Source organism: Dipodomys merriami, unplaced genomic scaffold, assembly GCF_024711535.1.
Source record: "Dipodomys merriami isolate MVZ:Mamm:240054 unplaced genomic scaffold, mDipMer1.0.p SCAF_2, whole genome shotgun sequence".
In the NCBI taxonomy this organism is placed as follows: Eukaryota; Metazoa; Chordata; class Mammalia; order Rodentia; family Heteromyidae; genus Dipodomys; species Dipodomys merriami.
In genome coordinates, this window is record NW_027203381.1 from 112,915,480 (window position 1) to 113,492,195 (window position 576,716).

The 576,716-nt window shown below is 43.2% G+C and overlaps 3 protein-coding genes, 3 long non-coding RNA genes, 1 other non-coding gene and 1 pseudogene across 16 annotated transcripts in view; 6 read left to right on the plus strand and 2 right to left on the minus strand.

Moving 5' to 3' along the window:
* Positions 1-27,670: 27,670 nt before the first annotated feature.
* On the minus strand, positions 27,671-375,615 carry Tiam1 (TIAM Rac1 associated GEF 1). 7 transcript variants are annotated; one of them, XM_070030549.1, is made up of 29 exons: positions 375,540-375,615; positions 293,837-293,888; positions 212,084-212,258; positions 162,772-162,938; positions 152,642-153,618; positions 138,394-138,841; positions 134,633-134,805; positions 120,275-120,499; positions 118,608-118,793; positions 111,544-111,690; positions 108,588-108,662; positions 105,724-105,894; positions 98,691-98,795; positions 90,274-90,355; positions 84,892-84,978; positions 79,173-79,397; positions 64,619-64,722; positions 52,855-53,034; positions 51,248-51,316; positions 50,822-50,947; positions 47,946-48,054; positions 43,442-43,621; positions 43,217-43,335; positions 41,632-41,740; positions 38,436-38,494; positions 37,648-37,750; positions 35,915-36,002; positions 33,742-33,914; positions 27,671-30,115 (listed from the first exon to the last, which is right to left on the minus strand). In XM_070030549.1, the coding sequence occupies exons 5-29, from the start codon at positions 153,605-153,607 to the stop codon at positions 29,658-29,660; spliced, it is 4,767 nt and encodes a 1,588-aa protein (XP_069886650.1). In that variant the 5' UTR covers positions 153,608-153,618; positions 162,772-162,938; positions 212,084-212,258; positions 293,837-293,888; positions 375,540-375,615; the 3' UTR covers positions 27,671-29,657. The 7 variants fall into 7 exon arrangements, with proteins under 7 accessions (XP_069886650.1, XP_069886653.1, XP_069886652.1 ...); XM_070030554.1 differs by having other exon boundaries at positions 29,969-30,115; positions 33,810-33,914; XM_070030552.1 differs by lacking the exon at positions 212,084-212,258.
* Trnaa-ugc (transfer RNA alanine (anticodon UGC)) lies at positions 66,329-66,393 on the plus strand. The gene has a single exon. It is a non-coding gene; the product is annotated as a tRNA-Ala (tRNA).
* Positions 222,259-240,807, plus strand: LOC138831776 (uncharacterized). Its single transcript, XR_011373444.1, has 3 exons — positions 222,259-222,314; positions 223,000-223,088; positions 240,630-240,807. It is a non-coding gene; the product is annotated as an uncharacterized lncRNA (long non-coding RNA).
* Positions 319,928-320,531, plus strand: LOC138831892 (high mobility group protein B1-like; annotated as a pseudogene).
* A 38,269-nt stretch (positions 375,616-413,884) lies between the features above and the next one.
* Positions 413,885-424,992, plus strand: Sod1 (superoxide dismutase 1). The gene is made up of 5 exons (XM_070030557.1): positions 413,885-414,052; positions 418,310-418,403; positions 422,025-422,094; positions 422,953-423,070; positions 424,578-424,992. Exons 1-5 carry the CDS (start codon positions 413,981-413,983, stop codon positions 424,683-424,685), a joined length of 462 nt encoding a protein of 153 aa, XP_069886658.1. The 5' UTR covers positions 413,885-413,980; the 3' UTR covers positions 424,686-424,992.
* A 2,274-nt stretch (positions 424,993-427,266) lies between these two features.
* On the minus strand, positions 427,267-485,882 carry Scaf4 (SR-related CTD associated factor 4). 4 transcript variants are annotated; one of them, XM_070030561.1, is made up of 20 exons: positions 485,407-485,882; positions 462,682-462,765; positions 462,041-462,085; positions 460,388-460,549; positions 458,964-459,099; positions 458,396-458,535; positions 457,717-457,893; positions 454,549-454,781; positions 454,126-454,234; positions 452,778-452,945; positions 452,336-452,409; positions 451,457-451,647; positions 449,961-450,061; positions 449,450-449,563; positions 448,196-448,352; positions 446,284-446,441; positions 444,030-444,195; positions 443,856-443,942; positions 443,443-443,568; positions 427,267-428,581 (listed from the first exon to the last, which is right to left on the minus strand). In XM_070030561.1, the coding sequence occupies exons 1-20, from the start codon at positions 485,434-485,436 to the stop codon at positions 427,641-427,643; spliced, it is 3,399 nt and encodes a 1,132-aa protein (XP_069886662.1). In that variant the 5' UTR covers positions 485,437-485,882; the 3' UTR covers positions 427,267-427,640. The 4 variants fall into 4 exon arrangements, with proteins under 4 accessions (XP_069886662.1, XP_069886660.1, XP_069886661.1 ...); XM_070030559.1 differs by having other exon boundaries at positions 443,443-443,634; XM_070030560.1 differs by having other exon boundaries at positions 452,324-452,409.
* A 504-nt stretch (positions 485,883-486,386) lies between these two features.
* On the plus strand, positions 486,387-512,054 carry LOC138831777 (uncharacterized). Its single transcript, XR_011373445.1, has 4 exons — positions 486,387-486,848; positions 510,711-510,769; positions 511,829-511,879; positions 511,967-512,054. It is a non-coding gene; the product is annotated as an uncharacterized lncRNA (long non-coding RNA).
* Positions 512,055-527,636: 15,582 nt separating this feature from the next.
* Positions 527,637-576,716, plus strand: part of LOC138831778 (uncharacterized) — a 49,791-nt gene continuing 711 nt past the window's right edge. The window contains exons 1-3 of the long non-coding RNA XR_011373446.1: positions 527,637-527,684; positions 528,084-528,344; positions 575,440-575,691. This is a non-coding gene — a long non-coding RNA (uncharacterized lncRNA). The remainder of the gene's footprint in view (positions 527,685-528,083; positions 528,345-575,439; positions 575,692-576,716) is intronic.

Here is a 576,716-nt window from a genome sequence, read left to right on the forward strand (position 1 = left end):
TGCCTGCATTGATGAGGCTGCGTGTGATTTGTTGGGAGTAGAGATAAGACGTTCGAGGTTGGCACGTGGGAGAAGCAGCCCACGTCATCTTCCCGTCTGCCCTTGGCAATCAAATGGGGTTCACAGCCAGGGCTTGGCCTGGCTTCCTCCGAAGACACCGGGATAATGCTTCTTGCACCAAAATTGTATACTACACAGCATCCCCTCCTTGAGCACTGGAGAGGGAGAGTGCAGGCGCTGACATCTGCATCGTTATCAACCTAGTCACAGGATGAAACACAGCACAACAGATCGCATTAGAACTTGTAACGGCATAATGGGGTTGAGTGAGGGAGCTCAAGGGGGCCAAGCCTCATGGCTAAGCACACAGGGCTGTCAAAAAGCACAGTAGGGATTTTGAACCCAGGTCTAGGACTCCGGAGCTCGGGCCTGCTATCATTGGCGTGTGGAATGTCCCCTTCCATCTGGGTGCTCACAGCTTGCCCAACCTGAGCTGATGGTTACTAGATAATTCCAAAGGTATGGAGCCTTTTAAAGATGGCACCTGATGGAGAGTTTCCCATGGCGGGGTGTCCTCCAAGGTGCCCGTCACCCACCTCTTGTCCCTAGACAAGTGACATTTTCCTCTATTGTACACTCTCCTCATGACGTGCCTCACCATAGAAACAACAGAGCCAACCCATCATGGACGGAAACTTCCAGAACTGTGAGTGAAAACCTTCCCTGCTCACAAGTGGATCATCCCCAGTATTTTGTTACGCAATAGAAAGCTGGCAGAGTGGGCTGGGAAGCCCGCTCAGTGGTAGAGCGCTTGCCTGGCATGCATGAGGCCCTGGTTTGATTCCTCAGCACCACATAAGCAGAAAAAGCCAGAAGAGGCGCTGTGGCTCAAGTGGTAGAGCGCTAGCCTTAAGCTGAAGAGCTGAGAGGCAGCGCCCAGGCCCAGAGTTCAGGCCCTACGACCAACAAAAAAGAAAGGGGGCGGGGAGGGAAAGATAGATGATGGACAAGACATTTCTCTGCAAATGGCTGAGAAGCCTGGAGAAGAAAAATGTGTTTAGCAATAAGCTTGAGATTGGTGAAGGATATAGCATAGATAGAGGAGAGGTCCCAGCAGGTGTGGGAGAGTCTGGGGGGAAGGGGAAAGTGTCACACCCTAACACAAGACAGAGAATCTGTGTGGTAAGTGTGGCAGGAATTTCCAGGTGTGAAATATGGAGCAGAAAATAAGCCATGGTGACATCATGACTGTCCGCCAAAGAAGCCCTGGGAGACAATGGGGAAGAATTTACTGTTAGAAAAGGTTGTTAGGGGGCTGGGAAGGTGGCTCAGTGGTAGAGCGCTTGCCTTGCATGCTTGAGGCCCTGGGTTCGATTCCTCAGCACCACATAAGCAAAAAGAAAAAAGCCGGAAGTGGCGCTGTGGCTCATAGTGGTAGAGCGCTAGCCTTGAGCTGAAGAGCTGAGGGACAGCGCCCAGGCCCAGAGTTCAGGCCCCACGACCGGACCCAAAAAAAAAAAAAAAAAAAAAGAAAAGGTTGTTAGGTCAAAGGAGGGAAAGAGAGAGAAAGAAAAACAGAAATCCTAATGAATGGAATGGATGATGGTTTGGGTTTGCTTCTTTGTGCCAGTCCGGGGCTTGAATTCAGGGCCTGGGCACTGACTCTGAGTTTGGTTGGTTGGTTTTTATTTTTTTTCCCCTCAAGGCCAGTGCTCTATCATTTGAGCCACAACTCCACAGCTCTGCTCTCTGTTCCCAGTTTTTGGCGATTAATTAGAGATGAGAGTCTCAGGAACTTTGCTGCCAGGCTGGCTTTGAACCACAATCCTCATATCTCAGCTTTGAGTAGCTAGAATAACAGGTTTGAGCCACTGGCATCCAGTTAGACGATGTTTTTTAAGAAAGCAGCTTTCAGACTTGGCAGTCATGTAGGCAAAATCTAAGCCATATCTTATTCTTTAACAAGCTGCTTCCCTCGAGCTATCAAGGTGAAATGATCTGATAAACTACTTCATGCTATAGTGTTAGCTGCTGATAGATTTGATGGGATATGCTGTCAGGGTTATCTGCACTTAAGGAGAAACTTTCTCCCAAAGCAACAGCATCAAAGAACTCTAAGCTGGGCATGGTAGTACTCCTATCTCTTCAGGAGGCTGAGAACTAAGGACCGGACTGTGATTCAGCTTGGGGAGATCATTTTGTGTCATTGTTGTGGGTTGTGGGGCTTGGACTCGGGTGGGTTGCTGTCTCTGAGCTCTTTTGCTCAAGGATAGTACTCTACCGTTTTAGTCACAGCACCACTTCCTGTTTTCTAACCACTTCCAGTGGTTAATCGGAGACAACAGTCTCATGGACTTTCCTGCAGGGGAAGGCTCTGAGTCACAATCCTCAAATTTCAGCCTCCTGGGTGGCTAGGATTACAGGCGTGAGCCACCAGTACCTAGCTGGAGAAGTTAATCTTATTTCCACTTAATCAACTATAGCAAAAATCCAAAAGTGGAGGTATGACCCACATGGTAGAGCACCAAACTTGATAAAAAAAAAAAAAAAAAAAACAAGCACAAGGCCCTGAGCTCAAGCTCAGTCCTGGCATTAAAAAAATCAAATTAAAATACCTCTGTAGTGAGAATGATACACACTACAAGCAGATGCTAAGGTGTAAGAGTGAGATTTCCTATGTGAAGATATATCTCAGCACCTCTTTGAAATCTTACCACACAAGCAAGGTCTGATCTGCCTTAGAACATTGTCTCCCTTGAATGGGTTTGGTAAAGGGACCCTGGGGGCCCTGGCTTTGGATTTGGGGTCTCCTCAGTACAGCATTTTCTACACAGTCTCCCTGCTCTCCTCCAGCTTCACCCCGGCCTGTTCTTTCCCTCTTCTCTCCTTCATTCTAACTTCCTTGGTCTCTTCATTTCTAGAACATTCTTTTCTAACAGAAAGAGTTGTATATGCAACACTATGAACTTTTTAAAAGGCTGCCCCTTCTCACTCACTAAGTCTCTACCTAATGATCAAGCAAGTAGCCTGACCTCAAACCCATCTGCTTACAATTGGAAGTGTTTTTCCCAGGAAGCGAGTACTGGATTCATTATCCTTTGTCTGAGATGGTGAGTTCTATGCAAGCAAGAGTCCTGATGATACCTCCTCAGCCCCAGCATAATGCCTGAATAGAAACAGCGAATGAATGACCAATAATCAACAGTCTCAGACAAGTCATCAAAAGATGAGAGAGAAGAAGTGTAACCCCAAAAGGACAGGAAGAAACAGAAAGTGCTATCACAGAGAGACAGGAGGAAGAAGAAAGTAATATCACAGAATGAGGGGGAAGAATGGGGGCCACAGAACAATGGGGAGAGAGAAAAACGATGCCTCCATCTGCCACTCACTCTTCTCACAAGGAGATTTCAACGGTTCCCAGCTTGCCAATGTATGGTCATAGTCCCTGGTGTTAGGAAATGGATAGACCTGGAAAAAATTACGTTGTGAAGTAAGCCAAGTCCAGAAAGAGTGAATGTTTTCTCATATATCTAGGAGTTAGATCTAAATTGTACACATAGATGTAAATATACACTAGGTCATATAGAGACAAACACAAGTGGACTGAAGTATGGTAGATGCAAGGGAGAAGCCCAATGGTGCAACTTCTGAACAAGTAGCTTTATACTTTTAACAGAATAAACCCTGGAAAGCTGGAACATATGTTGTTGGGAGAAGGGGGGGGCAATGGGAAGCGGGCAGAGTAATAGAGGAAGGGGGGCAAGATCGTCACCGTATTAATTGTACATATTTGAAATGGGACCAGGCAACTGGGTGGGGTTGGGAGAGATGAGGGAAAACAACGGAAACTGATCAAGATACACCGTACTCGTAACCTGGCATGTTGAATTGGAACCATTTTTTCTTAATAACTAAACATAATAATAATAATATAAATAAATAAATTTCCTCTGTGAAAGGCTCACACGGCAGATGCCAGGATTCACGGGGCTTGTGATTTTCTTTGGTTTTTACTGTGCCCAGAGGGCACATACACAGCACAACTCTGAGAGTAGCAATCTTGCTATGTGCTTTATGATGCCTTTTTCAAATTCATTTGTTCAAATCCTAACCCTTAGTGCCCCCAGAATGCACCTACATTTGGAGACTGGGTCTTGAACAGAGGTGATGACACCAAAATGAAATAGCTAGGGCAACTGGTATTCCTATTAGAAGGGGGTGTTTGTAGCTAACTCTTGGACCATTAAAGCAAATGTCTCCAAGGAATATATTACCAAAGATGTTGAAAGTCAGAGCTGGGAAGGTGGCTCAGTGGTAGAGTGCTTGCCTTGCATGCAGGAGGCCCTGGGTTTGATTCCTCAGCACCACATAAGCAGAAAAAGCAGGAAGTGGTGCTGTGGCTCAAGTGGTAGAGCGCTAGCCTTGAGCTGAAGAGCTGAGGGCTAGCATCCAGGCCCAGAGTTCAGGCCCCACAACCACCACCAACAACAACAAAAAAGATGTTGAAAGTCTAGTACTTGAAAACTATTCTTTCTTCAAAGAAAACCATACAATCTTCTACAGATTTTCTGGTGGGCTGTATGTAGTTGGTGAGAAGCAACCACAACTGTGCATCCCACTGCAAGAATCAGCCTGAGTCCCCACCCCACCACACTTGGAAGGTTGCAAAGTGCATCGAAGGTACAGTGGCTGCACAGTACAGAAAAGGCTGCTACACACCCCCCCCCAACCAGACAGACCAAATACAAGACAGGAAGCACCATTGGCTGGTTTTGCTCAATCTGCATTCTGGGTGTCAATGGAAAACATCCAACATACTGCTCTATTATGCTCAGGGCTTTCTTGTCATTAATTTGAAAGCATTTTTTTCATTTTCTAATACTTTTTTATTGTAAAAATAGTATACAGATGGGTTACAGTTACATGAGTACAGTTACATGAGTAATGTGTACATTTCCTATCAAGCATTGCTACCTCCTCTTTTGTTTTTCCCCTACCATCCCTTTCCTCTCCATCTCCCCAACTCCTCCCTCCCTCTCCCACCATAAGTTGTAAAGTTCATTTTCAACATAGTGTCTTGTTTATCTCATGGTTACAATGGGTCAGCCTGTATCCCTATTTAAGCATTTTGTTTTTAATTTGAAAGCATTCCTATGAAAATAGCTGTGTGGGGGCCAGGCCCTCGGTAGCTCACACCAGTAATCCTAACTACTCAGGAGGCTGAGATGTGAACATTGCAGTTTGAAGCCTGCAGGGGCACAGAAGTCCAGGAGACTCTTATCTCCAATTAACTGCCAAAACAGCAGGAAATAGAGCTCAAGTGATAGCGCACTAGCCTTGAGCAATAAGTTTCAGGACAGAACCTAGCCTTGAGTTCAAGCCCCAGAACACACACACACACACACACACACACACACACACACACACACACACACACACACACACACACCTAGCCTTGAGTTCAAGCCCCAGAACACACACACACACACACACACACACACACACACACACACACACACACACACACACACACACGTTGCTGTGTGTTTCGTTTCCATTTATAAAAGTATTCATGGTCATCCAGCCCTGCTGGTTCCTGAATGCTATTCAGCACTAGCCAGGCCCCAACCAGATCCAAGGCAGAGCAGAGTAGCTAAGCACTCTGCAAAGCATGACTCAGCCACTCTGAAATCCATGTCCTTGCAGGCTCAATGCTGTAAGTCCCCCGCACCCTCCCAGGAAAGTGATTCAAACAATCCCTGAGACATTGTCAGGAGAAAACTAGCTCAATGTAGGAAAATAATAATAGATATTGTAAGAGAAAGTCAGGGAAACGAGTGAGGCAGAGAAAACACAGTCAACACACAATGCCCTGCTCCATTAGGACGGTCGCTCGGCTTTTTCCATTTCTACATTCCTGGTAGACACGCTGCAAATAATTTTGTTTAGAGAGATGGTGGGGTTTTATCAGATCCAAACTGAACACACTGTTTTCCTATATGCAAATGAAGGCTTAGGTGTTGCTATTTCACTAAAAATTACCCATGGATTATCTGTTAAAGCAAATAACTGAAATTGCCAGAATATCAAGTTAAGTATAATCAAATCCTCTTCTTTAAAAGAAAATCTATAAAAAATTGCTTACACAGTCATTCATACTGTTTTTCCATTTACAATGGAAAGAATTGCTTTCTGTGGGTAATTTCATGTTTCAGAATGTCATTGCATTTCAGTTTTTGTAATCCTATCAGTCTCATGTCTGGAGCTGGCCCTGCTACCTCAGTGGAACAGTGGTTACCACTGTTTGGTGCTGTAAGATTTCATTGCACAATTGATGGCCATAGGTTTTAACATTAAATATGTCTCCTCATCGATGGAACTCAGATATTTCACCTCTATTCATTATCATGCAAATGACATATGCATGGGTTACAGTGTGGTATTTAACCCACGTGGGTGATACACATGGTTAAATTACAGCAGCTAACATTGCCATCTTAACCTTTACTTTCAATTTCTGCAGAACAAGTGGTAATTATACATACTTATGGGGCATCAGGTGACACTTGGATGCATGAGACAATGTAGACCGACCCAATCATGGTAATTGACCTTTCCCTTTCCTTAGCATCACTTTGTATTGGAGACTTTGAGATCCTCTCTTTTGGTGACTCATTCCATGTGGAATAGGTCATCGTGAACTATCCAGGGCGATATTGTGAGGGAGGGTTAGGAGAAAAGCAGGCAGGGAGCGGCACACCACACAGCTTGCCTATGGCAGAATAAGCTGATAACCCAAAACCTGTCATGACGATAAAATGAGTGTTCCCTCTACCAGGCATGAACCTCTGTGCAGCTCTGGATCTGAGCTTGGGGAGACCCATTGCACACCTCTAACCCCTAGAACTGCAAGGTAATAAAGCTGTGTCCCTGAAAAAACTTCTGGAGGAGGAGGGAAGGAAGGAAGGAAGGAAGGAAGGGAGGAAGGAAGGAAGGAAGGGAGGGAGGGAGGGAGGGAAAGAGAGAAAGGAAGGAAGGAAAGGAGGAAGGAAAGAGGAAAGGAGAGAGGGAGGGAGGGAAGGAAGGAGGGAAAGAAAGAAAAGAGAAAGGAAAGAAAGTCCTAATCGTCTGTGAAGAGCAGTGTCCAGCTCACCGACCACAACCATTCCAGACCCACAAACGCACGCAGAGGAGGACCAGCTTGCTGGCGTCTGCCTCCTTGGCCGGCACTGCGCTCTGCAGAGTCCACTCCCACTGGCATCTCAAAAGACGCCGCATTCCTCTGGTCCTCCAGCCCCTTCCGGGATTATGGAAGGTTTTATTCCTACCATAAATCTCTTATTCTATAAAACTCATAATAGCTGTTTTCTTTACTGTACCATGCCTGATATATTACCACTCTTCTAACTCAAAAGAAAATCTGTTCACATTCTCAGTATAGAAAGTAAAGGACTGCAGGCACCTGTAGCTGCTGCTCAGGAGGATGAGACAGGAGACTCACAGTTCAAGGCCAGCCCCGGCAGGAAAGTCTATGAGGAGCATGAAAAAGCTAAAGGAAAGTGCCTAGGCCTGAGTTAAAGCCCCAGTACTGGCACACTTACACATGCGCGTGCGCGCACACACACACACACACACACACACACACACACACACCATATAGCATCAGTACTGTGAAATGATTCTCCTTTTTGTCCCATTTTTTGACACACTCACTGAAGAAATATTAACTGTGTGCCTGCTATGGGCCTGGCACTGTTTGAAGAGAGCAACCTGAAAATATTGCTTGAAGTATTTCATGTGAAGGTCATTAGCATCTGGAACTGTGGCATTTGAGGTGGAATGTCAGCAGTCCAGTACTATAGAAGGAACTCTCTAACAATTGAACTTACCTAGAAGCTGGCACCGGTGGCTCATTCTAGTAACACAAGCCTCTTAGGAGTCTGAGAATGGGAGGATCACAGCTGGAGGCCAGTCTGAAAAGTCCATGACACCTCTTCTCAGCCCAAACCTGGGTACCGTGGTATGGGTACAATCAATCCAAGCAGAAAAGTCCAAGGCTCCATCTCTACTGAGGAAAGCTAGATGACGAGGAATGTCTGTGATGCAGCAACTCCAGGAAGCCAAAAAGTAGGCAGATCCAAGGATCAGGTGCCTCCCCAGGAGGAAAGTGAGAATACATCTCAAAAATAACCAGTAATGCTGGGTGCCAGTGGCTCCAGCCTGCAATGCCAGCAACTCAGGAGGTGGAGATCTGAGGATCGAGGTTCAGATCCAGCCTGGGCAGGAAAAGCCAGTGAGACTCTTATTTCCAGTTTACCACCAAAAAGCCTGAAGTGGAGCTATGGCTCAAGTGGTAGCGAGCTAGCCTTGAGCACAAAAGCTCAGGGACAGGGCCCGAGCCCCGAGGTCAAGCTCTAGAGTTAGCACAAAAAGAAATAACCAGCAACACAGAAGAGCTTCAAGTGGTAGCAAGTTCAAGGCCCTGAGTTCAAATCTCAGTACCACCCCTGGAGAAAAAAAAAATCTACCTAGAAATAGGATGTCTTTGACAACTTAGAAATCAGAAATATTTCAGAGAAATTGGTGCTCCTTTAGCAGTATTTATGGTGTAAACTAAATGTTTGCCAGGTTCATTTTCCATGTTTTTTATGCCACTATACCTTTGTAAAGTACTATCCACCTTCCAGAAGGTTCTGAGATCCTGTGTGCCATGTATACTCTGAGGTGACGATGATAGTGATTATAACGGTCTCAGTGTAATGGAAAAGGGAAGAGAATGGGGTCTATGGCTCACCATATGCCAGGCAATTTTCATTCATTGCTCCATAATCATCTCAAGATTCGAAAAAGTACATTTTATTAACCTTGCTAGATGATAAAGACAATGGAGTTTAGCACTTTATTCTGACTAACCTAGCCTCAGCTACTGAATGAAAAACACCAAAATCTTTTGGACTCCAAAGCCCATGTTTTTTTTTTTCTCTTTGATCTTATATCACCTCAAGATTCAGTATTATTATTGGGTGAGCATTATTATAAGACTATTACAAAGATTGCTATAAGATTATTAATGCTAAGCCGGGCGCCAGTGGCTCTTGCCTGTAATCCTAGCTACTCAGGAGGCTAAGATCTGAGGATCACGGTTCAAAGCCAGCTCAGCAAGGAAAGTCTGTGAGACTTTTATCTCCAATAAACCACTAGAAAACTGAAAGTGGCACTGTGGCTCAAGTGGTAGAGCGCTCGCCTGAGCTGAAGAGCCCAAGGACAGCGCCCAGGCCCAGAGTTCAAACCCCATGACCACCAAAAAAAAAAAAGATTATTAACGCTTACTTCATAATAAAGGCTTAATTTTCAATTTTCCCATGAAGTCTAAGTTTTTTTGTTGTTTTTTGTCAGTTGTGGGGCTTGAACTCTGGGCTTGGACACTGTCCCTGAGCTCTTCAGCTCAAGGTAGCACTCTACCACTTAAGCCAAAGCGCCACTTCTGGTTTTCTGGTGATTCACTGGAGATAAGAGTCTCACAGATTTTGCTGTCCAGGCTGCCACGTCCATTGCCACACCCTAAGACATTTGCTTTTCAACTGCACTCGCTCAGCGCTCAGCGCGAGCTCTGACTCACCCTGTAGAGAATTCCATTTTGCCTTTAGGCTGTGGCTAGCTCTCTGTGAAGGAGATGATTCAGATCACTGCGTAGAATGCCTTGTAGCTCACACCTGTAATCCTAGCTACCCAGGAGGCTGAGATCTGAAGATTCGCTGTTGGATCTTCAGATCAGATCTTTGACCAGCCAGCCAGGAAAGTTCATGAGACTCTTACTTCTAATTAACTATCACAAAAGCCTGAAGTGAAGCTGTGGCTCAAATGGTAGAGCACTAGCCTTGAACACAAAGGCTCAAGGACAGTGTCCAGGTGCTGAGTTCAAGTCCCAGGACCAGAATATACCCAATGAAAGCTAACCAGAGGCATAGACAGCCTCATTTGCAGTCAAAGGAAAGTTGGTCAACTCTTTGCATCACGGTCGTCAGGAGAGGTCTGGCTTACCTGCCCTGAGCTCCTGTCATTTATAGGACATTTTCACCAACAGCAGAAAAAAATATCAGAAAACTGAAGGGAACAGAATTCATTTTTCAGCTCATCACGAGGAAAGGAAAATGACGTTTGTACATGTGGTTCAGATATAAAGGGAAATGTATCGCTACACACAGTGTTTATGCTCAACGTATACCAAGAGCTCCCCAGACCTTCCGACAAGATAGATGCTATGTCCATCCTTTGGAGGAAACATAGCACAAAAACCACGCAGATTTTAAAACACCTTCAACTCGCAGACCCAGGCATTTCTCACGGCGTTTCAGGACCCTGTGGCTGGTATTATGTAATCTTCTCTGGACACCGGCCAGGAGTGCAAGATGCCCTTACCTAGATGATCACTCAGCATCAGAAGCAAGTCTAGAATCCCAGATGGGACTGCCGACCTCCCTGCAGCCTCCCACAATTCCCCGCCAGTTCCCTGGCGCCCAGGCCAGAGCTGATAGCATTTGTTTTGAAACTCTGACATTTATCATGAAAGCAAGCAGGAAAAAATAAAAGATTCTCCCATGGACGGAGCATGAGCAAGCATCTCCCTGCTGAGGATGACAGGCAGTGATTCCAGACCCCCCCCACCCCCCAAACCCTTGTGCTGTTTGATTTACAAAGCAAGCCAAGCACCTCCTGACCGGCGGGGTGCTTCCAGAGAAATTTATTTTTGCATTTTTAAAAATTACCTTTAAGTAGCTGTACAAAGGAGGCGCCAATTAACAAAGCAGTCTGCGAATACAAGGCATCTCGATCTGCATCTCCCGTTGTGCTTTCTCAGCCTCCTTCAACCCACCCTTCCCTCACTTTTCTTACAATCAATTCGTGACTGCATTCTCCTCTTTCCCCTGTTCTTTCATTTTTCCCTTTCTTCCAATGCCCTCCCTACCCCCCCCCCAACCCCCATTTCATGTATACATTTCCTCGTGTTGATTTGGTCAGGCTTTAACCTCGACTTTCTAAAAGATTATATACTCAGTTAACTCATTTGTAACTGCTTGCTTGCCACTCAGTGTATTTACTTACAGATTTATAAACACATTCTAGCTACCACCAATAAAGGAAACCTGGTACCTTTGTTTATGTCTGGCTGGCTTCACTTAATATAATTTTTTCTGAGTCTTTCCATTTCCTTATGAATGGTACAATACTATTCTTTCTAATAAGTGAAATTCCATCATGTATAGATCCCACATTTTCTTGATCCATTTAGCCATTGAGGGGCATCTGGGTTGATTCCAAATCTTGGCTGTGGTAAACAATGCTGCAATGAACATGGTTGTGCTGGTGGCTTTCGTGTGGCCTTCTTTGTGGTCTAATGGGTAAATGCCCAAGAGTGGAGTTTCTGGGTCTTGGGAAGGTCTTTTGAGGCACCTCTTCTGCTTTTCAGAGTGGTTGAACAAGTTTACACTCCCACCAACAGTGTAATAGAGTTCCGCTTGGCTGCATCCACGCCATCATCTGTTATTGTTAGTTTTCTTGATAATGGTCATTCTAATTGGGGCGAGGTGGAATCCTAATGTTGATTTTCTTGGGGGGCGGTGGCAGTCTTCTTTCCCAATGTTGTTTTGATTTGCATTTCCTTAATGGCCAGGGATGAATATTTCTTCATGTGTTCACTAGCCATTTTCACCATTTCTTCTGAGAAGTCTCTAAGTCTTTACCCCGTTTATTAATTGGGTGGTTGTTTCTTTGAGAGTTTATTGTTTTGGGGGGTGGAGTAATTTTTTGAGCTCTACGTACATTTTAGATATGAGGCCCTTATCTGATGCACAGATGATAAAAAATCTTCTCCCATTCTGTAGTCTTTCTATTTCTCATGTTAGCTATGCCCTTTGCCATGCAGAAACTTTTAAGTTTGATGCAATCCCATTAATCAACTCTGGGTTTTACAGTCCATGCTTGGAGCCTACTCCTTCCTAATTTATTTCCATATATTAGTCACACAGGAGTGGGGGTGGGCTCATTGTGACATTTCATACAGGTACACAATGGGCTCCAAACAAATCATCCCCTCCATCTCTCTCCCTCATCCCTCCTTCTCACCACCTATTTGGTGCAGGTACTAGGGCTTGAACTCAAGGCTTGTTTAGCCAAGTTCTTGCTTAGCTTTTTTATTCAAGGCAAATGTTCTACCACTGGAACCATACCTCCAATTCTGGCTTTTCATTGGTTCACTGACAATAAGACTCTCAAAGTTTTTGTTTTGTTGTAGGGCTTGAACTGAGGGCCTGGGCACTGTCCTTGAGCTTTTTTATGCAAGGCCGGTACTCTACCACTTGAGCTACAGCGCCACTTCTAGTTTTCTGGTGGTTAATTGGAGATAGAGTCTCATGGACTTTCTTGCCTGGGCTGTCTTCTAACCAGCCTGTCTTCTATCAGCCTCCTGAGTACCAAGGATTACAGGTATGAGCCACCAGTGCCTGACAAACTCTCATAGTTTTGCCTGTCCTGGCTAGCTAGCTTTGACCCTTAGATCTCAGACTATCAGACTCTAGCCTTTCAAATAGCTAGGATTACAGGCATGAGCCACCAGTTCCTGGCTCTGAATTCAAAAAATTTTTAAGTAAAACTGTTAATTGTTTTTCAGGGATTGTCTATTTTTTCAGTATTCAAATAGATGTGCTGCCAATTACTCCAATATTGAGCTGCTGGGTTAATGCCTGCCTGCGTTACCTCGGGCTGCTGGCTTTTGTCTTTGCCTGTTAATGAGGCACGCAGAGCAAATGCCCACAACCCACACTGCCTTGCAGACCACTCACTGTGTTCCTAGACTTTCTAACCCAGGACAACAGAAGTTGTCCATTAACATCTGTCTCATTCCATCCGCAGGTAGCAAAGGCATGGGGACAGATGCATTTTCCCAGGAGCTTCCAATTAAAAAGGACTAAGAGCAGACCTGTGACTCTCCTTCAGATTTCTCCATTTTTTCACTTTTACTTTGTCTAAGAACGTCAGCTACAGCATGAGGCTATATACAACATACCAATCACACTTTTTTCTTCTTCTTCCTCCTCCTCTCATTCTTGTTCTCCTCCTCCTCCTCCTCCTCCTCCTCCTCCTCCTCCTCCTCCTCCTCCTCCTCCTCCTCCTCCTCCTCCTCCTCCTCCTCCTTCTCCTCCTCCTCCTTCTGTTCTTTTCCATACTGGAGATTTAACCAAGAGCCTCTGGCAAACATTCTGCCACTTGAGCTATCCCCCAAGCCTTCTGGTTTTGTATTTCGAGATAGGGCCTTACTCATTTTTTCTGTGCTAGCTTCACACTGGATATTTTCCTATCTCCTCCTCCCAAATAGCTGGGATTACAGGCATGCACCACCATACTCAGATACTAGCCATATTTTCAGGAAGACTCAAAAGAGTTTTAAGATATGGACACCAAGGAAATGGCCCTGTGGCTCAAGTGGTAGAGTGCTTGCCTTGAGCTGAAGAGCTGAGGGACAGCGCCAGGCCTAGAGTTCAAGCCCCCCCCAAAAAAAGATATGGACACCAAAACTGATTCCCACTTTTCCTCTCTATTCATACCACCAGGACCCTACCCTGCTTCCTCCCTGCCTTTCAATCAAACTTTCCCTATCCTGTGGGACCACAGGTCTTTTCTTCCCTCCACAAAAGGTAGCTAAGATATAATCCTTTACTGAGTACCCAAACTGCCCTGAAAAAGGCAGGCTTTAGAAAGCATGTCATACAACATATGACCACCAGGTGGAGCCAACTCTCCTTTTTCTAGGTCACCCTAGGAACTATCCAAGGAGATATTAAAGCACAAAGTAGGGTACAGGGCTGGTATAGTTGTTACCCAAGTTGGAGGAATAACTCTGAAGTGAATTTTCATATTTTTGAAGAGTTCCTACTCTCGTGTAATAGCTCTAAGTAGTAAAAAAAATGATCAGGTCAGACTCCACAGCATGGCCGCTTGTACCCTCTTGAAGAGATGGTCTCAAAGTCTGGCTTCCTGTCCTGGTCCAAGGGACATCTCCAGCCTCCTGCTAAATTGTCAGGCGCTTACCTTGCCTGTCTGTGGCTTGGAGATCTTCACCTGTTGCAGCTCCAGCCTTAATGTTTTCCTGACATCCTGGTCAGAGCAGACCCTGTACAAGGCGGGTAGCAGAGTTAACACTGTGAGGAGACAAAACACCAAGAACAGTTTTACCAAAGATAATGCCCCATCGCGTCTGCATTTCGCTGCAGGAGTGCATCCTTACAAAGCTGAATGATACAAAAGCCCAGGACATATTTTTGGAAACTGTGTGCTCTCCAGCAACTCTGTGTGAATTTTTATATAATCACTGTTTTATGAGTTACATAAAATATTATAAAAATAGAAAAAATATCAGGCCGAGGTGGGTAGTTGGACAAAGAAATGATGCGTGGCTAGGCCTTCGTGACACACTGATTTGATGTGATCGTGACACTTTTTACACGCATGAAAGGTCACATACCCCATAAATATGTGAGATAAGTGTTATGTGAGGCATCTCGTTATTGTTGTTATTATTATTAAAGCTGGGTTGACTAGGTTTCTTTCATTTGCGACTGACTAGGTTTGCGTCTTGAAACAAGCCACCCAGACCCCAGTGTGGAACACTGAGATTTTCAGTATGAACAATCTGGAAGCCATACTCATTTGAATGGTTCCTTTTTTATTTCCTTTCTCATTCGAAAATTGGGCTTTGGTGAGCTAAAAGAGCAAGCCAAAACATTCATTTTACCTGGTGCTAACAGTCATCTGCGACTTCACCCCAGCTTTGACAACCATGACATGGACGCACCCCATCTTCGCAGCTGAATGTCAACAATTAAGCCCTCCCCAGCCTTCCGGCCTTCAGGGAAATGGCGTACAAACTAATAGCTTCGTTGACATGAAAAGAGGAGCAGAATGTACAGAACGTGAAGTGAACGGAGAGGGCGCTGCTTTGCTGCTTTGAAATGCTGATCAGTTCAGAGCCTGGAAGCCCAGTCTGCCCCCAGGTGAGCGAACGTTTGCAGGAGAGCTGAGCCGTGCAGCACAGGTCTGCAGTTCAGGAAGTGCCTTCCACCTGCCTTCTCACCCAACGCGCTCAACTCCAGCCCTTCCACCAGACAAGCAGAAGTAAATCCCAACTCTGCTTCCTTAGCCTTCCTGACATTCATGATGCTTCTGTCTACCCTGTTACCTCCCAAGTCATTTGCACCAAACCAGACAGGCCTCGCGTTTGAATCGTGACTGCGTGTGCGTGCCTATGTGATATGAGACTACAATGCTCGCCGTTCTTGGACACCACCTCCTTGGCTGGTCCTGTGGAAGCAAGCCGCCACGCCGGGCCTGTACACGGAAAGGACCCCAGAGTAGGAGACAGATGGTGGCTTAGGCTGACAGCAAGAAACTAAACTGAAGGCCGGGGCTGGGAAGGTGGCTCAGTGGTAGAGCGCTTGCCTTGCATGCCTGAGGCCCTGGGTTTGATTCCTCAGCACCACATAAGCAAAAAGAAAAAAGCCAGAAGTGGCACTGTGGCTCAAGTGGTAGAGCACTAGCCTTGTGCTGAAGAGCTGAGGGACAGCACCCAGGCCCAGAGTTCAGGCCCCACAACCAGACCCCCCCAAAAAAAGAAACTGAAGGCCACAGTCCAGCTGCATGCAAGGAACTGCACTCTGCCAACAGCCATGCGTCCTCGGAAACCAATCTTCCTTTTGCAGAGGCTCAGAAGAGACCCTAGCCTGGCAATACCTGGACGCAGTCCTGGGACCCAACGAAATCAGCACCAGACCTCCTGACCCCTGGAAATCAGGAGCTAATAAACACAAGTTGTCTCAAGCCTCTCACACCATGGTGATAATGTTACACAGCTATAATTAATTAATACAAGATCCAGCTGACACTTACAAACCAGTTTTGCTATGCCAAACACAGGCAGCTCTCCTTAGAACCGCCCTGTTCTGTATTCTGCTCTATCTGTCTCTGTGTGTTTTCCTTTGGTGAACACCACAACAGGTTTGATTGTATTATAAATTGATTGATCTGTTCGGGCTTCCGGGAGAAATAGCACAGCCCCAGTGACTTCAACAGCGTTCGTCTCCTGCCTGCTCTGAGAGTACACGATCGAGGTAGGTACAAACTCACTTTCTGATGAGGTCCTCTTCCTGGTACACAGCCTTTTGAAATGTTCTCACGTGGCCTTTTTTCAGTGCAAGTGCCGGGGTAGGATGTGCTTTCTGTTGGCTCTTACTACTAGGACACCAATCTCACTAGGGAGGGCCTACCTTAATGCTTCACTTAACATTAATTATTTCCATAGAAGCCCATCTCTAAGGACATGCTAATAAGGCTTTAACGTAAAAGAGACGTTCAATTCATGTAACATTCTTATAACCTACCCTACGACCGAGGATGGCAAATACTTCTGGCATTTTGCTATCCACATACACTGTAAAGTTTACAAAATCTCATGTAAATCTGGAGGATGTAGACTGGAATTTCACTGGTGGGAAGATCTGATCTCTTAATGATGTTGCGTCTTCATATCCATGGCTCACACACATTGATTAAGGTCTCTTCTCAAAAAGAAGTCATTGATTCCTGTGACACTGTGTTCGCTGCTAGAGTGAAATGCGTGTCTGTCGCAGGCCCATTTCTGGTCATTAGGGGTGGGAAGAAATTCAAGATCCGCCCTGCACTGTACTGTGAAAGGGACACCGACATTATCATTTGCAAACACTTTGGGGGGGGGATTTTCACTCATTACAGTCCTATTCACAGTGTGTCAGGAGCAGCACACAAGGCCCCCAACACTGAGTAAACAATGAAAACAGGGAAGGAGTGGGGAGCTGTGGCGAGCTGGAAAGACAGTTCCTCACCAGCTGGCCCAGCTTCCTTGGCTCAGGGTTCTAACCCCCACAAGGCAGCGGGGCTGAGCGATCCATGCTCCCCAGAGCTTCTACACGACCTCCAGCCATGTCGGCCGCCCATGGGGATGGCAGGGCCGATGCTGACTCACCAGTGCAGGGGTGGGGGGAGGGGGGACTCGGGCCTTTACAGCAGGCTCCCAGGTGATGCCCTCTTCCATGGAGATGGTCTTCAGACCCGTCTTGGAGTAGAACCCACTGGAAGCCTAGAGCCTGCCTTGGGGAGTGGTTCCAGGCTACACGGCCAGTTTACGGTTTCCATATTGGCCCTGACCATCACCTCTCCGCTCCAGGCTCCTCTCCAACTATTTGATTTCATTTCACCCCCGTTTGGGCTTATCTTTCTTACTTGATGGCAAATATTACAAGGTCAGGAGAGAGGGACTGGGAGAGTGACTTCCACCAAAATCGATGCCCCTGACATTTGCTGACAGGTAGGTCACGGGAGGAAAAGAAAGAAGCTGGTCTCCTGAAAACTCTACGTCCAGGCTGGCACGAATAATTAAGATGATAGCCATCCCCCTTAGAGAGAAACATATTTAAATAGCTTGTAACAATCCCAAGAGGTGATATTTGTATCCAGTGTTTGAACTGGGGGAAAAAATGGAAGGGCAAAGAAATCGCCAAGTATGAAGCAGAACAGACCAAGGAAGTGAGCATCAAAACCAAGCAGCGCCTCGCCCACCCCCTATTCCCGTCCCGAAGCCCCCATTCGAGTCTAGATAAAACCCAAGACCCCTACCACACGCCAAATACCAATGTTGTCATCACTAATTCTCTCTCTCCTTCTACAGTGAGAGTTGTTTGCATCTGAAGATGGCTCCTGAAAGACCAGAAAGCCAGAAAGAGTCAGACCTGGCCCATGGGAAACGCAGTTGGTAATGTAATTCCTGATTCCTGATTCTGCAACCCCAGGCAGCTAAGAGCTGGGCAGACCTCGACACAGGCGCCCAGCAGCGGGGAACGCTGCAGGAGGGGGAGTCGATGGGAGGAGGGCTCCCATCAAGTCTGGATACTCAAATCTACTGCACGCAGCAGAGAGGCGCAATACCTGTGATGAGAAACAGGAAGGCTCACCTGCTGGTCAACTTCCTGAGGACACAACAGGTCCTGAAAATCCCCAGGGACCGCTTGGTATTGGTGGCTCACGCCTGCGATCCTGGCTACGCAGGAGGCTGAGATCTGAGGATCATGGTTCAAAGCCATCTGAGGCAGGAAAAGGCCACAAGACTCTTATCTCCAATTAACCACCAAAAAGTCAGAAGTGGAGCTGTGGCTCAAAGTGGTAGAGAGCTAGCTTTGAGCGAAAAATGCTCAGGCACAGCACCCAAGCCCTGAGTTGAAGATATGAACATGTGCATGAACACACGTACACACACACACGTACACACACACACACACACACACACACACACACACACACACACACACACACACACACACACACCATCTGGGGTCCAGAATAGTGAGACCACTGAAGGTCTCCCTGAGCAGGCTGTGCAATGGATGTCTGAGCAGATCGATGACCTTCCTTTGCAACTTTCAATCACTTCAGAGGTGCACTCAGTAATTAATTCCACCTGCCCCAAGGCAAATCAGATTAAAGGCGTTATCTGAGATCTATGGTCACTCTCTGCCTTTCTCCGGTCCACTCACCTTGACCCTCTTGTCCCTAGACCTACTCAGAATCTTTTTGTTTCCAAATGATAAAATTTGATTTTGATTGTTAGTGCTCTCATTTAAAATTCCAGGCTAAATAATTCTTTTGAGGAGAGCAAGGGAAGGGAGTATCAGAAATGTAGGTAAAAGCTTGACAGGAAGTTGGGTTTTTCAGTGATCAGGAGACGGTGATGGTGGTGATCGTGATGAAGATGTTGGTGGTGATGTGAAATCTAAGTTCCCTTTTATTGCTTAATAAAAGGATTTCTGAAAATCTGCTGGTCTCCATGCAGAAGATGAGTTTTAACAATCAAATGTCAACATCTAAATGCTTTCCAGATTTGATGATGGCTTTTCCTGGGGCCAGAGCGGGTTAAACTCTGAAAACCAACAGTTGAGAGAAAGCATACTAAAGTTTGGTCCTTCAAAGGATGATCTGCACATGAAAACGAAAATCCGTTTCCACGCTCGGAAACCAGCAAGGGGAAAGGCTAAGGAGCTTTGCCTTCGGCCTCTCGCAGAGGGAAAGGGGAGAATTTGTCATTAGGGAAAATAGTATTTAATGGGTAGAGGCGAATAAATATCCGAGGATGTGGAAACATGCTTTTTATGATCACATTTGTGCTGACTGATGGAAATAATGAGAGGAGGGAAGGAAGAAGAGAGAATGGAAAATAAGAACTCAATTTGGACTTGAACAATGTGCTTGAATTTGCTTCTTGCCTTAAAAATATAGTGAACGCGCGCCATCCTCTGGTCATATGGAGGAAATTCAAGAACTCTCATAGGAAAGTCAACATCCAACTGCAAGGATGGATTACTATACTGGGGAGAAAAAAAAGGAGACAGACAGAGACAGAGAGACAGACAGACAGAGACAGAGAGACACAGAGAAAGACAGAGGGAGAGAGAGAGAGGGAGAGAGGGAGGGAGGGAGGAAGTGAAGGAAGGAAGGAGGGAGGGAGGGAGGAGAAAGAGAAAGGGAGGAAGGAAATGAGGGAGGGAGGCACGGAGGGAAAGAAAAGGAGAGAGAAAGAAAGAGCGGGAGGAAGGAAGGAGGAAAAAAACCTTTATTCAACATTAATAAATCTGCCACTGTGCATCAAAATAAACCCTATAAACTAGCAAACTCAGCTGAAAGTCAGTGTTCTAAGGGCAAAGATTTCCAGAAAAATCCAAGCGGAAATTGGGTAGATTCAATCAAATCAGCTTAACTGCATCCTGGTGTAGTAAAATAGCTTCCTGCAAACACGATCCAGAGTCCACACTCACACCAGGAAGTGCTCGGCCTGCCCGGCCTCCACGCAGCACCACAGCTCCCTACGTTTCAATGCCAGGTCTGCACAGCTCGCAACTTGGGCGCAGAGTCTGTTTTCCCAGCTGTAAAATGGGCACAGTAGTGGCAGCGCTTGGGCTCCATCCTCAAATTCAACCAGAGGAACAAGAACAAGTCATGGAGGTAAGACCAAACCCTTCCTAAACAGCTTACTACCACCAAACTCACCATGGCTGATGGCAAAGCTAACTGCACATCCAATATGTGGTCTTGCTCTTCTGCTGCTGTGGTTGTGTGTGTGTGTGTTTGTGTGTGTGTGCACACGCACGGTGTGCTGGTTCTGGGGCTTGAACTCCAGACCTTAACCTCTCACCTGACTTTTTCACTGAAGACTGGCACGCTACTACTTGAGCCCAACTCCACTTCTTGCTGTTTGCCCTTTAACTGGGGATGAGAGTCTCACCGACTTATCTGCCTGGGCTGGCTTTGAACCTGGATTCTCAGATCTCAGTCTCCTGAGTAGCTAGCATTACGGGCCTGAGCCAACAGCGAATCACGTGTGTCACTTTGCACACTAAGGGCGGGGTGCGGCTCGAGATCCTGAACACCTGCCTCGTGTCTGTGAGAGCCTGGGAAAAGAAACACCTGACACGGCTTCCACTTAACCCCCGTGCAAGTCCCACAACTCCTCCTGCCCACAGACACCCTGCCTTCACTAGACACGCCGTCCTTCGGCTCCATCTTCCACCCTGCTGCTTTCTCATTGGCTTCCAGTCTCATACTCCACCTGTTCTACCGAGTAGACTCCTGCAGAAGTGCTCGCTTCCTGCTGGCCTCCTTCACTTCCCATGCGTTCACCTCATGGCCTGTGTCACCAGTTGGCTATCAGCGGGCGCTCGGGCACCCGCCTCTTCCCCACTGTGAATCCAATGGACGCACAGCCCAGGCGCTGCTTTCTGTTCCTCGCTGGGTACCACGAGTGTGATTACCGCCTCACATGGCAACTCCATACACGTGTGCGCCCGCACTAGGGCCTGAACTCAGGCCTGGTGCTTGTGCCTCAGCTCGTTAACTCAAGGCTCACACACCACCACTCGAGCCCCACAGACTTCAAACTGCGGGCCTCTTGAGGAGCTGTGATTACAGGAGTGAGCCACGGGACCCTGGCTCTCTCATCACAGTTTTAAGAGGGTGATTTTATTAAAAATAATAATAATAAAACTGGGCTGGGAACGTGGCTTAGTGGTAGAGTGCTTACCTGGTATGCATGAAGCCCTGGGATCAATTCCTCAGTACCACAGACACAGAAAAAGCCAGCCTTTAGCTCAAGTGGTAGAGTGCTAGCCCTGAACAAAAGAAGCTTAGAGACAGTGCCCAGGCCCTGAGTTCAAGCCCCAGGACTGGGGATGGATGGATGGATAGATAGATAGATAGATAGATAGATAGATAGATAGATAGATACACACACACATCCACTACTCTCCGAATAGTTTTAACATACACACACACATTCCAATTCCAATCTGACCAGCCCTGTTAGGAGATGTATCAGTAGGTAAAATACCTATTGATAATATCGTCTTGGAAGGGTGTTCACAAGCAGAGCCTGCTCCTGGTGCCCCCCATTCCCCCCCCAAAAGCCATCCACACAAGCCCAACAGTGCTCCTCGGGTTTTACCCCTTCTGCACGGGGGCAGCTGTTTTGTCCTCAGAATTTCAAAGCCCAAAGACGGCGATAATGCCCTGTACTTGAGTCATAGTCAAAACTATAATCCTGGCCGGCTCAGCCTCTCCTTCCTCCACCTCCTCCACCACCTTCACCTCCTCCACCACCTTCACCTCCTTCTCCTCCGCCATCACCTCCTCCTCCACCTCCTCCACCTCCTCCACCTCCTCCACCACCAACTCCTCCTCCTCTTCCTCCTCCTCCTCCTCCCCCTCTCTCATTGTGCCCACAGTCTGCTTGGCCTCGGCTCCTGCAGCCTCTTGGGAAGGCCCAGGGCCTGCATCTCATGCTTTGTTCCCTGTGAAGGGCAGGAGGAGGAGGAAGAGGAAGGGAAGAGGGGAAGAGATGAGGGGAGGGGAGGGGGAGATGGGGTGGGGAAGGAGGGGGAGATGAGGGGGAGGGGAGTTGAGGGGAGAGATGAGGGGGAGGGGAAGGGAGGGAAGGAGGGGGAGATGGGGGAGATGATGAGGGGGAGGAGGAGGAAAAGGGGAGGAGATGAGGGGAGATGAGGGGGGAGATGAGGGGGAAGGGAGGGGAGGAGGGAGGAGGGGGAGGGGAGGAGGGGGGCGTCCACGACTCGGGTCAGGTGGGTGGCGGGAATGCGCGGCTGCCGGTCCCACGGGATGACCCGCGCCAGGCGCCGTGCAGTCGGGGAGGGGGCGCGACCCGGGCCGCGAAGAGGGCAGGGGAGTCGACTCGGGGACAGTCAAGGAAGCCTCGGACTCTTGGCCTCATTCTGGCGGCGTTAGCCAGGCCGTCCTCCGGGACCCAGGCGCCTTCCCGGCCTCGGACCACGAGGGGCCGGGTGGGGCGCGCGGGGGGCGTGGCGCGCGGGGGGCGTGGCGCGGGGGGGCGTGGCGCGCGGGGGGCGTGGCGCGCGGGGGGCGTGGCGCGCGGGGGGCGTGGCGCGCGGGGCGGGGCGCGCGGGGCGGGGCGCGCGGGGCGGGGCGCGCGGGGCGGGGCGCGCGGGGCGGGGCGCGCGGGGCGGGGCGCGCGGGGCGGGGCGCGCGGGGCGGGGCGCGGGTCGCGCGGGCGGGGTCGCGGGCGCGGGGCGGGGCGCGCGCGGGGCGGGGGGGCACGGGGCGGGGCGCTCAGGGCGGGGGCACGGGGGGCGCGGGCGGGGGGCGCGCGCGGGGCGGGGCGCGGGGCGGGGGGCGCGCGCGGGGCGGGGGCGCGGGGCGGGGGGCGTGCGCGGGGCGGGGCGCGCGGGGCGGGAGGCACGGGGGGCGGGGGGCGGGGCACGGGGGGCGGGACGCGCCGGGGGGGGGGGGGGAGGCGCGGGGGGCGGGGCGCGGGGCGGGGCGTGCGGGGGCGGGACGCGCGGGGGGGCGCGGGGGGCGCCCGGGGGCGGGACGCGCGGGGGGGGGCGGGGCACGGGGGGCGGGACGTGCCGGGGGGGGGGGGGGCAGGGGGCGGGGCGCGCCGGGGGGGGGGGGGGGCGGGGGCGCGCGGGGGCGGGACGCGCCGGGGGGGGGGGGGCGGGGGGGGCGGGGGCGCGCGGGGGCGGGACGCGCCGGGGGGGGCGGGGCGCGGGGCGGGGCGCGCGGGGGGGGGCGGGGCGCGCGGGGGGGGGGCGGGGGGCGCGGGGGCGGGGCCGCGTCCTCCGCGTCTGGCGGGCGCGGGCAGGAGACCCGGCCTGGCGCTGAGCACCCTCCCCCTCCACCACCCCACCTCCCCGCGCCGCCATCATCCCGCTACCCACACTGCTCTTTACTGAGGGGAAGGACAACCCACAATGCCGACTCTTCACCGCCCAAGTCAAATGTCTCCCAGTTTCCAGATCACTCACCACCCGGGCTGACGCGGAGCTGCCCCGGGCTGCTTCCGCCCCGATGCTCCGCGGTGGTGGACCTGGCCGGAGCAGCCCTGCGCGTTGCGGCGGCCGTCCGGCAGGGGCGGTGGCGCGCGCACGCGGTGCGTGCTCCCAGCGCGGGGCGATGCGGCGGCCGTCCGGCAGGGGGCGGCGGCGCGCGCACGCGGTGCCCGCTCGAAGCCCCGCCACGCTGGCCGCGACGCTCCCTCCCAGGACAAACGCACGAACCCCGTGGGTCCTTCTTTAAGAATGAGCCAGGGCCTGGTGACATTTCCCAAAAGGAGTGCGTGCTCAGTCACCGGGCAGGGACGGTCCGGCCGGGCTGGGCACCTTCCCAAGCGCAATGCGAGCTGAGCTGCACGTGGGGGACGCGAGCCCGTCCTGCCCCGGGCCCCTGGTCCTCAGGGCGGCCCATCCCGGCACTCCCCCCGCTGTGGCCACCGGCAGGTGCGGGCCTGCCCCTGGGCCGTGGTCACCCCACAGAAAAGCTGCCATTGGCAGCCCACTTGTGATGGCTTCTGCGCCCTCCTGACTCACCTCCAACGCGTGGGATTTCACTCCCATCCCTCCCACGGGACACGGGGTCGCCTGTCCCAGAGGGACCCGACCATCCTCAGCCACCGCGTGTTCTCTACAGAAGCTAGACGGCCGACAGTCCGTGTCCCAGCGAGCCAAGCTGTTCAACTCATTTTTTTTTTTTTGCAGCAAATATTTGAGTGCCGTCACGTGTCCTTCACTCGCAGATAGTCCTCCTAAATACCAAGCACGCAGGAGCAGGTGAGTCTTGGGGTCCATGCACACATGGTGATGCACAGCTACGCAGCGCTGCGTCTGCATACGCAGATACGCACATGGAAACAGGAAGCTGCCGCCAGTGGCTCCCACTTACAATCCTCAGGAGGCTGAGACCTGAAGGATCTCAACTCGAAGCCAGCCCAGGCAGAAAAGGCCTACAGACTCCATCTCCAAACAGCTAGCAAAAAGCTGGACTGTAGGTGCAGCTCCAGTCATAGAGCACCAGCCATGAGCAAGGAGAGGGAGCAGGCCAAAGGTCCTGAGTTCAAGCCCTGGTACCTGTTTAGAAGAAAACAAAAAGTGGAGCGGGGAAAACAATGCACGCGGCGTTAGCAGTGGTTATGGGGGAAAGAACGCAGGCAATGTCTCAACAAAGTGGGTGTCTCTCCATTCTAACTTACTAACTGAATTTATACAAATCAGTTATGTACTCTGTATATTAACAAAAATGTATAATAGTGTATGTTACATAGATTTACAAAAATGCATAAGTGTATATAGAGCATAAAAGTGATTTGCAAAAATGGCAAAACAAAAAAAAGAATACTTCAAGTGAAACTGCTCAGGAAATGACAGTCACTTAGGGACCTCTCTCCCCAGCAAAAGTTCATGTTGAATTGTGTGGCCCCTGCCTCTTGCCAACATTGATCTCCTTCCTAAGACAGAAGAAATAAAATCGCTTTACCCATCTTGGGTTCTTGGCCTGGGGCCTTTTATTGAACTAAGCTAACAAGACAGATTTACATACATACCGACTATAAGTTTTTCCCTCACATGGAAGTTTTCATCAGGAAGATTTAAAGAACTGGTTTAAGTCCAAGCCTTTTTATGCCATGTTTGAGTGAGCGTGATCCTCAGATGTCATACCCAGAGTAGTTAGGATCACAAGCCTGAGCCACAGCACCCCTCCCTCCTGCCTTTCTTCCTTTTCTTCTTGCTTTCTTAAAATCAACATTTTAAAATGCAACTATTATGTCACTTAACGTGGACCAACATAATCTTAAATCTTTCCCTCCGGCCCTACACTCATTTTGGAGCTCCTTTCACCCCTCTGCTTTGCTTATACATACACAGATTTACACGTTGAAAGTTTTGTTGTCTCCCATGACCATAAAGCTCCAAGTGTTGAACAATAACAAGTGCTGTACACACAGCTCAGTGGCAGAGCACTTAACTTAGCATGCGCAAGGCCCGGCTCTGATCCCTAGCACAATCACCAAAAAAAATTAATAAACCTGGATTATTACTATAATTAATACATAATTAATTGGTACAGAAACATAGAAGCTAAACTATAAAAGTAAAATTTCACTGAAATAATCTCCTCGTGAAATGGGTGGGGCTTTTTTTCCTCCAGCCACATCACATTGCTCTTTTCAGTGACAATTGTCTCTCCATTTTTCATTTGTAAGTATGAGATCACAGAGAAACCTTGCCTGGAGACTGCGTAAGGAATGGCAGTTCACTGTGGAAGTGTTGCCACCTGCCACTCCATTATAATGTCAAAAATCAGACCTACTCTCTGCTATGATTTGAATGGAGCCTCCCAAAAAGACCATGTGTTGGCAACTCAGCCCCCAAATTCCCATATTAATGGCACTGTGCTCTTGGGCTTCCTAATCTCCCAAACCCATGAGCTCAGGACACTTCTACTGTTTGTAAATTAACCTGTCTCTGGTATTTTATTATAGTAACAGCAAACAGACTAAACCATCTCCTGAACTGCTGCATCACAGACCAATTTGGTTAGGGTTAGCAATCACCCACCTTAAAAGAGGATAAGCTGCTTGGCCAGTGCCAACATTTATTTTCTCAATCCGCCATTTCTGTGTCTACGTGCTGTGCGGAGGTTCTTTCCAAGTCTGAGGCAGGATGTGTGCGAAGTCCCTTTTGTTTACCAAGCGGGAGACGGAGGGGAGCGGGGAGGAAGGGAGAGTGTCCCTCAGCACATCCCCAGGCTGATGACGTTTTAGGAAAGAATATTCATTATTCAGCATCTGAAATCCAGGTGAGCCTGGCAGGCTGAGAAACAGGAGGATCACAGTTCATGAGCAGCCTGGCTTAAGAGAAGTTCGTGAGACCTCTTCCTGACCAACCCAGAGAGGGCCAGGCGGGCACAAGCTCATCATGCTGAGCTATGTGGGAGGCTGGGATCAAGGGGACTGAAACTTCTTCCAGACTAGCCTGGGCAGAAAAATCTGCAAGACTCCATCCCACTGGAAGGAAGTGGAAGCACCGTACCCATCTCCAGAGTGGACTGTTACATTGCTCATCACTATGACCACTACAAAGGGAGGGGGAACCCAGTCCCCCACCCCAAACCCTGACATCCAGGAGGGAGAGGTGACAAGGACACTTTCTCACAGTCTTTTGGGGGGGGGGACAGGAAGGACTCTAAGAAATTTAGTTGAGGGGGCAAAGGTATTGTGTGTCCACCATACTTGACTTTGAGCATTCATTTCTTCTTTACAGCCAGACTTGGCTACTAAGATGCAGTCCAAACAGCTGCGCCTCACACCGTGAGCAAACCGCGGGGATGACTTCACTGGGGGCATGTTAAGATGGCTTCCACCATTTCCTACAGGACGCCATGCACTTGAACTCTCTACTTAAAAATAAGTCAGGTAGCACCCGTAATCCCAGCTACTCAGGAAGCTGAGACTCTTTTCTCCAATTAACCACCCAAACACCGGAAGTGGAGCTGGCTGAAAGTGGTTGAGGGCTAGCTTTGAGCAAAGCAAAGCTCAGAGACAGCGCTCAGGTCGAGTTCAAGCCCTGCAACCAACAAAATAAATAACTCAGGGCTAGGAAGGTGGCTCAGTGGTAGAGCGCTTGCTTTGCATGCCTGAGGCCCTGGGTTTGATTCCTCAGCACCACATAAGCAAAAAGAAAAAAGCCAGAAGTGGCGCTGTGGCTCAAGTGGTAAAGCGCTAGCCTTGAGCTGAAGAGCTGAGGGACAGCGCCCAGGCCCAGAGTTCAGGCCCCACGACCAGACCAAAAACAAAACAAAACAAAACAACAAAACAAAACAAAAAAAAAAAAACAACTCAGGTGCCGGTAGCTCACACCTGTAATCCTATTCAAGAGATTGAGGATTGAAGTTTGAGGTCAGCCCAGGCAGAAAAGTCTGTTTGACTCTTACATGTGATTTACCAGAAGAAAACAAAATGGGCATGAAGAGTACTGGCCTTGGACTGCAAAAAGCCAAACAAGGGACCAAGGCTTTGAATTCAAATCCCAATACCAGCACGAATTAAGTAAAATATGTGTTCCAAATTCAATACTAATGGGGCCGTCAGACTATGATTTCTCCAACAAGAGCACATCTGAATTATGTCTGAGCTGAGGGTCATTCTGCCTTTCTAGCAAACAAAAACCACACATTTCCGGTTATTTTCTCCCTTCCCACAATTCAAACTCCAAAGAGACATGGGATCATCCGGGTATTTTTTTTTCAATATTTTTATTGTTTGACGGGCATTTACAACGTTCCATTCATAGACCTAAAAACATAAAAATAGACCTTCTTTCAGCTTATAAAAGAAATATATAAGAACTTTTGACATAGACACGTCATGACCTTATGTACAAGAGACAATGGCTCCCTCCAAGCACCAGACTCCGCAGTGTCTTCCGTGGGGCGGTGCGGGAAGCCGTCCCACACCCACCGCGCTCCGTGGCCCATCCAGACACCACCGAACTCCAGAGGAAAGGGAACAATGCGGTGATACAAAGGGTATAGAAATCATTCTAAAGCTTTTTTGTTTGTTCTTTTTTTTTGTAAGAAAACCAGAAGATATAGCAAAAATTTAATAGAATAAAACTTTCAAAAGATCAAGCTCAAAGCCCTGGAAATCTGAAAAGGGAGGGGAAGTCAAGGAGAGCGAGGGAAAGCAAGCCGAGGCCCAAGAGCGAGATGTTCTGAACTTCTCTATTGTCTGGAAATATAAAGTCATAACTGATTCTTATAAAATATAATTCCTAAGCTACTATAAAATTCAGGTTTTTAAAGTACCTACTGATGTGTCAAACACCAAATAGATATCCCCCCCCCCAAAAAAAGAAAAAGTGTTCTTCTGTCTGTTAAGAAGAGTTTAAACTCAATTTAAACTCAACCTTTTTGTTTAAAGAAAAAATAAAAGTGCTATAATTTGTTTTTCTTATTGTAGTTGTTCTTCTTCCATTTGGATATCTATTTCAGACACTAGGAATTGACATGTTTATTACCCTGTTTCATTGGCATGAAGGAAGTATTGAACACAAGAGATGTTTTTTGAAGAGGTTGTTTGGGTCAGAGGTTTGGTTATGGACTGCCAAGGGTGTGGGGAGGGGGATCTATGGATGAAGATGTAATTCTGGTGGAAAAACCAATGGTCGCCATGGCAACCCCATGAGAAGGAGGTTTCTGTCCTCTGCCATTGGGACAGATACACAGGCTCCGCCCATTCCCTGTCACGTGTTCCCCCTCCAAGCAAACTCCCATCTCAAATACAGATTCAAGCGTTTACCCCCCAAAAATCTGCTTCTTGGGAAAAAAAAAAGCTTATTCTTAACATGAGCTCCTTGTTGGCTTTTCATATAAATATAAAGTCACAATGTCTCACTCTCTGTAACCTAACACTGTAAAATTCTCACCTATCTGAGTCCCTGCATCTCAGGTAAAATACAAAAAATAGTGTTTGTTTGTGTTCTCTCTTTCAAATGATAAATCTGGACCTCTTCTCTAAGAGTTTGGCATCTTTATAATTCTATGCAAAACTAGAACTTCCAAACAATGACATAGCATTAAGACCAGCCACGGACCAACACAGAAGAAAAATATTAAAAAAGAACAAAAAATGAAAAAGAAAGGCTCATCGACACGTAAACAACCACCCTTTTCCTCACACATTCTTAAAAAGACACAGATAGTCTCAACACTGAAGAAGAAACAGGGCCTGAACACGGAAAGCTGTACAGATGTTTCAAAGTGGTCAGCTCAGCTGGAAGATGGGCTCCAGATAGCTGTGTGTTCTGTGTGTACGTGTGTGTGCACGCACGCGCGTGTGCACGCACGCTAACCTTTAAATGAGTTCAGCTGCTGCAGGGAGCCGGTTTGCTTTCAGTGGTAACAAGTTTGTCTTGTTTTCCCAAATTCCTCAGGCCCTGACTGAGAATAAACACAAGACCTTAGTGGAAGGACTCGAGCTGATCTGGGGTTCGGGGCGATCCTCTCTGATGTCCGTTGTGAAGAATGTCAAGGGCGGGTGGCTACATGGCTTCGGACCCGCGTCAGCTGCCACACTGGTGTGTGCAGAACGCCCCAGGGGCGTTCTGGGGGGCAGGGGGAGGCTGGCACGGGTAGACAGGCAGGAGGGCAGGGCAGGGTGGCAGCATCTACACACACACACACACACACACACACACGTTCTGCACAGAAGGGGACAGAAGTCAGATCTCAGTGTTCAGTTTCCTGGAAGGGGCGAAGTCTTCACGTCTCACCCAGATCACTTCCTCACTGGCGCTGTCCACGCCGCCGTTGACGCCCGAGAGGGCGGCCTGCTTCTTGAGCTGGCTCATGCGGGACGCGTGGCTGTCCAGGCCCCTCCGCTGGCTGATGGAGGCGGCCTGCAGCCGCTCATGGAGGTCTCTGTGCACCGAGGCGTCCTTCACCGACTCGCAGAACTCGTCGTCGTCACTGAGGATGTCTGTCTCCTTGATGCCATCCTGGTCCTCGTACTGAGCAAGATCGAACTGCTCCTCCACCCAGCGGTCCGTGTCCCCTGGCCCGGGCGGCTGCTGGGGCTCTTTCTCCGGGCTGCTGGCCGCCACGGCATCTGAGTCAATGGTAAACCTGTTGCGTGCCAGTCGCCGCCTTCTCCTCCCAAGAGACTTGCTTGGGGCAGACACTGCACACACACACACACACACAAAAATATAAAGAACAAACCCCCACGCTTTAGCAGGGGACGAAAACCCAGCAAGCAAAGCAAAGGAACATCAACGCTAAGTGGTGCACGGTCTGCGGGCCGTGGCGTGGGGAGCAGGGGCTGGGCGTGGAGGTGACCCGTCCACACTGGACTCTTTGCCCTGGCCCACGTGGGAACCGAGGGGATGCTGTGGCAGGAAATCCAAGAGCAGAGCGGGTGGCGGTGGGGTGGGGTCTCTGGGAGAGGGTGTTCGATAGAGAAATGGGACACAAGGCCCTCTGAGAGAATTCCCTATGCAACCTACACACCTACCGACAGGCAGCACAGAAGGCTGATGATCGCTAGGACCCAGGCCTCTGCTGCCCTGGGGCTTTAGCTAGACTGTTAGTAAGGGTGGAAGGCGGTTTCTGGCCTTGTTTTGTTTTTGGTGCCTGATTTTCTAGGGGTTTTAGGATGCTTGAGTGCAAGCCCAGGACTTCTCCTCAAAGTTAATGCTCTACCAACTTGAGCTCCACTTCCCACACTCTCCTGCCCAGGCTGGCTTCGAACTGTGCTCCTCAGACTTCAACCTCCTGAGTCGCTAGAATTACATACACGAGGCAGCAGCGTCCAGCCAGGCTGGAAGGTTTTGCATCTTCATAGACATCACCGTGATACATCAAGGAGGCGGAAAGCACTGGTCAAACGACAGTGCGACCTCACAGCTTTGATTGTCAAATATCTGGAGGACCTGTGGTTAAAGACACCACATCCCTCTGCAAGAGCACAGGGTCATGAACAGCTCTCAGAAACGGGGGACAGCCAACCTGTTCCCCATCCCCTTTCTGACAAAGGGCCATCTGAGCCTCAGGGTTGGGCACAAGGAGCCTTGTGAGTCATCTGTCTTTCCATAATCCAGGCAAAATACCAAGTGAAATGAGAACTGAGCCACAGATGCTACTCAAGCAGTCCAGCAACCGTTATAATAAGGGACTAAAAGGTAAGAAGAAAATACCAAATCTTTCAAGTCCTTCCTTTACTTGTACTGCCCCCTACAGGAAGCTACAACTACTTAACACAAACAAAAGATGCCACCCAATCTAGCAAATATTCCCAACACACACACACACACACACACACACACACACACACACACACACACACACACACACACACACACACACACACACACACACACACACACACACACACACACACACACACACACACTATGGCTCTCTCCCTCAAGAGCCAAAGCAACACAGGCTTTCCAATGGAGGACAAGCATCTACACTCCAGGAAGGAGCTGCTGTTCTGAACACCATATCCTAAAAGCTGACAAACAATGCCAATTCTGCAAGAAGACAACTAGTGTCAATCACTAGCAAATGTAGCCTTGATCCAAGCAGGCACGAGGTGAGAGACCTATGCTGGCTCCAGCCCAGCCATCCTCAGCCCCAAGACTCTGTGTCCATCATCATCCCTCACCATCTGAGAGGCCTGTCATCTCAAACTGGGGAATGAATGGACGCCGGTCTTCTTCAAGGAGGGGACTAAGAACCATTCCAGGGAAGTAAAAGGGGAAAAAAATAAAGGAAGAGAAATAAAAACAAAACACTTCTTCAATGGGAAGAAGTAAAATTTCCAACTCAGTATCACCTTAACCCCACCAGAATAAAGCTTAGCTGTCTCTGTTCACTTCATTTCATTTGAGTTACCTCAATTCTTCATGGAGTTACTAGGAAGATTCATGGCTGATCTGCATGCTGAGGTCTATGAGGTAAAGTGTGATGATTGTCATCATCTTTGAAATGAGCCCAAATTAGGGAGTCGATGGATGATCAGTAGGTGATAATGACACTATTGTAACACATTAATTAGTGGATATCGATGGTAAGTACTGATACTTTCACTTGCTTTGACTCTGCACATTTTATTAAAAGAAATAGGAAAAAGAAAGAAATTTTTACCTAGGTCACTGGCAGATGAACAGTACTCTTACACTAAGTGTGGAAGCAGGGAGTTTCTTTTATTATATCCAAATAGAACAGGGGGAGAAATAAACTACCTAAGTAGTCAAGGAATTGCAGAAGGAAACAGATTGTCCTTAGTGTAAGGGTCGTTAACAGCCTAGTTCACATGAGTGGATTCCTTCGAGTCTTTTAGGGAGACTGAGTATTTCCAGGGTTCATTAATCTGGTCCTGACCTGAACCACTCAAGTACTGCACTTTAAATCATAAAACATGAAAGTTCTGATTATAGTAATTTGCTTCCAAAGCAGAGTGATAAAGACTTCCTTCGACCAAAAATGAACCATGGGGTGGGGGGGTGGGGGGGAGAAGAGAAAGAAAGAAGAAATCAATCAGCTGTGACATCAAGGCTTTCTCTTGGTATTTATAAAGGTTATCTTGGTTATGGCTTGGTTTGATTTTCTTTGCAAAAAGAGATCGGTGGGGAAAGTTGTGTATCTCCTGCAGACTACATGTGTGTGATTGCTTTCATAGCAAATGTAGCTCTAAATTGAGGGTCACTCATTAACTAGTGCAACCTGACCGCTGATGAGTAGATTCCCTGAGGATGGGACACACGTTCCTTGGGCAATCAAGGAGTGGGTAAAAACCATTCTGAAATAAAAACTCTCTCCAGTGAGCTGTAAGAGGTTCATGTGCTCTTTATGTGGGGACTCATAAGACCCTGGCCATGCATGACTCTCGGAGAACCCCTGCAACCAGCGGGGTATTCGCTGCACTGTTTCATGATACACACAGCAGATGACTAGAGAAGATTTATAATACCCTTCCTCCAGGCCAAAACTTAAGAGCTAGGGAGGTTAGATCTACTTAATAAAAAAAAAATCCTTCTACCATTGACAGTGCTCTCTGTGCCTCTTCAACAAACACCCGGCCAATGACATGTAAACCTCCTTTACTGGATTCTTCCCTGTAAAACTTTCTTCCTAGATATGTTTTGCCATTTACAGTTTTTGTAGTATCACTGCTCCAGAGTGATGGAAGAGTTATGAGTCCTGCAAGAAGATTCGCTTGGGACCATTTAAGTTCTAGGTCCTGTTTTCCAGCAGCAGCTCCAGGCTGCCTCAAATTAACACTGAGATCAAAACTGAAGTTGCAGGCACAAGGCAAGGGTCAAAATTAAAACTGTATGTGCCATTTGGTGTCCTGAACTAGGATCCTTCCAAAGAAAAGGCCTTTCCCCTGCCACTGCCTAGTTCTCACTGAGACATGACTCACTGACTTTTTTTTGCTCATCAAAGCTGGCTGTCATGCGAAGCAGAGACTCAAACTGCACGCAGGAGAAGCAGGTCCCACCAGGAAAAAAAAGAAAGAAAGAAAGAAAGATGCATTTGCTTGCTGGCTTGGCAAACGAGAGAGGCGCTCATCAGCCAGCAGGAGGAGGGCAGCAAGGGGAGGCTGGAGGGAAATTAAGAGGAACAAAGGGCGGACCCCAGAAGCCACCAGGAAGGAAACAACGACCAAGAACTTCACACCCTACATTAGCCCTCACCAGGCCACACTCAACTCCTGCTTGACAAGGAGGTCAAATTCCCTGGAGTTCTAGAGCAGAGTGGGGGTGACCGGGATCTTGTAAGTCTGAATCCCCACAGTACCTGCCCTGCTCATGGCTGGCCGGGCCCCTTTCAGAGCACACAACCGCTTTCCTCCAAACGGAACGTACTGCTGGGACGAAGGGAGGCTCTCGGTCTTGAGGAGCTGTCTTCGGTGCTTATCTCTCAGGATCGAATGCACGGCCTTCAGGAAATCCTTTCGACTCTCTGGGGAGCTGTGAAAAGAAGCGTTATTTGTTTAAATATATAGTGTAGAGCATAGGAATGTCTTCGGGTACCATGAGGCGCAGTCAAACCAGTGTCCCCCCAAAGGCCAAAGGTTAAACATTGAAGCCAGGACTCTGATTTCAATGCTCAGCTGCCTCCTTATAGCTAGGATAATGAATGCCACGCTCCGCTTCCGTGGCGTTTTGTGAGTCACCTTCTGAGCCAGGCTGGGGCAGAGAACCCCACGGACAAGCGATCAGTGGGCGGATTTTGCCAAATTCTGCTCTTGATGCACAAGGCACAACCTTACAAACTTTACAGAACTGTTTTTGAAGGAAGATGAGCCAGAAGTTTCTCGTACCCGTGCAGGCATCGACAGACCAAAACCTCAATGAGCTCATTCGTTCCCTTGAGGGTCATCTTCCCCTTCTCTCATGGGATACATATGACATGTCAACAAGGTCAAAATTTCCTACCATGCCCTAATTCTCACAGTGGAAAGTGGAAGGGTTATTTTTCTTTGTTAAGTTTTTAATATCACCTTTTATTTTCCCCTCCTTCCTTCCCCTGTTCTTGACAGGATCCTGCTAGGTAGCTTGGACTGCTCAAAATCCTCCTGCCTCAGCATCCTTATGCTGGGATTATAGGTGTGACCTACCATGCCCAGCTAGATTCTTGTTGGTTTTACCAAAGTAACTTTCAGCTGGTATTTCTTATAAACAACAAACAGGGAGGATCTAGAAAAGGTCTGTTGAACTCCATGGATTTTGCCAAGCACACATGAATCGGCCTAAACAGCTGCCAGCGAAGCTGCTCAAACCCTGACCAGAATATTTTCATTTTTTTTTTGGGGGGGGGTCCGGTCGTGGGGCCTGAACTCTGGGCCTGGGTGCTGTCCCTCAGCTCATCAGCTCTACCACTTGAGCCACAGTGCCACTTCTGGCTTTTTTCTTTTTGCTTATGTGGTGCTGAGGAATCGAACCCAGGGCCTCATGCATGCAAGGCAAGCACTCTACCACTGAGCCACCTTCCCAGCCCCAGAATATTTTCAAAGCTATGTCATTTCTATTCCTGACAGTGTCCTGGGAGACCTGTCCTTTGTTGATCACGGTCACACAACACAGAGAGGTGAGGGAGCAATATGAAACACAGACATCTGAATTTGAACCCGGCATCCATTTTCCAGACCATGCTCTGCAGGGTATCTCTCTGAGCCCTCATTCCCCTCTACCCGCCTAAATGAAACTGTGCATGAAAGGTACTTGTCACACATGTTTAGGAAATGTCCCTTTTTACTCTACTAGCAATAGTATTCTAAGACATCACTAATGCCTCAAAAATATTGATTCTCTTGTGTTTGTAGGCAACCCATAACATCCTAGAATACTACAGTACTAGATTGGTAGAATAAATCACTGAGTGCTTATGATTAAATGAAGCACAATTACATGTGGATTATATTCAAAACCAAACAGAACATCATTTGTTGGCACCATCCATCTTGATACTACAGAAGGATCAATGACAGAAAGAGGGTTGAGGAAAGAAGAAGGTGAGGAGGAAGAGAAAGAAGAAAAATAAGAATTACTAAGTGGAAGGCCAGAGTTGAAGTTAAACATCCACCCAAGAACTACAGGTGATCCACAGAAGCCAGCCTCCCTATGTTGAAGAACCATGTCTCCACAGGATGAAGAACTCCTGTAATACCTTCTCACATTTCCTCCCTCCCAGCAGACTCTGATTCCGCTGCAGTTTAGAGCTGTGTAAACAATGAACCCAAACACCAAAACACTGAGATAATCGTGTTGTAGGTAAATATGAGAAGAAAGCCCTCCTGGTATGTTCAATATGTTTCAATAGTCTATTTCCTTGTAGAAAGATTTTCCATTAGCCGGGTTACTGTCTGTATTCTAGTACAACTAGTACCATGCATCCATGCTGCTGTGTAGTACATACTAACTTCTCAGGTGTACTGGGCAGGGCCTCAACTGTGCAGGGCCAGGCTCACCTGCAGCAAAGGTGGAAGACCCGCTCGGGCCTCCCCTCTGATTCCGACTTCACATGGACAATTTCACACACGGCATTCGCCTCTGCGTCTAGATATGGTAAAACAAGAACACGTCAGGATACATTGCACTGCACGGCTTACATTTTCACAAAGTCATTTTTCTCATTCTTGGTCTATGATGAAATACTGCAGTCGCACAAGACGGAAGACACTTCACTAAGGGCTTAGGGTGTGCTAAGAAAAAAACACTAACAGGCCCTTGTCTAACGGCCCTTCAATCACTCAAACTGACTGAGGAAGCCACTTTCAGCTGTGCAGCCTGTCAGCTATTACAATTCAACGATTTGTTCTTTCTTTGGAACAGTGGGATTAAACAGCACTAAGACACTCCAGTGCATGCTGTGAAAACAGGGGTCTGTTTGGAGAGTGTTCATGATGAAAGTACAAGGTGCATTGCTACTCAGATGTTATTAGTTAAAATATCTATATAATATTGTATACATGTGTATGTGTTTATGTGTATAACACATAATATATCTCATATATTTCATATTCATACATACTAATGTATGTGTGTATTCCATGTAACAGATATAATATTGCATACGTATATATCTATGGGTACATGTGTATGACATATACATGTATAATGTGGCACATGTGTTTGTATGTGTGTGTATATACATATATCTCTAAACAGAGTGTCATCTATTACACATACATACATACATGTATACATAAACATATGCAGAATACACATACATACAAATAGAGGATGACTAGAATAACTTGGAACTGTTATTAGGACAATACATGCATCCATTCATTTAATTCATTCACTCATTTAGTCCATTCATTCACTATTTAATAAATGGCCTAGCACATAAGAGGTAATGAAAAGATTCAGGGAAAAGAGATGAAGCTGTAGTGAGACCAGTCCTCTGAATCCTAGTGGAGTAACTCCATCCTGCAGCAAGCCGCCCCTTAGCTGTCCTGATGCTAGACCAGCACAGAGCAGAACTCTCCTTACCATGGCTGGTGTTCGATGAGAACAGTAGAATCCTGGATGACAGCAAATGTGGGCATGAACGCGTGGCTCTCCAAGGGTTTAACTTGAGCCTACCGTCAGCTCTGCTGCTTTACTACTAGGGGGCACTCTAAGCCCTTTAAGTTCTGCTGCAGACTCAGAGCCATATAAAATGGGAGCATGCTAAGCAGGAGGTGCTGGTGACATGGGTGACCATTTGTGGTCATCCATCATTCTGAGAAATCCCTAGTAAACTAATTTTCCCATCAAGCTGGACTTGTATCAGTCATTCTTTGGGCTTTCAGTATCATACTACTTCAGAGGCAGACATTTCATTTACAATGTCCCAAGAAATTAATTTTGTTTCCATAAATATAGGATTTAAATGTAAACAACAACAACAACAACAAAAAAGCCAGGCATGGGAGGCTCATGCCTGTAATCCTAGCCCCTCAGAAATCTGAGAATTGCAGTTGGAAGCTAGTATAAGAAGAAAAGTCTTATCTGTAATTATACACCAAAAAGCCTGAAGTGAGTGGAGCTGTGGCTCAAGTGGTAGAGTACCAGCCTTGAACGAAAAAAGCTCAGGGCTAGTGCCCAAGTCCCAATACAAAGAAAAGGTTGGATAGTTAGACCAAGAGTGTGGATACAAAAACGAATACATACACATATAAGAAACAGGAACCCAGTATGTGCCAGCATTTACCTGCACTTGCCAAGGCTCGAACCTGCAAGGCTTCAGTGGGGATCATGTGCCGAAACCGGAAGGGGTCCCACTCCTCGTAGATTGACAGCCTGTGAGAGCCCACCTGCGGGGGAGGAGCCAGCAGTGTAAGAACGGGCTCCAGTAGGAGACTCTCTCCCCTCAGTAAGTCCTGCACATGCCCAAAGCAATGTCACCTTCCTGTGTTCTTTAGTTCATGGGGCAGGAATTGAGAAACTACACAGTAAATAAATATGCTGAGTATGTGCAGACAACAAATGACAAGTCAAAGAGAGGCAGCAGGAAGAGAAAAAGGATTTCAAAAGATGGACAAGGGAACAGTGTATGGGAAAACAGGAAGGTTCTGGGCCATGGGGGAAGGTGCACAATAGCTATTCACTCACTACCCAGGAGCCTGCTGCAAAGCAGGATGGATATATGTACAAAAGAAATCATAGTTGTGAGCCAGTAGCTCATGCCTGTAATCCTAGGTACTCAGAGGACTGAGATCTGAGGATTGTGGTTCAAAGTCAACTCAGGCAGAAAAGTGAGAGACTCTTATCTCCAATTAGCTACCAGAAAACAAGAAGAGGTGTTATGGGTCTAAGTGATAGAAGATTAGCCTTTAGCAAAAGAGCTCAGGAATGGTGCCCAGGCCCTGAGTTCAACCCCACAACCAGCCAAAAAAAAAAAAAAAAAAAACCCATAAAGGCTTTTCTCAACAAAGGGGCAGAATGTAAGTGAGAAGCAGATAGAGTACACAGAGAGAATTTCACACTGCCAAGTCTTACAAGTTTCTTCTTCTGTTTGGAGCCATCTTTATACACGAGGACCACAGCTGTTTTGAACACTGGAAACCAAAAAAAAAAAAAAAAGAAAGAAAGAAAGAAAGAAAGAAAGAAAACAAAGGCAGTTAGGGCGTGAACTCTATGGCATTCCCCGCACAGTGACGATCACGTGTGGTAATAGCACTGAGAAAGATCAGGCAATCTCGGTGACTGACCCCAGCACCCCTTTCTCTCACTTACAACTGTGAAGATCAAACGCCTGCTGGGAAAAAGGTTTCCCATGCAAAATAAGCAAGCAGAAATAACTCCCTTTTCAAAATGCTCAGGTAAAATACCCCATTTTAGCTATATTATCCCAAGGTTAAAATTTAAGCTATACATGTCCAACAAAAACCGATATTCATTGCATCCATTAAGGAATAGCATCTATGTTTTATTTATTATCTTTAAGTAGCTGTCTAAGTCTAAGCGTCTATGAATACAATGCATCTTGAACAGACAGCCCTTTCAATATTCTCACCTGTCCCTCCCCACCCAACCCTTCCCTCACTCTTTTTTTAATAATATTTTTTCTTGTAAAGATACTGTACAGAGGGGGTACAGTTACATGAGTAAGGTAACGAGTTACCCCCTCCTTTGTTTTTCCCCTACCATCTCTTCCCTCCCCCTCCCCCACCTGAAGTTGTAAAGTTCATTTTCAACATAGTGTCTTGTACATCTCATTGTTACAATGGGTCAACCTGTATCCTTATTTAAGCATTTTGTTTTTTCCCTTCTCCTCCCCAAATTAGAAAAATGTATATAGAAGATGCAGGGCACGGGAATCAAAACAGTGAAAACAGGGGTTATACCATGGCCTTCCCTCACTCTTAATTTTGTTGATGTACATTGAAGTGTCGACTGCATTCTCCGTTCCCTTCTCTTCTTCATAAGTCTGTCCCTCTCCCTTGGACCCCACCCCATCCCTTTCAGGTACCTGGGCTTCCTGGGATTTTATTTTGTTGAACTTGACTTTGCTTTCTAAGGAATTACACTATTTGAGTTCTCCCTTAAATCTACCATATTTCAATCAATGTATTTGTATACATTTTTGCATACAAGACAGAAAGCATGCAACCTCTCTGGGCCTGGGTGATCTTCATTTATGCACACTGAAAAACTGAACTCTCTGTTTGCCTTTCTGTCTGTCTGTCTGTCTGTCTCTCTCTCTCTCTCTCTCTCTCTCTCTCTCACACACACACACACACACACCTACTCATAATTGGAGAGATATAATTTGTTTTTTGACCTAAAGAAAATTCTTTTTGTGTACTGGTGACCCCACTGTCCAGTGCAGTCCTAGTGATAATAAGGCAACAGCTCAATATATGTACATATGACCATATAAGATGATGCTAAGAGAAATGAACTCCAGGATCTGGAAACAAGGTTTTTCTTTATTGTTGTTTTTAATGTACTATGTGAAGTTATTTATTTTTTTCGTTCTTTTCCCCCCTATGGTTTATTCCCTGTTGTCACTATATTTGATTTTGGTACCCTGGGTATTGTATATGCGTTTATCTGAATTAGGTAAGGGAAGGGGAACATGAAATGGTAGGACAAAGGTGAACCAATGCAACAGCGATACTCACAAGACAGTATGTTCGAAATGAACTTCACAACTTTGGGTGGGGGGGTAGTGGGGGAAAGGAAAATGAGGGAGCGGATAACAATGCTTGATAAGAAATGTACTCACTACCTTATGTATGTAAGTGTAACCCCTCTGTACATCATTTTGACAATAAAATTAAATTAAATTAAAAAAGCAGTAAGGAGCACAGACAGCCCAAGAAGAGACAAGACCACCCAAGAAGTCTGAATCTATGACACAAGGTGGTGGTGAAGAGGTGGCAAGTCCTCTTGTCCTCCCAAAACATGTACCTGGCAAGGCCACCAAATTCTTAAAGCATCCAGTGCGTGTGTGTGTGTGTGCGTGCGTGTGTGTGTGTGCGTGCGTGCGTGCGTGCGTGTGTGTGTGTGTGTGTGTGTGTGTACATGTGCGTACCAATACTAGGCTTGAACTCAGGACCTGGACAATGTCCCTTAGCTTTCTTGCTCAATGCTGGCACCCTACCATTTGAGCCACACCTCTACTTTGAGCTTTTTGGAGATAAGACTATCCTGCCTGGGTTAACTGACCTTTGATTCTCAGATCTCAGCTTCTGGAGTAGCTAAGGTGGTAGGCATGAAGCTTACATCTATACTCTTTTAAGTTAGTCTCATTGAAATATCATTAAAAGTCACAGTGGCTTTTGATACAGCAGGGACATCACTAACTTCTCAACGAACCCTAAGTGAATCTAAGTCGGAAGCCCAAGCAATCTTTGTATTAGACACTGTAAGCAAAATATTACCGTTTGAGAATTCTTTGCTCACATCAGGGAGTAGAAGAAAGCAGCCAGCCCCTCCCCTCTCCCCAGACCCAGAGGAAGAACGCAGGAGAGACAACGGTAACAGTCAGACAAGCTACTCCTGCGGAGGTCAGGAAAACACAACAGCTTGTTGTTTTGTTTTTCCCCAGGATAAAACAACAGTGTAGCCGGATGACTTTTGCGCTCAGGAACAGCACTGACATCCACATGACACGTTCGCACACTGCCAATAGCAGCCATGTTCTCCTGGTACGGGCACAGCTCCCAGAAGTGAATACAACGGAACCCTATTGTGTCCCCAATTGTGTCCACACACATCTACCTCAGCAGCAGTGCATCAGATCGAGGCTCCTGGAGCCACAAGACTTCTGATAACCAGCTTCCTAAATCCTGGTACTGTATACAGCAAGGCAGTCCGAATGGAGTCAAAACGTAAGATTTGGAGTTTTAGAAACAGAGTCAGTTTCCTCTTGATTTTTTTTAAATTTCACTTTTCCTTTGTTTATTATTCATGTGTTATTATACATGGCCCAAATCTTAAAAATGGATTTAAAACAATTCTTTACCTGCCTGTGTGTTTATATCTGGGATAGATTTAGTCATAGCAGCCGGGTGGCCTCGGACAGTGCATGCATTAACTAGAAGAAGTTTAATTTCATATTGTGCAGGAAAACCAATCCAGCAAATATTAGCTTCATTTGAACAAATTATGTCTTGAAAAAGACATATTCTTCTAGAAAGAAAGACAGCTGTTTCCCTTTCCTTCAAAGCCCTCTTCTAATACATACCAAAGGCTGCCAGATCTGGTTCCTTTTTCCACTTCCCCAGCGAGGCAGGTGGGTTTAGCCAGATGACCGTGGTGTGTAAAAGCAGGTCTCCCATGCTCAGATCTGCGACCTGCCGAGTCAGAGACAGTGCAAAACTTACTGGGTGGAATAATCCCAATTCAAGTTTTCATGGAGTCTTAAACTGTGGCAAGCCAGTGTCCATTTTGGCTCCCCTATCTTTCCTAAGTGCCCCCCAGCCCCAAGCTCGTCTCCTCCTTCTCCATTTGAATGTGGGAAGCAAGATGGACGATCATATTCCATTGGGCGTTGGGGACCCAGATCTCAATGGCTCCCATTCCCTCCCACACTCCTCTGACTCCACTCAGTGTTAGTAGCACTTTGTTTTCATGTAAGGAAAGTGACTTCTCAATGTTTCCATTGTTCACTTTTCAGCCTTCCTCAGCCTTCCTGTCACTATTTCTTCTAAGTAAATCTTTGAGTAGAGAAAGAAAATCGGGTCTGTCACTGAAAAAATTTTGTAGTCATTCAAAACAAATTGCTGTTCTTGTTATTGTTGTTATTATTATTGTGGTGACTATGATTGTGATTCTGGCATTGGAATTCAAGGCCTTGTATTTGCTAGACAGGTGTTCTACCACTGAAGCCTGCCTCTAGCCCTTTCTAGTTATGTTTCAGGTAGGCTTTTGCTTTTTGACTGTATTGGCTTTTACTGTGATCCTCCTATTTATGTTTCCCTCATAGTTGGGATGGTGGGTACAGACTATCACACCAGCTTTACTGGTTGAGACAGGGGTAGAGGTGGGGAATGTTCAGTCCAAGACCTCTAAACCATTTCATATGTAACAAAACAGACAAATACTCTTGTCAGTTTCCCAGGGACCATCTGCCCATATTGGTAATTTATATGGTTCATGAATTATGTTATAAATATCCAAATGATGTTTGACAGATAAGAAGTTCCCTGAGATAGGGTCTTGCAAACCTTTGTCTGGACTGGCCTTGAACCACGTCATCTTTGCCTAAGTACCTGGAATTATAGGAATGAGCCAGTAGCCCCAGCCTCTTATTCAGATATTAGAATAATATCCCAGAGGTCTCAAAGATGAAAAGCTGAGCATCGGAAACATGTTTCTTATATGAATTCCACCCAAGGCTGGGTGTGATGGCTCATGTCTACAACCTCAGCTAGATCATAGTTAGAGGCCAGCCCAGGCAAAAAGCTAGTGAAAAGAGAAGCTGGTACATACCTGTAATCCCAGCTACTTGGGAGAGGAGGTAGGAAGATCATAGTCAAGCCAGTCTAAACAAGAGCATAAGACCCTATTTTTTTTTTAAAGAAAAAAACTAAAGCAAAAAAAGGGCTGGATGTGTGACTCAACAAGTTGTAGAGCACTACCACAGTAAGCACAAGGTTCTGAACTCAATCCCCAGCACTTGAAAAGAAAATTCATGTTGTAACCTTGGTAACACCCACAAAAACAGCAATGTAACTACTGGCCTTGCAACTATCGCCTCATTTAAAGACAACTCGCAAACCCCAGCGTTACTGGGGTACCCTGAGAAGAAGGAAGGAAGGGCTCCTCACCTCTTTCTTCTCACCAGTCTGCTCGGCAATCAACTGGTCAAACACAGCCCCGAATTCTTCATGAATTTTCTGCATCTCATTGATATGACTGGCAACCTTGTTCATCGTCTTGATGGCCACTAGAAGGACATGGCTGGTGAGATGAAGAGGCTTTGCACAGACCCTCCCAGGATGGAGTACTGGGGGGCTTGGGACACAGACCATCCCATGACGGGGCACACTCACCATCCAGGTGATAGTGCTCCTCGCTCTCCGCGTCTGTCAGCGCGAAGAGCTCCTTGAGCAGAAGCGGGTACTTGAGGATGCGCTGGATGGGCTTGATGAGGTAAGACTCCAGGGTGGACGAGTGCTGCTGTCTTGGATTCTGAGCATCCAAGAATGCCTTGAAGGCTGTGTCGGTTTTGGCTGGAAGGATTGGAGACACAGGTTCCGGTCAGGCTGATTCTGATGCTTTGACATTTGGACCCTTACTGGTCCTCCTAATAGCAGCAAAGGACTTGCCCTCAAGTGACTCACTGTCCCTATATACAGATGTCTCCACTAGGAGGCGCTGACACTCGGGGCCACTGTATCCCCAGCCTCAGCCCAGGCCAAGGATACATAACCCAGTGCACTAAATAACTCAAGCTAGAACTGCTAAAGCTGCTTCCCACCCTGATCTCTTCCTCCCCACAGACACCACAGTGAAGATTCCTGCCCCTCTGCTTCCAGACCTTCCCCACACAGCCCTGCATGGCACGTGCCCCCTCTTCCTGGGACCTGTGAGGAATCAACTACAGTCCTAAAGAATCCCAAAACTTCATCTTAAATTCTCTTACCCTGCCTTTCTAAGCTTTTATGCATACCACTGTGGGCAGAACCTCTTCTATAACAAGAAAAAACAATACAAAACAAAACACTCAGGGAAACCAGTCCCCTTGCTGGTGGCTCACACCTGTAATCTCAGCTACCCAGGACGCTGAGATCTAAGGATCTAAGAGGCAGAAAAGTCCAAGGTGCTCTTATATCCACTTAACCAGCAAAATGCCAGAAGTAGAGCAGGGGCTCAAGTGGTAGGACACCAGCCTTGGGTAAAAAAGACAAGCAAGAGCACAATGCCTTGAATTCAAAGCACAGTACTGACAAAAGGGAGGGAGGGAAGGAGGGAAGATAGGGAGGATAGGGAGAATAGGAAGGAAGGAAGGAAGGAAGGAAGGAAGGAAGGAAGGAAGGAAGGAAGGAAGGAAGGAAGGAAGGAAGGAAGGAAGGGAGGAAGGGAGGAAGGGAGGGAGGGAGGGAGGGAGGGAGGGAGGGAGGGAGGGAGGGAGGGAAGGAAAAGAAAAGGCAGCAGCACCACAGAGTCCAGCTTAAGTGGGGTGAGGGTGGAGCTCAGTAGTGATCTGTTCAATGTGGATTCTGCTCCCGCTGTTGGCATCCTAGGTGGGGGTCTAAGACAGCACCTTCCTCTCCAGCTCATTCTCATCTCTGTCCCAAGCTCTGGAGAGCTGCAGGGCTCCAACAAGCAGGGGGCCCCTGTAGCAGGTGATTAGGAAAATGGCGAATGCTGTCCAGGTAACAAGGTAATGTTGGAAGAGGGAAGGACAATACGTGCAAGTGACTTAACAGTTTTGCTTGCTTCCTTCCTTCCTTCCTTCCTTCCTTCCTTCCTTCCTTCCTTCCTTTCTTTCTTCCTTCCTTCCTTCCTTCCTTCCCGATACTGGGGCTTGAACTCAGGGCCTTCCACTGTCCCTGGTAGTTCATGTCAGCGGTGAGAGAGGGATGGGCCAGACTCGCAAGGCTTCAAGCCCCTTCCACCTTCTCTTGCTGCATCTCTTCCACCTGGTTCTTCCTGAGTTCTTTATGATAAATCAGCAAACTAACCCAACCATCATCTGAACACTCATCATCCTTCACACTCAGACCTCCCATTATCCTCTGGAAATCAGATACAGCACCCCGGGGACTCACTACTTGTGTGACAGCATCGGGTATGTCAGGGAACTCAAGCAGCTCTCAAGTGAGTACATAATCACCTTTTAAAACCTAGTGGGCACATATTTACATACATATGTATCATTCGCATACATGACTCATACGTGTATATAGATATAACATCTATCTCCAGTCCCAGCAACTAGAAGTACATGCTAACATCGAACATTGAAAAAGCTCATTGTGAAATTGTCATGTTCATCCTCTGTCTTTATAGTTAAGTAAAACAGCAACTGTGAGGAAAGACCTCACATAGCCATTATTGTCCATCTCTGTTGTTCTATTAGGAGGAATCAGACTTCTTGGGCTCAGCCATCATTTCTTCTCCTTTCAAAGAAATCACTGGGAATGAGTGAACCACAGCCAAGAGCCTATGAGCCAGGGAAGCTGGGACAGACCCAGCGCCGAAGTGTGGAGAAACTAGGGCTCACAATGTGGCATCCCAAGTCTTAGACCCTATCGGGATGAGGGCCAGGAACCCCAGCTCCTGACGTGCAGCCCACTATTCTCAAGTCCAAAGTGTGGGCGTGGCTCTCTGACCCATGAGATGTTTGCTATTGGGCTCCATGAGCCACAAAAGCATCCCTGGTTCTTTCTGTCTCTTCCTTCTCTTGGGTCATTTGGAAGTCAGAAAAAAAGTAGGTGGTGCCTGCTGTTTTAGCAGATAGTTTTTGATGGCAGTATAATGTTTTTCAGGTGCAAAAGATAATGTTATTGTATTAAGAAGAATCCATGGGGGGAGAATTTCATCTGAGTGATGAAAAAAGTACTAATTGCTCGAAGGAATATAATGGGTATATAATTTCATTATAGAGCCACGTACTCGAAAATGGTTACTTTAATAATTGGCTAGCAATTAGCAATCAATAAAGGTTTTATAAGAAAAGCACACACACAGAGAACCCATATGATGAATGTGACATGTAGACCAGATAGCAGAACAAGGAGATTTCTAGAACTCTTTTCTGTAGACTAGCACTATCACTGTGTCTGTCAGTACCTGGAGGAGGATCTTTCATCATCCAGATTACCACTCTGCTCATATTTCCCATAATGCCAACCCAGTTCTCTTTGGTAGCAACCAGAACACTGCATGAAAATTATTCACATGCCCAGGGCTTTGATCAGCAGGCGTCTGCAGGGCAGCCACACTGGAATATATATGTACCAAATGGTAGTACATACAGTATATGAATATCTGTATTAGATATACAGAGGGGGTGCTGGAGTTTGAGCTTAGAACTTTGGATGTGTTAGGCTGCCACCTGAACCAGGCCTTTTTGCTTTTAGATTATTGTTTGTTTGTTTTTTAAATTTTTTTTGGCCGTCTAAGCTTGGAATTCAGCACCTTGTGCTTGTTGGTCCCCTACTGCTTGAGTCACGCCTGCAGCTGTTCCTTCTGCTGGCTCAGTGAACCTGACCGCCAGAGCTGGCTTTGAACCTCAGCCCTCTAGATCTCAGCCTCCTGAGTAGCTAGGATTACAAGTGTGAGCCAGTGACACTGTGCTTAGGTTTTTTTTTTTTTTTTTTAAAGATAGAATCTCACATTTTTGTCCACAGGCAGCTTATATCATGATCCAGCTACACACGGGATCACAAGGCACACCTCTTCACGTCTGACTTATTTGCTGAAATGACCTTGAATTTCAATACTCCCAATCACTACCTCTTGAGTAGTTAGGACTACAGATATAAGACACGTTCCTATGAAACTGCATTCTACTTGTTAACCACCATCTAATGCCCCCACTCCCAGTCCTATTATGGTTAGCCTCTGCTAACCATTTATTTCTATGACATCAACTTTTTACCCATCACCAAACGCCACACACTGCACTATGGAAACACAACTACTAGAGAACCCTTAAGAAAGGTATCTGGGTCATGTGCTGGTAGCTCATCCCTGTTACCCTAGCTACTGGGGGGGAGGGGACGCGGATGAGAACTGAGGATGGTGGTTCTAAGCCAATCTGAGCAGAAATGTCTATGAGACTCGTATCTCCCGTTAATTAATGAAAAGGTAGAAGTAGAGGTGTGGCTAAGGTAGTAAAGTGTTATCCTTGGGTGAAAAAGCTAAGTAAGAGTGCAAGGCCCCAAGTTCAAGCCCCAGTGCTGGCATAAAGATGGAAGGAAGGAAGGAAGGAAGGGAGGGAGGGAGGGAGGGAGGGAGGGAGGGAGGGAGGGAGGGAGGGAGGGAGGGAATATCTGGACTGAGGATATAGCTCCATGATAGGACTAAAATGGGAAGGGAGAAAAGGAAAATCAGCTTGCTGATACAAAAATCTGTTCTGGAAAAAAAATAACTGTAACCAGAGCAATTTTCATGAGTAACTGAAATAACTTGAGTAGTGATATCAGGAGCTATTATCAAACAGCCAGGGACAAAAATAGGCAAAGGAAAGAAGAAATTCCACAAACAGGTATAAGAAGTATGGTGCTATTAATAGAAAGGAAGGAAAATCGGGTCTCTGCAGGGATTTTTAAACTCTCTAGGATTTTACATAACCACAAGATGCTCCATCTATTCCTATCCCAAATGGCTGAGTCCAAACTCTCATTACAAAGAAAACAGATGGAATGAATCATTTGTGATATGAACATATTTGCTTTCTCAGTACCTGTGTGTGGTTTATGGGAAAGTCTACTTGGCAATCAATGATTCTTAGAATTCAGTCTCAAAGGCACCAACCCCAGTGAGCCACACAAACGTGAGCCAACACGTGACAGCCCCTCCACCCCCAGTCCTCAGAGGGCTTACCTTTCACCAGAACCTTGGGGACTTTCGTGTGGCTGGCACAGAAGGCACTGTAGAGCTTGAAGCGGTCGGCGTAGTACAGAAAGGATCCCCCCAGAGAGAACAGCACTTTCTGGAATTAATGAGACAATGCATAGTCCGTTCATTTTGCTTCCCATGCCGACACATCAGCAGGACATAGCGGGGAACTCACATGTGCCTGAGCTCCCCAAAGTGAGCGCCATCCAGTCTCGTTAAAGCCTTTCATTGCTCACCCAGGTCCTAAAATTAACTCTGAGAAACCCCAGGGGACTCAACGTGTGCAATAAATGTTGGATTTTTGTCTTCTCAGTATTTACAGAGATATCTCAGGGTTCCCAGGTCTGTTTGAATGACCTATATGTGATGTCTGAATGCCAATGAGTAGAAAAATATATATGTATATAAAATTATATATATTTATATATTTCCTCATTGACATTTGTGTATGTGTGTGTGTTTTTGTGTGTGTGTGTGTGTGTTCTCATGAGCTTATGCTGAGAGACACAAGTGACAAATCAAATAAAGGTAGGAATGGCTCATGCCTCCAAAATGGAAAACACATTTGCCTGTCTTTCCCCCACCCTCTCACAAACTACTCTCTGCTCTAGCAGGAAGCAGGTAAGAATATAAGCGATGCTAAAGCAGCACACACACACTCAGCTAGGGAAATTAGGTGTCACCTCTTCACTCTGCACACCCAGCGGCCTGTACACTGGGAAAGGCCTGCTCTGCCAGCATGTGACAACATCTCATGTGGGATACTTCTTAGCACACATTTCATATGAATGAATGAGCCTCAGAACAAACATTACCCGAACTTCACACTCACTGATCTAGTCTTGTTCAGAGACGGGCTTCATTCATTCAGGCTTAAAAGTTAGGTTCCAAGCAAGGAATTAAGATTTTAAATTTAAGTGATAACCTGCTCTCCCAAGCACACACATTTGTGTGTGTGTGTGTGTGTGCATGCGAACACACATGCGTGGAAATAGGATGGACTTGAACTCGGAGACTTGTGCTCACTAGGCAAATGCTTTACCACTCTCTCTCTCCTCTTTCTCTCTTTCTCTCTCTCTCTCTCTCTCTCTCTCTCTCTCTCTCTCTCTCTCTCTCTCTCTCTCTCTCTCACACACACACACACACACACACACACACACACATACACACATACACACACACCCCGCTCATTTGTTGTTGTTGTTGTTGTTGTTGTTTTATGCCAGTCTAGGGCTTGAGCTCAGGGCCAGACATTGTTCTTGAGCTTCTTTGGCTCAAGGCTAGTGCTCTACCACTTGAGCCACTGTACCACTTCTGGCATTTTTTTAGTAGATTATTGAAAATAAGAGGCACTGTCATTACTGCCCTGAGCCACTGGCACCCGGCTCGCCCCGCCCTTTCTAGAAGCTTTACTTTGCTTCTCATATGTGCTTGTGCCCAGCTGGCCTGAGACCCAGCCCTCCCAGCTCTGTCTCTAGAGTAGTTGGGTTCACAGGCACGTTTCCCCACAATTCAGCCCCCAAAGCATGCACTGTATCTAATACATAATGTAAAGTAAGTTCTGATGGCCTTCTGACTGAAAGAAATAAAGTTTAATTTGGGATCACACGAAGACCTAAACGCCCTTCCTATATATGTTCTACCCCCGTCAAACCCAGCTCCTCAGAAGCAGCACAGAACCCAGGACCCTGTAAAGCCTCATTATCCTCTGAGCCAGGGTCAACAATAAAAGCTTTCCAACAAGAAAAGCTGTGGAAGATCAAGCCTTATCCCTGTATCCACACAACAGATATTCCTTTGCTTAGCTTCATATTTACTAAACACTATATAGTAAGAACAGGTTAAACAGTAAGTTATTTGCTTATTCTTCTGGTCTGAAAAACTGATCTCAGGGCATACTGAGATCAATACTGCACGCAAATGACACGAGGGGTGTACATGCCAGCGTCCTTCTTCAGAGGCTCCGCATGGGTTCAGATACATAGCAGTTCCCAAGATAAAATGTCTCTGAACTTAGGAACGTCACAGGAAGCAGAAGCAGGCTGCCTGAGGATGGGATGCAGTGGGAAGCAGGGGAGAGCTCACCAGAGGCCGGAAGACACATTTAGGAGTGATGACTGTGACACTGCATGGTGAGTGTGTGTGTATTTTCACAACAGATCAGACAGTATCCTGTAAGTATGTGTAGTGTATTACTTGTCAATTGGACCTCAGTCAATCTGTTTTTGAAAAGCATGTGAAGGTAGGATGTAAGCCAACACAGGCACCAACGGATTTTGCCAGCTGGAATTTCAGCTTGGGAACTCTCTGCAGTGAAGGAAGCATCTCAGGGGCAGAGGCCGGGACAAGCCGTGAGCATGGCCACTAACACTCCATACATCCTCATTAGGGCAGCAAGGACGCTGTGTGCTAGATTGCCTTCCTCCTGAATAATGATAAGCAGTTCTATGCAGCAAGCTTTCCCAGAACAGGATTAATTAATTTGTTTACTGGAAAGCCAGAGGGGGTATTTTAATTTGAACATAGCTAATTCATTAACGACCCTCTCATTAACACAACAAAAGGTCAAGGTTGACACATCTTCCAAAGTGGAAGCTGGCAGGTGAACCAGTTCAGCCCATGCTGAGGTCCTAGCCTTTTATTAGCCATACAAGCAGGATATTTGGGTTCCTGGAGCTCGGCATTAAAAGCGCTCTCACTGTACAACCCAAGGAAGCACCAGAACTTGCCAAAGAGTCCATAAGACCCTCCCTCCCCCCACCCCCAAGAGGCTGGATTTCACCTATAGGACAACCCCACCCCCACCCCCAGCCCCACCCCCACCCCTGGCCACCAGATAAAGCAACAAGGACAAAGCTCACCTTAAACTGATCCACTTTCTCAAGCTTTTCCAAATCAGGTACCAGTCTCACTCCATCTTCTAGAGTTTTAAGAAACTCTACTTGAAACTCTACCATTTCTGTTAAATTTCCAAAGAGCACATCGAGCTGAAAGAGGAATAGAAAAAAAAAATCTTTCCATCTGCCATTGAGTGTGCAGAAAGTATTTCCATCCAACTGTAAGATTTTTCTATCAGTATTTATGAACTAGGGTAATGGTTTTCCTACCCGCTCCTTGATCTTCAAGACTATATTAAGGCTTAACAGGAAAGTACTTGGCTTGCATTATCACAGCTGGGCAAATTCAAAATGCTTCCAGTATTACACATATTCCCTATTCCTGCCTTCCTCCCAGCAGGTCAACCTATAGTATGAGCCTCATCAAGTGAAGACAAAATGCACCCTTACCTCATCTTGGGTGAGAAACGTCTCTTTCTGAAGAGGCTTCAGATATCTTTCCATGAGACAGTTTAAGTCCTGAAAGACAAAAGAATACATCATTAGCACATCGAAAAGTCTGGAAAGAATCTAAAGGAAAGAGGAAGAAAAAAGCACATCATGCCCCAATGCTAACAAGATCCAAATATAAATCTACCTCTTCTGCAAATACCTTAGGTTCTTCATGCTATGTGTGGTCTTCACGGAATCCCTAGAAGTCATTTTGGATCCAGACATCAGGAACAAGTAGGGCTGTATCCCAATAAAACTTTATTTGCAAAAGCAGACAGCAGGCTGAATTTAGCTCCAGGGCCACAATTTGCTAGTTTAGACAAAATTGCATGCTAGGTGCTGGTGGCTCACACCTGTAACCCTAGCTACTCAGGAGACTGAGATCTGAGGGTCATAGTTACAAAGCCAGCCGAGGCAGAAAACCCCATGAGACTCTTATGTCCAATTAACCATCAGAAAGTAAGAAGTGAAGCTGTAGCTCAAGTACTAGAGCCTTGAATAAAAAAGCTAAAAGATAGTACCCAGGCCCTAAATTCAAGCTCCTGGACCAGTACCCCCACCTCCCCCAAAAAAACCCAAAAGCCAGATTACACTGCTTCCACTTAGGGAAGGTAACAATGTAACTAAACCAGAATAAATGATAACTGACACCTTTCTACCTAGACTTAGATGAAGACCATGATAATGTCTTTGACTTAAATGAGATTCTGACCAGGCACTGGTGGCTCATGTCTATAATCATCTGGAAGCTGAGATCTGTGGATCATGATTTTAAGCCAACCCAGACAAGACAAACCCCAAAGAGATTCCTATCTCCAATTAAACAGCAAAAAGCCAGAAGTGAAGGTGAGGTTCTGAGTTCAAGCTTCAGTACTGCTGGGGGCAGGGGAGGAGAGTGAGTATGAATATATAGCTAGCCACTAAAACGAATTACAAGAAAAAGGACATATGCATAGACAAGGGATAAACAAGGGAACTATGAACTAGAACAGGAGCAAGAACAAACAATAAAATTCCTCCTCTAAGCAAGGCGCCAGTGGCTCAGGTCTGTAAATCCTAGCTACTCGGAAGGCTGAAATCTGAGGACTGAAGTCCATGAGACCACTTAACCTCCAAAAAGCCAGAAGTGAAGCTGTGGCTCAGGTGATAGAGCACAAGCCTTGAGCACAAAAGCCCAAAGACAGCACCCAGGCCCTGTGTTCAAGCTCTAGGACTGGTACCAAAAAAAACCCCCAAACAAACAAAAGTATACGGTTCTATTTTTATATTAGCTCTATAAAAACATACATATGTAACAAGGCTAGAAGAATAACTTTACATTCATCATCACTTCTGCATATTCATATTCATTGCCATACATCATCTGATTCTAAATTGCTGGAAGTGGGCTAAAATTCAAAAGGAAAGCCAATATTCAGACGGAAGGCCCAATTCCACAGGAGAGCCCAGGATTCCAGATCCCCACAATCTGGCCTTGTCAGTCACAGACAGCATGGCCACACTCAAGACACACAAGCTGTGGATTTTCTAGAAGGGCAGGGAAGGGAGGCGGGGCCTGGACGTACTTTGACGTAGGTACGCTCGGTCTCCAGGAGCTCGCAGATGACCTTCCGCAGCTTGTCCGCGTCTGACAGTTGTCTCATGGTGGCCAGCTGAGGCCCCGTGGCGTCCTGAGGCGACGGGCTCGTGTCAGACGAGCTCATCTCGTGCAAACTGCGGCAAAACGCGGCCACCTGCTCCGTGCTCTTCGGAGATTGAGGCAAGACAGAGGTAGTTAGCCCTCGTCATTAACCTTTCTGGTGAATAAACTCACAAATGAATTATATCTCGTGTTTCCCAAATCGCCGCACGCCCAGGAACGCACCAGAAGGCTGAGTACAGACAGAATAACAAGTGTTAACACCAGGTCACCAGGTGGGTGCTCACTGCACGTCTGATGCTCTTAATCTTCCCCTCTGGGAAGGAAAGGCCACTGTGATTCCCACTGGACAGTTGGGACAAAGGAGGGCCAGAGAGGTGACGTAACTTGCTCAATGTGATGTGCTAGTGGTGTCAAAGCTGAAACAAGCACAACCTATGGGATTTTGTGGTTGTTGTTTGTTTTTTCAGTTCTGAGGGTTAAACCCATGCCTGCAGGATGCCAGGCAAGTGTTCTACCCCTAAGCCACATCTCCAAGCCTAAGCCTAGAGCCTTCACCCACAATTGTATCACACAGGGCACAAGGGAATTCATCATCATCAGACCCAGTTCAGGGCACAATCTACTTACTTTGTAATGCTGAGGATAACCCCTTCCTATATGCATTAAAAAAATTATTTAGGACAGCTATATCCAATGTGGTGTGTTTTGTTTGTTAAGTTTCTCTAACTTTAGATTTTACAAAGGGAAAAAGGCCTAATCCTCTGAGAAGAGAGAAATGGGCTTCAAACAAGTGCATGTAAGAGACAGAGAGACAGAGAGAGAGGGACAGAGACAGAGACAGAAACAGACGGACAGAGACAGAGATAGTGAGAGAAATGATCCAGGTTGAGTGTGTCACTTACATCTGTAACCTTAGCTACTTGGAAGGCAAAGATAGGAAGGATTACAGTTTTAGGCAAGCATGGATAAAAAATTATAGAGACCCCATCTCAACGAGTAAGCTGGGTTTGATTGTGTATGTCTGTATAGAGTCTAAGAAGAAGAATAGATAAGAGGATCACCTTCAGGCTAGCTATGGACAGGAAAAAAAAAAAAACACAAAAAACAAGCCCTGTCTAAAAATAATCTAAAAGCAAAATAAAGCTGGAGGTGTGGCTCAAGTGATAGAGCTCTTAGCAAGTGCAAGGCCCCAAGTTCAGATCCCCAATTTTTCATATCTGCCAATTTTTTCTGAAGGGGGGGGGAGATGAAGAGAGATGATTCAGATGAAGACTGGTAAGTTTACTCAAGTGTTTGCCATCTAATTAGTTTAGGACTAAACTAAGGGGTGGTTCTCTCCCTTGGAGTGTACTAGAACCATCTGGGGGCATTTAAAACCTCCAGTGCCCAGTGCACAGCACAGAGCATTTAAATAAAAATCTCTGCAGAGGGACGTGCCAGGGCCAGCATGTTCAAGGCTCCCTGTGGAATTGCTCCAGAGCTATTCTGGAGCCCGAGTCTAGTCTATTTGTGCAAATGTACTTCTTTAAAGTACATAAAATAGTGGAGAACTCCTTAAGGATCACGGTCGTCTTCGTGGACTGCTCTTCTATTGTCCAATTCCAAGCCAGGCACAATGGCCACATTTCTAGTATACTAGTGCATATAAAGAATTCCTTCTTAGGATGAGGGAGGAGGCTCACCCCTGTAATCCTAGCTACTACTCAAAAGGCAAAGATCAGGAGGATAGAGGTTCAAGGATAGGCCAGGCAAAGCTTTCAAGATAGCATCTCAACAGAAAAATGGCCAAGCAAGTTGGCTTACATCCCCAAGGGAGAAAGTACTAAGATCTTATCTGAAAAATACTAGAAGCAGAAAGGACTAGAGGTATGACTCAAGGGCAAGGCCTTGAGTTCAACACTTCAGTTCTTCCCAGAAAAATAATAGTAATTTGAAAAAAAAAAAACAAGTATTTCTTTGTCATCCAGGAAGGAGAGGAAACCCCTCTCCGAAACAATAGCAGCTACAGAGTGCTGAGAGTTAAGCCTGGCATGCGTGAAGGGCAGGAAGGCTACAAGGACACTACTCCATGGAGCTATTTTTAAACACAGAAAACAACTAACATTAAGGAATCTTTCTCTTATTTGCATATGCAAAAAAAAACATGAAGACTGCACAGGTCAGGGAAAGTCGTAACTTAGCAAGGATGCACTAATTAGGAAAGAGCAGAGCTAGGACCCAAACCACAGAGCCGTTGTTTCAATTCTTTTACCATGGCTCTGACTTAGTTGTTGATATTGAAAACCCAGCCAGAAAGTGTCAGTTGTCTGCCGGTGGCTCCATTCCCCATTCTCTATGCAGGTGTGTCAGATACCAACCATCCCCCAAAACTCCTCCTGCAGATGACTGTGGAAAAACCCACTCAAATGGCCCCAACTGTTTGCTATCTGAATTTCATCTCAAGAAGGCTGTTTTAAAAGAGATGGATGTTTTTTGTAATCAAGGATTCTTTTTCTAGAAATGAACTGTAAGCTTTTTGTTAGTTTTCATAGGATTTGTTAAATGCGTGTTATCTGTAGCATACATTCATAGGGCACTGTCATAAAAATTCAAAAGGAAGCCAGGTGTTAGTGGTTCATACCTGCCATCCTAACTGTTTAGAAGGCTGAGATCTGAGGATCATCATTCTAAGTGAGCCCAGACAGGAAAGCCCATGAGCTCTTGCCACCAACTAACCAGCAGAGAGCCACTAGTAGAGCAGGAGGCTGGAGGTGGAGCTGTGTGGCTCAAGTGGTTCAAGTAACAACCTTGAACAAATAACTGGTGGCTCACCCCTATAATCCTAGCTATTCAGAAGGCTGAGGTGTGAGGACTGCAGTTCGAACACAGCTGGGCAGAAAAGTCTGAGACTTTAATTAACAACCAGAAAAGCTTAGAAGTAGAGCTGTGGTTCAAGGTGGCAGAGTGCTAGCCTTGAGCAAAAAGCTCTGACATAGCAGTCAAGCCTTGAGTTGAAGCTCTATAACCAACAACTACAAAGAAAAATGCTTTGTCTGGCACTGGTGGCTCAGGCCTGTAATCCCAGCTGCTCAGGAGGCTGAGTGAGATCTGAGGATCAGGTTGGAAGCCACCCCAGGGGTGTGTGTGTGTGTGTGTGTGTGTGTGTGTGTGTGTGTGTGTGTGTGTGTGTGTGTGAGTGTGTGTGTGTGTGTGCGCGCTCAGGAGGCTGAGTAAGGTGTGTGTGTGTGCATGTGTGCGCTCAGGAGGCTGAATAAGATCTGACGAATAGTTTGGAAGCCACCCCAGGGTGTCTGTGTGTGTGTGTGTGTGTGTGTGTGTGAAGGAGTCTGTAAAGACACCCTGTGTGTGTGTGTAAAGGAGTCTGGATCTAAGGATCAGGTTGGAAGCCACCCCAGGGGTGTGTGTGTGTGTGTGTGTGTGTGTGTGTGTGTGTGTGTGTGTGTGTGTGTGTGTGTGTGTGTGTGTGTGTGTGTGTGTGTGTGCGCGCGCGCGCGCTCAGGAGGCTGAATAAGATCTGACGAATAGTTTGGAAGCCACCCCAGGTGTGTGTGTGTGTGTGTGTGTGTGTGTGTGTGTGTGTGTGTGTGTGTGTGTGTGTGTGTGTGTGTGAAGGAGTCTGTAAAGACACCCTGTGTGTGTGTGTAAAGGAGTCTGGATCTAAGGATCAGGTTGGAAGCCACCCCAGGGGTGTGTGTGTGTGTGTGTGTGTGTGTGTGTGTGTGTGTGTGTAAAGGAGTCTGGATCTAAGGATCAGGTTGGAAGCCACCCCAGGGTGTGTGTGTGTGTGTGTGTGTGTGTGTGTGTGTGTGTGTGTGTAAAGGAGTCTGTAAAGACACCCCAGGGGTGTGTGTGTGTGTGTAAAGGAGTCTGTGAAGACTCTTATCTCCAGAAGTCAGAAATGGAGCTGTGGCTCAAAGTGATAGAGAACTAGCCTTGAGTAAAAAATCTGAGGGACAGCACCCAGGCCCTGAATTCAACCTTACAACAGACAAAACATAAAAATAAAAATTAGAAAAAAAACTTTTATGATAGGATATTATCATGATAGTTTATATTCTTATATTTTCTCATGTATCTTCAGTATTACATTGTTCTAGTTTATCATTCGTTGTTGTTAATCTCTTTATCATTCCTAACTTATAACTTAAGCTTGACCATAGACAGACACGCATAGAGGGAAAGGGTATAAGTGGGATTTGGAAGTATCCACCATTTTAGGCAACAAAGTAGAAAGCTCAGAAAGGGGGAACAATTGTACCTTCGCATTCCAGGGGCCACTTGTGACTCCTGGGATCTTCCCTGGCATCACATTCCCCAGCCCCCCCCCCCCCCGAGCTTTGGCTAGAGGCTCCTGAGGGGGCAGGGGACAAGGTCGCCCCCCCCATTGGCAGCCATTTCACCCCAACTCACTGGCTCAAGGTGTGAGCCGTCATGTGTGTCCCTAGAAGCCAGGTCCAAATGGATAGAATCGCTTTCCTGTCAATGTGTATTATTTGAATACAGAATAAACTAATACCATAGAATTCACAAGTTATAGACTATGCAGGAGATTAGTTATGAAGCTCTTATGCTTCTGTTTGGCAGGAAAAGAATGAACTGAAAAGAATGTGATAAATTCAAGACTTTTCCTATTCTAAAACATTAACCCCCCCCCAAATCTCTTGTTGGTGAAATGACAAAGGCAGGGCTCCCCTGGTGCAGCCCTAAGTTAGAGGTGTTCTATGTCATGATTTGGCTTTCAAATCTCCTGTCCCCCAACCTGCCCACACCACCACCGTAGCTCAAGTTTTCATGTAGGTCAAAATCCACCCAAGCGCTGCTACCACAAGTGCCCAACCAGGCAAGCTGGGTTGGAGAGCCCTACAGGCAGGCAGACAGCTCCTCCGTCCGCCCCAAGCCTGCGAGGCAAGAGGAAGATCGCTAGGAGTGCTCCAGAGCAAAAAGCACCAGTCTCCCCCCAGTGAAGGCCTGCAATCAGTCACCCTGGAGACCGAAGTGCACTCCCAAACACTTAAGAGCTGAAAACCCTCAGAGGGTGAGCAGAGCCCTGTCAGGACAGACAATTTTCCAACCTTCAGAGAAGACAGGACAATGGAGAGGAAATGGGTCACCTTACCCCGGCCAGTGTGAAGCTGGGGCTTTTATAATATCCTTTTCCTCCTGGGGGAGATGAAAAGAAAGTACAAAAACGGAAAGGGGGCAGACTTTTAAGGACACATTATCAACACAAGCCACCCAGCTGTTAAAGCCTTCCTGTTATGCAACCACCCAAGGCAGTGTCTGCTTCAGATGAACTAGGTTCCAAAACGGTTCTCTGACCGATTTAACACATCCCACAGACTTAAAAGCACCAACAGTGGCCTCAAATCCTATGCTTTCATGTAGGCTTATTTTGGGGAGATACAAACCAAAGTGATGTGTGTCCTCATAAATTCAGAGCCCCAAATACACAGGAGTAGCTCTTTTATTGTTATTTTTTGTCACTTTATCAAAATCTCTCCAACAAACTTCAAAATAGAAAAGTCCAGGATGAATAGACTGACTTGGCAAATCAAGGCTCACTCGTTATTTTCAAAAATTAAATTTCACTCCAATATTTGACACATATTCTGTATTAGCACAAAACCAGTACCTAGCTTGATTGGATTTTGTTAAACTATTTCATGCCATCAGCCCACGACATTTTCTTTTTAGACTTAATATTTACTTATAGGCTCTGACTTACAGACCTAGGTCAGCTAACATTAAACTGTTAACACATCCCTGAGCTAGCCTTTACATTCACCTTCTAGTCAAGTCTACAGAAATAAAGCCAAAATCACTTAAAGCTTCGAGGGTGGGGATCGGCTTCCAGCAAAACAACACACTTTAAACTCCAAGAGCCAATAGAACGTGGCAGAGGGGATTTGCAGTGACAATTATTTATTTGGGGGGGAAGCTACACCTTTTTGCCATTTAAATATTAAACAATAAATGGCAAGATTCTAAGCCAAATCACCTGCACCCAATGACTGACAGCATCACATACACAAAAGAAAAGGGAAAAAAAAGTGCTAGAATACATATTCTGTGACAAGCAAAGGCTCCTAAAAGCAAATATGGGGAAGGAAGCTGGGTGCCAGTGGCTCACACCTGTAATTCTAGCAGTTCAGGAAGCTGAGATCTGATGCTCACAATTTGAAGCCAGCTCAAGCAGAAAAGTCCATGAGACTCTCGTCTCCATTTAACCAGCAAAAGAGAGCTGAAAGTAAAGCTGTAACTCAAGTGGTAGAAGGCTAGCCTTGAGAGAAAAAGCTAAGAGGCACTGCCCAGTCCCTGAGATTCAGCCCCAGAACCAACACACACATATACAACACACAAACAAATAATAATAGTAATAATAATAGGGAAAGGGAGTGAGGATAATCACCCTTCCCTGAAATCAGAAACAATTCCACTGACACCCAGCACCTCCACAGGTCTAGAGGGACCCTACACAGCAGACATGCTCACCAGATGCAAAGTACGGTAGACTGAGTCACCAGACCTGTCCCCGTGTTCCGTCCTGGGCTTGCGCTTTATTTTCCACAGTGCAGACATCATCAGGAATATATTCTCATGACAATTACTTCCACCACCTTCTGAGCTCGGCACAGAAAGAGAAGTTTCTCAAAAGGCTCAAGGAACACCAAACCCCTTCCAGCTGGGCAGAGAGCCTCCTCTCCCCAGGACACGCCATGCCCGCTCCCTGCTAAGTCTGCAGCCACATGTCAATGCGGACAGGACAAGGATCAATTGCGACCCCTACTACAGCGGCATCTGCTTCCCGTCCAGGCCTCTGGGAGGCTGTCAAAAGCAAAACCGTGGACAAGAAAGAAGGCTTTGACTTCACCTGGCTAAACAACAAAAGTTCCAGGAAGCCCCCAGCCAACTCAGGCCAGAAAACAAAGCACTGAGCACCTCCTGGGATGCAGGATACACTGGAGCCGCTCTGCCCTGCAGCTCGCTTCAGCTGATTGGCCAGCATCCTGCACAGTAATAGCAGACCCGCCCCCTGCCCAGCTCAGACAACTTGGCAGCTCTCCTTCCTGGTGAAAGGTGAGGAGGGAGGTGCAGGCACCACAGCACCAAGGTGTTCTTTAAGAATGTACAAGTTCGGATGGGAAGGGGAAACAAAGGAGGAGGCTGCAATGCTTGATAAGAAATGTACTCATTACCTTGCCCATGTAATTGTAACCCCTCTGTACGGTATTTTCACAATAAAAAAATGCACAAGTTCACACTTTGCACTACAGTGTGGTTCTTTTAAAAGTAGACATCTCTGAGATGATTCCCCCCCACAAAAAAAAACCCAAAAACTACCTATTTGGATTAAAAAGGAAAACATAATTAAAAGGTCATTCTAAATGGAGATATTCTAAAAGAATTCTAATAGATTTGCTAAGCAGAAAGCAGAACAGTAGCTGCCCAGAGCCTGGAATGTAAAGCACAGGATTCCACAGCCCCAAACCAATGAGCATTGTGTTATACAAGTAAGCTTTCAATTAGAAGCTGGCATAGGGGGAGGGGAGGGAAGTGAGGCTCATCAGAGGAAGAAAGGGAAAGGCCCCCAGATTGCTCTGCCACAGGACAGTTCCCCCTACACACGCTCTCTGGGCTATGACATTCTGATATCACCCCCTCTGAGCTAAAGAACATAATTATCCACTTACTCCACCCTAAAAGAACACTGGAGCCAAGCACTAGTGGCTCATACCTGTAATCCTAGCTACTCAGGAGGTTGAGATCTGAGGTCATGGTGTGAAGCCAGCTCAGGAAACAAAAAAGTGTATGAGACTAGTATCTCCAATTAACCAGCGAAAAGCTAGAAGTGGTACTGTGTGGCACAAGTGGTAGTGTGTTAGCTTTGAGCAAACATGCTACCGGAGACCAAACACCCTGGCCCTGAATTCAAGCCCCCCCCCCCCAAACCTCCCAAAATGTCACAAAACTACCATCTAAATTGTATTTATTACTAGGGCTTGAACTCAAGCTCTCGCCTGGCTTTTTTGCTCACGGGTGGTACTCTACCACTTACTTAATTGGAAATAAGAATATCTCAGATTTGTCCGCCCAGGGTGGCTTTTAAACTGTGATCCTCAGATCTCAGTCTCTTGAGTAACTACCAAAAACTTCCATTTAAAACACTGGATATGGGGCTGGGAAGGTGGCTCAGTGGTAGAGTGCTTGCCTTGCATGCATGAGGCCCTGAGTTCGATTCCTCAGCACCACATAAGCAAAAAAAAGAAAAAAGAAAAAAAACACTGGATAGAATATATATAGAATGTCAACACACTGTCTTTATTCTAGCTACAATCTGTGTTTCATAAAGCATGAATGGCCAAAACAAAACATAAAACAACCACAAGATCAACAGCATTACCCACGCAGCTGGAGGTGGGGAGACATGGGCTACTAGTATCTGTTTACTCACTAGTTATATTTATATATCCAATGAATATAAGTGCATTTAAACAAGGCTATAGCATTTTTCTACACTTCAGCATATTGACACAGGAGATGCAATTAAAAAAAATTAACCTTAATCAAAAGATACGTACAAAACACAGCATTAGGAAATTATGTAAGTGGTTCATAGCTGTGTATCTAAAACTACTAATAAATTAATTTCTTCTTTTATGAACCCTGGTACTTAACACCAGACCTTAACACTCCTGCCAAAAGGTATTTTTGTTGTACTTTTGTTTTCTTCTTTTTTTGTGTCAGTGCGGGGCTTGAATTCAGGACCTATCTCTTAGTTTCTTCCCTTAAGGCAGGTGCTCTACCACTTGAGCCAAAACTCGACTTCCAGCATTCTGGTGGGTAACTGGAGAAAAAAAGGTCTCCTAGACTTTCCTGCCCTGGCTGGCTTTGAACCTTTATCCCCAGATCTCAGCCTCCTGAGTAGCTAGGATTACAAACGTGGGTCCGCAGTACTGGGCTCAGAAGGTAGTTTTTTAACACTGACCTAAATAACACAAAGGCTGGAGCCAAACCAAACTTACCTCCCTTTTTTTTTCCATTACAGAGCTGGCGGGTGAATTTCAGCAAATCCCTTAACCTCCCTCTTCAAGGACTATCCTCAACAAAACAAGGCAAACAGAGTATCTTTCTCAGCAGTATTGTGAGGATGATACTGGGTAAAGTGAAAGGTTATCTAATATATACAGAACATTAAATTAACATTACACAGTAGGACCCACTGGCCAGGATGGCAGGTAAAAGGTGAAATTTGTGTTTTCAAATATCCTAAGAGAGATATTTAATTCTCATCAGGAGCTACTTTAGTAAGCGAATTTAGGTTGCAAGATAAAATATTTCAAATAAAGAAATATTTTGGAGGGAAAATTTCTGGGTACAGCTCTGACCTTTGGTCCTGTCTGTCCCAGGTAAGTTCCAGGGCCCAGGAGGCCGGAGACACACAGAGTTGAACCTCAAAACCTGGGACTTCTCTCTTCCTGCCTCTCCTCTGCTAGACTTTCTATGAGAGTGCTGCCTGGAGAGACTCAGGACTCATTGTATTTAAAGTGGAAACAAGCCGGGTGCCAGTGGCTCACACCTGTAATCCTAGCGACTCAGGAGGCTGAGATCTGAAGATCGAGGTTTGAAGTCAGCCTGGGCAGAAAAGCCCTTGAGACTCTTATCTCCAATGAACCACCAAAAAGCCAGAGATGGAGCTGTGGCTGAAGTGGCAGCACCCAGACCTAGAGTCCAAGCCCTAGGACTGGCAAAATAATAATAATAATAATAATAATAATAATAATAATAATAATAATAATAATAATAATAAATAGCAACAAGTATCTCTCAAAACCCCCAACTGGATAATAACACCAAGCCACTAGAGTGAAACAAAAACATTCCAAGTTAAAAAGAACTTAAAGACAAATGTTTCAGACACTCCCCTGCTGCCAGAATATTAATCCTATAATGAAGTTATAGGATTACTCCTATAAGGAAGTGCTGAAGACAGTTAAAAATAAACACAAAAACAAAACACAGGCATGGTGGTGCACTCCTGTAATATCAGTATTCAGGAGGTAAAGACAAGAAGATCAAGAGTTTGAGGCCAGCTTGGTTTGCATAGAGAAACCCTGTGGGCCTATCTCAGGAAGGAGGGAAGGGAAGGAAGAAGGGGGGAAGGGACAGAGGGAGAGAGGGAGGAGAGAAGAGGAAGGGAGGGAGGGAGGAAAGGAAAGTCTTAGAGAAAGATAGGAATACAGAGTAAGACAAAACAGGAGATACATAGAAAGAGTTCCTATTTTTATTTTTTTATGTGGTATGAAGGTTTGAATCCAGGGCCTCAAATTTGCTAGGCAAGCATGCTACAACTTGAGCCATAGTCCCAGCCCTTTTGGCTTTAGTTTATTTCTCAGTGTCTTGACCTTCGGATTCTGATCATCCTTCCTCCACCTCTCGCATTGTTGTGAATACAGGTGTGAGCACTGCTCTCAGCCCAGAAATAGTTCATCTTTGGGTTGCATTTCCATTTGCCATAGTTATATTATTTGAGTCAATGATCAAATCACTGAGCAAAAGCAAGACTCACCCTGATTCTTCACATGAATAAACAAAAGGTGTAATTTAAATTTATGCAATTTTTTCAGGTTACATGATTGCTAAGGGACAATCAGAAGAATGAAAGTTAACCAGTCAGATTGACATAACTGCCAATATGACTTGAAAAGATGAATAACTATGGAAAAAAATCATATACAATTGAGTTTTTAGGATGGAAGTCTTCTGAAGGTACAAGTTTTGTTTTGTTGTTGTTGGTGGTGGTGGTGGTAGTGGTGGTGGTGGTGTGAGTGTTTCTGTGTACCAGTAGTGGGGCTTGAACTCAGGACCTGGGTGCTATCCCTTAGCTTTACTTGAGGCTGGCACTTTACCACTTAACCACAGTTCTACTTCTGGCTTCTTGCTGGTTAATTAGATATAAAAATCTGATAGGCTTTCTTGTCCAGGCCAGCTTCATACCATAATCCTCAGATCTCAGCCTCCTGAGTAGCTAGGATTATAGCGGTGAGCCACTGGCACCTGGCAGGTGAAAGGTGTTTAAAGTGCATTGTGTTTTAGAGACCATAATGAAAAGGGTTTCTGATGCACAGAACTCTTCATGAAGAAGAACAGAAATGGCTGAATTACGGCTAATTACATGAGTGTTCTGAATCAAAGTATCAGAAGAAAACCTTTTTTCTCTCAGTGTTCAACTATCTGTTTGGATTCATAAAAAGAAAAAAGAAATATGCCTTAATAACAGCCGCTCACAGGTCATTCCACAGCAGCTCGTTACAGAAACCCTAAGTAGCAAGAAAATACAGCGGACTCAATCACACCCATTTTGGATGCAGTCTCATTCCTACACAAATGAAGACATGAGAAGGAAGAGAGATGAATTGGTGTCATTAAGTGGGAGCTCCAACAGTGGCTGAGAGGAGAGGAAAAGGCCCTCAATTCATTACGAGTGATCTCTACCCTCTCTTCTCACATACGGCGTATTACCAAGGCTGGCATTTGGATTTCATAGCCAGCCATTTAGCAACGTGTCAAAGCACAAACGCTTCATCCGGGGAGCGAGGGGCCAAGCAAGCCGTGCAGCTGCAGAGGTGGTAGGTAGCTGCATTCCCCCGCGATTCAGGACATGTAATGTGCAAATGAAAACCTCTCACCTTGCTGCTGTGATCCGTCTCATCTGAAGACTCCATATCTGGCCCTTCGGTGTCTTCCGGAGCCGTGTCCGCGCTGCTGCCCTGCTCGCTGCAGAGGCTGTGTCCTGCCAGAGGAAACCACAGGAAAACGTGGGTCTAAGTGAAGAGCCAAGGCTGGAAGCCACCCCTGTGATGGACAACTGGGGAATCCAGCTCAGGAAGTGGGTGCCTATTGTTAGACCTGCCAGGTACAAAGGACATTCTTGATTCAAGAGATGATCATTTGAACCCAAGCACTGGTGGCTCACGCCTGTCATCCTAACTACCCAGGAGGCTGAGATCTGAGGATCACGTCTTGAAGCCAACCCCGACAGGAAAGTCCATGAGACTCTTCTCTCCAAGAAACTACTCACAAACAGCCAGAAGTGGCCCTGTGGCCCAACTGGTAGAGCACTAGCCTTGAGCCAAAGAAGCTTAGGGACAGAGTCCAGGCCTAGTGTCCAAGCCCCAGGACTGGAGAAAGATGAAAGAAAGAAAGAAAGAAAGAAAGAAAGAAAGAAAGAAAGAAAGAAAGAAAGAAAGAAAGAAAGAAAGAAAGAAAGAAAGAAAGAAAGAAAGAAAGGAAGGAAGGAAGGAAGGAAGGAAGGAAGGAAGGAAGGAAGGAAGGAAGGAAGGAAGGAAGGATCATTTTAGTTATTACTATTTTATTTCAATTACATTTTATAATGTATAATATATTCAAAAATATATATATTCAAAAATAGACAATCATCATTGTCGTGAAATTTCTACACCTTTCCACAACCGACTCTCACCACACCACACACATCTTCTGTTGAAGTCCTGATGACCCAGGCCAGGTGAATGGTATTGGTATATAATGGTTGAACTTTGGGGAGATAAACATCAGCTTAAGTCTTGAGCAAGGACCTGCTACTGATGGGGCTAGTGTCCTTATGTGGGGAAGAGACTGAGCCAGGGACCAGTGTTCATATCTACAATCCCAGCAACTAAGGAGTCTGAGATCTGAAGACTGAGGTTCAAAGCCATCCTGAGCATGAAAGTCAGTGAGACTCTTGTCTCCAATTTATCACAAAAAAAAAAAAAAAAAAAAAAAGCAGGAAGTAGAACTGTGGCTCAAGTGGTAGAGAGAGTACTAGCCTTGAGCAAAAATAAGCTAAACAACAGCACCCAGGTCCTGAATTCAGGCCGTTATCAGTGAGCATGTGTACACACAGAGGAGGAGACTGACATGCTCTCTTTTTCTTCCTGCCATGGGAGGACACAGAAAGATGGAGGCTGTCTTCCAGACAGGACAAGAGCCCTCGCCGGGGAACCAGAAGGATCAGCACGCGGAAAGCACGACCCGTGACCCGTGACCCGTGACAGGAAACACAGAGCTGACTGAGAGCTTCTTTGCATCAAGTGAGATGTGTAATCCACACAGGAATTGCAACTTTTGATTTTGAAGTTTCTTGCAATTTGCTATTCTCTTTTAATCACACTTGGTCATGTGTAATAAGGTAAGCTTACAAAACTTACTCTGACAAACAGAACTTCCAAAGCTGAAACTATAGACACAGAATTACACTCCTACCCCCAAAAGGAGCTGCAACTATGGCTCAGTGGTACGATGCTTGCCTAGCACACACAAAGCCCTAGATTTGATCTCCAGTACTCCCTAGATAAACAACAAGATGCTCTTCAAGAAAGAGATTATAGGGCTGGGAAGGTGGCTCAGTGGTAGAGCGCTTGCCTTGCATGCACGAGGTCCTGGGTTCGATTCCCCAGCACCACATACGCAAAAAGAAAAAAAGCCAGAAGTGGCGCTGTGGCTCAAGTGGTAGAGCACTAGCCTTGAGCTGAAGAGCTGAGGGACAGCGCCCAGGCCAGGCCCAGAGTTCAGGCCCCACGACTGGACCCAAAAAAAAAAAAAAAGAGAGAGACTATAATAAGGACTTCTGAGAAACAAAGAATGAGAACATTTACCACAAATAGAACCTTACTAAAAGAAAATTCTCTAAAGGATGTAATTTAGAGGAAAAAATAGTTATGTAATGTTTTTTAAAAATCTAGTATACAAGCTAAAATGATGAAGCATTGATCATGACTTACAAAACCTTGAAGAATGGGTGGGGCTGGGATAAAAGAGGGAGAGAATGACAGAAGGATGACATGGATGAAGATGCGTCAAAACTGACATGCTGAATTGAAACCCCTTTGTACAACTAAAAGATAATTTTTAAAAGAAATTAAAATAAAACCACTGGGGCTGGGAAGGTGGCTCAGTGGTAGAGCGCTTGCCTTGCATGCATGAGGTCCTGGGTTCGATTCCCCAGCACCACATACGCAAAAAGAAAAAAAGCTGGAAGTGGCGCTGTGGCTCAAGTGGTAGAGTGCTAGCCTTGAGCTGAAGAGCTGAGGGATAGCGCCCAGGCCCAGAGTTCAGGCCCCAGGACTGGACCCCCAAAAAATAAATAAATAAAATAAAATAAAACCACCATCTATCTCCCAGCCCCCAAAAGGCATGGTTGGGAGGGTTAAGAAAAAACACTCTTAAGATACACTCAAAACAGAGTTGAGGGCAATTATACTTAAAGTGCTATATAATAACTTTATGATTTATGAGAACAGAAGACCAGTGGTAGTTTCTATTAGGGTAAGAATATGGTTCAAATTTTAAGAGCTACTACTAAAAGAATGTAAGAATAGATTATGTAAGTGGAAAGAAAAATTTGAAGTGCAGTGCAGAACTGTTAAATAATAGGGGGGATGGGGAAAGAAGGAGCAATACAGGGGGCTCATCAGACTAAAATTTAATATGTGCACATATGAAATACCAATTTAAAACCCCTTTGTGCAAGTAATATGTACCCAAAAAAAAACCAAAAGGAAAGTAACACAGCTTCTAGCAAGGGCTAGCTTTCCGTGTGGGAGGGGGGATGGGAAAGGTGAATGAGCATGAATAATCAGTGTACTTTATATAAATGTATGAAAATAGAGCAAAAGAAAAAAACCCAAAACCTTGGTGAAGTTGTTTTCAGAAGTGGGGGAAAGAGGATGAACGAGCGATGGAGAGGGTGCGTCTGACAGGGGTATATAAACAAGTATGGAAATGTCACAAGATGCTTGTGACATGCATGCTAATAAAAATGTTAGTTTAAAAAATGCAATCCAGAAGAGGGCAAGACAAGGAAGAAAAGAAATGAGCCTGGAGAAATAGAAGCCTAACACCATAAAGCAAACACAATAAATGGGCCTTCTAAATAAATGTTAGATAAACTAAACTTAATAAATTTCTTATTTCTATTTTTTCTTCTAGAAAACATCGTGAAAGCCCCAGCCAAATGTTATGTGCAAGAAAAGATGCCAAGGATTAAGAATGGATGAAAGCACATGGAAAGGTGGTCTACAAATGATCAAACACAGTAAAGTTATGCAGAAACGGAAGACGTAACATCTCTAATTACTAAGCTTGATCTATGAATGTATTTCAAACCCTATTACCAAAGTTTATGAATATACATTTTCCCAAGGATTGACAATTTATACAAATAGGCCATCCATTAAGGCACAATATTATGTCTTAATAGGAGAATCTATGTTCATAGAGGCCATACCAGCAGCTGTTCTTGGAACTAAGTTGTTTTGGCTTTTAAATAAAAGAGCAAATGGCCAATAACATCGAAGACAGTTGAAAGAAGAAAAACAAGATTGGAGTGCTTTCACTAATAGATAAGGCTTCAGTTACATAGCACAGGGCAGAGCAGGGAGACAGGACAGCCAGCCAGCAGCAGCCCCGCCCGTACAAGGAAACATGAATAGAGCAGATGCCAGCAGATGCACACTACAGATGAGGGGAAGGAATGGAACACTTGATAAATGTTGCTACCACAGGGGATTACCCACATGGAAAAAACGTAACAGGGTCTCTTAACACCCACCTAGTCATGAAAACCAGCTCTGGGTAGGCATAAACCAGAGTACAGACAGCCCACAGAGTAATGCTACAGAAGAAAATATGTCGGGCAAATCCAGTTGACAGTGAGATACATCTCAAAACAGGAGAGAGGAAGTGATCAATATCTGTGGTGATGGATTTGCTAGTTACCTCAATCTCATTATTATACAGTCTATGTATGGAGACATCATATGGTACCCCAAGTATGCACAATTATTATGTGCTCAGTAAAAAATAAAACAAAAAATGAAGAAAATATTGCAAATGCAGTTGGTTGTTTTAGAGCAAAGAATGGGTTTCTTTTTATTTTCTTAGCATCTGTTAATTATTTAAAAGGGGAATTCATTCTGGCCATGTACACAGACCCACAATGCATCTTGCCCATCACCACCCCCCTCATCAGCCCTCCACCCCGAAAGAAGGATTTAAGCCAAGTATAAAAAGTATACATCATGCAGCATTGAAAGTTACATTTTATGAACATTAAAACTTTTCTTTGTGAAAAGGGACCAGAAAGACAAAAAAAAAAAAGCTGCAGACTAAGAAAAGTTATCTTTAATACATATAACGAAGGTTAATAAATAAAATATACTAATGACCCAATCATCAATAGCTGTGCGTAGCTCTCACTCTGAACCACAGGTTCTCTATGGCCCTGTCATGGCACGCTGTCTGTGCTCTTGACTAAGGATAACTGCGAAGGAAGTGAGGAAGAAAAGAGGCGCGGCACAGCTGTGCAGTCTGCAAGGGCTACAAGAAGGCAGGCGAGGGAGGGTGGCAGGAGTGGGTGGCAGGGGTGGGTGATGGGGGGTGACAAGAGGGAATGTGACAGGAGGTGGGGGTAGGGGGTGTCAGGGGGTGGGCACCATGGGAGAGGGTGTCAGGAGTGGGTTTCAGAGAGGAGGGTGTCAGGGGATGGGTGAAAGGAGGGAGGGTGATGGGGTTGGTGAAAGGGGGTGGGTGGCAGGGGGGACAGTGATGGGGGGGGAGGGCAGGGGTCTCTCCCGCCTGTGTCTGGCTTTGGGCTGGTTTGTGACTTGCTTCAACCAAAAGAAGTGACATCATGGTGCCATGTGGGCCACGGAAACAAGCGCACGAGGCCGTCCCGGAGTGGTCTGTCCCACAGCAGTAGGAAGCCTTGGGTGGCTGGGAGATTCAGTCCTCAAAAAAAGCAGGAGAGGTAGGAATGGACAGTAGCCCACTCCAAGAAATCTGAGACCTTAACATGGTCAGAAAACAGATTCAAGTGGGAGTCCCTGGCACATCCAGGGACTTCTCTAGACACCCCGAGCTTCTGTGGAAACACTGCTGCCACCGCCCCCAACACAGACACACGTTCACAGAGCTCTTCAAGGTTCTACTCCACCTTTTCTTATTACCAGACTTGGCTCTAACAACAGACATGGAAGGAATTCTATATCTTGGGCATCCTTCCCCAACTCATGGGAAACAAGATGCTAACAGACCAGACCATACTTCTTAGGATCAGACAGAGCTGAAGAGAGGGATGAGGGGCAGTCAGAGCTGGACACCTTTCTGTCTGCATCCCAGCACCGAGCACACAGAAGACACCCAGAGGAGAATGATAGAGATAAAGGAGGAACAGGAGGCTGGCAGTCTGACAGCACGAGGAAGCCCAGAGCAGGACTGAAGCCCCCATGGGATAGGATCTATTGGGCATCTCTAAAGCTGCTACCAGCAGGATTCATTGTTGGTCACAGATGACATCATTCCTTTGCTTTAAATGACTTCCACATCATAATAATGTGTTTCCCGAGTTCTTTTTATTTCCCCTGTGGTTGAAAACCTTTGTAACTTGTCTAGCTCACACACCATCTTGGGGATAAACATCAGTGAGATTCTAGGCGGCACCAGCATGTCAATGGAAGTTTACAGTGGGATTTGCTTTTCCATTCACTTGGACTGGACACCTTCACTTTGGTTTCATTCAAAGCCATGTGGGACTTAAATTTAAAGAAGATTCATAAACAATGGGTGTTAAACAGATTCTCCAATTCTAGCATTTCCCAAGAAACAGCTTTTTTTTTTTTTAATCCAGAGGATGACTGGTTAAGAAAAGCAAGACTTCTAATAAAGACATTCTTGGACACAGTGGTTCATGCCTATAATCCAGGCATTTAGGAGGCTGCGGCAGAAAATTTCAAAGTTCCAGGCCAGCCTGAAAACAGTAAAATCCTATCTCAAAAAGCAAAACAGAGCCAGGCGTTGGTGGCTCACGCCTGTAATCCTAGCTACTTAGGAGGCTGAGATCTGAGAATAATGGTTCAAAGCCAGCCCAGGCAGGAAAGTCCCGGAGACTTTTTTTTTTGGTGGTGGTGGGGAATCCGGTCATGGGGCCTGAACGCTGGGCCTGGGCGCGGTCCCTCATCTCTTTAGCTCAAGGCTAGCGCTCTACCATTTGAGCCACAGCATCACTTCCGGCTTTTTTCTTTTTGCTTATGTGGTGCTGAGGAATCGAACCCAGGGCCTCATGCATGTAAGGCAAGCGCTCTACCACTGAGCCAACTTCCCAGCCTGTCCTGGAGACTCTTATCTCCAATTAACCACCAAAAAACCGAAAGTGGTGCTGTAGCTCAAGTGGTAGAGTGCCAGCCTTGAGCTGAAGAGCTAAGGGATAGCACCTAGGCCCAGAGTTCAAGCCCCATGACCAGAAAAACAAAAAAAAACACAACAACAACAACAAACACCTGGGAGTCAACTGTTAGGCTCTGATTTAATTTTGCTTTGCTTTTTAGTCACATTAGTATAATTATAAGAAGTCCATATAAACTCTTGTGTATATTCTCAGAATAAATAGCCACTACTCCAACAAAACTAAAATGCAAAGACAAAGGTATTGTAGGACAAAACTACCACTAAAATTAAAGAGAGCTAAGTACATTCTACAAGCCAAGAGTAGAGGAACAAACATATAATCAGCAATCAGGAGTCTGAGATAGGAGAATCACAATCACTCTGGCTGATCTTGAGCTATATAGTGAAACACTGCCTCAAAAATAATACACACACTAACAAATAAATCTAAGAAAAGAGGGAAAATAAGTCAGTCGTCGGGCTTGAGCTCTGGGTCTGGGCGTTGTCCCTTAGCTCTTCAGCTCAAGGCGAGAGCTCTACCACTTGAGCTACAGCACCACTTCCAGTTTTCTAGTGGTTTATTGGAGATAGGAGTCTCACGGTCTTTCCTGCCTGGGCTGGCTTTGAACCGCTATCCTCAGATCTCAGCCTCCTGAGTAGCTAGGATTACAGGCATGAGCCACCAGCACCTGGTGGGAAATAACAAATTTTGAAGACAAATAATTTCTTCTCAAATTTTACAGGTTTTTGGTGCCTTCAGTGCCTACAGAGAAAAAAATTAAAATCCATAAAAACCCACACGTTTAAAAATCTAAAAATCCCCCAGACTTTTAAAATCCAGAAAAATCCAAATATTTAGGACTTAATAGATCCTGTGAGCTTATACATTAATGATATTTTAAAATATACAAATGGAAGCTCTTCATCTACAAAATGGCTTTTTTTCCCCACACATTGGATTTGACAAATGTCAACAATCATATCTCTGGAAATGGAGACTAGGAATCTGATTCCAGCAGGGTCTACCCACAAAAGCAGCCCATGTGCTAAATGACAGAAAGAAAGACACACAGTTTAGGAGGCACACATGGCCTCAAGTTGTATCAACAAACAAACAAGAGACCATGTGCTCATGGTATCAGTGAGACGACAAGACTCAAAAACACTGGACCAGATTTGTTTGTAGGAAGATAAAGCCGGGCAGCTCCACACAGCCCCTCCCAGCAGCCCGATTGTCTGCAGTCTTCAGAATCTGGGCACAGACAATCTCCATGGAACACCTGACCGAAATCATCTTCTAATCTCAGATGCAGTCAGGAGCACATGCTGGCCAGGCCAATCTAGCAGGGCTGACAATTTCTCCCCAAAAGATCAAGGTGCTTTGGACTCTCCTGGCAATCACAAGATGTTTCCTGTTAAATAAGTGCTGCTGAACAGACTTCCTGCAGGAGACTGGCTGCACTCTCTGGCTTCCTCTGGGCTCATCAAAGGGCCTGATTTTTCAAGTCTGAGGCTGCTCCTAATTGTCTCTAACATGCCACAGACCTGCTGTTCACCACTGATGCTCAGCTCTCCTCAGCTCAATTGCAGGAATAACTCATTTTTTAAATGACTAAAGAAGCTACTTCAGTTCCCTGAGCCCTGGCACTATGGCTGTAATACTGAGATAAAGCAAGGCACCTGATTTGTTCCATTTGGTCAATTGGAATTCCATAGAAGATACATGTGTGGCATTCAGCACCAAAATAAAATAAATGCCGATCCCAGCGGCAGAACTGAGAAAGAGAGGCAAACAGAACGGAGGTTTGAAACCTGGGGACATACACCTCAGGATCTGTGATTCTTGCAATTTGGGTAAAGCTTTGTTTGTTTTTGCCTAGGAAGCTCAGTGGTAGACTGCTTGCCTAGATGTACAAGTCACAGGCGCCGGTGCTTCATACCCATAATCCTAGAGGAGGCTGAGATCTGAAGATTGCAGTTCAGAGTCAGCCAGGCACGAGAGAGACTCTTATCTCCAATTAACTAAAAAACAAAGACAATAGTGCAGCTGTGGCTCGAGTGGTAGAGCACTAGCCTTAAGCACAAAAGCTCAGGGTCAGTGCCTGGGCCCTGAGTGCAAGTCCCAGGACGAGTATGTGCGTGTGTGTGCACACACAAGTGCACACATACACACACAAAGACACCGAGTTCAATCATTAGCACTATAAAAATAAAAAACCAAAACCCATCAAAGATGTCACGAGACTGGGGCTGGCTCAGAGGTAGAACACGTGCTGATTATGTGGTCAGGGTTTTGGGTTTATCTCCAGCAGCCTCCTCCAAAAGTTGAATTTTTATATAATCACTGAAGGAATTATCTGTGTTTTAATAGTAGATTGTATGATCTACACCTTACGACACAACAATTTTAGGTATTTTGAGGGGTAGGCGACATTCAGAATACACATTAATTTTGAAAGGGTAGAGGTGTTAGAATTGTCCCAATAAATGCTTTAGAAAAGTTTCTTGAAAAGTGTTTAGACCTGCACTGGTTTCTTAACTGGATGGTACATGTATACCATGTTCTAGGCCAGTGGTTCTGAACCTAAAATGCCTCCGGGGGCAAAGCTGACAATGCCCAAGCATATTTTCGATTGGCCCAACTTAGAAGAGGTATTAATGTCTTGTACTGACTTGTAGAAAAGCTGCTAAAGACCAACACACACGACAGCCCTCACACGGAAAACAATTATCTGGCTCCAAATTTGAATAGTGCTATTCAGATCAGTATTCAAATTAAATCAGAACATGAGACTGAGGCTTTATGGAATCCTCACACAAACCACATGGACAGCAGTCAACAACTTCCCACGCCAGCCTTCCCTGCACTACAGGGTTCCTTCCAGAAGAGCAGCCACCAAAGGAACTGTCTTTTTGACTGGCTGGTATTTAAACAAGTGCTGAAAAAAAAAACCAGCCTGGCACTGGTGGCTCATGCCTGTAATCCCAGCTATTCAGGAGATTGAGATCTGAGGATCGTGGCTCAAAGCCAGCCTGAGCAGTAAAGTCTGTGAAACTCTTATTTCCAATAAACCAGCAGAAAACCTGAAGTGGTGCTGTGGCTCAAGTGGTAGAGCTCTAGCCTTGAGCTGAAGAGCTCAGGGACAGCGTCCAGACCCAGACCACAAGCCCCATAACCAACAGAATAAAAAGAAAAAAAGATGAAAGGACATCCCAATTTCAACCAGAACTAATGGGTAGCCAATGGCCAAGAGTGGGAAGCTGGGTTTTGAACAGGGCATGAAGGAGGCATTGGCCTTGGGACTTGAACTCAGGGTTTGAGTGCATCCCTTAGCATTTTTGCACAAGGCTAGCACTTGATACTTGAGCCACAGCTCCTCTTACACTTGTAGTGGTTAAATGGAGATCAGAGTCTCAAACTTCCCTGTCCAGACTGGCTTTGAACCAGGATCCTTGGATCACAGCCTCCCAAGTAGTTGGGATCGTAGGTGTAAACCACAGGCTCAGACCCTGGGCCTTCTACGGCAGCATGGTAAGCTGCGCACGTGCTTCCTCTCACCCTGGGGATCACAAGAGGATGCACCCCATGGCCTCCTAACAGACATGTTACAAATCTCCATGAAGATCCTGAATGTTGCCAACAATCCATGGGAGGTTTGCACGTCCACCATCCAGTCCAACAGTCCTGGTCCACTAGATCAGAAAGAAGGTATTGCAACCGCCATAACAAATACACACCAGCACCAAGTGAGTCACGAGCTTTGAAGAGGCCCAGGGATCTCAGCAGCCACGACTGCAGAGTTCCTTCTTCCTCACTTGGGAAGGAAAACACAGCCAAGTGTACTTTACACACTTCACGTTCAGACAAGTCATGGGTTGCGGATGTAAGTGGAGAAGGTGAGAGAAGAGCACAAAAGAGCGGCCACTGATTGCTTAGGGCGAGACAATTCTCACACTCCCGCATAAATGACTAGCTCTGGACACAAAGCGTTTGCTGAGTACTTGCTAGGTATTATTCTCAACACTCACGTGTTCTTACTACTGTCTAGGGAGATGGCAGCAAACCCCAGTGTAAATGAGGATACGGAGAAACAGGGCATCACCTGTTCAGGGCCATGAAGCTAACACTAAAATGAACTCAGTTTCTAGGAACCTGATTCCAGGGCCTATGCTTTGCCACCCAGCCTTGATGCTTCCTTCTACTTAGAAGAAACAAACCTCTATATAAGAAAGAGGTCCAAAGCTGGGTGCTGGTGGCTCCTATCTGTAATCCTTCTTAGGATGCTGAGATCTGAGGATTGTGGTTCAAAGCCAGCCAGGGCAGTAAAGCCTGTGAGACTCTTTTCTTTTCTCCAATTAACTACCAAAGAAGGAAGAAAGAAAGGAAAGAAAGGAAAGAGAAAAGAAAGAAAGAAAGAAAGAGAAAGAAAGAAAGAAAGAAAGAAAGAAAGAAAGAAAGAAAGAAAGAAAGAAAGAAAGAGTGTGTAAGTGAAAGCAAGCAAGCCAGCCAGCCAGCCAGAGTGGAGCTGTGTCAAGTGGCAGAGCTAGCCTTAAGCACAAAAGCTCAGGGACAGCACCCAAGCCCAGAGTTCAAGCTCCAGGACCAGCATAACAACAACAACAACATCAACAGACGGAAGGAAGGAAGGAAGGAAGGAAGGAAGGAAGGAAGGAAGGAAGGAAGGAAGGAAGGAAGGGAGGGAGGGAGGGAGGGAGGGAGGGAGGGAGAGAAGGAGGGAGGGAGGGGAGAGAAAGAGGGGAAGGAGAGAGGGAGGAAGGAAAGAGAAAGAGGAAGGTAGGAAAGAAGGAGTGAAAAAAGAGAAAGAAAAAGAGAAAGACAAAGAAAGAGGGAGGGAGGGAAGGAAGGGAGGGAATGGAGAGAAGTAGGGATAGGAGGGAATGAGGAAGGAGAGTGAAGGAAGGAAGGAAGGAAGGAAGGAAGGAAGGAAGGAAGGAAGGAAGGAAGGAAGGGAGGGAGGAAGGGAGGAAGGAAGAGAGGGAGGGAGGGAAATTCCAGAAAGAATCCAAGCTGGAAATAAATCACGCATCCACCAGGGCTCTGGGAGGAGCTGCAGTCTGCACACTTGACTTCCACATTCGCTGCAGAACAACAGTGGGTGCGCAGGGGTCCCTCGGGACCCTAGGCCACTCAGGAGCACGCTCTCCGTCAGGCTGTCAATGAATGCCTGGGGAGGAAAGCTGGCAATGTCCAAGGTGATTCCCACTTCCTCCCTCAAATCTGCCACACCACGAAGTTCCTTATTCTGAGTTACTTCTAAATTTAGATGGGGGTAAGCAGGGCGGCCTGCCTGGGGCTGTGTGTCTTGTGGTGTTCTCTATGGCAGCAGCAGCTGTCTAGGGAGTGGGTTAACCTCTGCCTCATTAAGGAACAATTGTGGGAGTTATTTTATCCCGTTTCCTTGCTTCTCCTTTTATCTTTCACTGTGAAACCGGAAGAAGAAGTAGAAGCAACAGTGAACCGGCGGCAGGGCTGGGGGTGCAAGGTATGACCATTTAACTGGGGGGGGGGGGGACAAAGGAAGGACTAAATTGCCTAAAGATGGCTCCAAAAGTGCAATTTTGATCTAATGTAAAGAGGAAGGTTAGTCCGTTTAGCACACTGCCTCTAAAGCTGGCTGTTGAACAGGAATCAGCACCAGGGAGGATATAAAGGCTGTGTTTAAAACCTCATCTACAGAAGGCAAAGAGGCTTCTGTGGTTACCGAATATGCGCCGCTGTTTCCACATCAGACATACATGTATACAAATGTGCTTTTTAATTAAAGATCCAAACACATGCACATATACAAGATTTGTGTGTGTATGTGTGCACTAGCACACATCCCAATACTGGGATTCAAACTCGGGCCTGAGCACCATCTCCTAACTTTTTCACTCAAGCCTGGCACAGTATCTCTTGAGACACAGCTCCATTTCTAGCTTTTTGACAGTTACTTGGAGATAGGAGTCTCACAAACTTTGTGAACCATGATCCTCAGATCTCAGCTCCCCAAGTAGTTGTGCTCAGCACAAGGGTTACAAATAAACAAATAAATACTAAATGGAATCATTAACAGTGAGTACATTTAAGGAAACAAATTGTGGACTGAGACAGCACTTGCCTAGTAAGTGAATAGTCCTGAATTCAAACCACAGTACCATAGAAACAGCAAGCCATTTTAGATTGTTTGGCTTTGCGGACCCTAAGTCCTAGCACAATTATTCAGTCCTGCCACAATGATAGGAAAAGGAGCTAGAGATGAGATGTAAGTGGATATGGTTGTTACAATAAAACTTTATTTACAGAACAAGCCAGTGGGTTTTGGTCTATATATTGTACTTGTTAATCCCTGCTCTACATGTGTAACTCATAGGAAGGGCTCTGACAGGAAAGGAAATCCAAACTCAGTTGAATATACTGTGACTTATACTACACATATACCTGTGTTTATAAAATTGTTTACGTAATCCTTTAAATAATCTTATCTAATCAATGTCTCGGTCATACTATTGAAAAAAAAAAACTAGCTGTGAGCCAAGTTTATGGGGTCAAGTGCCCTCTTGTGGTCACATGAAAGAAAAGCATCGTGGTCTCCATTCTCTTATTGGTGGTATATAATTCACTTTTTAAGAATGTAACAGGATGTGTGGGGAGATGAGGGGTTACTGAGGGTGGCTGGAGGTGTGACTCAAGTGGCAGAGTAGTTGCCTAGCAAATGCAATGCCCTGAGTTCCTGTCTGTCTGTCTATCTCTTTCAGATTGGGGAATAACAATAACAAGGAGCTATCCATTTTCTCATGATTCAGTTCCTCAGACCCTTCCAAGGGAGCCACTGAACAAATAAAAGAGGGAGCACAGGGCTTCTTGGTCAGCCAGGCAGGCTTCAGAAGGTGATTTGAAAAACAATAATCACAGGAAAATTCCCAGTATCTACTACTCAAGATGTTGAAACTTAAAAAAGGGAAAATCCCAGTTTTGAACAAAGAAAGATAATTCCAAGATATAACTTACCAAATCAACACAGACCCAGAACCAGGTCATAGAACAAGTGACAATCATCTACAGTGGTTTTCCCCCTTCATGAACTTACTCACTGAACAGTTCGTTCTAGCAAACAATGTAGAAAGAGCCAGAGAAACAAAGATAAAGAACATAAACTGAAGGCCACACAGAGTAGTAAACTCCTGTAATCCAAAGGCAAAGGCTACAGGATCACAAGTTCCAGGCCAGTCCCACACAAAGTTAGGGGGAACTTGTTTAAAAACAAACAAAAGGGCTAAGGGCATGGCTCGGGTAATGGAACCATGGCCCAACAAGAATTACAAATCCCTAGCATAGTTAAAAATATACAACCATTAAAAAATAACGCAGTCCTGGCAAACAAGCCAAGGAGAAAGAGATACAAGCGAGTATGAAGAGGGTCACGTGGTCAGAACCCAAGAGAAGGAAACAACTCTGTGAGGAAGACTTCCAAAGCAGGAAGATTCCAAGCTTCTCCTATTAAAATGAGATTGCTGGGGGAAGCGGGACAGGGGGAAGAGCATCAACTTAAGACTTCAGGCTAGACCCAACACAACGCCTGTACTCCAGGCATCTCGGCTCTCACAGGATGAGAAGCTGGCCTCGGTGGTCAGGGGCACAGTCACTGGGAAGGGCCGGCTCGAGGCTCAGCACCTTCCGTGAATGCCAGCACTACGTCTCCATAGCTCTAGCCATGACCAAGAGCTGGAGCCTCTAACATGTGCTCATCTCCAAATGACGAAGAGTGGAGCGTTACAAAGCGTTACTCCTGGGGCCAAGTAGATCTGCAGCAAAGCAGCTATTCTACTGCAGAGCATGTGCCCTGTCCCTCTGATGTTTCAACAGGAAGTGCGGGGTCTACCATCACCCCACCTCTCCCTCCCAACAGATGGCAAGTCGTGTGAGATGTGGGAGCCACACGACGCACGTTCTCGGCCCTGGCTGAATGAGCAGAGCCATTCCCTGGGGCTGGCAGTCAGCTCTGTGCAGAGCCATACCTGGGTTGCTGGCGAGGAAGGCCAGGGGACTGTCGCCGAGGTCCGCAGGGCCGTCCACTCGGTGGGGCGGGCTCTCCAGCAGCTCCGCTCCTCCCTCCAGCTCAGGGTAGGTCCTCACCAGGAGACCCAAGGAAGGCTGCAAGAGGAGATCCTTGAGCGTGGAGGAGTTCAGGGTGCCGGCAGCACGATTGTTGATCTCAAGAATCTCATCCCCCGCCTTCAGGCCTGTCGGTGAAAGATGGAAAAAGTGTTCATTCACACACAGATCAGCACAACAGCTTCAAAGTTCTGCCAGAAACGGCATTTCCAAGCCTCCTATGAAGGCCCCAGGCCCCAGGTGCTGCTGGGAGCAGTCTACAAGGTTCAAAGGTAATGACAAGGTGATCCCACGGCCTGGGCTTCAAAAGGCTGGAGGAGGCGCCCTTACATCAGGCTTATTCTGACCCCCGAATGTCCCCAACAACAGCTCACTCCTTCGATCTTTGTCCTGGGAGCATCTGCTGATTTCTCCTCACAAATGCTAATTCTAGCTTTCTCCCTACAATGTTGTGCTCTGATTGCTACAAAGTCTGTTTTATACACACTCGTGTCTATTGATCATTTCTCTGACAACATAATGCTGTTAAGATCTCCCTGGATACAGATATACAAGTGAGGCTGTATAGCTATGCTCATTCAGAACAATTTATAAATCAAATGTAATCATTTCGGCCTCCCTCTCTTTTCACCATTTAGGGTAAATAGCTTACTCTTCATTTTGCTAGGATCCTCAAGGGGTCTGCTACTTTTGTAAAGCATGCTGGGAAAGGGACTGAATGAAGTTTGGGATCCTCTAAGGAACAATCCCAAAGAACATGAAGTCTGGATTTACTCTATGGAAGGGGAATTAAAGAAAGGTTGAGCAAGGGAGCGGTAAGTAGATCCTGGAAGAAAACTAACAATCCTTCAACTAAGACAGGAAGAAGAATACAGTTTCTTTAACTCCCCCAGCCCCCCCATTTATGGGACTTGAACTCAGAGACCTAGGTGCTATCCCTGAGCCTCCCTGCGCTCAAGGCTAGCACCCTACCACTTGAGCCACAGCACTACTTCTGGGTTTTGAGCGGTCCACTGGAGATAAGAGTCTTACAGGAACTTTTCTGCCCTGGATGGCTGGCTTTGAACTGTGATGCTTGGACTGATCTCTCTCTCTCTCTCTCTCTCTCTCTCTCTCTGTGTCTCACACACACACACACACACACACACACACACACACACACACAGCACAAATACAACTGAAATTTATTTTTTAAATAAATATAAAATATACCAAGGAACTTTACAAGTGAGAAAGGAATGAAAGGGAAATATAACTATTTTTCTTCACATGGAAGGCAAAGTTCTATGAGGTAAAGAAAATGGTGGCATTACAACATTTGACTTAAAAAATGCAAAAAACTCTCCATGTGGAAGGCAGGTGTTTGGATGGGTTTTTGGTTTATTTTGGGTCTTAAAGCAACATATACAACTAGATATTAAAAGGACTAAAAAAAATTTTTTTAACTTAGAAACAAAACTCAATGAGGTTTGTCAAAGAGAAGCTGCAGGGATCATGTGACCGGCACGTGGGCATTTTTTAAGGTTGAGTTCACATCCCAGAACCTGTGAGCATGACTTCCTAAGAAAGGAGGATTATTGCAGTCAGCTGTAATTAAGTTAAAAAACTTGGGGCTGGGAAGGTGGCTCAGTGCAGAGTGCTTGCCTTGCATGCATGAAGCCCTGGGTTTGATTCCTCAGCACCTCATAAGCAGAAAAAGTTGGAAGTAGCGCTGCGGCTCAAGTGTTAGAGCGCTAGCCTTGAGCTGAAGAACTGAGGGACAGCACCCAGGCCCAGAGTTCAGGTCCCATGACTGACCCAACAAAGAAAAAGACAGAAACTTGTGAAAAGGTCATTCTGGATTACCTGATGAGCTCTGTGCCCGCTGACAAGTGTCTGTGTAAGCACGTTCAGAAGACACAGCCACAAAGATCAAGGCAATGCAAAGAGGGACACAGAGATGAAGTGATGCAGCCATGAACCAAGGAATGTCTGCAGCCATTAGAACCGGGGAGAGGCAAGTAAAGGTTCACCACACCCACCCTGGGCCTTTGAAGGGAGCCTGGTCTGTGCATAAATCTTGATTTCTGTTCTTTGCAGAAGTGTGAGAAAATAACTGTTGTTTTCAGCTACGCAGTTTCTGTACTTGGTCATAGCAACCTAGCACAAAACACTACAGGGTGCTTTCTGACTCAGTTATTCCCAATCTGGCTGAGTAAGAGCCAGAGAGCCAAGAGCTGTGAGCAATAAATGCCTCAGGGGGAAAAGGGGGTCTTTGTTCCAGCTCCAGAGGGTAATCACTCCATGACTGTGGTCATTGAATCTCTCCCAGCCTCAGTTTCCTCATAAGCTAGATGAAATGAAGTAGTCTACATCCAATTCTACTGAAGAGTTCCAGCAGACAGGAATCTGGCTCTTTGGCCAAAGGTTAGTGTTTTATTAACCAAATGAAGTCATATTCTGCTCAGAAACCATCCATGCTGTCTAGTGTGACAAAACACATGGACTCCATGGAAGGCAGCCATCAGGAGGAGACTTACAAAACAAGCAACTCTAGGATGAGCCAAAACAATAGGTTCAAGTTGAATAAAGCCTAAAATAAATCACGAGGTTCAAAGTTTCAATTCTCCCAGTGTGGCCAACATGAAACCCAAAAAGAGATGCCTATGGTGGAAGGAAAGAGGAGGAAGTAAAGTTAAACTCAAGGCCTGGGGTTCACACCTGGAATCCGAGCTATTCGGAAGGCTGAGCTCTGAAGATCATGGTTCAAAGCCAGCCCAGGCAGACAAATCCCTGAGTCTCTGATCCCCAAACAACCATCAAAAAGCTGGAATGGAGATATGGCTAAAGTAGTAGATCACTAGCCAGAAAAAAAAAAAGAGTAATCAACTGCGTGCATGCCTGTGTGTGTGTGTGTGTGTGTGTGTGTGTGTGTGTGTGTGTGTGTGTGTGTGTGTGTATCTGTCTGTCTGTCTATCTGTCTGTCTGTCTGCATGTCCTAGCCAAAAGGCCTATGTAACTTATAAACAAAGCAAACAAATAAATAAGCCTTAAGTTCAATTGACATAAACAGCACACTGAGGGTCAGTTAGGCTGAACTGCACTGGACTTTCCCTGACTGCACATTCTAAGGTCATTTTCACAGGAGCACTGACACCTGGGTGATGTCAGGGCCACAGTATACACTCCAATGAACAGGTAGAGGAAACAGCTGATCTGGAAAGAGAAAGATTTAGCAGTTGTAACAGGATAGCTTCCAAAGACTGCCTCAAAAGGAGAATCAAGCTAAGAGCAGGAGCAGAAAGCTGAAGGAGGGCGATAATCATCAGCTATGACACAGAAAGAGGACTCTGGTCCACAGCGAGCCCTCAGGGTGGGGAGGCTCATCTTCAATTAGATGCTGCATCTAACATTATATACTCAAAGGATCTTTCTTGACACTCCCTCTCACATGAAGAGGGCTGAGCCTGTGGCCCCCGAAGACACGACATACATCAGATTATTCCTGCATCTGCACAGACCCTGCTCCACTGGGTGAACTGATGGGCGACCACCATGTTTTCACGTTGCACCAGGGCTCTCAAATTCAAAGAAGTAAAACAGGATGTGACCGAAACCAGCGCCGTGGATTCCCCACCCCCAAGGCCACGTCAACGGCACACAAGGCACCCTTGTGGCTGATAAAGATCGGCCTCAGGGGTTGAAGGACGCACGAACCCTGCCACCTCTGTTCTTGGCTGAGCCTCAGCTTACTCTCTGTGTTTGGCCTCTAGACTGCCCAGGGCCAAGAAAATACTGAAGCGGGGAGAAAGGAAAGAAAAATCCTTCCCATGACAGTTAGCAGATCAAGAATTCTGACTTTTATTTCTTACTTGTCACGTCTGCTGCCATTTCTGGGCACAGCTGGTCTGTGGGTTTTGTTTCTCCAATGTTTATAGTGCAGGGAGCTTGCAAGATGCAAACCACCCAGAGCTATGCTGGAATCAGCCCATGGAGGGAGGTCGACAAGATGGATAATGACTCCATTCAGCAGTCTTTCCTAGAGGAGAGTGGTAACCAACTATGCCTAAGCGTAGTGGCTATGTAAAGACACATAAGATCATGCAGAAAGACCCATGTGACCACCAGACAAAAACAGCAGTGGTAACACAGACAAGCCATGGGCCGGCCAGAGGCCACAGAACTAGGAGGAGGTAGGGACGACCGCTCAACCTGAGAGGCTCCGAAGGAACTAGCCCTCTGATACCTTGATCTGAGACTTCTAGAACTGAAAGAAGAGAGGAAGACACTTGTACATCTATGTTCACTACTCCACTGTTCACAACAGCCAGGCTATGGAAATAGCCCAGCTGCCCTATAATAGATAAAAGTGGGTCAAGAAAATGTGGTACCTATACACAATGGAATTTTACTCATTCATTAGAAAGAATATTATTTGCAGGAAAATGGATGGAACTAGAAGAAGTCATGTTTTAGTGAAGTAAATCAAGCTTAGAGAGACAAACAGCACATGTTTTCTCTCAGATGTGGAAGCTAGATTTAAAATACAACTATGCATGATAACATATGCAGGCCTCTGAGCACTTACACAAACTGACTAAAGGAGGGTAGATAGGGTGGGGTGGGGGGGATGCAAAGGCATAATTCTTCTGAATAACTGTCTATCAAAACCAAAACCAGTAACAGAAAATGAAAACATGTCTGGGGGGCTGGGTAAAGGGAGAGCACCGAAATGAAGGGAGGAAGGGTAAGTAAATGCAGTCATGATATTCAATGAATATTATGTACAAAGTGTACTATGTAACTTGAGGGTCAGGACAAAAGGGGGGAAATGGCAGAGAACAAAAGGAGGAGTAACACTGATCAGGAGATCAAGAAGCACTGGACTCACAACTCTACTTATGGAATTGTAACCCCTTTGTACAACTATTTAATAACAATAATAATAATAATAATACAAGATGCTCTTAAGAGTACAGCAAAAATGGAGAATTGGGATTCGAGAGTAGCTCAAATGCACTGAGAGTCAGAAGGAAACAGGCAGGATATAACAGGAGTTCTTTAAAGTAGGGGCGGGGCCAGGCACTGGTGGCTCATGTCTGTAATCCTAGCTGCTCAGGAGGCTGAGATCTGAGGATTGTGGTTCAAAGCCAGCCTAGGCAGAAAAGTCCATGAGACTCTCATCTCCAATAAATCACTCAGAAAAAGTCAGAAGTGGCTCTCTGGCTCAAATGGTAGAACACAAAAAGGCTCAGAGACAGTGCCCAGGACCTAAGTTCAAGCTGCAGGACCAGCAAAAACAACTGGAGAGGGGGGCAGGGAGAAGAGGCAGCGGCAGAAAGGCTGATCTAGATTCCCCAAGTTCTCAACTTCTGCAAAGACTGTCTAAGACTAGAAGCAACCGACATCAGCTTCCAGGAGCATTGCCACTTCAACCAATGGCTTTTGACCAATGCGGACCGAGGCCCAGAAAGGTTTCTCCACATGGGATTTCTCACCCCCGTGAGTAAGTAAGAGTAAAATCCATATTCTTTGAAAATGTCGTTGAGGAGAAAATGTCCAAGTACTCTTTTTATAGCCTTTCTCATCCACCAAGGAGAGAAACCCCAAGGGAAGACAGAGAATAAGCATCCATAGACTTACCTTTTCTGGAAGCTAAGCCAGTGTCCTTCACGCTGTTCACGTATAGCCTCCGAACCCCATCCTCCTCCACCGAGGACAGCAAAAAGCCTACAGAACACAGAGACAGCATTGCAGAAATCATATGTGCTATCTGTGCCGCCAACAACAGACAGTGCGTGCTGGAATCAGACATGTTTCACGTTTGGGGGTTCTATTTTGGGATGAATGTTTTCCTTTTCTTGTTCCTATGTTTATAAAGCAAGCTCACTCTAAAGAAGTTACTATTTGTAAAAATAAACATCAGTACGTACATGAATGCCACCTACTAATCAATGCAGATGGAAGGAAGTGAGTGAACATCACCTTGGTTCTGGGCAAGTGTCCTTCCTTAGCCTTTTCCCTCCTCATCTCCACTGCGCAGAACAGAAGGATTAGCCTGTGTCATTAGGATCTGTTATGCTTTTCTCACCAGGTCAATGTCTTAGGCTCTGCCACTGTCACTGGATGTGGTTTGTGTTCATCCCTGTGCTACTGTGAGATACTGCTTCCTTTAGTAACAATGCACAAAAAAGGAGTTAAATGGTAACTTAGTTTACAAGTCCATTTGAAAGTGGCACTGATTGATTCCATATGCTATTAATGACCTAAGATTATGAGCTAATTTATTTTGGGTTTAGCTACTCCTTCAGAAAGGAAAGCAATCAGGCACTGGTGGCCCATACCTATAATCCTAGCTACTCAGAAGGCTGAGATCTGAGGAACAAGGTTTGAAGCCAGCCAGGGCAAGAAAGTCAATGCAACTTATCTCTAATTAAACAAAAAGCTGGAAGTGGAGCTGTGGCTCAAATGGTAAAGTGTTAGTCTTGAGCACAAAAAGCTCAGGGACAGTGTGCAGGCCCTGAGTTTAAGCCCTAAGACTGGCACAAAGAGTGGGGGGAGGAGAAGAGGGGGAGAGGGAAAGGAAGAGAGAGAAAAAAAAGGGGAGGGGAAGGAAAGAAGGAGAAAGAGGTAGAGCAACGCCCAGGCATTCAAAGTGGTTTGAGGATCTCAAGTGTTCCAGGTCCTGTGTGTGCATAGCTTTCTGGGAAAGTCTTTCCTATTCAATCTGTCCAGACCAATACCTTCTTTTCCAGAAGGGAAGTTCCATGGTAGCTACTTCTAAAAGGGCCATGGGTATGAACACAATTGTAAAAAATCTGCAGTATTTTCAGCTCTGGGAGCAAAAGAGCCGCATGTTATAGATGCCTGTATAACACAACACAAAACAAAGAGAGACAAGCAAACAACAAAACAAGAATTCATTCCAAGGCTGACTGCCAGGAGCCATGGAAAGGTACCCTTAGTGTGTGTTAGTTCGCAGGACCAGAAATGTGTAACCTCCCAAAGGCATAGCTGCAGTTCACTGCCACTGCCGCCCCCGCGCCACAGCCCCTCCCAAACGCCACCCACAAAGCACCAGCAACTGCCCTGAGGACTTTCCACAGGCTCCATCTTATTCTTCTTGAAAAATTCCATTCTCACAGAAACTTAAGAACTTTCAGATTCAGTTTCAAGACACCTACAGACATATCTTTCTACGTGAACCATTTGAGTCAATCAGCCTCAACTTAGCTCTATTTCTTTGTATTTCAAAGTGAATGGGTATGTCATGATAAAAAAAAAAAGTGGATAGGATTCATTTTTATAATATTCTGATGGGTACTCTTTAAAAAATTAGCATCCAAAAGGGGTAGGCCAAGAAACCAGCTTGTTTAACTAGAAGAGGACAGAGATCAGGTTGACGATAGCCTATGGCAAGGAAGCTAAAGTCAAGGGGCATGGCTCAGGTGCGTATGCACTCTGTTCCTTCTTCTCTTGGTAGTAATGAAATGATGAAGTTCATGTCCAGGAGTGAGGGAGGGCCTCCAGTCAGTCTGACGACTGAGTGACTATGACATCTGTACCTCGGGACAGATATGAGCCTGGAAAATTTCTGTGACTGGAAAGACGGCAGAAGAAAGGATAACGGTGGTAATTCCTTTCTGAGGATCACTTAAGGAAGCCAGAGCTTCCAAATGTAACCAGCAGCCAGGGGTCAGGCCAACAAGAACTCCATTCTATGTTTCAGAGAGACAACTCGCCTACATTTCACTGTGTGGAAGGCACACTGCCGTGGGGTCTAAATAACCATTCCTACCTTATCAGACATCAAAAGAAAATTGTCTTTCCCACAGCTGGTTTATTTTGAGGTAGAGAACTAATCAGCTAATCATCAAAGTCACATTCAGACTCTTTTAAATAGGATAGCAATGCTCTAATTCCAAGAAATTAGCTCTAACCTAGACTGCGAAACAGGAGGCAGAAGAAGATAACTCCACATACACCTAATGACTCCGCGAAGGAAGCTGTCAGCTGTGAAAACAGGAAGTAGGAACTAAAAAAATGACCTAGAGAAGGAAGGAAGAGATTTATACTATATGTGGGGGGGGGGGATAAGAAAACAAACTAATGATGAGCAGAAAAATCCCTCCCCCTGAAACGGGTGGACAAAGAAAACTCTCAGCATGATAAACAACAGAGAAATATTCCAATCTTGGTCCAGGGTGCATGCAGATAGCAGGCCAGCCATCCACAGGGAGGACACAAGGCTAACAGGGCTGAGAAATACCCAGAGAAAGAGGAACGCTGGAAGTGTATACTTCCACTTACAGGTCAGCCTGAGGATTGTGCTTCACCTAACATCACGTCACCACTCAAGCTTATTTCTACAGTTAAGTTTGAGAGACACCTAATGGCTGCTGTGGAGAGAGGTAATAGAGACAGAAATGACTAAGTGTTAACTGTTTACAGCTGTTCAGTTATTTAAGAAGTTAGATCCTCCCTAACATGTTCCAACATAGAAAAGCTAAATTTGGGTCATACTCTGTGTGTATGTATGTGCGTACATGAGCTGCTGTTGTCATAGTTTTTACTAAAGCCACACTTGGGAAAGTATTAGCGTTGTTAGTTCTAACTGGGGCTGAATTTAGATTCCCATCAGAATCTCAAGATTGGAAATCTCTAGCCTTCTCAATCACCAAGCTACTCAGGAGGCTGAGATCTAAGGATAGAGTGGGAAGCTAGCCTAGCTAGACGAATCTGAGAGATTCCTATCTCCACTGAACTTGCAAAAAGACATAAATAGAAGTGTGGCCCAAGAGGCAGAGTATCAGTTGTGAGCAGAAAGAGCCAATCAAGAGTATGAGGTCCTGAGTTCAAGCCCCAGTACCAACACACATGGAAAAAAAGAAAGAAAGAAACTCCAGGGCCCTTCAGTTTCACTTCCTGCGTTTGTGATTACCTGTGGTAAACTTTTATTCGAATATATGATTATAATGGTCCTCTGCTCACAATCGCTTGGGGTGCCTAACTTACAAAATAAACTTTATTATTAGTATGTTTGTGTAGGAATGACCAGTGTTGAGAGCTTGACACTAGCCACCATTTCAGACAGCCAGGGGCATTTAATAATCCCAAACCTGAAGATAACAGCAGCTACAACATAGCAGTGTATGTCCGGTCCCATATCACTCAATCTCAGAATAAATGAATTTAAAGAGCTCTGAAACTCAGCCTGCTCTTGATCCTTGCTACTTTACCTTTACCTGACAGAAATTAAGCAAACTAAAGAGATAAAGAGCAATCTCATGGAACAAGTGGCTTTGGAGGATCGGATATTTATTTACACTCCCTGCCGCTAATTACAACTTTAATGCAGAGGTCACACTTCTACATTAGCCTTTTCACACACAGATGTGACTCTCTGCTGCGGGAAAACTGTCCTTGGGGCTTTTTGATGTCTTTCATTCTAAGGTCAAGCTGTAAACAGCATGAAGGTACAATGCAAGCAGTCAGAGCTTCAAAATTAGGTTCTCTTCTAATGAAGAGGCCAAGAGCCTTGATGAAGCTCTCTGAAATGAGCATTCTCTGTTTGCAGGAGAAGATGGAGGGGAATATACTAGTCAGTAAAAAGGTTGAAGATTTTCACATGGCAAAAGTCTTTAGAATCAAGACGACCTATGCCATATACAGAGGGTCTTCAATCATTCTACCAGGAACTTTGATCTCCTCCCAATACACAGCAGGATCTCACATACTCAGTAGGGCCACAAGATTTGCCTTGGTCTATGACTGACTGGAAGTAAAGCGATTCCCACTTTACCATCTCTCTCTGTCCCCCAGGCAAAGCCACAGATGGTGTCTCCGGTGACAACTGTTCTGGCTGAGTGCTGAAGCCCAGCCACAAAGGATGCACAGTGAATGGGAGACAGCAGTCTCAGCTCTGAGCCAATCAGCAGGCTTTAGTGACTGTTCATAACTTTGCTCACTTCTCTTCTCCAGACTGAGAGGGACAGTATGGATTTCCCTGTTGATTTCACTCAGGTCCCAACTCTTGTTTGTTACTGGTTAAGTCACGCAGTGCAACATTAAGAGTAATCTTAAACTCATGGACAGGATTGCAGAGTTAACTACCAGGACACAAACAATCATGTGTACAAGCAGGCCTATTAACACAGCAGGCTTTGTCTGGCTGCAATTCTTTGAAACACCTGCTTTCAACTTATGTCCTTGGCTGGCATCGGGGTGCTTAGATATGGGGACCATCCCTAGCACTCTAACCTAACTCCTGTGTCTTGACTATTTGTGAAAGCCATAAAACGTATGCAGAGCGCCTGCCTTCCTCCTGGGTGGGGTCTAGAACTTTTGTGGGTGCTAAGCAGGGGTTGGGGGGGTCCCCGTGGGCACATATATGACCAGCCTTCCAAGAAAACCCCTGGCTCTGAGCCTGAGGGGCATGCATCCCCCACGTGTTGTCCCAACTTGATATTGGAACTGACTCCACCTATGGGACCCCACTGGGAGAGGAATCTTGGTGTAAGAACACCTATGTCCACCCTGCTACACGCACTGCTTTAGTACCTTCACTTTGGCCGATCTTGCCAGTGTCATTTCATTGTTATAGGTAAGAGTCATGAGAGTACTGCAGGTTCAGTCCTCTCAGCGGAGGAGCAAGCCCAGTGTGGTCCCGGAGATGCCGACACAGTGTCAGAATCATCCCCTTTGACATTGTATTTATAGGAGAAGAACATGGATGGATAATTCCGTCCCATGGAAGGACATCACTACACAAACCAGTCTGCTCTCACTGTTTCCTTCTGATGAGAGCAGAACCCCAATGATTCGTGGGAAGAAATGCATGGCGCCCAAGGTTACTTTGTCTGTTTTCCCAGTTCAGCGATTTACCACAGCACCATGGGGGCCAGAAATGCTCCATGTGAAATGAACCCCAAGGGCTTCTTAGTGGATTGTAGATCACTGCCAATGTGCCCCTGCAATGCCCAACTGGACCCCCATGTACCAGCGATGGAAGACAAGCAAGCCTACCGTAATTGTCAGCCGCTGCGTCTGCCTTCTCCATGTGGATGCTTTGCGTGACTTTTGGACAAATTTCAATTTCTTTATACAGCTGAAAATTACAAAGAGGAAGCTAGTTAGGGTGACATTATAAAGAACTTCTGAAGAGCAGTCATTATTCAAAGTAGAAACTTAGAATTCCTTGCTTCACTCAGCACGTCTTTTCTCACCTTGTTAAAAAAAATTTTAAAAAGTGTAAAAATTTAAAGAGCTAAAGTAACTACAACCTCTAATGCTGGGAGAGGAAGGGGTGTGTATCAAAGTCAAGAATAAGTAATAAAGACCTTGGCATGGGATTCATGGAAATAAGAGAACTCTCTGCTCCCATTCTATTCTACTCCCATACAGCCATTCTGCAAAAAATTCACAGTATTACAAATAGAGACAAAGATAGTATTGGTTTTGAGGGTTTTTTTTGTCAGTCATAGGGCCTGAACTCTGGGTCTGGGCGAGCACTCTACAACTTGAGCCACAGCGCCACTTCTGACAAAGATAGCATTGAAACAAACAAGGAATTATGTTAATAGATAACATCCCTTTTTAGTCACAGTTTACCAAAGTTAGCCAAGAAGAAACTGATTTTTATAAATGAATCACCTGTCTGGAAACCCAAGAAGGTCTAGACAGACTAATTTTACAACGCCAAGATAAGAATGACATACAGGCTGCACATCAGAAATGTTTCTTTCCTTCCAAGCCCAGTGAGACAGACCTGTAATCCTGGCACTGGGGAGGTTGAGGCAAGAGGATGCTAAATTGGAAGCAAATCTGTCTCAAGAAACTAAGGGCTCAGAGGCGCAGGACATGGTGGTCTCTTGACTAGTGCAATAGGCAATGGATTCTTATCATTAGGACCACAAAAAAAGTTATCACTCAAATTAATTGATAGTCACTTTTGCTATATCTGAACCTAATCACAATGATTCAGGAATTTCCAATGATGTATGTGTGTCTTTGCATTTCACATAAACTGAGACAATCTCTATCTTAAAAATAAAGGGCAGGGCACCAGTGGCTCACCTCTATAATCCTAGTTAGTCAGGAGGATCTGAGGATCACAGATCAAAGCCAGCCCTGGCAGGAAAGCCTAACAGAGACTGATCTCCAATTAACCACCAAAAAACCAGAAGTGGCACTGTGACTCAAGCGGAAGAGCTCTCTCCTTAAGCTGAAGAGCTCAAGGACAGTGCCCAGGCCTAGAGTTCAAACCCCACAACCGACCAAAAAAAGGGAACAAGGCTGGTGAGGAAGTATTTTTCTCAATTCCTAAGGCCAGAACACACAGAGATGACACCTGAACCCACCCTTGCTGGCTCCAGTGCTAAAATGCTTCACACTCCACTAAGATGCCTCAAACCTTGGGGAAATGAGCCAAAAGCTGAAATCCAAAATTGAAGGCAAAAATCTAAACACTGATAGGACAAAGTCATGTACAGAATGTTAAAACTATTCGTTGATCTTGAAATGCAAATAAAATTTTATGCATGCTATCTAAGAGAAAATGTATACTGTATCACTAAAGCAAAGTCTTGGTGATTCTCTGACCACACAACCTTCTGACAGAAACGAGTTTATGCAGACAGGTAGAAAAGAATGCCAATTGCTTTCTCTCAACTCACTTTGGCCATCTGAGAGGTGAGCCTATTGGATGACAATCCAGGAATCAGTCTGTTGTATATAATAAATGTTGGGGGATGGGAGAAGAACCTGGAAAGCACATCCCAGATTCATTTGAACATCCTCTCCTAATGTAAGTTCCACCACGTGCCACATGGTAGGGGCATCAAGCGGAATGTGATTTTATTTGCATACTTCAGAAATATTTCATATGTTCCATGTCTTACCTATAGTAAATAATGCTACAATAAACATAGTCGTGCTGGTAGCTTTAGTGTAGTCTTGTTGTAAACATTTGGGTAAATGCCCAAAAGTGGGATTGATGGGTCATAGGGGAGCTCCAACCCAGATGCCCCTCAGTAGATGAATGGATCAAGAAAATGTGGCATATATACACAATGGAATTCTATGCCTCCATCAGAAAGAATGACATTGCCCCATTTGTTAGGAAATGGAAAGACTTGGAAAAAATTATATTAAGTGAAGTAAGCCAGGCCCAAAGAAACATAGGTCCCATGGTTTCCCATATTTGCAATATCTAGTATATGTCTGAGTCAAGCAGAATAGGTCAGATAAGGTGATGTTAGGGAAATGAACCCTAAGATATGTATTCAAATGTTTTTTTTTCTTTCATGCGATTGTTTCTAACACATTTATAAGATTATTTCTTTGCTGCTTTGTATGTCCCTCCCCCATAGTATAACCCCTGCTTTCACTGTATTTGATGTCAGTATAATTTGTGGAGGGGAAGGGGAAAAACGGATCGTTTAAATAGGGATACAAGTGGACCCATTGCAACAACGAGATGTACAAGTCGTTATGTCGAAAACGAACTTTACAACTTTCGTGCATGGGTGGGGGGGCAGGGAGGATTGGGGGGGCGGGAGAAGGATGGGAAGGGGAAACAAAGGAGGAGGCTACAATGCTTGATAAGAAATGTACTCATTATCTTGCCTATGTAATTATAACTCCTTTGTACAGTATTTTCACAATAAAAAAATAAAAAAGAAATATTTCATATGTATTCATTTCCCAAATTTCTTAGAAGAAATCAGTTATATTGATTTTTCTTTTTTTGGGGGGGGGGGGTACCAGTTCTGGGACTTGAACTCAGGGCCTAGGTAGTGTCTCTGAGGATTTTTTGCTCAGAGCAAGCATTTGAGCCACATCTCTACTCCTGTCTTTTCTGAGGGTTAACTGGAGATAAAGAGTCTCAGGAACTTTCCTGCCCTGGCTAGCTTTAAATCGTGATTCTCTGATACCACCTTTCTGAGGAGCTAGAATTACAAACATGCTCCACCAGCAACCAGCTTACATTGATTTTTAGTTCATAAAATATAATCAACAAAATTATAAACGGCAAATTCTTTAAATAAGGTTTGCAGCACATATCCTAACACCACGTAATGCTCAAGGAAACACTATCTACAGCTGAAAAAAACCACTTGGGATTTCATGGGTGCCTTCATGAGTAAAAGCCACATCTTTCCACCAGGTGGCAGTATGTAGCTGTTCTAACAGCCTGGGCAAAGATCCAATAGGAGCAGTTTCCTGGACCATCTTTCTTGGATTTTGTTTTTACTTTTTCTTTTTTGGTGGGTCATGGGACTTGAACTCAGGACCTGGACACTGTCCCTGAGCTTTTTTGCTCAAGACTAGCTCTCTACCACTTTGAGTCACAGCATCACTTGTGGTTTTTATGGTGGTTAATTGGAGATTAAGAGTCTTAGCAACTTTCCTGCCAGGCTCACTTTGAACCATCTTATCTCAGCCTCCTGAGTAGCACCCAGACTTTCTTGGTCTTTTGTAATACTACCTCCCACTTTTCTTCACAATTGCTTCTTTTACTGCTATCAGAAAACTTGGGGTCACATACACAGGCTCTCTGGCTCAGTCTTCTTTACCCTGGTTAAGACTAAAGCCAGGTTTAATAAAGCTCTGATGGGGGCTGGGAAGGTAGCTCAGTGGTAGAGTGCTTGCCTTGCATGCATGAGGCCCTGGGTTCAATTCCTTAAGTACTACATAAACAGAAAAAGTCAGAAGTGGCGCTGTGGCTCAAGTGGTAGCAGCGCTTGCCTTGAGCTGAAGATCGAGCGCAGAGAGAGGGCCCAGGCCCAGAGTTCAAGCCCCATGACCAAACAAATAAACAAAAAAACACTCTGGTAAAATATATGCTATTTCAAGAATAGGTGAGCATTAAAATGGATTTTTAATGAAATCACAATGTTAGAGGCTAGATGTCTTTAGCAATGAAGTGTCACCCAAATTCCCTAGATTTGATTAAGCCAATAATGCAGCATGTTTTCCTTGCTTTCAAAAGCTGAATAAGGCCAAGCACACATACTAGGGGCTTGACCTCAGGGCCAATGTACTGTCCCCCTTAGCTGTTCGGCTCATGACTGGTGCTCTATCACTTGAGCCACACCTCAGCTTCAGGGTTTTGAGTAGTTAGCTGGACTTTCTGCTGGACTTTCCTGCCAGGGCTGGCTTCAAACCACGCCTCAGACCTGACTCCTGAATAGCTAGGATTATAGGTAAGAGCCACCAGCTCCCAGCTTAGTATGGGATTTTGAGAAGCAAATGCCTCCACAGACCTCAGCCACATTCCTGATCCTTCCATAGACTGTAACCAGACAACCAACTACTCAGGAAAAAAAAAAAACTGCCCAAGGAGTCATTTATAGTAACACAATCAGGAAAGCAGATAAATTGATCACCTCCAAGGGTAAGAGAATATTTGATCACCAAAACAAATATAGTAAAACCCTTCCAAAATGGTCTTTCACATCTAGTACTACTCACTTTTACTACTATTAATCTGACATGGCAGAGAATAGAGGTTCTGGAAGTCAGACATGTGAATGTAATTTATGAGGATGGCTTCCGGCCCGGGCAGAATTTCTGAGACATCAACATCAGATAGGAGGAAGGCTAGGAAGGAGCACAAACTATTTGTGGACTGATGCATACTGAGACAAAAGGACATAATCTAAATATCTACACACTCTCCAAGAAACAGGCAGGAATGCTATGCTCAGAAAGTCTCTACTTTGGAATAATACTATATTCTGCTTCATGGCCTAACACTAGCACAAAACAAGGAACTCCACAGATAATATGTGAATGGTCTATGAACTTGGCTATTGTGGGGGAAAAGATACTTTTATCAAACAGCATTTTCTTCTATCAAAACTGCATGCAGGGGCTGGGAAGGTGGCTCAGTGGTAGAGCCTTTGCCTTGCATGCATGAGGCCCTAGGTTCGATTCCTCAGCACCACATAAGCAAAAAGAAAAAAGCCAGAAGTGGCGTTGTGGCTCAAGTGGTAGAGTGCTAGCCTTGAGTTGAAGAGCTGAGGGACAGCGCCCAGGCCCAGAGTTCAGTCCCCAAGACCAGTCTTCCCCTCTCACCCCCCCCCAAACTGCATGCAGGCAATAAACACATAAATGTCTGCAGTATGGGTGACTTTGTCCTGAATAAAAATCCATCATTTTTTATATCACATTCTACTTGCTACTAATATCTCAAAATATGACTTATGATTGGGAACCAGTGGCTCATGTCTATAATCCTAGCTACTCAGGAGGTTGGGATCTGCAGTGCAGAAAGATAATCTAAAAGACTCTTTTCTCTAGTTAACCAGCAAAAAGCTGGAAGTAGAGATGTGGTTCAAGTGCTAAAGCACCTGCCTTAGCAAAAAGAAAAGGTAAGCAAGATTGCAAGGTCCTTAGTTCAAGCCCCCAGCACCGGCAAATTTTTATATGTATGTGTACATACATATACAGTATGCCTATGTATACATATATATGTAGCAGCCACTCAACCTGCTATTAGGTCTTGGAATTTAATGAGCTAAGGAATAGATGAATATATTATCTAACCTATAGATATGTTTGGTAACTATTTTGTTCTGAGTTATGGGTAAGTCTATGTATTGTATTTTATGCAACTGAATGCACTATTCTATCCAAAGCATATCTATCTAGTCTATCCAATGCACTATCCGAAGCATAAAAAGGCAGGTTAAGAACCTTGGTAAAAATAGACATATTAGAGCAAACAAGGCTATGGCATTTGTTTCCCTAAGGCATCTAGGGCTGGAGACACTTGCAAAAAAGCAAGAGAGCATCCTGTGATCTCTTTGTACTTTAGATTCATTCTAAAAGTCAGAACATGTCCACAGCAACTGAAACTCCACTGGACTACACTGGACACACACGGTCTTCTTTCACAGATGACACCACACAATGGCCAGGACTTAAGTATTAGCTCCTCTTCTGTATAGAACACTGAATTAAGTTACATGTCCTCCCTGGAATGAGGATGCAAAAATTCACCACCCAATGATGCAAAATTTATGCTCAGTAGTTATTGGAGAATTATCAACAACAACAAAAAAATCTCGCTCCCTCCCCCCACTCCTTTTCCCTGACCCTCTCCCTTTTGTTCTAAAACAAACAGATTTACTCTACTGAGTGGCTCACACCTGTAACCCTAGCTACTCAGGAGGCTAAGATCTGAGACGCATTGTTCAAAGCCAGTCCAGGCTGTAAAGTCTGTGACACTCTTCTCTCCAATTAACCACCAAAATGCTCAAGTGGTAGAGCACTAACCATGAGCAAGGACAGACTCAAGGACGGCGCTCAGACCCAGAACTGGCAAAAAATAAAAATAAAAAATTTAAAAGCATGTAAATAAACACACAGAGGTCTCACTGTGTTGTCTAGGCTGGTCTCAAACTTCTGGACCCAATGGATTTTCCTGCGTCAGCCTCTCAAATAGCTGGGACTATAGGTACCTGCCAACCGCTAACAATTCTCTTTTTTTAATTAGGAAAAAAAGATTCCCCCTTCCTTTAACAGAGCACAAATACTGGAACTTTCTGCACAAAAGAGAAAAGCACTGGAAATTTCTGTACAGAAGAGAAAGAATGTATCAGTTTCTCCATTAAATGTAACCACTGCTTCAATACACATTAAATGGTGCTTAGAAATGGACTCCATCAGGACAAAGTAGTAAAGCACCTGCCTTGTAAGCCTGGAGTTCAATCTCCAGTATCACCAAAATATTAAAACCAGAAGAAAATGGATTCATCATTTTGCTGCTCTATTAATGTGTGTGTGTGTGTATGTGTGTGTGTGTGTGAGTGAGTGAGAGAGAGAGAGTGAGAGAGAGAGAGAGAGAACATGGGGGCTTGAACTTTGAACTCAGGGCCTTGTACTCCTCCCTGGCATTTTTTGTTCAAGCCTGGTGCTCTACCACTTGAGCCAAACCTCCTGCTTTTTGCTAGTTAACTGGAGATAAGAGGCTTAGATCTGTCTGCCCGGGCTGGCTTTAACTATGATTCTCAGATGGCAGCCTCCTGAGTAGCTAGGAACCACCAATGCCTGGCTTCCCTCTTCTCCTTTATAATATGATCAGATTGTTACAAAAGCATACCTTCTGTTATGTTTCTTTACAGAAAACACAGGAAGAGGCCTCAGGTAACCTTTTGGAGTGACAGGTTGCTTCAAATCATAATTACGGTGCAGAAACATGACTGTATGCATTTGTCAAAGCCTCCAATGGCAATGTTGCTGAGAGTTTAACACAGTATGTAAAACATACCTCAATAAAGCTGACTTACAGCACGGTTTCCTACTGAGTTTTCAAATCATTCTTCTCTTTTCCAAAACATGAACCCATGGATTTAAAACTTTAGTCCCACTCTGGCAAAGCAGTACCCTGGCCCCCCAAAAGATGACTTAGTACAGGCAAGCAGAAAGAATTCCAACAGAGGCCATTGGCTCCCAAAATCTTTCCTTATTCAAAATGAAAAATGTACTACTCAACTAATGAAAAAACAACTTATCTCCAGCAAACTGCATGAATCACTAGGATTATCTGCTACATTACTCACTATCGATCTCTAATCCATGTGTGTGTGCACATGTGTGTGCTGAGGCTTGAACTCAAGGCCTGGACACTGCCCCTGAGCTTTTTTGCTCAAGGCTACCATTCTACCACTTAAGCCACAACTCCATTTCCAGCTTTTGGTGATTGATTGGAGATAAGCCTCTCACGGACTTTCCTACTTGGGCTGGCTTCCAACCACAATCATCAGATCTCAGCTTCCAAAGTAGCTAGAACTACAGACATGATCCACGGGTACCTTGCTCTAATCTTTTAAAATCCTTGAAATTAAGCACTGTCCACTCACTATCTGACCAATTTCACATGATAGATAAGCAGTAAGACCAACATCAAAAGCCAGGTTGGGTTCAAAACCCAAGTACAATAAGACTGTTGAAACCCAGACACCCCCAGAGCTGACATCCGTGAGCGCTGACATCAGTACAATGCTAACAGGCTGGGCCGTGTGAAGAGATGCAGCTTTCTGTTCATCCACCAGATTCGACCCATCAGTTTCAATATGGATATGAAAGTCACACAAAACCTGAGGTAGTGCTTCACTGTGGAATGAATAGTCAACAATTTAAAACAAAAGGCTACAATGAAGCTGGGGAAAATGACTAAAACCCTATCTGAGCTCTAGGTCTGGGTTTCCATGTTTTAAAGTAGCACCCAGCTACTCTTGCATGCATGAAGGTGCCATCTCCATTCTGGAAGTTCTCGGAGAGGTAAGGTCATTTCCTCCAGCTTCAGAGCTCTGAATGCAGCTCATTTATTTGAGAAATTGTTCCACTCCACCGATCACAATTAATACAAGTACACACATAATTTGAAAATAATCTCCCACAGAATATACTTGGACAACAGTCATCAGCATTACCAGTTCATAAATGTCCTCCTCGGGATGCGGAACATAGAACTGCATTTTGTTAGCTATTAAAAACTTCAGACGCAGGTAATGAGCAGAATGATCCAGTTGATGTGTCTGGGAGAGAAAAAAAAGAGAAAAAATGTCTGTTCAGTAAGAAACAGGAGTGATTACATCTCAGCCACGTTACTATGTTTTCCCAAGAACAAGACATCTGTTCAAGGGACAGGGGTGTGCAGTTTCTATACGTCTCAAAACATTCATATTCTAAACTCAGACACAGAACTCATTCAGGAAATTCCAGGATATCATACAATTCCATGGGAATAACTGAGTCACACCTTCCCCTTCCCCTCATTTGGTCTGTTAGTTTTTTGTGCATGTTGGGTGGTTTTTTTTTTTTTTTTGTCTGTTTGTTTTTGGGGCCAGTTCTGGGGCTTGAACTCAGGGGCTCGGCACTGTCTTTGAACTTTTGTGTCCAAGGCCAGTGCTCTACTACTTGAGTCACAGTGCCATTTCTGGCTTTTTGGTAGTTAATTTGAGATAAGAGTCTCATGGACTTTCCTGCCTGGGCTGGCTTTGAACTACAATCCTTAGACTGTGGTTTTCAGCTTCCTGGAATCTGGGAATACAGCCGTGAGCTACTGATGCTTGTGGTGTACTTTAACACTGGGTTTTCAACAAAAACCATGGCAAGAAAGAACCCCTGCATATACCTACACAGATCCTTAAAAAACAGTGGGAGGAAACGAAGGAAAGTATTTACTGTGCCCAGGCAGTTATTTTGTCAGCTTTGCAGACTTGGGACTAGCTGTTAACAATTCATTTGCAAGGAGTCAGTGTGAGACAGTGTTTGGATTTCAATCTTATTCATATATTCCAGAGATTCCCTCCAGAGGTAGGTGACAGGTGATAGGTATGAGTGCAACTTTGGAAACACACTGAATGACATGCCCAAGAAAAACAATTCTATGACGGCTATTTCCACTGGCCTAGGATGCGTCTAGCTAAAAAAGCATCTTTGAATTTGTTTTGATAATAACAGAATCATGATAATATGGTTTTATAAATAATTCTCAATGTATTATCAAGAAAGTCAAAGGGAAAAAGTAAGGAAAGCTGTTTGAAAGTTACATGACAACATAAAAATGTATGGTTAGAAAGAAAAATGTTAAGACTGAGTAATTTTTAAAATGTCCTTATCGTTGAAAAATTATAATCTAAAATGCTGATAGAAAAAAATAGATTATTTTGCTCCCAAAATTATCTCAACTTGGGGGGAGGGGTGGTTGCGTGAATAAATTAATAGAACTCAGTTTGATAATTACAGAACCTAGGCAATGGATAATGAGAATTTACTATGCTTCTCTCATATAAACTTGAAATTTTTCACGAAGTAAATATATAATCCCTTCATATTCAAAGCTCTAATTATGAAAATTATTTCAACATATGTATGTTTATGTGTGTACATATATATATATATATGTAAATATAAATAAAAGTGTCTGTCCTGGGGCTTGAACTCAGGGCCTGGGCACTGTCCCTGAGCATTTTCGCTCAAGGCTAGCACTCTGCCACTTGAAGCACAGCTCCACTGCTGGCTTTTTGGTGATTACTTAAAAATAAAGAGTCTCACAAACTTTCCTGCCCAGGCTGGCTTTGAACTTCATCTTAACCTCCTCAGTAGCTAGGTTTATAGGCCATGAGCCACCAGCACCTGGCAAAGAAATTAATTTTTAAGTAGTTTTTTTTTCCTTCCCAAGTAATCTATACTTCTCTAAATGTACAGGAAGGATATAAATCCATTTGAACTTTTAGACGTGCCAGACACTGTGTGAGAGTATCAACATGAATAAGATAGTTCACTCATCAGAAGTTACGTGTGTTATGGGCAGAAGGGTATGAAAACAATAGGGGCTAGAGAAGTGGTCATTTCATTTTTTAAATGCATATACTCAGGAAAGACATCCTGCATTATAGCAAGAGCTCACTCTGGAAAATAAAAACAATCCATTCCCTTTAAAAACCTTGGCAGAATGATTTTCAAGTTTCTGTCAGTGATTCCTGGGGACCCCCGACGTGTATCCTATTCCCAAGTAACATGATAGTCTGCAGCCGCTGTGCAGAACACAGACGCTATTCACTTAACACGTTCTGGACACCTGGCTTTGCTTCCATTGGCTGTCTGTATGGAAGGCCGGATGTTATTGTCTGACAGGCCCAGGACTGTTGATGTCAAAGATAATAAGGCTGGATTGGTGAAATGTAGAACAGAGAAGTTCTTAAGAGTGATGCCTCCTGTTTGTCAGAGAAGCACCAAGACAAACAATGAGAAAATAGTAATATTTAGGGTGATGTGATGAGCCAGAAAAGCTTGAGAGAGAGGTATAATGCCTCCTACCTCCCAGGGTCCTCACCAAAACCTTTCATTAGAAGCGAAACTTTTAGGTTTGCCATCTGTTCCCTACTGAGGCAGAAGGGAAAAAGAAATGGAATTTCACGGGGTCTTAATAACAGGAATAAAGCAGCTTGGAAATCTTTATGGACACTCCAAATGAGACTACTGTGAAGCCAATCCACCTTCTGCAAATCAGATCCAAGTAGTGAATTCACTAACGAGACTCTGATACCTGAAATCCCGTGTGTGTGTGTGTGTGTGTGTGTGTGTGTGTGTGTGTGTGTGTGTGTGAGAGAGAGAGAGAGAGAGAGAGAGAGAGAGAGAGAGAGAGAGAGAGAGAGAGAGAAGAGAGAGAGTGTCAGGCACTCAGGGCTGCAGGTGGCTCTCACCCCTAAAACACTACCCTGCTGCTGACATTTCTACATTTGCAAAAGGAAGAAGAAAGTGTGGTTAGGAAAGGGGAGGGGGGGTCACCTCAACTGTCTAATGCAGGGCAGAGAACAAAAGAATGATAAATATAATAATAACAGTGTTAGGATGATTCTTGACATATACATTCCATTGTATTTTTCAAACTTCTTTTAATTATCCTAAGAATTATTTTAAAAATGAGTAAGATCCATTTTAACTGGTTTTATATACCACCATACACATGCATACATACATACATATAATAAAGCATATAAATGCATTTGTATAAACTTAAGCATGCCATATACCATGTAAAGCACTGAGAATGTAGACACCAATAAAAAATAAATGTAGCCAGTCATTGGTGGCTCACATCTGTAATCTAGTTACTCTGGGGGCTAATATTCAAGGACAGAAGCCAGCCCAAGCAGGAAAGTCTGTAAGGCTTATTTCCAATATGACTGAAACATGGAAGTAGAAATGTGGCTCAAGTGGTGGAATGCTAATCTTGAACAAAAGAAGCTCATGTATAGTATCCAGGCTTTGAGTTCAAACCTCAGGACCAAAGCGTGCACACACACGCACACATGCACGCATATACGCATATACCCACACAAAGATAAAACTCTTCAGGAATGTGTAGTATAGGGTAGGATGAGTCTTAATAATTAAAAATGTTCAAACTAATCTTATGCCATACACATAAAATTATAATGAGGCCGAAGGTGGTAGTTCACACATTATCTCAGTACACAGAAGGCTAAGGCAGAACTATGTTGTAAGGCCATTCTGGGCTACAGAGTAAAAAAAATGTGTGTGTGTGTGTGTGTGTGTGTGTGTGTGTGTGTGTGTGTGTGTGTGTGTGTGTGTGTGTGTGTGTGTGTGTGTGTGTGTGTGTGTGTGTGTGTGTGTGTGTGTGTGTGTGTGTGTGTGTGTACATCTTTGAACAAAAGGAATTCCAAATGCTAAGGAGTACTTTAGGATAGTGATTGTAATAAATATGTGACCTCCTTTAGACTTGGAAAATGTTCAAGAGAAATTTTCCTTCAGAAGAAGAATTCAGTCACGAAAATATCCGAATTGTATGATTTGTTTCCCAATGTACATTTATTCAAGCAACTCAGAGAGCATCAGACTCACTGTGAAACATGACAGCTGCAAAGGATACCATAAAATATTATCCTAGAGCACTGTGTAGTTTCTTTGGCCTTCTTTTTTAAAAATCAGTATCTTACAATTGTTTCAAAGAGGAAAGTAGCAAAATACCAATGTAAATCTTTCACAAGCATAGTTTAAGTCATAGATGAAAATACAATAGATAAAAGTGTATTGTCCTAGATCTTCTAATCTATGTTGTGTTCTTCTATTTCTCTTAATTTTGATGAAGCCTCTCTGGGAATCATCCAAACACATAATTGCTGAGTAGAGAAATGCATGCACACACACACTCCTGCACACAAACAAACACACACACACACACACACACACACACACACACATGTATACACACACAAATACATGAGGTGCTATGCAGAATTTCCAAAGATATTGCCTCTGGCTTCCCAAGTGACCTTTCGTTTTTTAAATGCCAGTTATTTGGCTACTAAAGGCCTTACATTAACTTTAACAAAAGCATGAAATAAACCTGAAACACCAAGACCACATGTGCACATTCTGAATACACATGCATTACTTTTGCAATATTTTAGAACTGCAACAACATGAATATATCCAAAACCTATAGGCCAACGTGCTTAATTGCTGTCCCTACCAACAATCATTGTAGTATCAGCTATAACATGAAACACAGATGTTGAAACAGGTACTATACCAGAACTTGACTGGTGATCAGATGGCAGATGGTAAACGGATGTGAAATGATGAGGATCAGAGAGAAAAGGAAAGAGAATGAGCTGAATGCAAGAGACAGGAGAAAGAGATTGATTATTAAATATGAGAAGCATCTGCCACCAACGCTGAAGACAGCAACAATGACATCGATGGCATGCATTCTTACATCTTTATTTTCAATCCCTCCTCCAACCACAACACAAAATTAAACTGAAAAACAAAAACCCCACTCACCATTCTCTTAGGTCATTAATAACATGTAGCACTATCTCCTCCATTATCTCTTTTGCTCTAAAGAATAAAATTGGCTCCACTAATTACAACAAAGTGTTTTCCAAAGAAGAAGCACCTGGCTCTGAGCACACTATATAATTTATCCTACATAATGCTCTTCCGAGACCATCAATTTCTTAAAGTGTATCGTCGAAGGTTTCTGTTTTTAAACTCCTGAGATGTATGCTCATTCCACACTGTGCTGTCTTTGTTATTTTATTTCTAGGCTTTGGCAAAAAAAGAAATGAGGACCCAGGGAATATTCATCAAGATGGTCTCTTTCAGAGACAAAAAAAAAAAAATTCCCAAGGAAGAGGCCTTAGGCATTATTTAAAGATGATCACAAAATGGCCATGACAATAACTGTCCTTCATTCAGTTTATCTCAATAAAGCTAAAAGTTGAAAAAGTACTTAAAAACTGGGTCGACGATTTATGGCTCCACCCACTGATCACTTTCCACCAGAAAACTGTAGCTTCATCTGTTGAGTCCTAAGCCAATGGGCATAGGACACTATTAAGCCCCAGAGTTCCTAAGAAACAACTTCCAGATTTGATCCTAGGCAACATTTAAAAAGAAAGAAAAAGAAAAAAGACCAGAGTCCTACTTCTAGTACCTTCAGCTGCTGCTCGGAGAGTAAACTCCCACAGCTCGAGAGAACATTAATGGTTCTCTAAAAGAACTATGCTCATCTATAAATAAAAGAACGCAGAAATCCTAACCAGGCCTATTTTGTAAAGTAATTAAAATGAAAAATTATGAACAGAGATGTCATTATCTTCCAAAGCAAGAACTCACACACATAAAGGAATCCAAGTATGTAAGGTGATACCTTTTATTTTTAACATCTCTGTGGGGGCTGACTTTAGATTTTGCCTTAAAACAAGTGGCAGTTCTATATGATTATTTGGGAGTCATGTTTGATCTGGACTCTTCTATTCCTCAGTTGTACTCTACTCTTTCCCTTAAAAAGGATCTATTGATTTGTTTTCTTCAAAGTCATAGGAATTATTATTGATTGTAGAACTATAAATATCCATTTATGGCCAGACACTGGTGCCTCACACCTGCAAATTTAACTACTCAAGAGGCTGAAATCTGAGGATCATGGTTCAAAGTCAGCCTGGGCAGAAATGCACCAATTAGCTACAAAATATTTTTTTAAAAGCAATCGAGAAGTGGAGCTGATAGTTCTTGTGACAGTCTATCTATCACACTGGGATACACCCAGGTTTGGGCTCAGTCTCCCCTTTGCAATGACTATTACGTGAGCCTAGATAAAGAACTAAGGCTCTTCTTGAAGACTCACTTGCTCCATCTGTAAAATGGAAAAGTTAACAGCTCAGTCTCAGACCATTAATCCCACTATATATGCAAAAGCATGCAAGAAAAAGCTCCTTTCTTTCCTCTTTTCCTGCTCTCATGCCAGGACATTGATATGACAACAATGGGATGGAGGGGAGGGAACAGAACTAGGTTCACTTTAACATTTCTGTAGTTTAAGGTAAAAGCTCTACTAGAGAAAATGAATTTCATTATTTTTCAATTTAAAACACTGACTAATTCTGTGTTCTCAAAGAGAATTCTCCCATCATGGAAATCAACCTTACACTCATCTCAGTTTTCCCCTACTTTAAAGATGGCAGTTATATATCAGTTACTAACTAAAGAACAAGGTGAAAAACACTACTCATACTATGATGACATTAAATATATATAGAAATATATGTATAGAAAGAAATGGAAGGATAATGTTAAAAGGTTTGTTGTGGTTATGTTTAGATTGTATTAAAGTCCTCAGCACAGTAATATGGTATTTTTGCCTGTAGATTTGCTAAGCTGTGTGAATGTAATACGCTAGCTACAAATCTATCTCAACCTACCATAAGTATAAACACCAATTAGCTATGTAGAAGAGTTTCTCCCTTCCCCCAAAAGTACTACTTATATTATTATGTACATTGTCACAAAGGAATACAACACTGCCCTGAAATGGAGACGTTTTAAACACTTTTTTTCCCCTTACAACTGCGTTTTCTTGTGCACTTCCATGACTTCTTTATCTCATATTGCTGTTTCTCAAGGAAACCATCTAAAGTAGCTTGGTACCTTGCAAATAAGCTCCAGGGTGTCCCGTGCAGTATCTCCTGGCCGGACAACAGTCAGGGCTGGCTGATTATTGGGCAGACAGAACCAAGATGGAGTGAAATACTCATGGACCCAAATGTCGCAGTCAGGATTGTGCTGGTGGACGCTAGGTAAGACCACTTCTTTCTCCCTCTGGAATAAGAAGTAAAGTTAGCCAAGCAGAAACAGTCCGTCTGTCATAATCTCTGCACACAGGTATTATCTATTCCTAGGAAAATGGCCAGGGCAGAAGCAGGGGCAGCGATGGGGGTTAGGAAACCCTTGGAGACAAAGAAAAGTTATTGAGAAAGGAGGAGGATGGTCACAGTGCAGGGGGGGGGGGGACAGATTTCTGACTTCAGCTATGGGTAGGCTTCCCATGTAGCCCACAGAATCCATTGGTAGGAAAGGCATGAATGAGTAGTACCAAAACATGGAAGAGGACAAAAAAAAAAACCCAGATGACCATTTGGCTCAGTGTTATTGCTATTATTTCATCTACAAACCCATTTTAAGTTTTGAGCAGAGAATTCCATCAGCAAATATCTCCTGTATGACATCTATACTTCAAAGCAACAATGAGATCCCACGGAAATATTGCTCACAAAGATACTGTTCTAACACGACCTATTGACAGACAGCATCATCATTTTGGGGCTCTCCTTGGGCCTCTAAGCATACCTCTGGGAGAGGGAAAGCTCCATTTCCCAGATAAAGTTCACAGGAATTGAGGATGAGCCTCCTGATCAGCCTCCTGAGGTCATTGAAATTACTCCATCCAAAAATGAGGGATAATAGAAAGCTTGCAAATGTAGAAGCAAGCTGAGCAGCTGAAGAAAATGCTCCACAAATAGAGGAAAAATGAGGAGCCCAGTCATATAAACCAGAAAGTAATTCTCTTAGATATTGGCAATGTAAACACTGTATTGATTATTGATGTTCACTATGTTCCAACTAATATGACTGCACTGTTGGCGTATAAACAAACCATGGATTGGAAATTATATAATTATAGATTACAAAGGACAAAGCTAATTACAAGAAGCACATTACAAGAAGAAAAAAGTTTCTAAACAAAGGTTCAGAAGTAACACAACAACTTCCATATGAAAGAAGGGTAGGATCCAAGAATGGGGAAATGTTCCAGTAAAGACCACTAAGATAGCCAGGCGCGGGTAGCTCACACCTGTAATTCTAGATACTCAGAAGGCTGAGATCTGAGGATCACGGTTCAAAGCCAGCCTGGGCAGGAAAGTCTGTGAGACTCTTATCTCCAAGAAACTACTAGAAAACCGGAAGTGGAGCTGTGGCTCAAGCAGTAGAACGCTCGCCTTGAGCTGAACAGTGCAGGGACAGTGCCCAAGCCTAGAGTTCAAGCCCCACGACCACCACCAACAACAACAAAAGACCACTAAGCTAAACCCAACTGCAGATCATCATGTCAACCATGCCTTTGAATGCTATGGCTTTCACAGGTAAGTAGGACTCCAGGGAAAGAACTGCCAAACAGCAATCAACTTGCCCACATGCCATTAACTGTGAATGGAATCTTCCAAATGTTCTTACATGCTGTGTAAATGAAGAGCCCAACAGCACTTGAGTTTGACATGGAAACTGCTCTTTGAGAACAAGGCTTTCTAGCTAGGAAGTGAGATTTAGATAGATAGTTAGACAGACAGACAGATAAAATGTCTGGGAAAAAAAGAAAAAAAAACTAATAAAACTTATACATAAATCCAATGGCAAAAAACTAAATTGTCACCTTCTGTGTGTGGGAGAGGCTAGTCCATCATTCAAATAGTGTGGAAGATGAACTGGCCTCCTTTAGAACTGACTAAATAAATACCCCAAACTGTCTCTGATAGCAATATAATTTCATCAAATCTTGTCACAGATAGAAAGAAATAATGGTGGGGTAGTTCCAAGGACAACTGTCTTTGTAGCCAGGATGACATCATCAGGCATTGTCTGCGCATGGCCTTCTGATGGGCACTTTTTCCCCTTTCCCTCCTAGAACCAGATCCTCATGTACTGTGGTTTGAGACTCAGATCTTTCTAGAACATGGAGCTCAGTCACTGCTCGTTGACACTGTTTGGTTGCATGGCAACCAAGAGCTAAATTCTGTCATATTGATCCTGAGTCTGGAGAGCCAGAGAATCTTACCAAGGAGATGTTATCAACATCAGAACCTCCAAACAAAAAGGCACTTTGGACTTGGAAACTAGGGATGTCCATTGATTTAGAGGGTGAAAAAATTGTCAATAGAGGGAAGGGAGAGAAAAATATCACATTATCTTTCTGGGCTTTCAATCAAAGCAGTTTGAAAGCCTCTATTCAATTCAAGTGTAAGATTGAACTAAGTCTGTGAATCGTTAATTGAATACTTGACATGGGAAGCAAATGCATTTTTTTTTAAAGAACACAGTATCAGAACATTTCTTGGGAATTTAGTAGGAGCAAAATGGCATGTGTGGGCAGGGAACGAGGGCAGTCAAAACTCACCTCTTGGGAGCAGAAGTTGTACATAAAAAGGAATTAGCAGTGACATAAAACCGCTAACTCACCACTCAAATTGTCTTATATTCTCATAGGAAATTTAACACATCAAATGATACGCATGAAAAATGTTATGTCAGCAGGAGAATGTTCTTATCATCAGGTTTTAAACATAAAATTATTTCTTCAGCTCACACTGACCTGTTATACAACTTTTTTTTAAAAAGCTAATAATTTCAGTTTTTCATATTAAGTTGGCTTAATTTTAGTATTCCAAGAAACCATAGCATTGTGCATGTGCTGATGCATTTGTGGCACTTCTAGAAAAGGAACACGTGTTTATTTTTACCTTGCCATCTGGAACAATGTCATCAAATATTCCCTCCAAAGATTTCTTTACAGCATCAGTTCCCTCTCCAAACACCTGCATATACAAAAGTAGCGTCTTAAAAAAAGAAATTTGAGCAATGAGGCAAATTAACCATGGGAGGGATAGAAATGGACAAGACTATTAGAATACATTATAATCGTTTTCAGATACTCCTACATCAAATTCCAACGTGGGGTGTAGAATTTATGGTAGCATACTGTGAAAATCACATCTTGTATGCAGATTAACTTCTCATGCCTTTAATTTTTTAAGATTATTTTTTGATCTGGATAGTTTCTATATTAATTCAAGGAAAAAAAACTTGCAAAAGCACTAACTAGATTCACTTAGATGAGAATTTATGCCTTACATATCTCATCAGGTATTTAGAGATAATATTCACTTTATTTTTTATCACTTTTTTATTTTTTATTTTTATTTTTTTGGGGGGGAGTCCGGTCATGGGGCCTGAACTCTGGGCCTGGGCGCTGTCCCTCAGCTCTTCAGCTCAAGGCTAGCACTCTACCACTTGAGCCACAGCGCCACTTCCGGCCTTTTTCTTTTTGCTTATGTGGTGCTGAGGAATCAAACCCAGGGCCTCGAGCATGCAAGGCAAGCACTCTACCACTAAGCCACCTTCCCAGCCCCTCACTTTTTTTTAAAATGTAAGTATTAGATGATTTTTTTAAAAAAAAAAACATACCATGCCAAAGAAGCTTCTTCGAATTATAAATGAGAAAAATACTTATTTTTTGAAATCTAGTGAATCTGACTAACTTAATGATCACATGAAAATCATAACACTAGGCAGCCAATACCCAAACACATGGGCATGGGGAATTTTTTGTGCTGGTTATAAAATAATCATACACTATTAGGATAATATGCATGGTTAAGAAAAAGCTTTGCATTGAGTACAAATCAAGTACAAGAAAACAAGTGGCATACATTGTCCTGAATTAATTAGTGAGTTAGTGAAGACTGAATTAATGAGCAAATTTCTATTGGAATATTGGCTGCTAAGCAAGAAGATTTTGAAAATTCCTACTTTAAGAAAAAAATTAAATGATGTATTAAAAACTACATTGTCCTTTGATTTATGAAAAATTCTCTTAAATTCAGTCATAAATTTCAGAAGCAAAAGGCTAAAACAGAACCTGGTACCATATGAAATAAGTGTTTTGATAGTCCAAATCTTCAAGGTCTTTACTTAGACTTATAGTGGTGCTTTGAGGCATCTGTTGTGAGAGATGCATAGAAAATGACACCACCACGTCCCCAAAGCAGGGTGACATGCCGAGTGTTAATGGCCTCCAGAAATTTAATAAAATATTGAGTCTGTTATGTGAGGGCCTTTCTCCAAACAGCTGCTTCTTCAGATTTACATAAGAGCAAGACAGCCAAAAACAAAAAATAACAACCACAACAACCAAAAAACCCTCTGTGTTCTGTCCTCAAAGACCACAGAACAGTAGAACTGTTCAGTCTCACGCGCTCTTATCATTTGCCCATTTGTTCTCCTGCAGACTCCATCAAGATGGAAAAATGGAGAATGTGAGTCAGCTAAGAAACTTTAGGATACTGATGTCCAGAATGAATCTCTTCAAAGGTTTATTTCTTATGGATAGAATAAGTAACAGCATTTGTCTGGCAGGTCCAGAATTCAATCCTCAGTACAAAATACACACACACATACACACACACGATCCTCAGTACAAAATACACACACACACACACGAACTAGTGACTCATGCCTATAGCCCTAGCTACTCAGGAGGTTGATATCGGAGGATTGCAGTTTGAAGCCAGATCAGGCAGAAAAGTCTGTGAGACACTCATCTCCAATTAATCACCAAAATGCCAGAAGTGGAGCTGTGGTTCAAGCGATAGAGTTCCAGTAGCCATGAGCCAAAAAGCTCAGGGACAGCACCCCAGACCTTGAGTTCAGGCACACACAAAAATAAAACAGAACACAAGAGAACAAAATAAAATGCGTGAACTTCATTTTAGGACACCAATAGCTGGGATTTGCTGAGCAAGCAGGGAGGAGTCTTTGAGGCAGCAAGCCAGTGAATGTGGATGTCACATCGCACAGGGACACAGGGACACTCACACGGGCCATCCTAGTCAAGACCTCCAAAATACTCAGTGTCTGGCTGTCCAGCCACTGCAGCCCATGAACTGGACATTCTCTTTGCAAAAAGAGAACAAATCTATCCTTTAGTCCCTGTAGGTCGGAGTCTGAGGACAAAGATAGACAGCAATGATGAAACGTGAAGCAATTCCAACAGGACAGTGGCCTTAGTAAGGAAGCAAAAGCAACAGGGAAGGTGAAATCAGCAGGGCACCAGTGGCCCATGATGCACGGGTACAGGTTGTGCTGTTCATGAGTACCAAGACCCCTGCCAGTGCTGTCTCTGAGCAGGCAGGGGCGTGGCACTGAGTGCGCACTTTCAGGTCCCTGGTTCTGCATTCCCACAGGCAGAGGAGCTACCTATTGAATGTCAATCTGAGAAAGTCAAGGGCAAAGAAACTATCCAGATTTCCTGGGAGCCTGCCTTGGATCTAACCCCAGAGGCAGCTGAAGGAGACTCTAATGTCCTCTTCTTTTTGCCATCCAGCCCTCTTCTTTCTGAGGATGTAGGATGAACTGTGCATGTTCTATGGGTCTATAATTAACCAGGGCTTGAAAGGATGCGAGTAGAGATGAGCTGGGCAATAAGACTAATTGCAGAGCTCTATGCTATGGGAATCTAGGTTTTATTAGAAGTGTCTCGCACAAGTAATTTCTTCTGAATCAACTAGTTGATTTTAAATATCACTCTGTCAATAAAACAACACAAATACATGCCCAATGGAGACAGACCAGTCACAGATCAACCATGGGCCAATCACAAAACAATCTTCAGGTTTCCTTTCCCACTTCACAGCCTACCTGATTGATGCTTGGGCGTCCCTGTTTCTTTTTGGAAGTGGTGTCCAGACCCCAAAGAGAAGAAAACCTGCTCCTTCGCTTGCTTGCGGATCTAGACATGGCCTGAGTACGTCTCCTCACTCCAGTTTCACCTGTGCGTGCAGCCACCTGATAATAACAAGACAAGCAGCCATGGCAGGAATCTGTTAGAACAGCCAAGTGAGCCCTGAGACCCCCACTCCCTCACATTCTTCCTCAAACCATCCTGTCCTACCAGCCACTGATCCCAATGTCCAAAGCACTGGACCTGTGACTCACACATACTTGGGCCTTTTGGCTTCTTTGTAGATTCAAAATGATAATGAAAGGTTGACAGATTCCCTAACTATAAGAAATCCATAGCACACATAATAAAATAGTGATAAAATACATATGTTCTTCATTCTTGCAGGAATTAGCTGGCCTTGCAGTTATATAAGATTGAACTACAGTGTCAAGATCTGTGAGCCCCGCTTTCTTGAGATTCTCTCTAAATGCTACACAATATGTCTCCTTTTTTCTTTTTCTTTGTTGTTGTTGTTGTTTTGTACTGGGGCTGGCACTCAGGGCTCACTCTCTGGCTTTGATTTTTCTGCTCACAGCTGGTGCTCTACCACTTAAGCCACACTTCCACTTTCATGTCTGCATTTTCATGAAAAACAGGCTGAAGGGCAGCAAAAAAACAGTGAGAAAATGGTGTATTTGGACTACTGCAATTCCTTATTAAACCCCAATCTCCCTTATCAATTCCATCAGAATCTCTTCAACCTTTTAGAATATGGAAAATTATTTTCCTAATTAGGCAAGTAATTTGTCCCCCCTCCCCTGAGAACCTACTGTCTCCTCTCCCTCAGTCAGAAAGCCCCAAATATAGCTGAGCACAGAGCTGGGCAGTCAAACTTGACTTGTTTTTCTTGTAGTGGGGTTGGGCTTGTGACTAGACTCTGATTAATAGGACGTAAGTAGAAACACTACTTGTGGTGGCTAAACACTATCCTCCAGAGGACAGGTTCTCTATTATCCTTCGCATTCCACATTCCTAGTCACCAGGATAGACTCGGGTGGGTGTCAGGCAAAAGTCTTTCCAAGGTCAGCAGAACAAGAGAGCCCTATATCCCTGCAAAGGGTGAAGACTTTATCATAACTCACATAATCTATTATTTAGGTAAATAGATAATAAAACTTAGAGACTCTGTGTGTGTGTGTGTGTGTGTGTGTGTGTGTGTGTGTGTGTGTGTGTAAGTGCACATGTGTGCCAATACTGCGGTTTGATCTCAGGGCCTTGCACTTTTGCGTGGATATTTTTCATTCAAAGCTGATGCTCTACCACTTGAGCTATACTTCTGCTTCTGCCTTTTTGCTGGTTAAATGGAGATAAAAGACTTACACACTTTCCTCCATGGGCTGGCTTGGAACTGGGATCCTCAGAACTCAGAGTTCTGGGTAGCTAGAATTATAAATGTGAGCCACAAGTGCTTGTCTTAAAACATGTATATATGTACGTATGCATGTATGCATGTATGTGTCTATGAATGTATTTCATTTTGTTTTGTTTATTTGTGGGCTTTTTTTGTTCAAGGCTAGCACTCTACCACTGGAGCCATAGCTCCATGTCAGGCTTTTTGCTGGTTAATTGGAGATAAGAGTCTCATAGACTTTCCTACTTAAGGTGGCTTCAAACTATGATCCTCAGATCTCCATCTCCTGAGCAGCTAGGATTACAGGCATGAACTATCACAGCTAAAACATGGATTTTTTTTAAGCTAAATTCTGTTGAGATATTTATAAAGGTCCAGAAGCACATTCAGGAGAGACCATCCCAAATCCAAAGCTGTAACTGTGATCATTCTCAAGTGGTATCTCAGACAGAACCTTCAGGTTATAAGCAAAGTCCCAGGAACTGGGGGAAACCTCTGCCAGGAGGCATCTGTGGGCCACCCACAAGCTCCCTCTCAAAGAAGGGAGTGGCAGGAGGACTAGCAAGTCTGACTTGAAATGAAACTCCCCTCCTTGCTCTAGGTTGCTGGAGGAGAATGTCTTGGAATCTACTTGTCATAGATTCCCACACGGGCAACTCCCAATATCCCAGATGCCAACTGGCAGCAGCCTAAGGGTGAGACAGTATTAGGTAACAAAAGGGGCCACCTTGGCAGGGCACATTAGCTACATGGCAGCCTCCCTTGGTCTGCAATATTGATAGGATAAACACTGAGAAAGCTCCAGGAGTCAACTGGCCCAGGCAAGGACCCCCACGGAAAGCAATCAAAACAACTTCCCTGCCAGGGTCTTAGGGAGAAGGGTTTTGGTCCCAGATGAAAATAGGAAGATGAGGGAGCTGAGAGATCTTGCATTTTTCCCTCATTTAACAAATAACAAACTCAGTCTAGGGCACTAAAAAGAAAAAAAAGTGACAGCCAAGATAACTGTGGGAGTTTTTTTTTTTTTTATGAGAAAGATCTTAATTTACAATTATTCTTGAAGTGTTTGGGAAAAGGAAAAACCAAATCACAAAACTAAAGGTAACCCAAAAATATTCCCAAGTTTTCTGTTGTCTATTTACAGCACTTTCTAAGTGAAAGGTAAACAATGGTTGTAAATGGATTAAATTAGAACATAGTGACAACACATATGTTCACGTGACTATTTATTGTAAACATTGCTAAAATGGAAAATGCCAGAGAAAGAAATGCCTGTACACTCTCATGTTTATATGTGAGTTTACAAATAAGTAACTCAGGTTACAATGAGATTCTTACACATAAACATACAGGTAGCCATGTAAGTCAACCTTCTATAACTAATTATAAACTGAAATATCCAGAAAAAGACTTTTTACCTGGCTATGCTGGTGGCTCCGGCCTATAATCCTAACTACTTAGGAGACTGAGATCTGAGGATCATGATTCAAAGCCAGTTCAGCCCAACAAATCCAAAATTCTCTCTAGTTAACCAGCAAAAGGCTGGAAGTGTGGCTCAAGGGGTAGAGCCACAGCCTTAAGCAAAAAAAGCTGAAGGATAATGTGAAACCTTGAGTTCAAGCCCCAGTACTCACATATACACACTCATACACACAAAAATAAGTCCTATCTGTACTGAACATGTACAGGTATTTTTCCCCAAGCAATGCTATATAATATCTGCTTATTCTATACAAGGTGTTAGAAGTAGTCTAAGGTTTTAAAGCATATGGGGAGATATGCACAGTTCATCTGTAAATATTCCATCAAATACTACCTTATATCATCCTCAGATGTAGGTATTCAAGGGACCCCTTCGAATCAAGGCTCTTCAGATCCTGGGGCTGACTGTATATAAGTAAATACATGTAACACTGCTCCATAGCACACACCGCTACCTGCCCTTACTGAGCTGACTTCATTGCTTATTAGTTTTTCCATCTTTCCCACATGAGCAGGACAGGATCTATGTTGTTCTCTATTATAACCCTCATCAAGAAGAGTTCAGTGCTCAGCACCAGTGTCTCACACCAGTAATCCTAGCTACTCCGGAGGCTGAAATCTGAGGATCAAGTTTCGGAGCTAGCCTGCACAAGAAAATCCATGAGACTCTTCTCTCTCCAATAAACTACTCACAAAAAACTGCAAGTGGCACTGCGGCGCAGTGGTAGAGAGCTAGCCTTGAGCTAAAGAAGCTCAGGGACAGGGCACAGGCCCAGAGTTCAAACCGCAGAATCAGGGAGAAAAAAAAAATTCAGTGCCTGATAGATGTTTTGTTGGTTTAATAAATAAATAAGTAAACACTAAAAGGCAAATGACATGGTAATAACAAATAAAAGTAACTTGGTAGTACAGGGAATCAAACATGGAAGAGATAACCCTTCTCTCTACCCCAACAATACTCTGACAGCTGACCAGTTGATTTAGGCTGTTTAACAAACAGTGTATTGAAGGTTTCTATAGCAACTATTCTCATCTGCTGGGACCTTGTAAACTGCACCAGTACCCACCCCCATCCAGGACAATAATGACTCAAAATGAGCAAAGGGGTGTAGAAAAAAAAAGTCTGGCAGGCAAAGTGCTGGACAAGAGCACAAGGGTTTCTCAATGATCTGCCCACACAATGGCTCCCATTGTGGCCAGCACCTGATTACTCTATCATTCAGTTCATCTGTGCAAACAAGAACAATGATAACCTTTTTTCAAAGAGTACAGCCGGGACCCTTCAGTTAATTATGGCAAATCATCCCACATTACTGATGCTCTCCAAGTGAATGGGACTTCCATTGTGCCCCAAATCCCTCCTTTGGCCCCGTTACCCTCACACCTCCTCCTCCTACCACCCCCACTTGAAAAGAGGGAAAAAAATTCTGAACAAAGGCTAAATTGAAGAATAACTCCAGTGGCGGGGGGAGGAGGGGTGTTCCTTTGAGGTCAAATGACAAGGGAAGAAGGAAAAGAATTAAGTCCGAATCTAATAAATCATACTGTAAAATTCCCAGCCCAGGGTGTTCCACAGGGGCTAACTCAGAAAATAGGAACAGATACCCAATACAGTTGCCCAACTTGTTCTGTCTCAAATGAAACCCCTCTTGAAAAAGATAAGTTGGCAGGGACACACGAACACTGAGATTTGCATTGCTAAAAGCAGCCAGCAAGAAAAAGAACAAAGGAAAGGAGAATTGGACATAAGGAATTAAATATTATTCTGCAAAATCCCTGTGTTATCAGGCCTACCCTCATCCTCAGCTGGACAGATTTTAATCACCTCCCACCAAAAGCAAAGTATATACAAATCACAGATGCTGTGATGGAGGAAATAAGAAGGTCAGAAGATAAATCATGAACATTAAAGTAGCTCTTATTTGCCTATCGCAGAGAAGAAAAAAGGATACAAGATTAGGAAAAAGGTAAAATTATTTTCTCCAAATCCTATCAAAGAAGCAGGCCTTGTGAACTTTACTATGGATGGTGCTTACTAATATTCTGAGTTCACATATGCTCTCTATTGCGCTGTGTGCTGTGTGCTGAGTGTGTGTGTGGGGGTGGGGGTGGTTTACAGGGACTTCAACTCAGAGCCTTGTTCTCTTTCCCTTGGCTTTTTCCCTCAATACCTGGGCTCTATCACTTGAGCCATACTTCCCGATTTTTGCTGGTTAATTGGTGATATGGTCTCATAGGCTTTTCTGCCCTGGCTGGCTTTGAACTGCAATCCTCAGATCTCAGCCTCCTGAAGAGCCAGAATTATAGGCATGGGTGACCAGTACCTGGGTCTCTGAGTTGTCTTATGAATACAAATTCCCTTGATTGGGATAGTCAGACAAAAAGCTAGATTTAAAAAAAAAATGTAAAAAAATTCAGAACAAAGATTTGTTTAAGTTTAAAACTTGCCATTGGGCTTAGAAGTTGGCTCAGTGGTAGTGTGCTTCCCTTGTATACATAAGGCCCTGGGTTTGATTCCCTCAGTACTGCATAAGCAGAAAAAAAAGCCGGAAGTGGTGCTGTGGCTCAAGTGGTAAGGCACTAGCCTTGAGCTGAAGAGCTGAGGGACAGCGCCCAGGCCCAGAGTTCAGCCCCCAGGACCGACCAAAAACAACAACAAAACTTGCCATCCAGGCCTCAAATAAACAGACCTAGACACAGAAACTACATAGAGAGGTGGCATTGCAAGGCAGGCCAAGAGCACAGCTGCAATCAGCAGAACAAATCAGGGTGCCAGTTTTAATAACTCCTGACATTGGTTTAAGACTTCTTTAAAAATGTAAATCTACCCCTAATTATCTGAACGATGATGTTAATCTATTTATAAAGAACACAAACGCCTCCGACTGAATTACAGCTCTGAATTCAATGAAGGATACAGCTGACATGGCAAGACAAGAACAACCTAACTAAGGTCTTCCAAAGCAGTTTCTAAAAGCCACGACTTCGCATTTAATTCCATAGCGAACATGCTCAGGTGCAGGACATTTTAAGTGGGTGTCAACTTTGGACCAGCTGTTCGCAGTGATTTTTTTTTCAGCAGAAAGGAACCAGAGGTACATAAAGGTATTTATGGTTTAGTCAGTACATGAAATTACAGATAAGAAATACAACCTGGTGCTCTGGAGGTCAGATGGAAATTCCCTTCATTGACTAACACATCTGTGCCTCATGCATTGTTCAGTTCTTCACCCTCGAATACAACAGCTACCTACAGCCAGGTGCTGATAGCTCTATAGCTGATAGTCTATAATACTAGCTACTCAGGAGGCTGGAATCTGACCAGAATTCAAAGCCAGCCCAGGTAGGAAAGTCTTTGAGATTCTGATCTCCAATGAACCAGAAAAAATGCAGAAAGTGGTACTGTGGCTTGAATGGTAGACTGCCAGCCTTGAGTCAAAAGAGCTCCACAGGACACAGCCCAGGCCCTGAGTTCAAGCCCCAGAACCAACAAAAAATGAACACAAAAATAAATGATAAAAAAAAAACAAAAAAAAAACAAAAAGCAGGTACTTACAATCATCAAACAATGTTAAAGTAAAAGGAGATCCCTGAGAAGTACATTCAACATATGGGGGGGGGGGGGGGGGAAGGGTTGGAGAGAGGAAAGAAAGGAGGAACATATTTATATACTTACGTGTATGAGAAAAAGCCCTCCAGTCACCATATCTATAAGGTCAAAATTAAAACCATGTATTTGGATTCAAAAGCCAGCACTGCCTAAAGATAACAAGAGTTATAAACACCTAGTAAGACACTAACTTTCAGAAGCTGAGGGAGAGGTTCAGTGATGGCACATTTGCCTAGCATTGCCCAAGGCTGTGGAGTCTATCCCTAACATCATACAAGGAAAAAACCAAAAAAAAAGACAGTGCCTTTCACATAATTTTTGCACAATGGGTTAGGCTACAACAAGAAACACTTAAGTAATAGAAAATATTCAAATAGCTTCAAAGGAAAATTTCTATCTACTGGAAGGAAAGGTATTCAGAAAGCCACACATAGCAGTAAACCAGAAAAACACTTCACAGACTCTCAACAAGTCCTGTTAGCAATTAAGCATCAAGATGAATTTTTTTTTTCAAAAATCCATTAGCTTCTACTCACCAGGGCATGAAAAGATGACACAGAGAAGATCCCAAGGCGGCCCATGGCTACTTTGGTTGGTCGGCTTGCAAAAGCCAGTAGCCTTTTGGGGTTTGGCAGCTCCCCACCTTGGAGACTGGCTAAATAACAACGGAAACGGAATAGGTCCATCTGGAACTGTTCAAGATTCTGCTCCCAAACAAAGATCTATAGCAGGGAACATACCGGGAAAGGCAAAGGTGAGAAAAAGGGAAAACAAACGTTCACCTTATCTTATGTTAAGTCTTATAAAGGTCTGTGCTGTAAAGGTACAAATTATAATCCTAACTGGTAAAATACTGCTACCTCAGGCTTCTTAGAACATATTTTTTTATTTTTATTTTTTGTCATGGGGCTTAAACTCAGGGCCTGGGCACTTACCCTGAGCTCTTTGGCTCAAGTCTAGCACTGTACTACTTTGAGTCACAGTGCCACTTCCGGTTTTCTGGTGGTTAATTGTAGGTAAGAGTCTCACACAGATTTTCCTGCCTAGGCTGGCTTTGAACCATGATCCTCAAATCTCAGCTTCCTAAGTAGTTAGGATTACAGGCATGAACCATTGGCACCTAACTTTATCATTGACTTTAAAATAACTGAATACAATGCAAAATACTCTCTGCTTACTTTACTGAACTTACCTTTTTTAGCATGAAATACATTATATACTCCTAAGTATTGGTCTATTTCCTTTTAACCAGCTCTGGATAGTCAGTCCTCTACACCAAATAGGCCATGCAACCTTAGACTCAACTCTCCACTGGTCACAAATACTACATGTGTACAGATGTTCTCTGGTCAATATTCCCTAAAGATTATGGCAGAATCATCAACAACGTAACATTTACATTATATGAGGCATCATGAATAAGGCAGTGGGGATTTAATGTATACACATCTTGGAAGTACATTCTACATAAACACTATGCCATTTTATATAAGGGCAGATTTTGGTATCCAGGACAGATCTTGGGACCAATCTCCCATAGCAAAGGACAGCTATATATATTTTAAAAAAACATGCTTTTCCCTTCCTAAATTTAAAATGCTGAATTTACCAAGGAAGTATAGGTGAGTACCACAGCATACCTTAGCTCCAAGTCAATCTAATATTAGACAGGAAAGATGAAATGTCAGAGTCTCTAATTACACAAGTCCCATACAACTGAAACCCACCACTGGTAAGAGCTGGAAGCTCCTCTATTTGTGTCTGTCTACCCTTCAGTGTCACATTGTTTCCTTTAGCTCCTATAATCCACAGTGAGCAAAGGGTGAAGGAAAAGGTTATAATAAGGATACAGCCGGGTGCTGATGGCTCACATCTGTAATCCTAGCTACTCAGAAGGCTGAGATCTGAGGATCACAATTTGAAGCCAGCTTGGGCAGTTAAGTCTGTGAGACTCTTACCTCTAGGTTAGACTAAAACCCAAAGTACAGCTATGGCTCAAGTGGAAGAGGCCTAGGCCTTTAGCACAAAACCTCAGGAAACAGTGCCCAGGCCCTAGGACTGGCATTCACACAACAAAGGAATACAACAGCCTTGGTGACAGTCTGCCAGGGAGATAAACAATGATGTTTCATGATTCCCAAGCAACATTAAAATTCAGAAAGACTTCAGGAGTTTGCCAGGGACTACATGAAAGTACAAGTACCTGATCTAATATAGTTTTCTTCTTCTTTGAGTCAGTGACTGAAGACAGCTGCATTTCGCCCATTTTCTTCATTTTCTCATCCATGTCTATCTTCTGCTCCAGCTTTTTGATTTCGGACTTCAAGAGCCGGAGCGTGTCTTCTTTGTGGTGGTGTCTTGCCACGGCGGCTGCGCAGGCAGAGTGGATGGCGGTGATCCAGTTTTCCAACTCTGTCTGGCTAGTGGTCTACAAGAGGAGGGCACAAGAGGGAAGAGCTGTCATCTCTTGGCAAGGTGCCAGATGTGTCCATGCGAGAAGGTCAAGGTGTCAGATCCAGACACCATGATTACTGCACCTGACTTCCTCCTTCAAGGAATCAATAAAAGGAAAGTCCCATGTCAGAGCCCTACTCTCCCCCATGCTCCAAGTGCCACCATGCCTGCCTGCCCAGGGTACTTAGGGAACTCACTGTGTAAGTGGTCAGGAGGAGGGCTGTGAAGCAAAAGTCATCTTCCAGAGAGAACCAGTCATTTATAAAGTGTGTTTGGGTCCCAGAGACACTAAAGCCCAGCAGATGAATACAACTAAAATCCAAATGGGAAAGACGTTCCAGACTGTCAGAGCAATAGTGTCTGAGGAGAACTCATGAACACAGTAGCCCCATCCACAGCCCCAAGCAAAACTCCACGTGCTAAGAATGGTCTGGCCAGTCTGGGCTTCAGTTCTCCTCCTTGTATTTCCTGAGTAACTAGGGGAGACTGGCATATGCCACTGCACTCAGCCATGTGCTTCCCACTAGCCGACAGGACAGGCGCCTCACGGTGCCAGCCACTGCTTGAAATGCAATCGCAAAAATGTCTGGCCTGGGCAATGATCCCCCCAATTTCTACCTCCCAAGTAGCTAGAATTATAGGCTTGAGCCACGGTACCAGCCCCTCCAACCCTGTACTTTCAATTGTTTTTGTTTTGTTTCTTTTCTAACACAACACACACCCATCTTGACCTCTAAGCTCCTATGACTGCCCAAATGCACAGAGTCCAAGTGGCATAGTCCACTTGGCATTCTGAGCTTTCTACATTCCAGAGAAACAAAAGCAGGAACATTTCTGACCGACTTTTAAGTCAAGCATGGTGGCAGCAGTTGGGTTTGGTCAATGAAATGTGAGTAGAAGCAACGTATGCATAAAAGTCCGTTCATCTCACGTTTGTCCTTTGGGCTCACGGAGCTCCCGTCTATCTGGCTCCCAAGGAACCAGGCTGAGTACAGACCCCAGACACCTCGCAGGGCTGAGAAGGAATGCTAAGCCACTAAGCATTGAGGGCTACTTCTCACTGTAGCATAAGCTGATCCATCCTACCTGATATACTAGCCACGAGAGACCTGCAGCTCAAAACAAGCAAGGCTTGGGAACTAAAGGAGTCACTTTTAATCCCAAGAGCCACAGCAAAAGCCCCATGTTCTCTGCTTAATGGAAGGGAGCTGGCTTCTTTCTGCTCTCCCTAGGAGGATCTCAGTCAGGCTGAGTCAAGGGCAACAGGGTTTATTCTGATGAGAGAGAGGCTAGGTCTATCTGCCATTTAAGAAGTAGGAAGGATGACACCAGCTTGAAAGTATAGACCTTATTTTGAAAGAAGAATATTTAAATTTTGGAAAAGGAACTAACCGGAAACATCTATTTAAAGGAAATAAAGGTAGAAGTTCCCATGGAAAGAAGGGTTTTGTCTTGGGTAGAGAGTTCCAGCTTTGTAAGAAGAGAAATGAGGGTAAGGACCAAATGTATGTAATACTTCTGAACTTAATCACAAGATGGAAAATTTTGTAGTACGTGTATTACTCTACAATTAAAAAGAAAAAAAGGGCTGCGTTCTGGTGGTTCATACCTGTAACCCTAGCTATTCAAGAGGCTGAGGTCTGAGGACCAAAGTTCAAAGCCAGTCCAGGCAGACAAATCTGAGAAACTCTTATCTCTGACTAACCATCAAAAAAAAGCTGGAAACGGAGATGTGGCTCAAGTGGTAGAACACAAGCCTTGAGCAAAAAAGTCAAGAATGAAGCCCTAAGTTCAAATTCCAGTTCTATCCCAGAAAAAGAAAAGAAGAATATCCAAACTAAAACATTTTTTAAAAATGTCATTCCTCAAAAGCTAGAAAAATCTACACTACAGTGAAATGTGTGATGACAGGTTTATGAAAATTTTAACCATCAGCCCTTTTAACCATTAAGAATGTCTCAGCCCTCTGAACTCTTTTAAGACCTGTCAGTGGCTGAAGGCAGTTCCATTAGAGAGAATTTTTACTCCCGCGGCCCTGTCTAAATAAAACAGCAGTCCCCGCCATTCTCTATCATTAAGCCAAATCAATTTCCAAGGGGCACAATTCACTAAACGAGCTTTTCAGCAAAGTTTATCCCTCGCAGCAGCACATGGGGAGCTGGGAGTTGGTCAGAAGGAGGGAAAGTGCTGAGCTGACTTTCCCAGTGGCGAGTTAAGTGGAGAAAAGTCTTGCGATAGTTCGCGACCATCCCAGGCTTCATCGTACGGAGATGATCACAGGTGACCGCTAGTGTGATGCGAGGTATTCCAGGATGGCCTCTCCTGGCTCTCCCTTCTGACACCTAGGAAAGGCTGGAGGAACCATTCACCTTATGTCACCTCCTTACACCTGGCAAGGTGAGGAACAGCCAGTGTGAAGAAGGAGAGACCACTCAGTAGCATCCTGTAGACCATGATTACAGTTCATTACCTTCCATGAATCAAATGACAGGCAGTACGGGGGCCTGAACTCAGGGCCTACAAGCTGTTCCTTAGTTTTTTTTTCCTCAAGGCTGGTGCTCTACCACTGGTGGCACAACTCCATTTCTGTCTTTTTTCTAGTTAATTGGAGACAAAAGTCTGACAGACTTTCTTGCTCAGGCTGGCTTCGAGTTGAGATCCTCCAATCTCAGCCTCCTGAGTAGCTAGGATTACAATGTGAGCCATTGATGCCCAGTTAAGAAAGCAAAGACTCTTCCTTCACCTTCTGGAGTGCTATAAATAAATACTGTATGCAGTTCACTGAGAAGAAAAAGTCAAATCCTTGCCAACAGAGCAATATAATCAGCAAAAAAAGAAAATGCTTTTTGCCTAAGAGCCCCTCTGAGCACAGGGTTCTGATGAAGCGTGCGGTTCCATTACTCATTTAAAGAGATCCAAGCTTGAATTACTCATGGTATGAAGGACCCTCCGTGATTTCAGATCAGCAATAGTTTGTGTGAGGGGCAGGAAGGAAAAGGAAGCTTTACTTTAAACAGGCCAGACCTGGGAAACTAAAATCTGGGGTAATAACTGTACAGTGGGCCAAACTTGTTGGGGTTTTTTTTCATTTCAAAAGAACAAAAAAAGAAGGAATTTAGTTGTCTAACTTTTAAGGAGTTCCTCTATGAATTCCTCAAAGGTCTTTTCTGGGTGATTTTTACAGTCATCATCTTTCAGACCTTTATTTACATAAGCCTCAACTGACTGTTTTTTTACTATCTGGAGAGAGAAGTTAATGTGTATTTCCCTCCATGCCCACCCTGGGTTATCTGGGGATGGGGAGGGGGAGTGAAGGGTAAGGGATAAGGGAAACTCCAGAATCAGAGAAGTGAGAACTGTTTGCTGAAAACAAGGGAAGAAATGGAAGCCTGCCCCAGGAATGGAAGACACAGAAATCATCTCTAGAGCAGCTGATTAGTCCCAAGAAAAGACCAGCAAGTACTGTCCACTGGAGTCCCTCAACCAAAGGCCACTCACTTCTGTTTATAGGTGGGGAGGGGAAGAGTGGAGGGAAGGGGAGGGGGGAGGGGAGGGGAGGGGAAGGAAGAGGGGATGGGAGGGAAGGAGAGGGGAGGAGAGGGGAGGGGAGGGGAGGGGAGGGGAGGGGAGGGGAGGGGAGGAAATCAGACAGACACACTTGAGATCCAGGAATTTAAGGAAGGCAGCAAAAGCAAACCCAGGTGACTGCATGGGGTCTAGAGGCAGGCAGGCACCTGGCAGGGAAGGATGGAGCCAAAAGGAGAGCCAACTCCAGGGGAACCAGCACTGATTACCACTTAATGCACTACAGATGTAGAAACCATTGTAGACATATCACCAGAAAAATAAGAAAACTGAGCTGGGGCTTAGGCAGGGGCTGGGGGCGGAGGGAAGGGGGGGGTGGCGCAGGAGGGAGGCCATCAGAAGAAATACAAACAATTAACTATTTAATAAGAGAAATAAAATTGTAATATACTACTCAGGAGCTAACTCTATTTATATGGTCATAACAACATAATAACAATGACTACTGATTCAATTCTAAATCTTCATATAATTATAAAAGCAGCAGAAAGAAGAGAGAATGTGTGTGTGTGTGTGTGTGTGTGTGTGTGTGTGTGTGTGTGTGTGTGTGTGTGTGTGTTCCAGCAAAATACTTCTCCTAACAAAAAGTCAATACAGTAGGAACTTGGATGACTCCCAAGAGCCCTAGTGAACGGTGGGAACAGAGATGTACAGAATTCTGTGCATTTAATGTTTTTGCTTTGATGAACTTTAACTTATGAAGTAGGCAGAGAAAGTGATTAACAGCAACAACTCCTAGTAAGATGGAATAATTATTACAATATGTTGCAATAAAAGCTATGTCAATCTTATAAGTTGCTTATTTCTGGAATTTTCCACTTAATATTTTCAGACTGTGGTTGACCACAGGTAACTAAAACCATAGAAAGCAAAACCACAGTGGATATGTACTATTCTTCATGTCTACAACCCACAGTAAAAGCATGTTAATGAGAAATGAGGGCAAATGCAAGAACAAAAGCAAAGAAACAAAAACTGTTTTAGAAGCATCTAAAATAGCTGAGTACAGTTAGTTCTGGAGAGTGAGGTTAATGGCAAAGATGTAGGAGAAAATTTCACTCTTTTTAGATTGAATGAATTCTTTTAAACTATGTCTTCATATACCATATAAATTTATTTTTTTAATAATTCAACTACTTTTTTTGGAGGATGATTATAACACAGTGGAACTATAAAAGAATGCTGTTGTTCTTAGCATTCACGTCATGAGATATATATCAAGAGAAAGAAAGAAAAGGAGTGTACATGAATTCACGAGATTACCAAGGACAAATATAGCAATTCAATTAGATGATACATACTTGCTATTTTTAAAGTTTTACTGCATTTGTTTATAATTTGTGATATAACTTCTATGTAATTTATACATTATACAATAAAGCTACACTAGAAAACAGAAGATTATAAACCATTTATGTAACAGCTTCCAGTATATAATAATGTTAAATATTATTTAGAAAATTGACCATGTATTAGAAGCTAAATTCAGGAAGCATTGGAAGTCCTGTGTGGTTGTGGTTCTAACAGCTTATTTATTACTCTAACAAAAAGGAAAAGGAGAATCAGAAAATATGGAAAATACTGTTTTACAATTTAAATTGCAAGTAACTATTTTTCATAATCTGTTTATAACATTTACATTTTTATAACTATTTTTTTTGTCAGTCATGGGGCTCCAACTTTGGACCTAAGCATTGTTCCTCAGCTCTTCAGCTTAAGATGAGCATTTTACCACTTGAGCACAGCACCACTTCTGGTTTTCTGGTAGTTTATTAGAGATAAGAGTTTCACAGCCTTTCCTGCCCAGGCTGGCTTTGAACCATGATCCTCAGATTTCAGCCTCCTGAGTAGCTAGGATTACAGGTATGAGCCACGGGTGCCCAGCACTAAATACATTTTTACTTAAATGGAATTAAATCACAGAACATACCAATAAAAAATATAAATTTAAAATAAAAAAGGAAAGTACATGCTATTAGTAACAGTAACATATTTGTATGGTGCGTGAGTATATAAATTGAATACTAAGATCAGATCTATACTTCTTGCTATAGCTTGAGTGTGGCTACTGCATGACAATGATTGGAATCTTAAAGGCTTCATGCAAGGATGGTACCATAGGAAGGTGCTGTAGATCATCAAGAGGTGGAGCCTACTGAGAGGTCATTAGGTCATTGGAAGAATACTCTCAAAAAGGATTCTAGGACGATACCCATTCTCTTCTGTTTTCCTGGTTCAAGATATGAAAGGCTGCTCTTGTGAAAGGCCAGAAGCAACCTGATGTGAGGCCGGAACCTCCAAAACTCTGAGCTACCTTAACCTTTCCTTCATAAGCAGCCTGTGGCAGGTGTTTTATGATACTAATGGAAAGCTGACTATTACACCCTACACCAAATTTTTAACACATGTGAGGGGACATGTTGGCACAACATACCACTAATTTCCAGCCCTGTGAATTCACCTTGTGGACTGGCTTCAAACAGGGATCATCAGATCTCAGCCCTCTGAGTAGCTAGGACCTGTGAGAGGTGCCAATATCTGGCCACAATAATAGCATTTCAAAGAAATAAAATTCTGTGTTTGCACCTGGGGGCGGGGTGTGAGGAAAGTTTTACTGGGTAAGAGTTGATGCTGCAGGGTTAAGCACCAGGAGCTCCAGATGAGTCAACAAACAGTATGATGTGGCTGCTGATCTAAGAGGGAAGTTCAGTGTGGCTAAGGAAACGGATGCTGCAAGAGTCTAGGTGCAGGCTTGCCTGGGGCTGAGCCAGGAGGCCGGGATACCCCTTTCCAGAGCTGGCCTGCAAATAAGAACAGGGAGGCTGGCTCAGGAGCCTCAGGCACCGTGGTCCAAAGAGGAATCCTGGCCAAAAGCAAATAAAAGCATTTCCAAGTTTTTGAAAGATTCCCAGAAAGATCAACATTAGCCTCTGGGTGTGAATTTGGAAACAGGAAAATGGTAAGAGTCACCAGGAAGATCACTGTCACCAAGAATTTTCTAGACTAACAAAACAGATGGCTGAGAGCTGGGCTGTCCCCAGGAATGGAATGGTGACCTATGGGCAGGCTGAACTGCTGGCTAGAGTTCAGCTGAGATGGAAGAGGGAAGCTGGACGTACATCCATTAGGTCTAAGATGCTAAAGCCTTCCTAAGGCCTTTCCGACCAAGTCTTTCTGTGAAAGATAATTTCCAGGTTTAGGCCACTTGGCCTAAGTGGCCTGGTCCTAGGCATCTGCCAATGACCATCCTCAAGTCTCACACATAACGAGGGATGTGCCATTTCAAGATGGCTCTAAAGTCTGATGAAGCCCCAAACCTCATGCTATCCACACTCAACCTCAGTAGAAGTACTTATTTAAGAAGGGCATTTCCTGGCTCACACCTGTAATCCTAGATACTCAGGAAGCTTAGATCTGAGAATTGCAGGTCAAAGTCAAACCAAGCAGAAAAGTCTGTGAGATTCTTTTCTCCAACTGGTCAATAAGAAGCCAGAAATAGAGCTCAAGTAGTAGAGCAAACTGCCTTGAGTAAGGAAAATGCCAAGCAAGAGACTATGAGGCCCTAAGTTGTATGTATGCCCTAGTATTGGCACACATACAAAAATTGGTGTGATAACTAGTTTCTTTTCTTCGACTACTAAAATGGCAACAGTGCTAAAATAAATTGAGCTTTTTTTTGTGGGGGGGGAGGGGAAGTCGGTCATGGGGCTTGAACTATAGGGCCTGGGCTCTGTCCCTCAACTCTTCAGCTCAACACTAGCATTCTACCACTTGAGCCACAGCACCATTTCTGGTTTTCTGGTGGCTTATTGGAGATAAGAGTCTCAGGGACTTTCCTGCCCAGGCTGGCTTTGAACTGCGATCCTCATATCATTGCCTCATGAGTAGCTAGGATTACAGATGTGATTGAGCATTTTTTATATATCACATCCTTAATGCATTATCACATTTCATCTGCAACTCAGTAGAATGGCATAAATACTATCCTTTTCTTTAACACGTCTCTTTTTGCGTGTGCTGGTCCTAGGGCTTCAACTCAGGGACTGGGTGCTATCCTGAGTTTTTTTGCTCAAGGGTAATGTTTTACCATTTGAGCACAGCTCTACTTCCAGCTTTTTACTGGTTTTAATTGGTGATAAGAGTTTCAAGAACACTACTGCCTGGGCTGGCTTTGAACTGTGATCCTCAGATCTCAGCCTTCTGAGTAGCTAGGATTATTGGCATGAGCCACCAGCACCTGGCAAGTCTCTTTTTAATATGCATAAAATATCCCAAGACCACTATTATTACTACTTACTAAGAAAACTTTGAATGGAAAGGAAGACAATCACTTCCTAAATATAATTATTGTCTTTCCTCCTTTAGGTTTATAAGTATATATGATTTTCTACTCAACTGGACATTTTTTTCTTGCCCTGCCTGGCAGCTATATTCAATGCATTCAATCCAGGAATTTAAATATCATTTCATGATATATCACCCCACAAGAGGCTGGACTATTTTTGAATGTTACATCTTCAAGTAATGAATGAAGGAAGGCCCAACAGGAAATTACACTTTGTAGGTAGTAGGTACTGTCTGGTATCAAGTTGGAGGAGAGAACCCTAATTAAAATAGTTTAAATTCAGGAGCTATAGCCTCAATTAGCAGACAGCATACAACTTCTACACGAGCTCTCCAGCATTCAAGTTCATTCCTACCCTGACCCTGCACACAAAACCCCTTTTCTAGTCTAGCTGGTAACATGAAGCTCCTTTGCAAGGGGCAAATCTATGGGTATCTAAATAACAGCATCGAGTCGGCAGCACGACAGTGTGGACTGAATGGAGCCCTAGGGCTGAAATAACTTACAAATCTTTTCCATAATCATGGTTGATCTCCCTTGCCTTAACCTCACTCCCTACATACACAGGTTCCTTTCAAATTCTGCCCCTCTAGAGTTCTGTGGAATACAATAAGTAGAAGGCAGAAAATGCCTTCATGGACCCCAAACAGCAGTAATTTCCTCTGAAAAGGTTCATTTTGTGCTTTATCCCACATAAGTAGCATAAAAATTTCTCCTTACAAGAAGACATAGAGGTTTCCCATTAATAAAGTCTTATGCGGCCACTCAAAAGAATTTTATACAATGTGACCAATTGGGTATTTAGACTCTATTAGCAATTGTTTGCTCATGAAAACCCTTGCAGAAAACATTTATATCAGAGGTATGTTAGAAAAGGGAGAGGTCCTTTCTTGAAATCAATCAGATTATCATCTAACCTGTCTAGGAAGGCCAGAATGGCCAAAATCAGGTTATAATAATTCAGAAATATTGCTTATATGTAACTTAGTAGGAAAAAATAAGAAAAGCTTTTTACTATAGTCACTGATTCTTCTCCATGTTCATGTCCTTCTCAGGTCATTAGTAACATTAGAAGGACAAATAGAAGGTTCTAGAGAAAGAGAATCTTGATTTAAATCCAACCATGACATTTAGTACCTGAGTGACTTGGCGTCAACTCCAGCCTTTGTAAACCTCAGCTTCATCGAGTGAGGTACAAAATCCCTACAAATAAATTAAGATACAGATACAAGGGGAGGGGGAGAAGAGATGGGAAGGGGAACAAAGCTTGATAAAAAGGCAACAATGCTTGATAAGAGATGTACTCATTACCTTGCCAATGTAATTGTAACCCCTCTGTATGGTATTTTCACAATAAAAAAAAAACAGATGCAGATACACAACTCAACTTGAGACCATCCTAATAATTAAGACTCAGACTTAAGATGGGGACACAGGGAGGGCTCGGGACAGAGAGTAGATGCTTCACTGTGGCACTGTTGATGTTGCCAGTACTTAAGGATTTCGGTATATGCAAGAGTTCTAATTAATACCTAAAAAGCCATGCTAAGTTAGAAAACAAGAGTTTTTAAGCTAGATAGAAGGAACACTCCATGGCCTTGGAGCATGCAGATTTTTAAAATAGGATTTGATGCACCACTCATTGAAGAAGACTTGAGAAATGAGACATTAAAATTAAAGATTGCTAAGACCTAAAAGAGCCAAACATAAGCTGGGCACTGGTAGCTCACACTAGTAATCCTAGCTACTCAGGATGTTGAGCTCTAAGGACTGTGGTTTAAAACCCATCCAAGCAGGAAAGACTGTGAAATAGACTCTCATCTCCAATTAATACCTCTACCCCACCAAAAGATGGGAGTAAATCTGTGACTCAAGTGGTAGAATACTAGCTTTGAGCAAAAAAGCATAGGATCAGTGTCCAGGCCCTGATTTCATGCCCCAGGACTGGCGCCCGAGCACAGGCTCTCTCTCTTCTCTCTCTCTCTCCTCTCTCTCTCTCACACACACACACACACAAATAATAAATGATGTAAAGATTGTCCCTGAACCATGCAGAGAGAAAAACAATGAAAAATAGGCAGGTGATGGAAAAAGTACTTGACAAAAGTAAAAGACACTGAAATGACCCATCACATAGATGACAATAGGTTGAGTGTGGGGGGTGCAAACCTGTATTTCCAGCACTCAGAAGGCCAAGGCAGGAGAAACACGAATCTGAAATCAACCTGGGCTATAGCATGAGAGAGTCTGTCTCAAAACAAACAGAACAAAACAAAGACACATAAAAATGTTCTGAAAGTCACATGAAAAGCTTGAAGCAGAAAATAGGGGGAAAAGAATCTGCCATTACCAAGGACATTCTCACAAGCTGCTGAAGTACAAATTCTTTTGATGATTCTAGGAACTGGCAGTGTGTTGTACACCTGGCCCAGTAATACCATCCCTATACAAAAGTCAACAGAAATAGAATGATCCTGAGAACAGAGAAATGAGGGTTCCCTGCAACATCACCATGAGCAAAGCCTGGGAAAAACACACCCAATGAAAGGTTGCCACAACTGTCCCTGCTTACACTGGTTATCCTGGCATGATTATCAAGGGTACAGTCCCTAATGTGACCTTCAGAATGTCATCAGTGCTATCGATAAGGACACACAAAGAGCTACTCCTCCCTAAAAGCAATGAGAACCCTGGCCAGAACTGTCACAAATAACTTTTTGAATGTTCTGGAAATTAAGCTAAGTCTATTTCAATCTTAATTTGTTAAAGACAAATGACTGAATTTTGACAAAAATAGTTTTTTGGGTTTTTTGGCCAGTACTGGGGCTTAAACTCAGGCCCTAGGCACTGATCTTTTGCATATATCTTTAATTTCTTTTTTAGAAATTTCTTTTAGAGTTATTATAAAGGTGATGTACAGAAAAAAAACACTCTTCTTTCCATTCCCTGGAGTTCATTTTGGTATGATCTTTTGCTTTTTGCTTAAGGCTAGCACTCTACCATTTTAGCCACAGCTCCACTTCTGACTCTTTGCTGGTTTTTTGGAGATCAAGTCTCATGCACTTTCCAGTCCTGGCTTGCTTTGAATGGTGATCCTCAGATCTAAGCCTCCTGAATTGCTGGGATTATAGGCGTGAGCCACCAGCACAAAGCTTACCTCATTCAAAAAAAATTTTATTTAGCAGGGTGCTAAAAAGCTAGAAAAAAAAAAAAGTTGTGGTTCGAAGTGGTAGAGTATAAGCCTTGAGCAAACAGAGTTCAGGGATAGCGCCTAGGCCTGAGTTCAAACCCTACGACTGACCATATACATGTATGTATGTATGATGTATGTATGTATGTGTGTGTATATATATATATATATATATAGTTATTATAAAAGTGAAGTACAGAAGATCTACAGTTACATAGATCAAGTAAAGAGTACATTTCTTCTTTGCATAAAGTCATTCCTTCCCTCACTTTCTCCCAGTGGCTTACCCATGTCCATCTCTTCATCTCCCCAACTTATGAGAGCCAGCAGTCTAGAAATGACTGAAGCAGACAGAACAAGGTTTAGAACATACCCCCAAAAAACCCATGGATGTGAAATCTTTGGACATGCTTAGCAGATCATGAGGCGTAACACAATTTGACTTGACACAGACATCACCCATGCAAGCAGTCTTGCTTCAGTGACAACTGTGTAATATCTAAGGCTAAAAACTTAAAGGGAAGCAGGAAAAAGATTTCCACAGGGGCCTTTGAAAAGCTCTGCCATCACTCTGGGAATCTGGAAGGGCACACACATGTACTGAGCTATGCACAGGCCCAGGAAGCCAAGTCCTGAGATGGCTCTGGGTTGCCCCTCTGGCTGGCCATAATGCTCCATAAAAGTAGAGGTGAAGGCTAAGGCAGAGTTGAGAACTGAACAACTGAGCATCGAAGATATGCTTCAATGTGCACACTTCTGTCTTCAGGAAAGACTGGGAGATTTACTCTTTCTAGGCAGTTAAAGAAGTTTTGGTGGGGCTAGGAAGGTGGCTTAGTGATAAAGTGCTTGCCTTGCATGCATGAGGCCCTGGGTTCGATTCCCCAGCACCATATAAGCAAAAAGAAAAAAGCCGAAAGTGGCACTGTGGCTCAAGTGGTAGAGTGCTAGCCTTGAGCTGAAGAGCTGAGGGACAGCGCCCAGGCCCAGAGTTCAGGCCCCACGACCGGACCCAAAAAAAAAAAAAAAAGAAGTTTTGGTGTTCTCACTTCCTGACCACTGAACAAGCTCAATGGAGACTTCAGTGGCCATATACAAGAAGGTACTACAAATGCTTTTCGGATTTCAGAGAAGTCACTACAGAAAAATGTGTCCCAACACCAACAATAACTATAACTTACCCTGTAAGATGGAGCTGCATCTGCTTTCAAGGTTTGCCATATCATTGAACTTAAAGTTCACAATTTCCAACAAAGAAATATGAGATACACAAAAACCAGTAAAGTATGGGAGAGGGAAGGGATAGTGGAACAACCATAAGGGAAGGGGTAACAGTGATCTACAAGTAACTTACTCATGTAACTGTAACTCCTGTGTACAGCATCTTTATAAAAAAATAAAATTAAAAAAAACAATAAAGTGTGGTCCATACATAGGAACTGAAGCAGTAAGTAATAAAAAAAAAACTTGTTCCTGAGAAAAACAAGATGTTGAAGGTATAGACACAGAAGCAAGTATATTAGATATATCCAAAAAACTAAATCATATCATATCTAAAAAAATAAAATAAAATATGAGAACAATAATGGAATAACATCTCACCATATAAAAAATACTAACAGAGAAACAAATTTTTGTTTTCAAGAATGACATATAAATTCTGGGGATGAAATTTTAAAATAACCAGAAGGACCCAACAACATAGATTTGAGTTGGTAGAAAAAAAAGCTCCATGAACTAGAAGCAAATCAATGGACATTATCCAAGCTAAAGATTAGAATGAAAAAAAAAAAGAAGAAGAAGAAAGTTAATAGAATCTCAGAGACCTGTAGGTAACCATTAAGCAAACTAATGCATTCCCACTAGGGAGTCACAGAAGGTGAAGAGTGAAGAGAGAGGAGAATGAATACTACCACATTACAAAGACTGACCCTCAGTTGCAGCCCTATTATTTGTGAATATTTTTAAGGGTAGGATCTGTGTCAAAAGGTATTCTCAATTGCACTATACACACTAGCTAGGGAGCCTGGGAGAAAAGGTAGAGGAATTACTTCACTCATGGAATAAATGAGAACAGCTTTTGTAATTTAAGACACACACACACACACACACACACACACACACACACACACACACACACACACACACACACACACACACACACACACACACACACACACACACACACACACACACACACACACACACACACACACACACACACACACGTTCTCTTTTTGGCTATTCTGAGTTTGAACTGAAAACCTTTCCCTTCATATACAGGAGACACACTACTTGAGCCATGCTCTCTGCCCTTGTGATTTTTAGCTTGCTTTCCAGACAAGGTCTCATGATTTTTCCCAGGCTGGCCTTGGCCCTCAATCCACCTCCCTCTACCTTCTGAGAATCTGGGATTACTAACTGTGGTCTTGAACCACAAAATGTTCTTGCAAGGTACTTTACCACTGAGCACATGCAAATGATTCCTTATAATAGCAATCGTAAGCCTGAAGCAGGGAAGTACTTTTTAAAACAACACTGAAACTTTTAAGAACGCTGGGAAGAAAGTTCTGATAAGGTGAGAAAGAGAGACTATTTAGAGACAACCAGTCTTTTCTGAAATGTCATTATTTACTTTATGATTAATATTAGAAGAGAACATATTATGTTAAAAAATGTGACAGCTCAAGTCATATCTAAATTAAGGATTTCATAATCCCTTTCTGAAGTGCTACAAAGAAAGAAATCCTCAACCCACGTCAAACACTGCCAATTCCTCATCCAACTCAGAACTCTGAACAGGCTTCAAGCTGCAATCCTCTGTGTGAGATCTCTCATTCCTGGAATCACTCCACATATTAATTTTATCATTCATCATCTTTGTTTCTGGAATGAACAACAGGTAATTCTCACCAGTGAAATGAAAAGGTGCAGGAAGGGGACTTAGGCAAGAAAGGAAGGAGTCCCAGAGAAGCAGGGATCCAACAAACCTGAAAGAGGAAGGCGTCACCCAAGGAGTTACTGAGGCAGAAGACGAAGTCCTTCTTGGGGTGCTCTGGCACGGCCTGCACAATGCTGTTCTCCACCCAGACAGCGTGCTTGGGGATGCTGTTATGGTCTATGCCAGATCTACCGTCACTCTCGTAGAAAAAGAGCGTGCATCCTGAGGAAACAGAACAGGAGTCTGGGTGACTATCTGGTACTTGGCCAGTGAATGGCTTATAATGAAAACAGTGCTAGCAGAATGAGTCTAGAAATCAAAGCACACGGAATCTAGCATATACAGAGAATTGGGCCATGCTTATAGTCAGGTCTTCAATGAGAGAAAGGTGAAGATCTTAAAATCACAGCCTCAACTAGCAAAGAGCTCCTTTATGCATGCCTTCAAGTTCTTTAAGACACTCGTGTTTTCTCTGTGTGTGTGTGGACATGTGTGTGTGCAAACATGTGCGTGCCAGTCCTGGAGCTTGAAATCAGGGCCTAGGCACTGTGCCTGAGTCTTTTGTGCTTAAGCCTAGCATTCTACCACTTGAGCCACGGCTCTGCTTCTGGCTTTTTCTGGTAGCTTATTGAAGATAAGAGTATCACAAACTTTCCTGACCAGGCTGGCTTTGAACTGAGATCCTCAGATCTCGGCTTCCTGCGTAGCTAGGATTATAGGCATGATTACAGGCACTTAGCCAAGATCCTCAATTTCTGGGAAGAAGATTCCTCATAAGCATCTGAGCTCTTGAGGCCATTTTGCCCAGTGGTGACGATTAACATAGTGTAGAGGTTCTACCAGGCCCTTCCTTACTGTATGAAGACAGTCACTTCTGTTCCACTGGAATCCATTGCCAGTGTGTCACGTGATACGTACTATTTAATGTTCTGCCTAAATTCTCTTCTGCCTGTAATTTTGAAGATCTCTGGGATTTTCAGAAACTCTTACACCAAAGATCAAAATTATCTGTATATTCATCTCTATGTCTTAAGCCAGCATGGATACGAGATAGAGAAAAAGGAAACATGAATGAAATGCTTTTGGGTTCCAAATCAGATTTTCTCATAGCAGAGCTAATCGGTGATGCCTACAGACATCTGTGGTTGTCAAAACATGCAGAGACATGCTACTGACATGTCATGGGCAATGGCTGGTGCTACAGTCTGGATCTTAAATGTTTCCCAATGGCCTGTGTATGGAAGGCTGAGGGCCCCAGGGATGGTGCTATTACAGACAATGGAACCTTCAATAGGTGGAATCTAGGGAAGGCTTCAGGCTCTTTTTTGTTGTTGTTGTTGTTGGTTGTGGGGTTTGAACTCTGGGCCTGGGCGCTGTCCCTCAGCAATTCAGGTCAAGGCTAGCACTGTACCACTTGAGACACAGCACCACTTCCAGTTTTCTGAGTGGTTTCTTGGAGATAAGAATCTCATAGCCTTTCCTGCCCAGGCTGGCTTTGAACCACGATCCTCAGATCTCAGCCTCCTGAGTAGCTAGGATTACAGGTGTGAGCCAGCGGTGCTTGGCTTCTTCAGGCTCTTGAAGGCATGTGCTTGAAGGGGAGCTGAGGCCAGCCGTAAATCTGGGCCACAGGCTCCCATCAGGCCATGCTGTCTCACCAAAGGCCCCAAACCACCACAGCCAACCAATCATGAGCTGAAATCTCCAAGCCAAAATAAACTTTTGCTGTTTATGAGGTGATTATCTTCAGTTTGAAAGCTGACCTACACAACAGGGAAACTGCTAAGCATTTCACAATGCCTAGAATGGTCCCTCACCACTAAGAATTATCTAAAAAATGTCAATAGTGCCACTGCCAAGAATCACTGCTCTAACTAATCTTTACGACTAATATAACACTCATGATCTACAGATGCAACCCAACACGCATCATGAGAGGGCGAGAACACTGAAAGAAGTCTGGGCAAAATTATAAAAACCATTTCATTGGGAAGACCATACAATTGCTATTCTATGCACATATTCACATAGTCTCCCTCTCTCCTCTCCTTTCTTCTCTCCTCTTCCTCCCTCCCTCTCTCTTTCCCTCTATCTTGCTCTTTCTCCTTCTCTCTTGTTCTCTCCCCCCACCCCTCTCTCATTTGGTCTTCCCAAATAACTGATTTTACAAATTTTCAACTTTGGTTTATAATCACCCATAACAACAGGTGATTAAAACTAGCTTTAACTCAATTTTCAACTTGTTCTTCTTTTAAGACTAGTATCAAACAGCAATACCAAGGTGAAGAACCACACTGTCCCTAATAAACTTCTACTTACCTTTATTTTCCCTTGAAAATAACCTCCCAAGTTTTTCACTTGTTTACCAAGTCACTCCAGAGGTTAAATCTGGGTGAAATCTTTTTAAAAATTAATTCTATTGTGGAAGATTCTTTGAGAACGTCAGGATCCCAAATTCCCAGGTGTTCTACTTTTCTTTCTCAATATCTAAGCGTTGCTAAGGAAAAGTCAGCAGTAAGTCTTGCATTTGAGTAGCAATGGCAAAGCCCAAGTATGTCAACATCTAATGGGAACCTGTCAGGATTAACAATCAAAGGGCTCAGTAGCTTGGTGTTCTGGGCCTGGATCCTGACAGATGGTGTCACTCAGATCTAGGTCACCAGGAGAGTGATGGCTCCCTCCTCTTAATGGGCTCCTGGGCTATGCTCCCAAATGCCAGCATTCTGGCTTCCGGGGTTGTTTCTGCTCTGTGGTAGAGCCAGTGCAGCAACACACAGCATACTTTACAATTAAATGCAAAAGGACAATGAATGACAACAAATAGAAAGGTACAGTGAATATATATATGGAAAGAAAGTACAAGATATGTATTCGTATGTAGACTCAAATATATACACAATGTAAAATAGCGTATGATTTACATAAACCTAATGATTACACACATTTCACTAACATCATGTGAACTGTAAAATCAGTGGTATCCTATTGATTCCATTATCTTTTTAAAAAAACTGTTTTATAGGATTCATGTTAAAGGTTTTTCCCTCCACAACAGTCACTTTGTGAAGCACAAATGAACAATTAGAAAAAAATCTTAAGGGTGTTATTCTTCTTGCATGGTGAGCAGGTGATTATTTCTTCCTCTTTTTCTATTTCTCCCTAATTTAACCTTTTTATACGAAAATAACTCTTTGGTAAAACCAGCTGTATCTATACAAAATTGACAAGATAGATTCTAGCTTAATAATACACACAGTAAAAAAAAAAAAAAAATCATTTGCAAGAATGGGGACCATGCCAGGAGTATCAGGGTATAAAGGTTCAGTTAAATCAGATTAAATTCTAGAGATTTGGTTCAAATGTCGATAATACTATATCACGTGTTTAAAAATATGTTAAACAGCCAGGTACGTTGCTGCAGGAATCTCACCCAGCTACTCGGGATGCTGAGGATCACTGCATGATCAAGACCAGCCTAGGAAATGTCAGGAGCCTCAACCTCAAAACCCTAAATACCAAAACACAAAGGGCTGTATGCACCTCACAGGCAGGTTGCATGCCTAGCATGAGTGAAGCCCGGGTTCGGCTCCCCCAGTACCTACTTACTCTCAAGGCTGGTATTCTATCACTTGAGCCAAAGCTAGCTAATTAGAGAGAAGATGCTCATGGGCCTTCTGTGTGGGCTGGCTTCCAAGCACTATCCTCAGGTCTCAGGTTCCTGAGTAGCTAGGACAACAGGATGAAATCATCTTACTTTATCACCGTGGGGATGGCCGTTCCCTCCACCGACACCCAGGTGCGGCCGCCTACCTTTCAGGGACACCCAGTAGTGCTTCCACTTCCTGCGCGTGGCCGACTCCACCTTCTTGTTCTTCTTGTGCACCAGGAAGTTCTTGACGGCCAGCGCGCCGGCCTTGCGCACGGTGCCCTGCGCGGCGGTCAGCAGGATGTCCGACTGGCCCGGCGAGCTCAGCGTGCCGCTGCTCTGCTCGTCGCTGTGCGCCGAGCCCGCTTCCTCCAGGCTCTCGCTGTTGGTGGTACTCATCTCCAGCTCCCTCCGAAAGTTCTCGTACACCCCTTGGCGAGCGGCATCCCCGGTGGAGCTGCTGCCGCTGTCACTGCCCACGAAGGCCCGGCCGGTGGGGGGGGAGTAGCTGGAGTTGGTGGCATTGGATCGCCTGGACAGGAGGTCCGTGTCCGTGGTGGCCCCTTCAATCCCACTGTCGGCAAACTCGCTGCCCTCGCCTGCGTTGACATCCTTGGGGGTGGAAGGGAAGAGAGACACATGCATCGCGCGCGGAAGGCCGAGCCACCGGCTCCACAGTGCCGGGGACCCAGGAGGCTTGGCTGATCCCCCCATTCCCCTGGACTACCCCCTCCTCCTCACCCCAGCCCACCCCACGGCCTGCCCAGGAATCCTGCCGGGGCCTAGCGTGAAACCTAAACAACTCGGAACGTTCAAGAGACACAAAAGAAACAGAGTACACTTCAAAGAGCTTATCATTTACCAGACTCAGAGAAGGCGCTAATTGGCAAATCAGCTATTGAGATCCAGCCATTGCCTTTACTGAGAGAGCTCATTGCTCTCAGCCTCCCTGGCTGGCCTTGAACTCCAGGCAATTCCAAAGACCAATTAATTGTTCTAGAAGTAGATGGTTACAATGCACAAGTAGGTCTTTACAGCTGGTACTTGTTAAAATAAAAAATAAATAAATGAAAGGCCTGCTCAGGAGCCTATTTTATAATGGTGTAACTAAATAGATGGCTAGCATACTACCTCACCCACTCACCCAGCAGGGCCCCGCATCCCAGGAGCAGGCAAGGGTCCTCATGTCCTAATCAGCTAGCTTTGCTTCTTGAAAGCAGCCTCTCACTCCACGTAGTACTAAATCAGTCCATGAGGCCCACCGCTCCCAACTCAGGCTCTCCAATTACCTTGCTCTTTCAAAGCCAGGATGCTAGGAGCCGGGAGCAACAACTCACCGCCCCTGGGCCAAGTGACAGCTTAGGGCAACTGCCAAGATGCTGGGGTATCGATTCCCAACTGAAAAACATTCAGAACTTCCAGAGCTGCCCTGTTCTTCAGCTGAGCACATCCAAGACAGGCAGGTCTATTCTTAAATCAGAAGCTTGATTGCTCTCAAGTTCTACAGGCATTCCCATAAACAATAATTAAATAATGGTAGTAATCAAGGGAGGATAATGACAGCAGTACTGGACAGAACAGCTCAGGAATCTTAAGGATAAGAACAAGACTGGTTGTTGGTCAAAGACAGACCATAGGAACATGAGTCCAACAAAGAAGAGAAGGCATAGTTATATTAGATGGTCTGAGATATCACCATCTTATTATTGAGCCTGTAGTCTCATTTGCAGGATATCACAGCTAAAACATACAAACCCTGAACTGCCATGTAAATGATTTCTCTGGCCTCAAATCTTCGCTGGGAAGCAAAGGGGCAGAATGAGCCACACTCATATGGGCCTGCAAGGCCCAGACAGGGGATATGTGCATTGATTCACAGGTCTCACTTAGTCAATTCCAATTTAAAGAGGTGTTCACAGTTCACCGTCATGAAAAATTCTAATTGAGTAAAGTAAAAGAGGCACAGAAATAAATAAATAATAGAGGTAGAGCATAGAGCCAGACCTGAAATAGAGCAGAGAGCAGTGCTGAAATCATAGTTGGGGGAGGGAGAGGTAGGGAGCAAACTTCTAAGCACCAAGTCCATTCCAGACGGAGTTTAGACCTCCAGCAGTGAGAGGGACTTGGGGACAAAGAAGCCACAGGGGCAACTCAGTGGCAGACTCATGAGCAATGCAATGGTTTGGATGTGGCACATTCCCCAAGGACTCATATTTTAGAAGCTTGGTTGCCAATGTAGCAATGATGGGATGCGGTGGAACCTTTAAGAGGTGGAGCTCAGTGGGCGGTAATTAGGTCACTGGGGCCACCATTCTTGGAAGAGATTGGTGCTGGTGAGAATGGGTGATTCTAAAAAAGAGGGCTCCACTCCTCAGTCCCTCTGGCTTCTGAAATCACCAGGTGATCTCTCCCTATTACCGAACAGCTCACATGATGCGATGTAGCAGACAGCTCTAAAGCCAGCAGATGATGGCACCATGACCTTCTAACTCCAAAGCTATAGCTAAATAAACCTCTGTTCTTTATGAACGAACTAGCCACAAGCATTTTGTTATAGACATGAACAATGGACTAATGCACCCCGTACTTGCTGGCTTATCGCTCTATCTTGTAACTTGCTCTCCTGATTATAAAGAGCCATGGATGGCCATGAAGGACTAGATAAACTTTCTAAAAATCTTCCACACCCACCAGAAAACTCTGTTAGCAACTCACATTTCTCTCTGGTAGGGTTATTTACCATATACTTCCCTGTATGAACAGGGAAATTAAGTAAACTGGGACAATCAAAGGACTTTGGCAATCACTGATACAGATAAACATGAGTCAGGAAGGATAGTCTATGAATTTCTAAACCTTCAGATTTATTTCCATATATGTCAGTCCTTTTCTGATAAAGGCTAGGCGGGCATAAAAAAAATCAATTACAATTGTTTCCAAAGTGAAAAGAAATGTGGTGCTTCTTTCTAAGTCAGGAAAAGACAAGCTACCCTAAGTCCATAGGAACGACCTCAGTAAAAAGGACAGTGCTGACTCCATGCATCTTGTAACTGCCTAAGTTCCAGAACAGGAAGGGACCTCGGAAAACCATCTCCTTGATTAACTGGCAAAGGGCACTAGAGCTGTGAGAACCCCAATCTGGCTGATGGCAGGTGCAGAGCTAGAACTTGTGCTTGCAAGGACCTTTTTGTTATCATATGGCAGCCTCATGGTCCAGCTGCAGGTAGCACCTGGGCAGCTTTTGGCTTATTTACCAAAAACTGCCTTCTAAATTTTGCTGGCGGGGCTGGGAAGGTGGCTCAGTGGTAGAGTACTTGCCTTGCATGCCTGAGGCCCTGGGTTCGGTTCCCCAGCACCACATAAGCAAAAAGAAAAAAAGCCAGAAGTGGCGCGGTGGCTCAAGTGGTAGAGCGCTAGCCTTGAGCTGAAGAGCTGAGGGACAGTGCCCAGGCCCAGAATTCAGCCCCCTCGACCGGACCCATAAATAAATAAATAAATAAATAAATAAATAAATAAATAAATAAATAAATAAATAAATAAACAAATAAATAAATAAATAAATAAATAAATTTTGCTGGCAAAAGCTGAAGGATTGCTCATCTATTTGCCTTGACTTGCCCAAAGAGCTAAAACCTACAAGTAGAAGGAATGGAAGGAAAAGATACAAAGTGGATGAGGAAAAGACAGGCAGAGCACTGACCAGCCGCTTCCCAAGTACAAGCCTTTTACAGGTCACCACCATCCCATAAACCATTTGCCCTCATCAGAACGCCCAGGAGCCTCTCTCCACATTGACTGAGTGTCTATGGACACTTACCTCAGGGTCAGACCTGAACATCTGCTCATGCCAACTGACGTGGTAACCTTGCAAATGGCTCAGGCTGTGCTCACCTCCAAGATGGCTACCAAACTGGGCAAAGAAGTGACTGCTCCAGGTAGCAGGCCTGCTGGTCCCAGCTGAGCTCACATCCTACAGCTCCGTGTAATGGCTGGGGAATGCTCCTCCATCTGTGACCCAAGACAACTCCACCTTGTCTCCAGAAGTGGTTCATCAGGCTCAGTGGTACTCAGCCCCTCACCTGCTATGTGGCCCAGCCCACTAGAAAGAGATGCTGGCAGCCCTGCGCCAACCCCTATTTCATCATGAAGCTTGGGATGCCCCAATACCCATAAGCCTATCCTCTAGCACTATGGGCAATGGGGTAAGACCTGCCAGAGACACAGGCAACACCAGTCTCTCTGCCCTCATTGTGGCACCAATGTTCCTGTGGTCATCTTTTGGAAGGGTTCCTCCTCCTATCTACCGCAGCCTCCAGGACATCTTACATCTAAGCAATATGAGTCTTCCCATTTGCAGAAGTACCTGGAAAACTCTGACTCTTCCCAGCAACAGGCAATGCAGGAGACTGACACCAGAAAACAATGGCATGGAGGATATGTAAGATATTTGCTCCTGGTTAGCATCTGACTCATTCTAGGCTATTTAGCTAAATACCTTGCAACATGCACTTGCCCAGCAAGCACAAGGCCCTAAGTTCAATGACACAGTTTAGTCCCTCAAAAGGAAGAGGAGGAAGAGAAGGAGGAGGAGGAGGGGAGAGGAAGGCCTGGGGGAGTGGCTCAGTGGAGGCGTGCTTCCCTAGCATGCATGTGGCCCTGGGTTTGATCCCCAGCATAAGAGAGAAAGGGAGGGAAAGAGGAGAGAAGAGAGAGAAACAGGAGAGGGGAATGAGAAGAGGGGAGAGGAAAGAGAGTGGAGAAACGAAAGAGAGGAGGAGAGAGAAGAAAGGAGGGGGCAGAGAAAGAAAGGAGAGAAGAGAAAGAGGGGGGTTGCTCCCCAGAATGAGAGAGAAAGAGAAAGAGGAGGGGGAGAAAAAAGAAGGGAGGGGGAGGAGAGAGGGGAGTGGAGAGGAAAGAGCAGAGGAAAGGAGAGGAAAGAGAGAAGAGAACATGAGAGGAAAGAAGAGGAGAGAAAGAGGGGGGTTTGATCCCAAGCATGAGAGAGAAAGTCAGAGGAGAGAGGAGAGAAGAGATAAAGAGAAAAGAGAGGAGAGAGAAGGAGAAAAAGAGAGGACAGAAGAGGGAAATCAGATGAAACAGTAAAATTGGTGACCCTAGCCAGACAGAAGTGCCAATACTGTGTGTGTTCCAGCAAACAGCATCTCCACTCTCTGTGGAGAGATTGCTGAGGAGGAACAACACTCACAGAATAGGGAGGTTCTTACATCCTGCTCTCCCAGGACAAACCCTCCCACCCCAGTACTTCCAGAACACTCCATCCCACTGACAGTTTCCTGAAATGAGTGTGCACATATGCCCCAAGTGCCCAGCTGTAGCCCGAAGCATGCACCAGTTGCTGGCCAGCAGTCTTCTTAGCTACTTATGCCGAGCAACAAATGCCTAAATGAGCTCTCGTATTAACATAGGGAGGCAAGAAGCAAAACCCAAAGCCTGCTGTCACTGTCTTAGAAACTGCAGGGTCACCCGCAGGAATACGGGCTGATGACACACTGCCACAGCTGTACACCGGAGACTTACAAACAAATCTTGCCAGCGGCTGGTTGATGGACAGACACGATTCTGAAAAGGTGATTAGCTACAAATAGCAGGGGCCCTGGGACAATTCAGGGACCAGCAGAATCAACCAGCTACTTGTCGTTCAAAGTCAAATACAATTAGAAACTGCTTTTCTTGCTCACTTTAGTTTCCCTGATGGCGTCAGCTTAGCTTGAATATACCTGTGCAGAGAAGCTAAATACAATCCAATGCATTTGTTAGGGAAGGAAATTTCCATTTGTAGGAGCAATACAAGTATTTCTGCTTTGTTGAATTCCAAAATGTTCCTCTGTGGGGGCTGGGAAGGTGGCTCAGTGGTAGAGCGCTTGCCTTGCATGCATGTTGGCCCTGGGTTCTATGCCTCAACACTACATAAGCAGAAAAAGCCGGAAGTGGTGCTGTGGTTCAAGTGGTAGTGCGCTAGCCTTGAGCTGAAGAGCTGAGGGACAGTGCCCAGGCCCAGAGTTCAGGCCCTATGACTGCCCCTCTCCCCCCCCCCAAAAAAACAGTTCCTCTGGGTTTTTTTCCCTGGGTTTTTCCCCTCTAAATAGAAGAAACCTCACTTCTCACACGTAACTATGCACAGCTATTCTCCCTCTCTCTCTGTTTCTCTTCTCTGACTCTGTCTCCTTGTCTCTCTGTCTATATCATTCTCTCCCCCCACACACACACACCCCGGTTCTTGGTATTTCTTCCTTGATATACATACACTCCTTGAACAGTGTCGGTATAACAGACATTAATTCTTGGCAAATTATTCTGCATTAATCTACAACTCAGTTTTCTCATCTGTTTAATGAGGATAGCAATAGTGTCTATTTTGTTGATTTTTTTTTTCCAGTACTAGGGATCAAAGTAGGGGCCATGCACACGCTAAGCAAGCACTATATCATTACGGTATGTCCCCTCTACAGTGTTTACTTAAGACATCTCAAGAGATAAGAAGAGATCGAATTAGTCAGTGAATAATATCTAGCTAGAACTATGCTCAGCATGGAGTATCTCCTCAAAAACATTAGTTATGATTTCTCCCATCCTCACCTTCCGCCTTCCTTGCATGTCAGCCCTGGGGAAGAAGGCACTGTCTGGCCTCAGCTACCAGCTTCCTCTACCAACGTGGAGGGAAGGATGTCTGTAAGGAACCTGGGAAATACAAGGTCTCTTGGGAAAAACAGACAAGTGCGAGCTTCACACTACTAAGGCGTGTGTGTGTATTGTGTGAGCACGCACACATGGGCATACTAATTGGCAGTACGTGTCTCATGGAATATCCTGCCTGGGATGGCTTTGAACCTCAATCCTCAGATCTCAGCCTCCTGAGTAGCTAGGATTATAGGTGTGAGCCACCATCATCCAGAATTCACCATCACCCACATTCACAAAACAGTACACCAAACCAACAACACAGTGATGTGATCTGCACTGTGAATTAGTAATTATTTGGCATGATTGCTAATAATTGTCATTCCTGACTTGCTAGAAATAGGAGAGAGGCTCGATTTTCCCTTTTCTTCTTTTCCCAGCGTAAAAAACCTCTATGTCTTTTTATGTTTCCAACAACCATGCCTTCTCCTCTAATGATTCCCAATGGGAGTGACTCACAATTTCTCTCAGTACAACCACTGGAACTGAAATTCTGACTGCTACTAAAATGAGACTCCAACATAAGTTGGTAAAACAGTTGAAATACCCCAGCTTCAGAGAACTCCTGACTGGAGAATGCATCATCTCCCTTTGTCTCCCCTTGTCCTGTGGACATGATTCTACCTTGTGCTCATCCTTCCTCTACTCTCTATCCCATAATATGCCACCTACCCACTCCCTTTGCTTCCCTTTCTAGTGCCATCCCTGGCTTCTGCAACAAGCTCTCCGTTGTAACTACTTTCCTTCTGCGAGTCCATCCTGCACACCAGCGACAGATACACCTTCCAAGTGAATGTGAACAGTTGCTCAACATTCCATAGGTGTCCTGCATTCGTACCTGCACTTTGATGTACCTCCTGCACAATGAAACGGAAACACTCATTCCCAGACATCCTCGCAACCTTCTGCTTCTGGAAACATGGGTGTACCTAGTTCCTTTTTTGTTTATTCCTCATTCCCCACCAAGCCCCTGGGGATCAAACCCAAGGCCTTATGCATGTTCTACCACTTGGGCATACCTTCCCTCCCTACCCCCCACATGTTGTTTGTATCTTCTTTCTTTTTGAAGAAAACATCTGTAAACTTTGCTCCAACTGGCCTCAATTCAAGGTCCTCCTGCCTCAGCCTCCAGAATTTTGTTCCTTTTCTATAGCTAGATGGCTCCCCACTCAGAGGAAAAAAGTTGCCATGCCAACTTCTCTGTAACATCTCCTCTTCCCCACTCCAACCAGCTTTTTCTCAAATGTGCTGAGCACCCTCCTACCTTCTAACTCAATAGCCAATTATCCCTTTCCCTTCAAGTCCCGCCCAATTCTATTCTCTCATGGGAGGTCCACATTGACCCCTCTATCCACAACCCTTTAGCATCAGTTCATCCTCACTCGGCTCCAGCTTTCTTCCACAGCCTACCACTTACTTATTACACTGTCTCTACACACACACACACACACACACACACACACACACACACACACACACACTCTCTCTCTCTCTCTCTCTCTCTCTCTCTCTCTCTCACCTCAACTAGCTCCATGGGCTCAGGAATCTTTTCTACTCAACATATCCCAAGGGCCAAGAATAGTGCTGGCATGGGGTAGGAACCCCAAAAATAACTGCTGAATGAACTCACTGCTGCTCATTTCCCACCACAATCTCAAAACAAGGAAAACAGTTTCTCGTGGAAAACATCAAATGTAAATTTGATGTAAAGGATGACTCACTGCCAAGCTCAGCTCACACTCCACTTAAGTTGAGATGACAAACGAGTCTGAGCTATGAAAGCTTCCCATGTGCAACTTTCAAGCAGTCCAGTAGTTTTTACTGTTGTTGTTGTTGTTTTTCTGCTAGTTCTGGTGGCTTGAACTAAGAGCCTGCGCACTGTCCCTGAGTTTATTTGTTCAAGATCAGTGCTCTACCACTTGAGTCACAGCTCCACTTTAGGCTTTTGAGTGATTAATTGGAGATAAGAGTCTCAGACTTTGCTGCTGATGCTCGCTTTGAACCATGATCCTCAGATCTGAAGCCTCCTGAGTGGCTAGGATTACAGGTGTGAGAAACTGGTAACCTGGCAGGTCCCCTTTTATTGTGTCTTGCATGAATGCAGGCAGAATTCACTTGAATTTTTTCATTAATTTTTGGGGGGGAACAGTACTGACATATAAAATCAGCACCTTATACTTGCTAAGCAACACTTCCAACCCTCTTTACCAGCTTGCTTGTACCACAGTACTATTTATGATTCCCACATAGTTGAGAGGCTTGCGCCAATGTCCAGCTTTTTATTGGTTGAAATGGGAGTCGTGTGAACTTTCCAGGACTAGCCTCAAATCTTGATCCTCCTAATCTGAGTCCCCTCAGTAGTTAGGGTCATAGGTAAGAGCTACCACACTTGCTAAGAGAGACAAATTGTTCTGCTTTTAACCCAGGCAAGATATTGTGTCTATGAATGTTCCAATACCAAATAGAACCCATAATACAAGGTAAATACCTGGCAGGTACTTCTGAAGTTTTCCTAGGTCCCCTAGAGACCCTGTCAGCTCTTTACAGCGGCCTGGCTTCACTGCCACATCCAACAGAATCTCATTCCTAGTCACACGGCTCTAAGCTCCAAAGCCAGACCTTAACCCTCAGCTGTGCCGAGAAGCCAGCACTTACATTTTGTTATGACACCACGTGAGTTGAGGAAGACATACCTCCCACTATGTCCAACTGGGAATTTTCCAGTTTTACTATAATTTAATTAGTATTTTTCCAGTTCTAATGGGAAAGAGGAATGGTGGGTGAGAGTCACTGTGTATATGTGGAAATGGAGCAAGGAAATGATGAGACTTGTAGGGGAAGGGATAAGTTGAAAGGGGGAAAACGATGGAAAGAGTGACTCTAATCAGAATATATTGTAATGTAAAGAGACATGTTAAATTATAAACCTCTTGTACAACTATTGCAAAATAACAATCTATCTTTTTTTTAAAGGGATTTTTTTGTCAAGGCTGAATAAATGAGCATAAATGAGCAACTCTCCATGTACAAAGGCAGAATTTTGCTCATAGAGTTGCGCCAAGCAGTAAGTCACAAAGAAACTGGAGGTAGAAAAGAGATATGAGACTGTAATGTCCTCCATTATACACATCATAGAGATTCACAAATATAAAACAAAGGCTCTCTCTTCTGTGATTTTACAATGTTTTTTAAAAAATCTTAAAGAAAAAGACAGTTATGTGAACATGTGATGGGTATCATCACTATCTGAAAACTAATTATTTGTTGATATTGCTATTTCGATCACTAAGTGATAAATATTGACAGATATAAACCACATAAACAGAAGCTCCTTAGAGTTCAAACAAAAAAATCAAAAGGAGTCTGAGAACTGGTGATACAAGCTGTCTCTCAACTACCCACCCAGCCCCACCCCCCAAAAGAAGAACTTGGCAAAGGAAGTAGATATTCCTGATGAAAACAAATGGGCGTGTTTTCAAATAAATAGCTCAATGCTTAATTTATATACCAATAAAGAAAGATAAGGCAAGAAGCACAGGATTAAAAAGAAAATCTAACGTGCCTCCTTAGCACTTCATTCTCATTAAAAAAAAAAAAGTCTAACAGAAGATAAATGAAGTTATTTTAAAATAGATTTCACATGGAAACGTTTTGTCTCAAGAAAATGTGCTTTAGGGATGTCCCGAGATGATACGCAGAAGGGTGGCCAGTAGGTTTCAGTCAGGAAAATGTCCATTTTTTTTTTTCAGCTAGTTCTCTAAGAAATCTATGACCAAAGAATAAAAATCAGTTGGCTGAAGATGCCAACTTGCAGCTTGGATAATGAACTTATTTCTAAGCCATTTAAGCAAAGTTGTCAAACAACCCATAATGTTTTTTTAGAGACACACACACAACTTTTCTAAGAACTTATGATCATCTATTGATAATGCTTCACATTTTATGTTGATTAAAAAAATCAACTCAATGACTTGCTAATCAAAGAAAACATCAAGGATAGCTTCTTGGTAAATTTTCCTCAGCATCTCTGTTCCATAACCACTGATTTTGTGCCAACAGGAGTGGGAAATAACTTATTTCATTTTAGCTGACAAGTTCATTTTTGCTTCTGTACCATTAACTCAGGATTTTGATCTTAAAATCAAAAAGCATAGAAAAGTACAGCTTTGGAAGATAAGACAATTTCCAAAGACCCACAAGACTAGAATTTCAATGTAGCCATGAGTCCTTGTCACCTAATCTCTTTAGATCCTCTTCTTTCTCTCAAAGAAAATGGTGTTGGGTAGGGAGGGGATCTCTAAGGTAAGTTGAATAACCTAAGGCTGAAATGAATCCCTGATCTCTGCTTGGGAGCTTTGCCTTACCCTGTTCCCAATCTATACAAGGATAGAAATTCTGGGAATGTTCAGGTGTTAGAAACTGGCCAGTCAAACCTATCACTAGCACCCTACCTTAGCGCGGGTCCCCTTGCAGCTCTCAGGGTATTGTGGGTTCTTGAGACATACTCAGTAGAGCTGCGCCATAGTACAAGTAGGTGAATGAAGTTCTCACAAGTATACACAAGGGTTCTGAGCCAACGCTTTCCTTAAAAGTTCAGAACCCAGCTATAAAATGGACAGCCCTCAGCAGCTTCCTCTCTTTCCAACTCATCTTCTGAAGGTCTCAGAGTGCAGGAGAGCTGAGCTCCAGAACAGTAAACTACACTTCACCATCACCTCTAACAACCAGCATTGACTGATGTGTATTATATGCCAAAGCCTATGTCATGAGTTTTTCCACTCATTCCCTCCCAGAATCTTGAATCCGTTCACCAGCTCCCATTAGTAAAATCCATCCAGAGGTAAAATGACCAGCAACAAGCTCAAAATCCAAGCTTGGATGTACTTGACCCTCTTGTTTTTGGCAAGACACCAGGTTGCTCCTCCTCTATCTACATAATCAAGAGCCAAGTTCCGGCTAACTCACCACTAATTAAATCCAATGAGGAATCACTGGATTTAATTACAGAAATCAATAAAGGTAAGTTCTGCTCCCAACAGTATAATGCTGTATTCATACTACTGCTTGTACTACAACCTTCACATGCAGCGTGCATGTGCATAAGTGCACATGCTTGCACACACATACACACATTCAAACATATAAATTAAAATGTCTGCCAGAGACTATGGTACATAATATGAGTCACTTCTTAAAATCTAATCTGAACTCTATAGCCTTCCCATTTCAGTAATACATCCAACTACTCAACAAATACAAAAACAGGAAGAATAGCCAAAAACTCTTTTTGATCATTTTCAAAACAAATGAAATCGTTCAGATTATTTTGGATACAACGTATCTTCTCCAGGACTAGAGGCCATGCTCTTGGGCCAAATGTCTGCCAGAAACTTTTTTGAGGGGGAAGAGGAGGGTAAAATTGCTGACAGGACTATTAGCAATTCAGCTACATCACCAGGGCAGACAAGGAGACTCTAATATCTATGATTCAAGCTCACTGGAGAGGTCCCCTGGGTCAAAAACTTTTACTGATGAAAAAGAGAATTCTTTTTCAAGGAAGCTTCCACACCCACTGTCTCTTAAAATACACTGGAACATAGTGGGCTCCAAGTCAGACTAGGAAATGTGGGTGGATGGATAGTGTTGTGTATAATTCCGGGGTTTGTTTCAAGTCATTAAAGATCCTCACTCAACATATAAAGTCAATACAAAAATAATCCTTCTGTTCACTTCATAGGCTCTGCAAAAGGTTTCCAACCATGGAATCCCATTTGATTCTTCAGATGACCCTGGTAGAGGCGGGTGTCATTCTCCTGGGACAGAAAGCAATCCATAAGGCCGACTAGCTTATTCAAGGTCACCCGCTGGGGAAGCTGCCCCAGCAGGATGCAGATATCCTCCTTGGGATTCCTCATCCATAGCACTTTGCATCACATTAAGTGGTGACTTTATGAGACACCACACTTAGATGATCTCACTTCCATATATTAACAATTTCAGAAGGCAACAAGCCAAGGGCCAGAAATTTCAAACACTCACAGAGGAGAATTTTCAGTGGTCCCGATCTAGAGGGGAGAGCTGCCTTGTTTTGCCCTTCTTCCCATGGGTGGCCATGCCTCAAAGGCTCACACCCCTCTCCAGAAGTAGGGTGTCAGGGAACACAGGCCCAGCTGTCCCACTGTCAAAACCACTGAAAACAGAAGACCAGATCATAGACCTCTTGAACCTTCCACAGGGCATTGCTCATTTAGCATTGCTTTAGGTGAATGTGAAGGTCCCAGGTGATACAAAATGACAATGTGTCCTTCTGCCAATACACAATCAGAAGACCAACTGAGCCAGACCTGTGATGCCAATGTGATGATGGACACCTTCAAGATAGTCCTTGCTGCCTTTCATGACCCTGAATGTGGTTCTCTCCAGTATGACAGATGAAGAAATTAAAGCTTCAAGCAATGAATAACTTGCCCACCATCTCCCATCTAGGAAGCAGTGTAACTAGGAATATGTGACTAGGACACTGTCAGCAAAAGCCATCCTGGAGAAGAAACACAGACGAATGCCAGCTTTCTTCTCTCACTCCTTCCAGCCCTCCACTATCCACCAACCTTCTAGACAGACACCTGGATAGAAGTCAACCTCCAAATTCCCACAGGACTTGGGGGACGGGGGGTCTGCCTGTAGACAGGGTCTTTGATAGTCAGCCCAATACCAAATATTCCTTTCAAAGCAGATAGACCCAATCTGGTTTAACCTGAAGTAGGTTCTACCAACCACTTCTCCAAAATTATCATACCCCCAAAACTCCCAGAAACTCCAACAGAGAACATCAGGAACACCAAAGGACCAAAGCATGCCAGAATGTTTGGCATTGAATTATGCTGCTAATATCACCATTGCCAAACAAGTGTGTATTGGGGGTGGGGGGGGGGAGTAGTAAAATACCTTATAAGTCTCTTAAAAATGTGTTCACACCCACTCTCACCAACACTGGACCCTGAAGCAGGCCAGCTAAGCATCCTCATCCTCACTTTTGAAAGGAACAACTAAAAGTCAGAGTTTGCCCAAGGTCAAATGAATTGGCTGTAAAATAGGAAGGAGAACCCACCCTGCTATTCCTTCCGTTATACCTCCCTCCAGAGACAGGGCTGGCCAGTATTGCAAGAACAGGAAATTGAAATGGCTCCTGGTAAGACAGCAAGCCTGCCAAACCGGGAGAGAAGCTGACAAGTGACCGGAGCCCTCTCGGAATTGGAAATGCCTCTTCAAAGGAGCTGCCCGAGAGCCTCTTCCCACCTGCTGCAGTAATGAAATGAGCTCCCGGTGCCCACCACCCACCAGTCCATCTCCCCAGACACTGGGCACCAACTTAGGAGGATAGCTCAAATCAAGGGGGACTCTGAGACGCAGCTTTCCAACTTGAACTTAGCAGCTTTTATTCTTATTCTTACTACATCACCTCTCTCTCTCTCTCTCTCTCTCTCTCTCTCTCTCTCTCTCTCTCTCTCTCTCTCTCTCTCTTAATCCCTTCCCCATACCTACAGAACTCTAAGAGGCTGGAAGCAGAGACCGGCACCAGCTGCAGTAGCAAACCGAGTTAACACCCGATTTAACACTCGATTTCAAGAAGGGGGATTTATAAGAACAAAAATCATGCACTCCAGGAGTCATGCACCCCTTCCAAAATATGGAACAAGACTTCCATCACTTTACCTGAGTTGTTTTGGATCTTCTGCCGTGCATGCTGTTGCTATGGCTAATTTGGGGGTTGGTGGCACCTTCGGAAAGACAGTGCGATTTCCTACAGGGAAGTGTGTTGTAATTACTGTATGGAAGGTTCTCTTCTGCAGCAGCTGGTGGCATCTTATGGTTTGCGAGATCGGGAATATCAGATACCAAATTCCGGCAGTAGCCTGTGAATTTGCTCCTGGGTCCCCCGTTCGCTGTTGCCCCGGAGTTTTTCTGAGCGTACAAGTCACCCAGGGAGTTGGCACGCTGACAGGTGCTGAGCTGCGGCGGAGTCGCCTGCGTTTCCATCCCCCGAGCCTCCTCGCAGTCCTTCTCTTCGGCAGAACCCAAGATTTCTTCGTTGCTTGTTAAATGTTCTTGGCTCAGATCGGAGAGTGAGAATTCCAGGCTGTCCTCCCGCCAGATGTCTGCAGATTTGGAGCGTTTCTTCTTAAAGCTCGCCGTCTCCATGAAAGCGGGCCCATTGGATGTATAGGGATGCTGCCTCCTGCCTCCCTCGGCCAAGTACGGCGCGTCATCCTCGCGGCCCAGCCTGCTCCCCTCCGAGTCTGGCACGCTCCGCACCGAGGCTGCGGTGAGCACGATGCTGCTGTCCACGCTGGGAGTGACGGAAGAATCCGTGTAAGACACGGGTCTCAGGCCCATGTCCACGCGGTCCACCCAGATGGGGCTCCCGAAGTCCTCTAGGGTCCCTTCCTGGGAGAAGGGCTCCAAGCCATTTTCAGCCAGGGACTGGGGGATGCTCGGGGTGCTGCTGGATCGGTTGCTCACTTCGGAGTTCCGGTGGATCACCTTGCCCGAGGAGGCGTGCCGCGTGCGGCGCGTCTTGTGCGACAGGCGCAGGGAGCGCGACGTGTGCTTGCGCCCCAGGCTGGCGTGCTTTTCCCGGTAAAACTCGTGGTCTACATTTTGGCTTTCGGCGTTTCCCATGGTTCTAAGATCTGCAGCAAGGTGGGAGGAGGGGAAGAGGATCGTTGAGTCACGATTAGAATGGGAACAGGTATTTCAGACAGGGCGCAGGGAGGAGACAAGCCTGGAAGCCAGTCAGCTTCCTGCGGGATCGTGGGCCCTCACCTGGCAGGTGTCAGCTACCGTCCATGGCCCGCTCGGATGGCGGCCGGAGCTGAAGTCAGCGCCTGCGCCCGTCCTGGGGGCAGACGCCTTAGCCTTTGCACCGTTCCAAACGCAGCTCCCTTCACTTTCTTCCTCACCTCTGCAATTGTACCTACCAGTTTTAAAAAAGTGTGTCTCTATGCGGGAACAGATCACACTATGCAAATGGAAAGAAACGTACTTACTACCTGGTGTGTGCAAAGGCGATCCCGCTGCTACCACCTCTAAAACAAGACATTAATTTTTTTTTAAGTTTGTCTCTATGCCATCATAAACTGAAAACACTGATGTCCAACCCAAGTGGAATTATTCTGTTTGGGATTAGGTGTTTGTTTATATACTAAACAGATACATAGCTCATAAGACAAAATTGAGAGGTAAATTCAGTAAACTGCCTCCCTCCTTGACAAATATTTCCTTGTTTTGTTGGAATTTTTGTGCTATGATTTTTTTTTTCTTTTTGGTGGTGTTTAACATTTTATTTGGATGGGGAGGGGAATCTCAAGAGGTAGATCAAGACAAAAAGAAAACAGGTCTTAATCATTCATTTTCACAGCTCTCTGAAACCCCTGATTATTTGGGGGTTTGGAACAGAGAAAGGGGATTTTTGGAGTGGAGGTGGGAATGGATAGAACAAAATAAAATTAAAACCTTGTTAAGCAGCATACGAATGGGTTTATTTCTGGGAGCAAATCCAACCTGTGAACGAACACCAATCTGGTACATGGTGCCCTGCACACAGAAACTCACATTGTGACACCAGCAGATGTAACTCTGCCTTTCAGGGCCATCAGGTTCATTCAAGCCCTCTCGCCACATTTTTCCAGTCTCTGGCCCTGACCTGATGACACAATTGTGGTACCCACGGCAGGCAAGAGAAAACTCTTCAAAGCCCAACAGTGGTGACAGAAAGCTCTTCAAAGCCCAACAGTGGTGACTCTCCACTCAGGCTATGCTTACTAAGGAAGATCTTTCAACTTCCTTTCCAGCTAGACATATTTAAGACAAGGCACACAAAAGTACCTGAAAGGAAATAGGATCGCTGGGAGCATCTACAGTGGACTCTTGTAGCCACCTACATAGCCATTCATCAAGTTACTGAGTACCTACCATGTTTTAGAAGTCAGAGAAACAATATGAAACAAGAGGCTCAGTCCCTGCCCCCATGAAACAGATATTCTAACCAGGGAAGATTTAAACTAAAAGTAAAAAGTGCCATGGAGAACAGGAAATAATGATGCAGTGAGCACTGCACAGAGATGGAATGCACTGGATCTAATCTACCTGTCACTGTACAAGTCTACAGTTGCACCTAACCCTCTGCTCAGTTCTCACATGTGCACCTTCACTGAAATCCAATTTGTGCTAACAGGAAGGGAAAAACCTCTACTTCATGTTGCGTGAGTTCAGAGGTAACTCATCCAGATACCAGATGTCATGCTATTCCTGTACTGGAATATTCCCTGCATGGCCTCTTGCTGTGGGATTCTGAGAGGGACTCTTCCAAGAAAGAGATCTCCCTTTCACTAGCAGTAAGTGTGTTTCAAAAGCACTACGTTTATACTTCTCTGCCAGCTGTCTTAAGAAGCAAGAAAAACAGGTAACTCAAGAGTAGAAGACATAGAAAGGTTGGTGTCAGTACATTACCATTGATTACCATTCTTCAGTCTAGCACATGCTAGAAATACACACACACACACACACACACACACACAAACACACACACACACACACATACACACAAATGCTGCACACACCTGGGTAACAATAAAGGCCATGACCAATCCCTCTCTCTTCCTTCTTTCCTTCAAACTCAGGGTCCCACACTTACTAAGCAAGCACTCTACCGCTTGAGCCATGCCTCTAGTCCTTTTGCTTTTATTTTTAAAGAGGGTCTCGAGCTTTTGCCAGAGACAAATTTGAACTGGAATTCTCCTACCTCCACCCCCTGAGTAGCTGAGATTACAAGCATACACCACATCACACTTCAGTTTCAGTGACTAATTTCTTAAGAGTTCCTGGCTTACATAGTGAATGTGGTGCTGGGGTATTAAACCCGGGGCTGTGCTCTTGGTAGGCCAGTGATTTAAGTTGCAACTGAACCCCAGCTCTTGATTTTTTTTTTTTTTGTCAGTCATGGAGCTTAACTCTGGGCCTGGGCACTGTCCCTCAGCTCTTCAGCATAATACTAGCATTCTACCACTTAAGCCACAGCACCACTTCCAGCTTTTTCTGCTTATGTGGTGCTGAGGAATTGAACCCAGGGCCTCATGCATGCAAGACAAGCACTCTACACTGAGCCAACTTCCCAGCCCACAGCTCTTGATTTTTTAAAAGAAATAAATTAAATATAAATTAAAATTACCTAGATGCTTTAATAATAAAGATTTCAACAAATGTTAGGAACAGTTCCATTTTAAGAATTGCATAGAACCGTGTGCTGGTGGCTCATGCCTGTAATCCTAGCTACTCAGGAGGCTGAGACCTGAGGATCAAGGTTCAAAGCTAGACCGGGCAGGAAAGAGACTCCTATCTCCAATAGACTACCAGAATACCGGAAGTGGCGCTGTAACTCAAGTGGTAGAGCGCTCACCTTGAGCTGAAGAGCTGAGGGTCAGCGCCCAGGGTCAGAGTTCAAGCCCCATGACTGACAAAAAAAAAAAAAAAAAGAATCACATAGGTTTAAATTCAAAGAGGAAAGAATTATGGATATAACAAATTTAATGGAAGGAATATACTGAAATGCACACAGATTTACCCTCCTCTATCCAATATACCAAAAATTGCCAATATAAATGGATAGACACTTTTTTCAACAACAATTTTCTAATTAGGTTCATTTCTACTGGACAGACACCAGTGGCACACACCTGTAATTATAACTATTCAGGGGCCTGAGATCTGAGGATTGTGGTTCAAAGCCAGCAGGGACAGGAAAAGTCTATAAGACTCTCATCTCTACTTAACCAAACAAAAAAAGCCTAAAGTGGAACTGTGGCTCAAATGAGCCAGGCAGAAAGAAAGGAAGGAAGGAAGGAAGGAAGGAAGGAAGGAAGGAAGGAGGGAGGGAGGGAGGGAGGGAGGGAGGGAGGGAGGGAGGGAAGAGAAAGAGAAAGAAAGAAAGAAAGAAAGAAAGAAAGAAAGAAAGAAAGAAAGAAAGAAAGAAAGAAAGAAAGAAAGAAAGAGAGAAAAAGAAAGAGAGAGAGAAGGAGAGAGAGAAAGAGAGAAAGAGAGAGGGAGGGAGGGAGGGAGGGAAGAAAAGAAAAGAAAAGAAAAGAAAAGAAAACAAAACAAAACAAGTTAAGAGCCTCAGGAGATGTTTCTTAAAGAAAATGGCCCCAATCTTTGTGAATGACAATGGACTATGATGATGGCTCAGCAATATTAATAGCATTTTTAGTAGCAAGATTCTTTCCAAGTAGCCAGGGTAGAAAAGAAGCCACTTTTATCTTCAGGACTAGAATTTAGAGATGAATGCCAAATCTCCCAAATCCAGCCAGGAATGATTCTCAGGGAATGACAGCAAAGTCAGCAAGAAGCTTAAACCAAGGAAAGTGAAATAAGATTTTAATGTGACTGTTGGAAGATTCCTTGATATGAAAGTTTGTTCTGAAAAGTTTGCAAAGAACCCTAAAAATCTATATGAGGTCAATAGAGGGTCCTGAAATAACACAGCATGAAAAAGCAGTCTTATTCATTGAATAGAAGGAGCGCAGTTTACATGGCAGAGAGCTTTAATCCCTAGTACACAAAATTAATTAATTAGTGAATAATATAAGGATTTTTCCAGAACACATATATTTGGATCCCTCTACCTTCTTGTAAGCTAAAAAACACCTAGAACATTGTATAACATTTCTGATTAGTTAAACATTTATTGTGCAATAAATGTAACCAACAAATACAAAGGAAACAGACCAATGGCCCAAAGTGAGGTTAAATAACAGAGGATTATCTGGGAGAGAACCTTCATCTTAAATGGAGAACAAAACTGAATTGCTTGTATCTGGTACCAGCAAGACAGAATAAACCACATGGCTCATCTTTCTTCAACCACAGCTAAAAACTCTAGACCCAATTGTAAGAAGTTACTCCTACAATAATGAGTTGCTTTTGTTTTGGTTGTTTTGTTTTTGGACAGTTATGGGGCTTGAACTCAGGGCCAGAGTGCTGTCCCTGAGCGCTTTTACTCAGGGCTAACACTATACCACTTTGAGCCACAGCGCTACTTCCAATTTTCTGGTAGTTAACTGGAGGTAAGAGTCTCAGGGACTTTCCTGCCTGGGTTGGCTTTTCTTTTTTTTTTCTTTTTTCTTTTTGGTACATTTTTTATTGTAAAAATAGTGTACAGAGGGGTTACAGTTACAAGAGCAAGGTAATGAGTACATTTCCTTTTGAGCATTGTTTTTTCCTCCTTTGTCTTTCCCTCCCACCTCCACAACTACAACCTCCCACTCCGCCCCCGCCCCGCCAAAGTTGTAAAGTTCATTTTCAACATAGTGTCTTGTAAATCTCATTATTACAAAGGGTCAACCTGTACCCCTATTTAAGTATTTTGTTTTTTCCCTTCCCCTCCCTGAATTAGAGAAGTGTATACACAAGATAAGCAAAATGAACCCCAAGACACATTTTTTTCTTTCTTGCTATTGCTTCTAACATATTTATAATATACCATGTGATTTTTTTTGTTTCTTTGTATGTTCTTCCCTCACGATATAACCCCTGTTTTCACTGTATTTGATGTTGGTGCCCTGGGTTGGCTTTTAACTGTGATCCTCAGGTCTCAGCCTCCTGAGCAGCTGAGCTATTGGCACCCAGCCAATCACTTTTGTTTTTAATCAGTCTAATTTCTCCCTTAGACAAGGAGAGAACTTCTACTCACTATGGCTACAGAACAGGCAGCTGAAGCCTTGGGATAGACTCTCTTGTTCTGCCCAGAACAAGAACTGAGAATGATCTGTGCAAGTCAGAGAGTAAGTGGCAATCTTAGAAACAAGAGAACAGAGAAGGGAAAAAAATTTCCCCATGCTGTCTACAAACCCACACACATCACAGACCCACTAGAACTGACCCAAAGCAAGAGAGTAAAGGCTTAAAACTGAGCAGTCCTGCCAGGTACTGGTGACTCATACCTGTAATCCTAGCTACTCACAAGGTTGAAATCTGAAGATCTCAATTCAAAGCCCAAGTAGAAAAGTCCCTAACATTCTTATGTCCAATTAACCACATAAAAAAGTAGAATTGAAGCTGTGGCTTAAGTGGTAGAATACCAGCCTTGAGTGTAAAAGCCAAAGGACAGCAACCAGGCCCCCTGTGTTTAAGCCAGTGTACCAGCATCAATTTAAAAAAAGGAAAAACAAAACAAAACAAAAACAATTCTGAGCAACCCGACCCTCAGAATGACCCCAAATGAGACACAGCTCAGCTCAAAATGTGAGTCCAGTCAGGTTGATTTATCTACAAAAACCCTAACAACAAATTCAATATTCTCTAGGTGATTCTATGGAAACGTGAAATCGCACTACATAATATTCAAAATGTCCACAAAGCATTCCAAAGAAAAGGAAGAATTTCCAAAGATAAAGACAGGTATATCTGACACATCAAGCAGGTGTTTAAATTATCAATCCTTTTTTTGGGGAGGGGGAAGGTAGAGGGGTAACTTTACTTATAAGATTAAAGATGACTATGCTATTACAGAATACATTCTGTGTTATTTGATTTTTCTACAGTGCTTACATGTTCTATTTTCATTGTTAAAATCAATAGATGTTATAATCCCAAAATAAGGGAAAAGCCTTGGAGGAAGAAAACAAAAAATGTAAACAAGAGAATCCATCGTTGAACTCAGTAATTCCTTCTTGTTTGAACTGCGAAGTTCCCATTGGTGTCTATGAACACCTGTCTTTCATCCAAATCACAGGTTTCTTAGGATATACTGCTTCTAGAAGCAGAGTGACTTTAAAAGCAGCTATTACAACTGTACTCTCTGGGTCAAGGTAAACACTCCTGAAATAAATGAAAAACTTAACTGCTCACAATAGTGACATCAGATCATTATGAATGTCTATGATGATACATGACTAGAGAAACAGAATACATACTTTTCTAAAGGTAGGAAAGTGTGTTTAATGTCAAGGCCTTTTCTTATGAAAGTTTTTGGGAATATGTTAGCTCTTAGAAAATAATTATATCTACAAAGAAATGAAGTTTAGAAAATGGAGTAAGCCTTTATACTGAAATTAAAAAAATTAGTTCTGTATGATCCAAGATGTAACAAGTATTCTGTTTTTCATCACTTTAATGCTATGTTTCTCAATAATACATAAGAAGACAGTCCAATTAATAGAAAGTCAGCTCATGGTCAAAATCCTAGGTAGAAAGAACACAGAAAAATACCCTAATAGCACAGATCATTGAGAGGCAAAGGAGAAAGGTAGAAAGGAGTCTGAAAATAACTGAACTCCTTAAAGCTAAGGAGGCTGTAACAATATTTTTGTGGCTTAGGATATGTAATTCCTTAATGATACCAGAGGGTCCAGTGGTACCATGGGGCACACAGATGTATGTTCCGCCCTTTGTGGAAGAGCAAGGATAGCACCACATGACCTGAGGCCAACCCGTGGGTCACCTAGGCATAGCTTTCTCTGGCCAGGAGTAAATAATCACAAGAAGGATTCTACCACGAAGACCAAATATCTCTGAAGCAAAACTCATATCTTCAGTAAGAAAACACTTCTATTTAAGATGCACATTCAAGCTGAGTACCAGTGGCTCATTACTGTAATTCTAGCTATTCAGGAGGCTGAGATCTGAGGATCTTGGTTGAAAATCAGCCCAAACAGAAAACTTCATGAGATTCTTATTTCCAATTAACTACCAAAAAGCTCAAAATGCAGTTAAGACTCAAGTGGCAGAGGACCTGCCTTGAGCAAAAAAAAAAAAAAAAAAAAAAAACTAACAGAAAGCACCCAAGCCCAGTTCAGGCCCTAGTACTAGTACACATACACACAAATGCACATTCAAGAAACATATCTTGAGTAGGTTAAAACTTCTTTTAAGAATATTAATGAGATCCAGGTGCTGGTGGCTCATGCTTATAATCCTAGCTACTCAGGAGGCTGACATCTGAGGAGCTTGGTTTGAAGGCATCTAGGCATCTAGGGCAGAAAAGTCCATGAGACTTTTATCTCTAATAAACTACTCAGAAAAAGCATGAAGTGGTGTTGTGGCCTCAAGCACTTAGGTCCTTAATTGCCCCAGGACCAGCACCAAAAAGAAAAAAAAAGAAAAAAAAGAAAAAAGCTCAGGGACAGTGCTGGGCCTGAAGTTCAAGCCCTAGGACCTGCACCAAAATATATATGTACTAGTGAGTAAATATTTTGCACATGTACACCCATGGAAAACCTGTGAAAGCATTTTCAGAGCATCTAAGTTTGACAGATTGATGCCTTTTCTCCCTAAAGTCTCTTCTCTCAACATGTAATTCATTTTTTGATGTTGTTCATTCTTTTAAGGAAAGAAAAATAAATAAAACATGTGACCGAGTTTTAAGTCATTGAGGGTTTTTTGGTTGTCGTCTTTTTTTTTCAATCAAGAGTAAGGATGTGGCACTAGGCACACACCTACAACAAACCACAAACTCCAAACAGATGGTTTGGGGAGGCGGGGGGAAATCAACTAAGATAAAGGAAGTTTTATCTAGCTTGGACTCGGTAGCTCTCTTTTTATTTTAAGGGTAATTTGCCCTCTTCCAATCATCTCCATGGCAGGGTTATTCACTTTTATGTACCCTTTCCCATTTTATTATAATTTTCCTGTGACTTAGGCCCTGTCTTAGTTGTCATCATACTTGTGACAAAAGTTCTAGTCCTAAGTGGTATTGTTCATCATTGAGATGGCTTTAAAATAACACCACAAGGGGCTAAGCTGTGGCTCAAGTGGTAGAGCAGCTGCTTAGCAAGTATGAGGCTCTGTATTCAAATCCTAGCACCACCAAAAAACCAAGAGCACAATGGTCCCCAAGACAAGTCCGTGGTGATCAGATTTGTATCACACTCAAGTTCAAAGTTAACTGTGAGAGCAAAGTTTCTCCTTTGCTGGCAGAGAATGTAAAATTCAACCACAAGGGATGTAATAATGTCTGCAAGTCATAATTATTATTATCATTCTTCACTCCCCTGAAGTATTAAAAAAAACTTATTAAAATAAATGTAATGATTACCCTCTTGTGACTTAAAAACAGACCTCCGAATCTGCAGGGGGAAAGATGAAATATATTTATTCCTAAGTTAAATTTGAAGCGAAAATCACAAGACAACAGATTGCAAATTTAAAATTAGATTCCAGTGGGAGGTCTTGATTTCAAGCCTGTTTTCTCCCTACTGGATGCTAGGCTTGAAGATGGAGGGGAGAGGGGTAGGGGGAAGCTAAGATTAAACTGCCACGAAGTTCTCAAAGTTTTTGCTAAATCCTTTTCGAACCCATGAAAAGAATGTTACCAAGTGTCACACAAACATCCTTCACCCACGAGGCTAAACAAGGATGTTCAGCAACCCATCCAAGATCATCTGTGGTTTAGAAAAAGATTATTATTTTGACTGTGTTTACTTTTTGCTTTGTAAAAATGAAGCCAAAGCAGACACAAAATAAATAATTGTTTGAGGTGGGATTTAGAACCTAGGTTTGTCTTTTTTCAAACGCAATCCAATATTCAGACAATTACACCCAAGAGATAAAAGATCCCTAGGGCAATTCACAGGGAGAGAAAAGATTTCATAGGTGCCTACCTGGTCTTTTCCCACTAACGCTTTTAAATTATCAGATGGGTGTGACCTTAATGCAAGGAAGGGATTCCAAATTCTTTTTTCCCACGAGCTCTACACAGCCATGGCAATTACAATGATAGTAAAATAGACCTGATCTCCGTCTTTAACGCAGTTCAATTAATTTCATGCTCAAATCTATAGGTACAAACTTACCTTAAAAGGCAACAGTGGTCTCCAGCTTGACTGGCCCCAAGAACACTGTGGCATTTAGATTCTGGGGTTAGCGATGGCGTCGGGGGCTGGGTTTGGGGAGTAGTCAGCACCTGCCAGTGGGGTGGCCATCAGCATCTCACCTGAGTTTGGGAGAATGTGCCAGAAATCTAGAGAAGAGAGGATCAAAGGAGACAGAAAAACAAATGGTCAGCCAGAAGAAAGGCATGTTCACTGATTCCCCAACATTACCACTGTGTCAAATCAAAGCCCCAATTTGAAAGCTGCAATATTTAGCCATGAGTATAGATTGGCAGCTTTACTTCAATAGATGAGTAAATATCAGCAAATGTACACTGATGGTCATAAATAACTTTAAAAAGTGTCACGATCATTTTAATCTGGCCCAGAAGATTAAGCCCAAACAGAGGGTTGCTTCCACTGTCATCTCTTGATCCTCAAACGGCCTCCAAGAGAAGGGAACGAAATGAGGGACTATGTATTATTTCCAATGAGCAGCATTTATAATGGTGGTTGAAGAAAATGACAGTTTAAAAATGATGAAGGGACTAGCCCAAGTTCACATCCATCCATCCAGAACAAGAAGTTAACTTCCGGTTCCTCCTTAACTTGGAAAATATGCTATGTAACCTTGAAGCCAGTGAGTCACGCTTTCAGGAGAAGTGACGAGTCTAGCAATACCCCGTTATTTCCCCACAATACATGCCCTTTCCATGATCACCCCCACAGCTACACTGTTCACTCCCTTGGCCTGGGAACCCTCCTTCCCCAATTACTCTCCCTAAATTTCTGAATCTCCAAAGCAGTTCCTCAATTGCTTAGGAACTGGCAGAAATTAATAAGCAACAGCCCATTTATATTGAAATGGACTCATTACGGTGCCAGCTGCCAATAATTTGCGGGCTAGCTACTCGCTGGCAGAGCGGGGCAGTGTGTGGCTGTCCTCCACCTGCATCCCCGAGGCTGAGAGTGCAGATTTTAGACTTCAAAAAAAAACCCAAACTATTAGAATTAACATTTTTTTCTATCTAAATTATTCTAGGCCTTGAACAAAAGCAACAGAGGAGGGAAAAGGTTGAAGTTTAAGAGTATTACTTTTAAAACACAAAGGAAAACACCATTGAGTAAATATAGTATATTTTTTTTTCCCTCATTTTGGATAGAAAAGAACTTCCTGCTACCCTGGCTGTGGAGCTGATAGATAAAGGGGACTAATAAAGAGCCAGGGTTGTTCTTTAGTGTGAAGGTATCAACAAGTCCTCATTTTGCTTGGAGCAGGTGGATAGCCCTGTGGCCTTATGAATGGAGCATCAAGAAACATGGGTACTCTGGATTTTCTCCAAGATCTGCCAGTAACTAGATTTTACCAGAAGACAGCAAGGCGCCAAAGACTGAGCATTTGAACCTAAAATCATGCTACAAATCTTGACAAATGTTGGCCAGATCTTAGCTTTACAAGTCAAATTTTTACTTGCAGAATGATTGAGGCAAACTAATGTTAGTCTGCCCCTGATTTTCTGGGGAAAATCAGCCGGGAGCCAGTGGCTCACGACTGTAATCTTAGCTACTAAGGAGGCTAAGAAGATCAGGGTCCAAAAACAGCCTGAAAATTCCAAGAGACTCTGATCTCCAATGAATCACTAAAATGCCAGAGGTAGAGGTGGGACTCAAGTGGTAGAACTCGTCTTCAGCAGAAAAACTAAGGGACAGTATTCAGGCCCTGAGTTCGGCCTCAAACACACACACACACACACAAAGGTGGGGTGAAGAAGGAAACGATGGCTCCTAAACCATTAGGTTGTAATGTGTATGAGCACCTATATTAAAAACTGTGCTGCCTGTCTACCCTATGATTGATTTTATTAAATGTAAGCTATTGTATTATTTCTACTCTTGTTTTTCAATTTGTGTGTTCAGTTTGGGATTTTTCTGTGCCAGTACTGGGAATTAAACCTAGGGCCTCATACTCTTCCCTTAGCTTTTTAGCTCAAGGCTCGTATTCTACTTCTTGAGCCTCACCTCCACTTACAGCTTTCTCCTACTTAAGTGGACATAAGAATTTCTTCCATTTGTCTCCCAGGTCTGGCTTCATTCAAACTGGGATCCTCAGATCTCAGCCTCCTGGGTAGTTAGGATTATAGGTATGAGCCACTGGCACCTGGCTTTTTCCATTATGGGGCTAGTATGAAACTGAAATGTAAATGAGATCTTAAATTTGTTACTGAATGAGAATTATTTCTCCCAATGGATAGATGAGGTAACTTCACAGTCTTCCACAGCATGTATGTGCACATGCACATACATGAATTCTCTCCTCTCTCTCTCTCTTCTCTCTCTCTCTCTCTCTCTCTCTCTCTCTCTCTCTCTCTCTCTCTCACACACATACACACACACACCATGCTCACAAAACCCATCAGTACCAAACCCTAAATGAACCTACACCACATTTTTCAATCTCACTCCGATTCACCCTCAACTCCCAGACCCAATTTCTGTGTCAGACATCAAATGATCAGTTTTCACAGAGAATCGTGGGTTCTGGAGTGGCCAAGATCTTATCAAAACTTTCTTCAGGTTTCAAATGCCTGCAGAAACAGCAGGACCGAGAAGCTGCCACTGCTCCAACTCCACAGTACAACGAAAAGTGAAACTGGCATGTGTCAGAAAAAGTCTGCTATCTCAGAACTTCACCTTCAAAAATACTCATCAGGAATGCTGCCATTTGTCAGACTCTACAAGTTGCAAGAATCAAAGAATATGAAGAAAGTGTATTGCAGTTGCCTTCAGAATACCAATTACCGGCTCTATTACTTAATAAATAATATGACCTTAGGCTAGTAAATCACCCTTCTGAAAAGCAAGGGTGTGGTAAGATCAGCCTTACCAATACCTACCTGAAAGGCTGTTTCAAGAAAGAAATGAAAGCATCAACACAAAAGCAAAATAAGCTGTAAGGATAGATGGGTAGATAGATAGATAGATAGATAGATAGATAGATAGATAGATAGATAGATAGATAGATAGTTGAATTTTTGCTGTCTTTTAGTTTTTAGAGCCCAAAATGTTTTATAAATAAATGAAAAGTAGAAAGATTTTCCTTTTCCCTGGACCTAAGTGAGATGGGGGAGGGAGGGCATGGTAGAGCTACAAAGAGACAGATCTTGGGTCAAAATTCTGAACGTAGAATAATCGCCAGAAAGATTTGAGTTTATGCATTGATATTAGCTCCTGAATCTGAACTGATGGGTGAGTGGAGGGATCTGGTTCATTGGAAATTAATTTTTTTTCTTTTTGTGTAGGCATTAAAGCTTGAGCTCAGGGCCTTGGGCTATCCTTTAGCTTTCTTCACTCAAGGCTGGCAATCTACCACTTGAGTCACAACTCCACTTCTGGCTTTTGGCCAGTTAATTAGAGATAAGAGCCTCTGGGAATTGTTTGCCCAGGCTGACTTCAAACTGCGATCCCACTGAGTAGCTAGGATTATAGGCATGAGTCACTAGTACCCAGCTCAGAAATTTTTTTTGGGGGGGAAGGGGGGTCCGGTCGGGGGGCCTGAACTCTGGGCCTGGACGCTGTCCCTCAGCTCTTCAGCTCAAGGCTAGTGCTCTACCACTTGAGCCACAGCGCCACTTCCGGCTTTTTTCTCTTTGCTTATGTGGTGCTGAGGAATCGAACCCAGGGCCTCAGGCATGCAAGGCAAGTACTCTACCACTGAGCCACCTTCCTAGCCCCAGCTCAGAAATTTTTAAATGGTTTACAAATTATGGCTGCAGGAAATGCATCAGCCCTTCCTAACTTGTTTTTAAACTATTATTTTACATAAGAAAAAATTTAAGAATGACTTCTAAGAATAATAATTTAAAATGGAACAAAGAAAATTACTACTAGAAAAAGAGATGAAACACAAAGGGGAAAATAAAGTCAAGGAAGTAAGGGTAAGGTAACAATTACTCAGATACTGAGCTATACACCTAGTCCATTTACCATAAGCTTGGGGATAACAAACAACTCAAATAGGACATGTAAAGATGTTCAAACGTCCTTACTCTAAGATGAACCAGGAATTTTCACTCTGAGACTACCGTGAGATGGGATATCTTTGCATTTTATCCTTCCTCATAGGCTCAGTGACAAATTTCACACCAGCATTTCTTATCTTGACAACTGACTGATTAAAAAAAAAAACCCAACAGTTTGGCCAATGCAGTTCAAAAGAGATAGGATAAGCTGGTTCACACAAAACTGTCCATAAACACCGCTGTCTTCCTCAGGACTGGATCATCAAGGCAGGGTAGAGAGCTACAGATGAGCTAGGCCATGCTGCCAGATGAACACACAGATGAACGAACACACACACACACACACACACACACACACACACACACACACACACACACACACACACACACCACACACACACACACACACACACACACACACACACACACACACACACACACACACACACACACACACACACACACAGTGTAAAGGACAGCCAGGCTTTTGTGACAAATGAGATTGCAATGAGGAGTGGTATACAAAGCTGCTGCGGGGCCCTGCCTTTCCTGAGATGAACCTTGTTACCCCCGACCACCCAGGGCTCTGTTGAAAAGCCAGAATTCTCAGCACAGAATCAATTCTTCCATGCAGATGAGAGTTCCTATTCTATGAGGCGTGAATGAAATAATTTTAGTACAACCAGTTTTGTGAGACAAGTATAAACAGTCCACTAGATAGAATCTCCCCAAAGTTTTCATGCCCACAGATTGCCCTAGCTTTGAGTCCTTTTACTTCCTAATGCATCCCAAGGTAATTCAGCAAAGGACGGAGTCATAGAACCAATATACTAAGCAGGCTATAAGTTGAGAACTAGCTACTAAAATAATAACTTTAATTTTAGAGCAGTGAATCTTTGGCAATACTTAACAAACAGGATCAGGGAGGATAGGCATTACCATATTTCTTAGTAAAGTCAGTGCATTTCAAAATGAAGTAATAAGGTCTACCCCTTGGGGGGGGGGGGTCTACCATTTATGGAAAGCTTACTCTGTGGCTCCTGCTGTGTTAATGGCTTTAGGCCAACATACTCCTCTAAGTTTCCTTAAGTTCTTGGTGTTTATCCTCTTGCAACTGCACTTAAGACGCCGCCAACTGTAACTGCCAAAGCATTACAGCATTGTGTCACTTGCTGGAAGCTTCCTGCTAATGTCACTTGAGGGAATGCAGAAACCGAAGGCCCCAAGGGTTCTGCTCCACAGCTGGCCATGACAGCCCAAATACCCAGACTGGCATGAAGGATGGCTCTCATAAACAAGCTACCTCTTGCTGAAAGAGTCTGAAGACCCTTCCTAGGACATAACGTGATAACATACGTGATTTCTCAAATTCCAGGGCACATCATCCCAGTTTCTGAAAGGCATGAAGAAATTGGGCAGCTGGAAATTCCACCCAACATTCTGAGAGTGGTGACCATCGAGGGCCACAGCACAGCTTTGGGTCTTGGCCCTGTGGTATTTGAGTCATATCGAAAAAGCCCATCTATGCCATTGTAAGAGAGAGAGTGGAAACCCTAATCCCAAAAGAAAGTGAAAATGGAACTGAAGGTAATTAGCTTCTCTAGTGCTGAAATCTCTTCTTCACTATTTCACCCCATGGCTTACTTAACTTGTAGGGTGTTCCCAGGGAGAGAGGGCTCGGTTGCCTAGGTGCCCATGAGAAGAAAGGAGGAGAGGATGTGATTATTAAAGTGCATTCATGCCTCCAATGAAACACAACAGAACATAATCCTTAAACTACCTGTCGGAATAATCTTCTCATGAACACATCAACACCTCAGCTTAGAGGAGATTTCAGAATCCAGGTCTAGTAGCTATGTCCAGTAACTGGTTTTCCAAATCGAGCCACCCAGGTCTTTTCCCCGTCCACACACCTGCCTCTCGTTGCCATGGAAGCACAAAAGCTTGCCAGGTAGAAGATATGTTTCCCAGGACACATGGCAGGGTGGAGGTTGGATGAAGAGCATTCCTACTTCATTGTTGAGATTGAAGATCCAGAAAGAGAGTAAGATAGGATTTTGGGGGGGGGAGGAGAAGAAGGGTTGTGGGGGCTTTTTGGAGAGAGTATGGATACTGGGGCTTGAACAAGGCTTGGGTGCTGTCCCTTACCTTTTTGGTTCAAGGCTGGTGCTCTATCACTTGGACCACCTCAAGCTTTCAGGAACTGGTGATACGAGTTCCATGAACTTTTTCTGCCCCCCCCCCCCCCCAGGCTAGCTTTGAACTGAAATCCTCAGATCTCAGCCTCTTGAGTAGCTAGGATTACTGACATGAGTCACCAGCTCTAATGTATGGTAAAAATCTATTTTAATTCCTGCTGGTTTTGCATGCCCAAAGCTCAACATTGATTCAGCATAAAGATGGAGAAGTCTTCCTCTTAGGGATAAGGCCCTGGGTCAGAGTTCAGGACATGACAGCTGCTGCGTATCTTAGAGTTCTCCTACCTACCCATCCTGACTAGTAAGTATGAAAGGTCAACAAGCCATTTCCACTATGACCCCTACCACTTGGTGTTACCCTTTAACCCATCCTTTATGCAGCTAAGTGGAGGTCTTTGTGCCCAAAATACAATTAACACATCAAGAGATCAATCCCTTTCCTCAGGATATACAGAGCAGCAGCCTAAGACCACAGCTCCTTGGCTCTGTGGAAGTCTCTGGCACTTGTGTAGGAAGGAAGTTTTGGGATTCTCTTAAGAGAAAATGACTGCAGCCAGATGGCTGGTGGCTCATGCCATTATGTAATCCTAACTACTCAGGAGGCTGAGATCTGAGGGTCACAGTTCAAAGCCAGTCCAGGCAGAAAAGTCACCATGAGGATCTGATCTCCAATTAACCACCAGAAAACCAGAAGTAGAGCTGTGGCTCAAAGAGTGCTAGCCTTGAGAGAAAGAGCTCAGGGACAGCACCCAGGCCCTGAGTTAAAAAAAAGCAGAAAGTGACTGCAGAGAGATTTCAGGTCTTATTGCTTGCCTCCAAGGCTGCAGCATCGGAAATGCAGAGGAAGGAAGACTTCGCTAAGTATGTACATGGATGTGACTGCCTAGCATTGTAATGCAATAACCCAAAGGCACTGGGAGAATACAACAGTGGAAACCACAGCACTGATAAATGATGAACGTCACAACCTAATGCAAGGATTTTAATCACAATCAGTGACGCAAAGAATCTGTCATTTGAAGTTAGGACAATGATTTTTAAACGGCTATAAACATCTACCAAAATAGGAGATAATTACCTAGAAGTCCCCATCTTCGGAAAAAGAGGACAGAGTCTCATAAATGAAGACTCTAGTGTGTCATAACATAGAGCAATAAAAGAATAACAAAAGCCCAGCAGTCCTGAAACACACACCCCTCCTAAGTACCTAAGATGCTCCCATGTTTGCCTCCTCATTTTCAATTGTAGGGCACCTTTCAAAATGCCTTCAATCTCTTTTATTTGGAAATCACTTCTAGTGGTTTGGCACTGATACAATTAAGAAGACAAGCTCTAACAGGAAAAACATAATTCTTTATTTCATTGAGCCGAAGAAACACATTTTGTGTTGCTTTAATATCTCTGGAAATGAATATATCTTACAATCACAGTGATGTATTCTGGCTTGACCACCAGTGTTTTTCTTTCCTTCTCAGTGGGACATAAAATACAGTAGTACACCATCTAAAAGATAGCATCACTAGAGTACATAAAAATAGATTTTGAAATAGCTATACTTAGGACTAACTAAAAACTGCTTGTGAGTTGTTCTGGGTAAAGGAATGTCTACATATGAGTTAGAATGAGTGTTGCCCATTCAATTCTACTCAGCCAACCTCTGTAGTGCACCTACTCTGTCTGGGATGAGAGCAAACCACTTCCTTACAAAGCCCACCAGCTGGGGCCAGGTGAATATTTAGCCACTCTGCAATAGCTACTGTGCTATTACAAATAGTGAATGAGATGATACAGACCAGTTCTTCAAGGAGAAGCTATCAGTTGAATCTAGTATATAAGGACTAGGATGTAGCTTAGCTTATTAGAGTGAAAAGAAATAAGCAAAGATGGGATGGAATTTGTATGAAATAAGAAGAGCAGAATTTACCCCCCTGTACAGTATTTTCACAATAAAAAAATTTTTTTGAAAAAATAAAGAGCAAAATTCACTCCAGGAAGAGAGAGAGGTAAGGATAACCACTCTGAGGAATCAAAGTAGCATTAGCCCAATGCTGCAAAGCATCAACTGTATGAAAAGATCAGATGGGGTTAGAAATGCTACACAAAATAGATATTCATGTGTAATGGGAATCTGTGAGGAGATTTTATTACAGGAGTTATATGATCAAACATGGTTTTCTTCTACTGAGTAAAAGAAGGTAGAATTTGTTGGAATCAACCAACTACAGGGAATACATGGACATTGCGTGCTTTGTGAGTTGGGAAGGGCAAATGGGCTGACCAGGACATCGCAGGCTCATACTCAGGGCAAGAGGAATGAAGGAGGCAAACACTCCTCAGAAGATCTTACTTTGGTAACTGGGGAAAAACAAAATAAGAAAGCAGACGACAATAACACCTTCCACTTGGGAGTTCTAATGGAACCTCCGGTTGAAAAGTGTTGTCTTCAAGGTTGAGTATAGTTGTACATGCTTATAATCCCAACTACTCAGAAGAAAGACATAGATAGGAATATCACAATTTGAGGCCAATCTAGGAAAAAAGTTAGTGAAACGCCTCCCCTCCATCTCAATAAGCAATCCAGGGAAGGAGTATTTCATCCATGTTGCTATTATACCTTAAACAAAAACTCATTGAAAAATGGCATCTGCTAAAAATGTTTGTCATGATGGAACACAAAAATTACCTCCCATGTCCTAATCAGTTTGGATCCCTAGAACGAAGTACCTTAGACTGGATAATTTATAAACCTGAGGAGTTAATTGCTCATGGTTCTGGATGCCAGCAGGTCCTATTCCACATGGAGGGCACCTCCTTGTTACATCCCCAAATGGTAGGACAATCAGGTCCCTGAGGGGATTAGTGTCATTTATGAGGGGAGAACCCTTGGGACCTACTTGCCTTCTGAGGGTCCCACCTTTTACAAATCTCCTTACGAATTAAGATACAAACTAACATCAGGATTTGGAAGAGATGTCAACACCCACACCATAGCACACCCCCAAAACCTGAGCTAGATAGGGTATTAGAATGGAGACAAATATAGCTAATTCCATTGTATAACCAACAAGCCAAGACCGAAATAAAGTAAAACAGCAACGGAATGTCTCTACCCATGTATGAAAGGCCAGATGGTTAAAACACCACCTCAACACGCCTTTTATGGGCCAAACATCTGACATAATAATAAAAGGAATTGTGGAGCTGGGGCGAAAGTAGAACAGTGCCAGCCTCAAGTGAGAAACAGAGACAGTACTCAGACCCTGAGTTCAAGCCCTCGTACCCCCACACACACATGTACATGAATACACACATGCACACACACATACATAAATAATAATAATATGTTATTTAATGGAAATAATAGAAAAAATAATCCTCCAGCTATGTTTTATAAAGTTAAAAAAAAAAAAGATGTTTGAGTTCAGCTTCTAAAATGCTCCATGCCGGCAGGAGACCCTCCATGAAGCTCCTTTCTCATTCCTGCTATTATTTAAATATTATCACCATCAATTGCAAGCAATACTCTAAGGTGGTATAAATCTGGAATATATAAGTAACTAAGGCCCAGGGCCATGTCATATAAAGACAGAATTTAAGGACAAATACTTAACCTTTCTACAAGAGAGCAAAATGAGAATCAATAGCTGACCACCACTAAAAAAATCACAACGGATAACTCTGGTTGTACTAGAACCCAGGCCCAAAAGACCAAGAAGGGAACAAATGGGCCTGGGCAGAAAGAAGACAAGAAAAAGGTAGACTCACTATGGATTCCCAATTAATTCAGTCTAACCTTTCTCATTAACTACTTTCTTTACAATTAAGAGAAGATCTGGAAGATTCCAGAAAGAAATACATGTTTGATTCATAAGCACTGTAGCAATATGTGCCATGAGATTGCCTGTCCTGGACATTGTACTCTTTTCAGCAAACAGGTGTTTCAGTAACTATGAGTTGATCCCAGAAAGACAAACTAGAAGGCTGAACAAATCTCTATTTAAAAAGCTGGTGTGGCCAGGTATTAGTGGCTCACATTGGTAATCATAACTACTCACAAGTAACTACTCACATGGTAATTGTAACTTCTCACTCTGAGAATCTCTGCTGGAAGTCAGCCCAGGTAGAAAAGCCTGAGAGACTCTTACCTACAATTAACCACCAAAACTATTAGACGTGGAACTGTGGCTCAACATCCTTGAGTGAAAAAGCAAAGGGGCAGTAGTGACTAGGTCCTGGGTCTAAGCCCCAGCTCCCTTCCAAACCTCCCCTACCCCACCACCCCAAAAAAAAAGCTGGTGTAAGATCTTTGAGCTGAATAATGAGTCACATTCATCCCAGCCAAATTACAGATTGAGAGAGAAGTAAAAAAGCACACCACATAGAAGGCAAGCTGCATTTTTAAAAGTAAAAGAAGAAAAAAAAGTCCAACAGACCACATATGCCCTGATTTCTCTGGAAGTAACAGTAGATAATCAGCGTCTTTCACCATGAAGGCAGCTACTGAGTTACTGGAATGTTCTGAGACACTGATACATCAAAGTGCCCCTGCAGAAAAACCAATCCATAAAAATCACAAGGCAAATCTGTTTCTTGTATGACAGCAACAGGATTAAAAAGCTTGACATTCACTCCCAAAGGACCACACAGAGAGCAGTGAGGCAGGCTCAAGGCTGGCCTTAAGAACCAGGGAGCACTGATAGGAAGAAAGGCATTACAAACATCTCATTCAGTAAAACCTTTCTCCTCATAACCACCAAACAGAGTAGCATGTGTGTCATCGCTTCTTGATTTTAATTAATGTAGAAATCACATGTATGAACTACAGTTTCAATAAGTCATGCACATTTCAGAATTCTATGCATGTTCATCAAGTACATAACTTACTTGAACAAACAGAACTGTAAATGCAAAAGTGAAAAAAATATATAACTCAGAAATTCCTTTTCGTGCTTTCATCAAATTATCATTTGTATTCATCCAGTCACGAGAAAAATGGGAACTAGAGAGTCGCTCAAGAACCTCAGGAAAAATAAGAAAAGGCAACCTGTGAAGAATTCAAATGGAGTCTGCAAGTTGCAAGAGACTTCTGTAGTTGAAAAAGGGGAGGGGGGCAGATAGTGAATCCATTGTTAATATTTGTTTAGATTGGGGGGGGGGGGGTTGTGCCAGTACTGGGACTTAAACTCAGGGCCTCATGCTCTCATTTGGCTTTTTTGGCTCAAGGCTGGCACTCTACCATCTGAGTCACACTCTACTTCTGGCTTTTTGGTAGTTAATTGAAGATGGGTCTTTTGGATTTGTCTGCCTAGGCTGGCTTCAAACTGAGATCCTCAAAACTCAGCTTCCTGAGAAGCTAGGATTACAGGTGTGAGCCACCAGTGCCTAGTTGGATTTTTTTTAAGCCTATTTAGAGTGTTAGTTGGGGGAAAACTTCATTTTCGGGAAAAGACTTCAATGATTATATGATCCTGTTAGGTTCCAGTGTTGTGACAATTGTGTGACTAGGGGGAAAGGCACTATTACACTGTAAATGAAATGTATAGTAGCTTTTCATGAACATGGAGGTGTGTGTGTGTGTGTGTGTGTGTGTGTGTGTGTGTGTGTGTGTGTGTGTGTGTGTGTGTGTGTGTGTGTGTGTGTGTGTGTGTGTGTTTAGTGAGAACTAATGTCACATAAAATGTGTTTACTTACTTTAAAAAAAACAGGAATGAGATGCCCCTGCACTACATACTTTATACTTTCCACATCAGTGCATCTGGGTTATCAACACTTTTTTCAAATGCTGTCCAAATTTTGCTATCATTCATGTTCTTATAATTATGTATATTTGTTAAAACTATAAAAATGATGCACAGGGCTGGGAAGGTGGCTTCGTGGTAGAGTGCTTGCCTTGCATACATGAGGCCCTGGGTTCGATTCCTCAACACCACATAAGTAGAAAAAGCTGGAAGTGGCACTGTGGCTCAAGTGGTAGAGCACTAGCCTTGAGCTGAAGAGCTGAGGGACAGCACCCAGGCCCAGAGTTCTGGCCCCACAACTGACAAAAAAAAAAAAGCACAGATTTTTTTTTTAATACTTGTGCAAGATATATGTGTGTCTCAAAACTATCTGTGACCTGATGTTAGCATGTAAAAGACCAGGATATGTAACTCTTACACTTTAATTGCATACATATTGTGTGTATAATATATAAATGCTAAAATGGGGGAAATCTAAAAATGCCTATCTACTACAAAATTCCTGTTTCCTCTTATATAGTCTATGTTTATCTGTATTTCAGTTTTATTATGAAGCCACATCATATAAGGGGCAAAATATCCCAGAAATTCAGGAAAGGAATATACTGCCAATCAGTGGATATAGAAGGAAAATGGCAAGCTAATCAGAAATCAGCTGGTGAAGACCCAAGCTCTCACTAGGGGCCATTAAACTGACACATGTTTTAGCAACAAAGATAGTAATAAACATCCCTTCACCAGCAGTTAATAAAATAATGCCATATGTAGAGAGAGAAAATGAGACAGAAGGACACATCACACAACAACACAACTACCACACAACATAGCATATCTTGATTGGCCAAGATGCTGTAAGCAGAAAACATGTTTCTAATCGTAACTGCAAATTTATAGACACAGTCGGGATAATTAATGCAAATTTTAGGTTACATAAAGTAGAGAAAAAAAGGCTAACAGTAACAAGCAACAGAAAATCATAAAGAGTTTTCTGTGAAAGCAAAGTAACAGCCTGATCCTTAAAGATCACAAGAAGATTCCCCCTCCCTTCCCTTTGGTTCCGTGTTTCTCTCCCCTCCTCATAATCCCATTTTTCTACTATATTTAATTCCTTCCATACACCTCTCATCTATCTAAATTTATGTCTTCAGCACCAATCCCTCTTTCTAACCTTCTGCTAAGTCAAAGATAGTACTCACCTGACATACCACTTAAGAGTCAAAACCTCCACACTTAGGATTCTGCCTTAAAATACAATATGGTAAAAAGCGTGCATGTGGTCTTCCAGCCTCGCTCCCTCCCCCACTTCTCCCCTCCCTGGTTGAGGTCTGTGAATTTCTGGACCCTGTGATAGGAAACAAAGCAATACAAAGCAATAAATGATGTCAATGTCATTTACACTGTTGTTTACATATTTGTAAATGGAAATGTACGTACGTGTAATAGATATGTGTTATTAATAAGATCTTTGCATGTACATGTAAATGTAATAGAGACTTTGGATCCGGACAGACCGGGCTGTACCAGGCCAGGTAGTCGATCTGTGACCTTAGGCAGGACTCATGGCAGTTTTATGAACCTTTCTCTCCACCTGCAAAATAGAAAACCTACTTGCAGGTGTGTGTGTTCGGGGTGGGGGGGAATTAAATGACATAGTGTGTGTGTGTGTGTGTGTGTGTGTGTGTGTGTGTGTGTGTGTGTGTGTGTGTGTGTGTGTGTGTGTGTGTGTGTGTGTGTGTGTGTGTGTGTGTGTGTGTGTGTGATTTTCTTTGGTATTTACTGAGTATTCCTCAGTGCTCATTTTCATCTTTCCGCTCTTGCCTTGACTCTTGTCCTTCCCACAAGGGCCCCAGAGCACCTTTAGGATCTATCCCATTCTTTTTTTTTTTTTTTGGGGGGGGGGGTCCAGTTGTGGGGCCTGAGCACTGTCCCTCAGCTCTTCAGCTCAAGGCTAGCGCTCTACCACTTGAGCCACAGCACCACTTCTGGCTTTTTTCCTTTTTGCTTATGTGGTGCTGAGGAATTGAACCCAGAGCCTCAGGCATGCAAGGCAAGGGCTCTACCACTGAGCCAACTTCCCAGCCCCAGATCTATCCCATTCTTTCCATTCTTATTCTAATCCAGGCTCCCTTATTTTATTTTACTCTCCTTTGCTATCATTCCTCTCCTCTGTCTAGTCTTCCCCTCCCACCCCAACAAATTCAAAGTACACTCAAATGCAAAGTACACTGAGGTGGTATGCATGAGGCCCTAGGTTCACTTCCTCAGCACCACATAAGCAGAAAAGGCTGGAAGTGGTGCTGTGGCTTGAGTGGTAGAGCGCTACCCTTGAGCTGAAGAGCTGAGGGACAGTGCCCAGGCCCAGAGTTCAGGATCCACAACCAAAAATAAATAAATAAATAAATAAAAAGATGGATTTACTGATCTCTGAAAATACCAGCCCTCTAATCCCTGCTCTGCTAGCTAAGATACCAACACCCTCCAGCCCACACAGTAGAGACTTACAGAAGTAAAGAAGCATCTTGCCAAGGCTTACTTGATTTGCCCAGAAGCTTGTGGAAAACAAGAGGTGGTGTAGATAGCTATTAGCATAAAATTTTACATCTGCATGACTTTTTAAAGATGAAATGCTTATCATCTTCCCAATAAAATGTTATGTGGAGTACTTAGAAATTATTTCTTTTTTCATGCTTTATTGCAAAGTTTTGCAAAGGTCTGATCTTGCAAGATTTTCACTTTTTCTCCTCTGAATTTCTCTATTATTTGAATACTTCTCTGAATCCTCCACTTAGGAGGATCAAAGTTCCATGGGGGAAGGGACAACAGACAATGACTTTGTCATATCGCTTGATGGCACATGTCCCTTTGTTCATGTCATACACACACAATCTGTATTTGAACAAACAACTGTGCACCGAGTTCTAGCCAATACACAGAAGGAGTCACCACTCCCTCCAACAGAGTCTCTTTCCAATATCTCCAGTAAGAAATGTCATCCCTATTAACCAAAGGAAAACATAATAAAATCTAAATGCCACCACCACTGCCACCAGAATGTTTACAATGAAATACCTAGCAGGTGTTCTTGACTGACTCTACTGGCCCACAATTTCACCTGATTTGACCCTTAAGACACATCTATCAACAGTACTCCAGAGTGCTACAGACTCAGTGGCATGAAGAAGTCGGAGGGGAATAGTCTGGCTTCTACAATGACATCTTTGTTACATATTTCTTTCTTTTTCTTTTGCCTGTCCTAGGTCTTGAACTCAGGGCCTGGGCACTGTCCCTGGTCCTCTTTGTGCGAAAGGCTAGCGCTCTACCACTTGAGCCACAGCACTACTTCTAGCTTTTTTTGGAGATAAAGAGTCTCACAGGGACTTTCCTGCCCTGGCTGGCTTTGAACCTTAATCCTCAGATCTCAGTCTCCTGAGTAGCTAGGATTACAGGCGTGAGCCACCAGCACCTGACTCTGTCACCTACTTCTTGACAACTACATCCATTCAAGCTTAGATTGTTTGGTAGCCAACATCATCAAAGGTTGTGACCCTCTATCACTTCAATGTGGAAAATAGGATTTAGTGTCTTTGCAGACTCAAAACCAGGAGTGCACAGACCATCTTGTAGTTCATACCTCAGCTCCTGGTTCTTCAAATAATTCTCTTTGACCCATCTTACACACACACACACACACACACACATGTGACACACATATAAATTATGGAGGCCCTGGATACAAAGCCTTCCTCAGTGGAGATATTTCTACTCCAGCCTAAAATCACCTTCCTCTCCCACCCCTGATCCAAGACTTCCAGTACACAGTGGGGCGGTGCTGGGGGTGGCCCCCTGCAAGACCTCAATTCCCACACAGCTGGGCTTGAAGTTCAGCCTGAAAGCCAAGCAATGAGAGGAGGCTGGAATGATTGTTCAACACCTCCTACACCATGCTCATGACTAATGCATCACACTGGGAAAGCCTTTCCTCCTAGCTAGTTGGAACTGACAAGTCCACATTTAAACCAAACCAGTCCTGAGAAGGCTCAGGAGGTACTCACAGCCCCTCCAAGGCATGACTACACCCCTTGCTGAAATTAGCCACCTCAAGAGAAAACAAGATGAGAGTTCAGGCTTTGGAGCCCTTTCAAATGCTGCTTCTCCATGGGGCTGAGAGCTTGGATTTTAAGGCCAACTCAAAGAACAGACAAAGTTTGGGATGGAATTGGCATTCCTTTTGTAGTGCGGGGATAACTTGTTACCTTGGTGCAAGTCAATTTCCCTACAACTTCAGGTTCTTCCTGAGTAACTAAGTAAGTGCTTCTAAAATGTTCCTTGTGAAAAGGAAAAGAAAGCTGCTGGGTATGGTGTGGTGCGAGTTCACATCACAATACTATTAACAAATACCTAAGGTAATCAACTTATAAAAAGAAAAGGATTATTTGGGCTTAAAGCTCTGGAAACTTCATGGTCAGCTGGCCTCCTTGCGTTAGGCCCTGTGATGAGGTAGCACATCATGAAGGGAGCTCATGGTGGAGCAAGATCCCTTACTTCATAGAGAGCAAAAATGAGAGTCCAAAGAGCTCCCTCCAGCCCCAATGACCAAAAGACCTCCCACTAAGCCCCGCCTCTTAAAGGTCCCATTACCTTCCAATAGCAGCAGAACTCTGGGCTAAACCTTTCACACATGTGCCTCTGCAGGACAGTCCATATAAATATAAAACAGGGGAGGGATTGTGTACATATAATCAATGTAAGAGTTCATTTTTCCAGAAGTGATTTTTTTTTCATTCAAAATAGCATCCATGAGAAAAAAAAAGGGAATTAATCAAGTGTATTCATTAGCCAGAGTTCAGTGATCAAAATAACCCAGCCTTCTGCTTCTGCTGCGGCCTCGTTCACAGGCACCCAGGAAAGTGCGGTCTGCGTGAGGTCTAAGCTAATGTTGGCACAAGGTGCCAGCTCTTGAGCCTCCTGTTTGAATCTGTTCCTCTCACTCTGTCCTCGTATTCCCAGGAACAGCCTGCCATCTGTGCTGTGCCACCCAGCTCAGCTCAGTTTTCCATAAAGGTAAATAAAGACCCTGACGTCAATTTTCACCTAAAAACATTGCTTCACTTACCACTTCCAGTCCTCAGTCTTAACTCCACTTTACCCTAATCCATCTCAACTCAAGCTGAGCACCTGTTCTGGACATGGTGTGGCTCAAGAGTCCACATGACCCCTACATGGAGAAAGATTCTCACTCTTGATGGAAGATGTGATGTCAATCAAGATGCACAGCACTCACAGACATGTTGAATTAAAACTTCCTAACCTTGTGCCATGTGAGAAAAGGCCAGCACCAGGGATGAGTAAATGAAGAAATTAGGAAAATAAATATCTATTAACATCTTGCATCATACAGAAGTAGAGAGCATACCTGAAAGCATTGTGCCAAATGAAATAAATCAGACCAAAAATATTACTCTCCAACACAGAAAGTAGATTGATGGTAGCCAGAGGTTAGGAGGGGAGGGAGGATTGGTTGTGTAATGGAAATAGAGTTTCAGCTTAAGAATATAAAAATGTTCTGGAGATGGTTAAGGGTAATGGATGGACAACACTACAATTATCCTACTGCATGGGACAGTGAGGGTAAACTGGTTATTATGATAACTTACATTAAGTATGTTACTCCATAATGAAAAGTTAGAGAGAGTAACAATAATATTTGCAGGGCATTTCACAATTCTGAAGTTTCTATATACATCAGACCATTTACACATCCCAGCACAGGCTGCACTAAGGGCATCACTCCAGGTGGCCTGGTCATCATCAGAACCCAGAATGACCTCCTACCAGACCTGCTGTGTTCATCTCACCAAAGCACATTGCCTTCTGATGGTCCTACCCATTCCCCAGACACAGGAAATGACGAAAGGCGCTCCAAGAGTTCCACCTTCTGTGGTCAAAATTGGGAAATGCAATTCCAGGCAATCAAAGAGAGAATTTATTAGGCACCAGTGAATCCCGTTTGTTATCCAAGCTATTCAGGAGGTTGAGAGCTGAGGAATGTAGTCCAAAGCCAGCCTGGGCAGATAAATGTGAGATACTCATATCTCCAATTAACAAGACAAAAGTCAGAAGTGAAAGTGTGGATCAAATAGTAAAGAGCCAGCATTGAGCAAAAAGGAGGAGAGAGGAGGAAGTAATATTTCAAGGCCTTGAGTTCAAGATCCAGATTCAACACTAAAAAAAAAAAAAAAGTGAAATGAAGTTCACTTTATTTAATTGAGTGTTTCCAAAACTTTCTTAATTATAGATCCCAATTTGGGTGAAGTATTGATTACCTGTAGAAAGTTCATTGTTTCATGGGTTCCCAATGTGGGAACTCATTTGTATTACTCCAGATTCTATCTACCGACAGGAATTAAGGTGTTTGCCTAGTTGGCAATTCCAAGTATCCATGAATTCCCCTGGGAATTCTTCCCTCTCCAATTTTTTACCTTCCCTCATCCAAATCTTTCTATCAACCATAAAAGCACTACACAGAGCACAAGGAAGACAATCATGAGCTGACAGACATCATCCTTGGCTCCCCTACTGCTGAATCACTCAGCACAGATCAGATCAAATCCATTTCAGTGAGAGAAAGAGACAAGACAGACAAAGACAGAGACAGAGAGATAGAGTGAGATAAACACAATAGAGACAAAGGAAAAGGCCAAGAAAGCCAAGGAAAATTGGGATGTTTGCTTTAGAAATAAATAAAAAGAAAGAATTGTGTATTTCTCCCCACCCTAAATCCTACCCCCCTCCCAAGCCTGGTACAAATGAGTCAGAGAAGGAAACAAATGTATCATTCTTTGTTAAATAAATGTATCAGAGGTGTAAAGTGAGAGCCAATAGAATATTTATGAGTGATTTGATACAGCAGAAATGCTTATATTTGGAGCTGAATATATTATATAATCATTAACTGTTTTTTCCCCACTAAGTAAAACACCTTTCCCCCCCTCAATACTGGGCTGGAACCAGAGCTTTGCGTATACTAGGCAAATGCTCAATCATTGAGCTATATCCTAGCCCCTGGATAATTAAAAGAAAAAAATCAATAACTAAGAGCCAACATTTTTAATTATAGGCTTCTTAATTCATTTTTAATACAACACATCAGAAAACATTGAAGATAAAACAATGAATTGTTCAAACATACTTTTGAAAGCTGGGCACTACTGCTCACACCTGTCAGCATAGCTACTCAGAAAACTTTGATGGGAAGACCCTATCTCCACAAAATTAAAAAAAAAATAATCCAGCCATCACCAGCTATATGAGAAGCACACATGTAGGAGTATTATTGTCCAGGCTGGTCCAAGCAATGAAACAAGACTCTACGCAAAAAAGTAGCCAAAACAAAAACCAAAAGGTGTAGAGGCACAGTTCAAAAGCCTATGCTGAGTACCAACAACAAGAAAAAAATATTCAGTGTAACATATATATTTAATTCTTGAAATTATTGCATTATCTTTTTCCAAAACTCAAATTTTTAAAAATGTATATCCAGCCTGGTACCAGAGGATCACACCTGTAAACATAGCTACTCAGAAGGCTGGGAGCTGAGATCGTGGTTCAAATCCAGCCTCGGCAGGAAAAGTCTGTGAGAATCTTACCTCCAATAAACTACTCACAAAAAGCCGGAAGTGGCACTGTGACTCAAGTGGTAGAGCGCTAACTTTGAACAAAAGAAGTCCAGGCGCGGTTCAGGCTGGGGGGGAGGGGAGAGCATATCATCTGCTGTGACTTTCACAATGAAGGAACACACAATGTTGTTTTTAAGTAGTAAGCCTGGACACACATCCAAGCCACCATCCTCCCCTCCCATGACACTTTTGAGAATGTAATTAACTGCTGACATTGGCCCAGGCTTCAGTGCAGCAAACGCCAGGTCTGTCAAGTGTTCTTTCTTGTTGGGGCCTGTATGCTGTTTGTTTGTTACGTATGTTCAATTTATAATGGGGAGTTTGTCAGCTTCTTTTTGTTTGAACTTGACACAATGGGAAAAGCCCTTAAGGGTTAATTGTTCATCTTGAAATGAAATCTGAAACAGATACTGAACTGGTCTTAAGCAACAGCTTTCACAAAAATCAGAACAGTTCTCAGGCAAGATTAGTCTCCAGCTCAAGTGCAATGCAGTAGCTTGTCCGGTGGAGGAAGGAAGACACAGGCCTTCAGGGAACAGAGCGGACCTAAGCCCCAAGCAGAATGGCTGGGAAATTTTACTTCTGCTACTTAATACTCAAATGACCGGGAAAAGTTACTTTGTATCCCTAAATCTATTTTCTCAGAGTAAACAGAAGCCAGGTGCCAACAGCTAGATTACAGATTACAGCACTAATCTGTAATCTGTAAGCCTAGCTATTTAAGGAGTCTGAGATCTGGAGGCTTGAGGTTCAAGGCCAGCCCAGGCAGAAGTCTGTGAGACATTATGTCCCAAAATAATCAATGAGATTATTACAGAAAGACTCAAGGCGTGACTCAAGTGGTAGAGTACCAACCTAGCAAATGAGAGTTCAAACTCTAGTAGGAGGAGGAACTGTTAGAAACCACTGCCTACTGTTTTAGCCACAGAGGTCATCAATAAATAGTAGATGAAGGGGAAAATAAGGGGGGGGATGCATCTTTCCTTACACTTAGATACTGATTACACACCATAACCTTCTGTGTCATAATTGGAAGTTTTCAAAGCTCAATATGTATGAAAAGGGCTGTGTGAAATAAGAGCCTGAATTCATAGAATCTCAATGTTTATTGACCACATGCCCCCCTCAGGTTGTATGGAAACACGGCTCTAGCCGTCCTGTGGGTTTTCTCAAAATGTCCTTGTGTTGGAAGACAATGCACCACTTTTCCAGGCATTCCTTTTAAATAATCTCTACACTCTTTTTGAAAAGATCATTGTTGCCCAACTGAGTCACTGATAGTTCACCATCTAAATATAAGTAGCCATTGTTAAATAAAGATGAATAGACAAATATCCAACTATGTTCTAAAGAATACTGGCCAACAGCAATATATTATTATTATTATTTATCATCCCAGAATTTATGAGAAAAGCACAAGGCACTAAGATCGAAGGAAGATAGCCTGAGGAAAGGATCACAAGGTGCGATGTCTATGTGCATCTGATCATACAAAATATTTATCAAAAAACCTCTAAGAAATAGAAACAAGAGGTTTTTCTTCATTGCTATTTTCATTTTGTCTTGTTTGTCTGTTTATATTTCTCTGGGAGCATAAGAAGAGGCACTGAAATGAAGGAACAAATGCAGCATTGGTACTCACTGTACACTATGTTGAAAACCCACTACCTACACAACTTACAGGTAGGGAATGGAGGGGAAAACTGGGAGAGAGCAAGGGAAGGGGTGACATTATCCAAAAAGAAAAGTACTCTTTACCTGACATATGTAACTGTACATTCCTTTTATAATAACAATTGAAAAAAATTTAAAGGCACAAAGCAAATGCTAATTCCATAGTATTTATATTTAAAAAGTCACACTTTTACAGGGACAGGATGTTGGTCAGGCCAGCCTGGACTACATAGAGACCCTATATCAAAGCCCAACACCCCCCCCCCAATACCAAATTCCAGATTTTTCAGAGAAGGGGATGCCAGTAGTCAAACAGATTTGCTGCTGAGTCAGAAAAGCCAGTAGCAAAAGTAAGACACATAATAAGTAACTCCAAAGTTATGTAGGATGTAGTACTAAAGATGGATTCAAATGGTGAAGTTCAGAGCCGTGTGCATAGATGCAGGAAGAGCAGAGGGGCCAGCACCAGCTAGTCCGGAGTCTTTGTGCATCAGGTGCCTAGGACTTGGAAAAAGCAGAGAAAAGGACCAACTCCATGGCCTAGATATGACGACCACCTTCTCCTGAGACCAGGAGGCCAGCCTGGAAGCTGCGACCTATTTCTACAGAACCTCGATTGAAGCAGAATTTTAAATTATACATTAAAAACACTGGGTTGAATTTCCTAGATTCTCTTATGCAGCCTATAACTGGGAAGCCCAGCAAGGGCATTAAATACACACTCCATTGGGGTTGCATAGCATAAAAATGGATCCCAAAAAGGAATTCTAGTCGAGGTAAGTTAACCTTAAATAGAAAATAAATATGCAGTTGCAACCTATACCTGTTAGTTAGGTGGGATATTGTGTTTGGAGAATACAAACATTATTTATGGCACAATGATTACAGTATCCACAGTTCTCCAACTCAAATTGTACTAATGTTTGAGGTGTCAAATATCATGAAACACGGCACTATAATGCATTCCACAGTCAATTTTAAGAAACATCTGAGCTTAAATCTTCTGAATTACAGAGCAACAATGGCTTCATAGTGATTAGCCTCAAAATTAGTTATCACTGTTTAAAAAATACGACCTGTTTTAAAAAAAAAAAAACTTGTTTTAAAGTTACAGTCATATGTAACTACCTCTAAAATACAACTTGTAATGGGGAAAGTGTAAGATAAAGTATAAAGCACATGAAACCGAATTTGGAATCAATCCTGCCTGCACATCCTGCTTTGTAAAAGCAATAAAACATGACACATTTTCCAGGGTGAGAGAGGTCTCCCTTAACCCTAAAGGGATACTCAACATCACACAGTTTACTTACTGCTAGCACAAAGAAAAAGGCCCTTTTTGGAATTTCCTCAAGAACTCTAGACTGATCTAAAGGTTTCCTACCTAAAGTCATACCATGCAAATAAATTATATTTATTTGTAGCCATGCAAATAAATACCTGTAAGGAAGGAAAATAGAAGAAGAAACTATAAAGTAAAATACAATACAACATAATCTTGAAAGTTTGAATCAAGGATTCAAGATTGGGTTCAGGAGTGTAGCTCGTAGGTACAAGTTTTATCCCCTGCACCAAAATTGGGAGGGGAAGGAAGGAAGGAAGGAAGGAAGGAAGGAAGGAAGGAAGGAAGGAAGGAAGGAAGGAAGGAAGGAAGGAAGGAAGGAAGGAAGGAAGGAAGGAAGGAAGGAAGGAAGGAAGGAAGGAAGGAACTTGAGAGGGAGGAAGGGAAAGAGGGAAGAGGGGAAAGAAGAAGAGAGGGAAGAAGAGGAGGATGGATCTACATAAACTGATCAAATCAATCAAATCAAAGTTCTCTATTTCTAGAAAGCCATCAGTTGAAGATGTTCTTAAGAAATCTATCCTCCCAAACTAGGGGCCCAGTTCAATCCCATTCACCCAAACCAGCATCATATACCAAAGGAAAAGCACCATGTGGTAATTACACGATTTTAATTTTTTAATGTGGTTATAGTGACTTCAAGGCCATATAAAGAACCAATAAATACTGACACTCAACTGGACTATCCTATCAGTCTTATGGGTACAATTCCTAAATTTTCCCAACTTCTGTCTCAGATGAGAATCTTTCCATTACATTAGTATGTGGTAATTACAAATGTGACCTGTGCAGGCCTGTGTGTGTGAAGACCTTAATTTCTAAAATTAAATGACAAACATTTTTCAATATTTTGCTTCACAAGTATATACAACTGGAAGTACTCATTAAGACTACCACTTTGTTAAAATGTTGATATTTTTTTAAGCAATTAGGGTTAAGGAGGATAGAATTTGGGAGACTGAACCCAGGGCACACAGGAAAAAGCTCAACAACTTGAGATACACGCCAGCCCTTTTGTTTTCACTTTGTCTTTAGGGTAGGATCTAGAAATCCACCTCTACCCACGCTGACCTCAAACTCATCCTCTTACCTGTACCTCCCAAACAGCTGGAGTTACAGATGTGCACCACCATCCCCATTTTAAAACCAGTTTTTAAAATACAATTTGGAAGCAAGCATTTCAATGGACAGTTTTTAGTGTGTCAAGCAGAAGGAACCGTGCAGAACATTAGATAGTAATGGACATGAATCGGAGCACAGCTGGCCAAAATGACAGTCTCACAAACACTGGGTAGCAGGAAAATGAAGGTTGTTGGGGCTGGGAGGAGCAATGCACATTAGCAATTAAAAGAGAAGCCACTTCGGAGCTCTTTTCTTTCTTTCTTTCTAGGGCCATGAAGAGGCTACTAAAACAATCCTCCCAGGTTCCGCTAGTAGCTGTTCCCACATAGGGTGGAGTCCTTCTTTCCTTCATCCATGCCTCTCCTGGAAAAGCTGCCCTTCCATCTCCTAGGAGATCTTATCAACACCAAGTTGTGGAGAGAAAAAGTAGTTACAACACTTCCAAACCTGGGTTCTGACATGACTGAACCCCTCCTGAGTGTCTTCATAATGTGTTTAAGAATGCACCTGGGGCACACTTCTGCTCTTTCTCTCATTGCCAGCTGACAACCCTAAAGAGGGTTCATTGTTTCTTCATGTAGAAACAGCAGTTCTCCTTCAAATCTCCCTTTTAAATACCTAAGGTGTTTCTTCCCCCATTATAACCACGAAAGGAGATAGATAGATAGATAGATAGATAGATAGATAGATAGATAGATAGATAGATAGATAGATAGATAGATAGATAGATAGACAGATAGAATGAAGTGGCTAGAATACAGAGGGAATCTGGATGAGAGTATCAGAGACTACATAGAAAAATGCACAATGGGACAGAGGGATAAATAATACAACTAACAGATTATAACTGATTGAATCACAAAGGTGTCCATTATGGTTTGGTTTGGATGTGACATGTCCCCTGAAAAGCTTGGTCCCTGATGCAAACGGTGTTCAGAGGGAGGGCATAGAGAAGTGACTGGATTAATAATTTGGTGGCATCATCGGGAGGTGATGGAGGTACAGCAAGTTGGAGGAAGTAAATCAGGGGTAACATGCCTTAAAGGACGGTTCTTATCTCCCTGCTCCTTCATTCTTGCTTATCAGCTCTGATTCCAGCTCTTATGAGGTGAGCAACTCTGTCCCACCACATTCTTTGGCCATGATATACCCCACCTCTCCACAGCCCAAACACAACAAACCAGCCAACCATGGACTGAACCCTCAGAAAGCATGAGCCAAACTAAATCACCCCTCCCTTTCAATTGCTTCTCTCCTGTATTTGTCATTGGGTAGGGGGAAGGGAGAAAGTAAAGAATGTCAGACACTGTGATTATGCTTTCAGTTGCCACAATACAATACCCAAGATTGGATCATTTATCAAGAACAGTAATGCATTTCCTTCATGGTTGTGAATACTTCAAGTACAACAGCATAGTACTGGTATCTAGCAAGGGTCCTCTGGGTTGTAACACAAAGGAGGGTGTCACATGGGCAGACAGGGAAAGTGTCTAGCCCAGCTCTCTCTTCTTCATTTTATGGGGACCCCATTCTTAAGACTTCATCTAATTCTAATTATCCCCTAAAGACTCCACCTCCAAACACCATACCATTTTATGACTTTGGGGACCAAGTTTTCAACATAGGCATGGGGAGACACATTCTAACTAAACTTTTAGTCTATAGAGGAAAAAATAACATTGAAAGCTTGAGAAATAAGGGACCTGCCTAATGTCAGTGTCCTCTATAAAACCTCAGTCACACCCAACACCAGTGGATCACACTTATAATCCTCCATACTCTGTAGGCTGAGATCTGAGGATCATGGTTCAAAGCCAGCCCAGGCACGAAATTCCATGAGATGCTTAGCTCCAATTAATCACAGAAAAAGATGGAAGTAGAGCTATAGCTTACGTGGTAGAGCACTAGCCTTGAGCAAAAGAGCTTAGGTATAGCACCTAGGCACAGAGTTCAATCACCAAGACCAGCAAAAAACAAAAACAAAAACAAAAACAAAAAACACACTAGTCACAAAGGGGGGGGAGGGAGAGAACTTCTCAAGGAAAAAGCTGTACCTGCCATTTTATCTAAGTGACTGAGGTGAATACATCAGAAATGGGACGGGGGTCAAAAGTGGCCACTCCTACAGACAAACATGTCACCACATCTGCTCAGGATGATGAATGTGGATTGAATCATAAGAAAGTATCCAAGAAAGTCAAATTGAGGGGCACTCCACAACATCACTAGCTTTGACCTTTCCAAAGTGTTAAGGTCATGAGAATCAAAAACAGACTAAAGGAGTAAATGCAATGCATGGAAAGATGGGCTTTTACAGGGCATCATACTGACTGCACTCATGACAAATGGCAAAGTTAGAATGGGCGTGAGGAGTGGCTGTTAGGAATGGACAAGTTTGCTTTCATGATTTTGGTCCCTATATTATAGTTTTCTAAAAAAGGATCTATGTCTTTGAAAGAGAAAATATCAACGCCCTGGTTGGTATAAAGGGAGCCATTTGCTTTCAAATGATTTGGAGAAAACAAAATTGTACTCTGTAGTGTCAGCCTTTCTTAAAGTTTGTGGCAATTTCAAAATGAAAACAAGATTGTAACTATGATCATCTACTTATTCTGTGATATTCACAAGAACAGATGTGGATAATTTATCTAGCGAAACAGTAAGATATAAGAGAACAAGTCATGTAATGTAACAATAAGTGAATGCACAAAGTTTGCTAATTTGATATTAGAAAAAGTAAAGGGCCCTTTAGCCACATGTGTTCATGTGCTCTGTGTCCTCAGAATGTTCCAGCAGCAAGTTGGTGTAAGTTTGGGACTTTGCTATCTTTTCACAACATGGCTCTCCTGGAACTTTTTACCAGAACCTCTAATGCCCTCAGTGGACCTTCCAGAACACTTGCGATGACCCAAATCCCTGTCATGTTTTCTGTCTTCAAAGTGCAGACTGTCACAATGCCTAAGACACAGATTCTGGTCCTATATCTACTCCCAAAAGGCACCATGTTAGAGGCTTGATTTTATTCTCTGACTCTGGTTGATTCCAGCAGCATTTAATAAAGGTCTATCCTTCGCCAGACCTTGGCACTGGCCTCACCGAGCCTCTGAGCAACAGAGAGAGAGGAACTTGGCACAGCCATGTCTAGGACAGGTGGATAGGAAGGACAGGTGCGTGGAAGTCTCTGCTAGAGCACAGGCTCCACCCTGTCCAGGGAAGGGCAGTGGGAATGACTAGATGAGATGCTACAGGAAGACTCCATCTTAGCTGAATTTGGAAGGTCAAAATTAAGAGCTCCTCTAAGTTGAATAAGGGGTGGGAAGAAAAGCCTACCAGAAGAGGAGGGCCAAGTTACTTCAATCATGATCAATAGGGGCTTTGGGAAGGTGGCTCAGTGGTAGAGCGCTTGCCTTGCATGCATGAGGCCCTGGGTTCAATTCCTCAGCACCACATAAGCAAAAAGAAAAAAGCTGGAAGTGGCGCTGTGGCTCAAGTGGTAGAGCGCTAGCCTTGAGCTGAAGAGCTGAGGGACAGTGCCCAGGCCCAGAGTTCAGGCCCCACAACAGGACCCAAAAAAACAAAAAACAAAACAATCATGATCAACACTACACAATGGTTTAGTCTAGCACCCCAAGTTATGGGAACCTACCCTTGCCGCTGTTTTTTGGAACAAGATAGAATATGATTCTGCCCAGCTCATCTTCAAGTGAGTGTAAATGTTTTAATACGTTCTCTGTGCCTATATCCCTCATCTACTTAATATTTAGCCTAATTAAATTACTCATCAATGGTAAATAATATATATTAATTATAGATCATTATCTATGTGTTTAATAATTTAATCTATATGTAATATAATTTATATGTCTCAGTCTCTGCAATGTTCAATGTTCCAGTATATTCCACAAGAGAACCTGGCACACAGTAAGCACTCAGTAAGTGTTTCTTACTCAGACATAGTGGTTCACACCTATAATCCTAGCTATTCAGTGGTCAGAGAGCAAGAAAATTTTGGTTCAAGACCAGCTCAGAGGGGAGAAAAGTTCACATGGCCCCATTTCAACCAACAAGAAGATAGCCATGGTGGTACACATCTGTCATCTCAAATATGACAGGAAGCATAAATAGGAGGGTCACAGAGAGACAAGCCCATACAAAAAGTAAGACTCTACCTCTAAAATAACCAAAGCAAAAAAAGGATTGGAAGCATGTCTTAAAGATAGAACATCTATCTACCAGATATAATATCCTGAGTTCAAACCCTATAGCCACCAAGAAAGTAAATCACCATTTGCTGTTAGGATATTGATTATAACTTGGTGATGCTCAGGAATAGGGTACAGTTGATTACAAGGGCAATCAACCAGGGCCACATCAGCCACCAAATGACAACAGATGCCAAGAGGAGGCCAAATGGGACACTTGAACTTGATCCTGTCAACAAGAGTCACTCTGATGTGGGCTTCCTTGAGAGCTTATTGGCTCTCAGCATAACAAGCTTAACTACCTATAATGCAAGCTTCAGCAGGCTTCAGGTTGGGAGTTGGAGGGATGAGCTGGTGGGAAGGAGGATAAGAGAATAGAAGAGGTAGTGAAGCCATTGTAAAGCAAGCCAAAGAAATCTCAGCTGATCAAAAACTAGTTCATGTTCCACATATTCTGTTGAAGATGACTGCTCCAATGTGAAAGACTTAAAATCCTCCCAAAGATATTTTCAGCAATAAGGGAGGGGGAGGGAAGGAGAGAGGTATCAGTAGAAGAAGAAAAAAATCACTTAGGGTTTCACACTTCCAGACAGGAATACCTGGCCATGGTTACCCCCTCCCGGGAGAACCCCCCTCCACACCCCCCACAGTCACAAGAATGGTTGTTAAATGACAAACAATGGAAAATGGAAAAAAAGGACGTTGAACCTTTAGAAAGCCACAAATTCAGAAAAAGGACCGGCACAAAGACAAACTTTAGGCCATCTCTTAAGTTAGAAAAGATCTCTATGAGGAACTATCTGAAAAACCCAAATAACAGTTACAACTAGAAGCCATTGTGCATGATGAGACAATTCATCCTGAAGCTTTGAGCAGGTCATAAACATATCATGGGGCACAGAAGAAAAATCCCCAGTGCAGCACTAAAAAACATTTAAATTAAATTAAATTACATTAAAAAAGCTGCATCTCCATCCTTCCCAGCTGTGGGAAACACATAGCCACGTAAAGCAACAACGAGTCTATAGAGATTCAGATCATATCCCCTAGATACAAGTAAAGTGTATCACACTGTCAAGGTCTTCCTAATTGAAACACCTCACCCTCAGAAACCTTTAAGATGAAGTTCAAACACTCCACAGTGGCTGACACACTAAATCAATCTCTTTTTTAAACCTGGGAAGTAAGGTACCAGCTCAGAGTGACATCGGCCACAGCTAGAGCTTTGGCCAAAGGAGTATGGACCAGATATCCCTGGCCACTTCAAGACCTGCTCCTAAGAGCCTCCAGGTTTTTCCTGAGAGCCTCCAGGTTTTTCTTTAAGGCTGCAAGCATTCCACACTCAGCAAAGTCAAGGCAGGTCCCTTAGAACTGGGACCAACACAGATAAAGAAGCCTAGATCCCTGAATGACCTTTCAGACAACAACCAGCTCCACCCACGGCCAACCTCCCACCCCCCCCACCGCCCCCACCCCCCCTGCCAAAAAAAAAAAAATCACCCTCAGAATCCACCAATCCTGGGTTACTTATTACAAGGAGTCAGCATGAAAAATTACCTTGGGTTAACAGATTTCGGAGACACTCTCAAAAAGGTTCCAAAATAAGTCTTGAAAATTTACCCTCATGGAAGAAAATTAATTTCACAGAGTTAAACTCGGGATACATTCGTTCCTAAGAGCGCAGATTGCCAGCTGCCTTTCAGAAGCACAAGCTCCCTAATGAGCCCTCTAGCAACTTCATTTGTCTGTTACCAATTTTGTGAGACCAAAATGACAGGGCAGACAATTTAGAAAAGTATTCTTGTTAGCACAGCCCCCAACCCTAAAGGAGAGGTTACACAGGGCTGGATGTGGAAAGGACGTGGATAGCACTAACAGTGGTCATTTAGGAAAGCTCTGGGAGGCAGGATGTCAGAATGTTTATTTCTACGGCAAATGGTAATTTGCATTTTTTATATATTTGCATTTCGCTTGTGACTGAGGCAGAGCAATCCTTTGACAATGGCTTGCATTCCAAGTTTTCTTAAGAGAAAATACAGAGCCAACTTGTCCTAACAAGTCAGAAACACCTGCATTGGTTTGGCAGGATGCTCTGGAGAAGCTTAAATGATGAACTGCCAATAAGCTCCATCCAAAACAAAGGATGACTCTACTGTCAGGAAATGTTTTCTTTCTCAGCACAGCAAGAGGAAGACTGTCCAAAGCTTCAAACTCTGGAGAATTAGCCCCCTCCAAAGGGAGGGAAGAGGCTGTGGATGGAGGCATCGGTTTCCTAAAAAAGGGGATGGATTCTATTTAGCAATTCACATTGCTAAATACATTGTTTTCTCTTAAAGGTAGGATGATCCACCCAATGAGAAACTAAAGCTTTCAGCATTGAAGACAAATCATTTAGAATAACCCACCAAGATTTCCAGTGATTAAGGCCCAAACTCCAGGGGAAGGTGGCTTGCCCTCACCCTTAACCCCTCCTGGTCTAAAGACTGTCTCACACCTGAGTCTAAGCAAATTCCACATTTCCATTTCTGCCACACTGGAACATACCAGCATGCATCACACGTAGTCCATGAAAGGCGGTAGGAAAGAGATACATTCCTGCATCTGATCTGTCAGTTCATTACCTCCAATCTTATTTCTCCATTACAGAAAAAAAGAAAAAAAGCTGGGCACCAGTGGCTCACAGCTGTAACCCTAGCTACTCGGGAGGCTGAGATCTGATGATCATAGTTCAAAGCCAGCCCCCAGCATGAAAGTGGGTGAGACTCCTCAAGGTGGTAGAATACTAGACACACACACACACACACACACACACACACACACACACACACACACACACACACACACACACACACACACACACACACACACACACACACACACACACACACACACACACACACACACACACACACACACACACCATGGAGAAAAGCTAGGTGCCAGTATCTCAAGGCCTATAATCCTGAGATCTGAGGACTGTGGTTTGAAGTCAGCCTGAGCAGAGAAGTCCATGAGACTCTTATGTCCAATTAACCACCAAGAAAGTCAGAAGTGGAGCTGTGGCTCAAGTGGTAGAATAACAGCCTTGAGCAAGAAGAAGCTAAGCACAAGGTCCTGAATTCAAGTTCCACTATCGAAACAAACCAAAAAAAAAAAAAAAACCACAGTAAAAATAATTTTTAATAAGTATTTCTCTCCTTAGGATACATGTTCTAAATGGGAAATAAATTGAGACTTTCAGTAGGAAGGTGTCAGTGAATTCACAGGGCTTTGAAGATGTATACTGAACCCATGGATGATGTAGAACCAGTTTAAAATGAGCAAACAAGCTCAGCTAGGTCAGCGACATTGCCAAGTTCTTGGAAAAAGCAGAGTAGGAATTTAGTCACCTGACTCTAACTCATCCTTTTCCTAGAAGACCCACCATACCATTAACTGAATTCCTTCCTTATGAAATATTTATGTGGCTGTGAAAGAAACAAAAATAAGAATATTGAATAAAAAGGAAAACAGAGGTAGATTATGACCTAGGATCTAGTGTCAGATGCACAATTGTAATAAAGATGGGGTAACAATGTTCCCAAACCCAATCATACTTAATGTTTAAATTCTAGCAGCTACTTACCTACCCTTTACAGAAAGAATATTTCTGCACATGTCATCTACAATGTGTTAATTGTCTTCATTTTTTGGTAGGTTTTTTGGGGGGTGGGGGGCTTTTTTTGATGCCAGTATTGCGGCTTGAACTCAAAAGCTTCATGCCTTCACTTGGCTTTTTGCTCAAGGCTGGTGCTCTGACATTCCAGCCATGCCTCCATTTCCAGCTTTTTTTCTGGTTAACTGGAGATTAGAGACTTTTCAGCCCATACTGGCTTTGAACCATGATCCTCAAATCTCCATTTCCTGAGTAGCTAGGATTATAAGCGTGAGCCACCAGTGCCCAGCAGTACATGTAGTATTTAGTAAAACACAGCAAACCCAAATTTAAATTCTTCTCAGAATGCAAATACTTTTATTGGGGGCGGATATTTGCTTTAAGTACATTTGCTAATCCTGGAACTTCAGTAAGCTTCATTCTTAGAGGAGAGGTATGCCAAGAAAATACTTAGCTCTCTTGGCATATTTTTTCCCCTGTCCATTTCTTTAGTGACAGACCCCATCAACTGAGTTTTCATAGTATGCTGAGTCTCTGGGGAAACTCCCATCTGGGTTCCAGCTAAGCACCATTTGTAACATTTGTAGGTGAACAGAATGTTGCTTCACAACTCAGAGAAAAGAAAGACAGATTGTTCTTTTAATGTCATTTATGAAGGGGGGGGGACAAGTAATTTATACAAAAACTCAAGAATCAAATAGACTACATTAAAGAAGGAAAAATAGGAAGCAGATGCTTTTTTGTGTGCTGGTACTAGGGATTGAACTCACTCTCATTTGATTTTGTTGCTCAAGGCTGGCACTCTACCAAATTCAAATACTGAATTTTTTAGAATCTGCATAAGTGTCCATTCTGGCTTCAGTGGCCAAGTAGATAAAGTACTCTGGCATGTACAGTATCCTTGTTTTAAAAGTATCTGTTTCAGGCAGGCACTGCTAGCTCATGACTGTAATCCTATTTAGGAGTCTGAGATCTGAGAATCACAGTTCAAAGCCAACCTAGGCAGAAAAGTCTGTGAGATTCTGATCTCCAATTTACTACCAAAACTAGAAGTGCAGCTGTGGCTCAAGTGTGGAATAACAGTCTTGAGCGAAAAAGCTCAAGGACAGAATCCAAACCCTACACAAGCTCTCCTGGCTCCTGGCTCTCTTCCAGTAACCATGGCATCCCACTTCAGCTCCCCATTGGAGTTGATCTGGTTTGTTAGTATTGTTTTTCTGCTCTTTCTTTCCTCTCTGACTCTTATGGCTCCGTTCTCTAACAGTGTTAGTTTATTTAAGGGTCTTTGGGAACAATAAAGACTCCCAATTCAACCACTCAAAATCATCATCATCATCATCATCATCATCATCGTCATCATCATCCAAACCCTGAGTTCAAGCCCCAGTACTGACACCAGAAAAAAAAAAAATCAGAAGTAGAGTACTGTCCACAAAAAAAAAGCCTCACATGTGGTAGGGAGCTAAACCAAAATGGGTGTGTCCATTTAAAATGCTCACTGGTAACACAAACGTAGCGCTCATTCCTCTTCTTACCTGGCATTGTGTAAAACTGGCACTCTCACTGAAAATAACCTAGATCTGAGTGCTTTGATTTTTATGAAATCAAGGTGTTTAAAAATTGTATTTCTGACCTCAAGAACAATTAGGCTTGCTCACATTCACTTCTGCATGAAGAGGCATGAAACAGCCTGGCTCCTTGGGCTTCTCAGGGTGGCTCTGGGGAATGGCTGACCTTTCCATTTTAGAGATCTTCCAGGTCCATTAGAACCCAGATCTCTGCTGTAGAGCACAGAGTAGGGAATTGCAGAGATCTTGCCTATTATTACCTAGCACAAGGCCTGCATGGGTTGTACTAGATACCAGTTGAGAGGGGAATATTCAGGAAACCTACTGCTGCTCTACCTCCTTGTCACAACTCCCAGTTCCAAATTCACCAGTAACAAAGCTGATCCTTAGTCTCCATCTGCTGCCTTCTCTGTTTATTTTCTGCCACTGGGCAGGAAAGAATTTCTCAGCTCTCAACAAGTCCTGTCTTCTCCACAGAGTCTCAATTTCAAGTGGGTTAACAACACTTAAAATATTGTGCTTAAGTCATCTGTCATTTTTCCAATTTTGGGGCACATTGCATGTGTCTACTTGATCAGACAACACTGTTGCATATTCAAATCCTCAGGCAGCTCCCACCCACCAGAGAAGTTCCCCGAAACCAAGGCAGGGAACCAATGACCAATGAACCAATGACCCAGCTCAACAAAGAAATCTAGAAAGAAGTTTTTCTAGAGGTTAATGTCCAATCACAGACTCAGGGCAGAATTAAACAAGAATTCAATATAGCTCCCAGGTCATCAAAGAAGACTATTTCATGTAATTGTTTAAAGTACATTTCCAGAATAATAAAATATCTGAGTGTGAGGATTTAGCTATGCAGCCAAGTTCAATGCTTAGTAGACATCTAACAGAATCTACTCTGCAGACAGAATAACTTCCAAGAACCCCAAACCAATATTCTGCTTCCTCCTTACCATTTCTGTTTAAAAATCTGACTCACAAAAACTGCCAATTTAATCATGGTACAACTAACAAAATTTAATACATGGAAAATAAATCTTGTGGGACTAGAAGAGTAAAGAATAAAAGGTTCTGGATATAAATCTCTTCAACATTATTTTGTCTTTGTCTCAACAATTTACTACGAAGACAAAAATCTAATACAGCCTGGCTTCTCATTCAAACATTTCCTTCACATCACAAGAAGTTTCACAAACATGTGCCTCATGGGTCTTTCAATAGGGGGCTTAGTGTCTAGTCTGCTGGATCTGTATCTTTATGTAGAATAAAGATGGCTGAGCCTTTTGCCTTCCGCATGCTTTGGGAAGAATGAGCTGATAAACAATCACAGACAATACATGTTCAAAAGCTGTTCAATTAGAGTACATATAGAGAGCTAAGTCCCTGTTTTCATATCTCTGTGGCAGGTAACAGAAGTGGAGCTGCCAGTTACACAGCAATGTCACATCACAAGGGCCCACCAAGCCTTTTCTCAGTAGCTATATTATTTCACGCTCTCATACCAATGCACAAGAGCTCCAGTACCTCCACACTCCCTAACCTTTGTTGTCTTCTATTCTTTTTAATATTATTATCACTAATGGGTTTATTATCACTGTGGTTTTGATTTGCATTTTCTTAATGATTGGTAGTATTGAGCATTTTTATTTAGTCATCATTTACTTAAAATAGTGAGAATTATAAAAAAAAAAAAAAAAAGCTGAGGGGCTAGGAAGGTGGCTCAGTGGTAGAGTGCTTGCCTTGCATGCATGAGGCCCTGGGTTCGATTCCTCAGCACCACATAAGCAGCAAATAAAAATCCAGAAGTGGCGGTGTGGCTCAAATGGTAGAGCGCTAGCTTTGAGTTGCAGAGCTGAGGGACAGCACCCAGGTCCAGAGTTCAGGCCCATGACCAGACCCTCCCCCCCCCCACAAAAAAAAAAAGCTGAAAAATTTTTAAAAAGAGATTATACTTTTTTTTTTTGGTCGGTTGTGGGACTTGAACTCTAAGCTTGGGCGCTGTCCCTCAGTTCTTCAGCTCAAGGTGAGCACTCTACTGCTTGAGCCACAGTGCCACTTCCGGTTTTCTAGTGGTTTATTGGAGATAAGAGTCTCATGGACTTTCCTGCCTGGGCTGGCTTTGAACCGCGATCCTCAGATCTCAGTCTCCTGAGTAGCTAGGAGTACCAGCGTGAGCCACCGGCACCCAGCTAAGAGATTATAAAAGTTGGAAAAAAAAAAAAAACTAGTGAGAATGATAAATTGTACATCACATATATTTTACCATTAAGGTAAGAAATATGTCTCAACTTGTTAACAGAGAATTACTCAGAAAGCTGAGACTTTCCAAGGAACGTTCTACCTGTCTAACAACCTTGTGACTCAGGTATCTATCCCACCTTTAATTCACAATAGAAGAAAAATCCATGAACTGGACAGAAAGCAGCCCTTTGCAACGACTACGGAAAGCTAGAGCAAGTCCCCAAGATCTCAGGCGACCACCACACCAGGCAGATGTGCTCGGTAATGACTTCCCACCAGGGAACTTGCTTTGCAGAAGACCTCAGATGCTACATGAAAGGCACTGAAACAGTGGGATGCAAAATGCTTGTTTCTGCATTGGGCCCAGAGGCTGTCCCTCCAAGTTCTTTGCACTGGTGATTAAAGTGAATGCCCTCCAACTCTTCCCTACCTTCCAGTGATGTGAGCTCTAATTAATATGCACTTGGGGTTTTAAGATCTCTAGATGAAACGGGAACCAGATGTGAAAGTTATTATTATTTTGTTCAAAGTATACTGGCCTACTAACATCTGTGGACAAGTTTACCACATGCCACTTAAAACAGGCTCACAGAGGCAAATGCCAGAAAATTAAGGTTTGGATTGCTGTCTGCCACATGTGTTCTGGCCTTGATTTAACATGCGTCTCCAGAGAGAAGGTAACATACATACTCATGGTCTTTGAGAAGTACAACCCCATCTCCTGAGCCTGAACCCAAAAGGGATGTGTGCAGTGGGAAGGTAGGTAATTGCAACCACAGGCAAGACAAGGACTTGAAGAGGAAAAAGAGAACCAAGGGTACAACGGAGGGTTTTTCCATCTGGCCATGCAACAGCAGGCTGCCGAGATCCGACATCATCTCTGAGCATTTTCCAGCCACCATTGATCTTATCATAGAATTTATCAGTTACTGTCCTCCAATGATAAAAGTCCCTTTTCTCTACAAAAATAAAGAGACTTGGTCTAAAGAAGATAAAACACTGATAAATAAATTTATTATTAGATTAATAACCCTCTAGCACCAGAGAGATGTGGGTACAGTAACTAAGTTTAATCAGAAGCAACACTTCAAATGAAGAAGTGCTTGGCATCAGGTGCCAGTGGCTTATGCCTATAATCCTAGATACTCAGGAGGCTGGGAAAGTAGTTCAAAGCCAGTCCAGGCAAGAAAGTCTGAGAGACTCCTATCTCCAAGTAACCACCAAAAAGCCAGAAGCAGAGCTGTGGATCAACTGGTAGAACACTACGCCTTGAGTAGAAAAGCTCAAGATCAGTAGCCAAGACCTGAGTTCAAGCTCCAAGACTAGCACCCTAAAAATGGGGAAAAAAGTGTTCGGTCTACCCTCAACACAAGACCTCTGAGACCCTATTAAAACCTGACTTGGGTCAAGTCTTTACCCACTACTCTCAAAAGGGCCTCCATCAGGATATAATTAAATATTCTTTGTGTGCGTGAGCTGCTACTGGAGCTTAAACTTAGGACCTGCACACTGTCCCCTAGCTTTTTCACTCAAGGCTAGTGGCCTATCACTTTAGCACCACTTTCAGATTTTTAGTGGTTAATTGGAGGTAAGAGCCTTATAGCATTTCCTGCCACAGGCTGCCTCAGATCTCAGCCTCCTGGGTAGCTAGGATTACAGACATGAGTCACCAGTGCCCAACAATATTCATTTTAAGAGCATTTGAATGATTTGTGCTTAACTGTGTATATAGAGAAGATAGATATGAATAGAGAGATGCATTATAGAGATACAATCCCCAGGAGATTAAATCACACACAGTAGAACAGAAACAAATCTCCTATCAATACCTCTCTGTTTCCTCAGTCTCCAATGCCTCCACTGTCTCAGTCTACAAACAGTAGAATTTTGAAGAATGTCAACTACATAGTTGGTAGACCCATGAACATTCAGATTCCAGAAATCTAGGATGACTGGAAAAAGCAGATTCATGGACAAAGTCAAAGAAGAAGGGAGGGAAAGACAAAAAAAAATCTATAACCTCACTCTGTCTTCTAATTTAAAGACTCTGACTGTCCAATATAAAACATGTCATGTTGTGGAAGGCAGGAGACAGAAGACTAGTAGGTGACTAAGGTAGATCTTTAACTATGCACATAGGCATTTTTTGTTTTGTTTTAATTAACTTACATTAGTTATACAGAGTGGGGATTTCCTTGTTACAGTTCCACATGTTTACAACATGTTCCGATCAATCTCACCCTGTCACTCTTCCTTCCCAAAACAATCCCAACCACTTTCCTTGCTCAATTGTCATAGTTGCAGACAATCTCTTGACCCTGTTCAAAACGTGTTTCACAAATATTCATCCTGTTATTCTTTTTCCCTTCCCTCTTCTGTACACAAGCTTTAAACTGTGAATAAAAGTTTGAGATAAGAGCTGAGGGAACATGGCTTAGTGGCAGCGTGCTTGCCTAGCACCCTTAAAGCCCTGGGTACGATTCCTCAGTACCACATAAACAGAAAAAGCCAGAAGTGGCTCTGTGGCTCAAGTGGTAGAATGCTAGCCCTGAGCAAAAGCAGCTCAAAAACAAAAACAGAAACAAAAAGTTTGAGATAAGAAGACCAAAAAAAAAATTGTTTTTAAGGCTTCCATTGCATCAAGTTCAACTCTGATCACACTCCTGTCATTGGCATCCCTGGATTCTCCAACCTTGCTCTTTGCAGCCATGCCCAGAGGTTTCCAGGGCTTTCCTCTCAATATGCCCTGTTAGCCCTCTGCCCTGTTACCGGAAGGGCTCGCTCCCTTGCCCCCCCCCTCACCGCTTGCCATCTTTGCAACAATATCAGCCATGAGTAGGGCCTTCTACCAGAAGCTTAGGCAATCAATATTTGCTTGCTTTACTATCTCCATTGCGACGACCACTTTCCAACATGGAGCCTAATACCTACTTTCTCCTCCAATCCCCACCCCCACCCCAGAATGCCGGATATGTGAGGACAGATTTTTCTTACTCTTGTTCACTACTGCATCCTCTCCATCTGCAATGAAGGCACAAGTGAAGCACTCAGTAAATAAGTATCTTTAGAAGACAAGGATGATGGCTTCCAAAAATAAAGTAAAAAACAACCCTAAAGAAAACAGAGAGTTTTGGCAAGGGGGGGGGGGGAGGAGGTGGCTCACGGGTGCAGGGATCTTTACCTCTCAGTTCAGGGCTCATATGCCCTTTTGTGCTCTTTACTTGGCTACTCTTTATTTGAGGAATACTAAGATCAGATCAGGATTTGATCTGCATCCCAGGCCACAATACTTTCAAATATGATCAAAGTGTGATCTCCCAACCAAGCCAGAAAGTCTGTCTGCTGTGGAATCTCCCAAAAGAATCAACTTACCAAAACGTGCATCCTCAGTGCTAATAGTATGACCGTGACATGTGATCAGAGGAAGAAAGGAAATTGAAATCACTACTTCCTAACTAGGGAAAGAGTCAGGTTTTACCATGTCCCAGTTCTCTGAAACCACAACCTACCTGCCCTGCCCTCATCCCTCCTTCTTTTCCTTTTCCCTTTACTTTCCTTCCCTTCCTTTCTTTATGCTAGTACTCTAGCCTAAAATTGAGGTTTTGTCCCCTCACTTAACTTTTCCACTCAAGGCTGTGCTCTACTACTTGAGCCAAGCTCTACTTCTGATTTTTTGGTGGTTAACTGGAGATTAGGGTCCTGCCCAGGCTGCCTTTGAACTATGATCCTCAGTTCTCAGCATCCTTAGTAGCTAGGACCCCAGGTATAAGCCACTACCATCCAATTGAGAGCCTACTCTTGACTAGAAGTTCTCTCATGCTGCTGATCAGAAGGAGGGCAAGGGACTTTGCAAAGCAATGCAGGCCAATAAAACTAGAATGGGTCTCAAGAAGAATATTCCATGTTGTGTCCACACAACTTTGGTTTACATGTTATTTCTATATTGTAGTGGTCTTTTATTTTGTAGATCAGCTTAAAGTTCATTGCACAATTAGGCAGAAAACAGAGATTTCTGTCCCTTTATGGACAGCCTCCATTATTATCAATGTCCTTTGCTAATATAAGATGTCAACTGCTATTACTCAAAGTCCATCATCTATATTAAGGTTCACTTGGGAGTTGTACATTCTCTGTGGGTTTGGACAAGGCCATGGATAATGACCTGTGTCCATCATTACAGTATCATATAGAGTAGCTAAAAGTTCTCAGTGTTCCACCTTCTCTAGCCTCCCTGCTCCTTTCTCCACAAGCACAGCTAAAGTTACTCCATGTCACTGTGTGACCTGATAGGTCTTTCTCTGTAATGCTAAATAATATGCCATTGTACAGATGCAGGCATCCATTTACTTCCTAAAGGGTATCTTGCTGCCAAGTTCTCCTAACTGGGAATAAGGCTACTTACTATAAGCATTCAAATCTAGGTCTTTGTGTAGTGCTTTGATAGGAAAGATACACCGTAAGAGAAATGCAAAGCTCCATGCTCTCTAGAAAAGGACCTCTTTCTAAGAACACTTTTGACAGATTAAGTTTGGCAAAGAAGTCTGGTTTTAGTTTCATATACAAATGAATCCATTTCTAAGATGATGGGGGTTTTTTTTAAGCAGTTCAGATGGATTTATAAAGTATGAAATGTAAAATGGAACTTGGCTATGTTCTTTCAGCCCTACTAAATATAACGTGTCTGCAGAACTCAAGTGGCTGGGCCTGTTTTCCTGACTGGTCCCACAGACCTGAACATTTGGTAACAGTCCCTCCCACATGCCTCACGCCAAACACAAAAGGTGTCAGAAATCTAGAGCAATGCATGCATTACAAACACATAGCCAAGGAGCAAAACAAGCAAACATTATGACAAATTTTAAAATAAAGGTTCCTGTAAGCTTCTGGACACTGGTATAAAAATTAATAAGGAAAATAAATATCCATTCCACCAATGCCTCCATATTCTAATACGAACTGTCAAAGAAGAATCAGAAAAGCAAGGCTGCAGATGTAGCTAAGTGGTAGAGCACTTGCCCAGCCAGTGCTACCCTGGGCTCCATCCTTAATATGGTTGAAAATAAAAAAGGACAAAAATATAGGTATCTCAGATCAGATGTGCTCATCACTTGAAAACTCTTTTCAAAAAAACTACAGGGGTTGGAGGCATGGCTCTGTTGGTTGAGCACTTACCAAGGAACATAAGCTCAGGTATTAAGTTCAAGTTCCTGTCTTGAAACTCAAAAAAGAAAAAGAAACTGAAAAGTCAGGTGCTGGTAGCTCCTGCCCGCAATCTTAGCTACTCAGGAGTGTGAGATCTAAGTACTGCGGTTCAAAGCCATCTGGGGCAAGAAAGTCCATGAGATTCCTGTCTCCAATTAATCACCAAAAAGCTGGAAGTAAAGCTGTGGCCAAATGCTATAGCACTAGCCTTGAGCACAAAAGCTCAGAAACAGCATCAGTACCTAAGTTCAAGCCCTAGGACTAGTACACACACACACACACACACACACACACACACACACACACACACACACACACACACACACACACACACACACACACACACACACACACACACACACACACACACACACACACACACACACACACGACTAAGAAGAATCCCAGAGGAGATGCAGACTGAGTCCAATTTTCAGGATTTCAATTGGATTCAAATGCCATAAACAAAAGAAAGACAATCTGACTTTAAATTCCAACTTTATGTGATCTTTAGAAAAGGAAAACATTGAGCATATAGGCCTTTTATTTTCTTTTTTGCTCATCTAAACAGTGAAAGGTTAGACTTATAGGAAGTACCCAATTGCTTTAAAAAAAAAAAGTTTACACTCCTATGCTCTACTCATCTGGCTAGAAACAAAATGATATATTATCCTATTTTGCTTAATTTCCTAACTGCTGAAAATTACTTCCAGACCCTAAGTTTTCTTTTCTTTTTTTGTTAGTCACGGGGCTGGAACTCAAGGCCTAGGCACTGTCTCTGAAATCTTTCGCTCAAGGCTAGTAATGCTCTACTACTTTGAGCCACAGCACCACTTCTGGTTTTCTGGTGGTTAATTGGAGAAATGAGTCTCACAGACTTGCCTGCCCAGCCTGGCTTCAAACCCTGATCCTCAGATCTCACTCAGCCTCCTGAGTAGCTAGGATCACAGTTGTGAGCCACTGGCACTCAGCTCCTACATTCTCATTCATTTCCACTTTCATCCCACATGAAACTGGAGAACAGATCAGAAAATAAAACATTTCAAAATATATACACATATGTGTATATATACTCTATATGTGTATGTGTATACATATATATATATATATATATATATATATATATATATATATATATATATATATATACACACATATCCGGCCACTGAAAATGAGTCTAAAACAAGCAAATAAAGGAGGTGTAAGGGCTGGGCATGGTGGTACATACATACAATTGCAGCTCCTTAGACAGAAAGGTAGGAGGATCACAGTACAAGGTTAGCACAGACAAAAGTACAAGACTGAAAAGCAAACTTGCAGAGTGCTTGCCTAGCAAGCAGGAGTCCTTGAGTTCAATCCTGAATACTGCCCTTGCACAGCCAAAAAAAACAGTGTAAATACTATCAAACTAAAATTTGCATCTTACAGCCAGGCACCAGTGGAATATGCCTGCAATCCTAGCAATTCAGGAGGGTGAGCTCTGAGGATCATGGTTCAAAGCCAGCTGGAGAAGCACGTCTATAAGAATCTGTCTCCAATTAAGTACCAGAAGCCAGAAGTAGAACTGTGGTTCCAATAGTAGAGTGCTAGCCTTCAGCAAAAGGAAAAAAAGGATCAGGAATAGTGCTTATGCCCAGAGTTCAAATCCCAATATCAACACACACACACACACACACACACACACACACACACACACACACACACACACACGTATCTTAACAGGACTGTCCATATATGTTATAAGCCTTGTGTACTATGTTGAGAGAAACCTCTGGACATCCTATTACAAAATATTCTTTTTAAAAGAGAAAAAACTGGTGTGCTCTGAATGAGGCCACACTTGGAACCATTGAGAACACATGCTGCAAACATCATCAAGACACTGAATATTAAAACTCCCTCACTCACATCCACTTCTTATGACCACTAAAACAACCCACTCTATATCCTAAACAAGTCTACTGGTTAGCTCTTTTAGGACCAAGTGGTCCTCTAAGTACCTGCACCAACTAGAATAGTGGAAATACTGAGAAAAATAAAGCAGAAATATTCTAACCAAACATCTACATTGCTTGCTTGACCCAACTCTACAAAGGAACAAATATTTGACTTATGGAACTACTTCCTGATTAAACACATCACCATAAGTTAAAAATGCCATATGTCAAAAATGCTTTTGGGGCTGGGAAGGTGGCTTGGTGGTAGAGCACTTGCCTTGCATGCATGAGGCCCTGGGTTGGATTCTCCAACACCACATAAGCAAAAAGAAAAAAAAGCCAGAAGTGGTTCTATGGCTCAAGTGGTAGAACACTAGCCTTGAGCTGAAGAACTGAGGGACAGCGCCCAGGCCTAGAGTTCAGGCCCCACGATCAGACCCCCCCCCAAAAAAAATGCTTTTAATACACATGGCCAACTGAACGCTGCACCTTACCAACACAGCATGCAACAGAGTAGTGGCTCTTTTCCTTGTGACTGTACAGTTGACTATGAACTGTGACCACTACCCAGCAACCTCTTCCAATTCTGCAGTGATGAAGTGACACAGTGCAATGTCACCAGACCAGGTAAGAATCCAAATGTAACATTCCCAGCGCCATTTCTATTAATGTACATTCCTTTTGCACCCTTGTAAAGTCAAAACTCGTACATCAAACCTTCATGGTTCTGCAGATATCAGTACCATAGATGTGCTGATGGCTCTGCATAGGAAAGCCAGCCTGCTAAGAACCACCAAGACTAGGGGCACTTGCTGGCCAGTGGACCAGGAGAGGAGCAGTCAGGAGTGCAAGCTACTGGGGGATCTGTCTGGACCATTGGCTAGGTGTATGACTGCATGACTGAGTGACTCTCAAGCTCCGTTTCCTCAACTATAAACCTGGAATGATAATAACTCTATAGATCATTAGGACAATCCAATATATGAATAATGTTGTTATATGCCGTATCACACAGAAAATAAGTTCTATGTAACCAGTAGAAATAAGGTATCATTAATAATTTCCCCATTCTGAAGAAGTTCATTAGCAAATGTCATGACCCTTTGAAAATTCATCAGATGTCTAATTCTACCCTCATTTGGATCCCTATTACCTCACCCTGGCCTTATCATTTTTTGCCTTCTATGTTGTAAGTTGTGGGGGAGGGGGGAGGGGAGGGAGAGGGTGGCAGAAAGATCCCATCAATCTCCCAAGGATACTTCTAAAAATAATGCATTCTTCCCACAATATATTGAAATGATAAACTACAAAATTCTTCAACACTCTCAAAAAAAACATTAAAATGAAGTACAGTAACTATATGTTACTCAATCTGAATACATTACCCTCGTTTAGCCCGTGAGACTCTGTAAATACATTAGAAAAATAAATAGCTACAGTAATTGCCCTGAGGCTAGACTCAGGAAAACTCTCACAGGACTTGTGGCTGCTAGCTTTTCCTCTTCAGTTGGACTCACGCTTTGTTTGTATGTTAGTGACTTCAACTACCTCCTCCAGTGCACCACCAAAGCAAAAAACAAAAAACAACAACAACAAAAACCACTTGTTGTTAAATGACTGTTGACCCTTGCTGTTTCTTTTAAAAAGAATCTGCTGCCACATGCTCTCTCAGTCTGGGCACTATTCATTATCTTCCTTCCTTTTGTCTTCAAAGCCTTTAGTCCTTATTACACACATCAATGCCAGGTGAACAGCTGAGAAGCCCACTGATAAGGATGCCCATTGACCTCCTCTTCCTCTTCGGGGATTCCACATCCTTCCACCTGAGTCTCCAGGAAAGCTGGCCCCAGCCTGTGGAAGGGATTTTTTCCAGCTCTCGAAATAATGATCTGAACTGGGTACTAGTAACAGGTACTACATAATCCTAGCTACTCAGGAGGCTGAGATCTGAGGATCATGGTTAGAAGCCAGCCTGGGCAGGAAAGTCTGTGAGATTCTACTCTTCAATTAACCACTAAAAAAAAAAAAAAAAAAAAGGCAATGCAACTGTGGCTCAAGTGGTAAAGCCTTGCACAAAAAAAGAGCTAAGGGGCAGCACCCAGGTTCTGAGTTCAAGCCCCAGTACTTGTATACTCTCTCCTCTCTCCTCTCCTCTCTCTCTCTCTCTCTCTCTCTCTCTCTCTCTCTCTCTCTCTCACACACACACACACACACACACACACACACACACACCAAAGTAATGATCTATACAATCTCATCACTCCATGTACACACACACACACACACACACACACACACACACACACACGCCACTATCAACATTCATTCCCATTCCTATAAGAAAACTAAACACTGCAGAGTGTCAATTAGAAGCAGAGAGAAAAATCTGTGCTTAGTGCAGACTGGCTCCTTCCCAAACTAAACACACTTATGTAAATCCCACTCTGACTGCCTGCCCTGTGTCTGTACCAGGGAGCCCGGCTTTTCCGGAGTTAAGCTTTTGTTTACCCATGTCAAGTAGGTATTTCCCAGGCAGTCCCCCTTCCTCCCATGGAGGCTGGCTGCATCTACTCTACCCCCCACCCAGGCAACCAAATGTGACATCAAAGGAGCCCCCAGGATGGCCATCTGCTCTGCCACACCAATGTTTATGCAATATGGACAGGAGAGGGACAGGCCAGGGAAAGGCTCAAGGGAGCACTGTGGCATCAAACCCAAAACACCAATGTCCCAGGCCATTTGTGTCACAGGACATGACAATTAAAGAAAGCCTTCAGTCCATCTGGATGCTCTCCTGCTCCTTAGAAAGAATGAAAACCATTCAACTTTCCTAAGGATGGTCAAACAATCTACTCAACACATCCTACCTATGCATGAGCATTTAACATTTGATGAGATCCCTAACTTTCAATTACTGATACTCTCCCCAAAATTGTGACACCTAAACATGGTATTTCAGGCAATCATAACTTTAGTAGAATCAAGTGCTATGAGAAATTAGCCAATACAGAAAAGCATAGATCAGAAATGAAGTCAAGAGCCTGTGAATTCTAGAGTTAAGATGATCATTAGACTTCATTATCTAACATCTGTTTATACCCATAATGGAAAGTCAGCAGACTTGGGAACTCAGATAAAGTTCAGTCCCAATTCAGGGACAGAACCACAGTACTGAGATTTCAAACCAGCCATTTGGGTTTCCATCAACTGGACTTAGAAAAGAGAATACACACGAGACAGAGGGGTGGATGGTCCAGTCAAATACAGACCATAATTCCGTGCGTACAGATTCAATAGACTGTAGGCTGAAATTATTCAGAATCAAAACAAAAAACAATGCTGCATCTATACCTAACACATACAGACTTTTCCTTGCCATTTTTCTCTAAACAGTACAGTAGAAATAGCAACTAATGTCATAGCATTTACATTGTACCAGGTATATCCAAGCATAGTGACATAATCTTATAACCCTAACACTGAGGAGGCTGAGGCAGGATGGTCACAAATTTGAGGCCAGCCTGTGCTGCCTAAGTTCCAGGCCAAGCCTTGGCTACCCAGCAAGACTCTGACCACACACACACAAACACACACACACACACACATGGATCCATGCACATATGCATACTAGATACAGTAAGTAATTTCAAGATGATTTAAAGCATTTGGGAAGATGTATATAGCTTATGTGTGAACCCCTCAGCATTTTTAAAGGAGCTGAGCATGTATATATTTTGAGATCCAAAAAGGGTCTTGAAACAATTCTCTCCCTCTGCCAAGGGGCACTGTGTTCTCTTAAGATAGAATTCATAGAATGCTAGGCACACAGTGGGTCTTCAAAATATAGTCTCTTTTCTTTTTGCAACCCTCCTTCCAGGCTAACTCTTCATGACCTTACAAAGAGGGCAAGTTCAGGAAGCTAGTATGTAAGACACAGATTGTCATGATCAGTAGCCGAGCATCAACCAGAACTGAGTACCCCAACTCTGCTGAGAGCTCTCTTTGACATCTTCCAAATGGGGGACAGAGAGAGATGCTTGAAAAGGTTCGCCTCCATTCACATGGAACTTGTCCAACCACAGATCTAAGCATTGGAAAAGAACCCATGTTATTCATCAAATAAATCTGCTTGGGTTCCTTGGGGGAGGGGGGAGTAGATGGCCGGCCACTGTGCTTGAAGCCAAGAGATATACATCATCCCTCATATGACTCAGCTCCAGCAACTGTCGGGTGAAAAGCCACATGGCTCAAACCAATATGAGTTCACAATTTGCAGATTTTCCTCTCTCACTTGCTTCTCTAATTTAGCTCTTTAGCTTCAATATTTCCCTTTGTTCAAAGAACCCGGAAAGAAACTTGACATTTCTCTGGACAGCTCTGACTAGATCTGAGTTGATTCCAGAAGAATCCCTCAATGTTTGCTCTGTGGTGCAGGGCAGATGGCAGTTCTCACAGATTTACAACTGGAGGTGGGGGGTGGGGGTGGGGGGAGTGTTCCTGAAAAATGACTTGTGACAGATGACATGGTCCTGAGGGTAAAAAGGACAGTGGCTGGGATGGAGCAGGAAGGGAGATCAGATGTGAGTAGACCTCAAGGAGAAGTATCATGGGACTTGGCAGAGAGCTGGAGAATGGCTATTCTCTGGGCATCTCATGTGCCCTAAGACAGGACCTGGGACCATTCTGTGAGGCTGTCCTGAAACATTCACTTGCACTCCATCCAAGGCAGTCACTGGAATCCACACAGAGGCAAATTTAAAGGAGAGGCAGCCTGGCTGTAGCAGAACCCCATGGGGCACCCCAGTTAAATAACAAGGCAGACTCTGGAGTTAAGCTACATAAACCACAAACAAGCCAAGTCTACTTTACCTATTAGAAAGTGTTTCTGGGAAAACAACAACTTAGTGAGTGGATAATGGAGAGAAGGAAGGGCTCTCTGGAGACAGGACAGATACAAATCTGAGGCTTGTCATGAAACAGGTATACATTCCCAAAGCTGACCCCTATTCAAGATGGCCTCAAAGTTCAGGGATTCCCAGGTACTTGGTCAAAAGGGAACAACCTACCCTTGAGCCAGGCCTCTAACAGAGGGGTAGGGTACTAGCCCTCCTCAGGAGTGAATTTGCAAGGAAGGAAAGGGAGACCCAAAAGATAAGGACAGAATGTGGATGGTATGTGCTAGAAAGGGTTAACTGTTTCCATGATTATTTCCATCTCCCGAAAAGGGAACATCTCCCAATTCTGATTAGCTGGTGATCAGTGTTTCCTTCAGTGGAAACACTGAAGGAAAGAGTTCTTTCTCCCAGCCTCCCAGCACAATCATCAAAGGGGAGTGGCCAGAGCTGGGGCTGGGAGGAGAAACAGGCAAGACAGGGCAGACAAGTTGCAGCAGGACCCACAACAGGGTGGAATACTGGTGGGAAACTTTAGAAGTGACCTGGGCCAGGCTTCAGGAAGTATCTGTGATTCTGACTATTCTGTTCAAAATCCAACCAGTATTTTACTCAAACCAAGTCAATGTTAAACAATGTATCAATAGCAGGATACTGGTGGCTAATACCTATCAATCCTAGCTGAGATCGGTGGATTGAGTTTCAAAGCCAGAGAATGCAGAAAAGTCGGTGAGGCTCTTTTCTCCGATCAACCAGCAAAAAGCCAGCAGCAGAGGTATGGCTCAAGTGGAAGAGTGCCAGCCTTGAGTGAAAAAGTCAAGTGAGAGCAGAAGGCCTTGAGTTCTGACAGGTACAAACACACACAGAGAGAGAATGCACATCACATTCTTCGTCCGATCAGCAAAAATTTGGTGGATGTGTTCAGGGGAAGAAGGCAAAGTTGGCCAGAAAGGCCTTTTGGTCCAAATCATTCTCCCACTGTGAGGTCAGTGGGGACAAGAAGCGTGATATCATACTCCCCACGTGTAAGGGAAAAGAGAATGCACTCAGTCCTTTCTGCTGGACTTCCAAGGAGGTGGGGAAGGTGTCTTTGCAGTCTCTTTTCTTCTAAGTGATTAAGAACATACATTTTTTCATTACCTTGTGGTCCTTTCTAAGGGAAATCCCAGGCCCTTCACACATTGAAGACATTGATTTAGACCATAGCAATAAAGCTTTCATGAAATATCCACTTTCTCCCAGCCCACTCTGCTGATTAGGTAAAAGTTGTCTTTTTCATAGAACAGTCTCTAAAACCAAGTCTGCCCTACTGCAGTCCAATCAACTCCTCTTTTCCCTTCCCAGGTAGCTTGGAGGCAGGCACAAGACAAAGACAGGAAATCACCCTCTGAAATCTCCAAAACAATACTATCCCAGCAACAAGCTAACAAGGATGGTCTCAAAAGAATATGAAAGTTCCCAGGATTCAGCCACCTTCTTCCCACCATAACAACAGTCACCTCTAATGAACTTTCATCTACTCCCAAAACAGGTAGACTAGAGCTAATAATGACTTGAAAAGGCCAAGTGCTAGCCAGGCACCCATGGCTCAAGCCTATAATCCCACCTACTCAGAGGATTGCGGTTCAAAGTTAGCCCAGGCCAAAAAAATCCATGAGTCTCATCTCTAAGTAACCACCAGAAGAAGCCAGAAGCTGTACTGTGGCTCAGAGATAGAGCAATAGCCTTGAGTGAAAAAGCTCAGGGACAGTGCCCAGGCCCTGAGTTCAAGCCCCACAACCGACAAAAAAAAAAAAAAAAAAACTTCACATGCCCATGGCATACTCACCCCCTCCCAAACAGAAGAGCCTGGGTCATGGTTTCCAATGGTGCCATTTGCAGGCGCTGCTCAAGTGCTAGGTGAAGGACTGGGGTTCAGTGCATCATACCACAAAGGACCAAAGTTCTTCTTCCTCTTCACTTTTCCGTCTAGAAAGGGGAACCTTGGTCCACAATGATTCTACCTATAAGAGCAGATATAAGCAAGTAATGAGTTCCTGCTCATGCTTTATGTATTTTAGAAACATCCATGAGATAATATAGGAAAAGTGCATCACATATTGTAGATGCTCAGACAGGCCCTTATTCCACAGGGTTTTGTAGAAACCACCTTGGTGGTCGCCATTCTTTCCCAACCTTACCTCCTAACTTAGGGAAACATGAAAGTGCTGAATGGGTAGGACAAAGTCTCACAAACACACATGGAACCACTAAACAACTGTTTCTAAACTGGAGATCTCTTCCCCAGAGGCTTTACCAAATGCAAGCCATACTAAAGGGTGTTTTCCAACACCTGGCCAGGTGCTATTGCAAAATACTCAGGAAAACCACACCTCACACCTCTTATTGTTCACCCAGAGACCAAATCAGCTAGAATCAAACAGCACCACCAGCTGGGCACGGTGGACAAGCTAGACCAAGGACAACCCATCAATCTCTCTTCCATGAAAGGAACTCCACACTTGAGGCCATTCATGACGCAGAACATAAAGCAGGGCTCTCTCCTTGGGCAGAACAGGGACTGACTTTGGCACTGAACTGTAAACAGTCTCCTCCTAACTCAAATCTCATCCCACCTCCAGCTCAGCCCCTCCTAATACCAGTGGATAAACAAATACATATGAACAAATGATGCCAAGGAGATTTTCAGTGGACAGTCCCTAAGGAGATCAAACAGCTCAGAGTCCAGGAGACTTCAATGCTCTAGGTGCCTCTGTGCAGGAATTTTAACCAGACAATCTCCTCTGTCCTGTGCTTTTGCTTTTCTACCTCGCCTGCAATGTAAGCATGTGCTCAATGACTGATGCTTAGTCTCAACTAACTAAGGTGATTTGAACTCATTTCATTTCTACCAAGAAAGAAGACAGAAGGAAAGGGAGATAAAAGGAAGTGAAGGGGGAGGGGAGGGGAAGAAAAGGGAGGGGAGGGAAAGAACCGTGAGATCTCACAGGAGATAAAATTAACTTACAAATCATCATCTCCACCACCATCTTAAGAAGGTAAGAATTAAAAGGAGAAGGGAGAATACACCACCAGTTGCTACCAATCAACTAAAAAAATAGGTGTAAAAATACTAAAAGTACAAAAAATGACCTTTTGGAATCCCAGTAACCCTAATGAAAACAGAACAAATGGAGTCATAGTTTATCTCTATTTGCAGCAAGTTTTCACCTTTCCCCAAAGCAGAGAGGTGGCGAGGTCGGAAGCAGGACAAAGAAAGGACAGAAGACAGAAAACACTCACTGCATTATAATTTACTAAGTGCAAACCTTGTGGCAGATATCCTACATTCATGGTAAAAGCTCACAACAGCACACACACACACACACACACACACACACACACACACACACACACACACACACACACACACACACACACACACACATACACACACACACAAGCAGCTTTCATTATTTCCAAATCACAGTTGGAGAACTGTAAGTTCAGAGAAGTTAAGCAACTCTCATGAGTCCACACAGCTAAAAGAACAGAGCTGGAATTCAATTCAAGCATTCTTCCCTCACTGTCACAGATTCAGAAAGAAGTTTTTTCTAAGGAAACTTTAAAAGCCTCAGACTCATGCATTAAATATGAATCAAAAGGAAATGTTCTTCCCCAGTCATTACAAGAAATTTGCTCCACTTCTGTACAAGGTAAATGTGTATTGGCAAGCAGGTTGAATGCAACTACAATTCACATTAAAGTCCCAGGAAGCCCATGCATAATCAAGGTAGATGTTTCTAAAACAATTTCTCAGGGTGTGCCCCAGTGAATACAAAAGCCACCTTGGAACTATTTGGCCCACCATGGAGGATGCTCACCACGCAATTATGTTTAATGAAATTGAACAACACAATCTACATCAAAGGTAAGTACATAATGTCTTCCTCGTTCAGCAGAAGGACACAGTAGCTTCTTTTCCAATGCTTTTTTGACAGTATCTCATGAAGCAGAGTTTGTCAAATGCACAGAAATTCAAGAAAGGAAAGAGGTGGGCTTTGTGCTTGAAGTTTTCCAAAGATGGTTTTTCCAAAGCACAAACAGAACAGGTAACAGATTAGCAAGACCGATTGGGAAAATACTGCTCTGTGGTACAGCACTTGACCTAGAACACAGAAGGCTCTCAGTTTGGTTCCCAGCAACACAGACAGACAAGACATCTCAAAAAATCCCTGCCAGGAATAATAAAGGAAATCTTCTTATAGATGCTACAGTCTTTAACCATATTATGAAGTGATATTCTGTACAAGTTTATACCAACAAATTTAAAACAATGTAAACTAAGAAGATTCTGATAAAAATTTGTTACTACAACAAAAAAAAGTTTAGCAGTGGTATACACATTATACAAACTGAATCTACAAGTTAAAAATACAAAATAAAAATGCAAAAAATGAGAACCAAATCAGGTCACCTATCTGGGGGAAGAGGGACTGGAGGAAAACGGTAATGATATGGCAGTGTTTGGAGCTTTTCTTCTACCTCCGTAGTCACAGCCCAATTCCAGCCACTGGCATGGCAACGTCATCTGACAGTCCCCAATGGTAATATCAAAAGGCCTTGGTCCAAGATTCCCGCAGCCCCTTTCTCCAACTAATGGTTATGGGCACATAAAGCCCCATGCATTAGTCATTGTCACGGGCACTATCATGGGATCCACACTGGTGGCCTTTCCTGTTGGGTGAGTTGCTCAAGGATCCTTGGGAGTAGGTGAACAGCCTACACACCTCATGTCAGCATCCTGTGTGGTACACCTGCTGGCTCCGCTTTGAAGACCCACAGGAACAAGAACTCAGAGCTCTGGCAGATTTGACGGTACCACACCCTACCGCCTGTTGTTCCTCCCTGGGAGCGGTTTGGTTAAGGAGTTTGTATCTTTAACTTCAAGGAAGTGGGAAGCTTACCGCAATCTAACAGTGGCTCCAGCAGTAGTGTCGCTCTACCTGGAACATGTAGGTTGAAGGTAAACTGAGAAAGCTAGCTTCTACTCCTCTGCTTCTAACACAGGGATAAAAATCATCTACTAAGCCAGGCTCTAATGGCTCAAGGAAGCCAGTTGGGGCAGGAAAATCTATGAGACTCTTATCTCCAAGTGATAGTAACACACAAATAGAGGCTTTAGAGTGACAGCTGAACAAAAAAGCAAAATGAGAACATGAGCCTTGAGTTCAAGCCCAAGTACACACACACACACACACACACACACACACACACACACACACACACACACACACACACACACACACACACACACACACACACATCATCTACTAACACCCTCACTGCTCGGAGAGAAATGCTTGCAAGCAGAATATTTGGCTTGCTACATACAGTAAGAACCAGACACTATCTCACCCCCATTTTCTGGCCCTAGAAGTTGGGTGATTCTCTACGAATTTTTTCAGGAAGGATTATCTTACAAAAGAAAACAAGCAAAAACAAACTCTAGGCTCCAAATGTCGGTAAGTGGCTAAGCTGCTGATGGAATCTGAAGTAAACAAGTAAACAAGCGGAAACCCCCAAGGCTCCACTGACAGCCAAGACCCCACATTGTCCAAGAACACCTGAAGAGCACTGGTGAGAAACTTCAGAGGCAAGTTTAAACTTTGCTGAGACATCGTCAGTTGCAATGTCTGCAAGCCCCAATGCCACCCTCCACCCAAACTTCCTCCCCACGCCCTACCCGAAAGTCACTTAAGAAAGATGGGGGGGGGGGGGGGGGGTTAGAGACACCAGACACCAGATAACACGTCCATAACACAGAAGCTTTGAGCTCAACTAACTTAATCTAACACAAAATGAGTAAGAAACCAAGACTTCCAGGGCCTCCTTGAGATGTCCATGCAATCCTAAACCTTAGCTCCGGAATATTCCTTTCCAGTCAACATTTCTCCCTGGAATCTCAAGCCTCTGTGGAAGGCTGAAGAAGGGACATTTTCAACCACCAGTATTGCTTTGATATTGCCCAAGGCACAGCAGGGCAGCAAAGGCAGGAGGCATCTTTGGTGTGACTTCCTTTTTTAAAAAAAATCATTATTATTAGCTTTGTACAAAGGGGGTTCAATTCAACGTGTCAGATGCTGAGTGAGTTACAAGGCATCTGGATCAATGAGTTTTGTTCCTCCATCCAGCAGTCTCCATCCTGACCCCGTGTTCCCCCCACGCTTCCAGGAGGCAAGTGGGAAATCTCCACGAGCACTCACAAAAAGCCAAAGCCCCTTTACCCTGAAGCCACACACAGTCAGCCAGACACACGCAGCACCCCTGGGGCGCAGCATGGAGACCAGCCGGCGCGCCAAGGCGCAGGGCAGAGCCAGGGATCTCCCGGACGCTCGGGGTCCCCAGGCTGGGGACCTCTCCCCTGGGTCGGTGACTCACCTTGCTTATCCAGAGCCACACACCACCGCTTCCCCAAAACAGCACACACAGGGCGCGATCCACCCGTAGAAGAATCGATTTTAGGATTTAAAGCTCCAACCCAGCACAGCAAGGCGCACACGTCTCTCTCCCTTCCAGCTTCCCATCCCTCGGTTCCAGTAACAGAAAGGAGGAAGCGGCAGCCTTCCCCTGCTGCCTGCGGGCGAGGGGAGTGGGTGTAACTTGTGAAGTTTCGTGCTAGGAGGAATCTGGTCTTTGGGGTGTGTTGGAAAGGGCCCCAGACTCCTCCTCCTCCTCCTCCCACCCTCGCCTTCTTCCTCTCCGCCTCCTTCTCAATCTACTTCTCGCCTTTGGCAGTCACAGTGCTTAGAATCCAGCTTGCTGTCACTCAGCCCAGCACCCTGGGCTCCGCATCCTCTAGGGAAGTTGATTTCTAATAGGGCTTAGCCATTTTGTAGAGGACCTGGACGTCCTTCCCAAAGCACAAGTTCCTGTCGGGTTTTTTGGGGTTTGTAGTTGTTCTTTTTGCTCATTCATTTTTTTTTTTAAGAACAGATTCTCTTGAAGGATTTAAAAGATTAGAAATCTTTGCCCCTCCCTCAAACCTCTTTACTGGTAAAGAAACCTATATTTACCAAGTGGAGATCAAATTCTTTTTTTTTTTTTTTTTTTTTGGTCCAGTCGTGGGGCCTGAACTCTGGGCCTGGGCGCTGTCCCTCAGCTCTTCAGCTCAAGGCTAGCGCTCTACCACTTGTGCCACAGCACCACTTCCAGCTTTTTTTTTCTTTTTGCTTATGTGGTGCTGAGGAATCGAACCCAGGGCCTCAGGCATGCAAGGCAAGCGCTCTACCACTTAGCCACCTTCAGACCTGGAGATCTAATTCTAAACATCAGTTTTTAAAATGTAGGGGACAGGTCACATTGGTCAAGATGCATTGTACTCATAAATTGACACATTAAATTGAAACCCCTTCGTATAACTACTTAAAGATCATTAAAGAAATAAAATTCATTACAAAGTTTTTCAGATATATGAAAGTATATTTGAAAACAGTACAATAAACACTCAAGTCCTATAATGAAAAATTTAAATTAGCAACATCAAGCTATACATCAGGTTTACATCAAGCCACGTGTAAACTCCTCCTTAAAATACTTTCCCCCTGAACTGTCCCTCTAAAAAGAAAAAGTGCCATATGTTTGATTTCCCATGAGCACTTTTACATCAAAGTTTCTAGAAACTATAAAGAAAATCCAAATTCAATGCACTCCAATGGGTCTCCCTCTGCTGGCATTGACCTTGGTTTCCCAACAGAAGTTTCATGCAATCAAACTTGATATGACTACCAGTTCAATGAAGCCTCAGGTGGCTGGTGGAAAAGATTGAAAGAAATCCCAATTGAAGAAGACAGTAAATCTGGAGAGACAAGTGAGAAGCAGTGTCTGGAATGATTGAAGCATTCAAGGATGAAATTGATGGATTAATAAATCATTAGCATTTCATAAGGATACTATACTGACCCACACTGCAAGGGGCTTTCCTCAAAGACAGAGGCTACAAAAATAAAAGCACAACATTCATTAAAGAAGTCATCATGACTCAAACATCAGCTAGTTAGGCTAAGAGCCAGGGAACATTGAGATAATCAGTGTGGTAAAAGCCATGATGCCCTCACCCTTGACTCAAACACACACATACACACGTGTGAACATGGAAAAAGTGAGGTGTAGCTCATTTTTACAATCTTGATAATATGCATTGGGTCTAGAATAAAGAGAAACTTAGTAACTATTTAGAAAGTGAAGGATACAAACAAGCAAGTGCTGGTGGAGGCTTCCAAAACAGCAGAATGGCTGGGCACCAATGGCTCATGCCTGTAATCCCAGTTACTCAGGAGGCTGACATCTGAGGATAACAGTACAAAGCCAAACCAGGCAGAAAAATTCAAGCGACTCTCACCTCCAATTAAAGTAAAAAAAAAAAATTAAAAAGCAAGAAATGGAAGCATTTAAACCAGTTATGGTTTTGAGAGAGAGAAAGAGAGAGAGCTGAGTTCAAGTTCCAGTACTTATTCCCCCCCCAAAAAAAACCCAAAACAACAGAATAAAGAGTGCTTAAATAGAGGAATAGTCCTTAGCCATAAATGATTTTGCCAAGGGAACATTTGACAATATCTGGTAATGATTTTGGTTGTCTCATCTAGTGGTAGAAATCAGACAGTGCTGCAAAGGATCACACTGTAAAAAGATCCCTCCCCTCCCACAGTGCCACGAAGAAGAAACTGATTGTCTGGGGCCAGTAATTCACCCCTATAATCCTAGTTACTCAAGAGGCTGAGCTCTAAGAATCATGATTCAAGTCCATCAAACTCTTATCTCCAATTAACTACCAAAAAGCCAGAAGTAGAGCTGTGGCTTAAGTGGTAGAGTACTAACCTTGGGCAAAGAGCTAAGGGACAGCATCTAGGCCCCTTAGTTCAAGCCCCAGTACCAGCACGCGCGCGCGTGCGCGCGTGCACGCGCACACACACACACACACACACACACGGTATCGCTATAGAATCAAAGCTAGCATAGTGGGAGATGAGAGACAGAGGACAATAAGAAATGAGAAAGATACAGAGAGAAAGGAAGATCTGTGGTAGGCCCATCAGTCATTTCTATATTGACAGTCATGAGCACATGCTGGAAATGCTCCACTTCAAACAGGAAGGACATTTAATCTCATTAGTGCTCATGGATAAGAATATTATACAGTGTTTACAGGAAGAATGTGAGCCAAGGACCAGAGGAGTATGGTGGGCTAACCGAAGCTTTTCTTGTCTCATCTACATAGTATTTTCTTATAAAAAGTACTATGGTGGCATTCCATCATCTCATGAATTTTCTTCCTAGAAAAAAAATTCAAAATATTCTCTCCTAGCTAGTTTAAAGTCTACATAGTTATTGACCAAGTCACTCGATGAGGCAATAGAACTCAACCACTGTAGCCATGGATAGTCCACTCCTATTCTTCCACCCCTCTGATCCTCTACCTACTCCTTCCCCCCCCACCCACTTCCCCTCACCCTCCAGTAACCAATATTCTATTCCCTAGCCTAAGAAGTGCTCCTTTCATCTCTGCAATTTCATAGCTACATGTATTTTGTTTTAGGGTTTTTTTTTGCTAGTGTCTTTATTTCTCCTTAGAGGGACAGAATAGATTTCGTTATTGCTCTGAAGCAGGGCAGAAGACAGCAAGGGTTAGTTCCTCTTAAATCAGCCCAAAGCCATAAAGTCACAATGCCCATCTCCTTCCCCACCTCCAATGTGTGAAACTAGTGTGCCCTACAGCTGACCTAGAGACCCCAGAGGGGCTCCTTGAGTTCTAGCCTGAGCACAAAATTTGCATAGAACACCTGCTAAATCTGGCTGGCAGATTTCAAAAGACCCAGGGTGAAGGCTGACCTGACACAGGAAAAGCCCACCAGGGCGGGGCGGGGCTGAGATATTCTTCACACATCCTAGACAAACAGGAACAAGGAAGATTCTTATCCCAGCTTCTCAAGCCAAGGTCTAGAAAGCTGCTAGCTTTGATCCTAATACACCTCCTGAGTCTAGACAGTTAAAAGAGAAGCTAGTTACAAGCCAGACCCAGAGCAATGAAGTCAATGTCTCTGAACCACAAAAATGTAACCAGTAGAGGGAGCACAATTTGTTATTAATTTTTCAAGATCAGTATAGACCAGGGAATGATGCTAAATGACTCAAGTTATAAAAATAATCACATATTTAAGAAAAGTAAGCAGGGCACCAGTGGCTCACACCTGTAATCCTTGCTACTCAGGAGGCTGAGATATGAGGATCACAGTTCAAAGCCAGCCCGGGCAGGAAAGTCTGTGAGACTCTTATCTCCAATAAACCACAGGAAACCAGAAGCGACACTGTGGCTCAAGTGGCAGAGCTGAGGGACAGCGCCTATGCCCAGAGTTCAAGCCTCACAACCAACAAAAAAGAAAAGTGAAAAGATTCAAGGAGGGGGATGATCCTGGGGCTTGAAATCGGACCTGGGCACTATACCTGATCTTTTGTGTTCCAGATTATTACTCTACCATTTGAGCCACAGATCCACTTCCAGCTTTTTTTTTGGGGGGGGGGGGCGTGCATAATTTATTGGTGATGAGCGTCTTACAGACTTTCCTGCCCAGATTGGCTTTGAACCACTATCCTCAGATCTTAGTCTCATGAGCAGCTAAAATTACAGGCATGAGCCACCAACACCTGGCACAAAAAGATTTCTGTAAAAATATTTTTGAAACACTAGAACCTGTGACACCTTTAAAAGGTCTTTGTATTACCAATGAATATTGATGGAACAGCTGGATAAATGAACAACAGAAAACCCCATTTGGAAATCCCAGTTTAAGGCCAGCCTAGGCAATTTTAGTGAGACCCCCTATCACAAACACAAGCCCAACATGGTGGTACATGCCTGTAACCCCAGCTACTTAGGAGGTAGAGATAGGACTGCATTTTGAGCAAACCAGGGCAAAACTTTAGCAAGATCTTACTGCCAAGACAAGCTGGGAGAGGTAATGCACTCCGGTAACCCAACTCCAGAGTCAAAGGATTCCCATCTGTGACCAGCCCAGGCAAAAGTGCAAGACCTTATCTGAACATCAACCTAAAAGCAACAGGAATGGGGCCAAGGCCCCAGTGATGCTCTGTGCCTGCCTATCAAGTGCAAGGAAGCCTCCTCCCAGTTCAGACCCTTGTGCAAAGAGCAAGAGGAAGAAAAGGAAGAGGAAGAGAAGTAGAGAAAGATAACATTCTGTACATGGGGGAAAAAAAGAAAGGCCTGAAACTCTCTATTTCCCATTAAATTCATAATCAGAAAAGAAAAATGATAGAGAACTTTGTTTATGCCTGGGTTCCTCAAACGTGTTAACACTGTCCAGGCACCAGTGGCTCATGCCTATAATCCTAGCTACCCAGGAGGCTGAGATCTGAGGATCATGGTTCAAAGCCAGACTGGGCAGAAAAGTCTGTAAGACTCTTATCTCCAATAAAACACTCAGAAAACCAGAAGTGGCTCTGTGGCTCAAGTGGCAGAGGGCTCACCTTGAGCTGAAGAGCTGAAGGACAGTGCCCAGGCCCAGAGTTCAAGCCCCACAACTAACAACAACAACAACAAAAAAGGTGTTAACTCTGTTATTAGCTTGCTCTTTTATGCATCAGGTCTACAACAGATGACTTTTGAAAGTCCTTTTAAATTGAGCTCTCCATAACACAAATGCTATTAGGTAACTTTCTTCTGGATTATTAGACAAGGACCTTCAGAACCAACTAGCTGAGGAATCAAGAATCAGGTGACTTTCCCCAAGATAGGGCAATGAGCTTCATGAACTCCCAGAAAGCTAAGAGGGTTCCTCAGAACCAGGTAAGGAATGTTCACGCTCCTACCATCACCTAGCAACAGCCTATCAGTAGCAAGGCTGAGAAGGTGTGCCCTTCTCCCCAGTTATGTGATGCTCACTGTGTTAACTCATTAACATATTCAAATGATCAGAACCAAACAAAAACTCCATTACCCAGCCCTTCCAACCAAAATACCACTGACTCTATGGCATCAAAATGGAAAGCTAGATCATTTCTTAGGGGTACATGTGGTTTATTAGGGGTACATTTGGTTTTATTGCTGATTGTTGAGGGAGGGAGAGAGGGAGGGAGGTAATGAAGGCAGGGAGGGGGGAGGGAGGAAGGGAAGAAGGGAAGAAGGAAGGAAGGAAGGAAGGAAGGAAGGAAGGAAGGAAGGAAGGAAGGAAGGAAGGAAGGAAGGAAGGATAGATGGATCTGGTTAGAAGACTACTGATGGAATCATGGTACCCACTCCCACAATGGATCACCTGAGGATGAGCTCAGGAAGAGGGCACCATTGAGATCTTTGATTTAGCACAGGGTAGTACCTTCTGCTCTGTGAGAGACAGGCAAGTTTCACCCTTCCGAAAGTACATGTACCCATAAAATTTGATTTGATATGAGAATTTCACAATTTCACATTAAACCTTGATCCAACCAAACTTGGAGAGTCTCCTCCATCTGAAAACTCTAACAAATATACAATACCTTCCTTAAAAAAATAAAAGAAGTCTGTCCCAAAAAGACCAAGAAAACTCAAACGACCTTTAAATGCCACCCCCAGAATGACTGGGTGATCAATTCTTTCAAATTCTCCCCGTGATCAAATCATCATGTTCAATTTACTTTTCCCTGACTTCCTAGTTCGCTTCTAATTCAATTTTTCTATGACCCTTAAACTCCATTTCCGTTACTGTCTCCATTTAGATTTCCTTGCAGAACAACTCTGACAGACCAGAGTTGAGAGTTTCAGCACTCATCTATTTGGAGCTCCACATACTTGGAACCAAATGCAGGTCTGTAATGGGAAGGGTGGAAAGACAAGAGGTGCAATCTGAGGATAATGGAAACAAAGAAAGCAAAGGAAAAACCACAAGTCTTAGCACCCACCAGCAATACAGACCAGGTGCTGTCCTGCCCACACAAACTGTGTTGCCTGCTGATGCCAAGGGCACCGTGCCTTGCACAAGATGTACGTGCGGCCCATGGGGGCAGAGCATCTGGCCTCTCCCGGGTGCGGGATCTTTTAGACACTTCTCTGGTTGGCAGCAATAAGTAATGGTAACTGGTATTAGCATCAAGAATACAGAGTTACTTAAGATAGAACTAAGAGGGCAAGTTTTGATCTCAGGTCCTGTCATCTCTCCAAAGAATGCACAGGCAGCAAAAACTTCTAGTACTCAGCACAGCCTCTTGAAGAAGCTATGTTGAGGAGTTCTCCCCTGGGATCTGGAGGGCAGTCCTTTGCTAAAGGAAGAGGCATGGGTGTGAAATAAGACCAGCTGGGCACTGGTGGCTCAATCCTGTGTAATATGAGTAGGCTGAGGTCTGAGGATCATAATCTGAAACCAGCTTGGGCAAGAAAGTCCATGAGCTTCTTATTTCTAATTAGCCACCAAAAATCTGTAAGTGAAGCTGTGGCTCAAATGGTAGAGCCCAGCCTTAAGCAAAAAAGCTAAGGCTAGTGCTCAGGCCCTGAGTCCAAGCCCCAGTACTGGCACCAAAAAGAAGGAGGAGGAAGAGGGGAAGGAGGAGGAAAAGGAGGAAGAGGAGGAAGAAGAGAAGGAGGTGGAGGAGGAGGGGAAAAATGAGAAAGAAGAGGAAGAGGAAGAAGGAAGGAAGAAAGGAAGGAGAAGAGGAGGAGGAAGAGAAGAGGAGAAGGAAGGAGAAGAGGAGGAGGAGAAGGGGAGAGGAAGTGGAGAAGGAAGAAGAGGAGGAGGAGGAGGAGAAGGCAAAGAGGAGGAGGAGGAGGAGGAGGAGGAAGAAGAAGAAGAAGAAGGAGGAGGAGGAGGCGGCAGTGGCGGAGGAGGAGGAGGAGGCAGAGGAAGGAGGGAGGGAGGGAGGAAGGAAAGAAGGAAGGAAGGAAGGAAGGAAGGAAGGAAGGAAGGAAGGAAGGAAGGAAGGAAGGAAGGAAGGAAGGAAGGAAGGGACAATGACAATAACAAGCAGGTTCAAATCCAGGCTGCACCAGCAACCCAATGAATAATTTAGAATATACCTCACCATTTCTCCTCCAGTGACCCGGGCAGTCTCAGCAGTGGGGCGCATGAGCAAAGGCGGGCTTTATATAAGGCAGCAGGCCCTGTCATGAGGGTTACCCAGCCACACGCAAATCCCCTGCACTAACCAAACTTAGGCAGGCAGCAGTTATTTTTGTTCACCATAGAATAAAATAGTTTCAATATTTTTTCTATTCAAATCTAATGGTAAATATGATTTGACATTTTTCTGGGCTCAAATGTATTGCAGGATAATTCAAAGAAGGAAGGTAGGAAAAAAGATGAGCTTGTGTAGGAGGGAGACACCACACACTTGAGTACAACGGTGACAAAAGGACTATTCCCAGAGGTCTACTGGTGACACCGTACACTGGGCAGGATTCTCAGTTAATGACTGGCATATGACAAAGAAAAATTAAGTGAGTTGTGCTGAATAATGGTTAGGAAACATACTAATGAGAATGCACATGTCTTGTTTCTGGGAATATAAACTTGTGTTGTATGGTCTCTAGAAGCACTTGGGAATATTTTCTCTCATGTAAAGATTATTTCAATCCAAAAATACAACCATATTACAAGGAATACATAGACAGGAGAACAGTTATAACCCGTATATGTAAAACCAGAAAGGGGGTCTTCTATAGTAACTACAAAGTGAGATGGATGAAGTTACTCGCTCAGGTTTCCAGGTAAAAGCATCGACAGCCCCGCCCAGATCCAGGTAAATAAGTCTGCGGTACATTCCACCACTCCATTACCTGCCTGAAATAGTTTCCATAAAATGAGCATTAAATATACTATATGTTTCTATAATGTGAGGCCCTTACCTAGTTCAAAAGGCATAAAAAATTAAAAATAATGTTGGCTCAGTGGGAGTGTGCTTGCCTCCCATGCATGAGGTCCTGGGTTTGTTTCCTCAGCACCACATAAACAGAAAAAACCGGCAGTGGTGCCGTGGCTCAAGTGGTGGAGTGGCAGCCTTGAGCTGAAGAGCTGAGGGATCGTGCCCAGGCCCAGAGTTCAAGCCCCATGACCGGAAAAAAATAATAATAATGTTCATTGAGCCCATTCAAAACTACTAAGTGAATCATAGTAAGTGAGTGCATGGGAAGTTTCTTGGCTCCATCCAAAAAAGCAAGCAGGAGGCTCAGAGACCTAGGACACGGTCACACCAGGATGGCTGGGGGCAATGTGACTCAGCAGCAGCCAGCATTCTCCAACACACTGCTGAGGCCGGCCCAGCCAGACCTCAGGGGAAGCCTGGGAGGGACAAAGGACCGAGTCACACCCATCAGCTGGGTTGCCATAACAACCTGGATAAAGGCAAGGACTTCCCTGAGTCCTCCCATTGGACTTAGAATTAAAGCATGTTTTTATTCATTCTGTAAAACACCATCATTTTCTCAGATACATCTAGCGGCTTTATTCACAACAGCCAAAAGTTGCAACCAATACAGGTGCCCACTGCCAAAAGACAGGATAAACAAAATAATGTCTACCCATGCAAGAAGATATGATTCAGTCATTACAAGGGATGACAAACTGAACAATATGGCTCATATCTCTAATCCTAGGTATTCAAAAGACGCTAAAATCAGGAGGAATGAGTTCAAGGTTGCCCAAGGAAAAGTTTTTAAGTCTCACATCTCAAGTGAAAAAGTTGAATCTGGAGGTACACATCTATCATCTCAGCTACTAAAAAGCATAAATAGGAGGATTGTGGTCTGGGCCTACCCAGGCAAAAGTGAGACCCTATTTGCAAAAATAACTAAAGTAAAATTGGCTCAAGAGGTACCAGAGGCTGTGCAGTAAGTGTGAAACCTTGAAATGAAACACCAGCACAAGAAGAAGAAGAAAGAAGCAGGAAGTCAAAGAAGGCAAAGAAGAAAGAGGAGGAGGAAGAGAAGGAAAAGGAAGAGAGGAAGAGGAAGAGGAGGAAAAGGGAGCCTAAAAAGTACTACTATGTGAATGAACCTTTAAAAGAAGTATTGTGCTAGGCAAAATAACCCAGATACAAAAAGAATAAATATTGATGGGTGTGGGCAGAGACAGTGGACAAGGTTATACAACATTGCAAATGTAGTAAGTGCCATTGAAGCACGCACTTCAAAAGACTTCAAGTGTCACAGCTTTATATTAAGTAGATTTCACCACATTTTTTTCCCTAAAGACTTGAAAGAAGAGCCAACCATTTGGCTTGGGTGTAAGTAGCTTTAGAAAACACATTTGCTTAAAAACAAAAGTAATCAAAACTATAATCTCTGAACATTTACCATGCCTTAAAAATGTGCCTCCTCCCCCTGTCCTGACACCACTGTCTTTACCACACACCCAAGAAGACCAATTTTCTCTGAGATGAAATAGGATTATCTGAACTATCAAATTAAATCATTCAAAATTATGAAAATAAAACGAAGGCACGCCCTGTGCCAGGTGTTACCACCATCTCTCCTGGGGTCTGCGCACCAACCCAGCCCAACCTCACCTTTAAAGCAGCCTGAGAGACCTGAGAGGGGCAAAAATGAGTCCAGAAGAAATGGATCAAACCAAAATTATCAACTGAAAACATCAAGTGGACCACAATCAGTGTACCCTAACCATTGAGAGTACACAGCACAAGGATCCAAACAAGGGTGGCAGGCATCTAAGGAGAGTTCTAGATGAACCAGGAATGCCTTTTCTTCTCCCCAGCTTATCACTTCATCCCTACAAAGCCTCAGTCCCTCATAATGTCATTTCCCACTGAAGCTGTACAAGGACAACTTAAAATGATGAGTCCGGGTTTTCTTTCACACTGTTTACTCCATTACACTGGAGGCTGCTCATTCATTTGACCAGTTCGACAAGGTAGTAACATTAGCTAGATCTATTTCATAGATAAAGAGACAGAGGCACAGAATACTTCACTGGAAGGAAGGTAGAAGGCAGGTGTGGCACTCTCCACTGCTCTTACCCCCATTACTGCATGCAAAATCCAATCTGGCCATCATATGGACCTCAGCATTCCCCCAGTCACTGTATTTGTTTTTATTCTTAAAACCATCCCTTTTGTTATTATTACCCTGAGGTTCTGCGATCACAAGTCAGATCACTCAGCATGAATCCTAAGGCCAGTTCTTACTCCTAAGAGTTATGGCCTCAAGGTCAAAGGTCAATGGTCAAAGGTAGCAGGCAGACAACCTAGCCTAGACTTTGTCATTTTTTGGGTTCCTGGAAGTTAAGCGGGAGTGGGCCTGAGAAAGATGAATGAACAAGGTATCAAACTTGAGCAAATGAAGTGGGATAGCAGGGAAAGAATATGCATAATGCATGTGTAGGACGTTTGTGAACGTAATCACTGGCCAATTCACACACAACCAAATTCAACAGGCAAGTTCAAGGTCTGGATGGAGATAATGGACCATTTGGTGGTTATTTCAAACTGACCTATTTACACCACCTCCTGCAAGTGTTGTTTCATAATCAAAAGAAATACATAAGGTGCAGAATCTTGCTCACAGCTCAACCACCTCATGCTCTCCCAGGCTTCCCAGTAAAACCACGTGGTGACTCATGGGGTGACGCACTGCCCCTGGCACAGGTGCCGGGACTTACACACGCCTGCTGCTGTTGGGCAGGCAGGCTCAGACATTGCTCCTATCACCTGAACCACCAAAGCCCAGCCATCACTCTCCCATGCCTAATTTCCGAAAAAAGTAATTTCTCACCATTGGACCACAATGGAGACAATCTGCCAAGCTGAGAATCCTTGCAGGCGGGCTGGGCTGGAGATAAACCATCTCTGACTTTTACTTTCTCAGCTCCCCACAAGTCCACACACCTTGGGCTTATGAATCAGACTTCTCTCACCACTCCCCAAACCAGGCACCCTAGGAGTCTTTGTTCTTTTTCTGGCCCTGGATGAACTCAGCCCTAAAGAACAGCTGTAATCCCTTACATACGTAACTTTCCATTGGCAAAAATGAGTCAGGTCAGCTGGCCTGGGATCAGCAGCCTCCTATAGAAATACCCACAAGCCACTGCTCCTTCCTCCCCTCCACCAAAAAAAAAAAAAAAAAATCACTGTTAATGAACCACCTGCTTCCAGTCTAGCAGCCCATACACAGAACCCATTGACTCGCTCCACTGCAGTAACTATAAAATAATACTCTTGGCCATTAGGATGAAGATGGGGTTTTGTTTTCTTAAGGAAATGCTGCCAACTTGTTCTAGCTCTCATGTAGACTTGTTTCCGCCCTGCATAGACATATGACCTTAAACTAGAGATCTTTGTTCAGCCTCAACTTAGTGAGGAACTCTGGGCAGTTCCCTTACCCTACTCTGCCCCTCAGCCCTAGGACAATTCTTTTCTTGCTTTCTCATTTTATGCTTTTCTTCTTTATAAACAACATGGTAAGTAGTTTTCTTCTATTATATTCCATTTCATGTTTACTCTTCCTCTCCCTGACAAGAATGCAAGAATCAACAAGGGAAAGGCTTCTGCTATTTCCATCTGAACCATAAAACAGAAAACTAGAGACAAGGAGGACAAATCTGCTTAATCCCAACAATGGGAACATACCAGGGACTTGCAACTTATAAAATTGCTTTTGTGCATGAATGTGCCTATACTGAGGCTTGAATTCAGGACTTTGTGCTCTAGCTTGGCATCTTTACTCAAGGCTGGCACTCTACCACTTGAGACCCATCTCCACTTCTAGAATTCTTGCTGGTTAATTAGAGATAAGAGTCTCTTGGATTTGTCTGCCTAAGCTAGTTTAAACCTTTATCCCCAGATCTCAGCCTCCTGAGTGGCTAAGATTACTAGTGTCAGCCACTAGTCTCTAGCTTTGGTACAATTTCTGCTCTCACCTTGTGGAATACTGTAATTCTTCTGAATTGTTTTGCCTTCCTGATAGTCTTAGCTTGTTCTTTTCTCTTCTTCCTGATCTCTGAAGTTTGAGCTTGATAGACTTCCTTTTCTAGCCTCACTCAGAGCCACAGTATAGGAAAACACAGATCTGCTGACCAGCTGTCAGTTGATGGAAGACATAGCTGTCCAATGTGAGGACTAAGACCAGCAGGCAGCAGCCAGCCCTCAGCTGCTCAGTCTGCTACAGTGACAGCATCCCAGGGCAGGATCCAGCAGCAGGTAACTGTGCAAGCCAGGGATTGTAGCCTCTTCGGGAAACGACAATTGGCTGGCTATCTACTCCATGGCTCCCTGACCAGGTACACTACAACCCAGCTTGACTTCTCTGCAGATCTGTTTCCTTCCTCTTCCTTCAAGATACTGACTCTGAAGAAAGACCTTCCACCAAATGCTACTTTCCAGTCCTTCTGGTGTCATCAGCCTTCCCCAGGAAGATCTCAATCACATGATGGAATCTCAATATCACACACACACACACACACACACACACACACACACACACACACACACACACACACACACACACACACACACACACCTCTCTCTCTCTCTCTCTCTCTCTCTCTCTCTCTCTCTCTCTCTCTCTCTCTGTGTCTCAGGCCAGTGTCTCTCCTCCAAGGCACACGCTAACACCAGACTCTGCGCTGTTGCTTCCCTCTGTACATCTTCCAAACAAGATTCCACCTCAACCGAGGACCACCCAACCCTCCCAATCATTCAGCCAAACTGAGAGGAACTGCTTTGGCTTCCCTTTCTTTCACAACCCATAGTGAATTAGTCAGAAAATGCTGCTGCATTTTCTTTCCAAATATGTGCAAATCAAATCCCTCCGCGCCACCTCGGCTGCTGCCACCAAGCTCTGACCAGAGTTCTCTCTACAGGGTAACACCAAAGCATCCTCACAAGTGTCCCCAGTCCTGCTCTCACCTCTCTAGCCTGCTCTGCCCCAGGAATCACAGGGATACCCCTAAAGTGAAAAGTAGATCCCATCTGATCAAGGGTAAGAGCTAAATTCAGAGGGACCAAACTCAAAAGTCCCTCAGGCCAACACAGCCCTCTGGCCAACTCCTCCTCTGTCGCTGTTTCCCGGTCCTTCTCCTCTGTTCATGCTGCTGAAGCCACATGTGGCCCCTTAAGGCATCCTGCACTGTTTCTTCATTCTGGAGCATTCCTACAAACTTTTAGACTTAATCCAAATGGTACCATCACATAACACTGTCTCATAGAAGCACCCATTCACCCAGAAGAGCTCACCTCTGTCACCACGTTCTCATATACTACATACTACTAGGTCTAGCACTAGTACTACTAGGTAGTACATACTACTAGGTTTGTAGTAATGAATTAATATAAAATGAAAAAAAATAGTTACCACTAACAAACAATGTTTTAATCATACTGGGATTTGAACTCAGAGCCTCATGCAGGGTAGGTACTCTATGACTTCATTCAGATAGAGATCAAATAATATTATTTGCAGGAAGTTTAAATAACTTCAAAGAAAAATATTTACCTTAGCTGTTTTTCAGACAGGATCTCTATTTTTGCCTAGGCAAGCCTCAGATTACCACCATCCTACCTATACTTAGCAGGAACTACTGGCATGTACCACCACAACCAGCTTATTTTTTTACATGGGTGTCACTGTTTGCCCAGGCTAGCCTTGAACTATGATCCTCCCAATCTGGGATTACAGATGTGTACTTCTACATGCAGCCCCAACAAACACTATTTAATGTTTAATGGCAATTCATGATGATGAAGATCTTTTGTCTCTCCTGATCACTGAAAATATCCCAAGTTCTAGAACTGTGTCCAGCACACAGCAGAGCCTAAAAATAGAAATATTTATTGAGGAAACAGTTTTGCTTTTCACAACACTAGAATGGCTGAGTGAGGCACATAGGGAGAGAAAAAAAAAACATGAAAGATAAACAAGAGAAATCAGGAGTCATGGCAGATAAAGGAACAGTCTAATATTCAAAAGAAAAATAAAGAAAAGAATTGGGCAGAAGAAACAAAAGCTGGAACTATCCCCAAATACACAAAAGGCACATGACATGCACCCAAGAAATCCTACAAACTCCAAGCAAAGTAACTCAACGTGTTCTACGTGTCACAGTACTGTGACACTGGAGAGGCCAAAGATTTTTTTTTTAATCAAAAATAAGACAGATGATCTGCAAAGAGGAAACAACTAGGCAGACAGCCAGCTTCTAAACAGGAGCAGAAGCCAGAGCTAGTGAACTAATGCCTTCTAAGTGTGAGGAAAATCAGTGCCACTCTGGAATTCCCTATCGAAGAAATAAAGGTAATCTGAGTCAGAGATCAAATAATATTAATAGGAATTGTAACTTCAAAGAAAAATATTTACTATAACAATGTCATAAAAATTAATGCATAGTAAAAGAAAAAGTTAAAACACTCTAATCCCTGTGTCATATACCTACTACTAAATTAAAAAGAATAAGTGATTTGAACTAGCAGTTCACAAAAGGTGATATTTAAGTAGCCAATAAAAGAAACTATAAAGTACAATTGCAAATCTACTTTTTAACAGAAAAGCTAGAATTGCAATGATCAATGACACCAAGGTTACCTGAAGGACATGAAGTATACAGGAACATCCTTACACAAGCAGGGGAAGTGTAACTTGGTCAATGGCTTATCTATCCAAGATAAAGAACCAGGGACTCCATTCTGCAAGATGTAACCCACAAATGTATGCATGAGAGTACAAGGGATATATCCAAAACATGCACTGCTGCCAAATGCTGAGACTCCCAAACCCTCATCAGCATAGGCTGGATTGCATAGTTATCATCTATTTATATAACGAAACCGTGTAATAAAGAAAATGGACAAACGAAAGCCACACTGGAGAGAGATGACTCTCACTACCCACCCCCAACAGTTACGGAAATAAAGCCACACCCAGTACACATAATAAAGTAGATTGCATTCATTCACACTTCAAAAGCTCCAGGGCTCATAATAAATGCACAGAGAAAAGCAAAAATATGATTTTTTATCATATGATTTTATCACAGAAGTCAGCCCCAATTTTGTTGGCTTGAGGAGGGAAAGAGGAGACTATGACTCCAAATATGAGAAGGAGGCTTGGGGGACATTATCATTCCAATATAGAGCCAGTGATGGTCAGTTCACCTGTTAGACAGAGGCAGTGTACTAGTCTCTGGACAGGTGATATGTTTCAAAATTTAGTAAGAGTTAATAAAAAATCCATGTGAGGCTGGAAGCCGGTAGCTCATGCCTGAGATCTGAGAATCACAGTTCAAAGCCAGCCCAGGCAGGAAAGTCCATGAGACTCTTATGTCCAATGAACCACCAGAAACTGGAAGTGGCATTGTGGCTCAAGTGGTAGAGTATTCGCCTTGAGTTGAAGAGAGGGACAGTGCCCAGGCCCAGAGTTCAAGCCCCCCACGACTGACAAAAAAAAAACCCAAATCCATGTGAAAATTAAACCAGCTTTGAGAACATTATTATTTCCTGCTATCAATCCCCTCCCCTAAATAAAGTCTTACCCCTTTATCTGAAATTGTTTTTCTCTATACACATCTATACTCTATCTTCTTCTACAACCTTAGCCACAATGATGAGCATATAATCACTGCTAACCTCAAGCCTTTGGACACAGTGATTGGTCCAGAGGTGGTTCCATGGTCCATACTAGCAAATCAAGAGACTTCCTTAGGAGTTTTTTTCTTTTAACTGAGGATAGTGAACTAGATCTGCTGACAGCTGCAATTCTGCAGGCTGGCCTGAGAATAACTAATCAGTTTTTCCCCAGTAGTGATTAGAAAAGCTATCCACAACTAAACAGTTATGAAAGCCAAGAGTCTGGTGGTATTATCTCCTCATTTACAATTGTCTCTCAACTCCAGCTTTTGCAAGATCCTCACCCAGACAAATATAATCCTTAATACCTTCAAACAACTTGAATTCCTAACACTTGTAACCAAAAGTTCTAGTTAATATACTAGGAATTTTTTTTTTCCTAAGGAAGTTTTGATGATGTTGTTGCTGATGCAGTGTAAAAAAGGAGATGTCTGCCTTGTGATCTGACTTCGCTGTTCCAGAGACTTATACAAAATATTAGTCAGTCCCGAAGCTTTCTCTATATCCTTGAACATTTCACCTTCTGTATCTTCTTCTTGCTTACAATCCTTATTTATTTCTGGATTTAGTCCTTATTTTCCTGTTCTACATGCTAAGTGATTACAAGATCAACGTCACTGAACTCTTCTATGAGAATGCCTACCTCCCGAATTTTTTTTTAATAGAGCAGCCACTAGGTATGTCTTGCCAACATCCAGATTACAATCTTAGAGTTCTTCCAAAGAAAGCTTTCTAATTTTGAGGAAACCATGGTTGCTTGGGGCAACCAAAGGAAGTAACTCTGAAACCACAAGACATGCAACAGAACCACAGAGGGGGAGAAAAACCCTCTTCCTGTATATCTGCTGAAACATTTTACTTAAGGAGAGATTAGTAGTGTTCAGTTTCCAGAAAGAATCACCAAGAGCAGAAGGATATAGCAAAACAGTGCCATGATAACTGCTCAATTCATACACCTGTCTAAGTCACTTCCATTGACTTTACACATCTTTCCACTATCTCAGTAATAAAGTACGTCATTTCAGCATTTTCCAGAAAGGTAAAAACGCATTACTAGCCAACAGCTTTCTTAAGTAACTCTGAGGTGAGCTTCCCAGTATTCTCAGTGCCTAGAGAAAAATTAAGAGTCCTCAGCACTGCATTCTTTTCCCTTTCTATGTGCCACCAAAAATAAAAGTCCTCCAGGTGGAGTAAATTTGTTAACCAAAGGGCCATTTAGAAATAAAATAGCTTGTCAAGAGCTCTCTTGTAGTTTAATGAAAGGGACTCCATTTTTCTACAATTGTGAGCATATGAGAAGCCCTTCAAAGGTCTCCACTGAATATTCACCCACACACTCAAGGCTCTGCAGGACAGCTGATGCTGTGAGGACCAGAAATCATAGATGGGTGGGTGGGTGGATGGAGAATGGATACACGGATGGAAACATGGATGATTGGTAGATAGGTGTGGGTGATGGATGGATGATGGATTGGATAGACAGATGGATGCATGATGGGTAGATACGTGTGGGTAAAAGCTGAATGGTAGATGAAGATAATAGTGGCAGTTACAACTAAGTAGTTAATGAAAGAGGAAAGGCAAAGGATGGAACATCACTACCTTACATGTAGACCAACTTTTTATGGTTTCTGGCTTTAAGAGCCATACATTTTGTGTCATGACTACTCCCACTGCTGATATAATGTAAAAGTAACTATAGTCAGTAAACAAATGCACAAATATGGCTTTGTTCCCATAAAACGTTTTCTGAGTTTTTTTTTTCTTTCTTTCTTTTTTCTTTTCTTTTCTTTTTTTTTTTTTTTTTTTGTCAGTATGGGGCTTGAACTCTGGGCCTGGGCACTGTCCCTGCACTCTTCAGCTCAAGGTTAGTGCTCTACCCCATAAAACATTTCATGAACATAAAATTTAAACTTCATATCACTTTCACAACCACATGAGCATCTGTATTAAAATGATTCCTAACTACTTACTAGAGAGTAGGTAGGCAGGCAGGCAAGTAAGAAGAAATGGAAGGAAAGGAAAGTGGAAAGGATAAAGGAAGGGAAGACACTCACAGTGCGGCTCAGCCTGATTCAGTCTCACTCCTCACTCATCTTGCCCTCAGAGAGCAACTTGGCACTATTTCTACCATAGAGATGAACAGCAAATGAAACACAAATAGAAGCATGCCCAGCATTGCTTTGCAGTACCTAATCCATCAATAAGTCTGTGCTTATCTGAAGTCAAGTTGCACAGAAGGCTTAGATTCCTTGTCAAGACTAAGTCTAGAAGCACCTAGGCAGCCAGACCAAATACCATTTCAGTTTTGCTGGTGATCCACTTAAATGGTTTTGTATTCTTTCACTTTCAGAAGAAATCTCCATAGCAACTAAACATGAATAGCTTGGTCTTCAAACCAAACTTAATCATCTAAAACAGTTGGTGAGAATGCTTTTTTTTCTTACTAAATGCCCAGAAAATCTGATGGGCCTTGTGCATTTAGCTGAAAACTGAGAAGTAGAGAATCCATGAGTTTATCGAGTAAAGCAGAACACTCCATTCCTCCATTGGTTGAGTAACTGCAACATTTATTATAGTACACCATAGATCCGCTCACTAGTCATACTATGTACACATGTGGCCTTATGTATTGGTATTTCCACATCCTCACAAGTCGCAGCGTATTTTAACTTCAAATGACATCTTATTGGGACTCATGTTGCCAGTACTATTTGTGTGTGTGCCATTATTGGAAGGCGGGGATTCAGGCATCCATCCTTGGCTTTTTTGCTTAAGACTGACACTGTACTACTTAAGCAACACTTCCACTTCCGGCTTTTTTCTGGTTAACTGGAGATAAGAGTCTCACAGCTTTGAACCACTGATCCTCAGATCTCAACCTCCTGAGTAACTAGGAATTACAGGTGTCAGCCACTGGCTCCCAGTTAGATATCTTCTATACTATTTACTTGTTTTTCTTCTCTAAACTGCTCTGTAAAAAGATTCTAAGGCCAGTATCAGATGATGCACTGGTACTCTGAAAACCAATAAGCCAGACTCTAAATTGTCATAGGAGTTTTCTCAGCACTGTTGTAAACTTCATGCAAAACTTAATAGTTCACCAATTAAGTTGGAAACACTTTCTCTAGGAAAAAAAAACTGTAACCAGCTCAAAAGTTATCTATCTTAACAATTTAAGCTCACCAGCATTTTAACCTCATGAAAGATCTAAAGGGAAAACACAATGTATTAGTGACTTCCTTTTTTGTATCTTAACCTTTTGTATCTTAAAAGGGCTTCAAAATTTCAAAATAATTGATTTTAAGTATTCCAAATAACCTTTGCCAAAAATCCAGGTGAATCATTTCTGCAATTTGCTACTGTTTGCAGCTCAACAAATTATTCATTAGAGCTGGCTGAGCTGCACACATCACAGTTTTAATTAGAGTGCCACAGTGTGCCTTGATTTTCAGCCCAAATTATTCTGATCCAAAATTAATATGAAGCCTTCATATTTACTGCCAGGAATATGAAAAGCTAAATATAGCAACCAAAATTTCACATCACAACACAGAGCAAAGCTTCAAGAAAGCATCCTAGCTGCCAATCGGTTCATAAACAGATCCCAAAAGCCAGTGCGGGCTGATAACATCTTAAATTCGGTCATCTTCAGTATATTTTTAACTGGAAAGGAAAAGAAAATATTGGGCACATATTGAATAATGACATGTTATCAGGAGAAAAACTGAGCAAGGCCAGAAGTTGTCATATAAGCCACTTCCCCTGGGAGCAGAAAGAAATCTGACTCTCCTGGGCTACAAAACTAAAGCTATTTAACTTTATGTAAGTCTTGAGCAAATACCACAAAAACAAGAATATGGCAAAGTTTAAAAAGCAAAAGACTTGGACTTTTCAATAGCAACAACAAAAAAGGTACGAAGAAAAATAGAGCGGATAGGAGAGAGCTTAACCTTTTTGTGTTGCTATAACAAACTACCACAGACTGGGAACTTTATAAAGAAAAGAGGTTTGTTTCTCACAGTTCTGGATGCCAGGAAGTCCAGAGTCAAGCAAGGGCCTGCATCTGGTGAAAGCCTTCTTCTTGCTTCATTCCTCCCTCTCATTCCCCTACCACACAAACACAAACACACACACACACACACACACACACACAAGAGGATGAGGCATGAGAGCATTTTGTCAGGCATCTACTCTGCAGATAACATCATGAATCGATTCATGAGGTCATTTAAGTACCCCTTTTCTCAACATGGCTGCTCTGGTAGTTACTGTTCCACCATGGGGACTCTGGGACACACTCAAACCACAGCAGCAGCAAACTGATGTTGAGACTGAAGGCGTGCGTCCATTACGATGGTCCCGGTCTCCACCTCATCCCCACACATCCCTATTTTGTAATCCTAACAGCCAAGACAATAGAAGTGGGGCCTTGGTGAAGTGATTCATGTCCTTTTAAAAAGAGGATAGAGAAAGAGGACTTGTCCTTGTGTCACATAATGGCTATCAGTGAAAAGATGGCCATCTGGGAACCAGGATGTGGGCACTTTCGGAAGGCAAGCCTGACTGCTAGCCCCAGACCTAGGCGTTATTTGGAGGAGGGTTATTTTGGGGGAGAGGAGAGGGTTGTTTGATGTCTGGAGCTCTCCCTTGGTTTCTTCCACTCAAGGCTAGCATCCTCCATTTCTGGCTTTTTGCTGGATAATTAGAGATAAGAGTCTCACAGACTTTTCTTCCTGGAGCAGCTTCGAACTGTGATCCTGAGAGCTCAGCCTTCTGGGTAGCTAGGATTACAGGAGTGAACCACTGGCTTATTTCTGTTGCTCAGCTCCCTGTTTTATAGGATTTGGTTCCAGGAGTCAAATGGATAAAACACAATGTATACATGGTTCCTGGATCATGATTCAAGATGATGAGCTGTTAAAAAACTTAGCAAGTGAAGGTAATTTTGAAAGCCAACTAGATGTTCAGTACCGAAGATTTACAGACACTTTTAGTAACATATACTAACATACTCGCAGGTGAAATGACACAGCATATGTGATCCACATCAAAACAATAATCACATGTACGTGTGTGTGTGTGTGTGTGCGTGTGTATGTGTGTGTGTAAATAGATCAGCCACAAAACTGGGAAGGATCATGTAAGAGTTTTCAGGTCAAGGGAAACTATATATTGCACTATTCTCGTGACTAATAATACATGTTTAAAAGTGTCCATAGAACAGATTTTTAAAAAATTAATAATAAATAAACCAGAACATACAAGAAATACTGTGGTCTGCACACCCAGAAAGTGTCTCCGGGTGGCCTGAGGGTGTGTGTGTGTGTGTGTGTGTGGCCTGCAGACATATTTTGTTTGGACTGTGGACTGCTTTTAAAAAAATGTTATTTCCTTCTTCATCCAACATTTAAAAATAAGGCTTCACATAAAAATTAGGATTTCCGACTTTTCCTGAAAAAAGAGAGTGAGAGAAACAGACAGAGAGAGGGGGGGGAAGAGAGAGAGAGAGAGAGAGAGAGAGAGAGAGAGAGAGAGAGAGAGAAATCTGGCAGGGCTGGGCAGCCCTGAAGCAGGGCCTACAGTCGCGAGTTGACCTGGGCAGCCTCCAGAGTTGGTGGCTGTCTGAGTCTGGCACCCACTGTTTGGGGTCTCCAGAGAAATAACCCAGTGCCAACACCAGAGTCAAACTCTCTGGAATGAATGTGTTCCCTATCAACCCAGACTACCAGAGATTTGTTTTTTTGACCAATAACCAGAAGTTCCCGACAACAACTTCAGTACAAGCCCTTGGAGCGGTTTCGTTTATATTACACAAAGCAATGATTGGAAACATATGTGGGGGCAATCCCGCGCAAGAGAAACCCCCCGAGTTCCTGCAGTTTATTTGGCTTGAAGACCTCTGGGCCGATTCTGCCAAGTTCCCTTATCATGGAGGCACAGGACTGGCTCCTGTCTGGTCCCACAGATTTCCAGAGCAGCAGGGCGCTCACTCAGTGTCACCCTCCTCACTTGAAGAGATCATGCCAAAGGAGGTTGAGGAATTCACCCACCCCTTTTTCAAGGGGCCCCTGGAAGAAGGAATGGGAGGCGTGTGTAATGTGAGACAGAGTAGTGACAGCTCCCATACACATCCCAGCATGACTGGATGACAATTTGTTCCTGCATGTGTTTAGTCCCTTCAAAATATTTTCCCCCCAGTGTGACAAGGGAGACAAGAGCAATAGTTCTCCAGAAAAAGACAAGCTTTTTAACATGGGTAAGAATCAAGGATTGAACCAGCCAGGTCCTTGGTATTCCTGTTTTACTGGCCGGTCTGACTGTTACAAAGATCTCCTGGCCGTGGGCCCTGGTTCTTCATTTCTCATCAGGCAAGAAGACACCAGGTGAGGACAGGTAAGCACAGGTAAGCCCTCCTCACCCCTCAGGTTCTCTCGAGACTCTTTTGGATCTGCCTGCTCTCAGATTCAGTCTCTCCTTCAACATGGCTTACTCAAAGGGAGTTCTAAGGGCCTTATTTGTAGAATCCTTCTGGGTAAACATAGGTTATAAACTATACGTGTATATATTATCCTTGAAATTTAATTAATCCAGTTGCAGACAAATTGAAAAAGAGAAAACTTAAATCAACCTTAGGTCAATCCATGATTATGGAGTCCAACTGCCGATCCCAGCTCCCCACTGGAGTATTATTTTCTTCTTGATCAACTTCATGGGTGGCACATCTCATTCACTTTCATGTCACTGCCAGTTTACATAGTTAGCAACTCCCTCCTCCCATGAACAAAGCAGTAAGACATCATCTGACTTTGCCAGCCAAGATCTGCACCCACCAGCACAATGACCAGGCAGAGACAGATCCTATGAAAGCTGTCCACCAAAAAACAAGACTTGGGAAACACATTATGGACCAGTACCAGGGCTGTACCACAAAAGGTTGATAAGTGCATGGGTTATGAAAGGGAAAGACTTTAGAGCTATGGACAATCTTGCTTAGCTGGAACTTGAAAACCACAGAGTGTGGTAGAAGATGAGACATGGAATCAGCTGGACAAGGCCGGACAGAAATCTAAATTGAAATGGGCACAGGGATAGGAAAAGGGATGAACAATCAATGAGAGAAGGAAAAGAGAAAGAAGGATTAGAGTTCAGAAAAGAGATAAGGTGGAGATGCTATAAATTAAGATACAAAAGTATCTTATTTTGCTTTTGCAACAAACATCTCCTAAGCATCTACAATGAGGCAAGTACTCAGCAAGGATTATGATGCAGAGCAGAAGAGAATGCAAGGAAAGAAAAGCAAAGTCTTTTCAAGAATTTTTTTCTCTTCATTTTTTGATCAAAAGTATTAGAGATGAGAGGAACAGTAATGATTTCATTTGGAATGATGCTAATTTTGAGGGGAAATAGAATGGGCAGAAAGAACTAGAGATACAGAAATTTAAACTTTGTTTAAATGTAAGAAAATGATACAATTTATGTCTACATAGATATTCTACTTACTTCTCTCCACTCTGGAAACTAAGTCCCTTTCTTTGGCCCTGCAACCCTATCTGGATAGTGCCCTCCCTCCTCTCCTTTCTCCTCACCACCCAGTAAAGAAAGGCACCATCATAAATATCAACTCTGCTGGAAGCAAAAGCTTTCCACCTTCTTCCACATGCATCATGTCAATTCAGGCCACCAAATCTAGAACATCTCTCTCAGTTTGAATGAGCTTCATCCTTCTCAATACCTAAACAAGTTTTCTTTTCTTTCTTTCTTTCTTTTTTTTATTTTTTGTCAAGAGTATTACAGATGAGAACAACAGCAATGAGTCCATTTGGAAAGATGCTGATTTTGAGATGAAATTGAATGGGCAGAAGGAACGCAGAAATGTAACCATGATGTGTCACGTCACCACACAACCAAAGGTTACGGGACTGACTGGCTGTGTGGTCTGAAGCTCCCAGATTGTGAGCCAAAATAAACCTCACCTCCTCTTAAGCTGTTTAGCAAAAGTATTTTACCACGGTGGCAGAAAGAGGTCTAGCATAGCAGATGATCAAAACTGTTTATTAGAACATCCTAGTTTTCCTCCTCCTTCACTTTTCACCATCACTTCTCAAAACACCTTTTGGCTCTCTGTCTCATCTCATAGCTTGTACACCGAGTATTTGTACACATGCACTTTGGTGCCCACTGGAGCGCTCTCCTTTGACAATACTGGTAAGGGAAAGATTGGGAGCTTCACTCAATTACAGATCTTGAAATCAAAAGGTCTCACACTTCCCCACAATTGCCCTCAGCCTAAAGGTCTGATACCTCTCTCTCAATGGCCAAGAGACAAACAGGGACAGAAGGGGATGTATAACCTGAGCCAAGCTGCCAATACCTGTTCCCATGCATCACTCCATCCTGCTCAGAAGCTCATCACTCAGAATTGTCTTCCTGCTGAGAACCTGGATGGAAAACATCAGGTTCTCAGCAAGATGAATTTCCCCAAAGCAACATGGAACAGGGCTTGCTTCCCAGAAGTCATTTACTCAACAGTTCCAGGACTCAAAACTGCAACCAAGTCAACGCATAATTCAAATATATGCTTGCCTAAGAAATAAATATTGGTTATTGAGCATTAAGCCATTTAAAATACTATTTTTCTCCCTTAGGAAATAAAAATCCACAATTTATTTTCAACCATTAAAAGGAGTTTGGCCTAGGCTTATAGGGAAAGCAGACAGAAATTTAACTAATAACAGAAAAAGGGAGAAATATGATCTTTATTTTATAAGCAATGTTTTAGACTCCTTCCCATTTTACTTTGAAAGGGAACTGTCTTGATATTTTCTACACACAGAAATATGTATTTTTAAAAAATCCTACTTGCTACTTTTGAACTTTTCATTTAGGCTCTTTACACTTTATGTTCTTTAGTTATAGGAAGTCTCCATTTTGGGGTTGGTGTTAACCAACCCTAACTTTCCGATAAATAAAATACCAGAAATTTACCATTTAATAGGAAAAAAATGTATAATTTCAAATGATCTACTAGCATTCTAACAAACACTAATGTAGCATCATCAATATTTGGAAATGTGGACATTTTGTGTGAAAAACTGTAAATGAATTTGAGTATGTGTATGTACATAATTCCATGTGTCTACATGTTTATATACCGAAGTAAAAAAAAAAAAAAAAAAGAAGAAGAAAAACTCAAAATTCCTACATAAATTTCAAAAGTGAGCAAAAAACAATTTTTCTCCTTAATTTTCTGTCTTTGTAAAAAGAATTACTGTTGTTATAAAAGTGATCTACAGAGGGGTTACATGACTTAGGCAGAATTCATTTCATTCTCTACCAGTTTTTCCCTCCTATTCCCACCCACAAGTTATAAACTTCATTTTCAACCTAGTGTCTAGCGAGTACCATCGCTGCATTTGTGTACCCTTTGTATTCCATTTGCGTTTCCCTCATACTTTCAATGACATATAAACAAACAAGCAGGACAAAATGAAAACAAAAACAGCAAAAAAAAAAAACCTTGTTTCCATTTCCTGATTTTGATAAATGCTGTTTTGTATGATCAGATACACATAGACATTGTGCCTTTCTATTCCTCTCCTAATAGTATCCTCCTTTGGTTTCACTGTATATGAAGGCCTAAAACCTATATAATTTATTATTATATATTTCAGATATAGTATATTTCAGATCTAGCATGAGAAATGTGCCGTTTGTTTCTCAGAGCTTGGATTACCTCACTGAACATATTCTCTCTCTTTTATAAACCTTTCCACCATAATCAAGTACCAACAAGGAAGAATTATTTTATCAAGTACATGAAGATTTATGAGTTTACTAGATGCACTGACCTCGCTATATACATATAGACAGGTACGTGCTCTGTGCCACCAATACCCCAAAGAACAAGAATAGCAAAGAGCTAAGCCACAGCTGTTATTGCCATGCCCAATCTCATCTGATCTCAGAAGCTGAGTCCATTCCAGCCTGGTTAGAACTTGGATAAGAGAAAAAACTCAGCTCTGGTTTCAAATCTGCTTAACTAACAATAAAAGAAAAAAATAAACAAGTGAAGCCACTTTGCTTCATAATTGCCATTTTAGCCTTCCAAAGTCTCATAAGTGGAAATACCGAATTCTTCCTTTTGTTTCTTTAGAATGTCTGTTCCTATTTCCTTAACTGTACTTCTCTCATGAGTTAAAGTAAACAGCATGGATGGATATGCCCAGTTACCCATGCATGCACACACATGCACGCTTGCACACCATCCCTGACACATGCCCCTGATTTTCTGACCAGGCCAGCAATCTACAAAAAAAAAAAAAAAGATTCTTCCCAAACCTCGGGTGCTCCCAGGCTCCTGGTCTTCACTTTCTGTATTGTATTGTGTTCAGGGCGAAAAGCTCTCTCAGTACCCTATCTACTTCATATTTCCTCAGAAAGGTAATGCAGTGTGTAAAGCAAACCCCTGATTATGCACACTAATGAAGGCAAACATTGGCACAGGTGTGTGTTTGGCACAAGATTTCCCTAATTGCATTTTGCTTAGGGTACCATCAAAATTAGTGTTCCCCAACCAACAGGCTTTCTGGGTGATGAGAAGCTGGCTGGAATGTAAAGTAGGACTCAAAGAATACAGAAAGAACATTTCCCATACTCAGAACATATGCACAAAGGCCTACAACTACCATCTATGATTTCAATACTGACATAGTCCAACTGAAATGCCTTTAGGCTATCAATGCCATGTTCAACTGGCCTTAAAAATGAAAAGGAAAGTTGTGTGCCAGTGTCTCATACCTGTAATCCTAGCTACTCAGAAGGCTGAGATCTGAGGATTGCAGTTCAAAGCCAGCCTAGGCAGGAAAGTCCTTGAGACTCTTATCTCCAGTTAACCACTCAAAAAAGCCAAAAGTGGTGCTGTGGCTCAAAGTGGTAGAGCACTAGCCTTGAGCAAAAGAGCTCAGATCTAGCTCTGAGGCCCCGAGTTCAAGCTCCACAACCAACAAAAAAATAAAAACAACTTTTTCTGTGGCACTGTCATATAGCAATTGAAAAGTGATGACACAAACAGAAAAGATTTTCTTGGATGAAAAATGTTTTCTTAAGATGAAAGGACACTTCTCTCTAATACCCATTTACTGGAGAAACTCGGGACAGTTGTCTACCATTTCAGCACTCCAACTACAAGGAAGATGAATCTTCAAACTGTGAAGGAGGTGAATCTTCCCTTTACTGTTTCCTCATGTACCAGAAAGCTTGCCAACATTTTTGTTCTGCCTCTGACTGTTCCACTTTCTCGATGTTTTCCTTAAAATGTTGGCCAGGGAACTAGAGATAGCCCAGGGCTGGGCCATTCTGTTACATATCCGGTGGGCTGACTATGCTCTGTTTCCTTGTTCTTTGCAGTAATTACATCATCTCCTGACCCACACTGCTACCACGTGGAACTTTCTCTGTTCCACATGTGGACAACAGTCTCTATTCTTGTTTCCCTAAATTCCCTAGACCACTGCATTCTTGGTTTTCAGTATTACTCAACAGGCTTTTCCTTGCTATACTGAGCTGCTAAGGTACAGTTGGAGTTGACACGACCCTACAGAACTCTCATCTGGATGTGATCGTTCAGGAAGGATCAGTAGCCACAATTCTGACTCAAGTGATTCAGGAACAAAGAAATGTGATTAAAGAAGGGTACTGTGGCTCACACAGTTAATCCTAGCTACTCAGGAAGCTGAGATCTGAAGATTGCGGTTCAAAGCCAGCCTGAATAGGACAGTCCATGAGACTCTCATCTCCACTAAACTATTTAGAAAAAACTGGAAGTCATGCTGTGGCTCCAGTGGTAGAGTGTTAGCCTAGTGAAAAAGAATCTCAAGAATAGTGCCCAAGTGCTGAGTTCAAGCCCCAGGACAGACAAGAAAAGGAAGGGAGGGAGGGAGGGAGGGAGGGAGGGAGGGAAAGAAAGAAAGAAAGAAAGAAAGAAAGAAAGAAAGAAAGAAAGAAAGAAAGAAAGAAAGAAAGAAAGAAAGAAAGAAAGAAAGAAAGAAAGAAAGAAAGGTGGTTAATCAAAGAAAAAAATCAGAAAGCTAAAGATCTCAGAATCCTAAAGGCCTTACCATCTAGAATAATTCATGAATAAATACATAGCCACCTATGATGTCTAGGAGACATCCTATGTCTTTATATTAATATGTCAGGCATGGTGATGCATGCCTGTACTTTCAGCATGAGAAAGTTCAAGACTATTCAAGGCCAGCTTGGGCAAAGACAGTGAGACCCTATCATAAGAACCCACAAGAAGACTGAGGGTTGTAAGTGTGGTAGAGTGCTTTCTTGGCACACGCAAAGTCTTAGTTCAATCTCACATACTGAAGAGGAGAAGAAAAAAAAGACATCAAACTGGGTATGGTAGTACACACTTGTAATCCCAACACTTACTTAGGAGGCTAAGGAGGAAACATTACAACTCAAGGCCAACCTGGACCATACTGTAAAATCCTGTCTCAGAACAATAAAAAGAATACACTAAAGTTCTTTAAAAACAAACTGTGATCTTATATTGTTTATAGCATTTGCAAACAGAACTCCTAGGTAACTCAAAAACCCCACTGTGGTAGGCAGTGGATGCCCCTTCTACGTTACCACAGCAGTCACTCTGCCAGTTTCATTTGGAGCCATGCTGATTCTTCAATCAATTCTTTCAATATGTTCCATATAACTTATTTTACATAACACACCTTGTCTTTTTCATCTTTCCTGATGAAGTTCAGCAAAAGCCTCGAAAGGTGAATATAGATATTTAGAAAAGAATTTTGTTTTCTTATGTATCCTTTTGTACTTTGTAACTGGACTATGTAAGTGAAGAATATCCAGGTTTGATTTTGTTTCATCGTACGTTGTTATTTTCTTTTTTATTTCAATTGTAGCTTTTGGGAGTAATAACAACTTGTGTCCTCACCAGTGGGCTTGAGCAATTTCTCAGATTGTCTGGTTTATCAGAGAAATAAAATATGTGAGAATACCACCTTAAAAAAAATATGTTCCAGGGCTGGGAGGGTGGCTCAGTGGTAGAGCACTTGCCTTGCATGCTCGAGGCCCTGGGTTTGATTCCTCAGCACCACATAAGCAAAAAAAGAAAAAAGCCGGAAGTGGTGCTCTGGCTCAAGTGGTAGAGCGCTAGCCTTGAGCTGAAGAGCTGAGGGACAGCGCCCAGGCCCAGAGTTCAGGCCCCACGACCGGACCAAAAAAAAAAAAATATGTTCCATAAGCTTCCAATCACGTCCATATCTATCCCTTGTGTATCTCAGTATACTACTGTTTTCTAAATCCTCAAGAACTTTTACCTGTTTGACTCTCCCTTCCAGTTGGCTTCCCCAATTTTCTGATGCCCATCTTCCTCCTATCTGGGCTTTGGAAGCTACTCAAGTGGGCACTGACACCCATAGGGTTTTATTAGTGAATAAGGCCTGCTTCCAAAACACTGAGCGATGCCCTTCACTCAAGAATAAGTCAAGGCGAGACTTGAAGTGAGTTACATGAAATATGACAGCCCAAGTTGACAAAAATAAGAAGAGAGGCAGGTGCCAGTGACTCATTCCCATAATCCCAGCCATTCAAGAGGTTTGAGAGGGTTTCCAGCCCAGGCAGGAAAATTCTTGAGACAGTTCTTTCCAATTAACCACCAAAAAACCTAAAGTGGAGCTGTGGCTCCAGTGGTAGAGCACCAGCCCTGAATGGAAAAGGTAAGGGACAGCACGCAGCCCTGAATTCAAGTCCCAGTACTGCCCAAAAAATAAAAAAGGAGGAGAATTGAGAAACTGTCAACTTACTTCAGAAGACACAGATCACAATCTAGAGTCAGATGTTAAATCCATTTAAAAAGATGTAAACATAACTGCATTAACCATGAAGGAAAGGAAAATCACATCTCCACCAAATGACAAATAACGCGGAGTGGTGGCAATAGTGTTGAGAAAGTGGACCCTCACATGCTTCAGGTGGCAATGTATAATGATGCAGTTGCTTTGGTCAACAGCCTGGCAGATCTTCAAAAGATGAAGACTAGAGTTACTGTAGGACCCAGCAATGTCAAGGCAAAGTATATACCAAAATAAAGAAAAAGACAGGCCTATGCTAGACATTAGTGGCTCACGTCTGCAATCATAGCTACTCAGAAAGCTGAGGTCTAAAGATCGCAGTTCAAGCCAGCCCAGGCAGGAAAGTCCTCTTATCTCCAATAAACCACTCAGAAAAAGCCAGAAATGGCACTGTGGCTCAAGTGGTAGAGTCTTAAGTATAAAGGGTCTCAGAGATAGCACCCAGACCCTGAGGTCTGGCAAAAAAAAAAAAAAAGTATAACCCAAATGTCCATCATCTGATGATTGCATATGTAAGATGAACACTATCCATATTATGGAGCATAATTTGGTATGGATGAACCTCAAATATATCATGTTAAGTGACAGAAATCAATAGCAAAGAGCTCCAAGCTACACGGTTTCCTTCACATGAAATATCTAGAACAAGAAAATCTATAGAGACAAATCAGATTAATGATTACCTGGGGATAGCTTGGATAGACTTGAAAGGAAATTCAGAATGACTGAAAGTGGATATAGGGTATCCTTTCGGCACCAGGCCCTGCGCAGATACCTCCCTACCTCTTGGCTAAGTTTCCACACAGTATCTGTGTTCCCTAGGTAACTGGCACACCTGGAAGCAGCCACCTCCCTCTCCTGCTAGGTTACATCCTGGACTACCTCTGGTCCCAACTCCCATCTGAGAGGGTCCCAGGCCCTGAGGTTATACCCACATGCAGTGTGGCCACATCTTTCCCCCACCTGGCCACACCTCTTCCTGTCCCTGGCCTAGATAAGTCCCCCCTTTTCAGCCATGCCTCTCCACCATGCACAGCAGAGGCAGCAGTTCAGTAAATAAACTCCTTTTCCTGCCTGAATAGTACGTGGTGCTCTCTTCATCAGCTACCTAATGAAACCTACCTATTAATAAAAAACTACCTATTTAATATATCTTACACTTTGTTCTAAAAACAACCAAGAAATGGTGGCAAGCCTCTTCAAATATACTAAAAACCATTAAAGTGTAGACTTTACTTGTATAACATGACCTATACCTCAATAAATATATTAAATCATTTAAAGAAAAATTAACCCATTATCAATTATTGTAAAAAGAAAAGAAATATCATTAATATCAAAGTTTTTCCAGTTCATTAAAATGTGGTACAAAATACTTCATTTAACATACACAAAAGTTTCATATTTGCAGGTTATATTTTATAAAATGCAGTAACTTGAGGGGGGAACAAGATGGCGACGGGGCAGTAGGGAAACGCCACAGCTCTCTCCAACCAAAAAGAGAGTTCGAGTTCCAATGCTTAAACTCCCCAAGAGACAGACAACAACAAAAAGACGAACACTCAGAGAAAAACCAGAGGCGGAGAATAACAAAAAAAGAAAGAGAGGAAAAGAAGAATTTCAGAACAGAGAAAAGCGAAGACCCCTCCCCCAACCTTTAATGGCCGCGCGGCAGTGCGCCAAGCTGCCGGCCAGCCGGCCCGGCGGGGGCTGCCGGAGCCCCAGAGACACAGGGGGCCGCTTGCAGATCACCAGGTACCGGTTTGCAGAACAGCGGATCGCCAGGAACAGAGAAACCTACCAGCCGGGAGTCTCCACGAGGATCCCACCCCCACCCCTCACTCTCCACCAGAGCAGAGAGGCTCCATCCCACCAAAGCCGCTGGGCACCAGCAGCGCGACAAAGGGACCTGTCGGCAGACCACCCGCCCGATCGCAATCGCAATGACCCGGCGGGCCGCTCAGGCCCCAGAGGCACCGCGAAGAAGCTGCCTGAGCGTGGACACTTTTGACCCGACAGCTTCCACAGAGGCAGAGACAGAAAAGAATCACACAGAGCCACCACCGCCCAACCCAGCCGGCAACCACCCCAACTGAACTCGGATTGCAACAACAACTGACGACCTACACCACACAGAAACAACCAGCTCCAGGGTGAGTACCCCACAGGGGAAGTGTATCCCTCAAGGGAGACCAGAGCTGGAGGGAATCTCCAGACCCTGACCTAGACTCCCTACCCCAACACCCGGACCACAGGACCCACTAAAACTGGGAACTGTTTGAGAGCTCCACCAGCCCGTGGAGCACACTCAGCTGGCCAGGCTAGATGGTAATACTTCCAAAACTAATATACAAATTCAACGCAATTCCTATTAAAATCCCAATGACGTACATCACTGAAATACAGAAAACAGTCCAAAAATTCATATGGAACAACAAAAGACCTAGAATAGCCAAAACAATTCTAGGGGATAAAGACAATATGGGAGGGCTATCCATGCCGAACTTCAAACTCTACTACAGAGCTATAATAACAAAGACAGCATGGTACTGGCACAAAAACAGACCCGAAGACCAATGGAACAGAATAGAAGATCCAGAAATAAATCCACAGGCCTACAGCCAGCTGATATTCGACAAAGGAGCCAAAGACATACAATGGAAGAAACACAGCCTCTTCAACCGCTGGTGCTGGGAAAACTGGGCAGCCACATGCAGAAAACTAAAAGTGGACCCCAGCCTATCACCATGCACCAACATCAACTCAAAATGGATTAAAGACCTTAACATTAAACCTGAATCTCTGAAACTACTGCAGGACAGAGTAGGAGAGACACTTGAACTAATAGGCACAGGAAGGAACTTCCTGAACAGAGTCCCAGGGTCACAACAAGTTGGAGAGAGACTCGACAAATGGGACTACCTTAAAATAAAAAGCTTCTGCACAGATAAAGCTATCGCAACCAAGCTAGAAAGACAACCAACTAATTGGGAAAAAATATTTACCAGCAATATATCAGACAAGGGGTTAACATCCTGTATATACAGGGAACTCAAGAAACTAATCCCTCCCAAACCTAACAAACCAATTACTAAATGGGCAAGGGAACTAAAGAGGGACTTCTCAAATGAAGAAATAAAAATGGCAAAGAAACACATGAAGAAATGTTCATCATCCCTGGTGGTGAAGGAAATGCAAATAAAGACAACCCTGAGATACCACCTTACCCCAGTCAGAATGGCCCACATCCACAAATCAGCCAACGACAAATGCTGGAGGGGATGTGGAGAACGAGGAATGCTATTACACTGCTGGTGGGAATGTACACTTATACAACCACTTTGGAAAGCAGTCTGGAGGGTCCTTAGAAAGCTAAAGATTGACCTCCCTTACAACCCAGTCATACCACTTCTAGGCATCTACCCTGAACAACAGGAACCAATATACAAGGACACGTGCACCTCCATGTTTATTGCAGCACTGTTCGCAATAGCTAGGATATGGAAACAACCTAGATGCCCCAACACAGATGAATGGATCCAAAAATTGTGGTATCTATACACAATGGAATATTATGCAGCCATTAGAAATGACAAAATAATGGCATTTGCAGGGAAATGGATGGAGCTAGAAGGAATCATGTTGAGCAAGGTAAGCCAAGAACGAAGAGACAAACAGTACATGGTCTCCCTGATAAGCGGATGCTAAATCCAAAATGTTAGGTGATATGACAAAACTAACAGGACTTAAGAAACAAAGAACTCCCACTCATCTGGTTGAACCACTACCAAATATCCCCATGCTGCTGATCACATATATGGTATATAACATGTGAACACCGTTATATGTTACAGACTGTGATAGACAATTTGCTCCAGGAAAGTTAGAATGAACTTGTGACTTTAAATGAGCATCATTATTCCACAATACTGTGAATTTCCGGAAATTAAGTAATCACTTAATCACAATCAAAAAAAAAAAAAAAAAAGAACCTCGGGGAAGGGAGGGAGGGAGGGGATGGTAGGGGGAAAACAATGGAGGGGGTAACAATGTTCAAGAGGAAGTGTACTCATTACCTCACTCATGTAACTGTAACCCTCTGTATAGTATCTTTACAATAAAAAAATAAAAAAAATAAATAAATAAAATAAAATGCAGTAACTTTCAAAAATTATCCTATGATATTCAGCCTACATTGTAACAAATCATTTAGGACAGGAACTTAGAAACCAAAGCTAAATTTTGAGTCCCAAACATGATGGCTGTATCCCAATAGCTTGTCTATAATCCTAACTACTCAGGAAGCTGAGATCTGAGAATCACAAAAGCAAGCCTGGGCAGACAAATCCATGAGACTCCTATCTCCAATTAACTAGAAAAAAGCAGGAGGTGTGGCTCAACTGATATAGAGTGCCACTCTTGAGTGGAAAAAGCCAAGTGAGAACATGAAGCCCTGAGTTCAAGCCTCAGTATTGGCACACACACAAAAAAAAGCACCTATTATGAAAAGAGGTACCTAACTTATGTAACTGTAACCTCTCTGTACATCACCTTTATAATAACAATTTTAAAGTAAAAAAAATAGCAAATAAGCTAAAAATTAATATAAGCATGCTATTCTAAGTAGTGCAAAATAGCTGCCAAGGCAACGTTATCAATTCAAGAATCATGTTTTGTGGTTTTAGTTAGGAAAATTAATCATTTCCACCTTGGCAAGTGGAATGGTTAAACCATTTTTCTCAGTATACAAAAATATTTTTAAAAGGCAAAACATCTAGGACCTAGAGGCTTATGCCTATAATCCTAGCTACTCAAACGGCTGAGACAGGAGGATCAATGTTCAAAACCAAATCAGGCACGAAAGTCCATGAGACTTTTATCGCCAACTAACTACCAAAGGCCAGGAGTGGAGCTATGCCTCAAATGGTAGAACACCACTGACCTTGAACAAAACAAGTTAAGCAAGAACACAAGGCCTGAGTTCCAACCCCAGTATCAGCACCAAAAAACCAAAGGAGGTAATGGGGGTAAAACATACCCCTTTCATAAACTTACATTTGAATGAACCAAGTTTTATCCCTGGCCCTCTCTCAGTATAAATAGCCAGCGATTCTCACGTGCAACAGGCCACTGAGCTACAGAACTGCAAAACGATGCTCGCTGACTCGCATCCTATGTCCTACCCTGAGCTGCATGTTACTAACCCAGGACTCAAAAGTCAAAAGGATGAATTGTGTCCAAGGCACCACCTCACCCACTCCACTCACAAATAAGCTCCAAATGGACTGAAATATTCCCCAGACAGAAGCCTAGTCCATAAACTATATCCCTACCTGGCTCAGTTGGTCCTTTCCCGCACCTGCTCCAATAAGCCTTGGGAGAGGCAAGTCTGCATTTATTATCAAATGCAGGGACCAGGTTGCCTCTCTGTGCCTTCCTAATGCAAACGTACATCGTAAGCTTATACACCAATAGGATGTGTTCATGTAAATGAGGAAGCATGAGAAATGGTATGCAGAGCTCATTAGAGCACTTGGGGCACTCGATGCTGTTAGGACCAGCTTCCTTTGCTGTTATTTTCCACTTGCAAAACCCTGGAATAGAAAACAAAAAGATGTTTCCAAGGTTATGCGGCAAATCACCAGAACAATCTGGGCCAATGGACAGGTTTCCTGAACTGACAGCTGTTCCTCTATCTGTCAGGACCTGCTGTGTCCAAATTATCACATGCAATCCAACACCAAAGGAGATAAGCAAATTGCTAAGATCTAAGTAGGGCAAGCAAAGACATTTGCTGGCTCACAACCATATTCTTGTAACCCACTGTGGACCACACATCCTGAGGTGCCACAGATGCTACCCAAGCCCAGCACAGCACTGGGCACACAGTAAGCTCAAGATGAATGAATACAACAATTAGGATATTCAAGCATGTAACTTCCAAAACAACATTAAATATAAAAGTAGTCAAGGGGACACAGCATCAAATGAAAACACTGTCTGAGATCAAGGAGTAGACATGCCTCAATTTAAAAAAAAAAAAAAAGCTTTCCAACCTACATATTCTCTTTACTTCTGGACCAAGGAATTGGAGTTTTCAATTTAAAAATCAGAGCCAGCAAGCATCCAATCTTTAACCCCAGACTGGCTTTGAACTGTGATCCTTAGATCTCAGCCTCCTGAATAGCTAGGATTACAATTGTAAACCAGTGGTGTCCAGCTCAACAATCCTTTTCAGGGTTTTGCTGAAAATAATGTTTCATGCTTGTGCATCAAAAAGATATTCTAACCAGGCACCAGTGGCTCACAGTTGTAATCCTAGCTACTGAGGAGGCTGAGATCTGAGACTCATAGTTTGAAGCAAGCCTGGGCAGGAGAGTTCATGAGACTTTTTTAAAAAAATTTAATTCTATTTTATTGTAAAGATGCTAATACAGGGGGTTACAGTTACATGAGTAAGGTAATGAGTACATTTCTTCTCAGACATTGTTACCCACTCCTTGTGAGTTCATGAGACTTTAATCTCCAATTAACCATCAAAAACTTGGAAGTAGGGCTGGGAAGGTGGCCCAGTGGTAGAGCGCTTGCCTTGCATTCCTGAGGCCCTGCGTTCAATTCCTCAGCACCACATAAGCAAAAAGAAAAAAGCCGGAAGTGGCGCTGTGGCTCAAGTGGTAGAGCACTAGCCTTGAGCTGAAGAGCTGAGGGACAGCGCCCAGGCCCAGAGTTCAGGCCCCACGACCGGACCCCCCCCCCAAAAAAAAAAAAACCTTGGAAGTAGAATTGTGGCTCAAGTAGGTAGAGTGCTACCCAGGAGCACAAGAGCTCAAGGATAGCACTTAGGCCCTGAGTCCAAATCTCAAAACTGACACTGACACACACACACACACACACACACACACAATTATATGTATACACCCACACACACACATTCCAAGCAAAAGGAGCCCATGATATCAAGACTAGGAATGTAACCACACACACACACACACACACACACACACACACACACACACACACACACACACACACACACACACACACACACACACACACACACACACACACACACACACACACACACACACACACACACACACACACACACCCCTGTTATGAAGTACAACAAATCTGATGAAAGAGTATGCAAATAGATGACAATTAGGTCCTTGTCCAGATGGTTGGGAACAGAATGGTCAAAAGAAAGTCCCCAGAACCAGGCTGCCTGACACTGAGTCCATATAGTTGCCAGTTAGCTCTGCCTCAATAATAACATCTACACTGTAGAGTTGATATGAGGGCTAAACAACTGATAAACTGGAAAACCCAAAGCACTATATAAGATTTAGGGGTATGGTTCAAGTGTTAGAGTACCTGCCTAGCATAGGAAAGGCATGATTCATTTCCTAGCACCCCTATGTATCTATGCATTAAATAACATGACCCGTCATTAATGATTAAACACAAAGGTTAAAAAAGGGGGGTATGGTGGGGGCCAGGCTGTCATACAGACCAGCTCTCATTCTGCTAAGCCATGGTTCAACAGCTTTCCTGGATCATTTACTGCATTAACATGCAATAATTTTGTGTTTTTATAAACCAGCTTAAATAAATTTAATTTTAAAGAGAAAGCTTTTCCATAAAGGGCCACAAAGTACATGCATTAGGCCTTTCCAGCCATCTGGTCTTGCAATGCACCAATCAACTCTGCTGTTACAGTGTGAGATCTTCCATAAGCAATTCACACGTGAATAGACATGGATGTGTGCCAATAAAACTTTATTCTTAAAGGATAAAATTTAAATTTCATGCAATTTTCCCACACTGTGGATGATTATCCTTCTGGAATTCATTTATAACTAAAAAACCCCTTAACTTAGAATCTGGTCCTCAGACCCTAAGGCATCACTGACTTGTTTGCTACCTACCTAGATACCCAGTATAGTTTCTATTCATATGAACTGACTGGTCAGCTGCTGTCCTTGGCTTTGATCATTACTAACTAATCTCACATTTTCAATGAGGGGTGGGGGCAGGGGAGAGATCTTAATCAATATTTGATGAACTGCCTAACTTACTTAGGAGAACAAGCTTCATTTAATCTATAGCAATCACCTTTTTTCTATATAAATCAATTCCTGAAGTCTGTATTTATACCTCTCAGGCTTCAGTGCTACACTCTGCCATCCATTCTGTTCAATATGACAAATGTATTTCATTACATTTATTTCCACTGGTGAGAAAAAACTCTAGCATATACATGACTTTCTGTATAACTTTCTCACTCCAAGCTTTCATTTTCTTTCAACAAAACAAAATCTTTAAAATAAAATCTTCTTATAGCCATCTTTCACTGAGCACAGAAACTTCCGAAAACAATAGTAAGAAAATATGTAATGTTTAAAGAAAGCATTCACTCATCCTCACAGTCCATCTCTCTGGCTGTAATATTAAGGCATGCTTTCAGTTTTGATTAAGATATACTGTATTCATAAACTGCTTTGTTAAATGGCAACTACTTTGTACAACTACTTAAAGATAATTTTAAAAATAATAAAAATCCTAAGTCAAAAATATATTTACTGATGGTGCTCTACCACTTGCACACCTGTAGCCCCAATTTTGTTTTCAATGTTTTTTGTTAATTTTTTTAAGTTGCAAGGCATATACTCCACTGACAGAAATCAGGGAAAGACATCATTTCTCAATTACATTAAGCTTTGTTAAGCTTGTTAAATACAGAAAGTGAAAAGCAACAAGATACTCAGGTCAACTTCTGGGGTTGTGTTTGAGTCATTACCATTCTATTAGCCTAACACTACCCCAGCTGTCCCCAACAGCATTCTCCATCCAGACTCTGCCACAAGTGGCTCCCACAGCTCTAAACAGTCTGAACTGGTACATTCTGTAGGCATGATCAGCATTCTCTTCCAACAGCACTGAAAACCAATATAAAGTGTATGTGGATTTTTTTTTTAAGGAAGAATTGTAGAACCTCTTTGGACTTCAAGTTGTTCTATAGCTAAGTTGGCTATTTTGTAGAGCTGACAGTGTTGTTTGAAGGTTGAGAATTATAAAAAGCCACTTAAGCAGTTTCAATGGAAACAAACCAGCATCTGGAATGCCCTAAACCTTTCCTGTCTTTACCGCTGCCTGTTAAACTGTATAATAACCATATGTCCTCCATTTCCGGGACAGTTTCAATTTCATGTATTTTGTTACATTAAATTAATAAAGAGGCTTGTACTGATTTTAAAGATTTCTTCTTTTTATATTTTCCAAATGCTATATTTTGAGCAAGTATTTTCCTTATAATCAGAAAGAAATGTCATTAAATATATAATGTCATTATATTTATATATGTATATAATATTATGTTAAACTAGAAATCTTTTAAAGTATTTTTTAGGAGTTGGAGGAATGGTTCAGTGGTAGAAGATTAACCAATGAGTGAAGGCAGCAGATACTGAGTCTGAGTCCTGATCTTGGAAAGAAGGAAAGAGGGGGGGGAGAGAGAGAAAGAAAGAAAGAAAGAAAGAAAGAAAGAAAGAAAGAAAGAAAGAAAGAAAGAAAGAAAGAAAGAAAGAAAGAAAGAAAGAAAGAAGAAAGAAAGAAAGAAAGAAAGAAAAGAAAGAGAGAGAGAAAGAGAGAGAAAGAGAGAGAGGGAGGGAAAGAGAAAGAAAGAGAAAGAGAAAGAGGGAGGGAAGGAAGGAAGGAAGGAAGGAAGGAAGGAAGGAAGGAAGGAAGGAAGGAAGGAAGGAAGGAAAGAAAGATGGAAGGGAGGGAGGGAGGCAGGGAAAATTCTCTCTCTCTCTCTCTCTCTCTCTCTCTCTCTCTCTCTCACACACACACACACACACACACACACACACACACACACACACACACACAGAATCTTCTCAAGGGAGCTAATAGAGACTCAAGGCAACTACTATTTGGTCACCAGCCCTGGACAATTACTCCCTCCCCTCCATTACCCATAGCTCTGGGTTTGTGCTGCAACAGCATAACAGTGTTGGCCACTCTAGCTGTTGCCCACACACTACAGACACTATTTCAAATGAGTATAAGGGTAGTTCTGGAGGCGGCCCTACGTCTCAAAGGGATGCTTCTAGTCAGGTAACAATGGACCACTCATTGGTCACTGTTCGCCTTCAGAGAACAGCCATCCATCAGGGACATAGGCCACAGCAGTAATGTGGCAGGCAGGACGGCTGCTTCCACCACAAAAGCCACGAAAGGAGTCATTAGAATCTTGGGTTACCTAAACACAACAAATCACCGAGCTCACCAGAGAGGCAAAGAGGAGGGCTAGTCAGATCTTGGACAAGTGGAGAACTTATTGTCAGATCCAACTGGGTAAACAGACTTGTTTACTAAAGCTTCTCCACGTAAATAAATTTACACAGGGGGCAAAAAGGTGGTAGAAGGTGCCAGATGAGAGAATAAATATTGACTTCAACATCTGTCTTAGGGGAGGGGACACAGGTCTCCGTTGGCTGTAGGTGAAAATTTTTGTTACACAGATCAGGAAGGTTACTAAAAAGGATGGGAGATGTATGGAATTCATTAACAACTCTATGGGGGGAGAAAAAAAAAAACCTATCCTAATTAAAAGCCAACATGTAGCTAACCTGAACCAGCATGCCAGACAGGGAGGGTTATGTGGAGGGGGTGACCTCAGAAACAGGAAGGAAATAAGGTAAGCTGGCAAATAGGCGGTTCACACTCCCACCAGATTTAAAAATCATTGGGAACATGGCTTTTCCCTAGTCATGGCTGTGAAACTGATTGGGATATAGGCTAATAGAGGTCTCCAGAGTGTTAAACTAAATTAGAGGAAGTCCCATAATTACAGCTAGCAGTTAATTATAATCTGACGAGAATTGTAATCAAAGTAATGGATACACTATTATTTTTCCATCTTCTCTGCAAAACCTGTCTTAAGTTCTCTACAGGGTAGCTGAGTGGTTTTGTGGTTCCACTGCCTTCTCCCAGGTGAGTGGGTCTGGGACCCTGGGACCTGCCCCTTCCTGCCATTCTCACATATTTGTTCTTGCTCTGCCTGGAATGTTCTTTCTCCAGATTCTCATGAGGCCTCCACACAGACCTCAAAATTTTACTTCAAAGGAGGTCTGACGCTATTTCTAAACTGCCCTATCTAAAATAGATATTCCACCAAGCCCTCCTGGCTGTCCTCTTCCCACCTCCCTCTTCTGACACGTGGGGTTGTTTTGTTTTGCTGGAGTACTAGGAATTGAACTCACTTGAGCTCTGATCCCTTCCCTGAGTTCAATCTCCCAGTACTAGCACCAAAAAAAAAAAAAAAAAAAAAAAAAAAAACCCAAAGCATTCATTGGCATCACGTTGGAATAATTCTTCCTATATAGTTCAGAACATTGTTAACTATTCAAGTACTTTCTATGTTTTCCATGCCTTTTCGTGTGGTATCTCTGGTTTAAAAGAATGTTTAAACCAGGTACCTGTGGCTCATGCCTGTAATCCTCAGGAGGCTAAGATCTGAGGATTGAGGTTCACAGCCAGTCCAGGCAGGGCAATTAACCATCAAAATGTCAGAAGTGGAGCTGTGGCTCAAGTGGTAGAGAACCAACCTTGAGGGAAAAAGCTAAGGGACAGCGAAGAGGCCCTGAGTTTTAAACCAAACACACACACACACACACACACACACACACACACACACACACACACACACACACACACACACACACACACACACACACACACACACACACACACACACACACACACACACACACACACACACACACACACACACAAAATCATATTGACCAAGGCAGCTTCAGTTTCATTTATCAGAAATGAGGAGACAGAACAAAGAATGTGATGAAATCTTGTTGGAGTTACAATTTACGGCCATCCCTCCTGGCTGAGTGCCAACCCGTCAGGTTCTAAGTCTGCTGGGAGAAATCCTCCTGGTCAAAGGCAGCTCTGTGTGAGACAAACCTCTCTGTACAAAAAGACCCCCTTTCATTCCACTCCAGGAATCTGAGTGTGAAGATGCAGAGCTGCTTTCTGCCGGGGCAAGGAGAAGGGCAGAAGAGAAAGGACAGAGGAGGGAAGATCAGAAGAAGCAGAAGCACCAGGTCTCCAGGCTGCCCACAAACAGAGAACAAAAGCGGGTGCACACTTCTCAATGGGTGCAACAAGAATGGCTGATAAATAGCTCCACACGCATCAGCTTGCCTTTGAGAGATTCACACAGGCTGCACATGCATCAATGGCCTGGCTTCCTTTGACCCCCACCCTCCACCCCTGCATGCCCAGAATTGGGACCAGGGGTCACAGGAAGTCCCTAATCTCTGCAAGCAAACGTCAATCTTCAGGGCAAAGAAAATGCCTTTGTTCTTCGAGGCCAGGCCTGAAATGAGGCTGAAATGACCACATAAATTCCCCCCACTCGAATTCACAAAGACAGCACCTGTTTTCAGAATGGCGTGGAAAATTCTAAAACAATCTTACTTTTTATGCTGGCTTTCTGAATGAGTAACTAAAGATCAAATAGATCTGATGGAAGACCTGGCCAGTTTTTTCCACACAAACTCAAGGGTTTGTGTTACTGGTGGAAATGTGGCAATGTTTTTAAAAAATAAAAATAAACCATCACAGTTGTAATCTACTAAAAATGAAGAGTAGGTCAGGCACTGGTGGTTCATGTCTGTAATCCTAGCTACTCAGGAGGCTGAAATCTGAGGCCCCTGATTCAATGCCAGCCCTGGCAGAAAAGCCTCTGAGACTCTTAGCTCTAATTAACACCAGAAAACTGGAAGTAGAGCTGAGCTGTGGCTCAACTGGTAGAGCTCTAGCCCTGACCAAAAAAGCTTAGGGACAGAGTCCAGGACCTCACTTCAAGCCCCACAGCAGAACTCGTCATTCTGGGGTCTAATTCTAATCACTCAAGAGGCTGAGATCTGAGGATCCAGGTTCAAAGCCAGCCTGGGCAGAATAGTCTGTGATATTCTTGTACCAAAATTCTGGAAGTAGAGGGGTGGTTCAAGTGGTAGAATGCAAGCCCTGTGAAAAAAGCCAAGTGAGAGAGCAAAGCCCTGTATTTAAGCCCCAGTACACACACACACACACACACACACACACACACACACACACACACACACACACACACACACACACACACACACACACACACACACACACACAAAGGTGAGTGTGGAGGAAAGTTGCCATGTTACAATTAAATGAAACAAGAAGGGCACTAACCACTTGCGTAAGCCATTTAGTGTGGTCTGAGAATGTGGAGCTGATCACTTACCCTGCGTAATTAATGAAAAAGAAAGATGTAAATGCCAACATCTCTAGCTCTTGTCTCTTCTCTAGTAACTAAAGACATTTTTGCCAGACACTATAAAGAGAAATGGCAAAGCCCAAGGTAACGGGCCAAGATGGTTGTTTACTTGCTAGTACTATTCATTATTCTTTTTTGGGGAGTGGGGGGTCCGGTCGTGGGGCCTGAACTCTGGGCCTGGGCACTGTCCCTCAGCTCTTCAGCTCAAGGCTAGCGCTCTACCACTTGAGCCACAGTGCCAGTGCCACTTCCGGCTTTTTTTCTTTTTGCTTATGTGGTGCTGAGGAATCGAACCCAGGGCCTCATGCATGCAAGGCAAGCACTCTACCACTGAGCCACCTTCCCAGCCCCTTATGATGAATTCTTTAATGCAGCTGGTCCTTTAAAGTTTTAGATGTAACATTTATGTCCTCAGAGTACACATATAATTTTTCTATAAAGAAAGAGAGATTTATCTTTGAAATGTCAACCAAATGATCCTTAATTTGTGTACATGCCGGTATTGGGGCTTGAACTCAGGGCCTCATGCTCTTATACTTTATCACTTGAGCTACATCTCCACTTTCAAAAGCTTTTTGCCAGTTAATTGGTATAAGAATCTCACAGATTCATCTATCTAGGCTGGCTTCAAGCTGTGATGCTCAGACTGCAGCCTCCTAAGTAGCTAGGATTACAAACATGAACTAAACTCTTAATGAGCTTACAAGGAAAAGTTCACTGTGACATTTCCATACATGCATACAAGGTACCCCAGTCAAACTCATATCCTCCATCCCATTCCAGACAGTCAAGATCTTGATTTAGGATGCATAATAATCTATTAATGCTAAAAATAAGAAATAACCTAAAGTTTAGGGCATCTAAAGTGAATAATTACACACATTATTGCTTAAAATTCCAAGGCTATGAAAGTAAATTGCTTCCTCTGCCTGACAAATGAATTGTCTGAATCCACTGGAGAAAAAAAATACATTTCTTCATTTACAAAAGCCTGCCTGAAAGTTTGTATTTCTCAAGCAAAGGTTAGAATACACAGAAATTCTTAAAAAGGTTCTGTGTGTGTGTGTGTGTGTGTGCGCGCGCGCGCGCGCGCACGCGCGCGCGCATGCGTGCGCACACACCTGGACACTGTCCCTGAGCCTTTGCCCTCTAGCACTCTACCACTTGAGCCACAGCTCCTCTTCTGGCTTTCTAGTGGTTAACTGGAGATAAGAGTCTCATGGACTTTCCTACCCAGCCTGGCTTTTTATCTCAAACCTCAGATCTTAGCCTCCCTAGTAGCTAGGATTACAGGTGTGAGCCTCTAGCACCTGACTAATAAAAGGGTTTTTATATTTTGAGGTACATGCTGCAGCCCAAGAGATGAAGGAACCAGAGCAATAAGAAAAACATGTTACCTAAATTATCCAAGATGAAATTCAATATGGCATTTAGGTTTAGGAAAACCCATAAAGATTTCTGACTTTGAGTTAATAGAAACAAAAGAAGTGACCTTTGAACATAAATGGGAACTTCCTTTCCTAGGTCATCAAAACCAAGATATCAGCTCATAAATGTCTCTCTCTCAAGTCTTATTTGTTCCCTTAACACAAATAAAGCTCACTGACCATTTGCCCTGGAAACAAAGCTTTTTTCATGGAATGCTGCTATGTTTATTGATTTTGAATGGCTGTTCGTCGTGTATGGGCACATGGCTCCACAAACTCTAACTTTTCTGCAACTCGGTCCTTTCTAAAAACCAAAGAACTAAATGAGGTTCTTAGAGGGATGGGAAGAAATGAGGACACATGACTCCTCCTCACATTCAAATTAAGAGGGCAGTAGGACATTATTCAATAGGGTCTAGAAAGATATCTGTGTATTGTGTGCACTCCAGGACCCTAAGCCTAGAAAGTGCCTTGGACTGGATTAGCTCATTGAATCCTCTTAGTTAACCACACCACAGTTACCAAGTGAGCCTGCTGGCTAGTGGGGAAATGAGGTCTATAGATTTCTTCTCTTCTTTCCTTCTTCTTTTTCCCCTTCTTCCTTCCTTTCTTTCTTTCTTTGGCAGAAGTGGAGTTTCAACTGAGTTCCTTGCACAGGTACTCTACTACTTGAACCATAGCTTGTAATTTTTAGCCAGGATCTCATTATTTGACTTGGGCCAGCCTGGACTTCAATTCTCCTACCTATGGTTCCTAGCTGGAATCACAAACCACCAGACCCAGCTTATTGACTTGGATGAGGTCTCACTTTTTGCCTAGAACAACCTTGAACCAAGATCTTTCTAATGTCTACCTCCCAAACAGCTGGGGTTACAGAGGTCAGCTACCATGTCTGGCCCATGAGGCCTGGGGATCTTACCCAGGCTTCTCCTCTTTCATTATTTTGTTATGTATTTCTCTTATCTAGTGGCTTTAAAACAGAACAGATGTGCCGGGCGCTGGTGGCTCACGCCTGTAATCCTAGCTACTCAGGAGGCTGAGATCTGAGGATCGCGGTTCAAAGCCAGCCCAGGCAGGAAAGACCGTGAGACTCCTATCTCCAATAAACCACCAGAAAACCGGAAGTGGCGCTGTGGCTCAAGTGGTAGAGCGCTGGCCTTGAGCTGAAGAGCTGAGGGATAGCACCCAGGCCCAGAGTTCAAGCCCCACGACCGACAAAAAAAAAAAAAAAAAAAACCACAACAGATGTTCCTGAATATAAAACCAGAATCACTGGCCAATAAGTATGTATTTTTCAAGTCCAACTTAACTGTAGTCCCTGGTCAGTAGTAATACAACCAAGTCTCCATTGCTTACAAACAGGCTTTACCACCACTTCATCCTCCTTCTGCATCCTGGAAATGAAATTTCAACTGGGGAAAGTTGGAGACCAAGACAGGGCCACAGAGGAATGGCCAACACCCATATAAACACAACTGGGAGCCAGGTGCAAACAATAGTGAATTGTTCCTTTATTGGGATGCCAATTCCAAGCAATGCCAATCATTGCTCGAAACACCTCTGTCTTGAGAGCCAGCCCAGGCAAGTCTAAGACCACCCATGGTCCAAGACGCCCCTTCCTCCCACCATGCATGACTCAGCGTTGGCCAAACATACTCTTGCTTAAAACTTTGGAACAGAGACACAAGAGACCCAGACAATTATCTAAAGGAAGAGTCGTGCAGTATTGGCCCCCAGCATGGTGTGCCAAGACCATTTGGCAAGTACTCAGTCTGAGAATCTAAGAAGTGAGGTCAAGCATGCAGGCAGGGGCAAGAGAATGGCTGGGCCTAGCCAAGAAAAGCAGAAGTTACAGGCTCCAGGAGCCTTCCCGATTTTCCTGCCTCCATCTCCCTGTGGCCTGCCTTGCACATCCTGGCCATCAGGGTACATCTGTTTACACACTCCCTCGTCAGTCTGTTGTAATAGAGTTCATATAAGTGGACTTCTTTCCAGTGCACTACAGCAAATGAGCCTAAACATAGTATTTCCCCTCTCACTCTGCTTCTATTAGAAAACATGATGGAAAATGACAGCTAGACGTGTGTTCCTGTAGGTCTCAAGAAAAATGAGGCTACACAGCACCAATCACAGACCTTCACCAATACCCTGGAAAAGCCAGAATCCTGAAGGGGCCCAAATCGTAACTTCTATAATTGTCCAGGTTTTAGCAGGTGATCATATACTTTCTTTAAAAACAAAAACAAGCTGGCACCAGTGGTTCACATCTGTGATCCTGGCTACTAAGGAAGCATAGTGAGGAAAAAAGTTCGTGAGACCGCATCTCAATGATTTGCTGTGTATTTTGGTGCACATCTGTCGATCCAGCTCCATGGGAGGTGAAGACTGAGATAGTGGCTCCAGGCCAGACCAGACAAAAGAAAAATGTAGGGAAGAGACCCATCTTAACAGAAAGGCTGGACAAAGTGGGACATGCTACTACAGGAAATATACATAGGAGGATTGCAGTCCAAACTGACCTGGGCAACAAGCAAGACTGTGTATCTCAAAAAGATGTGGCTAGAGGTGTGGCTCAAGTGGTAGAGTATCTGCCTAGCAAACACAAGGACTGGAGTTCAAAAACCAGAACAACAACAAATAAAATCATATAATAAAACAAACAAACTTACCTTTGCTCTTTTTTGAAGAAGAAAATCTACCAAGTTCTCAGACAGTTTTAATGTTGTTTCTAAAACACTTCAAAATGAGGCCAATCTTTCGGGTGCTGTAATCCTAGCTACTCAGGAGGATGAGACCTGAGGATTTGTGGTACAAAGCCAGGCTGGGTTCCTTGAGACTCTTATCTCCAATAAACCACTCAGAAAAGTGGCACTATAGTTCAAGTGTAGAGCACTAGACTTGAGCAAAAGAAGCTCAGGAACAGTGCCCAGGACCTGAGTTCAAACCCCAAGACTGGCAATTAAAAAAAAAGAAAGGAGGCCAATCAGATTTGTGACAGATCAAAATAAAAATAACCTATTAAGAATAAAGCCTTTATTGGTTTCAAATACACATAACATATATACCAATGTGGCCCAAGTGGAAGAGCACTATCCTTGAGCTGCAGAGCTCAGGGACAGCACTCAGGCCCAGAGTTCAAGCCCCATGACTGACAACAAAAATAATAAAATAAAATAAAAATACACGAAAGAGTGAAGCTAAAATAAAGGATCTGGAAATTGCCAGAAGCAGAGGAATAAAGGTCCCTTCTGCTCAAAACTTCTTGCTTATTACTGGAAGAAAGGAAGAGAAAAGTCCAAAACTGAATTAGACAGTCTCTGTCCTCCAAGAACTCCTAACTTTGCCAAGAAGACAGGCGCTCCCACACATAGCTCAAGCCCAGGGCAGATAGTGACAGAGGCTAATTGGAAGCTTCATCCAGGCGTGATGGGATCGTCAAGGCAGGAGCAATTAATCACAAGCCAGCCAGACGCCTCACCCCAACTCATGGGAGGCCAGTACTGTAAAGTAAATCCACTCTCCAAGTTATTATGAAATTGCATCTCTGATCTCTGAGTCCCGACATCCATATCTTTGATCTGATTAATCAAAACCCCTGCCTTTTCCAGGGAAAACATCTGTTTGTCATTCCCTCCAAAAGCTCTCAATACCACACAATGACCTTGAGTTATCCTTTATCTCTAGAAAATATCCTCCCTCTAAAAAGGCAACAACTAAAAAAAGAAGAAGAAAAAGATAATATACTCAGAGTTCAAGACCTAAATGAAAATAACCAAACTGCTTGGTTTCCGTTCTACAGCTTAGCTGCTGGTCTTCATGGTCAACTCAATAGTCAGCTGAGTTTAAAAAAAAAAAAAAAAAACACATTAGGCGAACAGTACTATGCTACAAACCATCTGTCTGTAAAATATTATAGCTTAGTCAGAGGTTCTCCTGCCTGTCAGAAAATACTGCTCAAATTTTACACTGTGCTCTATTTTAAAGGAAAAAAAAAAAGGAAGAGTATGAGCAGAAACTGGAGAAATTCCAATATGACCTGACTTTGTTAATTATACTATGCCCATCTATGCAAATGCCCTCATTTTGATAATGCATTATTTAAGGAAGATGAACGATAGCTACAAGGGAGCTCTATTATTTTCCAGCTTCTTAAAAATAATACTCATCACTTCTCATGGCTTTTGTGATGTCCAACAGTTCCCTTTCCTTTGATACTGTAGAATCCTTAAAATGTGTGGCTACAATTCAAGGACCACATTCCCTTGCCCTGGGAGAGATGGCCAACAAGGTCAGTTTCACCAAAGTCCATGTTGTCTTCCAAGAGTCCAAAAGTGTATGTCCCCAACCTATGCCCTTCATGGGCCAACTTCTGATGGAGACCCTTGCTTATACTGCTACAGCACCCCTTCCCTGGTGTCTACCCTCAACACACAGGTCCAGATAGGAGACATTTGGTCAAGACACAAAGACAGAAAGAAAGTAACATCAGAATTTCCTCCTTCGTTCTCTAAGGAACCTCCACCAGGATTGTTACAGAAACCTAAATACCTGGACTCCTATGGAATTCAGAACACAAGACCTACTCAAAGAATTGTTCTAACTCTTTCTCAAAGATTCATAGCTATGCATACCCCCTTGGACATCACTACTTACAGAGCTTGTTCCCCATTTCCACCCCAATCTCAAACAGAATTCTAGAGATGAGGAATAGACTGCTTTAAAAGAAAATGTTATCTCCTCTGATATGGTCACTTTTGAGCTGATTTCTAAAACAAAATTCAAGCATCACTATAAGTTACTGAGGGAAAGAAAGGGGAACTGTTAAGTAGATAGGAATGAAAAGTTGTGGACATAAAGCATGGCAGATAACACATGATCCACCAAGGTCTTCTTGTGCCAACAGTGCCTTGGGTTCTTGCTCAACTATTTTTTTCCCTCCCATAATGCCCTGGGCAGGCAAAGCCCCAGATGTGGGAGGAGTCTTGTAATATAGAAATCATCCTCTGAAAACACTCCATTGGAATCCTCTTTGGAGCCTCTCTCTTTTTTTCAAAGTAACTTGCTTTATCAGCTTTAAACACTTTCCTGCCCTTTATTTCTTTAAAGGGTGACAAAAGTGAACCTCACCCCTATAATCATCATTAGATCATCATTACTAAACAAAACATGAAAAACTTTGGCTTTTTGTTTTTTGGATTTTGCTGGTCCTGGAGCTTGAATACAGGGCCTAGGTGCTGTCCTTGAGCCATTCTGTCTGTATTCAAAGCTAGCACTCTACTACTTGAGCCACAACACTACTTCCAGCCTGTTCTGAGTAGTTTATTAGAGTTAGGAACCTCATGGACTTTTCTGGCTTCAGACCGCCATCCTCAGACCTCAGCCTCCTGAGTAGCATGAGCCGCTGTACCTGGCAGCAAACTCTGTTACTAGTTCTCCAGGACAATGATGAGAAATAAATAATTCATTGCCAGAGGAGTCAAATCCCTCTCACATGAGCTTATGTCTATTTCCCACTATTTATGTGTAATGGTTCACAAAAGAAGGAGCTTTCCATACATCAAACACTCTTGGAGTGTTTTGTATTGTTATTACTAACGTAGTAAACAAACTGTCCAGTTCGCTTACTGTAACAGCAGTGATGCAATAAACATTGATCAAGTACCTATGTTCCAAATTCTAGGAATCTAAGATAAAAGAAGACCCATTCCGAAAGGACACACGTGTTACTTAAGATAGGTGCAGAAAGTCATCAGAAGATGCTGAGGACCTGGGCTAAAAGCAATTTTCAATCTGATTGTTGTTGGGAGTTCATATTGAAACCCAAAGATTACCTCATCAAAAGGTTTGGATAAAATCCCAGAAAGGCAGACAAAATGTCAGCAGAATGCTCACACCCTGCCCCACCTTTCTTCATTCACCTTTCACCTTAAAATTCAACCGATTTCCAAACAGCTACAGTCTCAGGTAAAGCCTGAGCTCTGAGCTGTCAGACTCGTTTTTCTAGTTCTACAGATAACTCCATTAAAATACCAGCCACTCTTAGCACCACCAAAACTACTAACCACAACAATTCTTTCCTCTTCTTGTCCATTGATAGTCACCAATCACCAATACTCCTGCGAGAGTGAGGGGAAAATAAGAGTTCTTCTCCAGAGACAAAACTCCATCCCCTCTAGCCAGGGTTCCTGTGCAGCATCTCTGAGAAGCAAGGACCCTTGTGGTTTTTGACATTTTGCCAGCCATGCAAAAGAAGCCTGGTGCACCATTTCCAAGCCAGTTTTATAAAATAATTCCAAGCCTCTAAGTGCGTGAAGCCAAAATTGTAAATACTGCTAAAATCCCTGGAGTTGTTTAATATCATTTATTATGATTTTTCTTGGCACCCCTAAAAGTCTCGCACCCTAGGCTTACAAAGCATTTTATTAATTTATACACTATCAATGTGGTTCACAGATGGTGAGACCTAAACACAGAAAAGAAGTCTGTAAGCCTTGGCCAAAATCCCAACAACTTGTAACTAAGTGTATCTATAAAGGATCCAGAATCTAATCTTCCTTACCAGGCAACACTGCTGTCCAGTTGCTGTGGTAAGACTGGTTGCATAGCTTACTTAAAGGCAAAGGAAAGCCAATGGCTAGAGCCACTGGAGCAGGCTCTGATTTCAAGGTCAAGGCTGACAGTGTTCTCCTTTTCAAATAAGTCACCTGCTCATATTTATCCACATAAGGATTTTGAAGAAATCAAATGAATGACTGACCTGCCTAATGTAAACACAGAGGAAATGAAGCGCTCTTCTAAAATTTACACATTTAGGGGGCTGGAAATTGGTTTAGTGGTAGACTGCTTGCCTAACATGCATAAAGCCCTGGGTTCCATTCCATAGTACCACATAAACAGAAAGAGCCAGAAGTGGCACTGTGGTTCAAATAGTAGAGTGCTAGCCTTGAGCAAAAGAAGTTCAGGGATAGTGCCCAGGCCCTGAGTTCAAGCTCCAGAACTGGGAAAAAAAAAAAGTCTGAATTCAAAATTTACAGTTAGGCCCGGTACTGGTAGCTCTCAGCTGTAATCCTAGCTCATCAGGAAGCAGAGATCTGACAGAATAGTTCCCGAGATTCTTATGTCCAATTAACCACCAAAAAGCCTGAAGCAGAGCTGTGGCTCAAGGGATAGAGCACCAGGCCTCAACCAAAAAAGCTAAGGGACAGCATCCAAACCTGAGTTCAATCATCAATGCCAGTATGAAAACAGAAAAAAATGTATACATCTGCATGTGTACAGCTTCCTTGCAGCTTTGATATGCCTCTTCCACATGAAAAGCAAATCATAAAATCGGGCAAAATCATAAATCTCTTAGAAAAAAAGAAAAAGAAAAATAGGTATTTTAGCAAGGTATGGTGACTCATGTCTGTAACCCAACGCTTAGAAGACATAAGCAAGAGGATCACAAGTTCCAGGGTAGCCAGCCACATAGCAATATCTCAGAGAGAAACACACAGATGAACAAAAAGAAAAAAGCAGGGGAGGGTTGGCTTTCATAACTTGAGATCATTTAGACAGACTACACGCATACAGTTTATTGTATGTCTAACTTCCTAGCATTTTTTTGTTTTGATTTTGCAATCAAAAATCTTCTATTGAGCATCATCTACAAAGAGAAAGAAGAGGAAAAGGAAGAGCTTCCCAACTGAAAATTCAGGCCACTGACACCAGGTGATCACCACCCTGACACTGAAATGACACATCTTGTCCAGACTGGGGTTTGAACTCAGGGCCTAGGGGCTGCCACTTAGGGTTGTTTTTTTTTTTTTTTCCACACAAAGCCACTTGAGTTAACCACTTGAGCCAGTTTCCACCTCTAGCTTTTTGTTGGTCCTCTGGAGATAAGAGTCTGCTGGACTTCCCTTCCTAGGCTGGCTGATCTCAGTGTTCTGAGTAGGATTGCAGGCACTAGCCACCAGTATCCAGCAAAAGAGGACAGATCTAGACGGTGAAAGACAAGAGCCATGTAGGCAAATTAATTACCTTCTTTTAGGAGGAAAAGTCCAAATGAGGGATGCTTTTTACTGAGTCAGCTAAAAAGACTGAAAATTACAAGGAGCCAAAGAGTTTCCGAAATAATTTGGAAACATTCTCCTTGTTTACAGTGAATAAGTTCCCAAAATACAGAGAAATTGGACTTGAATGAAAGTTTCTACTAGCATGTACTGCTTAACAAGACTGTGAATAAACTATAACCCTATCTACAAACTAAGATTCTCAGACACAAAAGCAATCTGATAGGGTCCAGTATTCTTAGTGTTAGTTCACCTTCTTTCTTCATTGTCCTTTAAGAAGACAAACAAGTTCATCATTTACTCCTCATACCCTAGACCAGTAGTTCTTTAAAAAATTGCAATATTGTTCATTTCCATTGGCTATAGGAAACCCCTATCTATCCCTTCCCTAGACTACCTTCTTTGGTTAGGACACAGTCCCAGCAGTGATGACTGCTGGATAAGGGGCAAACAGTTCACATCTTTGTTTGAAGCGGGACTTACAAAGACTAGTGACTCCTATGAGAGAGAAAAGACATCCAGGTTTTCTCCAGCACTATAAACAGCCCGGGAAATGAAAGCACCTCCCATCCTAGAAGTCAGCTGGAGGAGAATCATTCCTGGGGATGGAAGGAGGGCAACAGTGGGGAAGAGGGAGAGGAGAACAGGAACAGAGGGAGAGGGGAACAGGGAAGGCAGGGAGGGAGGACATTCTGTGTGTGCTAGTAACCAGAGAAATGGGAGAGGACGCAGGGCGAGGTGAGACAGCAGTCAAGTGAGTTCAACAAGTCACTGGCAAGCAAATAAATTGTTCAATGATTGCCTGTGTCTGATAGCAACTAAAATAAGGTCCACTGGAGCACGAAGGCATTCAGAACCATTCAAAGCTATAAACAGGAGATTAAAAAAAAAAAAAAACGAAACTTGAACAAAACTAAGAACAAAGTTCATTGGGTCTCAGAGGATGTATGTTCCTGACAGGGAGGGCGGGCCATCCTGAAGACCCGGAGTGTTTAAAACTTCTCTCCTTCTCCCTTTCCCATGGTGATCGGTAAACCCCATCTCATGATTCCACATGTCCCAAAAGGAAATAGTACACCCTTGACAAAAAACCCAAGAACCAAGAAGGATGGTAACCAGGAAGGGCTATGAGTTGGATTTTGTTTAAAAAATTAATAATAATAATACAGAGCCTGGCATGGTAGTACATGCCTATAATCCCAACCTCTCAGCAGCAAAGATAGGAAGATCAAAGTCCCTGGCCTCCTCTAGGCCAAAACACAAGACCTTATCTAAAACAAAACTAAAGATATAAGGGCCCAGAATGTGGTTCAAGAGTTAGACTGATTGCTATCAAGCACTGAGTTCTAAAAATCTAGTACTGCTAAAAATAATAATAATAGGGGCTGGGAAGGTGGCTCAGTGGTAGAGTGATTGCCTTGCATGCATAAGGCCCTGGATTCCATTCCTCAGCACCACATAAGCAGAAAAAAAAAAAAAAAAAGCCAGAAGTGGCAGTGTGGCTCAAGTGGTAGAGTGCTAGCCTTGAGCTGAAGAGCAGAGGGACAGTGGTTCAGGCCCCATGACCGACCCCCCCAAACTGACCCCACCAAAAGAAATTTTTTTAATAATAATAAATACAAAGAAGAAAATACTAAAACTAGAGATTTTAAATAAAGGGGATGTGCTATGCTTCTCTGGGTGAATAAAAGTCACTATGGAGAGAAAGTAAACATTTCTATAAATGAGAGAGGAGATGTTTCAAGCTTTGAGAGCCACCCAGGCTGCCAGGTGAGCAACAGATGCACAGAGACAATCAACTTTATTTACAAAATCAGGTAACACAGATTTGATCTACAGGCTGTAGTTGTCCGACCTCTGGGCACCAAGTATAAATATAATTATCTCTCAATTTCAGTGCAGAATTTGTTCTAGGACCCTCCTGGGACATCAAAACCCAGGGACACTCAAATCCCTTATATAAATCATTCAGTATTTACATACAACCTGTGCGTATGCTTCTGTACACTTCTAAGTCATGTCTCTATTGCTGTAACACCTCAATGGAAATGCTATGTAAATACTTGTTATACTGTATTATTTAGGGGGAAATGACAAGGATAAAAATTCTGCATATTTTATCTGCAGAAGCAATTTAGTATTTTTTTTCTAAATTGGATACCTTGGCTGCTTTTAATCCATGGCTAATGGATAGGGAGAGACAACTCTCTAGGTAATGAGGGATTGGACAGTCCCAGAGTATTTCACTTGCTCCTTTAAGAAACAAGCCTAGGACTGAGTGTGGTGGTTGCATACCTATAATCCTAGCTACTAGGGAGCTGAAGGTAGGAGGATCGTTGTCCCAAACTAGCCCAAACACAGTTACCACATGACCATAACTAAAAAATAAACTAAAAGGAAAAGGACTGGGATCATGGCTGAAGTGGTAGAATGCTTGCCTAGCAAGTGAAAGAACCCTGAATTAAATACTCCACACTATATAAAAATAAATCAATCAACAAGAAACAAGATGATGCCCAATACCTTTCTCATACATAACTGTTCCTAGGTAAGCAGGTCTCCCCACATAGACCAATCACATCCTCCTTGTCCCCTGGCTTTGCACCTCTTCCTGTTCAGCATGTCTTCCTGACCCGCACTTTTTCCTGCTCTACCCACTATTGCCCCAGTCTTTGTGTTCCTGAGGAAGTGACAGTATAAAACTGATTATCATCTCACTTGGGAGGCTGAGATCTGAGGATCACAGTTCAAAGCCAGCTCAGAAAGACAAATCCAAGAGATGGTTATCACCAAGGAACTAGCAAAAAAGCTGGAAGTGGAGGTATGGCTCAAGTGGTAAGTACACTAGCCTTCAGTGAAAAAGCCAAGTGAAAGTTTAAGGCTCTGAGTTCAAGTCCTAGTACCAGGACTAAAATTAAACCCAAAAAAGGATGAAATCCATCTAAAGCTAGCCAAACCCCCATCATTTACCCACTTCTCCTTGGCACCAACTTAGTTAGACCTAGTTCTAGAAAAGCCACAGGCAAAGTATAAGCAAGCAACAAATCAAGTGCTGTTTCCTACACAGGGATCCTGCCTAGTAGTGGAAATTCAGCCCCAAGGTTGCATAATTCCACTAAACTTCCTGCAACACCATCAAGGGTTACAGCACCCGACCAGTTCAACATCTGGATGTGCAAAGCACCCCTGGGGGATGGGAGTTATAATCTGATTCTTCAGTTTGGGTCTACATCCCCCACCAGTGGCTCTCTCCAGAGCAAAGCCCTCGGTATTTTAGCTCTATAGATTCTACCATTCCAAAAGCACAGAACCGAAAGTTCCAGAGAGGCAGAAAAAAAATGATCAGAACTCATTGTCTTTGCAACATTAGGACACCAAACATTAAAAGATCCAAATGTAAAGGTTCCTGTCCTAATATGGATCTTCTTAACAGTCAAGTGTCCACAAAAGGAGCCTAAATACATGCTATGATGATGACAACTGCTACACACACACACACACACACACACACACACACACACACAGACACACACACACACACACACACACACACACACACACACACACACACACACACCTGCACATGGTTGTCATCAGACTTAAAAGAGAAGCTGCCTTTTTTTTCTCTCAAACCTAACAGTGGAGAATCTCAAAGATTGCACAAAGCTCTCAGAATGAATCATCCACAAATAGAAAAGGTTTCCCAAGAGGGCCAGTGTTAGGCTCCAGTTAGGGTCCAATGGTGGACAGAGGCAGGAAAAAAGACCCATGCTCTGTATCCAGCGAGCAATCAATAAGAGTCCTGAATCAGCCAGGGACCCTCCACCGCCTCCTCCTTGTCTCACATCCAACTTGATGACTTCCAGAACTAGAAAATAAAAAGGCCTCTGCATCAGGAAATGACAGCAACAGAACAATATGAGTCTCTGAAGGACAGGTGTCTGGGTTGGACCTGGACCACAGAAAATAGAAAAATCTCTTTTCTGTTGCCACCAGTGCAGATGGAAAGGATCTGAGGATCATTTCCTCAGCAGGCAAAAACCCAGGGAAGAGGAACCAGGAAAAGGTCACGTCTAAACAAATACATCAACCAAACCAAGATATTCCCAAAATGTACCATGGACACATACCACCTCAGGAGTAAGAGAAGGCTACCATCAACTTGCAACTGCAAACTGCTCTAAAACACATTTTCAGCAAACAGTCTGTGAGATAATTTTGTGTGGAATGGTGATCAGATGCCCCATAAAAATAGGAAGTATGTGTACCCTACTTCATGACATGCTTCTGAAAGATGGAGAATGTTAAGATGTACCATTGGCTCACACCTATAATCCTAGCTACTCAGAAGGCTGAGATCTGAGGATCACGGTTCAAAGCCAGCCCAGACAGGAAAGTCTGTGAGACTCTTAATTCTAATTAATCACACACACACACACACACACACACACACACACACACACACACACACACACACACACACACACACACCACTTGAGCTACACACCTCTTAAGCAGTAGCTCAAGTGGTAGAATGCCAGTCTTAAGTGAGAAAACTATGGGTCAGCGCCCATGCCAAGTTCAAGTTCCAGTACCTTAATAATAACAATAAAATTATACTTAAAAAAAAAAGATGGAGAAAATTCTGTGACTCCTCTAACACAGAGGGTCTCCTTGAATTTGTGAAACTTAATCTTGTACAAAATGAGCACTCCACATGAAACAAGTGGGAGGAGGGCCTCACAGAACAATCGGTCTTCTGCCACACCTTGACCATCACACTCCACATTCTCCTCATCCCTTCCCCACCCTGAGCCTCTAGATTATTGCAAAACTCCTATGTACCCTACAGAGTCTACTTCGAGTGTTTATATTCCACAAATGAAAATTTAATCCCTGTACAAAAGCCATCATCTCGTTCAGGGCTCCCACCCACTTGGCTTCCCCTCTGACTCATGTCATAAATCTTGTGATCACACGTTCATTCTCCAACAAGCTATAAGCTCACCAGGACACCCCAGTACCAACCCCACTGCTTCATACCCAGAATGGAACTGGTGAAGACTAGGGAAGTCAGAAATGAAGGAACAGAACGAAAACATTGAGAGACAAGAGGACATTAAGATGTCACCATTATCTACAGCTGACAACCTGATCAGACCCAACATGAAATAGTTGCTTCAAGCATACAGTCCATTCACAGCTCCTGACCTGACCCCGAGCATTCATACAGATGTTTGAATTCTATCTAAAACCTATGTCCCTAAACCCAGGAATATTATTAACCTTCAGTTGATTTGTGAGGCCTAAATATTTTTCATAAAAATCAAGATCAACATAGGGGTTTGGTTCACTACAAATGTCTTGCCATATTTCTCAGAACCCATTACTAATTAGAGATTTGAATTTTCCAAAAAGGTCTCACAGTCTAAGCGTACCTCATGGCTTGCGCTGCAGGAATCTTCTCACACTACTGCAACTTGCAGGACTTCTTAGGCTATGTCAGGCCACCGTGTGGTGCCCAAGCGAAGCCAATTCACATCTAATATGATCCAAGGAAAAATCCTGGCTGGAGCCAAGTCACCACCCGTCATGGGACTGAAATGCACGACCTGTGAGAAACATTCTCCTACCCCGGGAGAAAGCTCTTTCATCAAGGACAGTATAGAGGACAGGGCCCATCGCCCATTGTCACAACCATATTGTGACCTACAGTCAGCGATGCATACGTAGGTTTTTTCAAAGGACCCTTCAGGGCTGGGCACCATGTCTCACTCTGTAATCCTAGCCACTTGGAAAGCTGAGATGGGAGGACTTTGGAGCCAGACAAACCTGAATAGAAAAGTTAGCAAGACTCTGTCTCCCTAAAGGGTGGCTACACATGGTGGTATGCACCTGTGATCCTCAATGGCACATTGGTGCAGTTTGAGAACCTATGCTAACTAAAACCACTGAAATACAGAGGTGAAAGCATGGCTCAATGGTATCACCAGCCTAGCAAGTACACACAAGGTCCCGAGTTCAAACCCCAGAAGTGCCCAAAAGGAAAACTAAAGAAGACCCTTAGGGAGAGTGTGGCTGAAAGGCCCACATCTGCCCAGGGTACCCCAGCTAGGGGAAGCGTTCCAGGCAAAGGGAACAGCAGTATCAAGGCTGTGTGCTAGAGCAAGGGCAATTGGTAAAGGGGGCTGAAGTCACCAGGACCTCCTTGGCTGGGGTCTCAGGAGCACAGAAGGTACTGAACCAAGTGCTACCACATGACCTAACAGATGGCCTCTGGCTACAGTATGGGACAGAGGGGGGAGGGCACAACAAAAGCAAAGGGACCGATTTGAAGGAATGCACAAAATGCAAGTGCAGAAGACTCAGGATATATGAGACTGCGGAACAGGCCGGGGCAGCCACCCTCCCCCAGCCCACAGCTACGCACAAAGCGCAGCGGCCATCCTGGTATGGGCCAGCACAGGGCACAACATGAAAAGAGAGCTCTCTGCAGTTTCTCAGCCAACTCCATGGAAGCTATTATCAGAAAAGTTCACAGTAAGTGTAGGGGGAGAGGGGTCACCCTAAATAAAAAGGAAAGCAAGAAACAACCTTCTGTTGGGAGATTCCCTGGAAATACAGAGCAACACACAGTGCCTGAGAAGAAAGATGCTGGCAAACACCAACAGCTCCGGACTCTGCACAGAGCTCGCCTCGCCGAGAGTGGCTCTTTAGTCTTAGCAGGGCACCAAGGCCTCAGAGAACCTGCTCAGCTTTTACTGGAGCTGAAGGAAAGAAAGGGGAATCAAGGTCATACACTCTGGCAGCTTTGAAGCCAACCCCCCCACCAAGTGGTCCATCCCAGTCATCCCCAGCCGAAGGTGTGTGCAGACTGCTTGCTCTATGTCTCTCCTGGCCTCCCCTAGATGTGACCTAGAAGCCCAGGGCTGGCCAGCATCCCTGAGCATCCTGGAGGAGCAGCTGCTCTAGACTCAGCTTTTCCTTGACCTTACCTAAGACATTCTAACTGGATTCTTCCAGCCTTCTCACTCAGATATAAAATTGGGGTTCAGTGACAGCACAGAGTAAGCACTCTGTGGACAAGAGCAGTACTCAAAAGGGGAACTATTCTTGGGCTGCTACTGCTAATTCTCTAAACCTGCACTTGAGTACATGAGAACTTGATTTTTTTTTTTTAATGTCAGTCCTAGGGATTGAACTTGGGGTCTGGACCCTGCCTCTGAGCTTCTTTTGCTCAAGGCTAGCTCTCTCCCACTTGAGCCACAGTTCTACTTCTGACTTTTGTGGTAGTTTATTGGAGAGAACAGTCTCACAAACTTTCCTGCCCAAGTGAGCTTTGTAACCACAATCATCAGATCTCAGCCTCCCCAGTAGCTAGGATTACAGGCAGGAGCCACAGGCGCCTTGTAAGAACATGATTTAAAAGTACAATAAAACAATGAAAACATTCACTGGGACTACAGGCAAGCAATACATTATCACTCAACAACGGAGTGTTCAGAGTAAAAGGGTGACATATCCTGAACTTGACGTACCATCTTAACTGAGTAGTCAAAGAACAGAAGATTCACCTTGATCCTTCTTGAACTTTTTTAAATCCTTGGCAGTCCTTGTAATGAAACTACTGAGCCAGCACATTCAGGAACTGACATTGACAACACTTAAAATATTCATTCTGGACCCTGACTCAGCAATAACATGCATTAGAAGCATTTAAAAATTTATATTGTTTACCCAGTAAGTGTATACCTAAAACATTTAACCTAAGGCTACCATAAGAGATGTGAAGATGGACGTGTAAAGACATTCACAGGCCCGGCAAAAAGAAAATCAAAAATGGAAAACAAAAGGTTGAGCCAGAAGAGACAAATATAGTAGATTTTATCATTATAAGAAACAACTATGTAATTTAAAAACATAGAGTGATATGGCTTAGTAGCAGAGTGTTTGCCTAGCATCATGAAGCCCTGGGTTCGATTCCTCAGTACCACATAAACAGAAAAAGCCACGAGTGGCACTGAAAGTAAAAGAAGCTAAGGGATAGTGCCCAGGCCCTGAGTTCAGCCTTAGGACTGGCAAAAACAAAACAAAACAAAACAAAAACACCCACAGAGCTGCCATTAAGAAAACTATCTCTTAATAGAGCCTGACTGGGAATCTGGCAAATGAGCAATGTTGGATTATTATAGGGACATCATAAAAAGAAGAAAACAATTAGGATCATCAGCCATCACACCCATGAAAAACACCCTCTGCTCAGAGCAGTTCATATGCCTGATAAACCCGCAGGTCCCACTTACACAAGAGCTGCAGGAACTAATAGCATACACTACAGAGACCTCTAAAAAGGCACACTACAGGAAAATCAGGACAAAGGCTTTGCTTGATCCGACTTCACAATAGAATCAGTGCTTCTAAGGAATTTGGAGAATTTCAACACATCTCAGTATACAGATCAATAGAATGGAGGCCACCACACAAATCTGCTTCTTCCCAAAAACAAGTCCTAACAAGAAGTAAGAAAGGGGTGGCAAAAGATGTCCGGTGTTGAGTGCAGAGTACATCTGGCAGCCTCTCAGACCTCAGGATCCTAAAAAGACAGTCAGACACCCTGTGTACATGAAGGTTCTGGTTTAGCTGGTCAGAGTGCAGCCTGAGATTGTGCATTTCTAACAGGCTCCTATGTGAGGCTGGCACAATGTGTGTACAGAGAGTACTGTTGGAAACTTTGGGTTCACCAGGAAAGAGCCAATTCCCTACTATATTTCTAGTCCCAAAAGAGAAGCTGCCTACACAGACCTTGGCTTCATGGAATCATTCTGTTTTTAATAGAACTAAGCAAACGATCCCAAGCCATAAATTTCAGCTCATTCTAGGTTATGTTAGAAAACATCCATATTGGAATTTTATGGTTTATAAAAACGTAAGCTTGATTTATGTTAACACAGGGTCAGAGTTAGTTCCTTGATTGTGAAGGAAGGAAAGAAACTCAACTATAGTCCATTTCTAAGGAGAATATGAACTATGATCTTAAAGCCTCAAAGGCAGTAGAGTTTGACCTAAGAACTGAATCATAAACTCATTCAGGTCCCTTAGTAAGCCATATCATCAAAGGCTGTACGCGTCTGAGACAGTGCCCCAACATTCTGTTTTCCACAGTGAAGGCCAACATAGCTTCTTAACCTTACTCTTCAGAAAACTGTGTTTTTCATCCCATTTTCTAGTATAAATTACCTAAGAAAAAAATTCATCAGAATAGAAAGAAAAAGGTCTGAAACCAACATGGTCGATGTTACATAGGAAAAAATATACACCTTGTTTAAGATCTGAGGGTCATCAATTAAAATTAATGGTTAGGTGTCTCCTAGCTAGTCAAGAGACTGTGATCTGAGGATCAGGCAGATAAGTAAGCAACTGAAGCAGCTGAATGCTAGCTAAAGAAATTGGAAGCCCATCTCGTCAGAGCTGTTGTATCTCTTGCTAGTCTTCTTGATCTTGGCTCTTAAGAAATAAGCAAGAGCCTGTAGTCCTAGCTACTCAGGAGGCTGAGATCTGAGGATCATGGTTCAAAGCTGGACCAGGCAGGAAAGTCTGTGAGACTCTTCAATAAAACACCAGAAAACCAGAAGTGGTACTGTGGCTCAAGTGGTAGAACACTCACCTTGAGCTGAATAGCTCAGGGACAGTGCCCAGGCCCCAAGAGTTCAAACCCTATTACAGACAAAAAAAAAAAAAAAAAAAAAAAAAAAGGAAGGAAGGAAGGAAGGAAGCAAGGAGGGAGGGAGGGAGGGAGGGAGGGAGGGAGGGAGATCTGATGGCTCACACCTGTAATTCTAACTATTCAGGAGGCTGAGATCTGAGGATCGAGGTTCTAAGCCAGCCCAGGAAGAAAAGTCCCCATGAGACTCTTATTTCCAATAAACTACTCAAAAAGCTGGGAGTGGCTCTGTGGCTCAAGTGGTAGAGTGCTAGCCTTGAGCACAAACAGGCTCAGGGACAGCACCCAGACCCTGAGTTCAAGCCCCAATACAGACAAAAAGAAAGAAAGAAAAGAAAGAAAGAAGGAATGAAACAAAGAAGAGAGGGTTTGCCAGGATAAACAATGCCAATTCTAGTTATTGGTCTCATTAGGGACTCTGCATAAGAATCAAATTTACCTTGTTCTTCAAAGCCAAACTCCTCTGAAATGCGTCTTGATCTCAAATTAACAACATTCAAATGATTAAATGGAGTAAAGTGGGTGTTAGGAGAATGAAAACAAATATGTCAGTTTCACCACTTGCAATAAAACCTCTGCAAATGGATGGCGTCATCTGATTGATGCTTCAAGGGCAATTGCATTTTATAATTCATTCTGTTAGTCGGAAGGCGGGCTAGTGCTTATGAAACTTTGGAAAATGAAGCCTTTCTTTTAAAATGATTCCTCAGAACATATGAAGAGGAGGCAGCAAATAAAAAAGCAATGATCCCCTGATGGCTGAAAAGAGACATTTTAATTATGCTTTAAGACGAAGGTGATAATTGACTTACATTCTGAAGCAACACAACTTAAAAGAGTACATACACAGACCAAATGTACTGATCAAAGAGTCAGGAATATACTACTCTATGTATTAGAATTTACCAGGTAACTGAAGCTTCACATCTCTAAATGTCTAGCCATTTTGTTTGCTTTGTTTTCTTAACTTCTATTTTAGATTATATATATATATTTTTTTTTTTTTAACTTGGGGGGGACAGTCCTGGGGCTTGATTGAAATCAGGTCCTCATGCTCTCACTCGGTATTTTCTGTTCAAGGCTAGCATTCTATCAACGTGAAGCACGCCTTCACTTCCATCTTTTGGGTGGTTAACTGGAGAGTCTCACAGATTTTTTCTGCCTGGGCTGGCCTTGAACCTGGGTCTTCAGATCTCCGACTCATGAGTAGCCAGGATGACAGGCATGATCCACTGGCACCAGGCTGGTTTCCCTACTTTCTAACAAGTTGTATAACCTCAGTGGTACTTTCACCTGCTGATGGCTCATGGCATCATCCCATCCTCCCACTCCTAAATGCAGAGGTGCCATATGGAAAGTCTCTCCAGAGAGAAGTCAAGACACCAGGACAGGGATGGCTGTTCTTCCCAGGTATATTCTGTGGTATTCCAGAGGAAAGCTTCCTACAGAAATGGTCTCTGGCCTGGCCCAAAGAAAGCACACAATAAATAACTACTGAATTAACTACCTATCATCCTCAACTTGCAATGGAGCGACATCCTGACAAACTCATCATAAATTAGAAATATGTGAAATCTAAAATGCACTTAATATAACTAACCTATTACCCAGCAGAGCTTAGCAACACAGCCCGCTGTGAAGACCAGGTGTTTCCTCCATGATTGTCGCCTGGCTGGCTGCTGGCTCAGCATCAAGTCAGAGGATTGAATTACATGTCGCTATGTAGGAAAGGAGTCAAATGCAAAATTCAAAGCATGGTTTCTACTGAATTCATATTGCCATCATAAAATGAAAAGAACTGCTAACATCAGACCATTAAAGTCAGGACCATTTACTTGGCAAATATAGAATATTGCTTAAAAGACAGGAAAACCAGGGACAATGACTCACATCTGTACTCCCAGCTGCTCAGGAGGCAGAGACAGGGAGGATGACAATGCAAGGCCAGCACTGGCAAAATATTTACAGACCCCACTTCACCCCTAAGGACCAGAGTCCCAATACATGAACCTTTGTGAGGATAAGCAATAACCGCAGTATAGCAAACAAACTGCTGTTTCATTAGCTTTCAAGGGTAAGCTGGTAAGGAAAAGGGGGTTGGTATAATGAGAGAGAGGGGGGAGAGAGAGAACCATTTCTCTTGATCCCTAAGAATACTATGTAAACTCCCAAAATGTCATCAGAATGGTAAGATCCTATCAAAAGACCCCCAAAAGAAACTCTAGTGGTCCAGTCATTACCATATACAAGGTCCCTATTCTATCTGAGCATGTGGTACACCATAAAGGTAGCTAAGAAATAGAGTTGACGTTACCCACATCCTAAAACACTGGCAGCCCTGAATGCTAACCCAGAAACCATAATCATCTGAGTCACATAATCTATGTGTAAAAGGAGAAGGGGCAGCTCTCTCTAAGAATCACTGGATGTGCAAGAATGTAATGGCAACTAAGACAGAACAAAACCCTGGATTACTTCTGCTTCTGATGGTCAACAGGTTTGATCACGGGCATTGTAACCTTGTAACTATTGACTTCTCTCTACCTCAGTTTCCTTCATTGTATAAAATAGTACTCAAACCTCCTACAGTTGTAAGAATGAAGGAAAAAGAAAATCAGAGACCCTGGTGTCATGGCTCACATCTGTAATCCTGCTACTCAAGAGGCTAAGATCTGAGGATCCCAGTTCAAAGCCAGCCAGACAAACAAATCTGAGATTCCAATTAGCCAGCAAAATGCTGAAAATGGAAGTGTGGCTCAAGTGGTAGAGAACCAGCCTTGAGGGAAAAAAAATAAGGAAAGTGTAAAGGCCAGAGTTCAAGCCACCATACGAAAAAAAGTCAGGGCAAGGAGGAAAAAACTGGAAAGGAAAATAAAACAAAAGGAGAAGGAAAAAAGAAAATAAAAGACGCCAAATGCCAGCTAATACTGTTTGACATCAGAGTTGTAGTCAACCTAGAAAGCATCCAGCATATTGTATTGTATTTTCCAGTATCTTAGCAATAAACAGTATTAAGAATTATAAACCTCAAAAAAGAAAAAAGAAAAGTTTCATTGAAAGGCTCTGCACACACCATCTAGTTTTTTTCCTTACAACTGCAATTTGCACAAATCATTTCTTCTACAAGCTCAAACGGGTCTTCATAGTCCTTCATAGAATTATGGAAAGCAAATATAGTCATGATATAAATGCACACCTGTGAAAATGGGGCTCTGAAGGCTGAGGGGATAAATGGAGGAGGGAAAGGCAGGAGGGAGAGACCGATGGAAAGAGTGACACAGATCAAATCCATTATACTCATAAATGCACATGCTCAGCTGGGCACTGGTGGCTCACGCCTGTAATCCTAGCTACTCAGGAGACTGAGATCTGAGGATCGCAGTTCAAAGCCAGCCCGGGCAGGAAAGTCTATGAGACTCTTATCTCCAATAAAACACTCAGAAAACCGGACATGGTATAGTGGCTCAACTGGTAGAGCGCCAGCTTTGAGCTGAAGAGCTGAGGGACAGCGTTCAGGCCCACAGTTCAAGCCCCATGACCAACAAAAATAATAAATAAATAAAATAAATGGACATGCTGACTTGACTGAGCACAACTCTGAATATAGCAAGGGTAGGACAGAATTTGTAGTCAAAGAACACTTTGGAAACCAGTGGATAAAAATTATTACGATAAAACATCAAGGGACTGAAGACTCTTGCTAAGTTAGCCTAATGGGATTCTTGCTAAAGACAATCTCTAGGTCAAAGGTGAAAGATAAGGAATGTCTTCAGACAGAGGGTAGAGGTTAGCATGGTAAGATTCTTTGTGAAGAGTAAACTAAGTGGGCCAAAGAGAAGATAAGATCAAGGTCCAAGTCCAGGCCACCCCCCAAAAAAGGGTCCGAAAAGTAGTCATGGTATTAAATGGCGTATGTAAAAAAACGTACATAATGAGAGTAAGGATGGAAGGTGGAAAAATACGGGAGAGCAATGGAAGGGGTGAGAGCGATCAAAGTGCACTGTACTCACAACTTGACATATAGAATTGTAACCTCCTTGTACAATTACTTCATATCAAATAAAATAATGTTTTTAAAAGGACTGAGAGGAGCCAGACTCAAGTTTGATCAAAGAAAACATGTTTGTTAAAGACAGGACCCTAAAATTCTGCATTTTAACAATTTCACTGAAATTTAGGAAGGAAAATAATCTGAGGGTGGTGATATACTCTTCTACCAGGATATACAGACTTATACAGGTCTGGAAGAAGTCGTCAGTGATTGGTTAGGTTTGCTCCAGTGTTGTAGTGAACGGATCAATACCAAGTTGGAACAATGTAAGCAGAGAACATGCTGACCTGAAAAGTAGAAGCCATAGGCACTCCTCTCTTACCCCCCAGCTTTAAGTCTAAAAAACAAAGAGAAGGAAGGTTGGAAATGAACGGGTTAGGAAGAGCTCCGTGTGGGACATGGCCAGGCCTATGCTATTCCCCAGTGCTGTCTGTCAGTGGGAATAATTAAAAACCACCACAAAACAGACAAGAAACAAGGAACAGACAATTCAGGGTCAGCTCCCCAGGTATTTATAAAACAGTAAGAGAGAGACAATCTCTTCCCACATAACAATTGCTTTGTGCTACTCCACAGCCTAAAACACTTTTTACCACCTAGTACACAGGCCATTCTGCTATGTATCTGCATGGTGGAATTTTAAACTATCATTAAAATAAAATCGAATTTTTAAAACAATAATCTTAAAAGGTATAGACTACCATCTACATCTATGGGCTCTGTACTGGCAATTCATCAATGCAGATAAAAGAAATATTTGGGGGGAGAGGGAAGCAATTATATCTGTCCTAAATGTGTACAAACTTTTTCTTGTCATATTTCCTAAGCAATATAACATAACTATTTACATAGCAATGTACATTGTGTTAGCAGTTGTACACAATCTAGATGAGACTTTCTGTATATAAGAAGTTATATATGGGCTATACAAATACTAGGCCATTTGATACCAGAGATCTGAACACATGCAGATTTTGATATCCAAAACGGGTCTTGAAAGCAATCTTTACTAGGTACCAAAGGACAACTTTAAGCTCATAGAGCAACATGTTCACATCCTTTTGGTACATTTTTGCTCTAAGCCTCTCTTCCCTTCCTTGCAAATTTGCCAGAGAAAAAGCCCCACTGGACCAACGGCCACTTTCAATGCCATCAACATAAGCAATCACCACCCCCCACCGGAACAAACTCCCTAGATACCAGACTCCTGTGGTCCATCAGGTCTGAATATCTTTTAGCTTCTGAAATATCACTTCTGATGTTCAATAAGAACCAAAAGAATCCTATTTTATAGCTGTGGTTTCTATAATGAGTCCTGAACTATTGTGGCTTTCCAAGTTTTCATTCTCTAGGAGGCTCTGAGCATCCCAGGTCTTCTTGCAAATCCCCTAAAAAGTGGGGTTTGAAATTCATCGTGTGCAACATAAATCTGACTGGTTACATAATAGAAAACATCAGACGGAACTGGCTCCCATTCAAGTCATTTAGAACATATTTCATAAAAGCTGGACCTCATGGGAGACAGACTCCCACAAGCCAAAAAGAAACCGAAGTAAAACCACAGTCTCACCAAACTGTTCATCCTCAGACCCTCCTCGGTCTCATACATAAAGAGCCAAGAGGATAAAAACTGATGAGATTTCATTAAGTGAAAAATTTCATAAAAATCAATTCTAACCTCTGTAGCTCCCAGAAGCAAGACCAGTGTTTATATGAAGGGTGTAAAAGATAAGGTGTCCCATGGACATTACAATAGCAGCTAGCCAACAACTTCTAATACACTCTGAAGTGGAGACTGTAAAAATTAAAATCTGTTCGGGCTTTTCTGCTGTCGACAGTCTGCTCAACCTGAACCCACACAAGAAAACAGCCATGATACAGCAGCTTCCTGATTCAAAACTAATCAATAAGTCTCGACTCAAAATCTCTACATATTCCTAGCCATGCACTGGTGGCTCCTGCCTATAATCCTAGCCACTCAGCAGGCTGAGATCTGAGGACTACAGTTCAAAGCCAGCAGGGGCAGAAAAGTCTATGAGACGCAATATCTCTCATTAACCAGTTAAAGCCAGAAGTAAAGGTGTGGCTCAAGAAGTAGAGTGCCAGCCTTAAGTGAAAAAACCAGAGGAGAGCACAAGGCTCTGTGTTCAAGAAATATATATTTATGTAATATCTATAATAATATTTGTATATTCTGATATATTACATGCATACATATATATGCAACACATATATGCTGCTATACTATATATACTTTAATACTCATATGTTGCATATATATACTTAACACTTATATATACTTACATACTGCATATATTGATAGCTATGTGTCTATATTACATATATCAGTATGCATACTGATATACATACACATGTATACATATACATATATCAGTATATATGCAATAAGTCTATAATTAGTAAGTCTATAATTAAATGCAACCATTTGTTTTTAAATTAGCAACATTTTCTAAGAAATAAAAAAGTGCAGAGAAGTACAAGTTGTCATGTCGAAAACGAACTTTACAACTTTGGTGGGGGTGAGAGGATTGGGTGGGTGGGTGGGGGGAGGCTGGGAAGGGATGGGAAAGATAAACAAAGGAGGAGGCTGCAATGCTTGATAAGAAATGTACTCATTATCTTGCCCATGTAATTGTAACCCCTCTGTACAGTATGTTCACAATAAAAAATTAAAAATAAAAAAATAAAAAAATAACAAGACAAAAGATAACTTAAAAAAAAAGAAATAAAAAAGTGCAAAGATAGCTACTGCATTTGCTACAGGCCATTTATCACAGGATCCTGGAGGCAATGTTTCTTTGGGAAGTCACCTCCATATGGGAGGTAATAGCCCATGCCCACACCTCCTGCGACAAAACACCTGTTAGTATGTTGAATTCTGACTTTGACCAAGGTGCTTAAACTACAAGGCCTCATGGTTGCTTTTCTATAAAAATGGAGAATCTGAACTTTTTTTTGTTAGTGGCTTGCACACTGCTGAGTGATATGACAAGCTTCACTGTTTATTGACAGCATCTAGCAAATGTTCTTTAAACATAGTGATTTTGTACTACTTTCCCCTGGGAAAAGGGAACAATTCGCCCCGAAGGATTCTTTTGTATGAAGTATAAATTCTGTGGGAAATAATCTGATAAATCCAGGAGATTTTTGAGTCTCCCCTGGCCATTCTGAATGCCGTCTATTATAATAAAAAGAAGGTGGGTGACAGTGGTTTATGCCTGTCGTCCTAGCTACTCAGGAGACTGAGATCTGAGGATCATGGTTTGAAGCTAGCCCTGGCAGGAAAATTGGTGAGACTCTCATCTCCATTAAACTACCATGAAGGTGAGCTGTGGCTCAAGTGGTAGCAGGGTGCTAGCAGGGATAGCACCCAGGCCTTGGGAGGGGGAGGGGGGTGAGAGAGGGAGGGAAGGAGAAAGGGAGGGAGGGAGGGAGGGTGTCCTTTAGTGACCACATTAAACTCTGATTATGGTCACAAGTGCCGTCGCCCTCTGCTGCCCACATGACCAAAATCTCAGGTTTGGAAACTCCTGGATGCACCCAAAGATCTATTCAGCTTATAAGGTGACCTATTCCACTTTCTCTCCTAAAAAGTTAAAGGTGAATTTAAAGTTACCATCCATTACTGCCCTCTCTGACTCAGGAAAATGAATACTGTAGGGAGAAGGGGGGAGAGAAAAAATAAACTGGGTTTTATTGCTTGTATTTGGGGTTTGGGTTTTAGGGAGGTTGGTTTTGTGGTTTTGTTTTTGTGACTATTTGTTGCTGTTTTAACTAACCTCACTAGTAGCTGAAATTTCTGTTGAAAAGAAAAAAAAGAAAAAGAAAAAAATAGAAGCGACTTGTGGCTACGCTTGATTGAAGACAATTGCGAATGTTCTGGATTCTTTTGTTTGTTTGTTTTCAGCCTCCTGGCCTAGACACCCAGTCTAGAGGCACCAAACATGTTCCATCTGGGTCAGAGGCATGGCTCAATGGCAGAGCACTCACCTAGAAAGAACAAAGCCTGAATTCAAGCCCCAGTTTTATGTGTGTGTGTGTGTGTGAGTGTGAGTGTACATTTGTGCATACAAAGTGATTATAATTATATATTTATATAATATATAAACACATTATATAACATTATATATAATAGATAATATAATTTCTTATATGTAATGAAAAAGTTCAGAAATACATAAATTGTAAGTCTTAAATTGCTTGCTTTTCTGAGTAGCATCATGAAATCTTGCCATCCTACTATTCTACCTGGGCCATGAATCATCCCTCATCCAATGTATCCACCCTGTATATGCTACCCACCCAATGGTCACTTTCCATAGTGCTGTGTTCTAGTGATTTTTATTTTACTTAATAAAGCACAAGAGGCCGGGCGCTGGTGGCTCACGCCTGTAATCCTACCTACTCAGGAGGCTGAGATCTGAGGATCGCGGTTCAAAGCCAGCCCGGGCAGGAAAGACCGTGAGACTCCTATCTCCAATAAACCACCAGAAAACCGGAAGTGGCGCTGTAGCTCAAGTGGTAGAGCGCTCGCCTTGAGCTGAAGAGCTGAGGGACAGCGCCCAGGCCCAGAGTTCAAGCCCCATGACCCACAAAAAAAAAAAAAAAGCACAAGAGTAGAGATGCTGGTAATTCTTATGTTCCAAGGAGAAGCCATAAAGTACTTCCTTTAAGTGAAAGGTGAAAATCCTCCACTAGGCAAGAGAGGCGGGGAAAGGCATGTACTAAGATCTTAACACATTGCTAAGCACACTGCAAAGATCTAAGTCATTGTTATTATCTTACTGTGCCCAAATTATAAATTTAACTTAGGTATGTATGAGTAGGAAAAACCACAGGATAGGTTAAGGTTTGGTGCCATCAGTGATTTCGTGTGGGATCTTGAAACATGTCCCAGTGGATAGTAAGGGAGGACTATCCAATGTGCCAGCGGGACCAATTCAGTCACCACAAGTGGGAAGAACGACAGAAAGATCCTGTGCCAAGTGACAGGCCCTTCACACCAGCGACCGGACCACCCTAGGCTAGCCCACCAAAGCACTGTTAATACAAAATGTTAGGGCTGTGCTGCATAGCCTCACAAACGCTAACCACAGAAAAATTACAAATCTGGCAATAAAATTAGAGTTCAAAAAAACAATTTTATTCATTAAAAAAAAAAGATCTGCACACACACACACACACACACACACACACACACACACACACACACACACACACACACACACACACACACACAGTATAAAGACATTAGCCAAGTGTGTACCCTGCTAAGTAATCCAACTCAAATGACCTCGAGAATTTCAACATGAAGAAGAGCTGCAGGCCTAAGTGACACAGAATATGAAGCGCGGGGTCGTGTTGGGAGGCAATGGAAGGGCTGAGAGCTGCTCAGGGAGGAAGACCCTCCTGTTTCAACTCCTTGGGAGCACAGTGATTCTCCCCTGGCCCACAGAGGGTCACAGCAGCCCAGAGCACAAAGGAGAAAGCCTAGGCTACCTTGGTGAGCACAAGCTTTCTCAGGCTCCTCTTCCCACATCTACAGGGAAAGGGATTCTACCAAGGAAATCAGGAAGTATCAACAAGGCTTAAGGGACTGGGAAGGTGGCTCAGTGGTAGAGTGCTTGTCTTGCATGCATGAGGCCCTGGGTTCGATTTCTCAGTACCACATAAGCAGAAACAAAAAGCCAGAAGTGGTGCTGTGTCTCAAGTGGTAGAGCACTAGCCTTGAGCTGAAGAGCTGAGGGACAGTGCCCAGGCCTAGAGTTCAGGCCCCATGACTGACCAAAAATAAAAAATCAAAATAGTTTCCTCAACAAGGCTTGGAGGACTGTCATAAAGATAAAGGTTTTCTAGTTTCCCCTACTGTTCCCTTTTGTGATGCTAGAGTTTGAACTCAGGGCCTCCCACTTGCTCTACTTGCTTGTTCAGCTGGTGCTCTACCACCTGAGCCACACCTCCAGCCTGGTTAATGGGGGGGGGGGGGAGGTGAAGTCTTACAGACTTTTCTACCCCAGATGACCACAAACTGCAATCTCAGCCTACTGAGTAGTTAGGATTACAGGCGTGAACCACAGCCACTGAGTTGTTGTTGTTGTTTTAATGCAAAAAAATAGCTCATGATTTGTTGAAGTTGATCGGTTTTCCATTTTTTAAAACTTTCATTATGGAAATACTTTTGTTTTGTTTTCTAAGAGGCTTGCTCCTAAGCGTACTCTGAATTCCCAGTTCTCCTACCTCTACCTCCCAAGTGCTGGTATGACAAACATTCATCACATTTAGCCTTACGGAAACATTTTCTTCTGGGAACAGCTGGATTATGTTCACAATCCAGCTTCAAACTGTCCAATCCTGCTTAACTACACTCACTACCCTCTCATGTTCACTTCCAAGAAAATCTCAAGCATCATATTCTCACCCATAAAGGTGTCAATAGACAATTCTAGAAGAGAAGGATCTTTTATCTCAATATAATCCTATACTACCTTTTATAGGCCCAGCCCCCTACCATCCCCAGTATCACGACTGTGTTTTTAAATGTTACCAATTCCCTTCTAGATTTTTTTTTTTTGCCTCCTCAAGCCAAGATCCAAACAAAATCCAATATCACACTTGGTTGATTTGATTTTCATTACCCGTACCCAGACACCCTTCTACCCAGTTCCCCTTGAAAGTTTCCTCCTTCTAGGTCAAATGTTTGTGCAGTTGAAGGCATTCCACTTTCCCTCTTTTCTTTTCTCTGATTCTCTTTGTCTCTTCCCTAATCACCTTTTTTGTTAAATTGTTATTGCAGAGTTGATATACAGAGGGGTTACAGTTACATGAATCAGGTAATAAGTAATGAGTACAACTCTTTTTGAACCAAGTCTCCCCTTCCCTCATTCGCTCCCAGTTTTTCCCTCCTGTCCCCACCGACAACATATCCAGTTCATTTTCAACGTGGTGTCCAGTAAGCAGCTTTTTAAGAAACTTTTTGTTAGTAGATCTTCAATGATACCAAAATAATGACTCTTTTGGTTCAAGCTCCTATGGATAGTCAAAGGGGAAGGCTGCAGAACTGTAATTACATCCCCAACCATTACAAAACAAAACAAAACATAACAGAAAATACTCCAAAACAGCCATTGTTCTACTATTCAGCATGACTGGGTAAATTGGTTTTAGACTATAGCACCCTCATCGCTAACAAGATCAAGATGGCATTCATCACTAAATATTAGAACTCACCTAATTGGCTATTTATTGCTTTCCCAAAGGTGTCTCCAAGCCAGGAATTGGTAAGTTCAGGGGAACTGGTAATTCAAATCTATAATCCTAATTGCTCAAAAGGTAGAGATCAGAGGATTATAATTTGAAGCCAACCCAGGCCACAAATCTGTAAGACTCTTCTATCCTATTAACTAGCCAAAAGCCAGAAGAGGAGTTGTGGCTCAAGTGGTAGAGTGCCAGTCTTGAGTTAAGAAAACTTCCATAACTCTTTACCCATTTATAAAGAAACCAAGACAAGTAGCAAAGACACAGAGCGTGCGCACAATTTAGAAGTGCCTCCCAAACTTCAACTTCACACTTCAAAGATTAATTATACATTATGATACCAATTATATCCAAATGCATTATGAAACAGAATCTTTGCTAAGTAATGTCACCATTTTTTATTCTTCTACCATTTTTAATAATTACACCCTGGGTTTTTATTGTATTAAGAGGCAACTAAGAAAAAACACCCTTAAATCCATTTCTTCTTTTTTTTTAACATAAAGAAATTCACATCATCCCTAATTATGTACTATATAATATAATGGGGTGGAAATGGCTTGGAATTAGGGGAAAAATGCAACCCACTTTTTTTAATCCTTAGCATAAAACATTAAAAGGGTGTTGGTGAGTGTTGGTGGTTCATATTTATAATTCTAGTTACTAAGGAGACTGAGATCTGAGGATTAAGGCTCAAAGCCAGCCTGGGTAGGAAAGTCCATGAGATTCTTACCTCCAATAAACTACCAAAAAGCCAGAAATAGAGTTATTTCTCAAGTGGTAAGGGTCAGCCCTAGTATTGGCAAAAAGGAATGAAACACATAATCAATAAGCACCTGATTGGTAAATTAACCTCCTTCATACTGATGGACCCCGGAGTGTTTTAGGTAATTCTTTTTTATTCCCCTGTCTCTTAGGTTCCCCCCCTCCATATACTTTATCCTACTCTATCATCATCTGCTTATGATTACAGGCTAACAATGGTTAACCTAGCTACTCAAGAGGCTGAGGCAGGAGGATCTAGAGACAAGGCCAGCCCAGGCAACATTAGTCATAGAGTACAATGTATTCTGTGGAATTCTACGCTTCCATCAGAAAGAATGACACTGCACCATTCATAAGGAAATGAGAAAGACTTGGGAAAAAAATCATACTAAGTGAAGTAAATCAGACCCAAAGAAACATAGGTTCCATGGTTTGCTTCATTTGTAATAACTAGAATATGTCTAGGATAGTTCTAGCAGAGGATCACAATAGCTCAATAGTTATGTACATATGACCATATAAAATGATGCTATGGAAATGAGAAGTCTTGTGTTTTGGGGGTTTTTTTAGTGTACTGTTTTTACTTCTTTTTTCGTTCATTTTTTATCCTGTTATCATTGTTTTTTATTTCGCTACCCTTAGTCTTGTATATAAATTTATCCGATTTGGGGACAAAAAGGGGAGTCACAGAAATGGTGACACAAAGGTCAAAGGGTGAACCAATGCAGCAGCAATACTCACAAGACACTATGTTGAAAATAACTTTACAACTTGGGGGGGAAGAAGGAGAAAATGAGGAAGGAGGTAATACTGTCCAAAAAGAAATGTACTCATTTCCTTACTTATGTAACTATAACCCCTCTGTACATCACCTTTACAATAAAATAAAGATATATAGATATACGTTTAGATTTCTAACCTCTTCACTCTACATCTTTCATCTTTCTCTTTTTTCTTTTATGGTGTAGAAATAATTCTCAAGTACAATTAATATATACTTTAAGGAGCTGTTTTTTTAATTACTGAGGGTTTTGTTGTTGTTGTTGTTGTTGTTGTTTTTTGATCAGTCGGGATCTTGAACTCTGGTCCTGAGCACTGTCTCTCAGCTCTTCAGCTCAAGGCTAGCATTCTACCACTTAAGCTACAGCACCACTTCCGGTTTTCTGGTGGTTTATTGGAGATAAGAGTTTCATGGACTTTCCTGCAGGGACTGGCTTTGAACCATGATCCTCAGATCTCAGCCTCCTGTGTAGTTAGGATTACAGATGTGAGTTTCTACCAAATCTTCACTCCAATGTCAAACATATTAAGAATCCAAAGGTGAACCTGAATCTGGTCAAGTCTTTATGAGGAACCTGGAGAACAAGGAAACACGTTAAAGGTCCACCCAAGGAGGTAAGATGTACACTGTGGGAATCAGAGTATAGCTCCAACTTCCTGACCAAATGCACTGGGAGAAGGGGAAGAAGAGGATGGAACCAGAACAGGAAACGTGACTCAAAACAAAGCAGTCAAGTGTGGGTGTTGTTTTCTTTCAGAGTAGTTTTTTTCAAATGGGTTTTATTCTGAGAATTTCACACATGCATATAGTGTACATAATCACACTGGATGCTGTATAGATCCTTTGATTGTCTTGAGGGGAGGGGATTTTTTGGTGCCAGGCCTGGGGCTGGCTCTTTCTGCTCAAGACTAGTGGTCTACCACTTGAGCCACACCTCCACTTAGAGCTTTTTGGTGTTTAAGTCTCTTGGATTTTCTTGCCTGGTCTAGCTTTGAACTGTAATCCTCAGATCTCAGCCTCCTAAGTAGCTGGAATTACAGATATGAGCCACTGGTGCCTGGTTTTGTCCTGGGAAATTTTTAAGCAATTATGAAAACACAGTTATGAGACAATCAGAGAAATCTGAACACAAACATCCAGTGACAGTAACAAGAAAACATTGTGCTGATGTATAATAAGAACCCTAATCTTTTTAGATTCCTAGTGAAATATTGACAGATGTCCGGTGTGTGTGTGTGTATGTGTGTACAGTACTGAGGTTTGAACTCAGGACTTCATACTTACTTGGCTTATTTGCTCAGCTGGTACTCTACCATGTGAGTCATACTTCCAGCCCACCTTTTTGCTGGTTAATTGCAAATGGGTTCTCAAAGACTTTTCTTTCTGGGCTGCCTTAAACTGTGATCCTCTGGATCTAAACACCTGAGTAACTAGGATCAGAGGTGTGAGTCACTGGTGCAAAGCTCACCTTCCTCTTTTTCCAGGTATACATACAAATGGGTACAGATGTTTAAATCCTGTTGAAGTCACTAATTTCCAAATGTAGCCACGAATGGTGTGACATGGAAGGACCACAGTGAGAAATAATAAACACCAGGCACAGATTTGCAAATATGTGATATACAAGTAAATCTGAAAATTAATTTATCCATTTACCCACCATATCCCTAGAAAGACAGATTCAGGAGACTGCCTACTTACCATGTAGAGATCAAGCTTCAGACAATGTCAACATCAGAATACAGCCATCCACCTAGAAATGTAAAAACAAAAGGACTTTTAGGGTGACAATCAGCTTTGACAAAGAGAACATCATTTACAAAAGGGAATCAGAGTAGGCATTTATAAAACTATCTGGGGGAGAGAAACCATCCCAGAACAGGACAAGAGCAGAATAATCCTGGCAGAGAGTAATCATGAACAGAGAGACACCCAGCACCCTCCCAAGCAGCGTCACCCTCCATCAACTCTCCCCAAGTCAGCAACACAGCAACACATAAGAAGAGGTCAAGCATGGTCGCATTGCCTGTGATCCCAGCTGCTCAGGAGGCTGAACAGAGAATAGCTCATACCTAGAAGCCCAGGGCTAAGCTAAGTAACACAGTGAGATCTGATCTTTCTCTCTCCTCTCTCTCTTTCCTCTCTCTGTCTCTGTCTCTGTCTCTCTGTCTCTCTCTCTGGCAAGAAGACACATATAGATACTATTTAAATTTTAGGATGGCTAACTTTCTTCTTCATTTGTGTGTGTGTGTGTGTGTGTGTGTGTGTGTGTGTGTGTGAGAGAGAGAGAGAGAGAGAGAGAGAGAGAGAGAGAGAGAGAGAGAGAGAGAGAGAGAGAGCACGTGTGCAAGCACCCATGTGCTGGTCCTGGGGCTTCAAACTCAGGGCCTGGGTGCTGTCCCTGAGCTTCTTTGTGCTCAAGGTTAGCACTCTTAACACTTGCGCCACAGTGCTGCTTCTCGGACTTTCCTGCCTACAGCTGGCTTCGAACTGCAGTCCTCAGATCTTGGCTTCCTGATTAGCTAGGATTACAGTTGTAAGCCTCTAGCACCTGGCTAAAGCAGGGCTTTTTAACCATAACAACTAGGCCCCTGTAGTGAATAGTGGGTCCCCCAAATCTATCTCAGTATTGGGTAAGGTTAGAAAAGAGGGCCTGGAAGATTCTGAAGAACCCTGGCATTTCCTAGTGGATAATCTCAAGGAAAAAATTATTCAGACATTCTAGAAAAGGTAAGACAAAGTTTATTCAGGACCAAAATAATAGTTTAACATCAGTACTACTACAATAAGAAGAAAGATCATGTTCACAACAAAAACAGCAAAGACAGCTAGGAAGCAATAGCCAAATGGGCAGAGCAAAAAGTCAGAGGCCAGAAAGAATAATAAGAGAAATCAAGAAAATTAGGGGAAATTCTTCATAAACCAATTGACAGGCTTCTTACACCCCTTAATTCTTTTTAGTTTCTCCATTTTTCCTCCTCTTATAACTGCACTGCATTGTAGAAATCAAGAAGTTCCCATCTCTATACATCAAGTTACCATATTATAAGAAAAGTACTTTGAACATAACATCATGTGCAATTTCTACACAATCCCCCTGAGATACTGACGCAGACTAAACCATTGAGAGGCACAATGACGCCTTTCAATGTGGCCTTGTAATGAGGAGTACACAAATAAAATGTAAAAGAACTAAAAAGCTGGATTGAAAGCATCTGACAAAAGCCAGGAAGCAAATAAATAAATAAATAAAAATTTGAAAAGTAAAAGAAACAAAAGCCAGGAAGCTTTCCATCACTAAAAGAAAAAAAAAAAAGAAAGAAAAAACTTCCTTAGGACAAACTAATACGCAATTTCTGCTGGGCCCAGATCGCAGGCCAAACACTGCAGTATGATCAAATAGTCCTGAATATGCCATTACTTACTGGACGGAAGTGAATCTAGAAGGAAGCCTGGTATGATGGCAAATGCCTATAATCGCAGGGTGTCTGAAGCAGGAAGATCACAAATTCAAAGCCAACCTGGGCTACATTTTATGACACTGCTGCAAACAACAATGACAAGTAAGAATCTAAGAGAACCGTGGCTATATTCTCCAGCTGCCCTGCCCAGACTTTCATCTGTTCGCACTGTGATCTGTTCCCTGAGCAGCTGTCCTCCCTGTACCTCCATTCACTAGGGAGGTCATCTAGAAGTGACAATCATAGAAGGTAAAGAAGAGGCAGGAGCTCTGGTGCCCTGAATCCTCTCCCTGCTGGGTCAACAGCTGTCTGTCCGGCACAGGTGAGGGCATCCTTCAGATGAAGGGGCTGCTGCTGCCACAGCATCCTCCCTTCCCTTCCTTCTCTTCTTAACCCTATGTCACAACTTCATCCAACTTTCTAATCACCTCTTTGATTTTCCTACTTTGCTAAACAACAATGTACAAGACAGAGAACCTGAAAATCAAAACAGAACCCAGTGTATGTATAAGACAGAAAAACAGACAGACAGAGTATGTGTGTAAACTGGGACTTGAACCATATCATCTGCCCCTTATCATTTTCACTCAAGGTTGGTGCTCTACCACTTGAGCCACAGCTCCACTTCCAGCTTTTTTGGTGGTTAATTGGACATAAGAGTCTCACAGACTGGCTTCAAACCAGATCACAGATCTCAGCCTTCTGAGTAGCTAGGATTAGAGACATGAGCCACCAGAGCCCAGCCAGAAAGCACAATTTCATTTCTTCGTTCCTTCCCTTCCTTCTTTCTTTGGCTTGAACTCAGGGCCTGGGCACTGTCCCTTAGTTTTTTCACTCAAGGCTGATGATCTACTATTGAACCACAGCTCCACTACCCGCTTTTTGATGATTAACTGGAGATAAGAGACTCACAGACTTTCCTGCCTAGGCTGGTTTTGAGCCTCAGTCCTCAGATCTCAGTCTCCTGATTAGCTAGGTTTATAAGCATGAGCCATTTTCACCTAGAGAACCCAATTTTTAAGCTACATTTCAGGGGGTGGCAGGTGAGGAGAATATAAGAAGGCTAGTAATGTAAGGGTGACGAGGAAAGCCCTGAACTTCTGGACAGAATTTTGTGTACATGTGTATATTTCTGAGAAGAGAAAGCCAGAAAGAAAAGGGTCAAAAATTCACTGGATTCTCAAAATTGCCCATCCCCCCCCAAAAAAAAACCCCATGAAGTAGCATAGATACAAAAGCAGCACAGCACAGAAACAACCACATCCCCCCAGGGCAGAAAGCTGTGCAGCAGATGGAGCGTACCTGTGTCCACCCCCAACAAGAACGCCACCACATCCTTCACCAAGGGGGCTGGGGGTAGAGAAGGATCTGCCACCCACCATCCACCCCAGGGAGGCAGTGGGATGGTGTGTGCCTGAGAATCACTCACGGCTCCCTCCCCACAGTCAAGTGACATTTGAAAAACTCATCAGCTCAGCAGGTACTTAGATGCACAGGCAGTAACAAAAGCAGTTCCAGACCTGAGGAAAAAATCTCAACCTGTTCTGAAAGCCTCGAGGCTGCTGTGACCTGGGAGAGGGTCAAGGCTGAAAACCAGGAGGGGGAAAAAAAATATTGGAGACAGCATAATCACACTGCTAAACACACAGGAAAGGTCAAGGTAAGTACAAAGGAGCCCCAATCCTGTGGGTAGGTGAAGGTTTCCTGATCAGTCCTGATATCAGTCCTGATAGACCCAGACCTGCACCACCCTCCATGGGCTACAGTTTCCCCCTGGGCCAGTGGAGAAGATCATTCAGTACAAGCCTCACGGGGCCATTGTGAATCCATGGGAAAATGGGCCTTGACCATACCTAAGACCAAGGAAACACCTTCCCAAGTCTGTTTTATTATTCCATATCATAGTTTTTCTCTGCATCCTTCATGGCTGGGATGGTCAGGTGCAAACCAACAAAAAGTAACCAGAATGAAATCAACAACAGGACTGATGCCACAGGAAGGAACAAATCACCCAACATTGGCTTCATGGTTTGAAGGGGCCAAAGCCTCTAACCCTCTGTCACGCTTCCTACTTTTAACAGCTGTTACCAGGGTCCTTAGCTCAGAGGCAGAAGGCCCGGTAGTTAAAAGAGCTTGCTTGACACTTGATCTTGCAAAAGGCTAAGTGGCCTTGGGGAGGTTATAGCATTACCCTGTAACTCAGTTGCCCCATCTATCCATCAGATATGATCAGATATGATCAGGATCAGAGTACCTAACTTTTGAGATTAAATAAATTCACGCCAAGTTCTTAGAACAGTGCCTAGAGTGCAAAAATAACTCAGTAAATGTAGGCTGTCATATTACCTGGCACATCTCAGCTGGCTTCTAAGAGTCACTTAACAAAAAAGGCCAATGGCTCATGCCTATAACTCAACTACCCAGGAGGCTTAAGATCTGAGAATCACAGTTCAAAGCCAGCATGGGAAGTAAAGTCCATGAGACACTTATATCCAATAAATCATCAAAAAAAAGCCAGAAGTCTAGCTACAGCCTTGAGCAAAAAAAAAAAAAAAAAAAAAAAAAAAAAAAAACTAAGGGACAGTACCCAGGCCCTGAGTTCAAACTCCAGTCATGGTACGCATGTGTGCATGCACGCGCACACATGCACACACACACACACACACACACACACAAAGAGGCCACATTACATTTGACACAGATCTTCCTTCGCATCTGTTAAAGGGGAGTAGCAACAGCATTGAGCTAATGGGATAGGTGGCGGGTGGATTAATAGATGCAAAATGCTTCTGAAGCAGGTTGGCACGGAGTACTCATCAGAAAAAAATCTCTGCAGGTATCTGCATTATCACAATAGGAACTGATCTCCCACACTGCAAGCCTTCCCAGCCCATGCAAATGTGGGAATTCTTCCCAGTCCCTCGCTCAACCCAGGAATTGCTTGACCCTGACACCAAAGATGCTGTGGGCAAGGGCTGCTGAGAAAATGGCCAGGCCGTTGGCAAACAGAGAATGCTGCAAATTTTCAGGCATTTGCTGGAACTTTGCCATTGTATAGGCATCCTAAAAGTAGTGATTTACAGAACACTGTTAGTAACTTCCAATGTTATATCTTATTAAGATACTGGGTTCATTTAAAGGTGGATTTGTTTGTTTGTTTGTTGCTCCTGGAATAACTGACAGGTCACTGGGTTGGGTTTTAGGATGCCCACGGAGGCCAGCTGACCTCTTCTCAGTCTAAGAAGGCTCCATGAAAACTTCACCAGGCACAAATGAACAAACCAACCATAACTGAAAGGTGCCAAGAATACATCCAAGTACATCAGAGTTCAAAAAGGAAGCAAGACCCAAGCAATGAATGAATCCATGGCATCCTTCATCATAACCAAGTCAGAAGAAAGCTCCAGTGAGTCACTACAGGCTGAGCAACCCACATTCAAAACACTTGGGACCAGTGTTTCAGATCTGGGGTTTTCTTCAAATTTTAAAATATTTGTATACACATATTGAAATATCTTGGTGATAAAACTCAAGTCCAAAGGCAAAATTCTGTGTTTCACAAACACATAAGATACATGGTCTGTGATAAAACTCAAGTCCAAAGGCAAAATTCTGTGTTTCACAAACACATAAGATGCATGGTCTGAAGACTATTTATTTGCAAGGTAGGAGCCAATAACTCCTGCTTGTAATACTAGCTATTCGGGAGGCTGAGATATGAGGATCACAGTTCAAAGACAAACAGACGGACAAATCCCAGACTTAACACCAAAGAACCAGCAAAAAGACCAAAGTGGAAGTGTGGCTCAAATAGTAGCCAAGAAAGAACACAAGGCCCTATATTAAAGTCCCAATAAGCAATACCAAATTTAAAAAATAAAAAAGCTAGATATCAGGCCTGCTCATTGCTTCCACTGAACAGGAACCATAGCCAAAAAAAAAAAAAAATCACAAAATAAGAATCAAAGACCTAAGATACAGAGTCTTCTCAGTACCAACTCCGTCTAATCATTAAGTTATGATAACCACAGGACAGCTAGTTTCATGAGGTAGTGTCTGAGTCACCAGCAAGAACGGCTAGGGCAGATCATTTTAATGTAATCATCTGAGGGGTAAAGACTGTGGATAAATGTCAAATGCATGCCTACTGGCTGCTACACTACTGCTTGCTTACACAGCCATTTCCTTCTTCAGACAAATGATAAAACATCAGCAGTTCTGAATATAAATCATCTTCAATTAAGACATTTCTGCGGGAGAGCTCTTTTGGCAGGGCAAACGAAGTATTTGCCACTGTTCTCCTACTTGGATCTCTCAAGGTTGGCAGGGCGATTTATTTTTGTTGATTAAACAAAACATAAATGGAATGGGCCTAAAAATTGATTAGCCAATTAAACTCAATGATTCTCCACAATGAAATGTGCATTATTAGCTTTGGTGCAGAGTTGTAAAATGCCTCCCGGCATTCTGTGGTGGTCAGGATTTACGCCAGTGATGTTTGTGCTGACAGAAAGATTAAGTAAGGACTGGATTATGCAAAATTCTTCTCATCTGCTGCAACGGAAGGAAGAGAAATGATTAAGGACTTGGGCCATTTCGGGAAGCACGCAGGCACGTTCCGTGCTGTATGCGTAATTCACAGAAGAATGACGGATTAGGAGAGGAAGCTGTTGTCACTCATTCTGTATGACTTGCTCTTTCGTAAATTGCAGATTCACTAATAGGAGCCACTTTGTCCAGATGACAATCATAAAATCCAGATTCTTCATGTTTCTCTGCTCATTGTGCCGGGGGCTAAGCGTCCAGACAAGAGCCAAACCTAATGATGATATCAGATGCTTGGATAAATCGATAAGTGCCAGGGGGTGCCATAATCCTAAGGTAGGATAGAACCAAGTTTTTCTTTAGTTGTCCCCATGAGGTCAAGACCACACTGGCAATAAATTCACTTACCGTAGCCCTAGAAGCTGGGACAGCAGAACATGGATGCTTTCTGGTGGTCTGGGCATCGGTGTGGTAGGCATTTTTAAACTTGATTGTATATAATTGTTAATCACTGACCCATTCTCCAACCCTCCTGGGCTGGAACGTGTTGCTAGGCAACCAATTTTGCTCTAGATACTTTCTGAAAGCTAAGGAGGCAACAAGCAAGTGTCAAGTTAAGTAAACACTAACCACAAGTGACAGATCCAAATAAATAAGGGAAGCCCTGCATCCTTAAGGCATATTGCCTGATGGCTGAATGCAGAGCCACATTTCCCATGCCTTAGAAGCCAGCAAACACGCTATCTTGTGTGGAACAGGGTGGAATTGCCCTTTTGATAGCTCAAGTTGGTAATTCATGTGATTCAACCTAATGACTTCAAAGCAGGAGAACTCCAAAGACTATAAAACAGAGGCCTTATTTCCCTCCCCCAGTTTAATCACAACTGTGCTTTCCATCAAGCACATTTCATTTACCTTGTCCACACATTTCCTGACATTCTTTTTATAAGAAACCCTGGGGAACAGCAGCCTGCTTACAAATGACTGAATAAAGTCACATTTATCTTTCCATTGGAGACGATTACAAATTGACATGGAGATTGCTTATACAGTATCCACACATTCTATGACTTTGCAAGCACTGGGGAGCTCCTAATTTAGGATGAGGAGGAGCAGAGGACACCATGAAGACGTCCTATCAGGGAAAGAGTAGGAATGGCGATGACCCCTACAGAACTCAGTGTTGGTCCTAGAACCAAGAGAAATCTAACAACTGTCCATGCCCAAGCCCATGAGGCCAGAGCACCATAGGCATGAATTGCTAGAATCAAAATGGCCCTGTGATAGTTCACAGGTTTTACCAGGTTTTTAGAGTCTTTGTTGGGAGTCCCTAATGGCCAGCTCAAGCAGTATATGCAGACAGGAGATTAGCCACGTTAGGAAAGAACTGAAGCAGGCTCATGCATGTCATCCTAGCTATTCAGGAGGCTGAAAATCTGAGGATCACAGTTCAAAGCCAGCATGGGCAGGCAAATCTGAGACTCTTATCTCCAATTAACTACCCAAAAGCTAAAATTGGAGTTATAGATCAAGTAGTAGCACTCTAGCCTTAAGTGAAAAAGCCAAGTGAGAGAATGAGATCCTACTATTGTCACACTTACACACACTTACACACACACACACACACACACACACACGTGCACAAAAGAATTGACATCCATTATTCAATAGAGGGAGAAGTCTGAAGTTTAAGGTTAGATTTCTGGCCTATTGCACAAGTTTGAATAACTATGTAATTATAATTTTCTGTCAAGCAAAGTTAACTGTAGCTAGGATTATAATAACCATTTATGAGCTAGACACAATTAAACTTGATACTGGGCAAATGACCAAGTAAAGAAGGCAACAAAATATTAATAGCTGGGTGAGTCCTATGAGAAAGTATAGCCAGGCTTTCTAATTAATCTAGTTTTGCTTTATTTAAGTACTTGTAATTTAAAAGGTTAAAAAAAAAGAACAGTAGTGAATATAAAAAATCAAAAAGTGAACTCATGGCTTCTCACACCCCATAAACAACCTCCAGTTTGTTTCCTTTTTTTATCAGTCATGGGGGCTTGAACTGGGGGCCTAGGCACTGCCCCTGAGCTCTTTTGCTCAAGGCTAGCACTCTACCGCTTTGAGCCTCAGCACCACTTCCAGATTTCTGGTGGTTAATTGGAGATAAGCATTTGACAGTTCCTGCCTGGGCTGGCTTTGAACTCCCATCCTCAGATCTCAGCTAGGATTACAGGTGTGAGCCACCACTGTCTGGTTTGTTTCCTTTTTCTTGTTTCTTTGTGCCAGTACCAGGGCTTGAACTCAAGGCCTGAACACTATCCCTGAGCTTTCTCACTCATAGCTGGTGCTACCACTTGAGCCACAACTCTACTTTTAGCTTTTTGCTGGTTAACTGGAGTTGCAAGCATCACAGACTTTCCTGCCTGGGATGACTTCAAACTGCAATCCTTAGATCTTAGCCTCCTGAGTAGCTAGGATTACAGGCATGACCACCAGCATCTTGCTTCTTCACTTCCTTTGAACAAAAGCAACATACCCAGCAATGGACTCTTCTCCCCTGAACATTACAGTAAAGACGCTAGTTTTAAATGGTATCCTCTGGATCAGCCCATAAGCACCATCCAATTTGTCCACAGCTTCCCAAAAAAGCTTCTTACATCCATTTCTCTCTTTGAGTCAAAAACATCATCAATTATGCATCTCCCTAAAAGCTCCAAGGCACACTACTAGAAGCATAAGAGGAAGAAAAAAGCTCAATCACATAGGTTTGTCCAAGGGAGCCCCAACCCAACAGAGACTGCTAGCCTGCACCACAAATGTCTTACATTGGAGCCCCACAGGAGTATCTCTCTCTTTCCTCTCTCCCCTCTCATCTCTCTCTCTCTCTCTCTCTCACATACACACACACACACACACACACACACACACACACACACACACACACACACACACACGAGATGAAATCCAGAAATATCAAAGACTAAATAAATATTAAGAGCCAATTGCTAAATTAGATTCTGAAGCTCACTGCTGCACACAGGGAAAAGAATGTGATTTCAATGGGGACATTTTCAACCATCAGCAAAGGCAATTGCAAACCTGCTGGGAATTTGCAACTATTGAGACATGAAACAACAAAAGCACCATGGGTTTAAATACTGGGACTGCAGAACTGTGCTGAGTGCCAGTGGACTCCATATTGCTTCAACTTGGGAATTACTAAACCTTAGCAGAGGCAGTGTTTTCTCTATGTTCAGGTAGCAGTCTCAGATTTGAGTTGTAAGGACCACAAGGCTGACCTCCGTCCAACAAACAGACTGTTAATCCGGAGGTGGAGCTCAGTGATACAATGATAGTTTGGCATGTACACATCAAAACCCTGGGCTCCATCCCCACCACCAAAAGAAAAAGAAAGACTTTAGTCCACTTATTTATTGGGCAGTTGTCTCTTTGAGGATTTGTTGTTGGGGGATTTTACTTCTCTGAAGAAGAAAGAAGGATGGCCAATAGACACAGGAAGAAATGCTCAACCTCTCTAGCCATAAAAGAAATGCAATCCAAAACAACATTGAGATCCCACCTCACCCCAGTTAGAATGGCTGTAATCAAGAACTCTAATAACAGCAGATGCTGGAGGGGATGTGTACAGAAGGGAACCTTACTGCATTGTTGGTGGGAGTGTAAAGCTGTTCAACCACTTTGAACGTAGTATGGAGGTTCCTCAAAAGACTCCACTTAAGGCTCCCCTATGACCCAGCAATCCCACTTCTGGGCATTTACCCAAATGTTCACAAACAAGACCACACTAAAGCTACCAGCACAACTATGTTTATTGCAGCATTATTTACCATAGCTAAGATATGGAACCAACCCAGATGCCCCTCAGTAGATGAATGGATCAAGAAAAAGTGGTATATATACACAATGGAATTCTATGCCTCCATCAGAAAGAATGACATTGCCCCATTTGTTAGGAAATGGAAAAACTTGAAAAAATTTATATTAAGTAAGCCAGGCCCAAAGAAACATAGGTCCCATGGTTTCCCTTATTTGCAATAACTAGTATATGTCTGAGACAAGCAGAAAAGGTCAGATAAGTTGAAGTTAGGTGAAATGAACCCCAAGATAAGTATTCAAATGTTTCTTTCTTTCTTGCGATTGTTTCTAACATATTTATAAGATGATTTCTTTGATGCTTTGTACATCCCTCTCCCATGGTATAACCCCTGCTTTCATTGTATTTGATGTTGGTATAATTTGTGGAGGGGAAGGGCAAAAACAAATCATTTAAATAGGGATACAGGTAGGCCCACTGCAACAATGAGATGTACAAGTTGTTATGTAGAAAAACGAACTTTACAACTTTGGTGGGGGTGGGGGAGATGGGAAGAGAAGGGAAGGGGAAACAGAAGAGGAGGCAACAATGCTTGATAAGAAATGTACTCATTACCTTGCCCATGTAATTGTAACCCCTCTCTATGGTATTTTCACAATAAAAAAAAGGGTAAAAAAAGAAAAAGAAAGACATTGAGAAAGTGATGTTGCCTCTATAGCCTATAGTTTTCTTATCTATAAAATGAAAGGAACTCTAAGGTGTAACATAATCTACTCCTGTGACCCTGTTTGATTAAAACTATGTGGATAGCTGGGCATGACGGCACACAGCTATAACCACAGCTACTTAGGAGGGAGAGAAGCAGGAGAATCTGGGCCTTATACTAGACTACCTTAAAAAAAAAAAGTCTGGGGACATAGCTCAGGTGGCAGAAGTGTTTGTCTAGAAACTTCAGAGGCCCTGGGTTCAATGCCTAGTGCTACAGAAAAAAAAAAGCTATATGGAAAAATGACAGATGGATAGATGATGAATAGGCAAATGAATATAAAAGGATGGCTGATGGATGCATAGATGGATTATATGGTAGATGGGTAGAGAGGTGTGCATGATGGATGGAAGGATAGGTGGATGGATGGATGGATGGATGGATGGATGGATGGATGGATGGATGGATGGATGGATGGATGGATGGATGGATGGATGGACATGAGAGGCAGTGTGCTGATGTGGAGTTACACAATTGTGATCGACTGTCACCGTTTTGGGAATTCTGTGGGACAAGCCAATACATTGATAGCTTAAGATCAACTGTGAGAAAAAATTTTACCCCATAGGTGTTGCAAACACTACAAAACAGGCCATTTTATTCACCCCAAAGGGCTAGCATACTAGCCCATCACTGAGGGAAGGAAGAGAGGAAAGAAATGGGACAAGAGGACAGTACTTATAAAAGTAAAGTTCCATGATAACAACACTTAATTTTTTCCCCTATCTTAAGTACCCTTCTCCAATCAGACTCCTTACCCCAAAACATTGCTCTTTCTGGTGAACCATCCCTGACACCTGACCCCTGTCTACACTGAGGACTCTACAGGAACCCCTCCACACACTTTTAGAGCATGAGACAGTACCTCCTCCCATCCTCTCAGGCAATACCTACATGCCTCCTGAATGCCTAAGACAACAACTAATCATTTTAGCTCTTCATACTTAATACCCAGCACAAAGACAAGTACATAGTCACTATACTATTGATAGATTTTGAATTAAAGCAACAGTTTTTAACAGCAAGACAGAACAAAATGTTTGCTGATAATAGATTCGGACTCAAAGAACTAAATATATTCAATCTCACTCATCACCAGGGGAGAAGGCTTAAGTTTTTCAAGTCCACTTACCCCTGGATTGTGGTTTTCCATTAAATCAGTTAACCTACATTTGTCACAAAACAGTGCAGTGTGTCACTGACCCACTTTACTAGTCAATGACATCCACCTGTCACTATGAATTGCATTTTTAACTAAGGAATTAAATCTATTTGTCCTGGATTTACTCAAGCGAGCCCTGAGAGCATCAGCATTACCCCCAGGTTCCACTGGCTAACGCACTAAAGTGGCTTAGTGCAAACTATTTTAACGTTCTCATCCTTAGCTCACGAATCCATTAAATGAAGACATGAGACTAGGACAACACAGATAAGAAGCCGGGCACCAGTGGCTCACACCTGTAATCCCCGCTACTCAGGAAGCTGACATCTGGGAATCACAGTTCAAAGCCAGCTCAGGAAAGAAGCCTGTGAGACTCTTTTCACCAATTAACCATCAAAAAGCCAGAAGTGGAGCTGTGCCTTAGGTGGTATGGTGTTAGCCTTCAGTGAAAAGCCAAGGAACAAGGCCCCAGCCCTGATTTTAAGCCCTAGTTCCAGCACGCACACATGCACCCACACACATATATACAAATAAAGGAAGCATTTGCTTCTGGATGCCATGGCTTGAATGTATCCTTCAAATTTCATTGTCCCAAACAAAGTCTTCAGATTCATATGACATTTGGAGTTGGGATCTTGCGAAGGTGGCTAGGATCACATGGGATCCTCAGAATGAGTCCCCTTTAATGAGACTATGACTGGTTGTTTTATAAGAAGAGAAAAACATCCAAGTGAAGCACTCAAGTGGAAGAGGCAAGAGGACCAAGACCAACCTGGGCTACAGTGAACCTCTGTCGTAAAGAAAAGAGGAAGAGCATCGTAAGCTGATACATACATTTTCTTTTGCACTGGATGCTGCCATCTGCCATGTTGATACAGCCACAAGGCCTAACCATATGCCAATATCATTCATGCTGTTAGACTTCCCAATCTATTGAACCAAAGGGAAAATAAACTACTATTCTTCACAAATTTCTCCAGACTCAAGTGTTTTGTTATAGTAACAGAAAATACAGTAAGACACTTGCAGGAATCCCATTCAGATCTTCTACACAACAAATTCTGCAGTCTTTCAGTAAAATTGCTGTCCTAGTTTATGAAAGCAGGTCAAGCACTCTGCAAAACAACAAAAAGAAATGTATGACGTTGGTTAAAAAGTCTTAAGGGGGATGGAAGAGAAAGTCTATTAAAACTAGCAATGATAAGTAGGCCTAGAGTTTCCAAACCAAACAGTGATTGGCTTAAATAAGCTAAGAAAAATGACTTGACCAGGCAGGGGGAAAATTGAATATTCCAGGCTTATTAATGAATCAGTTCAAGTTTATTCCACCTGCCAGAAGCCACGTGGACACAAATCATGTTTGTTGGCCTGGCTGCCACTGTGAAAGCATACCACTTTCCTCTACCTTTCTCCTCTCCTTCCCTTGGACCTGCCAGTAGTCTAGACTAGTCTAGTCAGCATCATATAACATGAGAACTAGAGGCAATGACCCTTTGAAATAAATAGCTTTTTAAGAAATCCAAGGTAAATAGCCAATGCAATGTTAGGCAAAAAAATAAAAAGTAATACTAGTGGTATCATAATCCCAAACATTAAGCTCTAATACAAAAACAGCAAAAAAATGGCTTGGTAATGGTACAAAAAACAGACCTGAAAATCAACAGAATAGACTAGAAGACACAGGAATAAAACTATACACTTACAGCTATCTGATATCTGATAAAGAATCCAAAGACATACAGCAGAAAAGAATCTCTTCAATAATTTGCGTTGGGAAAATTTGACATCCATATGCAGAAAACGAAGATCCTTGTTTGTCACCATGCACTAATATCAACCCAAAGTGGATCGAAGACTTCAATGTCAGACCTGAAACTTTGAGATTACTGCAAGAAGGAACAGGAGAAACACTAGAACTCATAGGTACAGCCAGAAACTTTTTGAAAGAGTTCCTGGGACACAGCAGATAGGAAAGAGACTTGACAAATGGGATTACATCAAAATAAAAGGTTTCTGCACAGCAAATGATATAGTTACTGAGCTAGAAAGACAGCGAACACACTGGGAGAAGATCATTACCAGAACATATCAGACAAAGGCCTAATATACAAAATATAGGAGCTCAAGAAATTAACCCCTCCCAAAACCAAAAAAAAAAAATCACTAAATGGGCAAAGGCGCTAAGGAGAGACTTATCTGAAGAAGAAATAGAATGGCAAAGAAACACATGAGGAAACACTCATCATCCCTGGCCATAAAGAAAATGCAAATCAAAACAACTCTGAGATTCCATCTCACCCAGTTATACTGGCCAACATTGTGAATTCGAACAACAACAAAATGTGGTGGAGATGTGGGGGGGAAAGGAATCCTATTGCTTGTCAGGGGGAATGTAAACAAGTACAATTACTCTGGACAGCAGTAGTCTGGAGGTTTCTCAAAAAATTAAATATAGATCTTCCCTAACACCCATCCATAGCACTCCTAGGCAGCTATCCAGAATATCACAAGCCAGGATACCATAAAGACACTTGCACATCCATGTTCTTTACTGCATTATTCACAATAGCCAAGTTATAGAAACAGCCTAGATGCCCCACGGCAGATAACTGGATCCAAAAAAATGTGGTACCTACACACAATGGAATTTTACACAGCCATTAGAAAGAATATTATGTCATTTGCAGGGAAATGGATGGACCTAGGACAAATCATGTTAAGTGAAGTAAACCAAGCTCAAAAAGACAAATAGTATTTGTTTTCTCTCATATGCAAAAGCTAGGTCTACAATACACTGGGATATGGTAAATTATATAGGACTCTGGGCACTCAAACATAGTGAGACCGAAGGAGGATATTCTTAGGGGAGGAATACAAAGTTGAAATGCCTATGTGCCACTGATCATATAAAATGATGTTTATTGACATGAATTCCAGAAAATGGAAACAAGAGTTTCTCTTTGTTGTTGTTTTGGTTTGGTTTTCTTTTTGTCTTGTTTGTTCATTTATCTGTCTTTGTGAGGGTACGGAGGAGCCCAGAAATGGAGTGACAAAGGGTGAACAAATGCACCAACAGGGCTCACTAGAACTATGTTGAAGATCAACTATACAACTTGTGGGTAGAGACAAGAGGGAAAAACTGGGAGAGTGAGAGAAGGGGTAACATTGTCCAAAAAGAAATGTATTCTTTACCTGAATTGTGTAACTGTAAACCTTCTGTACATTACCTTATAACAATTATTTTTTTAAGTCTAAGGTAAATGGTTACCAGGAGCTCACACCTATAATTCTAGCTACTCAGAAAACATACAAACACATACCCCACAATAAAAAAGTACAAGTTATAGAAGAACCATTGTTGTTGATTCTTTAGTAACAGGAGGGGAGGGAAGGGGAGGAGGTGAGGAGGGGAGGGGAGGGAAGGGGAGGGAAGGGAAGGGAAGGGAAGACTAATTGGGCCTCCTGTCATTCAATCACCTATTCAGAAGTGCTTAACCTAGCTGGGTAGGACCTACAGTTATAGAGTCCAGGAGCTCCATCATACAAAACCACCACACTTTTTTGAGATACCAGCTACAAATGGGGTACCCAGGGCACCCACACTTCTGCCTAGCCAACTACAAATTCTGAGAATCTCATGTCTCTCTCATCAAGCTCAATAACTGGTTAAATTACACAGAAGTCATGAAATCCACTTGTTTTCTGTTCTGGTCTAAATATAAGTATATCACAAAAAAGACAACACCCAGCTGGCAGTGCTATGGAGAGGTTAATTGGATCATAACAATGTTAACTTCACTGATGAGTTCAGAGCTGAATGAGCTTACTAGGATGTTGTCCTTGTTGAAGGAAGCTTGCCACTGTGAGCATGCCTTTGTAGACTCTATCTTGTCCCTGGTTGTTTTTCTCTGCTTCCTGGCTGCCTGAGGTGAGCAGCTCTACCTCACCATTTCTTCGCAACAAAACATTTCTGTCTCACCTCAGGACCACAGAAATAAATTGAACAAATCATGTACTGAAACCTCCAAATAAAGCTTGAGCCAAGTAAACCTTTCCTCCTTCTAAATTGTCTATTCCAGGTATTTTTTTCAAAGTGATGGAAAACTAACACATTTGGATTCATTGTAAAGGCTGTAACTTAGGAATTAACGTTACAGGTACAGAGGGTTGGATAAAGCAGGAGGGTTCTAAGCTTCCATGTTCCATACTCCCAGTACCAATCCACTGTTAGTGATCTTATAGAGGTAAATTACTGATCAGTAGTTGTCACCTCCCCTCTCAGGAGGAATGGATAGAGCTAAGAGTGTGACCCTTTTATCTTTGTGAGTAGAGCAACTCCCATGGATTGGCTGTCTAGGGAGACCCAGTGCCAATCATCTCATTAACATACAAAAGAAAATCATTCTATCCCTCTGGATCCTAAGGGTTTTATCAACCTTTTGCCAGGACCCAGGACGAAGACTCAACTACGATTTATCACATGCTTCAAGGCATTGTTCATTATGTAAAATAAAAACAAAAAGCTGAAGATCTGACTTTCTAGTTGCCTGGGCAAATCAGTGTGTTATCAGGAAACCAAAAACAGGATTTTGTTTTAATTCCCAGAGCCTGTGCATGTTTGTTTTGCTTCTATGTGGTGAGGGCTTTGCGATGGAGGTGGGTGGAGAGTGAGCCATAAGTGGAGCAGAAGGGAGGTGCAATCCACAAACTGACTTGCAGGGACACTCCCACCCACCACCCATGTGCATCTGGCGAAGGCAACTGTAGATCTGCCAGTCCTTGACTGAACTGAACCAGAAGCATCCCCAGTCCAGGCTAAAAACATCATGGGGAACCTTGGTAGTGACTCAGAGTAAGTCAAGGACTTACCTATAGCAATAATGATGAGCAAGGCCTGTGCATGTGTCATTTATACTCCTCTCTCTCCACATGGTAATAAAGATGGAGACTCAAAATCATAGAGTACATGACCTGCCCCCAGGCCATACAACTGGTAAATGAACCAGACCATGAACCCAAGTATACTCGGTTCAAGGACACGAACTCAGCCTACACTATGCTGTCTCTCACACTCTTGTTTAGAAAGAAAGCGGTATTTTATAAACATAAGTGAACTGAAGTAGGTGAATACCAACAAGTCTGTCAAAGTACAAGATACAGCCCTCCTCACCACCCTGTGATCCAGCCCTCTCCCTCTCTTCCTTTTAGGAAGTCTAAGGTCTTAAATCACCAGACACACAACTACTGCACTCCCCTCTTCAACCCACAAGATTCAGTGTGTGAAAAGCAGAGTAGGGCTTGTGCCAAGAAGTAGGAGCTAGTTTATTTTAAGCTCCATGTTAAGACAGCCAGCACCAGGTTGGGGCTGAGAAATGCTCCTTCTAATTAAAACTTTATTTTCAAACACATGTCACAGTTTCAACATAGTGAGACTCATTTTTTGCTATGTAGATTTCTAAGAGTAGAAGCATCTGCTTCTACCAACAGTTTCTACCATTCATTTTGGGACAACCAGTGAATCATCCAAGGGGCAAAGAAGTGTTGTGATAATACTCAGGGTCAAAGCTATAAGATCCAGTTCTCAAGAGAATTACACAAAGCAAGACAAGCTGCTGCAAATCTAGCTGACATTTTTAACAGGGACTTCATCACGATGGAGTCTTCACTTACAGTCAAGCAGCTGCCTGAGAAATCTATATGTAGGGTCAGAAATGACCCTTGTATCCATGTGGTGCCAGAAGGTAAATCCAGTGTGAGACTTCCATGCCCAGCCAAGGTAACTTTGGAAAAAAGTGCGAACCATGGTATGACAGACTCATTTACTGACTTAAAAAGAGAAGCCAGTGGCTCATACCTGTAATCTTAGCTATTCAGGAGGCTGAGATCTGAGGGTAGCAGTTCAAAGCCAACGCAGGCAGGAAAATCTGTGAGACTTTTATCTCCAATGACCCACCAGAAAACCGGAAATGGCACTGTGGCTCAAGTGGTAGAGCACTTGCCTTGAGCTGAAGAAGTCAAGGACAGCACCCAGGTCCAGAGTTCAAGCTCCATAACCAACCAAAAGAGGGGGGGGGAGGGGAGGAAGAAGAAGAATAGGAAGACAATCAGAAAACCCACATAGACTAGACTGGAGTCCTAGGATCAACATCCCTAAGTTGACAATATGAGGTGAAGTCTTTGGGAGGGATAAAAAGATGGAGGCCTCATGTATGGAATGAATGCTCTATGAGAGACCCCAGAACCCACACTCCATCATCCTTCTGCCACGTGAGGACACAAAATATGGACTGTCAACTAACCAGGAAGCTGTCTTCACTGGACACAAATCTACTGGCATCCCAATCTTGTACCTTCCAGACCCTAGAGTTGTATATTAATAATCCATCCAGTCTGTGATCTATTCTGTTCTAACACCCTGTTATCGTTTGTATATAAAATGCCTCCAATACAACTTCCGTGGTGAAGGCCTGGTCCCCAACTGGTGGCACTACTAAAGGGTGAATGGCCATGAATGAGGTAACTTCATCAATGGTAGTGCCTGGATGGAGGAAGTAGGTAACTGGGGATGTGTCTTGGAAGAGTATATCCTGTCCCTGCCTCTTCCTGTGTGTGTGTGTGTGTGTGTGTGTGTGTGTGTGTGTGTGTGTGTGTGTGTGTGTGTGTGTGTGTGTGTGTGTGTGTGTGTGTGTGTGTGTGTTTGTGTGTGTGTGTGTGTGTGTGTGTGTGTGTGTGTGTGTCCCTGCTTCCTGGTTAGCCAGGAAATGTGAAGCTTCCCAACACTCCAACCACCATGTTGTTCTGCCTTGCCATAGGCCAAGAAGCAACCAAGCCAGGTGACCATAAACTGGAACTTCCAAAGCCATGAGCCAAAATGAACCTCTTCCTTGCTTTTATCAGATACTTTATCGCAACAACAAAAAGATATCAATCACATAGTCAGAACAAACTAATTCCCTCACTAAAGAATCCCATGCCCGGCTGGGAAGTTGGCTCAGTGGTATAGCGCTTGCCTTGCATGCCTGAGGCCCTGGGTTCGATTCCTCAGCACCACATAAGCAAAAAGCCGGAAGTGGCGCTGTGGCTCAAGTGGTAGGGCACTAGCCTTGAGCTGAAGAGCTGAGGGACAGTGCTCAGGCCCAGAGTTCAGGCCCCACAACCGGACCAAAAAAAAAAATTAAAAAAAAAAAAAAAAAAAAGAATCCCACGCCCCTGCAGCCTACCACTCTTCATGCCTTTCCCACATACACATACACACTCTCTCTCTCTCTCTCCTCTCTCTCTCTCTCTCTCTCTCTCTCTCTCTCTCTCTCTCTCTCTCTCTCTCTCTCTCTCTCTCTCTCTCTCTCTCTCTCTCTCTCCACAGACTGCCGGGATGCAGCCAGCACATATCCACAGGCGTGATCCCAACAGACCATTACCAGCTGACCAAATTAATACCATGCAGCTAGCAAACCAAAGCCTGCCAGCCTCCAAACCCAGCTTCCTTCCTGAGAAGGGACCTTGCTAAAAATAGCCTCCCTTAAGCAAGGTGAAAATCAGAAAGAGGAACAGAAAGAAGGAAGACATTTTGAAAAATGGAATACTGTGTGTTTCAAATCCTTCACCCCCACTTTCTAGCTAAGTAACTTTACTCAAACACTGCTTTAAACAGCTTCCAAAGTCCACGGTACTGAGGGTCCTACAATCCCAGGGTTCTTATCATCTAAGGAGACCCTAGAGATTCTCCAGGACCCTGAGTCCAGCATGGTCCTCCCTTAACCAAGACTCCAAGCCTTCTCTGTTATGACTGGTGCTGTACATTCTGACTGCTTGCGTCCTCTCAAAGATTTTATGTTGAAATTCTCATCTCCAAAATGATATTATGAATAGGGAGTTGTAAATCACCTGTATAATAATAATTTTTTAAAAGTTTAAAGAGTAAGGGGTTCTTTGAAAGGTTGTATTAGTCAGCTTTTGGTTACTACAGCAAACTACCAAAGTCAGATTATTTTGTAAAGAAAAGAGGCTTAGCTGGGCACTAATGGCTTATGCTTATAATCCTAGCTACTCAGGAGGCTGAGATCGAAGGATGATGGTTTGAAGCCAGCTGAGCAGGAAAGTCTGTGAGACTCTTATGACCAATTAACCACCAGAGAACCAGAAGAGGAGCCATGACTTGAGTAACAGAGTGCCAGCCTTGAGTGAAAAAAAGTAAGGGACAATGCTCCAGTCCTGAGTTCAAACCCCAGTACTTGCACCCAAAATTTTTCTTAAAAAGGCTTATTTTGACTTACGGTCATGGAAATTACAGAACTAGAGGCCTCATGTGGCCAAGATCTGCTTGCTGGCAAACTCTTTTGAGTGGGCATAGTGCTTCACATGGCAGCAGATAGAAAACTCACATTATGTGTGCTCTTTCTCTGCTTTTAAAGTCTCCAGGATGCAAGCACAGCAGCTACCTAATCTCAATTCAAATCACCCATCCACAAAAAGTATAGTTAGATTAAGTTTCCAGCTTTCAATACCATTAATATATGACTCTCAGGATGAAGCCAAACGTATGAAGTCTAGGGGAAAACTGGAACCATAACCAAACCACAGCAGAGTAGTTAGGTCATGAAGGCTCTGCAGGTATAGTGCCTTTATAAAAGAGATCCCAGCTGGGCGCCGGTGGCTCATGCCTGTAATCCTAGCTACTCAGGAGGCTGAGATCTGAGAATCGTGGTTCAAAGCCAGCCCGGGCAGGAAAGACCGTGAGACTCCTATCTCCAATAAACCACTAGAAAACCGGAAGTGGCGCTGTAGCTCCAGTGGTAGAGCCCTCGCCTTGAGCTAAAGAGCTGAGGGACAGCGCCCAGGCCCAGAGTTCAAGCCTCATGACCGACAAAAAAAAAAAAAAAGAGATCCCAGAAGAGACCTAGCTGGCCCCTCTTACCCTGTGAAGACATAAAAGAAAGGCACCCTCTAGGAATCAGGAAGGTAGCCCTCCCCAGGTACCAGATTGGCCGGTGCCCGGATCTTGCACACCTCCACCTGTGAAGAGGTATATAGGAGGCATGGCAGGAAGGGGTCCTTGGGTCTAGCACCAACAGTGACATAATAAATCAGCAGAAAAATGCAGACCGGAGAGCAAATCAGAGCAACCCTGGCCCCTCCTCATTCGGCAGTTCATTCCAAATGGCCCTAGGAAAGCGCCCATAGGCCACTCTCATCCTCACATGTCCTAGAACAGAGAACATGCAATGAGTCCGACACCCAGAGGTTGTGCTAATGGGTCACATTTTATAACTCACTGTGCATTGGAATGGGTATTATGGGATAAACGTATCTCCCAAAGTTCATGTGTTAAAAGCCTGCTCCCCAAATACAAATGTTTGCAGTATTTACAGATGGGATATTTGGAAGGTACTTCTAAGTAAATGAAGTCATCAAGGTGGCTTTATGAGACAAGGAAGAAAAGACAAGAACCACATACTTCTTTCTCCTCATATCATGCCCTTCAACACATTATGACACAGCAAGAGGCCTCACCAGTGGCCAAGCAGATGCTAGCACTGTGCTCTCGGACTGTGCAATGTCAAGAACATGAGCGAAATAGCATCTATTCTTTATAAATTACCTAGTCTCCAGTACTTCGCTATAGTAACAAAAAAAAAAATGAACTAAGACAAGTGTTTTCTAGAAGCCTGTGACACTGATATAGTAATCCTAACACAAAGAAGTAGAAAGACTTAAAGTCACTATAATCTAGTTCTTGAATTACAAATCAAGACTTAGATCTATAATCTCAAACTTCTAATGATCACATTATCTTTGCTGGTCTCTACTTCCCACCACAGTGTCAAGTGCACATGCATGCACATGTGTGCATGTGCGCACATGCACAGATGCACACACACCACACACACACACACACACACACACACACACACACACACACACACACACACACAGAGGGACAGTTGGCCCTTTACAGGTGACATTCCTGAAGAGTAAGGGCTCTCACAGGTTGCATCCAAGAACATAACACCTTGCTAACAATCCAGCAGCACAACCACTCAGCCACTGAATGCTAACCACAGGCCACATTCAAGCCTTTACAGGCATTAACACACTGCATCCTCAAAATGTGCCGAGGGTAGGATCCCCTACTAGGATCCCCACTCCGCAGAGGAAGGAATGGAGTCACACAGGTGAAGACCCCAGTGCAAGGCGATGGCCCAGCTCCGAAGTCTGTTCCCTTAGTTCCACACTGTGGCCTAAATACAGAGGCCCACAGTGCCTGGCACTCCAACGCTAACCACAAGAAACCCTCTCCACAAACAGCATCTGCACTTGCCTAAGTTCAGGAGTAAGCATCATTCCACGGAGAAGAAATCAACTGGCTCGATGAGCCGCAAGTCAACATGATTTACACCCACTATCTGCTGGGACCTGTTCGAGGACAGGCACCATAGGCAACTGCTGAACCAGCTCCTTTTAGGAAGACTGGGAGACTCATCTGTCCCGCACCCTAAAACTAAGCACACTGGATTATTCTAGAAAGCAATGGAAATGTCCATGTCTGACAGCCATCAATGGCCTCTAGAAATTCTAGTCACCCCAACCCTGGAAGTCTACTGTGCCACTTGGTGTGAGGCTTGCGTTCAGAACCAGGAGCAAGAGAAATGGCTGTCCTGCCATCTTGGGTCATGTTCTTTTCTTTTTTTTTCCTTTTGTGTCAGGACCAGGGTTTGAACTCAGAGCCTCACACTATCACTTGGCTTTTTCTGCTCAAGGCTGTCATTCTAGCCACTTGGCCCACAGCTCCACTTCTGGCTTTTTGATGGTTAAGTGGACATAAAAGTGTCATAGACTATTCTGTCCAGGCTGGCTTTGAACCACAATCCTCAGATCTCAGCCTCCCGAGAAGCTAAGATTATGGCATGAGCCACTGGCACCTGACCTTGAGTCATTTCTTGCTGTCAGAACAAGAAAAACAAGGAAGCATCAGCAGGTGGGGCTCCTGTGCCTTGTTGGGCAACAATATTAAGCACCTCACTCATGCTGGACATTTGAGGTTCAGAGATGTCCATCTAGGTACTCAGGTGTGTACCTCGACATCCTTGTGCCTTGTGACCATGGCCCCATGAACGAGATCCAGGAGTCAGCTGTTGGGCCCAGGGGACAACATCTTGCTGCCTGCCCCTCTGTGGACACTCTGTTGATACTCTGAACCACTCTTCCTCATCATCTGAAGACCAGAGGAGTGCAGTGTTCTTTGGCTGGGGGCATGCAGAGGAGAAAGCCACTGACCACAGTCTGGGAACTAATGAGGTCCACATGGATGCTACCACTAGGGGCAGCACTGAGACCTCATTCATGCGACCCCCTTCCCGCCCTCTTCATGAAGCCCACAGGAGTCTCACTGCTGTCAGGAAAGGACCAGCAGAAGCCCTGGCTGAGATGTCATCTCAGTCCAGAATACCACAAACTAAGTAATTTGCAATGATGAGAGATTTATTTTGAAATTAACTCTGAAGTCTGGGAAGTCTAATGTCAAGAGGTTGCGTCTGATGAGGGACAGTGTATCATAACATGACAGAGACTTCACACGGCAAGGGGAAGGAGGGGCAGGAGACAGTGGGAGCCGAGGGAGCCACAGTCACTTTCTAACAACCACTCTACAATTACTGTATGATATCAGGCTAAGTCCACTCCTGACCTCATCACCTCTTAAAGGTTTCAAAATATCAACAGCAACTTAACTTCAACCATGACATTCGGAGAGGACATTCAAACACAGCAGACATGGTGCCACAGGCAGGCTTTCCTGGATTCTAGGACATATGGATCCTGCAGTTTATGGCCTTCAAGCAAAACCCAGAACACATGAAGAAGTCTGAGCCTGGAAAGTGGCAGCCGGAACCCTGCCTGACTCCATGGGTTCCCATCTCACCTGCTTTCCCACCGTTTTGTTCCAGATGACTATGCCCCAGTTTATAAAGTCTGGGAAGTCCATCTCAGGGGACAGAAACCCAAAGACATTTAGTACCCCGAGTGGACAACTGATGATGACCAGAAACATGTGGGAGGTACTTACAACTATGTAGTGGGCCCAGCCCTACAACACACAGGATGACCCTGCAACAAAGAATCATCTGGCCAAAGAGGGCCAGACTTAGTTGCCACGGTTGACTCATGGAAACTACTCATGCCATCCTGTCCTCCTGTGAGGGTTTCGGCCCCACAGCACAAAGTAAGAAGGATATGCGACAGGGTTGGTCACTGAGCTATAGAATGTGTCAGTGTTGGGCAGTGGACTGAAAAGCTGGGGCTTGATCCGTAGGGGATGGGCTCTAGAACCTCCTGCAATACTAAAATGCATGGATGCTTAAAGCATTCTAGAAAATAACAGTATTTAAAGTCATCTGTGGCTTACTGGTAATGTCTAATGCAAGGCAAATGCCAAGTAAACAGATGTTACACTGTTTTGTTAACAAAATAATGACATGGAAACAAGTTCATATGTGTTCAGTACAGATGCAGGTGGGTTTGTAGTTTTTTTTAAAGAAATACATTTCATTCACAGTTGCTTCAGTCTACAAATGTGGAGGAGCTTGCAGATATTCAAAGACTACTGTCCCTATCCCTATTTTACAAACTGGGAAACTCAGGCATATACAGAGCACACAATCTTAGAAGTAAAGCCTGGTTATCAATCAAAACAGGCTGGTCCTTGTGTATTCATTGGAGGGGAAATACAAAATTATATCTATATTCCAAGTGGTCCTTATGATATCCTCACAAGAAAAGAAAGAAGAAGGAAGAGAAAATGGGAGGAAAGAAGAAAGGAACAACACTCCTACAGGAGGAGCTTCTGGGTGTGAGACAATTTGGCGGCTTCTCCTACATCCCAAAAATGATTCAGAGACGGACACTGATGGAGATGCAAGAGCACACCCCCATCTTGCAGGCCTATTTGCTCAAAGTGCTCAGAAAAGACTTCCAGAAAAATAAGGTGTCCAGATCATTAAGATTTCCTTGGACTGCTGAAAGTGAGCAGGAAAAAAAATATAATTTTATCCTGGACTGAATATAAAAGTTTGCCCTAAGCCGGGTGCCGGTGGCTCACACCTGTAATCTTAGCTACACAGGAGGCTGAGATCTGAGGATCATGGTTCAAATGCAGCCTCGGCAGGAAAGTCCGTGAGACTCTTATCTCCAATAAACCACTAGAAAATTGGAAGTGATGCTGTGGCTCAAGTGGTAGAGTTCTTGCCTTGCGCTGAAGAGTGCAGGGACAGCGCCCAAGCCCAGAGTTCAAACCCCATGACTGACCAAAAAAAAAAGTTTGCCCTAGGAGAATGGGAAAGGAGGGGTTGGGCATGGCTCGGGTGTTAGAGAGAATGAGTGAAAGCAGGCATCAGACACTGAGCATCAGTCTAGGTCTCAGACAAAAACAAGAAGAAAGAAAAAGGAATTCTAGAGCTATCTAGAAAGCCTGTTTTTTCCATTTTTCCCATAGATTATTTTTATTTATTCTTTCATATTTTTGGTTGGGCATGGGGCTTGAACTTGGGGCCTGGGCACTGTGGCTCTTTTACTCAAGGATAGCACTCTATCACAGTGAGACACTGTACTTTTCCAGTTTTCCGGTGGTTGATTGGAGGTATGAGTCTCACAGATTTTCCCTGCTGGTGCAGCCTTTGAACTGTAATCCTCAGATCTGAGCCTCCTGAGGAGCTAGGATTACAGGTGTGAGGCACCAGCACCCAGCTCCCATAGAAGTCATAGACATGGTTATTATATTCTTAGTGGAGTTGCCTCCCACCCTAAAAATCTCCACTGTGGAAAATGCCCATTATCTACTGAGTCTGCACAGAGAGGGGAGAAGGCAAGTCAGTTTCCCTGGGGTCACAGTAGGACCCTCTGCACATGATAAACACATTTTCTTGTATCTGGCTCCCACTCTCACAACCACTGCAGTGCATTGAGCTCCACGGAGACGACAGCACAGGGGCAAGAGGCACCAGTGACTCTGTGCCTCCTGGAGGAAAAACAGAACATGGGCAAAAGAGGTCCTAAGAAACCGAGAGGCATTCTTTGTGCAAACTTGCTGGGAGGACACAAGAAGAAGTACCCGGATGCTTCGGTCAACTTCTCGGAGTTTTCTAAGAAGTGTTCGGAGTGGTGGAAGACTATGTCTGCTAAAGAGAAAGGGAAATCTGAAGACATGGCCATGGCAGACAAGGCCCATTATGAAATGAAAACCTACATCCCTCCTAAAGGGGAAACAAAAAAAGAAGTTCAAGGATCCCCATGCGCACAAGAGGCCTCCTTTGGTCTTCTTCTTTTTCTGTTCTGAGCCCCGCCCTGAAATCAAAGGAGAACATCCTGGCCCAACTGTTGGTAATACTGAGAAAAGCTGGGAGAGCTGTGGAGCAGCACCGCTGCTGATGACAGCAACCTTATGAAAAGAAGGCCGCTGAGCTGAAGGAAAAATACGAAAAGGATTTTGCTGCCTACCGAGCTAACGGAAAACCCGATGCAGCAAAAAAGGAAGCTGTGAAGGCTGAAGAGAGCAAAAAAAAAGGGAAGGAGATGAAGAGGATGAAGAAGAAGAAAACGAAGAGGATGAGGATGATGAAGATGATGAAGATGATGAATAAGCTGGTTACAGCACAATTCTTTTCTTCTCTATAAAGCATTTAACCCCTTATATACAACTCACTCCTTTTAAAGAAAAAAAAACTGAAATGTTAAAAAAAAGCATTTATTGCCTTCGTAGTCACACACACACACACACACACACACACACACACACACACACACACACACACACACACACACACACACACACACACACACACACACACACACACACAGGTCTTGCAGACATCCCAAACTTTCAGGAACAATCTGAAGTTTGCCATATCATATGCAAAACTGTACCATTCAAAGTATCCAAAAGTCACTACCAGGTAGGACAAGTAATAAATTCATTTTTTTCTTTTTTGGCCATCAGCAGATCTAGACTTATCTTTGACAAAAATGTACATTAAACCTCTCATTGTCTTCTGAAGAGCTACCCTTGGACTCATCTCTCCTAGTGAATGTTCAAGGTCACAATCCCAGGTATGATAGACTCAAGACCAGACTTAATTAGTATAAAAAAATCTGTGAGAGTTTTGTCTCTAATTGACCAACAAAAAGCCAGAAATGGAGCTGTGGTTCAAGTGGGTGAGTTTCAGACTTGAGCAAAAAAGCTAAGGGAGAGTGCTAGGCACAAAAACAATCAAAACAAACAAACAAAGATCAATGGCGTACCCTGAAGATAATGGATGTGAATAAAGGATAGAACTCCTGATTCTGATGGCATCTCTAAATTGTCCAATTGGCCTGAGACGTCTTCATCTTCCTCTTCTTCAACATGCTCTTCATCTTCCTCATCTTCCTTCTTTGCCTTGCTCTTGAGATACTAAACCCAATATTGCTTAAGATACATTTAGTTAGATCGCTTATATCTAGGAGTCAAAACTATCCTAACTGGAAAGGAAAAAAATAATTCCTAACCCAATGCTAAATTGCTAAGAATTCAGGATCTTACTGGCTTCTTGAAGCTGAAAGAGAAGGTGTCAGACTGTCTGGGACAGATCTGCAGAGACAGGAAGACAGGTGACTAAACCTTCACAGTGACTTCCTGCCAATCCCAACCTGTTCTCCATCTCTCCCTCCTCCATACCCTGCCTGCAACTGACTCCAACAGCTCGTTCAGCAACTGCCATCCCTGAGGCAGGCATTCTGACACACAAGGTAGATACTTCATGGCCACCCGGAAGGAGTGAAGGAAGCCAGAATTCTAAAGCTCTCAAGAGCTGCCAACTGCTGACAACATCCCACATTTAGACTATAAAATCTGATTGATGGATCTGTAAGACTTTGCAGGGAAAAACTCCTCCAAAGCAATTTTTGTGTTTGTCAGTACTGGAGTTTGAAGTCAGGGCCTGGGCGCTGTCCCAGAATTTTGTTTGCTCAAGGCGAGCACTCTATCCCTTGAGCCACAGCTCCACTTCGGGCTTTTTGGTTGTTAATTGGAGATAAGAGTCTCACAGACTTTCCTTCCCCAGGCTGGCTTCAATTTGCAATCCTCAGATCTCAGCCTCCTGAGTAACCAGGATTACAGACGTGAGCCATTGGCACCCAGCTTCAAAAGCAATTTTTTTCAAGAAATGAAGGCTAGGGGAGGGGGGAAGGATTGGGTGGGGGGGTGGGGGAGAGGCTGGGAAGGGATGTGAAGGGTAAACAAAGGAGGAGGCTGCAATGCTTGATAAGAAATGTACGCATTATCCTGCCCATGTAATTGTAACCCCTCTGTACAGTATGTTCACAAAAAAATAAAATAAAATAAAATAAAAAAAAAAAGAAATGAAGGCTAGTGGGAAATACAAGGAGAAGATAAGTCAGTACATAAATCATCTTGTTTAGAGTCGGAAATTTCATGTAGGACTCTCCAATCCTAGAAAACTGACAGGAACAAAATATAACAGCATCTGACTGAATAAAAAAAATTGCTACAACCCAAGTCCAATCATCAAAGACATTCAACGTGTCTTGACAACCATCTCGTGCTGTCAACTTGAAGCTTCTAGAAGAACGGTTCCTGCATGTCCCGCCCCCCTTCTCACCATGGGCCAATAAATTTATATTTTTAAAAATAAAAAAATTGCTATGATATATGTCTGCAAGTCTATTCTTCAAGAAGGAACTTTGTCAGACTGTATATATAAACAATAAAAATAATTGTTTTTAGCCAAGCATGGTTCTACCTCCCTGTAACCTCAGCACGCAGGAGGCTGAGACTGAGGCAAGAGGATCTGAAGTTCTGGGCTATGCAGTGAGAACCTATTCATGGCTGGGCCATGGCCTGGGCACCTAACGGCCCAGTCACAGGGAAGCACACTTGCGGGGTGTGGTGGCCTGGACCTGTCATCCCCCATGGTCCAGGTCAACCCCCATAGTCCAGGTACAAAACAAGTCCCTACCTGAAAAATAAGTAATGGAGCCAGAAGCTGGTGGCTCACACATGTAATCCTAGCTACTTCAGATCTCAAGAAGCTGAGCTCTAAGATCCTACTGCAAAGCCAACCCAGGCAGAAAACTCAATGAGACGCTTATCTCCAAATAACCTGTATAGGTAGAAGACAGAAATGTGGCTTAAGTGACAAAGTACAAGATTTGAATGAAAAAGCCAAGCAAATGCATGAAGCTCTGAATTCAAGCCCAATAGTGATATTAAAAAAGTCACTAGTAGCCAGGCGCTGGTGGCTCAGCCTGTAATCCTAGCTACTCAGGAGGCTGAGTTCTGAGGATCGCGGTTCAAAGCCAGCCCGGGCAGGAAAGACCGTGAGACTCCTATCTCCAATAAACCACCAGAAAACCGGAAGTGGCGCTGTAGCTCAAGTGGTAGAGCGCTCGCCTTGAGCTGAAGAGCTGAGGGACAGCGCCCAGGCCCAGAGTTCAAGCCCCACGACCGACAAAAAAAAAAAAAAAAAAAAAAAAAAAAAGTCACTAGTGCAGAAAGGAGCTGGAGTCATGGCTCAAGAGGCAGAGCACCTGCCTAGTAGGTATAATCTCCTTCCTTGAGTCCAAAATCTAGTAACACCAAAGGAAGGAATTGTTTTTATATACATATAGGAAAATGTTACTTTTTAAATCCATCTACTGCATGAGAGAAAAAGACTAAAAAATATATACATACTCAATAAAATAACTAAAAATGAAACTCTGAACAAACAAGGATGCTTATGGTGTACTACAATAAAGTTGACTTTTTAAATTAAGTTCATAATTACAATTTGAATATGTAATGAAAATAAGCCAAGAGTCAATATAAATATATGCTTATAGGCATCTCATGCATGTAAATCTTAGCTACTCAGGGGGCTGAGATCTACAAATCCTGCTTAAAGCCATGATCCTCATTCATCCAAACCAGTGACCTTCTTACCTTCATCAAGGTCAACCCTCCATGTAGCACCAGCTACATGCAAGGTACAACACAGGTTCCGTAGAGTTCTCTGTAACTTCAATCAATTCTTTCTGCATCATGGGAAATAAGGGAATTTGGGAAAAGGGATAAATTCAACCTTGTAAGAGTATATAATCCAACTGGAAAGGAAGAGGAGTATGAAAAAGGGTACCTGTACACCTAAATAGCATAAGACATACAATAGATAAGCAAAAAAAAAAAAATACAAGAAACACGATATCTCATTAAGTTGAATTTTTGGAAAAGCTTTGCTAGAGAAGTGGCACTAGAAATGAGACCTTAGGCTTGGAAGGAACTAGAGACCGGTATTTTTGGAGGGCAGCAAGAGCTTTCAAAGGCAGAAAGCACAGACAGCATTAAGAATTCTGAAAATGGTACATACTATCAAATCCATTGGAATGCAGCATATGCATAGGAAAATCAAAGTTTAAAAAAAAAAAAAAAGCAAGATGGCAATACCTGACAGGAAGAGAAGCCAGGCTGAGGCTCCTGTCTTGGTTTGATAGGCCACAGAAAATTAACATAGGTCTGGATGGGCAGTGACATGGAAGCTATGCTTTAGAAAAATACATTCTGAGGGCATCATAGCACATACCTGCTACCCCAGCACTCGGGGGTCGGAGGCAGGACAGTGAATTCAAGCTCAGTTTTGACAACAATAACAACAACAAAACAACAATCACCCTATCCCATCTCAAAAAAAAAATCCTTGCCAGGTGCCAGTTACTCATGCCTGTAATCCCAGCTACCCAGAAAGCTGAGGACAGCAGTTCAAAGCCATCCCAAGCAGGAAAGTCTATGAGACTCTTATCTCCAATTAACCACCAAAAAGTCAGAAGTGGAACTGTGGCTCAAGTGGTAGGGCACTAGCCTTAAGCCAAAAAAAAAAGAGTTCAAGGACAGCACTAGGCAGAAAACTTTGTGAGACTCCTCTCTCCAATTAATGAGCAAAAAGTTAGAAAAGGACGTAGAGCTCAAATGATAGAGTACCAGCCTTGAGCAGAAAGGGCTAAGCAAGAATGTGAAGGCCTAAGTTCAAGCCCCAATACTGGCACAAAAGAAAAAGAAGAAACAATTGACATTAGTTGCCTCTATAACAAAAAAACAGGAGAGTTAAGTGGGATGGAAGAAGAGAGATTTTCAATCATAAACTCTTCCGTATGTTTTTAATTTTGAGCCACTGACTATATTGACTATTCAAAGTATAAATAAACAAAATAAAATGACTTCAGAAAAAACTGTTAAAGGAAAATAATATTTCAAGCAGACAATTTGGGATAACTTGGACCTGAGAAACATAAGACACGGGATAAAAGCCACCTGGCAGAGTGCTATTACCCAGATGTGACCTCATGGGCCACAGAACTTGGAGAGCTGCCTGCTTAGAAGGGGCTCATTCCAGACAAGCAAAGCTGGGGGCTTGGAAAGGCATGTTCTATCAGGTTTCAGCCTGAACTGAATAGAATTTTCCCATAAAATAAATTATGCGATTTACTTAAAACAGATGATTCCCCAAAGCCCTGTGCCCAGAGCAGATACTGCTGGTTCTAACATGTAGTCACCTGACACACCGGTCCAGCTGTCTTGCACCTGGAGGACACACCTGCTAAGCCCTGGTGAAAAAGCCAGGGGTCAGCTGCAGACCCATTCCTCAGGAAGACGAGCACCAACTCCAGAGCATCCAACACCTTCTGTAGCAACAACCCTCCAAGGAAGAAAGCAACCAAGAAGCTACACAGTAGTATGTCATTGAAGAGAATCTTAGATCTGTACAACATCTTCAAGACTTGTCCAGGGTGACCATTGATGACCAGCAACCTGTAATTCATCATGAGGAAATGAATCTGTGTCTATTAAGCTTCAAGAGAATTGAGATAGTTCTCAAGACAACAGAAAGACAAGAAGATGCTCCTGGCTAGAAAAGCCAGATTGAAAGGTGGCGAGGGCATCCAGCTCCGTAACTGGAAGAGTACCAGGCAAGTGACCTGGCAACATCACCCTCTCCTAGACCAGACCCCCGGCTGCCCTCAGATCCACCATCTTAGCTCTATCATTCAATGGCTGCTTGGGGGGATTCTTCAGTTGGCACACCTGTGTATGACATGCCTGCAAACTCTTACATGTACTGAATCAGAAACATAATTGAGATATGTGTGTGTGCACACACGCATACAAATGTGCACACGCCAGTAACAGGGCTTGAACTGAAAGTTTGAGCACTATTCTTAAGCATTTTCATTCAAAGCTGATAGTCTCACCACTTGAGCAACAGTTCCACTTCTGGATTTAAGAGTCTCGTGGACTTTCCTGACCAGGTTGGCTTTGAACCATGATCTTCAGATCTTAGCCTCCTGAGGAACTAGTATTACAGGTGTGAGCCACTAGCATCTGGCTTGAGGTTTATATTTGAAAAGGGATAAGGAAATAGTGAGAAAGCAAGACACTGAGAAAACAGTGTCCTCTATAGAACTTACAGGATAATGATCTCTGCTTCAGTAACAAAGACACACTCGGGATTGACAGCTGGCCAGGGGGCAAAGCCCTGTTAAGCTCCAGCTGAGGCAGTCTCAGTGCAGTGACAAACAACAGAAGATGGCAGTGCCACCTCACCTCCCTGGCACAGAAGGCAGAGTCATGTGTGGGTGACATATATTTAAAAAGCAGGAGTAGAGTAGAGGATGGCAGAGAACACCTGGCTGTCAACCACCTGGATTCCAGCCACACTCTCCGTGTGACCAGGCTAGTTGCTTTATTTCTGTGACTCAGTTTTCTCATCCACGAAATGTACAGAATACCACCCACCTTCAGAAAGTCAAAGGCAAAAGTGCTGAACACCTGACCCGTGTGTAGAAAATGTGATGAACCAGCCAGGTGCCTGTGGCTCATGCCTGAAAAGCTAAGATCTGAGAATCAAGATTCGAAGCCATCCAAGTCAGGAAAGTCTGTGGCTCTTATCTTCAACTAACCAGGAAAAAGGTGGAAATGAAGCTGTGGCTCAAGTAGTAGAGCACTAACCTTGAGCAAAAGAACTAAGGAACAGTGCCCAGGCCCTGTTTTCAAGCCCCATTTCCAATATACACATAAGAAAACCGCTGGCCAAGAAAGTGTCTCTCCCTTGACAACTTACATCATGCAGAACACTTGAATCTTCTCTATGCATTGAATCACATAGAGAGATTTGTTCAAGTGCTGACCACCAGCACCTTGGCCTGTGGCCTAATTTGGAAATAGGATCTTTGCACATGTGTTAGTGCTGAGATAAAAATCACACTAGAACAGGGCTGGGCCTTTAACCCAATCAGACTGCTATCCTGCAAAGAAAATGGAGCCAGGTCTATGGCTCATTGCTATAATTCTAGTTACACAGGAGGTTGAGGTCAGGAGGATTGCAGTTCGGGGCCAATCCCGGTAAAAAGTTTGAAACACCCCTATTTCAATCAATAACCAGGAATTAATAATACATGACTGTCATCCAGCTACCTCAGGAAATTATAGGACTGTGGTCCTGGCAGAAATCAAGACCCCCATCTCAAAAATAACCAATGCAAAAAGGGTTGGAGGTCTTAGTGATAGAACTCAACAGAAGAGTGTCTGCCTAAGAAGGGTAAGGCCAGGTTCAGATTCCAGTACTACCAAAAGAAAAGAATAGGAGACACACAGACAGGCCGGGAGAATGCAGTCATGTGATCATGGAGGCAAAGATTCTAATGATGCATCAGCAAGCCACAGAAGTTCAATCGCTGCTGGGGCGGGGGGGGGGGGGGATGAAATACTAGCTACAAAGCCCTCCAAAAAAAATAAACCGATGGAGGGGCTGGGAAGGTGGCTCAGTGGTAGAGTGCTTGCCTTGCATGCATGAGGCCCTGGGTTCGATTCCTCAGCACCACATAAGCAGAAAAACCTGAAGTAGTGCTGTGGCTCAAGTGGTACAGCACTGTGGCTCAAGAGGTAGAGTGCTCATCTTGAGTTGAAGAGCTGAGGGACAGAGTCTGGGCCCAGAGTTCAGGCCCCAGAACTGACACACATACACAAAAAGAACCAATGGAGGTTGTTGGTTCATTATGGTAACACCTCAGTTTGTGTTTTTGTTTTGTTTTCAGGGTTTTCTAGGGCCAGTCCTGGGGTTTGGGCTCTGTCCGTGAGCTTTTGTACTCAAGGCTAGTGCTTTACACCTTGAGCCACAGCTCCACTTCTGGCTTTTTGGTGCTTAATTAGAGATTAAGAGTCTCATGGACTTTCCTGCCTGGGCTGGCTTTGAATGACCATCCTCTGATCTCAGTCCCCTGAGTAGCTAGATTACAGGCATGAGCCACCAGCACCTACCTAGCACCTGCATTCTCAACAGCCCAGCCTCAGAACTGTTTAAGTCTCGCAGTTGGGTGGTATCTTATAACTTCAGCCTAAGAAAAGAAATAGATTTTCCCCAAATCCAACTCTATGAAGGAAAATTCTTGATTGGCCTTGTGAAACAGAGCACATCTATGAATAGAGGTGATAACATCCCAAGAAAGACTATCTTCAACAAGAGCACTTAAAAAAGGAAAATCATTAGGGCCAGAAATGTGGCTTAGTGGGAGAGCATTTGCCTAGCACGCATGAAGCCCTGGGTTCAATTCCTCAGTACCACATAAACACAAAAAGCTGGAAGTGGCGTTGTGGCTCAAGTGGGTAGAGTGCTAGCCTTGAGCAAAAAAAGAAGCTCAGAGACAATGCCTAGTCCCTGAGTTCAAGCCCCAGGACTGGCCCAAAAAAAAAAAAAAATAGGAGGAGGAAGACCATGGGAAAATGTGGGTAATAGAGCTGAGAAGCGACCTGCCATACATAGTCAGAAGATCAGATCCGCAGCAGAGTGTGGCTTGCTCCCACCAGTGTTTGCCTCCCACAGATCACACACATGACCTTCCCCTATGTGTAGCACTACTCACAATCTATTATTGGTGGGAGTAGGGGAGAGAGACAGATGGGATTTTTTTTTTTTTTTAGTGAACACTGCTTTCAGGAAAACATAGGTCAATCCATGTGGAAAGAAGCAAAGACAAAGACAGAATCCAAAGCAAAGAATAGCTGGAGGTGTGGCTCAGTTGTTGAACACCTGTCTAGACAACATAAAACCATAAAGTTCAAAGCAGCAATACCACCACAAAAAAGGGGAGTGGGCACTAGTGACTCATCAATAATTTTAACTACTCAGGAAGCTGAGATCTGAGGATCACAATTTGAAATCAGCCTGGGCAGAACAGTCCATGAAATCCTTATCCCCAATTATCCAACAAAGAACTAGAAGCAGAGGTGTGGTTCAAATGGGAGAGGACCAGATTTGAAAGAAAAAGGCAGAGTTTGAAGCCCTGAGTTCAAGCCCCAGTAAAGGGAGCTTGCCCAAACACACATACACACACACACACACACATACACACACACACACACACACACACACACACACACACACACACACACACACACACACACACACACACACACACACACAATCATTCTTCAACATGTCTGACTAGCTCCAAGGACAAAGGGATTGGGGTACTGAATCACGAATGCTGGAATCCAAAACATTACTCAGGCAACTTTTTTTTTCACCAATTAAAAAGAAAAAGAACCCATTCATTTGCATGTGTGGGTCCAACAGGTTGAATCCCCTGTTCCCAAGCAGCTGATCTAAGACTTGTGGGGAACACTGCCCCTCTATCTTCTTCCTTCTTCCTCTTCCCATTCCATCCCATTTTCTGGGTTCACCTAGCACTTACTCAAACTCAGAGGAAAGTTCTAGCATCAAAGAATTCAACTGCACAATTAATGACGCAATAGTCCCAGTTCTAATAAGGTTACCAAACCGGTCTGCCAGGGGACTGAGAAATGCCAAATAGAAGCTTTGAGACTATCATCTCTACTAAAAGGAGCCAATTTTAAGAAGGCTATCTTGCTGGGTGCCAGTACTACATGTCTATAATCCTAGCTACTCAGGAGGTTGAGATCTAAAGATTTCCATTCAAAGCCAGCCCTAGAAGGACTGTCCAGGAGACTCATCTCCAACTAACCACAAAAATGAAGCTAAGGGGCAGTACCTAGGCCCTGAGTTCAAATTCTAGTACCCACATATACACGTAACACACACACACACAAACACACACACACACACACCTGTGACCACTAACTAACCAACTCTCGGTCAGCAGAAAACATGAGGAAGGCAAACTCGGGGGAGGACTTTGGCTAGAGAAAAGAGAGGGTACTCTTCAGATAATGGGTAAGGAGAAAGGAAACTTCACTGCATTCAGGAAGTCACTTTAAGGTGCCGTGGCCCAGATCATCTAGCTTCAGTTTCCTGGTTCACCCTAGAGTGTGCTCTTTAATACATTTCATAGTTTCCCTTTCTCCTCAGTTCATAATTATTCAACGACTGCTGATCCAGGTGGTGGAACTCTCCAGCCTTGGCCTCCTGCCATCTCTCTGCTTAGGAGCCTCTCATCTCAGGGAGAGCAAGAGGAAGTTCAAAGCCCGGCAATCAGTCAAGCCAAGGATCCCTCGTGTTCAAGTCTCTTACTTGAGTTAGGATGATGAATTTGTCCTGAACTGGAGCCAATTCAAAATGGAGAGGGGAAATGAGAAGAAAAGGGTCTCTGAGAGGCACACAGAATATTTCATTGCTTGAAATCATCTGCGTTCTGTGCTGGTGTTCTAAACAAGAAAGCGAGGCATCGAGAATGGCCCCAACAAAATGACAAGGCTGAGAAGGTCATTAACACTGACAGTGTCAAAGCTGAGAAGAAAAAGTTTGTAAAACTGCAGCAATTGCTGTCACTAAACACAAAGTTTGACTTCCAAAGACAGAGAAAGAATGCGAGAATGGCCCCAAGTCACAAATCCCAGTCCAGTCAGGCGTTAACTCTTGCTTGTCTTTTTCATTTAAGGCTGGTTGGTGCTCTACCACTTCAGCCACACCTCCACTTCCAGCCTTTTGCTGGCTACTTGGAGATAAGAGTCTGCAATGATGAGTGTAAGCCACCAGCCCCGTATCCAGTCAGCTTTTGTCCCCAGATGAGCACTTCTTACATTTCCTCCACCTCTCCTTCCCCGTCCCCTCACTCCTGTGTGATGTGAATACTCAGGTACGGCAGGCAGCCTGCTCACAACTCAGAGCCAAACCCACACTAGTTGAATCTTCAGAGACAAAATGGAAACAAAATAGGCCTTCCCAGGTGTGATCTCCTTGGAACACAACAGTCAGGTCTGGGATCAAATGCATTCAGGAGGAAAACAGATAAATTGTAATACTCAGCAATGGAAAGTGACCTGTATACATTTCCCACCCTCCCCCCAGAAAGATGATGCCCATTCCCAGGTTCACACCAGAAGGATGGGTTGTTGTCTCACATCTACCCTGGTGAGATTGGTTAGTGTGAACACTAACTAAAAGGGCAACTCCATGTGTTCCACCAAGAGGTTCTGCCCAGAGAAAGCAAGATCCATTGTGCTAGAAGCAAATGAGGCTCCTGGCGGGAGTCCCAACTGTCCCTCAGTATGAGGCATTCCTGTGCTAGCTGAAACTCATACACGGTAGTAATATAATATGTGGCAGATGACATGTAACCATTATGGTGCTTCTTGTTTCCACAGTGCCTCTGGCTCCTGCTCAAATACTTCTTTTCCCATAATGCCCTGGGTGTCACTTAACCAATGAAAAGAGCCAGGACAGTGCATACACTGACCATCAAGCAATCAGCACAAAGCCCAGTAGAAGAGATATGGGAGGAGCCCCATACTATAATAACTGGCCTCCAGAGGACTCTATTTTTCTCCTCTTTGGATGGATGAAGAGTCTCACTACTTTCTTTCAAAACTATCCTTCCACTTTCAAATAAACCTAACTGTTTACTTTAAATACTTTCCTCCCTTTTGTTTAAGGGTGGAAAAAAAATGAATTGGTTTCCCTAGAAGGCATCACCTCCTTTACCCCAGGTTTCTTAAAGGCTGTCTTAGGTCAGGGGCAGTATAGAATAACAATAAGCCCAGAGGAGATGACAGGGGACGCTGTGGATGCAACAGCAGACCACTACTTGGCCCAAGATACCAGAGAGTGGACGTTTTGTCAACTACCAAACACCCCTTCCAGAAGGAGGTAAACAGGCCAGGCACTGGTAGCTCATGGCTATAATCCTACCACTCAGGAAGCCGGGAGATCTGAGAAACAGGATTCAAAACCAGTCCTGGCAAGAAAGTCTGTGAGAATCTTATCTCCAATTAACCACCAGGAAACAAGAAGTGGTACTGTGGCTCAAAGTGGTAGAACACCATGGACGACCCCCAAAAAAATCCTACAAAATGAGGAAGAATAAGGGAGAGATGGGAAGGGGAAGGATGAGTGAGAATGTTGAAAGGGATGACGCTGATCAAGATGCATTGTATTCATAAACTGCTTTGTTAAGTGGTAACTGTCTTGTACAACTACTTTTAAGATGTCCCTTCCAACTTCAAAATTCTACAATTGATTCAACAGGCTAAATAGTCTAGGTATTCCAATACCCAGAGGAGTCAGGACCAGCCCAGCTCATCCGCTTCCCCAGAGCAGATCTCTAACCCTTTATGTGTCATCACTCACAAATGAGGAAAGATGAATTATCTCCTCTCTCTCTGCCCAATCCTACAGAGAGCAGGAGTCTAGATCTTCCAAAAGAAGCCTGACAACTCTCCAAGAAAGGTCTGGGAGAGCTAGTGGCTGGCAGGTTGGTTGTCCTGACTTGTTAGAGGAATTACAGGTCCCTACTTGTCTACAAATGGGTGACAGGGCAACTAATGGATATCACAGCAAACACTGGCCTATGAGAGTTTGTAGGCAAAGGAGATCTGATTGAAGGGCAGAGGTGGAACAGTGGCATGTTCACTGAGGAGGAAGGAATGCAATCCTAGGGAGTCATTTATTCTCTTATAAGTCTGTTTTGGTTTGATTTGAGTTTGGTTTCTAGAGACATTCTCACTCTGTAGTCCAATTCTTGATCCTCCTGTCTCTGTACTTCAAATGCTGACACTACAGTTAGGAGACACCATGCCCACCTTCCCCTCATACTTCTTCCAAAGGATGGTTCAGAAGGGAGCAAATTCTCTGTGTGGTCACTTGAGAAGCCGCTCTTAGAGCAACACTTATTCCTCCCAGTTCAAAATATATACTATGAGGAAACAAAAGCTGTGATTGAAGCTCCTACTCCATTATTGAAAAAATGGCAATATGAAAGCTTCCACAGCTACATAACTCCCTACTTTTCAGTCACCTTGAATAGTGGATGAATCTAAGTAGGCCTCTCATGGGAAGCTCCCAGAATGCCCAGGAGCAAATGAGTTCTACAGTGTAGAGGAAGATGCAAAAACCCAACTTGGTTTTTGGGGGGTTTTTTGTTGGTCATGGTGCTTGAACTCTGGGCCTGGGCACTGTTCCTCAGCAATTCAGCTCAAGGCTATCACTCTACCACTTAAGCCACAGAGCCACTTCCGGTTTTCTGGTGGTTTATTGGAGATAAGAGTCTCACGGAAATCAGGTACTGGTGGCTCATGCCTGCAATTCAAGCTACTCAGGAGGCTGAGATCTGAGGATCGAAGTTCAAAGCCAGCCCGGGCAGGAAAATCTGTGAGACTCTCATCTCCAATAAACCACTAGAAAATCGGAAGTGGCGCTGTGCTCAAGTGGTAGAGCACTTGCCTTGAGCTGAAGAGCGTGGGGACAGCGCCCAGCCCAAAGTTCAAGCACCACAACTGACCCCCCTCCCCCTCAGAAAAAAGTCTCAGGGATATTCCTGCCTGGCTGGCTTTGAACTGCTATCCTCAGATCTCAGCCTCCTGAGTAGCTAGAATTACAGGCGTGAGTCACCAGCACCCAGCCCAACTTGGTTTTTACCATTCTGCTCTCGAGTCATTCCATTCTTTTTCCAATGTTAAAGCAGTCCTCGTTGGCCTTCATGTTTAGCAAAATCTCATAGTTGTTAATAACTCCTCTTCCAGAAAAAAATCCTTTCTGAGGAACTTGGCCCTGTTTCTCAGAAGCTAAGAACTTGAGTGTCGTGATCTTCCTGGCACAACAACTACTCCTCCAAGATACAGAAGGCGACAGGATGAGCCTTTATCTAGAGATGAGCAAGCACCTGCTACAAAATTGCTGCTAGTCTCCAACAGAAATGCTGAACACAAGCCTATGATCTTTGTCATGAGAGAGGTTCCAACACAGAAGGAATGAAGACTCTAGAAGCTCACAGCTACATTCACGGTGCAGAGCCACAGCAAACCAGCCCTTGTTAAACCCTGACTTATAACAGGGTATCCCCGAGATCAGCCCCTAAGCCACTCTATTTTTTTGTTTTTTGGACAGGGTCTCTACAGATAGGCCAGGCTAGCCCTGAACTCATTGGCTGACCTGCCACTGCCGCTGCAGTGCTGGTATTCTCTACCCTACCTGGCTACTCTCTTTACTTACTCCTATCTTTCATTTAAATTAATGATAAAATACACATAGCATCAAGTAGACTAACATAATCCTTCTTCAGGGGGATAGAGTACATTCACACAACATGTGCAAACACTGGCACTAGGGTGCAAACATCTCCTCCACCATCTTTAAAACTCTGTTCATCTTGCAACACTCATATCTGAGCCCATTCAATAGTAACTCCCATGCTGAGCACGTGAACTATATGCTTCATGGGAATACAATCAGACAATAGTCCTCTTTTTGTCACTGGCTTGTTGTAGTATATATAAGAATCTCCATCTTTTTCTAAAACTGAGTATTTCATTGTATGGGTATAACACTTTTTTTTGTTTTTTGGCCAGTCCTGGGGCTTGAACTCAGAGCCTAGGCATTGTCCCTGAGCTTCTTTTGCTCAGGCTAAGTGCTCTATTACTTGAGTTTTACTTGTGGTTTTCTTGGTATTTACTGGAGATAAAAGTTTCACAGACTTTCCAGCCTGGGTTAGCTTTGAACTGAGATCCACAGATCTCAGCCTCCTGAGCAGCTAGGATAATAGGGGTGAGCCAGAAATGTGGCATCCAGCCACGTTTTTTGGGGGGGTTGGGGGGTGGTCTGGTCGTGGGGCCTGAACTCTGGGCCTGGGCACTGTCCCTCAGCTCTTCAGCTCAAGGCTAGCGCTCTACCCCTTGAGCCAGAGCGCTACTTCCGGCTTTTTTCTTTTTGCTTATGTGGTGCTGAGGAATCGAACCCAGGGCCTCATGCATGCAAGGCAAGCACTCTACCACTGAGCCACCTTCCCAGCCCCCAGCCACGTTTTCTTGATAGCTGGGATGCTTCTATATTATGGCTACTGTAAATAACAGTTGGGAAAATACCTCTGGGAAGCCCCTGTTTTCATTTCTTTCAGAAGTGGAATTGCCAGATCAAATGGTAAATTTTAACATTTTAAGATACATGTATCTTTTAAAAAAAAAAAAAAACATCTAGAATGCAGCTGAGTGGTAAAGTGCTTGCCTAGCAGAAGCTCTGGGTTCAATATAGTATCACAAAAACAAGAAAACAAAAAAAATTACATCCTATTTCTAAGTGAAGTTAATTTTAAAAGTCAGTTTTTGTTTTATTCAATTAATAGTTATTAAACACCAACTCTCAGATCAAGAGCCAAAGCTATAACCAATCATGGGCTAAAGTCATGGTATCCACTTCTTAGGGGTTATACTGTTATGGACAGACTGAAAGAAATCAGGCCATGAGCAGACATCTAACTAGACAGACAGGAATAAAGTTAACATAGACACAGAAACTAACACCAATACAATATGGGGAGACACTGTAGAGTGGTATTCAGGAGTGGTGCTGCGGTATGGGCTAACTCTGAGCCTCAGGACGGTATGTTTAGGTCCTAACAATGGAACCCAAGAATATGACCTTATTTAGAAAATAGTCTTGACAGAGGTGATCAAGTTAGCATGAGGTCATATTGCATTAGGATGGTTCCCAATCCAATGACCAATGACCTTATACAAAGAGGAAAATTTGGACAGAGACAGACCTAAGAAAAAGGACAGAGGTCAGAAAGCTAAAACTGGAAGGATTATGATTCAAGGCCAGCAAGTCAAAAAGTTCATGAAACCCATCTCAAATAATGAAAAGACTGGACATGGTGTCACATCCTGTAACCTCTGGAATTGTGAGCAGAAGAACCCAGACCAGTCTCAGCAAAAAAGTAAAGTCCTTATTTTAAAAATAATGAGTAGGTCTGGGGTCAGAGCTCAAGTGGCAAACACAAAGCCCTGAGTTCAAACCACTAGACTGCCAATAAAAAATAGAAATAAAGGACAGCTAGGCACCAGTGGCTCATGGCTGTAATCTGAGTTATTCAGGAGACTAAGAGCTGAGAATCAATGTTCAAAGTCAGCTTGGGCAAAAAGGAGATTTTTTTTTTTTTCTAGCCATGGGGTTTGAATTCAGGGTGTGAGTATTGTCCCTGAGCTCTTTTACTCTAGTAGAGTAAAAGAGTAAAAGCTCTAGTAGAGCTAGTGCTCTACCACTTTGAGCTACAGTGCCATTCCCAGTTTTCTGGTGGTTAATTGGAGATAAAGAATTTCAGACTTTCCTGCCTGGGCTGTCTTTGAAACACAGTCGTCAGATCTCAGCCTCTTGAGTAGCTAGGATTACAGGTGTGAGCTACCAACACCTGGCCAAAAGATTCTTGCCTTCAGTTAACCATTAAAAAGCCAGAAGCAGAGACATGGCTCCATTGGAAGAGCATCAGCCTTGAGCAAAAACTAAGTGAGAGCAAGGGCCTGAGTTCAAGACTCAGTACTGCACTAAAAAGAAGACACACAAAGGTGAGCAGAGAGCTACAAGCTAAGAAAACCACCTGGACTCTTTCCTTCAGCCTTGAGAGGGCACACAGCCTAGCTCTAGCCGCCTGAACAGTAAAATCAATTCCTGTTAGTTTTAGTCACCCACCCTGTAATATAGCCTATAGCCCAGGGACCTGCCCAGAGTGAACATGAAAAAAAAGTCCTAAATTGGGGTTCTCTGCTATCTTAGAGTGGAGCAGATGAGGTGGGGAAGGGACGGAGGGAGGAGAAAGGAGAGAGAAATTACAAATGAGACTTTTATCTGAAAGCTTCTAACCATCTAGCCATTGAGATCCTGACCTATTGACCTGAGTCGACAGAAGAATAAAGTCCCCTGGCTCCACCCATGATCCCAACATCCGGGCCTCCAGAGAATTTCCCTAGAGAATCTTGTTCAAACTAACCCACCAGCAGCAGCGCTCAATGGTCCCTAAGGGAGGACAACAAGGACTCTGTGGGCATTTGGCAGCATGAACTACAGGTAACTCAGCCTTACCTACCCTTGCATGATGGGGAACATGTGCTTAGGGAGAGAGAAGGGAATATGGAAGTCATGGAGCAAGCGCACTGACACTCCCTGGGCTGGGTGTTCATTCAGGTCCATCTGGAGTACACTCTGTGGTGAGGATGATGAAAGATGGAGAACAGCTCTGGTCTGGTCAGAACTTCCACTGTATTCTGTCTGCTGAATTGCCCACTTAGGAAGCAGCCATTACAGCTGAGCGTCTCACCCACGCCCCGCTCAGAGGGCCCTGCACAGAGGAGCAGACCCAGTTCACGCTGAATCCTGTAAAACCTCTGGGGCCCAACGAGGGCCACGTGAGCACCAAGTCACCTGCCTGGCTCCGGCACCAGCTCCCACCCGCTCCACAGGCACCCAAGGGTTCCAGGGCCCATCACTGCCTCCCCCGCCGCTGTCAACACAAACACCCACACCCAGGCAGGAAGCAAAAATAACCAAGCGTTTCAAAGCAAGCCTCCTGCCTCATCCCCTTCCCCAGGCTGCCCCGCCCACCTGCGCTGAGCCAGGGACAGGGAGGGATGAGGGACTGGTTGATCTTGGTGCCCAGGCTGCAGTGTCACACAGCCATGATCTTTGCAAGGGAGACAGTCAGAGGTTCTTCCCAGAAGCCACCCCTGCAGGTCTCTACCTCCAGGGCCCTGCCACCCACAATGACAGTTTCTTGTACCAGCAAATTTCCATACTCCTGCAGAACATCAGGGGTGAGTCAGCTGACTGTTGCCTTGACACCCTATTCCCAGGACCAGGACGTGTGTGTGTGTGTGTGTGTACACACTAGGACTTGAACTCAGGGCCTGGGCACTGTTTCTTAGCTTTTTCCCTCAAGTCTGATACCCTACTATTTGAGCCACAGCTCTACTTTAGCTTTTAGATGGTTAGCTGGAGATAAGCATCTCACAGAATTTTGCCCAGGTTAGCTTTGAACCCTGATCTTCACATCTCAGCCCCATGAGTGCCTAGGATCATTATTTATTCCAAACAGGTCTGCAGGAAAGAGGTAGAAAGTGACCCATTCGTAGACACTCCCCCGCCCCTCCACACCAGCATCTTCATGAAACCCAGTCATCAAAGGATACATACCATAGCAGGTGATACACCACACTGGGGCCATGGGTTCAAGTAGGTGCCAGCAGAAGACTGTGGTTAGAATCCTAATTAGGACTGTGGTTACAGTTGGGATCCAAGGAACAGACCCCAGACTACACAAGTTACCCCAATACAATGCAAGTTATCCCCAATACAATGTAAATCCAAGAGAAAAGGAGAGGAAAAAAAACCTATTTACAAGAGGAAAAAAATAGAATATAAAAGCAAATTATCGAACCAAACAGGTTTAACCAGACAAATTACATATTCTAGGTTTGTAGGTTCTAAAGGTGAGTGGCCAACTCCTCAGGCCAGGAATGCAAGCTGTAGAAAGACCTCCCATCAACGTGATCTGAAATGTCCTCCAGGATTGACAGCAGCTGAACTGGGGGGCCTGGGGGCGGGGCCTGGGGGGCTGGGGCTGGTACCTGGTAGGTACCACTGGCAGCCTTCTCTGCAGAAAGCCTCCCTCCCGCAGACAGAATGGAACCAGGACAAAGCCCACTCTGTTGCTGGGGAAAGCTTGGTTTGGCTTGGGGGAGATGGAAAGCAAGTTAAAGCCCCTTTAGCTCCTTGATTCCAGTCATTATTTCTGTCACACGTGTCCGCAGTGGGCTCTAGCCACACTCAGGTTTGGGCTCAAAAGCAGGCAGACTATGACAAAGGACATCTTCACAGAAATGACTACACTTCCACAGAAACTGAAGACCTACAGCCTTGGCCAAAAATCCTTCTGAAATTCCCCATCTCCACATGCTTCACTATCCAGTCACAGAAAAGCTGTTCAAACCACCACCCATCACCCTCAACACACCTTGGCTACTCACGAGGTTAAGACACAAGGATAGAAGTGCAAGGCCAGTACTGGCAGGAAAGTCTGTGAGACTCTTACCTCCAATTAACCACCAAAAAACTGGAAGTGGAGTTGTGGATCAAGTGGCAGAGTGCTAGACTTCAATGAAAAAACTAAGAGACAACACCCAGGCCCTGAGTTCAAGCTGAGAAAGAGGGGGGGGGAGAAGGAAGGAAGGGAGGGAGGGAGGGAGGAAGGAAGGAAGGAAGGAAGGAAGGAAGGAAGGAAGGAAGGAAGGAAGGAAGAGAGGTAGGGAGGAAGGAAGGAAGGAAGGAAGGAAGGAAGGAAGAGAGGTAGGGAGGGAGGAAGGAAGGAAGGAAGGAAGGAAGGAAGGAAGGAAGGAAGGAAGGAAGGAAGGAAGGAAGGAAGGGAGGGAGGGAGGGAGGGAGGGAGGGAGGGAGGGAGGGACGGAGTAGGGGAGAAAAAGGGAAGGAAGAAAAGGAAAGGGGGAGAGAGGAAAGGGAGGAAAGGGAGGAAAAGAAGGAGGAAGGAAGGAAGTGAGGGAGGGAAGGTAGGAGGGAGGGAAGAAGGATCCAAAATCATCACACCTCACTTCAGAACTACTGAGGGAGATAATGGAAGTCCCAGCAATTCTGCTTGAGCAAAAGTGATAGTTAGATCAGCAACAGCTCCTCTCTCCAGCTCAGGCCTCCAGCCCCTCCCAAGTCCTCTTTTCAGAAGAGAGTCCTACCCTAGGTTTTCACTAACTAGCTGCAAGAGGTGGAAGTACGTTTCTAAGTGCCCCCCTCCAAAAGAAAAGAACACAGATGTGGGGGTGACAAGAGCTTTCATTTCTTTTGCACTTTGTCTCCTGGTATCCCCTTTTTGTCTCATAAAACTTTTCGTGACCGGAAACACCCTAAAATAGATGGAAGGTCTCTTCATTTTTCTCCAGGGCTTGCTCTGTTTCCTTCCACCAATTTCTCTGGGGTATTCGGGCCAGAGGTGAGCACTATGAACCTCAGATTATTGACAGACTGTTACAACTGAAATGGTTGTAAACAATACCAGTCCTGGCCCACTTAGGTTAGGAGCTCTGTTATACCCATCCTTCAGAGCCCCACACCAGCGAGACACCCTACACACACTTGCACAACTGAGTTAATAAAAACCCTCCAGAACTGGAAAGGACTGTGAAATCAGCAACTTTACAGCCACCAAACCTCCATCACCACGCCCAGGCTTGCAAAGGAGCAACACCTGCGAACTCATGAATGAGACTAGACATGGTCAGAACTTCCACAGAGCAAGTCACTGAACAGAAATCAACTTGTGAGGGGCTGGGAAGGTGGCTCAGTGGTAGAGTGCTTGCCTTGCATGCATAGGCCCTGGGTTCAATTCCTCAGCACCACATAAGCAGAAAAAGCCGGAAGTGGTGCTATGGCTCAAGTGGTAGAGCGCTAGCCTTAGGTTGAAGAGTTCAGGGACAATGCACAGGCCCAGACCCCACAACCAAAAAAAGGAAAAAAAGAAAAGCAATGAAATGAAATGAACTTGTAAACCAAGCATCTGGCCTCTAAAATCCTAATTACTCAGTAAACAGACCTAGAAGAACACAGTTCAAAATCAGCCTCAGCAGAAAAGGCTGCCAGACTCCATCTACAATTAACTGGCAAAATAATGGGCTACAGGCATGATTCAGTGGTAGAACACCAGCCATGAGTAAACAACTAAAACAAAAGTGCTAAGCCCTGAGATTAAGCACAAGCACCTAACTAACTAGCTCAATTAAATAAATAGCTAGATAAACAAATAAATAAATAAATAAATGTATGTTTCTGGCTCACAGCCAATATCCAAGGTAAGATTCCAAAACACTGAGATGTTAAAAATAATGCTGCCAGGCGCAAGTGACTGACGCCTGTAATCCTAGCCCCTGAGATCTGAGGACTGTGGTTCAAAGCCAGCCTGGGCAGGAAAGCCCATGAGACTCTCATCTCCAACAAACCACCAGAAAACAGAAGTGGCACTGTTGCTCAAGTGGTAGAGCGCTCGCCTTGGGTTGAAGAGCTGCAAACCCATGACCAGAAAAAATAAAAATAAAAATACTGCTGTTTTGTTTTCAGAATGGATCTCCTAAGTATGTTTTCATGGTGACGGTGGAGTTGAGCCTCAGAACTCTCAGTGAAGGAAGTTCCCTAACATCTGACACAATATACCCTCATCTCATTAGAACCACTGCTTCTGAGTTTCATTCAGCAGAGCCCAACATGCTCTCGACGCCAGCACTGGCAGAGCATCCATGAAAGATGAAGACTGGTTGGACAAAAGGACATAAGTAAAACTGAGGCAGGAAGACCTGGCTTACATGTGCAGCACCTACCTAGAAGCCTAAGTTCACATCCCAGCATAAGAAAGAGAGCTGGGTACTGGTGGCTAACACTTATAATCCTAGCTACTCAGGAGGCTGAGCCCTGAGAATTGCTGTGTAAAGCCAACTCAGGCTTCAAACAGCAACAGACAAGACTCTTACTTCCCAGTAACTAGCAGAAAGCCAGAAGTGGAGCTGTGACTCAAGTGGTAGAGTGCCATCCTTAAGGGGAAAAAGCCAAGCGAGAACATGAGGCCCTAAGTTCAAGCCACAGTACAAACACACACACACACACACACGGAGAAGTAGAAGACAACTGAATATGAGTCAAGTAGCATTGCAAAGAGTTTTTAGAAATACAAGTTAATATGTACTGGGCTAGTCTCTTGATCAAGCATTGTACCTCACAACGCAAGGGTCAAAGGCTGTAATTCCCTCTCCAGACAGCCTCTGTTCACTGTTAGCCTGCCAAAAGAACTTTAAAATAGTCCCATGACACACAAATCCTAGAGGGTAATTCTATTACAGCTGTCTTCTATAACCATGAGTGTTGCATTTGTAGATTCAATAAACCACAGATAGAAAGTATACAGACAAAACAATACTGAATGTATATAGATTTTTTTTCATTTCATTATCCCAAACAATATAGTACAATAACTATTTGCATAGTATTTCCATTGTGTTAGGTATTAAGTCACCTAGAGATAGTTTACAGCATACTGGAATATATGCAAAAACTGTATGAAAATACTGCATGATTTTACACAAAGGTCTTGGGAATCTGCAGATTTTGGTAACTATCAGGAGTCTTGGAATAAGTCTCCAATGATTATCAAGGAATAACTAACTATAAGACCACCAAACAAAATGTCCCCTCAAATTATCCCCAGGTCCAAAAATAAAATTTAAATACAATAAAATAAAAAATATTGCTAGGTCCTAATGAGCAAGCCAGACAGGTACATCACACAAATATGAGAAGAAAGTATGCATAGAAAATACTGTGCCGAGCCAGGAGCTGGTGGCTCTCACCCTTAATCTTAGCTACTCAGAAGGCTGAGATCTGAGGATCACGGTTCAAAGCTAGCCTGGTCAGGAAAAGTCCATGAGATCCTTATCTCCAATAAGCCACTCAGAAAGTGGAAGTGGCACTGTGGCTCAAGTGGTAAAGCGCTAGCCTTGAGCTGAGGGACAGTGCCCAGGCCCAGAGTTCAAGCTGTACGACTGACCAAAAAAAAAAAAAGTGTCCATAAAAGCTAAGATAGAACAATGTAGTCACAAGCCAAGGAAAGCTGTGCAGAAGGACAAACATGCCACTTTGGCCTAAGAATTATTTCACAGAGAGTTAAAGAAGAGATAGAAGAAAGGCAGAAGGTGCATTGATCAGTTCTTTCTAGAAGCAGGAAATACAACTCCCAAGAGGTAGGTGTCCTCCTTTTACAATGAGGAAGGAAATACTCTTATCAGAAGGCAGGGAGCAGAGACAAAAAAAAAAAGCTATACAAACACCCTTGTCAAAGTAACCTTTATCTTCGAGTAACTGTTTACCATCAACTACTCTAGTCCAAATACTTTTGTCTTAATCATGCTTTCAGTTTCCTACTTTGTCCAAACTAGTTCAAAGTCTAGTACGATAGCACTAGCTCAGGATAGATTGCATAGAAGACAGTTCCATAGGTCATAATAGAGCAGAAAATTTCCTATCGCCTAATTTTCTTTCCTTTTTCTTTTTTTTTTTTTTTTTGGGGGGGGGTGTCAGTCATGGGGCTTGAACTCAGGGCCAGGGCCTGGGCCTGGGCGCTGTCCCTAAACTCTTTTGCTCAAGACTAATGCTTTACCACTTTGAGCCATGGCACCACTTCCGGTTTTTCTGGTAGTTAATTGGAAATAAGAGTCTCATAGACTTTCTTGCCCAGGCTGGCTTTGAACCATCATCCTCAGATCTCAGCCTCCTGAGTAGCCAGGATTACAGACATGAGCTACCAGCACCTAGCTTTCTGGCCTAATATTCTTACTGTAGCCTTTTTTTATGTTTAATTTTTAGATACACCAATAACAATGGGTTACAATCGCCTGTAGCATTCAGTCCTGCAACATGACACAGCGTTGTACCTAAGAGAAACTGACAGTTCCACAGTGTGATACGCTAGCCCAGGGGTACACTAGGCAGATGGAAAGTATGTGTGCACAGCTATGGCAGATGTGAGTGACACATCCGGGAACTCATTTCACACATTTCTCAGAATGCATTCCCCTCCAGCTAGGGGTGCAGCAAAATAGTCGAGTATGCCTAGCATGATCAGGGTCTTAAGTCTGATTTCCAGCACTGCAATCTACCAAAAAAAAGTACATCCCTTTGTTGAATGACGCATGGCTATGTGCACTCCCAGTACTTGCTGCTTCTCTGAGATTTCCTGTTTCTTGGGAGAACTGTCGTGTTCATTAAGAAGTCGGTAAAATCAACCTGCTTTCCTTCCGTTCATCAGTGGTCCAGATGAGAGGGCTGGGGCCGGGGAAAGGGGTGGACTAAGATGAACAGAGGAAAACACATTTTACCTCTTACCTAGGGAGAGTGGGGGGGGCCCCTAAGATGAACAGAGGAAAACACATTTTACCTCTTACCTAGGGAGAGTGTACAGTCCTTGTCAACACTATTTGGAGCCCATGGTGACAGTTTTGGACGTCAGGCCTCAGAAGCCGTCACTGTTTCCTTTAAGCACCAGATATGTGGCTTGGGAAAGGAGTACTTTCCTTAATCTCTTCCCTTATTTGTATCAGTTAACATTGAACACAAGCAGTATTATCGCCATTGTGTGCCTCAGGAAAGTCAGTATGCTCATAGTCAAGGTATACAACAGGGCCAGGTTGGGAGCCCATCAACCCCTCCTTCTTCATGTGCTTTGTTGGCCCAGTGAATAGACACATGAGTTACTTGGCCTGTAGGGATCATCTGGAAAGCAAACAATGAGACGCCCATCAACACTGCTTTTATAAAATGCCTCCTATTCTAAATAAAAGACCAAGGGAAGATTGGAAGATCTTTCTTTGGAGTAGAATAAATCATCCCAACAATGCAATACTATTTTCCCACTTAGCAAGCAAAGTCAAGTTGGACACTGGTGGCTCATGCCTGTAATCCTAGATATTCAGGAGGCTGAGATAGGAGAACTACACTTTGAAAACAGCCAGGACAGAAGACTCTTATCTCCAATTAACCAGCAAAAAAAAAAAGCCACAAGTCGAGATATGGCCTAAGTGGTAGATCACCAGCCTTATCTGGAAAAGCTAAGGGAATAGAAAATGAGGCCGTGAGTGCAAGCCCCAACACTGGCACACAAAAGAAAAGGAAGCAAGGAAAGAAGAAGGGAGGGGAACATGGAAAGGGAAAAAAGAAAAAGGGAAAAGGGAAAGGGAAAGGGAAAGTCATGAAGCCAGAAGCAATGTCTCAAATTTATACTGGCAGGCAGGCAGGCAGGCAGCTAGAATCCCATATGATCAAGAAATGCCACTGCTTGGTGTGCACACACACACACACAAAAATCTGAGAGCAGGAACTCAAATGATTATATACCTATCTTCACAGTACACTATTCACAGTAGCCAAAACATGGAAACAACCAAAGCACAGGTGTAAGGATGAATGGATAAGCAAACTGTAATCTAGCCACACAAAGGAATACTATTCAGCCTCAAAGAATAAAGGAAATTCTGGCACATACTGCAACATGAGTGAACGCTGAAGACATAATTCTGAGGGAAATGAGCCAGTCACAGAAGGTCAAACACTGACATACAAGGAAGGTAGTCAAACCCATAGAGAGGAGAGAAAAGTGGTGGCTGGGAGAGGGAGAAATGTGACTTAGGAAGAAAATGGTGGTGATGGTTGCTTTGTGAATGTAATTAATGCCACTTAACTGCACATATCACAACAGCTAAAAGGACTTTTTTTTTTACCCAAGACATAGTTTACTAAATCTGATTTACTTAATAATTTACTTATAATTTACTAAATCAGAAATGCAAACAACAATGGGCCCAGCAATCAAGAGGCTGAGGCTAGACAATCATGAGTTTGAGGCCAGACTGGGCTGCATAGTAAGTCTGAAGCTAGCTTAGGCAACATAGCAAAACACTGCCTTAAAAACAAAATGAATTATAGTTAGCATTTTATTTTTCCTTTCCTTTGAGAAATACATTTTCATGAATGAAATTATTCTTTCGCATAAAAAAGCATGTGTGGTATTAAATCCTAAAAGCAGGGAGGGAGGGGGAGGGGGGAAGCCAGAGGAGGGGGAGGAACAAAACCAAACAATGTGCCAGGCCTAAGGCAGATCAACTCACTCCAGTCCATGGCAATGACCTTCCCCCATGTCTGTAATATGAATTATCACAAAGTGAAAACCCAATCCCCCAGCCATGTTTATGAAAGCCATTCCTTTTCGGCAGCTGAAGCAGCATTGCCAGCCCAAAGCACTTCGCAGCCATCCATCGACTGGAGATTTATGCTGACAGAAATATAAAGGAGTGTTCTGTCACCTCAGCTGTGGGCCACCAATCTGGAAGTCAGAAGCTGAAGTCAAGGCTTGCAGCGCCCTCCCAATTCAGCAGCACTGCCAATTAAAAAGAACCAGGTTTTCTGCTTGGTTAAAAAAAAAAAAAAAAAAAAAAAAGGGGCTGGGAAGGTGGCTCAGTGGTAGAGCGCTTGCCTTGCATGCCTGAGGCCCTGGGTTCGATTCCTCAGCACCACATAAAGAAAAAAAAAAAAAAAGCCGGAAGTGGCGCTGTGGCTCAAGTGGAAGAGCGTTAGCCTTGAGCTGAAGAGCTGAGGGACAACACCCAGGCCCAGAGTTCAGGCCCCATGACCGGACCCCAAAAAAAAAAAAAAAAAAAAAAAACAAGAACACCTGCTTCATAAGGTTACTGTAAATCATGGAAAGAACCCAGGCCTTCCCATGTTAGGGGTTAGACAGAACAGGCAACAGAACCCAGCCAGACACATAGCAACGGTCACTGCTAGTATGCATTGCTCAGAACCAGCCGACTTCATGTGTGCATATTCCATACATTCAGATGGGATGAATTTATATTTTCTTTCTTCCTTCCTTCCTCTTCCTTTCCTTCTTTCTTTCTTTCTTTCTTTCTTTCTTTCTTTCTTTCTTTCTTTCCTTCGTGTGTGTGTGTGTGTGTGTGTGTGTGTGAGAGAGAGAGAGAGAGAGAGAGAGAGAGAAAGAGAGAAAGAGAGAGAAAGAGAGACAGAAAGAGGAAAGAAAGAATATAGCTTGAACTCAGGGCCTGGGTGCCATCTCGAGCTTTTTTGCTCAAGGTTAGCACTCTACCACTTGAGCCACAGCTCCACTTCTAGCGTTTTGGTGAGATAAGAGTCTCATGGACTTTTTAGCCCATACTGGCTTTGAACTAGAATCCTCGATCTCAGCCTCTAGAATAGCTAGGATTACAGATGGCCTTGCTTTTCAAAGCCGGGGTCTCACACGTGCTAGGCAAGTGCTACACTTCTGAGCTGTATCCTTAGCCCTAGATTTACTCCTAATTACCAGAACTGCTACCTACTCTAATATAAAACTCTCATTCTAAAATTCTTAATGAAAACTGGGCAGCACCCATAATCCTAGCTACTCAGGAGGCTGAGCTCTAAGATCATGGTTCAAAGCCACCCAGGCAGAAAAGTCTGTGAGACTCTCATTTCCAATTAACCATCAAAAAACCATGGAGGTGTGGTAGAGTACCAGTGTTGAGCAGAAAAGGCAAAGGGTCAATGCCTAGGCCCTGAGTTCAAGCCCCAGACATTCAAAGATAACCAGACAGACAGACAGATAGATATAAAATGTGTAATGAGATTGGCTTTCTATTTTACAGTCTGATAACTGGAAATGACAGAGAGTTGGCAAAGGGACAAGCTTCAAGTTTCTTTGAAATTATAAAAAGTTTTCTGTAGTTTCTCTTAAAAGATTATATTCTATAGACCCAGAAAACCACTCACTGTGTGACATTAGACAGACTGCTTTAACTTCTAAAGCCTTGGGTTTTCACATCACAAATAATGATACAAAACAGATACTCGCTATTTCCTTCAGTTTTCTTTTTGAGATGGAGTCTTACAGTGTAGCCCAAGTTGGCCTTGAACTCTTATCCTCCTGTCTTAGCCTCCTCAAGTGCTAGAGTAACAGGAGTGAACCTCCACACAAGGCTAAGAATAAAGATGAGCTAAACACAGAGTCTGCATACCTGGTTGTTAATGTACGCCTAGAGGGCAGGGAGGACTAAACTCTACCCAGCACCTGCCCCACCCCTTCCCACTCAGCTAATGAAAGACAAGGAGAAGATCTTAGAGATCACCAAGTTCAACACAACACTGGCAGGTCCTCAATATCTCCCATTTCCCAGTCTCCAGCCTCCTGGGCCACTGGATTTCTACTGTTCTCCAAGGTCAAGCTCCCTTATTAGGCCCTTCAGGACCCTTCAGAAATACATTTTCTCCCAGAGAAAGTTTTCCTGTGCCCACAGGAATGGAGTGGAGGGAGCCATGTCCGTTGATGCCAACAGACTACATACAGGGGTCACTGTGCAGACGTATCTGAGACCAGATGGGAAGTGTACACTTGCGATTCTAAGCCTTATGGTTCCTGAAGAGATTGCTGAGACAATAACATTCCTTCACATCCAGAAATGGGTAAGGGGGAGGGGGAGGACTAAATGGGTTAGGGAAGGGGGAAACTAATAAAGGTATTTCTAACTGGGTGCCATTGGCTCATACCTATCAATCCTAGCTACTAAAAGAGACCAAGATTCAAGGAGCTTGGTTCAAAGCCAACCCAGGTAGACAAATACCAGAGAATCTTATCTCTAATGAACCAGCAAGAATTGAGAAGTGAAGGTGTAGCTCAAGTGGTTAAGCACCAGCCTTTAGTAGTAAAAGCTACTCAAGATCACAAGGTCCTCAGTTCAAGCCCCAGTACCCCCCTCACACACACATACACACACTTTTTTTTTGGCAGTCTTGGGTCTTGAACTCAGGGCCTGGGCACTGTCCCTGAGCTTCTTTTGCTCAAGGCTACCACTCTACCACTTGAGCCACAATGCCACTTTGGCTTTTTCTGTTTATGTGATACTGAGGAATAGAATCCAGGGCTTTATGCATGCTAGGCAAGCACTCTACTACTAAGACACATCCCTTTTTTTTTTTTTAAATGGTGACCACTAAGGTATTTTGGGGCTGGGAAGGTGGCTCAGTGGTAGAGTGCTTGCCTTGCATGCATGAGACCATTGGTTCAATTCCTCAGCACCACATAAGCAAAAAGAAAAAGGCCAGAATTGGCACTATGGCTCAAGTGGTAGAGCGCTAGCCTTGAGCTGAAGAGCTGAGGGACAGCGCCCAGGTCCAGAGTTCAGGCCCCGTGACCGGACCCAAAAAAATAAAAATAAATAAAAAGGTATTTTAATCAGGCACTGGTGACTCACACCTGTAATCCTAGCTACTCAGAAGGCTGAGATCTGAGAGTCAAGGTTCAAAGCCAGCCCAGGCAATAAAGTCTGTGAGACACTTATCTCCAATTAACCACCAAAACAAAAGGGGAAAGTAGAGCTGTGGCTCAAGTGGTAGAGAATTAGCCTTGAGCAAAAAAGCTCAGGTTCAGTGCCCAGGCCAAGTGCAAGCCCCCACACCAACACCAAAAAAAAAAGGTATTTCTTCAACTGATTAAACAATGATATATTAAAGCACTAAGTAGCTGGACTCTATTTAAAATGTCTCTCAAGATAAATGTCAGTAATATTCATCATGTTATTTTAGGAAACAGGAAGAATATAAATCATAGAAATAGATCCTTCAATCTGATCATGGTAGAAAGTAGAAAGAGAGCCATAAAAACTACCCTCCTCACAGAGTATCAGTGGCTCACCCCTGTAATCCTAGCTACTCAGGAGGCTGAGCTATGAAGACTGAGGTTCAAAGGGCAGAGAAGTCTTTGTGACACTTATCTCTAATTGACTAGAAAGAGCCAGAAGTGGAACTATAGAAAGCACCAGCCATGAGTGAAAAAACTAAGGGACAGTACCCAGGCCCTGAGTTCAAAACCAAGTACCACAGAGCATGCGCGCACACGTGTGCACGCGCACACGCGCACACACACACACACACACACACACACACACACACACACACACACACACACTGCCCTCCTCACACAGCCCTCAAATGGGCTACAGAGAGAGCTAATGCAAATAGAGCAAATTCGTGATGCTGTTCAAGTTGTTTTTGTGTGCCTGAGCTTTGTTGCTCAAGGCTAGCACTATACTCGTAAGATATAACTGTACTTCTGGCTTTTTTTGATACTTAACTGGAGATGAGTCTCATGAACTGTCTGCCCAGGCCATGATCCTCAGATCTCTGCCTCCTGAGTAGCTAGGATTACAGGCATGAGCCATTAACACCCAGGGATACTCTCTAAGTTTTAAGGATAGGATTTCAGACATTGGCTGGGGGGGGGGGGGAGGGGGGGAGTCTGGCAGCCAGATCTTATGTCCTTGACTAAGCCTAGAGAAGGAAGTGTCAACACAGCATTCCCTTATCTATCCCTGAAGTGAATCTTCTTTATCAGCAAATGGATTTCCTTTCAGGGAGTGAAAGACCTTGTGGGTCAGGGCTACCTGCCCAGTCCAGGCCACAAGAAAACAAATTAGGTCATTGTTCCTCCCAAAATAGAGCGTTCTCAAATGAACAGCCACTGTCCCAGCAAGGCAGCTGCACTGGCGTTGTTTATAAACTTGAAGTCCCTCACTTCCAACCTGCTGTCATCTTTCTTCCTAGATCTCTCATGGAAATTCCTCTTCTGTGCCTTCCCACCGCAGGGGCATGAGCGAGAGACGAAGATGAAAGTGTTCATTTGGAGAAGATTCTATTGTATTCTAGGCCCTTGTTATGGACATAACATTTATCTGTCACCCTTTTTGGCTTGGGTGAGGACCTTTGAAAACCTCCTGCAAATGTTTATTTCTACCTACCGGGTCAGAAGTCAAGGGGAGAACTGCCAGCCCATAGACCACATCAGGACGCTCAACCCGGCACCCTTGAGCTTCCTTTAGGACCTGAAGCCAGTATTCTCTCAGTCCCTGCCTGCTGTCCTGCTAGTGTCATCCCGGCTCATTCTCATCTGGCAGGTTCTCCTGGGACTCCTATTGAAAGGATTTGAAATGGCCTTGATGCGGCCTTTATTTATTTATTTATTTATTTATTTATTTATTTATTTATTTATTTATTTATTTATTTATTTATTGGTGACTTTACAGGGGCTTGAACTCAGGGACTTAGTCTTCTCATTTGGCTTTTTCACTCAAGGTTGGTGCTCTACCATTTAAGCCACACCTCTACATCTATACTTTCAGTGGTTAATTAAGCAACTTACAGACTTTTGTGCCTCTAATGGCTCTGAACTATGATCCCTAAATCTCAGCCTCCTGAGTAGCTAGGATTAAAGCATGAGTCAGTGGCGTCCAGCAATACAGCCAGCCGGTTTGCAGATGAGGAAACAGGCTGAGAAATTAAGCAACTCAGCCAAGATGGTCCAATAGCCTGAACAATGACCTAATTACAAAATACCAACTCTTCACCCTCGATGCTATTCTGTTTCTCATCAGAGAAGAGTAGTTCTACACTGAAACAGAAGTCCTACAGCTATTTGGCTGTATTTGGCTATAAAGCTTCTAGAAAGAAGCAATATCATAAAGGCTGGTGGAGACCTATAAAGCCAGGGACAGGGGGACAGCCCACCTGAGGGTACGTGCCTAGACACTGGGCACCTTCTGATCCACACGGTGCAGTCAGCTGTCCCTACCAGCTGCTCACCCACTTCCAACCTGGACCCCTGGCCTGAAAAATGCAGAGTCTGGCAAGTGGTTTTGAGGACACCAGGCTGTCCACCTATGATACTGAATCTTACAATCCCAGGTTACACCAGGCCTGGCTCTGTTCTCCAGTAATGAGTTTAGGGGTTAAAGAAATAAATGATTCCTACTGATTGTCCCCCCACAAGAAACAAGACTTCACAGTTCTGGCTCCAAGTCAATCACAGTGCCCATGACTGACACCCCACAGGGCAGCGACCATGGCTAATTTCCCTCCAGATGGTGGTTTGTACTTTTCCAGGCACATTTCATCTTTCTGAGCAGCACCTCACCTTCCTGCAGTTATCTATGTTTTTCTAACACATTCTCTGTGGTCAGAAGGCTTTGCAACACCTCCAGATTTACTGCTACCTACCAATTTCATTAGTGGGCTTTTCCCTGCCCCTTAGCTTGGAAGACCTTAAGTAAACCAGGCCTCCCTGGGCTGCTTTCCAATCAGCTCACACCCCTGGAAGAGCCTTTGACCAGATCCGACCCTAGGCTGTGCCTGGCTGGTACTGGGAACAAGCCACAGGGCACTGCAAAGGAGCACCAATCCCTGGAGGTTGCCTTAATGAGAAAAGTGTGTAAGAAAGGTTGAGGTGGACAAATCAGGATAAAATGACGCCACAGTAAGATGTCAGGGTAAAACAAGGGGTACAAGGACCAAGAAGAAAAACACATTTTTTCAAGAAGCTCAGTGTCTTCAAAGAAAAATGGGAAAGAGGGAGAATGAAATGGGGAAAGCTAGGTAAAGTAACACATGCCTGTAATCCCAGCCACTTTGGAGGAGGAGGCAAGGGATCATGAGTTCAAGACCAGGCCAATCTCAAACACAGAATATGAGCTAGAGGCCTGGAGGATGGCTCAAGTGGTAGACTGATTGCCTAGCATATGGAAGGGCCCCACATTCAATAATTAACACAAAATAAAATTTAAAAAATGAATTTTAAAAATTAACTAGAGAAGGAAGAGACCCTAAGAAATGGACAAAAGGCACCAGAAAAGAAAGATTGAAGAAAATAAAAAGACACTTTTTTGTTTTACTAGCCACTATCTATATGAATGAAAAATACAGAATATCCATTTTATGTCCACCAAAACAGTAGTATTTAAAAAAAAAAAAAAAAACCAATATCTGCCAGGCACTGGTGGCTCACACCTATCATCAGGAAGCTAAGATCTGAGGATCGCAGTTCAAAGCCAGACTGGGCAGAAAAGGCTTTGAAACTCTTATCTCCAATAAATCGGAAGTGGCGCTGTGGCTCAAATGGTAGATTCAGCTAGCCTTTAGCTGAAAAGCTGAGGGACAGCACTCAGGCCCAGAGTTCAAGCCCCATGACCAACAGAAAAAACACAAGATCTGCTGGGCACCGGTGGCCCTCTCCTATAATCCTAGCTACTCAGAAGGCTGAAAGCTGAGGATTGTAGTTCAAGGCTATAGCCTAGACAGAAAATTCCGTGAGATGCTTACCTCAAATTAACCAACAAAGTGCCAGAAGGAGCTCAAAAGGTAAACCTCCAGACTTGAGTGAAGCATGAAGACAGGCCTTGAATTCAGGCCCTAATACCTGCAGACAGATAGACAGACAGACAGACACACACACACACACACACACACACACACACACACACACACACACACACACACACACACACACACACACACACACACACACACACACACACACACACACACACACACACACACACACACACACACACACACACACACACCCTCACTTCTCGCAAAGAATGCAGCATCCATAGGGGAAATAAAGCAAAAACTCGCAGGAAGAAAAACAAGTAAGAGACCAACAGCAGTCAATGCATAGTAATTGTCCTGCAGAACCCTTGACTGATATGCTGGCTATGGAGCAGGGCAGAGCATACAGAGGCTTCACCTGAACCAGCTAAAGCCAGACACAGCTTAGGCAACCTATACCTCACACCAGCACTGACAGGTAACTGTGGATATAACCAACCAACACATGCAATGGCCTCCTGATATGCTGAGCTGCCCCTCCCTAGCCATGCCACTGACTTTAAGCTCTTGGTTCATTTTTTCTAAACTATTTTAGGGTTTTATGACTACTCTTACTTCTTTATTCTTAAGCTTTTAAAAAGAACTTGAGCAATTAAGTGTATAGTGCTATTATTGTTCACAATAGGCCCTCATATAGAGTCTACCTCATCTTCTAAATTTGCCTAAATTAATATTGCTGCAGAGAAAATGCCTGTGGTTCCAAAAAGGCAGTTTGGGAAAATGGAAACTCAGTTTTTAGAAGTTGCTTATCCTTCCAATTAGTCTCTCCATACTTCCTGGCATCAGTCATGCTTTGGGGTATGAGGGAGAAGGAAGGGGTCCAGAAGTCAGAAAATTATCAGTTAGCTTTCCATCTTTGTTACCAAAATGATTGAGATAATCAATTTTTTTGCTCAAGATAGCTGACTATGGCAATACATGCCTAGAATCCTAGTTTAGGAGTTTGAGGTAGGAATATGGACAATTTGAATCCAGTCTGGGCAATTATGGCAAGATTCCATCTGGAAAAAAAAAAAAAGGAAAGATGAACAGAAAGAGAGAAAACTTGTTACTCACAATTTTTATAGGTTTCAGTCCGTGATGGACATGGTCTGCCCCTCTGGGCTTCTGCTAAAGCAGCCAATATGGCAGAGTGCGAGGCAAAGCAAAACTGCTCACTTCATAGCCAGTAAAAAGACAGGGAGAGAGCTGGGCTCCCACAATACTCATCAAGGGCATGCCTGCAATGACCTAAAGACCTCCCACAGCACCCCAACCTTTAAAGGACCACCACTTCCTAACGCAGTCACAGTAGGGACGGAAGGCTTTTCGACTAACTCTAAGACCCCAACTATCAGCATCCTCACAGGCTTTATTCTATAGGCCAGAGCCATCAACATAGGCAGAGCCATAAAACATAGGCAGGGTGCCAGTGGCTCACATCTGTAATCCTAGATATTCAGGAGGCTGAGATCTGAGGATTCAAAGCCAGCCCGGGCAGGAAAAGTCTTTGGGTCTTATCTCCAATTAACCACCAGAAAACCGGAAGTGGCGCTGTGTCTCAAAGTGGTACACTACCCTTGAGCAGAAAAAAATCAGGGACAGAGCCCAAGCCCTGAGTTCAAGCCCCGCAAGTGACAAAAAAAAAAAGAACAACATAAGTTTAAATCATCTAGTATCTTTTAAAAACTTAAAAGATTAAATTGAATCTAATAACCTATTTTATTCAATTCAGCAGTTCATAAATATTATTTCGAGGTATAATCAATATTGAGAACACAATAATGACACCTCTTACATTCTTCTCTTTCTTACTAAATCTGGCCTGTAATTTATACTTACTGCAAAGTCTAGCTCAGACCGGTCACATCTGGCTATCATCACAGTGGCCAGGAGGGCTACACACCAACTAACTATAATTGTACTGTGGCCAGGAAGAGAAAAGTTTGGAGAGCAAATTTCCTAAGGATGAGGCATTCCAGTCCCATTACAAAATGTGCTGGGCTTGCCTTGCACTCAGCCCGAGGGACAAATACCCCTTCAGTCTGTGGACGATGGCTGCATGGAATCAGGAGATCGATCTCTCCAGGGCTCTCAGTTTCAGATTTAAAACCCTAGTAGTCACCAAACATGATCAAGCTCACCACTGACCTCTAAGGGTTTCAGTAGAGCATCTCATACTTTTTTTTTTCTAATGCTAGTACTAGAGCTTGAACTCATGTTCTGGGTGCTGTTCCTTAGCTTTTCTGCTCAAGGATGTCACTCTACCTACCAGTTGGGTCATACTCTGTTGCTAGCTTTTTTGTGGTTACTTGAAGATATATGAGTCTCAGGGTCTTTCCTGCCTGAGCTGGCTTTGAACTGTAATCCTCAGATCTCAGCCTCAAGTAGTTAGGATTACAGGCATGAGCCACCAGTATCGGCTTCTCCATGCCTTATCAATGAGTCATTACCCTAGTGCTTTCATTGAGAAAGCAACTATACTTAACAGTAAACTCAAAGATAACTGGGCTCACTGATAAATGGCTTGTCTTGTTCTGAGTTCTACCACAAATTAGTGAAGAATCTGCAATCAGCATGCACAAATCCTATTTCCAGCCAACTGGTCAAAACTGTTGCCCTGTCAGGCATTGATGACTCATGTCTTTAATCCTAGTCCAGGTTCAAAGCCAGTGCAAGCCAAGCAGGTGGCTCACGCCTGTAATCCTAGCTACTCAGGAGGCTAAGATCTGAGGACCTTGGTTCAAAGCCAGCCCTGGCAGGAAATCCGTGAGATGATTCATCTCCACTAGAAAACCGAAAGTGGAAGTGGTACTGTGGTTCAAGCAGTAGAGTGCTCACCTGGAGCTGAAGAGCTGAGGGACAGCGCCTAAGCCCAGAGTTCAAACCCCAAGCCAGACCAAAAAAAAAAAAAAAAAAAAGCCAGTGCAGGCAGCCAAATCAAAGATACTCCAATCTCCCTAATCTCTAATTAACAAACAAAAAAGACATCTAAAAAAATCGGGGGAGGGCACCTGGTGACTCATGCCTATAATCCCTAGCTACTCAGGAGGCTGAGATATGAGGATTGTGGTTCAAAGCCGGCCCAGGCAGTAAAGTCCAAGAAACTCTTATTTCCAATAAACCACTCAAAAAACTGGAAGTGGTGCTGTGGCTCACATAGTAAAGCACTAGCCTGGAGCTGAAGAGCTGAGAGAGAGTGCTCAGGCCCAGAGTTCAAGCCCCATGACCAACCAAAAAAAAAAAAAATGGCAGAAGTAGAGGTGTGGCTCAAGTAATAGAGCATCAGCCATGAACAAGGCAGCCAAGAGAGACATGAGGCCCTGAATTCAAGCCTCAGTACTAGCACCAAAAAACAATTACAACAATTGTTCATACATGTTCTCAGGCCTCGGCCATGTAAAGGAACAGTCACTGCTGGGGTATTTGAAGCCTTCGACATTGTCTCGGTGTCTAGAGTTCATCAGCTAATCCAGCAGCTTCTGATTCTCATTTTTTTTTTCAGATGATCTTAGAATCAAAACAGATACAAAGTAGCTCTGAGTGATTAAAATGAGGAAAAGATGGACAGACACTAGGCTTTACCAACCTTCGTGGGATGTGGCCCACCTGAAGTCTCATGAGGTTATAAATGGCTGCCCACGGGAAGCCTTGGGACAAACCCAGCACTGTTTCTCTATCTCGGGTTTTGTCCCTTCCCAAGGTTCACTCTGAAAGTCAGCAGACACCCGGTTCAGGCCTAAGCCCTGCCCTGGAAGGCAGTGTCCATGGGGCCAGTGAGGCACCCCCCAGCTCCTGCCTCAGGTAAAACACCCCCAGCCCCCAGCTGTATAAAACGGGCCTCCAAGGAGCCAGCCAGCGCCATTTTCTCCCTTTCCTCAGGAGAACTTGGCCTTGTCAGCTCTGCTGGCAATCAATCTTTTCCTCTACGTGACCTTGTCTGCGTGGTTTTTTGGGTTACTTTCTGCCTGGGTTACATTTTCTTTTCACACACTATCTGTGTTCTGGAATTTTTTAAATTTCACACCCCAGAGGAAAGTTGGGGTGGGGGGCGGGTTGAACCGGGGCTGGAACTCGGGCTTGGGCACTATCACTTAGCTTTGTTGTTCAAGGCTGGCATTCTACCACCTGACCCACTGTTCTACTTCTGTTTTTGTTTTTGTTTTTGTTTTTTGGTGGTTATTTGGAGATAGGAGTCTCATGGACTTTCCTGTCCAGGCTGGCTTTGAATCTTGATCCTCAGATCTCAGCCTCCTGAGTAGCTAGGATTATAAAAGTGAGCCAATGATACCCAGCCTATTTATTTTTTATCATACCATATTCAAATATTCAAATACAGGGCTGGGATGTAACTCAGTGGCAAAGCATTTGCCTAGCAAGTGCAATGCCCTTGGTTAGATCCCAGTACCAACAAAGACCCAAAAAAATCAAATGTAGTCATGAAAACTTTTGGATTTGAAAGTTACAAGTCAACGGAAAGCCAAATGTAAACAAGTGCATGCACAGGCCCCCTAATGGCACAAGGGCACAACTGGCTGGCAGATGACACAGAACCCCTACGCCCCAATACCAAGTGGCACTGCAGACATCTTAGCTCAGGCTAGGTGCACTCTGCGAAGCTCACACACAACAACCCATCCTGTGACACATTTCTCAGGACATGGCCACAAAGCTCTGGGGCATCCACTGCTATCAAGTTCCAAGACAAGTTTACCTCGTTACAAGTCAGGACTGGGACTGCTCTTAAGAAGGTGCTGATGCAACTATGTTTATTGCAGCATTATTCCCACAGATAAGACACGGAACCTACCCCAACGCCCCTCAGCAGATGAATGCATCAAGAAAACATGATACACACACAATGGAATTCTATGCTTCCATCAGAAAGAATGACATCGCCCCATTTATTAGGAAATGGAAAGACTTGGAAAAAATTATATTAAGTGAAGTAAGCCAGGCCCAAAGAAACCTAGGTCCCACAGTTTCCCTTATTTGCAATAACTAGTATATCTGGGCCAGGCAGAAAAGGTCAAAAGCTATGTACATATGACCAGATAAGATGATGTTCAGCGAAGTGAACCTCAAGATAGGGACACAAGTGGTATTTTCTTTCTTGCTATTGTTCCTAATGTATTTATAATGTACCATGTGATTTTTTTGTTTCTTTATATGTTCCTCTCCCATGGTATAACCCCTGTTTTCATTGTATTTGATGTCGGTGCCCTGCATCGTGTATATACACTTCTCTAGCTTGGGGAGGGGAAGGGAAAAAACAAAATGCTTAAATAGGGATACAGGTTGACCCATTGTAACCATGAGATGTACAAGACACTATGCACTATGTTGAAAAACAAACTTTACATTTTAGGCTGGGGGGGGCAGGCGGGGGGGTGAAGGTGGGAGTTAAGGGAGGATAGGGGAAAAACAAAGGAGGCAACAATGCTTGATAGGAAATGTACTCATTACCTTGCTCATGAGACTGTAACCCCTCTGTACAATACTTTTACAATAAAAAAAATTTAAAAAAAAAAAAAAGAAGGAGGTGCTGATGGGGCTGCCATTGTGTCTTAGTGGTAGAGTGCTTGTCTAGCATGCATGAGGTCCTGGGTTTGATTCCTCAGTACCACGTAAACAGAAAGACAAAAGAAGTCATTAGATAAATCATAATTTAAATAGAAAGTTCTGATGGGAAAATGTTGGGGTCGTATCACATTTTGTTTCAGGAATGTTCCACCTGTAAGAATGCACCCAGTTGTATATATACTTACAATAATACACACTCTTCTGTATGTATGTCACCTTTGATTTCAATAATTTTGTTTCTTGAAAGAAAAAAAATAAGCAAATGAAGCTGAGCACCTGTGGCTCATGCTGGCAATCCTAGCTACTCAGGAGGCTAAGATTGGAGGAATCACAGTTCAAAGATAGCCCCAGCAGAAAAGTCAGTATGAGTCTTACCTCCAACTAGTAAAAAGCCAGAGTGGAGGTGTGGCTAGAGTGGAAGGGTGCCAGACTTGAGAAAAAAAAAAAGCCAGCTGAGAATGAGAGACTCTGCATTCAATCCCCATACACACAAAAAATAAATAAGCAGATATATGCATCACTGCATATATAATGCATACTGCATTACAACCAGAACTATACTGCGCTATTCACAGTAAAGCTGCCAGCCTGGAGATGGCCGTCGTTTCAAAGGGAGCTAACACAGAATGCTGTCACCACGCAAGTTGAATGTCACACGATTTCACGGAGCCACGTCCGCATAACATGCTTTCAAAGCGCTTTTCTTCTCAAAGAGGTGTGTGTACAACAATATTCTCCTGAGTCCATTGTTAAAGGCTGAATTTTTAGCTACAAGCAAGGGTCGGGGGTCACTGCGAACATTTCTTACATTTGTCACTGAAACAAAAAGCCAGAATGGATTTTCCATAGTTGGTGGTGGGAGGGGCACACTTCATCCCAAAGGCCACCTACCGGGCCTCCCCGTAATGGAAACACCAGATTTAAACAGGTGTCAGAGCAGTAAAGGGGCCCATCAATGTGAAACCCAGAAGGTCTTGTGGAGCTGGACAGCTGGTGTGAGAGTGAGGGTTACAGACCTAAGTGGTCCCCAGCCTTCCGGAGTCTGCGATCCTTCGCCTCACACACACTTAAATGGCCATTTGCCTCTGTGAGCACACACACACCACGTATATAAAACCCATCAACAGGAAATTTCACCCATTCTTAAGTGGTCTCGCTTAAATAAAATACCTTTGACAGCACTCCGAGAGAGTAGATTGTATTAAATGAGGAGAAAAAGGAGAACGGGTTTGTTATTCTATAATAAACAGTCAGTTCATTACAGCAGTCACATGGGACTGCCTGGTAGAGGACCAGGAAATAAATGAGAAGTAAAGAATGTGGTGCCATGATAAGGACAAAACGGGGGGGGGAGGGGAATGGGGGGAACGGGACTAGAGACAAGAGCAATGCCCCACCACCCCCCACCACCCCCACCCGCAACCACCCATGCTGCCATCTGATGAGCATGGACTTGATCTCATCCAGGCTGGGTGGCCTTGGTCCCTTCATAATCTCTCCACTGGGGCTGGGTAGTTGGCTCAGTGGTAGAGTGCTTGCCTCGCATGCATGAGGCCCTAGGTTCCATTCCTCAGCACCACATAAGCAGAAAAAGCCAATAGTGGCGCTGTGGCTCAAGTGGTAGAGCACTAACTAGCCTTGAGCTGAAGAGCTGAGAGACGGCACCCAGGCCCAGAGTTCAGGCCCCATAACTGGCAAAAAAAAAAAAAAAAAGTAAAAAAATAATCTCTCCACTTCCCTCTCTGCTTCTCATCTGTAAGATGGATAACAATAACCATCTCTTAAACATTTTATATCCAGAAGAGCCAGTGCATAAGAGAAGATCATTTAATAAAAAGTAGCCAATAGAGAGCTAAGTGCTGGTAGCTCACACGTGTAAATCTAGCTACTCAAGAGGCTAAGATCTGAGGATCTCAGTTTGAGGCTAGCCTGGGCCAGAGCAGTCCCTAAAGGCTGTGAATGTAGCTTAGTGTAGAGTGCTTGCCTAGCATGTCTGAAGCCCTGGGTTCAATTCCTCAGTACCACATAAACAGAAAAAGCCAGAAGTGGCATTGTGTCGCAAGTAATAGAGTGCTAGCCTTGAGCAAAAAAAGCTCAAGGACAGTGCCCAGGACTTAAGTTCAAGCTCCAGGCAAGAAAGGGGGGGGGGGGTGGAAGGGAGAAAGGGAGGGAGGAAGGAAGGAAGGGAGCAAGGAAGGAAGGAAGGAAGGAAGGAAGGAAGGAAGGAAGGAAGGAAGGAAGGAAGGAAGGAAGGAAGGAAGGGAGGGAGGGAGGAAGGGAGGGAGGGAGGGAGGAAGGGAGGGAGGGAGGGAGGGAGGGAGGGAGGGAGGGAGGGAGGGAAAGAGAAAGAGGAAGGAAGGAAGGAATAGAGAGAAAGAGAGAGAGAAAGTCTCTGAGTCTCATATCCAAAGCCAGAACAGGTGTAACTCAAGTGGTAAAGCACCAGTTTTGAGCAGAAGGATGAAGTTAAGGGAGAGTGCCTAGACCCCAGTACAGACGCACACTGGCACACAGAAAAGGAGTGAAAGAGCAATAAGAAGAGGGAGAGGAAATGGAGAGGGAGAAGAGGAAGAAGAGGAAAAGGGGGGGAAAGGGGAGGGGAGAAGATACTGAGAAGAAAAAGCATCACTCTGAGGACCCACAGAGGGGATGGACTAGCTCAGGAACCAGGAGTTAATCCTAGTAACCACAAACAAGCAAAAAAAAACCCCAGGTCATGACTCGGCTGTGACTAGAACTGTGCAGATAAGAGCAGAGTCTAAGGAGAAAGGGGAAGAGAAGAAAAGGAGTCTGTCAAGCCTCAAGGGTCAGGGCTGAAACCCCTGACTCAATCCTGGCCTGAATGAGAACCATCCGCGGGGTGAAGCCTCCCACCAAACTATAAGTCACTGGACTCTGCTCTGTTCTCTCATCTTTGTTCCTGGCAAAGCATCTGCATGGTCTTTATCCTTTCCAGTCCTCAAAAAGAAGAGCACAAGCCAGTAATCCCCACGTATAAGTGGATTACACAACAAGAAATGTGAGGTGGGGACCTTTGGTTTCCCCTACCTACAAGGATGAATGTCCACTAAGGTGGTTTTTCTGATTACAGGAGTCACATTCCTTTTACTCATTACACTTGCACTTTCCAAGTGGAAGAAAAAATATGCAGAAATAAATGGATAAATAAACAAGTAAATAAAAGCCACCTTTCTCAACACTTAAAAAAATATACAAACCAGGTGCCAGTGGCTCATGCCCATAATCCTAGCTACTCAGGAGGCTGAGATCTGAGGTTCACGGTTCAAAGCCAGCCCTGTCAAGAAAGTCTGTGAGACTCTGATCTCCAATAAAGACCACTAGAAAACCGGAAGTGGCACTGTGGCTCAAGTGGACTGGCTTTGAGCTGAAGAGCTGAGGGACAAGCCCAGTCAGATTTCAAACCCCATGACTGACAAATACACACACACACACACACACACACACACACACACAGAGAGAGAGAGAGCTGGGTGCTGGTAGCTCATGCCTGTAATTCTAGCTACTCAGGAAGCTGAGATCTATGGATCCAAGTTTGAGGCCAGCCCCAGCAGGTACGCCCCTGAAACTCATCTCCAATTAAAAGCCAGAAGTGGCACTGTGCCTCAAGTGGTAGAGTGCTAGCCTTGAGCACAAAAGCTCAGGGACAGTGCCCAGGACCTGAGTTCAAACCACAAAACCAGAGGTTTTCTTTGGTATGTGTTTTTTTTGGGGGGGAGGGGAGAGGTCTGGTCGTGGGGCCTGAACTCTGGGCCTGGGTGCTGTCCCTCAGCTCTTCAGCTCAAGGCTAGTGCTCTACCACTTGAGCTACAGCGCCACTTCCGGCTTTTTTCTTTTTTCTTATGTGGTGCTGAGGAATCGAACCCAGGGCCTCAGGCATGCAAAGCAAGCGCTCTACCACTGAGCCACCTTCCCAGCCCTCTGGTATGTTTTTTTTCTTTTGGTTCGTTGGATTGTGAGTTGTTTTTTTTTTTTAAAGAAAAAAAAAAAAAGAAAAGAAAAGGAAAAGGTTCAGGGCCACCATATCACAGCAAGCAAGCCCATACTCCCCAAGCCCCTGCACTGCCTATGGTGGTTGTGGGTGGGGCTGTGTACCCAGATAGCATGCAGAAATGAAGCAAGGGCCAGGCAGTAGGGGTACTTGCTAGTTGCTAGGAGGCCCATCAATTCACTTGTCCTGACTTGGATGAGAGTTAGAGCTGCAGGATCACATGCAGAGAAGACACGCTTTACTGCAATTAAAATTCAGAGCCTGTCCACGAGGCATGAGCCCAGCTCCCCCAACTCTAATGAACTACATAAACGCTCTTGTGTGAAAAATGGGCAGCTAGTCGGATTCTCTAAAATTGCTGTCATGAACACTCCAGGTTCCTAACACTAACCAGCGACTTTGCAAATAAACCCCATCTGCTCTTGACATCAAAGAAGGATATACTTGCTTGAATTAATCTCAAATTAGGTTTGTGGGCTAACTCAGTGTTTTGGGGGGTGCTAATACTGGGGATTCAACTCAAGACCTTGTGATCTGACTCAGCTTTTTTGCTCAAGGCTGGTGCTCTACCACTTGGGCCACACCTCCACTTCCAGCTTTTTGTTAATTAAAGTGGAGACATAAATCTCACGATTTGTCTGCTGGGACTGGCTTTGACTTCAGATTTTTAGATCTCAGCCTCCTGAATAGCTAGGATTATAGCACAAACCACTGACCTGACATATCATAAACTTTTTTTTTTTTTTTATTTGTGAACATACTGCACAGAGGAGTTACAATTACATGGGCAGGATAATGCGTACATTTCTTACCAAGCATTGCAGCCTCCTCCTTTGTTTACCCTTCACATCCCTTCCCAGCCTCCCCCCTCCCCCCCAATCCCAATCCTTCTCCTACCCCCCCCTTACCCCCCCCCCCGCACCGACGTTGTAAAGCTAGTTTTGGACATGACAACTTGTACTTCTCATTGTTGCAACAGGTCCACCTGTATCCTTAAACAACTGGTTTTTCCCCATCTCCTCCACAGGTTATACTGACATCAAATATAATAAAAGCAGGGGTTATACTGTGGGGGAGGGATATACAAAGCAACAAAGAGATAATCTTATAAATGCGTTAGAAACACATGCATGAAAGAAAAAAACATTAAAATACACATCTAAGGGCCCATTTTCCTGACATCACATTATCTGACCTTTTCCGCTTGACTCATACATATACTAGATATTACAAATAAGGGAAACCATGGAACCTATGTTTCTTTGGGCCTGGCTTACTTCACTTAATATAACTTTTGAAGTAACCTGAAATGTTGAATACAATAGGTTCAGATTTGCTAAGTGCCAGTGTTTGACACCTGTAAGACTAGCTACTCAGAAGGCTGAGATCTGAGGATTATGGTTCAAAGCCAGTCTGGACAGAAAGAGATTTGGGGGGGGAGGGGGGGAAGGGCGGGGGAGGCTAGTGCTTAACTATTTTGAGCCACAGCTGCAATGCTGATTTTTGTTGTTGTTGTTGTTAACTGGAGATAAGAGTCTCAAGGAGGGGCTGGGAAGGTAGCTCAGTGGTAGAGCACTTGCCTTGCATGCATGAGGCCCTGGGTTCGATTCCTCAGCACCACATAAGCAAAAAGAAAAAAAAACAGCCGGAAGTGGCACACTGTGGCTCAAGTAGTAGAGCACTAGCCTTGAGCTGAAGAGCTGAGGGACAGCGCCCAGGCCCAGAGTTCAAGCCCCACAACCAGACCCAAAAATATAAAGAGTCTCATGGACTCTCCGGCCTAGGCAGACTTCAAACCCCAACCGCATATCTCAGCCTCCTAAGTAACTAGCATTACAGGCTTGAGCCACCAATGTTTGGCTTTCTGTGAGACTCTTATCTCCAATTAAGCACCAAAAGCCAGAAGTGGAGCTATGGTTCAAGTGGTAGTACTATAGCCTTGAGCAAAAAAGCTCAGGGCCAGTGCTCAGACCCTGAGTTCAAGCTCCAGAACCAGCAAAAAAAAAAAAAAGGTGAAAATTCAGAGTCAAGGTCAGAGAGACACTGAACTCTCAAATCACAAAGATGAGTTGACAGGAGGAGAAAACAACACAGGGTGAATTTGTTTTTCCATCTATTTTTAAATAATTATTTTTTAATTGCTTAGTTAAGTGAAACACACATTTATACAGTTGGAATCTTTTGAATTACAGTGAACTGTTCCGGTTCAATTGATATAATTGTAGAAGTGAAATTATAATTTCTAATCACAGATGTCACGATGAGAATTAATATTCACACGGCTTTTTCTAAAATGTCACAGTAGACCTTGAATGACACTCTTTAACGTTTTCCTGAAAATATTTCCAATGCCCAATGAACTGGCTATGGAGAAAGGCTATTGTGCTCATCGGCCATAGTATTTCTTCTCTACCACACCAGCCTGGACAGATCGGGAAGCTCAAGGCTAGAGTTTCATGACATAGTTACCAGGTGTCACTGGCTGAGAGAATTTGTTCAAGCGTGGAAAAGCCCAAAACACCTGGAAAATTTTTCTTATTTTTCAGAACTTTCCATCCCCTAAAAGAAAATTATCAAATTAACGTAATGCCAGGTAAAATAATAACCAAAAACTAATGCAGCCAGAGAGTTCTAGAAAATTATAGGCTCCTTTCCTACATACTGAAATATATGGACGAATAGTATAGCACTTATAGAGCTCAGGGTAAGTAGAACTCTGGGGAAGAGCACTTACCTTGTATGTGTCAGGACCCGGGCCCAAAGTCAGCACTACTGATGACTCACACCTGTAATCCTAATTACTCAAGAAGCTAAGATCTAGATGACTACAGTTCAAAGCCAGACTGAGCAGAAAACTCTGTGAGACTCTATCCCCAAAATGAGCAACAAAGAAAGGGGCTACAAGAGTGGCGTAAGGGGCCAGCGAATTAAATCTTTGTTGTGATGGTCTGTTCCTTGGATCACAAGATACTCAGCAAGGTCCCTGGCCTCCGCCCAGAAGGTACAAAGCCTCCCCAGAAGTAACCACCAAGACTATCTGTAGATATTGTTACCCCTAGAAACAAACTGGGTCATAGTTAAGAACGTTTGTCCTAATCTAATCCACAAAAAAAAAAAAAAAAAGGAATCACTCTGAGCCCCGAGCTAGTGGCTCATACTTGTAATCCCAACTGCTCAGGAGGCTGAGATCTGAGGATCGTGGTTAAAAGCCAGTCCCGACTCTTATCTCCAAAAAAACCACCAAAAAGCCAGAAGTGGAACAGATGTAGAACTGTTTTTCAAGTTGTAGAGTGTTAGCTAGCCTTAAATACAAAATTCAGGAGCAGTGTCCAGGCCCAGAGTTCAATCCCAAGGACCAAAAATAAAAAATATGTATTTTTTTTTTAAAGATCTCTGTCATTCTGAAAACAACATATAAAGCTGATACCTAAAGACAGCTCACTTGCAAGTCGTATTGTTGATATTTCTTCAAATTATCCTTGGTGAATAAATAAAATAACTTGCATAATTAACAGAGCTTTTTAAATCAATGAAGTATTGTGCTGAAGCAACTCCAAGCTTAGGTACATGCCCAAAAGAATTATACTAAAAACAGATTATGAGGACTGGGAATGTAGCTTAGTGGTAGAGTGCTTGCCTAGCATGTATGAAGTCCTGGGTTCAATTCCTCAGTACCACATAAACAGAAAAAGCCGTAAGTGGTACTGCGGCTCTAGTGGTAGAGCGCTAGCCTTGAGCTGAAGAGCTCAGGGACAGCACCTAGACCTAAAGTTCAAGCCCCACAACTGGCAAAAAAAAAAAAAAAAAACAGATAATTAAAGAATTCTAGGCTAGAAATGTGACTTAGTGATAAGAGTGTTTGCCTAGCATGCATGAAGCCCTGGGTTCAATTCCTTGGTACCACATACAGAAAAATTTGGAAGTGGCACAGTGGTTCAAGTAGTAGAACGCTAGCCCTGAGCACAGAGAAGCTCAGAGACAGTGCCCAGGCCCTGAGTTCAGGCACCAGGACTGGCAAAAAAAAAAAGAATTCTGGTTTGCTAATGTTCACTGCTACAACTATTCACAATAGCTAGAAATAAACAAAATGTTCCTCAACTGATAAGCAAATAAACAAAATGTAGTATATCCCAACAATGGACTGTAATTTGGCTATCAAAAGAAATGAATTAAACTGGGTGCTGATGGCTCGTGCCTGTAATCCTCGCTAGTCAGAAGGCTGAGATCTGAGGGTCGCAATTCAAAGCCAGCACTGGCAAAATGAAAAAGAAATGGTCTAAGGTTGATCTGATGTCTGCCACAATTCTGTAAATACAGCAAATACGAGTGATTTGTTTAATGTAAAGAGAATAGTAGGTGATTATCTTAACTACAGACAAGGCAGACAAGACTTGGTCAGGATTGGAGAAACAAACATAATACACCAACAATAGTACCTAGTGCCAGCACTGTAGCTGGGCAACCAGAAAAGTTGAGGGGACAAGCAGGCAGGAAGTGGATATTGTCCACTCACAAAGGACAGTAGATAAAAGTTACTGTCAGGCTGGGAAGGTGGCTCAGTGGTAGAGCGTTTGCCTTGCATGCATGAAACCCTGCGTTCGATTCCTCAGCACCACATAAGCAGAAAAAGCCAGAAGTGGCGCTGTGGCTCAAGTGGTAGAGCGCTAGCCTTGAGCTGAAGAGCTGAGGGACAGTGCCCAGGCCCAGAGTTCAGGCCCCACGACTGACCAAAAAAAAAAAAAAGTTACTGTCATCAGCTAATAGAAATAAACTAAAGTTTCCATAAGTTAAAAAAGAAAGAATAATTAGTAGAAGACACTGTATGGTTTGAATGTGTCACCTTCCCTCCCCCATCCCCTACCAGCTTCACTCCCCCTCCCCTACCTCCTTCCCATCCCACCCCCCCCCCCCACTCCACCAAGCAGAAACATTCCCGCCCTCTCAGCCTCAGCGCAGCCAGCCTCAGCGCAGCCAGCCCTGTGCTGCCTCAGAATGTAACAAGGAGCCACTGCCCTGCTCTGCTCCTGCACTTCTCAGCCTCTGGAACTGCCATCTAAATAAGCTTGTCTTTATAAACTACCTAGCCTCAAGTATTTTGCCATAGTAACAAAAATATGAACTAAGAAAGTCAAGCAATACAAGTAATATTTTCATATTATCTAGAAATGTAAAAACAACCACTAGAAGAATTAAACAAAATTAAACCAAAGTGGTTATTTCTGGACATTACAGGACTGAGTGGATAAGAAGACACTCATGAACCAGAAGTGGCGCTATGGCTCAAAGTGATAGGGCTATATAGGCTTGAGCACCAAAGCTCAGGAACAGCGCCAGGTTCTGAGTTCAAGCCCCATGACTAAACAAAAATAAATAAATAAATAAAAGCCAGGCAGTGGTGGCTTATGCCTGTGATCCTAGCTACTCAGGAGGTGAGATCTGAGGACCGCAGTTCAAAGCCAACCCGGGCAGGAAAGTCAGTAACACTCTTATCTCCAACTAACTACCAGAAAACTGGAAGTGGCACTGTGGCTCAAGTGGTAGAGCACTTGCCTTGAGCTGAATTGCTCAGGGACAGTGTCCAGGCCTAGAGTTCAAGCTCCACAACCGACACACAAAAACAAACAAACAAAAAAAAAACAGAAAGAAATGAGTCTCTCCAGAGTAACCTGGAAAACTAACAGTGAGTGCACAGGCTGCTCACCTCAGGCCACGATGGACTGCTACCAAGAAGACACTGTAAGGCAAGACATGGTGGCACTTGCCTATAATCCCATTATGCAGGACTTAGAGATAGAAGAAGCTGCTGCCCATATCTGAAAAATAACTAAAGAGAAAAAATAGAGAGAGCTGAGGCTCAAACCCCAGTACCACCAAAACAATAAAGACATAAAAAGAAAGAAGGCCATGTACACAGGTCTTAAAACATCACCAGGGTTACAACTGGGATGTGGGGTGGAGTACGAGGGGCTCTGGACGGGGGGCACAAAGCAGAGCACTTTTCAGGAAGCCAGGTGTGGGACCAATAATGACCCCAGGCAGACAGAGGCAGGAGTAGTCCAGGGGAGACAGAGAGTACAGGGTCTTGAGGGTGGGAGCGGACACAGTGGCTGTCAGATCTGGGGAGCCTTCACCACGGTGAAGAACTTGTCCCTTAGGGATCACTTTCTGGGGACATCCAGGTGGCCTGGGAGAATCTGGAGATGTATTTATTTATTATGTTCACATAGAAAAGAACTGAATACTGTCAGTTAATTAGGTCAGGGCTCTACCAAACCCACAAAAGAAGGTCAGGACAAGAATACACCCCAAGGCCCAGCCCCGAGCCTGAGCTGGGGAGTCTCAAAGCCAGTCCTGCCTGAAGTCATCATTCCCCGGAAATGTGGCCAGCCATCACTCCAAGCCCAAGTCCACAGACTGAACAAGATGAAGCCCTGAGCAAGCTGGGCTTTGGATGCAATCTCTCCCCCAAACACCCTGCCAGTGGTTCACGTCTGTAAGCCTGGCTACTTAGAAGGGTAAGATCTGAGGATCCTGGTTCAAAGCCAGCCCAGGCAGGAAAGTCTGTGAGCCCCTCATCTATAATTAATCAGCAAAAAGCCAGAAGTGGAGCTATTGGCAGAGCTCCAGCTTTGAGTAAAAAAAAAAGAAAGAAAAAACTAAGGGATAGGTCGTGGGTTCATAGCTGCATGCATGTGCGCATGCACAGACACACACACACACACACACACACACAGAGACACACACACACACACACACACACACACACACACACACACAGAGGAGGTATCCAATAGAGCGGAGGATGGGCCACAAGGCAGCCTCCCATTCCACACCCCCAACTTAACCTGGGGCACCAGGCTTACCTTTGCTCCACCACACCTCTCATCCCTCCCTCATAGCGGATCCTGCCACTTGGTGGCCCCCGACACCCACTCCCAGACCCCTCCTCTTCCTCCATGCCTGACCTGCTGGGTTTCAGGCTCTTTATCACTTGAGCAGAGCTGTCCAGGGAAGCAGGAGCAGGAAACAGGCTGGATGTATGTTTACAAGGGGAAAGGAGAAAGGAGGGAGATAGGAGAGTGCACTACCTTGGGTAGCTTTTTTCTGCAAGATATCCTGCCTCCTGCCCCGCCCACACACACACACAAAAGTGTGCTGGGATATTTTTTCGGGGGGTGGGGGGAATTGTCAGTCGTGGGTCTTTAACTCTGGGCCTAGGTGCTGTCCCTAAGCTCTTGAGCTCAAGACTAGTGCTCTACCACTTGAGCCACAGCGCCACTTCTGGCTTTTTCTGTGTATGTGGTGCTGAGGAATGGAACCCAGGGCCTCATGCTTGCAAGGCAAGCACTCTACCACTGAGCCACCTTTCCCAGCCCTGTGTTGGGGTTTTTGAGGAAAAGCAACTGAATACCAATAGTCTAGTCTCCCCTCTAGTGAGCCTCTACTCCAAGACAGACACTTTTCTCTCTCCGAAAACTGTACACAGTAGTCATCCCTTATCTGAAGGAGAAGAATTAGTTCCAAATCCCATGATCTCTCAAGTCAGAGAGTTGCAACTCAGATATACATTGTGTGCTCCCATATACACATACCCATGGTAACGTTTCATTTGTAAATCAGATACAATAAGAGACTTAATAACAATCATTAACAACACATGACTGCAAGTATGCCTAAATGGTAGAGTTTAGCATGTGTGAGGACCTGAGTTCTAGTCCTAGCACTGCAAAAAATAAATGGTAAAATGGAACAGGTGTATACTTCAATGAAATTCACCAGGCATCAGAGGCTGACCCCTTAATCCTAGCTACTCAGGAGGCTGAGATCTGAGAATCAAAACCACCCAGGCAGACAAATCCAAGAGATTCTTACCTCCAATTAACCAGTAAAAAAAAAAAAAAGCCAGATGTGCCTCAAGTGGTAAAGTGCCAGTCCTGAACAAGAAAGCTAAGCAAGAGTGTAAGGCCCTGAATTCAAGCCTAGTACTGTACACACACACACACACACACACACACACACACACACACACACACACACACACACACACACACACACACACACACACACACACACACACACACACACACACACACACACACACACACACACACAGAGTTTCCAAATATTCTAGGAGAATCTACTGGTACTGCAAGAATCTCTCCAATTCCTGTACCTCAGCCCCAGCCCTTGTGAATTTCTTAATGAAGGCCCTGGAGACCAGGAGAACAGAGGAGGGCTTATGCAGCAAGGGTGTGGACCAAGGTGCCTGGAGGTTGAAAGGGAGGCTCAAGGGCAACACTGTGTCTAACCATTAATATGGCCTAGCTCCTACACTAGATCATTGTTTTAGCCTGAAACACTCTGTTCCTTGCTGAGCGCTGCTTTATTTCTCAGGGCCTCCTTTCTTTCCCTTTAATTTTTCCAAATAAGTGATTTGGCCCACAATGACCACAGAGGATTTTTTTTTCTTTGAAACAGAAGTTATATAAAATGGAATGTTGAAAGAAAAAAAATAACTTCAAATTTGGGATGGAGAAATAAGAGAAAAGGGTTGCTGGAGCTTTGAAGATCAGATTTTTCTGGGGAGAAAAAAATGGAAAACAAAAAGACAAAGAGCCATATGCAAAAATATACCCTCATCTGGGAAGGTGGCTCAGTGGTAGAGCGATTTGCCTTGCATGCATGAGGCCCTGGGTTCAATTCCTCAGCACCACATAAGCAGAAAAAGCCGGAAGTGGCACTATTGCTCAAGTGGTAGAGCACTAGCCTTGAGCTGAACAGCTAAGGGACAGCACCCAAGCCTAGAGTTCAGGCCCCAGGACTGACCAAAAAAAACAAGAACAAAAACAAAAAAAAGGAACCTTCTACCTGCCTGTTCAATGTGGAAAATAAAATGTGTTTTCATATGACCAACCTGCTTGTTTGTTTTCTGCATTCTTTAAGCCCTTCTTGATTCATAAATCCTCCTCTTTTTCTGGTCCATCAGAACACTTATTCTGTTTTATGGAACTGAAAGTGATGCCAACACAGTTGGTTAAATTAAACTGTAAAGCCAACTACCAGTGAATCATACTTGTAATCCTAGCCACTCAGGAGGCTGAGATCTGAGGATGGCAGTTCAAAGCCAGCCAGGAGTATAAGTCCATGAGATTCTTATCTTCAGTTGATCAGCAAAAAGCCAGAAGTGGATGTATGCTCAAATAAGTGGTAGAGCACCAGCCTAGGGGAACTAAAGCTAAGGAAGATCACAGTTTGAAGCCACTGTGAGCAGTGGCTGAGAGTCAGATCTCCAATTAACCACCAAATAACCAGTTGTAGAGCTGTGGCTCAAGTGGTAGAGCACTAGCCTTGAACAAAAAAGCTCAGGGACAGCACCTAGGCCCTGAGTTCAAGCCCCAGGACTGGCACGCTCACGCAAGCACACACACACACACACACACACACACACACACACACACACACACACACACACACAAATACATAGCTGAGGGAGATCATGAAGCCCTGAGTGCAAACCCTAGTATCATCTCACATCCAAAGAAACAACTGAATTGCTTTTTCCTTTGAAAGGGTACATACTCATACATATACTCAAAACATACACTCTCACACGCTAAACTATGCTTTTGATACAAAAACCAAATAACTGGAAACAACAAAAACATGGATCTTTTTCAAGGCCAAGCCTGGTGTTCTATAAAAACCAAACTCTCTGGCCTGTCGCCCGGGTGACTTGCACACCTCCAACAGGCAGCAGTCCCAGGCGTGAAACACTAGCCAAGGCTTCCAAGTGATTTCTAACCTGGCTTGCAGACTTTGTATCTCTGAAAGTGCTGTAGCCCCCAGATCAGGTCTACTCCAGTCAATATGGAGATGCGGGGAAGCACTAACCTGCGCACCAAGTAAACCCTGAGCAAAGCTTCCTGGGAGGAATTCTCCGCCTGGGGTTCCAGGGCTCCCCAAACTGCAGGAATTTGGGAGGGAGGTGAGAGTGAAGAGGGACGCTTTTCCTTTCCTTTCAGAGGGGGAGGGGGTAGCCTTTGTCCTAACCCTTTAGAGGAGCATCAGAGTGTAGTTAAATTGTCAGCTAATGAGATTTCCTAACCTCATGCTCCCTTTTAAGCTTAGGTCCCCAACTGATTCCATCCCCAGACAGCTGCGGGGGAGGGAAGGGGAGACGCCTTCAGTATCCCTAAGGAAACAGCCAATTCCCAGAACAAGTGCAGAAACAACTGGAATCATTTCTGAGAACCTGGAAGGGGAACCCATTTATTAATTGATATTTAGCAAGAGTACTTCCAGCTCTGTTCATTTCAACAACACAAGGTAGGCTTACGGCAGTCAGCCTGGACTTGGGGTGACGAAGGCAGGCCACTGGGATAGAATGAGGTGAGGCGGGGAACAGTCCCCAGGGGTTTCCACAATCACTGGTCAGGCTACAAATCTTTTACCTGGTTTATGTTTGTTTATTTGCTTGTTTGGGCTAGCAAAGACCTCTGATTGGAGGCAAAGGCCTACATTCAAAAGACGGGTTATTGGACCCAGCTCAATAATCTGTCTCAACAGGCAAAAATCAAGGTGTGAAAACAGGAAGCACTGCTCCAGTGATATGTCAGTCTGTCAACAAGCCTGAAATTGTCTATCTTAAGTAGTTCTTTTTTTTTTTAATGATTACAATACAAAACTAGTTTCTCCTCTTTTCCTAAACAAAATGATCAATACACAAAACTAGGAGACCAGAGGAAACACAAGTCAAAACACATTGAGAACTTTTGAAGGTATTCAATGAAACTGCTTGTTCACATCTACCTTTCCAGCCTATTCAACAGCCTCCTCCTTAAGTTTATTTCCCCTCTATTCAAACATAATTACTTAGCAACTTCAGTGTTTACCACTTAGAGGCTCCTCCTCAGCAAGCTCTCTACTTCAAGGCACAAAGGAAGACCATACAGGAATCCAGTGATATAACCAACTTCAGCTACACAACGGAGCTTCAATACCAGCTCTATAAGCCAATGCTCCTCACAGCCTCCAGATCTTTTTGTTCAAACCTTCCTCCAGCTCTTTGCAATCTGCTACTGGTTCACCAGCAACCTCTTCCCACCAGGGCCTGTATCTTGGACCGTATCACAGTCTTGAGGAAGAAGGAATAACTAAAACCTACGGAAAATCAAACACATAAAAAGGAGCGCCTAGCGATTAGATAAGTATAATTAAATCACAGGCCAACTAAAACAAATTCTGTTTGAAGCTGAAAAGTGCAGTCCTTCATGCCCGTGTGTGTGTGCACAAGCATGTGTGTCAATACTGAACTCAGGGACTGGGTCCTGTCCTTAGCTCTTTCACTAAAGGCTCTACCACTTGGGCCACAGTTCCACTTCCAGCTTTTTGCTGTTTAACAGGAAGTAAGCATCTCACAGTGCTTCCTGCCCATTCTGGCTTCAATTTGTGATCCTCAGATCACAAATTGAGCCACCTGAGTAGCTAGGGTCTCAGGCATGAGCAATGATCTTTCCTGCCTTTTAAATAAACTTGGGGCTGGAAGGATAGAGAATACACACACACACAAAGTGGGGGGGAGGGAATAACACAGGACTCACTCTGTTAACACATTTCCTCTCTCAGAGACTCTGCATTACTACAGTGTTTGATCTGTCACACTTAACGGTACTGTTGCTTAACCACCCACATCAGAAAGGTTCCCATCCCTACTTTTCATGCTCGCAAACTGAGACTGAGATGAGTGGCTGGGCCAGCTTCTTGGTCAGGCTTGTGTGGCCTCAGGCCCAGCCCTCGGCTGCAGCTCTGCAGGCTCGGGACACAGATCCAGGTGGGTACCACTAGACAGGCACGGACTGCCCAGTGTCCCCAAGGGCTTGCGCCATCCTTCCAACCCTGCCAGCCAACGAATGACGACCAGAGGACATGACAGGAAAGGGATAGGGAGGACGGGAGCCCCGACGGCCACCACTCCGAGGTCCTTCAGACCAAACCACCCATGCCCCCAGGGTGCAGGGCACCTGAGGGCGCGGGGTGTGACAAGGCGCTGGGTCTTTCCCCTAAAGCCTAGGGCCCCCCTCCCCAGGCTGGGGAGCAGGGGGAGGGCGGGGGGGAGCGGCGTCACCTGACAGCAAGCATCAACTTCTCGCTCCAGAGGGCACGCGGCCGCCACAGAGCCCCGGGAGCGCGGTTCTCATCCCCGGACGAGGTCTTGTAAACAAAAGCGGACTCCACGCGGGTCCCCAGCCGGCTGGCAAGCTTCGGGGTACAGCAAGCTTCGGGGTACAGCGACATCCGAGAGCAGGAGAGGGAACGGGGGAAGGGGGGGTCGTGGATGCGACCCAACGGCACAGTGCACCGGACCCTCTGCCCCCCCACCGCCAGGACCACTCATTGTCTACCCGCCCCCCGCCCTCCCTCCCTGGCCCTGCTCGGGCTGCCCATCCTGTGCGCCCGCCCCGGGGCTCTCGGCCCAAGGTGCCCGGCCCCGGAGAAGCCACACGGACGGATGGTCAAGGTGAGCGCCCCGCGGCAGCGTGGTCCCCACGCCAGGCCCACGGACGTGCCCGCCGAGTCGGGGACGCAGACCCACAGACCACAGACCACTCCCCCCGGCACACACGAGCACGCCCTCCCCGAAGTTGATTAAAAATCAGCCGACAAATGCACGCGAAGCCGCCGCCGCGGGTCAGCGCCGACCTCCCGGGGCCGGGAAACCCGGGCACCGACGCCTGGACCGTGTCACTCCCGTTGGGCGCCGGGCACCTGGCGCCTCTGGGGACCGCGACACGCCAGGGATACCGTCCCTCCTCGCATCACCCCCGCCGAAAACAATACGAGCGAAGCCCAATCAGGGGGAGCTAGGACCCGCCGGGAGCCCCAGCGAGCCGGAGGTGGGAATCGGGACGTGCCCGTCACGGGCACCGCGGCTGCGGGCATCCTCCTCGCCGTGCCCGCCGGTGGCTCTGGCCAGCCGGCCCGCTCCCTCTCAGGCCTGAGGTACTCACCGGCGACGCTGGGCTCGGATCTTCGCGACCTGGCTCGGCACGACGTAGGGCCGCGAGGCCCCCCGGGGCTGCGGGCGCCGAAGCGTTCTCGGCGCTGCAGAGCTGCGCGCCCGACGGCGGCGGCGCTGCTCGGCCCCGCCGCGCTCCGGCTCGCTCGCCGTCTGCCAATGAGGGCTGTCAGGACGGCAGCCTTGGGGGCGGGGCCTCGGGAACCCGTGGGAAACCGGGCTCCGATTGGTCCTCCTGACAATCGCTCCGCCTACGTGTAGCCAATCAGAGGCGTGGAGTACGGGAGCGGGGCGTTCGGAGTTGGACTGGAGAGTGATGACAACAGGCGCACGCTGGGTACCGGCGCTGCATCCCGGCGCCGCGGCTGGAGGATGCTGGCGTCGCGCGCTCCCGGGTGACTTCCCACGGGGCTCGGGTGGTGCAACCGGCGGAGAGCGCGGGGGGCGAGGTGGGGCGGCCCGAGCGCTGCGGGCTGGAGAACGGCGATGGAGCCCCTAACAAAGCAGCTTTGGGAGGGCCGAGAGGCCTCCGCCTCCTCCTCCAATAGGCCGGCGTAGCTGCCTGTCATCCTGCCTAGGTGGAGGTGGCCAATGATGTGCACTGAAAAAGCGGGAGTTGGCGCGCGCGCGCGCGCGGCTCGGCATCCGTGGGATTGGTCGGAGGTAAAGGATTTTCCTGCCACCTAAGGCGGAGAGAAGGGGGAACTGAACGGGGGAGGCAAAGAGCCAAAAAACCTTGTACCTGCGGTACGTGGCGGGCTCGGGGGGCGGCAGGAACTTTTTTTTTAGGAGAGGAAAAGAAATCGTAATGCGATCCTTTTCGGTGGATGTTAAGACGTGAAAGGGGCTCTGGGTAGGACACAGAATCCGAGCTGAGTGGGCAGCCTCACCTTGTCCAGCCGGGGAGCTGAGGATCGCAGCGTGGGGCTCAGGGCTCTCGATCACCTGGGCCGAGTAGGTGACCAGGTTAAGGTTCACCGGGCCGCTGATGGCTGGCCGCGCCTGTAAGGGCAGATCCTCTCTCTAGGTCATACCAGATCTCGCCATCGCCTTAGGAGCTTTAAACTTCACATCAGTCACTGCCGGATAAATGTGTGTGATTTATTTTTGTCGGTCGTGGGGCTTGAACTCTGGGCCTGGGTGCTGTCCCTCAGCTCTTCAGCTCAAGGCTAGCACTCTACCACTTGAGCCACAGCACCACTTCCGGCTTTTTCTGCTTATGTGGTGCTGAGGAATCGAACCCAGGGCCTCATGCATGCGAGGCAAGCGCTCTACCACTGAGTCACTGAATATGTGTGTGTTTGTGTGTGTGTGTGTGATTTCTAAGACAGTAGCCCGGAGGTTACCATGCTAAAAGCAAAGAACTCATAAATATAATTGTAGGGGAGGAATGGTTCTTTGGAAAGTAAACTAAAACAGAAACCGTAGCCAGGCATAGTGGTTCACAGAGGCAAGAGGTTTGCACTATATATGAGTCCAAAGCCAACACTGGACTACAAAATTAAGACCCTGTCTCCAAAAAGAAAAAGGAAAAATAAAGAAGAATCCTGGATTCTCCCTCAGTCTGTGTTAGGCCCCTCCCAAGTCTATCCCTTCCCCTCCTCTCTACTCACCTGGACTTCACCGAAGGCTTCCCAAGGTTTTTCCACCCCAGGCCTTAGTGCTCTTCTGCAATTAGCAGAATGATCGTTCTCAGCTGGAAAATCTCAACTTGCACCCTTAATTCTGGGTTTGCCCCTGGGTCTAGAAAATCTCCACCTCCCCATCTTCCTTTGACTCCTGGCAGTTCTTCAGATTTCCATAGCTGGCAGTTCAGCATTTGCTCTTATACTGTGAAGCCTCCTGTACCCACAGCGGCAGCTGCCCATTACCTGCTGTGGGCCTGTGTCAGTGGGGGGCTGACATTGCCAGGTCACTTGATTCACCGCCACACAGGCCAGCAGAGCACGCTGCCAGCCAGAATCATACCTAACTGGCCATCACAGGCCCCAGACAGTACTTTTACATTTTTGAGTGCCCGGAAATATTTAATCAATGAATTATGGAGGAACTGTACTTACAGACAAGAATTTTAAAGTTCCTTAAAAGTTGAAAGCACTTGTAAAACTTTTTTTAAGAAATGAGTTACAGATTTTAGGATCATAGATTTCAACATGGTACATCCACGTTTCATGCTATACTCCAGCGACGTTTCTGAGTCAAGCCCAAGAGATCATCCTAAAGATACCTCTTCCATATCCAGCTTCATCTCAGTCAAAACTTCACCCAGGCTTCTTGATTAAGACTAATTCCTTGGGACTGAGAAGGTGGCTCAATGGTAGGTTGCTTGCCTTGCATGCATGAGGCCGTGGGTGGATTCTTCAGCACCATATAAGCAGAAAAAGCTGGAAGTGGTGCTGTGGCTTAAGCAGTAGAGCTCTAGCCTTGAGCTGAAGAGCTGAGGGACAGTGCCCAGGCCCAGAGTTAAAGCTCCATGACCAACAACAACAACAACAAAAAAAGCTCAGGGACAGTCCCCAAGCCCTGAGTTCAAGCCCTGGGACCAGCACACACACACACACGCACACACGCGCGCGCGCGCACACACACACACACGCACACGCACGCACGCACGCACGCACACACACACACACACACACGCGCGCGCACACACACACGCACACGAGAAGAAAAAAAGCAAACCTGAGTCATTATCAAAGCAAGCCCAGGAAAGAGGATGTTCAGACTTGCTTGTGCTGACTACGGGCAGGCCTGTCCCCTCTGTCAGGACAGGGCCTCCAGGGGACAGAATGGAGCCTTAGGCTGTGTGTTTCGACCTTACAAACCTGAGAAGAAGCTACTCTCAGCTTCTGTGCTGTTTCTTGTCTCCAACCTGAATGCCACAGCCAGATACCATCAGGCATGTGATTCTGCCTTCTTGTCGACATCTAAAGAGAATGGGGCTGAAATTTTTAAAAATAAAGGAGTATCCAAAGTCAGAAGGAAGGGTTTAAGCCCTATGAAGAGTGACTGCGAGAGGATGAGGCCACACGAGGCATCTGGCGGCTGCCCCTGTGCTGGTCTTTCAGGAATCCCCGGGAAAGGGGGGGGGGGCTGGGCTTTGAGCTTAGACCCACAGCAGTGGCCAGGCAGCTGGCACATCCTAAGTGCTCAGTAAACACTGGTAGAATGAAGGAAATTCACCCTCCCCACACACTCCCTGCAAGACACTTAGCACTTATTTCTTTTCTCTTAGGTCATTTATTTATACATGCCCTCTGAAGAAAAGATAAGAGACAGCTTAGAAAAAGTCCGGCAGAGTTTCTCATGCTCTAGTATCATTTTCTTTGTTTGCTATGCTTTTGATTCTTAGGGTTTTTGTTGATCTTTGTTTTTGTTTTTGTCGGAGTTGCTACCAGGGCTTGAACTCAAGGCCTTGTATTTTCTAGGAGCCATGGCCCAGACTTTATGGCTTTATTTTTTGACTAAGGACTCAAGTTTTCTCCCAGGTCAGCCTGGCCTGCGATCCTCCTATTCTTTTTTTTTTCCCCCGTGTGGTTGGGATGGGGATGGCGCACTGCTGTGACCAGCTTTATGGTCTGCGATGGCATCTCAGGAACTTCAAGCTGCCACCTCCTTTTCCCCTGCGGGCTGTTTCCCTGGAGAGCCTGCACACATCCCGGTAGCTTCTGTGGCCTGTCGGCCAGTAGTCATAACATCCCTGGCATCAAGGTAAGGAATGCCCACTCCGCCGGGCACTGCTAGCTCACGCTTATAATCCTAACTATTCAGGAGGCTGACCTCTGAGGATTGCAGTTCAAAGTCATCCCAGGCAGCAAAGTCTGTGAGACTCTTACCTCCAATAAACCACCAGAAGACCAGAAGTGGTGCTGTGCCTTAAAGTGATAGAGCTATAGACTTGAGAAAATGAGCTCAGGGACAGTGCCCAGGCCCTGAGTTCAAACCCCGAGACCACCACCACCAACCACAAAAATGCCCATCAAACACTGAATTTACATTTCCACCAGATCCTCAGGCATCACTTGCAGATAGATAGCCCTGAATCCCATCTTCAAAAATGCAAAACAACCTGAGGAGAAGAACAGCATTGAAAAACAAATGCCTCAGGGCAGGCCCAGGTACACAGCCCTAAGGCGAGCTTTGGATGTTGTGGCAGGTCACAAAGACCACTCGACTACATAGGAGACATTGTCTCAAAAACAAAGTAACTCTTTCTTTTTTTGTGGTCTTGAACTGTTGGCCTGGGCACTGTCCCTCAGCTCTTCAGCTCAAGGCTAGCGCTCTACCACTTGAGCCACTGCACCACTTCCAGCATTTTCTGTTTATGTGGTGCTGAGGAATCGAACCCAGGGCCTTATGCATGCAAGGCAAGCACTCTACCACTGAGCTACCTTCCCAGCCCCCAAAGTAATACATAAAGAATAGTTAATATGTGTTCCAAGGCTAGGCAAGGGGCTCAGTAGTCATGAATGAGGCCCTGAGTTCAAACCCCATTGCCGAAAAGTTCATTTGTTGATTTGATCATATAAATAAATACTTGGAGCTAGTCACTGGTAGCTCACACTGTGTAATTCTAGCTTCTCATAAGGCTGAGATCTGAGGACTGAGATTCAAAGCCAGCCTGGTTCAAAGAAAGAAAAAAATACTGGGGACAAGAATTTGTTTCACCATCATACACTTACCAGCATAGGTTAATTGTATGAAGAGTTCATTGTATTTCAATCAAATTTACCCCAATCATCTTTGTGTGTGTGTAATTGTGTGTGTGTGTATGTGTAATTTTGTGTGTGTGTGTGTGTGTGTGTGTGTGTGTGTGTGTGTGTGAAGAGTTGTATGTGCTTGTTATGGGACTTGAACTGTCCCTGAGCTCTTTTGCTCAAGGCTATTGCTCTACCACTTGAGCCACAGCTTCACTTCTGGCTTTTTGGTAGTTAGAGCTTTGAATCAGGATCCTCAGATGTCAACCTCCAGAATAGCTAGCGTGGCCGGCGTGAGTGACCATGCCAGGCTGCGGCTTCTCTCCGTAATTTACTCCAGTCTGTCTTCTCTTTTCACCACAGTGGCGCTTTGTGGAGAAACTGCACTTGGCTGTGAACAGCTCTGAGCAGCAGCAACACCTCTGCAGAATTGGCAGGGGCCACACTATGGAATATTTCAGAAACTTCCAGGCAAGGGGAAAAACAAACAAATAAGATTTCACAAACTGTCTTTTCAGAGGAAAATCTAGGAGTCAGAAACAATCACTGGGACAGCATCTAGTTGTCTCCAAAAGAAAACGAATTTGATTTTATTTTTCCACCTCTGTTCCCTCCATCCTCAATATTTTGCCTGTGTGTGCACATGCATGCACACATGCACGCACACTGGTACTGGGGCTTGAACTCAGGGCTTTGCACTCTCCACTGGGTTTTTCCCTCAAGGAGATAATATCCCATTTGAGCTACAGCTCCTCATCTGGCTTTTGGCCGGTTAATTGGAGATAAGAGTCTCCAGCAAGCCTTTGAACCTAGATAGTCAGATCTGAGCCTCCTGAATAGCCAGGATTACAGGCTTGAGTCACTGGTCCCATCCTGGCTATTATGTTCTGTAGGAGTAAGTACTGCTCCTCTAGAAACAAGCTACAAGTGGAGTCGCATTCTGGAATCCACCAGATCGGGGCTTGCTGAGCTCCATTTAACACACATGTCCCCTGCTCCCCGCACCTGCCTGGCCAGGTGAGGCCAGCAGAGGCCGCCGCCCCTCCCTCCTCTTCCAGCATCTGGGCAGATTAGGGAGCCAGGCTGAGCCAAATGCCTGCAGCTGCACCTGCTTGGTGCCCTGTGATCAGTCTCTAGTGTGTAGATGCTCATCTCTGGTTGTAGCCCATGACAATAGCATGAAAAATGCTGGAACAAAGCCATGCTACATCAGCACAACACAAACTCAGGCTTAGAGAAGCTGCGGGGCCCAATGAAGCCATGGAAAACAGCCTCTCTTCTCCATGAAGAGTAATTTCCTACACACACACACACACACACACACATGCACAACCTAGAGAGCTATAAATTTGAGATCCCAAAGAGGCAAAGAAAATACAAATAGCAAGCACCCTGTCTTAAGTCAAACCTTTCCTCTGCCTTGCTGTGTGACCTTGAGTGAATGACTTAGCATCTCTGTTCAACAAAGCTCATCACAGCATCTCCTCATGGGGTCATTGTGAGGACTGAAGAGCTCACCTTGAGGAGCTTAGAAAGGGACCTGCGCAGGTAAGACACTGTGAGTTGCTTCCTAGACACCCCCAAAGGCTCATGAATCCAGGGTAGCCACACTGTCCATCTTGGCCAACACATTGCCCAAGCAAGAATCAACTGTTCTCCCTCTGGTCTTCTTCCTGGGCAGTTTTTGACCTGGCCAACTACAGAGGCGTTATCCAAGCTGGAAAAACGGGGGGCATCTTGGGCTTAATCTCCCCTATGGTTCATCTGATGAATGCATGGTATCTGGAGCTATCAGAACGATTCTGTCCACCACCCTCTGCTCCAGCCTCCACCACCAGCCCCATTTTTGGTTTGTTTGGTTTTGTTTCTCAGACTTGAACTCAGAGCCTGGGTACTATCTCTGAGCCCCTTTTGCTCAAGGCTAGTGCTCTACCGCCTGAGTCAAAGCTCCACTTGTAGTTTTTTTTGGTGCTTAATTAGATAAGAGTCTCTAGACTTTCCTAGCCAGGCTGGCTTTGAAGTGCGATCCTCAGATCTCAGCCTCCTGAGTAGCTAAGATTACAGTTGTGAGCCACTGGTGCCCGGCTTACAGTGGCTTTATTTATTTATTTATTTATTTGTCGGTCGTGGGGCTTGAACTCTGGGCCTGGCCACTGTCCCTCATCTCTTCAGCACAAGGCTAGTGCTTTACCACTTGAGCCACAGCACCACTTCTGGTTTTCTGAGTGGTTTATTGGAGAGTCTCACATCTTTTCCTATCCAGGCTGGCTTTGAACTACAATCCTCAGGTATCAGCCTCCTGAGTAGCTAGGATTTAAGCATTTCTTTTAAAAATCTGTTGGGGACTGGGAATGTGGCTTAGTGGTAGAGTAATTGTCTAGTATGCACAAACCCCTGGGTTCGATTCCTCAGTACCACATAAACAGAAAAAGCCAGAAATGGTGCTGTGGCTCATGTGGTAGGGCTGGCCTTGAGCAAAAGCAGCTCAGGAACAGTGCCCAGGCCCTGAGTTCAAGCCCCAGAACTGGCAAAGAAAAGTCCATAGGGAAAAGAGAAAGAAAGATCGTATAGCTTTAAAAGGATCTCATGTCTTGTGCATGGCTCCTGTATTTGTACATTATAAATTCAGACAACTTTCTGTGTGTGCGTGAGTACTAGAGCTTGAACCCAGAGCCTTCCATTCTCTCTTGGCATCTTCACCCAAGGCTGGCACTCTACCACTAGAGCCACACTTTCACTTCCAGCTTTTTGCTGATTAATTGGATATAAGAATCTCAGATGTGTCTGCCTAGGCTGGCTTTGAACTGCAATCCTCAGACCTCAGCCTCCTGAGGAGCTGATCACAGCGTGAGCCACCAGCTTCCACAGAGAGAGAGAGAAAGAAAGGGGGGAGGGGACTGTTGTCCAGGGGAGGGTGCTGTGCACAGGACAGCATGTGGCTTCAAGAGGCCTGTGAGCTTGGGAAATGGCCCTTTCCAGCATCTTCTACACATCTGCATTATCTCAGCCTGAGACTTAGTGACCTTCCCGTGCATAGTGACCTTCAGCAGCTGTGTTCTTCATTGCGTTCAGCAAGTTTGTTTTTCTTTCTTTTCCCTCACGGACACAAGTACTTTCTATCCTCTCAAAACTCATGGTAAGCAGTGGCATTCTGCTGGGTGCTGGCAGCTCATCTATAATCTGAGGAGTGAGGTTCAAAGCCAGCCCAGGCAGAAAAGTCCATGACACTCCTATCTCCAACTAACCAGCAAAAAGCCAGATGTGGAGTTGTGGCTCAAGTGGCAGAGCACCAGCCTTGAATGAACAAGCCAAGCAGAAAAGTGAGGCCCTGAGTTCAAGCCCAAGTATGAGCATATACACACACACACACACACACACACACACACACACACACACAGAGGCTTTTTTTTTTTTTGGTCAGTGGTGGGGCTTGAACTCTGGGCCTGGGTGCTGTCCCTGAGTTCTTCAGCTCAAGGCAAGCGCTCAATCACTTAAGCCACAGCGCCACTTCATGTTTTCTGGTGGTTAATTGGAGATAAGAGTCTCTTGGACTTTCCTGCCCAGGCTGGCTTTGAACTGCAATCTTCACATCTCAGCCTCCTGAGTGGCTAGGAATTCAGGCATGAGCCACCGGTGCCCCGCCAGAGGCTTTCTTATTACAGGTGACTTCCTTGATCAGTCAAATTCCAGCTCCCTACACAAAATATAGTAACTGAAACACAGTAATATTCAGTTTCTCAAGCATTTCTCTGGTACTGATCACTCCTAGATCATTTTCTTATACAGATGTTGGAAATATAAAACATTAGCAACTGTTTTGTTCTTTTTCCTCATTCGTCACTCTGAGATAATTCCCAATTAGAGATGAAAAGCTTGTACATTATTGTAATTCATTTTTAATAGCCTGCTAATAAAGGACAAGAACAAAATAATCCCATTAGAAAAATGTTTGCATGTAATAATCTCTAATCCTAAGCGAAAATGTATACAAAATAGAACTAATAGCTTCCTCTCGTCCTACCTGTTTTCTCTCTCCTTTTCAGTTATGAGGATTGAACCCAGGGCCTTGTACATCCTGGGCCAGTGCTGTACCGCTGAGCCGCACACCCAGTCTGGGTGTGGGCATATCAAGTGTTGTTTTTTCAAATAGCAGATCATGAGAAAATCTTCTTTGACATACTTAGTAAAATTTCTCCAGGCTCATGCCTATAATCCTAACTACTCAGGAGGCTGAGATCTTACAATCATGGTTCAAAGCCAGCCCCAACAGGAAAGTCTTTGACTGTTTTCCCCAATAAACTTAGGAGAAAACAGAAGTTGATCTGTGGCTCAAGTGGTAAAGCACTAGCCTTGAGCAAAAGAAGCTCAGGGACAACACGTAGGCCCTAAGTTCAAGCCCCAGGACTGGCACACGTGCACACATATGCACACACACACACACACACACACAATCACCTTCAGATATTAAAATATCACTGCTCCATGGCCTTTTTCATTAATGTGTAATTACTTGAGACATAGAAAGGAGGCAGAGAGGAGGACCGAGTGTCACAAATCAAGTTCCAGGGGAAAGAAAAGGAGGTAAAGATTAGTGTGCAGAAAAGTAAGGGTGGTGAATTGGTCTGGTTTTGGTTGCTATCACAAAATACCTGAGGCTGGGTTTTGCATGAAGAAAAGAGGGTTTGTTGACACTTTTGAAGATGAGGATGAAACCAAATGTGAGACTAGAGGACCTGGACAGCTGCTCAGCCTCAGGATGCCGGCCCTGTCTGCGGGAACTGATGACCTAGTTTTCCAAGGAGGTTGTGTTCCAAGAACAGAAGGTTCCTTAATCTGGTCACTGGGAGGCAGAGCGCATTCCCTCCCTTGTCCTTGGAGCTTCTCAGAACACAGGAACGGCTCCTGGCGGCCCTGCTGAAAAGGTTTATTGAGTACAGAAATGTTTTCTTCTCATTCTCCCCGATAATCCCACTGAACCCCCTGACTGAACAACACGCTTCAAGTAGAGGTCTTGGGGTTCCTGGAGCTGGAAGGGATGTTGCCCCAAAACCACCACCACTCTTCTTGCCCTGAGCTTTTGTTTTGCTTGTATGTGCTGGTCCTGGGGCTTGAACTCGGGACCTTCCTCTCTCCCCTGGCTTTTTCACTCAGGGCGGATGCTGTGCCACTTGAGTCACACCTCTACTTCTGGCTCTTTACTGGTTAATTGGACATAAGAGTCTCGTAGGCTTTACTGCCTGAGCTGGATTCGAACTACCACCTTCAGATCTCAGTCTCCTGGGTAGCTAGGACGACAGGCGTGAATCACCAGTGTCGTCCCCTGCTGTGAGATTTAATGCTCAAGGTGTCCTGGGCTCCTGATGATGACAGTCACCTCTCTCTGCCAGATTAGATGGGGGGCATGCATTACGGCAGTAGCTCATGACTGATTTCCAAGTCCCCAGATAATTTCCAAAGGAAACTTAGATATCATGAGCTGGACTACTTGGTTCTAGCAATAGATACGGTGTGTGTACAACGGTTCGCTCTCCAGTAATTGTGTTCCACGTGTGTACTTGTATTCAGGAAGGATTCATCAGAACCATGCAGTACTAGCAGCTAGTTGAGGAACCCGAGGAATTCCTAACATGCTTGGTTCCGTTTCAGTCTTGCTGAGAATGAAGTTGTCAATGAATGAACATGCAGGAGTGGCTTTGCCTTTCGTTATCACGAGTACGGCAGGGACTGCCCCGCTTCCACTCAGAGCCGCAGCTCAGATCTTACTTGTCTTCTGTCTTTGTATCCTCATAGCCTACTGTTCATTTCTTCATCTATCTAGTTATTGTACTGATACTAGCACCCTTAGCTGCCCTTAGCTTTTCACTCAAAGCTGGTGCCTTTACCACTTGAACCACAGCTCCACTTCTGGCTTTTCTGGTAGTTAATGAGTCTCAGATTTTTCTGTTTACGCTGGCTTTATCCATGAACCTAATCTCAGACTCCTGGCTAATAAGGATGATAGGTAAGAGCCACCAATGCCTGCCCAGTAGTTTCATTGAGACAGAGTCTTAATGTTTAGCCCAGACTGACTGGCCTTGAGCTCGCAATCTTTCTGCCTTGCTCTCCCAGGGTTTGGAATGACAGGGGTGTGCCAAATATTTTCTCTTGATTTGTCTTTTTGTTTCCTTAACAGCATCTTTTTATTTTCTGTACTGAGAATCGAACCTGAGACCTTTGTGTAAGCTAGTTAGGAACTCCAATGCTGAGCTATAATCCCATTGATTTCAAAATCAGAAAGAAACAGGCTATGAAGATGTTTTATAAGAATCCCCCTCAGGAGTTACTTTGCTTGGAAATTCAAACCATAACCAAACTAAAAAATTATCTGGTGGTACTGGGTTTTGAACTCAGAATGGCAAGATTGGCAAGATTACTAGGCAAGTGCACTACTACTTGAACCATTCTGCCAACCCAAACCTAAAGCTCTTGGCATGAACACATTTGAAGTACAATCCTTAGTGAGGAGCCTGTCCAGCTGGGACTCAGCCTGCACTGGTGACACCTGCTGGCTAAATGTAGTATTACACATATGAGCTACACACATGGAATAGAATCCCCCAGAGGTGAAGAATCTGGACAATTAAGGCTGGAGAATCCTCATGCTCCAAGTGTGATCCTATAGTTAGAAACCTGAGCATCCCTAGAACTTTGTTTGAAATAGGGAATTCGATTGCACTTTTGGGTGTGTATGCTTTTTTTTTTTTTGTCAGTCGGTCATGGGGCTTGAACTCTGGGCCTGAGCACTGTCCCTCAGCTCTTCAGCTCAAGGCGAGCACTCTACCACTTGAGCTACAGTACCACTTCTGGTTTTCTGGTGGTTTATTGGAGATAAGAGTTTCACGGACTTTCCTGCCCGGGCTGGCTTTGAACCGCGATCCTCAGATCTCAGCCTCCTGAGTAGCTAGGATTACAGGCGTGAGCCACCGGGGCCCAGCCAAGGGTGGTATGTATGCTTGTACTGGGGCTTGAACTCAAGGCCTGGGCTCTGTTTCATAGCTTTTTAGGCTAATGCTCTACCACTTGAGCCACAGATTCACTTCTGGCTTTCTGGTGGTTAACTGAAGAAGAGTCTCACAGGCTTTCCTGCCCAGGCTGGCTTCAAACGAGGTTCCTCAGATCTCAACCTCCTGATCAGCTCGGATTACAGGCATGAGCCACCAGCTCCTAGTATAATTGATTGCATTTTAATGAGACTGTCTGGGTGATTCATGTGTATTGGAGCTGAAATATGTTTAAGACCACAGTCTAAAGGTAAAGGGGAGAACACTAAGGAGAAAACTACATTAAATAAAAGCATAAAACATCCCAGTGGGACTAGCAATTCAAAAGCTTAGCACCTCTGTTTTGTCTGGCTCAGCCCTTCCAACACCAATGCCAAAAGGGGTCCCCTCCCCTCCCCCACACTTCCTGCTGATGAAATTTTTTAACACCCCCAGAACCTTGTCTACAAGTGTATAATGAAATGACAAGAGAACAAGATTCCCATTACAGAAAAAAAAATGGCTTTCATGTAATCTTATTTTCTGAAATAGCATCAGAGAATTCCTTTTGTTGCCATCCTAACGGATTTGAAGAAATGTAGGCAAAAAGTACACAAATGTAATGTATTAGGTAGATGAGGCAGTGCCTCAAAGAGTAAAAATAGAAGCTGACTGAGATCTCAAGAAGAGGAGGAAGCAGGGAGCATCAGGTGTCCAGGAAGCTGTTGTCACCATGGCAACACTTATGAGGCAAACATTTTTTTAGTCCTGCTAAATCTGCACTGATCAATATACAAACTGCACACACAGAGACTCTGGCCCAGCTTGGTTACGCTCAGTCTTTGAGAAGAAAGGGCAGGATGCTGGCTTTCAAAATGCATCAAGAATATACTGCTACGCATGTCCATCAAGCATGATTAGTGGCAGTGGAAGTGCTGCCCGGGCCATGGCCGTTGGTAGAGATTTTCTTACCTTGTAGATCGGAGGGTCCCCAAGGGAAAACTGACATAGTATAGGTGAGAAGAAAGGGTAATAGCAGGCAAAAAGGCAAAAACAATGGACTGGGAAGGTGGCTCAGTGGTAGAGTGCTTATCTAGCATGCATGAAGCCCTGGGTTTGATTCCTCAGTATCACATAAACAGAAAAGGCCAGAAGTGGCGTTGTGGCTCAAGTGGTAGAGTACTAGCCTTGAGCTGAAGAGCTCAGGGACAGCGCCCAGAGTTCAAGTCCAACAACTGGCAAAAAAAAAAAAAAAAGGCAAAAACAATAGATTTTGTCTCCATATTCCTATATGAAGTACACAAAGACCAAGGTAGTGACTGATGAGGATATTGATAAAGTATGTATTCTGAAATCACTGTATTTACTATTCCAAGAGGGTGGGGGGGGGTACTAGGGTTTGAACTTAGGGCCTCGGCATTGTCTTTTAGCTTTTTTTTTTTTTTTTTGGCCAGTCCTGGGGATTGAACTCAGGGCCTGGACACTGTCCTGAGCTTCTTTTGCTCAAGGCCAGCATTCTACCACTTGAGTCACAGCACCACTTCTGGCCTTTTCTGTTTAAATGGTACTGAGGAATCCAACCTAGGTCTTCAGACATGCTAGGCAAGCAATGTACCACTAAGACATTCCTACCCTGTCTCTCAGCTTTTATACTCAAGGCTGGTTCTCTACTACTTGAGCAACAGCTCTACTTTTGGCTTTCTGATAGTTAATTGGAGACAGGACTCCCATGGATGTTTCTACCTAGACTGCTTTGAACCATGATCCTCAGATCTCAGCCACCTGAGTAGGCAGAATTATAAACATGAGCCACCAGTACCCGACTCCAAGAGGTATCTAATTTTCAAAACTACTTACACTTTTTTTTTTTTTTTGGTCAGTCATGGGGCTTGAACTCTGGGCCTGGGTGCTATCACTCAGCTCTTCAACTCAAGGCAAACGCTCTACCACTTGAGCCACAGCGCCACTTCTGGTTTTCTGAGTGATTTATTGAAGATGTGTCTCATAGACTTTCCTGCCCAGGCTGGCTTTGAACCATGATCCTCAGATCTCAGCCTGTTGAGTTGCTAGGATTAGAGGCGTGAGCCACCAGCACCCAGAGGTACCTTGTTCTTTAAGGCAAATCAACCTTGCTGTATACCATTATTGAAAACAACAATTCATTAAACACTTGAAAGGACCTCTGCCCTCCAAGAGACCCACTAGCACCTAACTCCCACTCTGATTTTCTAAGGCTTCTATAGGAGCTGGGGATATAAATAGAGGCTTTTTCTTTTCTTTGGAACATAAGGGATCAGGAGGCTTTTGTGTGGCTAGGAGAAGCCCTAGGCCAGAGGAACTGGGAAGCGTTCTTCAGGAAAGCATTGCGGGAGAATAAACAGCCACAGTCTCATAGCAACATTCAATTAGCAACGCTCAGAGCCGAGAAGTGGGCGCTGCAGTTAGAAGTTCATGCCCACAAAAGGAAGGCATGCCTGCAGCGAGCCACCACCAATCAGGGGTGGGAAAGCCAGCCCACAGCCAGTGGCCAGGAGTTCCAATCCTGCAACCTGTCAGCTTGCTTGCAAATTTTCAAGAAAGAACTGGTGCCTCTGGAAAGCAAAACTAAACGACCTGCCCTGCTGACCACACAGAGGACTGGAGGATCCTACCAATAGCTTTCTCTCCCGGGCACCCATCACACCTACAGAACAAATCATCCTAACAACAGCACGAGGAAATAATGCTTTCTTCGGTTCCCAGCAACAGGCCACCATGGAGCTGAGACATTCACTGAGTCCATTTGAAAGGCAGTTTCTCTGCCTGAAAACTGTTCTAGACAGTAAAATAATCTAAGCTGGATGTGGTAGCACACACCTGTAATGCCAGCACTTGGAAGCCCGAGGCAGAAAGATCACAGGTTCAAGCCCAGCCTGGACTAGATAGTAAGACCTTGTCTCAAAACAAATAAGTGATCAAATTATTTTGTTGTGTGCATTTGGGGAGAGGGGACATGATCCAAGTAGCTAGTAGAGGACTTTTTGGGGGGTGCTTCTTAGGGCCTTGTGCTTGCTAGTCAGGCTTTCTACCTTTGGTGGCATGCCTCCAACCATAAACGCACATTTTTTTGACTTGACCCGTTTGAACTCTACAATCAGGTGAATTTTACATTCTATACTATAGACCTCTCCTTAAATAAATTACGTGTGCATGTATGCGTGTGCACAAGCACACTCTGGGTAGTGGGGATTGAACTCAGGACCTTGTACTTGCTAAGCAAGTGCTCTACCACTTGAGCCACTGTGTCAGCCACCTTTCTGTGTTGGTTTTCAAGAGAGGGTCTTGCTTTATGCCCAAGCCAGCCTGGACTATGATCCTCCTATCTGTGCTGTTGTTTGCCACTGGAATGACAGGTGCACAACCACACCCAGCACACTGAACTTGAATGCTCAGGCTGCCCTGAACCGTGATCCCTGATCTCCATTCCTATCCTACGTAGCTAGGATTACAGGAATGAGCCACAGCACCTCTGTGTTCAGCTTTCCTTGTATGTTTTCCAAGAAGAAGCTAATATTTTCTCCCAAATTCTGGAGTCACAGTGGCTCCTTAGGGATTGGTGACAGGTAAGCGCCTTGTCACTCCGACGAGCTGGCTCACTATAGAGTAAAGGAAGCGGGGTCGCCATCCTGGCTTGGCTGGCTCATTCCAAGCAATTACAATAAGCAAGGAACTTGATTCGCTTTACTTCAGTTTCCTGATTTGCACAACTGGGTTGTTAGTTTCTGTTCACCTTTTTTTAAATTTTTGGCCAACACCAGACTTTGAATTAAGGGATTGCACTTGCCCAGCTTGCTTGTGTAGCTGGCACTCTATCACTTGAATCAGGCCTCCAGCCTGACTTTGTGCTGATTATTTTGGAGACAGAGTCTCCAAGACTTTTCTCTTTTGGCTTTGCTTTAAAGTTCAATCCTCTGAATCGCAGCCTCCTGAGTATTTAAGATTCCTCTGGAGAAGAAAGTACAGCAATGGCTAGAAGTGGGATTTGGAGAAAGAGAACTTATCTGTTGCCTGAGTTTACCACATCCAGACCACAGTGTGTATGTCCACCACAGACAAATCTGGGTGCTCATGGTGACTAGGAAAACCTCAGCGTAGCAAATAATTCACTTTGATAAATGTGTGTGTGCATATACACACACACGTGCACACGTGGCACGCACACGCAGGCATACATATGCATGCACCAGCACCGGGGCTTGAACTCATGACCTAGGAACTGTCCCTTGGCTCTTTTGCTCAAGGCTGGTGCTCTACCACTTGACCTCACAGCTCCACACCAAGCTTTAGGGTGGTTAATGGGAGACAGGAATCACACGGACTTTAGCTGTTCAGGTTGGCTTCAAATGGTGATCCCCAGATCTCAGCCTCCTGAGTAAAGAATGACAGGCATTGAGCCACCAGTTAGTTCCTGACTCCACTTTGATAAACCTGAATGTGGGTTGCCATGCTGTCGGTAATGTTTTCTCTGCTCACTTGTGTTGCCGAAGGCTCCAGGGAGTGGGAGAGAGGAGGGGCGAAAGAACACTGGCTCCGTTTCCCACTCCAGAGTTCCCTCATTTATAACACACCTGTAATGGGGGACTGTGAATGGAGGGTGCTGTTGTTTTCTGGCAAAAATAAGATGGGAAATGTGTGGTTTCACGGATGACCACAGAGAACCAAAGAGCCCCAAAAGGATCAAGAGTACGATGATGAAAAAGGAAAAAAAAAGTGAGATGATGTTTGGATGATGCCTCGGGACCCCTTACGATGGAGAAGAGGGCACGGGGGGGGGGGGATCACACCATCTGCACGGAAGTATTCCATGCAGGAATGTGGAGAGAGACGGGCCCTGATCCCACGCAGCTCAAGTCTGGATTGGAGGTATACACAGGAGCTGTGGGGTCACTGAACCTTTTTAGTCTGAGAAATTCTATTTGAGTAGGCACCGAGGCAGAGGAGTTAGAATTCAATAATAGGTCCTGTGACACATGTTCATTTTACACCCAATCTTTAACCCTCCTCCTCTCTGAAGAAATAAACAGGAGAGGAAGTGGAGCTATGGCTCAAGTGGTAGAGAACCAGGCTAAGCAACAGCGTGAGGCCTTGAGTTCAAGACCCAATAACCAGCACACACACAAAGAAAGACAGAAAACAAGGTTAAAAAAAAAAAAAAAAGGAAGGAACAGAAGAAGGGGAGAGGGTGGTAGGAGGGAGGGAAGAAGGAAGAAGAGGTTCTGAGTAATGAAGTAGCCATAGTTCTCCAGCTATACAGTTTGAGTAATATATATACAATCACAGATACAATCATAGATATATACAGTTACAGATTTAAAAAAATCTACCTTGGGAGTTGTTAGGAACAGAGATGAGATATGGAAACCACCTAATCTGGTCCCTAAGTTTCAGCAAGATCTCAGAAATGATCACTATGGCCATCACAATTACAACGCAAGAGGATCATAACTGACACCACTGTGGATCTGTCTCCACACTTCCAGGAAGTGCACAGTACTTCCTTCTTCTGCATGCTGCCATCACGGTCTTCTGCCTGGAAGCGGTGAGGGTCCTTTTAGAAATCCGTGTAGGGTGGGACAGCCCACACCTGAAGCCCTTTGTCCCACCCCACAGATGGACCTCACAGAGTGTGCACATCTTTGTCCTCTGATTCACTGTGATTTAGAACTCACCCCAAGGCAATTCTGTGGGTTGTCAACCCAGACCTCTGAGAAGCTGCAGAGCTGCAAGGGAGGCTGGATAAAGCACTGGGACAGCCTCCCACAGGAAGGTAAAGAGCTTTCCTTGGGCGACTCCCTCCCCTCTTAGTCTGCGACAGCCAATGACATCATTCCTATGTTCTGACATGCCCAGATGCCGGGCGCCCGGGTTCTCCACCCTCTCCTTGGAGCTGTTGAGTAACAAGGCCCTAATGCCCCTGCTGCGTGTTTCCACTGAAGTGCTGAGGGGCTTCACAAACCAGCCCGTTCTCCTGCTCATGTGCTCCACCTCCCCAAGCTGAAATAGATGCATCCATCTGTGATAATGAAGTAACCTAATATACACAGGGGCACAAAAATACTATAGATGCATCTTTTTATTGAATTTCATCATCTTCATTAAAGGTTTGTAAATAATCAAATCCTGGTGAGAAACAATGTAACATTTCACAGAAAGTGCTCATAACTGAAAAGCAAACAGGAAAACGGAATCCAGATGTCCAGCCTCCCCGCAGCTATCAGAAGAAAACCTGCTTGGTTTTCTTTTTTGCTTTTGGTGCTAGTACTGACTAGCACTCTACCACTTGAACTCCATTTCCACTCTGGCTTTTTGGTGATTAATGGGGGCTAAGAGTCTAATGGACTTTCCTGCCTAGTCTGGCTTTGAGCCACAATCCTCAGATCTCAGCCTCCTGAGTAGCTAGGACTACAAGTATGAGCCACTATCCACTGGCTCTCATTTTCTGATAGTGGGATTAAATGAACTGATTTGATCCCTGCACCAGGTGCTCAGTACACAGTAAGCACTCAATAAATGAGTCTTAGAACAACACGTGGCCTCATGACTCATGGCCAAAACTACAGACTGCAATTCTCTTTCATGTCAAAGAAATAAAATCCTCAGAAAACAAGTCAATTAGAGACAGATGTTGAGGACCTTCATCTTTTGAGATCAAAGAACAGGAAGAAGGCCAGAGTGGGGCAGGAAGGGGAGGGTAAGACCTCTTCTCCCTCCACCCGTCCACCTTGCCTTGGTGAATTCCAAAATGGAATTTGCCCCAAAAGTCAATGAATGAACCCTTGCTGGGAACGGAGACAACTATGAGGTGGTGCTGCCACCTGCTGGCAACAGAGCAATAATCATGATGTCCGGGGAAAGGATTAGTAAAGAGAAAGTTACTGTTTTGTTTTGCTCTGTGTGTGTGTGTGTGTGTGTGTGTGTGTGTGTGTGTGTGTGTGTGTGTGTCACGTGTGTCATGGGGCTTGAACTCAGGGCCTGGGTGCTGCCCCTGAGCTTTTCCTCTCAAGTCTGGCTTTCTGCCACTTTGTACCACAGTGCCACTTCTGGTCTTCGGGTGGCTAACTGGAGATTAGAATCTAATGAATTGCCATGTCTCTGCTGGCTTGGAACCACAATTCTCAGATCTCAGCCTGCTGAGTAGGTAGGATTACAGGCATGACACTTCTGGGTCTTTTTGTGCAACCAGCCTTCTCCCAGAATTCAGGGGTTTGGCAGATAGTATTGCCAGTTTCATATTGTAATATGAAAGGCAACTTCTGATGCCCACAAATGAAACAATTTTACATTTACCATAGGTAGAGGAAAAAAAAACCCAAACCCTGTTATCCATGAGACAGTGTGGGAGAAAGAAAGCAGCCTTGCAAGTCTAGCTAGAGTTCCAGGCCCAATGCAGCCACTTGGCCAGGAGGTTTTGGTAAATTACTTTGTTTTTCTAGTCCTGGGGTTTGCAATCAAGGCCTCCTGCTTGCTAGGCTGGCACTCTACCATTTAGGCCATGCCTCTAAGCCCTTTGCGCTTCGTTATTTTTAGAATAGGATCTTGCCTTATCCTTGAAACAGCCTGGACCGTGATCCTCGTATTTGCACTTCTTTTTTTTTTTTTAAAAGTTAACTTCTTTCTTGTTATTACAAAGGAGTTGTACAGGGCTGGAAAGGTGGCTCAGTGGTAGAGCACTTGCCTTTCATGCTCGAGGCCCTGGGTTCGATTCCTCAGCACCACATAAGCAAAAAGCCGGAAGTGGCACCGTGGCTCAAGTGGTAGAGCACTAGCCTTGAGCTGAAGAACTGAGGGACAGCGCCCAGGCCCAGAGTTCAGGCCCAACGACTGGACCCCAAAAAACAAAAAACAACAACAAAAAAAAGGTGTTGTACAAAAAGGTTACAGTTATATAACAATTCACGCTTCTCAGGGGCTGCTGCTGTCAACAAGATCCTGCAGAGAGCACAGAAGGCATCGGTTTCTTTCTTTTCTCCACATGCCCGGCACCTTAGGAAAAGGGACTCTGAGGGGGACAATGAACGAACTTTAGGAGAACCTTATTGACATGTAACACACATGCAATTCGGGGACAAAGGTGGAACAAACTCTTGAGTGAGAGCTCCTGGCTCCGAGCCACCGCAATGCCATGTCTGTAATCTAGAAAGCCCAGCCGGCCGCCTCCCCGCCTCCCCGCCTCCCCCCCCCCCTTCCGCCCCCCCCCCCCCCATTAGCAGCCATGTCAGTCCCAAACTGCTTGCATCCTGCTTGACTCTAGTCCATAATTGCCAATCAGCTGTCCATCCCCCCCCCCACACACACACAGTTTTAGGGTTTTTGTTTGAAATGGTGCTCAGGCTGGACTGGCACATAGGATCCTTCTGCCCCAGCCTTCTCAGTGCTGGGATTACAGGCAGGTACCATTACACCTGGCTTTTTTTTTTTTTTTTTTTTGTAGGTTGTGGTGCCTGGGCGCTGTCTCTCAGCTCTTCAGCTTCAAGGCTGGTGCTCTACCACTTGAGCCACAGCGCAGATCCTCAGATGTCAGCATCCTGAGTGGCTAGGATTACAGGCATGAGCCACCAGCACCTGGCCCACTTCCAGCTTTTGCTTCTGAGATGAGGTCATAAAAGCTTTTGTGCCTAGGCAGGTCTGGTGCTGTGGTTCTTCTAGTCTCAGCCTCCCAAATACTTGGGATCATAGGCACATGGAACCATAGCCAGCTGTTGGTTGAGATGGGAGGGGGGGTGTCATGAACTTTTTGCCTGGGCTAGCCTTGGATTGTGATCCTCCCTATCCCTGCCTCCTGAGTAGTAGGATGACACATGAGCAATGACAACTTGTCTCAATTTTAGTTTTCAAAAAGATCAAATTGTTCTAACAATGTGTACTGTGCTTTTTCTAGCTGCCTCGTCAGCTTGAATGACTGTGGATGGTGGCTCAAGAGCTCAATCAAGGGGCTGGGAAGGTGGCTCCATGGTAGAGTGCTTGCCATGAGGCCCTGGGTTCGATTCCTCAGCACCACAAAAGCAGAAAAAACTGGAAGTGGCACTAAGGCTCAAATGGTAGAGGGCTCGCCTTGAGCTGAAGAGCTGAGGGACAGCGCCCAGGCCCAGAGTTCAAGCCCCACAATGGACCAAAAAAAAAAAAAGAGCTCAATCAAGTACCTCAGGGTGAGCATGACGTGTTTGTTCTGAGTCTTGTCCACCTGAGTCCTTGTGACCTACCACCACCATCATGTCCCGGTGTAGGCAGCACCTGATGATGACAGGGAACAGGGCCCTGGGAGCGAGGGGGGGGGTTGGGGGGTCTTCACCATGGAGGTACAAAGTCTTCACTTAGAAAACTGGCTCCCAAACCATGGGTTGGTGGCTCACACCTGTAATCCTAGCTACTCAAAGGCTGAGATCTGAAGACTGAAGTGGAAAAGCCCGTGGGACTCTTATTGCTAATTAACCTCCAAAAAGCTAGAGTTATAGTTCAAGTGGTAGAGCACCAGTCTTGAACAAACAAACAAAAAACAAGTGAAACTACAAGGCTCTGAGTTCAAGCTCCCGTACTGACACAAGGAAAGGAAGAAAGGAAGAAAGGAAGAAAGAAAGAAAGACAGAAAGAAAGAAGGAAGGAAGATAGGGGGCTGGGAAGGTGGCTCAGTGGTAGAGCGCTTGCCTTGCATGCCTGAGGCCCTGGGTTCAATTCCTCAGCACCACATAAGTAGAAAGAGCTGGAAGTGGTGCTGTGGCTGTGATAAGAGTGTGAGCCTTGAGCTGAAGAGCTCAGGCACAGAGTTCAGGCCCCACGACTGAAAAAAGAAAAATAGAAAAAAAGAAAGGAAGGAAGGAAGGAAGGAAGGAGGGAGGGAGGGAAGGAGGAAGGGAGAGAGAAAGGAAAGAAGAAAGAAGGGGAGGGAGAAAGAGAAGAGAAAAAAGGAAGAGAGAGAGAGAGCGCGCCTGCTTCTATTCAGTCCCAAATTCCTTGTCTTCCCTCTAGCTAGAGGAGTGGCCAGGGAGAGCTGCAATGGGATCTTTGAGGTCCCGGTCACCCAGCATGCCTAGACATGCGAAAGCACTGCATACACTGTGCTACATGACGCCATTTGCCATGGGGCAGTATACCTCCACAGCCCCATCTCCACCCCACCACCCCCCTCCGGAGCACACAGATCCCTCTGCCCACACTGAGTAGGGAGGAGCAGGAAGTTGAAAGAGAAGAAGTGATGTATCTAGCTCCAAGTGGAGGGTTCAAGACCAGGGGCCACAGGCTCACATTCCCACCCTTTGCCTATGAAGACCATCCTCACTTCTGATACCAACGGCCAAATTCAGGGGTTCTCATGACTGCTTTCAAGTTCCAGGATTCACTAGAAAGATTTACAGAACTTGATGACAACTGTTATTACCAGTCTCTCTACAGCAAACAGACGGACTGACGGCGGCTCAGCGTCCTTTAACAGTGGGGTGAGGGTGCGGGGGGTGGGGGGGTGGGGACAGCAAAGCCTTCTGGAAACAACATGTAACAATAAGCACGGGGCGCTGGCCCCCACCGAAGCTCGCCAGAACCTTGGTGTCAAGGGTTTTCAGTAGGGTTGGTTTTGTGGACATGACTGGCTGCCTCCAGAGCATGTTCACGCTGGGTTCCAAATAGGCCACGATAAAGGGGTATGACCTAGGGCCTTTTGATAAACAAAGTACAAGGCATTCTCAGACTTTAGAGACTGTCCCCAAGGAGCGGTGGGCAAAACCCAGAGATCTTTAGGCAAACATTCTCTGTGTGTGTGTGTGAGAGAGAGACAGAGAGAGAGAGAGAGAGAGAGAGAGAGAGAGAGAGAGAGAGAGAGAGAGAGAGAGGAGAGAGAAGGAGAGAGTGAGGGGGAGAGAGAGGGGAGGAGAGAGAGAGAGAGTATGTACACACACAGTACTGGGGCTCGAACTCAGGCACTGTCCTGTTCTTTATTTCTGCCCAAGGCTGGTCCTCTACTACTTGAACCACAGCACTACTTCTGGTTTTCTGGTGGTTAATTGGAGATAAGAATCTCATGAACTTGGGGCTGGGAAGGTGACTCAGTGGTAGAGCGCTTGCCTTGCATGCATGAGGCCCTGGGTTCGATTCCTCAGCACCAGCTAAGCAGAAAAAGCCAGAAGTGGTGCTGTGGCTCAAGTGGTAGAGTGCTAGCCTTGAGCTGAGAGCTGAGACACAGTGCCCAGGCCCAGAGTTCAAGCTCCGTGACTGACAAAAACAAAAACAAAGAATCTCATGGACGTTCCTGCTCTGGGCTGGCTTCAAACCACAATTCTCTGATCTCAGTCTCCTGGGTGTATGCCCAACAAATGTGCCATCCTTCCTTGCACCAAGTACTTTCCTTGCAGTGCACTGATGAAGGGAGGAGGGGCCCTGAGTCCTCACAGCTCTCTGCACCCACCACACATCGAGGAAGGATAAGACTATCTGACTGCAAAACCCAACTGAGAAGCAGAAGCAGAGCAATTTCAGAAGGGAAGAGACAGGCACCAGCGTGCCAGGGCTTGGTGCGCAAGAGAGAGCACGGCAGATTCTGACGACAGACGAGGCTCATCCGATCTTTTCCTCTGCTCGGCAAACCTGGGAGCAAAGGAAGAGCTAGGTGGAGCGTTCTCTGATTGCACTGGGACAGCTTGCTGACACTACGGTTCAGTTCAAGTGGCAAATAATCATTTTACAAAAGGACTCTTATGTTAAACCAGCCTTTTTTCTTCTATCAGATTGCAGTTCCCAGTGAGCTAATATGACAATAAAGATTAGTTTGCAATTTGTGCAATAGGTGTAAGGGCACGCCTGTAATCTCCCCCCTCCCCCCACCCTAGCCAAGGGACTGTGGCTGGCAGTTGGGAAACACTCCACCCCCATTAGGACAGAGTTCAGGGGGAGAAGGGCAGCGCAGGCCGCGGAGGAGGGAAGAAAAGGCAAAATGGGGCGGATGCATGGCAGAACCAACCCAGGTATTTCTCCAGAAGATCAGAACTTCCTGCCCGAGGGAGAGAAGGTGCAGGCTGGGGAACAGGTCAGGGTGCCATATTTATCGGGGGAGTGGGGAGAATTGGAGTGAGTCAGGGTGCCAGCAAAGCCTTTCCATTTTGCCTTCTAGAAGTGCTTTCTCTGCCGGTCTGGGCTGTCTTCAAGGAGAGCTGGAGACCGAGACCGCTCTCCTCTTTCTGGTTCCCTAGATCCCTCAGCAGTCCATCCCCAGCCTGCCACGGAAGTGTTCCGGTTTGGATCTGGAATGTTCTCCCAGAGGCTCAAGTGTTGAAAGTTTGGTCTCCGGCTGGTGGAGCTACTGGGGGAACTGGGAGGTGGTGGCGGGATTAGGAAGTGAGACCTGATTGGAGGGTTGGGATGGGGGGTGGGGCCTGTCTTTTAAAGGTTTATTTTGTGTTCCTCTCACTCTTGGAAGGGAGGAAGGAAAGCTGACAGGCTCTTTTCCAGCACATTCCTTTCTGCAAGGCACAGAACGCAGGCAGCTGGTCACCTATAGGTTACATAACCCCTGAAGGGGAAGCAGCACTCTACTGAGGGCTGTGATCTGAACAAACCATTTCCTCACACCCACTTGGAAACAGGCCGCAGGAATGGTGGACAGTGCAGGTGGCTTTGCTGTCTACCACGTTCTGATTTCTGGCTGGTATTCAACATCACAGAAAGAGGCAAGGGGGGTAGGTTCAGCGTGTCCAGAGGCAAGGCTAGAATTCGAGTCCTGGCTAGCCAGCCTTAATAAGCAAGGCACTTTCCTGTCCTTGCTTACAAGGTACATCAGTCAGCAGAGTCTGTATCCTTCAAAGTTCGTAGGAAATGCAGAATTTCAGGGCACACCCCAGATTTGCTGGACCACAACGGACCCTGTGACCAAGATCTCAGGATAATGTTTATGCAAACTGAACTAGAACATCATTGAGCCTTTAAGTCCTAAATTAAGGACCAAAGTGACTTTTTAAAGAAATTGTATAGAACACTGATAATTCTAGCTACTCTGGAAGCTGAGATCTGTGGATTGTGGTTTTAAGCCAGCCCAGGTAGACAAACCCCTGAGAGAATTTTACCTCCAATTAACCAGCAAAAGCCAGAAGTGAAGATGTGGTTCAAGTGGTAGAATGCCAGCCTTGAGCAGAAATAGCTAAGCAAAAGGATAAGGCCCTGAGTACAAGCCTCAGTACTTCTTGGGGGGTGGGAGGGAAACTGAGTACAGATAGAATTAGCTACAAAAAAAAAAAACCATAAGAAAAATTACGTATCCATAGACAAGAGAAATATGAACCAGAACAATGGGCAAAATAAACAGTGAAACTCATCCTTTAAGGTAGGCCCTAGTGACTCAGGCTTGTAATCCTAGCTACTTAGGAGTCTAAAATCAGAGGATCAAAGCTACCTGGGCAGGAAAGTCCATGAAATGTTTATCTTCAATTAACCACCAAAAAGCCAGAAGTGGAGGTGTGGCTCAAGTCAGAAAAAGCTAAGGAATAGCACCTAGTCCTTAAGTTCAAGCCCCAGTACCAACACACACACATCAAAGAATGTCTTCCTCTATTTTGCTACTCCTGACCTCCTTCCAGCCCAACCTCTCATCCAACCTTTTTCCTCTCCTGGCAGAAGGTCCCATACTTCTTCTTCTTTTGCCAGTCTGGGGCTTGAACTCTGGGCATGGACAATGTCCTTGAGCTTCTTTTTGCTCAAGGCTAGCACCCTACCACTTGAGCCACAGTGCCACTTCTGTGTATGTGGTACTGAGGAATTGAACACAGGGCTTCATGCATACAGGGCAAGCACTCTACCACTAAGCCACATTGCCCACCCAACGTGGCTTCTTTTGAAGCTCACTTACTTACCTTGTGTTAAGAGTTAACTCAAGCTTAGGTACGAATTTTCTTCCTTTGAAAATTAGAATAGTCCACTGTATAGATATGATACTTTTCATTCATTCCTCTTGACAATGGGAAACTTCTCTTCTGCAAAGATCTTACTTTCAATCTCTTTTGTTGTTGTTGTTGGTGGTGGTGGTTGTAGGGCTTGAACTCAGGGCCTGCTCAAGGTTAGCACTCTGTCACTTTGAGCCACAGCACCACTTTCAGTGTTTAGTTGGCTAATTGGATATAAGAATTTCACAGGGACTCTTCTGCCCCAGCCAGCTTCAAACCATGATCCTTAGATCTCAGCTTCCTGAGTAGCTAGGATTACAGGCATAAGCCACTAGTGCCCAGCTCAATCTTTTTGCGTGTATAGCCAGGAGTGTGATTTCTGCCCTCAACTATTGGTGATGACAAGGACATGACTGTGTTGGGAAGAGAGGCAGGATGGGAAAGTGATCCATACCATATATGACCAGATTCTTCACTTGAATGGCACGCTCATATGTGAAAACCAGGAACTTTACCTTCTCAAAGGTGCAGATAAAGTCCCACTACCAATCAACTTCCAGACACACCTGGTGGCCACACATTCTCCCGTGAGTGCGTTCCCATAAGTTGCAGCTATTGCTTATAGGATAATCTTATTTGGTGCTTCTCATACTCTCCTGACAGCTTCAAAATAGAATTTCAATGCTGAGAAGCTAATACCCCCTCTTTGCAGGTATATACTTTCACCTTATCTCTTGCTTCAAGTTTAGTAAAAGACCAAACTCCATTCAAGTGAGAGAGCTGCAACAAGAAAGCAGTGACATAAAAAAAATAAACATTTGAGAACAAAATAGATGAAATAGAAAATACATCAGAAAAATAAACATTTGAGAACAAAATAGATGAAATAGAAAATACATCAGCACACAAACAGGACCTAGTGAGTCACAAACACACATAAAAATCTGTAAATACATGAAAATATCCTCAGTTGTATGGATGATCAAAGAAATTGATATCAGAAATAATCTTTTAAACTCAGACTGTATTGAGAAGAGATTAAGAAAAGACTGATATTTTGGTTTTGTAAGACTTAAGCAAATAAACATCAAAGGCAGAAATGGAAGTACATGAAGCTATTTTGAAGTAGCTTTGGTTTCTCTCTCTCTCCCTCTTTTCTCTTCCTTCCTTCCTTCCTTATGGTGGGGCCACAAGCCAAGAAACAACTGGAGCCCCTAGCTAGAAAAATCAAGGGTTTTCCTCTAAAGCCTTTGGAGGGATTATAATGATGTTGGCATTTTGGACATGTATCCTCTAGAAGTAGAAAGAATAAATTTCTGTTGTTTCTAGCCACTAGTTTGTTATAACTTATTATGGCAGTCTTAGAAAAATAACAGAATAAAGATTAATTCAGTAAAAATGTATGTGCACAGCCAAATGCCAGTGGCTCATCCCTGTGATCCTAGGGAATCAAAAGACTGAAACCTGAAAGATTGTAGCTTCAAACCAGCCCAGGCAGAAAAGTCCAAGAGATTCTATCACCGATCAACCAGCAAAAGCAGGGCTGGAGATGTGGTTCAGATGGTAGAGTAGCAGCCATGAACAAGAAAGTTCAAGCCCTGGTACTTGCAAAAAAAAAAAGTACGTACATAAGACTAGAGATGGGAATGAGGCTCTCTCTGTTCCTTTTTGTGTTTTATTATGTGACCTATGTGAATATAGTTCCTTTCCTAACACTAAAAGAAAATTTATTATTGTTATCCTTTTTGTGTGTGCCATTATTGGGGCTTGAACTCAGGCTTCCATGTTGTTCCTGCTGTCCCTGAGCTTTTTAAGTGTAAGGCTGGTGCTCTACCCTTTGGGCCACAGCTCTAATTATGGCTTTTGGGGTGATTAGCTGAAGATAAGAGTCTCATGGACTTTGCTGCACAGGCGGGCTTAGAATTAAGATGCTCAGATCTCAGCCTACTGAGTAGCTAGGATTACAGGCATGAACCACCAGTGCCTTTAAGTAGTTGTACAAAAGGGTTTCAGTTCAGCAAGTAAAAGAAAATATAAGGTATAAATAAAATAGCATTCCCTTTCTTTTTTTCTATAGTCTAGCTGACAGATTTTTTAGGTTGGATTTAAAGCCAAAATAAAGGAGGACAATTATATTGATTCTTTTTCATAAAACTTTGAATTAAAAGCAAAAATCTAAGAAGTCGGCTGCTAGTGGCTCATGCCTGTAATCCTAGCTACTCAGATGGCTGAGGTCTGAGGACTGAGGTTCCTAGCCAGCCTCGGCAGGAAAGTCTGTGAGACCCTTATCTCTAATTAATCCCCCAAAAGCCAGAAGGCTCAAGTGGTAGAGCACTAACCTTGAACAAAAGAAGCTCAGTGATATCGCCCAAGCCCTGAGTTCAAGCCCCAGGATCAATACGGGTGCTCATTAGTGGGAGCATACACTCACCCACAAAATCTAAGAGATTACCTGATTTAATAGGTGGAAAAAAGGCAACTCTGGTGGGTCCAATGTCATCACAAGAGTTCTTAAAAATATAAAAGGGAGGGGCTGGGAAGGTGGCTCAGTGGTAGAGTGCTTGCTTTGCATGTGTGAGGCCCTGGGTTTGATTCCTCAGCACCACATAAACAAAAAAAGCTAGAGGTGGCACTGTGGCTCAAGTGGTAGAGCACTAGCCTCGAGCAAAAGAAGGCCAGGACAGTGTCCAGGCCCTGAGGTCAAGCCCCGTGGCTGGCAGAAACATAAAAATAAAAATAGAAAGTTGAAAAGCAAGTGAGAGAGTTCAATTGTTAAAGCAATATAATGTACCACAGACTCAACTGGCTTTAGAAAGAGCCACAGCACTGGAAAAGAGAAGGAAACAGATGTCCCTAAGAGACTCCAGAAAGCAAGAGAGACTTCCCGACACCTTGGATTTAGCTCATAGAAACTCACATTAGACTTTCCTCCAGAAGCAGGAGAGATTAAATCTGTTGTTTTCAATCAGTCCCTGGTGGTCATTTGTTACAGTGTTTGTCACAGTCACAATGTTACGCAACCCATCTACCTGGTCAAAAGAACACTAGAGAGTACGAGTCAACCCACAATGCCACATCTCCTGAGAGTGTTTTTACTGGGGGCTGGGGCTCATGCCTATGATCCTAGCTACTCTGGAGACTGAGATCTGAGCCAGCCAAGCAATAGCAATAGGAAAAAGTGGAGGTGTGGCCCAATGGATAGAGTGCTAGCCTTAAGGGAAAGAGCCAAGTGAGAAAGTCATTCCCCTTTAAAGAATGAACAAGGACATTCCATACTCTGTCTCAAGACAATAATTTTTTCACCTTGCAAAACTGGTCAGACTTGTCTCTGGAAAGTAACTGGATTCTTTCCTTCAAACCAATTCGGAATTTTGATTCCCATGAAAATAAAAGTCTCTAAGAAGCAAGGCTTTCCACCTTTAAGCCAAGGGTTCATGCCTGTAATTCTAGCTAAGATCTGAGGTTCAGAGTGGGGTTTGAAACCAGTCTGGGGAGGAAAGACAGTTAGACTCTAACCTCTATTAAACCACAAAAAAAGCTATTAGTGGAGCTGTGGCTTAAGTGGTAGCGCACCAGCCTTGAGCAAAAAAGCTCAAGGTCAGTACCTAGGTCCTGAGTTCAAGCCCCAGGACTCCCCTCACACCCCATGCAAGTTTCTAAAGAAGTCAAAACTATCATTTCATCCTAGAAAAGGCTATACAGATGTCACAGGAGCTTACAGATCTGATCATTGTAGGAGTAATATACCATTTTACTGCTGCACCCTAAATCATCCCTAAAAAATTAATTCAGGAGGCTGAGATCTGAGGCTCATGGTTCAAAGCCAGCCCACTCAGAAAAGTTATTGAAGAAACTCTATTCTCTAATAAACTACTCAGAAAAACCTAGGGCTGTGGCTCTGTGGTAGAACACTAGTTTTATTCAACACCCAGCACCAGGCACTTCCAAGAAAAGATTAACCCTAACAATGGGTAAGGAAACTGGGAAGGGGAAAGAGAATCCTCAATAAATGGCATGGGAGGAAAATGATTACATTTATTTATTTACTTACTTATTGGTTGGTTGTGGGGCTTGAACTCTGGGTCTGGGCGCTGTCACTCAGCTCTTCAGCTCAAGGCTAGCACTCTACCACTTCAGCCACAGTGCCACTTAGGGCTTTTTCCGCTTATGTGGTACTGAGGAATCAAACCCAGGACCTTGTGCATAAGGCAAGTACTCTACCACTGAGCCCACTTCCCAGCCCAATCATTACTTTTATTAATGTAAGAACACCAAGCACATCTTAGAGATCCTGGGAACTTAATATATTTGATTGCTGTTGAGTCAAGACCCAGGGAAGGTCTTCTGATATTCAGTTACTTTTGCTTATACTTAACATGCAGAACTAGGGTAATCAGGTTAAAACAATAATGAGATGTCACTATAGACTCTAAAACAGATTCCAGGATGTAGATCAAAGGGCATTGGCCTTGAAGAATTCCTGAAATTCAACTCTGTGAGTCTATAATTTAAAATTCCCAGTCTACAAATAGAGCTAATGATACTTGTCTGACCTGATCATAGGTGCATGTGACCAGAATACAAAATAAGGAGTAAGAGAGAATTCGGCGTGGCAAGGAAATGTGGGGAAAAGGAGCTCTTAAGGAATGTCATGTGACCCTAGTGAGTATCTTAACTTATGACACTGGTCTTTTTTTGTGGTTTCCTCTTCCATCCCTCCCGTTAAAGTATTCAAGAACAAGGGAAGAGGGGTTTTTCTCTCCTTTGGTGCGTGTACCAGGGAGATGTGTTAACAAGTGAGAGAATAAAACCATCCCCAAATGGCTTCACCAATGTAAACTGTAGATTTTATGGAGTGAGTCCATATGAAAGGTGGCTTCCTGTTAGCTGACTAAGAATGGGCTGGATCATGGTATCTTTCAGCTCTACCATCCCTGGCTCCTGTTCTGTGGTTAGTTACTATTGTGTTGCCCCAGGGCACCAGGAGAAGCCAGGCAAATTCTTCAGCTGAGCACTTCATAAGCATCTCCTCCTGCTTTCTCCTCCTTTTTTTCTTTTCCCTCAGAATTCAGGGCCTTACATTTGCTAAGCAGATACTCTACTACTGGAGCCACTCTACCAGGCCCTTTTTGTATTATTTTCAAAAGAAGAGTCTTACTTTGTGCCTAGGCTGACCTGGACCTAATTCTACTGTGTCACTGGAAATTAGTGACACGGTCATGGTGGGAGATGGAGTCCCATGAGCCTTTTTTTTTTTTTTTTTTTTTGCTTAGGTTGGTCTTGAATCTCAATAATCTCCTTATCTTTGCCTCCTAAGGAGCTTGGATTACAGGTTTGAGGCGCCATGCTCAGCCTCAGCCTCAACATTGTATCTTTTTATTTTAATTTCTTTCCCTTTTGTCTGGTTTGTTTGTTTGTCTTTGTTCCACAGAAAAGACAGAACAAAGGGTGAACATGTGCACTAGTGGTCCTCACTAGACACCATGTGAAAAATGAACTGTATATCCTGTGGGTGGAGATGGGAGGGAAAATCTGGGAGAGAGTGAGGGAAGAGGAGACATGGTTCATACAGAATTCTACTCATTACCTGACTCATATAACTGTAACCCCTCTGTACATCACCTCTACCATAACAATAAAACTATTGTTAGTGTGGGGGGGCCACCACCTTTGTTTTCTGGAAGTTTCCAAATGACTCCCATCTGTCTCAATGGGCAGAACTTGGTATGTTGCAGCTCACTCTGCTCATCACTGGTAAGCAGAAGGATGGCTGTGCCTAGCCTAGTTGGCCAGAATTTCCTTAGTGTGCAGAGAACAGGACCCGCAATTGAACCAACTATTTGCTCTGCCAGTGCGAAAGAAAGAGAAAAAGGCAGTTGGGACAGTGAGCAAAAAGATTTTTATATTTCAGTTCAACTGTCTTGAATATTGCACATAAATTGAAAGGGAAAGTCCAGTGTTACCTTTCTAAATCTTAGACTGGAAAGAGACATCACAAAACTTAACTATGTCCTACATAAAACTCCTAATCTTTTCATTAGACACACGCTACCTACACTCTTCCCAACCACCTTAATTAAGAACAGCGCCGCCTACAGCTCCAAGATCCTAGCCATTCCACACCCTGATCATCAGCAAATCCTACTGACCACTGCCTTTGGAATGCATCCAGCTTGGGGGCCAGGAGACAGTGTGGCAAGGCGTAGGGGAGAAGGCTGTCCTCTTTCCTGCCTTGGTATGAAATCCAGCTAGTGCCCAGGCCCAGAGAAAAAGAGAGTGGAGGAATCCCCCTTGGCATAGATTTGAGGGTTCCTGCAATGGGCAGAGGGAATGGTACAGCTGCACACAGCTCTGTAGATGATGAATGGTGACATGAAACCCCGGCAGAAGAGGAAGAACAAGACAGATGCCCTGTCAGGCTGCAACTGGCATTCTGGTTTGTGGACACACAAGAAGTACTACTTTGAGTATAACCACAAATAACCAGGCAGCTGGGGATGAACAGGAGGTAGGGGTATATGCCAGAAGAAAAAGAAAACAAATTGGTTCTGTTTTGTGGTTCCTGGCTGCTCAGGGTTTTCAGGGGCAAAACAGGTTAATTCCAAGTATGAAATGATGTTTTGAAAATATCAAAGGATTTTATTTTACTCTTCTTTTCTCCTTTTCTCTCTCTCTCTCTCTGTGTGTATGTGTGTGTGTGTGTGTGTGTGTGTGTGTGTGTGTGTGTGTGTGTGTGTATGCACGTGTGCCAGAACAGGGGCTTTAACTTGGGGCCTATGTGTATCCCTTAGCACTTTCACCTAAATCTGGCACTCTCCACTTCCAGCTTTTGGCTTTAGCTGAAGGTAGGGTTTCTCAAATTTGTCTGCCCCAACTGGATTCAATCCATGATCATCAGCTACCAGCTTCCTTAATAGCTAGGATTATAGGCAGGAGTCACCATCACTGGTGTCTTTCCAAATCTCAATATTCAAAGCCAGACGTAGGAAGGACCCTGACCCAATCAGTCCAGTCCACATGAGCTCTTCCAGAGTGACACATGTAGGGTCCTTAGATGCCCCAATTACATAACATCTGAAATGAAGCCCCCACTTTTCCTTATGATCATCGCATCATACACATGCTCGCTTAGGCCAGATCTGGGTGCTGCTGGCTTCCCTTCCCTTTCTGCTGCACATCTTATGGGGTGCTAAAGTTTGGGGTTCGGCTTTCATTATCTTTCCCTTTTCTCCTAATAATGGCCTAAGGTCAAGTCCTTATCACATCTCCCAGGCCTCTCTACCTCCAACCACACCTACCTCCTTGCCAACCATCCACTTAGATATGAAGTGGTCCTACTTTGTGTGTGTGTGTGTGTGTTTGTGTGTATATGTGCATGCACATGCATGCAAATACTGGGACTTGAACTCAAGGCCTTATGCTCTTGCCTGGATATTTTTCTCAAAGCAGGACATGCTTCAACTTTTGGCTTTTTGGTAATGATTTGGAAATAAAAACCTGCCAGGTGCCAGTTACTCATTCCTATAATCCTAGCTATTCAGGAGGCTGAGATCTTAGGATCGTCCTTCAAAGCCCGCCTTGGCAGGTAAGTTTGTGAGACTGTTTATCTCTAATAAAAACCACTCAGAAACCTGGAAGTGACGCTGCTCAAGTGGTAGAGCCCTAGCCTTGAGTTGAAGAGCTGAGGGACAGCGCTCAGAGTTGAAGCCCCTGACCAACAAAAAAGAAAAGAAAAGCTTTCAGTGTTGTCTGCCTGAGCTGGCTCTTGACCACAATCCTCAGATTTCAGCATCCCAAGGAGCTAGGATTACAGCCAAGTACCACAGTGCTTTGCTTCAGCACCTTAAAAACATGTTTTTAATTGTTATTGTAAAGGCGATATACAGAGGAGATACAGTTACACAAGTTAGGTAATGAGTACATTTCTTTGGGGACAATGTCACCCCTTCCCTTGCTCTCTCCCAATTTTCCCCTTCTGTCCCCACCCACAAGTTGTATAGTTCATTTTCAACATAGATTCTACTGAGTATCACTTCTGCATTTATTCACTCTTTGTCCCCCTGTGTCAGTGCCCACCCCTTGCCTTCTTAGCACTTGTTTTAAGTCCCCTGGGTGATTCTTGCATGCAGGTGGGGCTGACAAAGAATCTACCCAGGTGCTTTTTTTTTTTTTTGGGTCCGGTCGTGGAGCCTGAACTCTGGGCCTGGGCGCTGTCCCTCAGCTCTTCAACTCAAGGCTAGCACTCTACCACTTGAGCCACAACGCCACTTCCGGCTTTTTTTTTCTGCTTATGTGGTGCTGAGGAATCGAACCCAGGGCCTCATGCATGCAAGGCAAGCGCTCTACCGCTGAGCCACCTTCCCAGCCGCCCCCCCCCCCAGGTGCTTTTTGAGTTTCAGCTGAGATCTGGAGAGAATGATCCAAGATGACAGAGGGAGCTGTTAGTGGGTCACAAAGCAGGCCAGAACTGCTAAGCAGCTAGCACATAATCTGTCACTGCTAGTGTGCAGAAACACACAGCTGATCAAAACGAGAGCCTGCAAACTTCTAAGCATAGCTGGCTTACTCCTGTGTAATAACAACCTAAACCAATTTTTTGTACTTTCTCCTCACTAGCTTTCACTGACTGCCTGTGATAGTCCACAATTCTTGGCTATGCTCTTAGTTTTTGCTTACTGGTAACTACTTTGGGGTTGATGTTTACTTACATTAAATTTAGAACCAGGCGACAATGGCTTTGTTTGTAATGGTAGCTTCCAGAAGGTTGAAATCTAAGGATATCAGTTCTAAGCCAGCCAGCGCAGGAAAATCTGTGAGACTCTACTGTCAATGAATCCCCCCAAAAATGGCTAAACTTGAGGCATGGGCCAAGTGGTAGAGTGCCAGTTCTGAGTGAAAAAGCTGAGCGAGTGCCCTGAGTTCAAGCAGTAATACCAGAACAAATGAAAGAAAAATAAAGAAAGTGGAAAAAAGAGAAAAGAGAGAGAGGAAGGGAAGAAGGAAGGAAAGGGAATGGAGGGGAAGGGAAGGAAACTACAGTGAAGGGAAGGGAAGGAAGGAAGGAAGAAAGGAAAGAAAGAAGGAAGGAAAGAAGGAAGGAAAGAAGGAAGGAAGGAAGGAAGGAAGGAAGGAAGGAAGGAAGGAAAAGTAGCTTCTGCTAACTTTTTCTAATTCCCTCCCTCTCTGTTCCTTAGCATCAAAAGACAACTCTTGCCGGGCTCCGGTGGCTCACACCTGTAATCCTAGCTACTCAGGAGGCTGAGATCTGAGGATCACGGTTCAAAGCCAGCCGGGGCAGGAAAGTCTGTGAGACTCTTATCACCAATAAAACCCACTAGAAAACTGGAAGTGGAGCCACTTCTGGTGTTTTCTGTTTATGTGGTACTGAGGAATCGAACCCAGGGCTTCATGCATGCTAGACAAGCACTCTACCACTTAGTTACATTCCCAGCCCCAAGTGTCTGGGCTTTATAAGAGTAAACTCTACAAAATGATACCTCTGAGTTTAAAAACTCACACTCCAGTTTGAACCACAGGGACCTCAGGACTGAATTAAGAAGCAGGAACACCATGGAATATCAAGGTGACGAGGCCTGCTCTAACTTCTGCAGTGCAGACCACACAGAGATGTCTGATACCATATGCAAAATATTTACATGTCTCAAGTCAAAAAATCAACTATATCCTCTCATTCTACCTTTTATAAGGACCTGGAAGGCAAGGGCCAATTTGAGATTTTCAACTTGGTATTAGTGGTTTATGCCTCTAATCCTAGCTACTCAGGAGGCTGAGATCTGGAGGACCAACACTGGAAGCCAGCATAATTATGCAGAAAATTTCAGAAGACTTCATCGCCAATTAAGATGCCTGGCTGAAAGTTTAGCTCAAGGGGTAGAGCGACAGCTGAGCAAGAAACTGAGCAAGTTCAAGGTCCTGAGTCCAAATTCTGATCCAGGCAACATGAATGAATAAATGAATAAGTAGATAAATAGAAAATATGGGATTCTTGGACTTCTGAGTTCTATGTAGGAAAGTTGCAGTGAAGAACTTGCTGCCTGCCTCTTCCTTTCCACACCCCAGGCTTCTGGAATGAATATTCAATTTCCTAAGATGATGGTTTTCAAGTTGGGGCATAACTCAGTGATAAGAGTGCTTGCCTAGGACATTCAAGGATCTGGATTTGATCCCAGATTTCTCCTGCCCCCCACCAAAAAAACAACCAAAGAAAGAATTCTCAAGAAGATGATCTGGCAATGTCTGGAGAGATTTGTGGTTGTCATGGTCTGAGGAAAGGAGAGGGTACTAATTGCATCTAGTGTAGAAACCAGGGTACTATCAAATATCCTACAACATCCAGACCACCGGCCACCTCAGGAATTGTCTGGCCCAAAATGTCAATAATGCAAAGATGCCATAATCTGCTCCAAGAGGACACAAATAATGTTTAATAGCACATACTTAAAATTCCTTTATCCTGTTTTGGAAAGTGATTAGTAAATTGGAGATCCTGAGTTCAAACCACAGTATTGCCAATAAATCACACACACACACACACACACACACACACACACACACACACACACAAACACACACACACACACACGTACCAATGTGGCTTTTTGTAACTGTAGGCTGCTGTCTTGGCAGTTTACAAGGAACTGAACTGTGCCCCTCTAACTTCCTGGAACCCAAAGAAACTTTGGCCTTGACTTTGGGCAAAGGCTCTTTGGCAAGCATTTTGTGTTATATAACTACCTAGCATATGCAAGTGATCTGGAGAATACGAGTAAGTAGAACAAGCAAACTCACAACTATGTACATTGTCTCCAGGATGATATAAATGTGAACTGTGTACCTCTGGTAGAGGATGCACTACAGTCCAGGGGGCAAATAAAGTGTATCTTAGCTGAGCTATTTGGGAGGTAGATCACAGCCCAAGGATCTGGACAAGAGCACAAGAGACTCTGAAAAGCAAACCAAGAGCAAAAGGACTAGGGGTGTGGCTCAAGTACAGGGGTCAGCTACAAGCAGAGGTTTTTATTTAGTTCAATACCCTCCCCCCTACACAAAAAAGAATAAAACCACTACCAACAAAACAAAAAACAAAGTGGCCTGAAATCCTAGCCAAGCAGAAGATGGAATCTGGGTTTGAACTTACCGCTTCCTCAGGAACAAAGCACTGCCACCTCTGGTTATTCAGGGACTCTGGGAGATGGACCATTTATTTCCTTCCTTTGTGGTTTAAGCGAACAATTCTTCCAACTAAAGAGGTGGTGGTGGGTGGTGGTGGTGTTTTTTCTAAGATAGCTTGAGTGGCAGACAGGTGCATGTTCACTGTAGAAACAATTCTAAATGAGCCTTGGTGAAGGCTTTCTGCACATTACTGGGAGCTACCCTCGGTCCCTTGTAGATTTCTACACATTTCTGAGCACAGAAGTAAACACACTGATCTCTTGCAAAAACAATCCAGGAAAATAGTTTGTACTGTGTGTGCATGTCACATTTCTTCTTGAAAGATTAAGTATATGTCTTTCTCTTGCAAAGAGGTTGCAAGGATTTAACTCTTTTTTCCTTGCCCATATCTCTGCAAATAAGAACAATACAAAACCACAGGAAACACTAGAAACCAACCAGGTGCCACAGTGCGGTCTTCAGGATGTCACTTTGACAAACTGGGAAAGTCTGACAGTAGCAGAATTTGGCTAACCAACTATATAACCCTATGTGCAAAGGATGAAGAAAACTGCAGACATGAAAAAGATGGGGGCTGGGAAGGTGGCTCAGTGGTAGAGCGCTTGCCTTGCATGCCTGAGGCCCTGGGTTTGATTCCTCAGCACCACATAAGCAAAAAGGAAAAAGCCGGAAGTTGCGCTGTAGCTCAAGTGGTAGTGTGCTAGCCTTGAGCTTTAGATCTGAGGGACAGAGCCCAGGCCCAGAGTTCAAGAGCCACGATAGACGAAAGAAAGAAAGAAGAAAGAAAGAAAGAAAGAAAGAAAGAAAGAAAGAAAGAAAGAAAGAAAGAAAGAAAGAAAGAAAGAAAGAAAGAAAGAAAGAAAGAAAGAAAGAAGGAAGATGTATCATCAGGAACCCCAAACATGATAACATTGAGGCCTACGGCAAGCCTCCATCTTGGTATTTTTTCCTTCCCTTCCCCTTCTGTCTTATTCCCTCTTCCTTCTCCCCTTTCCTTTTTGGGGTTCCAGTGTCTAAAGATCAAATAAGACATTGGGACCAAAGTGGTCATACTAGTGACGTTTTCACTCAAGGCTAATGCTCTACCACTTAAGCCATAACTCTGCTTCTGGCCTTTTTGGTGATTAACTGGAGCTAAGAGTCTCTCTAATTTGTCTGCCCGGGCTGGCTTCGAACCCCGATCCTCAGATTCTAGTCTCCTGAGCAGCTAGGATTCACAGATGAGGTTCACCGGCGCCCGGCTCTAACGACATTTCTAGACAAAGTGGCTTCAGGCCTCCCAGGTACACAACCTCATTTTCGCAGTTTCTGCAGTGGGACCCACGAGCTCCAACCTCGGAAGCTGTTTGGGCGCGGGTTTCAGCCTTCCGGACCTTCCACCGCCGCCGGCGTCTGCGGTCAGGCGTTGCGCGTCGAGGGCAGGCGAGCCAGCGCCCGACCACGCCCCCACATGACTCACTAGGTAGTGATTGGTTCCGGGCCACGGTGGGCGTGGACCTAGGGGACCGACCTATAAAAGAGCCGGGCCTCCGCCACCGCTCGGGTTGGTGTTGGCGTGTCTTGTGGTGTCGTATAACGGCCTCCTCCCGCCGTTTTCGGACCCGGGTTCAAGCGCGTCGCGGGCGAATCATGGCGCTGAAGGCCGTGTGCGTGCTGAAGGGCGATAGTCTGGTGCAGGGCATCATCCACTTCGAGCAGCAGGCAAGGCCCGGGGCAGAGGCCTGTGGCCCACGCACCTGTGCGGGGAGCGGGCGGCCGTGAGGCCTTGGGGCCGCCCTCGTCACGCCCCTCGCCGGGCGGCCGGAGGATCCGCGCCGCCTCGGGCCTCGTGCGCCCCTAAGTGCTGAGTCATCGCTCGGTCGCCGGGGCGGCGCGGGGCCGAGGCGGGCCGCGGGCGCGGCGGGCCGGGGCCGGGGCCGGGAGGACCGGGGAGGGCGGCGGCCGCGCGCCGGGCCTGGCCGGGCCCCCGTGGCGCGGCCTCGGTGCCGCGAGGGGACGGGGGCGTTCGGCGCTTTCGGGGAGGCGGCGGCGGCGGCTCTTCCTCTCGGGGTCGTTTTCTCCCCGGATCCCGGATGACGCAGGCCGGGGTTGGGGCGCGGCTGCAGGGCCCGCCCCTGTTCCCGCGGCGTCCGTTATCCCGGCGGCTGGGCCCGGGATCTCCCGCGTGGCGTGGGGTTTTGTTTTCTAGGTGAGAGTGGTTTGGGGAATCGAGGCCACGAGCGGCGAGCTCGGATCTGCGATACTTGGCAGGAAAATGCGAGGCCGAGGCCCTGATGTTGGAGGTCACGGTCGGGCAGAGGAGATGGCCTTGGACCGTGATCCGTTCCCTCCTCCCCAGCTCCAAGTGTGTGTGTGTGTGTGTGTGTGTGTGTGTGTGTGTGTGTGTGTGTGTGTGTGTGTGTGTGTGTGTGTGTGTTGGTCCCAGCTCCAAGTGTGTGTGTGTGTTGGTCCCAGCTCCAAGTGTGTGTGTGTGTGTGTGTGTTGGTCCCAGCTCCAAGTGTGTGTGTGTGTGTTGGTCCCAGCTCCAAGTGTGTGTGTGTGTGTGTGTTTTGGTCCTGGGACTTGAGCTCGGGGGCCTGGTGCTGTGTGTGTGTGTGTGTGTGTGTGTGTGTGTGTGTGTGTGTCTGTGTGTCTGTGTGTTGGTCCCAGCTCCAAGTGTGTGTGTGTGTGTGTGTGTGTGTGTGTGTGTGTGTGTGTGTGTGTTGGTCCCAGCTCCAAGTGTGTGTGTGTGTGTGTGTTTTGGTCCTGGGACTTGAGCTCGGGGGCCTGGTGCTGTCCCCTAGCTTTTACACCCAAGACCAGTGCTCTACTACTTGAGTCACACCTCCACTTCCAGCTTTTGGAGATGAGTCTCATGGACTTTGCTATCTCGTATCTCGCCTGTTGGGTAGCTGGGATTTTTAGTCATGAGCCACCTGTCCTGGCTAAATGACTTTTTTTTTTTAACTTTTTTTTCTTTTTTCTTTTTTTTTTTTGATCGGTTATGGGATTTGAACTCTGGGCCTGGGCGCTGCCCCTCAGCTCGTCAGCTCAAGGCCAGTGCTCTACCACTTGAGCCACAACATCACTTCCGGTTTTCTGGTGGTTAATTGGAGATAAGAGTCTCACCGACTTTCCTGCCGGGCTGGCTTTGAACCATGATCCTCAGATCTCAGCCTCCTGAGTAGTTAGAATTACAGGCGTGAGCCACTGGCACCCGGCTCTAAATGACTTTTCTTGGAGAATTCTTCCAAGCCATTTCTTTGCAAAAAAATTGGAACAGCAGCAGTCAGTTTGCTGAGCCAGTCAGAGGCATGTAGTTTTGGTGCTGGGGATTGCACCCAGGACCTACAGCAGGTGTTAGTCTACTGCAGAGACAAGGTTCTGAACAACTTTGACCAAGTTTTCAGCAATACTCATTGTCAGTAATAAGTACAAAATGGGTGTTGCAAAGAGGGTATTTGTGCTATCTTGTCTCCAGTACCTCAGTATGGTTACTAGCCACCGAGGGGCCTTTTTTTTTTTTTTTTTTAAACTTGGCTGTTAATCACTAGAGAATAGGTAAGAGTTAGTTCTTCAAGTGGTTGACAAAAGATGTGAGAACTGAAGCAGCAGAGCAGTATAAGTAGGTGTCTGCTATTTATGCGAGGGAGGACAGTACTTGCTCACATTAATTGGTCCCCACATTTTCAGGGAAAGGTTCTTTGGCATTTGACTACATTTTGTTGTATGTCATGTCACACTTTATTTTGCCTCCTTTCTACTCCCGAACATAATTGATTGGCAGAGAATTTTAAGAGGCCTCTGAGGGACAGCCTCCCTCCAGCCGTTAAGAATTGCGAAGACCAGAGGTGTGTGGTACGTGTAGTTATATCCCTGTGGGTTTTCCACCTGCCAAAAGCAGTTTGGAAAGTTCTTATCCTTTGTCTCTAAGGTCCTAGAGTAGTTTAGTAGTACAGCTCTACACAATGGCAGATGTAATAAATTGGTTATAAACTATTTGGTTTAGCCTACACAGTGATTAAAATTATGGAATAGTTTCCAACTTACCCACACCAGGATTTTGGGTTCTCACCACCATCTTTTAAAATCATTGCTTTTCTTGAAAAATCTGGACTTGGGTTCACACTGAGCCTTCTTAGCCCAAGCAGTACTGAGCAGAGGCAGCTGGTCTTCCTTTTGCCTCTACTACGTGCTTCTCTGAAGATGAGCCTGTGCTGGCTCCGTGGGACTGCAAGCATGCAGTTTACCTCTGAACAGCCGCCCTGTGCTGGGCCCTGCCCCCTCAGTGGAGGTGTGAAAGTCTGCCCCTTTCTCTATGCCCTTAATCCCCTATGTTGAGTGGGGCTAGGGTCACATTTAGTTTTCCTAAAACTAAAGGTTTTACTTAGAAGAATCACGATATTTATTCTCAAAAAACAAAAAAAGGACTAGTTGCTCTGGATATATCCTTTGAACAATGTGTCTTCTGTGGAAAGTTACCTCGAAGGTTACTAACTGGAGCAAGCTTGGTTGTACTTGGCTTAACAAAAAATGAGGAGAATTTTTAAACTTGAAAGCAGTTTATAGACATATGAGCGGATATAAACAAGTATGCAAATATGTATGAAATTTATATGCAGAACTGATATTTGTTCATATAGGCCACGATTATTTAAAAACAAAAAAGTGTGTCTTACTGTGTGATATGGTTGTAGCTCAAGGCTCTAGGTGTTCTACCATTTGGGCCACAGTGCCACTTCCGGTTTTTGAGTGGTTAATTGCAGATAAGAGTCTCATGGGGACTTTCCTGCCAAGACTGGCTTTGAACCACAATTCTCAGAGCTCAGCCTCCTGAGTAGCTAGGATTACAGGCGTGAGCCACCAGAGCCCAGCTTTGGAATGTTCTTATATAGACTCTTTTTGTTAGAGTTGGAAGTTATCCAGATAGATTCTAATGACTTTTAAAAAGCTGTAAAAAATCCCCAGCACCCTGGTTAGACCTGAATTAGCCCCTTCATGGGCAGTTGTTAGGGTATTTTTGGCTACTAAATACAAATAACCTGTGGGAGAGACCAGTAGAGCCACCCAGTGAGGTAGCGTGGAGAGCAAGGGTGGCAGGGAATAGCTCTCTTTCTCTTTCAAGGCAAGACCATGCTTGTCCTCATAAAGAAGACCAAAGAGCTAATGAGTATCTGTGACATGCATTGTTTTAGGTTAAAAAGTTTGGTTGGAGGGCTGGGAATGTGGCTTAGTGGTAGAGTGTTTGCCTAGCAAGCTTGAATCCCTGGGTTCGATTCCTCCATACCACATAAACAGAAAAAGCCAGAAGTAGCACTGTGGCTCAAGTGGTAAAGCGCTATCCTTGAGCAAAAGAAGCTGAGGGACATGCCCAGACCCTGAGTTCAAGCCCCATGACCACCCCCCCCCAAAAAAAAAGAAAAGTTTGGGGCTAGTGAGTACCATGCATGCTCTTAAGTTTGATATCCAGTTTTATACTTTAAAAAGTATGTATATTCACCATATACACATGCAACCGATTCAAAAATGTTTACCCAAGAAACATTAACTTGTTACATAATCATTTTAGAGTCAAACCCTAAAGCTAGTCCTGGTGGCTCATCCTGTAATCCGAGGTACTTAGGAAGTGGACATAGGAGATCCCTGCCAGACCTGGAAAGAAGCATAAGAAGAAGCATGCAAGGCTGGCACGTGGCTTGAGTGGCAGAACTCATTACACTTGCTACCCTGCTAAGTTTTATTCTTCTATGCAGTGGAATTTCAGAGCCTTGGCCACATGGCCCCTGAACAGCAGGTGTTAGAACAAGAATTTCACTTCTCTCTTGATAGCATAACACAGGCCTCAAATTAAGCAGCTAGAATTTAGACATTTTTTTTTTCTACACTCAAGTCTGTTTTTTACTGTGAAAGATACTTCAACTGTTTTGTTTGTTCAGAAGTAATTGCATTTTAACTTAATGTACTTTTCTTTGAATAAAGGCAGATGGGCCAGTTATGGTACAGGGGACCATTACAGGATTGACTGAAGGCCAGCATGGATTCCATGTCCATCAGTTTGGAGATAATACACAAGGTAGGTTTTGTGCTACTCTAATGACAACAGTTCATTGATGGTTATTAAGGTAATGAGTTGGGTAACCCCCATTTAAAAGGCCCTCCCCACCTGTGTTAAAATAACCCCTAAGATTCTCATTAGGGAATGAACTACAAAACTGTAGTCTTTGACTATTTTAAGTGGGATGAATAAAGGGGAAAGGAATTGATATTTTTAATTGTGCTAATGGGATTGAGGGTTCTTAGAGTGCAGTAGAAAAATAGAAGCAAAAAGTTAAGCAGTTTTTGGTTTTGTTTTTGTGCTGGCCCCAGGCTTGAATTCAGGGCCTGGGCGCTGTCACTGAGCTTCTTTTGCTCAAGGCTAGCACTCTACCACTTGAGCCACAGCGCCACTTCCACCTTTTTCTGCTTATGTGGTGCTGAGAAATCAAACTCAGGACCTCATGCATTCAAGGCAAGCACTCTACCACTGAGCCACCTTCCCAGCCCCTGGCTTTTTTTTTTTTTTTTGAGTAATTTATTGAGATTAAGTAAGAGTTTCATGGACTTTCCTCCTGCTCTGGCTTTGAACCATGATCCTCAGATCTCAGCCTCCTGAGTAGCTAGGATTACAGGCGTGAGTTACCAGAGACCGGCTAAGCAGCTTCTTGTCTTAGGTAATCCCAGTGTTTTCATGCTGGAGTCAGGAGTGGGCACTTTCAGGTACATTATACTCTATAAGAAGATGAGATTTGAAGTGGAACAATAATTTGATGTAGGCCAGGAAAAGGTGACTCATTCCTGTGCTTTTTACCTCCTTGGGAGGCTGAGATTGGGAGGATCAGCAACAGAAGCTGGACATGGTGAAGTGTATCAACCTACCTACAGTGGGAAGCATAAATAGAATCAAGGTCAGGACTACGGAGCAAAAAGGGAGACCCAGTCTCAAAATAACCAGAGCAAAATGTGCTAGAGGTGTGACTGCAGTGGTAGAGTGCCAGCCTAGCAAGCCTGAGGCCTTGAATTAAAAAGTCCTGAAAAGTGCAAAGAAAAAAACACGTTTGATACAAATTGAGGACTCTTGGTGCTTTGGATTGTTTGACTTTTTTCAATTTGGAATTAGTAGCAAGTTAGCAAAAGTTCATGAGTTAAATTGCCTTTAGTAACATTTTGCCATATTTGAGTAGTAATTTGAAGTTTATATTTAGACTTCTTCCTTTTTTGTTAGAAGTGTGTGTGTGTGTGTGTGTGTGTGTGTGTGTGTGTGTGTGTGTGTGTGTGTTAGAGAAAGACAGTGTCAGGATTTGTAGCTCAGGCTGGAATCAGTCTTTTGAATGATGGGATTAGGTATGCGTCATTGCAGTTGTGTTTAATGTACCATAATTTGGTTCCAAATAGTACTATGAAGTTTGATCCATTCCAGTAATACTAATATTCCCCAGGTTCCTCTGCCTCTGGTTTGGAAGGTGCATAAATGTGTTGTAGCTTTGATTTGTTTAAGCTACTTCCTGAAACCTGCCTTATTTTCTTATTTCCTTGTCTGGGTAGAAGAATCAGGAAACCACTGTCATGAAAGATTTCCTGCATTTCTGCTATCTGGGATGCAGGTGGCAAACCTGCCTCTTCTCTAGGGCTTTGCAAGGCAGAAACCTTGGCCCTGGAACATGAACCTTGTTTCTACCTCTACACAAGCAAAGGCCATAGACAGGAGGCTGCTTGGTGGAATGGTACTGGGAGATGGCTTTTCTTTGGGGGGGGGTTGCAAGGACTGTGTTCATGTTTGAATTTAGGGTTTCTCACTACTAGTCAGGCACTCTACCTTCCACTTGAGCCACACCATTAGTCCTTTTTTGCATTTTTTTTTTTTTTTTTTGTCGGTCGTGGGGCTTGAACTCTGGGCCTGGGCGCTGTCCCTCAGCTCTTCAGCTCAAGGCGAGCGCTCTACCACTTGAGCTACAGCGCCACTTCCGGTTTTCTGGTGGTTTTATTGGAGATAGGAGTCTCACGGTCTTGCCTGCCCGGGCTGGCTTTGAACCGCGATCCTCAGATCTCAGCCTCCTGAGTAGCTAGGATTACAGGCGTGAGCCACCAGCGCCCGGCTTTTTGCATTATTTTTGAGTTAGGGTCTTTTGTGCTTTCTTGTGTAGCTGGGGAGACAGGTGTGTGCCACTGTGCTCCTTCCCTGTAGCTGACATAATGGTGAGTATCAGTAGGCCCAACCATTGGTTTAGAATGGCGTATTATAAACATATATATATATTATATATATATATATATATATATATTTTTTTTTTTTTTTTGGTTGGTTGTGGGGCCTGAACTCTGGGCCTGGGCACTGTCCCCCAGCTCTTCAGCTGTAGACCATCACTCTACCACTTGAGCCTCAGCCCATTTCCGGCTTTTTCTGCTGATGTGGTGCTGAAGAATCGAACCGAGGGCCTCATGCATGCAAGGCAAGCACTCTACCACTGAGCCACATTCCCAGCCCCAAACATATTGTTTTTAAAAACATCTGGGCAGGCCTTCAACCATGATCCTCCAATCTCCTTATCCCAAGTAGCAAGGATTACACGTTTCAGACATCCAGCTTGGGTGAGATAGCTTTTTTTTTTTTGGTAGGTCATGGGGCTTGAACTCTGGGCCTGGGCACTGTCCCTGAGCTCTTTAGCTCAAGGCGAACACTCTACCACTACCACTAGAGCCACAGTGTCACTTCTGGTTTCTGGTTGTTAATTGGACATAAGAGTCTCACGAACTTTCCTGCCTCGGCCGGCTTTGAACTGTGATCCCTAGATCTCAGCCTCCTGTGTAGCTAGGATTACAGGCATGAGCCACCAACGCCCAGCTTGTAATCGTTTTTTGAAAATCTTTCTTAAAATTAGGGATCATAATCGTGTGATTTTCTTTTTTAAAACTACAGTACAGTGTTGAAGATCAAGCCTCACTTCCTTAATTTAGCATGAATTGGTGAGAGCTCATGCTATAATACTAGCACTGGGGATGCCGAGGCAGGGAGGCAGGAGGATTATGAGCGAGAGGCCAGTTTGGTTACATAGCAAGACTGTTTCAAAACACACAAAAAAGCAATAAGGCATAACCATTCTTGATTCTGGAATTTGGGTTCCTAATTTAGCTTTTTGGGGGGGTGGGGGGGAGAACGTTGGTCATAGGTCTGGGCTTGTGACCTGTCCCTGAGCCTTTTTGCTAAAGGCTAGTGCTATACCACTTAAGCCACCGCTCCACTTCCAGTTTTCTGGTGGTTAATTGTTTTTTTTTTTTTTTTTTTGTCGGTCGTGGGGCTTGAACTCTGGGCCTGGGCGCTGTCCCTCAGCTCTTCAGCTCAAGGCGAGCGCTCTTCCACTTGAGCTACAGCGCCACTTCCGGTTTTCTGGTGGTTTATTGGAGATAGGAGTCTCACGGTATTTCTTGCCCGGGCTGGCTTTGAACCGCGATCCTCAGATCTCAGCCTCCTGAGTAGCTAGGATTACAGGCGTGAGCCACCGGCGCCCGGCTTCTGGTGGTTAATTGAAGGCAAGAGTCTCACAGACTTTCCTCCCTGGGCTGACCTTCAACTGTGATCCTCAGATTTCAGCCTCCTGATTACTTGCTTGAGTCATCAGCGCCTGGCTCTTAACTGCTTATTTTTATTTCTTGTAAATAGGTTGTACCAGTGCAGGTCCTCACTTTAATCCTCTGTCCAAAAATCACGGTGGGCCAGAAGATCAAGAAAGGTAACAAGATGCTTGGCTCTTATGTAAGGAGGCTGGTGGCTGGGTGGGCTTGTAGTGCTTGCAGAAACAAGAGAAAATAGAGGTAGGCTCCCTATGTTGGTTTTTACATTTGTTGTCTCCCATACCATTCCCCCATGCCCAAATCAGTGGAATGGCTCTCTATGGGTAAAGGAATATAGAAAACAGAAAATGCCATGAATACCATAACCACTAGCAAAAAAAATCATTTGAGAAGCATAGGAAACTTCTATAGATAATGAAAAGCAGTTGAGACTCCCATTTGTTTGTGTATCTTTTCTGAAGGCCTTTCAGGAAAATATTAAAAATAAAGATTAATTTGTAACACAGTCTTAGCTTAACTCTCTCCGGAACTAACATCATAACTCAGTAGCTGAGTTTCCCTTTGGTACTTACATCTGAAATTTAAGTGTGCAGAGCATTATTTTTGTAGATTTCTATTACCTAGTTGAATAGCTATTTTTAAATTTGTGTTCCCAAAATGTCAGTTTGGCAAAATGATCTTTTTGAATATATTTTCCTCTTAGCCCACTCCTTTTTTTTGTCGGTCCTGTGGCCTGAACTCTGGGCCTAGGCGCTGTCCCCCAGCTCTTCAGCTCAAGGCTAGCGCTCTACCACTTGAGCCACAGCGCCACTTCCAGCTTTTTCTGCTTATGTGGTGCTGAGGAATTGAACCCAGGGTCTCATGCACGCAAGGCAAGCACTCTACCACTGAGCCACTTTCCCAGCCCCTCTTAGGCCACTCTTAGGGAGTCTTGTTAAATTTTAGTTAGCATATAAACTGTCTTTGGTGTGACATAGACACTAGTGCTAATAGATCTGATGCTTTTTCAATGTTAGACATGTTGGAGATCTGGGCAATGTGACTGCTGACAAAGACGGTACAGCCAAAGTGTCCATCAAAGACTCAATGATCTCACTCACAGGAGAGCGTTCCATCATTGGCCGCACTATGGTGGTAAGTTTTCATACAAAGGAGGATATGCATAGTTTCTTCTAATGTATAATATTGTACTTTGGATCAAGACTTCATGATGGTTAGTCCTAATTTCTATAAAGATCCATCTAAATTGTACTTGTAGTCCACATTAGGACAGGTCATTATTTTATTGGATGATTCTAGAGAAGATGAATTAATATATTTAGTTCAGTTAAGAATACTGCTCTAAGAAAGATGCAGTAAAAAGTAGGTTTTATTTTATTTTCCTAGATCCAGATTGGGAAAATAGCCAGATTTTCTTGCATGATTGTTTCCACGCTTGTATTTAAACAGAACATTTGATTGAATCTAGAATCTGGGATGGACTTCAGTGTTACAAATTCAAGTCTAGGTTATCACTCTTGGTTACTCCCACTCTTGTGGGAGCTGTCTTTCCAAGTTACCCTGCATGTGGCTCATGGAAAACAAGTAGTAAAGCTGTGGCCTACCTCGGGCAGTAGACACTTCCTTTCAATTGACCTTTGTTTTTAGAATTTTCTTCAGTTTGTTGATAAAACAGAATCAGCCAAAGTCATTTGTAAATGTTCCATGAACACAATTTAAAATACTTTTACGATTAAGCCTGTAACTTACTGGGCATGAAATTTTGAGTTTTTCCACATACACACTGCCCCTTCTGTTCCCCCAAAGAAATTTAGACCATAAGCCGGGCACCCGAGGCTCACGCCTGTAATCCTAGCTACTCAGGAAGCTGAGATCTGAGGATCGGGGTTCAAAGCCAGCCTGGGTAAGAAAGTGTGTGAGACTCTTATCTCCAATTAACCACTAGAAAACCAGAAGTGGCGCTGTGGCTCAAGTGGTAGAGCACTAGCTTTGAGCTTTGAGGTGAGGGAAAGCACCCAGGCCCAGAGTTCAAGCCCCATGACTGAAAAAAAGAAAAAAGAAATTGACACCATAATGACTACTGTAACTGAAGTTACTGATTTTTTTTTTTTTTTGAGGGATTAAGAGCAGCATGTGGTGGCCTATAAACAGCATTGGTTGGGTTTTTAATATTTTATTTGCCTGTCAACATCTTCCTAGTGTTCAAAGGTAACATGTCTTTGCCACCAGCAAGTAGTAGTTTTTTTACTTTTTTTTTTTTTTGCCACTCCTGGGCCTTGAACTCAGAGCCTGGGCACTGTCCCTGAGCTTCTTCAGTAAGCATAGCATTCTACCACTTGAGCCACAGTACCACTTCTGGCTTTTTCTGTTTATGTGATACTGAGGAGTCAAACCCAGGGCTTCATGCATGCCAGGCAAACACTCTACCACTAAGCCACATTCCCAGCCTGTAGTTTCTATTTTTAAAGTAGCATAAACATGAGTATATATTCTTTACTAGTAGGATTATTTTAGCATGCAATTTTCTCAAATTAAGTTGTTCTCAAATGTCTTCAGTGATATTGTTGGGAAGAGGTGGTAATTACTTGATGGCCCAAAGTTAAATGTTCTTTTTTTTTTTTCCCCCCCAATTCTTTTAAAGGTCCATGAAAAAGCAGATGACTTGGGCAGAGGTGGAAATGACGAGAGTAAAAAGACAGGAAATGCTGGAAGTCGCCTGGCTTGTGGTGTAATTGGGATCACCCAGTAAACATGCTCTACCATGTGGTTGTCTGAGTCCCAGTAACCCATTTGTTACCTTGCTAGCTTTAGGAATTTAACCCGATAAACATTAAAGTCTGTAATCTTAAAAGTGTAATTGTGTTGACCTGAAAAAAATGGCTTAAGAACTTGTAATGAGAACTGATTTATGGTCACTTGGAAGATTTGTATAGTTTTATAAAACAATTAAAATGTGTTTGATACCTGTATTTGCCAGATTACTCATATATGGGTATTAAGCTGTTTGAATTTCATTTTCATTGAAGCCTATAAATAAACACTATATATGTCACTTATTTGAGCCTCTTGAAGTATCCAAATCCTTGTTGAAAATTAGCGGACACTTTGATAAAATTGAGCTTCACATAAAAACTCTTTTTTTTTTGGAAGTGTTTTAATTGAGGCCATTGGAATACAGGATGTATTAGCAGCTGTCTTTTAGCTGGGTCAATCATATATTGTCAGATTTTCCCATTTTTTTGTGTGTGTTACCAGTCTTAAGGCTTGAACTCAGTGCTTGGGCTCTATCCCTGAGCTTTCTTTGCTCAAGACTAAAGCTGTATCACTTGAAATACAGCTCTACATCTGGCTATTAAAAAAAAAAATCCCAGGAGCTGGGAAGGTGGCTCAGTGGTAGAGCGCTTGCCTTGCATGCATGAGGCCCTGGGTTCGATTCCTCAGCACCATATAAGAAAAAAGAAAAAAGCCGGAAGTGGCGCTGTGGCACAAGTGGTAGAGCGCTAGCCTTGAGCTGAAGAGCTGAGGGACAGCGCCCAGGCCCAGAGTTCAGGCCCCACGAATGAAACCCCCCCCCCCAAAAAAAAAAAAAAAATCAGATTTTGCTGCCCAGGCTGGCTTTCAACTTTGATCCTCAGATATCAGCCTCAGAAGTAGCTGGGATTATGGACCTAAACCACAGTGTCTGGCTTCATTTAGCATTCTTTTCATGAAATTGTTTTATTTAAAAAGATGTTCACTTAAGGTCTGTGTGCTGCTATCAGTGAACTTGATAAAGGCAAGTTAACAGGCTCAGTTTAAACCCACCTACCTTCAGTCTGTTTTCAGATTGACGTGATATACAACACTGGAAGATGAAAATAAGGGGATGTTGACAGTGGGTTCTGGGTGTTTAGACATTGCATTATACATACCACTTCATGAAACCTAGTCTCTCTCAATGTAAATATGGCCCAGCGAGAGAATGCTTTTAAAAGAAATGGTAATCTAATTGAGATTTCATGTCTGAGATGTACTTCATAAAAGTTGTATACTAGTTCTGAGAAACCAGGAATAATATCATAGTCCTATTTGTAAGTATGTGCTTTATCAAATACAGGATATTTAGGAAACAAATAAATTGGGAAGAGGTAAAATTGCAGTGTTTGCCAAAATTTTAAATTACACTGTTAAAAAATGTCCAGGTACTTTAAAACATTAGTTTGTTGCATGTGAGGAATGACTTAAACGCAGAACTAACTTGTGAAGACTCAAGTATGATTACAATGCCAGTTAGTGCTTTTTTTTTTCATGTATATATTTTTGATTTGGAAACGAAAACCGGAAATATCTGAAATCTGGACACTGCATAAAAGATTCATGTTTTTCTCCAGAAGGACTATTTCCTTACATGCATTCTCCCTCAGGCAAAGAGCTTTCTGCAGTGTGTGTGTGATAGGGCTTACTCTCCTTGCCTAGCATTAGTGCCTGGGACATGTTTTTGTTTTTTTTTTCCAGGCAGTTCTAGGACTTTAACTCAGGGCCTACGTGCTGTCTCTGAGCCTTTTTTGATCAAGGCTATCACTCTACACTTAAGCCATAGCTCTACTTCCAGTGAATTGGAAATAGTGTCAGACTGTACTGCTTGGGCTAGCTTTGAACTGTGATCCTCAGATCTCAGCCTCCTGAGTATAGCTAGATTACAGGCCTGAGTGAGCCACCAGTACCTGTTTATAAGCATTTTTATGTAACTTTTTCTGTAATGTTCAAATGCAAGCTCAATTTGATTTTGGATAATTTCTTACACATACTTTCCTTCTTAAAGATTCTAAGCAAGAGACAATCTTTATAATGTGTGGCAGAAAGTTCACTATGCCTTGCCTCACAGTTAATATGGAGGGCAACATGGGTAATGTTTGAACTCATTTTATGTAAAACAAGAAAAAGCTTCCAGGCTGCAAATATTGACCTTAATCTCATTTTATCCTTTTGAAAATTTAATGGGATGATTAAAAACAAAAAAGAAATCCTCCTACCTTTCTAAATAAGTAATGCCCAGGGAGCCAGATAATTTACAGCATAATGTGTAATGTTGGGAATCCAATTATTCCCCCAGCAAAACCTATTTACAAGTTGGACAATATTACCACAAGACTAATGGAAAAAAGAAAACCTTTAGCTCTTTAGTTAATCCTACAACCATTAACCTTGTGATCAAAATGCTAAGAATTACAAATCAAAGCGTTCCAGAATAAATATATATTGCCATCAAATAAGCCTAATTTAGACTCCAATACACTATTAACTTAAATGTTGACAGTGAGCCAGCTTTCCACCTTAGTGCAGTGTAGGAAGAATAGCACACATTAAGTTTGTTACGAAAATAGAGTTTATTAAAAACATCCCTATTGTTTTGAGGAGCTTTCACCGTTACCTTGTCTTAAATTAAAAAAAAAAATAGAGAGCACTTCTAATTAGGATTTGTAAACTTTTTAAAGTCAAAACTTTTAAAAAGTTACAGCAAAAGGGTAATATTCATATTTTCAGTATTTTTTTTGTTATTTTGTAGCTATTTTTAAATAGAAGGGAAGCAATCAAATTGCTTACAATTCCCCACAAACTACCTGCGGGGCTGTGATATAGCAGGAGCAAATATAATACAGCATCTGTACACCTCAAGCTCTACACTCTGGAAGTGTCACTGTCACATTTTGTCATATTCCAGGCTCTAGCGAGTTGTCTCTGTTGCTGAGCTAGAATCTTTTTCAGGTTCAATGGATGAGGTAGCCTCAGCAGGTGCCTCTTCAGAGGGTTTTACCACTGTGGCCTTGGCCTCTCCTTTATCAAGTTCTGAAACAGTGTCTACGGTTCCCACTTGGCTAGGTGGAGGCTCGATGGCTTTACCACCTGCCCTGTTAGTCACCTCGGACTTCTCCTTCCCTCGGTTTTCATCCTTCTCTCTGCGAGACTCTCTATCTCTAGAATCTCTCTCCCTATCTCGATGCCCACTAGAGCGTCTATTTCTTTCTTCCAAGTCTCTGTGCCTGTCGCGGTCAGGGCTCCTTCTTCCCCATTCTCTCCTTTCACGATTACTATCTCTATCGTCATTACGGCTCCCATACCGTTCCCGGTCATTTTCCACCCTATTTCCGAATGATCTTCTTCCAAACCTTTCTTGGTCTCTACCTGAATTAAACTGCTGCCTGTTTTCATTTCTAAATTGCTGAGGCTGCTGCTGAGCTGATGGTGGCTGTTGTGATGGTGGTGGTTGCTGTGGTTGTGGCTGAGGTGGAGGCTGCTGCTGTTGCTGCTGTTGCTGTTGCTGCGGTGGTTGTTGCCTTCCATCTCTGTCTTCAGGACCCCCTGGGCCTGGCCCAGGGCCCCCAAGCCCTGGCATTCCACCAGGCCTAACAAAGGGGCCGTGTGGTGGGAAGGGCCCTTTCATTCCATGTGGTGGAGGCATTGCAAAGCCTCCTGGTCCTGGTGGTGGGCCTCTGGGCATCATGTGTGGTGGCATAGGGCGGGGTGGCATCAAAGGGAATCGCTGTAAGTGTGGTGGAGGCATTCCTGGAGGGCGCTGGAGTGGGATTAGTCCAGGTCGTGCACCTAGAAGACCAGTAGATGGTGCCTGGAGCCCAATCACAGGACCAGGGGCAACTCCTTGAGTGCCTAAAGACAACACAAAAACAAACATGTAAATAATACAGAAGATGGTGTGCTATTTTCAGCTGTTTCCTGTTGAATTTTTGGGAAAATGAAATTCAATCCAGAATATGAAGTTTTATGCTGAATGCCAACTGTTGCCAACTTGTGACAAACCCAACATGAGGGCCTACTAACAACCCAAGGCAAGCAATCTTTAAGTCACACTTGTTTGAGCACCTAAGATAGGTAGAAGACTGAGTAAACTGGAAAGAGAACTTATAGCAATTTTTTTTTTTCCTGGTCAGTTGTGGGACCTGAACTCTGGGCCTGGGCGCTGTTCGTCAGCAATTCAGCTCAAGGCTAAGGCTCTACCACTTGGGCCATAGTGTCACTTCCGGCTTATTCTGCTTATGTGGTGTTACGGAATCGAACCCAGGGCCTCATGCATGCAAGACAAGCACTCTATCACTGAGCCATCTTCCCAGCCCACTTAGAGTGAAGAGTATGTCTGAATCTCCTTCACTAGCTTCATTCAAAGCTGTTTATGCATTTCAAATACTTAGTACAAGACAGTCAAAAAGACAATGTGCTGAAGTCTCAATGAGATAAAAGACCGCACTGAATACCAACTATTTAAACCAACTGAAGAGTATTTCATGACAGAATTTTACAATCTAAATTCTGAGTTTTTTTAACCCAATTTACTAGTAGGAATAAAAAGGTTACTGACCTAGAAAATCCAGTAAAAGGTTAACTCTGATTCCATACTTCATATTACTAAAATGCTTCCTGAGTTATACTGTGCAATATATGCCAGTATGTACAAATGTGAGGTTTACAGTTTTACTTTCAAAGCACAGCACATGTATAACTTGCTAAGTCAAGACTACTGAATTATGCAGGTATGTCTAGTCATTCAACCTGGTGGCGAGAGCATGCTGTGGAAAATAACAGTAACTCACTGGTTTTGCTGCCTGTTTACGTGAGAGGTCACTAATTCTAGTGTAACAATCAATCATTTTCAACTGAGAATCTAAGGGACAAGGGGCTGGGATTTGTTTTGACTCTACTTACATGACAGAAAGACATCAGACCTGTTTCTTTCCAAGTATAAATACAAAGCAAATATTATGACCAAAAGGAGTTACTCCAAATAGTCAGAATATGCTCCTGCTCCATTGTGTCACAGAAAGATCTTTGAACAAAGTTGTGTGTTACCATTAAAATGAGAGTCAAGCATCTATCAGATTTAGTCACAAAAGTGGACACGTGCATACTAAGCCTGGTACTCATGGCTCATCCCTGTAATCTTTACTACTCAGGAGGTTGAGGATAACATAGTTCAAAGCCAGTCAAGCAAGAAAATACATGAGACTTTTATTTGCAATTAACCTTAACCAAGCAACCAAAAATGGAGCTGCAAGCTCTAGTACTGGCATTTATACTAGTTGAATTCATACTAGTTCATAACTCTAACATGTAGGATTCACCAGCTGTGGCACTTAACATCCTACTTCTAAAATGCCTACTCAGAAGTGATTTTAGATATGTGCCCCACTATTCTTTCCATCTTAAAATATGAACACAATGCTGGGCAGCCATGGCTCACATCTGTAATCCTAAGGACCTGGGAGGCTGAGATCTAAGGATCACAGTTCGAAGCCATCCTGGGCATCAAAGACTCTCCAATTAACCACTCAAAAACCAGAAATGGAGCTGTGACTCAAAGTGGTAGAATGCTAGCCTTGAGCAAAAAAGCTCAAGGAAAGCCGGGCGCTGGTGGCTCACGCCTGTAATCCTAGCTGCTCAGGAGGCTGAGATCTGAGGATCGCGGTTCAAAGCCAGCCAGGGCAGGAGAGACCGTGAGACTCCTATCTCCAATAAACCACCAGAAAACCGGAAGTGGCGCTGTAGCTCAAGTGGTAGAGCGCTTGCCTTGAGCTGAAGAGCTGAGGGACAGCGCCCAGGCCCAGAGTTCAAGCCCCACGACCGACAAAAAAAAAAAAAAAAAAAAAAAGCTCAAGGACAGTGCCCAGGCCCTGAGATCAAGTCTCACAACCTACCAAAAAGAAAAAACACAACAAAAACCTCACCACAGTAATAACTGTCAACTGAAATAAACCAGATAAAAACTGTAGCATTGAGTTCAATGCTTGCTCAGTTAACTGGTCAGTTATCCCACACATCCATTTAAGAAGGTAGTGAATATTCTAATAATAAAGACTTGATTTTACAAGACAAGCACTTTTCGGGGCTGGGAAGGTGGCTCAGTGGTAGAGCGCTTGCCTTGCATGCATGAGGCCCTGGGTTCGATTCCTCAGCACCACATAAGCAAAAAGAAAAAAGCCGGAAGTGGCGCTGTGGCTCTAGTGGTAGAGCGCTTGCCTTGAGCTGAAGAGCTGAGGGACAGACAGCGTCCAGGCCCAGAGTTCAGGCCCCACGAGCGGACCCCAAAAACAAAAACAAAGACAAGCACTTTTCACTTCTGATAATTAGGATCTTAATGAATTTTCCTGGATCCCCCAATACTCAGTATTTTGCCAGTTGGGAAAAATGTAAACACAATGAAGCTCCTTCCACGTCATTCAAGTTGAGAAGTGGCAATAAGCCACTGTGAAGTGGATAAATTTAGGGATGGTGAGGGCTCTGCTGCTTCACAGCTCTCTTCAGAAACAGGAAGCACACATTTACTGGGGTTTCAAAGTATTATCACAAGGTAACTTTCAGATTAATCTGCAAAACTCAGGAAGGGATTCTTGCAGGGCAACAGTAAGTCCTTTTCTTGATTCCCATGACTTAAGTCTTGTCAACTGCTAATATGACAATATCCAATGGATCAAATATCCACCCTACTCAGAAGACAGAAAATGAGCCATTAACACCATCACCTCCTTACTTGAGATTGCAATCAGGGTCTGGCGCTTGTGAGGCAAGTGATACACACCCTGGCTCTCTTTTGTTCCTGATAGTCTAACTTTGTCAACTCTCACCCTGAACTTGTGATTCTCACACGTGAGTACCTATGATCACACACCTGTGCTAACCACACCTAGCTTGTGTAATGATTCTTTGTAAAACTATGCTTTAGGTTTTATACAGATATAATCTCTAGGCCTATATTTTACAACTCTACAAGGTGCTTTCGAGGGTGTGTGTATATTAACAGGCTCACTATTTTCAAAAATCACCCACTTAAACCTGTGAAGTGCAAGTTTTAAATAAAGATAAAAATCATACAATCAAACTATTTATTACATGTGGATATTTAAAATATCACACCCAACATCCTTTACTTGGCAAATGCTACCAAGATGTGTTGGCTGAATTTTTTAAACTTTTGTACTATAAGCCATTAATATTTACAGATTTCTCTAACAGAATATTCTCATAGATAGATCGGAATGGATTACTTGTAGTTTCCTATTTTGCATGTTACGTTATATATATGTATATATATATATATATATAATTAAAACTTCATCAGGTGACAGAAACCTTTGGTAAAGTTTCATTCTTGGGCAATCATAAGCAGCACATAGCAGTGGCATTATAGCATCAAAAGAGCATGCAGAGCAATTCAGTTTTATTGGGAAGTACACTGTGGTATCAGTGATGTTTTCTTGAGTGAATAATTTTGTAAGCCAGGCACCGGTGGCTCATGCCTGTAATCCTAGCTGCTCAGGAGGCTGAGATTTAAGGATGGCAGTTCAAAGCCAGCCCAGGCAGGAAAGCCCGTAAAACACTAATCTCCAATAAACCACCAGAAAACTGGAAGTGGTGCTGTGGCTCAAGCGGTAGAGTGCTAGCCTTGAGCTGAAGATCTAAGGGACAGTGCTCAGGTCAAGAGTTCAAGTCCCATGACCGACAATTCTGTAACATTAAGCACCTAAACTTTACATATTAACTCATTCATATAGGCTGGGAGTATGTAAAGCAAGCTTCATTTCCTCCAAGCAAGGATAAAGGCTAATAGAAACAAATTTCAATTAACAGCAAGAGACGGCACTAGGTAGGTGAGGTAACACAAAGGTGGAGCAGAGGAAGAGATGTGTATCCAAGTAGGAGTCAGCAGACCCTGGTTTTGGTCTACAAGGCCAGTATAAATAAGCTACATTGTTCAGAGGACTGGCTTCAAAAAAAGGTTCAGCAGCAAGATGATGCAGTGAGGTGGGTTGTTAAAACAACAACAACAAACTCTAATGTGCTCAAAGTCAAGGAGGGAAACTGGACATGAGGTTTATGCAGCTCAGGAGGGCCTGGTCAAGAGACCTTTGGTATCAAGAGAAGGAACCTGGACTTTACTTTAGTGGTGAGGGAAACCAGAGAGGGATTCTGAGCAGGGATGAACGAATGATCCTTGTTTTGAAAGATCTTTCTGGTAAGTAGTATACAGAAAGCAAGCATTTAGGCTCTTATTTTAAGAATTGAGTAGGTACGACAAGCAACTGAGCTGAAAGAGAGATGCTAGAGCTCAAAGATTTAAGACTAGCGTGCAGGATCAAGTTAGAGGTGAAAGAACACAGGTTATCTCCTGAGATTACTGAGTAAATGGAGCTGTCTAAGACACACAAAGTACATAAGTGAACAGGGTGGCTTCGTCATGGATCACAAGAGTGCCTAGAGTTAGGGAGAGAAAGCAAGTAATGAATGAAATGTCTGGTTAACAGTGCAGGAAAGAACACTGTCATTAGCTCGATTAGTTCATAAGCACAGGAAACATAAGTGGGAAAAGCGGTTATCTCCCACATGAAAGGTGAGAGATGGGTAGAGAAAGAACAGCAAGCAAGGCAGTCCAGTCCTATTTCTTGGCCAACCTTATTTTACCTTCTATTGCAACTACTACTTCTACTACCAGTGGTGAACCTCATTACTTCAGAATTACCATTCCTCTTTCCTCCTCCGTCTACGGTCCCTTCTTATCCTTTCATCTATCAGACATACCCCCAAAGTCTTTTTTACCTTACCTGCCTCTGGAGTCCATGGTTCTCCCTCACAACGGAACCCCTAATATTGGTTTACTATTTGTTTGTAGTGTTGGGGACTGAACCCAAGGTCTTCATACCAGAAATGACCCACCAACGTGTTGACTTGTCTCATGAAAACAATTGACAACTATGACCAGAGCTGTGCCCTTTCACTCTGGCCAGCAATCTTGTCAGCTCACACTCCCATATCCCACATATCACAATTCATATTTCTCTCTAACTTTCTAGTTTTAGTTATAGCCTATAATTTACCTACATTTAGTATATAAGCCAGTGAGCTTTTATATTCACAGAATCAAGTAATCAATACCAATTTTAAGATAACTTCACTCCCTCAAAAGAAATCCTGTATCCACTGGCCATCACCTCCCACACTCCCCTCCAAGTCCCATCAAGCAATCATATAAATACCTTTTATCTCCTGTATAGTCTCAACACTTCATATGGAATTATACAATTTGTAGTCCATTGTGACTGGCTTCTTCCACTTGGCATTTTTGCAATGTTTGTTCATTGTGTGTAGCAAATGTGCTTCATTTTTTTTTTTTTTTTTTACTATCAAGAAATGTCTGTGCTTTATAACTACTCTGGATCCATCTGCTCTTGCATATCTACATTATATATACATTGCAAGAAAGTAGTGTATACAATCACACACTACTTTTCTTGCACCAAACTCATTTCCCAATATGCTACAGTTTTGTCTTTTTTTTTGGGGGGGGGGGTGAGAATTGGTCATGAGGCTTGAACTCTGGGTACTGTTCCTGAGCTCTTTAGTTCAAGACTAATGTTCTACCACTTTAGTCACAGCGCCACTTCCAGTTTTCTGTGGTTAACTGGAGATAAAGTTTCATGTGCTTTCCTGCCCGGGTTGACGTTTTTTTTTTCCTCCTGGTCGTGGGACTTCAACTCTAGGGCTGGGCACTTTCTCTCAGCTCTTCAGCTCAAGGTAAGTGTTCTACCACTTGAGCCACAGCACCACTTCAAGTTCGTGCCTAGGATGCCTATATCTGAGGATCATGGTTCAAAGCAAGCCTGGGCAGGAGAGTCCATGAGACTCTTATCTCCAAATAGCTTCCAGAAAAACAGAAGTGGCATTGTGGCACAAGTGGTAAAGCACTATCTGTGAGCTGAAGAGTGGAGGGATGGCACCCAGGCCGAGTTCAAGCCCCATGACCACAAACAAAAAAACCACCACCAAGAAACTGACTTTGCTGCCCGGACTGTCTTTGCAATCCTGAGATCTCAGCCTACTGAGTAACTAGGATTACAGGTGTTAGCCATTGGTACCCAGCTGGTTTTGTCCATTTTTAAGGGTAAAAACAGAAGCAATTCCTTTATTTTGCATCTTCTTTCAGTATTACCACATTGTACCCTCCATGCAAACATCTTTAGATGTCAAAATCATAATTCTACTATCTCCTTACCTTTATCATCTCCTGACCCAATGTAATTAGGACTCTGAACCTATTATCATCTCAATAAACCCATAGTTCTTAAGACCACCAGGAAAATACCTTTCTCCCTCCTCCCAATAACCCTTACATGGCCTTCACTGTATGAATTATGAATCCTACTTTACTGGCTTCACCTTCTCACTATTCTAATAAGAGACTGGATTTAAAAAAATAGGCTCACCCTGGCATATCTATCTTGTCCCAACTGTAGCCATGGCTGACCTTATGCTTTTCATTTCATTCCCCAACTGGAGTAAGGCTTGAATAATTCATATGAACTGCCCAGAGCAGGTAGAACTACATAGTATTAGCTTGCATCATTTTGTCAATTGTTAAATGCTGAAGGGTCCTTGGATTCTGTCTAGAACTCTATACTACATACAGGATGATCCTGTGGCTTTAAATATCATCCTATCTACAGATGATAGCAGGATTTTATCTGGATTTCTTCCACTTGTTCAGTTGCTATTTGCAGCTGAGTATTTTTGATATTCCAATGCACTGTTACAGATCTGTGCACCTCAAGAATGTAGTCATTCTACCAGTTGTAGTGATAAAATCCTTTAAAAAGCTCTTCTTGACTTCTTTCAAATTCCACACTTAACCAATTCTGACCATTTCTATTCTCAAATGGGTCAAACAAGACACTTGTACCCTTACTGCAGCAGGCCAATGCAACCCACCAGCCTGATCTGTTTACAACAGCTCCCAAACCAGGGTGCTCTTCCCACTTACCAGCTCATCTATCTCTGCCAAAGCTATAGTAATGCTGAGTAATGCAGTCAGATCACAATACACTTCGAAGCCCACACCATTCACTACCACGCTCATATGCTGGTGGTCCTAGGCAACTTTTTCTACTCACCTCCTGATAATTTCTTCCCTTGGGGATCAGCCTGCTCCAGAAGTCCTAGCCCCTTGTTCCTTAAGAAAATCAAGTTCTCTATAAATTCATTTTGTTCTCCCACCTAAAATATCTTCCAAGGATTACTGCCTTCTGTATTCAGGTTTCTTGTGTTACTTCCTGTTCACCCTCCTTAAAAATGGCACATCCCACGTGAAATCCTCAAATCTCCTTCCCCTTCTTCATAGGCATGTCTCCACATGAAGTTAGTTTATTTTCCAATCCCTACTAGTATACAAACCCTGGGAGGTAAGTTTCATTTTGTTCCTTGTTATCATTACGCTTGTAAAGGTGCATACACAATACTGCTGACAGGTGGTGCCTGTCAGCACCAGTATCGGGAAGATACTGACTGCTAAGGATAAGGATACAGCTACAAGACTCAAGGGTGGTGAGAATGTCTACAGTATGAACCTAGGACCTGAACTCCAAAAAGGTCTTTTAACTTCCTTTTCTGTTCATAATAGTGGCTCTATCTACATTTGATTGGAACAGAACGAATTGATGTTATTTTCACCTAGCATTTCCAATATATGAAGAAAAATATGTCAACCATATTTAGTTGTAACTTAGTGTAACTGGGGAATGAACCCAGGATCTTGTATATGCTAGTCAAGTGCTCTATCACTGAACTACCTTCCTAATCCATTTCAACTACTCTTAACTTTGTAACCAATGCCTAAAGATTCCTAGGCAAAATTAAAAACAAACAATAAAAAAACTTGGCAGTACTGGGGTTTGAATTCAGGCTTCTGTTGGCAGCTGATACTCTTTGCTTAGTTTTTGAAATAAGAGTTCCACATTTATGTCAAGTTAGCCTGGATGGTGACCCTCCTATTCATTTTTCCTGTACAGCTGGAATGACAGAGGAGCATACCACCACATCCACCTTTTCTTGGTAGAGACTGGTGTAGGAGAGAGTCTCAAACTTTTTGACCATGATTCATGGATCCATCTGAGCTCTACCCACTGACTACTGGTAACTGGCTAAAAGGTAGTTTCCATTTTCAATTTCAGATTGTCAAAGAAAATGTGTGTGTCCCCTAGATTCACCCCAATCTATTTTGAAAATACTCCCAGTGATTCTTATAAGTAGATACTGTGTTTTGAGAGCCGGTGAGAATGAAAGGAAACCAATTTTCAAGCATCAGAAAAAACGTATTTCACTCCAATTGCATTATACAAAAAAGTAAAATCGTCCTTAGTATAAGTCTACTAGGCAAAACATCTTAGACGAACCAAGTTAATACAGTATATGATACCTCATCTATACCGTGGCACTGTTTTATAACAGAAAATAATTTTAAGTATAATCAAGACTATTTTAATGATTTTTTTGCAAATAATAGATGAAGAGGCTTTGTAATTTCCCTATAGTTCCTTTGCTTTTTTAGACTTTCAGTTTTTACATTAATTGCTAAGTATTTTAATAACATTTGACAAAGTATATAACTCAGTTAATCTCACTATTAATAAGTTTGAAATATACAGGTAATCTCTATGAATGTACTTAGTTACCTGTAGACAAATATATCTTACCTGAAATTCTTCACAGCAATATCTGTGTACCAAAACCAATTTACTTGGTCTAATTGCTGCCCTCTAACCTTTCTCAAAGACTGAAATGTAAAGACACCCTTCAGGCTGTGTTCACAGCAGCTAAAAAGTGATAGGCCAGAAGGACAGAGAAATAATATAATAACCCTCTTTAGAGATTTTGCAGAAGACCATTTCTCCAATATTTGCTTGAAGTGTTTCATCTTCTGAGATGATATAGTGGGCCCATATATCTATTTATATCCAAGGCAGTATCTGTTGTGGATTAATCACTATTTTGAATGACCCATTCTATCTACTGCTTACTCAGCTGAAGGCACAAATGCAAAGAACTACGTCTCTAATGTGGAACAAGAGAAAACATACCACAATTTGATTTGAAGATTACCAACTCAAGCATTTTTAAAACTTTCAAAGAACACTTTTTTTTTCTTGGTGCTGGTCCTTGGGGCATGACCTCAGGACCTCAAGGCTAGCCTGCTACCTTCTGAGCAACAGCTCTACTTCTATCCTTTTTGGTAATTAACTGGAAATTAGAGTCTCACAGACTTTCCTGCCAGGATTGGCTTTAAACCACAATCTTCATAGCTCAGCTTCCTGATTAGCTAGGATTACAGGTGTGAGCCCCTGGTGCCCAGCTCAATACTTTTTTTTTTTGTCAGTCGTGGGGCTTGAACTCTGGGCCTGAGCACTGTCTCTTAGCTCTTCAGCTCAAGGCTAGGGCTCTACCACTTGAGCTACAGCACCACTTCCGGTTTTCTGTGGTTTATTGGAGATAAAGAGTTTCATGGACTTTCTTGCCCAGGCTGGCTTTGAACCGCGATCCTCAGATCTCATCCTCCTGAGTAGCTAGGATTACAGGCGTGAGCCACCAGCGCCCGGCTTTCAAAGAATACTTTTATATGGTAAAATCATTAACCTTTCTTGGTACCAAACCAAACATCTGGCATATCCCTCAAGCATATAATTTAATGTAACCATACATAGTAATAATCCATGTAAAATATATTGAGATGTGAACATTATTTTTTTAATGAGATATTAGTACTCATATTGTAAAAATTCTCTAAAATTCTCTTCAGGCATTCCTTCATGTTAGTCTAGTAGTATTTAGTTAGATAGTTAACAAGTTAGCTTTAATGTCTAAGTTTAAGTTACTTGCTATAAAGAAATCCAAACATTCTATTCAGACACTAGGCAGAGAAACATATTGCTAAGTGATATCACCATAAATCAGATACCTATTTTAAAGCAATTACTAAAATTGCCAGTGAAATTAATGACCTTGTAGGCAGTTTTAGAAATCCTAACTTATAAAGTACACACATACCTTTGACTATTTAAACGCTAAAGCTAATTTTGTCACCACAATTTCTCAATGTCTAGTTTGTGATCATCAACTCAAATACCCATGGAGGCTAGAAAGGCACTGAAACACATCATACTGCTGTCTACAAGTCAGACTACTAGGCCACCAATTTGCTTTAAAATTTCTGGTAATAAAACTACCTGCTAGTAAAAAGTAATCTTAGAAATACTCAATTCTTTTGCAAGCCAGTAATATTGTTTGAACTTAGGACTCTGCACTTGCTCAGCTATTTTGCTCACAGCTGGAAGTTTACCACTTTAGTCATGCCTCCAGTCTGGCATTGTGCTGGTTAACTGAAAATGGAGTTTCAGACTTTCCTGCCCAGGCTGAAAGTCTCTGCTTCTTGAACAACTAGTATTAGAAGTATGTGCCACTGGCACCCAGGAACAAATATTCACAACTTATTTATGTACTTCACCATCATCTGTAGCAGTGTGACAAAAATGGGTGTGTGTGTGTGGGATCTCCATCTTAGTAAGGAATAAATTTGTTAGGAAGAGGTTTTTAGTTACCACAAAATGAAAGAATTTAACCTAGAAGAATTTTTGTTTGAAATATATTTTGGATATCCTGGTGACACAGCAGAGATAGGTAACACAAACAAACATTTTTTGTGTATTTCTTTATTGTTTGGAACACCAAAGTAACCCAAACTTCACATTTACAATGAATGTTTAATTTAAAAAAGCTGTACATTATATTAAAAATACATATTATACAAATTTTTGAAAAATAAACACAAATGCTTATACAGGCAAGAGATGAGCTGAATCACTAACCATCTTTAATAAACCTTTTTAGATGACTAACAATCATAGAATGTTATCTTTAGCTTTTATGAAACCTCAACTTCTCTAGCTACTTTGGCCCATGAAGTCATAAATATGTATTTCTTTAAAATCAAATTATAATGAACTATGGTATACCTAGTAATTTTACTTTCAGATGACCAGTATTACTACAAGAAAAGAAATCTCTAAAAGATAGAAACTTAGTTCCTTCCAAATCAGTACTGGAGGCTATCTGAGCCTAGCTCCAAGCTGACACCCACATTTAAATCAGATACAACAAACTATTAAACAGAATCATCCTTAATTAAGGCACCCTACTGCCTCTTCCCATTGCACTCAGGCAACCTGCTGTTCAGCCCTGATACTTAAAAATTATGACCCAAGAACTTAGTTCTAAGTCTCAGTGACAAATTTGCTTTCCAGTTTAACAAATTAAATATCATTAGTGGAAAGAGCTTAGGTATTGACTTTGACTGCACACATAAGCCAAATGATGGAATTTAGTATCTGGTCTAATCTAGTCTGAAAATACCTGAGGCGACTATGTCGATACATTTTTTTCCCCTAAAACATGTGCTCCTTATCTGCCAATAAGTAAGTTTAAAATGAATCACAGCAACAATAACATCACTTTGGAATTGACAAGAATATTCTCCACTAAGTGCCTTAAGTATTACATGACATTTCTTACCTGTAATAGAACCCACTGTTGACTAAATGCCTACCCTTTGGGCAGGTATTTTGTGTTAGTCCACTGAATTATTGTGACATGCTGGTGTGTCAGGGTCACTTTCATTCCCCTTTAAGATGAGGAAAGGAGAGTTCACATCAACTTCTAAGCAACACTTCCTTTTATTAATTTAAAGAAAACACTTCAGCACTAAGAGGAAAAGTATAAGCATCTTATTCCCAAGCATTCCATGCTTGAATAATATCAGCTTCCACTGAATTACTGATCCTTTAGCACTGCAATACAGCACTGAGATAACTAGATTCCTTTATTAAAATGATAAAATTGTGAATAGTCTTTTGAACAAATTCTCCTTATTTGCTTACACATTGAAAAAAAAAAGTCAGCCAAGTGCTAGTGGCCCACATCTGTAATCCTAGGTACTCAGGAGGCAAGATGTGCAGCCAGTCTGGGAGGGAAAGTCCGAGAGACCCTTCTCTCTAATCCCCAAAAAGGCAGAAGTGGAATTGTGGCTCAAAAGCCACAACAACAACAATAAAAGAAAAGAAAAAACACAAGGACAGAGCTCAGGCCCTGAGAAGCCCCAGGACTGTAAAAAAAAAAAAAAGTAAAATAAAGTTTAAAATCTCATTTTGAAATGGGAGCCCCTAGTCCACTGCAGGTATACACTGTGAGCAAAGCTCACCTTCTGGAATTGTGATACTGGAAGGATTTCAAACCTTTTATACATCTTTTGACAGATGACCGTGAGAAGACAGCAGCTAGTGGGCAAAAAGGACTGAAATGGTAATTACATGAAAAAACACTGATATCAAAGCCAGTATGAATAATGTCCAGTGGAGTATTTGTCCCTTCTCTAAAGACCTTGTTTTACTACAATTAAAAATGAGAGGAAGTACATTTTCATCTTATGCTTTTCTCTTAAAGGTAGAATTTTTGTTTTATTCTTTTCAGGATTTCTTTGTGGTTTAAGGCAGGTCCTCAGGTAGTTCAGGCTGCACTCCAGCTACAGCTTCTCCTGCCTTAACTTTCTAACTGCATGTGCTACTACACTATGTCCAGCTTGTTTCAAGACTGAAGGTACAGAAGACTACCATTCTGATAATTAAAACAAAACTGGTGTTTTAATTTAAAATATAATAATATAGCTTCATTTTTTGGGGGGGAGGGGAGTCCAGTCGTGGGGCCTGAACTCTGGGCCTGGCCGCTGTCCCTCAGCTCTTCAGCTCAAGGCTAGCGCTCTACCACTTGAGTCACAGCGCCACTTCTGGCTATTTTTCTTTTTGCTTATGTGGTACTGAGGAATCAAACCCAGGGCTTCATGCATGAAGGCAAGCACTCTACCACTGAGCCACCTTCCCAGCCCCAATATAGCTTCATTTTTATCTTATGCCCAATTTAAAATTTTCAGGATTTGAAATAACCATCAGTTTATGTATTTTGTTTTAAAAGTTAGATAAAGAATCAGCAAAAGTGAAAAATATCAACTCATGGACCTTCCCACCTACTGAGGAAAAGGTGTACACCCAGCAAAATATTTCAGGTAATGAGAAATGTGAAAAAAGATTCAGTTTATTCCTCTAGCAATGGGGAGCTTACTAAATCAAACATATCGATACTTGAAGTCTGACTTTGTTTCAAATTTCAGCAGTACTAAGAAGTAAAGGGACAAGGTCTTTAGGTCTATTGTTAAATCAGAGAGAGGTACTTAATTGAACCAAGGCTATCTGAAATCAGTGGCTCTTAAATTCTTGTAGATCATGAAAACTTCCCAGCCATTCAATTTACTAAGCCCAGAGAAAAGCACAAACGTACATAATTTTGTCAGTAAATCTCAAGTGGCCTATTCATGGACCCTGTTCAATTAAAAATGTATTTATAACCGGCGGCATGTGTGGATAGAAAGAGAATGAAAGAAACTGATCAGAAAATTCTACTGTACAACTATCAGGAATAAAGCTTTAAAAAATCAAAATTCAAAAGTGTTTGGGGGTTCCTTAGACCTTACTTCTCTATGATTCCATTATATAACAACTCATTTTCCATTTTAACTACTGCTAAGTTACTTGTGATAAATTTGAGCCCCAAATTCTCTTCTATGTTCCCTAACTCATGTAACTAAGGGAAGTAAAAAAATCAGTCTACTAAATGGGGCTAAGCTGAGGCTTGGAGAGGGCAGAACACAGTTATTTAAAAGCAGAAAACAGTTACTTAAAAACAGTCTTTAAAAAATCATAAATATGGCACATACACAAAATAAAAATTTAAATATTGAAAGGTATAAGTGTGAAGTTAAAGTCCTCTATCACAAATCAACAACCCCAACAAACCTATTGTCTTACAGGTCATCAAAGTGTTCTTTCCTAAAACAATCTAAGATTATGAAAGCAAATATAAACACATAATCTCTCAAAACTATCATGGGCTTGGGCTAGGAGTATTAACTTTCCATTAATAGAATCAAATAACTACATTTGGCAATACTGCGTCAAGTATAACAATTAATTTAAAAGATGGTCTACTGTGTAACAAGTATGTGATGCATTTTTAGAATTTAAGCAAGCCAAGGTAAGCCCTAGTAAAGATGTAGAGTCCAGATCATACCTTTCTCAAAACAGTGAGGTTGTAGGTAAAAAAAACTTAACAGATAACTCACTTATACAGGAGAAAACTGAGGAGTCAGTGGGGAAGCTGATCCTCAGCTGTACAACTGTCACTCAGAAAACAAAGGCACTTTATTGCAAATTATTAAAGATATTGTATTTTCTAGCCTATTAAAAAAAATGCTACCAAAGCCTAGGGGTTTCAGATGGATAAAAACTGGTCCAAAGAATTGTTGTCAATCAAAGAACTATCTTTTCTAAAGCTGCAAGTGTCAGGTTATGTTAACTATGCAGTCTGTTGAACTCCTAGAGATTAATTATATTATATCCAACTAAGATGTATGAATTGCAAACTTTTATTCAAGACAAATAAGCATGACTTTACCTCTGAAATCTCCTGGTAAAGACCAAGTGTAAAATCTTTCTCAAAGAAAAACAGCTTTTGAGATAGTTTTACCAAAATTCATGTTATTTTTTAAAAACCTAACCTGGGGTCAGGGAAATTAATAAAAAATTTTTTTAACTTACCAAGAAGTGAAACAGGCTGGGTTACAGGAGGGGTGGGCAGATTCGTGGGTGCAGCAGGTGGCACAGCAGAGCCATACATTTTCACACTGTCACCAGACTCAGCGTTTCCTCTAGCCCCAGACACCACTGTTGGAATGGGATTTCCAATAGATAAGTCTTTTGTAGTGTCTTCATTTATATCAGCGATAGTAGCTAAGGAATATAATTACATCAACATGTGAAGCTGAATAATTATTTTGTAGTGTCTTCAATTATACCAGCGATAGTAGGTAAGGAATATAATTACATCAATTTGTGAAGCTGAACAATAATTTCCCCAGCCAAAATTCTTCTGCAAGACCCTATTACTGGTTTACTTTCCCTCCTACCCCCAGTTCTAAGATGTCACGTGAACACAAGGGAAACATGCTTACAGTTTGGGATGCTTATTGGTGGAGTGTGAGGAGGAGGAATGGATACTGGTGGAGTTATAGGAGGTGGGGGTCCAGGAGGAAGAAAACCTAGAATAAAAAAAAAAATGTTAACATTTACTGCATCACTTAATTTCAGGTTCAAAAAGGATTTCTTTTCAAACAAATTAGCTATACCTGGCGGTAAATGCATTGGATTAAATCCCGGGCGCAAAAAGGGAGGTGGTGGTGGAGGAGGAGGAACACCAGGACCAAAACCTGGAGGAGGAATTCCCATGGGAGGCGTGAAAGTGGGTGGCTGCAGAGCTCCAACTACTGGAGGACCTGCCTGATGGGGCGGAACCTGGAAAAAAAGAAAAATGAAAGTGTTCATCTACCCTTCGCCAACATTATGCACCCTGCATACGTGAGAAAATTTCACTGAAAAGATGTTCCTAAATTTGTTATTACACCAATAAGTTTATTAGATAAAAAACAGAAGGTAATCTGCACCTGCTAGAAAATATGTAACTAAAAATTCTGCTCTCTCCTTTAGGGACAGGGCAAAGTCACACTGTACTTAATTGGTATCCATTAGAATTCTGATAGCAAATGATTTAATTAAAAATGTTCCAAAGTCCAGCCACAGAATTATGGAAAATACAACCCTAAGAAGAGCTATTTGGCAATATGTGTCATGCCTGAGCTCATATATCCTGTGGTCAAATTTCCTGTGCTGTCTTCTTGGCTAGCTGTATCAGGGCACAAGCCATCTAACTCTCTAAACTGAAAAGGTTTCAACCTCACGTATATACTAAATTCTAGAGTCTGCCCCTTATTAAAACCTAATGAACGTGTGCTACTATTAAAAAATAAAATCATGGGCTGGGAAGGTGGCTCAGTGGTAGAGCGCTTACCTTGCATGCTCGAGGCCCTGGGTTTGATTCCTCAGCACCACATAAGCAAAAAGTAAAAAGCCGGAAGTGGCGCTGTGGCTCAAGTGGTAGAGCGCTAGCCTTGAGCTGAAGAGCTGAGGGACAGCGCCCAGGCCCAGAGTTCAGGCCCCACGACTGGACCAAAAAAAAAAAAAAAAAATCATATGGAACCTCATGGTTCATGCCTAGCTACTTAGGAGGCTGAGATCTGAGCATCATGGTTTGAAGCCAGCTCTGGCAAAAAGTCTATGAGACTCTGTAGTCTCCAATTAACTACCAAAAAATGCCAGAAGTGAAGCTGTGGCTCAAGTGGTAGAGTGCTAGTCTTGAGCACAAAGAGCTAAGATAGCACACAGGTCCCAAGTTTAAGTCCACGAATGGAACAAAAAAGTAAATAAAATCAATTAGAACAGATCAGTTTCCTTTAAGTGAGTCCCAATATAGATAAGTCAATATGGGGAGTTTATTTGTAACAAACAAAATTTAAAAAAATTATACCTAAATCACCAAGTGCTGATGGCTTATGTACTTCTAGCTACTCAGGAGGCTAAGATCTGCGGATCTGATCCTGCCAGAGCGGGCAGGAAAGGCTGTGAGAATCTTATCTCCAATTCCACCAGAAAACCAGAAGTGGCACTGTGGCTTAAGTGGTAGAAAGCTCCCCTTGGGCTGAAGAGCTAAGACACAGCATCCAGGCCCAGAGTTCAAGCCCCACCACTGAGAAAAACAACAAAATTACACATAAATACATAACATGTAATTTTCCCCTTAGAATAAGAAAATCAAGTGCATAGATAGCCTACTTTTGCCATAGTACATAAGGTTAACATAGGTTAAATATTTCTAAATTTCATCAAAAAGGTTTTATTTTTCATTATTTCACTCTTAGGCTGTACTCAATACATATTACACCTCACTGAATCCTTAGAATAGCATAGGAAGAACACTATAGCCAAGGCTATGAAAGAGAATTTGTGTATTCTAGATAGTAAAATGAAGCCCAAAACTTGTCCAATGCCACAAGGCTGAGTAAAAACAGTGGAGCTGGGATCAAACCTAATTTTACTACTCTGTATCCCTTAGTTTCAAATAAACTAGTTTGACTAGACAATGAAGACTAGAAATATACTTCAAACACTGAATCATATTCCATTTATTATATTGCTTTCAAATTATTCATTTAAAAAAAGGCCATGGGTAAGTACAGTAGTGCAAACCTATAATCCCAGCATTTGAAAAGCCAAGAAAGTAGAACTTCCAGGGTGGCATGGAAGGCCTTGTCTTAAAAAAATAAAATAATGGTATCGCTTAATAATCTTGTTTTAGTAACGTTTACGAAAAAAAGTCACAGTCTATTCACAAGCAACATAGGTAATGCACAAAACTATAAAAAGCATTATATACATTTATGTACTCATGTTTCTATTATGAATCTAGATATGATGATAGTAAAATTTAAACAGGGTTCTTTCAGACATGTGAATTTTATTTCAGTAATGTCCCACCTGTGTTCTCACCTGTGGAGGTGGCACTGTTATAGGTGCAGGAACAGGAATAGGAGGGACAGGCACAGGTAAAGGTTTAGGTATCGGGGACACTGGCTCTGTGTGTGATGTTTCTGCTCCTCCATTTTGAGCCACTTCATTCTCAGGCTTCTTGGGGATTCCTTTCCAATCTATAAGAGTTAAAGAAATGTAACAACATGTTTATTACCATTTTTAGTTTCTACAAATGTAAAATGTTACAAAAAAGCAGCAGACTGATTACCAAAGAAATTCTTGTATTAGCAATTAGCTAATAATATGTGAAGGTGCTTAAAATTGGCCCAGCAGTGTTTTAAACTTTATGTACACTGACTTCTTTCTCATTACCGCTTATTAAGTAGAAATTATTCTCATTTTACAAATTTGGAGATCAAAGATAACAAGCCTCAAGTTGTATTCCTACTAAATGGGAAAGATGTATTAGACTGAGACACTTCTATAGTCTGTATTCTTAAACATATGTTAACTAACTTTCCATACTTCTAAAAAAATAACTTGTTCTTCTATGTCCATACATCTAGTCAATTGAAAGTCAAAATTTGCTTTCCACTCTATATATCGGAGATTCCTCCACTCCACTCCTCAGACTTGTCAAGAAACCCTCTATAGGACCATGATTCAGGATTTCACTGTCTGGCCTACAGTCTCAAGTGCCCACAACATAGGAGGTCCATATGCCTTTAAATGAAAGGTATCTTGAATCATGGAAGGAAGTACGATGTGGAACTAGTATAGCATTACCTTCTCAAACTATTAAAAGTTCATTCTATGTTATTCTATGCTTCTGTGGAACTAGTACAGCATTACCTTCTCAAACTATTAAAAGTTCATTCTATGTTATTCTATGCTTCTCTCCTTGTTTTGTTGTCAAATGATATCACCATCAACCTAAAATTCATAGTAATAATTCACACCCAGAAATAACCAAACCTTCTGATCTTATATTTTGTCAGTTGTAGGCTTGAACTCTGGGCCTAGGCACTGTCCCTCAGCTCTTCAGCTCAAGGTTAGTCCTCTACCACTTGAGCCACAGCCACTTCTGGCCTTTTCTGTTTATGTGGTTCTGAGGAATCGAACCCAGGGCCTCATGCATGCTCTAACAATGAGTCACCTTCCCAGTCCCCAAAGAAATTATTATGAAGCAGCACTGGTTAAAATATAATACAAGGCTGACTAAATTCTTTCTCCAAAATGCTTTTGAATTTAAAATTTTATTGGTACAGAATTTACTTGTAGAGTATCTTTAAAATCTGAAATTCTGCTGGGCGCTGGTGGCTCACGCCTGTAATCCTAGCTACTCAGGAGGCTGAGATCTGAGGATCCCGGTTCAAAGCCAGCCCGGGCAGGAAAGACCGTGAGACTCCTATCTCCAATAAACCACCAGAAAACCGGAAGTGGCGCTGTAGCTCAAGTGGTAGAGCGCTCGCCTTGAGCTGAAGAGCTGAGGGACAGCGCCCAGGCCCAGAGTTCAAGCCCCACGACCGACAAAAAAAAAAAAAAAAAAATCTGAAATTCTTCAAAGCCTCAAAATTTTGACACTGAAACAGGAAATTTTTTCTCCCAAAAACTTGAGATTTTTGAATGCTATTAATTTAGGGATTAGGGATACTCATCTATTTGATCTGCTATGTTTTTATAATGAAAAACTCTACTTAAGATCTACATAATTCTGTAATTATTTCACGTATGTTTGTATTACTACCACTAGACATGTGTGTCTTATCTGCTACAGTGTCCTCCTGTTTACAACAGTGATTGATACCCTTAAGAGGGTACTTTTTTCCAAAGTTTTTAATGTAAAACAAAAACACCAGACATTTTATTTGTCATGTAAACTACACCAAGCAAATAAATAAAATATAAGGGAAATTAAACACTGCTTTACCTGGGTTGAGGGTATCACTGTCCAACATTCCTCCTTCACAAAAACTTTCCAGTTCTTCAGGTTTGACTTTATCCCATGGAATATAAGTAACACCAAGTTCTACATCCCAATACTGTTTATAATCTGCCTTTATTCCTTTGTTTAAGGCCCAGGCAATCTATTTCACCATAGGTGAAAACATGGAAAGAAAGGAAAACAAAAGGTCATAGATCTTAAAAATTCACCATTTCCTGAAACTCTCATCTGAACCTGGACAGCAAGGGAACAATTTGGGTTTGATGTCCTAGATCTTACTCAAGAGTTTTTCATAATAATATATAGCTACCCTAGCTGCACACTGGTGGCCTACAATTCTAGCTACTCAGAAGGATGAGATCTGAGGATCAAAGTTAAAAGCCAACTCAGGAAACAAAGTCCATGAGATTTGTATCTCCAATTAAGCACTCAAAAACCAGAAGTGGCAGGAACACTAGTCTTGGACAAAACAGGGACAGTGCCCAGGCCCTGAGTTCAAGCCTCAGGATTGGCCAAAATGAACAACGAAAAACAAAAACTACCATAAACTAGCATCTGTTCTTTATCATGTTCCCACTGCTCAGCAGTCAGCATACAACTTAAAGGAAAAAAAGCTAGGGAGAGCAAGTGCCCTGTTCAGCCTCAGGTGCTGGGTGGACACCTATTTTCAAAATCTCTAAGAACCTAGTAATTATTCCACATCAGACAAAAATTTTTTGCAGTACAATTGAAGGGTACAATAGGTGTTAGAAGAAATTCTGCAAATGTACTTATAATTTTCTCTCTCTTCAGTGACTTTTTTCTTTTTTTTTCTTTGGGTCTGGTCGTGGGGTCTGAACTCTGGGCCTGAGCGCTGTCCCTAAGCTCTTCAGCTCAAGGCTAGCGCTCTACCACTTGAGCCACAGTGCCACTTCCGGCTTTTTGCTTATGTGGTGCTGAGGAATTGAACCCAGGGCCTCAGTCATGCAAGGCAAGCGCTCTACCACTGAGCCAACTTCCCAGCCCAATTCAGTGACTTTTTTCATTGTAAATTCTAGTGAGATTGAAAATGAAATAGGTTTAAAAAAAATAAAAACCTAATATGGACTTAGCATTTTAATTTTGTGTCAAATAGTGGGGTTGCTTTTTCTAGGAGGTGATAAGTACACCCGCAAGTTTTATCTAAGCCCCAAATGACAATTTTTAAAAAGCCACATAGTTCAATATTAAAATTTAAAGAAATTAATTATAAAACTGTACCTTTATGGATTTTTGGTTCACTTTATAGTTTCCGCGGCTCAGTTTCTGAAGGGCACGATAGGCATCTTGCCTATGAACCATAACAATATAGGCACAACCCCTGGGAGGAATCATCTGCTCCAAAACATTTCAGCATTACAAAAGATGACAATAAAAAAAAAAAGATAACAGTGTTAAGTAAACAGCCCTATGTTCTAGCCCTAAAGTCAGTCATCTATAATCTCAATTGTTCAAAGTGGACAATTTAAATGACTTTTTCATCTAAAGGCATTTGTTCCAAGTGTGGTCTCAATGGAGTCCTGATAAGTGTTTTAAAGTCTTTCCTAGAAAAAGGTTTTAACCTTGGCTATCTAAAAATGAATGCAGTGAATGCTAAATATTGACGAACAAATTAACAGGCAACCACACGTTCTATAAACTTGTGCAATTTTTAGGTCATATCTCAATTCTTTATTTTTCATAAAATGGCAGTCACATCTGTTCACTGTCATTAAATTGAATAAACACTCACATTAATTGATTCAATTGGACCAAACTCTTCCAAGAGACTGGCAACATCCTGCTGAGTAGTCCTTTTGTCTAGTTGTCCCACCCAGAGTGTAGTACTACAAACTTAAAATAAAATTACAATCATAAAAATATTCACATTTGACAATAAACAGAACTGCATCTTCTATAAGGGCATATGTAAGAGTTGGAAAAACTGGTTGTGAACTAGATAAACCTATAGCTATTATCAGCTATGAAAAATCCATCCAGAGAAGCAATAAAGCCCACAATCACCCTGCCAGTGAACTGTAGAACTACGAAATACAACCCAAGTCTCTTGATTACTAATCAACTAATTCAGTGTTGTTTACTAAGGCCATACTTTTATGATGCAGAAGTAAAAAATTTTATAGAGAATTAAAAGTTGTACATATGCCTCAACCATTACAAAAACCATTTTTTGCCCTTGTGCTGTTGATAGTCCAACCCATATCTTTACACATGCCAGGAAAGCACTGAGTATCATCAACTCATAAATTAAAATATTTATTTTCATCAATAATATGCCTAATATATCTAACTATATACATAGTCTAAATACATATAATGAGCTGGGCACCAGTGGCTCATGCCTATAATCCTAGCTACTCAGGAGGCTAAGATACATGAAATTCAGGAGATAATGCAAGTTAAATATTCTTTTTTTTTGCCCGTCCTGGGGTTTGAACTCAGGTTTTGGGCACTGTCCCTGTACTTTATTTATTTGTTTGTTTGTTTTTCGGTCACAAGGCCTGAACTCTGGGCCTAGGTGCTGTCCCTGAGCTCTTCAGCTCAAGGCTAGCGCTTTACCACTTGAGCCACAGCACCGCTTCCATCTTTTTCTGCTTGTGGTGCTGAGGAATGCAAGTTAAATATTCTGAAAATGGGTACAGCTCTTTTTGCTTTTTGCTGTTTGTTGAATAAGGTCTTATGTACTTAAACTGGCTGGAAAAACCTCCAGTTTATGACAGCTGTGTACCATCACATACAGTTTTTTGTTTGTTGTTTTGATTCCAGTCCTAGGGCTTGAACTCAGGGCCTTATCAGTGCTTAACAGGAGATAAGAATCTCATGGACTTTCCTGCCCAGGCTAGCTTCAATCCTAAGCCTTCTGAGTTACTAGGATTACAGGTGTCAGCCACAGCTACCAGGCCACAGTCAGCTATTTAACAGTTGAGAGGGAAGTCTCATGAACTTTTTCTGCTTAAATTGACCATGCCTTTAATCCTCCCAATCTCAATCTCCCATATGGCTACGACTACAGGTATGAGTCATCACATCTGGCATAAACTGTTCCATCTTTGTAAGAGAGAAAAGTATACTTTAGGAATAAACATAACTATGATGAGAAAACACTATTTAAATAAAACTCAAATATAGTCATAGCATTTCTCTTATAGCTTTGTTACTGGACCTAAAACACTTTTGAACCTGTAACATAAAATAAATAAAGGAAGTTTGAATATAAAAGCTGTTTACCACTTGCAGTTTCTGATTTGATATGAGGAAGACCTTTTTGTCGACGTTCTCTCTCTTTTTCTCTATCCCGTCTTTCTTGGGATCGAGAGCGAGGAGAATGTCGGCGTCTATCCCTGGACCGAGATCGAGACCGTCGGTGCCGAGACCTCCGAGATCTAGAACTAGATCTCGATCGCCTCCTTTTTGGTGACCTAATATTTTTATTAGGAAAGACAATGATAGCACATGAAGAAAAATAACAGAAATATATGCACATATTAAGCTGAAAATACACAAATAGGTAATTCAATGTTTGAAAATTTAAGAAATCCAGCAGTAGTAAATTTATTTAGAAGATTTTTAACATGTCTGAAATTAGAAAACATGCAACAAGGCTGCCAGTTTATAAACATACGCTTATCTTTATTATACCTCTAGCCTATAAAATACTGTGTATTTTTAGTATTAAGAAGCTAATTTTAATAGTGAAAATTATATCAGAAAGTTTTTTTCTAAAGGAATTAAAAAGTCTGAAGCTTGGCACCGGTGGCTCACTCTTGTAATCCTAGCTACTCAGGAAGCTGAGGTCTGAGGATCACAGTTCAAAGCCAGCCTGGGCAGGAAAGTCTAAAAGACTCTGATCTCCAATTAACCACCAGAAAACTGGAAGTAGCACTGTGGCTCAAGTGGTAGAGCACCAGCCTTGAGCTGAAGAGCTCAGGGACAGCACCCAGGCCCAGAGTTAAAACCCCACCACAGACAAAAGAAAAAAAAGAATAAAGTCTGATTATAACATTACCAGAAAAAAAGATTGTAGCCACTTGTGTTGGCTGATAAAAGCTGTATGGCCTTTAAACATACCGCTGGCAAACATGTTCTACAAATTACCTGGATGCTGACCTAGATCTTGACTTTCTGTTATCAGGCATATGTCGCTTGACTTCTGGAATACAAGGCTGTTCAACTTCCATTTCCTTAAAAATTAAGAGAAAGGGAGAAATCATAAAGACAAAGGTAAAAACCTAAAAATGCTACTTTTTGTGGCTATCAGTGAGGAAAAACAAAGCACCTTTTTATATGGTTTATAAGAGTAGAAAAAATGCTTTCCACAACTGTCAACTAGACAATGTCCTACACTCTTGCTAGTTCTTATAGAAGTTAGGAGTAGTATTATGTGAATGAGATTATGTATTACATTCACATCCCATGTGAAAAAGTTGGAGTAAAATAAGACATTATGAGCTTAAGATTTCTCTTAAGAGTAAAGACAGCAAGTAAATAAACAGCCATCCCCATATAAATTAAGGTGACCAAAAAGAGAATTAATGTAAGAAAACTCTACCTGTGGATGTGGCTTCTGTGCAAGTGGTTCATTTTGTGCCTGAAAAGAAGGCTGGAAACTCTGTTGCACTGGTGGTGTAGGAGGAATCACAGGTGGAGCCATTGGAGGAAACGGAGGTGCAGGAAGAAGTCCAAATCCTGGCATCTGTCCATTTGGAGGGAGTGGAACCTTTAATTTTTAAAGGAAAGTGTATGAAGCCAGGCGCCAGTGGCTCATGCCTATAATCCTACTCAAGATGCTGAGATCTGAGGATTGCTGTTCAAAGCCAGCCAGGCAAAGAAGTCCATGGAACTCTTCAACCATATTTTTCTCTTTGAAATAATACTGGGGTTTAAACTTAGAGATTTTCTCACACAGCTAAGATTATAGGTATGTCCTACTATATTTGTCCTTGATTTTCTTCATATGTTGAAGGCTGATAAAATCACTTTATATGTTACACCAAGAAAATTATTACTATCACCCTATCAACTTAAAAAATGGACTAGTAACAGATGATTTTTTGCAACTTTCCAGTTTGTTGTTGTTGAATAGGGGTTTGAACTCTGGGCCTCTTGCTTGCTAGGCAGGTGATCTCCTATTTAGGCCATAATTCCAAGCCCTTGCTGGCTTCAAGACCACAATCTCCTACCTCTGACTCCCTGTATTTATCAAAGGTGACTACAGAAGTATATCACACCATGATGGCCTTGTTAATTGAGATAAGGTTCACTAGTTTTGGGGCTGTCCTCAAATTATGATCCTCTTAATCACTATTTCCCAAGTAACTGAGAGAATTGTGTATACCAGACTTGGTACATATTTCAAACCATATTCTTACATGTTGACTGAGCCCCAATGGTTCATTTAAGTGGTATCATAAACAGAAAAAAAACAAAAAGACAGATTAGGTGGAACAGTATTGTCTCTACACTATTTTAACCAAATTATATGAGCATGTTACATTTACCAGCCTTGTTTCAATAAAAATAAAGTACAACTCAAAATAGTTTAGCTTTCCAAAGCCTTTATTGGAGCTGTAGTTCTACTTGGCCAACCATAAAACTACATATTAGAGGTCTATGAAGAGCCCAGAACATTCTATAGGGATAGATTCCATGTTATTAAAACTCAGCTGCCTTGGAAGTGTAAGGGAAGGCACAGAAAATGAGGTGTGAACAAATGTAGCATTGGTACTTACTGGACATTAAGTTTAAAATGAACTATACAACTTGTGGGTGGGGATTAGAGGGAAAAACTGGGAGAGAAGGAGGCAGAGGTGACACTGTCCAAAAAAAATGTACTCATTATTTATGTCACTCTGTACATTTATAACAACAACAAAATAAACAGAAAAACACTCTAGTACCTGATGGTGCATTGGGTCTTGTTGCATTCCCATCATTCGAGTTTGAAACTGCTCCATATTTTGATGTTGTGCATAAGCTGGTTGTTGCATGCCATCTGCAGGAAATCCACTAAAAACAGGGAATAATATTATTCACTCAAAAGCATATACAATCCTTAACTATGTTTAGATTACAGAAACATCATGTTGTTCACAAGTCCTAACATTTTATTGAATCTTGTTTACCCATATACTCATTTACATGTCCAGTATTACTTTCAACATAAAAGTCACTTTTTACTATAAATGTGATAGTGTACCCTCCCTACTGAGGACAAAAGCTACAATGACTCCGTTAAAATTGTTTTGACCGCTAAATGTCCCTACGATTATTATGCTTCATAACTATTACCAACTTTGTGGAGAAATTAAAAAGAAACTCACAATGGTGCCTGTGGAGGAGGAGAGGTGGCAGCTGGTGTGGCTGAAGGAGGCGCAGGAGCAGTGGCAGCAGCCACAGCAGCAGCAGCAGCAACGGCAGCAGCAGGTGCAGTCACGGTAGGTGCAGGGGGCACTGCAACAGCAGGAACCACAGGAGTGATGCCAGCAGTATCCTCTTTTTTTGATTCTTCTACAGCTTCTGGCTCATCATCATAATCAAATCTGTCAAGCAGCTTCTAGAATAGGTATATCAATATTCCATTTTAGAATTTAACTTTGAGTCACTGAACAGAAACTTTACAGAAACAAAACATGTTTGCTACCAGCTATAAACCACCATGCTGTTGTGTGCAAACTCATGTTCCCATGTGTTCTGGAGAAGTTTGGTTCAAACATAAAACAATTTTTACACAAATGCCACTCTGAAAGATACAATTTATTATTATTTTCCTTTTACAATAATATTGTTTCATTTTAAGCATTTTCAATCTTATTTCATAATTTAGCAGTATATCTGTTTTTCTAAAACTTTTCACATGAAAATGGGCTGTACATGTTTTGACAGCTGTTATTAATGTATTACAAGTCTTACCCAATCACTATAAACGTATATATGCAGATTAACCAAGAATATATGGCAAAGTAAAAGGAATGGCATAGGACAGTGTAACAAAGTTGTTTCGCTACCCATTCATTAGCTTCTTTCTAAAAACCAAAACTTTTCTTTAAAATACAAAAGTCAGGGCTGGGATGGTGGCTCAGTGGTAGAGCGCTTGCCTTCCCTTGTATGCATGAGGCAGTCCTGGGTTTGATCCCTCAGCACCACATTAAGCAGAAAAAGTTGGAAGTGACGCTGTGGCTCAAGGGATAGAGAGCTAGCCTTGAGCTGAAGAGCTCAGGGACAAAGCCCATGCCCAGAGTTCAGGCACAACTGACACAAACACACACACAAACAAATCAATATATTCCATTGCTCCATTGTATAGAAAAGTAATTTCAAAACTTATTCTAAACGAAAGTAACATACTGGACAGCAAATAATGTGCTTTTGCAGATTATACAAATACTTCATCATCCCAAAAAACTTCAATAGCTAGATTTTTTAAAAAATGTTGTTGGTTCTGGGGCTTGAATTTTGGGCCTGGGCACTGACCCTCAGCTCTCCAACTCAAAGCTAGTACTCTACCACTTGAGTCACAGAGTCACTTCAGGTTTTCTGGTGGTTAATTGGAGGTAAGAGTCTCATGGACTTTCCTGCTCGGGCTGGCTTTGAACAGTGATCCTCAGATCTCAGCCTCCTGAGTAGCTAGGATTACAGGCGTGAGCCACCAGCGCCTGACCTAGGTTTTTTTGTTTTGATAAGGAAACTAGAGTGATTAAGAAATATAACCAAGACTATATAGTGAGTAAATGGTAGAACCACCATGTGGACACAGGTCATTTTTTCTTCAAAGCACTGTCTTTGGCCACCAACAAGCAATCTTATTTCATACTGCAGTGGTAATCCTGTTTATGGATGTCAACCTCAACTTTCTAACATGTTTTTCTGTAGCATTTTGTCTGGTGACTGTGGTTCTACTTATTTGTACAAGGGAAAGCTTGTCACTGTACAACACAGTATATAGAACAAAACCAAGGTGCTATGAGATACAGCTAATTCTGTGTTTCTTTGACTCTAGACCAGATAATAGAAATCCTTAGTATAAATTATTAGTTAATATTTTCTGAACACAGACTTGTTTTGCACATAACAGATTATTTAACAATCATGGCAACAATAACATAACCATTATTTAATAGTGATAAACACTAACATTTAACTCAACATCAGGATAGCAGGTGACAGGAACCAAAATTAAAACTGGCTTACGTTTTCTTATAAAAAATAAACCTTCCAAGCACCAGTAGCTCATACCTGGCTCATCAGGAGACTGAGATCCGAGGATCGAGGAAGGAAAATCTGAGACTTCTTATCTCCAATTAGCCACCAAAAAAGCCACAAGTGGAGCTGTGGCTCAAATGGTACAATGCTAGCCGTGGGCTTTAAAAAAGCTCAGGGACAAGCCGGGCGCTGGTGGCTCACGCCTGTAATCCTAGCTACTCAGGAGGCTGAGATCTGAGGATCGCGGTTCAAAGCCAGCCCGGGCAAGAAAGACCATGAGACTCCTATCTCCAATAAACCACCAGAAAACCGGAAGTGGCGCTGTAGTTCAAGTGGTAGAGCGCTCGCCTTGAGCTGAAGAGCTGAGGGACAGCGCCCAGGCCCAGAGTTCAAGCCCCACGACCGACAAAAAAAAAAAAAAAAGCTCAGGGACAGTGCCAAGGCTCTAAGATCAAGTCTAAGCACTGACAGACACACAAAATATAATCTGTAGTTTAAATACATGTAAGGTATGTTCTTTAAAATTTCTTAAAGAAATTGGGAAAAAAAAAACCCTGAAGCTTATCAAAGATAAACTTCTGGTGCTTCTGTGCAGACTCACTATCTATGAAAAAGCTAAAGTAGGTAATTTCCATTGACTAGGTTAAAATGGACTTTAAAGCTGGGCACTGCTGGCTCATGACTGTAATCCTAGCTACTCAGGAGACTGAGATCTGAGGATCACTGTTCAAAGCCAGCCTGGGCAGGAAAGTCTGTGACACTCTTATCTCCAATAAACCACCAGAAAACCGGTGGTGCTGTGGCTCAAGTGGTAGAGAGAGTGCTTCACTTGATCTGACGAGCTCAGAGACAGTGCCCAGGCCCAGAGTTCAAGCCCTATGACCAATACACACACACACACAATTTTTTAAATGGACTTTTAGTCAAATTCCACATATCTAAAACAACAGAATTCCTTGTTTTATGCATGATACAAATTAATAAATAGTAGACAGACCAGTTAAGGTACAATACTAAGGAAATCACAATTCAAATCAATTAAGACAAGAATACCCAAATACAATGGGGGAGTTAATAAAGAATTTTTCTTCAGCTCACTTTTCTCTATTCTCAAAAAATTTCTGCAATATACATACATTTATAGCCAGGAAAAAAATGACTTCATGTTGAAAAAGAAAAAAACATGTCAAACCACAAACAACAAAATGAACAATAGAAAAGCTACAGGAGGGGTAAACCCCACCATCTGAAGTGTTAAGATAGACAGGAAGGGAATGTGAGAGGCATACCTTGTCAAATGCAGTCTTTTGTTCAGGTGGGGGGAAAGCAGCTTTTTGTTCAGGTGGTTGTGTAGGAGCTGTCTTTAACTGAGCTGTGATAGCCTGAACCTGAGCCATCACAGCATTGTCAAGAGCAGGAGACTGTGGTTTTGGTGGTTGCTGAAAAGTCTGAAGGATCTGCTGAAGCTTAAAGAATAGGAAAACTAATAAACGACACAACAAAATATAATCATAGAACAAAACAAAACAACTTAAGACTATGAATAATGAAATTAGTCATTAGCTGGGAAAACCAACTTTGCTAATGGTTAAATCTGTGAATGACTAGATTAGACAGTGTGAATTGCTTAAATTTAAAACTCTATACTGAAAAAACAATACCAACAACCTAAAAGATAACAGTTATCTTTAACTGTGTTAACAGTAGGTTTTCTTGAAATCTAGAAAAATTCAATCAAAATAATTATCAATCAGAAATGCTAGAATTCTGAGCAATAACACTAGGCAATTAAGTTTGTTTTTCATTTTATCATGTTCCTTACTGTATCCCTAAAGAACAAGAAGTTATTTAAGCTAAAAGGTACATACATTTCTCCCTCCAATGTATTTATGAACAAGGAATGGGAAATAAGAACTGGCAACAATACCATACCTTGTAAACTATTTGATCTTTGAGTAGGTAGCTTACCTGTTGGCCTTGAGTTGTCTGAAAAAGTTGAGCCACAGCAGCAAAAGCATCAGAACTAGGCAACTGTGGTACAGCAGGTATAGAGTTTGGAGTAGCTTGTGGAGGTTCAGAGGAAACTTTTACTGTAAGTGGAGGTGAGCCTAAAATAAAAAGCAAAGAGCAGTAGGGCTTAAGAAAAATGTCAATAAGTTTATTCCTTTTTTGGGCTCTCTTAAAGTTTTATGGCTAAAATAAAATTGCACCAAATTTAATACATAGTAATATACAGATTGTGGTTACTGAACTACAGTAAGGATAAAAATGTCATATTTTCATTAGAAATAAGAATTTGATTGAGGGACTGGAAGCATAGCTCAGTCGGTAGAGCACTGCTAGCCAATGAGCAAAAGTGTCAGGTACTGAGTTTGAGCCCAGGATCTCAAACAAAAAAAGAAATTCAAGAAAAGAAAGCTGTATCTTCTAAGACATAAAGTTTCCTTCTTATGAAAAAACTTTAGTAATACAGATAGACATGAAATCTTTCACAGAGAAAAATAGCGTGATTATCTAGGTTTACACTCTACTGTACCTTCATTATTGGTAACATTTTCTGCTACTGGGGCTGCATTACTGGTTCCTGCTGCCATGTCCAAGAGAGGCTGGATAATTTCAATTTTGAACACTCCATTTTTTTGCCAAAGATTTAGCACACGGACTATTTTACTCTGTTATGTGTAAAAAACATGAATATTTGCTGAAATACTTATATCCAACATCTCCATAGAAAGTATGTTTTATAAACAAAGTGCATCAGAATTACTACTCAGTTAAACTACTATAATTAGCCTTTCTAGAGTATGAAACAATCTATAGACCTGAAGAGTCAACAGAAGTATGCATGTGTATAAATACACAATTACGTGTATATACAAATATGTATGTATATATGTATGTATGCATGCATGCATGCATGCATGTATATATGTATGTGTACATGCATCTGTGTGTGTATATGTGATGTGGGACTGGAACTCAGGGCCTGGGTGCTGTTCCTGAGCTTTTTTGCTCAAGGCTAGCACCCTACCAATTGAGAGCCACAGGTCCACTTCTAGTTTTTGCGGTGTTTAACTGGAGATAAAGAGTCTCATGTCCGGGTTGTCTTCAAACCGTGATGCTCATATCTCCTCAGCCTCCTGAGTAGCAAAGTTTACAAGCATGAGCCACCAGCACCCAACTAACAGAAGTATTTTATTTCTTGTTTTCACTGTAGTTTATAAGAAAAATCCATCAACGATCAAAAAATGGTTATCCTAGAGAAGTATATGAATCAAAGAAGAAATTTTAAATGTAAAATACTGAATTGTTAGAGGTACCATGTTGCTGCTCAGCAGATCCCTAAACTGAATAGCTAGACTTGTTAATCTGATTAGCAACTTATTTCTCTCCGCACTCCACAATTATAACTCCATTCTTAGATTCTACTAATCATATTAAACAGGACAACATCCCTTGTATGAGGACCGTACTAATCTTCTCTGTATCATTCCAAGTTTGTGTATATGTGTGTGAATATGCTGCCAGCAAGCACCAACAATACAACCTTCCTAAGGGATTCATTAAAAAAAAAAAAAAACAAGAAATAAGCTGGGCGCCGATGGCTCATGCCTGTAATCCTAGCTACCCAGGAAGATGAGATCTGACCATCACAGTTCAAAGCCAGCCCAGACAGGAAAGTCTGTGAAACTCTTATCTCCAATAAACCACCAGAAATCCAGAAGTGGAGCTGTGGCTCAAGAGGTAGAGTGCTCACCTTGAGCTGAAGAGCTAAGGGACAGCTCCCAGGCCCAGAGTTCAAACCCCAACACTGACAAAAAAGACACATGAAATAACCACTGTAATAAAAAACCTCCTTCAAACTCATATAAATTACAAGATTTTATCTAGTAATACAGTAAGTTTCAAATAACATACATTTAATGAATATAAATTTAGCTTTAAAATTATTAACAATACCTTATCTTCAGATGGACAAAGATATAAATATTGGAATGTAGCAGTTATATTTTTAGAAAATCTTGGCCCAAAAACATCTTTATCAGTTCCAAACTGATGACGAGACTGTCGCACAATTGAATCAATTACATACAATCCTGGAACCTTATATTCTGGTTTACACTGCAAGAAACAAGATGTAAATTCAGTACAAATAAACCAAAATTGTAATTTAACCCTTATTAATCTCATATTTAATAACCTTATGTAAATGTCACTGACTTCAGGAATTGCACAAATGTTTCAGCTATCTAACTGGCTAAGCTGTCAAAATTCCCAAGTCTATATATATTTCCATTACTTGATACTTCATAACCCTAAGACTTCACTTTTCTGATTCTTCTACCTTCTTCCAGAATAGGCATAATCCTTCTCTAAACTACTTCCATGAATATTCCCTTTTATGATTATCCCCCTACAGCAATTCAACAATTTTCACCTTGCAAAATTATAAAGAGGTAATTTATCAACACATCAATTTAATCTTACTTAAGTACAGAACTAAAGAAATAAAAATTAAGAAGAAGAGTCTAGCAAATTGGAAAAGCAGTACTAGAAACAGACACCTACATGCATTTCCGATGGTTGTAGAAAAGGAAAGACTCTTTTATGGAAGACAATATGGCAATAAAAGTAAAAGTTTGGCTGGTAACCCTGGCAGTTCTTGCTCTTAACTACCATAAAGTGGACCTGTGACTCAAGTGGTAGAACGCTAGCCTTGAACACAAGTGCTCAGGAGCAGTGCCCTGAACACACATTCTCAGGGAAGAGCCCAGGCCTTAGATTCAAACTACAGGACTGGCAAGGAAAAAGTAAAACCCTATTCAGTTAGCAACTGTACATATAGAAATTTATTCTATAGTAATTTATGCTATACTAAGATCTGCACTTTTTTTTCCTGTTATGTTTAGCTACTGAAGCATTTCCTATAAAACCTCTATTCAGCTGGGTGGTAAATCATGGTAACAAATAAAATGCAGATGTTTGTAGTAAGTTCAGTGGGAGAAGCAGTTAATTACCAGTACCCTCTCCAACTTCCTCTCAGAAATATTCAAGGTTTGAAATATTCAATGTGAATTAATGTCAATAGAATAGATGGGGCTAGCCGGGCGCTGGTGGCTCACGCCTGTAATCCTAGCTACTCAGGAGGCTGAGATCTGAGGATCGCGGTTCAAAGCCAGCCCAGGCAGGAAAGACCGCGAGACTCCTATCTCCAATAAACCACCAGAAAACCGGAAGTGGCGCTGTAGCTCAAGTGGTAGAGCGCTCGCCTTGAGCTGATGAGCTGAGGGACAGAGCCCAGGCCCAGAGTTCAAGCCCCACGACCGGCAAAAAAAAAAAAAAAAAAAAAGAATAGATGTGGCTAAGGGTAGAGTGGGCCCATCAACCTGAGGAAGGGTCCTAGGCTTATGATAAACTCTGTTGTGAGGATATCAAAGTTGAATGCTGAGCTCTTAATAAATAAAAAAATAAATTTAAACTAGTGATTAAAGAGAACATAAACTACTCTTTGATAACCTACTGTTTAGAAGCAAATAGCAAATATACAAATTATAATTTATAAGGTAAAATACAAACATAGGTCACAAATAAGGTAATAAATAAAATAATTACCTTTTTGATGAATTTTTCTACTATTTGAACAACATGCTTATAAAGCTGAAAAGAAAAGAAATTGTGGCCAATTTACACATTTCTATATTCTTTTCATTACAGAAAGACTTTAAAATTCATATAATTAAGAGGTTATCAAGATAATATTCAATGAGCCATGAGAAATAATCCAAAATCAACAGCTTAAAAAACTTTGATAACAAACCAAAGAAAGAAATTACCCAAAATAAAAACTACAAAGTCCTACCAAGCAGAAAAATATTTCCTTAGATATTTAATCTTCATAAAGCAAGGTATTAGGCAAACCTTATGAACAGAATAATGAAATTATAACTAGGCAATACCGTTTATGAAGTGGGTCTGGGTCAATTCAATGTGATCTCAGGTAATACATTTCAAAAAGCCCACATTTTATTTTTCTTCCCTTTTCCTTTTATAAGAAGCAAAGTAATAGCTGGTTTATGACAATAATTAAATAAAATTTAGAAACTTGCTTTGAAATGGCATATATATAGTATTATCATAAATTTTTAGCAAAAGCTAATCTTCCTTAATCCAGGCATTTTTTATAAGATAGTCTCATGTTTAACAACCTTTATAAAATTTCAGTAACATTCCTAAATTATCTATTTTACTCTTACCTTAATAGCTTTAATAGCAGCTTTAGTAATGAGAATCATCTTTGCTCTAGAAATAGGAGGTTTCATATCCATAAGTGAAAAGAGCTAAAAAAAGAAAAACAAGAAAGGAAAAAAGGAGAAAAAAAAAGCTTTTAGAAGATAAGGTCAATTTTGTTATTCAATAAAAATATTTGTGATTTAACTAAGAGAACAAACTTTTGGAACTAAGTTTAACAATTTGGTTAGCAAGTAAAAACTAGGAACTTTTCTATGTATTAATAAAGTTCATATTTAAAGAAAAGTGAAGAACATGAGGCAAAGATTTAAATATGTAAAACCTATAATAGGAAGAAAACTATAAAACTTTATCAAAGAACCCAAAAATGGTCTGAATGGAAGCAAACACACCTATTCTTGGACAGAATATGGTAATAGTGAGAATGACAAACAATACATAAGTTTCAATACAAATTTTACTATTTTAGAATTTTTAATAAGATTTTGAAATATACTTCAGAGATTCTATTAATCAATCTTTTGATTGTCACATTTCCATTTCAATCCAATAAATGCTATTATTTCAAAAACAAACCTTAGAATGCTAACCAGACACCACACACCAAGAAGCTAGTCTGAAGAACAAGTCTCTTTACATGGAGTACAACTAGCCCTACTAGGCAAACATTCCTAATTTCCATACTTTTCAAAAGCATTCACACTATGGGACCACAGATACCAGTGAAAATTTTTAAAAAGGTATGTAATGTACCAAATACAATCTATGTAAGAGGACCAGATAATCTTAAATGGGAAAATGTAGAAAATTTCTATAAATAATATTAAGAAAATGGGAGATACAACTAGTTACATAGAAATTGATTTTCTGAAATAAGACATTATTACTACTTTATCAATAACATTATTTTATTTTATTTTTTTTTGGTCGGTCGTGGGACTTGAACTCTGGACCTGGGCGCTGTCCCTCAGCTCTTCAGCTCAAGGCGAGCGCTCTACCACTTGAGCTACAGCGCCACTTCTGGTTTTCTGGTGGTTTATTGGAGATAGGAGTCTCACAGTCTCTCCTGCCTGGGCTGGCTTTGAACCGCAATCCTCAGATCTCAGCCTCCTGAGTAGCTAGGATTACAGGCGTGAGCCACCAGCGCCCGGCATATCAGTAACATTATTTAAAAACTCTTCTCTCAACACATGCTAAGCCAGGCGCCAGTGACTCATGCCTGTTAATCCTAGCCACTCAGAAGGCTGAGATCTGAGGATCATGGTTCAAAGCCAGCCCAGGCAGGAAAGTCTGTGAGACTCCTATCTCCAATAAACGACCAGAAAAACCAAAGTGGTGCTATGTCTCAAGGAGTAGAGTGCTCGCTTTGAGCTGAAGAGCTCAGGGACAGCTCCTAGGCCCAGAGTTCAAGCCCCATGACAACCACCACCACCACCAAAGAACACATGATAAGGGGTCCAAACAGGCATGCTTCTCCAGATAAGAAAACTTTAGAAACTGTTCCTTTGGAGAGGAAATAGAGAGAAAAGGAGCAGTTTCATAAACTCTTTATTGGTGGCTTAAGCTTTGAAACCACAGAACAAAGTTTGAGAAACTACTGTGAGCAATGAGGAAAGCTCACACGGTGTGGTTATTATGAGGGATCCTGCAAGCAAGAGAATTTGGTTTTGTAACTTTCTCATCCATGGCTGAGGTTAATGCTACCCTGGCTGCCAGGCCTCATTTAATTGGTGGGAGAGTGGTTAAGCCAAAATGTGCTATATGTAGCAAGAGAGGAGTCTGGCAAACCAGAGGCTCATGTGACTGTAAAGAAGCTGTTTGCTGGTGGAATTAAAGAAGACAGTGAAGAACATCACCTTAGAAATTACTCTGAAGAACACTGACAAATTGATACCATTGAGATAATTACTGGTAGCAGTCTGAAAACAAAAGAGGCTTTGGCTTTGTTACTTTTGATGCCTGTGGATAAAATTGTATTGCAAAATACCACATTATCAATGGTCATAATGCAGAAGCAAAAAAGGCATTGTCTAGACAAGTAATGCAAGAGGTCCAAAGTTCTAGAAGAAGAGGACGGAATTTTGGTTTTGGGGAAATTCTGGACCAGGACCAGGAAATGGATGCGGATATGGGGATGGCTATAGTGGGTGTGGAGGACCTGGAGGTGGCAATTTTGGAGGTAGCCCTGGTTAAGGAGGAGGAAGAGGAAAAAGAGGAGGACATGGTGGTGGAGGACCTGGCAATCAGGATATGGCAATCAGGGTGGGGGCTACAGAGGTGATTACTATTAGGATCCATCTTGGTGGTCCCAGGGGACCACGGAGAGGCAGGCACACACAGGAGAAAGATTATTATAAGGTTTAATATCGGGGCCACATCTCTCTTGGGTGAGGGAGCAATATGGCATTGGCCCCTATCCACGTGGGTAGCTCTGGGGGTAGTAAGCAAGGCCCTTGCGTAGGTATGTCTGGGTGGAGAGTGGGAGTGGCCAGCTATATGGCAGAACTCTAGAGAAGGGAGGAGCTCAGGTTGGATGGAGCTGAGGACGGGGTTGGGGATAATGCTAACAGTTATGACCATTATGGAAGAGGAAATTAGAATGATTTTTGGAAATTACAACCTTCTAACTATGGTCCAATGGAGAGTGGAAACTTTGATGGTAGCAGGAACATAAGGGGACTTATATGGTAGAACAAACTATGGTCCAGGAAGCAGTGGTGGAAGTGGTGGTTATGGTGGGAGCAGCCAATAGCAAGCTTCTTCCCGTTTCCCATGGGCTTCACTGTATAAATACGAGGATGAGAGCCCAGAGGTAACAGAACAGCTTCAGGTTATTGAAATAACAATGTTACGGAAACTCTTATCTCAGTTAGGCATAAATATGCAGATATGGCAGAAGACACCAGAGCAGATGCAAAGAGCCATTTTGTGAATGGACTGGATTTAATAACCTTCCTGTATAGGAAGGATTGTTTAAAAAAAAAAAAGCCTTTGAGACAGTATCTTTGATTTTTTTTTTCCCTGTCAGTAATGGGTCTTGAACTCTGGGCCCGGGCACTGTCCCTGAGTTTTTCAGTACAAGGCTAGCACTCTACTCTAGCACTTGAGACACAGCACCACTTCCAGTTTTCTGGTGGTTAACTGGAGATAAGAGTCTCATGCTTTTCAAACTACAGGTTGAAAATCACTATTAGCAGATTGTGAAAATAAGCTTAATGAATAGTAATATAACTTTTATAATGGATCTAAATAAAAAAAAAACCTCAAAAACATTACACATAATAGACACTGCACATTAACAGGGGCAAATACAGTTATCCTATAGTGAAACTGGTTTTAGCATCCTCACATGAAGATACTAAAGTACCTTATACAAAATGGCATAGATCAGGAGGCTGAGATCTGAGGATCACAGTTCAAAGCCAAACAGAGCAGTAAAGTTCATGAGAATTTTATCTCCAATTAACCACCAGAAAACCGGAAGTAGAGCTGTGGCTCAAGGGTTAGAGCGCTCACCTTGAGCTAAAGAGCTGAGGGACAGCGCCCAGGCTCAGAGTTCAAGCCCCATGACCAACCAAACACAAAAAATAAAAAATGGCATATAATTTGCATGTAACCTTTGTCCATCTTCTATATTCTCAATCAATCTCATCACTTACAATAATACTTAACACAATGTAAATGCTATATAAAGAGGTGCCAAGGTACATCGCTAAGGAGTAATGACAAGATGGAAAGACATCTTTTGTACATTCCGATGCATCGATGAAATAAAACTCTGTAGTACATAAATGAGAGAGAAGTAAACAATTTCTGAACAAGGAATGTTGGGAAGAGTCTCTGAAATGATGAGAGGGCCCAAGAGTATGTCTGAACATCATTTCATTCATGTGTTTGGCATATGGCAAATTTAAGTCTTGCTCTTTGGAACTTCCAGAATTTTTGTCCTCAATATCTTTGGTCCAAGTTAAATCTGTGGATATGAAGAAACAAATATACTATTTTGTGAAACTTAAGTTTTGGCTGGGGGTTCATGTATACAATCACCAGAGTCTGATGTAAGATTTAATTCTCACGTGAGGATCATGGTTAAAAAATACGGAATCTGGGCTGGAAAGGTGGCTCAGTGGTAAAGCGCTTGCCTTGAATGCATGAGGCCCTGGGTTCGATTCCTCAACACCACAAACAGAAAAAGCCAGAAGTGGCACTGTGGCTCAAGTGGTAGAGTGCGCCCAGCCCAGAGTTCATTCAGGCCCCATGACAGACAAAAACAAAACAAAACAAAACAAAAAATGAATCTATATACTGTTATTTTTCCCACTGCTGGATATTCATATTTTCAATAATTTTGTATTATAAGAATACTGCTACAAGTATTCTGAAAAAAATTATGAAAGCTACTTTTCAGAGAAAAGTTCATTTGTTTTGAAAATAAGGAAAATATGCCCAAAGTAACCACAGTTTATCTTTCTTTTTTGTTGTTGTTGTTGGCCATGGGGCTTGAACACTGTTCCTCAGCTAGGATTACAGGCATGAGCCACCGGTGCCCAGCCAACCACTGTTTGTCTTTCAATGCAGTGTTTCCTTCAAACGAATAATAACTATGAAAAACAAAACCATAAAAATTTAGTTCTTGACCTAGTTTAGAACGCATATAGTAATAAACACAAAGAATCAAGAGTAGCTGGGTGCCTGTAATCCTAGGTACTTAAGAGGCTGAGATCTGAGGATAGCGGTTCAAAGCCAGCCCGGGCAGGAAAAGTCTTATCTCTAGTAAACCACCAGAAAAGAGGAAGTGGAGCTGTGGCTCAAGTGGTGCTGTGGTTCATGTGGCCTTGAGCTGAAGAGCCGAGGGATAGTGACCAGGCCCAGAGTTCAAGCCTCACCAAAGACAAAAAAAAAAAAAAAAGGTAAGAGATGAAATGATCATTTGGACTAAGAATGAGATAATTAAACATCGAGTATCAGCCAACAAATCTCAGGGGAAGAAAAATTCCAAGGGGAAAAAAACTACCAGTTTTTTCTATAAAGTCCTCAAACCAGAAATCAACCCCAAAACTACAAAATTTCCTAGTGGAAGAAAAAACAAAAAAACAAAAATTGTGATATTCTGGACAAAGACCTGGTTTTCAATGAGTCCAACCATGTAGATGATTTTAAGATCTTATACTATAGTACTCTCATTTGTATGCTAGTCGCATTATTATTATTATTTTGGTCTTTTATAGCTCCCCCGCCCTGCCCCCAGCTGAGGACAGAACAGGACCGAACTCAGGGTCTTATACTTGCCTGAGCTAAATCCCCAACCCCAGTACTCTCATTTGTAAAGCGTGTACTTACATCTGCTTGAGAGAAATTTTAGTGAGAATTAAATGACATTTTAGGTAACCTAACACAGGTTAAGTTACAATATAACCATTATGTACAGTCATGTTGACTGTGGTTTTTTAGTTTCATAGTTACACTGTTTACCCGCCCTTCATAGAATTTTACTTTGACATTCAGACCACTAGAGTTTGGTTCTGAAAGTCTTTTCAATCTATTATGTAGCCTGTAGTGTGATTGTTATTTGAATCAGCTTATAAATTTCATAAACTTATAAAATCAAAATAGGACCTGTAGAATGAAATTTTTTGATCATTTATTAACAGCTAAAATCCACTCAACAATACTGTTTGGTATCTTACTTCCTTTTCTTATGTATTCATGATGTAGTCATAGCCAGCATCTTCCTGAAAAATTTAGTGTATTCTCTTCATTAAATATAACATACTTAACCAAAAAGAAATTTTTATTTGTTGTTATAAATTGTTAGTGAAAGTGCTGTTAGTATTTAGCAATTCCTAGAAATTCATTAAGGCAGAACTGGCAAAGATGAAAATGAATTGGCAGAGTTGACAGTTTCTTGAATTTGCATTTCCCTACTTCTATCAAGGCAATGATAAGTAATTTTTAACCTTTGTTACTCCTTTATTTCCTTTCTGAATCTCTGAATGGATATTTATTCCTACTTTTTCCTTAAACTTAAAACCAATTATTTTCTTAAAACTTATTTTATAATTAATTATACTGATTGTATCTAGTTTTATTCTTTTGCTTTTATGACACTAAGATGACAAAGCAGAGGAGGGGAAGGGAAAAAACAAATTGTTTAAATAGGGATACAGGTTGACCCATTGCAACAATGAGAAGTACAAGACACTATGTTGAAAAACGAGCTTTACAATGGGGGGTGGGGGGGGAAGGAGGGGAGATGTAGTTGAGGAGGTGCCAGGGAAGGGATGGTAGGAGAAAAACAAAGGAGGCAATAATGCTGATAAGAAATGTACTCATTACCTTGATCATGTAACTGTAACCTCTCTATACAGTATTTTCACAATAAAAAACTTATTTTTTAAAAAAGATCCAAAGCATGGGGCTGGAAAGGTGGCTTAGTGGTAGAGCACTTGCCTTGCATGCCTGAGGCCCTGGGTTCAATTCCTCAGCACCACATAAGCAAAAAGGAAAAAGCTGGAAGTGGCGCTGTGGCTCAAGTGGTAGAGTGCTAGCCTTGAGCTGAAGAGCTGAGGGACAGCGCCCAGGCTCAGAGTTCAGGCCCCACAACCGAACCCCCCCCCCAAAAAAAGATCCAAAGCAAATTTTCCTGAAGCCTTATTAATACATAATTGCAAATTTAAAAAACTAATGATACCACCGGGCGCTGGTGGCTCACGCCTGTAATCCTAGCTACACAGGAGGCTGAGATCCGAGGATCGCAGTTCAAAGCCAGCCCGGGCAGGAGAGACCGTGAGACTCCTATCTCCAATAAAACCACCAGAAAACCGGAAGTGGCGCTGTAGCTCAAGTGGTAGAGCGCTCGCCTTGAGCTGAAAAGCTAAGGGACAACGCCCAAGCCCAGAGTTCAAGCCCCACGACAGACAAAAAAAAAAAAAAAAAAAATAATGATACCATCTGGGTTTTTCCTTTGTTTTTAAACTACAAAGCTACAGTTCTTTCTTATATTTTGTTTTCAGCCGGACGCCTACTACCTTATTTGAAATAATTTAAGCTGATCACCAGCTTCCTCATGTATGAAAGTAAGCTAGATAAAATAACTTCTGAGGTCAGCTAACATTTAAAGTTATATGGCACTGTGATGGAGTACCATCCTCAGAAACTGAATATTACTTTTAAAGGATTTTGTAGCTTACTATGGAAATTCCCTATTACCTTGCTTCCTCATAAATAATGCTCATTAAAAAAACATAGAATTCACTCTTCAATGATTTGTATATTTACAAGTATGCATATATCCATTTTAAAAATGTGTGGGTACTGTACTCCTATCCATATAAAAAATACAAAAACAGAAGCTGGGCGCCAATGTCTCACACTTGTAATCCTTGCTACTCAGGAGGCTGAGATCTGAGGACTGCAGTTCAAAGCACCCTGGGCATTAAATCTATGAGATTCTTATCTCCAATTAACCACCAAAAAAAACTGGAAGTGGCACTGTGGCTCAAGTGTTAAGCATGCTCACCTTGAGCAGAAGAGCTCAGGGACAGCACCAGGCCGAGTTCAAACCCCACAACCAATGACAACAACAATAACAAAAAACAGCAAAGTATATGAAAATGTTTATTATCATTTAGGAATCATAAAAAAATTAGGAAGTCTTTAAAATATTGCTCTTATATCTGGAAATTCTAAACCTATATGAAACTATTGTCAAGTTTTATTTTTGCCTTGCTACTATGTTCCTATTATCCCATGTTTTTGTTAAGAGAAGTGCAATAGTTGGACAAATTAAAGATGGTTACATAGTTGCTGACTTCTGATGGTTTGACTTAAACTAATCCTGGTTTTGGTAACATTATTCAATACATTAAACAAAATTATTCAGTATTTTAAGAAATAATAGGCTTTGTGTTAGATGATTTTTTTTTTTTTGAGGAATGGAGGTAGATAATGGTATTGGGACTTGAACTCAGGTCCACGGTGCTCTCTCTTAGATTTTTTTCACAGCTCTATAATATAAGACACACTTCCGCTTCTGGTCTTTTTCTGGTGAACTGGAGATAAAAGTCTCATACTTGCTGGCACCAGTGGCTCATACCTATAGTCCTAGCTACTCAGGAGATTGACATCTGAAGACTGCAGTTCAAAGCCAGCCAGTCAGGAAAGCCCATGAGACTCTTATCTCCAATTAACCACTAGAAAACTGCAAATGGCGCTGTGGCTTAAGTGGTAGAGTGCTTGCCTTGACCTGAAGAGCTGAGGGATAGTGCCCAGGCCCAGAGTTCAAGCCCCACGAGAGAGGAGAGGAGAGGAGAGGAGGGGAGGGAAGAGGAGAGGAGGAGAGGGGAGGGGACGGGAGAGATGAGAGGAGGGGAGGGGAGAGGAGAGAGGAGAGGAGAGAAGAGAGGAGAGGAGAGGAGAAGAGGGGAGAGGAGAGGAGGGGAGAGGAGAAGAGAGGAGGGGAGGAGAGGATAAGTGTACTACATGCACTTTTGTCAAGATAAACAGGTGTATCATGATGCAACCTCATTGTTCTAAGTTGAGGAAAATAAAGATTAATGTAATAATTAAATGTAGCTGATTCTTTCAAAGAGACAGAAGCAAAAGTTGGCAACGAGGACAAACAAACAGCAAACTTAGGATAAGAACATTTCACAGCAACATTTGTTGGGAAAAAACCATGATAGTTCTCAGTATACATGGACTGATATAGTTCAGTTTTATTACACAACCTGGACTACAAAAACAAAAGAATAGAAAAATTAAGCATGTCAAGAAATTTAATGCTGGAACTGTCAAGTAGAACAATCAATCACTGGATATTAAGACTCCTAGAAATCATAGGGGAGGCCATAATTTAAAGAATGACTTTGGGCTAAAACATGAATTTTGGATTAAGATCAAAATTGATTTTGAATACATCATTGCTGTCTATTGATCATCCTTTCAATTTGGTAAACATCTCTTGAAGACTTATTATATGAACTGAAAGGCCTTACATGTAAAAATAGTTTTTTTCTTCTAGTTTCTTATGTTATTCTCACTTTAATTTTTTTTTTTGGGTCCGGACATGGGGCCTGAACTCTGGGCCTGGGTGCTGTCCCTCAGCTCTTCAGCTCAAGGCTAGCACTCTACCACTTGAGCCAAAGCGCCACTTCCGGCTTTTTTCCTTTTTGCTTATGTGGTGCTGGGGAATCGAACCCAGGGCCTCATGCATGCAAGGCAAGCGCTCTACCACTGAGCCACCTTCCCAGCCCCTCACTTTAACTTGTATGTAACATTTTTTACTGGTTACTAAGAGTTTATTCCTGTTGGATGCAGATACTTAAGCATCTAATTCTATAGCTTTCTTCCTTTTGCATTTGATTCAATATAGCAGATAGACTGGCTTAATTAAACTACATCAAGTTAAAGCCAACAAACTATAATGTAGTATACATAAGCATTATGCTTTTAATAAATGTATTCTTATTTCCAAAAAGATGCTTTATGGCCAACTCCATAAAATAAACACATATTGATAGAAAAATTAGGTAAGGAATAGCTTACAGTCCCTTCCTTACCTAACGTTTCATTTTATGTCTTTAATGTATAATTTACTAAAGAAATATTTAAATAAAAGCTACAAGTATTGGACTAATGGACTGGGGGAAGAGGAGAAGCCAATCACAAGAATGACTGTAATTCTATTTGAAAACATAATGTTATGTTCAGTCTATCAATGCACAGACAATACAAGCCAGGGGAATTCAAAAATGTACAGAGATCCCAAATGACAAAGGAAACCCCAACAGTTAAACAGTAAGCACAAGGAAAGTAAGTTTAAATCTTATCAACCAATAATCAAAGAAACCCAAATTAAAACGAGACATAATACACTGCTTACCTAACTGGCATGAATGAGGACTGGCATAAAGCAAAAAGGGCACTCTGCTGATGAGACAATGAGCAAGTTTAAATTCCACACAGAAATGTAAAATTATATAAGAAGAACTAAAAATAGCGTTACCTTTCAAACCAGTAATTCTACTCCTAGAAATTTAAAGCAATAATCATTTTGCATGCAGATTTTCTACAATGACTATTCAGAAAATAAACAGAATAATCTGAAGTTATTAAAAAGATCTAGTAACCCAAACATAAGGCTGACAAATTGGTACAACTTTTAAGCCTTTTAGTCTTATTGTTTCTTTCATCTTCTAATTTAAACGTACCTAATGCATTAATTTTAAAATAAATTCATGGATTTAAAAACTCATTTAGGTCTAAGAGACAAAAATGCATCTTCCTCCAACTTTGTGTGTTTTGTGTATGGTGTATGCACCAGTTCTTGAACTTGAACTCAGGTTCTGGGATGCTGTCCCTGAGCTCTTTTGCTCAAAGCTAGTGCTCTATCACTTGAGCCAAAGCTCTACTTCCTACTTTCTGGTGCTTAATTATAAGTAAGAATTTCTGCTGACTTTCCTTTGCAGGCTGGCTTTGAACCCTGGTCCTCAGATCTCCAGGGCTACATGGCTCTCCACAGTTTTGTGGTTTTGTTGCTGTTTTACAATGAAACAGGGTTTTGCTAAACACAACTAAACACAAGCTAGCAATCCTGTTGCCTTAGTTCCTAAGTAGTTTATAGGTAAGCACTAGCATGTTCTACTTGCAACTTTTAGTAAACATATCTAGGTGATGAAATGTTATGTTCTGTACAATAGTTGTTACTGGATATAATCTGCCCATGGAATATCCTCTTTGAAATTACTATAGTATTTACAAATCTTTAGCAAACTTTAAAAATTACTAAAACTTTAAAATAAAATTTCCTCACAATAACTGGTGTCTATTATGGATATCCACAAGGTAAGTCACTTTTGTGTGAGTATGTATGCGCATGGACGCACCAGTTCTTGAGCTTGAACTCAGAGCCTGGGCACTGTCCTTGAATATTATGCTCAAGGTTAATGCTTTTACCATTTGAGCAACAACTCCACTTCTGGCTTTTGGGTGGTTAACTGAGACTCTTATTAAGAGTCTCATGGACTTTCTTACCTGTACTGGCTCTGAACTGAGTCCTGAGATCTCAGCCTCCTGAGTAGCTGAGTAGTGGATTACAGGTAGGAGCTACTTGTGCCCTCTAGGGTAAATCACTTTTAAATATATTTTCATATGCAACAAAGTTGAAATATAATATTCTCAATTTCTAGGGAGAAAAAAACTCATACTTTTTCTTTCCTAAATTTCCTTTTACCTACCACATGAAGCCATGTGAGGTTGTAGAATGGACTTTAAAAAACCTCAATCTCAGGAGCTGGGAAGGTGGCTCAGTGGTAGAGCGCTTGCCTTGAGCTGAAGAGCTGAGGGACAGAGTTCAGGCCCCACGACCGGACCAAAAAAAAAAAACAAAAAACCTCAATCTCAGAACTGCCTGCCCGCCCACCCTATACTGTGGGACTTTACATCAATTTTCTAGCTTCCTTACCTTTAATACAAAAAATTAATACATATACACAACATCTAACACATTACACTTCGCATCTAGTTGTTATTAACTAGAGCAAATGAAAGATTCTTTTCCTGCCTTTCCCTTGTACAGTCCTCTGGATTACTTCTTAAAATAGCATGTCAAAACTAAAGATATCCTCTGAACAAACTTGGTATTCAAGAGCAACAAAATAACTTACAGAGCCATGTAGTAAGGTACTGGCTATTGTCGTCAACCTGATATAAAATCACACAATGCAAGAAAATAATGAAAATGTCATATTATGACAATATTTCTGTGTTTTTAAAAAGTTTGGAAAGCTCTCATACCAAAAAATTTACCATTTACAAATACACAATTTAGTCCTGTGTAGACCATTCATAACTCCATAACTTTCAACACAATCTCAAAAAAAAAAAAACTTTAACTATTGGCAATCATTCCTCAGTCCTTTTCCTGCTCGCAGGCAAACAATAATCTTTCTTATTTCTATGGTCATGCCTAAGGAACACACTTAAAAACTAACTTGTTCCAGTTTGTATTAACTTTATAGAATCTGTTTACTAAATCTAACCGTGATTAAAGGCCTTTATGGGCTGGGAAGGTGGCTCAGTGGTAGAGTGCTTGCCTTGCATGCCTGAGGCCCTGGGTTCGATTCCTCAGCACCACATAAGCAAAAAGGAAAAAAGCCGGAAGTGGCGCTGTGGCTCAAGTGGTAGAGCACTAGCCTTGAGCTGAAGAGCTGAGGGACAGCGCCCAGGCCCAGAGTTCAGGCCCATGACCGGACCCCCATGACCAACCCCCCCCCAAAAAAAATAAAAATAAAAAAGAGATTTGGTGTCCTTTCTAAAGTGGATGGCTCATTTGGAGCTCTTCATTAAGGTGAATTAGCTGATATAGTCATTGACGCTTAAAGAATAGTTGTTTCCTAAAGAGTTACAGTTCAGATTCCCTTATGGGTAATTCTGCTTCAACCAAAACAGGTCCTAAGAAAGAAAATGGCAAAGTATATAAAGATATATTAGGGACCTTACAGAGGGAGATGAGAGACTACAAAGTTGTTCAGCTAATCCAAAAGTAACCAGGTGCAGGTGGTAATTGGGCAAACTGGCTCAAGACTCTGAATACACTAAAACTTTTACTCAGCTTGATATTACACTGACAATTCTAAATAATGTCAGAAATAAAATATTTTTCCTCACCATAATATAACTGGTACTCTAAACTACTGCTGTGGTTAATGCTGAGTTTAATTAACAACATGTAAGTGTCAAACTTGAATAGTGCCTTTAAAAGGAATTTGTTCAAGTTCATTAGTAAAGCCTCCAGTTAGTTCCAACATGTGGGACTCATCTGTATCCAATCCTGTGATATACACACGCAAACACACAAACACACACACACACCTACCTTTGTGCTTGAATAGTTAATAAAATATAAAAATGTGGTGGCTCAAGTGTTGGAGTACTAGCCTTGAGCAAAAGCAGCTCAGGGAGGTTGGGAAAGTGGCTCAGTGGTAGAGCGCTTGCCTTGCATGCATGAGGCCCTGGGTTCGATTCCTCAGCACCACATACGCAAAAAGAAAAAAAAGCCAGAAGTGGTGCTGTGCTCAAGTGGTAGAGCGCTAGCCTTGAGCTGAAGAGCTGAGGGATAGCGCCCAGTCCCAGAGTCCAGGCCCCACGACTGGACCGCCCCCCCCCCCCAAAAAAGCTCAGGGACAGTCCTTAGAGCTCAAGTCCAATTCCCAGGACTGGTAAAAGAGAAAAACAAACAAAAATGTGTATCTTTTTCTTTCCTGGATTTTTTTTTATTATCTCTGATGTAAGTATTTATAAAGAGGCAGAAACTGCCCTAACAAATACCTTGTGAAATACGAAGCCTTACAACTAGATTACAGAGTAACAAGCAGAAATTTGAATCAAATTTCAAAGGCATTAACCAAACAGCAAAATGTACAGTTATTTACTGGGTGAAAACCATCATATTAAATAATAATTTTCATCAAGTAGACATCTCAATCACCAGAATCAATGTCAAATGCAAAAAGATGGTGTTTCTCAAATTTACTGTGAAAATGAATTACAAATTTCTGCAAAACTCAACCTTATAGGTAAGATTTCTAGGTCGACTACTGTATATCTGTTGCTTCCTATAAACCTTTGTAGGTTAATTTAAAAAGTGTTCTTCAGGGGGCTGGGAAGATGGCTCAGTGGTAGAGTGCTTACCTTGAATGCATGAGGCCCTGGGTTCAATTCCTCAGCAACACATAAGCAAAAAAGCCAGAAGTGGCATTGTGATTCAAGTGGTAGAGCGCTAGCCTTGAGCTGAAGGTCAGTGCCCAGGCCCAGAGTTCAGGCCCCACAACCGACAAAAAAATAAGTGTTCTTCAATTGTGAATGTAGCTGATGAATCTAACTATTGAGTTGTCTACCAAATACATCATACCCAGGAAAAACCATAGCTTATGGAATGGAAAAATTGAATTCTTAATTCCATTTTTGAGTCACATTGGTTTTTCTGGGCCAATTTACTGTAGTGCCTCAGTGGAATATAAAGGTTTCTATATATTTATGCCTTTATAAGCACCACTAAAGAGTTCAAATCAATACTACCAAAATTCGAACTTGTCATTCCTACTAACAATAGTTTCAGTTATTTTTCTATGCGGTCACTCTAAACTGTACAGTACTTAAAAAAAATTATACTATTTCAACAAATGTCATCATATTAAAGGTTCCTCATTTATGCGACATTTTCCCCATCATATTATCAAGTTGTATTTAAAATGGCATTTTAGTGTTTGTAGATATCTATATGAAGTTACCCAAAAATGACCAAGTAAATATTATCTGCTCATTTTTAACAACCTAGTATGTGAACCTGGTTTTAAACAAAAAACTACCATTTTGTCAACTTTCTATTATTAGGTAGTTTATTCCAAATTGTTTCACAAGATTTTTCTTTTTTTTTTTTTTTTGGTCAGTCGTGGCGCTTGAACTCTGGGCCTGGGCGCTGTCCCTCAGCTCTTCAGTTCAAGGTGAGCGCTCTACCACTTGAGCTACAGCACCACTTCCGGTTTTCTGGTGGTTTTATTGGAGATAGGAGTCTCACGGTCTCTCCTGCCCGGGCTGGCTTTGAACTGCGATCCTCGGATCTCAGCCTCTTGAGTAACTAGGATTACAGGCGTGAGCCACCAGCGCCTGGCTTTCACAAGATTTTTCAACCAAACTTTTCCTTTACTCTTATTTCTCCCTGAATCAATTTCTAATCATGCATACAGATAATTGTCAAAATACTTGACAAACTGATTAGATAAATGCTACTTGGAAACTGCTAAAGAGCCATCCTTATTCTACTATTAAGCTGGACTTGAACTGATGTCAAAGATTAAAAATTCCCTGAGAATTAAGAACAAAAGAAATCTCTAACTTGGATAACAGTCAAATGAGGTAAGATAAATGACTAATTTATTCCAGACACTACTAAGAACATTGTTTGAACCCTTTGCCCATTTTTTCTACTTAGGCCTCTAAGAAAAGTATGATCAAAACCAAAAGATGAGTGCTAGGAATGTGGCTTAGTGGTAGAATGCTTGCCTCCAGCATACATGAAGTCCTGGGTTGGATTCCTCCGTATCATATAAACAGAAAAAGCTCCTAAGTGTTTCTGTGGCTCAAGTGGTAAGAGTGATAGCCTTGAATAAAAGAAGCTCAGAAACAGTGCCCAGGCCCTGAGTTCAACCCTCAGGACTAGTAGGAAAAAAAAGGATAAAAGAAAGATGGTTATTACAGGCTAAAAACATACAGATGATCTATTGTAAAGGGCAATCATACTTAGTAATCAACAAAATATAAAAATTTACAGTGAAGCCAGGTACTGGTGGCTCATGCTTATAATCCTAGCTACTCAGGAGGCTAAGATCTAAGGACTGCTGTTCAAAGCCAGCCCAGGCAGGAAAGTCCATGAGACTCTTACCTCCAATAAAATCACCAGAAAACAGGAAGTGACACTGTGGCTCAAGTGGTAGAGTGCTAGCCTTTAGCTCAAGAGTGGAGGGGCAGAAATAAAAGTGGATTTTAGTTTTATCCAACCAAAGCAATATACTCAACATGGTTTTAGACCCTGTGACAAAATGTATAGACACATTAATTCTATCCATTGCTTTAAATGAGTAATTTCATTGTGGGAAACACATCTTAGAACATATACAACATACACGCATTCACATGGGAAAAATTAATCTGTGGCTGTTTTGGTCTTATTAGAGAATGTTTATGGACTTATACCTGAAAATATGGCTAGATGTTAATTGGATAATGTATATACAAGTTAATGTAAACTAACTTCAGCCACATTTTAAGAGTATTTAACATTTTTACAAAATCTATTAGTAAAAGGGAAGTCTATATGAAGACTTGTTTTCTATTTATTTGAAAAGTCATGTCTGTTAAGAAAAAAACTCCAAGTTCTTAGTTCATCAATTTGTATTATTATTTTTTTGTTGTATAAGCTGATGGTTAACTATCCACAGAACAGTAAAAACATGCCTATTTAATAAAGAACTCTGACCAAGGCTGTAAATACCAAATATGTTATTTTCAGTATTGTTGGTTATATTTAAATTTTCCTTGTAATAAAAAAGAGTGGAGGGGCAGAATCCAAGCCTCACAACTGAGACACACAGACACACACACAATTTTATAGTGGAAGTAAGCAGCAGCAGCCAGCTCTATATTGCGAAGTGGAACTTAGCTATTTCCTTCAGGGTGAATGTACCAACATCAATTCATACATTAAGTATCATTAAGTATTCACAAAGTTTAAACATCTGACTTTAAAGACAAAATTGAGTATTAGAACTATTCATATATCCTTCCTAAAAAAAAATCATATATACCAATTTAGTGCTACAATTCTTTTTATTTCAAGAACCCCTGGAATCCTTAAGTCCTTTTCAGTGGCCTGTGAGGCCAAAACTGTGTTCGTATTAATTATATCTTGCCATTTTCACTCATTTTCTCATAAGTAACACAGCATTTTCCCCTAGAGGCTGATGCATTAATATGAGACTGAACGAAAAAAAATAGATGATCCAGATTTCATTAAACTAAAGATTAAGTGAGATTTATTTTTTAAAAAATGGGGGAAGTGGCACTGTGGCTCAAGTGGTAGAGCACTTGCCTTGAGCTGAAGAGCTGAGGGACAGCGCCCAGGCCCAGAGTTCAAGCCCCACAGCCGACAAAAAAAAAGGGGGGGGGAGGCTCCCGCGGGAGAATACTTCATTGGGAGATGTTACTCTTCATTAAAATGGTTATTTAGGTTTATATGCAATAAGCTCTTTTTTCTGGTGGGAGGTGAGGAGGTAGATGGGGTATGCAGATCCTAGGGCTTGAACTCACCTAGGTGCTGTCTCTGAGCTATAGATTTACTAGAGTTTAGAGGTTGTTTTTTCCCTACCCCAGCTGGCTTTGAACTACAATCCTCAGATCGCAGTCTCCTGAGCAGCTAGGATTACCAGCTACCAGAAGCCATCAGCTCCTGGCTAATGAGCTCATCCTCCATCCACCAGTACTGGAGTTTGAATTCAGGGCTTTGAACTTGTTAGGAAGATGGCTATACTGCTTGAGCCACATCTCCAGTCCTGATAAGCTCATTTTAAAATATAAATACATCTCATAAATTTCTAATAAGAGAAATATCAGTACATAAAAATTCACAGATAAAGAAGTTAACTTTTATATATTTAAAGGGGTCAAAGTAGGAAAGTTTGAGAACACCTGTCAAAGAGAATGTGCACTAGAACACACGCCTAACAAGACTCATTGACGTTTTGCCAGTACAAAATGAACTAAATCTTCACAGTATTAACATTTAAACATACACACAAACACACACACCACACACATACACTAAAGAATATGTATAAAGCGGCTCATGCCCCTAATCCTAGCTACTCAGAAGGCTGAGGTCTGAGGATTGTGGTTTGAAGCCAGCCCAGGCAGAAAAGTACATGACTCTGATTTCCAATAGAGGCTCAGGACAGCATCCAGGCCCTGAGTTCAAGCCCCAGGACTGGCAAAGGAAAAAAAAAAAGAGTATGTACAATAAATTTCTCATGTTCAACCAGACTGTATACTGTTTATAACCAGTGTTTAACACCAAATTCATTGTTTGATTGTCTCTGCTGTGAGGTACAACTTAAGTAGGGATGAAAGGACTTTAAATTGTTTAAATGGCTGCAGGTATGGCTTAAGTGGTACAATTCAAAATACAGTACTTACAAAAATCAACAAAACAAATAAAACATACTTAAAAAACAGTTACAGCTGTGAGCTAGTGTCTCATGTCTGTAATCCTAGCTACTCAGAAAGTTGAGATCTGAAGATCAGGGTTCAAAACCTGGGCAAGAAAGTCTATGAGACTCATTATCTCAACCACCAGAAAACAAGAAGCAGAGCTGTGGCTGTAAGTGGTACAGCACTAGCCTTGAGCATAAAAGCTCAGGCACAGCACTCAGGCCCTGAGTTAAAGCCCCATGATCAACAAGGAAAACAGTTACAATAATCAATTTTTGTTTTATTTTTTGGGGGCACCATTTTAGTACTTTTATCAAATGTCTTAAAAATTGCAGATCATAAAGGAATAGGAGAGGTAAGATGTACTGTTTTACATTTGGGGGAGACAGACTAATTTACAGACTAACTTCACAATAAGGAATGTATAAATCATAGAACACAAATACTGGTCGTAATTGATCTTGCTCAGATGTACTCTTGAATCACACTTCTAGCCCAGCCTTTTGCTAGTTATCCTGGAGATGAAATCTCTGCCCTGACTGGCCATGAATGTTCATCCTCTGGATCTGAACCTTCAGAGTAGCTAACAGCAGGTTTGAGCCACCAGCATCAGCCACCAGCTGATGTAAACTTTTATCCTTGCTCCCTAACTATCTCTTTCCTCTCACCTCAATTTTACTCTAAGTTAACCATTTAGTCTTGCTGCTTTAAACTATGCTTTTCTATATCTTCTTGTGAAAATGCTTAAGCCTCTATTTTCATCTAATAAAGACATTATAAATACCTAAATAAGTACCATTTATTAAGGCTTATGATATCTACTATATGAATTGTGTAGCATCAGTGCTGGTTATTATTCTTCTTTACCTTCATTTTTTTTTTTTTGATCATGGGGCTTGAACTGAGGTCCTGAGCACTGTCCCTGAGCTTTTTTGTTCAAGGCTAGCACTCAACCACTTTGAGACATAGTTCTACTTCGTTTTTAGAGAGTTAATTGAAGATAAGAGTCTCAGGACTTTCCTGCCCTGGCTAGCTTTGAACCACGAGCCTCAGATCTCAGCCTCTTAAGTAGTTAGGATCACAAGCATGAGTCACAAGCACCCAGCTTTACCTTCATTCTTCAAGGGACTTTTCCTTCAAATCCCTCACAAACAAATCTCAAGAGTCCAAATTTGATCTTTTATTTCTTTTTCCCCAACAACTCAACACTAAGCTTCAAATTTTCATAACTCTCAAAGATTTCAGTGTCCTTCTTAAGTCTTTTTTTGTTAAATCTCTTGGATATTATACAAAATACTGTATCTTCAAACAGCAATTAAGTTTGGGATATCTACATTCAATTTCCAGCTTTACCATTAGTTAGCAATGTACCGCTAGGTGAATTAAAGCATTTCCCCCTTCTATAATTGGATGTTTGGTAGTAATATGTATATATTATAAAGTTACACATGTAAGTATAAAAGTTACTGGCACTCTATAAATGTATAATAATCATTTTCTTTATCTCTCACCTTCTATCTTCTCACTCCTGGATGTCTCCCTCAATCTCCTGGTTGATTCCGAGTTTGAACACTACATGTCCAACTGCTTGTCAAAAACATCTACATGACATTTCCACATATAACTCAAATTCAACTATTCAGAAATCACACACATTCTTCTCCACAGAATATAGTTTTGATGACTGTTTGGCTTCTGTCAATGGTATAACTGTCTCAACATTTAGAATGTGTAGGCAAAAGGTGCTTATAAACCTATCAAATGCCAAGATCCATGAATTCTTTTGGCTCTCATCCTTCCACTCTTCAAAACTATACTTGTCAAGTTGACGTTTTACTTAGGTCTCCAACTTCAAGTTCCTGTTGGCCAATCTTTCCCACGTCTTTGCTTTCTACAACATACCACTACAGATCAAGAAGTCTTGATTGTAATATCCCACTACTTAAAACCTTCAATGTTTATCCACAGCCTAAAAGTGAAATTCACATATATCACACAAACAAATTTGTCAGGCTCCAAATTACATTACCAATCTTCAAGAGCTTCAAGAGTCAAACTAACACACTCATTTCTCAGCCCAATTGCCCTTTTAATAATGTTCTTCTCTTCCCAAGTCCTCGTGGATTCTCCCATGGCCACCCCACAATACACAGGAGCTCACATGAAGCAGTTCTATTATAAACATATTTGCCCATGTTTTACATCTGTATTAAACTCCTAAGTGATGAGATTCTTCTGCAGTTTTCAGGGACATAGTTGTACAGCCGAGTAGACACTCCAAAATTTTTTAAATTTAATTTTATTGTAAGGGTGATGTACAGAGGGGTTACTGTTACATAAGTAAGATATGAGTACATTTCTTGTCAAACATTGTTATCCCCCTACCTATTTTTCTTCCACTTTCCCTCCTCCCTTAAATGTTAAATGAAGACTAGATTGAGAGGTTCAAGGTTTCAAGAACTTAATGAGTAACATTTCATGAATGGGAAGAAATAGTTCAGAAGACAGAGTATGGTTTTTGAAAGTCAGATTGATTTCACAAGAAAGTTCCAATCTAGCAGAATAGAACTGGCTGGCAACATATACCTAGCATAAAAGCCATGTGCACATAAAAGTGTAGGAATAGCAATGAAGGGCTGGGAAGGTGGCTCAGTGGTAGAGCGTTTGCCTTGCATGCCTGAGGCCCTGGGTTCGATTCCTCAGCACCACATAAGCAAAAAGAAAAAAGCCAGAAGTGGCGCTATGGCTCAAGTGGTAAGAGGGCTAGCCTTGAGCTGAAGAGCTGAGGACAGCACCCAGGCCCAGAGTTCAGGCCCCACGACTGGACCCAAAAAAAATAAATAAAAATAAACAAAAATAAAATAAAAGGAATAGCAATGAAAATTATTGCCAAGGGCTGGGAAGGTGGTAGAGCGCTTGCCTTGCATGCCTGAGGCCCTGGGTTCGATTCCTCAGCACCACATAAGCAAAAAGGAAAAAAAAAAAGAAAAAAGAAAATTATTGTCAGGCACCAGTGGCTCACACCTCTAATCCTAGCTACTCAAGAGGTTGAGATCTGTGGGTGGTGATTGAAAGCCAGCCCCGGCAAAACCACTCAGAAAACCGGAAGTGGAACTGTGGCTTAAGTGATAGAGAGCTAGCCTTGAGCTGAAGAGCTAAGGGACAGTGCCCAGGCCCAGAATTCAAGCCCTACGACCAACTCCCTCCACCCTCCCCCAAAAAAGAAATGAAAATTATTTGAGGAAAACAACTAGAAGAAAATGTTCATTTTGCTTATTTAAAAAGGCCAAAATACTCTTTTCAAGGAGTCAAAACATTCCTAATGTTGGCTTTTCCAAGTATGTTTAAAGTTTTGGATTAATGTAAGATACTTTAATAATGTACTTGATGTCAATTTCCATAGTTCCTGAAATCGGAAGTAGTACTTTTGATTCTAAAAATCCACCCTCTTCTTTTTCTGAAAAGCATTCAAATTACTTTTCATCTGAGGAGAGAAATTATGTTTGAAATCGTTTAGTAATTGTGCCATTATTTATTACAAGTTCTCATCCATTTATCTGCTAGACACCTGCTACGATGGGGAAGACTGGGAAAACAGCAGAAATTCCGTTTTTTTGTAGAGCCAACATTCCAGTCAATTTTACCTTCAAGAAACAGTACATGTTCAACCTTGAAATATGTGGACCATTATCACAAATGTTCTGATAACCAAAACCGAGTTATTATTTTGAAAATCACCACTACTGAATCTTTTCAAGTAATATCCTGTAACAGTTGCCACTACTGCAGTTAAAACATTGCATGTGCCCCTCAGTGCAGCAAGATGAATGTAGATAATTTGCACGGCAACGAATGACCTCAACTGTGGTGTTCTGGTGAATCGTAATGCACTACAAAATCCAAAGTAGCCCCACAATTCTAAGCTGGAAGTATGAAATCTCATTGTGAGACGTCGTTAAGTTTTGGACGTTAGGTCTACACATTTGAAATTACTACATCTTTTTTTTTTTTAGTTTGAAAATGAAAGATAATTTAATTCAACCCAACCACAATAGTTGCCACGCTGCCCCTGAATTTTTAAGCATCAATGGTTGTCTCCTCGCAAATCAATTCTGACAATTAGACAGGGTACGGACTTCCACCCCCCAAAAGCCAGCCCAGGAATGATTTACAGTTCGGACTAGGAAGCTTTAAGGCGGAAGGCAGCTTTGTTCCGGGCTGAGGAAGGTTTTCACATGTAAATGTCTCCCAAGAACCGAGGATTAACTGCCCCCGGAGGCGGGTGGCAGGGAGAGGAACCCCGAGGCCAGTGCCCGGCTTCCTAGCGGACTGAGGCGGGGCAAATACTCTCCCTCTCCCATTCAACTTTTTTAGGCGTCACGCCGGTCCGAGGGGTTACGTTCACGACTCCGAAAGAGGAGGAGACACGCCGCTCGCCCAAAGTGTGGGGGATCCCGGAGAATGGGGGGGGGGCGGACACCCTCTCCAACTCCTCCCGACCCGGGATCAGAGTCCAGCGGCCGCCCAGGCGCGTCCTGAGCAACAGGAGGGCCCAGGCCGCTTGCTCCGCGACCCGTAGCCCGCCCCCCCAGCCCCACCCGCCCGCCCGCGCCGGTTCCTCGGCCCCCCGCCGGCTCCCGGCACCGCGCAGCCCGTAACGGGGCTGGAAGCGGAGAGCCAGGGCCAGCGGGGGGCGCCGCTGGAGGACCCCGCGCCGCCGTGGGCCCGGGTGGGCCGGCCGGGGTCGGGTCGCCACCCGGGGGCCGGCGGGGGAGGGGCGTGGGTTCAGTTCCCGTGGTGGCCGCGACCTCTCCCGGCCCCACAGGCCGCTCCGCGCAGGCCCCGCCGTCCCAGAACCCGAGCAGGAAGCGTCCCCACCCCGACTGAAGCTTTAAACTCCTGGCGGCGGGAGAAGCCGGCCGGCTCCCCTCCGCAGGTCCGCACCCCGAACCCTCAACACCCCTCACCTCCTGGTTAAAGGCGTTGACGGCGTCCATGTTCGCGCTGAGGCGGCGGCGGCGGCGGCTTCGGGCCCGCCGGTCACATAGACCTCGCGCCGCGGCGAAGCGGGGCTAGGAGCCGGCGGGGCCTGAGGCGCCGGGGGCGACGAGCGGCGGAGGCCGAGGCCCGGCGGGCAGGGGGCTGCGGCCGAGGCGGCGAGGCAGGCAGGCAGGCGAGCGGGCGGCCGGGCTGAGGCGAAGGGGTGGCGGGCCCCTGCTCAGTCCCTTTCGCTAGATAAGGAAAAGGAGGCGGCGGCGGCGGTAGCGACGCTGGTCTCCAACATGTCCGTTTGGTGGTGGCGGCTGCGCTCTGCGTCTCGCTGACACGGCCCCCCGCGCCCTCACGCACTGGTCCGGCCGGCGAGCGAGCGAGCGAGCGGGCGGGCCTCTCTCTCCCTCTCGTCTCTCTCCCCCTCTAACCAGCGGGATGGCGGCAGCGGCCTGACTCCACGCCGCGCGGAGCACCCTGGGACAGCTCGGGCCTCCAAGCGCTTCCTGCGTCGCGCGCCCGCCCTATCCCGCCCCGCCCCTCGCGCGCGCTTGGACACGCCCACGTCCCGCCCAGCCCCGCCCACGCCGCGCGCCGAGGCCGCTGGCGCGTGACGACGACGGAACGCTGAGCGCTTTCCCGCCCGCGGCGGCGGCGGCGGCGGCGGCGGCGGCGGCTACCGCGGGCCTCCGGCCCGCCCATGGGGGCGCTCCAGAGCTCGGGCTTCTGGGGCCGGGCGCCAGACGCTGAGACAGCTTTGGCACGCGCGCGCCTCCTCCCGACCCTGGCGCCTAGGGTGCGTTCTGTGTGCCATTGTGCCCAGGCAGGACCTGCGCTGGGGGTAAGGCAGGCACGGGGCCGCCTGCGCGCCGCTGCCCCGTCCCTCCCCCCACCCCCAGCAAAGGGCGAAGGATCTTACCTCTCCCCGCCGGGCGGCCGCAGCCGGAGGAGGGCGGACGGGAGGTCGTGTCGCTTCCGTTGCAGCTCCGCACCCTCGCGGCACGCTTTAATTCTGCACCAGCCCAAACGCGGTACTAGAAGGTTCTCCCGGCGCTGGATACCCACAGAGGCCTGAAGAAACCGCCGAGTAGTCTTGCACCTCCTTGACGCTGGTTTTCCTCAACGAAGTCGTTTCCTTTTCTGCAGAAGCGTTGCCTCGATTCACTTTCCTTGAGTACTACCCCCAGTCCCCCACACCCCGTCACTGTGTCTGTTGTCAGGTGTATGGGAATAACAGGATTTTTTTCCTCCCTGCAGACACCTCTATTCAGCGGAGAGATCAGGCAGGTGAGCAGGTATGATTAAAGACGTGTGTGAGGCCAGGACATGCCCCAGAGAACAAAGAAGACAAAGTACTCATACCACTACGGGAAGGCTTTCCAGAACCAGTGGCTCCCCAGGCTGAAAGAAGTAGAGGAAGGTGAGGACCTCCAGGCTGGAGGTGGAAGGAGCTTGAAGAGCACTATGCAGACGATCAGCTGGAGCTCAAAGGAGTAGGAACCACAGAATCGAGCCACGCGACGTCCTAAGGAGTCCTTTGCCCTAACAAAGTTTGAATTTTGTCCACAAGCCAGTAGGGAGCCGTTGAAGAATTGCACGAGGGTGGTGTAGTGCTCTTGTTCTTGCTGGAAGGATTTGTGTAGAATGGGTTTAGGGAGAGGATGGCTCTAGCTCCTGAGGATGATGAGGGCTGAAGGTGATGGCACTGGAGGAAAATCATAGGCCGATGCTTAGGAGGTAGAGAGGAAGCACAGGAAAGAAGGGTGTCAGCAGTATGCTTGAGGTTCTGCTTCAATGAATGACAGGAGTGGTGGGTTTATGAGTGAACTGGGGGAATTTATGAGGAAGGGGTGGGCTTGAGGGATTAATGGTTAACATCTGTAGGTCGCTTACCGTGTGCCAGTGGGCTCTAATTCTGTGTTATTTACTCTCTAGATTTGAGTTGTGTGTCAGGTGACTATTAGGAATCTCCCCTCCCATTTTATGTTGAGGTAGTAAGACTTAATTCAGTTAACTAATGGGCCTAAGGTCATGTCCATACACAGCTAGATGATTTCCAGTTGTAACCTATGTCATTTCAACTACCCCTGGGACACATAAGTGAGTCAGTCTGGGAGGCTGTTGGGTAAACGTGTGGTGTCCTGAAGAGAAGGTAGATGGAGAGCTGGGAGTGTTTAATGCATTGCTTCTAATACTGGGAAGAAAACCAGGGAAGCAGACATTTAAGAACCTGGAGCCTGGCGCCAGTGCCTAACACCTGTAATTCTAGCCATTCAGGAGGCAGAGATCTGAGGATCACCCTTCAAAGCCAGCCTGGAAAGGAAAAGTCTGTGAGACTCATCTCCAATTACCACTAGAAAACTGCAAGTGGCGCTGTGGCTCAAGTGGTAGAGCGCTAGCCTTGATCTGAAGAGCTCAGGGACAGTGCCCAGGCCCAGAGTTCAAGACCCATGACTGACAAAAAAAGAAAAAAAAATAGAACAGGAAATTTGAGAGTAAGAAATAGAGGAAAGCCAGGTGCCAGTGGCTCACGCCTGTGATCCTAGCCTTTCAGGAGGCTGAGATCTGAGGATCACAGTTCAAAGCCAACCAGGGAAGGAAAGTCCATGAGACTCTTATCTCTAATAAACTGCTCAGAAAACCCAAAGTGATGCTGTTGCTCAAGTGGTAGAGCACTAGCCTTGAGCTGAAGAGCTGAGGGACTGTGCCCAGGCCCAGAGTTCAATATGACAATAATAATAATAATAAAGTAGAGGAAAACCTGTTCAATACTGAAGGTATAAATCCAGCAAGGTAGGGATTGGAAATTATCTCAACAGGATAATTATGATTGAAAACAGTTAGTTGTATATTACAAAGTAGCTAGTAGAGAATTTTGAGTATTTCCCAACATAAAGATACAATAAATGTTTTCATAATTCATAAATATGAATAAATATGATGTTCAAGTATTGAAATTTCACCTCATGCCCTATAAATTATATCAATTAAAATAAAAACATTTTTCTTAAAGAATTAGAATTTTTTATGGATTCAGTATCTAGAAGCTTATCTCCACCTTGGCTAGATGGTGAATATAGCAGAGGGAAAGGAAGGCAGGAAAAATTTTATAGGCAAGTGAGGATAATGAAAAAGTACAGGATGAACAGCCAGTTAAACTTGTTTAAGATGTAAAAAATACTCTTGATCAATTATTTGAGTATTAGATCTCAAATTTTATTTTCAGGTCCACAAATCATCTATAGTATTACCTTTTTGTCAGCTAAAATACCATCAGATTTTCTAAATTTATTTGTATCTGCAAGAGCTATCATCTACTGGACTATTCATGACAAAGTATAGACATTGGTAGATCCCTATCCTCCTCCATTGGCTTTTCTGGATATTGTTTTCACTGTCCAAGATCACACCTAGTGCTTAGTGTACAATCCTGGACATATCTGATAACCGACATGGCTGGGCCTCTCTCATGTAAAAGCCTATCCTGCTCCTCCATGTAGGGAGGCCCATTTACCTCCGTGTTAAGGTCAGTTTCTTTTGTTAATCATGTATTGACACTTCAGTTGCGCCAAGAATTGTGCTGAAAAGTTTTCCTACGCTCCTACCCAATCTCCTACTTCTGTGATCCTACTATCTAATATGTATCCCCTTGCATTGCTCTTACCTGAAAAAGTCAGCATTCCTTCAATCCACTGTGTCTTGCCCTAACTCAACCTTTTTGACAATAGTGGAAGGGCCACAAAACTGAATGGCTTCTTCTTTCCCATTCACACTATTTTTTTTTTTATCCTGTGTATCAGACTAGGGAGGCATTAAGTATTGAGCTGAGTCCAAATGAGCTTGGAGAAAAGATGGTAAGTTCACCTTCAACATGGCATCTTTGAGACTTGATAATGATTGTTGAATAGGGAATGAACACATAAAGGGAATACATTCTGTATACCATTCTGTTAAAATTTGACTCAAAGATCTGAGTGTTTGAGTTATATAGCTTTAGACATAGATTCTTTTGCTAGAAAGGATTGTTTTTGTTTTAGTTTTTGTGTTGACAGTGTTTGAAAGGTCTTTAAAAAGTTCTTTCTTTCTTTTGTTTTTTTGGTCAGTCATGGGGCTTGAACTCTGGGCCTGGGCACTGTTCCTGAGCTCTTCAGCTCAAGGCTAGTGCTCTACCAATTGAGCCACAGCACCAGTTCCAGTTTTCTGATGGTTAATGGGAGATGAGTCTCAAAGACTTTTCCTGTCCAGGCTGGCTTTAAAGGGTGATCCTCAAATCTCTGCCTGCTAAGTAGCTAGGATTACAGGTGTGAGCCACCAGCACTCAGCCTAAATAAGTTCTTAAATGTGTCATATCAGCCAGACTTAAGGTGTCCTGGCAGCATTTTTGCCCACTGAAGACAGCAGCACTTCTATCTGCTTTGGGACACATGGTAACTATTTGTCTGATCACTGCTGGAATTCCATCTCTGTCTCTCTAGGTAGACCAGTCAATTCTTCCATTAATTTTTTTTTTTTTTAGTGGAGGTGGAACACAAATAACAAAGATTCATGAGGACTGTTCTTTGTGAGCATGCCTTGCAGCAGATAGGAAAGTGGCCAGAGGGTCATAAATAGATGTGACTGATAAAAATCAGCAAGACCTTGAATCTACTTTTCAAACTTGCCTTTTTCCAGAGAACATAGATTTAAGCATATTCATTTGTTCATAATGTGGGCGTGAAGATAGTTCTGAAAAATCTGTTATAAACAAACTCATTTTCTGAAGAGTGGATGAAATCAATATTAAGAAGCCATGCACTGATGGCTCATGCCTGTATTCCTAGCTACTCACAAGACTGATATCTGAGCCCACACAGGAGAGTCCCTGTGACTCTTTTTTTTAATTGTGAAAATACCATACAGAGGGGTTACAATTACATGGGTAAGGTAATGAGTGCATTTCTTTCTGGGGGGGGGGGGGGTCCAGTCGTGGGCCTGGGCACTATCCCTCAGCTCTTCAGACAAGGCTAGTGCTCTACCACTTGAGCCACAGCGCCACTTCCAGCTTTTTTTCTTTTTGCTTATGTGGTGCTGAGGAATGGAACCCAGGGCCTCATGCATGCAAGGCAAGTGCTCTACCACTGAGCCACATTCCCAGCTCTATTGAGTGCACTTCTTATCAAGCATTGTTGCCTCCTCCTTTGTTTCCCCTTCCCATCCGTTCCCATCTCTCCCCTTTTTGCCCCTCCTCCTCCCTGTGATTCTTATCTCCAATAAACCACCAAAAATCCAGAACTGGAGCTATAGTTCAAATGGTAGAGCACTAAGTTTGAGGAAAAAAGCTCAGGGACAGCACCCAGACCCTGAGTTGAAGCCCCCAAACCAGCACACACACACACACATATACACACAAAGACAAAAGAAGGCACCTGGGGAGCTATATTCTGATATTCTAATTCACCCTGTGCTCTTTGCCTGCCAACTCATTTTCCTAAAAGAGATGCTGGTTATCACCCACAGGTACAGAGGATCTGGACAGGAGGCATGCCAAGTACTAACTGAAGAGCCCCCCAAACTACCTACAGATAAAGATTCCAGAGAAAATAGTGCTCTCCTAATGCTTTACTTCAGGGAAGTGCCACCAAACTCCTTTCCAAGCCAATCTCTGTCTTTGTGCATTTTATGCTATGGGTGCCAAAATATGAGGAAAACAGGAACTTCAAGAAGGAAAAGCTCAAAAGCAGTTGGGTAATGGGATTTTGGGGAATTTTTGTTTTCCTCTTACCTTTTTTCAGCTTCTTTTTAGGAGCCTTATATAAGGCATGTGTGTATGTGTCTGTGTGTCTGTGTGTGTCTGGGTATATACACATGCATGTGTGTGCACATATTCTGGAGACTGAATGCAGGGCCTTTGCTCTATACTCTACCATTGAGAGACATCAACAGCCCAATGGGTACTACTTTTATAGTCAGGAAAAGTAAGCTTTAAAAAAATCAGAGCTAAGTGTAGGGGTACACTCCTGTAGTACCAGTACTCTGGAAGTTGAGGCAGGAGGACTGCAAGTTTGAGGCCAGCCTGTGATGCATAGTAAGATCCTGCCTCAGAAAACAAATAAAAATCCTATAGGTAAAGGTACAGCAAAACCAAGATGTACTGTTGACAATCTCAACTATGAATAACAGAAAAGGAAAGTTTTCTCTTGACCTTTTCCTATTTACTCAAGAACAAAGATAATACATATTTTTTTCAAATTTGAAATCATTAAAATCAATTCTCAGCTGAACTGAAATACACCTTCTCAGACTGGACACCCCATCTTCACATTTTTTTCTTGTCATTAAATTGCAAGATAAATATGAACATCTCCTGTAGGAAGGTGCTGTGCTATGTGCTTAGGACACCATGGTAAACAAAACTAGCTTAAGTTCCTTCCTCAGAGACTACATCTCTAGGTGGACTTTCTTGATATTTATTTGACTTCTTGATGAATTATATGGACACTTTATATATTTTTGATTCAGGTCATTTATTAGAAGGGCATATTGTCAATAGGTGGGCACCAGTGGCTCACACCTGTAATCTTAGCTATTCAGGAGGCTGAGATCTGAGGATCATGGTTCAAAGCCAGACCAGGGAGGAACACCTGTGAGACTTTTATCTCCAATTAACCACCGGCAAACTGGAACTGGTGCTGTGGCTCAAGTGGTAGAACACTTGCCTTGAGCTGAAGAGCTCAGGGACAGTGCCCAGGCCCAGTTCAAGCCCAACAAGTGGAGGGGAAAAAAAGGTATATTGTGGCTATTTTCTCCTATTCTGTGACTTACTTTTCATTTTATTCTAATTTAGTAGATTTTGTTAATTTTTTTTTTTTTTTTTTTTTGTCATGGGGCTTGAACTCTGGGCTTGGGCGCTGTCCCTGCACTCTTCAGCTCAAGGCTCAAGCGCTCTACCGCTTGAGCCACAGCGCCACTTCCAGTTTTCTAGTGGTTTGTTGGAGATAAGAGTTTCATAGACTTTCCTGCCTGGGCTGCCTTTGAACCGTGATCCTCAGATCTCTGCCTCCTGAGTAGCTAGGATTACAGGTGTGAGCCACTGGCACCTGGCTGATGTTGTTAATTTTAATGAATATAATTTATCATCCTTTTACTTTTTGTGGTTTGTGTTTTTCTGCTATCTTGAGGACTTTTGGCCTATCTCCTATATTTTCTTGTGTGTGTATATGTATATGTGTGTATGTGCATGTACATGTGTGTGTGTGTTTGTGTGTGTATGCACATGCCCATCCCTGGGCTTGAACTCATGGCCTACATGCTGTCCCTGAGCAATTTTGCTCAAGGCTAGTGCTCTACTGCTTAAGCCACAGACAGCTCCAGTCTTTTTGGTGGTTAATTGGAGATGAGACTCATGGATTTTTCCTGCCTACGCTGGCTTTGAACCATGATTCTCAGATCTCAGCCTCCTAAGTAGCTAGGATTACAGGCATGAATCACCAGTATGCAGCTCCTATATTGTCTTTTTGAGTATTTATAACTTAGTGTTTACATTTTGGTCTGTGATAAATTTTGAGGTTTATGTGAGGTAAATGTCAAACTTTTTGTTTATTTGTCTGTCCTGGGAATTGAACTCTGGTTCTGGACTCCGTCCTTGAGCTTCTTTTGCAGAAGGCTAGTACTCTACCACTTGACCTACAGAGCTACTTGGGCTTTTTCTGAGTAGTTTATTGGAGATAAGAGTCTTTGAAGTTACATAAGTTACATAAAGTTACATAAGTCACATAAAGTTACATAAGTCACATGAGTATATTTCTTTTAAACAGTATCCCCTCTTTCCTCCTTTTCTCCCAGTTTCTCCCTCCAACCCCCTTCCCTCTTAAGTTTTATAGTTCATTTTCAACATAGTATCTAGTGAGTATCACTGCTGCATTTGTTCACCCTTTGTCCTACCAATTCTGAGCTCCCCCTTACCCTCCCCAAAACAGATAAACTTACATAAGAGACAAAAGATATAGAAATTTAAAAACAGCAACAAAGAAACAAACCAAAACAAAAAGCAAAATAACAAAAACCCTCTTGTTTCCATTTCTTGGAATTCATTTAGATAAAAGTTATTTTATATGATCATATGTTTCATATACTTTGCTGCCTGGTCTGGCTTGGAACCAGGATCCTCAGATTTTAGCCTCCTCAGTAGCTAGGATTATAGGCATGAGCCACTGGCACCCAGCTGTCATTATCCTCCTCTGCCTCCTCCTCCTCCCTCTTTTTTTTTTTTTTGTCAGTCATGGGGCTTGAACTCTGGGCCTGGGCGCTGTCCCTCAGCTCTTCAGCTCAAGGCGAGCACTCTACCACTTCAGCTACAGTACCACTTCAGGTTTTCTAGTGGTCTTTCCTGCCCGGGCTGGCTTTGAACCTCGATCCTCAGATCTCGGCCTCCTGAATAGATAAGATTACAAGCCTGAGCCACCGGTGCCCAGCCTCCCTCTTCTTTTAAATAAACTACTCAATGGATCTAGAACTATTGAGTTGGAGGGGGAAAAAAGGATAATTTTTCCTATTGGATTACTTTGGATCTTTTGATGTTGTTTTTTAAATCATTTTTTCCCATTGGATTACTTTGGCTCCTTTGTTAAAATCTTTGTGGGGAAAAGGATCATTTTTCCCATTGGATTACTTTGGTTCCTTTGTTAGATGTGTAAGGGTATATCCTTTTCTGTTCTTTGTTCTTCTCATCCACCTGTCTGTCTTGGGTATAAACACCATAGTCTTAATTTCCATCATAAATCAACACTTCAGCATAGTTCCTTAAATTTTTCAAAATTATTATATTTAAATAATATTTTAAATGATTAAAACATTTTTATTAAGTCTGTGTTTTATAGAGGGGCTACCAGTTCATAAGTCAGAAAACCAGTATTTTTCTTTTTTTAGACAATGTTAGTCCTTCCTTTATAGTTCTTTTAAAAAATTATTTTACATATTATTATATTTATTACCTTTAAGTAGCTGTACAAAGAACTTTAAATTCAACATGTCAGTTTGATCTTGATCAATATCTTCCTTTTTTTTTAAAATAACTCATGTTCTACAATCTTTGCTACATAAATTTTAGGTTCAAATTGTTTAAAACAAGTAAAATGAAATGAAAGGCACTGGTGACTCACACCTACTAGCTATCCAGGTAGTCTTTATTCTGAATAGTGTTTTTCCTATTATCTGTCTAGGCTTTTTTTTTTTCTTTTTCTTCTCTGATCTTGCCTGTTTGATGTATTATCAGCCTCTATCACATGGATGGTATTCTGTTTCTCAAGGTTGGATAAGTTTTCTGAGATTGTTTTGTTGACTGGGTTCTCAAAGACTTTAGTTTTTATTTCTTCTTTCTTTTCTGTCCCCATAATTCTTCCCCCCCCCCCCCCCCGGTCAGTTGTGGGGCCTGAACTCTGGGCCTGGGCGCTGTCCCTCAGCTCTTCAGCTCAAGGCTAGCACTCTACCACTTGAGCCACAGCGCCACTTCCGGCTTTTTCTGCTTATGTGGTGCTGAGGAATTGAACCCAGGGCCTCATGCTTGCAAGGCAAGCACTCTACCACTGAGCCACCTTCCTAGCCCTGTCCCCATAATTAGTAGGTTTGATCTTTTGGTGAACTCTGAGAGGTGTCAAGTCACATTGGCATTTCCTGAGTGTTTTTCAATTTCTTTGATTGTTTAATTCCTCTATTTTGTCTTCAACATCTGTTTTCAACTTCTGCCTTTTTTTTTTTTTTTTTTGTCAGTCAGTTGTGGATTTGAACTCTGGGTCTGGGCGCTGTCCCTCAGCTCTTCAACTTAAGGTGAGCACTCTACCACTTGAGCCACACTGCCACTTCCTGTTTCCTGGTGATTTTATTCGAGATCAGAGTCTTGAGGATTTTCCTGCCCAGGCTGGCTTTGAACATGATCCTCAGATCTCAGTCTCTGAGTAGCTAGGATTACAGGCGTGAACCACCGTCAGTTTACATAGGCTTTTGATTAAGTTTTTTTTTTTTTTAATTTGGGCAATAGTGCTGTTCATTTCTAGGATTTTTGTTTTTTTGGGGGGGGTGGTCAAATTGTGGTCCTGAACTCTGGGCATGGGCGCTGTCCCTCAGCTTTTCAGCTCAAGGGTAGCACTCTACCATTTGAGCCACAGTGCTACTTCTGGCTTTTTTTTTTTCCTGCTTATGTGGTGCTGAGGAATCAAACCCAAGGCCTCATGCATGCAAGGCAAGCACTCTACCACTAAGCCACCTTCCCAGCCCTTTAAGATTTTGACTTGATTTTTTTTCAAGATTTCTATCTCATTATTGAATTCTTCTTTTATATCCTTCCTTGCCTTTGCTAGTTCATTCAGTTATTTGTGTTCTCATCCTTTTTGAATGTGTCTAGTTCTTAAAATATTTGTTCCTTTATTTCACTAACTAATCTTTTGTTTTGCTTTTGTTGGTCGGTTGTGGGGCTTGAACTCTGGGCCTGGGAGCTGTCCCTGAGCTCTTCAGCTCAAGGATAGCACTCTACCACTTGAGCCACAGCACCACTTCTGGTTTTCTGGTGGTTAATTGGAAATAAGTCTCACGGACTTTCCTGCCCGGGCTGGCTTTGAATTGCAATCCACAGATCTCTGCTTCCTGAGAAGCTAGGATTATAGGTGAGAGCCACCAGAGCCCAGCTTAACTAATCTTTTTGTTGTTTTTATTGAGCTCATTGTTTGGACTTTCTTCCTTTTCACTCTCCATTATGACCTTAATTGTGGCATTATTTTTTGAGGAAGACATGTTACCTTATTTTTTTGTTAATTCATGTTCTGCTTTTGGGGTTTACACATCTAGGGCCAAGATTTGTTGTTTCAATCTCCTTTATGCTTTGAGTTGGTTGTTTCTTGCAGCTTTGTTAAGAATGGGTGATGAGGGGCTGGGAAGGTGGCTCAGTGGTAGAGTGCTTGCCTTGCATGCAAGAGGTCCTGAGTTTGATTTCTCAGTACTACATACGCAGAAAAAGCTGGAAGTGGCACTGTGGCTCAAGTGGTAGGGCACTAGCCTTGAGCTGAAGAGCTGAGGGAAAGCATCCAGGCCCAGAGTTCAAGCCCCACGACCACCACCACCAACAACAAAAAGAATGAGTGATGGTATAGATTAGCATGGTGGGTTTCAGTTGACAAGTAGTTGATTTCGATGCTCAGGACATTGTGTGTGGGATACTTGCACTCAGAATGAGGATGCTTGGTTTCACAGGCTATTGCAGATGGAAAACCATAGTCTTTTGTTTGTGGTAAGTTTTAATGAAGACCAGTCACTGCTACTGTTCTCATCTTTTATATGGTTATAAAATTTAGAGCATCTCTCTATGCTGAAGAAATGGTCCCATTAGAATAATACTAGGTATTTGGTTATATAGGGTAGAAAGGAGTGGGAGATAAACTTTGTGGGTGAGATTAATTGGAAGGTGGAATGAGGTAAGTATTAATTTAGTTAATGTGTCAGGTTAGGGAGTGGGGAAGGTAAAGTGGGAGAGTTGATTAGGTAATAAGCATGTGTGCATGTGTGTGCATGCACACACATACAAACTGATGACACCGATACTTAAGAGGAAGAAAAGAGAGAAAGAACAAGAAAGAATAGAGAAAAAGGCAGAAACAAACAAACAAAACAAAAATAGGGAACAAAACCAAAATGCTTTTCAAGTAGTCTAGTTACTAGGTATGAGTAAGATAAGGAGGAAGAGTTGGGAGTGAGGGAGTAGATAAAGGGGAGAGTATGTATAACACAAGAGTTCTACATATATATATATATGTATATATATATATATATATATGCAGGGGATAGAATGGGAGTAACTATGGGAAAGTGATGAAGCTATAATTCAAAAGAGAATACTAAAAGACTGGTTATGGGATTCAAAAGCACAATACAAGATTAGATGAGAGAAAATAACAGGTTTATGCTGGAAGATAGCAGATAAAAGGCAAACCACCTTTATCAGATTTACAGAAAAGATAAACCATTTGAGTAAATAAATACAACATTTGAGAAAATTGAACCTGAATAGGAAGAAAGACAGACTTGCATAACAATATAGTATGATTATTCTTGGTTTCTGAGGGACCACAGCTCTTTCAGGGTGAGACTTAAGAAGTCAGCCGGGCGCTGGTGGCTCACACCTGTAATCCTAGCTACTCAGGAGGCTGAGATCTGAGGATCGCGGTTCAAAGCCAGCCCGGGCAGGAGAGACCGTGAGACTCCTATCTCCAATAAACCACCAGAAAACTGGAAGGGCGCTGTAGCTCAAGTGGTAGAGCGCTCGCCTTGAGCTGAAGAGCTGAGGGACAGCGCCCAGACCCAGAGTTCAAGCCCCACGGCCGACAAAAAAAAAAAAAAGTTGCTGCTCTCTGGTTCAGCAGGAATTCCCAATCCTTGGTCTTCTGATACTGCCACCTGACAGCTTCTGCAGACTCTGGCTTCTGGCTGCAGTGTGCCTTCCTACAGTTCAATTTTTTTTGCTGTTACTACAGATTATTATTATTATTATTATTATTTTATTATTTTGCCATTCCCTGCTGCCCATTCTGGCTTCCCTTGATACATTTCTTACAACTGATCTATAGCAAACTTCTATGGCGAAGTGTCTTGTTGCTTGTTAGCTGTGAGTGCTTCTTTGTGGTGACTCTCTGTCACTAAAGGATAAGAGGGCTCGGGAATATCAGAATATCTTAGTTCCTCCCAGTCCAGCCTCTAACAGCAGATTAGCCCCCACTTCCCAAGTTCTTGAGTTGGCAGTAAGCTTTTCAGGTTGTATTTTCCCATAGCTGGATTTGGTGATTCCCTTGGTGGGACCATCTAGATTTACCTGATGTTGCAATATTCAGCCTTTCCTCCCTCAGCTGGGAGGCTGCTTGAGACTCCTTGCCAATTTTCTCCTGTTTTGTTTGCTTCTCTGTAAATTCCTGGGTGTCCTCAAACTTCTGTAGTTTGTCTTTCCTTCTACCCTTCCCGTGCCCTTCAGAATCTGGTTGCTTTTTTGTCAGTGGATTCTCATTCACAGGGTACCAATGGTGTTTTTGTTTTGTTTTGTTTTTTGTTTTGTTTTTGTCAGTTGTGGGGCTTAAACTCTGTTTTTTGGGCACTGTTCCTGTGCTCTTCAGCTCAAGGCTAGCCCTCTACTTGTGAGCCACAGCGCCACTTCTGGTTTTCTGGTGATTCATTGGAGATAAGAGTGTCATGGACTTTCCTGCCCAAGGTTGGCTTTGAACCGTGATCCTCAGATCTCAGCCTCCTAAGTAGCTAGGATTACAGGTGTGAGCCACAGGCGCCCCACTGGGTTTTTTGTTTGTTTGTTTCTTTTTTTGGGGGGGGGTCTGGTTGTGGGGCCTGAACTCTGGGCCTGGGTGCTGTCTCTCAGCTCTTCAGCTCAAGGCTAGCACTCTACCACTTGAGCCACAGCGCCACTTCCGGCTTTTTTCTTTTTGCTTATGTGGTGCTGAGGAATCCAACCCAGGGTCTCAGGCATGCAAGGCAAGCGCTCTACTACTGAGCCACCTTCCCAGCCCCTTGTTTGTTTGTTTGTTTGGGTTGTTTTTTTTTTTTATGTTTTGATCCTGGGGCTTGAACTCGGCCTGGTTGCTATCCCTGAGCCTCTTGGTACTCAAAGCTAGCACTCTACCACTTGAGCCACAGCTCCACTTTCCAATTTTTGAGTAGTTAACTGGAGCTAAGAGTCTCAAGGGGACTTTTCTGCCTAGGCTGGCTTGGAACCAGGATCCTCAGATCTCAGCCTACTGAATAGCTAGGATAACAGGCTTGCATCACTGGTGCCCAGGGATTGTTTTTAATTCATCATCTCACTTCTAACTACTGAGAACTATCTACGGCCATACCACCCTGAACGTGCCCGATCTCGTCTAACTACTGAGAACTCCCTAGTTGACTTAACATAGAATCTTCTGTGTTTAAAGTTCCTAATATCTCATAGACTGCACATTTCTTTATAACAATCATTTCTGTTCTAAGAGATAAGAGTGTTAGAATATGGACTAAGATACTGATATGTTAAATATTAATATTGAGATGAAGGGAAATAAATATTGAATGAGAAAATAATTAAAACAACATTCTTGGGCTGGGAAGGTGGCTCAGTGGTAGAGCGCTTGCCTTGCATGCCTGAGGCCCTGGATTTGATTCCTCAGCACCACATAAGCAAAAAGAAAAAAGCCGGAAGTGGCGCTGTGGCTCAAGTGGTAGAGCGCTAGCCTTGAGCTGAAGAGCTGAGGGACAGCGCCCAAGCCCAGAGTTCAGGCCCCACAACTGGACCCAAAAAAAACCCAAAACCAAAACCAAAACACAGTTTTTGCTAGTGTCAGGTTATTTCATTCATGCAAATAAAATAATCATATATTACAGGTTAATGAAAAGGCAGGCTATATAGTTGTGTCTTTGTTAGTCAGTTTTCAGTTACTATTACAAATACTTGAAACATTGAACTAATCAAGAGAAAAGTTTTATTTGGTTCACAGCTTTGGAAATTTCAGTCCATGACTCATTGGCCTTGTTGCTTTGGGTTCATTGCAGTGGAAGCAAAGCTGCTGGGGAGTGAAAGAGAGGAATGGATGAGTCCACTATCCCCATCCAGGGCACCCTTTTAATGACCCAGATACCTCTCCATTGTCCCTACCTCTTAGAAGTTCCACTACCTCCTTATAGCACCACTCTGGGATCCAATCTTTTGCCACATAGACCTTTGAGGGGGACAGTTATGATCCAAACTATAGGCGAGCACTTCCAGAGGACTGATATGGTGATTAATGATCGCTAATGAAGTTCACTTCTACCATAAATACTTCATTTCCTGTATTTCATATTTGAAGAAAAATAATCAATTGGTATTTTCCTTAATGCCCTGTTCCTTCATAATTAGTATTCTTTATAGAGTTAAAAGATCTGTAAATATTAATAACCAGTGTTTTTATGAGAGTGGGGAGAAGTGACAAAGCCTTTTTCAGTATGCAGCACATCTGAGATATACAGTCTGCAGGAAAGAGGAAGGGTAGTGTTCTGATCACAATGTTGTGTACCGATTTGTGTGGCTACTTAGTTTATCCCTCAGTAATTGTGTGCCTTCTATGAGAGTCTAGTTTGACTTTTTTGTTTTCACCTAGTTACTTGCCTTTTGACCTTGAGTAAGTTTCTTAGCCTCTCATGTCTTACTTTCTATTTTTGTAAGAGGAAGATAATTATAGTATAGGTTTATTTTGAGAATTAAGTAAGCTAATATTTACAAAGTGTTTGGACTAGAAGCTGACATTTAGTAAATGCTACATAATGTTTTAAAATAATAAATAAATATACTCTCTCCACAATACTATCCCCACCACTATGATTAATTACCATTTCAGGCTGGGCAAAATGATGTATGCTTGTAATCTCAGCTACCCAGAAGAAGAAGGTAAGGGGAGGCTGGGTCAAGGCTAGCCCAGGCAAAAGTGTGATACTGTCAGAAAAAGAAACTAAAAAGGACTGGGGACGTAGCTCAAGTAGTAGGGCATTTGCCTAGTATACTTAGTCCCTATGTTCAATCTTCAGTACCTCAAACACAGCTAATATCCTCAAATAACTAGTATCACATTAATCTGGCTTGCCTGTGGCTACTATCTCTGAAACAGTGATTTATTATAAAATGTTTATTTTTCATAAAAGGTTTTAGATCAAATGTTGGCAAAACTGTGGCTAATCTAGCCCACTACCTGTTTTGTGTTTGTTTGTTTTTGTCCCACGTGGTGCTTGAACGCTGGGCTTTGGTGCTGTCCCTGAGCTCTTCTACCACTTGAACCACAGTGCCACTTCTGGTTTTCTGGAGGTAAGTCTCATGGACTCTCCTGCCGGGGCTGGCTTTGAACTACAATCTTCAGGTCTCAGCCTCTTAAATAGCTAGGATGACAGGTGTGACCACCGGCGCCTGGCTCCTCCACTGCCTCTTTTTTTTTTTTTTTTTTTGTCGGTCGTGGGGCTTGAACTCTGGGCCTGGGCGCTGTCCCTCAGCTTTTCGGCTCAAGGCGAGCGCTCTACCACTTGAGCTACAGCGCCACTTCCGGTTTTCTGGTGGTTTATTGGAGATAGGAGTCTCATGGTCTTTCTTGCCCGGGCTGGCTTTGAACCGCGATCCTCAGATCTCAGCCTCCTGAGTAGCTAGGATTACAGGCGTGAGCCACCAGCGCCCAGCTTATCCACTGCCTCTTTTATAAATAAAGTTTTATTGGAAAAGAAGCCTTTCTCATTTACATATGATTTTTTTTTTTTTGCCAGTCCTGGGCTGTCCCTGAGCTTCTTTTTGTTCAAGGCTAGCACTCTACCACTTGAGCCACAGCACCACTTCTGGCTTTTTCTGTGTGTATGGTACTGAGGAATTGAACCCATGGCTTCATGCTTGCTAGGCGAGCACTTTACCATTCCCAGCCCTCACGTGTTCTTAATGGTAGAACTGTAGTTATATCCTACAAGACCTAAAATATTTATTTTCTAAGCTGGGCAGAATACTTTTAAAGATACATATTTTTAGTGACGTCTGGAATTTTAAGGTCTTGAACAGAAAGAAAATAGTATACATTGGGCTTGTGCTCTTGCTTGGCATTTTTCTGTTCGTGTCTGGTACTCTGCTACCTGATCCACACCGTTACTTCCAGCTTTTTGCTCATTAATTGAAGATAAGATTTTCATGGATTTTTTTGTCCAGGCTGACTTTGAACTGGGTTCTCAGATCTCAGTCTCTTGACTCACTAGGATTATAAAAGTAAGCTACCTGCGCCTGGCAGGAAGTCGTATGCTTTCTAAATTCAAAGAAGGTGAATATTTCTTTCTTGCTCCTATGAGATAATAAAAGATAAATATAAGTAATTCCTGCCCATTTTAACTACATCACAGATGAGGGTTGATTATTATTATTAATCTGTTATTTTATCAATGATAAAGTGTTTCTGCCTATCCTGTGCCTACCAAGAACTTGTGGGTTCACCTCTTTTGCATTTCTCTCCTCATTTCCTTCCTCAGACTGGGCCTAGGATGGGAAGTGTTCCCTCAACATCAAAGGAGTGACTCATCTCTCCAGGACCAAAACTTAAGGGACAGAGGCCTTGTTATTATGCTGTCTCCAGCCCTCCCTCCCCCAACTGGAGAGCAGTTTTCTGGTTTGAGCCTGGGCCTCTACCAGGTAGCTTTCTACATTTCATGGCTACATGCCACTACATTTATTTTGGATCTCTCTCTCTCCCTCCCCCACCTCCCTTCCCTTCATTTCCTTTCTCTTCCCTTCTTTCCCCTCCCCTTCTCATTCTTTATTACTGTAAATAGAGTACATTTATTTGAAAATAAAAAGAAATCCTTGAAAGGAAAGTAGTAAGAGTCTCTGAAGAGAGGGGCCCCAGAGAGGAGTCCATTAGATATTTATTTTCTAAATCTGTTCTGGTTAGGAATTGGAGAAGAATGAGTATGGATAAAGTCAAAGGCATTATGATCTTTCCCTTGGAAAATGATCTGGGACACTCAGTATGAGCCTGCTTCATAAGCAGAACCAGCAGAAATGCCTGGTATAGGGCTTTCTCCTGTATTTTCAGTGTCCTGGTATTTTATGTTTAAAATGTTCTATTAGGCAGTGGTGGCTGCAGAGTTACCTCACATCTCATTTTCTGCAGTGAGTTGCTGTCCTTAGAACTGCTATCCAGGCAAATCATTTTAGGCAATTTGTCTTTAAAGCTTCTCCAAATTATCTGAGAGTTCTCCTATAACTCCTGTCACGCTAAGAATCTGTCTTTACTAGACATAATTCTCAGCACTTTAGAATGCAATGACATCTGTTCATAAATCTTTAATGACTGTGTTACTATTCAGGTTGACAGTTTTGTACAGATTACCTATGACATTTTTATTGATTTCTTTTACAGTAACATTTTTACTACTCCAACCTGACACCTTCTTCATGTATTTACTAGAATCTTGCCCTCCTTTGGATTCCTTTCTCAACCAGGGAATACATACAAAGATTGTTCTCTTAAACCTATTTCTTAGAATATTTTCCTTTAACAATCATTTTATTAAAGTGATATTGCCCAAAGAACAATAGCTTTTCCACTCTGTTGCTAATGAAATAGTCATTGTTTAATTAATTTCTTATAAACATTATCTGTAATTTTCTTTTTAGTAATTTTTTAGTACTAGAGACTGGTTAAGTGTTCTACCATACGAGGTATGTCTTCAGTCCTTTTGTTTTTAGTTTGTTCTTTTTCTTAAATAAGTTTTTATTGTGAAAATACTGTACAGAGGGGTTATAGTTGCATGAGCAAGGTAATGAGTACATTTCTTATCAAGCATTGTGGCCTCCTCCTTTGTTTTTCCCCCATCCCTGCCTCCCAGCTCCACGACTACACTCCCCTCACCCCCCATTTAGTTTGCTCTTGAGACAGGGTTTCACTACCCTAGTTGCCTGTCTAGCCTCAAGCTGAAGTTCTGCTTCTACCTCTAACATATAAATGGGAGAAAGGCTAATTTTCATGGAAATTAATTTTTTTCACTTTTATTAAGAGCTAAAAGCTATTTTTGATAGACCAGAAAGCATTTCTTCTCAGTTTCCATGACAAATGCTATTATTTCAAGTACAAAAATGGAGAAGTGGAAATAGAGATCTAAATAGAGCAAGATTTCTCCTTTCATAGAGTTTGCAACTTCAGGTGAAAATCTAAGAAATTTAAAAAAAGCTACATGGGAAGTGCTAAGGGGATTTCTGTTCTGGAAGATGGCTCCATCAGGAAGAGCTTCTAGGAAGAGGCAATTGAGGTCTTTTTCCTTTACTGGAGTTTGAACTCTGGACCTTGTTCTTGTTAAGCAGTTGCTCTATCAGTGCACTCACCCCTGCCACCACTCTTTTAGCTTTCTTGCTTGCTTGTTTTACTTACTTATTTATTTTTGGATAGAGTCTTGGCTTTTTGTCCAGGTCTAGCCTTGACCCATGATTCTTCTATATGTTTTACATATACTTGGGACCACAGGCATGCATCATCGTACCCAGCTTGTTGGTTGGAATGGGGTCTTTCTAACTTTTTACCTGGTCTACTCTTCAATTGTGATCTTCCTAATCTATGCTTGTTAAGTAGCTGGGATTACAGGCATGAAGCACTATAATAAGACCATAAATGAGGCCTTAAAGGAAGCATGAAATGTTACTAGATTTGAGAGGCATTCTGGGAGAAACGTTTGATAGTGCCAAGTGACATAATTCTGTTCCAGTAGGTTCACAGAAAGGTAGAGTTGAGATTATTTAAATATCTCAGTGTGAAGGAATACATGTTCTTCAAGATAACCTGGTTTTCTCTGAGCAATAACAAGATGCAGAAGCAGGTTAGGGAGATTTTATCCGATGTAAGAAATGATAGAGCCAAATACCAGTGGCTCAGGCTTCTAATCCTAGCTATACAAGAGGCTGAGCTATAGAGGATCTCCTTTCCAGGCCAGCCCAAGCAGAAAAGTCTGAGAGACTCCATCTCCAAAATTAGGAGCAAAAAGTTAGCCCAAAGATGTGGCTCAAAAAATAACTACAGGGGCTGGGAAGGTGGCTCAGTGGTAGAGCGCTTGCCTTGCATGCATGAGGCCCTGGGTTCGATTCCTCAGCACCACATAAGCAGAAAAAAAAAGTCGGAAGTGGCGCTGTGGCTCAAGTGGTAGAGCTATAGCCTTGAGTTGAAGAGCTGAGGGACAATGCCCAGGCCCAGAGTTCAAGCCTACGACCGGACCCTCCCCCCCAAAAAAGAAAGAACTACAGATAAGAAAAATTTGGAGGAGAGAGTAATAATTATGTAGGCAAGTCTTTTGGTGTGTCACTACCTAGATTCCTAACTGGGCCATCAGAATTGCCTCTAATTTTATTTTCTGGTCCTGTTGAGCACTGTCCGTAACACAAGGCATTCAGACTGAAAGCAGAGGAAGGGAATACTGCTTCTTGTGGACCTAGTCTAATGTTAGGAAGTAGAGTACCAAACACTTAAGACAAAACAAAAAAACCAGATGCTTTCTAGGCAGATGGGGTATGTGCATATTATGTATGCATGTATATGTGTGTTCAAACCTTTCCTCCTTTCTGGCCTCAGGGAAAATAAACCCCCCCCCCCCAACAAAAAACCCAAAGGAATAAATCAAGGCTGCCTTTTTTCCTTACTAATACTATTTTTATATTAAACTACCCACACATGGCAGGCTGGTCTTCTGTCTTTCCCTCTCCAGAGCCTGGGTATCAGCTAAGATCAACTCAGTGGTGGAGTGGCTCTGATCAAAGACCCATTCAAGCTGCCTCCACTTCCTGCCTCTGGCACTTCCTTCGCTAGCTGGATTCTTAAAAGTAGATTCCTAATATTGAAACATCTTTACATTTGTAAAGTGACCTCTATGCATTGTTTTTTTTAACAGACTAGATAGATAGATAGATAGATAGATAGATAGATAGATAGATAGATAGATAGATAGATAGATAAACATATATAGATAGCTATATATATATGGCATACAATCATGACATATAAACATTTATTAAGTAAATTTTTGCTGGTACTGGGGTTAGAACTCAGGGTCTTGCAGTTGCTCACTATTGGCTCTCTAGCACTTCAGCCATGTCTCCAGCCTAGTTTGTTTGTTTGTTTGTTTCTTTTTTTTGTTGTTGGTCATGGGGCTTGAACTCTAGGCCTGAGCACCGTCCCTCTGCTTTTCAGCTCAAGGTGAGCACTCTACCACTTGAGCTACAGTGCCACTTCCGGTTTTCTGCTGGTTTTTATTGGAGCTAAGAGTTTCACAGACTTTCCTGCCCGGGCTGGCTTTGAACCATAATCCTCACATCTCAGCCTCCTGAGTAGCTAGGGTTACAGGCGTGAGCCACCGGTGCCTGGCTCTTTTTTTCTTTTTCCATGACAGTTCTGGAGCTGGAACTCAGACCTGGGTGCTATCCCTGGACTTCTTTGCTCAATGAGAGTACTCTACCAATTGAGCCACTGCCTTACTTCCAGGTTTTTGTAGTTTGTTGGAGATAAGAGTCCCTTAGGAGCCCCACCCTGGTGGCAGGAAAGTGGTGAGACTCTTATCTCCAATAAACTACTCAGAAAAGGCTGTGAGTGGCACTGTGGCTCAAGGGCTAGAGCACTAGCCTTAAGCACAAAGGGGTTCATGGACAGTGCCAAGATCCTGGGTTCAAGCCCAGGACTTGCAAAAACAAAAAATGCCCAGGTTGTCTTTGAACCATGATCCTCAGCAGAATACCTGCTCTCAGTTCCCTTCATGTTTTTTTTAAAAAATAAGATAATTATTTTATTTAGTCTAAATCAAAGAAGACAATTGGGGCTTACACTCATTGTCTTGCAGAAAATTATGAACTTTAGGCAGGATATTTTTTTCCTTTATGTTTTTATAGTCACAAGTCTAGTCAGTGTTTCTCCTTCTCCTAGAATGAATCCTTACAATTAATCCGTTACTTCACCTAGTGATTTTCAAAACGTTTGTCATAAAGAGTAAATATCCTTGCTGGACATTGGTGATTCACGCCTGTAATCCTGGCAACTCAGGACTCTGAAATCTGAGGATCATGGTTCCCAGCCAGAGGGGACTTTCCTGCCCCTCTTATTTCCAGTTACTCACTGAAAAGCTGATAGTAGAGCTGTGGCTCAAGTGGTAGAGTGCTAGCCTTGAGCTAAAAGGTCAGGAATAGTGTCCAGGCCCTGAGTTCTAGCCCCTGGACAGGCACAAAAAAAATAAGGTAAATATTTTCTTTTGTTTTTGTTTTTTTTTGTCATTCCTGGGGCCTGAACTCTGGGCGTTGTCCCTCAGCTCTTCAGCTCAAGGCTAGTGGTCTACCACTTGAGCCACAGAGCCACTGCTAAGGAATTGAACCCAGGGCCTCACGCATGCAAGGCAAGCACTCTACCACTGAGCCACCTTTCCAGCCCAGGATAAATGTTTTTATAGCTCTTCATTTCTAATTTTGTCTTTTTTTCTTTCTTTTTGACAGACATACCAGAGGTTTACATTGGAAACAACCAAGCTATTGTCATTACCTCTATTTTTATTAATAATTACTTTATCTTTCTTAATTCCTTCATTCAGCTTTCTTCAGATTCATTTTGGCTTCTTCCTTTCCTGTAGCTTCTTGAGTTGAAAACTTGGCTGATAAATTTATTTTTATCCTTTCTGATTTTCTACCATATGTGCGGAAAATTAAGTATTTCTCTCAGGATGCTGCCCCTAGGCTTTCATGTACATAGACTGCTCTTATTGTGATTCAGTTCTTTCTAGGTTATAATTTGTTTTATTTCCTTTATCAGAATGTTTAAAAATATCTAGGAAGAAAGGTTTTGGTTATTTATCTTTCTTTCATGATTGTCTAATTTTTATATTCCATTATAGTTCATAAATGTGGGCTGTCAGAGTTCTACTTAAGGGAATTTATTGTGTTTTTCTTTGTTGCTTTACACATTTGGAGAATTATTGGGAGTTTGAATAAAAATGTGCAGTCTCTGTTAGGTAAAAACTTATTTCTCTCCATGTATTTACTAGATTGTAAATGTCAATTTGATACTCATGGCTTCTTAAGCCTTACTCATTTTGATAATACTTGATCAGCTAATTTCTCTTTTTTCTTTTATTTTAATTTTATTGTCAAGGTGATGTACAGAGGGGTTACAGTCACATAAGTAAGGTAGTAAGTACATTTCTTGTCAAACTTGTTACCCCCTCCCTCATTTTTCTCCTTCTTTTCCTCCCCCTAACCCCCACAAGTTGTACAGATTATTTCCAACATATTGTCTTGTGAGTATCTCTGTTGCATAGGTTCCCCCTTTGTCCTTTGTCTCACCATTTTGTTGTCCCTTCCCTAGTTCAGATCAATGTATATATAATATCCAGGGTACCAAAATTGAATACAGTGACAACAGGGGATAAACCATAGGGGGGAAACACAAAAGGAAAACAAATCACATAGTACATTAAGAAAAACAACAACAAAGAAAAACCTCTTGTGTCCATGTCTTGGAGTTCATTTCACTTAGCATCATCTTATATGGTCATGTGTATCTAGCTATTGAGCTGTTCTGATCAACTGCTAAGATTATTCTAGATGTATACTAATTATTACAAATAAGGGAAACCATGGGACTTACGTTTCTTTGGGTCTGGCTTACTTAATATGACTTGATCAGCTAACTTCTGAAAAATATACTTAAATTCACTTGCCAGGAGAACTTCTCAGAATCTCCTTGCATTTCTATCAAGATTTGCCTTATGTATTTTGAGATTATATTTTTACCTGCTTAAGTGTTTATGACATATATGGGGAGTTCTAGTTTTCATTATGATACAATACTTGAAGTGATTTTTATTTATTTATTTATTTTTTTTTTGGTGCCTGTCATGTGGCCTAAACTCAGTGCTTGGGCACTGTCCCTGAGTTATTTGGCTCAATGTTAGCACTCTGCCACTGAGTCACAGCTCCACTTCTGGTTTTTTTTTTTTTTTGGTCAGCCGTGGGGCTTGAACTCTGGGCCTGGGCGCTGTCCCTCAGCTCTTCAGCTCAAGGCGAGTGCTCTACCACTTGAGCTACAGTGCCACTTCCGGTTTTCTGGTGGTTTATTGGAGATAGGAGTCTCACGGTCTCTCCTGCCGGGGCTGGCTTTGAATCGCGATCCTCAGATCTCAGCCTCCTGAGTAGCTAGTATTACAGGCATGAGCCACCAGCGCCAGGCCACTTCTGGTTTTTTTGTTGCTTAATTGTAGATAAGAGTCTCACAGATTTTCCTGCCCAGCTTGCTTTAAACCATGATCTTTAGCTTTCAACCTCCTGAGTAGCTAGGATTGCAAGTATGAGCCACCAGTGCCCAGCAAAGTGACTTTTATTTTAAATTCTTTTTGTAGAGAATGAAGATTGTGAATATTCTGATGTGCCTTTCTTTCTCTCTTTTCCTGCTCGTTATTTCTAGCTTTCCTGTGCCATTTTCATCAGATGTCCAGATTATTCTGTGCTCTCTTCTTCTTCCTCCTCTTCCTCCTCTTCCTCATCTTCCTCCTCCTCCTCCCTCCTAATTATTATTATTATTATTATTATTATTATTATTATTATTATTATTATTGTGGCAGCAGATATCCATCTGATTATTAAAACATTGTACTCTTATTCTTAGTGTAGGAACTGACTGCTTAGTCAGAGAGAATTTTTCCAACTCTCCTCATACCCAGTATGGCCATCTTATTAGTTCTCAGTGATGGAGAATTACTATTTTCTCTACTTAGAATGGATGTTACCTTAATTGAAGATGGTTTTGCAGAGAAATGGAGAAAGCAGAGGACAATAAGGAGCTTCATTTTGCCCATTGTTCCTGAGACCTCAAAAGTCTAGGGGGCTAGGCACCAGTGGCTCATGTCTATAATCCTAGCTATTCAAGGAGGCCAAGATCTAAGGTTAGTTCAAAGTCAACCCAGGGAAAAAGGTCCATGAGACTTTTTATCTCCAATTAACTACCAAAAATCCAGAAGTGGAGCTGTGGTTCAAGTTTTTAAGTGATAGAGTGCTAGCCTTGAGCACAAAAGTTCAGGGACAGTGCCTAGACCCTAAGTGTAAGTACCGGGACGTGCGCGCGCGCGCGCACGCGCACGCACACACACACACACACACACACATCTACCAGGTGCTAGTGGTGCATGCCTATAATCCTAGCTACTTAGGAAGCTGAGGTCTGAGGTTTGCAGTTTGAAGCCAGTCAAGACAGGAAAATCTATATGACTGTTATCTCTAATTAATCACCAAAAAGCAAGAAGTGAAGCTGTAGCTCAAGTGACAGAGTGCTATCATTGAGCAAAACTCAGAGGCAGTACCCAAGTCCTGAGTTCAAGCCGAAGGAATGGCATACACACACCCACATAAAAAGTGTAGAGGACCAAAGGTATCTGAGTCATGGGTGTCGATGACAATGACTTACTTGCTGTTTGTCTTCTCCATAACTATAAGCTCCCTACCAAGTTCACCATTATTGTTCTAAAATTTGTTTTGTAGTGGCTACTTTATTAAGATTTAGGACACAAACGAAGTGCTGTCTGTCTTCTTCATGTTTACTTTCTAGTGAACTCATCAATGGGTTATTTTGGTAACATAAAATCCCTGCTTAAACCAATTGTTCTAGTCTGTGTTCTGTTGCTATAAAAAAAAATAGCTGAGTCTAGGTACTTCATAAAGAAAGGAAGTTTATCTGAATCCTGTTTCTAGAAGATCCAGAGCATAATATTGTCTTCTTTTCAGCTCTACAGAAGGCTTCATGGAAGATAGCACAATGGTAGGAATGTGTGCAAGAGTGGCAAGTAAGTGGCACATTGGAAGGGTTAGGGGAAAGTGTTAGGCTCCCTTATAACAATCCATTGTTATGGGAACTAATTCAGTCCCATGAGGCCTGCATTAATCACTTCCGAGGGCAGTGTCTCATACCCTAATTACCTTATCCATGCCTCCATTTCTTAAAGATTCCACTACCTTTGAAACTGCCCCTCTGGGGACAAACTTCCAGCACATAAGCCTTTTGGGAACAAACTATATCCAAATCATAACTTGAGGACAAGATCTATCTATCTATCCATATCTGTCTGTCAGTTTGTCCATCTGTCCATCAGTCTGTACTTACATTTATCTAGTTTGGTTTTATGAAACAGAGTTTTACTATGTATATCTAGAACTCACGATCTTCCTGCTTCAGCCTCCCGCATGCCAGGATTACAGGCCTATGTGCAGGCCCAGCTAAGATCTTTCTCACTAAGAAAGGCAGGGTGCCGGTGGCTCACACCTGTAATCCTAGCTACTCAGGCCGTGAAACTCTTTTTTTTTTTTTTTAGTCAGTCTCAGGGCTTGAACTCTGGGCCTGGGTGCTGTCCCTGTGCTCTTCAGCTCAAGGCGAGTGCGCTGCTGCTTGAGCCACAGTGCCACTTCCAGTTTTCTAGTGGTTTATTGGAGATAAGAGTCTCATGGACTTTTTCCTGCCCGGGCTGGCTCTGAACCACCATCCTCAGATCTCAGCCTCCTGAATAGCTAGGATTACAGGCATGAGCCACCAGTGCCTGGCTTCTGTGAAACTCTTATCTTCAATAAAACCACAGAAAACCAGAAGTGGCGCTGTGGCTCAAGTGGTAGAGTGCTAGCCTTGAGCTGAAGAGCTGAGAGACAGAGCCCAGGCCCAGAGTTCAAGCCCCGACTAACAAAAAAAAAAAAAAAGAAGAAGCAGCAGTAGTGGACATGATGGACAGTAAAGGCCACCATCTGACTGCCTGCTCTGTGTCTTATGGGAAGCTGCACACTTTCCGTTATTCTGTCCTCAACAAAATCCTCCCCAAAACTAAATAACTGCAGCTTAAATTCTTCCTGTTTTACAGAGGACACAGCTGAGGCTCCGCGTAAAGCAGCTGCCCAACCATGGAGAATAAGTAAGTGGCAAAGTGAGAATGCAAATCTGCATTGTCCTGACATCAAGCTTGACCTCCCCTCTAACACTCTGTGTGACACCATTTCAGCAGCCTGAGGTCCCAGGCTCAGCGACATGACCGTAGGAAGCTCTCTGTGTGCTCAGAGTCCCTGTGTCCTTGTGTGCACAGTGGGGACAAGGATGAGACCAGCTTTCAGCTCCTCTCAGGACTTTTGGGATGGCCACAGGAGATGACTGTAATTTCAGTACTTCGCAAGTCAGTCCACTTTTCCAGCACATGTTATTTTATGATGTACTGGAGAAGCTTACCTGAGACTTCCAAATTTCTAAGTTGGAGGAGATAACTTTTGACAGGCAACTGCTCAGATTGTCTGAGAGAAACAATGTTTGCAGTACAACTTTTCCTTTTAAGTGTTAACTTTCTCATGGGTGTTATTTGTAGGTGGGCTATAACCTTAGTCAAGTTTCTGTTCCTCAGAATCATGTTCTTATTTTGCATTAGGTAGAAGTCTTGCATAAACTTTTCTTTTTTTTATTGTCCAGCTATTTATAAGTCTTCACTTACGGTACTATTGTTGAAGGAGGCTCTGGGGTGGAGTCAAAGACTTGCAGCTGCGGGGCCCTGAGTGAACAACTTCCCTGCCCACTTCTCTATCCTTCATAGTTGCAAAGCAGTGAGAAGAGCTGTGTGTGTGTGTGTGTGTGTGTGTGTGTGTGTGTGTGTGTGTGTGTGTGTGTGTGTGTGTGTGTGTGTGTGTGTGTGTGTGTGTGTGTGTGTGTGTGTGTGTGTGTGTGTGTGTGTGTGTGTGTGCGCGCGTGCGCGCGCACGCCAGTCCTAGGGCTTGAACGCAGGGCCTAGGTACTGTTTCTGAGCTTTTGTGCTCAAGGCTGGTGTTTTACCACTTGAACCACAACTTCACTTCTGGCTTTTAGGTGGTCTCACAGACTTCTCTGACAAGGTTGACTTTGAACTTCAGTACTCTGGTCAACCTCTTGAGTAGCTAGGATTATAGGTGTGAGCCACTGGCACCTGAATAGAAGAGCTCTTTCCCCACAGAAACATGAATGCAAAGAGCTGGAGGTAAAGCTTAATGGCAGAGGGAGTGCTTAGCTTGTTCAAAGCTCAGGGTTTGGTCTCTAGCACTATACACACATGTGTGAGCATGCTCAGACACATGATTGCAAAGATTATTTCTTGTTGTGTTAATTATAACCAAATACCTGCTGTTATTGTATACATTTGAGCAACACAGCCCACAGTAGAATCTGTATTTAGCTTTATCAGGAACATTTTTCTCTTCTCTGCTTTACTGCTTCCCACCTTCAATTGTTTGTTTATCACAACTCTGTCCCCTTTTTGCTCTACTGATGTAGGTGAGATGCAAACGTGTCTTATGAGACTGTAGCTGTGTCTCCTGGGCCTGAAATGGGCATATGGGAGACAGAACAGTGGTAGGAGCCAAGAGAGGGAGAGGTGTGTGTGTGTGTGTGTGTGTGTGTGTGTGTGTGTGTGTGTGTGTGTGTGTGTGTGTGTGTGTGTGTGTGTGTGTGTGTGTGTGTGTGTGTGTGTGTGTGTGTGTGTGTGCGCGTGTCCTGAGCACTATCTCTTAACATTTTTGTTTAAGGTTGATGTTCTACCATATGAGCCACAGCTCTACTTCCAGCTTTGGGGTGGTTAATTGGGCATAAGGATCTCATGGACTTTCTTGCCTAGGCTGATTTCAAACCATGACATGATCTTCATATCTCAGCCTCTTGAGGAGCCAGGAATACAGGTGGGAGCCACCGGTGCCTGGCTCTGGAGAGGCTTTAGCATCAGGAAGTATGAATCAACCTTGCATGCATAGGCCAGCAATGCTGATATTCCTAGCGTTTCCTACCAATATCCTGCCTCAGGACCTTTGTACTTGCCATTCATGCTGCCAGAGACACCTTCTTCCTCCATATGAGTCTTTGCTGTCATACCACCTTCTGCAAGATCATCCCTAACCCCACCTCCCCAAACCAAAGGAGACAGCCATACTCCAGGCTTTCTTTGTCTGCTTGCCCAAATATATTCCCTCTCTAGTGTTTCCCACCCCATGACATTCTATTATAAATCGGGTGGTTTGATGTTTACCAGCTTGTGAGCTCTACTTAGCGTGGCTGAGTACTCCTTTGTGTTCCCTGTGCATGGTATGGTCTGACATACTCATGGGGTGAAGGAGGAATGATGGAGTGAATGAATAGGCATCACTGACCAACATGTGGGTAACATATACACCAGATAAAAGGACCATTTATGTCCTGATCAGGACAGAGCAATACAGGCTTTGGGGCTTGCCACTCTGGTTCCTGAAACTCTCCTCTGGCATCTTGGTCTTTGGCTTCTTGTCCCATATCTGGATGTTCTACTCTCCCCTCTGTTTTGTGTTTTGTTTTGTTTTGCTGACCCACACCCTCAGGAAGAAAGTTTAGTCAGACAAACATACCAAAAGCGAGAGGAGATCATTACCTTCCAATAGCACCACCTGGAGACCAAGCCTTTTTCACATGGACTTTGTGGGATATTTAGGATGGAAACCTAAATATTTAGCCAGGAATGGCTGATATAAAGCAGCGTTCATCTAGGAGCACAGGAAAATCTGTTCAGCTAATAGTTGTGGGCAGACTTAGAGAATAGGCAATCTGCGTATTCTCCTTTCTCTCCTCTGAGGTTGTTCCCAGCCCACACAGAGGAAGGGACAGCCCTTGGATCCCTCTGAGTTGGGAAGCCAGGATACTTCTTCCCAGGGAGATCCTGTGCTCCCAAGAGAAGACAGCACTGGGAACTGGTAAGGAAGGGAGGGAGGGAGGGAGGGAGGGAGAAAGGGAGGGAGGGAGGAGCAGAGGGAGGAGGCAAGAAGGGTGGGGGTATGAGAAGGGAGTGTGATGGGAGGAGAGCCCTCAGCCACAGGACTGAGGAAGGGCCAACCTGTGGAGCCCTAACCATATGAGGAGGCTGGAGGCAAAGCTTGCCTCTCCCCAGGTCAAAGTGAACGGAAGGAATTTTCCTCTGACCTGAGGTGAGCAGACAGGCCGCAGTGACCTTCAGATGTGATTCTGATTTGCCCTTGGCTGTTGGTAAACGAGCTTTATCATCCCTCATGCTCCTAGGAGGAGCAAAGGAGTCAGCCTCCAGGGCTGTTCCATCACAGATTTACCCTGGTTCCTGAGGAAACTTCTAGCACTAGAAACCTGGTTGTTCTCACAGGTCACCAGGTGTCCTGATCTAAGGCCATTGTCTGCAACCACTTTGCTAGGAAAGTCCTTGTTAGGCCCCACAGAAATGAGGTGGGAGGTGTGTCGAGCCCCGGCCAGGGCACAGGCTGTGGGGAGCTTTGTGGAAAGGAGGGTCAGTTGACTTCCATACAGCAAGAAGGCTGTGGAGAAGCTCTGTGTGGATTGGGACAGGGCCATGTCCACTGAATGAAGATAGCTTGGTTTCCCTCCTCCTCTCTCCTTTCCTTCCTACCACCCTGTCAGAGTGGATGGATCTGGAAACCAGGACTTAGTTGTTTGTTCCTTTTAAATGTAAGAGAAAAGAAACATTGCAGATAGAATGGATGTCCATAGGCTCCAGTTGTTATTTCATTTCCTCCTCTTCCTCCTCTTTTGTGACACTGGGAATTGTGTCTGAATATAACTATGGTGCAACTGAGGGGCCACCTCTCCTTATGCATATGGATGATGGTTTATCTGTAGTGAATATTACATAAGATGCAGACCCTTGTGAAAGAAGCCCCAGAGAACTCTCCTACCCATTTCCTTTTTCAGCAATGTGGGGGTCTGATTAGAAGCTATACCTGAAAGAGAATTTTCAGGGACACACTGATACCCTGATCCTAAACTTCCATCCTCCAAAATGTGACAGATAAGCTTCTGCTCTTTAAGTTGTCCATTTTGTTATAGCAGCCCAAGCTTACTAAGGTAGATGGTCCTGCAACCACAGCTCTTGGCTCTCCACTGTGTTCTGTAGCAGTTCACAAAGATTCACTGCTCTCCTAAAGGCACCTCAGAGAGGCCATGGCCACATCAGCATCTCTGTAGGATTAGGCGGAGTGTGCCTGTGATCCTAGCTACATGGGAGGCTTAGTTATAAGAATCCAGGTACAAGGCTGGCCCCAGGCAAAAAGCCCAGGACCCTATTTCAGAAATAACTAATGCCAAGAAAGAAGGAGTGCCAAATGCTGGTGGCTCACACCTGTAATCCTAGCTACTAAGGAGACTGAGATAGGAGGATAGTAAGTCAAAGCCAGCCCAGGTAGTGAAGTCCTTAAGACTCTTATCTCCAATTCACTATACAAAAGCCAGAAATGGAGCTGTGGCTCAAGTGGTAGAGTGCCAGCTTTGGGTGAAAAAGCTAAAGGACAGCACCCAGTCTGAGTTCAAGCCCTAGTAGCAGTGCATGCACCCACATGCATGCGTGCATGTGTGCACGTACACACACACACAGAGGAGTGACAACATAACAGTAGTGTGATGGAGTGCTTACTTAGTAGTAAGCACTTACTTAGAAGTTCAAAATCTAGTTCTGCTAGAAGAAAAAAAATGGAAAAGAAAGACGAAAGACACAAAGGAAAAAAGAAAGAAAGAAACAGAGTATCACTGTTAGGCCATATTTGGTGGCACATACCTGTAGTTCCAACACTTGGGAGGTGGAGGCTGACAATCTTGCATTGGAGACCAGCCTGGACTACATTGTGAGAATCTGTTTCTCACAATAAAATAAAACAAAATGTAGAATTTGAGCATCTGCATTTGGATTTCCAGTAAGTTATAAGTGTTGCTCACAAACACATTTCTTTTCCTAATTCGAGGGGGCGATGATGCAATTCCTGAAATCACCTGCACATGACTTTCAAAGCAGATGGCTGGCTCCAAGAAGCAGTGGGAGGAATTTCTGTCTCCTTTGTTCTTGATCAGGAAACGACTGATGAACACATGAGCAGAAGGCTGGCCAGGTGTACACAGGGAGGCGTGGTCTTCAGGGAACCTGCTTGTGCTTCCTGCCTTCCTCCCTAGGCACCCCTTGGTTTAGTTGTGTAGGAGGAAGAGGAAGCCAGAGTGGTATGGGAAAAGTCTTGTTGATACAATACCAACCTCTTTAAAATCAGAGACTCACACCGTCAACCATATGTAATACAACTTCCAGCCGAATACATGTCACCTGTTGCCACTTAGATACAGCACTCACATTTATGTCTAATTTTATAGGTGCCAAGGGCTTGTTGCCATTAATTATCTGCTATGATGCATAACACTTTCTTTTGTGGAGCAGATAATGATGCCCAGTTTTCACACAGGTGCCAGGTTTGAAGGCTCATTCCCTTTCTTGGAACCAGGTTCATTTAACAGAACCGAGGATACAGATAAGAATTACTGTCAATAACACTTCCCTTTTCTGTAGGCTACACATACTGTTCAGAGTTGTGCAAGGACTGTAAACTCTATTGGTGGATGTCAACTCATTTACAAAAAAGAAACTGTAGAGCTCTGCCCAGAAAGCGCCTTTCTGGAGAGATTCAAAACAATGTTACTGTTCTCTCATCCATCTTTCCTCTAAGGGATGCCCCTTCACCTCCATTGTCAAGTGAGTGACATAAATTTGTCACTCCTTTCCTCAGAAGTGTCCAGGATAACTGGGAGTAATAGCTCATGGCTGTAATCTCAGCTACTTGGAGACAAGGAGATTATAGTTTGAGGCTAGCCTGGGTACAGGGTAGTATACTTGGTAAATTAGAATGTAGAAGAAGGAAGGAGAGATTGGCATGATGTGCATTGCGATTGACACTGAAATTCCATCTCATCCCAGTCAGAATGGCCATCATCAGGAAAACAAACAACAAATGCTGGTGAGGCTGGGGGTGTGGATAGGAGGGGGATTCTTACATGCTGTTGGTGGCAATGTAAATTACTATGGAAGTCATTGTGGAGGCTTCTCAAAAAGATTAAAGATAGAGGGTAAAAATAGAAGCCTTTACTACCTCTCTTTGCATATATCCAAAGGAATATAGGCCTGCATACAGTAGAGATGCCCACATATCCATGTTTATAGCAGCACTACTCACAAAGCCAAGCTATGGAATCAACCAAGATGCCCACCAGTGATAAAGAAAATGTGAAGTATACATACACACAATGGAATGTTACTCAGTCATATAGGAAAATGAAATTATCTTGTTTGCAGGAAAATAGATGGGAACACGTTAAGTAAAACAAAGCAGACTGAGAAAGTCAAATAGTCAAATAGCAGAGATTTTCTTCTATATGTGGAATCAAGACTTGAAACAAAAAAAGAACAATATGAGTTAAAAATGGCGGAACTGTTAGGAAGTGGGAAGATAAAAGGTACACAAGAGACCACAGATCTCCTATGTTTCTGGCCTTCTGGCTCCTTCCTGGGCCTTCAAGGTCTGCATCTGGAGTCTTGATGTTGCCCTTTCTCTTTGACATGGGATAAAATTGAGTCATCCAGACGATCCAGGACCATTTCTCATCTTACATCTGCCAAGCCCCTCATGCTAGGTAGGGGAACCAATGTTCATCCACAGGTCCTAAATTTTAGGATATAGCATCTTTGAGAGCTGTTCCCCTTTTAAAATTTGTTCCTCTCTTAAAAGCAAGCAGGGGAAGCCAGGGTGTATGTGACTAGGGAAGAAAATTGGACAGGGTCAACTATGTGCCTCAAACTCATGATGAGACTCTAAAAGTCCTGAGAAAGTCCTGAGGGCAGGTTCAACAGAAGGGGAATTTAGGAGGAGCTGTGGTCTTCACCTCTTAGTTAATACAGAAGCCTGGAGAGACTGTCGTTTCAGAGGAAATATTGGTCTGTGCTTGAATGTATTTCCTTAAAGACATATCTTGTTTGCCTCATAACTCCTTGCTGAGCAGGGCTGACTAGAAGTGTGTGGGACTTAGAGCAAGGCTCTGTGGCTGGACTGAGACAGGGTGCCTGGAAAATGCTAAGGAAGGGCATGTTCTCATGCATGGCCAACGCACTGAAGAGCAGGAAGAGAAGTGTAGCAATGACAGCAGATGGTTGTGGAGCATGGTAAAGGAGGAGTGTGCACATCCAACAGATAAGTAGGGATGAATGCTGGTAAAATGGGGCCAGAAGACTGAATGCCCAGTGGGTTGGCAGCTGGGTATCAGGCTGGGGAAGCATGTGCAATAGGATTCTGATCCTTAGGAGAGAAAGCTACTGTAGTTTGGATTTATAAATGTCTCTTAAATGCTTGTGAATTAAAGGCTTATTCCCCAGAGTGGTAGCATTGGGAGGGAGTAGAAACTTTAGGGCTAAAGAGGCATTTTAGATGATGGGTGGAGTGCCTACCAAGTATGGAAGCCATACTTGGCTGTTTTACCTGAAAACAACCTTCCTGGGTACTCTTTCATGTTTGGAAGAGTCTAACCCCAGGATTTTTGAGTCTCTGGGTTTCAGTGCATTCCCTCTATCTGGCACACCCTCTGCCACTTCTGCAATCTCTCCATGATCAAGGACTACCAGTGTCCTCTTTACCCATCCTTCAGAGCCCAGTGTAACACACAAGGACCACACATATATAAATGGCAAGGTTTCCCATGACCTGATATTGTGAAGTTTAATTGTTTGTTTGTTTGTTTGTTTTTACCATCTTTTAGCCAATTGCTACTTGTCTTCAAGGACCATATCTAGATTAAGATCTTTAACAGTGAAAAAAATCTAAGTCTCGGGCTGGGAAGGTGGCTCAGTGGTAGAGCGCTTGCCTTGCATGCCTGAGGCCCTGGGTTCAATTCCTCAGCACCACATAAGCAAAAAGAAAAAAGCCGGAAGTGGCGCTGTGGCTCAAGTGGTAGAGCGCTAGCCTTGAGCTGAAGAGCTGAGGGACAGCGCCCAGGCCCAGAGTTCAGGCCCCACGACCGGATAAAAAAAAAAATTAAAAAAAAAATCTAAGTCTCAAAGACAAAAGCATTTGATTTCTTTCATTCAATATTGCTTTCTTAAAACCAATTTTTTTTGTTTTCTCATATAGAGGGATGATTAATTCTAGCCAGCTAAACTGTCCTAAAAATTGCTGATGGTCAGCCCAAGAATCTGAGTTAATGAACAAACCCAGACTGAACAGCAGAGGGCTCTTATGTACATAATACAGCATCAGCACAGGTATGACCATATCATCATCTGTGTGCCTTGGTAGTGATGATTTTTGGCCAGTGTAATGATTGTTCACACAGCCACTGTTGTCCATGCCTTCCATTGCCCAGTGTTGTTAAAAGGGGCAAAATGAACAGAGACAGCTTATAGGGAAACCATTGTAGCAACTCTAAGGGGAGCTGCAAATGGAGATGGCTATTATTGCTTAGTGCAATTGCAGAAATAATAAAGATCTCATTAGATTACAGTGCCACGGCAATCAGAGCTGCAAGGAGCTATAAGATGCTTTTGCTAGTGTGTATTGTTAGCTACATGCTTTTATACAACACGCTCCTCTATTGGTCTAGGTCTGGCTTCTCCCTAGAATTTGAGACATATCTCTAATGTCATGTTTGGAATCACTCCCTCATGCCCAAAAAGCTTCTCAAAAAAAAAAGGTGACAGAATTCTTGATCCATTCCCAACCCCAATCCCAAGAGAAAACTAAACAATGACCCTTCCCCTCATGATTCTACCCCATCTCAATAAATGGCACCAGCATCCATTTGACTACTTGGATGGAAAATCAGATCCTTGATTCTATTCTTTTCCTCATTTTGCTAATTCCAAAATAGGTCTGGCTCACACCTTCTAAGGCATATCTTGACTCTGCATTCTTCTCTAGCTTCTAGACTCAGAACTTAGCATAAAAGCCACTGGGATTTCCAGTGAGACTCCTGCTATGAGTCTCCTTCCTTCAATCAATTCCTTAAATACAGTCTGGGAATGTGGTTTAGTGTTACAGTGATTGCCTAGCATGCATAAAGCCCTGGGTTTGATTCCTCAGTACCACATATACAGAAAAAGCCAGAAGTGGTACTGTGGCTCAAGTGGTAAAGTGCTAGCCTTGAGTAAAAGAAGTTCAGGGACAGTGCCCAAGTTCAGAGTTCAAGCGCTATGACTGGCAAAAAAAAAAAAAAAAAAAAATACAGCCCAAGTGTGTTGCCATTCATTGCTCTACCTTCCCCCTCCTCCTGCCATGCATCTCCTTTGGACTAAAACAACCAAGACCCTCAAGGCTTTGAGAGTCCAGCTTAGTTATGTGGTTTTCTACCCTACCATCCTCCTTGTACCCCATTTCTTCTTCTTCTTCCTCCTCCTCCTCCTCCTCCTCCTCCTCCTCCTCCTCCTCCTCCTCCTCCTCCCCCTCCTCCCCCTCCTCCCCCTCCTCCTCCTCCTCCCCCTCCTCCTCCTCCTCCCCCTCCCCCTCCTCCTCCTCCTCCTCCTCCTCCTCCTCCTCCTCCTCTTCCTCCTCCTCCTCCTCCTCCTCCTCCTCCTCCTCCTCCTCCTCCTCCTCCTCCTCCTCCTCCTCCTCCTCCTCCTCCTCCTCCTCTTCTTCTTCTTCTTCTTCTTCTTCTTCTTCTTCTTCTTCTTCTTCTTCTTCTTCTTCTTCTTCTTCTTCTTCTTTTCTTCTGTCCATGCCATGCTATGAACACTGTGTGCATGGTTTCCTTTTTTTTTTTTTGTCTGTCATGGGGCTTGAACTCTGGGCTTGGGCTATCCCTCAGCTCTTCAGCTCAAGGCTAGCACTCTACCGTTTGAGTCACAGTGCCACTTCTGGCTTTTTCTGTTTACATGGTGCTGAGGAATTGAACCCAGGGCCTCATGCATGTAGGGCAAGCACCTACTACAGAGCTACCTCCCCAGCCATCCTCTTCTTTTTATAACTGGCTTAGATACCACTTCCTCAGAGAGGCCCTCTCTAGTCCCCAGTCTAAGGTAATGACCCATCTCTCTATCTAGACTCTCCCTATCTGGACTCTTTGAAGTAGTTGCTGTGATTGAGAATGTCCACTGACCACATCATGTGATAAATCATCAGCATTCAACTATCATCTGGTGATATAATCCCACTAATAGGACCACTGGGATTATAGAATATAGGGAAAGAATAAAATGAAATCTTGATCAAAATAAGCAAAAGCATGTGTTGAAATAGAGATGTGCCATCCACAGCCCCTTAGTGTTGTCCCACCACTGAGAGACTGCATAGTTCTAGAAGGTAGGAGAAATCTATGCCAAATCTTATTGTGGCTGAACTAAGATCCATCATGGCAGCCAATATTGCATCAGACTTCTTACCTTAAGGCTGTTCCTGACACATTTCATGTGTTCTTCTCTTATTTATGGGCAAACATTGTTGAGCAACTACTCTGACAAATGCAGAGAAACTCATGATAAATAAAATCAGTCATCTCTGGTTCCCCAGCATTGGTTTTCCTCTTCACTTACCCTCTTCCCTGTATAAAAATACAGTCTGTGGCGAGACAAACACTTTCTAAGCTTTCTCCCAAATGCATGTTTTTGTTCTTTCTGTGATGACTGGGGAGTTGAAACGATCATGATAGTGATTTGAAGTGACTGCTTCACCAGTATATGGCCATTGGCAAGAGCCAGACCAGCCTCTTAAGGAGTTCATTTGCTGTTGTCCTGAAAAAGTTAACAAAGTCCGTACATGCCAATGGCAACTTTTTGGAAAATTACAAGACAAATATGCTTTGTGTTTCATACCCTCCTGCTTCAGTCCTTTTCTTCCACCCCCTCTTCCCTCTTCCTTTTTTTTTTTTTTTTTTTTTTTGGTGGTACTAGAATTGGAATTTAAGGCCTCCTACCTTAAGTTTACTTATGCACACTATCATGTGAGTCACTCTGGGTCCTTTTGCTTTTAGTTGTTTTTCAGATAAAATCTCATGCTTTTACCCAGTCTGGTCTCAGACTGTGATCCTTCTCCTTCTGCCTCTGAAGTAGCTAAAATTATAGGCCTGGCTCTAAACCACCTCTTCTTGACTCAAATGTGTCTGCCTCCTGAGACCAGGTTCTTCCAAACCTGTCCTTTTTCAAGTATTCTCCAATGCTACTTTTCTCTCCCCACTTTTCATGAAAACTCCTAAATATCTGAGTAGTGTTTGATTAAAGTCATTCCCATTCATGCAAATGACAGATGATCTTAGCTTCTTTCTTATGAGTGAGAATTAACAGAAGTAGAAAATAAATTCTTAGGAAAAGAAAATGAAATCCATGTTTTAGAGCACGATGCTAGAAGTCTCTGTTTCTTTCTGCATATGAGCTATATGAAATTGAATAATATAACCTCTTTGTTTTAGTTTCTCATGTATTAATAGGGATCATAAAATTGACTAGCCTATAAAGTTGTCATGAAATCTCCATGACAACCATCATTATCACTACCATCACTGCCATCATCATCATCATCACCATCACCTCCCCCATTATCATTAAATAATTTTCATTATCATCATCAACATCATCTTCTTCATCATTACCACTACCATCACCATTGTCACCATGACCATTGTTATCATATTTCTTCCTGTCTTCAGGAAATTCAATCTTAGGTGAGTTTGCTACTTGTTAGCACTTCCACCAGGGGGCAGGCCATGGCAGAAAAAGAGTCAGAGCTATATATAAGAATGCATCCAATTCTTAAAATGTGGGGCTGCCTTTGTATAAATGTTTCCAGACTGCTCCTGACAGAAACCATACCTTATATGTCAGGCTAGACACTTCTAGCCTTCTTCATTTCCTTGTCAGTGAGCTTCTCTTGCTCAGTGAAATGCATATGGTTTTGAATATTTGAACCAACTGTTTTCCTATTTGCTCTAAATACTGAAATGCTTTACAAAATATGAGGAAATGGACCTTGATATGACTCAATTTTACTTTTTTGTTTCTATGAAAACTGACTTGTAGTCAGGTTCTGGTGGTGCATGCCTGTAATCCTAGCTACTCAAGAGGCTGAGATCTGAGGATCACAGCTCAAAGCTGACCTGGGCAAACAAATCTGTGAGATTCTTAATCTCAGTTAACCAGTTAGAAGCCAGACTAGAGCCATGGTTTTAAGTTGTAGAGTTTTGGTCAAGGAACAGCGAGAGGTCCTGAGTTCAAGCCCCAGTACTGGCACAAAGCAAACAACAACAAAACCCCAAACAACTGGTTTCTATTTTAAGCTTCAGGCATAGGCAAAAAATATCCAGAGAAAGAAAGTTCACATCATATAGCATCATAGTTACAGGGTAGCAGTTTTCCCTGTTGAATCCAACCACAGTTTTAGGCACTTTAGAGACTTGGCCATCGTGGACATAAAACCCATTGGGTGGGAAGAGGGAGGGATGGAGAAAAGCCCGTCAATGGGTTTCTACAAGGGTGGAAGGACAGCTTCTAATCCTCTGTAACCCAATAGGATAGCAATGGTCTCAAACAATCAACTAAATATTTCAAAGGTGCTAGTAGAGAGGATTGTGAACGTTCTCAACACAAGAAAATATGGATGTCTGAGGCGATAGATATGTCAGCTATTCTGATCTAATCCTTGCATGTTGTGTACAATTACTCTGTGGCAATTAAAATAATAAAAGTAAAACCCAAATTAACATCGGTGAGATGTCCTTATTCACCCTTCTTCTCTCACCTCCCAAAGTACACTGTCTGGATCAGGGAACTGGGCTGCAGGAAAAAATGTATCTGCAGTGTTTTACAGGGAGGTTCTGCCCCTAGAGTGTTTTGGAAATCTGCAGGGCATTTTGTTTGGTAATGACAGCAGCTGAGGATAACTCTAACCCTTAGAGCCAGCATTGCCAGGTATCCTGCAAGATCTGAGGTTTACCTCACAACATTTTCTTTCACCCTGCATTATTTTTCACTGTCTTGTTGGTCATTCATGCTGGTCATTCCTATTGATAGTAATCTCATATCAGACTTGAACTCTGTTCAATCTAACACAACGTTAATGTCAATTGATTTTGGGTTTTGTGGTAATAGGGGTTAACTAAGGGCTTCACATTTGCTAGGCAGAAGCTGTTTTGCTGAGCCATGACTTTAGCTCTTTCTTGCATGTTTTTTTTTTTTTTTTTTTGCTGGCTGGCATGGAACCTCCATGCTTCCAGTCTCAGCCTCCTAAATAACCAAGATGACTAATACTTGCCACTGTGCCTGCTACTGGTTGATATGGGTTTTTGTCTGGTCCACGCTTGAACAACGATCCTCCTAGATCCCAATTTCCACATATTTAGGATTACAGGCATGAGTCACCAGCACCTGGCAATGTAAATGAATATTGTTTTGGGTTGGTCATGGGGCCTGAACTCTGGGCCTGGACACTGTCCCTCAGCTCTTCAGCTCAAGGCTAGCACTCTACCACTTGAGCCACAGTGCCACTTCTGGCTTTTTCTGCTTATGTGGTGCTGAGGAATCAAACCCAGGGCCTCATGCATGCAAGGCAAGCACACTACCACTGAGCCTCCTTTCCATCCCTGTAAATTAATTTTAATGGGTACATAAGACATTCAAATTACACAGATGTATGTAGTGGCATGTGATAATTCCATACATGTGTACATTATGCAACATACACATCAGATTTAGCACAGATTGCTTTTGCACACTTGTAATACACATGGCCTTTCCCAGTGGCATAACTGCCACATAACTGGAAACAACATTGTGCTCTGGTCTGCAGGAATTTTACCAAGATGTGCTTACATTTCTGAAAACTGCCTCATGTGACTGTGAGCTCATGGGATGGAGTCGGTTGTGCAGCACACCTGTTTCAATGTGCACTTGTCACTCTCTTTTTGTGGGAAGTTTCCAGGCAAGGTATCTGACTTCTTGCCAGTGCCTTCTTGTGCATACAAGCATGACTGTATGCAGATGGGCTACAGTTAGGCTAGCTAGGTCAGGAGTATATTTCAGTCAGTAAAATGAATACAAATATTTTGTCTGTAAAGAGGGCCCATGATACAGACTAAGTGTTTTTCTTTCTGTTGAAGAGGGTCAGGAGCCATTCTGTGTTGGCTTTGTGTAAAAAGCTGAGCAGGGGGAGCACATATGTGAATGTGTGTGTTTGAGTATAAGAATTAGTGTTTGTATATGTCAGAGTAAGTGTATCTATCTGTACATTGGCCCTAGTGGTCATTATGTTTGTTTTCTATTGCTGCTGTAGCACAATCACCACATATTTAACATCTTGAAGCAACATACTTTTGTTGTCTGACAGTCCTAGAGGTCAAAGGTCTTTAACAAAGCTCATTGGGCTAAAACTGAGGTGTAAGCATTCTTTCAGGAGTCATGTATTAGGATTCTCTAGAGGAATAAAATCAATAGAATATATGTATATAATTATAATAGGGATTTTTTAGATTGGCTTACACAGTTCAAGAATGGGTAGTTCAACAATGGTCTTCTGTGTTCAAGAAAGCCAGAGAGGGACTGGGAAGGTGGCTTAGTGGCAGAGTGCTTACCTTGCATGCATGAGGCCCTGGGTTCAATTCCTCAGCACCACATAAACAGAAAAAGCCAGAAGTGGAGCTATGGCTCAAGTGGTAGAGCACCAGCCTTGAGCTGAAGAGCTCAGGACAGCACCCAGGCCCAGAGTTTAGGCCCCATGACCGACAGAAAAAAGAGAAGAAAAGAAAGCCAGAGAACCCAGTAGCTATGTGTTCAGGATGGTGCCTGAAGCCTCAGAACAAGAGTGGAGGGGAAATGATAGAGTCCGCGTCTGTGGCGAAAGGCCTGAAGGCTCCCTGTGAAGTTGCTGATAGGAGTCCACATTTATGGGCTGCAGATGCTGGAGTTTGCTGTCCACAGGCAATAACTGTAGAACTAGACACATTCAGGAAGGCTGGAGCTGCACAAGCTGCTTGGCTCCCTCCCTCTACCTTTTATTCTATCCAGGCCCCCAGCCTGCTGCAAGATTCTTCCCACAATCAGGACAAGTCTCTCCCTTCAATTGCTGTTCACCTGTCAGTCATTTCTGGAAATGCTCTCACAGAAACACCTAGAAGCATGCTTTGTTAATCTGTTACGCGTCTCTCAATCTTGCCAAGTTGGAATAAAAATGAACTCTTCCACAGATCTAAGAGAGAATCAGTTCTTTATCCTTCTCAGCTTGGCCTGTAGCCTCTTCCTCCACCTTCAAAAGCTAGTCCTATGGCTTGAATACGATCCATCTTTGAATGTTATATCAGAATTGGATTTCTGTGGCAGTAAAGTTGGACCTAGTGGAATCATGACCAGATCCCTGCCTTAAGTTCAATCTACGTTCCTCTCTTTTGGACCTGTACACTTCCCTCCTACCTCTCTGCCATGCTAGGAATTCGGATGAGGTCCTCACTGTAGACTGAGCAGATGCCAGCACTTTGCACTTGGCCTTTCCAGCATCCAGAACTTTGAGCCCAAATCAACTTGTTTATGAATGACTCATTCCTGGGTGTTCTGTTATAACAAACAAGGATGCAGACGATGACAGTTAGCAATGGTGTCAGGGGTTCTTCTCACATTGGGCAACCCGCTATCCCCCATCCCTCTTCAACTTCACAGCACCCTTTGATTGCATTGGGCTCATCAGGACAATGCAGAATCCTCTTTTTGTCTTAAGTTCAATTGAGCAGCCACTTTAACTACTTTAATGCCTTGATTTCCTTTTGTCATATAATGGAGCAATTCACAGTTCTTGTTATTTGGAGAGAACAGTATTTGGCCTGTCCCTGTCATTACCATAGCCACTAGAAGTGTTTTCATAAGACCAAAATGTCTCTCTCCTTTCTCCATAGGTGAATATGAAAGGAAGGGCAGTAGAAGAGAGTAGCAAAAACAGGTATAGTATAGGCAACTTGGATTCAGATGTACTATTACTGAGATACTCTGGTTTAGATATTTCCTGAGTGATTATCTGTCTTTTCCCAGAATGTAATGCTTGAAAAGAATTTGGGAACGAATGTCATTCTTTATTCACAAGGGAAAGGAGGGAGAGCCACACTGGTGAAATGATTTCTCCAATGCCTCCCAGAATGTTAGGGTAGCTTATCAATTTTACAAGACAATTTCCATGTCTTTCCATGCCTCCCAACCCAAAGAGATGTTGTTTTTGACCTTCAGAAGGCATTTAATTCACTTGACTAACCGAGCATGTCTGTCTGTGTGTATGTGTGTCTGAAAAGCAATTATAATAATTGGATAAGATGCTTACATGGTTTTGCTTCATTTACTGCTTGAGGCACATAATGAGACTAAGAGGTGAAACTCCATGTAAATGTGCCTGGCATTCAGTCTGAGGTCCATGATTTCAAGAACATGCAAAGATGCTAGAAAAGGTGCCAAGGATATCAGCTAAACTTATGAATAGAGAAGAGGATGGAAGATGCTACAAGAGAATGCATCGCTCCTCAGTCTGTCAGCTGAAAGGAAGCGGCCCTAGGACTTCCATGAATATTTTCAAGCTCTGAAAAAGAAGAACTATAATTGCTTCACCATTCAGGTAGGTCTGAGAAAATGCAGTGTGTACATACAAAGAAAGAAAACTACTTTTGTGCTAATACTCAGGGCAGCAAATAATTTTAACGCTCTGTTGACCTTAGCTTGCAGGCATTCTGTATTTCACTGCGGCTGACTGCTTAGGTGACGAACTGTCCTGATTCACCTGAGACTCAGGATTTTCCTGGACCTAGCACTTGTCCACTTGGGGACTTTTAAACTTATGAGCAGACTGCCAGAGTCCTGTGTTGGTGAGGATTCCAAATCTCCTTTGGGAAATTGATAGGGATCTCTGTGCTCACAGTATAACCTCAGGAAACCTGGAGGGGGCAGAATCTATTTATTGTGGCTACAATCAAAAGACATCTGGACTCCTGAGAAAGAAAGGGCCTGTGGCTTGAGAGTCAGTATGACTTGTCTGCTTTCCCCGCTATTTCTAGAGGACGTTGTATAATGCAGCACCAGTGACTTATACACAGAAACCTACAGACTTGTGTCTTCTCTGTTACGTGTCTTCTTTTGGATAGAAGCAATTCATAGGTAGTTGGTGATGTTGAGCTAAAATGGTAGATGCTGAAGTTTACGTTCAGAGTAAGTGTCTACATCAGTGATGGAAGGGTTGAATAAGCCATTCTGCCACCAGGGGGCAGGCTGGTCCCTTCAGGAAAGACACTATCAAAGAATGAAAGATGCTGGATTTTTTGTTATTGGGGTTTTTTTTTTTTTTTTTGCCGGTCATGAGGCCTGAACTCTGGGCCTGGGCGCTGTCCCTCAGCTCTTCAGCTCAAGGCTAGCGCTCTACCACTGGAGCCACAGCGCCACTTCCGGCTTTTTCTGTTTATGTGGTGCTGAGGAATCGAACCCAGGGCCTCATGCTTGTAAGGCATGCATGCACTCTACCACTAAGCTACCTTCCCAGCCCGTTATTGTTGTTTTTTGTTATTGTTGTTTTATGCTGAATCTCAGCTTTACAAGAATCCAGATTAGCCTTGATGAAGGGAAGTCTATGTCTTTGATTCTATTGATTGTCTTGAATTCTAATGACAGCATGGCAAGTTTGTACATGATCCCACTGAGAAATCACTGGGGTGGCCAGGAAGGAGGCTAATCCATACATATAGGGCTACTCATCTTTTTTTTCTTTTCTTTTCTTTCTTTTCCTTCCTTCTTTCTTTCCTTTCTTCCTTTCTCTCTCTCTCTCCCTTTCTCTCTCTCTTTCTTTCTCTCTTTCTCTCTTTCTCTCTTTCTCTCTTTCTCTCTCTCTCTCTCTCTTTCTTTCTTTCTTTCTTTCTTTCTTTCTTTCTTTCTTTCTTTCTTTCTTTCTTTCTTTCTTTCTTTCTTTCTTTCTTTCTTTCTTTTTCTTTTGTGGGTCATGGGGCTTGAACTCTGGGCCTGGGCGCTGTCCCTCAGCTCTTCAGCTCAAGGCAAGCACTGTATCACTTGAGCCACAGCACCACTTCCAGTTTTCTGAGTGGTTTATTGGAGATGAGTCTCATGGACTTTTCCTGCCTAGGCTGGATTTGAACCATGATCCTCAGATCTCAGCCTCCTGAGTAACTAGGATTATAGGTGTGAGCCACCAGCACCTGGCTAGGGCTACTCATCTTATACACTGATTTGTTTTGTTTTCTTCCATTTTCCCATGGTGAGTTGAAGTCTTGTGGTGAGTATAAACTTGAGGCACTTTCTGGATGATCAGCTACATACATAGCTCCTTCTTAAACCTCCTTGTTTTTCATTTTCCAATCATGTTCCTTCTAAGCTCTTGACCTACTACCAAACATAAGCCACCACCCACAGTCCAAGAGTCTCACAATACTTTTCCATTCAGCCAATCAAAAATTGCTGACCTGCTGCCTTTAGAGCCCACAGAAAATAGCCCCAGTCTGACCATCCAAGGCCACCCCCAACCCCAGCTTGTGGGAGGAGTGGATAACCAGTCTTTGAGAGTTGATGACAGTAACCAAGTTTTTTTTAAATTTAACTTTCATCGTAAAGGTGATGTACAGCCGGGTTACAGTTACATAAGTCAGGCAATGAGTACATTTCTTTTTGAACAGTGTTACTCCCTCCCGCATTTTCTCACACTTTTTCCCCTCCCAAATCTCCACCTCCCCCAAGTTGTAAAGTTCATTTCCAACATAGTGTCTAGAGAGTATCACTATTGAATTTGTCCTACTGGTAACCAAGTTCTTTATTATTTTTATTTTTATTATTTATTTTGCCTGTCCTGAGACTTGAACGCATGGCCTGGGCATTGTTCCTTACTTTTGTTTGTTTGTTTTTTTGGGTCCAGTCAGGGGGTCTGAACTCTGGGCATGGGCGCTGTCCCTCAGCTCTTCAGCTCAAGGCTAGTGCTCTACCACTTGAGCCACAGTGCCACTTCTGGCTTTTTTCTTTTTGCTTATGTGGTGCTGAGGAATTGAACCCAGGGCCTCTGGCATGCAAGGCATGCGCTCTACCACTGAGCCAACTTCCCAGCCCCTGTTCCTTAACTTTTGTTCCTAGCACTCTACCACTTGAGCCACAGCTCCACTTCAGGCTTTTTGGTGATTAATTGGAGACTTTTCTGCTCAAGCTGGCTTTGAACCAGGATCCTCAGATCTCAGCCTCCTGAGTAGCTAAGATTACGGGTATGAATTACCAGCTTCTGGTTGTAATCCAGTTTTCCAAGACTCATCACTCCCGGCTCTGCAGACCTCAATAAAAAACTTTAGGTTTTGGGATCTTAGCACAGTGCTCCTTCTTGCCTGCTCCCTAACACCAGAAGTGTACTTTTGCTTTGCTTTGCACTAATGAGCCTCTCCCACTCTCCTGTTAATGGGCCAGCTACACTCCTTGTGTTGGGCTGCCAGCTGCTTCTCTTAGCAGTGCTCTTGCAAACTTCTTCTCCTACTAGCTTATTTTGTAGTTTTATGTTTGTTTGTTTGTTTTTTTTTACTAAAGCACAGCACCTAAATCTCTTACTCCTTCACATGGGGATCTTCAGTATTTTCACTCCTGTATTTGGGCACAATTGACAGCCAAAACTGGGCATGATAAGCAGTGGCAGCTTGTTCTGGGTGAATCTGTGTATGCTGTGGGTGACTTTTCCTTCACCTTGAAGCCCCTCTAGCTTTTCTCAAAGATGCTATGTCTACCCCTAGAAGATGCTAAGACACTGGTGATGAATCTTCCCTCTTTTCTACCTCTTCCCTGTCGGAACTCACAACCCTGGCCCCACGCCTGGGAATCAACTCTGGGAGCTGCAATCCATGTCTTCTGCTTTTAGAGGTGGCATTCCAGTCCCTTGAGGAGGCCCTCTCCCGAGGCCTTTCTTCTCACGTGGGGTACCCCTGTCAGAATGCTTACCCCAGTCCCTTGAGGGTTACTCAGGCCCTTTTGCTCCATCAGGGTGTCCTGATGAGACTTTGGGTCACCGCCAGCATGGGTCAAGCCACCTCAGTTCCCCCTGCCGTCCTTCTGGACTGCATTCCTTGGCACTGTGCAAAGTTTCATCCTTAGACTCTTAAAAAGAAATGCCTGGTTTTTCTTTGTTATGTGGCTTGGCTGGTCTTCAGGCTGCCAGATCAGGAAGTCTGGCCTCTAAACAGCACCCTTAATTATGGTACCAACTTCCAAGTCAACATTTTCTGTTGTATTTCCTCCAAGTGGCCCCAGTTCCCCTATGTCCTGGACTTCATGTCCCTCTCACAGGGTCTGGGCTTCCAGGAGCGGTACTGGATAGGTTTGGCCCAATTTTAAGAGCCTCTAGATTTTCAGAACATTCTAGATGATCCTCACCTCTCTTCTGTTCCACTACACTAAAGGATGTAGCAAAAGATGAGATCAGTTCTCTAATCCATCTGGGGGAAATCACCTTTTCAATGTTACTCATTCTGTAAAACTTACAAAACGTGTGGAGGCTTACCCATCCTGGGTTTATAAAGATAAAAATTACCTATCTAATTAGCTTTTGTATCCTAAACTGTAACTGTGGGGTTAATGTGTACAATTCTTTGAGCTCTCTGGGTTGTTGTCATTTTCTTTTTTTCTCCATGTGCCTTCTCTTGCTTGTACTGAGATCGTTTTGCAGCTCAAAGTCTTTGGAAGTTTTGTTTTCTTAGTCCTAGTGGTATATATTATTCTGTAGCTGGTAGACTCAAGTAAGACTCAAAGAAAGAAATATGTGAAGGACTTTTAAAAATTCAAGCAGTTGCAGAAGTTACATAATATGTGCAGCTATATGTGGACAGATGACAAGGTGAAAAAGGAACTGGTAAAAAGAAATGAGGAGACATAAAGAGGTTACAAAGGAGAGAACTTCTTTTTTTTGTATAAAAAAGATTTTTTGTATGTAAAGAAAGTTTTGTACCAAAAGCAATGGACAAAATGGACCAAAATAGACAAAGGCAGGTAAGGACAAGACAGGGAGGCTAAAACTAATGAGCGTTAGTAAGAAATTGAGCAATCAGGTAACTGAGAGCTGGGCCATTTGCAAACTAAAGGATAAGCTGATAAACCAAAACCCGGTGTTCAGCAAAATGGGGTGGGAGATAGAAAAGAATGAGGAAGTAGGAAGGGCAAAAGAAAGCCTGCTCCAGTGCTCACGCCTGTAATCCCAGCTAATGAGGAGGCCGAAATCTGAGGATTGCTGTTCAAAGCCAGACTGGTTAGGAAAGCTCAAAATGGAGCTGTGGCTCAAAGTGGTAGAACATTAGTCTCAAGTACAAAAGCTCAAGCTTCAGGACCACCTCCAAAGAAAAACCAAGGATGAAAGAATTAGTAAATAAGGACAGGACACACAACCTTATAGGAAACAGAAAGGAGACCCATCAATCAGAAAGTCTTCAGGGACTCCATTTCTTCATATTTAATCCAAGGCCAGTCTCGTAACCCTGAAGACAGTGGAAGATGACTTAGATGAGCTGAAGTACTGTCCCTCCATGCCATTCTATTCCACATGCTCTCTTTCTCTATCATATTTCTTTTTCAACAAACTTTCCTGTCACCTTTACCTATGTTTTTGTCTTGCCTGAATTCTTCTCATGCCAGACGCAAAGACCGAGGTCAACTTAGTCATCCTAAATCTGGTGACAAAAGCATGTCACAGAAGGGTTGTGTCAGGGTTACAATGAAAGTTGATGGATTTGATAGGGCATGATAAGGTATAGGAAATTTACAACCACTAGGACTTTCTCTTGATTAAAAGGCTTTTACAAGCCAGACACCAGAGACTCATGCCTATAATTCTAGTTACTTAGAAAGCTGAGATCTGAGGATCACTATTGGAAGCCAGCCTGGGTAGGAAAATCTGTGAGACTCTTACTCCAGTTAACCACCAGAGAACTGGAAATGGAGCTGTGGCTCAAAGTGGTAGAGCTCTAGCCTTGAGCAAAAGAGCTCAGGGACAGCACCCAGGCCCTGAGTTCCAGGCCCATGATCAATAGGAGGAAAAAAAGCTTTTTCATGGTAAAACAAAGTTTTGTCTTAAAGGAAAGGATTGTTCTCAAGTGGAAAGAAGCAAATAGAGATAAAATCCAAGTATGTGCTGGAGGCACAGCTCAAGTGATAGAGTACTAACTGTGAGTGAACAAGCAGAGTGAGAGCACTGTGTTCTCTTGTTGCAGGAAGGCATTTTGGATACGTGCTGCCTGGCATGTACACAGCTTTTACTTGCTTTCTCATTTCCTCATGGTCTGCCTTTCCCTCTGCTAGTTCACCACTTCTAATGTCCTGTTTTCCTAAGGACTTTCTACCTGCTTGAACTTTGCAGTCATCATATCAACAAACTGTTGAGTCATTGTACAAGCCAGCTCTTGGTAACTTTCCACCTGAGATCAGATGCTTTGTCTTGAATAAAGACCCTTACTGACTTTTCTTTCCAACAGCATGGGGCCCTGGTACTGGTATTAAAAAAAATCAACATAGGCATATAGACTAGAACAGGAAGAAAACATATTTGTCTGTCTCACCATGTGCCAAATGATTTTGAACAATTATTAAAAATCCTCCTGAGCCATTTTCTCTTGTAGTCATTTTGTATCCATCTTAGAATCTAGAAATGACCTAGGACCACCTACCAGGGGAAAATGGCTCTTATTGTAACAAGGCCTCATCTGACCAGTCCCAAGACAATGAATTATGAAACTACCTGCCTCCACCTCTGAACCTGCCTAGAACCTGGACTGTTTTAACTCTGTATACCTTCTCACACCTGCTCCCTGTTCTCCCTGTTTATCCAAGGGGCAATGTCTGTATCTTTGAAGACAGCAGAAAAACAACTGAAGATGGGCTGAGATGCTATCTTCCTATCATCTATGCCACATAATCTTTTTTTTTTTTAAATTTTATTTTATTTGAGAACATACTGTACAGAGGGGTTACAATTACATTGGCAGGATAATGCATACATTTCTTACCAAGCATTGCAGCCTCCTCCTTTGTTTACCCTTCACCTCCCTTCCCAGCCTCCCCCCACCCCCCTATGCCACATAATCTTTCTCTTACATATCTCTGGATGAATAAACCTTCCTGTCACTTTTACTGTATTTCTAATTTGCCTGAGTTCTTCTCATGTTAGAAAAAGAATTGATGCTGATTAGCTGCACTAAATTTCCAGTAGCACCAAAATCTCTAAACCAGACTGGTGTAGATTTCTATTCCACCACCTCAGTCTTAATGCCACCCTCACAAGACAACTAGGAGAAAAGGGAACCCATAAGTAAGGCCAACACCCCTATTCAGTAGGAAGTAGTTTGAGAGTTTCCTAGGGTACTCCTCGCTTGTAAAATTATAACAGTCCACATGAAGGAAGAATGATGGAAGGGTGTGGCAGGGAGTTAGGAGACCTGATGGTTGAGGTTCGTGGCTTGGTTGTCATAAGGACCTAAACCCTAGATAACTGACTCTAAGAGAATGGCTTGTGAAATGCAATAGGAACCCCCAGAAAACACCAACCCCAGTCTTCTTACCATCCAAGGCCACCTATCTCCAACTTGTGGGAGGAATTGCTAATCTACAGCTCAGACTCTAAGAGTTGATGACACAGATCCCAGTCTTCCAAGACTGACCACCTCCATCTCTGCAGACCCCAATAAAAATGTGAGGTCTTAGGACCTTCCGTGCAGTATTCACTCTTGTCTGCCCACTCTCATGCTGGGATGCACATTTGCTTTGCATTAATAACTTGCCCAATCAGCAGAAACATTCCTTTGTTCTCAGTGATCTACTACTTCTCTTAGTAGAGCGTTTATAAACTTCTTGCTTCTTCTACTTGCTTGTCTTGGTAAGGTCTTTTTTTTTTTTTTTTTTTTTTTATCACCTCTTGGCATCAAAATCCATGGCAAACAACTCCTGAGCCTCCTGCTTCTTCCTCCTGAGTGCTGGATTACAGGCATGGACAACCAGAGTCAGCTTGATCATCTGCTTTTGTTAAGGCAGAAGAACTGACTACTTTATTGTGAGTCATCCAAATCACGCAGTCTTCTGGCTACTACGGTCTCACTCTAACCACTATGGCTAGCTTCATTGTAACTGCTGGGCTAAAATCTGCCTGATTGCAACAATTTCCACTTCTAGGAAGGAGTGGGAAAATTGTGCTTCTGTGCCTCACTTGCAAAGTGCAACATGACCTCAGATCCCATGCCTGGGCCTGATGGTAAGGTTGACAGGGCCACCAGATATCTGATCATTTAAGCTTTTGTTCTGGGAAGGTGGCTGGACAAGATTTGTAAGGAGAGATTTCCCCAAATATAAAAGGAGGTTCAGATGTCGGACTGTCAAAATACCTCCTACTTGTGTTTTCCCCTCACTCCCGGCTTTTGCTCGTACTATAGCTTGAACCCAGGGCCTGCACTCTCACTCCATTTCCACTGCTCATCTGGTATCTACCACTTGATCCATACCTCAGCCCATCCTCTTGCTGGTAAATTGGAGATGGAGTCTCACAGTCTTTTCTGGATGGCTGGTTTTGAGCTTCAGTCCTTCAGGTCTCAGCTTCTTAGTAGCTAGGATTACACCTATGAGCCACTAGAGTCTGGCTAGGGATCTTAATCTTGAACAGTTCACAATCTAGAGACAAATTCAGCAAGTGAATCACTAGGTCATAGTCCTAGATAGTGCAGTGCTTTTTTGTTATTGTTAATCCTAGGGCTTGAACTATGGACATCCCACAGCATCTTTTGCTCAAGGCAAGCATTCTACCATTTGAGCCATAGTGTCATTTCCAGCTTTTTCTGTGATTAATTGGAGATATGATTCTCATAGACTTTCCTGCAGGGCTGGCTTCAAACTGCCATCCTCAGATTTCAGCCTCCTGAGTAGCTAAGATTACAAATGTGAGCCCCCTGTGCCCGGCTTAGTATAGTGTATTTTTATATAGCATTATAGATACATATTACAAATTCTGAAGGGTATAAAAATCTCAGATTGACCAAATTACTGGTCTGCCCAGGACTCTGGAGTGGACTGGGTGGTAGGATTTTCAGTATTAAATCTGGTCTTGGGTAAACCATAGAGAACAATCAATTTAGGAGCAAGCACAAAGGAGGAAAACTTTGTAGCAGAGGTAGACATCTGAGTGGGTGTTAGTCTAGGAGAAGGTATAGCAGCCAAGAGCTAGAAGAGGGAGGGAGAGTCCTAATTCAAATGCACAAGGTAGCCTCAGAAATCCCCAGCACGATTAGTTTAAATGCAGGTATTTTAAGCCCAGCGTGTTTTTAGCAATCGCTTGGCATGTTGCCTACAAGAGGTGTGACAGAGATAAGTGGGTCTGCAAGCTGAAGTGGTAACAATTCCAACGTGCACCCACCTCTGAGTACAGGTTAATTAGCTCATGTTTGCAGAAGCCTGCAACTGTCTGCAGCACAGCCCAAACCCCGATATTATTAGCCAATTAGCACCACCTTAAAAAGAATAAAATCACATTCCTGCAGTTTCTATCAGCCCATATTTCTTCCAGATTTCTTTGAGGTGAGTTCCTGCATGCACTTTTAACACTGGAGCTAAAGAGGCTACAGTGGCCATCACATTTGTGAATGTGATTTCAAACAACTCAGGGGGGCAGGCTGCAGGATCAGCTTCTACACATAGGTTGTGTTAGGGGGTTGTTGCTTTCTTCTCTTATTGGTCTGTTCATATACATATACATACATGCACACACACATACACATATTATATATCTTTCATATGCCATACATACAGTATCACAGATCATAGTATATTAGATAGGTATCTTGTTTGTTTGTTTGTTTTGGTGAAACTGGAAGTTGAACTGAAAGCCTCACCTTCATGCAAATGCTCTACCATTTCAGCCACACTCCCAGAACTTTGGCTCTAGTATGTTTTCCAGAAAAGGTCTCATATTAACTTTGCCTGAGCTGACTTAGCACCATGATCCTCGTCTACCTGCCACCAGAGTAGGTGGGATGATAGGTGTGTGCCACCATGCCTGGCAGAAAGGATACATCTTTCAATGAGAGATATAGTAATATCACAGGATATCTGATTAACTTGGAAAACAGCCCACCCTTTGCCTAAGTTCTGGCTGACTCTCAATGCCTCTGGGAGAGCAGATACTGAAGAGGTTTCAGCCTAGGCTCCTTCCTTCCTGTCTGGAGCTGCTCTAGGGCTGGGGTCAGCTGGGCTTCATCTCTGATTCTACCTCTCATTCACAGGCTGCTTAGACAGGCAAAGCAATGTTGGTAATAGCTGAACTTTCACAAGCATGCAGATGTGTGTGTGTGTGTGCATGTGTGTATGTGCATACATATGTATGTATACACACATGCATGTATGTGTGTTCGTTGCAGGTATTGTAGAATTGGTATATATGCGCACATCTACATCAGCAAGTGTTGTATATGTGTTAGGCACACAGCCTTATTAACTGTTTGCTCTGGGCCTCAGTGGGTGCACAGGTTTACCAGCCCTGGCTATGGGTAGAAAAGACTTTCCTACTCCTTGTTCTGGCAAGAGGGTGGTGATAGTGCTGGGGGACAGGTGGGAGAGAGGGAGAAGGCAGGTGCCTGGCACAGACTGGATGTGCAGCATTTCAGTTTCTGTGCCTGAACCTGCTGCTGCTCTCTCTCTCTCTCTCTCTCTCTCTCTCTCTCTCTCTCTCTCTCTCTCTCTCTCTCTCTCTCTCTCTCTCTCTGTTGATCCTCAACTGGTTAGAGTGAGAGGCAGAGGGAGTTACATCTTGATTTCACTGCTAACAAAAGTCAGCTTCCATCCTCCTGCCAATCAGAAGAGCTGCTGGATGAGACATGGCTGACTGAGCAGTGACTTAAGAATCCCAGGCTTCCAGATGACTCTGAGCTGGAATCTCCAAAAAAAACAAGACAGCGATGATGCCAGTGTCGTACACTCACCTAAGCGGGGCTGCCCAGTTCCAGAGCCTTTCTCTTCTTTTTTTTTGTGTGCCACTTCCGGCTTTTTTCTTTTTGCTTATGTGGTGCTGGGGAATTGAACCCAGGGCCTCAGGCATACAAGGCAAGCGCTCTACCACTGAGCCACCTTCCCAGCCCCCAGAGCCTTTCTAAAACATGCTGTTCTTGTGCAAGTCCACCTCACAGGTTAGCTGGAGTGAGGAGTCAGACATGCTGATTTTCTTCAGATCTCTTTTAGAGCCTTACAAGTCGAACTCCTCTTTCAGGATTATGACAGGCAAGCCTTAAAAAATCAAAATGGCAACAGAAAGCATACTAGCTGCTTATTATTTGATGGTGGAAGAATGGAATTTTTTTTTTTTTTTTTGTCGGTCGTGGGGCTTGAACTCTGGGCCTGGGCGCTGTCCCTCAGCTCTTCAGCTCAAGGCGAGCGCTCTACCACTTGAGCTACAGCGCCACTTCCGGTTTTCTGGTGGTTTATTGGAGATAGGAGTCTCACAGTCTTTCTTGCCCGGGCTGGCTTTGAACCGCGATCCTCAGATCTCAGCCTCCTGAGTAGCTAGGATTACAGGCGTGAGCCACCAGCGCCCGGCAAGAATGGAATTTTTTGTGTAGGGTTTGAACTTAGTGCCTGGGGTGCTATCCCTTAGCTTTTTTTGCTCAAGCTTGGGGTTCTACTGCTTGAGCTGTAACTCCTCTTCTAGATTTTAGAGGTTACCTAGAGATAAGAGGCTCTCAGACTTTCTTCCCTGGACTGGCTTCAAACTGAGGTCCTCAGGTCTCAGTCTCCTGAGTAGCTAAAACTATAGGCATGACCCACTGGCATCTGACTTGGAATCTTAGTAAGCAAAGCAAACTTTGAAAAACCCATGGAACTAGGGAAGGAAGCAGAGAAGCGGATACATGGGTGTCCATCTGCTGACATTAGCTAAAATCTGAACACTACAGCATCTTCTCCTTTTTTTTGGGGGGGGGGGTCCAGTTGTGGGGCCTGAACTCTGGGCCTGGGCACTGTCCCTCAGCTCTTTAGCTCAAGGCTAGCACTCTACCACTTTGAGCCACAGTGCCACTTCCGGCTTTTCTCTTTTTGCTTATGTGGTGCTGAGGAATCAAACCCAGGGCCTCATGCATGCAAGGCAAGTGCTCTACCACTGAGCTACCTTCCCAGGTTGCATCTTCTCCTTAGATTGACAGATTCCTGAATTTTGGTCCTAACAGGATTAGGCAGGTACAATGAGTTTTTTTTTTCACCTGCGAGTAACCTCAGCCCCTACAAGTGCAGCACTGGTGCACTTGTAGAAGACTAAATGTCTCAGTTGGAATTTGAAGTGTACCCTGAAGGCTTAAAGGCTTGGAGGCCAGAGAATTCCCTTGGGAGGTAATTGGATCATGATGGCTCTGATCCAATCAATGATTCCTCCACTGATGATTTCTTGATTTGATGGCATTAATGAGAGTTAGTGAAAAATAAGAGGCAGGGCCTGATTGGAGGAAGTAGGTTACTGTATCTGACTTTGAAGTGTGCATCCTGTTTCTAGTACTCTCTTACCTTTTTCTCTGCTTCCTGGCTGCCATCAACTCCTACCACAAAGTTCTGCCTCACCATAAAATCAATGAAGTGAGATGATCATGGACTGAACCCTCTGAAGCCATGAGCTAAAACAAATCAATAAATCTTCCTTCTTTTCTCTTTTCTGTGTGTGTGTGTGTGTGTGTGTGTGTGTGTGTGTGTGTGTATGTGTGTGTGTATGTGTGTGTGCGTGCGTGCGTGTGCACACACCAGTACTGTCTTGAACTCAAGGTCTTGACTGACAACTACCACTTGGGCTCCACACCTCCATTCTGGCTTTTTGCTAAGTAGAGATGAGGCTAAAGGCTTCATCTACATGGGGCTGGCTCAGAACTAAGATTCTCAGATCTCAGCCTCCTCAGTAGCTCAGAGTATAGGAGTGAGCCACCAGTAGCCTCCTGTTCCTCCTTTTAAATTGATTTGAAAAACTAATATACTTCATAATTGATCCAATGTGGTCTTAAGGTAGAAGATAGGAACTGTTTAAGTGATATCATTCTACATATCAGGTCTTTTAATTAACTAGTTAATCAATTAATTATTGCACTGTCCCTCAGCATTTTTGCTCAAGACTAGTGTTGTACCACTCGAGCTACACCTCTGTTTCTGGCTTTTTGGTGATTAATTGTAGATAAGAGCCTCACAGACTTCCCTGCCGAGGCTATCTTTGAGCCATGATCCTAAGATCTCAGATTCCTAAGTAGCTAGGATTACAGGCATAAGCCACTGCTGCCTGTCTATATTAGGGCTTTTAAATGGAAACACAAATGCAGCTGGCCCTCTGTGTCTGAAGGTTCTGCATCATTGGATTGAGCAATAACAACAGGAACCAATATCCATATTGAACAATATAGTATAACAACTGTATAGCCTTCATCTTGCATTGGGTATTCAAGTAATCTGGATGTGATCTAAAGTATGTAGAGGGTACGTTTATTTATAAGCAAGTGCTATGACATTTTGTGCAAAGGACTTGGGTATCCATGGATTTGGTATCCACATGAGTGGATGCTAGCACTTTGGGGGCAACGCGACTATACCTGTATAGCCCAGCCTCATGCCTGTCAGAACATACGCTAGCATTTTGCAGGTAGAAAAGGGTTTGCCACCTTCCAGCAGGGCTTTGGACAAGTTGGCCTTTGGCCCCTGGTTTTCATTTGCCTTAGGAATGATGGGCTCTCCTTGATTGGCAGGGAGACCCTTCAGTGCTGATAACCACCTGATTAATATTTCCTCTTCTCTCTTCTTCTTTTTTTACTTGTGTCGATTGAACCTAAAAATGTTACTTTCCGAAAAGGACCATTTTGTTCTTACTGTAGTCAGCAAGATCCACTTCATATTTTCCTCCAACATTCATTTCAAAATTAAAATGATCACATTCTGGTCTTCTGTATATACATTATTTATGTCATGGATTAGAATTTTCCAGTAAACTTTCTATCATGATGGAATTGTTCCCTTTCTTCATGTCTACAAAAGCCACTAGCCACAAGCAGCTGCTAAGTGCTTCAATAGTGACGAGTATGGATGAAGGATCACATTAACTTTTTTTTAGTTTCCACATGTGGCTCAAAGCTGCAGAGTATAGCTGTAGAGTACATGCATCTCCAGGGTTTGCCTCCTCCAAATCCTGGTGGTGATATTTTCCTATGGGCATCCAGGAACACTCTTTCACTTGTCTCTCAGCAACTTGACACAAGAGGAAGTAGGCACTCAGGTCTGTGCCCCACAATTTCTGCAGCTCTCAGACTCCTTCACACAGCATGTGGGAGGATGGGTTGGGCAACCTTACTGAAATGTCAGTAACAGGGGTGAGAAAATTTCAGTTCACCAAGTATTTCTTTGTTGACACAATAGGTTTACCTGCTTACAAGTAGAGAAAAGCAACAGCTATATCTTGAAATGAAATGCTTCAGTGGCGGATGGATTATATTTCCCTTTCACTCTAATGTATGTTTAAACTAATATTAGTTATTAGAATTATGTATGCTTGAAGGTAGTATGTTATCAACATTTTAGGAGAAAGCCTATGGAAGTGAAATTACATAATGAGAGGGGTTCAGAATTCTGGATTTGTGTTGAAGCAGTTTGGGCTGTGTTCAAACTTCTGAGAAAGGCACGGGATAATCTTGTAACTGGGTGATGCTGGGTTGATTGCCATAAAGAAACTTTGGTGTCCTTGAGAAATATGAGAGCCAATCCCACTCTGTATCACTGAAGGATAACTATACTGTTCCATTGGAACTTAGGGCTTCTAGCCATTCAACAAGTATTTCTAACTGTATAGTTAGAATTACATAGTAGTCTATGTAATTGCATAATATTATGATTCCATTAATGAGCAAAACACCTCTCAAGCAATCACAACCCAAATAGGTAATACAGGAACATAAAGGATAGGGGACAAACTTTCTCATGGGGGTACAGGGAAGACTTTATAGGATGGTGAAATTTGAATGGAGTCTTAAAAGTCAAGGGAAGTGCAGGGGACGGGGGTTGATTCCCAGACGTAGTTAACAGTAGATAGTCAAGGTAACATGGTGACATTGAAGTAAGAAGACTAAGTCTAGCTTCCCCTAGATAATTGGCCCTTGATTTCCCCTATTTATTTTCCTAGTTGTTTGCTTTTTCTACTATGTTTAAGTGTCCTCATCTGGTTTGCTTGGCTCATGTATAACACTTTTGTTGGGGGTTTGATTCCTCACACCTTATGTGGTCTTAGCCTATATAAGCTTTGTGCTAGCTGCATTTGGGGCTGCTGGTCTTTGAGATCGGAGTCCACCAGCAGTCCTCTGGCTCTCGAACAAAGACTCATAATTTGTCCTTTTAAGTGGTGACTTCTCTGTATCTCACCACCAGGATTCACCTTACAACAACATTAGTGTTGTTGTTGAGTTCTGGGTTGGAGATGTTCCTAGGGCAGGATAAAAAAGCAGGAGTTGACAATAGTGAAGGGCAGGCTTGGAAGAAAGGATATATATTTTATATTAAGTATTTTAAATCTACTACAAAGGGAAAGGGGGGAATTTGAAGGCTGTAAGCACATTCTAAAAAGGACAATGTGTGGATCTTTATGTGGGGGCAGAGAGGGCATTGCATGAGTTTGCCATGTCCGCCATAACCAAGTATCACAGACCATCCAGGTGTAGCAGGGCAGGTTCTTTCTGAGGCCTCTGCTCCCAGCTTGTTCCACCTTCTTCTGTCTTCATATGATCTTTCTTCTGTGTGTATGTGTGTGTGTGTGTGTGTGTGTGTGTGTGTGTGTGTGTGTGTGTGTGTGTGTATGTGTGCTTGTGTGTGTGTTTGTACATGCATTGTTTGCATCCAAATCTCTTGTAATGATCTCAGTTATATTGGATGAGGGCCCACCCTAAAGACTTTTCTTTAATTCATCACCTCCTTACACACCTTATCTCCAAATACACTCTGAGGACCTGGGGCTCAAGGCTTCAAGAAAGTGATTGTGAGGAGACAGACATCTAAAATAGGTGGTTGACCAGATAAGAGGTTGGGAGGTGATAGTATTGACATAGCTTTCATGTATGATCCCACTTGCTGAGTGAGGTAACAACTCAATTAGGCCATTGGAGGCTACATTAATGTTAGAAGGAAGAGGATCTCATGGTTCTGGACCACTTCCACCACAGAGGCGGTTAGTGATAGGAGGAGGGACAGGTTTGGAAGCCTTAACCAGAACTTCTACCCATTGTCAGTAATTGTTTGACAAATTAGATAGGGAGTCCCCATAGTTTAGGATGAAACAGAGACCCTGGTACAGAGGCATGAGACCCAGCTCTGAGTATCTCCCAGCATCTGTTACTTAAATGGAAGTTTGACACTTTGTTGTGATGATGTCTAAATCCTGAGTTCTTTATCTTGCTTATAAATATGTCTTCTCTACCTGTGTGAGACCTGGGTACCTCTCTTGTCCAGGAAAACAGAGACTGGTATGTTGTCTAATATCCCAGAGAAGTAGCTGATGACTGATTGGTTTTCAGGAATCAGATTATATAGAAAATAGTTTAAGGTCCTAGATTCAATGAGAGGAATCCTTTCTTCCCCTTAAGCCTCCTAATTCCTGTGCTGTACCTTCTCAACATGATATGGCAAGTCTGCATAAGATTAGCTATATTACATGAATTGTCCAAGAACCCCTATAGATACCTAAGTCTCAGTTCCTAAACAGTGTACTTTAAAACTAATTTCATGTAAATATGTGTAAAATGGTATTGTTATGTATGCTTGGAAGTTAGTATGTATTCAGTACAGTTGTGACATTTTTCTGAATACTCTGTGTGTGTGTGTGTGTGTGTGTGTGTGTGTGTGTGTGTGTGTGTGTATACTGATCATGAGGCTTGAACTCAGGGCCTGGGCACTGTCCCTGAGCTTTTGTTGTTCAAGGCTAGTGCTCTATCACTTGAGCCACTGTTCTGCTTTTGGCCTTTTTGCTAGTTAATTGGAGATAAGAGTCTCATGGGCTTTTCTGCCTAGGCTGGTTTGGAACTATGATCCTTAGATCTGAGCCTTCTGAGTAGCTAGGATTACAATCATGAGCCACTAGAACCCAGCTCTAAATACTTAAATTGTATAATTAGTTGAATCCATAGAAGTAGAAGCCACAGATACAGAAGGTTAACTACTTGTTTTTGACCTGCGAGATTTCTGATTTCCTTGCAAAATAGCTTTCAATCCTGAATAATATGAAATTTTGAGAGCCTTCTTTTTGAGTCATCACTGCAAGATCAAACTCTTACACTTTTCATCCTCTTCCTAAGGCTGGATGGTCACCATTGGTGTCTCCTCTGAAATTCCTACTTGGAGCCTGTACCAACAAAACACCCAAGAAGAGAGTTGGAGGCAATACCATGGAAATGGCAGAGTTCTTGTCTTCCAGGTGCTCCTAGTCTTATGAAGGAATAAGACAAAAGCATTTTTTTCAGATTAGCTGAAGCTCCAAGTCAAAAGATAACAAGTACAAGGACATTCCTAAAAGAGGTCAGAGATTCCTCCACTGGACCTGCCTACCAGATGGTTGACAACCAGCTGACCACCTAGTTGCAGCCTATTTGCAAAATGCTAGCAAGACTAAGAGGCTTTAGGGATAGAGAGATTTCCTTGAAGAGAATGGAACAAGTTGCATTCTACAGCTGGGTGGACAGCAATGGCCACCATTCTTAGGGCAGAATGACAGGTGTTCCCACACATTGGAGATTGGTCCACCATAGGATAGTACAGAGTGTAAAAAAGGCCCAAATGCATATGGCCCATGGATGTGAAATAGAACAAATAAAGCAAATCTATAGAGACGAGGATTCTTGGCTGTCTGAGGATGGGGAGGTAGAGCTGGGGAGGTAACTGCTAATGAATGCAAATCTGCTGAAGGGATGATACAATATTTCCTAGGATTAGATTGTTTTGATGGTTGCACTGAATGTACTAAGCCCACTGAATTGTGCACTTTAAGTGGGTGAGTTGTATGGCCTGAATTTTATCTCCAATAAGCTGTCAGGAATCTAGTCACAGCAAAATAGCTTGAGAATCATACTGTCTATAGAAACTTCAGAATATGTCATTTACAAAGAGGTGTAACACTGCAGAGAAATCAAGGGCATGATTGTGGAAAGACGAGGGATGTCAGCTCTTGGAAATGGGAGGAGCACACATTATGGGAGGAAGAAGAGGAGAATGAATAGCTGACAAGCCTGCCACATCTAATGTCTCACTGTGATGGGTGGTTTCACAGGTGCAGTCTCTGTGACAAGTTGTATAGACCTCATGAACACTTCTGAATGTAGGACAGGATTTTCAATGAGTAAAGGAAAGGATGATGGTAGTAGATGTGTGGGGAGAATGTGCAGGGTTCAGAGCTCCAGGTGAGACATTTGTACTCAAAGAAGGAAAGAGTACAAGGGAAAGTACTTCTCAAAGTAGGGAAAGGATGAGAGCACCTGTCTGGGAATGGGTGCAGGCTCAGTATGCAGGACTCATGCCACACAAGGAGGGGACCTGGATGAAGGGAAACCCTAGCAAAGCAATGTCAGGATCTGAGCTTGAGCAGTGTGCTCACTGGTTCCATGGTAAAAGTGTGAGAGCCATTACTCAGAAAGTTAGCTTTACAAGGCTGGCAGAATGTGAGTGGAGGAGGCAGATACACAGTGGGTCTGTGAGCAGAGGTGGGCGCTCATGTAATGAAGAGGAAGAGTTTAGCTTTGGGCATGCAAGGTGTAGAAGAAACAATGTGATTACAAAACAAATTGGGAGATTACAACTTTACCTCTTGGCAAATTTTAGGTTTCCAGATAATTATGGAGCTTTTCCAAAAATTTGTTTTGAAGAGGACAGTCCTGAGGATTAAACTGTTCCTGAGCTTTTGTTTTCAAAGCTAGTGCTTTACCACTTGGAACCACAGATCTATTTCTGGCTCTTTTTGGGGGGAGGGATAGTTAATTGGAGATAAGGGTCTCATGAACTTTCCTACTGAGGCTGGCTTTGAACCATGATCCTCAGATCTTAGCCTCTTGAGTAGCTAGGATTACAGGTGTGAGCCCCCAGCCGTGTGTGTGTGTGTGTGTGTGTGTGTGTGTGTGTGTGTGTGTGTGTGTGTGTGTGTGTGTGTGTGTGTGTGTGTGTGTGTGTGTGTGTGTGTGTGTGTGTGATTGCTTCCATGAAGAACTTGTCACTGGTCCCTGCCTGGCAGTCTCCTGTTACTCCATATCCCTATCTGATTGGTTATCATCATGGACACAGCTTCCCATTTTCAGGACAAGGTAAACTCTGTTGTGTTCCTCAGGGATGAGCCTGGGGCCTAGAAATACAGACGTGAGAGGATGTTTTCCTCTTCCCTGCTCTTTCTGGACGTTTTAGCTTCTGACTTCTTATCTCCCTACAAACCTTCCCATCTACCCACCATCCATCCATCCATCCATCCATCCATCCATCCATCCATCCATCCATCCATCCCTCCATCTATCCATCTTTCTTTAAATTTGAAAGACAACTTTGTGCCAGTCACTGCATTTGTACTCATTGATGGATGAGGAAATGAAATGGCCCTCTTCCAGGGGGGCAGTCAATTCCTAAAAGGCTATAATTAGAAAGAGGCAGGGCCAGCGTTCAAGTCTGGAAAGCAGACTCCAGAGCCTCTTGTTTATCCCCAAAGCAGTCACTGATCAGCTCAGCTTTCTTTTGGGGCATGATAGAGATCCTGGCTGTATCCAAAGTTTATCAAGGCTATCTGAAGCCTTGATATATAAGTGACCTTGATTAAGAAGGATGGTGAAGTGACCACTGGTGAGGTGACAAGAATACAAGGAACACATATGCATTTGGGAGATGTGGGTATCTGCTATTTCTCTGTTTTCTCTCTGACTAGCATTAACTTTCTGAAAGGAGTAGGCAGGAATGTGTGTGGCTTCTAGGTATGAATTGTGAATGGCTTTGCAGGTCATGGCAGAGCTAATACATTTGACAAGTGTTCATATCATTGTCCCCTTTGTCACTAGTGAGGACTGCAGAGCAGTGAGACAAAGGGAAGTCTGTTTATAGCTTATGAAAAATATCTTTGAAGCCGGGTGTCGGTGGCTCATGCCTGTAATCCTAGCTGCTCAGGAGGCTGAGATCTGAGAATCATGGTTCAAAGCCAGCCTGGGCAGGAAAGTCCATAAGACTCTTATCTCCAATAAACCACCAGAAAACCGGAAGTGGCGCTGTGGCTCAAGCAGTAGAGTACTTGCCTTGAGCTGAAGAGCACAGGGACAGCGCCCAAGCTCAGAGTTCAAGTCCTAAAATCCACAAAAAAAAAGAAAAAAAAGAAAAATATCCTTGGCCCCTTTCATAAAAGGCTGGAAAAGCAAGGGGGAGGTTCCTTTACTGTCTGGCTGCTTCATGGCATTCTGTCTTTGAATGAATGTACTCATGATTGAATATACTCATGATTCCCGAAGCTGTGGCAGCCATCTTCTGACCAGGTGACAATGAATACAAAGAAAGAAAGCCAATAAGTGGGGGATAACAGAATGGGAAGAGCTAAGTTCTTAGGTGATCCTGAGCCAGTGAACTAAATGGAAGCAAGACAACCTCTCCAGACATCTTAAGATGTGGAGAAAAAGTAAAGTAAGAGTTCACATTCTTTTCATTATCTCTAGCTAACTGCATGCTAGCCAGTATAATAAGCATAGTGAGGAGGTGGCAGGAAATAGAGGTGAACCTCCTGGAGACGGGGTGATGGCAAAGAACATTGCTTTGTTTTCTTATTGTTCTCTGTGCTGTACATCTCAAAGACAGAATTTCCTTTTCTTTCCTGGTTCTCCCTAACACTCCATTTCCTGGAGCCCACATGAAGCCCACATGCTCAATAACTAATTTGTGTGTGTGTGTGTGAATAAAGAAATTTCCCCCTTTGATAGTTCTCACTGTGATGCTATCAAGTCCTCACAAGTATTCAAGTGCAGAGACCTGAGCTGGTCCATTGTGCTCCTGAGAACATTGGCAGGTGCTCTTGCTGATCACCTTGTTTGGTACCTTGAACAGAGGCTGGTGATTTAGAAACTCAGATGATTCTTTGAGGGGAAATGAGATCGAATGCAGGAAATGTCATAAATGACTCTGGGAGGGGAGAAAGAAAGTTGTAATAATAAAATGACAAAGATGAGGGAGAGCAGGAAAGATGGGATGCTTAGGCTAGGAAGGTATTTTGTATCAGGGACATTTTGGTGCACTCACAAGGCATCTTTGCAACAAACCCTCCGTGATGTCCCTACTGTTATCCCACCAAACTCTTCCTGCCTAAACACTGGCAGCTCTTCTATCAGTGGAGATACTTTTCTGAGACAGATAAGATCAGATAACAGATACGGTAGTCCCCTTATTCCACTCTGACAGAGGTCCTGAAGAGGAATGGCTAGGCTGCTTGATGTAGGAAGGGTCTCATCGATTCAAGGTAGAAGATCTTGTTTTCCCTCTGCAATGATGTGGGGTATGGTTTCCATGTAACAACGATGAGCTGGCAGGATGGTGGAGACGATGTGATCTTAGGGCCTTTTGAAGAGATTAGGATAGTTATTGCAATTCCTTTGAGAATAGGTTGTTATTGTATTGCCTGCACCTACCCATGTACTCACTTCCCATCTCACCATGCAGATTCTTTTGCATGCCCCACTGGCATTGCTTACATGGGCTCACAATGCCATCTGCCAGGTCACAGCAGCACCATGAGATCCTCACTGGAGGCCACCAGATATGGCTGCCAAATCTCAAACTTTCAGCCTCTAAGTATAAGCTAAACAAACTTCTTTGCTTTGCAGGTCACTTCCTCTCTGGTATTTTGTCGGTAGAATAATGCGAAATGGACTAGAGATGTCTGAAGGGACTGGTAGAGAGATGAGCATGGAGCACAGTTTGGGCTGGTGAGATAGGAGGACAAATCTGTAAAGTTCTTGTGGGGAATTTTCTTTTGCTTTTGAAAAAGTGGCCATGCTTCTTTTACAAATTCTGGTGTACATGATGTACATGTAACCATGGAGCTATGGCGACCTCGGGACCACCCGAGAGGAACCCATCAAAAAGATTAAATGAACCACTGATGATGATAGAGGAACAAAGCAAAAATGGTCTGGGTCTGGATTTCAGGATTTAACTTCTATAGCAACCATCTCTGGAAATGCCCCCCCTTAGGAGCCCATGAAGTTAGTCTTAGAAGTATGTGTATGTACGGGGGAATTAGAGAAGAAGAGAGGGAAGGAAAGGGGAAGGGAGGGAAGATCTGTTGTTAAGACTGGGATAAGAAGCTGGTGAATCACGCTTGTAATCCTAGCTTCTCAGGAGGATGAGATCTGAGAACAGATTAGGCAGGAAAGTCAATGAGACTCATCTCCAGTGAATCACCAAGAAGCTGTAAGTGGAACTGTGGCTGAGAATGGTAGAGTTGAGCACAGAAGTTCGGGAATAGTGGCCAGGCTCTGAGTTTAAGTCCAGGACCAGCACACAAAAGAGAAAAGGAAGATCAGAATAAGAAATATACAAGAGAAATATGGAGTGTCTTGTGATAGCAGAAAAAAATAAGGATGTGCTTTTTTTTGAGGCAGGGTCTTGCTATGTAGTCTTTCCACCTCATCTTCCTGGGGTCTAAGCTTACAGTATACAGCCATGCCCAACTTTTTCTCTTCTTAAAAATAATGTTGGTATACAAAGTGCCAGTGGCTCATGCCTATAGTCCTAGCTATAATGCTAGCCTGGGCAGCAAAGTTCACAAAACTCCATCATCAATTAACTAACAAAATGCCAGGCTAGAGGTATGGCTCAAGTGGTAGAGCTTCAGCTGCATACAAGAAAGCTAAGCAGGAGCATGAGGACTGAAGTTCAAGCCCCAGTACTGGCACACAAACAAACAAAATGATCACCTGTTCCTCTTACCTCATTTCCTAAGCAAGAAGGTGGGCAATATCTCAGGATTTGAATGACAGTGTTGTGGTCCTGGGTACTATGAGCACTATCTTCCTGACCCAAAGAAGGGATTCTTGCTCAGAGCTATTTATTTATTGGTATGTTTGCTTTTGGTGCCAGTATGGGGGCTTGGACTCAGAGCATTGTGCTTTCTCTGGGCTTTCTTGCTCACATCATGGCTGGAATTCTACCCTTGAGTCACACCTCCAGTCCAAAGAAAAATTTAAAAAATATATTTGTGCTGGTACTAGGGCTTGAATTTAGGATCTTGCTCTCTTGCCTCAGTTTTGTTTTTCACTTTTGCTCAAGGCTGGCACTTTACCACTTGAGTCATACTTCCATTTCTGACTTTTTGCTGGTTGATTGGAGATAAGAATCTCACAAATTTGTTTGCTCAGGGTAGCTTTGAACCATCATCACCCCAGAGCTCAATCTCCTAAATAGTGGTGTTAGCCACTGTCTCCTAGCCCAGAGGGACTATTTTTTAGGTTGTCTTATGTACGTGATCTTTTTTCCCTTTCAGGGCATTTGTCCTTGAATTAATTTTCTGTTCTTCTTAACCTAGATGTATCTTACTCTCAGATCCAGCCTCTCTTCTGCAGACAGTATTTTCCCCAAGGGACATACTGGCATCTTCAGCTTTGTATACAGCACATTCTTTCCTACCTTAAAGAACAGATAATTTGATGTTGTCAACCCAACACGTCACTGAACATTGAGATAGATGTAGGTGGCAAGGATTTAAATTCATACCTAATAAGTAGCTCAACTTAAAAAATATTTTAAAGACTCTTCCAAAATGAAAAAAGTCTAATTATGCACACAAGAATTTCACTTAGAGAGAATTAATTCACTAGGAATTCAACTGAAAAAAATAGGTAAAGATATTAACAATCCTTTGAAAATAATTCAAATTAGAACAACTAATTTTAGGAACTTCTTTACATAAGATGAAATTCAGTTCTCTGAGGCATGGGGAAGCAGGCTAGCCTGTAAACCAACCAGAAAACCAAGTTTCTCATTTATGATGGGATTGAGTGGGAAATTAGATTTCCCTTGAGGACATATTGCTCAATCCTGCTGATCATCTGCCTCATTGTTTCTGGAGACATTACAAGACACAGAATGACCAATGTTTAAGTTTGGGATCCATGCCTAAAGGTTCACTAAAGGAAGGAAGGAAGGAAGGAAGGAAGGAAGGAAGGAAGGAAGGAAGGAAGGAAGGAAGGAAGGAAGGCAGGCAGGCAGGCAGGCAGGCAGCAGGCAGGCAGGCAGCAGGCAGGCAGGCAGCAGGCAGGAAGGCACAAGGCTTAACTGGCCCCTTGGCTCCCAGCTATCAGCTAGTCTTCCATGAGACATGGCTACCTTAACAGTCTTCTCATAGAGCAGGATTGCACAGTGAATGATAAAAGCTGGATTTCTATCTGGGTCATTTTACCCCAAAGCTTTTCTCTGCCCTTCTCATGGAGGTCTCAGATCAGAATCTGAAAGCTGTGTTTTCTAATTCTTTATCAAGGTTATATTTATTAATTAATAGGCTTAATGGTCAAGGTCAAGTTGCCCACTAGTGTTTTTCAAATAGTTGAATTATGCTATAGTTTAGATCTAAAATGCCTCCCTAAAGGACCATTTTTAAAGGTTTGGTCTCCACAATGGTGCTATAGAAAGTGGTAGAACCTTTAAGAAGTGGGCCTATTTGAAGAAAATCAGGTGATCAGGAACATGTTCCAGAAAAGCATGTTGTAGTCTTTTGTAGTCATTCTCCCCCTCTTGTTTCTTGACTGCCATGAGGTGAGCATGCCTCTTCTGCCATATATTGCTGCCATATGCACTGTGCTGCAGCAGCTGTAAAATAACATGGTCAAGCAGCCATGGGCTGAAACCTCAGAAACGAAAAACCCACAAAGAACCATAAATCCTTTTTTTTCAAATTAGTCTCTCTCTCTCTCTCTCTCTCTCTCTCTCTCTCTCTCTGTATATCAATGTATATATAATTTATATGTATATATACATGCATATATATGCACATAAATGTAGATACCTATATTTTAAAAAACAATAGCTTGTTACTGAGGCTCATATTTGTTTTTTGTTTTTTGTTGTTTTTTTTTTGTCGGTCGTGGGGCTTGAACTCTGGGCCTGGGCGCTGTCCCTCAGCTCTTCAGCTCAAGGCGAGCACTCTACCACTTGAGCTACAGCGCCACTTCCGAGGCTCATATTTGTAATCCTAGCTTCTTAGGAAGCTGTGATTGGGAGGATTGTAGTTTGAAACTAGCCCAGGCAAAAAGTTCATAAGACATCTCAATAAACAAGCTGGGTATGGAAGTGCATACATACCTGTTATTCCAGCTACATTGGGAAGTACAAATAGGATCATGGTCCAGGCTAGCTTGGGTAAAAGGCAAGACTAATTGAACAATAATGAAGGAAAAAAGGGCTGAGACCAGACAGTGATGGGTCATGCCTGTAATCCTAACTTCTGAGGAAGGCTGAGATATGAGGATCAGGTTAGAAACCCAACCTTGGCAAGAAAAACTTTGTGAGACTATTATCTCCAATTAACCACCAGAAAACTGGAAGTGATGCTGTGGCTCAAAGTCGTAGAGTGCTAGCCTTGACTGAAAAAGTTCAGAGACAGTGTCCAGGCCTTGAGTTCAAGCCCTATGACTGACATAAAGCAAGCAAGCAAGGGAGAAGGAAGAAAGAAGGAAAGAGAGAGAAACAAAACAAGAATAAATTAGAAAGCTCATGTATGAACATACATAAAAAGTGTTATGGATTAAATTCTGTCTCCTCAAGTTTATATGTTGTTCAAAAGATAACCTTATTTGGAAGTAGGGATTTAAAAAGAGGTGATTGAAAACAAATCAAGTTATTGGGGTGGGTTCTACATCCAATATAACTGATGTTTGCATAAGGCAGGGAGATTTAGACACAAAGGATAGCCCATGTGACCACTCAAGGAGGAGGGCATCAGCGGTGAGCCAAGGAGAAAGGCCTTGGAAGAAACTAGTCCTGCTGATACCTTGATCTTAAGACCAATGACCTCTGGAACTGTGAGTTAATAGATTCCCCATTATTTAAGGTGCTCACTCTGTGTGCTTTGATGTGGAGACCCTGACATCCTTATACAGGAGATAAGTCCTATTTTTTTTGTTTTTGGTCGGTCGTGGGGCTTGAACTCTGGGCCTGAGCGCTGTCCCTCAGCTCTTCCGGTTTTCTGGTGGTTTATTGGAGATAGGAGTCTCAGTCTTTCCTGCCTGGGCTGGCTTTGAACGGTGATCCTCAGATCTCAGCTAAGATTACAGGCGTGAGCCACCAGCGCCAGGCAGATAAGTCCTATTTTGTGGAATTAAATTTTTGATTGCGTACCGTCTTATCATAGACTAAAGTAATTTGAAAACATTGGGGTAACATGAGCCTCCTATGTCTGTGCATTGAAGCATCTTCACTCTTCCAGGGAAGGCCAGGATTAGATACTCACTACCCTGCACATACAAGGCTGCCTTTTCCCCCAGTAGAAAAAGAAGTGTTTGCCTAGCAGAGAGAGATTCCATATTATATTAGCCAATGTTTCTGCTTTACCAGGGTAAAAAAAGTTAAAATATTTGTCAGAACAAAACAATCTCTAAGTACAAATTCTTTATATTGATTTTTGTTAAGGAAGCAATCAAATGATGGTGTGACCTCTGTCATTTGAAATTCCCTCCAGGAGACTCAAAAGGTTTGTAAGTTAGTAAGATTCAATGTTGTAAGATCTATGCTGTAAGTTTTACTTCTTTTTTGTTTAAAGGAAAAGTTCCTAACTCAAGTCCCTCACATGTGAGTAATTTCCACTTTGGGGCTATTGTGAAGGATGCTGCAACGATTGTTTCCATGTAAATACCAGTTTGAATCCTTGGTCTCAATTGTTCTGAGTATAGGAGTTTAATTACTGGGTCTTATGGTAATGCAATATTTAGCATTCCTTCCCCGCTTTTATGTTTTAAGTTTTAGCAAAAACTTAAGTTTTTGCTAAAGGCTGAAGCCATACTTCCACGTCTAGCTTTTTGACAGAAATAAGAGTCTTACAGACATTCTTACCCAGGCTGGCATTGAACTGGGATCCTCAAATCTCAGCCTCCTGAGTAGCTAGTATTACACAAGTGAGCCACCAACACTCAGCTAGTATTTAGCTTTTTGAGTAATCACTGACTTGTTTTCCACAGTAGAAATTTCCTACCGGCAACAGATGAGAGTCCTACTTTTCTTTATATCCTTGTCAGTACTTGTTAATTCTCTCTCTGTAAAATCATAGCTATTCCTATTAGGTGTGAAGTGGTATTTGACTGAACATCTTTTCCTATGCTTTCAGTCATTCATGTATCTTCTTTGGAGACATGTCTATTGGAGTCCTTTGCCCATGTTTAAAAGTGTTTGTCTTCTTGTTGTTTCAGGATATGAGTTCTTGCTGCATTCTGCATATTAAGCTCAGATTGGATTTATATTTTACAAATATTTTCTCCCATTGTATAGGCTGTCATTCTACTTCCTCAGTCATGGTTTTTGATGGATCGATTTTTAATTTGGTCAAGCCTAGTTTATCTATATTTTCTACCATGGCTTTTGATTTGGTGGTATTTTGAAGAATGTATCGCCAAATCCAAGGTCATGGAGTTGACTCCTATGCTATAGATTTCAGCTTTACCATTTAGGTTACTGAGTCATTTAGAGTTAATATTTTCATATGGAGTAAGGTAAAGATTGAGCTTTGTTCTTTTACATGTGAAATTTGGTTGGCCACTACCATCAATTCGAGAGAAGTGATGTTATTTTTATTATCGAATGATTTGGCATCTTTGTAAAAAATAAATAAATTAACCACAAACTGCACTTTTACTAAACAAATTAGAAAGTGTCTATCTTCCAACTCTGTTCTTTATTATTGTTTTGGGTATTCAGAGTCCCTTACAATTTCATATAAATGCAAAGATTGACTTTTCCATTTTTGCAAAAGGACTGCATTGAATCTGCAAATTGCTTTGTGCCCAGCTATTATTTCTTTACTAGTTTATTAGTGTATCAGAAGGGCTTCACAAGGGATCCCAGCACCACTAACCTGGACACTCCTTAGCCAGGAGCACCCTGTTCATGTTGACTTTCGAGCAATGAAACCTTTTTAAAATTTCTTTTTCTTCCAGAACTGTCTGCATACATCATCCCAAACACCAACTCATCTCTCTCTTGCATTTGTTCTAGCCCAAAGAACACATTCAGAGCCCACTGGCTTAGTGGGTTGATGAATCAGCACCCAACTGAGGAAGTGAAATTGGATCAGCTGGATATTTTGAGACTCAAATGGAAAGCAGACATTGAACTAACTCTTAGCTTTTCAGTAACTCTTCCTCTTTTATGAGTGTATTTTAGTATTTTTGTAACCAAATCTGTCTTGAAATATATATATGTACATATATATATATATATATATATATATATATATACTGATCTACATATATACACACTCTAGCTAAGAGTGCACTTAGTTGCATGTAAAAGACTTAACTTTTTTCACATAAGGTAGGTAGGTAGCTTTGGCATTTGTTCAGATACTCAAAGATTTTAGGACTGGCATCCTTGCAATCCTTTTTGTCTTTCACTCATGATCATAAGATGATGTCATCACTCCAAAGATCATATCTACATTCATAAGAGAAAGTGATGGGAGGGCACCCCAGAACTTCTATAAAGAGGATTGCTTTTAAATATATATATATTTGTTAGCTAAAAGAGTGTCTCAGGGCTACCTGTAATACATATATGTCTGATACTTGAGGGAACAGGGTTATTGTGATTAGATTCAATTAGTCTTGGTCCATTGCCTGGAGCTGGGCACATTATCTTTCTAAAATGAAGTAGGAGTCATGTAGGCAAAGAATAATAAGGAAAAGAATACCTATGTACCATGATACACATACACATGGACATAGTTATTCTATTACGTCTCCTCAGGTGCCTTCTGCCTCTTGTCGGCCTGTTCTCATGCCTGGTAGTCTTAGATTATCAGTACTTACCTCATCTCTTCTATTACCCTTTGGACCTGGATAATGTTTATTAACATAGTGAAAACCTCATAGAAATGGGAGTTTTGGTAGCAGAGGAGATGGAAAGTTGTTTTCTAATAGTATGTGCAAAGGATTCTGGGAAGATGGCAGCCTCTTCTGTTACTCAAAGTATGGAGATGGTGGTATAGAGAAGGTAGGTCAAAGCCATCCTGTCAGGTTGCAAGCAGACTGAGTGCAAGGTTCTGTGTTTTGAAGGCCCTGAGTTCACATTCTTGATGATATGTATCCTAATTACATCCTTGAAATATTGAAAATACTTTCTTTTCTTGCCCTTTAGGGGAAAAAAAGCCATGTTTCAAAAATGCATATCATCAATGATTCAATCAAAGAAATGACATTAATGAGAAGACAAATTGAAAAAAAAAGAATTCCCTAATGTTGTATTTGGGCAGATTTCAGCAGTTAATTTATATTTCTAAATGTGAATGTAAATTAAAAGGCTAAGTGCTTGAAAGTCAAAAATATTCCTTATTTGACATTAAAGTCAGTGAATTGATCACATTTGCAGAACATAGCTAGTAAAAAAAAGTGCTAATTTATGGCTAAGTAATTAAACAGGGAGACAGATGGAGAATTAAATGAGTTTTCCTCGCATTCAGATTTGCATACTGTTTCTGATGGTGTGTGCTCTTATTGCTCGACATGGTGCCCCCCAGGATGGGAGGGACCTGGGAGCTATTTATGCTCCCACATCCCCAAAGAAGGAAATAGGAAATCTGTGCAGTCAGAGACGTGGATAAATATGGTCCTTGGCTAGATCTTCTCTCTTGTTCCTCATTCATTCATGTTTGTAGTTGTCATGTCATAATGAAAAGAACTGACAATAATCAAACAGTGAAATTCTCTCTGTTGTCCATTATATACTGAAAAATGCAATGGCCTACCAATGAAAAGATCATCTAATTCCAACTGTCTTGTCAGCTGAGTGATATTAGATAATTTCCTTAGTTTTAGTTGTTTCTCTTGACATTAGATCTTAATGGGGAGCCTAGATGGTTCCCAGACCTGAGACACAGTAGAGAAAGCAAAGGCTATTTAAAAAGCATTTTAATATAATTTTATTGTTATTATTAAGGTGTTATAAGAGGAGTTACCACTTCATCCATCAGGTAATGAATACATGTCTTTTTGGATGTCACCCCTCCTTTGCATTTCCCAGTTTCCCCCTTCCATCCTTGCCCACAAGTTACATAGATTATTTTCCACACAGTGTGCACTGAATAGTATGATTGCATTTATTTACGCTCTCTCCCTCTTGTTCTGGGCCTCCCTTTATTCTCCATAAAAGACAAAAAAAGCAAAAACAAACACCACCACCTCCAACAACATCAACAGCAACCAAAAAAACCATGTTTACATTTCCTGAAATTAAAAAAAATAGTGTTTTAAATGTTCAGAGAAGTTACAACTTTGAGTTCCTTTCCTAAGTGTCCTCCTTTAGTGTGACTCTGTGTGAATACCCAGAGTGCTGTATAGGTCATCACGTCCAGTTGTATTTTAGATCTAGCTTCCACATATGAGGGAAAACATGTGCTATTTGTCATTTTTTTTTTTTTTTTGGTCTGGTCATGGACCTGAACTCTGGGTCTGGGCGCTGTCCCTCAGCTCTTCAGCTCAAGGCTAGCGCTCTACCACTTGAGCCACAGCGCCACTTCCGGCTTTTTTCTTTTTGCTTATGTGGTGCTGAGGAACCGAACCCAGGGCCTCATGCTTGCAAGGCAAGCGCTCTACCACTGAGCCACCTTCCCAGCCTCAGCTATTTGTCATTTTTGAACTTGGCTTGCCTCACTTAACATGATTTGTTCTAGGTCGATCCATCTCCCAGAAAATGGCTGAGTAAAATTCCATTGTGAATATATACTACAATTGATCTACTCATTGACTGTACGGCATCTGGGCTGTTTCCATACCTTGACTTGTGAATAGTGCAGCAAGGAACATGGATGTGCAAGTGTCTTTACCGTAGCTTGACTTGGGTAGATGCCCAAGAGTGGTATGGCTGAGTCACAGAGAAGTTCTGTGTTCCATTTTTTGAGGAACCTGCAAACCTCCTTCCAGAGTGGTTGTTACTAGTTTACATTCCCACCAACAGTGCAATAGGGTTCCCCTTTCCCCATATCCCTGCCAGCATTTGTTGTTCAAATTCTTGATGTTGGCCAATCTAACTAGGATGACATAGAATCTCAAAGCTGTTTTTCCTTTATAGCCAGGGATGTTGAGCATGTCCTCATGTGTCTGTTTGCCATTTCTACTTTTTCTTCTGAAATTTTCTCTCTTAAGCTTCTTTGCCCATTTATTAGTTGGTTTATTAGTTTGGAGAGGTGTTAATTTTTTGAACTCTGTATATTTTGGATATTAGGCCTTTGTCAGTTGTATTGCTGGTTAAGATCTTCTCCCAGTCTGTTGGCTGTCTTTCCTAGTTGAGTAACTATATCCTTTGCTGTGCAAAAACCTTTTGTCTTGATATAATCCTATTTGTCAAGTCTCCTATTTGTTGTGCCCCTGGGACTCTTCAAAAAGTTCTTACGTATGACTATAAGTTCTGATGTTACTCCTACTGCATCTTGCAGTAGTTTCAAAGTTTCAGATCTGATATTAAGGTCGTTGATACACTTTGAGTTGATATTGGTGCATTATGACAAATGGGGATCCAATTTTTGTTTTCTACATAGGTATGTCCAAGTTTCCCAATATTAATAATTGAAGAGGCCATCTTTTCCACCACGTGTTTTTGGCTCCCTTGTCAAATATCAGATAACCATAAGTGAGTAGTTTTATTTCTGGGCCTTCTAGTCTATTCCATTGACCTTCGGGTTTTTCTTGTGTGTGTGTGTACGTGTGTGTGTGTGTGTGTGTGTGTGTGTGTGTGTGTGTGTGTGTGTGTGTGTATGTACCAGTACCAAGCTTTTTTGTTATTATAGCTTCCCATCCCTTCTCATCCTCCCCCCGCGCCCCCCACCCAATCTCCCTTCCCTCTCCCTACCCCCTCCCCCGCCTCGGCACCAAAGTTGTAAAGTTCGTTTTCAACATAAAGACTTGTACATCTCATTGTTGCAATGGGTCCACCTGTATCCCTATTTAAACGATTTGTTTTTCCCCTTCCCCTCCACAAATTATACCGACATCAAATACAGTGAAAGCAGGGGTTATACCGTGGAGGAGGGACATACAAAGCAACAAAGAAATAATCTTATAAATGTGTTAGAAACAATCGCATGAAAGAAAAAAACATTTGAATACATATCTTAGGGTTCATTTCCCTAACATCAACTTATCTGACCTTTTCTGCTTAACTCAGACATATACTAGATATTGCAAATAAGGGAAACCATGGGACCTATGTTTCTTTGGGCCTGGCTTACTTCACTTAATATAATTTTTCCCAAGCCTTTCCATTTCCTAACAAATGGGGAAATGTCATTCTTTCTGATGGAGGCATAGAATTCCATTGTGCATATATACCACATTTTCTTGATCCATTCATCTACTGAGGGGCATCTGGGTTGGTTCCATATCTTAGCTATAGTAAATAATGCTGTAATAAACATAGTCGTGCTGGTAGCTTTAGTGTGGTCTTGTTTGTGAACATTTGGGTAAATGCCCAAAAGTAGGATTGCTGGGTCATAGGGGAGCTCTATGTGGAGTCTTTTGAGGAACCTCCATACTGCTTTCCAAAGTGGTTGAACAAGTTTACACTCCCACCAACAATGCAGTAAGGTTCCCTTCTGTCCACATCTCCTCCAGCATCTGTTGTTATTAGAGTTCTTGATTATAGCCATTCTAACTGGGGTGAGGTGGTATCTCAGTGTTGTTTTGATTTGATTTCTTTTATGGCTAGGGAGGTTGAGCATTTCTTCATGTGTCTATTGGCCATCCTTCTTTCCTCTTCAGAGAAGTTTCTCTTAAGTCTTTAGCCCACTTATTTATTGGGCAGTTGTTTCTTTGAAGATTTGTTTTTGGGGGATTTAATTTTTTGAGTTCCAGGTATATTTTAGATATGAGACCCTTGTCTGATGTATGGCTAGTGAAGATCTTCTCCCAATCCGTGGGCTTTCTATTGATCTTGCTAGCTATGTCCTTTGCCATGCAGAAGCTCTGCAATTTCATGCAATCCCATTTGTCCAACCTTTCTTTGATTTGTTGTGTTTCTGGGTCTCTATTAAGAAAATTTCGGCCTGTGCCAACAAGACCTAGGGTTTCTCCTATTCCATCCTGTAATATTTTCAGAGTGTCTGCTTTGACTTCAAGGTCTTTGATCCATTTGGAGTTGATTCTGGTGCAGGGTGATATATAAGGATCTAGCTTTAGTTTTCTACAAGTAGTTAACCAATTTTGCCAGCACCATTTACTGAAGAGGCTGTCTTTCTTCCATTCTATTTTTTTTTAGCTCCCTTATCGAAGATTAGTTGGCTATAGGTCTGTAGGTTCATTTCTGGGTTTTCAATTCTATTCCATTGGTCCTGAGGTCTTGTTCTTGTGCCAGTACCAAGCTGTTTTGATTACTATGGCTTTATAGTAGAGTTTGAAATTTGGTATTGATATTCCTCTAGCACTGTTCTTTCTGTTGAGGATCGTTTTTACTATCTAATGAACAATTCTTAATGTGTCAGCCAATCAGGATGCTACATCCTTTCCTTCCCAAAAATGAGAACCACTTCCAGACAGATAACTTGGATTCTCCTCTGACTTGTGTTGTGTGTGTGTATGTATGCCAGTCCTGGGGCTTGAACTCAGAGTCTAAGCACTGTCCTTTAGCATTTCTGTTCAAGGTTAGTGCTCTACCACTTGAGCTTTAGCTCTACTTGTAGCTTTTTGGTGTTTAATTGGAAATAAGAGACTCACAGACTTTGTTGCCTGGGCTAGCCTCAACTTTTATCCTCAGAACTCTGCCTCCTGAGTCACTAGGAATATAGGCTTGAGCCACTAGTGCCTGGTTCTCTTCTAACTTTTAATCTCAGACAAAGTGGCTAAGATTCATCTTGTTGTGTCCTTTATGTGTGCAGTGGGGTGGTCCTTTCCTTCTGCTAATATCTCTGTTCCATATGGCAGTCCTAAAAACTAAGAAATTCACTTTCACGTTGGCACTACCACAGGGTGGTAGCTTTGCTATTGCTTCTTAGCAGTCAACAGAGGTTGAAAACTGGGGGGGGGGGATCTTAAAGGAACACTTTTAATGCTCTGCAGTTACTTTAAACAAGGGAACTGGCCCATGCCTGTAATTGTAGCTACTCAGGAGGCTGAGATCTGACGATTGCAGTTTGAAGCTAGCCTGAGCAGAAAAGTCTCAGTGGTACTCATATTTCCAGTTAACCACTCAAAAACTGGTAGTGGCACTGTGCGTCAAGAGAAAGAGCTATAGTCTTGAGCAAAAAGTGGCTCTGGAACAGTGCCCAGGCCCTGAGTTCAAGCACCACAACCAACTCAGGACCTTGTGCTATTGCTCAGATTTCCTGCTCTTGGCTGGTGCTCTACCACTTGAAATCTGAGCAAGAGCATAAGGCCCTGTGTTCAAGCTACTGTACCAGCATACGCACACATGAACACACACGCACACACAAAACCTTCAAGATATAAAAGGGGTTATAAATTCCTTTTTTTGGTTGTTTATTGATTCTTTAGGAGTTCTTAGTTTAATTTTCACATTGGCCCCCCAATTTTTTCCATAACTAATTTTTAATCTCATTTCATTATGGTCAGAAAAAGCAGACCTGTATAGTTTTAGCCCTTCAAACCTATCAAGATTTGTTTTTATGGCCGAATGGGTTGTCTTTCCTGGAAAGTTTTCCATGTACATACTATGCTATTCTTTTACTGGGACAAATGTTCTATTGATGTCTGGTTGTCTGATTGGTTTATAGTATCATTCAAGTCTTTATTTTCCTTACTAATCATTTGTTCTTGTTGTCTTATTAAAAGTGAAATTTAAATTCTTCAATATTTATTGTTGACTATTTTCCTCTTTCTATCTGTTCATTTTCTCTATTTTGCTTCATGTATTAGGTACGTATGTGTTTATATTTGTTGTGCTTTTTTTTTTTTTTTTTTTGTCGGTCATGGGCCTGAACTCTGGGCCTGGGCGCTGTCCCTCAGCTCTTCAGCTCAAGGCTAGCACTCTACCACTTGAGCTTCAGCCCCACTTCTGGCTTTTTCTGCTTATGTGGTGTTGAGGAATCGAACCGAGGGCCTCATGCATGCAAGGCAAGCACTCTACCACTGAGCCTCCTTCCCTGTCCCTTGTTGTGCTTTTTTGATGGATTGTTACCAACCTCTACCCACTTTCTAGTTTTTAAAAAGTTACTGTGCCAGGCACTGGTGGCTCATGTCTTTAATACTAGCTACAGAGGAGGCCAAAATCTGAGGGTCATGATTTGAAGCCAGCCCAGGCAGGAGGTCTGTGAGACTCTTATCTGCCCTAAAACTACCAAAAAAAGAGTCAGAAGTGGAGCTGTGACTCAAGTGATAGAGTGATAACCTTGAGCTAAAAGATGCTTAGTGACAGTGCCCAAGCCCTGAGTTCAAGTCCCAGGATAGGCACCAAAATAAATTGTTACTGATCTTTTTTTTTTTTTTTTTTTTTGTCGGTCGTGGGGCTTGAACTCTGGGCCTGGGCGCTGTCCCTCAGCTCTTCAGCTCAAGGCGAGTGCTCTACCACTTGAGCTACAGCGCCACTTCCAGTTTTCTGGTGGTTCACTGGAGATCAGAGTCTCACGGTCTCTTCTGCCCAGGCTGGCTTTGAACCGCGATCCTCAGATCTCAGCCTCCTGAGTAGCTAGGATTACAGGCGTGAGCCACCGGCGCCCGGTTGATCTTTTTTTTTTTTTTCAGTATTCTTGTTCCTTTTGTAATGGAATAGATTTTTGAGTTCCCTTAGCCTGACTTTTCTGGTGATATCTTTATAGTTTTTTCTTTTCTTTTCTTTTCTTTTTTTTTAAAGACTAAATCCCTGAGATTTTCAAAGAACAGTAGAGTATATGAATTTGTGTAAATTGCTTTCCCCCCCTAGACTATATCATTTTTAAATAAACTCTAAAGACAATTAGGAAACACTGGGGTAAAATAGACGACTTAATTAAAAGCTACTAAGTCCTTAAATAGTCTATTCAAAACCTTGGGACTTTATAATAAGAGCTCTAGTAATGACCAACCTAAGAGTAAGAAATTATAATAAGACATTCTATTATAGAGTTCTTTACTTCCATGAAGTGATGGTGTAAGCTTCCTTTCATAACTATTCACTGTATGGACATGAATTTTTTCTTTTCTTTTCTTTCTTTTCTTTTTTGTTGGTCTTGGGGCTTGAACTCTGGTCTTGGGCACTGTCCCTCAGCTTTTCAACTCAAGGCTAGCACTCTACCACTTGAGCCACAGTGCTACTTCCAGTTTCCTGAGTGATTTATTGGAGATAAGAGTCTCATGGACTTTTCCTGCTTTGGCTGGCTTTGAACTGCTATCCTCAGATCTCAGCCTCCTGAGTAGCTAGGATTACAGACATGAGCCACGGGTGCCCGGTGAATTTTTTTTTCTTCACTGAATATTCTCTCCCCATTCATATTTTGAAATGTATGAATATATGAATATATGAATATATATCTCCAATGTGGTGATCTTTGGAGGAAGGGCTTTAGGAGGTGCTTAGGTTATGGGAGTAGAACCCTCATGTGTAGGTTTAGTGTGCTTCTGAGAGGGACCCCAGAGAGCTCCTCCATCCCCCTCTCCCTCCTTCTCACGTGAGGATATGAGAAAAGAGCAGTGTTGCAGCCCAGAGCACAATCATCAGAACCCAACTCTGCTGGCACCATGATGTCAGCCTTCCAACTTGTAGAAGCCTTACAAGTAATTCCTGTGATTTATAAACCAGCCAGTTACAGTGCTTTTTTAAGTAGCCCATGCTGGCAAAGACACTGCTCTTGTGACATGACAGCTATTCCACAGCCCAGCTCCATGGCCCCAAGTAGTAGATTTCCCCTCTTCATCTCATCCAACACCCATCCTCATATTAACATTGAAACTCAAGTTGCTTATTTACTATACCAACCACCCCTGAGAACCCCTGCAACATCAGCTCACATGCAAGCCAGTCAGTCCTCAATTTTCCTTTTAATGTGGCCACTGACATTTCTTCTTTCATGTGAGTGCATTTATCCTTTTTTTCTTTATGTATATGTTTTTATTGTTATTACAAAGGTGATGTACAGAGGTGATACAGTTACATAAGTCAGGTAAAGTATACATTTCTTTCTGGACAAGGTTGCCCCCTCCCTTATCATCTCTCCTTTTTAAAAAACAATTTTACTGCTGAGCACCAGTGGCTCATGCTTGTAATCCTAGCTACTCAGGAGGCTGAGATCTGAGGATCATGGTTCCAAGCCAGTCTGGCAGGAACATCCAAGAGACTCTTATCTCCAATTAACGTGGAACTGTGGCTCAAGTGGTAGAGTGCTAGTCAGCATAGGGACAGCATCTAAGCCCTGAGTTCAAGCCCCAGGACTGGCACCAAAAAAAAAGTTTTTTTTACAAAATCATATTTAAATCAGTGTATCAAGAGGGTTAACTGATATCTTACCTTAGTTTGATATCATTAACAAAATTCCCTAGTCTTTCTAAGACATCATTGTTATTGGGATAATATGAATTGTAGGTTCAGATTATGTTTAGCAGATCACACAGGGGGAGGGGAGAGAAGAGAGAGCTCAGTAAGGAGAATAATTGTTCCATTGGATGATTTTGTGCCAGGTCTCTTGGGCTTGTCAGTGTAGCATCATCTCTAACACAGTCTAGACATAGTGAGTTGAATGATTGCTGTGGGACTGATTATTCAATGTATGAATTATTAGAGCTTGTGCCTCTTTTTCTCTTCTCTATTTATTAGCATCTTTACGGTTGGCTGGACCATGAAAAAACATGTCAGAGGAAGCATCCAACATAACTATTCAATAACAATCATTCATATCTCTGATAAACTGTGGGTAGAAAGATGTAGGAGCAACAGTTAGATCTGAAAAAGATCTTTATAGTCTCTGCCCCCATCCTCTTATTTTATAAATTTGACAACCATGTCTGAATCCTATAGGGACCATCTGTTCCCTAAAGGGAATTTTAAATTCTCTTCTATGAAATTCCAGGGGTCCTCAGCGAGTCCTCAAATAATTCTTAGGAATTAGCATATCTGCTTATTTATTCAACAAATAGTAACTGAACGTTGGCCAGATGTCTGGCACAGATTGGCTATGGTCCTTGGGAAGACTGATCTGCCAAGTTTCTGGTCCTCATTCCAACTAGAGCAGTTCTACTGGTGAGTTCTGTATAGGTGAGTCCTATGACTTAAGGAAAATTTGAAATTTTCTGTAGCATAGAGAAAACTCTAACTTAGAAATTACTATTATTATTGTTGTTGCTGTTATTGTTATTTGGAGGTCATGATCTACTAGATGTAAATGAATTACACATCAGTATGTTGATGGATCATAATGGCTATATGTGTTAATCAGGGTAGGCTGTGTTAGACTGCTATAACAAACAAGCTCCCAGATGTCAGTAACTTTTAGCAGGGCAGATTTACCTCTTGCTCATTATTAAGGTTTAAATGCACATTGTAGTTTAGTTGCTGTTGTAATAGTGTTGAGAAGTAGGGCCTTTGAGATACAATGTGGTTCCACCTTCATGAATGTGTTAGTGTCATTACTACTAGATCAGGAGAGCAGATTATTACAAAGTGAGTCTGTCCCCTCACACTTTGCTCTTTTGCAGGTGCTCACTTGCCCTTCAAAAAAGGTTCGTCATAACCCAAAAGCTCTATAATCAGATGCAACCTTTTTTTTTTTTTTTTTTTTTTTTTTTTTTGGGTCTGGTCGTGGGGCCTGAACTCTGGGCCTGGGAGCTGTCCCTCAGCTCTTCAGCTCAAGGCAAGTGCTCTACCACTGAGCCACCTTCTCAGCCCCAGATGCAACCTTTTGATCTTGAACTTCCAGGTCTCCAGACCATGAGCTAAATAAATTTCTGATCATTATAAATCCAGTGTTTTTTTTTTTTAAATGACAGTACTGGAAAACAGAATATATACCCATTGTTCATCTTCTCTAGCTCCAAACCGTGTATCATCCATCCTATGATGGGACTCAAGCTGACAGATCCAGCCTTTGGAACATTGCCAGTCCTTGGAAGGAAGGAAGAAGGTCATGCAGAACACACTGGCTTTTACAACTTCTGCCTTAGAAGTTACACATGTTGGTGCTATAGTCTGCTCATTGGACAAACAAGTTAAATACTTTCCCTCAATGTCAATGGCATTTGGATATGTAATCTCTCTACAATGGTGGGCAAGTAAATATTTGGTAACAATAATCAAAGTGTCATATAGTCCTCTGTACATATTTGCTGAATAAACATCTCGATACAACAAATGATCATGTCCCTGTGCATGATCAGATTGCTAGCCTATATACCAGGCTCCCCAGTGGGGCGGCTGTGATTGTGTGCTTTTTGTATTACAGAAAGAGCTGAAATGAGTTTCAAATAATCTCAAGATTTTATTGCCACAACTAAGTCACACTAATCTCAAGCACTCTCTGCCACTGGGTCAGGAAACCACAGTGCCCATCCCCCAACCCTGTGCCTATTCTGCCATTTCAGAAAGCGTTGTAAAAAGTAGAAGGAAAAAAGGTCTGCATCTTCCAAGGATTAAGAAGAAATTTTGTATCAGCAGAAAGGCAGGCTGTAAGCACCCCCAGGAGTGGAAGAGCTTAGTTCCAGAGCCAGACTGTATAAAACAGGGCTTTAAAAGTAATCTGGATCCATCCTAAGTAAAACGAATTGTCTGCCAACAGGAAGCCTAAGGGGGTTGCAGAGTATGGAAGAATGAAATGGATTCCAGACTACCATGAGAACTTTCTTGATTGAAACAAGACCAACTTATGGAATCACATTCTGTGTGAGCTAGAGAGTTCCCCCTTTTCTGCAAGGAAAAAGAAAGCATGCAGAACGTTTGGGGTAGCCCGGCTTCATTGAAGAAAATGGCTTCTCTGTGTAAAAAGATATATAAGTGAAAGCTGGGGCTGGACTCCGCAGTGTGAGTGGCAGAAACTCCACTCAAAGCTAACCCTTGGCAAAGGGAATAATGTTGATTTGGCAAGCTGAAACACCCACAGGTGAATTTTAGGTTTTGGTTTGACTGGATCCTGGGGTTCATGGAATTCTCTCTGGACTCTGTCTTGCTGTTTGGTTTCTTTTCCTGCTGGGTTGTGTCTGCTAGCCTCTCTTACCTAACACACTTGCCTTGGCAGAGCTTCCAAACGTCTATGAATCTCCAACAGAATTGTCTTCAGTTTGCTGCTGGTCTGGGTTGCTGTTTTCCTTGCAGCTGGTCTCTTTGTGAGCTCCTACCTAGGTCTTTTGGCTCCTATCCTGCCCCATTTACTGCTGGTAATCAGCCATTGGTCTCATTATCTTTCTACAAGGGCTCTGCAGGGCAACATTAATCAGCCAACATGGCTGTCTCTCCAGGCCTTGTTACACCCAAGCTTTTGCAAACACTCACATCATTGCCTGATAGTCCTCATACCATGCTTTCCCAGGCGACCACTGATAATCTTCAGCAGTTGATCCATTACTTGTGACTAGGGTTAGTCTCCCTTGTTACCATGTAAACATCTGGTTCCCCCAAGAAGCAAGCAGTAAAATGGGATTATATTGGAGCAAATAATCATGGTAAGAGTGGGAACAGGATCAAGGAAAGATAGAACGAATCATTAGACCTTGAGAGAAGGGAGAACAGGTTGGATGGAAGTATGCTTGACTGATATACAATCCAAAGAAAATTCTGTGAGGATGCTAGTTAATCCTTGAGCCAATATTGATTGCTTGACAGTTTCTGTGTCCAGGCAAGGTCAGCTACACTATTTGCAGGGCTGAGGGCAAAATAAATTCCTTGTTAAAAAATTATGAAGAGCTGGCTCATATCTATACGTCTAGCTGCTCAGGAGGCTGAGATGTGAGGATCACAGTTCAAAGCCAGCTCAAGCAGGAAAGTCCATGAGAGTCTTATGTCTAATTAACCACTGAAAAGCCAGAAGTAGAGTTGTGGCTCAAGTGGTAGAGTGTTAGTGTTGATAGATCCTGAATTAAGCCCCAATATGGACACCAAAAAATTATGTAGAATTTCAGGACAGTAATAGTGCATTTAGCATTCAGCCCAACCCAGGATCCTTCTGTATTGGGGGTCTTGTGACCACATGGGTCTCAGGAATTGGACACCTTCCCTTCTTAACTTCTTCAAGCTCAGCGTATGAGTTCTCTCCACTTGAGAGGGCTTAAGAGGGCTTCTTTGTCTATTTCCCTCACCCCTAGCCCCACTTTTATTAATATTGTTCCCCTGATTGGCTCATCTTCCATTTCCTTCCAGGTATGCCATCTGCAATGGAAGGAACCTTACTGTGACACCCTTACACCTTTTAGAACACGACATTTTGGCTCCTTTCTTTTTTTCTCCTTAATTCAAACTGTTACACATAATTACTGCAGAAAACTTGAACATTAGTGATACAATACAGAAAGCGTTGTCCTGAATACCCTTCTTTGCTCTTGACTTCCTAGTTAGTCTCACCTAGGCCCAGAGTCCCTCATCTATCTGTATGCTGTGGACTCCTGAATTGATAACTTCAGCCAACAAAATAAAATCTACCACTTAAGGATAATCACTAATAACAAGCACGTCTATTGTTTTTTTCAGTTCATGGATTCCATATCTATTTCTTTTATTTACTGATTACTTTGTAAATGCTACAAACATAATAGTACGTTTCACTTGGTATTATAACTTCCTCATTGCCATGAATACTCTTCTATGCCATAGCATACCTGTGTAGATACACATTTTGGTAGGTACCCTATTTTATTTATGTTAGACAAGTGGATTTCCCCCACTGTTTCTCTATTATACTGCAGTAATGAACATACATAGTCCTTCCTGACCTGTAGGGGATATGTTCCCAGGCCTTCAGTGTATACTTGAAGCTGCAGCTCTACAATATGTTCTTTAGGGACTGAGAATATTAAAGTTGCTTATGGTATAATAAAATATAATTATACTATATTACAGGATAACAGTACTATTGTAATAAACATTATATGAATGTGGTTTCACTTGTTCTGTCAAAGTACATTATTATACTATGTTACCCTTCTTGTGATGATGTGAGATGATACAATGGCTTCCTGATGAGAAATTTAGGTAAATGATGTAAGCTAGTGATGTAAGATTAGACTACTGTCAGCCTTCTGACATCATTTCAGGAAGACAATTGCTTTGGTGAGCTATGACCCTGAATCCTTTTTACTTAATATTTTTAGATTGTGGTTGGCTGTGGGTGACTGAACCCTTAGAAAATGGAACTGCTAATATCAGAGGACTACTGTATTGATAGGCAAGTCATTGCACATTTATAAAAGAATTCTTTAAACTGTAAGTTCCTAGAACTAAAATTGCTGTGTTAAAAATACATACATTTACAAGATCTTTAATCTATATATAATTCATACAATATGAGCTCCTCATTTCTGAGAACAAAAATTGAACATTCAACGCATTCCTTCTTGTAGAGATCTTAAGTTTATTTTCTTTATGTAAAAAAAGAATAAATGTGCTTTCCTTTATTCTAAATATTTACATTCATGGATTTTGCTTTGTTAATGGTGGGTATTTCAATCAAATCAGTAGTGCTTCTGAAAAGAAATATCAGGAGACTTTCCAAAAATACCACCTCATGGTAAAAATGTTCAGATTTGAAAATGAAATGTGTCCAGAGTAATTGAATCCCACTGAAAACCAATTCATCCTCGATCCAAGGAGCAAAGAACATTGCACAGTGTGAGTCGTGAGTATAGCACATTACCCATGACTTGAAAAGTTGCTTTAACAAAAACCAGAAGCCTAGGGCTACATAAAGAGGGAATTCTAGCTTTAGTTTCAAGATATTGAGACCACATTTCATTTCTAGGATTCTCTAAGCTTTATCTTGTTAAGGACCATCCTGTCTGCTATAGTTGGGATATGGCTCTGAGCTGGAAGCTTCGTCTTCAATGTGGTGGTATTCAAGTGGGGAAAATTTAAGAGGTAGGGCTTTCTGGGAGGTGGTTAAGGCACTGGGGACACTCCACTCCAGTTAGTTTCCATGGGAGTAAGTGCTTGTAGTGTGATTTGGCATCTGAGTCTCTCTTGCTGTCTGTCTTGCTCTCAGGATCTTGACCTGCTAGTTGCCCATCATGTTGAAATGTAGTAAGAAGTCCCCCACAGAGGCTGATCTGGTGCCACTTGGTCTTGGGCTTTCAGCCTCCAAACTGAGCTAAATAGACCTCTTTCTGCCTCAGATATTTTGTTATATGGCAGCAGAAAATACGCTGAGACACCCTTTGTTGCATTTTGCAAAACTTTAGCTGCTTTAAGATGGGTATTGCACTGATGAATAATCTACTTTTTATAGTTTCATTGTAAAAAATTATATAATTATGTAATAACATTTATATTTTATAATACAATGTATTGCTTATTATTTCTAATTTATGATTTCTTTGGTAAGCTCTCCCTAGATTTATGTTTGTTTGTTTTAAATCTCATTCTATCTTATATTGTGGTGAGGCTCAGGACCTCATGCTTGCATATGGCAGGTACGGAACTGCTGAGCCACACCTCCAGTCTCTCCACTTGCATTTTAATAATTGTATGTCAGGCTTAAAGCCTGTTCTATATTTAGCTTATGGCATCAGTTTGTGATGTCCAACTACTTCAACAGTATGGAGAAGATGACCAGTAAAATAGCTATGTATCTAAGCCAAGTATGGCGATGTCTACTTGTAATCTTAGTACGTGGGAAGCGAAGGCTGGAGGATTGTGAATCTGAGGCCAACCTGAGAGACTTAATTGGATCATGTCTCAATAAACCAGTATCAAATGAACAAACACCAAATCTATTTCTACATAGCTGTGCATACATCTATCTATGTATTACCTCTATCTTTCTATCCTTCAGTCATCTACCTATATATCTACCATCTATCTACCTATCTTCTACATCTGTCTGTCTGTCTATCTTCCTTAGAGTAACGACATTAGTGGGCCGAAATAACAAAGGCTCTAAGTGATTAGACTGGAATTAAGATTATTTATACTAATTTTCTTTGGCAGCTCTCTAGTACCAGCAAATTACCATACTGGAGCAGGTTCCCCTTCAGTGACCTTGTCACTTTCACTGATATCAGCCTGTAATGAACACTCATGGGACCTTTATTCTGTAGAAGTTTCCTACTGTGACTTTCCTTTTCATCTGCCCTTTCTCTGTGTCAGGTAAGGAGCTAGCATTCTGAAGAATTCTTGTTTTTGTTTTTATTTTTGAGGCAGAGTCTCACTATAAAGCACAGGCAGGGTCTGGAACTTGTGCCCTTCCTACTACCACCACCTCACAAGTGCAGGGATTATAGAGGTATTCCAGCACACCCAGCCATGAAGCATTTTTGTTTTTTTTTGTTTTTTTTTTTGGGTCCGGTGGTGGGGCGGCCTGAACTCTGGGCCTGGGCGCTGTCCCTCAGCTCTTCAGCTCAAGGCTAGCGCTCTACCACTTGAGCCACAGCGCCACTCCTGGCTTTTTTCTTTTTGCTTATGTGGTGCTGAGGAATCGAACCCAGGGCCTCATGCATGCAAGGCAAGCACTCTACCACTGAGCCACCTTCCCAGCCCCCATGAAGCATTCTTTAAAATACTTTCAGTCTTGTTCCAGCTGCAGCTTTGCCTACTTGAGCTCATGACTATGAGTTCCAACCTTGCTTCTTCATTTTCTCTGTCAGTACCATGGGGACATTCACACTTTCTGCTGACTGTTTCTCTGGGAGAATTTGCACATGAAGAACGTCTAAGATGAGTTTTAGAGGATGAAATAGCTAGTGAATGAAGATCTTTTTATTCATCTTGAATAAACTTAAATTTTTTCCGATGTGAAATTGGTTTATGTACATTCACTCAACAGACTTGGGAAACAATTTTTTTCCTTAGATGATGCACATTTCTGTTATGTCAACTAGGAGTTTGGAGCTTCCATTAACTAAGGATCATGCAGTTCAAATGTAATATCCTGGGCTGGATGGGGTCAGCAGGGTCTGTGGGACATCTGAAGGGCGATCTGAAGGACAACAGTGGTCCAATGTCCATGGTGTAGTTACCATTCGTGATGCCCCGAGGAACAGAATCCCAGATGGTTCCAGAGTCCTCTCACAATAGTTCAGAGCCCCATTAGTGTTGTCTGATCCTATTAAGAGATGGTGCAAAAATATTTCTAGGATATTTGAATTCTTGATTAAAATTTCAGGAATTTTAGAAGCTTGTGAATAGCGTAAGTCAATTGTAGCAGAAGCATTTCATGATCTCAATTCACAAATAATATCTCCATCCTATGTTTCTGCCCTGAAGACTAAATAACCTCCCTTTGTCTTATTTCCTTGGAGTTTTTACTTGGTGCTGAGATTTTCTTCCTTGTCTGTCTTTAGCATTCTGTAGTCTAAGAAGTAAATGCACAATTTTGGCCAGTAATCAGAGATTTGTTTTGTGGCTGTTTTGTATTATACACTGCACCAATAAAAGCTATCATTTTTTACTTTAATTAAGGTAGAATTTGTTGAAATTGTTATTACATATTTTTGGCACAAGTCTGGACTCTTGATTTTCTATTATGCATCTTGATTTCTATTTGTATATATTTAAGTGTATATATGCTCTTTGATTCTCTTTTGGGATTAGCTTGTGTTTTGAATGTTATGCTTTTGATCTAAAAAAACAACCTTTAGGGGGCACCAGTGGCTCACGCCTGTAATCCTAGCTACTCAGGAGGCTGAGATCTGAGACTGTGGTTCAAATCCAGCCTGGGCAGAAAAGTCCATGAGACTCTTTTTTTTTTTTTTAAATATATGTATATCTATCTATCTATCTATCTATCTATCTATCTATCTATCTATCTATCTATCTATCTAGTCTTTTTTTTATTGTGAAAATATCGTACAGAGGGGTTACAATTACATGGGCAAGGTAATGAGTACATGTCTTATCAAGCATTGTTGCCTCCTCCTTTGTTTCCCCTTCTCATCCCTTCCCATCTCCCCCCCCCCAACCCCCCATGAGACTCTTATCTCCAATAAACCACCAGAAAACCAGAAGTGGTGTTGTGGCTCAAGTGGTAGAACGCTCGCCTTGAGCTGAAGAGCTGAGGGACGGTCCCCAGGCCCAGAGTTCAAGCCCCTCAACCAAAAAACAAAACAAAACATTTATTTCTCAAGTTCATTTTATTTTTTATGTTCTCTTTGACCTTGGAGGACTTGCATTCACTATTATAGTGTAATTCCCTACTATATTTTTCACACACACACACACATTTCTGTGCACACTGTCTCTCTATTAAGGGCCAGTCTTTCAATTTCTTTTATATGAACTTTAATCTAATCCATAAACACAGACCTTAAGTAGCTTCTACAGCTCCTGCCTCTTAATATTCTTGAATTTTGGATTAAGCTTCAACATTAATTTTGGAGGGAGCATGAACATCCCAAGTATGACAGGAGCTGATTACAATGCACACGAAGGCCCAGAGGACCTGTCTTTTTTCTAGGCACTGTGGAGTGTGCCTGTGAGAGGGACAATGTGAGGGAGGGCCAGGGAAGCTCCTTCTGGGCTGAAATGGACCCCCATTAGAGAACCGGCATCACTGGCATCCTGGAGTGGGGCAGGATCTTGAGCTGACAGAAGCATAGCATATTTACAAAAAGCAGACAGATGCAGCCTTTGATAAATGACCTGTGATCATTCATCTAGTGGATGTAACTTTTCCCATCCCTATCAGAAAAGCTTGCATTCATTTGGGTCAGGTCAGATAATGGGCTATGTATGTATATATGGATAAATATGTTTATATACACACCCTATAGGTGTACACATATAGTATGTATATATGTACACATGTGTTTACATATATAGATTGTGTGTGCATGCATACAATAGATGTATATATAATATACACACATATATGTACTATTTTCCTGGTCCTGGAGCTTGAACTCAGAGCCTTGCACTGAGCTTTTTTTTTTTTTTTTTTTGGTGGGTCGTGGGGCTTGAACTCTGGGGGCTTGGACCCTGTCCCTCAGCTGTTCAGCTCAAGGTGAGCACTCTACTGCTTGAGCCACAGCATGCCACTTCTGGTTTTCTGGTGGTTTATTGGAGATAAGAATTTTACGGACTTTCTTGCCTGGGCTGGCTTTGACCTGCGATCCTCAGATCTCAGCCTCCTGAGTAGCTAGGATTACAGGTGTGAGCCACCGGCGGCTGGCAGCACTGAGCTTTTGTGCTCAAGGCTAGTGCTCTACCACTTGAGCCACAACTCCATTTCCAGCCCTTTGGGTGGTTAATTAAATAAGAGTCTCACAGTCTTTTCCTGCCCAGACTGGCTTTAAACCATCATCCTCAGATCTCAGCCTCCTAAGTAGCGAAGATTACAAGCATGAGCCACAGACACTGGGCTACAATATATTTTTTTTTTATAGTCTGCCCTTGGGCTACGTTAACACTTTTGTGCTTTGTTGTATGGTCTGCAGAGAACTAGGCCACTTGAACATCTCAAAGAATATTCCCTGCTCCATTATTTCATTGCTCAATTGGATGGATAAACAAGAAGCATGCTTTGGAGGCTTTGGGGAGACTCAGCAGCTCCAGATCATGGGAGACACACCTGGGTTTTCATAGGGCTGATAGCTTTTTGAGGCCTGCTGGGCATCTACTCCAAGGTGAAGAGCAAATTATTGTTCTTTCATCTCTCATCATGAAGAAGGACCTGCTTCAAAATGCTGGTAGGTCTAATGCTCAAGATAGCATATGCTGTACTTCATTGTTACTCTTTTGACCTATGGACTGTGATAAATGAAGGCTGATAATTGTAAGGATGTGTAGAGGAGTGGGTCCAGGTTGTCATGGAAACAGCCTAGATGCTCAACTCAAATGATCTAGCAGGCCTTACATGACATCAGTGCGAGGGAAAGACTATCCTCCATGGTTTGCAGCAAATCGCAAGAGGGAGATCATCAAGCAGACTCCTGGGGTTCCAGAACAAGTTCATTTTATCTGAAGTGGAAAAACACTTTAAAGAAGAGCTTCTACAGTAATGCTGGTGGCCCTTGGCAGACAGGGAGCATGCGGACACGTGATGCCCAGTGGCCCTGTCTCTAGAAGTGCCCAGCCTAGACAGAGGCCTGCAAGATTCACCAGGTGAATGGCAGGTGCAGTTGGCAGCACATGAGGCAAGAAAGAAAGAAGCATTGCATTTCAGATAGGGTTTGAGCTGGGCTGAGGGTTCTAGCCAGCTGTCTAAGCATCAAGCCCACCTTACAACTGCCCCCCCACCCCCTCCATGCCAGAGGCTTTGGAGCAGCTCACACACATAGCTGTGTGGAGATGAGCTGCTGCTGACCTACTGATGAGCAGATGAAGCATGAAGTCTGATCCCAGGTGGTGTATGTGGGTTCAGACCACAAATAGACATTGATTACACTGCAGCTACATTAGCATAGACCTTCAAGATAACAGTGGGGAACTTCCTAGTGGGCAGAGCCTCAACACACACCTGGTCATCTACCTCGTATAGAGTATCTATCCCCTTTCTTGCTTCCTTTTTTTTCCTTCTATTTGTTCACCATCTATTTATTGCTCGATTGTCTATCAATCTATTCTCCTATCATCTGTTTAATCTAGAAATCATGTATCTTTTTATTTCTTTACCCTATTCATTACCTACTGGATGTCCTCTATTGATGGCTCTCTCTATAATCTACCTATCTGCCATTTGTCTGTCATCATTCATTCTGCAGCAATCTGTCAT

Bases quoted from the DNA above. Each gene is read 5' to 3' on its own strand.
- Tiam1 (XM_070030552.1), bottom strand. From the start codon at position 153,607: ATGGGAAACGCCGAAAGCCAAAATGTAGACCACGAGTTTTACCGGGAA. The intron at 53,035-64,618 runs GTGAGAGGTTTT...CAATCTCCGAAG, and splicing joins AGACGGATCACAGCAGCAAG to AGCACGGAGCAGGTGGCCGC. The intron at 43,622-47,945 runs GTAAGCCCTCTG...CAATCCTTCCAG, and splicing joins CCCCAAGGTTCTGGTGAAAG to CCAAAACCGACACAGCCTTC.
- Sod1 (XM_070030557.1), top strand. From the start codon at position 413,981: ATGGCGCTGAAGGCCGTGTGCGTGCTGAAGGGCGATAGTCTGGTGCAG. The intron at 418,404-422,024 runs GTAGGTTTTGTG...TCTTGTAAATAG, and splicing joins GTTTGGAGATAATACACAAG to GTTGTACCAGTGCAGGTCCT. The intron at 422,095-422,952 runs GTAACAAGATGC...TTTCAATGTTAG, and splicing joins GGGCCAGAAGATCAAGAAAG to ACATGTTGGAGATCTGGGCA.
- Scaf4 (XM_070030558.1), bottom strand. From the start codon at position 485,436: ATGGACGCCGTCAACGCCTTTAACCAGGAG. The intron at 446,442-448,195 runs GTAAAGCAGTGT...TAACTCTTATAG, and splicing joins CAGTGATACCCTCAACCCAG to ATTGGAAAGGAATCCCCAAG. The intron at 444,196-446,283 runs GTGAGAACACAG...CTTTTTTTCCAG, and splicing joins TAACAGTGCCACCTCCACAG to GTTCCGCCCCATCAGGCAGG.